The sequence below is a fragment of the Martes martes genome, assembly GCF_963455335.1.
Source record: "Martes martes genome assembly, chromosome: 18".
NCBI lineage: Eukaryota > Metazoa > Chordata > Mammalia > Carnivora > Mustelidae > Martes > Martes martes.
Genome location: NC_137906.1, coordinates 22,562,623 through 23,034,147, shown reverse-complemented (window position 1 = coordinate 23,034,147; position 471,525 = coordinate 22,562,623). Strand labels below are relative to the sequence as shown.

Below are 471,525 nucleotides of genomic sequence, written 5' to 3'. Positions count from 1 at the left end.
CGGTTTGCATTCCCACCAACATGGGACTGGAAGAAGGTTCCCCTTTCTCCTCATCCTTGCCCGCACTTGTTTCTTGTGGTGTTGATTTTAACCGTTCTCACGGTTGGAGGTGAGATCTCACGGTGGTTTGGATTTGCCTTTCCCCGATGAGGAGGGCCATTGAGCATCTCGCCACGTGTCTGCTGGCCATCTGGATGTCTTCTTTTGGGGAAATGACTGTTCGTGTCTTCTGCCCATTTTTTAGTTGGATTATTTGTTTTTGAGTGTTGAGTTGTGTCGGTTCCTTATATATTTTGGATACTAACCCTTTATCGGATACGTCATTTGCAAATATCTTCTCCCATTCCGTGGGTTGCATTTTAATATCTATTTTTAAACTCTCAGTGGTTGACATCTTGGCCACTGGATGTCATCACAGATCAAGCTTCCCCCCATCCCAGTGTGATTTTATGAAAACCTACAAACGTACGTATTTAGGTGTGCAACATGGTGTTTTGCCCTAATTGTTCTTTCTTACCCCACCACCTTCATCAGGCTAGGCTGGTAGAGGGGCCCCATGGCTGAAGACAACCGAGAGCCCCCAGCAGGAGCCGGCGCCCTCCGGGAAGCCCTCTGGGCGCTCCTACCCCCCACGAAAGAGGAGCTGGTGCCGGAGCTCGGGGAGAAGGTGGAGCTCGGTGTGGCACGGCTACTGCAGGAGGCCGCCGAGCTGTTCTGCGGGGGCCGCCGGAGCGAGTGTCTGCAGGCCAGCGAGGCCATCCTGGACTACTCCTGGGAGAAGCTCAACACGGGCCCGTGGCGGGACGTCCACAAAGACTGGCGCCGCGTCTACGCCTTCGGCTGCCTGCTGAAGACCGTGTGTCTGTGCGACGAGCCTGGGAACGCCCCCGCGGTGGCAGAGGCCCTCAAAGTCTGTGACATGGGCCTGCTGATGGGGGCGGCCATCCATGGGGACATCCTCATTAAAGTCGCTGCCGTCCTCCAGGCGCACCTCCCCTCAGGAAAGAGGCCCGGCCCAGGCCCAGCCCAGGAGCAGCCCAGCACGAAGGTATCTGGGTGGGGTTGTCGCCTGCCACACCTCACGCGCCCCCACAGCACTGTTTTTTCTAGAAGGGAGGAGTCAGCTGTCCCCAGGGCCGAGGCCTGGCAGCATGCCGACCTCTGGCGGGAAAGAGCATCTCTGTGGATTTAGAAACGGAACGGCTCGGTCTGCTTTTTCAGTTTTCTCCCCCCACGTTCGCAAAAGCAGCGCCCTTTCAGGAGAGACAGAGGGTGGAAGCTCTGTGGTCCCCGAGAGCAGCAGCTCGAAGGGCTCGTGTGGGCCAGCCTGCAGGCAGCTGTAGCCCACACCTTCCAGACTGTTCTTGGTCAGCTCGCTGAAGCATCACCCACTTTCCCGGTTGCCTCGCTCTCAGTGCTGCTGAGTCAGGGCGAGCTGCTGCCTCCAGCTGCCTCCAGGTCCCTTGGCTGGTTGGTCCCGCCCTTGAGGTCCTGGCGTGGGTGGTTCCTGGTATTTGGGGGCGCGAGGAACACGGCACAGAGCTGAGGGCGGTGGCAGACAGCATTCAGGCCCCGGCACTGGCGTGCATCCCTAACCTCTGGGCATGTGTGTTCGCCAGGAGGAAATAGGTCTGTGACACAGGCGTGTGGGAACGCAGTCCACCTCACCTGTGGTTAAAAAAAAAAAAGGCAAGAACAGGGAGACAGTCATTTTTGGCTATGAAATCCTCAGAGGAGGTTTTCTGTGGTACCTGGTGCTGCCAAGGACACCAGGGGGCCATGGGCATGGTGTGTCGGTTGACCTTTCTGGGGGCAGGGCAGACATGCCTGTGCCCTTGGACCTAGGGGCTGCCCTTCCCTTTCCCATGCCAAGTCTGTCCCAGGGGAACATGGAGGTGGACCCCGTATCCAAGGTGGTGCTCATGGTGTGGGCAGCGTTGGGCAGTGTGTGCAGCTGAGGGGGCCGGTACGCTCCAGAAGGCCCATTCTCCTGGGGCCCAGGTTCTAGGAGGCTGTAGACGAGCATCTTGTCTCACGCGGTGAGAAAGGTGGGCAGGCAGCGTCGCCCACTCTGACAAGGGCAGGTGTGACAACCAAAGCAGAGAGTGTACGGGCCAAGAACCAGGCCAGTGGGAGGCCTTGTGCCCAGCCTGCAGCAGCAGAAGGGATAATCCTGGGCACTCTACCTGGGAGGTCTCTTCTCTGAGTAACATGACAAATGGGGAAACTGAGGCTGGAGAGAGTGACTTGCTCAGGGCACCCGGCTCGCCGGTGGCTGAGGAAGTTCTTGTGCAGCTGCTCCCACTGCCTCACCGAGACCTGCTTTAGCTGGGCTGCTCGTCCCCACGTGTTCCTGTCGGGGCAGTGGAACCTGGGCCAGGAGCACGTGGTCACAGGAAAGAGTCCTTGGGCACCAAATGGCGTTTGGGATGGTGACTTGTCCTCTCTCGCGGAGTTTCGGCAAAAGCCGTGCGTTCCTTTTCTGATCGAATGGACGCTTGAGCTGGTAAAGAGAAAAGTCTGGGTGTTGCCAGAATGAGCAGGAGGAGGCACAGGGACAGCGCAGGCCCCTGATGCTGCTGTCATCAGTGACAGGGAAGCTATCCCGCTGGGGACGTGGATGTCCAGCGCCTGTAGCGTTAACTTCTCCACGCTTGTTTCCACTGTGTTTGGATTTTAAACAGAAAGCAAGGAACGACGGTGTTTCAGTTCCGGATGTGGCATCAGAGAGACCGGTCCCCCGACTTCGCTGTCCGTCCCTCCAGCATTTCAGGAAGCAGTTTCTGGCTCCTGGGAGGCCCGTGATCCTGGAAGGCGTGGTGGACCAGTGGCCGTGCATGACCAAGTGGAGGTGAGTGACTCTGCCCGTCGGCAGCCCCCACTGCACCCAGAAACTCCTGGGTGCCTCCCTGTGTCCCAAGGACATGAAGCCTCGCATGCATGTCCCGACCTACTGGGCAGTGGCCAGCGTGCCACAGCTCGGAAAGGAGCAGGGGTTTCTGAGAGTGGGGGATCGGGTCCGCTGTTTCCCGTGGGGCTTAGAGGGAGTAGTTCCCACCAAGGCTATGTGAAGAGTTGTGGCCGCAAATGTTCATGATGAGTTTTACCATCCAGCCACCCGATTGGCGCGTGCCGTGTTCTCTCTCTGTCCTCCCTGGTTCCCATCAAGTGGGACAGGTACGGTCATCACCCCGGCTTACAAGCGCGGTGAATAAATAACTTCCTGGAGGTCCCTGGCCGGTGATGGGCAGGCTGGGCCCCCTCCAGCTCAGACACCAGCGCCCCCTCCATGCTGTCTGCTGTTTGCTCAGAGGTCTCTCAGCTCAGAGACCAGGGAAGCAGAGAGAGAACTGGGAGGCTGTCAGCCAGCAATAGAACCGCCCAGCAAGAACCTTGGTGAACCAGCCTCCCCGGATCTCTCTGCAAAGCCACCTGGCGCTGGTGGGCACGTCACCCCACATGTTGGTGCCCGAGTGCCCCCCGCCTGTGAAGAGAGGGGGTCACAGCAGTCTCTCCCTGTAGGGTTGGGTGGAGACCAGAGGAGGCCAGCGTGGCCAAGTGCCCGGCAGGTCTTGGGCAAAGCGACAATGGTGACCACACATATCTGTCTCCTAGTCTGGAGTATATCCAGGAAATTGCCGGCTGCCGAACTGTCCCAGTGGAAGTCGGTTCCAGGTACACGGACGAAGAATGGTCGCAGACTCTCATGACGGTCAACGAGTTCATCAGCAAATACATCCGGGATGAGGTATGTCGTCGTGCCTCCTCGCCTCAGCGCTTCCCAGATGTCCCGGCGCTGCAGGACGAGGATCTGGAGGGGCTGGTGGGGGGCCAACGCTGACTCATTTCAGGTCCTTTTTTTTTTCCTCCCTGGTACAATTCAGTGGGTTTTTTTTTTTTTTTTTTTAACTGTCTTTGTAAGATTTTGCAACCATCGCCACTAATTCCAGAACATTCTCATCACTCCCCCAAGAAATGGTGTAGCCATGAGCATCACTTCCTCTTCTGCCCTCCCCCGATCCGCAGACAACCGCTGATCTGCTTTATGTTTCCGTGGATTTCCCAATTCTAGACTTGCCGTAGAAGCGGACTTGGACAGCACGTGGCCTTCTGTGTCTGGCCGCTGTCAGCACCGCACTCTTAGGGTTCCCTACTGTGGCTGTCCCAGGCTGTGGACACACCACACTTTATCGCCAGCTGATGGCCGTTCAGGTGGCCTACATTGGCTGATGTGAAAATCGCCACTGGGCACGTTCCCGTCCAGTTTCTGTGCGGACGTCTGTTTTCGTTCCTCTCGGGTGTATACCAGATGCGGAATTGCTGAGTCACACGGTGACTCTGTGGCCATTTTGAGGAACTGCCAGATGGTTTCCAAAAGCAGGTCTGTTGTGTTATCGTATCACATTGTTCCCAGTGAGGGCCGGGGGTGGCCTCCCCTTCCTGAGGCCCGGGCAGCTGGGAATGTAGCCCTTGTGCCCTGGAGCTCCCAAACATTCCTCTGGGCTTAGGGGGGAAGCCCACATTTGGTGTGCAGACCTGGGTGTCCACCCGTCCTCCACGGTTGCAGCCGCCCCTCCTGTCCTGGAGAGCAGAGTCCTTCCCGAGGTCGGGGAATTCTGAATCCACGGTCTGCGACTGTTTCCCGCACTTCCCGCAACCCACACCCGAGGCAGCCCCAGCCCCAGCCCCTGGAAAGTTCAGATTCAGTTTCATCATGGGTCCGCTGCAGTGCAAAGGGTCCCGGGGGGTAGCCACGTTGGCTGACAGTTTGAAACATGAAAGAGTAACATAGAAAGCTCTGAGCGCAGCGTGGTCGGCGCCCAGCTAACCTGACTTCGTGTCTTTGGGCCAGAATCTCCGTGAGAGCAGAGATCCCACAGATGGGCCCTGCCCACCACGGAGGCCTGGGTCTGGCTTTGTGGTGACTTTTGGAGTCGTCAGGAAGAGAAGGGAGTGAGGGAGAGGGCTGGAAGCACGGAGTCTCGAGGGATTCTAGAGAGGGGCCTCCGACTCCCTCGACAGGGTGTGAGCCTCTGAGCCCGTGAGACCCGGGCCGGCTGTGCTCTGGCTGTGGCTGGGGGGAGCGGGGCCAGCCTCCCACAGGCTCCAGCCTGCAGTGACCCTACCAGAGCCCGCATCACCTCCCGAGAGGGCTTGGAGCCTTGTGGAGCCTGGTTTGTAAGGCAGCGATCTTTCCATCCGTCTCATGGTGGAAATGTTCACAAAACGCTCGTCTCCCGGGAGTGCAGGCTGAGAGGTAGGAAATGTGTACTCAGTTGTGCTGGGAAGACAGTCCGTGGTTAATTTGGGGAAAATAAGTGGGCAGAAGCTATTAGAATTTAAAATACACACAGTCCTTGACTCAGTTGTTCTATTTTGGGGAGGACATATAAATATAAGGACCAGAATATTGGGCTGTTCGCGGAAACGCTGGCTAAGGAACCTGACTGCCCAGCAGCTGGGGTGGTTGAATTAATGAGGCGTCCTGCCCGCAAAGTGTTTGTCAAAAAAAGTACAGACTCACCTGAGCAGCTGTTCGTGGGGTCGTCATTAAGTGGAGCAAACATTTCAAAGTAATAATAGGATATGATTCCATTTTTATATATAAAAGAAATCCTCAGCAGGGAGAGGGGAACGGAGCCCGGGGCCAGTCCCTACAGAGGCGGCCCCAGATCCTGAGCCTCCCCAAGGCCCAGCCCTGCCCTCGAGGGGCACAGAGGGGACCAAGCGGGGACAGGACGCAGTGGAGGTCTGTTGCCAGCTGGAGGCCCGCGGCTGGGGTGTGTCCGGACCCGGGAGCTGGCGGGACAGCAGCCCCCCGAGGCTGCTCCTTATGACTCACCAGGCTTTTTCTGTGTCGCTTCCGGTTTCTCTTCTACGGATTAGTCGAGGGACGTCGGGTACCTCGCGCAGCACCAGCTCTTTGACCAGGTAAGGCTGAGATCACGCTCCGCCATCCTTGACCCTGACATCTTCTCCCACCTCCCTGCCTGGGCTTCAAGCCCAGAAGGCAGGAAAGGCTCTAGCAGCCTCGTGGACCACCTATGGGGGTGGCACCCACGTCCCCCTCACCAGCGGGCAGCAGGTGGTGAGCAGGAAACTGGCTGTGCTGAACCCAGGGCCCCAAGCCTGGGGGGCGGGGTAGGAGGAGGGGGAGGAGACCATGGCGTCGGAAGGAGGGGGCCCCAGCGGGTAGAGCCAGGAGTCAGAGCAGGTGTGGCCGGACCTGGAGGAAGGGTCCTGGGCAGCCAGGTGAGGGCAGCAGGCTCTAGAGCAGGTCGCTGCTGTCCTTGACTGTGGGTTTTCTCGGGGTTGGGGGGCGGGGAATCCTGGCACCATCCATTTACCCCATCTCCGTTGTCTGCTCACGAGGCCGTCTCCCCACAGCCGGGCCGGCACGTTCCTGGCAGGGGCCTGGTTCAGTTCCTCTGGGTCCCCAGCCCTGCTGGGCCAGACTGAAGACCCTCAGGACAGACTGGCCGGAGGGTGTAAGTGGAGGGGGTTTTGGGCTGGGGCTGGAGGAGGAATAGGGTGCACCCAGGCTGGAGGCTGGAGGACGTTGCAGGGAGAGGCCCCCTGTGCAGTGAGGCTCGGGGGCGCAGGCTGGAGCGGGCCCCACGTGCTGGGGGCGTCTGCCGGCCTGGGAGGTGCATTCAGAGGAGCAGAGCTTGTAGGCGAAGAGGGAGGCTGGGCCTCCACATGGGCGAGCCTTGAAGGCCAGACCAAGAGCTCGGATTTATCTGCAAGGCAGCGGGGAGCCCTGAGAGGTTTCGGAGCAGGAGGGTCCGAGGAAGAGGAGGTATTGTGGGGAGACCCATCAGGAGAGCCGGGTGGCTGTGAGGGAGGGAGCCCGGAGGCAGAAGTCCTGTGCCAGCTCCTCCCTCACGGTCAGCCCGAAGAAGGGAACATCCCACGGTGGCCCCACCAGTGTCCCTCAGCGCCCCGGGAGGGATGGAAATGGAGGCTTGGTCCCAGCCCCCACCCTGGCGCCCAGTGAGGAGGGGGACTCACGATGCGGTGGTGGGACCCCGGGGGCGGTCTGGCAGCGGGGAAGTGAGGGTGTGCTGTGGACAGAGGGAGCCCCACTCCGGTGGGGACAGGAAGAGAGGCCCCAGAAGGTGAACAGCACTTGGGGGTGGTCCCACGGCGTGTGGTTCTTTCCTTCTCTGCAGTTTGCAGTACACACACTCACCATTGCCAGAAAACATAGACTTTATTTTTAAACGTAGACGCAACAAAGTAAAGTAGAACCCGATTGCCTTCACGTGTTCAGAGCCGTCTGGTTAGGCTGAAATAATCTGGCGGCCTGGGGAGGCCATCGGACTGTTTCCTTCTGCCCACCCCCCTGCCCAGGCCCCCCAGTCGCTTCACTCTGTCCTGGGAGTGGGGGCCAGAAGCCTACCCCCTCTAGGCCGGGCTTCCTCGTGAGCCCCTCTGTGCCCTGCTCTGGGTCCGGCCCTGCGGGGGGGACGGGGTAACAGTCCCGTGTCCCAGTGGACCTGAAATCTAAGTACGGCAGCTGGTGACGAGCACCCCCAGGAGAACGGGGCCGCCTTGTGGAAGAGGCTGGGCGGGAAGGAGGGCTGTTGAGAGCTGACGGGTCTCCAGGAGGTGAGACTTCAGTGGTGACCTCGAAGACCAGCAGCCTCCAGCCACGGGGCAGACGTTTTGCCCATTTCTTATTGGGTTCTCTGCACACCTTCTGGGGATAAGCTGGTTGTCTACTGTAAGCGCTATCTTTTATGCTTGTCCTTAACTCTCTTCTTTTGTCTCGAGACGAGGGGGGCCTGCCAGCCAGGGAGGGGGAGCAACAGGGAACAGACTTGCCCCTACAGCGGGGCTGGAGCCGAGCGCCTGGCGGGAGGGAAGGAGCAGGTGGGCTGGAAGAGGAAGGACGGTCATCTTCACGCACGGGGAAGCCTGGGAGGGTTTCTCAGCTGGCCGAGGCCCCGGCCCGGAGGGGAGTGGAAGGTGGGCGGGTGGGGAAGCGGGGAGCCCCCCCGGAGGCTGCTGCCATAGTCCAGGGAGAGCTGATGCCTGGGGAGGCAGACAAGTCTAGATGGGTGCCGGCTGCTGGCCCTTAGACACAGGTGGCTGGGCGAGGCTGCGGGAGCAGGAGCGATCTAGGAGAACTCTAGATTTGAGACCCGAGTGTCCATTCAGCGGAGCCAAGGGTGATGTGTCAGTCAGGCCAGAGCCGCCGTGGTGGGGCCCAGCAGGAATGTCCAGGGGCAGCACTTGGCCTGGGTGAGGACAGGGTTATGCCCCGAAGGGGGAAGATCTGGGTCAGTCCGCCCGAACCACAGCCAAGGGGGAGCTGGTGCACAACTGTGCCGTGTCTGCCTCTTGACTGGGGCTGCTGTCCCTGCCTGTCCTGACGGGGAACCCACGTCCGGTTGGGGCCGTGCCAGCTTCCAGGAGCCTGCGCACCCGAAATTAAAGGGGCCGGAGCGGGTGGGGGCAGGGTGCGCTGAGCTCTTCCCCAGGCCTCCCGATTTAGGATCCTGCCTCCTGCCCTCTCTGAAGGAAAGGGCAGGCTGAGCCAGCAGGCCCTTACTGTGCCATCCCAAGTGACCAACCCGTCCCCTTAACCACAGTCACACTTCCCGGGGGCCCTGTGAAGCCCCAGGTAAACTCACCTCCCTTTTCCATTTGACTAGAACAAGGGGAAGCAGGTTTAGAAGCAGAAGGCAAAGTGCCCGAATGTTTTTAAGATGAACAAAGACCTTGAAGACATTTTGTCTTCTGGAGGACCTGGGTCTTTCTCTTGGGTTCCCAGAGGTGCGTTTTCCCTCTGCTGCCCAGAGTGCCGCTTGGCAGGTCCTGCACTGCTGTCTGGGGCCTTCTCTGCCTCCACGAAGCTCAGTGGCTCCCACCCAAAACCTCTTGCCCAAAAACCTCTTACTGACTCTTCTCCCAGGGACCTCATGTTGTGGAAGGTCGTGGTCATCACACTAGACCTTCCTTGAATTGTCGGCCACATCGTGGGAGCATTCCTTCTCTTGGGGGGAGTGTCTGAATCCGTGGCCAGTGGCTCTGATTACACCATTTGATCAACCAGTCACAGTCCAGAAATCCCGATGATGTCATCAGGGACCAGTCAGCTTCTGAGCATTCCACAGGGCCGGGGTCAGTGTCCTCCCAGCAGGAAGCAGCCATGTGTGACAGAGCCTGGTGGCGATGGAGAAGCAGGACGTTCCCAGAGGCCTTTGGGGTCTCCTGCCACCCCCGCCAACCCCTTCCAACAGGGGATGCCAGATTGGGAACTTGTACATTAGCCCAGAGCAGTGGACACAGACGCATTCCTCTCTTTCTGCCCGGGCTTTTTGAGACAGAGTAGCCTGAGGTCCCTGCAGGGAAAACATTCCAGCCATTCCTAAGGATCGATCACTGGCTTCTGGGCCAGCGCCCTGAACTTGGGGCAGCTATGACCGAAAGAATGGCAAAAGTCTGCCTGCAGCTGCCCCTTTAGGGAGACGCCCTCTCAAAATCCCTGAGGAAAGTAGCAGAGGGGTCCCTCCCCGCCCCCTTGCCACCCAATAGGGACCAGACTTCGGTTATGTGGGGTTTCCCCGAGCCTCCAAGCCACCCGCCCCTGCCGTAGGCAGTCTTCGAGGTTTGGAGAGAGAACCGGTGTTTGACGGTGAGGAGACCACTCCCAGGCCAGCCTTAAGAGGGCCCAGCCGGGGCTGCACCCAGCGGAGCCAGCCCACGGCCCCCTCGGGGTGTCTGGACCCCTCACCAGCCCGGAGCAGGGGTGCTGGGGTTCCTCTCTGCTGGGTGGGGAGGATGCAGGGCTAGAAGAAGGCTCCAGAAGGGATTCCACGCTGACTGAAAGCCCCTCTTGTCCGCGGGTCGGGGACGGCGGTCCGCCTTGTATCGAACAACTTCTGTGTAGTGTCTGGGTTTTGCCCTTTGATTATTTGTGTAGCTTCCATACTGGGATCCTTATTTTTCCTTGTCATCTGGTGCGAGCTCTGCACAGTAACCCTCGCGTACTGCGGTGCGGGAGTTTCTCCCTTTATTGGGCTCTGTATTCGTGAACATGTTCAAAATGCACACGGGGTGACCGCTTTCTCCTTAGTCCATTTTGGAAAAATCTCCCTTTCCAGAGATTTGATAAATACCCAACCCCACTTTCTTTCTGGTTTTTTCCTAATTTGATTTCTCAAAAACGTGGCACTTGGCAGAACGTTGCGAGCTGGTGTGTTTTTAGGTGCAGAGCAGTTTTATCAGGTTTTCAAAAAGGAAACGAAGGTAAAGTGCACATGACAGGGAAACAAATCTGGGAATAAAGTTATATACAAGTCTTTCCTAAGGATTATATATTTATTTTTTCTTTCTTTTAAAAAATAATTGTATTTATTTGAGAGAGAATGAGCTCGCTTAGAGGGAGGAGCGGAGGGAGAGGGACAGGCACGGAGCCCAGCCTGGGGCCCGATCTCATGGGATCACAGCCCGAGCCGAAATCAAGAGTCAGACGCTCAACCGACCGAGCCACACGGGTGCCCCCGTGTATTTTATTTTTTCAGTTGGTTTTTTAGTTTCTGCACAGTAACAGGCAGACGTGGTCGTGTTGTCACGTGAAAGGGCAGTGTGTGTCCTGCTGTCCCGTGAGATGGTCTGTTGACTTTGGGGCTGGTGCGTCCTTGCCCGGGGCTCGGCCCCCACGTGTGCTCTGACCCCCACAGATCCCGGAGCTGAAGCGGGACATCGGCATCCCCGACTACTGCTGCCTGGGCGATGGGGAGGAGGACGAGATCACCATTAATGCCTGGTTTGGTCCCCGGGGAACGGTGTCCCCCCTTCATCAGGACCCTCAGCAGAACTTCCTGGTCCAGGTGGGAGTCGCTCCAGAGCATCGGCCTTATGTCTCCCCCAGCCCAGCCCTGCGTGGCCTGGCCCCGTTATCCATGTTTAAACACCAGAGACAGGTGTAGACAAAAGTGAAAACAGAGAGATGGTACCAGGCTCCCTGTGGGGCCCTCCCTCCGGCGGGGCTGCTTCCAGGTGTGGTTCTGGGACCAACAGCCCCTGGGATCGGGCAGAGCAGGGCCGGGGAGCCCTATCCGGGCAGAACAAGTGCCCTCACGCTGCCTGTCCTCTGCCCTCCCCACCCCGCACCCCCGCCCCGCCTGCCGTCCGTCAGGACCAGGCTGGTTTCTCCTGCCAGCACCTCTCCTCAGATGAGCCGCTGGATGGTGTCCTGAGACCCAGACGGAGCGGGTGTGTTTACTGCAAGGGAAGGGGCACCTGTTGTAAAACCACCTTTTTTTGTAGGCGGAGAAGTTTAACAGATGAGAACATTTTTCTAGCCCAGAGGCACTAGAATGGCTGAGAGCTGGGGCCCCAGATCCACTGCTTGGCGTGAACGCCAGCCCTGTCACCTATCAGCTTGGTGACCTTGGGCTGCTCGGCTAGCCTCCCTGGTTATTGATCCGTAATATATTTGGAGGCTAAACCTATGCTTGGCCTGGAACAGGGGGCAGGGATGGGGCAGTCTGGGTGCAGGGAACAGCACATGGAAAGGCGCAGAGAGGGGTAGGAGGCTGGTGTGTTCAGGGACCTCCGGTCAGTGTGGGGGCAGCTGTGACACTCGGGGCAGCAGCAGAGTGACCAGTGACCTTCTCCCCAGGTGATCGGCAGGAAGTACATCCGGCTGTATTCCCCACAGGAGTCAGAGGCCTTATACCCGCACGAGACGCACCTTCTTCATAACACGAGCCAGGTGGGTGCTCGGAGACCCTGAGTGTGTTGCTGCAGGTCCTCCCCGCCCCCCACCGACCCCCTCCTCGGAGACCATGCAGGTGACCGGTCGGGTTTTCTTCAGGTTGACGTGGAGAATCCCGACCTGGAAAGGTTCCCCAGGTTTGCCGAGGCCCCGTTCCTGTCCTGCGTCCTGTCTCCCGGAGAGGTCTTGTTTATCCCGATTCAGTACTGGCATTACGTGCGGGCTCTGGACTTGAGCTTCTCGGTCAGCTTCTGGTGGTCGTAGCCAGGGTCGGAGGATCTGAGACACATTCCCCGCTCTACCCCTGGCCCGGCGCTGGCTCCCGGCATCTAGAGACGAGCCAGACCCGGCCTGTGCCAGAGCCTTCACTGGAGACCCCTCTGGGCACTGGGCAGACACAGGGTGACGGCGCGGCAAGGCGCACGCTCCAGGCCAGCGTGCAGCAGAGGCCGGTGGGCGAGACCCCAGAAGGACGTTCCAGGCCAACACTCCACCCGGAGACCCTGGGCATCATGCGACCTGAGGTGCTGGGGACACGGGCCGGCTGCGTGCACAGCTGTAGGGGGTGGACTCTGAGGGCAGCTGCCTGGACTGAGACCCAGCCCCCAGCTTCCCTGCTCTGGAGGAGTTGGGATACTTCACTGTGTGTGCGTCTCCCTGTGGAAAACAGCAGCTCGAGCACCTGCCACAGAAAGTTCGAGAGACGGTGCACGGACAGAGCCCGGGAGGGTCCGTGAGCATTAGCTGCTGTCTGAGCTTAATAATTACTGTGATTGCCACCGACTTGTTTGTCATGTTTGGCCTGACATGACAGGCCCAGCCCACAGACTCTGGAGGGGGCGCCGGGCACGGCAGAGGCTTAGCCCAGCCCTGTTGGCTGCACTGGGGAGTCTGGGGAGGTTTCTGTTGTCTCTGTGTGCGCAGGGCCTGACCCACGGCCATGGCCATCTCCTAGCCTGCATTTTCAACTGCACCCCCTCCCGGCAGCCAGTCCCCATGTCATGAAACCACCCTCCGTGGCCCCCACGAGCCCCCTTCCTGCGCCTCGGTCTCATTCATTCCCCCTCGCAGATAAAGCCTTTGCCCAGGGGAGCGGGTGCCCCTGCAGGTCAGCTCCACGTCCCCGCAGCGCCAGTGCCCACACTCTCCGCGGTCCCAGGGAAGAGTCTGGCAGGCTGGGAACCGGCGAGGTGCGATCGGGGCCTGGCTGGCACGTGCACCCCTGGGTAACCAAGAGCAGGGCAGGGAAACATCAGCGGGGCCCGCGTCCTCTGCAGGCAGGCCAGGGCCTTTGAACTTCGTCACACGGGGCTGGAGTCTCCACGGTTTGGAGCAGGGGGACCATCCGTGCATGCATGTAGTAGGCGGGCTGTTGGCAGATGGGGGGGGGGGCGCCCGAACACCCGCTGGGAGACCGTGGAGCGGATGCGGAGTGAGGTCAGGGCGCGGCGGGGGCACTGGGGACAGTGGCAAAGGCCAGCTCTTTGGGAAGTGAAACGGCGGGCTCTCTGCAGAGACTGCTTGTTCCCTTCTCAGGCATTATTAATAGTTCTTTGCCTAATTTTTCAGATGAAGAATTTATACCACATATTAACGCCCCTGAAGGTAGCAGGGCGTAAGATAGGAGCCACTGCGTCTGGCACACTGGCCATCGAGGGGGAATGGGGCATAACTCAGGGGCCTGCCTGCATCACTCACGGCATCCCCCGACCTAAGGGTGGCTGTGTGGCTCCAGCCTCCACGATCCATCTCTCCCGGCTGGTGGCCCCACTCATGCTCTGAGCCACCATTCTCATCCACTGGGGGACAAGAGGACACGGACATTAACACATGACATGGAGGCCTGGCTGCCTCTAGCAAATGTCCCTTGTAAGGTGGGAAGATGGCAGAAGCCGAGATCTTCATGTGCCCTCTGGGCCGGGCTACAAGGCCACCAGCAACCGGAGGGCTGGCTGCAGCTCAGAGGAGCGTGGACTTGAGTCCGCTTGGAAGACGAGTGATCTCCAGCCATTCGCCGAGCCAAGGAGGGGCGAGCACGGGGCCACCGTCCCCCACCAGCCCCAGCTGCAGAGGCCTGCCCGGGGCCCAGTCTGATGCAGGCACGCGTGGCCTCGACCCGGATGCGGCCCTGCCCCGGCGTCCGGAGAGGAGGGACATTGCAGTAAGGTACAGATCATGGCGAGGGCTGTGAAGGGACCAGAATTGGGGGGACCGGGGACAGGACTTAGCACAGACAACATCTGCCAGAGTAACCAGGAGGCCAGAACCAGCCATGAGGGTTGAGGTGGAGCAGCAGGTGCAGCAGCCCTGGGGCAGGAAGGCTCTGGCGCTGGGGGAGCCTAGGGAGCCGGGAGACCAGAGGGGGCTGGGACTGCGCCAGCAGTGGGAGGGACGAGGGCGTGGAGCCAGGGAGATGGGTCTGCGAGCTGCTGTGAGAAGGGACAGAAGGATGAGCCTGGGAAGCGGAACAGCTGTTGAGTGTCACTTGTCCCATCAGTTCCCGGAAGGACCAAGTCGAGAGTGTCAGCAGGGAGCAGAGCGGGGATGACAGCTAGGCAGGGAGGTGGGCAATGGCCCGATCCCAAAAGCCTCGAGCACCAGATACGGTCTTCAGAATTGCATGTGAGGTTCTGTCAGGTGCTGTCAAGGAGTCCTCGGGAAGTTCACGTTGTGATCAACACAGGGAGACTGAGACACCAGCGGGCCCGTGTCCCCAGGGGCCGGGTGCTAAGAGCTTCTGGAGTCACAGCTAGGACTCCCCTGGACCTGCATGGTATGACCCTGCCCCTCCTCGATGGCCAGACCTGGCTGGTCAGGCAGGAAGTGGGCTGTAGGAACCCTCGGGGCCCTCCCAAACCCCCAGCTCCAAGGTTCATCCTTTTTCCACAGACTTTCCTGCCTTCCTGTCACCTCTGCAGGGTTCCTCATACCCTTCTGAGAAAGCCCTTCTCTGGTTAAGCCAGTGGGGATGCTTTCCGTTGCTTGCCCGACACTATTGGCCTCCCCACGCAGTCGGGGGGCACCCGTGGGGCTCTCTGGGTGGGCTGCGCTGGGAGCTCCAGCTGGAAGCATCCTCACAGCCTGGGAGCCGCGCGATGAGACCCACCCGAGGCCGGGAGGGCCAGCCTCCCGCCAGCCGGCACCATTTCACGTTCTAGATGCTAGACACCCCCTGTGCCCTGGGCTTGTGGAACGGACCACGGGTGGAGGCCACCCGCCCATGTGGTGCACAGTCCATTCCCCATTTGCCTGATAAGAGCATCCGGTTCTCTTTAGGAGATAACTCTGTGGCCCTGAGGGAAGCCCCGATTTGCCAACGCCAGCTGGACTGTTGCATCCCCACCTCCGTAAGTAGCCGGAGGGCGCTGTTTGCTGGGGCAGGCGAGCCAGGTTAACGAGATGCACCCTCTTCCTCCCAACACTGGGCGTTGGTGTGTGAGGCCTGGAAGGATGGTCAGCGGGAAGAAAGTGGATCTCCCTGGAGACCGTGAGCACAAGGCCCGCTCCGTGAAAATATGGCAGAGGCAGCGGTGTGGAGGCCTCTTGACCTCACTGGACCCGCCGGCTCAAGCCTCTCCCGCAGGACCCCATCTGGCCAAGTCCTTCCTTGTTTTAGCCAGACTGGGTTGGGCTGACTGATCCGGGAGGAAGAGACAGGGAGAGGGGAGTCAGGAGTGTGGCGAAATGGAGACTGAGGGCTGGAAGCGGTGACAAGATCCAGAGAGCGGCCGGGGAGCAGGCCAATGGCTGGAAACCAGGGAAAGTGTGCGGGCTGAGGGCACAACATGTGCAAGGCCTCAGCGGCCAGCAACAGAGAGCGCTTTCAGAATGGCAGGAAACACCATGGGGGAAGAAACAGGCCGGGGGGTCGGTGAGATGGGCCTCAGCACTGGCCCCGGAGTCCTTGGTCTCAGGCAGGAGCACCACGCTGACGGGGTTAGGGGGCAGATCGCCGTGGTGGAAAAGCCCGGAGCCAGTGGGCCGGCTGCAGCCAGGAGCAGAGCTGGCGGAGGCGGAGGAGGCAGGGGGCTTGGACAGGGTTTGGTGGTTGGCTCGATGCAGGAGAGCCGGGGTGGAGGCATCTAGGCTGAAGGACGGCTGACGGTGGGGCTGCCCGTTGCCAGGCAGGGGTGGAGGAACCCAGTGAGGAGAGCAGCCCCCGGCCATCAGGCAAGCTGCATCTTGGACCAGGGGGTCCGGACTGTGGGGGCCTGGGGAAGGCCGGTGTTGATGGGACAGGTGACCCAAGCCGGGGACTGAGGCAGAGCCGCCGGGCCAGTGTCGTGCGGGAGGAGCTCTGCCAGCTTGCCCTGCTGGGACCCAAGCCAAGGGGTTGGAAGCCGGAAGCCCAGGAGAGGACTGGCCACCAGGGGAAGCCTCCTAGGGGGCGCATGACCACAGACGGAGGCTGCAGCGAGGACTCCTTAGTGACTTTTATTCCAAACCTGTTCACATGTGAACATAAAGCAGGTGGGTTCGACACTGACGCTTCTCTCCCAAATCAGGCTCATCTGCAGTCCCCCACAGCACACCAGCTAGTGCTGCCGGGACCGCAAGGACCTCTTGGTGGCCCTGGACGTACCAGCCTCCCGCTCCTTGTTGGGGTCGAAGACTTCTGGGCATAGAAAAGACCAGAAGGTACTGTGAGCAGCAGCGCCGGGCACACACAGGGCAGCATCTCGTGGCCGCAGCTACCTGTCGCCTGCCGAGGGCTCTGTCCTCACCCCTCCCTGCAGATTCCCACCCCCCGCCATGCTGCCACCAGGAAGGTGGGGGTCACCTCCCATCCAGGGATGGCTGCCAGGATGGGTCCCTTCTTTAGACTAGACACTCCCGTTCCTGGGAGCTGCCCAGGGTTCTAAGAGCCCTGGGAAGTGTGCGAGCGGGAAGGCCTCCGCATACTGCACGAGACCCTTCAGCTTGGGGGGTCGGGTCCTGCTCACACAGACCTGCATGTGCGGAGCCCTCGCCTGAGCGATCCCCATTCCCAGGTGTCCCCTCGGTCCTGCCACCAGCCCCTCCCAGAGGTCAGGACGCAGCCCCTCAGCACCACAGGGACACGAACCTGGTATCTCGTGGGGCCAGTAGTCATTACAGTGGGGGCAGCGCGGCTCGGAATTGGACTGGAAATACTTTGCCACGCAAGGTAAGTGCATTCTGATCCCACACGTCTCGCAGCTTTGACCCTGAAACCAGCAAGGGGATGGCCATGGAGCCTCGTGCACCCTTCCGAGCTCACAACCCTTCCACAGGGGCGAGGAGAAGGTCCAGCAGGCTCCACGGTTTTGTCCTCCAGGCCTGAGATGGGCAAGGAGAACCCCAACGCCCTCAGCACAGGGGCTTGTAGGAATTGTTATTAAAGGATTCTGAGAAACGAATATAGATGGAGGACGCTCCAAACTCTAACAGCTGGGCGCCTGGGTAGCTTGGTGGGTTAAGCGGCTGCCTGTGGCTCAGGTCATGAGGCATCCTGGGATCGAGCCCTGCATCAGACATTCTGCTCAGTGGGAAGCCTGGTTCTCCCTCTCCCTCTGCCCCTACCCGCTCCCAGCCACCACGCTCTTTCGCAAATAAAAATCTTAAACAAAACTCTAACGGGCAGAACTTGGTGAACGGCGGGCCAGGCCACTCCAGGAACTCGGGCTCCCAGTGCACATGGGCCCTCAGAGCGTGCAGAGCCGAGCACATGGCTTCAGCCTTCCAGAAGGCCATTTGGAAATGTGGAGCAAAGGCTTTAAGAAAACGTGTCCACTGTGCCAGAGACTGCACATCCGGGAAGCCAGCCCAAGGCATCAATTCCAGGATAGCTGTACAGAGAGGCTCGTCGGAGCGCAGCTGACAACGTAGGAGAGTTAAGAGTCGGGGAAGAACCCCAGGCGTCCGGCGCTGGCCCACCCCCAGGGAAGCCCCGGCAGGCAGGCCGCGCAGAGCAGAACAGCAGCGGTCCCCACGGCCAGACATTCCCACGCCGGCACCAGGATGACACGGGCTACACGCGGCCTCTGAGAGCCCTGGCCTAGAGCTGAGGGACCGGGGGGAGAGCAGGTAGGCACACACATGCTGGTCCCAGACGAAGCCGAGGGGAGGCCCTCTGGTCACCCCCCGCCCGCCCCCGCCAAGCCCGGCAGTACAGTACCTGGATGAGGAGCCTGTGGCAGATGTTGCAGATCTTCACGGCGTCAGGGTACGTCTCCCGGATGTACTGCTCCATCTCCAGGATGGCCCGGCTGTGCAGCGTGAACTCTCCTTCCTTCTGCAGGACAGAACGGGGCATGGCAACGGCTCAGCCCCCGGCTCGCCAGCCCCTTGCCCGCCCGGCAGGCGCACAGCCCAGGGAGCTGCTCAGGGCTGTGTGCCCCTCATGCGGCCCGTTTCCACCAGCCCCGGCCAACAGGTGTCCACGCCGGCCCTCGGCACAGCCGCAAGCCGGGAAAACCTAGGCCGAGACGGAAAGGGAAGCCGAGGTGAGTATCCCCGTGCCCCTACCTCGGCACCTCACTTGTGCCACAGAAGCGTGTACCGGGGGTGGGGGGAGATGCCAGCAGCCCCCTGAGCGAGGCTGGCCACAGCCCCCCTACAGGCCTCCCCCCAGGCACAGCCCCTACCCAAGCGCTCACCCCTTCCTCTCCTCCCCCAGGCAGCCCTCCTGCATCCCTGTACCGCCTTCAGCTCCACGGTCATTGTCTCAGCTGTCCTGTTTTTCCTCCACTCTGTAGCTGGACCTCAGCGAGCTGCCTGCCCAGTCTCTGGCTCCTCCCAGACCATGGGCCCCGGGCGGCAGCGCCAGGCCCGGTTCTGCTCATGTCCCCAGGCCTAACGTGGGGCTCCGCGCTCGGCAGCCTGGTGATGAACCTCCCAGGGAAGGTGAAGTCGACCCAGCGCTGAGACCACGGAATGCCCGAGGCCCCAGTGAACAAGCTCACATTCCCGTGCCACATTACTAAACGTGGACTGTGTGCCTGGCACTGTGCCTGGTCCCCATCGTTCATGACCCTGCTCGATCCTGTGGGGACCCTGTCACAGGGAGGGCAGGCGAGGTGCCCTAACCCCAAAGGAGACCCAACCTCCCAAGATCTCCCAGGCCCCGCGGTGCTGTGGTCCCTGAGGCCTGGAGGTGTGGCCGTCGGCAGAGGCCCACGCTCCAAGGCTCCATGCCCCTGGACGCCTCCCCAGACCCCACCACCGGGACACAATCCTGTCTGTGCCCAACAAGTCGCAGGGCCAAAGCAGGGTGCTCGGCTGCATGGAGTGCATGGCTCCAGGGTGGACCAGCAGGTGACTACAGTGTGTTTCCTCCTGAAAATCCAAGATTTTCTCACCTCCCCCTGAGGAGCAAGTACATCTTGACTGTTTGGGAGAAATTCTTAAGTAAGTCCCGTCCCCTTGGAACGTCCCCTCCGGGCCCAGCCCTGGTCCCAGCCACACGGCTGGAGCGTCCACAGGGCGGTAAGGCACGAGGAGTCGTAGCTCAATGGGTTAGCACCTGCACTGCCCAAGAACATTCCCTCCTGCCAGGCCTGCCCCACAGGGGAAGAGAGCCCAGGACACAGCAGGTGTTGGGAGTTGCTGTGACCCAAGCCCGGGCCTGGATGGGGCTCTGCCCCCGCCAGACAGGGGATGTCACCCACGCCATGCAGCTGCGGCGTGTCCAGCTCAGCACCAGAGCCAGGGGGCTCTCGGTCATCACAGGGCAGGGGGCAGACCTGAGGCTGCAGTGGGCCCCAAGCAAGGACTCACGCCACAGCTCTGGGGACCAGAGGCAGACTCTCCCTGGAAGGGATGTGGTGCAGCACTGCACCACGAGCAGCGGCCCCCAGCTGCGGCTCTGACCACGGCGTGAGGAAGTGGAGGGCTGCCCTGAGCATGCCGGGTGCAGACAAAGGCACTCTGGGCCACGGCTGAGGTCGGGTCAGCACGGGGCCAGCCGGCCTCGGGGTTCCTGGCAGCAGCTCTGCCTTCTGTGGGAAAAGCCCGGAAATATCTGCTCTGCTCCAGTCAGCAGCATCAGCCACAGGGTCTAGAAACGGGGACATCAGCACCATCTGGTCCCTTCCCGGCCATCCCCAGCTCCTCTCCAGCACCTGCCCCCATGTCCTCCTGGCTCCTTCCGGCCAGTGTCTAAGCGAGATGCCCTGAATCATGTAACACTGATGGTAAGAACCACGAGGACAGCGATTCCTCTGGGAGCCTGGCACCAGGCGCTGGACATCGGCCATCCCATTCCTGCCGGGCTGGGGACGGGACTCCTGCCCGCTCACAGAAGAGGGGCTCCCGCTGCCCTGGCCAGGAACCAGGCTCAGATCTGACGCCAGAGCCGTGCCCTCCACCCCACATCTGCAGCCCAGGGCCCCAAGCCTGGGTGCAGTCCCTGCTCTGCACTCCCGGCTGCAGCGCTGCAGGCCCCTCATGGGAGCGAGCAGGAGGCTCCGAGACCTTCCCATAGGGTCCTGGTGAGCATTAAAGCAGGTGAGGCACCTGACACAGCCCAGCTCAATGGACAACCACCAGATCCAGTGTGGTTTGGGAGGGAAATCTGTCATCTGAACAGTGAGCCGAGCTGGGGCACCAGTGGACACACTACCTCGATCAGCCATTTGTTCTGTACGAACTTCTGCAGCACCTGCTCCGCCTCCTTCTTCCTCATCTTCTTGCCTTTAAGTTGGTCAACCAGGTTCAAAATATTTGTGGAAGACGCAAAGCCCGTTTCTGAGTCAATAATCAGTTCCAGCTGGAAGAAAGCAGCAGGTACCACGTTTATCCATTCAAATCGGCAAAAGCAGTGTTTGAGCAAGAATCCCGATCCTGGCGGGGAGGGGGCAGCGAAACCGCTCCCGACCGCGGGCAAAACTGGGACCCCAGACGCTCTTTCAGGAAGCTGGTCGCATAGGGCATCAAGAGCCATAACCACAGTCAGTCCTTCTGACTCGGCGCTCAGCCTGCGACATCACACCAAATGAATGACCTTAATGCGCCAAATCAAGAATCCTCTCTTGCCTCCCACCTCTTTGAAGGGAGAGAAGCTGGGGAATGAATGAAGGCAGCACCACACATGTGGGCAAGGCATCGGGGGTGGGGGACCAGCTGGAGGCGGACAGGACAGGACAGCAAAGCCAGGGTGGGGCAGGAAGCAGGCACGCTCGGGAGTTGAAGGTCCCCAGAGGAGGCTCAGAAAGGAATGGTTCTAGGACTAGTCACCAGAGACCTGGATTGGCCAGATCTGGATGAAGCCAGAATGTCTCGACTGTCTTTATGTACTGGTCCTTAGAGGGTGCCCCCAGGGCTGAGAACCACTGTGGTGGCCAGTGCTCAGCCAGGCGAGTGACAGGAAGGCTGAGCCAACACACTGATGCGGGGGAGACAGCAGCGCCTCTCAAACGAGACTGGGGGAAAGGCCCGTCAGGCACCTTGTTAAAATGCAGACCCAGATTCAACAGTCTTGGGTGGGGGGACTGGGATTCAGCCTTTCTAGCAAGCTCACTGCTGCTGCTGCTGCTGCGGGCCTGGACCATGGTGCGAGCACCAGGCAATAACACCTGGTGGCCCGCATTGCACACCCGGAGGCCTGGTGCAAAGCCAATCTGGTTCAAACCTAGAGAGGCTCTTCCTTCCGTGGCGCCCTCCCATCATCACCAGGTGGCGGTGAGCTGCTCTGTGACCCCCCCTGTACATAGCCACCTGGGACAGCAGTGGTGACCCTCCAGGATCACGGTTTCCATTTCTGACGATGGAAGACAGCAAGTTCCCCAGAAGAAGCCCGGCCATTAAACAGGAGCTACTGTACTTACGGCCTTTCTGAACAGATCCAGCTCATTCTCTGCAAAATCTGAGGCCATTTTGGAAACAGAAGTTGTTGCCAGATTCACCTATAAAAGAGGTCAGCATGGTGGTCAGGCTGGGCCCCTCACTGGTACCTGAACACTGGTGTCCAGGGGCTGCCGGCACAGAGCTGGATCTGTGACCAGTCCCTATGTGATAGACCTCTATCTCTAGCTCAGTCAGCACGTCTGCTTCTCAGAGGTTCTTAGAACTCCGAAGGTTGTGTACTATCTTCCAAACCCAGATACATTTGGGGACCTTGTCTGCACACCGAACGGAGATTCACGTGCAAAAGGCACTGACAAGTCCAGCTGTGAACAGCTCTGATTTACCGATCTAATCCAGTGTATCCGTAGTTACTTGACACCACAGCCCTTCTGCCCTGGACGAGTGTGAGTGCCTGGCCGCGCCCCTCTCAGGTGGGCCTGGCTGGTGGGAGCCTGGTCTCCTTAGATGGGCCTATGGCAGTGCCCTGGCCCAGACTGGGGGCCTTGTCTGCTCCACCCGCCTGTTTCTCCCCTCGCTCCCCGGCCAGGAAGCCCAGATGGCTCTCAATCCCAGCGCCCCACACATTCTTTCTTCTCACAGCATCTACATTTTATTCCAAATGAAAAACCACTTTCCTCCCTTGATGCTAGCATTGCACACATTTGAGGGTACTTCTTGCATTTAGCTGTCAACAAACAAAACCTGTCTTGGGCAGGGGCTCCGTGTAGGGCAGTGAAGTGAGCACTGAGGTGCCAGCCCCTGGCCCTGATCATGGCACAGGACACTGACAGCAGCGCCGGTGACCCGGTGGGCAGGGCGGCCAGGCTAGGCCGAGAGTGTGTCTGTGTCTCCCACGGCAGGGCTGCTGGAACAGGGGCACTGCCACCTTCACCCACCGCAGTTCTGCACAGACGCCACAAGAGGGCGCGGGCGTGCACTCACCAGTGCGTAAACAGGTCTCCCGTCGTCTTCGGTGGCTCCCTTCTTGATTTCAATATACAGGGACTCCAAGACACTGTTAATGTTGTTGATAAAGTCCTCCAGCTCCTCCACGGCGGCAGTGCCTGGAGAGAAACGGGATGGGGCGGTGGGTATCCAGAAAGTGTGACTGTCGTCATCCCATCCACGTGAGCCCATAACAGGAAAGCCAGGAGCAGGTGAAGGCCCAGCCCCCTTGGGTCAGTCCCAATTATCTGGCTTCTTCCTTCCTCGAGTACTCAGACAGGGAGGGTGCTGTGAGCAGGAAGGCCCGCGAAATGGTGTCTGACCCTGCCCAGCTCTTCCTGTCCTTGCTGAAAGCCCCCACCTGCTGCCCCTGCCTGCCCCCTGCCACCCACTATGCCCCTCTCCGCACATTTCCCCACAAGGAGCATGGCCCTGTGTAGCCTCACCCGCGCTGGGTCTCTCTGCCTTCTTCCCTTTATCTGCCATCCAGACACGTACTGAACACTCCCATGCCAACCTGCGTGCTGGCTCCAGGTCAGGAGTGCGGTGGCAGCAGCGAAGACCAACGATGACCAGACCAGGGTGAGAGCACCAGCACACACGGGGCACACCCCTGGGAGAGGCCCTGCACCGGGCACTTTCCAGCCATTAGTCCGTCCTGCCAGCAGCCCTCTGAGGCAGGCACCAGTATCCTCCAGATTGGCAGCTAGGCCCAGGTGCACAGGGGGCTGGCGCACCCACACTGCTCCCCCGGGGCACAGTGAGCAGAGGAGAGCCCAATAGCATGGCTGGAGCCTGGACTCAGCTACGTATGCTGCCCTGCCTCCATGCTTCCCGGAGCTGCACAGGGAAGCCCCCTCCACTGTCCTGAGGCCGCCAGTCCATACACGGGGGGTACATACAGAACCCCAGCAGCGCTCACCATCCCTGGGCTGCAGGGGAGCTGGGGACAGGAGAGAGCCAGGGGCCCCACGTACAGGACCCCACAGCCCAGGGGAAGGTCGCATTGCGGAGCCTTGCAGAGTCGGAAGCAGAGAAAGGACACGGTCAGCTTTGTGTCTTGGAATTACCCTCTTGTGTACTGTGATAGTTTTTCAAATAAAAAATTTTTTTAAAGATTTTATTTATTTATTTGACAAACAGAGATCACAAGTAGATAGAGAAGAAGGCAGAGAAAGAGGAGGAAGCAGGCTCCCTGTTGAGCAGAGAACCCGATGCAGGGCTTGATCCCAGGACCCTGGGACCATGACCTGAGCCGAAGGCAGAGGCTTTAACCCTGAGCCACCCAGGCGCCCCAAATAAAAAGTATTTCTTAATAGTTTTAACTTAAGATAATTTCAACAGATTGATGAGAAGCAGCCAGCATACAGACAGACAGTATGATACCACTTATGTTAAAAACAACAAGAAAACTAATGAAGTACTGCAGGAAAGGCCTGGAAGAACAGCCACCAAGCTGATGGCTAAGGCCACTGCTAGGAGAGAGACGCAGATGAAGGTGTCAGCCTAGGACGCTTTATCTGTGTTTGACTCCGCACAGAGAAAGATACTTCCTTGTGTACCTAAGTCCTGTTGAAGTTAAAAAGAAAAGGACCAGTCACACTGGTGGCAGTGAAGGTCACAACCATGTGGACCATCCAAGGGAGAGTTGTGACACAGGCAGAGGGGACCCAGAAAATCTAATGACAAGACCAGGACAATCACACCAACATGCAAATCACAGCAGGGATCAAATCTTCCTTTTTAAGTAAACTTGTTTAAAGTTAAAAAAAAAAAAAAAAAAGCCCTTTCAATAAAAAGTCAGCAGTGATGAAGAGGTGGTACAGAGACGTGGGACAAACGGCGAGGACAGTATGACGCTGGAATGCGGCGGCCCCAGTGCCTAGGAGCAGAGGCGGGCCCAGGTGGTACTTCCTGCCTCCCCTCGAGCCCTTCCTTTCCGAAACGCCTTCCTCCTCCTCACCCGCATTCCTGCCCACTCGTTCCGGAGGACTCAAATCACACTTCTTTCCATGAAATGTTCTCTGCAGCCCCCAGTACACCGGGCCTTTGCCGTCCTTCCTCTTCCACACCAAGGGCCGTGCACAGCCAGGGGGCCTGGGCCGGTGCAGGATGGCCAGGAAGCTTCTCAGCAGGTGCAAAGCCCTCGCTGCCGCAGCGCCCCACCCGGGAAGCCGGCTGCACAGCTGTGGGACCTTTGGGAGCACAGCCTCTGGGGTGACAGGGCTCTTCATGGGCAGGAGCTGCTCCGTCCACCCAATATGACACAATGGCAAGTCCCACCTCCCTCTGAAAGTGATAATGCACATTTTCCACCGAAAAGGCCACTCTTGGGTATGGTTCAGAAAAAGGTACCCTGTGGGCAGATCACAAACCCTCCCATATGACAGACTTTCCAGCGACCTCGTCTGCATGGAGATGAGCTAACAGCCACTCCATGCCCTCCCCTCTCCCACCCCTCCAGCGTGCTGTCCACTCTCACTTTTCAGAAACATGCCTGTTTTCACTGAACAAAAATAACCTAAAAGACCAAAACCAAAAATACCCAAAAACAAAAAAACCCACTTCCTACTGCTGTCCTTGCAGGAGCCAGCCACCTGCCCAAGAACTCACGTTCTCTCCGACTACACAGCTTCCTATGTCAAGGGTATGTCCGCACCCCTGCCCTACTGCTGACCCTGTGCGTGCTTCTCATGCCCTCTGCCACACTATCTCCTCCTTAAGCGAGAGAATATACTTCTCTTGTGTTCAGGAACACCCTCTACCCAACTTGAGTTTTGAGGTCATCAGTGCAGTGCCGTGGTGCCATCCTAGTCCCACCCTACCTTTCTGGGGGACCCCAGGTGAGTCTCACCCTTTTCTCATCCCTGAAGGCCACCGACTGCCTCACTTCCAACTTCACGAGTCTAAAACACATCCCTCTGACGGTCTCTCTAGGGCGACCCTTCACTCCAACCCCCCAGTCTCCCATTTCCCCGGTGTCCTGGACACGCCCCCTCCCAGGCATGGACCAGACCAGCTGGGGGAGGTTCCCATGCCCTGGCCTCCTGCAGCTCCCAAGCAGTGCCTTCCTCGATCACTTGGCTGCTCCAGTCACCAAATCTGGCCGCCCCACTCATGGAGTCACCTGGTAACCTTTGCTGGTAGCCATTTCCATCTCTAACCAGATCTTAGCTTTTTTTTTTTTTTTTTTAAATTTTCTTTCTTCAAAAGTATGATTTGGGGAGAAAATAATTCCAGAGAACTGGAAGGCAGGGAGCCGAAGGCCCCAATCTGAGGTCAGGAGGAGTGGCCCCAGCCTATCGGATGGACACTCTCAATCTAGAAGGGGTAACAGGAGAGCTCAAGGTGGTTCCAGCTTGGCCACCAAGAGGTGGGAAGGTGGGAAGATGGCTTTGGCCAGAAGGTTGTCCTGCATCCTGGTGCCCTCTGTGTCCTGCGCGTTCCCCAGCCTGGCCCCTGGCTGTCAACCAGTCCTATGTGTCCCTGTCCCCAGTGCCCTTCCAACATGGTTCTTTAAAAGGCAGCCAGAACTGGGGTTGTTTGGTTGGTACCAAGCTTCCTGACAGGCCCATCAAGTGTCACAGGCACAGCGGATGGGGGCTTCCAGACCTCCAGTCTTCTGAGGAGCTGTGTGCACGGCCGTGCCCTCGCGCCCTGCCCTGCTCTTGAAGCCTCAGTGGAGAAGCTCTAGTCTGCAGACCTATATGAACGCCCTGGGCCGAAGGAGGATCAGGGGACCCCTCGGGCCCCAGTACCCTGTAAGGCTACAGTCATGATGAAGCACGTGAGATAAAAGGCTGAACCACATGCTTTGGAGGCAATTACTTCTAGTCTCAGTCCCACCATGTTTTGTTTTAAGATTTTATTTATTCATTTGACAGAGAGAGAGATCACAAGTAGGCAGAGAGGCAGGCAGAGAGAGAGGAGGAAGCAGGCTTCCCACTGAGCAGAGAGCCCGACGCGGGGCTCAATCCCAGGACTCTGGGATCATGACCTGAGCCGAAGGCAGAGGCTTTAACCCACTGAGCCACCCAGGCGCCCCGTCAGTCCCACCATGTTGATGACTTAAGAGAATTACTAACATCACTCCTCCCTTCAGCACCCCAAACCCACTGAGAAAAAAGACAGGCTTCAGCTAAGTATCAAAGTTGCCAGATTTTGTGCAGTTTGAGCTGGATCAGAGGCGAGGTACCTGCTTCTGATCAGACCTGCGGTCAGCACGACGGGAGGACCTGCTCCAAGAAGCTGTGACAAGCAAGGCCCTGGGCCCACCAGCACTGTCTCCTCTCCAGGAGCAGGAAACCCCCACCCCAGGGTGCGCAGCCCCGTGTCCAAGCCAAGCAGAGGTCTACAGCTCTTCAGAGCCCCCTGGATCCTCTCTTCTTGGGAGCAGGGTGGCCCTGGGCCTTCCTTGGGGGCTGGGGCAAAGTCGTTGCAGACGAGCTACAAACGGCGAGCCTGCAAGCCAGCGGCTGTGATTCACAGGAGTGTGTGCGGGGCACTGTTCACTTGCTCGCCTCACATCATCACTACCGGCGACCGCGAGTCACGAATATCACCTTGATACGTGAGAGGCTTGGGGAGAGTCCCCATCACTTAGCAAGGGCGCCCAGGCCTGCCCAACCCCACATCCCGAGCCTGGTGCAAGAAGTCACAGGGCCTCCCCAGAGCAGAGCAACCATTCCTGGGAACACATGCCCTCCCTGTGGGGGCCAAAAGGCCAAGGCCCAGGAGAGGACAGAACGGCTTTTTCTTTAGCAGGAAATGCCCTTCCAATGGGACAATTAAAGAAAGGGGACTCAGGGCAGTCCACGGGCTGGGGCAGCAGCCCACAAAAAGGGACACCGTTCCATAGACAAGCGGGCTGCTTCCTTCTGAGAGACTGCTTTATATGGCCACTGCTGAACATATTCTCTCCTTTTCGAGTAAAAGTCAATTTTGGCTCAACCAACAGCCCTCTTCTTGCTAATCAGGGTCCCTGCTTCCCAGCAGGCTACCAGAAACAGGGGCTCCCCACACACTGGGGTGGCGGGCGCTCAGGAAATTTGCTGCCCTAACTTCTGAGCAACAAATAGTTTTGTTCCAAACCAGGCAACTATAGATAGAAAATGCTATTTTTAGGCAGAGGAAATAAGAGCAAAAAATAAGACCCCAAGGGACCAAACCACTTGTGGGCCAACTCGCCCTCTGACAGGCCCCTCACCTGCTGGGGCCGGCATGGTGGCCCACCCGCACAGCACTGGGGAGGGAGCGGGCCAGGCCCTGGATCGGACCCGGGAGCTGGGGCACACCAGGCCGAGGGGTGGGGGGGCCTGGACTGGGAAAGACTGGCGGGCAGGGACACAGGGCTGGAGAGGCTGTATAAGTGGTCACATCTCAGCCTGTGACCTTCTGATCAACTGCCTGGGAAAAGGGCTCTCTAGACACTCAGCCACGTGGGAGACGGGAACGGACAGCAATGCCACTTCTGAAGTCTGGCCAGTGAACGGCCCCAGACAAGCAGGGAGGGAAGGAGCGACCTCTCATGTGGCAAATGCGTTCGATGGGCAGTCCTCTGTATCTGCGCATCAGTTCACCGTGTACCCCGCTGCCACCCCCTCGTGATCTCATCAGGGCCTCGTGAGCAGCGTGGAGGCGAGCCGGGACACAGCAGTGTCTGGATGCTTCCACAGAGGACACGGTGAGTCACGGAGCTGTGGGGCTGACCCAAGATGCCAGGGCCAGCGAGCGACGAAGTGCAGACTGGAACTGCGGTGTCTGGCCTTTAGCTTTTGGTGCGGTGACAAAGGACTTGAGCGTTCATGCAAAGAAAAAAGTTTTGCTTAGATACGCAACAGTGTCTTGAGAATTACTTCAAAATAATATGTGTTTAAGCAGGTAGGAGATGTGCAGATAACACAAGATTAGTCCTGAGTTGCCATTTTAGCTGGGCGATGGGCTTCACTGTATTATCCTACATTTCTGTTGGACTTTTCCCATTTAAGGGTGAAAAAAAAAAAAAAAAGATCTCAATCTTCATCAACAATGTGACCTGATGCCTTGACCCTCAAGTTTCTGACTCCAAGAAGAGAAAAATGGCAGTGCCCCGTGACAAGGTAGATGAGCTCAGACCGCTAACGGTATAGGGGGAGTTTGGGGGGAACGGGCTTTGAATAACAGACTCTTCCTAAATCTGTTGCTTAGAGAGCCATTTCCAAGTACACCGAGTTTTTGTTTGTTGTTTCTTTTCTTAATCTAACTTTAGTTAGAACGTCTGTCTTCGGGCCTTCCTTCAAATGGCAGTACACAGAACTTCCTTCACCCTGCACAGTACTGGCGTCCCGGCCACAGGCACCAAGGGTCCTAAGACCTACGACAACACTACCGGGCTGGTGACAGGTTGTGTGCCGACGGTCTCTGTGTGTGCAGTAAACCCACCACCCACCAGCCTGGCCCCTCGCCAGAGCTCTGTGGATCAGTGCTCCGGTCGGCAACGGAGCAGTGCACCCTCTGTCACAAAGGGGCCGGGGCAGGCGGCATCCCGAATTACAACGTGAGTCATCACAGAAAACTAAGCCTTTCAGCAGAACTTGACAGTTGATGCTATTAATGTGCATTTCACTTCATCTCAGCCTCTGAACACAGGTGGGCCATCTACCGTGGAGACGAGAGGCGGCCCCCACTCCCACACCCCCTACTTCCCCCCAAGGGACCCTCCGGGAGTAGATGAAGGGGGTCTGTGGGGGCTGACGGCCCATCTGCTAGACGCAAAGTGGCTCTGGTCTATCCCTGGAGGGTGAGCTTCCCTCTCCCCGGGCTGCAGCCGACCCAAGCTGGCCGGTCTGGACAGAATTGGAGGCCCACACAGGCCAGGCAGAAGCCCAGACGGGGACAAGAGCGGATGCAGTGGGTGACGTGGATGTCACGTGTCCCACCGAGAGCAGGAGGACCCCTCTGCTGCAGCCGCATGCCCAATCTTTGGATTTTTATGAGAAATCTCCCATTTGGTTTTTTAATGTGGTTGTTAATTTTTAAAACACCAGAGGGAAACAAACGGTGCCCATCAACTAGGTACCACTGACCATCCCGGTTTCCAAATTCTGATGTGGGCTGGGACCCTGCCATAAAGAGACACGATGACTGATGGGGCCACTGTGTTCCCTGACCCAGCAGGTAAGAGGCTGTGGGCTAAGCTGTAACTCAGAGGCTGGGACTGTGTCACACTCATTCTTCTGAGGGACTGAATGCGGCACAAGTCAGAGATGGCACGGGCTTTGTTCCAAACCACCCCCATCGAGCAGCATCATGGTAAAGCTGGCCAAGTGAACTTTTTGGCTTCCCTGTGCATATAAAGTTATGCTTACACTACTCTGCCTATGCAATATGCAACAGCACTTTGAAAAAACAATGTACCTACCTTCACTTAAAAATACATGATTGCTAAAATGTGCTAACCGTCATCCACTTTCAGTGAGTTATAATCACGGATCCCATATCACTGTAACAAGTATGATCCTGAGAACGCTGGACATATGGCCCAGAATGACCAGAAGGTAACAGAGACATGAAGTATGCTGCTGGGGAAAAAGGCACAAGGCACTGACAGACTTCCTTGGTGCAGGGGTGCCACAAACCTGTGATTTGTTTGGGGGGAAAAAAAAAACAAAAGGCAACATCTAGAAAGCGCAATGAAGCAAAGCGCAAGAAAAAGAGGTCTAGAGGCCAGACACAGATCACACGTAAGAACAGGACTCAGATCCACCATCTGCAAGCCGCCAGCCTGGAGAAGCAGCCCCTCATCTATAGTCAGCAGCCCCGGCAGCCAGCCCGCCGCCTGGAAGCCAGACTTCTAGAAAGTCAGACCACTACCACTAGCCACCAGTTCCGGAGGCCCGACAATAGCCCCTGTGGTAACTGGCGCAAGAGGCCAGCATGTGCTTTGTAACTGACGGCTTCCCTAATTTTGGGTTCCTGCTTCCAACTTAGCACCAGGCAGAGGAAGCCGAATGGGCTCCCCGAACCCACCACGGGGCGTCTTGCTTCTTGGTACACGGTGCCAGCTGTCCTCGCACCCTCCCCCACCTGCCACTGCGTCTCTGCCAATGCACAAGTGAGGGGCCCGCATCCCTCGCTACAGCAAGCTCTCAACCAGCAGCCCGCCTAGCCCTATCTGGGTGCTCTTTGCTTAGGTCCACATGCCAGACTCAGCACAGTGCCCTGTGTCCGGGAGGCACAGACAAGCCGGCAGAATGGTGTGCGCAGGTCTGCAGTGCCAAGAGGGGAGACTCTGGCACCTTCTCCAATTTGCCTCACCCCTGGAATGTGGGCCGGCTTCCCGTGGTCTCCTGGGAAGCCTGCCGTAGTGCTCTATCCCTGCCCTCTATACACAGCCAGAACAGGGCCAGGTCCTGGCACCCCATCTCCACACAGCTATGGGGGGCTCCGTCACCCTTGGCCACACTCCTTCATGATCCCACATGCACCCCCTCGCTCTACACTCCCATCACCTGGGCCTCCTGCCTGCACACAAGGCCCCTCCCCAGCTCAACATCCACACTTAGGACTCCCTTCCATTAGGCCGTAGGGACCACACTTCCTGGATTTGAGGAGAAAATGCCAGCACCAGAAATTCAGCCCCATGGTCTAGATTACACTACGTATCAGCACTATGAATCTTCTGATAGTCACTACCCCCACATCTCCTCCCCAGGATGTGGGGTCAGATGACACGGAAGGGTCACACAGGAAGGAAGGGGCAGCGAAGAGCACGTACTGAACACGCACCGGGAAGCACTCTGTACCAGGCATGTAACAGAAGCTTCCCTGTTTAACCCTCGTGGCTTTTCCATGAGTTAGGTAAGATTTCCTTTTGAAAACAGAAAGCTGGGACTCAGAAACCAAAAGAACTTCTCCAAGTCTCGGCCTGGAACCTCTGTCCTCCCCAGCCCTCCACTGGCCACACAAAACCTCCCTCGTGCTTGGGAGCCAGTGCAACATGCAATCCAAAACCGAAGATGTCCACGCCTAAAAGCGCAAGGGAAACAACAGTGGTCCTGGCTCCGGAAATCTGCACCGGCCACTGGCTCCAGCCCACACTGAGGGCTACGCCACACACAGTCGGAGCGGGCTGGGATTTGGACCAACTGAGTCCTGCAGGAGCCAGAGATATGAAAGTAGCATTTGCTCCCTCGTGGTTACTGAGCCCAGATAGACCTGTCGAAGCACAAAATAGCCGCCTGTTGTGGAGTTCTGTATGGTCAAACATTCACCCAGTTACACTGTAGAGGTGACTTTTCATGCGAATTTCCTGCCACTTTTCAGTTATAGGCCCATCCCTAATCCCCGCTGATTACGTGGGAAGGCAAGCAGGCTTGGACAGTGGCAAGCTTATTAACTGTACCTCCCAGTCAGAGGGGAAAGATGTGCAATGAAATCATTAAAAACAGGGGAAACTGTTTGGGACCGAGCTTCAAATGACCACAGAGTCCTCCCTGGAAAGAGAAGCGACTTACAAACATGACCACACATGGGATGGAACACTCACTACACCAAAGTGTCAACCACAGCACGGTGACTCACCGGTAACATGTGTCACCTAATGATATGCAGGGATCCTAACTGGGCCCCAGACGGTGGGGCAGATGGAGACCTGCACCCCGACAGGACAAACACAGCCACGGGAAGGCAGGTAGAAGGTCTGACAAACACGGAAAATACCCGTCAACCCCCAGTGTTCCTCTCCTACTGTGCTCACCAATCTATTTTTGGTATGTGCATTTCGGTTAACCGTGGTTTTTTTTCTTTTTTTTTTTTTTTGGTTGAACACTGTCTTATTTATTCTGCTCCCTGAAATCATGACCGATCTTCATTTTTTTAAAACTAAAATTTGAGCTATTTTACCCAGTTTGTCCTCGGGACCAAGACATCTGAAGAACCCGCTAAAAGGAACACGTAACAATAAGCACTGTGAATTACACAACATGAGTGCGGGGCGTCTGGAAGAGGAGCCCACGGCAAGCTGGCAGCCGTTACAAAATAAATGTCAGGGAGAAACCCCTCTGGATGCTAAGCCAGCAGGTAGGAGCGCGATACCGACTTTGTCTCGAAGAATCGCCCTGCCAAACACTTCTTAATCACACAGGAAGGAGTAACCTCTCAGCGCAGACAGCAGCTTCACCAACATCGTCAGACCCCAGCTAGGAGGCTGAGAGGACACCGCTTCTGTGTCACTGCTGCAAAAGTAAAAGGCACAACCACGACGGAATCGGGAGGAAGCAGCAGACCAGCCTGAACTGAGGGACAGCCTGCAGCTCTGCTGTCCCGAGAGCAGCACGCGCTGGGCCTGCGGCAGCTTGGCGTTCACAACATGCCACGTCCAAATTCGGATATGCCCCAAGTGCAAATCCAGCCTGGAGGTTGGAGACGAGATATTGGAAAATGGAAAAGATCTCACGAGTCCTATTTTATATTTGTTGTAGGTTGAAATGATATTATTTGGGATATTAATTAAACCTGTTTCCTTCTACCTCTTTTAACGTGCCCCCCCCCCCGAAAACTCTGATTACCTATGTGGCTCACATCAAATTTCTATCAGCTCTGTCCTACTCAGTAACTAACTTGTAATCTTCAAAAATGTCAAGGTCATACAAGTCAAGGAAAAGGCTGAAGCATGATTCCCAATGGAAGGCACCTAAAGAAACATACGTAACTAAATGTGCCGTCTGGCCCAGTAGCGGATCTTCGGCTATAAGAGGTAGTATTGGAACAACTGGAAAACTCCAGTGGGTTCTGTGGATGAGAGGGTAGGGATATGTCAGTGTTAATGTCCTGATATGAATGGTTATCCCATGACAGTTGATAGTTTAGGAGAATGCCTTTGCTAGAAGGACACATTCCCTAAAGAATTTAGTGGTGATGGAATTTCAAATTGGTAACTCTCAAGTGATCTCTATTCTTACAGCTTTTCTGTGAGTTTGGAATTATTTCAAAATAAAAAATAAGCTTAAAAAGCCCCCCGAGGAGCTTCAGGCAAGAAAAGCCCTCGGCGAACGTGCCGCTGATTCGGAAGGCACATTTGGCAGTGGTGGGGCTGGAGCCGATGTGAGAAGCAGCTGGAGTGCCGGGAGGCTGGACCTGGTAACTCCCTGAAAACCCAACCTGTTCAACCGAAAAACAAAGGACCAGACCCCAAAACATTTTAACAAAGCCAGGAACTCAGAATGCTGTCATGCAGCTAGTGGGCTGTGGCAATCTTGTGCTTCTGCTCAGTAGCACACACGAGAAATGAAAGAGAGGGGCCAACCGAGAGTCAGGTTCCCGTTTGGGGCACCCTCAAACCCCACACTGGGCAACACCATCGCATGGCAAAAGGACTTTGGGCCATTTGTGAAGGCTTCAGAATTCAGGCTTCCGTGTTCGTTCTGTTTTCCAGGAAACTGGACCAAAGAAACTTTCCATGGCTTGACTACCACAAAACTACTTCCCAGCTCTCTTGTGAGTCAGACTTCAAGGAAGATGCTCCCCCAGGCCAACTCTGGATCCAGGACAGAAAGGATGTATTTCCTGGATGCTACATCTATTTTCTCAGACGCCCACACAGATGACGCAGGGCCCCACCGGATCTAGAGAATGAGTTCTACTGTGTGAACCTGATTATTCCCTACATTTCACCATCCTGGGCACGTACAGCCTTTAAGCACATTCCACAAATTATGTTTGTAATCTTCACAAATGACCCCGGGTGCCAGGTATCTCCAGCCCTGCTTCGCAACTAGGAAAATGGAAGCTCTGAGTTTTAGTGACCTGACCAAGGTTCTACAGCTCCGAAGCAGCAAAGTGGCTTTAAATTCAATTTTCTAAAAAACAGCTTTGGTGAGCTATAACTGACATACAAGGAACTGTGCCCATTTAAACAGCACAAGTTAATCGGTTCTGACATATGTATACAACCCTGAAACCATCACCACAGTCAAGGCCACAAACATTATCCATCGCCCCCCGGAAGCTCCCTCACACCACTCTGTAATCTCTTGCTCACCCCCCACAACCCTGCCCTACCTGTCACTCCACCCAAGTATATGCTGTCTAGGAGTGTATGTTACCAGATTCCCCCAGCACGTAATCTCCTTTGCTGTGCTTCTTCCAATCAGCATATAATCACCCTGAGATTCACTCATACAGGAGCACGTAGCACTGGCTCATTCCTTTTCACTGCTGAGTAGTAGTCCATCAGCTGGATCGTTCTGCAGCCTCTTTATCAGTTCTCCTGCTGATGGGCAGCTAGGTGTTTCCCGTTAGCGGCCATTACAAGCAAAGCCACTCTAACATTTAGGTGTAAGCCTTTGTGCGGACACGTATCTTCATTTCTCCTGAGTCTAAAAACAACTACTTGAGGGGCACCTGGGTGGCTCAGTGGGTTAAAGCCTCTGCCTTCGGCTCAGGTCATGATCCCAGGGTCCTGGGATTGAGCCCTGCATCAGGCTCTCTGCTCAGCAGGGAGCCTGCTTCCCTTCCTCTCTCTCTGCCTGCCTCTCTGCCTACTTGTGATCTCTGTCAAATAAATAATAAAATAAAATCTTTAAAAAAAATTAAAAAAATAAAAATAAAAACAACTACTTGAAACAGAAATGGCCATGTCATGAACGTGCCCATGTTTTTCCAAAATGACTATACCATTTTAGATTCTGCCAGATGGAGTGCCAGTTCCTCCATTTTCTTGACACACAGAATGCAATCTTTTCAATTTTAGCCATGTAAAAATGGAGAATGTTCCATGTGCCCTAGAGAAGAAAATGTATTCTGTTGTTTTGGGATGGAATGTTCCATGTACCTGTACCTGTACCTGGAATGTCCCATGTACATGTTCCAATGTACCTCACTGCGGTTTTAGTTTGCATTTCCCTAATGAAGCCGAGCACTTTTCCTGTACTTATTGGCCATCTATGTATCTTCTTCGGTGAAGTGTCTGTTCAAGTCTTGTGCCCAATTTTTTCTGGCTGTATGTTTTCTAACTGTTGAATTGGGGAGTTCTCTACATATTTCAGATACAAGCACTTTATCAGATATACGATTTGCAATATTTTCTCCCACATCTTGTTTGTCTTTTTATCCCCATAAACAGTGTATTTTAAAGAGAAGTTTTTCAAATTTCGGGATACAATTTCTTTTGATAGATCAAAATATACCCTAAATCTAGCACATGGCTTTGGCCTAGTCTCCAGCTTGATTGCATTCGTTCCTCTTTTTTTTTTTTTTCCCCTTTTCTCAACCAACTAATCAATTCTTTTTTTAGAATCTTTTTAAATTTTCATCTTTACAGTCATATTCCATTCCTTCATTGTGTCTACCCTTATTTTTGTATAAATGTAAGTTTTTCTTTCTTTAAAATTTTGGGAGGTAGTTTATTCCAACAGACCAAAATACACCCAAAATCAAGTGTTTGACTCTGTTCTATTCACCAGTCTAATATATATATATATATATTTTCCTTTTCTTCCCCCAATTCTTCTCCCCCTGGATTCAGGTCTCTTCTGATTTGATTAGTGTATATTTTTCTGGGGCCGTTGCTACCCTTTTAGTGTTTTGTTCTCTCATTCATCTATTCTTATTTGGATAAAACGACAAGGCAGAAAAACTCACCGCCAAAAAAAAAAAAAGAACAAGAGGGAGAACTGATGGCTAGGGACCTAATCAATATAGATATTAGTAATATGTCAGAACTAGAGTTCAAAATGACAATTATCAAGGTGCTAGCTGGGCTCAAAAAAAAGCACAGAGGATATCAGAGAATCCCCTTCTGGAGAAACAAAATCCCTTTCTGGAAAAATAAAAGAACTAAAATCTAACCAAGCTGAAATAAAAAAAGCTATTAATGGGGTATAATAAAAAATGGAGGCTCTTACTGCTAGGATAAATGAGGCAGAAGAGAGAATTAGTGATATAGAAGACCAAATGATGGAGACTAAAGAAGCTGAGCCAAAGAGAGACAAACAACTACTGGACCAGAGGGGAGAATCTGAGAGATAAGTAATACCATCAGACAAAACAATATTGGGATAATTGGGATCCCAGAAGAAGAAGAAAGAGAGAGGCAGAAGGTATGTTGGAGTGAAATATAGCGGAGGATTTCCCTAATTTGGTGAAGAGAACAAGCATCAAAATCCAGCAGGCACAGAGAACCTCATCAAAATCAATAAAAATAGGTCCACACCCCATCATCTAATAGTTAAACTTACAAGCCTCAGTGACAAAGAGAAAATCCTGAAAGCAGCACAGGACAAGAGGTCTGTAACATACAATGGTAAAAATATTAGATTGGCAGCAGATCTATCCACAAAGACCTGGCAGGCCAGAAAGGACTGGCATGATATATTCAGAACACTAAATGAGAAAAATATGCAGCCAAGAATACTATATCCAGGTAGGCTGTCATTGAAAATAGAAGCAGAGATAAAACGTCTCCAGGACAAACAAAAATTAAAAGAATTTGCAAACACCAAACCAGCCCCACAGGGAATATTGAAAGGGATCCTCTAAGCAAAGAGAGAGCCTAAAAGTAACAGCCCAGAAAGGAACAGAGACAATATACAGTAACAGTCCCCTTACAGGCAATCCAGCGGCACTAAATTCATATTTTTCAATCGTTACCTTGAATGCAAATGGGCTAAATGCCTAATCAAAAGACACAGGGTATCAGAATGGATTAAAAAAAACAAGACCCATCAATATGCTATCTACAAGAAACTCATTTTAGACCCAAAGACACCTCCATATTTAAAGTGAGGGCATGGAAAACAATTTACCATGCTCATGGACATAAAAAGAAAGCTGAGGTGGCAATCCTTATATCAGATAAATTAGATTTTAAGCCAAAGACTATAACAAGAGATGAAGAAGGATACTTTATCGTAATTAAAGGGTCTGTCCAACAAGGAGATCTAACAATTTTAAGTATCTATGCCTCTAACATGGGAGCAGCCAACTATATAAACCAATGAGTAACAAAATCAAAGAAACATATCAACAATAATACAATAATAGTAGGGAACTTTAACACCCCCTTTACTAAAATGGACAGATCATCTAAGCAAAAGATCAACAAGGATATAAAGGCTTTAAATGACACACTGGACCAGATGGACATCACAGATATATTTAGAACATTCCATCCCAAAACAACAGAATACATTTTCTTCTCTAGTGCACATGGAACATTCTCCAGAATAGATCACACCATAGGTCACAAATCAGGTCTCAACCGGTACCAAAAGATTGGGATTATTCCCTGCATATTTTCAGACCACAATGCTCTGAAACTAGAACTCAATTACAAGAGGAAAACTGGAAAGAACCCAAATACACGGAGGCTAAAGAGCATCCTACTAAGGAATGAATGGGTCAACCAGGAAATTAAAGAAGAATTTTAAAAATTCATGGAAACAAATGAAAATGAAAACACAACTGTTCAAAATCTTTGGGACACAGCTAAGATGGTCCTGAGAGGAAAGTATATAGCCATACAAGCCTTTCTCAAGAAACAAGAAAGGTCTCAAGCACACAACCTAACCCCACATCTAAAGGAGCTAGAGAAAGAACAGCAAAGAAAGCCTAAACCCAGCAGGAGAAGAGAAATAATAAAGATCAGAGCAGAAATCAATGAAATAGAAACCAAAAAATCAGTAGAACAAATCAACAAAACTAGGACCTACTTCCTTGAAAGAATTAATGAGATTTATAAACCCCTGGCCAGACTTATCAAAAAGAAAAGAGAAAGGACCCAAATTAATAAAATCATGAATGAAAGAGGAGAGATCGCAGCCAACACCAAAGAAATACAAACAATTTTAAGAACATATTATGAGCAACTATACGCCAGCAAATTTGACAATCTGAAAAGAAATGGATGCATTCCTAGAGACATATAAACTATCAAAACTGAACCAGGAAGAAATAGAAACCCTGAACAGACCCTTAACCAGTAAGGAGATTGAAGCAGTCATCAAAAATCTCCCAACAAACAAGAGCCCATTGTCAGATGGCTTCCCAGGGGAATTCTACCAAACATTTAAAGAAGAATTAATACCTATTCTCTTAAAACTGTTCCAAAAAATAGAAATGGAAGGAAAACTTCCAAACTCATTTTATGAGGCTAGCATTAGCTTGATGCCCAAACCAAAGACCCCATCAAAAAGGAGAATTACAGACCAATATCCTTGATGAACACATATGCAAAAATTCTCACCTAAATACTAGCCAATAGGATCCAACAGTACATTAAAAGGATTATTCACCACGACCAAGCGGGATTTATTCCTGGGCTGCAAGTTTAGTTTGACATCCGCAAATCAATCAATGGGATACAATACATTAATAAAAGAAAGAACAAGAAACATGATACTCTCAATAGGTGCTGAAAAAGCATTTGACTAAGTACAGCATCCTTTCTTGATAAAAACTCTTGACAGTGTAGGGACAGAGGGTACATACCTCAATATCATCAAAGCCATCTATGCAAAACCCACAGAGGATATCATTCTCAATGGGAAAAAACTGAGGGCTTTTCCCCTAAAGTCAGGAATATGGCAGGGATGTCCACTATCACCACTGCTATTCAACATAGTACTAGAAGTCCTAGCCTCAGCAATCAGACAACAAAAAGAAATAAAAGGCATCTGAGTTGGCAAAGAAGTCAAACTCTCACTCTTTGCAGATGACATGATACTTTATGCAGAAAACCCAAAAGACTCCACTCCAGAACTGCTAGAACTCACACAGGAATTCAATAAAGTGTCAGGGTATAAAATCAATGCACAGAAATCAGTTGCATTTCTATACACCAACAGGAAGACAGAAGAAAGAGAAATTAAGGAGTCAATTCCATTTATAACTGCACCCAAAACCATAAGATACCAGAAATAAACCTAACCAAAGAGGCAAAGAATCTGTACTCCAAAAACTATAACGTATTCACGAAAGAAATTGAGGAAGACACAAAGAAATGGAAAAACGTTCTATGCCCATGGATTAGAAGAACAAATATTGTGAAAATGTCTACGCTACCTAGAGCAATCTACACATTTAATGCAATCCTTATCAAAATACCATCAATCTTTTTCAGAGAAATGGAAAAAATAATCCTAAAATTTATATGGAACCAGAAAAGACCTCGAATAGCCAGAGGAATGTTGAAAAAGAAAACCAAAGTTGGTGGCATCACAATCCCAGATGTCAAGCTCTATTACAAAGCTGTCATCATCAAGACAGTATGGTACCGGCAAAAAAACAGACACACAGATGAATGGAACAGATAGAGAGCCCAGGCAAGGGAGGCAAGTGCAAAAATGAACTTCTGGGACTTCATCAAGATCAAGAGCTTTTGCACAGCAAAGGAAACAGTCAACAAAACCAAAAGACAACTGACAGAATGGGAGAAGATATTCGCAAATGACATATCAGATAAAGGACTAGCATCCAAAACCTATAAAGAACTTATTAAACTGAACAGCCAAAGAACAAATAATCCAATCAAGAAATGGGCAGAAGACATGAACAGACATTTCTGGAAGAAGACATCTAGATGGCAAACAGACACATGAAAAAGTGCTCCATATCACTTGGCATTAGGGAAATACCAATCAAAATCACAGTGAGATACCACCTCATGCCAGTCAGAGTGGCTAAAATTAACAAGTCAGGAAATGACAGGTGTTGGCAAGTATGCAGAGAAAGGGGAACCCTCCTACACCATTGGTGGGAATGCAAGCTGGTGCAGCCACTCTGGAAAACAGTATGGAGGTTCCTCAAAAAGTTGAAAATAAAGCTACGCTATGACCCAGCAATCGCACTACTGGGTATTTACCCCAAAGATACAAATGTAGTGATCCTAAGCGGCACATGCACCTGAATGTTTATAGCAGCAATGTCCACAATAGCCAACCTACGGAAAGAACCTAGATGTCCATCAACAGATGAATGGATAAAGAAGATGTGGTCCATATATGCAACGGAATACTATGCAGCCATCAAAAATGAAATCTTGTGGATGGAACTAGAGGGCATTATGCTGAGCGAAATAAATCAATCAGAGAAAGACAATTACATATGATCTCTCTGATAGGAGGAATTTGAGAGGCAGGGCCGGGGGTCATGGGGGGTAGGGAGGGAAAAAAATGAAACAAGATGGGATCGGGAGGGAGACAAACCATAAGAGACTCTTAATCTCAGGATATAAACTGAGGGTTGACGGAGTGGGAGGATAGGGTGGTTGGGTTATGGACACTGGGGAGGGTATGTGCTATGGTGAATGCTGTGAATTGTGTAAGCCTGATAATTCACAGACCTGTTCCCCTGGGGCAAATAATACATTATATGTTAACACAATGGAAGACAAAAAAAGAAAAAGAAAAAGAGAAAGAGAAAAAGAAAGAAAAGAAAGAGGGGGAAGGAGGGAGCGGGGAGGAGGGAGGGAGTGAGGGAAGTTGTCAAGTTTATCAACTTTTACGGATCACATCTTTGTATCAAAGAAATCTCTGCCTAACCTAAAGTCACAAAGGTTTTCTCCTACATTTTCTTCTAGAAGTGTTATAGCTTTGGGTTTTACATTGAGGTCTATGATTCATTTCGAGTTAATTTTTGTATATGGTGCAAAGCATGGTTTGAGGTTCATTTTTTAAAATATGAGGTGTCCAGGGCACTTCTGGTTGGTAGAGCACACAACTCTTGATCTCAGGGTTGTGAGTTGAAGCCCCTTGTTGGGTATAGGGATTGCTTTAAAATAAAATCTTTTTTAAAAAGGCAGGGGGGGGATGCCTGGGTGGCTCAGTTGGTAAAGTGTCTGCCTTCAGGTCATGGCATAATCTCAGGGTCCCTAAAGAACTTCAGGATTTGGGGAGGGGATGGCTTCCAGAAAGACCAAGCCTTGACTAGAAGCTTGGAACTTTCAGCCCCATCCCCAACTCTGGGAAGGGCAGAGGGACTACATACAGAGTTGATCACCAATGGCCAATGATTTAGTCAATCATGCATGTGTAATGAAAGCCCCCCAAACCCCCAAATGATGGCATTCGGAGATCCACTGGGATGGTGAACACATCAAGGTACTGGGAGGATGCAGCACCCAGAAAGGTGCCCCTCCTGCCCCCCATCCCCTGCCCTATGCACCTCTCCCCTTGGGCTTTTCCTGAGCTGTATCCTTTATATAGGCCAGCAATGTGAGTCAAGGGTTTTCCTGAGTTCTGTGAGCCATTCTAGCAAATTACTGAACCTCAGGGGCGGGCCAGAAGACTTAATTTATAGCCAGTTGGGTCGGAAGTCCTGGAGGCCCGGACCTGAGACCGGCCTCCAAAGTGGGAGCAGCCTGGTGGGGCTGAACGCCTTTAACTGTGGGATCTGACGTCAACTCCAGGTAAACAGTCAGAACTGAGCTGAGTTACTGGTCATCCAGTGAGCGTCCAGAGACCCGGAGAGGAGGTACGGGAAAAGACAACACTCGGGGCAGGGGGCAGGGAAGCTTCACTGCCTGTCTCTCAAGGATTCACTGCCCTTCACTGACTCATGCCCACTGTGTCATCTATTTTTAGTTGTTTCAGACAGGAAGGCCAATTGGTCCCTGTTACTTGACCTTGGTCAAAAGTGGAAATCCTCAAATGCAAGTCTTCTTAACCAGCCCCCTTCGGCTTCCTGTACCTACTTCCATCAAGAGAGGCTTAGACGAGAATCACAGGATTCTGTGTCTGCAGGAATCATGGAACCCAAGGCAAAGCAAAAGCTTTGTCTCAGTGTCCCCAGGAGCCTGGCCCTCTTGAGGCCACAGCAAGATGAGCTGGAGGACCGCAGGCACGCTCACAGGCTCCGGCTCACAACCTCGGGTGCCCTCCGAGAGCACACCAGCCCTCAGTGCCACTCAGAGAGCCCAGGCCCAAGGCTTTACACCAGCATGTCACAACAAAACCTAAACTGTCACTAGCCCAGAGACCTGGGGAATTTGCTTCCAGCTTCATGACGGTAAGAGGAGCTGGAACCCAAGCCCAGAACAGAAAGCATGTTCGAGAAGCTGGACAAAAGGCCCTGGGAAACTGCAATCAGAATAACGACAGACTTAGTTACTCTGTTTCATAATTCTCTTAGAAGCTGAATACATTTCCAGTTGGTAAAAGGGGACTTTCCTGGGCATCTCTTCCAAAGACAGATTAATGATGTTAGGTCTTATAAGTATTTACTTAATTTGAGATCATTTCTTTCCATCACTTCTCATTTTAAAATATCTAAAATAAAAATAATGCTTGAGAAAAAGCTTTTTTTTTTTTTTAATGAAGGGTAGGGGAAAACAAACTCCAGCTCTATCCCGATTACCCCAGCCATAACCGTACCGTGATATCTTGATGCACACATATGGCACATAAACTGTGAAGAATAAATTAATTCCTAGATATATTCTACAGGACTTTCCTAAATTAGGTCATAATAACTTTAAAGGTCAAGCAAAGGCAAAAACACTTTCATTCTTAGTACTAAGGCACCATGTGGCTCCTTGCAGTGAGCTACGAAACTTCCCCATTAGCATGAAAGCCCACATTTAGGACTTACAAGAGAAACTGAAGGGGAGGAGGACTGAACGGCCATGTAGATCATAGACTAAGAAAAACATTCTGATGCCCTTCACTGGAGCATTCCGAGGGGGAGGCTGAAGGCGCTGCCGTGCTTTTCAAGGAGCAAGGGCAGCTAGCCTGGCAGGTGTAAGACTCCTTTCCCATAAAGGAGGCTCTTACCAAAGACCTCTATCCACGCCAGTGCACGCAAGCAGAGCAGATATGTTTTCACCAGAAGGACGGTTTCCCAGCACAGCACTAATTATGTCCCGTTCCTGTTTCAAGCCCTTCCAGACATCCGCGCTGTCCCCAGAATTAAGTACGAAAGAAACCCCATTACTCTGCTGCACATACTGTGGGCTCTTTCTGATCTGTAAACCCACACCTCTTTTGGTGCCATCTGTTCCCACACATCGCATGTTCCTGTCAGGGGTTTCCCGAAGTATGTCAGGGGTAGGTCCACAGAGTTTGGATACCGGGGATTAAACAAGGTTCAGCAGGTCTCCTTACTATAGGAAAGCGCCGGGCCGCCGACGGGGCTTCTCCCCACGTGGTCCCTCTTCTCAAGGGGCCTGGCGCCCCACACACGCCTCTCCTCACCCCTCCTGACTGGCTCACCTCTGTGTGCTTTCCCCTCTTGTTTTGAAAATTGAAAGCACAGAAAAACAAAAGCACAGCATATAAATGAACACCTGTATTCCCACTCACGGGCAGTGGCGATCATCAGACTAGACTACGCATGCCTCGTTTGCTTCAAGTCTTTTCTTGAATAAAACAACATACGGTAAAGATGACAGTGTGCTCTGATTCCTCCCCAAAGGCAAGCACTTCACAAGTGTGTTCCATATCCTTCTGGTCCACTCTTATGTTTTTTACATGCAGTTGTATGTATTCATATATACAATACATATACATACATACATACATACATACATACAATAAATATCATTAAAGCTGGGCCGCCTGGGTGGCTAAGTTAGTTAAGTATCTGCCTTCGGCTCAGGCCATGATCCCAGGGTCCTGGGATCGAGCTTCCTGCTCAGCAGGGAGCCTGCCTCTCCCTCTCCCTCTGTCCTCCTCTGGCCCATCCCATGCTCCCTCTCTTAAGTAACGTCTGTAAAAAAACATCGTGAAGTTTTACAAAAAGCTTAACACAGAGACATCATACAGTAAGTAGAATTTACCCACTTTGTCACTCAACAGGGATCTTCCCATACTGATACTCGACTAAGCCCAAGCTACCAATACTGATTTCCCTGACCTGCCAGCACTGATTCTGTTGTTTCTGCTGTGACCTGTTACTGACAACTCAGTCAGGCCCGGTCTCTTAATGCTTCCTGTGTCTTACCTTACCTCCTGCCTCAGCAGCCCACTGAGAAGATGCTCCAAATGCCCACAGCCGGCCAGGGCAGGGTGGCATGGTCTCCGGGTCTGGCTGAGTCCCAGGCTACGCTCTGACCCACTGTGCAAAGCCGCCCTCTTACCACCAACAGCCAAATGAGCAGCTTCTGCGGGCCCTGGCACTTTGTATGCATCTTGTCTCTTAATCTCCTGAACCCCCACTACGGTGTCAAGGACGATGAACTGTCCTCACTAGAGAGATGAAGACACTCAGGCTGGAGAAAATGCTGGCGCCTTGGCATGAGCGCCAACTATTTGGGTACAAAGTCCAAATTCCCATTCCCTGGGCTAACTGTCAGATTTACGTAAAAAAATAAAGGAAAGGGTTGAAGATGAGATGAGAAACACAACCCGGGCTGGCGTGAGACTGCGTAAGTGGGGCGTACCACTTGGCTGCCTCGTCCCCGAGCGCACGGCTCTGGGGCATCCCATGACCCGGGAGACGATACTCACGGTCATGGACCCGATAGCAGTGCTTCTGCAGCCGCCGAACGTCCCATTCCTCCAGCACGCCGTGAGTCATCAGCAACTGCAGGAATCGCCGGTGGACGTCGGTCATGACACCTGCCCTCCTAGGACCACCCTGTGTGTGTGAAGGAGCTAGGAAAAGAAGCAGATGAAACCCAGTCACCTCGGAGCACTCCGAAAGCCAAGTTCTGCGTTGTGTACTAACTGACATCCACGACTAAATACTTGTTGTAGTTCTTGAGCTCAAGTGCGTCCTGCCAAATGGCCCAAAAGGAAAGGGACACGGGTCAGGGGCAAGCTGACTAGTACCAGCAGGTGGGGAGAAGCGTGGCTTCTGGCGCCAGCCAGGACACCGGCACCCAGCCTGCGCTACCACGTGAAGTGGGTGAAACTGGGCAACCGGACCTCCGTGTGCTTTGGTCTCTGATCTATGAGACTAACGACAGCAACGGCCTCCACAGACGTACTCCACTGATTACACAGTAACAGCCGGGTAACACACTAAACACTACGTAAGCATTAGCTCTATTTACTTCTAGACCATTCTGGGTCTAAAACTCAGTCCAGCCACTTAGCAGATCGAAGGCCTTGGATAAAGTCCGCTGGGGCCCCATTTTCTCACGCTCAACTCAGAACAGCATTCATGGCCTAAAGAATTGCTAGTAAGTGCTGAACCAGTACCAGTTTCCTTCTCCTCTCCCAAACCACTAATGAAACAACTGTCACCGTGGGGTGCTTTTTCAATCTCTTGCTCTCTACTAACACGTTATCTTTCCACAAACCACAAAGATCAGGGCTGATAAAAAGCATTACACAAGTCCTGATCAAACAGCCTGCTCTCGCCCCAGAGAGGTGGCACTGTGCGGAGGCAAAGAGCGTGGGCTGAGCAAGTGGCAGGTGGTGTTGAGACACCTGTTTGCCAGACCTGCTCAATCTCGAGAATCAGAGAACCTGTGCATGAAAAATACAGATTCCCGGGGCCCTGTTTCTGGAAGTTCAGACTGCCAAGGGGCCTGGAATTCTGAGGGTTTGACATTCACTTCAGGCGACGCCGCCATCTGACAAGAAAATCGCTGTTCCCTTGGGCAGATACAGCACGAAAACACTTCTAGCTAACAAACTTCATGTCTCTCGGCCTCAGTCTTTTCAGCTACAAGATGGTGCTAACAAAAAACTGTTTTTAAGACAGAAGATGCCATTTAAATGAGATATGACGACTGGAGGTTGCCAAGGAGCTTGCACCTAGGACACACACAAAAAGGTTAGCTGCTGCTCACTGTCCTTTTTAAACAGCACATCAACTGGAACTCAGGGGTGGGAAGGCATTCGAGCTCAGGGCCAGCTTCTCTGACTGCCTGCTAGCTATCTTCGAGAACAGCTCTGCAGTGACTCAACCTCAACAGGTCCTAAGTTGGGCTCATCTTCTCCTTGCCCCATCCTCAATCCCTTTCTTTGCCTGAGTCCCTTTCACGAATCTTCTGTTTTGGGAGGAGGAGTCCACGCAGTCACACAAACACCACAGGCCCAAGCGTCCAACTCTCATCCTCTTCCCCCCAACCCCCACCCTCGGATCCAGCCAGTCACCACGTTCTGCCAAAGTTAATTTCTTATCACTAGGAGCAGGAACATTAAATCCAACAGCAAATTAAATCCAGAAAAAGTTAAAGAAAGTCAGTAAGAAAGAGCCAAAAACAATGAAATTAAGGTACATCTGAATTCAACAAAACCAAAATTTTTCTTTGGAAAAAAACATAATAAAAGCAACCAACCTCTGACAAGATTTTCCGAGAGAAGACTGAAAAATAAACACTATTTGGAATGAAAAGGGGGATCTAGTTGAAGGTACAAACATATTTTTTAAAAAGACTTAAACAACCTAACAATAATCTGAAGTTGTAAATATATGCAAAGTTATGGGAAATCCATTTAAAGTCAACTAAAGAATTATCTGAAAACTAACAAGTTTTATAACCACTGAAGACATTCTGTGGGAAGTCCATCTTCCCATGAAGAAAACTTCAGATCCAGATGGTTTTATCAAGAAGCGCCGCCAAACATGCTGGAAGCAAGTGATTTCAAATGTCACAAGACTATCCCAGGACCTGCAGAAAAGCAAGCCCTCCCCAAATCATCTGATAAGGCTGACGTCAGTTGGGCATTAAAACCTGGGGCGCCTCAACGGCTCAATGGGTTAAGCCTCTGCCTTCGGCTCAGGTCATGATCTCAGGGTCCTGGGATCGAGCCCCACATCGGGCTCTCTGCACAGCAGGGAGCCTGCTTCCCCCCTCTCTCTCTGCCTGCCTCTCTGCCTACTTGTGATCTCTCTCTCTCTGTTAAATAAGAAATAAAAAATCATTTTAAAAATTAAATTAAAAAAAAAAAAACCTGACCGAGGCTTCAAAAGAAAGGAAATACAAAAGAAAGGAAAATTAAAAGGCCAGTTATCTTTCAGAAACACAGCTCTAGCGGTCCAAAGCAAAATATTAATCGGATCTAACGACACAGAAAGACTACTTCATGGTGACCAGTTGGGGTTATCCCCTCAATGGCTTAGGATCTGAAAATCAACTGAATGTCATATGTCAATAATATCTCAATTAAGCTGGAAAAAATCAATCAGTGTGATCACCACATTAACAGAATACAGAATAAAAGCCTACAATCATCTTAACCGATTCAGAAACTATGATTAAATTTAACAGTTACTCATACTAAATACTTTGAATTGAAGGAAACTTCCTTTATTTACTAAATGCTATCTACAAAAACCTCTGGTAAACATAATACTTAAGGATGGCCTATTGAAAGTGATCACTTTCAAACCCAAATTGATCCAATGCAACTGAACCCACAAGATTCTGATCAAAATCCCCATAGGCTGGGTGTAATTTGACAAGATGATTCCAAAATTTACACGGACACATAAAGGCAAAATAGCAAAGTCATTTGGGGAGAAGATAAAGACAGGAGGACTTGTCCTACCAGGTAGTGACTTATTTTAAAGCTAGAGTAATGAATAACATATGATAATATTACAGACATGGACCGAGTAAGAGCAGGGGGACAGAACAGAGAGAACCCAGACACAGAAACACACACAGGTATGGATATTCAACATGTTGGAGAAATGGAACTCCAGCTCAAAGCAAGCTTTTCAATAAAGGATGCCAAACAACAGATCCCCCTTACGGGAAAAAAGAGAATTCAACCTTCACCACCTCACACTAGGCACATTCTTTATGAGCCAAAGGCAGGGAAGGATAGCTTTAAAAGATAGAATAATAATAATGATGATGCTACTACAAAAAGCACAAACCATAAAGGAATATACCGATACATGTGACTTTGTTAAAATTAAGAACCTCTGTTCACCCAAAATACTTCAGAGTGGGAGAGAGAGAAGACAAGCTACAAACTGGATAGCATCTGAAACTGGAGCCACGAAGAGTCATACTCAGAACAGTCATGAGCGCCTACAAATCAGTAAGGGGAAGACAAATGCCAAGAGAAAAATCAGCAACAGAAATTTTCAAAGAGGATGCACAAATGATTCCTAAATATATTAACACTGCTCTGTCTTGATGTCATCAGGCAAATGAAGATTCAAATCCCAGTGACCAATGTTTACTCATCCCCAGATAGGCAAAAAATTCTGAAGAACGGCCTGGGCTAAAACTCACCCAAAGCTGGTGGAGTGTGTGTAAACGTGTATGAACCACCCAGACCGTTCAATCTTACTGACAAATGTGGGTATCCCCAGAAATCCACTATTCTGTATACAATTTAGAGAAACTTTTCTACGTCTGCCCCAGGAAATAGGTTTATAAACACACCATGTGGTAGTAAAAATCTGGCAACAGTGTCCAGGACCATCAGCTGAGGAATGCCTACGGAAAGCGTTTATAATTAAGCCGTGGAATTCGAAATCGCAAGGAAGCAATGAGGGTGATGTAGAGCTACTCATATCATCTTGGATGCATGTCATATACATAATGTTACACAAAAACAAAGGCACGCAAATATATATATGACGAACCTATATAAAATTCACAACCTAGCAAAACCATATGTAGCAGTCATTACAGATACGTAGTAAAAACCACAAAGAAAAATAAGGGAATGAGTAACACAATATTCAAGGCACTGAGTCATCTTTGGTGAGGGGAAGAAAGGATTCACTGGGGGCTTTCAGGATATGATAATGTTCTATTTCTTAACTTGATGATGCATATATGGGTGTTCCTTTGATTTTTACCCTTCGAACTTAAATTGCAAACATTTTTATAGAAATGTTACCTGTCTTGATTAAAAAATGAAGAAATGGTGTAAATGTGTTATGTAACAGCCAAAATAAATGTCAGTAAGAAGGACCAACTATAGAACGTCATAGAAGGCTACAATTTAGGGGAAAGAAGAGGAAAATAGATACAGATAGGTGTGTTTTTACACAGAAGGCAGTTGTCTAAAGAGGGACTGGGCAGTAGAGATTAATCGTGGCTAACTGCCTACCCAAGTAATTAAAAAATGGAAATGTCTGTGCAATAAGCAGATCTCAATCGTCACCATCTGAGCCGCGAGCGAGGCATGGGGTGAGTGCTTCCCTGCGGTCTCGCTCCATCCTCGCTGGAACCTGAGGACGGAAGCATTACTGGCCCCATTTTACACATGAGGAAACAGAGAGGGACGGCACAACGGGATGCACAGAATTAGTGATGGAAGGGGGGGGGGCGAAAAACAAAAGCAAAGTTCAGGAACTGTAGCACCCCCAGCAAGGTAAGCGAGACACAGGAGGCAACACTTAAGTCATGATAGCTCAGCTGCAGGGATCCCTTACCTACAACTCTCAAATCTAAAAAAGGTCTTAAAACCCCATCTTTTAAGTGTGAAAATCTGACCTGAGCTGAGGTGAGGCTATTTCTGGCCGTTCTTTAGCTCCTTTGGTGTAAATCTGCACATATTTAGCTGTGAAAATAGTCATGAATTTGATTACAAGAAGCTGCCCCAGACCCCAAGGAAGGTATGACATACCATCGAATCTATGCATCATATTCCTCTCAAAAATCCCCAAAACTGGGGCATCTGAGCACGCCTCGCCTCGGGGCTTTAAAATACGAGGCTGTGGGCTTGAACAAAGTTAGGGTTTCTGGAACACGACTGACCGAGAGCACAAGCACAGAGGGCGGCGAGAAACCGAGAGGTGGTCCGCGAAGGCCGTATTTTCCCTATTCGGTTCAGGCAGAATTCTGTATTTTGCTTTTGTCACCTAATATCAGGATGACACCGATATTTGCACCTGATAGCACGATTTCACAACGTCTGTGCGTCGGGGGCACTAGGTTCCAGCCTACTGGCCTTCCTGCCCCTCTCTGGGCCTGTTTCCTGATCAGGAAATGAGGAGCCCCAAGCCCCCGGGCCCCCAGCGCCACACTCCGGCACAGGCACGGGCCGAACCCGGGGCCTGATGCCCACCTTCCGTCCTCCGTCTCCTCTCCGCACGGCCCTCTTCCATCCCCGACAGCCTCGCGGCCCCGCGGCCCGATTACCCACCGCGGTAGCCGGGTGCAGCCCCCAGTGCTGGCGGCCAAGGCAGAAAAAGCGGGCGCGGCTCCTCCTTCAGGGCGGAGCGAACGCGAGCTCAGCGCTCCCATTGGTGGATGTCGCCTATTTGTCCCTCCCACCGGGTGACGCACTTCCTGCCGACCTGTCCGCGCCGTTGCCACGGTGCCAAGGAGTCAGTGGGGTAGGTGGGGAATTAACGCACTTCTCCCGCCGGTTTCCACACCTTACCCAGCGGCGGGCTGCCGCCTGTGGCCCTCCACCTCCAGCCCCGCAGTGGCACCCCGCGACCTTATTGGAGGAAGGGCAGGCATGCAGCAGGACCCTCCCCCCAGGAGCCGCGGCTCCGCGGACACAACCCAGGGCCCTGTCCCGGGCCTCAGTTTCCCCATCTATACAACCGACCCTGTGGCCTCGGGGTCAGCAGTCAGGGCTCTTGCTGTCATATAGCTTGAGCTGGAATCCTGGCTCTGCCACTTACTAGTTGCCAGATCTTGGGCGAGTCACTGAGCTGCGCTGAGCCTCCGTTTCTTCTTCTGTTACGTGGGGAGGATCGCAGTCCCGAAGGGACAGCGTGTTCGTGAGGTTTAAGAGAATGCACACTGGAAGTGCTGGAAGTCAGCTACTGTGTTACTTAGGGATTGTTAGGAGAAGCGAATGAAGTTATTAATAGAAGGAATGGACTGTTGGAGGGCACCCATTTGACAGACACTTGCATCTCAGTGCCTGATCTGGGAGCTGGGGATGCAGTCTAGCAGGGAACAGGTAGCTAATTCTAATACAGCAGGAAGTGCAAATATCTATACCTCTGTGATGATGGCTTCAGATCCCTACTTGCCCGGTTACACTCCTGTGATCTTGGACACTTTCTTAACCTCTCTGGACCTCAGTTTCCCCATCTGCTGAGTGAAGAAAGCAAGAGCATGTGGTGGGTGAGGGCTTGAGCTTGGGAGTTGGACCATCTGGACCTGAATGCTGGTTCTTAAACTCGGTATGTCTGACACCCAGGACAAAATACTGAAGCTCTCCCCCTCAGTTTGCTCACCCATAAAGCAGGTATAATCATAACACATTGTTGACAGGATCGCCGTGAGATTAAATGAGTTAAGACGTGCAAAGCTCTTAGAGTATCTGGCATATAGTAAGGCCTCAGTAAGTGTGAGTTATCTTTACTAATAAAGTACTTTATAAAATGCCTTGGGGGCAGTCAAAGAGAAGAACAGCTCTAAGGAGACCACCATGTTTTGTTTGTCCTGCATACTTTTGCACAATTTTGCATTTATTATCAATATTTAAAGCTGGGCATTTCACATAAAACCCTTGGGTATCTGACAGCTCTTGAAAAATGGGGCAGTCTGGCCACAATAGGCCAGCATCCCCCTATGGCTGTCCTTGTTTAAAGCTTGGTAGAGACTATGTCCCTTTGTGATGACAAATGTGCTTTTGTGGGGTGTAGAGAAATAAAAACGGGGGCCCGTGAGTGGACGACACTGGGGACACTGACATTTCAGGATCAAAGGGCCAAGAAAAGAGGTAGAAAAAAAGGAATTCAAGACCAAATCGTATCAGAAGCGAACAGGCGGGAGAGACTATTGAGTTCCGGTGGGGTGTGGTCTGATTGTTAGTGCTCTGGAGAGGTCAAGGAGGACACACCCGACAGTGAGACCCAGAGAGACAGGAGGAAGCGAGATTGGCCTCCAAGAGAAGTGAGTGCATGGAAGCTGAGGGAGCGGAGAGGGTTGCTGACTGCTTCTAGGATGGGTGGTTTGGGAAGGGGAGACGTGAAGACAGGAGCAGAGGGAATAGCCAATAGAAGAAAAACAAGGGACAGAGGAGGGAATGGGGTCAAGGGCATATGGAGACAGGATTACTCTTACCCTAGAAAGGAAGAGAGACATCTCTGAAACAAGAGGAAAGGAGGGAACAATGGATGGATAAAGGTTCACCAAACCTTTAAAAAAAAAAACCAAAACCGAGGTGTTTTCTGTTTTCTCCATAAAGTAGCAAACTCTCATTCTGCTAAGCAAAGGAGCTGGGAGATGCTCAGGGATTTTAGGAGAATCAAGGGTTTGGAACAGATGCCAAAGGGAACGCAAAAGTGAGCTTCCAGCTAGGGTTGAAACCATAAATATGGAGAGAGGATAGTCCCTCCTGATCCCTGGGGAACCTCCCATCCCCATACCAGGGGCCCCAGAGCAGAAACTCTGTGTGGACTCATCTTGGGGTGGGTCTTGGCTTAGCAAACGCAACTGACTCTAGAAGCCAAAGCAACTGGAGGGTGTTGGTGGGAGGGTCTTTGAAGTCATCCACCACCCCATGGACAGGAAGGAAGGGAGTGTGCTGAGAAGTTAGCATGGAAGGGGACAGCAACCAGAGGTCCCAGTGAGGTGGCTTACCAGGTGACTGTCCTGTCTCAGCAAGTCTCCATCTTCAGAAGGCAGTCCACTCTCTAGCTGGCTCAGTGAGCATTAGGACCTTCAAGGACCTTCGATGTGCCAGACATGGGCTGTCTGCTTCAGGACAACTCTGCCAGTTCAAATATTCTTCTGGAAGTTGACCGTGAAAGGTACAGGAGCTCCGTGGACATAAATTCACTGTACATAAGGCAGGTGGCCGACACCCTGGCTGGAGAGGAAGCTTGGGGGTAAATCATAGGCTAAGGGGGTTGGTCTTTTTACTCTGAAGACCACAGAAGCTATCGGGGAGGAAGTGAAGAGATCAGGTTTGTAGTTTAGAAAAAGAACATCAGCACATCTGTTCTTTTCAAACATACTGGGAACATTTACAGAAATTGACTGTGTACTGGCCACAAAGGAAGTCTCAATAAATTCCAAAGAATCTATAGACCACATTCACGAACCACAATGAAGTAAAATGAAGAATCAACAAAAACACAACCAGAAGGAAACCCAAACCACTTGTAGTTCTTAAATTAGTAACTGAAAATGCTTCCGAGGAGAGGATCCTGAAGACAGGATAATCTATTTTTTTTTATCATGTACTACTAGTATTTATGAAAAAATAAAACTAAACATAAGCCGGGTGTTCGTTATATTACTTTTTATACCTGTGTGTATGTTGAAAGATTTTATAACATTTTCAAGTGAAAAAGAACATACATTTGGAAACTGAAAAATACATGTTAAAAAGAAAACCAATATGGAAATTACAAAATATTTAGAAATGAATGACCAAAAAAAACCCTAATATAATGAAACAGGTGGGATCCAACTAAAACAATAATTAGCGGGGGGATTTATAGCCTTAAGTGTACTTAATACAAAACAAGAAAAAAGTGTAAGTGTTCAATGTAAGAGGTAGATAAATAGCTAAATAACCCAGAGAAAACAGAAAGAAGGAAATAACAAAGCAAAAGGCAGATATGAGTAAAACAAAAAATTGAGTTGATTATGGAAACCAGAAACTGGTGTTCTATTGAAGACTAATACAACAGACAGACTTCTTGTAAGATTTATTGAAGCAAAATTATAAATGGCTAAAGAGAGTGTAAAAATTTGAGAAAGCATAAGAGTATACTATGAATAACTTGACACCAATACATTTGAAAATCTAGATTAAAGAGGCAATCCTTGACAAAATTACAAATTACAAAAGTTGGTCCTAGAAGAGAGATAGACCAAGAATCGTCAATGAAATTGAAAAGGCAGTGGGTCTGTTCCAACTCCTTAAATGCCCAGGCTGAGAGAGTTTTACTAGAGTGATACACAAATGCAAACAAAGAAACAAACAAACTATATTGTGCAAACTGCACCAGAATATGAACAAGACAGAGAAATCTATCCAAACATTCTATGAGGCTAATCTAATCTTGATACCAAAACAAGACAGCAGAATTAAAGAAAATGTCAGGTCCATGTATATCATAAGCATGGATGCAAAAAATTAAGTCTCTTAGTGTCTCAAAAGACATTCTCTTATGATGAGTGATGTTGAGCATCTTTTCATGCATCTATTGGCCATCTGCATGTCTCCTTTAGAAAAATGTCTATTCAGGTCCTCTGCCCATTTTTAATTGGATTTTGGATTATTTGTTTTGTTTGGTGTTGAGTTGTAGAAGTTCGTCATATATTTTGGATACTAACCCAGGAAATGCAAATCAAAACCACTAGATATCACCTTACACCCGCCAGAATGGCTAAAATAAAAAGGACAAGAGATAACAAGTGTTGGCGAAGATGTGGAGAAAAAGGAACCCTTGTGCACCGTTGGTGAGAATGTAAGCTGGTGCAGCCACTGTGGAAAAGTGTGGGGATTCCTCAAAAATTTAAAAATAGAAATAGCATGATCCAATCATTCCACTAGTGGGTATTAACCCAAAGAAAACAGAAGCACTAATTCAAAAAGATATATGCATCCCTATGTTTATTGCAACATTATTGGCAATAGCCAAGATATGGAAGCAATCTAAACATTCATTAATAGACAAATGGATAAAGAAGCCATGATGTGTATGTATATATGAATATGAATATTATGCAGTCACAAAAAAGAATGAAATCTTGCCATTTGCAACAACATGGATAGACCTAGAGGCTATTATGCTAAGTAAAATAAGTCTGCCTGAGAAAGACAGATACCATACGATCTCACTCATATGTGGAATCTAAAAAAACAAAATCAATGAATAAACGAACAAACAAAAAGCAGAATCAGACCTATAAATACAGAGAACAAACTGCTGGTTGCTGGAAGGAAGGGGGAGGGGCAAAATGCATGAAAGGAAGTGGAAGGCACAGGCTTCCAGTTATGGCATGAGGCACAGCATAGGGAAGAGAAGTAATGCAGCATAGTGACCAGTGGTAGCCACATTTGCGAGCACAACATAACATACAGAGATGTCAAATCACACCTGAAACTAATGCAACATTGTGTGTCGACGAGACTCCAATTAAAAAAAAAAAAGTTAATAGACAGTCTCTTCCAGAAGAGGAAATTCAAATGGCTAAAAGAAAGTGTGGAAAAGATGCCCAACCTTACTATTTTTTTTAAAGATTTTATTTATTTATTTATTTGGCAGACAGAGATCACAAGTAGGCAGAGAGGCAGGCAGAGAGGAAGGGAAGCAGGCTCCCTGCTGCGCAGAAATCCTGATGGGGGGCTCGATCCCAGGACCCTGGGATCATGACCTGAGCCGAAGGCAGAGGCTTTAACCCACTGAGCCACCCAGGCGCCCCCCAACCTTACTATTAGTCGGAAATACAAACAACCAAAAGATACCAATTGTCCCCCATAAAAAAAGCTACTGCATCCCCACACATATCCGATGAAGTTGTAAATATTACAGCTGCTCTGGAGAGCAATTTGGTGTCCTGGGAATGGAAAAAGCTAATCTCGCAACTCCACTTCTAGGGCTTTACCAGAGAACATCTCCCTTCGCTCTTGAGAGGTTTGCCAGTAGAAGAAACAATGTGAACATCCTAACTATCCGTTAACAAGGAAATGGAGGGGCACCTGTGTGGCTCAGTGGGTTAAAGCCTCTGCCTTTGGCTCGGATCATGATCCCGGGGTCCTGGAATCAAGCCCCGGGTCGGGCTCTCTGCTCAGCGGGGAGCCTGCTTCCCTTCCTCTCTCTCTGCCTGCCTCTCTGCCTACTTGTGATCTCTGTCTGCCAAACAAATAAATAAAATCTTTAAAAATAAAAAAACAAGGAAATGGAAAAGCAGAATGTTCATGTGGGATGGAAGATCATGTGGCTTTAAGAGGGATGAATTCACTCCCAAGTATCTATATAGATGAGTCTTAAAAGCATAGAGTGAAATGGGGGAAAAACAAGAGGCAACGATGATTCATCTTCCAGTTACTCTGTGTGTGAAACTGACCAAATGCAAAATGGCAATATTGAATATTTCCAGGAGCTGAATCTATGCATATAAAAATATCTACGTATTAAGGATTGGAAACACTGCCACAAAACTGACACCAGATGAGGATAAAGAAGTCTTGAGGCTTATCTGTAATATCTGAATTTTAAAATAAAATAACAAAATTATATATTCACATAGTGTTTGTCTAATTTTCCAGTATAGGCAAATATGCCTAAATGCCAACAGTGGTTAATGCTGGGTGCTGGGAACGTGGATGGCTGTCACTTTGTTCACTTTCACTGTTCTGTATTTAAAAACAATTTCTGATAGGAAGAGCAAACATGTGAAAATGAATGAAGAGTGTATTTTTGTTTTTTCTAGAAGAACCTGGCCATCAGTGGAAAGGGGGAGAGGCAAGATCAGGTTTCACCGGAGCCCAGGTCAGACCCTTTCCACTTTTTTCCAGATTCGTCCTCTTTCCCATCTATACACTCACATATTTTTTGGATTCATTACATTTTAGGTTGGATCCAGGGGAGGTAATGGGTATGAGCCAGAGAGACAGAAAGGGAAAGTGATTCCCCTCTATTCATCCTTCATCTTAGAGGGCTGGTGACAGACCCCAAAGGTCAATTTTAAAAACGATTCCTGTTTAAAGTCCAGGAAGACTAAGCCACGGGATTGAGAAATATGCCCAGACATGGTGTAGACTGTTCAATCTTTCTAAAGGGCAATTTGGCTGTGCTCATCCACAGTGTCTACATATCATGTTCCTTGACCTTGTAATTCCCCTTCTGGGAATCAATCTGGGAAAATAATCAGACACACACACAAAAGTTAATGGACAAAAAAAAAAAAAAAAATGCATCAGAGCCTTAATTTTATCAGGGAAGAAAGGCAACAACTTGAATGTCTCCAAAAAGCTCAAGAGAGGAATGTCCAGAATAAATAAAAAAGGCTTCAGATTATTATGTAGCCTAAAAATCACATTTTCAAAACACAGTTGAGGTCAGGGGGAAAAAAAAAGACATAATGCAGAATATTTTGAGAGAGAGAGAAAGCTAGAAGAATACATGTACCAAAATATTATCAGTGACTATCCCTGATTGGGGGAGCATATAGGTAAATTATTTTTTCTTGTCACTTTCTTATACTTTTCAACTTTTCACGAAAATTTCATGAAATTTTTAAATTTCATAATCCTAAGAAATACTATTTTTCAAAATAAATGGAGGGGTGCCTGGGTGGCTCAGTGGGTTAAGCCTCTGCCTTCAGCTCAGGTCATGATCTCGGGGTCCTGGAATCGAGCCCCGCATCGGGCTCTCTGCTCAGCGGGGGGGCCTGCTTCCCTTCCTCTCTCTCTGCCTGCCTCTCTGCCTAGTTGTGATCTCTGTCTGTCAAATAAATAAATAAAATCTTTAAAAAAAAATAAATGGAGTCTGTGATCATAAAGATTTTTGGTATAATAAAATGGATTCTATGTACACTTAGGAGATCATTAAAGCCATAGATATCCAGCATCTGAAAATTGTTTTACGTGAGTGACTGTTCCATATAACTAGATTATCCCTTCAACATGAGCATTTTAAAAACTTTCTAATTTCTGTACTTACCATTCTAACATACACACTTATCTGCCACCATGAGCAAACAGTGACTTTTTGTGATGAGTACAGGGACATCGTGGAAGACAATGACTATGTTTTATGTCTTTACACAAAGCACCCCAACTAATGTACGTTGTTAATTGTAAAAATGAAAATATTGTGCTTGGGCGCCTGGGTGGCTCAGTCGGTTAGGCATCTGTCTTTTGCTCAGGTCGTGATCTCAGGTTCCTGGGATCGAGTCCCACATTGGAGCCCTGCTCAGCAGGGAGTCTCCTTGTCCTTCTCCGTCTACTCCTCCCTCTGCTCTCACTCTCAACTAAATAAATGAAATTGTTATAAAAATAATAATAAGCTCGTGCTTTTCCACCTCCTTCCCTCTGTTAAGCCATCAGCAGCCGTACTTCTTATAATTGCCTTTATAATTGTCTGAGCAAACAAATGTCCAGTCTTATTAGAAAAGTGGGGGCACCTGGGTGGCTCAGTTGTTAAGCATCTGCCTTCAGCTTGGGTCATGATCCCAAGGTCCTGGGATCGAGCCCCACATTGGGCTCCCTGCTCAGCGGGAAGTCTGCTTCTCCCTCTCCCACTCCCCCTGCTTGTGTTCCCTCTCTTGCTATGTCTCTCTATGTCAAATAAACAAATAAAATCTTAAAAAAAAAAAGAAAAGAAAAGTGGCTTATTTTTTTAAATACAAGGTTTAAAAGAGGATGCAACCACCAAGCCAACACTACAAGAAATATTAAGGAAGGTTCTATAAAAGAAGGTACCCAAGAGTGATATAGAACAGAAATTTACAGAGACGATCTATAGAAACAGGAACTTCACAGGCAACATGATGTCAATAAAAACTTATCTTTCAATAATCATTCTCGATATGAAAGGCCTAAACGCTCCCTTAAAACGGCACAGGGTTGCAGACTGGATAAAACGTCAGAACCCATCGATATGCTGCCTACAAGAGACACATTTGGGACCTAAAGATACATCTAGACTGAAACTGAAGGGATGGAAAAGCATCGTTCATGCCAACGGGCCTCAAAAGAAAGCTGGGATAGCAGTTCTCATATCAGACAAATTCGATTTTAAGCTAAAGACTGTAGTCAGAGATACAAAAGGACACTACATCATTCTTAAAGGGTCTATCCACCATGAAGGTCTAATAATTGTATATATTTATGCCCCCAGCACGGGAGCAGGCAACTACCCAAGCCAACTGTTACACAAAGTAAAGAGTCATGTTGATATGAATACATTAATTGTAAGGGATGTTAACACACAACTCTCAGATCATCTAAGCAGAAAATCAACAAACAAGAGCTTTGAATGACACATTGGACCAGATGGACCTCGTAGATATATACAGAACATCCCACCCTAAAACAACAGAATACTCGTTCTTCTTGAGCGCACATGGAATGTTCTCCAGAACAGACCACATACTGGGTCACTAATCAGGGGTCAACCCATACCAGAAGACTGAGATTATTCCCTGCATATTCTCAGACCACAATGCTGTGAAACTGGAACCCAACCATAAGAAAAAGTTTGGAAGGAATTCGAGCACTTGGAAGCTAAAGACCATCCTGCTCAAGAATGTTTAGATCAACCAGGAAATCAAAGGAGAACTTAAACGATTCATGGAAACCAATGAGAATGAAGACACTTCGGTCCAAAACCTATGGGATACGGCAAAGACGGTCCTAAGGGGGACATACATAGCCACCCAAGCCTCACTCAAAAAAACTGAAAAATCCCGAAGACACCAGCTCTCTTTACACCTTAAAGAACTGGAAAATCAACAACAAATTAAGCCAACCCCATGCGCAAGAAGGGAAATAATCAAGATGAGAGCAGAGATCAATGAGATAGAAACTAGAGATACAGTTGAACGCATCAATGAAACTAGAAGCTGGTTCTTTAAAGAATCAATAAGATCGATAAACCACTGGCCAAACTAAGAGAGGAACCGAATTAATAAAATTATGAATGAAAGGAGAGAGATCATGACTAATACTATGGAAACAGAAATAATCATCAGAAATTATTATCAACAGTTTTATGCTGATAAGTCAAGCAACCTAGAAGAAATGGATGCATTCCTGGAAATCTATAAACTTCCAAGAATGAAACAGGAAGAAACGGAAAACCTGAATAGACCGATATCTAGTAATGGGATTGAAGCATTGATCAAAAACCTCCCCAAAAACCAGAGTCCAGGACCTGCCGGATTCCCTGGGGAATTCTACCAAACACTCAAAGAAGAAATAATACCTATTCTCCTGAAGCTGTTTCAAAAAATAGAAACAGAAGGAAAACTTTCAGACTCTTTCTATGAAGCCAGCATTACCTTGATCCCAAACCAGGCAAAGACCCCACCAAAAAGGAGAATTTCAGACCAATATCCCTGATGAATATGGACGCCAAGATTCTCAACAAGATCCTAGCTAATAGGATCCAACAGTACATTAAAAAGATCATCCATCATGACCAGGTGGGATTTATCCATGGGATGCAAAGGTGGTTCAACATCCGCAAATCAATCAATGTGATAGAACAAATCAATAAGAGAAGAGAGAAGAACCACATGGTCCTCTCAATTGATGCAGAAAAAGCATTTGACAAAATGCAGCATCCGTTCCTGATTAAAACGCTTCAGAGTGTAGGTACAGAGGGAACTTTCCTCAACTTCATAAAATCCAGCTATGAAAAACCTATGGCAAATATCATCCTAAATGGGGAAAAGCTGACAGCCCTCCCGCTAAGATCTGGAACACAACAAGGATGCCCACTCTCGGCACTATTGTTCAACATAGAATTAGAAGTCCTAGCAACAGCAATCACACAACAAAGAGAAATAAAAGTATTCAGATTGGCAAAGAAGAAGTCAAACTCTCTCTATTCACAGATGACATGATACCTTATATGGAAAACCCAAAGGACTCCACCCCCAAACTACTAGAACTCATACAGCAATTCAGTAATGTGGCAGGATACAAAGTCAATGTACAAAAATCAGTTGCTTTCTCATACACTAACAATGAAAATACAGAAGGGGAAATTAGAGAATCGTTCCATTTACAATAGCACCAAGAATCATAAGATACCTGGGAATAAACCAAACCAAGGAGGTAAGGGATCTGTACTCGAGGAACTACGGAACACTCATGAAAGAAATTGAAGAAGACACAAAAACATGGGAAAATATTCCATGCTCATGGATCAGAAGAATAAACATTGTTAAAATGTCTGTGCTGCCAAGAGCAATCTATACTTTCAATGCCATCCCAATCAAAATTCCACTGGCATTTTTCAAAGTGCTAGAACAAACAATCCTAAAATTTGTATGGAACCAGAAATGACCCTGAATTGCTAAGGAAATGATGAAAAAGAAAAACAAAGCTGGAGGCATCATGTTGCCTGACTTCAAGCTTTACTACAGAGCTGTGATCACCAAGACAGCATGGTACTGGCACAAAAACAGACACATAGACCAGTGGAACAAAGTAGAGAGCCCAGAGATGAACCCTCAACTCTATGGTCAAATTATCTTCAACAAAGCAGGAAAAAATATCCAGTGGAAAAAAGACAGTCTCTTCAATAAATGGTTCTGGGAAAATTGGACAGCTATGTGTAGAAGAACGAAACTCGACCATTCTCTTACACCATACACAAAGATAAACTCGAAATGGATAAAAGACCTCAACGTGAGGCAGGAATCTATCAAAGTCCTAGAGGAGAACATAGGCAGTAACCTCTTTGACATCAGCCACAGAAACTTCTTTCAAGATAGGTCTCCAAAGGCAAAGGAAACAAAAGAGAAAATGAACTTTTGGGACTTCATCAAGACAAAAAGCTTCTGCACAGCAAAGGAAACAGTCAACAAAACAAAGAGGCAACCCATAGAATGGGAGAAGATATTCCCAAATGACACTACAGACAAAGGGCTGATCTCCAAGATCTATAAAGAACTCCTGAAACTCAACACCCAGAACACAGATAATCACGTAAAAAAAAAACAGGCAGAAGACATGAACAGACACTTCTCCAAAGAAGACATACAAATGGCTAACAGACACATGAAAAAATGTTCATCATCATTAGCCATCAGGGAGATTCAAATCGAAACCACATTGAGATACCACCTTACACCAGTTAGAATGGCCAAAATTAACAAGACAGTAAACAACGTGTGTTGGAGAGGATGTGGAGAAAGGGGATCCCTCGTACACTGTTGGTGGGAATGCACGTTGGTACAGCAACACTGGAAAACAGTGTGGAGATTCCTTAAGAAACTAAAAATAGAGCTTCCCTATGACCCTGCGATTGCACTACTGGGTATTTATCCCAAAGATACAGAGGTAGTGAAAAGAAGGGCCATCTGTACCCCAATGTTCACAGCAGCAATGGCCACAGGCGCCAAACTGTGGAAAGAGCCAAGATGCCCTTCAACAGATGAATGGATAAAGAAGATGTGGTCCATATATACAACGGAGTATTATGCCTCCATCAGAAAGGATGAATGAATACCCAACTTTTGTATCAACATGGATGGGACTGGAGGAGATTATGCCGAGTGAAATAAGTCAAGCAGAGAAAGTCAATTATCATATGGCTCCACTTACTTGTGGAGCATAAGGAATAACAGGGAGGACATTGGGTGAAGAACAGGAGAACTGAGTTGGGGGAAATCGGAGGGGGAGACGAGCCATGAGAGACTGTGGACTCTAGAAACAATCAGGGTTTTGTGGAGGGGGATTGGGAAAGCCTGGTGGTGGGTATTAAGGAGGGCACGTATTGCATGGAGCACTGGGTGTGGTGCATAAACAATGAATCTTGGAACACTGAAAAAATAAAATTAAATTTTTAAAAAGTGGCCATAAATACATACATAAACGCATAAATAAATAAATAAATAAATAAATAAAGCTAAATATCAGTAAAGTGCGCACGTTTTAGTACGGAGAATTTGTTACACTTACTTTTCCTTCTCGGGACCCTGCTTTGTTCTCAACGATTTTCTAAAGCCATAGCAAAGCTGACAGGGGAGGTTTCCAGACAAGATGTAAGGTCATCGTGATCTCCTAGGGGACTGACAAAGAAAGGGAATCAAAGGTTGAATTCAAGGCAAGCTACTCAAAACCCCAAATCTGGTGGCCTTTTAAGAGTTCTAGAAACTTCAGTGACCCGTTCACATTACAATGGGGTATCCCTCGCTTGCTCTTCTGAGGGTGGTTGGTGAACTAGCAGCATCGCATCCCACCCAGGGGCTTGAGAGACCTCTGGGAAGATGAGGCTGAGGCGCCTCCCCACCCCGCATGCCCCCCCACCTCCCCCCACCTCCACCGACCTACTGGAGCAGAGTCTGCATTTCAACAAGCCCCACAGGTGAATGACAAGAAAGTTTAAGAAGCATTGATTTCGAACACACTTAAATTTATTCACCTCTCCCACCTGCTATCCTCCTTTTATTTTTTTTTAAGATTTTATTTATTTATTTGACAGAGAAAGATCACAAGTAGTCGGAGAGGCAGGCAGAGAGAGAGGGAGTAAGCAGGCTCCCCACTGAGCAGAGAGCCTGATGCGGGGCCCAGGACCCTGAGATCATGACCTGAGCCGAAGGCAGAGGCTTTAACCCACTGAGCCACCCAGGCACCGCCCAACTGCCATCCTCTTAAAGCTTACTCCAATGAAAACATTTCTCTCTCTCTCTCTCTTTCTCTTATTGAGAGCAGGTTGTAAATCGGTTTTTTTGCACATGCATTTCTTTTAAAATGGACAAAAGCAGAGAATTCCGTCTTCTCAGCAGTTCTCCACTGGCTCAGCAGCTTCCCGGAACAATTTTTATTTTTTAGTGGGCTCCCATGCCCAGCGTGGAGCTCGATGAAGGGCTTGCACCCACCACACTGAGATCAAGACCCGAGCTGAGATCATGAGTCTGATGCTTAACCCACTGAGCCACCCAAGTGCCCTACTTTTTTTTTTTTTCCAATTTGAAAATTATGAATCCCTTTAGGAACAACAAATACTTCCAGATTGCTGCTTCTTCCCTTGTCTACAATATGAGGTTAGACATCAGGATTGGAGGTCGGTGGGATAGGGATACAAAACCAACAACCCTACATCAGGAACAGGTCATGAATTAAGAGCTCAGTGATTATTGTTGTCGTTCTGATGTCTTTTTTTTTTTAAGATTTTATTTATTTATTTGACAGACAGAGATCACAAGTAGGTAGAGAGGCAGGCAGAGAGAGAGGGGGAAGCAGGCTCCCTGCTGAGCAAAGAGCCTGATGCGGGGCTCCATCCCAGGGCCCTGGGATCATGACCTGAGCCGAAGGCAGAGACTTTAACCCACTGAGCCACCCAGGTGCCCCTCGTTCTGATGTCTTAAAAGTATTTTTAGTCTTTGCCATTTAGTAAAGTTTTCTTGATGTTATGACAACCGGTGATAATATGAGAAATATATATGAACTCTGATATACAGACATATATAAAAATGATATATAGAGATTTATATGATTATAGGATATAATAGGTAGTATGATATATACAATATGTAGAGATACATGATATATATATATATAGCACTATTATCATAAAATAGAAGCGTCATCATACTTTCATATTTTCAAATCTCTTCATTAAAACTCACTTGTATCCCCACTAACTAAAAAGTATATAATCACTTACTCCTCACAATCCCAGTGCAGCTCTTTCTGCCCATGGGTCCTGTCTAAGTACTGTAATAAAAGCCCCTTTTTTGCTCGGGGGAAAAAAAAACCAACAGAAAACCTCACTTGTTTTGAAAATCAAGGTTAAAAAGAAAGCACCTACTTGACTCACCACATTTTTCATTTTCATTTAATTTTTTGCCTTCCTCCTAAGGAATGATCGAGAGCCCTAGAAGGCATAGCGCAGGGCGCTAGGATGTGAAGATGAGTCTTTGCCCCCATAGTCAGTTTGATTTAAAAAATAGCTGATAAAAAAAAAAAAGATAGGTACCCATTAGTTAAGTGTAGAAACTGCTAAGTCGTCTTAGAATTTACCAATTAAGCTAGTTTGGGGGTCAGAGACAGATTCTGGATAACTTAAGTAAAAAAAAAAGTTTATTGGAAGGATATTGGGCATATGTTTATTATTCAGGATAGTCAAGGTCAAGGTGCTGTAAGAAGCATCCCCCATGTGTTACTTGGAAGGCATGCCACACATCCCATGTGGGTCCACAGAGGCTCTGCTCTACACTTGCTCGGGGACTTAGACGAAGAGAGGCCCCCAACTTTGTAGTCACATCATCCAAACATGAAGCCTCAGGGACTGAGCAGGGGTGTCTAGAGCCTGGAGGCTGGCTCGGGGGCTTTTTACTGCCTCAGCCTGAAAGTGACATGTGTCATTTCTATCTATTGTCATCAGTCAGAATGAGTCACATGGCCTGCCTCACGGCAGGGAGCTGGGAAACTTATGGGGACAAATGGAATAACCAGTGAGCTCAGTGTCTGTGGTACAGGGAGGTGCCCACTCCAAGGAAAAGCTGAAGCTTCCCCTCTTGAGCTGAACAGGGATCTGAGCACCTGGGGAGGCCTGGCCAGAAGGAGATGTGGTCCGGCCAGCACGCCATTTGCAGATCTTTCTGTCTCCCATCTCAGGATCTGCCCTGGAAGGTGGGAGCTGCTCACTGGTTCCAGCTGGGTTTTATGTTCCACCCAGGACAGAGGGAAGGGGACAAGCTGATCATCGGTTCCACCAAAAAGGAGGGGTCACGCATGCCAACAAAATGGTGAGCTGTTACGGCAAAAGGGAGATGAATGAAGCCGGGTCAGCCTATCCAACTATGTGGGCTCGGTGTAATGGCGGTTTAACAGGAGAGGTGGCATTCAAGATGAGTCTTGGAGGAAGGGATGTGTTGGATGCAGAGGAAAGATAACCCAGGCCGAGGGCAATAGTAGGGGAGTGTGGACACAGGAGAGTGGCAGTCATCCGCAAGAAAGAGAAAATGAGTTGAGCATGATCTGGAAACGTGGTTGTCAGTTACATTTTCAGCACAATGGCCCTGGCTTGTCTTTGCTCCATTTGGACACAAGTGGGTGGGGACTGCTTGGAATGGTTCAACTTCCATCATGACTTTGAGGCCGTGGTCTACTGTGTTGGCTGCAATTCTCTGCTCTCCTCCGCATGACCTCCCCTGTGGTTAGCTGACACTGCCTCAAAACGTGATGGTCTCGGATAGGTGGGTTGCTTTTTAGGGAAACTGAAGGCACAAAGGTGGAACCTGCTGGGTCGTCTTGGTGTAGATTGGCAGAACACCAAATCGTCTTCTAGGATCTAGGAGTTAAGCTATTTCATGGGACCAGTGTAGATTCAGGGAAGGGGATGCACCAGATCATGACTGCTGGGAGACTGAGCGGCCTTGGGGCCATGTCTGGAGACCAGTTGCCAAGGAGGATGTCCCCGGGCTTGGGCGTCTCACCCGCAAGCTCCAGCATGAGGTATGCAGTGGGAAGTGGGTAGTGTTGGTGGGAAGAGAAGTTGGCGGCTGGGTCATAGAGTCTAAAGAGTTTATGCCAACCCAGAAAGCTTGAACTTCTAAAACATAAATGAAAATGATGACAGCTGGGGAGGGGCACGGAGGTCTTTCTCTTCATGCTGAGCCTCTTTCCAGATTTGCCCTTTTTGTCTTATTGGCCAGGATGGGATCACATGGCCACCCCTTGGTGCAAACAAGTCTGGGAAAGTGAGAATCTCTTCGGGGGGAAAGGGACTGCTCTTGATTTATTCTCCAGGTGTGGGCCATTGCAGGTTGAATGAAGTGGGAAGGAAGAAGAGGTACAGTGGTACTGGGGGGAGGAGGATATACAGAGGTAGCCACCAGCAATGGAAAGCAGGGAAGGGTGTCACTTTAGGTCATGCAAGAGGGAGTTAAGGCCGGGGTAGAGGCAACAGGAAGAGGAAAATAGGCAGGATGTGAACATGGATACACTGGTGGAGTGGACCAATGATGGCGGCTCGTGCTTAACTTTCATGAGAGAGAAGGGGAAGGAGAAAGAGAGACAGAGACAGAAAGAGGGAAGTCAAAGATGAGAACGTGGTTTCCATCTTGCTTAACTGAATGGTGAGGCCATTGACCCAGGTCAAGAACACAGAGAAGGAGCAAAGTTGGAGAAAGATGAATTTGGTCTTAAGCATTTGGAGTTTGAGGGATCTGAGAGTTAGCTCGAGGCAAATGCCCACAAGGCGTGGGCTATGAAGCACTAGGACATGGAAGGATGGTCAAGGTCAGATGGATAGATTGGGTATTATCAGCCTAAAGCTGGAGAGTGGTCACCCCTTATCTGTGGTTCTGGTTACTCTCAGTCAAACTCAGACCAGAAGCAGACAATCTTTCTGGTATCATCGGAAGGTCGACAGTCACCTTGTGCTGCGTCACCGTGCCTAGTCATTCCCCTCACTTTGTCTCATCATGTAGAGATGTTATCATCTCACATCCTCACAAGAAGGATAGGATAATAAGTATAGGATGAGATATTTTGAGAGAGAGAGAGACCACAATAACCTATCTTTTATTACAGTAAATCATTACAATTGTTCTATTTGATTAGCACTTATGCTATTAACCTTTTACTGTACCTAATTTATAAACTAAACTTTATCACAGGTATGTATGTGTTGGAAAAAACATGGTGTATGTGAGGTTTGATATTGGAGTTTCAGGCATCCAATGGGTATCTTAGGACACACCCTTCCTCCCTCAGATAAGGGGAGGACTACTGTAGTCAAAATGATGCTACAAAATTATGTCTCTGCTTCTGCAAGGTCCAGAAGAATGTACTTCCAAGTACTCATAGAGGCTCCTTCTGGGAAAAGGGATGGGCAGAAGAGAGGGTGTTTCCGGGGAAAATGTTCATTGACATTGTATACTTCCGCATTGCTGAAGCTTTGATACTGGGCACGCATCTGATGAGGGGAAAGTGCAGTTAGAAATGAGCTGAACAAGAAGGAGAACGGCACAGGAACAAGAGAGGTTGTGGCGAACGCTTCCATCTAGAGGAGGATGAGAAAGAAGACGGGGGAGGTGTTTAGAGAATTAGAGGATAGGGATTGAACGCTGGGAGAAGAATGAGTGGATGCAGAGGTGGAGGAAGATGGAAGGAGAGCCTGAGAAAGATGGGCTTTGTGTTTCGTGAAACCTCATTGCTGCTCCTAGACAGTACGGGTGGTGTACAGACGAGGTATGGTCATACACTTGTGATGGGATTTGGGGCAGGCTGCCCCAAAAGATGCCACTTTGGCCTATTATTTTGAATTCAAGTTATTTAAGAAACACCAGTGCCAGAAGGACACTCCCCTGTCCCCCTGACCTTCCCCTGTCCACCCACCTATGTGGAGAGCGCCCTCCCTGCACCTGGAAGGGAGAGGCCCCCTTATTGCCAGAGATGGGGAACTCGGGGCTGAGAAGGTTGTAGAAACAACTTCATTAATTTGCTTACCTCCGAACCCAAAGTGCTTTGTGTCCTCAATTCTTCACAAATGTATCGTGTCTTTGTCTAAAAAGTATAAAAAGCTGCCTGCTCTGGTCGCTTCTAGGAGTCTCGGATTTTTATGAGCCCCTATGCATATGAAGTTAAGGTTGTCTTTCTCCTGTTCATCTGTCTTATTTCAATTTAATTATTAGGCCTGGCTGAAGAACCTGGAGGCCAAGAAGGGAAAAGATTTTCCTCCCCTATGTAGAGAAATGTGAGCCCCTATGAGAACACCGGAGCTCGAGAAATCAGAGAAATGGTATTTCTCGGGTACCTATCCTTAAAAGACCGACCATGCCCTTCAAATGTCTTATCCACCACTCTCTCTTTTTAGCTTGTCTTTGACCCACCGTAGGACCACCCCACCTGAGACGTAAACATGGTGCATGCCAGTTATCCTTGCAACATCCTGCATGACCATGGGACCGGTAGTCGTTGTGGTAAAAATAGGTTGTGCATTCGTCTTTCCCACGAAATTTTGTCTAGCCACAGAATTAACCAGAAACAAGAGAAGCGTAACCCCTGCCCCTCCTCTTCTCAGCAACAGAGAGACAGAGACTTTGATACAACAGAATGAATAACATACCACAACTAAGTTAGAAAGACCACTGAGAAGGGTTAGCAGGGGAGTGCTGCTTTGCCAGCCCACAGCTTTCGGATGGACCCAATGTTCTAATTGACATTACGGGATGCCCCAGATTAAATGAACAAGACTATGTGATAAGACTGAGCAAACACAAAGCCAGAGGAATTTGGATTATTCACTTGCGAGTGATTCTACTCCCCCTCTCTTTGGTATTTTTATTTGCTGTGTATTTACTGGTTTTCCTATGAACACACTGCAGAACTACCCATGAGGCCAACACACACATGAGTGGGCCAAGAAGCACTGCCCATCTATGACCTCAGTTGGCAGCCAGCTCTCATGCTAATGTGAACCCGAGTGGGCGTGGGGGCTGGACAGTAGAAGGTGCTCATCAAAACCCCACTTACCCAAGCCTCCAGAAGTCCAGGATTTCCACCCTGGCATTGTTGCTTTCTTTCAATAGTCAAGCAGCATAAATTTCTGTAATAATATATGCAATGGAAGAGTTTAGGTGGCTCATACCAACAAAAAGTGGCTTTCATAATAAGGACATTTCCGATCGAATCTGACAGTGTTCTAAGGTAAGAGGTTCCACGGTTGGGGCAGCAACTCAACAATGTCATAAAGATCCCTGACTCTTCCATCTTTCCACTTTGATATCTTCCACATGCTGACTTTTCTAGTGAGCTCTGCCCTCGTGTCACAAAATGGCTGCCACAGCTCCATGCATCGCCTCTCTCCATGTCAATGGCCAACATCTCTTTCCATTTTCCTGTCTTTATCAGAGGGGGAGCTCTTTCCCAGAAGCCTCTGGCACACTCCCATTCTAGTTCTGTTGCCCAAGATTGGGTCACATACTCATGCCCAGCTGGTAAGCAAGGCTAGGGGATGAGTGCTTTACATTTTCGGCTTCTGTAGTGGGAGAAAAGAGCAGGGAATGACTGTTAGGTAGGCAACCAAACAACCACTGCAATTAACAATAATGAGAATAAAAAATATTATAGCAGTTAAAATCAATTGAGTCATTGATACATGTCAGGCACTGTTTTCAGGGATCAACATGCATTACTTGGGTTCATCCCAACCACACTACCATCAAATTGTGTTATTGCTGCCCCCATTTTATAGGCAGGAAAACTGAGGCTCAGAGAGGTTAGAAAACTTGCCATTGTCACAATCGGAAAGCCTACACTTGGCTGTAGAGAGCAAGGTCAATGAGATAGTACTTGATCTCCAAAGACTCACAGTTCAGCAGAAGGTCCAGGCGGGGAAATAAATCACTGTACTATAGTGAGGTAAGTGCTAATCCATGTGTAACAGGGTGTGAGTTAGCAAGAAACTGTCTGTCATCAGCATCCCTCCCCCCCTTCCCTAGACAAACCAGACCACACTTTGTTTCTAATGAAGTCTCCCAGAAAGGAAGGGAACAGAAGTGCTGGTGTGTGTGTATGGGGGCGGGGGTGGGGGAGAGGTGCAGTGTAGTTGGGCAGAAGCAGGGAGCCAAACCCCAGAGGAGGGGGCGGAGGCGTTTGGGGGTTGTGCGACAATGCGACAATGCCATTCTGCCTTGTGGTGGGAGGTGACAGGACTCCAGTGGGACTGCATGATTTGAGGAGGGGGTGCCCAAGCAGGGAAGGAGCAGTGAGGACACCCACCTTCCTTCTGGGGGCAGGCAGAATCAGACAATAGCCACTCAATGGTGCGTTTTGTTTTGTTTTAAACTTTTTTTTTTTAAAGATTTTATTTATTTATTTATCAGAGAGAGAGAGAGAGCATGTGCACAAGCAGGCAGAGGCAGAGAGAGAAGCAGGCTCCCCATCAAGCAAGGAGCCCGATGCGGGACTCCATCCCAGGACCTAGGATCATGACCTGAGCCGAAGGCAGCAGCTTAACCCACTGAGCCACTCAGGCATCCCTCAATGGTGCATTTTGCAGATCAGAATCCAGAGGACTTTATGTAAGCATTTGTCCTATGTATGATGCCTCCACCATTGTGTCACCCTGGAAGCAGGGAGAGACTCCAGCAACCACTGAAAATCATTTATTATACTCTTGAGTATGAGGGCTTGGCATCAGGCTTAGTTTTATTGGGAACAACAAATTCCTATGGTTTTGTACATCCAGAGAGGAAGCCAGCCTGATGTTACAGCTGCGTGCACAGATGGGTAGAAATGCAGAAAAAGGAATCACAGCCACTGTCATAAAGAGAAAGGATCCAGGTAAGTCTCCAGAGATGAAGGGCAGCTTAAGCAGGGTCTTGAAGGATGAATAGGAGTTCACCAAGGGAACGAGAGAGGGAAAGGGTCTATGCAAAGGCAAAGAAGTATGAAAGACTTGCTCCCCCTCAAAACTGTCAGAATTCTGGGCATTGGGTAAATGGCACAGAGGTCAGGAAAAGGGGTCAGTAAAGAAGACACAGGGGTATCATCTGAGCTTCAAGACCACGGGTAGGTGAAACTCTTAAAATGAGTCTGAGTGAGAGGTTTCCAAACTTGCATTTTCAAGAAGCAGACTGTTTTCTTATTCGTGAACCCCTTTACAGAAGTTGAAATTAAATGTAACTGCAATACATACATCAAATATAATAGGGATACATCTTTCCCTGACTGTGACTCTTAAATGCGGGAAGTATGGTTTTACTAATAAATTAAATTAAGCCTGACCCTGTGTGCCCAGTTACTCTCTGTCGTAACCTGAGAACCCTCCTCCATCCAGTCATGTGAAAATCCAAGGTCTGATACAGTCCAGATGGTTGAGAAAGGTTTTGATTTTCATCCATACAGGTGATGACTTTCAGAATGCCAACTGCCCTCTGCTGTCACCATGATGTTGGCCCCCTGATGCAGGACACAGGGTTCTTTCCCTGGTCCCACTTCCCTGGGGACACTCCCTCAGAGCCAGGCACGAACCACAGTGACTCCCCAGGACCTCTAACTACTCCTGGTCCTAGAGTGGGGAGTTGGCCCAGCTCAGTCCACATCTGGGGACCTCAATCTCCCCAAGGCTCTCTCAGTTTCAAGTTCAAGTGCCTTAACCTAAAGCAGTGTTCTCTGAACTAAAGGTCAGGGTCCATCAATGGTTTTTAAAATCAATGTGGTGGACCTGTAATGCTTTAAGTATTATATTTATTATTATTTAAAGCTTGAAGGGTGAGATGAGTCACTTTTTATAAAATTTAATCAATTGTTAGCTTGTTTTGGTCATGCCTATATTTATTTATTTTTATCAACCCCCTAACTTCTTCTTGATGTTTTTGCCAGGCATCTGGTTAGGAACATGTTCAAACACACCAAAGGGTTGTAAAAAATTGTATGAGTAGTACCCATATTCCCACATCCAGATTAATATATTATTATTTATTATTAATATATTAATTTTACTTAATACGTTAATCAATTAATAATAATTTAATTATTATAATTATATATACTATACAATAATTATTAGTTTAATATACTTAATATATGTTTTTAATTTTTTAGGATTAAGATGTAATTTCTATACAGTGAGAATCACCTATTTTAGAACACACTTCTATGAATTTGGACAAACACAGTCAAGTAGCCACCACCCCAGTCATGATACAAAATGGTGCCTTTAATCCAGAAAATTCTCTCCTGCCTGTTTCCAGTGACCCTTCTTCCCACCCCTGGCCCCGGAAACCACTGGTCTATTTTCTCTCCCTAGAGCTTGTCATAGAAAGAGAGTCATACAGCATGTAGTATCTTGAGTCTGACTTCTTTCAAAACACATAGCACATTGGAGATTTTTCCATAGTGGTGTGTGTATCTGAGGATCATTCCTTTTTACTGCCAAGCAACCACATGATGCACCAAGCTTTGTTTATCCATTCGCCACCAGCTCGGGTCCATTTGGGTTGTCTCTATTTTGGGGGCAATTACAAATAGAGTCACTGTGCAGCAACATTTGCAGACGGGTTTTCCTGGAAGTGTGCTTCATTTCTCTAGAGTAAATACCCAGGAGTAGGACAGCAGGTCATATGGCAAAATGTTTTACTTTGTAAGAAACTGTCAAGCTATTTTCCAAATGACCGTATCATTTTGCACTTCCACCAGCAACGCATGAGAGTTCCAGTTGTTTGGCCTCTCCCGATTGCTTGGTGTTATCATTGCACTGAAAAAATTTGAGCCATTCTAATGTGTGATGAGGTTTTAATTTGTAATTCCCAGATGACGAGTGATGGTGAACATTTTTCATGTGCTCACTTGCCACATGTCTATATTTATTGGGGAGATGCCTGTTCAAGACTTTTTCCCATTTAAAAAAGTTGAGTCATTTTCTTATTGAGTTTTGAGAGTTCTTTATATATTATGGATACACGTCCTTTATTAGATATATAATTTATAAATATTTTCTCACATTCTGTGGCTTATCTTTTTAAGTGTCTTGGTAGTGTCTTTTGAGGAGCAGAAGTGTTTAATTTGGGTGAAGTGCAATTTATCAAATTTTTCATTTATATCTACATAAACATTTTTAAATAGATTTATTGAGATGCAATCCATAAATCATACTGTGCTCAGGGGACCTGGGTGTCTCAGTCAGGTAAGTGTCCATTTCTCGGTTCTGTCTCTGGTCGTGATCTTGGGACTGTGAGACTGAGCCCCGCCCGCATGGGGCTCTGCACTCAGGGGAGAGTCTGCTTGAGATTCTCTCTCTTCCTCTCCCTCTGCCCCTCCCCCCATGCTCTCACACACACACACACTCTCTCATATAAACACATCAGTCTTTAAAAAACGAAAATAAATCACACAATGCACTCATTAAAAATGTACAATTGCTTTAGTGTACTCACAGATTGGTGCACCTTGTGCCACAATCAATTTTAGAGGCTTTCATCCTCCCAGAGAAAAACTGCACCCTTCAACCCTCAATGTCCTACCCTGCGCTTCCCACCTCCAGCCCTGGGCCACCCTAGTCTGCTTTCTGTCTCTACGGACTTGCCAACTGTGGACATTTTGTGTAAATAGAGCACGCAACTTGTGAGCCTCTGCAACTGGCTGCTTTCATTTAGCATCATGTTTTCCAGATTTATCCATGCTGTTGTGGAAGGTACCAACACACCATTCCTTTTTATTCCCAAATAATCCTCTCTTGTATGGATATGCCACATTTTACTTATCCAGTGACAGCTGATGAACATCTGGGTCATTTCCACCCTCTGGCTCTTATTACACATAAGGCTTCTGTGAACATTTGTTTACACATTTTTATATGGACACATTTTTTTAAAGATTTTTTTAAAAGATTTTATTTATTTATTTGTCAGAGAGCTAGAGGGAGTACAGGCAGGCAGAGTGGCAGGCAGAGGCAGAGGGAGAATCAGGCTCCCCACGGAGCAAGGAGCCCAATGTGGGACTCGATCCCAGGACACTGGGATCATGACCTGAGCCGAAGGCAGCCACTTAACTGACTGAGCCACCCCAGGCATCCCTGGACACGTTTTAATTTCTCTTGGGTTATATGCCCAGGAGTGTAATTGCTGAATTGCAAACTGCCAGCCTGTTTTCCAAAGCGGCTACACCACTGTCCATCCCCACCAGCTGCATACAATTTCTCTACATCATCACCAACACTTGCAATTGTCCATCTGTTTGATAATTGCTTTTGGGGTAGCAACAAAACATGGTGGTTTTGATTTGCATCTGCCTGATGATGTTGAGTGTTTTTTCATGTGCTTATTGGTCGCTTGTATATCTTTTTTGGAGAATGGTGTGTTCAGATCCTTTACCATTTTAAAATCGGGTCATCTGGACTGTTATTACTGAAGTGTAATTGTTGCTTACATAGCCTAGAGATAAGTCTCTCATCAGATGTATGATTGGCAAAAATGTTCTTTGATTCTGTGGATCATCTTTCTGCTTTCTTGATGGAATCCTCTAAACCACAAAAGCTTTTCAATTTGAGGATGTCAGCTTGCCTTATTTTTTTCTTTTGTTGACTGTAGTTTTTTTTGTGTGTGTGTCATTGCTAAGAAACCATTGCCTAGTCCAAGGTCAGGAAGATTGATATCTATGCCTTCTCCTAAGAATTGTATAGTTTAGCTCTTGTATTTAGGTCCCTGATCCATTTCTAATTCGTTTTTGTAGATGACGTGAGGTAGGGATCCAGCTTCATTCTTTTGTAGGTAGACACCCAGTTACTCCAGCATTGTGTATGAACAAGACTGGTCTTTCTTCATTGAGGTATCTTGACATGCCTTAGCACTCTTATTATATTTTCTTTATCACACGTCTGTCAAACTTTCCACTGCTCTAACCATGGCGAAGTGGTGAGTTGCAGACACCACAATACTTCCTCCTAACACTTCAGCCTGCATCTCACCAGCTACAGTTCAATTTTTGTTCACAATCTTTTTTCTTTCTGATGTAAAATTTACACGCAACAAAGAGCACAAATCATAAGGGTGCCATTTGATGAGTTTTGACAAATGCATTCACCTGTGCAATGCAAATCCTTTATCAAGATCTAGAACATCAACACCACCCGAGAAAGTTCCCTCACATACATTTATTTTTATGTATTTGTTTTTGACAAATGCATGTGCCCATGTAACCACCACCCCTATCAAGATATAGAAAATTTCCATCTTATGCGAAAGTTCTCTTTCACTTCGTTGCAATTTATCCTGCCCCACCCGGTCCGCACCCAGGCAGCCAGTGGTGTCATTTATACCACTCTGGCTTAGTTCTGCCTCTTATAGAATTTTTTAGGAATAAAATCATCTGATGGGAATTGTTTTGTGATCAGCTTATTTCACCCCGACCAACATTTTAAAATAAATATCAGAATGAAGGCCATGTTGCAGGGTGAAATACTATTTTGCTGACCTTTGCTTCACATGTGTGTGTCTGTATGTGTGCGTGTCTGATTGTGTGGGGCCAAAATGGGAAATGCATTTCTTACTGTGGCTTATAATCAAAAAAAAATTTTAAAGCTACTGTTCTCCTGGATCAGAACCTTGTTTCTCTTCTACTTGTCTTTGTTACTCTCCCTGCCCCCTCACCTTCCCTGATCTTTTGTTAAATACCCAGTGATTGGTCTCACCTTCATACCTTTGAAAATTTTGTTCCTTCCCTTGGGTCACTCTCCCCACTCTCCCCACCTCATCCCACTCACCCTCAAAGTGGAGAATTCCTATTCATCCACCAGATGCCCGCTTGGTTGGCCCTTCTCTAGAACATTTTCTCTGTTTTCATGCTTTCCTCTCAGAACTGGTATCACCTTGTACCCTAATTCCCTGGTGCCTCTGTCCATCAGCTGACCACAAACTCCCTGGGGTTCAGGGACCACGTCTTTGCGGTCCTTAGCTCCTAGGATGAGATGACACATAACAGGTATCCATAAATGTTCATTGAATGAATGAATGAACCCCAGGGTTAGGGGTGAAAGAGTTTTAAATAAACCAGCCTGATTCTTTCTCAAGCATCTTCCCATTCCTGCTTATTTTATTGTGCTGTCCATCTCTGATTCCTTAACCATCGTGTTTTTATAACCTCTTTCAACTGCTCTGAGACCTTAGCCTTTTGGTCTTCCTCTCTCTACACGCCCAAGGCTAATCCTTTCATCATTGTTACTTCCTTCCAGATGTACTGAAGCGACGAATGCCATTTCCAGGATGACGTCAAATCCTTATCTTTGTGGCCTCTGCCCCAACCCTCTCCTATCTTGCCCAATTTACATTAACTCTATGACTGGGGATGCACATGGAGGTGTGTATGGTGTGTGTGCCCATGCATATGGAGAAATGTTCACCAAAATGTCACCAGGGGCTACTGATGAGATTTCAGGTGATTTTCACTTAATTTTTTAAAGCTTTTCTGTCTGGCCCCGACTTTCTAATTGCATCTGTTACCTACTGCTGCAGCAAATCTCCCCAAAGCCCTCAGAGGCCTGCGACAGAAGCATTGATCGCTCGCGTTGGGATGGTGGGCCAGGTGGCTGTGCTGATCTCAGCCGGGCTCTTTCATATCTGGGCGTAGTGTGGATGCTCTAGACTGACCTTGGCTTCGCATTTGAGGCAACTCTGCTCCACATTATCTCTGACCCTGTGGGTGGTGTCCTCACGGCAATGGTGGAAATGCCAGTGAGTCCAATGATGGAAACCAATGTCCAGCTTCTGCCTCCCATCACATATCCCCGTCAATTCATGCGGGAGAACTCAGAATCCAAGTTAGAAGCACTGATAAGTTACAAGGCAAAGAGTGTGGATACAGGGAGGGTTAAAGAGAAGCCATCGTTGCAATTTCCTATGACACACATTCTGTCTTTCTATTCAGAGGTAGTAAAACTGCTTTCAGGCAAGATGGCTGCCAGAGCTCCAGCCCCCACATCTTCTGAGCAGTACAGGCGAGACACCTGTAGAAAGGACAGGTGGCTCTCTATTTCTGCAGCCCCGGAAGAATCTCAGCGTTTCACTGGCTCCAGTGAGTCCCATGCCCATCTCTGACCAAATCACTAAGGCTAAGGGAACACAGTGCTCTGACTGGCCACTTCTGAGTCACCGGCCCACTTCTGAGCCAGTTGGAGTCCATTCTACCTAACTGATACGGACTGGGATCCGGAGAGGGTGGCTGACTGGAGGAACATCAAAGATGCTACGAGAGGCAGCTGACTTGGGTTAGGCAGCCCCAGAAATCCCTCAGACAAGGACTGGAGCACAATTTACATGTGAAGGGATCCAGAAAGCACCAGGAGAGAGTGGGACAGTGAGGGCTGGGGGAAGGGACCAAGGGCAGGAGCGTTGATGAGGAGGTTAACGCTGGAGGACCAGAGCTCTATCTCTCTAGAGCCTCTGGGAGACCGCAGAGCATGCCTTTAAGTTGTCCCTGCCACGTGCCCTGAGAAGCGGGGAAACTGAGCAAGTTCCCAGCCAATTCCAATCACTGTTGGCTGAGACCCGCCCTGTGAGCGCTAATCCTCTGAGCCTTCTGCTCGCCCTCTGCACAGGCTAAGCTGTCTCCCGAGGCCAGAGCATGTCCTCGGGCAGTCGCTGGTGCTTGCAGCCAGAAGCTGGGCTGGTAAGTGCTAGAAGATACGGGTGGGGGATCAATACCATCTACTAGGGTGGGAAAAACAGGTTAGGGCGTTAGCTCATTTTGGTCTGCGTCCTGCCCTCGAGGCAAGGAAGCCGGTATGTGCAGCCTCTGGATAGAATCCCAGAGGGGAAATATGGCAGAGTGGTTAAAGGCACAGGCTGTGCAGTAGAGGAGACATAAGGTGTGGTCCGCTTTCCCCACTTGTGGGCTGTGTGACCTTAGGCAAGGTACTTAACCTCTCGGGGCCTCAATTTATTCATCTCTAAAATGGGAATATACAGGGTTGTTTAAAGACTGAGACAACTGATTACATGGCACGGGGCACATGGTAGAGTTCTAAGAAATGAGAGCTACAGGGCTGAGTCCAGTCTGGAGGAATGACATTTCCAGAAGTATCTCCAACTGTCCTGAGACAAGGAGAAGGTACAAGAACCAACTAGGGGTAAGTTGAGTTAAAGACATGGATGATGCTAAAGGACCAGCGGAGGATATCACCAAGGACAAGAAGCATTGATTGTACCAGAGTCTGTGAAAAGACCCAAGAAGAACATCTGGAACAAGGAGGCCACCCCTTTTAGGAAATGTCCTCTAGGAATGCGGTGCACACATTGGCTTGTCCCTTGTTTAAAGGATCTGGTGCTCTATTGCCTTTTTGCAAAACACCCAGAGCGCCAGAGCAGGGTGCCCCCCTGTTGACAGCTTTGCCGTGGTACATTCCTCCTTCCTTCCACTGGAGTACCAAGTACCTGCAGTGCTCCACTGCAGGCTGAGCACCCAGTGGAGCACTACAAGAGTTAAGATCAAAAATCCAACAGACTTCCTCGAGAAAATAACCGAAATGTAGGTGAGGTAAGATTTTGCTGGCTTCAGACATGGCTGGATCCAGGAGCTCAGACAGTGACATCGGGACCTAATTTCACTCTCTGTTTCTCCACCCCATGAGCACCTTCTGTGGGTTTTCATTTAGAGAAAGGACCTCTCCTGGTGTTTATAAGATGGAACCCAACAGCAATGAAGGTGCAATCCACACCATCCACACTCACAACCAGGGCAAAAGGGTTTCAGTGCTCTTGTCCCAGCAGCCCACCAAAACCTTGAAGTTCACCCTGATTGGACACTAGCTGAAGGCACTCAGGTCACATGATTGCCCCTGACCAAGCTTGGTGGTCTTGAGGGCAGTGGCACCAGGTACACTGAATGACGTCAGTCACGCTCCCATCCTAGGCCGGGCGTGGAGCCCTGTGCATGTACATGGATGGACACTTGAAGACAGGCAGATCCCCAGAGGCAAAACAGGCTGTCGCCTCAAAGAGGACAAGTGTGTGTGGGAGACAAGCTGTTCACATCTACTACAAATATATCCACAGTTTCTACGTCTTTGGCCAACTAGCTGAAGAAACAGAGCCATGCCTCCTGACAGGTCTGGGAAACACAGAAAACCCCACAGGAAAGCACCCAGCGTGTAACCCCATTGTGCCAAGCACCCGTTTCCACGTTCCTTCACTGTCTGGGGCTTCAGCCCTTCCCCATCTGCTTCCTGCCAGGCCATCATGGTTCACTCGCTGAGCCTCTCCAGGTCTTAGACCCCCTCAGCCAGCCCTTGGTTCATGCATCCATGCGTTCATTCCTCCCCGGGCCCTCCGCGGCTGCTTGGGGTATAAGACGGCTGTACACAGCTCTACCCCAGGACCGAGCACGGTGCCTGGCCCATAGTAGGTGCTCATCCAATATCGGTTCAAGGAATAAAGGGACAAGACAAAGTCATTTCCTGCACCTGCTCGCCGCCTCATAGAGAAAACAAACGAAATCATAACACGCCCTCCATCTGCGGCTCAAGAATTCTGCACCGAGGAGACACATCAGGCCTTTAAGGAAGAAGGTGCTTTCCCAGCCTGAGGAAACAAGGAAGGGCACGGCCAGCCCAGGAACTGTGGAGACAGTGGCTCGGAGCTGGTGGGGAAGAAAGTCATACAATGGATCGCTTATTAGGGGCTGGGCATTTTATATTTGCCTTTACACTCTTGGAAAGGGCTAGCGTTTATCCGCAATGTCCCCTCCGCTGGGCCCTAGGTCTCACTTGGATTATTGTGACAGTCATAGCTCCCTGAGGTTTGTCATCCACACAGCTGTCAAAGAGAGGTTATTCTAAAGACTTTGTGTTTTTGTGAGAGGGAGAGCGAGAGAGAGAGAGAGTGTGTGTGTGTGTAAGTACACGCAGGGGGGAGAAGCAGACTCCCCGCTCAGTGGGGAGCCCGATGCAGGACTCGATCCCAGGACTCTGGGATCATGACCTGAGCCAAAGGCACACACTGAACCCACTGAGCTACCTAGACACCCAACAGAGGTTATTCTAAAAGCCAAGGTTGGGCCTCTCATGCCCCAGCGTGGAATTCACTGATGCTCCATATCACCTGAGGCTGGTGTTCAAGACCTTTGATAACAGGGCCCAAGCTGCATTGCTTACCCCAGCCCGGCTCCCCAGGGTGTACCTTTAGGCCTCCAACCCTTGCTCACACTGCCCTTTGTGACTCAGAATCCCGTCTCCCCTTCCACCTCTGTCAGCATGCTCCTCTGTCTTCAACTGCAGCTCTCCCCTCTACAGAGACGCCCTCAGGACCTCTTTCAGAGACCCCCGCCCATTGGTACTTTCCATGCTTTTTGTTTGCCTGGTTTTCTTCCTGACCACAGTCTGGTTACGTCTGATTTGACCACTATTTCTTGAGTCATCATTGCTGTGAGCTACAGATCAACCTCGGGGGAAGAGAAATAGGCATAACGCAGGGACCCCACACTTTGGGGAGCCCACCATCTGGCAGTAAGGTTTTCTGAGACCTGCGGTCAAATCACTTTCTCTAGGTCAGAAGCCTGTTTCCTTTAACCTGATGGTCCTAAAGTGGGAGTCATTTTACTTTCCCTCCCCCAACATGGGGGCCATTGGCAGCGTTACGGGGATATTATGATTGGCACGACTGGGAGGATGTTTCTGGAATCCGGTGAGTAGAGGCCAAGGATGTTGCTAAACGTCCTAGAGGGCACGCAGCCTCCCATGGCAAGGGGTTATCCAGCTCAAAATGTCAGTAGTGCCAAGATTGAGAAATTCTGGTTTAACCCTTAAGCAATAAGGAGCTACAGAATGATTCTTAACCAAGAAAGAGAGAGAGATTCAACTTAGCGAACTCCAACAGCTGAGTCATTGGTGGTCTGGAGGAAGACAGCCTGAGATCAGGGTAATTCAGGACCTTTTCCCTTTCCCCTGGGACATCAGGGAGGTAAGTAAGCAGGAGTCTATCGTTCTTCAGCAAGAAACACTAACCCTCCTGTACACTCCTCCCAGATAGTAAATTGCACCCATTGCAAAGTGCGCATGTAATGTCTATCAGGCTCCTGGCAGAAGTTTCTCTTTCCTGAGAAAGTGCTTGCTGGCTCAGGACTCACCAGTTACGGGATCTGAGCAAGTTACTTACCCTCTCTGTACCAATTTTCAGATCTGTGAAAAGGACCTAATAACAGCACCTAACTCCTAGAATTTCTGTAATTAGCATATTAGCCCATAATGGGGTCTGGGACACTGTGCCACACTATTATACAGGTATTAGTTCTCAGCACTATCCTGTCATTAGCACCAGCACCATCATCCCCACCGTTATCATTGACATCATCACCTCCACCTCATTGTGATCAACATCCTCCCCGCACCCATCAGCATCACCATCACCACCATCATCTTCATTATCATCATCACCATCATCTTCATCATACCATCATCACCATCACCATCATCACCATCATCATCACCCATATCACCATCATCATCACTATCACCATCACCACCGTCATCATCACCATCATCATCATTCTTTCTCTAAACCGTCTCCTCTTTATGGAGACTGCCTTGCCTGGGGTATGATTGGATGTCATTCTGCCCCAAGGGTGGTAGCAGAAAGGATCAGCTCTCAGCCTCTTTGACACAGTCTCCTGACTTTGTTCACAGTGTTCGGCTCGGAGTTGTGGCCATCCCTCTGTCTTCACCTGCCAAAACCAAAGGAGCCACACCAGCTTGGAGGTCTCAGATGGCTCTAACTTTAAAAATAATCCCACTGGGTCTGTTCTGTTAAACTACAACAAAACAAAACCAACCCCCCCAATAAAACCAAGCAACAAAAACATAAACAGATGTTCGAATTTCTCCTATTACATGGAGTCTGGAGGCTGGCCATCGCTGGCATGATTCAGCTGCTCAAAGATGTCAGGGAAGTATTTCTCGCAGATGTCAGGGAAATATTTCTCGCCGTACAAGAATTCCAAATACTGGCTGCTGCTGGAGCCCTGTTCACAGATATCAGGACTCCCACAATGCAGTTGTCTTGGCCTTCTCTCATGGTTGCAAGATGTTCTGTGGTCACAGCAGGAAGACCACTGCTATCAGGAAAGCTAACATTTTCCGAGAGTTTCCCCCCTCTGCACAGAGTCGACCTAATTTCCCTTCCACTTCCATTTGTGTTTCATTGGCAGAACTGGGTCCCTCAGCCACCCCCAGGACAAAGGAGGCTGAGAAAGCTGGAGTAGGAGCACCATGACTGGCCAAAATGAATCATGATTCACTGCCTCAGGCCAGGTACCTCGCTGCCCCCCGATAAAGTCGGGGTTCTGTTGGCAAGGAAGAAGGTGGGAGGTGAGTATCATGGTTCTACAGCAATTCAAGGTACTATGGCCGTGTAACAAGCTGTCTCCAAACATAGTGGCATTTATCTTGTCCAAGAATCTGTAATCTGGCAGGGCTCAGTGGAGACAGCTTGTCTCTGCTCTACTTGGCGACGGGTTAAAACAACAGCAACATTTATTTTGTGCGTGATTTTGTAATTTTGTTGGAGTTCAGCGAGCTTAGCTCATCTCTGTTCCCCTTGGTGTCAGCTGGGATGACTCTGGAGCTGACCATCTAATGACTCACTCACTCATTCTGGCCCTGGGCTGGAAAGCTCCAAATAGCTGGGGCTCTTTGGGCTTCTCTTTCTCTCTCCATGTGGACTCTCTATATGCTCTCTCCAGCACAGCTGGACTTTCCCACATGTCAGCTCAGGGAACCCAAGGTGTGAGTTGAGAGAAAGCGGGGGGGGGGGGAGAAAAAGGGATGAGGGAGAGAAGAGGGGATGGGAGGGAAGGAGGAAAGGAGGAAAGGAGAGAGGGAGGGTGGGAGGAAAGGAGGGAGGGAGGGAGAATACCAACGGATGCTGTTTCTCTGTGTTAAACCTAACCTTAGAAGTCACTGCATCATTTCTACCAGATCTTATTCCTTAGAAGAGACCCACTGAGGGGCCAGGTCATAGTGTAGGAGAAGGGAATTAGACGTTTTCTTCTGGTGGGAGGATAAATAATTAGACATGTTTTAATGCCACATCTACCTACCAATGACAGAGACCTAAAAATAAAACAGACCATAAAGCATTGTGTTGGAGGGAGAATTATGAGGACAGCTGACAAAAAAATACTTTTTTCTCTAAAGATCCTAAAACTTATATCATGCTGCTTTTAGAGGAATCAGAGTGGGTTTTGCTCAGGAAGGGAAGCCATTCCTCAATTTAGAGGCAGAGCACCCCTGTTGTCGTAACTTCCTACCCCAGGTTCCCATCAGTTTTGCCATCTCCTGACTCCCAACCTTGAGCCCAAGCAGCTCTTTGCCTGAGGGCTTGTCTCCTGGTTGTTGAAGCCTGTTCTGCTCCCCTTCCTGGTCCCTATCCCACTTCCACCCCCAGCATCTGTGAGTCCATGGCTGAGAGGAGTATCAATACCCCAGCTCTCTCCCCCTTAGCGAGATGACTTTTCGGTACATGTCCTACACTGTCTCCCTGAGTTCTGCAGCAGACTTGAGCCTCAGCTGACCACAGAGACTGTCTTCTCGGTGATGGGAATCGGTGATTCCCATACCTCCCTTGGTTTTCCTGGGACCACTGACCAGGTAAGCTGCTTGCCTTAGAATCCTAATCTTACAGTCTGCTTCTGGAGAAAACAAATTAAGACAACTAGGTTTAAAACTTGAGAGACAGAACTTGGAGTTTCAGCTCTGATGTGGAAAGAACTTGGAAGGCATCACTGCCATCTGCACAAGAGAAAAGTTGAACAAAGTCAAGATTGAGGACTTCTCCCAGACCCTTCAGGGAATGGAGGTCACAGGGCATGGTGCCACACGGAAGTCTGGGGAGACAAGGTGAACACAGAATTACACAGCTAAGATCAGCTTCCTGGATGCAGAAACCACTACAGCTAATAACTGGTAGGAACACTTAGATGATACTTTTTATAAACTGCAGGAGGCTGAGTGTGAACTAGCTCAGGAGATGAAAACTGGGGGCCCAGGCTTAGGGGGATCCCATACTTTCATAGATTTTACCTCAAGGAGCCTACCACATTCTCCCAGTTAATATCAGAGGGGAAAAAAAAATCCCCTCATATTAGGGGGTAGGGAGCTGGAGGAACATAACCCTTCTGAAATGGGCAGAGAACATTCTCCATAACAAAGGCCTGCCCCCAGAGGGAGGCTACTTTATCTGAGTGAGGAGTAAAGGGAAATTAGGTCGACTCCAACTCCATCTAGCCTTCCTGTCTCTAGCAAGGCAAGAAAAAAAAAAAAAAAAAGACTAAGAAGTGCTTAGAAGCCTAAGAAGCTTCTGAAGATCACAGACCAGGAACTCAGACCCACTAGAAAAATGGGATTTAACTTATATTATTCTAGAAGGTTCTCCTCTCCAAACACCTCCTGTCACATCAACAGGGCTCCCTTCTAATAACAGTGGAGCAAAACTGGGAGAACTGAAGGACAAGAAGTATATACAATAAATAAAAGACAATAAATAAATAGAAGACATTTTACTGAAGAAGGAATTCTTAGGAAAACCCAAAGACCACAGAGGGTTTAAAAAAAAAAAAAAAAGGAAACTAGAGATAACCAGAGCCTCTGGCATCTATAGCTACTACAAATATCAAACACAGCCCAGCTCCTAGAGAGATTAACATAAAACCTCACACTGGCAGCCCAATTATCTCCGTTCCTATTATGCAACATATTGTGCCTGGCTTTCAACAAACATTTACAAGATATGCTAGAAGGCAAGAAAAAACATAGTCTGAAAAGATAAAGCAACCATAGGAATCGGATTCAGAAATGATGCAGATTTGAGACTTAATCAGACAGGAAAGGAATGAAAAGTAACTACAGATTAATATGTTAAAGGACCTAACGGAAAAAAGTGGATAACACACAAGAAGAGAAACTGACACTCTAAGAAAGAATCAGAAAGGAATGGTGGGAATAAAACACACTATAACAGATATACTAACACTCCTGGTGGCCCCATGATTTGACTGGGACAGAGCCGGTAAGCTTGAGGGTATGACAGTAGAAATGTCCAGAACTGATATGTAGAGAAAAAAAAGACTGAAGCCAAGCAAGGTAAATATCAAAGCATCTGTATCCAGGCGTATCGTATTCAAACTGCAGAAAACCAAAGGCAAAGAAAAAAAATCTTCCAAGGAGCAAGTAAGGGGGAAAAAATCCTTATCTATGAAGAAACAGGTCAAAACCAGGCAAGCAAGAAGAATTTAAGTATATTGAAGGAAAAAACCACCAACTGGAATTCAGCATCCAGTGAAATTACTCCTCAAAAGTGAAGGAGAAGTAAAGACTTTCTCAAACAAACAAAAATCAAGGAAATTTGTTGCCAATAGATGTGCCTTCCAAAAAATGTTCAAAGAAGTTCTTGGGAGGGAAAGAAAATATTGTCAGAACCTCAGATCTACATAAAGAAGAGTGTCAGAGAAGAAATAAACTAAGAAAAATTAAAAATTAAACTGTAAAAGAATCTTAATTGACCTAATAGATAACTATTCAGAGTAATAATAGTACTGGGTGATTATAACACATGGATAAGTGAAATGTATGGCAGCAATGTTATAGGGGATGGGAGGAAAGAGTTGAGAAAACTTTGTTATAAGTTACCTGCACTACTTGTAACACAATATAATATTGTTTGAAAGTGAATTTAGATTAAGTTGTAAATATTTACTGCAAATTTTATGACAACCATTAAACTTTTTAAAAAGGAAGATATAGGGACGCCTGGGTGGCTCAGTCAGTTAAGCCGCTGCCTTTGGCTCAGGTCATGATCCCACGGTCCTGGGATCAAGTCCCGCATCGGGCTCCTTGCTCAGCAGGGAGCCTTCTTCTCTCTCTGCCTCTGCCTGCCACTCTGCCTGCTTGTGTGCTCTCTCTCTGATAAATAAATACATAAATAAATAAATAAATAAAATCTTTTTAAAAAGCAGGATGTATGACATCCTTGTCTTAAAAGAAATTGTTTAAAAAAGGAAGATATAACTGATAGGGTAAGGCAGGAGAGAAAATCTAATCATATAAGATGTTCAGTGAAGACCAGAGAATGCAAAAAAGAGAATGTTTTTTAAGAAAAAAAAAATACGTGCAGTGACTATGAAACAGTTACTAATATGGTCACTAGCAGCCCAATTGACAATCCCTTCAAATGTGAATGGTCTGAATACATCAACTAAAATACAGAGACCATCAGAGTGAATTAAAAAACAAGACCCAACTGCATGCTGTCTACAAGAAACCCATTTCAAATGTATACATGCACTTAGATGGAAACCAATGGGATAAAGAAAGATATACCATGCTAACATTCATCAGAAGAAAGCTGTCGCCATATTAACCTCAGACAAAGCAGACTTGAGAACAAGAAATATCAGCAGGGATAAAAGAAGATATTATGAAAGAAAAAAAAAGATAAAAAGAGGATATTATGGGGCACCTGGGTGGCTCAGTGGGTTAAAGCCTCTGCCTTCAGCTCAGGTCATGATCCCGGAGTCCTGGGATCGAGCCCTGCATCAGGCTCTCTGCTCCGAGGGGAGGCTGCTTCCTCCTCTCTCTCTGCCTGCCTCTCTGCCTACTTGTGATATCTGTCTGTCAAATAAATAAGTAAAATCTTAAAAAAAAAAAGAGGATATTATGTAATGATAAAAGGGTCTGTTCTCCAAGACACAGAACAATCCTTAACGTTATGCATCTAACAACTGAGTGTCAAAATACATAAGGCAAAAACTGATAAATCTGCAAGGAGAAACAGACAAATTCACTATTGTCTGGGTAATAATAGATTGGGTAATACTAACAACATTGGATGTTGGAGACTTCAATACCTCCTCAGTAGCTGATGGGTCCAGGAAGCAAAAATCCACAAGCATATGGCTAAAACAAACAGCACTATCAATCAACAGGATCTAATTGACATTCACAGAATACTTCATGTGGAACATTCACCAAGACAGAGTACATTCTGGACCATAAAACACACTTCAACAAATTTTTAAAAATTAGAAATCATATAAAGTATACCCTTAGTCTACAATACAAATAAACTAGACATCAAAAATAGGAAGGGATCGGGGCACCTGGGTGGCTCAGTTGTTTAAGTGTCTGACTCTTAATTTGGGCTTAGGTCATGATCCCAAAGTTGTGAGATTGAGTACCTTGTCGGGCTCCATGATAGAGCCTGCTTAGGATTCTCTCTCTCTCTTTAACTCTCTCTCTCTCTTTCACTCTCTCTCCCTCTCTCACTCGCATGCGCGCATGCGCTCACGCGCTTGCCCTGCCCCTCCCCCTCTTAAGAAAATAGAGAGCTGGAAAATCCCAAAATATTTGGAGAATAAAAAGCACACTTCTAAATAGCACATAGACTAGAGAAGAAATCATAGGGGAAATTTAAAAAGTATTTTTAAATAAACAAAATAAGGGACGCCTGGGTGGCTCAGTTGGTTGAGCGGCTGCCTTCGGCTCTGGTCATGATCCTGGCGTCCTGGAATCGAGTCCCACATCGGGCTCCTTGCTCGGCAGGGAGCCTGCTTCTCCCTCTGCCTCTGCCTGCCACTCTGTCTGCCTGTGCTCGCTTGCTCTCTCTCTCTAACAAATAAATAAATTTAAAAAAAATTTTAAAACTAAATAAATAAATAAACAAAATAAAAACACAACTTACCAAAATTTGTGAGGTGTGGCAAAGGAAGTGCTCAGAGAAAAATCAATAGCATTGAATGCAGATATTAGAAATGAAGAAAACTCTAAAATCAGTAACCTAAGAGGGGCAAAGAAACCTATAAAAAGATGCTCGACATAGTATGTCCTTTAGGGAATTGCAAATTAAAATAACGATGGTATGTATCATCACACATCTACCAGGCAGCTAAAAAATACTGACAACACCAAGTGCTGGCAAGAACGCAAACGAGCAGAACTATCACTGGTTGCTGGTGCGCAAGGGTATAGACTTTGGAAGAGCTTTTGAAAGTTTCTTACAAAAGGAAGTGTTCTCTGACCATACGACCCAGCAACTGCATTCCTCAGTAGTTACTCAAAGGAGTTGGAAACATCCCCATGCAAAACTTGCACAAAAGTGCTCACAGCAGCTTTATACCTAATTGCCCCAGACTGAAAGCAATCGATGGGTCCTGTAACAGGTGAACACATAAACGGCAGTATAGTCAGATGACGGAATTCAGCACTAAAAAAAAAAAAAAAAAAAAAGAGCTCTCAACCACAAAAAGACACGGAGGAATCCTAATGTCACATTGCTAAGTGAAAGAAACCAGCCTTAAGAGACTATATGTGGGCTGAGTCCACCTGTATAACATTCTGAAAATGGGAAAACTGTAGGGACAGTAAAGAGATCTGTGGCTTCCAGGGTCCACATTGCTCTATTGGTGGATACAAGTCATTTTGCATTTTGTGTGCTCCCTTTCTCTCTCATTTATTTTGAGACAGAGAGAGTATGTGCAAGCGAGGAGGTGGGGGGAGAGGCAAGAGAGAGAGAGAGAATCTCTCTGCAGGGCTTGATCTCCCGTCCCTGAGATCATGACCTGAGCCAAAATCAAGAGCCAGACTCTTCATTGACTGAGCCACCGAGGCTCCTCTGGCTTACTTTATTTTAAAAATACAGTACATAGGGGAGCCTGGGTGGCTCAGTTGGTTAAGTGACTGCCTGTGGCTCAGGTCATGGTCCCAGGGTCCTGGGATCGAGTCCCACATCGGGCTCCTTGCTCAGTGGGGAGCCTGCTTCTCCCTTTCCCTCTGCTGCTCTGCCTGCTTGTGCTCTCTTGCTCTCTCTGTCAAATAAATAAAAATCTTAAAAAAAAAAAATCAGGGCACCTGTGTGGCTCAGTGGGTTAAGCCTCTGCCTTCAGGGTCATGATCCCAGGGTCCTGGGATACAGCCCTGCATCGGACTCTCTGCTCAGCAGGGAGCCTGCTTCCCCCTCTCTCTCTGCCTGCCTCTCTGCCTACCTGTGATCTCTGTCTGTCAAATAAATAAATAAAATCTTTAAAAAATAATAATAATAATTAAAAATATAGTATATAATATATATAATATGCAAAATATTTAATCAACTGTTTCTTTTGTCAGTAAAGCTTCCTGTCAACAGGAGGCTATTAGTTAGGTATTTGGGGAGTCAAAAGTTACATGTGGATTTTCCACTGCCCAGGGGTCGGCGCCTCTGACCCCCCCACCCATGGTGTTCAAGGGTCAGTTGTGTATGAATTTGAGTCCCTGCGTGTGGGTGTGAATGCGTGTGGTGGTGTGAGTGTGCCTCAGTGCGAACACGTGGAGAGTATGGATGAGTGTAAGTCAACATACGGGTGAATGAGTGTGCGTGGGTGAGTAAGCAGGGGTGTGTGTGTGTGTGTGTGTGTGTGTAGGTGTGAGTCTATGACTGTGAATGTGTTTGGGGAATGTGAGTGATTGGTTGTAAGGATGGGCGTGAAGGTGTGTGCAAGCTTTTCTAGGCAGAATCGAACCTGCGTCTGTGAAGGCGATGTCTACAGCTGCCCCGTTGCTCTTTGTGGAATCCATGTGAAATGCAGAATCCCCATCGGACCTGTTGGAATTCGCGGCTTGTCTGGCCAAGCTCCATGTCCTTGCTGAGGGCTCTCCGCTTGTCTGCCTGGACTGCCCCCCTCCAGGGTTCATTATACCCAACTGCTTGCGTTTCTCACTTGTCAGGGCCCTACCCAGACCCCCAGGGCTGGGAAAGCGGGAGGTGGGTCTGTATTTCTTACTCTCCCCAGCCGCCAGTTCAGGGGCTGGCTCATCAAGACATCAGTACGTAGATGCTGAATAATTGTAGTTTTTCTTGCCTCCAGGCTCACCCCATCCCCTCTGCCTGAATGAATGCCTTTCCCTTTTCTCCCTCTCTCTCCCACACTGATCTATGGAGGGACCATCAGAGGCCACCTCCTCCAGGGAGCCATCCTTGACTCCCGGAGACTGTTGACTGTCTATTGTCACATATTCGAGTTATGAGGTCTCAGAGAGCAAGGATCATGCTTATTTCCTATCTTCATATCTGTGTCTTCAGCACTTGTCACAGGGTTAGGCAGCAGGGCCGAGAAAGAATGAATGCATGAAGAATAATGAAAGAGAATGGAAGTACCGTGTCTCCGCCTCCAGCAAGCCAACCCTTACTCCCTGCTTCCCTGGCTCACTGCACCACCCCCCCAACCACAGCAACCCCACTGGGTTGTCCATGGCTCTGAGAAGTTTGTTTCTACTCTAAGACCAGGAGATCTTTGAGGCTGAGATGTGGTCAAATTATCCTCCGGGACCCCAGCAATACACAGCATGAGTCTGCACATCTCTTACCCCACCACTCCCACTCTCCCCTCCTCAAGGCTCTCCAGCCAAGCTAGCCTCCAGACAATTCCTCCAACATGCCATCCCAGGGCCTTTGCACATTCTGTTTTTGGTCCCTAGTTCCCCCCATATTCTCTTCAGGTTCAGTTCAAATATCTCATCAGGGACACCTCTCAAGCACCAGCTCCACTGGCCTTATACCTCCCTCTCCGTTTAACTTTTCTCTTGGGACCTCTTCTTACCTAAAATACTTTATTCCTCAGTGTTCTTTCCCACCGTCTGGTTCCCCATGGGCTCTTTTGGTGTCCAGTGGTTAGTGGTCTGTGGTGCCTAGGCTCAAATCCCACACCTGCTGAGTGATTCTCAGCAAGTTGCCCCTCTGTGCCTCAGTTTCCCCACCTGTAAAATGAGCAATAGTAATACAGCTCCTTCATAAGGCAGTCGTGAGGATAGAATGAGTTACCACGTGCAGAGCCTCGGAGCAGAGTTTACCAGATTGTACTAGCTACTGATAGAAGGCTTGCTTCGCTATCTAAATTCTTGTGGCGCCTGGCATATGGGAGGCGCTCAGTAAACACTGGAGGGAAAAACACCCACGGGCACTTCGCAGAAGCCAGAAGCCGGGCTGTCAGGAATGGGTAAAGGAAGAGAGCTGGCCAATCCCCACCCCAGCCCTGCCGGCTCCCAGCCCCAGAGGCACTCAGCCCTCCGCAAAGCGCGGCTGGGGGGCCGCCCGCAGGAGCTGGGACTTTGGTCCGCGAGTCAAGGGTAAGCACCGCGGAGTTCTCCGCGGGGGCGGCCGTGCGCCCAGGGGGGCCGGGCCCTGCTGCCGGGTCTGCCCGCTGCGAGGTCCGAGGCCGGCCGCAGAGGGCGCGGGGCGCGGGGCTGGGGGCGGGGGGCAGCAGGGCGCCGGGGCGGGCCACTGGGCGGCGCGGGGCGGGGCCTGCGGCGGGGCGGGGTGGTGAGGGGCGGGGTGGTGAGGGGCGGGGCGCAGGAAGGCGGGGCGCAGGAAACCGGGGCGGGCGGGCTGGCGTGCTCAGGAAAGCCCCGCGCGGCGTTGGGAGGACCGGCGCTCCGGGGGTCCCCCACTTCCCGCTCGGGCGCCGGCGCGGCGAATGGACCCGGGGCGCGCAGGTAGGACGCGGGCCATCGGCCCGGGGAGGGGCGCGACCGCCGGCGCGGCCCGGGGCGGCGGGGACCCCCGGGGCCGCCCCGACCGCATCGGGGGGCCTCCCGGAGCCCGCCCTCCCCGCGCCTCGAGCGGCGCCCGGATCGACCCGGGTCGCCCCCGGGCGGCGGGCGCGCGGAGCCGAGGACCCCCGGCGCGCCCCCTCAGATTCGTGCTGACCCGGAGACGCCAGCGGAGACGGCCCCTTCGGGGACTTGGGGACGTCGTGGGCGTGGGGTCAGGCGGGACTTGGGCCACGCAGCCCCCTGGTCGCGGAGATCACCCCCTAACCCCGAGCTCAGGAAGTGGGTGAGGATCGGGTGGGGGCGGGGGAGTTCCGAAAACTGAACTTGGTGACCAGGTCGAGGCGTCTGGGGAAATCGGGTCCTGTCGACCCTTTCTCTCCTTATTTGAATATTGGATGGACCCAGTTATAATAGAGATCAAATACTGGACTAATTTTGTACAGGTTCTGTCTGGATCTTTGGAAATATTATGAGTTAAATCGCAGAACAACCGTTTTGGTTGGTACAGTGTGTGAATCAGTCCGTTTTTCAGATGAGGACACTGAGGCCCCCGGGGAATTTTAAATCGTTTGCCCGATGTGACTCCTGACTGCAAAGTGTGCAGCAGGGCTCGGCCCCCGGCGGTCGGGTGCCAGAGCCTGCTGTCTTCCACCTGTCGGTGATACTTGTCAAACTATCCCATAAACGAATTATCCAGGGAATTTTATTAAAAGGCAGATTCCCAGGCTGCCTTCAGTGAGATTCAGATTCAGTAAACCTGGGAGTCTGGATTTTAAAACACACACACACGCACAATCTCGATTTCTTAGATCAGGCAAGACTGACGACCAGGCAAACTCCGCATCCCTGCTGCTTGGATTTGTCGATGGCTCTCCGGCCAGCACTGATCCTCCTGGAGGCCTAGCCTCTCCTCTGTTCTCCCCCAGCCCTCTGTGAGGTTCCTCCCTAAGAGTGGCCTCTTTTAGAAATGTGGGCATTTGCTGGGACATCAGTGCCTTTACTAAAATCCTAAAGTCCTATGGGGAGACTGAGGGTGTATACCTCTCTCCCCCACAGTCAGGGGACATTCAGGGTCCTGCAGAGTCCCCTTGAGTGCCGTTCATCTGCCCTGTGGCTGCAGGTGAGGATGCTGAGGTGTGTGGCATGGGAGGCAACCTGTCCTAGCCATCCGCTCATTTATTAGCACCTACTGGGCTCATGCTGGGCATGGCTCCAGTGGTGCTGGGGAGGGGGGAGAAGCCACACATGGGTGGGAAGGTGGGTCTGGCCACATCGTGGAAGGCCTTGAATGCCATGCTGAGAAGCATGGCCCGGTGCACTTCACCTTTGCCTGAGCCCCAGACAACCACAGTGCACATTTCCAGGCCCCACCCAGGACCTCCAGAGCCAAATCTGGAAGGGAGGCCATGGGAAAGGAGCAAGGAGGGAAGCCGGCTAGTGAGTCAGTCACCCTGGTTACCACGTACCCAGTTACCAGCAGGTCTGGGATGACCTGAGGATTTCCAGATTCTGGGCAGTGACTCACTTACTTGATGTGCCTTCTACAGCAGGATCCCCGGGGGTGCAGAAAGGTCAAGCTGGGGTAGGGAGGTAGTCCCCTGAGGCAGTCAGTTTCCTGCTGCTCTGATTTAGAAATGAAGCTGAAATGCACCATCAGAGGAGGAGAGGGCCTGTCCTGGACACCCCCCCTCCCTAAATCCCCACCCCTCTACCCCACAGGATGGAGGAGAGAGTTTGGGTTCAAGTGACCCACTGGCCTCAGCTGCCTTTGATGGTACCTGGGAGCGAGGCAGGGGCAAAACCCCCCACACTGGGTGCTTCTCATTTTTCAAGTTGGACTTTCGTGAAGGTTGAGGACATGTTTTTTAAGATACTTGACGTGATTTCCCTCACATAGTACATCACAACAAATGTTCATGACTCTTTTTGCCCATTAAGAAGCACAGTGTGGAGGTTAAGAGCCAGGGCTCTGGAGCCAGATTGCCCAGGTTCAGATGTTGGGTTTACAGTTGACTAATTTCTCAGGACCTCGGTCTTCCCATTTATGAAAGGATAGTGACGACTTTTTACTACTGTAGTGATGATTAAATGTAAGGATAACGGTCAAGTGTCCAGACAGTGCCTGGCACAGAATGAGCACGATGTGTTTGTTAAGTAAATAAATGAACGTCACTGGATGGGGTTTAATCTACCCATTTTGCCAGGGATGCGTGCAGTGGCCTTGGCCGAGGCTGTATATTTGGAAGTAACAGGGAGGGATTTGAATCTGCTTTTCTTCCCAGCCTGCGTTCCTTCCCACTGTGCCAGTTTGCTCACGTTAGCCCCGGGGACAGCTTTCTGAGCATTTCCCGTGGTCATTTCTGACCTGAATTCCCTTGGCGGCTTGCCTGCATGTCGTATGAACTTGCCCTTGCAGGAGTGTGGACCAGAAGCCCAGCGGAGACTGAAGGGTCTTGCGGTAGCCAGGGTGTCCTGCACCAAACAGGTTGTGTCCCTGATGTGTGACTTCCAGGAAGTCACTGCTTCTCAGAGCCCAAGGCAGAGAGGAGAGTACAGGCTTGCAGACCGGGCTGGGGCTGGGGGTGGGGGTGCTGGGTTCAAATTTAGACCTTGCTGTTTCCTATCTGTGGCATCTTGAGCAAGGTGCTGAACCTCTCTAAGCCTCAGTTTGCCTGTTACTAAAATGTGTATTGGACGGGTGTTCATGAGATCGTTTCCATAGACACCTTGCCCACGGCTCAGTGATTACTGTTTCTTTTCTTCTTAGGACAGTCACTTCATACCCAGCCCCTAGCTTGCTCATTTATTTCTTTGAATATTTATCAATATTTCCGGGAGCTCCCGATAGAGCAGTGGACAAAGTCTCTGCTGTCTTGGAATTTCAGTTCCAGTTAATAAGACAGGCAAAACACAAGCAAACTGATATAGACAGCTCTACCCACCCCGCCCCTTATTTCTAATGCTGAAGTCTGCAGGCTCTGGAAACTGAAAGTTTTTCCATGACCCCATGGGAAGCGAGACCTGAGGTGAACTAATCACGAGGCACTTCAGTGTGTTTGTTTATGCTTCCCTGATATGAATGCTTGTGTGTCTCACTGCAGAGGAATGAATGTGAGCGATCCGGGGAGTGCTGGACCCCTGGTGGGGAGGCAGGGTGGTTAGGTCAGGTGGGATTTTATACCAGGTGACCTTTCTGTAATCTGAGTTACCATGAATTCTGAGACATGCCTGGTCAGCCTGGACTTCACACAGGAGAACAGGGACTATCCCATCAGGACTGGGAGGAAAAGTAAAGCAGGGCGAGTGCGGACTCCAGGGCAGCCTCTGTGAGGAGCGACATTGAGGAAGTTGCGGGGGCAGAGGCCGGGGGCAGAACGGGCCAGGTGGAGGGAACCCCAGGAAAGGTCTTGTCCACCCCAGCAACCCCACTTCCCGGCTTGCTGCTTGTCCCTGGCTCTGGGTGCACAGATCTGTCTAAACATGCATGTCTTTGCCTTCCCAACACGTAACCAGGCCTCTGAGAATTCAGATTTGGCTCCGACTGACTCATTTTCACCCTAGGGGTCTCAAGTTTGCTTTAGAGATCCCCGGCTTTTGCTCAAACAAGCCTGGGCACCGACTCACTGGAGAGGATCACCAGCTGGGCTGGCATCTGAGTCCCCCCCCCACCCCCGCCCACCCTCCTCGCCGCCACAGGGAGAGAGGGAGGAAGTGGGTCCCTGTGAGGCGAAGAGAGCTTGGCCCCCTGGGTTTGGTGGAACATTTCCTAAAAGGGAAGGACTGTCCTTCTGAGCAGCGGGTTTATAAAGGGACAGAGCACACACCAAAAAGTAACGGGTACACACATGCCTTGAGTGTTAGCACCAGGCTTACACTCCCTCAGCAAACATGTTAGGGACAGGGGACACAACAGTGACACAGAAGCAAGAGTCCTCGTGGAGCTGACATTCTAGGGAGGGAGGTGACTTTTGAGCTAAGACCCGAGGTAAAACAAACAAACAAACAAACAAACAAACATGTGGACCTCCAGGGAAATAAGAGAGTGATTCCTACAGAGGGAACAGCAGGTGCAAAGGCCCCGAGGTGGGACCAAGCTTGGTATGTCTGACCCCCAAGAAAACTGCTGTGGTTGGAAGGAATTGAGCAAGACAGAGAGGGGAAGGAACACAGGTCGGGGAGGTAAAACAGAAACCAGACACCTGCAGGTACCTCATTCACCTCGTGAAAGGAGCTGGCAGAGTAGGAGCTGCTCTCATCCAGACTTTACAGATGAAGCAACGGGCACAGAGTCGTTGAGTGACTTGGCCAGGGCCACACAGGTGGCAGAGCACAGCTGTGAAGCCAGCAGCTCCAGTATCCTCAGTCTTCACCACGGTGTTTCAACACATCATGTGGTCGGATCCGGATCAGGATGGTGTTTCCAATGAACTAATCATTGTACTTATCATTTTACCAACGAGAGCCTTCCGGGCCCCAAACAGTGAGGACACACCAAAGCACGGGGTGGGGGGGGGGCGGTGTGTGGCAGAGGATGAGTAGAAGCCCCTCTCCACATCAGGCACTGACCTGGGTAAAGGTGGGTAGGCGAGCAGGTGCCTCCCCATTTCCCCGAGGAGGAAACTGAGGCTCAGGGTGGGGGCTGATCTGGGTGACACAACGCCAAAGGGACAGAGTCTGGGTTCAACCCTGAGGCTGCTGACCCAGGAGCCTGTGCATTTAACTGCTGTTCTGAGCCATCCAGCCCAAGGAGTAGCATCTAAAAGAAACTACCTTTCTTGGTCAGAAGTGAGGGAGCAGAGTCACCAGCAGCCATTTTGGAGAACTGGGATGGCCCCGAGGTTTTCCTATGCCAGGAGACTGTTCTGCCTTTTCAAAAGAGGAAACAGAGCTTCTGTGGAGAGGAGAGACACCAGATCTGTGGACAGGTAGCCCTCCAAGCCCGTGGAGCCGCAGCCTCTTAACAATCTTGCATCTGGAGATGGAGTGTAGGCCTTCCAGAAGCCACATTTTCACAGCTGGACAGCTCTAACTGGGAGAAAAATCTTTCCTGAGATTTAGCCAAATTAACTTTCCAGTAGTGTTCACGTTCTGGCTCTGGTTCTCCCCTTTGGAAGTAGTAACCAGCTCCCTCCAACCTGAGCCCAGTTTTTCTCTTACTCGAAATTCAGAGTATTGGTTCTTTCAGTCATTCTTCCTGACTCAGGGAATTATAAAGAATTCGGTCTGGCTTCAGACATGATCCAGTTGCTCAAAGTCAAACCCATTGCCTCCCACCAAAGCCTGCCCAGTCACAGGGGGAGGGAGACTATCACCTCCTTGGATTTGGAGCCCCTACCTCTGTTGATATAATCTGAAATCATACTTCTGAGTGGTTACATCCCCCTTGGAGTTCACATTGGACTTTCCAGCCAAAACCTCCTCTTCTACATTGCTGCCCATCAAAATTTCTTCCATTCTGAAACTCCTTATCTGAGGCTAACACTTGTTTTCAGGCTTTCTTGTTTTCTAGTAAATCTGCTTCAGGCTAAGTGGCTATGTTTTTTCCTCCGAGTACTCCTTTGGCTTCATTCCACAGGTCTTTCTTACACAATGTCGTTCATTGCTAAAATAATTTACAATTTCCCTTTTGATTGCAAACTTTTTTTTTTGAAGGCGCATGGCTTTTTTTAAAGTTATCTTTGTATTGTTGGAGTCTAAGTTTATTGCATAGTGGTCAGTATTTATGACTTGTGTGAGATCAGTGATGGAGAATTTGTTGAGGTCCTTGTAAGATTCCTCTGGTCAGTTTTTCTGTATGTTCTTCATGTATTTGAAAGGATGTATATTTTCTGGTGGGTGTAAAGTTTTAGGAATCTATGAGCTCAAGCTTGATCATTACATCATTCATATTTTCTGTTTTTGTGTCTGTTTTTGTTTTTTTCTTTATTTTCTAACCCATATTGTTTGGTGCATGGAAATAGAATATATGAGTAGAAGGAGGGTTCATGATTTTTATACTTTCTTGGTGAATTGTTGCTCTTATCATAAAACGCCCACCTTTCTCTCTTTTATACTTTGTTGCCTTGAATTCCACTTTATTCGGTATTAATATTCCTATACCTGTTCTCTTTATATGCATTTTTGTGACTTTTCTTTGACCTTAGTCTTGGAGCCACATAAATTAAAAACAAACAAAAAACAAAAAACAACGTACATCTCAGTCTCGGCTTGGCAACCCACTTGCTCTGTAATCTGCGGCAAGTCCTTTGGCCTGTTTGGGTCTTACTTTCCTCATCCATAAAATGGGGCTATGACTCACTCTGCCCCTCTCTCCAGTTCCTGTGAAAATAGCGACAGTCATGGATATGAAAAGTGCTGCCAACATCCCTGTGCGTGGGTTAGTCACTGGGTGTGAACTTGGGCTGACGTTCCAGGCAGTGAGGATGGAGGAGGACCTGGAGGGCAGGGACCACTCCCAGAGGGCGAAGATCAATTTCACGGCGGCTGCCCCTGGCTGGCTGCCTCCTCTGTTCCCACAGACGATGAGTAAGACACGGTCTCTGGCCTGGAGGAGCTTCCAGTCCGGAAAAGGAGAGGAAAGAAGGCACAGCTCAGTACTGCTGAGACTGGCAGGGATGCTGGGACAGAGGGACAGCCAGGGGAAGGGCTGAGGGAAGAGCAGGGTTTGAGCAGTCGGGTCCGTGGGGGTGGCACAGGAGGTGGGCATCGAGGGGGGAGTCTGTGGCACATTTGGGGACCGGTGGAGCCGGGCTGGGAGAGCGCAGCGTTGGCAGGCGGGCCTCCTCCCCTATGAAGGAGGAAGGCGTGGGGCTTGCAGAACTTTGACTCTCCTCCCTTGCCCCCGTGATGCTGCTCGGCCACAAAGAACAGGCGATTTGGGGAGAGTGTGGGGTTCTTCAGTCCGTTCTCATCACCCTGACAACCACATCCCGCAATGAACAAGAGCTAACAGGGACAGAGGGCAGGGGACCTTTGAAAAGGCAGCCCTTTGCCTTTGGGGGTGCCGGTGCCCAGGCAAGCTGTGGGGTCTTCCAACTGTGGCTGCTTGTGCGTCTTGGTGACGGCATCCTGGGACACCCTCGCCCCCGACCTTGGGGGACGTCAGCTGGTGGTTGGAAGCCAAAGGGACTACAGGTCTGTGGTGTGGGCTTTGAAACTGGAACTGCTTTCCAGATCTTAAAAAAATTAGGAAAAGGGGCACGGAAATCTGGATTTCAAGCTGCTTTTTGAAATGTCAAGAGACCTAGGCCCAGGCCTTCACGGAGGTGACAGAAAGCAGCTGAGTTGGAGTGACAGTTGCCCTTCAGGACTGGCCCTGGGCCCACCGCGCTGTCATGTGTCATGTCATATGGGCCTGTCCGTCATGTGTCGGACATGAGCTCCCTTAGATCCTTGGGTCGACTCTGGGTGGGGGGATGGCTGTGAGCCGCGAGAGCAGAGGCAGGTGAGTGGAGAGTCGGTGGCCCCAGGAAAGACCGAGGTGGGCTGGAAGTGCTGTCTGGAGAGGACTGCTGGGTCGGGGGGCGGTGGGGGGCTGGCCGCCCTGAGCCCAGAGGGCATGGCCTCTCTCCTTTTTCCCTTTTCCTCCCTCTGTGCAGACGGGTGCACAGCTTTGTGCCTTTTCCCTCGGTGTGCAAAAGTGTGCAGAACGCCGCCTAGAAACAGAGCTTGGCCAGCCCCCCAGAGGCTTCCCTCCTGCCCCCCCAAACCAGGGACAGTTCCTGACTTGTGACCCCAAGATCAGTTTGTCTCCTTTGGAACTTCTTGTCAATGGAGTCGATGTGCCCTTTGGCGCCCAGCTTCCTCTTCCATATGCCCCCGTGAGACCTGACGTGGCCACTGTCGGGGACTCAGGGTCTCAGAGCCTTTATGTGGTGCTTGGAGATGAGCTTTTGTTCCCTGCTCCACTGTCGCAGGGCCTCTTCCGCCCTGGTCTCCTCGTCTCCTTGCAGCACGGCGAGGCAAGTGGTTCTGCCCTCACTTCATAGATGAGGAGATAGAGGCCCTGAGAGGAACCCCAGCTTGCCTGTCAGACAGTCAGGGCAAGGCCTGGCCACTCAGGCCCAGAGTTAGGCTTCTGTGTCTCCAAGGCACTGGGGTCCCTGCCTGAGTGTCTCCACACGTCCATGTGTCCCTGACTATGCCAGGAATAATATAGGAAGAGCTCTGGGAGAGACTCCTTCCCCGCAGTGCCCTTCTGCAGACAGAAAGTGAACAGAGAGCTCTTCCCTGTGTGGACCTGATTGGCGCAGCTCTGGGTTGGCCCAGGGGACAAAGTCCTGGTCGTCGTTGAGACAAGTTCAGGGGTGAGGGCTGGGCAAACAGGGCCAGAAGCCACTTCTAGCCCAAATGTTTCCTGCGTCTGCGGTGGGGATAATACTGCACCTGCCATAGTCTTTGGGTTGATGTCAGGGTTAAGCCAGTCGGTGAAGTTCAAGTGCAGAGCAGAGTCTGGTGTGACCGAGACTAAGGCCGGGCATTCTGGGAGGTGGGGGTGGAAGTCACAGGCGGAAGGGCCCAGGGTATGGTCTCTAATGGGTGCAGAAACTGGGGACACGCAGGGGCGTTCATGGTGCCTTCAACAGACCTCAGGAGGCAGGCCCGCTGGGAGCCATGGCTGTCACTAAGACAGCCAAAATCTAATCAGTGTCCTGGGGCCGGGGCCATAATCATGGTAATGCCCCAATTACCAGCTCTCTGAGGTCAGTTTCCCCAGTGGCCAAGTTCACGGCCTGCATAAAGGAATCTAAGGAGATTCTGAGCCAGAATTGGTCAGTGTTTATATGGCTATGAGAGGTGGATAATGGATAATTCCAGCTTGGGGGTCTGTGTCCGCGTCTTCATCAGGGACGGCTGCATTCAGCAAACACCCTTGCCCCCCCACTCCCCGCCGCCAGGTGTGCTGAGCATGTCCTAGGTTCTAGGGCCCCAGCAACGAACAGGGTGGACACAGCCTCCGGCTTTGTGGGCACTGGCGTCCCGGGTGGGGGGGGCGCTTTGGACATGTACAGGACATGTACATGTGTATGTGGTATGTGGTATGTGTATGTGGTAGGCCACGAGGACTGAGTGCTGAGCAGAGAAATGGGCTTGCAAGTGATGAGGGGGCGGCCAGCTGCTACTCCAGACTGCGTGTCTGGATTCGAAGGTCCCTCGGGCTCTGCCTCCTCCTTGGGGCCTCTGGGGACGTTCTGAGGATGTGCATGGCTTCCAGGCTTCTCCGTGGGGCCTCCCCACCTCTGCAGGCTTCCCATTGGCAGCTTGGACTCAATGTAGCTATAGCCAACCTGAGTGTCCCCAAGACAGTGACCCCTCCAGCCATGTCCCATGGTCTCCAGCCCGCTCCTGGCCTTCTCAGACAAGGCTCTGTCTCTCTCTGCACAACCCCCTGGGCTTCAGATACAGCTGATGACTCTCAGGCCTATCTCCAGCCTGAGCCTTCCTTCTGAGCTGCAGGCCAGTAGAACATACTGCCTCCTGGATGCCCTCCAGGGGCCCTCCACCCGCTTGGACTTGCCACGTCCACAGTGTGGCTGGGCATGTGATCTTCCTGCCACCACCCATTGCCACCTACTGCCCAGCCTCAGGCCACTTCCGCCTCCCAGTCCCCTCCCCCCATCACCACCACCCATGAGCAAGTTAACCTCTACCTCCCACGCAGGGCTGAGTCTGCCCCTCTCCTCCAGCAGCCCCTGCCCCCCTAACCCAGCCACATGGGGCTTGAACCCCCAGCCCTTCTCCACACACAAGCTGGAGTGGACTTTGCGGCAGATGCACAGCTCCTCTCCTGCTTAACCGCCTTCAGTGGCTCCCCACTGCCCTGGGGATGGACGGAGTCTGAATCACATGCTATGCCTCCTTGACAGTATTGTCCGCTGGCCCTGTGACCTCTCCTTTCCCTTTGTCGCTGTAGTCAAGGGCCTGTCTTGTGGGGAGGGAGCTGAACTGTGCTCTCCCTCCTCCCTGGCTATGCCCTCATTCCTCATGCATCCCTTCCCCTGCTCTTTCCCTCTCCTAAGACTCATCAGGATCAAATATTGTAGTCCCCTCCTCACAGGAAGGACTTAAAGCATCTAGAACAGTGCCTGGCACTAAGAGGGCACTATGTAAGTGTAGAAATAAAAATAGAATAGAAGACCGCACGGTCGTTTATTGATGGGGGGTGGGGAGCTCTGGATGAGATGTTGCCTGTCCTCATGAGCCCACAGCGGGCTATTCTCTTCCCTCTCCAAGCACCCACCCTGCCCTCCCTGGGGGGTTCTCATTCATCCCTCTAGGGACACCTGACCCTCGAGGACCCGTGTGGATCTTCCCCCAACAGCCCTTACCTTTCCTGATGCTGCTTCCCACACCCCCCGCTCTGCTGCCCCCAAGCAGGCCTCTTTCTCACATGCCCCCCGCTCCACTCCACGGCACCCTGATCCAGGGCAGCCCCAGCCTTCTGGTGGCTCAGGAGCAAATGACGGTCATGCTCAACCCCGATCCATTCTCTTCCCAAAGTCCATTCTGTTGGCGAATCCTGTTGGCTCTGCCTTCAGCCGATCTAGAAGTCGGCCCGTTCCTGCTAATCCTTCCCGGCACCTGCTGCCTGGACCAGTGCAGTAGGCTCCTCACCAGTGCTTGCTTCTGCCCTTGACCCCATAGGCCTTTCAGACACACAACCAGAGGGATGGGTTGAAAAGTCTCATAGGGTCATATCTCTGCTCAGAAACCTCCAGTAACCTCTCTTTCCAAGTATTTGTCAAAGGGAAGAAGGAAGAAACGAATGGGTGAATGAGTGAATGAATGAATGGCTTTCCGCTTCGGTGGTTGCTGGCACATAGAAGGCACTCAGAAAATACAGCAGGAACACCCGTGGGTGTGGGCGAGTGGGTGAGGAGCTGTAGCGCACAGTAGGTCCACAGGGAGCCTGCTGGACCCTGTTGGGTTCTTGCCCGCAGTGGGAGTAGGACCGGCCTACCGCCACCTGTCCCGTCCACCCGCTGGGCTGCGAGCCCAGGAGGCAGAGGCCAGGCCATTTTGGGACCCTGGCCGGGCCTGCATCACCAGCTGGGTGGGGCCACTGACGCAGCTGCCGGTTCTGGGAACCCCAGCCGGGCAGCAGTTCTGGGAAGGCTGCTGCTCCGGGGAGGAGTGTGTCTCTGGCCCCCTGCCAGGGCAGCCCAGCTGTCCCAGAGGACGGAGGAAGCTCCTGGCCGACTACAGTCTGGAGCTCCAGGGGTCAGTGGCTCCCCAGCGAGGCCACCCGGAGCCCCCACTGTCACTGGCTTCCTCTTCATGTGCGCTTATCATGGGACTGGCTGCATCCTGTCTGCCCATCCAGCCCTCCTTCAAGCCAGTTTGCGGTCAAGAGAGGGAAGAGGAGTGGAGAGCAGGAGGCCCTGCACCCCATCGGGCTCAGGAAGAGCCACCGGGTCACTTCCCAACTGCTGCTGGCCTCTGACATTTCAAGACTTGACACTCACGTCCTCCCAAATAAAGAGTAAGTTAAGAGTACCTCACTGCCAGCAGGAAGGTTTTCCCACATGTTGCAGGCTCAGATTCGCACCAAGGGCTGCTTCCTCCCTCCCCAACCTTGGCTTTGTCACTTGCGGTCTCCGACCCTCAATTGCGGCCAACAGCACCACATCCCGGGGTGGCAGGGGCTGCATTTCGAAAGGCAGCAAAATCAGCAGTCAGGCACATGGGTACTGGAGTGAGGCTGCCTGGGTTCAGGCAGCTTGTAACTTCTCTGTGCCTCAGTCTCTTCATCTGTAAAAGAGGGGGGAGGTTTAACGGCCCCACCTCATAGAGCTGTGTGCATAGCCATTACCATAAGCAAAGCCTGGTACTTAGTGTTTAAAAATAGATTCTAGAATTTGTTACTCTTGACTTTCAAGCAATAACATTTAATAGATGTTTACTGAGCACAACACTACATATGTGTCAGGCACTATTCAGGTCCTGGGGATAAAACAACGGCCATAAAGCTCTGCCCTCTTGGGGCTTGGGGCTTGTGTTCTCATGGTGGGCAGACAAACAGTATGTATATAGAGAAATTTAAATGCTTACAGGTGATCTTTGACACTCCCAACGTCATGAGCTAATAAGCAGAATGAGAGGGTTTCCTATTTTGCTGAGATGAAATATATTTTGAGTGAATTGCTTAGGTCCTTTACCTCTTTTTCTATTTTCTTTTTCAAAATATTTTATTTATTTATTTGGCAGAGAGAGAGAGAGATCACAAGTAGGCAGAGAGGCAGGAAGAGAGAGAGGGGGAAGCAAGCTCCCCCCCTCCCCACCCCGAGCAGAGAACCTGATGTGGGGCTCCACATCATGAGATCATGACCTGGGCCGAAGACAGAGGCTTAACCCACTGAGACACCCAGGCGCCCCCTTTACCTCTTTTTCGTAAAGGGACCTTTGTGTTATTGATTTCTAAACTTCTTTATATATGAAGGCCCTTAACCTTCTGCAGTGTAGATTGCTATCTTTTCCTGGTCTTTGCTTGTTTTGTTTTGTTTTTTTTTTAATGGTGTATTTTGACCTGGGGAAGTTGAAAACATTTTTACAGTAGGATCTTTCAATCTTTGCCATCTACATCCTGAAATAAAACAAACATTCACACGTGTAACCTCCGCGATACGATTAGAGATGGTGATAAGTATATGACAGGAATAAACAGGGTGCTGTGATAAGAGGTAACGGGGGAACTCTCATTAGGTGGGGTTTCTGGGTGTAAAGGCTCGAAGCATGTCCAGGTGCTCAGAAGCCAGCGGGACGGAAGACTCGTGGGGGTCCGGGATGCGGTACAGGGGAAATGGTGGAACGTGTAGCAGGGGCCAGATGATCACGGGGCTCAAGGGTTTTTGGTGGTTTTGCTTGGTTTGGGTTTTGCATTTTCTTACACTTTTTAAGATATTTGTGACTCACCTGCAGTCGTAAGAAAGCAGAGTCAGGCTCCCCCGAGAGTACCGACTTAGGAAACGGTAGTACAGCACCACGACCAGGATATTGACATCCCCTGAGCTCACTCAGGAGGCACCTGTTTACTCGGACGCATCTGCGCATGTGCATGTTTGTGCGCATGTGCGTAGTTAGTTCCGGGCAGTTTTGTCACGTGCTGAGGTCTGTGTCTCCAGCCCAGCCGGAGCGATACCGGGATCCCTTGTGTTGCCTTTTATAGCCACACGGACCTTCCTTCCTACCCGCCAACCGTGAATCTGTTCTCCATTTCTATAATTTTGTTATTTCAAGAATGTTAACATAAATGGAATCACACAGGGTGCGCCCTTTGGATTGGCCGTTTGCGCTCTGGGGCTTGGGTTTTATTCCGAGTCGGAGATGCTCCTCTTGGCGGGGCCGTGAACTGTAGGCATCTCTCCGTGGGCCACTGGGTGAAGACACCCTTCAGGACCCAGAGGTCAGTGAAGGGCACGAGCAGGGAGTTCATGGCCTGATTTTATTTTATTTTATTTTTTTAAGATTTTATTTATTTATTTGACAGAGACCACAAGTAGGCAGAGAGAGAGGAGGAAGCAGGCTCCCCGCTAAGCGAGAGCCCGATGTGGGGCTCGATCCTAGGACCCTGGGATCATGACCCAAGCGGAGAGCAGAGGCCCCAACCCACTTAGCCACCTAGGCGCCCCTCATGGCCTGATTTTAAAATGACTCTGCGCCCCCCCTCCCAGGGGAAGAAAACGGAGTGAGTCACGTCTGCAGTAACTCCTAGCTTACCCCCCTGCCCCACCCAATCCTTCTCGCAGCCCCAGACTGGGTTTTTGGAAAATCTTGTCACTGTTCAAACCCTTAACTTCTCATTGCCTAGAAGAGGGGTCTTTGACCTGGAGTCCTTACTTCGGCTGTGGGGAGATCTATGAACTAAAATGAAATGCAAAATTTAATGGGTGAAACTTGGCATGCTGTAAATATCATGTTTGTTGAGGGAATGATGAGCACCTAGGATGTAGAGGGGCAGAGCCTTTAGGCTAAGCCTTTCTAGGCCCTCTGGGATTTTCCGGCCCTGTGTGTCAGTTACCATTCTCCAGCCAAGTTTCATTCAGGTCAGCAGTGTTTCTTCCAAAGGGATGCACAGGTGTGATTGGGCAGTCACCTCCCTTGTCCTGGTGCTCCTATCTCTGTTAATATGACTGCCACTAGCTTTGATGTCTGTTTGGTTTTTTTTAAGCTGCTTGCGGGGAGTTTGTAGATTTAAAAAGCCCTAGGTCTGTCCTGCTGTTCCTGGTCCTGTGCTGGGGCTGCTGATGTTTGAAACTGACAAGCGGGAGGGCCAGCTCTTCCTGGCTTGTTTCATTCATCTAGTTGGGTTCATTCCATAGTTCCAGAAGAAGGTGAAGACACTGATGTACTGGAATGCACTTTGGGCTCAGAAGCCAACAGACCTGGGTTCTGACACTAGCTCTCCCCTTTTGCCAGCTGTGGGCCCTGTTGGGCAAGTTACTTGACCTCTCTGGCCTCAGTTCTCCCAGATGGAAAGTGGGGTTAACAGGCCATCTTGCAGGGTTCTTGGGCAGATTCAATAAGGTAATGCTCCTAATGCACTTAGCTAAGTGCCAAGCACAATGTAAGTACTTGACAGGCAGGATTTTGTTTACATGAACCTTTGGCTGGACCTAAGGAAACGGTTTCCACTCATCAGTTCTGCTCAGCCGTGACCTGGAGATGAGCGTCTGTGGAGGAGAGGGAACTGCAGCCTGTCAGAGAGAGAATATGTGCAGGGCATCACTGTTTGGGTTGGCAGTGAAGCCTGGAGTTGCCTGCCAACTCCAGTGGGTCAGGAATCCCATGATTGAGAGTGTAAACTTGAAATTATTTTCTCCTGCCGTATGCTTGACCCACGCACTTGGTAATTACTCTTTTTACATCTCTTATTTATCACATCTCTGTCCTCCATCCCTGTGATATTCAGGGAGGCTCTTCTGTTACTGCTTGTCGCAGGCTGTGATTTCCCCTGAATGCAGCCCCTGCTTATCCGTGAAGCCAGCTGGCATGTGCATGTGTGTGTGCGCGCACGTGAGGATGTGCGCACGCACGCGGTTATGGGTATACACATGCCTGTATTTGGATGTGCCCTCTGAAACAGATCAAAGATAGCCACCCTGACTGCTACCGATGTCATGTTTTAGTCTCCCCTGCCAGGGTGGCTTGACTTTATCATAGTAGCTCTTTATCATAGTAGAGACTTTATCATAGTAGCTCTTCTGCTGTGTGACTTTGTCCATGTTTTCTTGCGCTCTCTGTTTCTCTTTATTCAAAATCAGAGCTCAAGTGACACCTTTGCCATTTCTGCCGAAGGATGCTGTGGGCATGTGTGAACTTGTCAGAGGAAGTTACCTGGACTTTGTATTTCGCCTTTTCTGCCACAGGATGCTGTGGGCATGTGTGAACCCGTCAGAGGAAAAGTTCCTGGAACCTTGTAGAGGACACCAGTGTCATGGGTCCACCGCCACATTCCCACCCCTCCTTCCTTGCTCTTCCCTGTGACTCTTCAAGGGAAGCGAGTCGGGGCTTTGAGCAGATTCCAGGTTCGCCCTGGGAAGAGTTTCCAGTCCCATGCTGAGCCCCTTAGAGACCCCACATCGCATCCAAGATGGCGTTATTCCACAAGCATTTAACTGAGCAAGTGCTATGCGCCAGACACTAGGAACCCAACGGCGAACCAGACAGAGTCTGGCTCTCGGGATGACAGACAGTTGAAAAGGAGCAGCCCTCCCACACTGTCCTCGCCTTTTGCCTCCACGCCCCCCGCCCAAGGCATGTTTCGAAGAGCATATGCCAGTTCTTTCTACACTCCGTTCTTTTCAGTTCTCGGTTAAGTTTGACGCTTCCTTGCAATTTGTGCACTTGGGGCAGGAACAGCCGAGAAGCAAGGCTGTGTTCTCGGGAGGGTTAGTTTCAGAAAGCTCCCGACCTTGATTTGTTCCCATTCCTGGCGATTGGTGAAGGTGGTGCCTGCCATCTAACCTAAAGTTAGATACAACTGTATCTCTATATGAAGTATTGTGTATAATATAGGGAACGTTGGAAAGTTAGTATTTTAACTCATTAATTAATAAGTCATACAGATTTTGTGGGGAGATACTTAAAGTTTGCCACAGAGACATAGATCTGCCCCCTTCCCCCCACATGTTGATCTAAAACAGAACAGACTCTTGTGCCCTGTTTGACTCCAAGAGTTAAAATCGATTACTATATGTTTATTGCAATGCTTCAGTTGTGCCTGTTTGAGCCCCGAATACTGTTAGCTGAGTCCTGTGTCTTTTTTGACGAATCCCCACCGTTCTTGGGGTGCGTCCTTACTTTATGAGGCAAGGATTCCAGGCTTATCGTGCACTTTCCCTGCTCCTGGGGTCAGCCGCTTCTTCAAGGAGCCCTTGCTCCATTCGGTGTAGAACGGTCCTCAAAGCCATGACCTGGGCGCTGGGATAGCGCGATGATCAGGTGTAACACACGATCATAGCCTGGGTCCTTGACTTACAAAGAGCATTACGGAGGCAATTAACAAGCTGGAAATAGGTAGGGTCTGGGATCCGATGGCAGTAATGCCTCAGTGTTAATTGCCTGGTTTTGATGGTTGCCTCGTGGCTATGTAGGAGAATGAACGTCCTTTCTTCTGAAAGATACACCGCAGTATTATGGGGTAATTTATCCGTTATGGACAAACGAATGAATAAAATGAATAAATGCCAGAGAGGTAGAGAGACCAAGAAGGACCGCAAGAGGAAAGGTCTGGAGGTGGGAACGGGTTCGGTGGGTTCCAAGGGCAGCTGGAAGTGAAGATGTGCGTGTGGCAGGAGCGCTGTGCAGAGGTGCTGGGCCAGGTAGGGAGGGAGCAGGGCTGGCCGGGGAGGTCCTGCAAGTGGAGAGCTTCCAACAGGGGCATGAAGGCCTTCCTGTGCTCCAGACACTGGGTGCAAACGGCTTGGGGTACACACCTCACTTCCTTTTCGCTACAACCTTGAGATTGAGCTTGGTATCATTTCCACATTGCAGATAAGGAAGCTGACGCTGTGAAAGATAGGGTAACTGCCTTAACAGCATGCAGCTACCGAGCAGCAGAAGGAACCTGGAAGCCACGATAGAGACCCACGCAGGGGTGGGGAAGGCACGTGCTCTCAGCATTGCTGGGAACATACCTCAGTACCTTGCTTTTTAGAGGGCCTTTGGCATTATGTGCTGGGAGCGTTGCAGGAAAAAGTACACACTCCCTGTCCCCCATGGGAGTTCACTTCTGAGCATTTTTCTTAACAAAAGTGACCAGTGACTACTGGGACCCTGACCGTGTCAGCTCATGTAGTTCTCACGAGACACCAGTCAGATCGGAGCTGTTATTAGCTCCTCTTTACAGGGTAGGAAACTGAGGCACAGGGCCGTTTGCTCAAGGCTTACAAGGAGTGACAGAGCAGGTGTTTAAACTTTAAACTTGACCCCTACACAGCCATTGCCAGGAGGGGTGTTGAGCAGTATTTCATGGCATAGAAATACACACGCTCTGAAACAGGAGATGTACCAGCCCATTCTGTTGAACTGGACATGCACAGAAAAGACGAGAAAGGTCGCCAGTGGTGTTTTCCCAGGTGATGGAATTACAGGCATTCTTTTTTTGCTTGTTTGCTCTGTCCCTCTTCTCTAAATGTTCCACAGCGGTCAAAAGTGGCTTTTGTAATATGAGAAAAGATCAACAACATACTTTAAGAAAAGAAAGAAAGAAAAAGATAAAGGGGCACCTGGGTAGCTCAGTTGGTTGAGTGTCCAACTCTTGATTTCCGCTCAGGTCACAAGCAGGTTGTGAGATCGAGCCTGGTGTGGGGCTCTCTGCTCAGTGGGGAGCCTGCCTCTCTCCCTCTGCCCCTCCCCCTGCTAAAATATATAAATAAATCTTTTTTTAAAAAAAGGAAAAAGATAAGCTTAAGGCAAGGATCAGAGGAATATGGGGTGATGGTTCTCCAAGGATGGGCAAAATTACCACACTGTGTATAACAACAAAGCAATAACAATAATAAACAAAGGCTAAAAATCCAATGGCAACCCATGGGGGATACTACGAATTTGACGCTTTGGATCTACAGTGGTATGGAATGATATTTAATAATATATTAAATACTAGGGGTGTCTGGGAGGCTCAGTGGGTTAAAGCCTCTGCCTTTGGCTCAGGTCATGATCCCAGGGTCCTGGGATCGAGCCCCACATTGGGCTCTCTGCTCAGCGGGGAGCCTGCTTCCTCCTCTCTCTGCCTGCCTTTCTGCCTACTTGTGATCTCTGTCTGTCAAATAAATAAATAAAAATATTTAAAAATATATATTAAATACTAAAATTGAAGTTTTAGTAGGCAGAGGATGCTATAAAGTAAAATTAATAAAGTTCGTATTTATCTCCCTGTTTGTATAGATACAAATCTGGAAGCATTGATATGAATGTGTGCAGGGGTTATTGCTAGGCCTTGTAATTTTGGGGGAATTTGCGTTGTGGGTTTTTTGGGGGGGGTGTCTGTCCTTTCTGATTCTTGTTCCCCAGTCATGTATTATGGGATGCCATTAACACAGTACGGGCAGTGGACGATTCCATTCATGTAAAACACAAACACAAAAGGAATCTACGGGGTTAGAAGTCAGAGTAGTGGGGTGATGACCCAAGGCAGAATGGCAAAACCCCAGGAGCATTTAACAAGAGATGCTTGTTTAGCTCAGATCCAGCGGGCTAACTTAGCTGGGCTTGGCTGAGCTTACGGGGCTCAGCTGTGCACCTGTGGCCAGCCTCAGGTTGGCTACATGGCTCTGGGGAGCTCACTCACATGACTGGGAATGGCTGCCTGTTGACTAATGCAGAATGGGACCGCCTGTGACATGGGATTGTCCCATGTCACCATCCTCCCACAGGCTAGCATGGCTGTGTTCTCAAGGCAGTGGTCGTGCAAAAGCATGCTTCTGCAATGCATCCCCTTGCTAATATTTGGCTGCCCAAAGCTAGTAACGTAATTGAGCCCATAATCCAAGGGCAGGGGTGAACACCCTGCCCAGAGGGGTGGTAGTGGTGGAGGCATAGAAAGGTTACGTGGATCCAGGAGGGGTGTGTGTGAAGAATTGGGGCCATTGACATAAGTCTAACACACTCCACACACTCAAGCATCATTTTTATTACGTGGCTATACCACCATTTATTTAACCAGCTCTATAAGGCTAAACAGGTGAACATTTCCAAAATGTATTTAAAGGAACTGTAAATCTTTTAGGGGTTTATTTGGGGTTTTAACACACACACATACACACACACACGAAGGTTGAGTAGGGAAATAAATTGCTAAGTATTGGGTTAGATGAAGAAAAATAAATTTCTTTGCTGCAGGACTTATCAGAGCCTTTACAAGCAAATGTGCATTATGAACTTTCTAAAGTCCCAGGGGTTGCTTAAATTTAGCAGGTCATGGGGTTTTTCTCAAGAAGTGTCTCTTGGGACAAGGCATTCTTCGGCTCTCATTTTGGGCTTTGTGCATCTGTATCGTGTTTCATGATTACAGAGAGAGAGCGTGCACATGCATGCCCTGGCGAACACAGAGGGCTCATTGTTGGCACTAACCTGGCTCACTTTCTCTCAGCAGGTATCTTAGGATCTCCCAATGGGGCGGCTTTGCTCTGGGCTCACATTCCCTGTGAGCTGCCTGATCCTGGTGTGGGTAGCAGGCTCTGGTAAGTCCCCAACTCCCATTCATTCCTTTACTGGGCCACTCATTCAGCAAATATTTACTGGCCCTTTAGATGCCAGGCTCCTAGGATAATCAGTGAACAAAACAAAGATTCTGGGCCTCGAGGAGCTCCCACTGTAGTGGGAGGGGACAGCTAGTGATGAATGGTCCTAATTATAAAACAGTTGTAAAGAGTGTTAGAAAGTGATAGAAAAAGACAGCACGGAACAGAGTAGGGAGCACACATTTGGCGGCGGGGGGTGTGCGGCGGAACCAGATGTGAGTTTTGGACACGAGGTAAGTTTGAGATACTTATTAGAAATCTAGACTAGAAATTTCTTAGATTAGAAATTTCCTTGATTTGGCCTCAAGGGGGCAAGTAGTGGAGTTTCCAGAAGGTAAAGGTAGACCCCGCCTCCTGGGATATTCTTTGGCTTCAGGAATCTTCCCCCATGCTGGCTGGGAAGCTCCAGAACCCTGCCCTGCCCCCAGCTCCCTGAAGACTGGCACACAGCTGGGACTGTGGTCTCCTTGTTTTGTGATGGACTCCTCGGTCCTGTCTAGGCTGGTTTCTGACTTGTCCTTTGGTGCATGTTCCCCTTGCTTGTGTGACTCTGGCCGCTCAGAGCATTCCTGTGTCCCCGCAGGGAGTGTTAAGGTCCTGCAGGAGCCCAGCTGCTTCTCTGACTATGTCAGCATCTCTGTCTGTCGGTGGGAGATGGACGGTCCCACCAACTGCAGTGCCGAGCTCCGCCTGTCCTACCAGCTGGACTTTATAGGGTCTGAGTAAGCCTGGGGTGGAGCTGGGATTTGGGGGAGGCTGGGCCCGGAGGGTTGGGGATAGAGCGTGAGTGTGAGTGGTAGAGTTCACTGTGTTGTGCGGTGGACCGTGGAACCCGGGGTACGATGCTGGAACCATCCACAGCACCTGGGGTGCTCTTCCAGGCAGGGCTCAGGACTTGATTGGGTGCCCAAGGCACGCAGTTACAAGGACATCCTGGCGTATGCTACACACCAGAATATAGGGTCCACCGACAGAGACATTCCAAGGTATACCAAGCTGGATGGGCTTTGCTTCAAAGTGTGGTACAATGGCCTAGACCAGGGATCTGTAGACTATGGTCTGAGGCCCACACCCGGCCCACCACCTGCCTTTGTAAATAAAGTTTTATTGGCACGCCGCCATGCCCATTCGTTTCTGCATTGTCTGTGGCTGCTTTTGCACTACAGCAGAGTTCAATAGTTGGGACACACACACTATGGCACTCAAAGTCCCAGATATTTGCTATCTGGCCCTTTGCCGAAGACGTTCACTGACCCCTAGCCTAGCCTGTGAGACGTGGGGCGCTGTCCGCTGGGATAAACCGTGCTACCCAGAGGTACACACACACATTGTTGCGAATTCCTTAGTGCCTTTGTTTCTTCCCTTTCACTGGCTTTCAAGGGCGTGCCAAGTTCCGGGACCATGGCCATGGCCAGAGCCATATGAGAGTCCGTGGTGGTGTGGCATGTGGCTGTGGCCAGCAAGGAGAGCAGCGCTTGTCTGTTGTCCTCACCACACCCCTGTCCCCAGATCTGGTCCTGGGGGCAGAGCAGTTGGGAAGCCGGTAGAGCATGTGTCCCATGAGGCATGTTCCAGGAATACCCTGACCACAGCGACCTAAGGCCACCCCTGTGTCTGCAGAAACCGCACGTGTGTCCCCGAGAACCAAGAAGGTGCAGTGTGTGTGTGCCGCATGCCCATAGATGACGTGGTCCAGGCCGACATCTATCAGCTGGACCTGTGGGCTGGGAAGCAGCAGCTGTGGGGCGGCTCCTTCCAGCCCAGCAGACATGGTGAGTGGGGCACCGTGGAGAGGGCCCAGGGTAGGGGGGGTTCCTGATCTCCAGCTGGGCTCTGGGGCAGGGGTGGCCAGGCTCCAGTTGGGGGAGTGAGGTGCAAGCAGTCTTCTGCGTATTCGCAGACACGATGAGATGTTTTTCCCCCCTTTCCAGGCCTCAGTCCTCCCATCTCTGAAATGGGACTGGGCTCCCTAGCACATCAGGTCCGCTTTAGCTTTTATATTTCAGCCCCCTGATTTTAAGTGCCCAGACTGGGGTCTTGAGATGAGGCTTCTGCTTAATGGAAGGCACACTGGCTGCCGAGCTGAGCTAGCCTTCCACCCTCTGTCGCCTGGTCCGCTGCTGCTGCTTCAGACGGTCCAGACCACTGAAGGCTGACGTTATCCCAGCAGCCTGAGTCCCCACAGCAATTCACCGTGATTCTGCTGTGGGGTAGTGATGGGAGTTTAAAACACCACTTATTGCTGTGTGACCCTGGGCAAGTCACATTACCTCTCTGAGCCTCATTTTCCAGAAGAGAGTTATCCCCATTTTACATCTGAATACAATACAGAGAAGGCAAGTGACCTGCCTAAGGTCACACAGCTACTAAGCCAAGAGGAGAATTTTCACCAGTATCCACAGAGCTCAGGGCTCTGCAGTTCCTGAAGGGCCCGTTTGTGCCACCCATGGTCAGTGGGTTGTTTAAAGAGACCAGTGGACAAACCCATGAATTAAAATCATTTCTGCACACGTGCATTGATTTTAATACATATTATATACCTAGGATCCTGGATAGGATTGCTGAAAAGGAGACTAAGTTTTAAAACACACGAATCCAAATAAAAGCAGTGAGTAAGAACATAGTACATAGATGGGGCCAAAAGTGTGAAGGACAAAGGTGAAAAAGGCCAATTTGGGGTCAGTTGGGCTCACACATTTTGCATTTCAGTGTAGAAAGCTAGTTAATAACCACGAGTGCCAAGTCGAGTTTTAGCCACATTATAGTTGGTATTACAGTTGTTCTCTGCTGAGACGTGATCCATGTGGGATTCCAGAAATGTGCTACAGAGGTGTGGTTGGCTAAAAATCTAAAGATTTATTTATTTATTTGGGAGAGAGAGGAAGAACAGAGGGAGAGGGAGAGAATCGCAAGCAGACTCCCTGCTGAGCAAGGACCCCCCCCCAACGTAGGGCTCGATCTCCCGACCCTGAGACCATGACCTGAGCCCCAATCAAGGGTCGGATGCATAACGGACTGTGCCCCCTGGGCGCCCCCACAGTTGACTAACAATCTCAGTGACCCATGTCCCGCGGGCCATCCCCCTCCCCACACCCGGACAAGCTCCTCACCAGGCATCTCTTCTCCACAGTGAAGCCCAGGGCCCCCGGGAACCTCACGGTTGACCCCAACGTCTCCCACATGTGGCTGCTGATGTGGACAAACCCATATCCTACCGACAATCACCTGTACTCCGAGCTCACCTACATGGTCCACATTTCCAATGAAAACGACCCCACGGACGTGAGTGTGTGCGCCGGGGAGCTTCTCCACAGCCCTCGGGACTTGGGCGAGTGGAGACTCAGGCCCTGGGGCCCGACTGCAAAATCGGGGACCCAGAGCTCGACTTCCACCCTGGTTCTGTGCTGGGTTCAGTCCTTTTGCACAGAGAGAGGAGGCCCCAGGCTCAGAGCCTCCCACCCCCACCGGACAAGTTCAGCCATCACTTCATGCTGTCCTTCGGTCCCCATTGCATTGACCTTATAGGATGCTAATGGCATCCGATGCAGGCTTTGCCATCACGCCAGTGATTGTGAGCTTGCTTCTTAAATGAATGTAGTGACAGGTTTTTAAAAAGGGAGAGCTGATGGACAGCAGACTATCCAGGAAATACCAGCAGGGGCTGTATGCAGCATTGGGGGGCTTGGCTCCCTTCTGTTTCAGTTTCCGGTGGGGACAGAGCTCATTTCCTGCCGGCCTCCTATTCCCCTCACACATTCCCAGGGGAGGGACAGCATCTGAACCCCTCAGAGCTGGGTTCGGATACCTGCTTCCGCTCACCAGCTGCGTGATCCCGGCCATGCCGTGTAACCTCCTTGTGCCTCAGTTGTCTCATCTGTAATATGGGTCTCACAAGAGTACCTACTCCCTGGGCTACTGAGAGTGCCGAGTGTGTGACACGGACGGGCTCCCCTGCCCGGCACCCACAGTGTGTCGTAAACATTGTTCTCCTTTTCTCCCAAGCGCCGCAGGCCTCGGAAAGCCCCATCTGCCTTGCCCTCCCACACCTCGGTCTAGAAGTCATGACGTCAGACTCTCGGAGGGCCCCCTCTGAGGCACGCCCCGTGTCCGGGGACCCAGGCTGGCTTGGCTTCTGCCAGGGAGCGGGCTCCTCATGTCTTCAACTCCCACATCAGCCTCTGTGGCTGCTTCCTGTCTTTCTGCCTCAGCCGGGGAGGGGGAGGGGGTGTTGATTCACATCTCCCGGGCTCTCAGGTGTGGTTTCTCCCCTGGCATGGGGCCCGGGTGTCGGGTGGGAGCGGTAACAGAGCAGCCGGGTGCTCACAGCAGAGGCCCAGAAAGCGTGGGACGAGGAGCAGGTTTCATTTTGGAGCTAAATCCCCTCCCCGTGTCCTGGGAAGTGCAAGGCTTATTAAGAAGGGAGAGAAGGGTGTGACCTATGGGGTCCAAAGACATGTTCCTTATTTGCTTATGGTGGCTGGCTCCTGGTTCTGGGAATCTGTCCCACCCTTGGCGCCCCACTCTTAGTCTGTACTGGCTTCATTTTTAGGCAGGCTCTTGCCTCCTGCAGTGGCCAGTACGTCCACCAAGAGCTCCATGCTCGCTACCTGCTAGAGCCACAACGGGAAAAGTTTCTGTTGCCCGAGAGTCCCAGTAGAAGTGCTGGGGCCCGGTCTTGGTTGCCTGGCTTGGCTCACATGCAAATCTCCGAACCCAGCCCAGGCTGTGGGCAGGAATGAGGGTGCGGGTGCTGTGCTCTGATTGGCCAGAGGTGAGCCACGTGCCCTCCCCTGGACCTGCAGGTGGGGTCAGCCCCACCTGAGCCAGATGGCTGGCGAATGAGGAAGGGGTGGCTCCCCAGAGGGAACTCCGGGAGGGAGAAACGGGGACAGGGGCGGCTGAGACACACTCAGGTTCAGGACCTGGCCCCGGACTCCGGCCAAGGTGGGAGAATTAACCAGCATACCCAGGCCATGGCTCCGTTGTCACAGACATGCTCCGGGCTGCCCAGGGCCTCAGAATTCTGGGTCCGGCTTCTCTCATTGTGGGGCAGAGGCCATTGGGACACGCCTCACCCATTCCTCCGTATCCCAGGGACAGACCCGACCGATAGAATTCCCCTCGCTGGTCATTTGCCAGCACTGGTCACATGCTCCTCACTAACCAATCACAGGCTAGGGAATGGGATGCCGCGATTGGTCTTGACCAATGAGGATTAGCACGGGAGCCGGACCCGGAAGCTTACCTGTCCGGACCCCATGGCGAAGACACGGGGTGCCTGTCCAGCCCTGCTTGCTACCGCATTGCAGGCACCAGCTGTGGCTGACTCGATGGGACCAATCCTTTTGTGTGTGTGTGTGTGTGTGTGTGTGTGTGTGTGGTATAATTGACATACAGTAATGTATGCGTTTCAGGGGTACACCAGAGTGATTTTGACATTTGTGCATATTGCAAAGTGATCCCCACCATGTGTCCAGTTACCACCTGTCCCCCTCTGAAGTGAATAGAATATTAGTAGCTGTGGTCCCCAAGCTGTACATTCCATGGATGGGATCAGTTGGAAGGAGATGTCTTAGAAGTTAGCTGTGGGATTTGAGGGATAAAGCTACTCAGGGTCCTGGATGATTTATGAACAAGGTTCTACAAAGGAAGTGGAGTTTTACTCTGGGTGTTGAAGGGTGTCTAAGAGCTTTCTAGATCGGGAAGGGAGGGAAAGGTAGGCTGCGTGGAGGGAACCCCACGAGCACAGGCGTGGAGGTACAAGGACGCAGTGACATCCTGCGAGGAGTATGGGGGTGGGACATGGGACATGGCTCATGGTCATAAAGGTTCCCATTTCCTGCATGCCTGAGATGTGCTAGGCTCGACCCAGATCTATGTCCACTGGAAAGCCTTGCAGGTGGGAGGCTACTGGTGACAAGGAAACCGAGGCATGGAGAGATGGACCGACTAGCCCAGTGTTGCTGGAAATGGCAAAGCTGGGGTCAGAACTCCAGAGCCTATGCTGTTTGTCCTGCCTTGGATCTTTCTCTCAGGAGTGGCCTCCCAAACACCCGGCCTCTTGGCCGAAACAAAAGCCACAAGGAGTTTCTTGCAAGCTCCGATTTCTCTTCCGTTTCTTAGTAAAATATTTCCCAATCTCCTTCTCCTCTCCAGAGTATATAATTCCTTTGGAGAACTAGGGCCAGCTGGGACTTCCTGCTTACTCATATTTAGAAAGAGAAGAAGGCTGTGAGTGTCCTCCTCTTCCTGCCCCCATTTCCTCCTTCAACCCCCTCCCCAACCTCAGCTCCACTGGGAAGCTCCGCGACCTTTTGGGGCTCTGTGCAATACCTCCCCTCAGCTCACTTTACACCAAACCATTTCTCCAAGCATGCTTCCAACCCGTGAGCAGAACCAGAGCTGCAAAGGGATGGACAGACCTGGCAGGGAGAGGAGCCCCCGGGCAGAGGATTTGGGCCACTCCCATGCCATCAGAATCAATACGGAACATCAGAAGTTTTTTTTTGTTTTTTGTTTTTTTTTTTAATAAAAGTAATAAATGCAGTAAAAAATTCAAATGGCAGGAAAGGACTTGGAACAGTCATATGTTTCTCTTGTGACCCCACTGCTCCTGTCTTCTGCCAGGAGGGAAGGAGGGCCAGGTTAGAGCCAGCAAGCGGCCTCAGAGGCATGCGTGCCCTTCCAGAGAGTGATGCATGGACAAGCAAACATGTGTGTTCATCACATGTTAGCTTTCTCTTGCTATATAATAATATCACCACAAACGTAGCTGTGTTAATCAGCACGTATTCTGTTGACGCACTCTAGAGGCCAGATGTTTGGGTGCGGCTGAGCTGGGACCTCTCGCAAGGGTGCGGTCAAGGCCACGGCTGTGGTCTCATCTGAGGCTCGACTGGGGAAAGATCTCTCCCAAGTGCCAACTGTGATGTTGGCGGCATTGTTCCTTCCAGGCTGCTGGACTGGGGGCTGCAGGTTCTCACTGGTCCTTGGTGGGAGGCTGCCCTCGGTTCTTTCCCTGTTGTCTCCTAGCCAGCCGGAATTCTAGCCTTACAGAATATAACCCCATGCATGTGGTCCCTACCTACCCATCATTTTTGCCTCACTCTGTTGAATAGGAGCGGGTCACAAGCCCCAGCCACACTGAAGAAGAGGGGAGTCCACACAGGGCTGTGATACAAAGTGGGAATCTGGGGGCCATCCTAGAGTCTGGGTTTTTTTTTTTTCTTTTTTAACTTAAAAGATGGCCAACAGCACATACTAATTTTCATTACCTTTTTTGTTGACTAACACGTCTTAGAAGTCCCTTCCCAGAGATTCTAGGCCAAAGTTTGGGCTTGAGTGTGAAGGCTCCAGAGAGCCCGCAGAGGAGAGAGAGGCTCAGACTTTTTCTGTGCTGTAGAAAGGTCTCTGTCGTGCTTCCTACATGCCAGGCACTGTCCTCTGTGTTTACCTGCATTAACCCTCACAACCACCCTGGGTGGGGTATGGACTTCTATTACCACTATTTTGCAGAAGGAAGATATCAAGGTCTAGAGAGATTATGTCACTTCCCTAGGGTTCCACAGCTAGAAGGTGGCAGTAGGGACTCTTACCCTCATTTTACAGATGAGAAAACCAAAACTCGGGTTGCCCTCATAATGTCGCATGGCTGATCGGGGAGCCTGGGCGGGGGGGGGGGGGTGTGGCGGGGTGAGGGCCATCCCTGACTCCTCCCATTGTAGAGATGGCAAAGAAAGGCCCGAATCAGAGGAATAACAAAATGCCTGGGCTGATGGCTCTTAACCACTGTGGACAGCTGGTACTTACCTTCTCCACCAAGCTGATGCACTAACGTGTCCCTTTCCTCTACCAGTTCAAAGTCTATAATGTGACCTACATGGAGCCCACCCTCCGTGTGGCAGCCAGCACCCTGAAGTCTGGCGCTTCCTACAGCGCGCGAGTGAGGGCCTGGGCCCAGAACTACAACAGCACGTGGAGCGAGTGGAGCCCCAGCACCACGTGGGTTAACCGTGAGTATCCACAGGGAGGCGTGGGCAGGTGAACCGTCTGCTCATCCCTTTCATGCTGTGGCTAGACATCTGCTCCGGCGGAGCATCTGTGTTTCCCTCGCGTCAGGTGCCTTGAACTGCGGGTAACGGGATGACTGGCAGACTGGTGTACTGGTCAGGGTGGGCACACTAGGCTGCGGTAACAAATGAACCCACGGCTCCATACAAACACAGTAGAAATGCATCTCTTGCTCACGTAACAGCCAGCATGAACCTAGCTGGTTTAGGGGGGGTTTCCTCCCTGTGGCTCCCTCACTCCCTGGGACAAAGATTCCTGACCTTTGCGTGTTGTGGACCCCTTTGGCAGTCTGGGGAAGCCTGCGGACCCCGTCTCAGAATACTGTTTTCAAGTGTGAGAAATATAATATGTGGGATCACAAGGGGAAACTAACTTTATTGAAATGAGATTATAAAAGTATTCTAAAATATATTTGTTGTCGACGAGTATACGCTGCTTTATTAGCACCATAAAAATCAGACCTAGTGGTACTTCTCGTACACGCTGTCATTTCAGAGTAGATGAGTGTAAGTGATATTTTTGTTGATTTCTATTTGTGCTGAGTGGCTGATGATGCCGTTACTACTGTGCTTTCTCTGTCCATCAAGGGCACAGAGGGATGGGAAGGGGCAGCAGGAGAGAGGGCATGAGGGAACTTTTTGGAGCAGGTGACCGTGAAGTGAGCGAGAAGTAGCCATCGGTGTGCGGACACCAGCAAAGGTCTCCAGACGGGCGTGCCGTGTTCTGAGTGCTCATGGATGACGTCCCCACGACAATCCTGTGACATAGCGGTCCGTTAACCCCAGTGTACAGATGAGGCATAGAGAAGCTGGGTCACCAGCAGGGATAGGACAGGGTCAGGCTTTGAACACTGGTAGTGGTCCAGAGTCACTGCTCTTGACCTCTGGGCTTCAGGAAAGAGAGAGCAGCAAGTTCAAGATCCTGGGGTGGCACTGGGCTTTGGAGGAGGAGGGGACAGTGAGGCGGCCATGTGACAAGGGCTCAGAAGAAAGGGATAAAGTGGGAGGGCTTGATGGCAGCCAGCTCACGCAGGGTCTCAGGAGACCCTTTCCTGAGGCTTCGGTCTCCTGGAGGCAGAGAGCAGGCGGTACCCCGCACAATGCGGGCTTACGGCTTCCCTCCCGTTCCAGACTATGAGCCCTGGGAGCAGCACCTGCCACTTGGCGTCAGCATCTCCTGCCTTGTCATCCTGGCCGTCTGTCTGTCCTGCTACATCAGCATCATCAAGTGAGTCCTGGGCTTCGGCATGGGATGCCACCAAGCTGGCCGCCCCAGGGTATGCCGTGTAGGTGGGAAGCCACCTCGGGACCTGTCTGCTTCCGGTCCCTTTATTCAGCTATAAGTATTTTTTTAGGCAGCTGCTATTCACAGGGCACCGAGGCAACAGCTAAGGGCAAGGCTGACGAGGACCCTGTGCTCCTTGTGGGGAGACAGAAGATGCCAAGTCAACCAGGAGCCATAGCTGGTTTCCAGAGCCATCTGTGTGCTGAAGGGAGTTTACCAGAGAAATGTTTGGGGTGCCGTGTTGGATGGGGAGGCCAGGCAGGCCTGACAGGGTAGAATGAGCTGGGGAAGGACCGTCCTCCGGAGCAGCAAGGTGGATCACCTTGGGTACCCAGGGTGAGGTCCACACACAAGGGGCACGTGGAAGTAGACAGAGGAATGCTGGACAGTTGCCGCAACGGAGTCTGCAGATCTGGGTTCGGATCCTGGCCTTGGAGTTCGGTAGCTTTGTGGCCAACGAGAGGCTGACCATCTTGGGTCCCTCCTTTGTAGGTTGAAGGAGCGTATTTCATGAGTCCTAAGAGTCCCGAGAGAGTGCTGGGTCGCAGTGGGCAGGGAGGGTAGAGGAGCCTTGTTTCCGGTGAGCCCCGACGCTTGGAATCCCAGTGTCTCACGGCCTCAGCCCTCCCATCTTGGAAATGGGTCTGGCGAGCCCTCACCCCACAAGGTTTAGCGATGGCTGGGGATTGACTGAGGGAGGGGGTCTCGCACTTTGGGTCCCACGGCAGGTGCACAGGGAATGCAGGATCCCCTCTTCTGGTCTTGTCACTGATGGCTCTGCGTGACCCCAGGCGGGTCTTCTCCCCTTCTCTGAGCCTCAGTTTCCCCTCACCTGCCCCTCCTCCCCCCGCCAGGAAGGCCCTTTCCCAGGCATCACTGTGGCTCCCACTGTACCCTCAGTCACCTTGCGGAAGTTACCTCCTCGGAGAGGCCTTCTTGGATCACACTCTCCATTCCCCTCTCTTCCCCATCGTCTTTATTTTTCATGACCCTTAAGTGGCTATGGCTGATGTCTGTCTGTTCTAGAAGGCCACTTCTGCAAGGGCAGGGATTTTCTCATCTTGTTCACTGCTGTGTTGTTGATACAGTGAGTGGCACGTAGTAGGTGCTCAGTAGATGTGGGCTGCTTGACCGAGTGGAGTGGGCGAGGGCCAGTCAGAGCCGATCTGAGAACCTCTCCTCCCAGTGCTGACACTCTGTGGCTCCAGCCAGACCCGGACAGAGAGAAGGAATCTGTTTCTCTCTGGATCTCCTCAGCTTCATCGCTGATGGGGGAACCCAGAACTCTGTCCTGATTCCCTGGGGCTCGTTCCTTCTGAAGACAGAGGTGGCCACGTCAGGAACTCCCTCCTCCCAGAGCACAAATCTGAGAGTCATGCCCACAGTCCAGGTGCCACTGCCTTTCTGGGATTCAGGTTTCTTCCTCTGTAGAGTGGGATTAGGGCAAGACATCCAGGAACCAGTCAGCGTGGTCTCTGAGCCCGTCATGGAAGGAGCATCAGCCTGGCCACGATGTCCAATACCTCTTCCTTTTCTTTTTCAGGATTAAGAAAGGATGGTGGGACCAGATTCCCAACCCAGCCCACAGCCCCCTAGTGGCCATAGTCATCCAGGACTCACAGGTAGGAATGTGGGCCGGGGACAATGCTTGGGACTGCCTTGGCAGGAGGATGTTAAGGATCCCAGGTGGCTTTTGGAACTGCCCACGGGAAGTCAGGAAGGTTCCAGGGTTTCAGCAGCTTCATGTGGTCGGTTACTAGGAGCCCAGAGGCCTTCACTCCCCGCCCCTTGGCTCCCATGGGTACTCTGTTCAATTGGAGTGGGCTCCTCTGGGTTGGTCACTTGGATTCTTACGTCCCTTGGGAGGAAGTGACCCGTGAGGTCACCTCCGTGTCATCTCCTGGAGAGGTACCTATACCAAGACAGGAAGCCACAAGGTGAGGGAGATGGGAACAGGCTTCCTGTGTCTTCCCCTTATGAGCAGAAAACTGCCCCCAGGACACTGGCAAATCTCTCCTCAATTCTCATTGGTCTAAATGGTGCCACACGCCTGTCCCTAGAGCATTCCTGGGTAGGGGAGTGGGAACACCTAGAGACCAGCCACGAGCTAGGGGTGGGTCAGCTTCTCCACCTAGACCACCATGTGGGCTTACCCTGGGCCATATCAGCATTCTCTAGGAGAGAGGGAAGGGGTGTGACACAGGCCACGTCTAGTACAGATGAGCCGAGTGTCCTCAGTTCTCCAGAGTCGCTCTGGAGTCCAGAGGGGCTGGCTTTGAACCCCAGTTCTGCCACTTACCTGCAGTGTGGACTTGGGGCAAGTTGCTTCACTTCTCTGAGCCTCAGTTTCCCTCTTGTGGGCTATCATTGTGCCCACCTAACTGATATTGGAATTCATGGAGACAATAGATACAAAATGTCTATCACAGGGTCCAGCACAGAGGAAGTGCTGTTCGTGTATCAGTTAGCTTTGCTGTGTAACCACAGTTTAGAGAGTCAGAAGGACAACCACTGACTTAGGCCTTGCTTGTGCAGGTAAGCGGTCTGGGCTCCATGTGGTAGTGCCGGTAGAAGGATCTGGGCTGGGCCCCTTCCCAGAGGCCTCCCTCAGAGATCCAGAAGTTGTCTGCCTCTCACCCGGAGCATGGGGGTGACTAAGCCGTGTTGGTCACCGCGCTGGCTGGCCTAGTGTCGCTTCTAAGGCATTCTCTTGGCCAAAGCAAGTCACCCGGCGAGGACAGATTCATGCGGTACGAGGAGCTTCAGAAGGCTGTGGACGTTTTTACCATCAGTGCTAGCAACTTAGTATCAGGCAGTCTCACTGATTCCCAGGATGCTGAAGCTCAGAGAGCTGCAGTGACCGGACTGGACCTCCGGCCGGTGTGATGGCAAGCCTTACCGCCCTTTTACAGCAAACGCTCACCGAGCTATGTGCCACGCTCAGCTGTAAGGCCTCTCCACCCCGTTTCACTGGCTGTCTCTCTATTTTAGGTGTCACTGTGGGGGAAGCGGTCCCGAGGCCAGGAACCAGCTAAGTGCCCGTATGTATACAAACTTGGGTCATAGCCTGTGTGGATTTGGAAGGGGTTGGAACTAGGCAGTGGGGTCACCCCCCGACCCAACCTCCATGTCTGCCTTTTCCTCCTCAGCCTTCAGCACTTGTCTTGTGATACTGGGCAGGAAGAGGGATGGTCAGGGGAGGTGGGCATGGTGGCTGAGCCCCCTGAGTTTCACCGGGGGGTCAGGCCCAGGCGAACCCCCTTGGAAATGCAGTCTGGCCTGAGCAAGGCTGATACAGGTTACGAGCCAGACAGTGGTTACAATGTTGGTGTAATTACATACTAGTTGGCAGAGAGCCACCATCTTCAATCCTTGAGTATCTGATCATCACCCTGGCCTCCCATTGTCTCTGTTGTCACCTCTAGCTCCTCCCCCAGGGCCTCCTGGACTATCGGACTATCACAGTCCATTCACTAAAGGGTTGAGTGCTGGCCCAGCAGGGGGCTCCAGACCATGGTCATTACTTATGCTTTGGTATTGACAGATATTTTAAATTGATAAGTATTTTAAATAACATCGTCCCTGTCAGAGACTTTTCCTTGTTTGGTTATGTGTGGCCTCCAGAAATCCCAAAATAAAACACGGGCCCTGCCTACAGGGAGCTCCCAGTGTAGTAGTGAAGAGAGACTGATAGATTACTGATTATGAAGCCAGGAGGCCTGTATGCAGTAGAGAGACATCAATCCGGAACAGTTTCAGAGCTGGGCTTTGACAGGTGAGTAGGAGTTTTTCCTGCAGAGGAATTGAATCCTGACCAAACATCTCTCTGCTTTCGCACGCAGACACTGGAAGTCCTGTCTTACCAAGCTCCTTCCCTGTTTGCTGGAGCACAGCATGGACAGGGATGAGGAGTGCTCCAAGACTGCCAGAAATGCACCTTTCCAGGCTCCTGGAAAATCAGCATGGTGCCCCGTGGAGGTCAGCAAGACGATCCTCTGGCCAGAGAGCATCAGCGTGGTGCAGTGTGTGGAGCTCTTTGAGGCCCCGGTGGAGAATGAGGACGACCAGGAGGTGGAGGAAGATAAAAGAAGCTTCTGCCCATCGCTCCAGGACAGCGGGGGCAGCTTCCAGGAGGGCAGGGAGGACATCGCGGCCCGGCTGACAGAAAGCCTCTTCCTGGACCTTCTTGGGGGGGAGACTGGGGGCTTTTGCCCGCAGGGTTTGGAGGAGTCCTGCCTTCCTCCTCCTTCAGGAACTGAGTGCGCTCAGAGGCCCTGGGCTGAGTTCCCGGGGACAGGGCCCCAGGAGGCATCACCCCGGGGCTGGGAGCAGCCTCTGCACCCCGAGTCCGCTCCTTGGGCCCCTCTGACCCAGAGGCCAGCCAGCCCGGCTTTCCCAGAGATGCCCCCCGTCGTCACAGACAACCCCGCGTACCGCAGCTTCGGCAGCCTCCTGAGCCAGTCCGCAGCTCCCGGGGAGGGGGACTCTGACCCAGAGCAGGCTGAATGCCCTGGGGAGGTGGACCCCGGCGTCCCCTCCACCCCCCAGCCCGAGCCAGAGAGCTGGGAGCAGATTCTGCGCCAGAGTGTCCTCCAGCACCGGGCAGCCCCGGCCCCCGGCCCCGGCAGTGGCTACCGGGACTTTGCATGCGCTGTGAGGCAGGCCGGTGTCCCCGATGCCGGCGGGGTGGAGGGCTTCGGCCCTTCTGGGGACGCGGGCTACAAGGCCTTCTCCAGCCTGCTCCCGGGGACATCTGGGGGCAAAGCCAGCCCTGGGGATGGAAGCTACAAACCCTTTCAGAGCCTCCCTCCGGGTGGCTCGGGGGCCCCCTTCCCCATCCCCCTGTTTACCTTTGGACTGGATGTGGAGCCACCACGCGGCCCTGGGGACCCGCCTCTCACAGACAGCTTCGCAGAGCATCCGGGTGCGGAGCCAGCAGGGAAGGCAGGGGACAGGTGCAAGACCCCGCTGGCCCCGGAGCCAGCCACAGACGCCCTCAGGGACGACCTGGCTGGCAGCATCGTCTACTCGGCCCTTACCTGCCACCTGTGTGGCCACCTGAAACAGTGGCATGGCCAGGAGGAGCGTGGCAAGGCCCACGTGGTGCCCAGCACCTGCTGTGGCTGCTGCTGTGGTGACAGGTCCTCGCCGCTGGGGAGCCCCCTGAGGGTCCCGGATGCCTTGCCAGCGGGAGCTTCCCCGGAGGCCGGCCTCTCCCCAGCCTCCCTGGCACCCCTGGGCGTCTCAGGGGGGGACAAGTCCTTCCCGTCCTTCCAGCTGGCCCCCGGCAAAGCGCAGAGCTCAGGACAGGCCCCCGGCAAGGTGACCGTGCTGTCCACAGAGCCCACGTGCACGAGCGCTTCTTAGAGGTGTCCTCTCATCACTGCCGTCTACAGGGGAGGACCGTGCCTGCAGCAGGCGGAAGCCAGCCCTCCAGGTGGCTGGGCTGGCGGATTGATGAGAGACTTGGAAGACTCCAGTATGAAGTGGTGAGGTGGTCCGACGCAGGGGTACAAAGACCAGACTGCGCCCCCCAAATCTCCCAGCCTTGGCCTGGGCTCAGCACATCCCATGGGAGTGGATGGCGTGCGGGGCGGGGGGGGGGGGCAGAGGCAGCTTCAGAGATCGGGAATTCCTTGGGAGCCCTGGCTTGTGCACCAGCCGTTGGCTTCTTCATGGGTCCCCAGCTTGTCCAGGATGCTGTCCCTGCCGTGCCCCCCGCCCACTGCGAGGCGTGCTTTGTGCATCTCCTCACCCTGGAACTCATGTCTTGTCCAGTTCTGGGATTAGCTTCTGCTGTCCCGTGCATTGGACGCCAAGCCCAGAAACTAATCAAGCCAGGGGTGGGGAAGGACTTGGAGGCCTTGGGAAATGGATGGGCATTGAAGTCCGGGAAGGGTCCTCATTTGCCCAGAGGTGCCCGTTCACCGAACAGACCTCCTTTGGGTTGACACTGGAGGCGGGATCTGGGCTGGGGGGATGGGGCCCTTCATTAGGGGTGGGCGACAGACACAGAAGGACACAAAAGGACACAGAAGATTGTGGTCGCCAAGCCACGGCAAGTTGCCATCAGGTTCCCACATGACTGTGAAGACCGCGGGGGTGGGGGTGCTCCGGTGAAGCATGGGATCCCCAGAATAAACACAGCCAGCCACTTTGGGGCCGCTCCGTGCCCGCAGCCACGGGAGGCCAGACGGAGGGAGTGGCCCCCATCCAGTGACCTAGCCATGCTGAGCGTTCCAGACGGTCCACACCAGGCACACTTAGCGGGCACACTGACCTGCCCCCTGGGTTGAGTAATGCTTGTTTGCATCTCAAAGATTATTTTATCACCTGGTGTGTCTCGGCGGGGGGGAGGGTGGAATAGGAGGACGTGGGGTTTTGTATAAATAAAGGCTCTTTATCTCCTTCCCTGCCCTCCTCCCCCATTTATTAAACAAACATACTGCTAGACCTGGTCGAGAGCACTTTATCTCTTTAATTTAACTCGGCTCTTCCCGTCCACAGGAGTCAAGGTCCAAGAGGTTAAGTAACTTTCTATCTCAACTGGGGTTCCTCTGAGACAAGGGTTCAAGTGCAGGTCATTGCTTGAGGAGGTAATTCTAGGATACTTTGCTGGGGGGGTGGAGAGGGGAGTCAGGGAAGGTCAGGAGGCAGGCGAGGGTGTGTTATCCAACAGAGCTAGCTAGCCTGGGCAGCTGCCCCTCACCCCTCCGGGAGCCCTGGTTGGCCATGCACGGTGCATGCCTAAGGGCATCCCTGCAAAGGTAGGGAAGCTGGGGTCCAGTCAAGGGCTGTTTCCAGAAACTCATTCTCCAGCACTCTGGCTGCTCCAGGAAACAAGTCCCCAGACAGAGTAAAGAATATTGGAGCAGCCTTTGGCACATCAAGGAGATGCAGACTGAGTATTGCCAGCAGCTGCTACACTTTGCCAAGGTCACACAACTAGTCAGTGGCAGGCCCATCCGTAGCTGAACCCAGGCAGTGTCTCCGTTAACCAGGCTGTCTGGAGGCGATCCGAGCCCGACAGCCAGGCAGATGGCATGAGGACGCAGACACAGGATTTAAGCTCTATGTCCGTGATCACTCTGGTCTCTGAGTAGCTACCCTGATGGCCACACTTGTAAAAGAGGGGGCTCGGTTGTTTGAGGTTCCTTTCTGTTCTGGCATTCTACACAATGCATTGTTCTCTGAATTAGGCAAGGAGCCCCAAGACATTTGGGGGATGAGTCCCCAGACCCCTTCTTTGCTACATGCCCTTTATCCTGCCCAGGCCTTGGCTTTCCCATTCGTAAAACAGGAAGGATAATAAAGCCTGCATCCTAGGGATATCCTGGAGATAGTCTCCCTCCTCCTCCTCACCTTCATCATCTCTCGGGCTTCCTCCAAACTTCCCTGGTGGGTCTCCGACGGCTCCCGGCTCCCGTCACCCTTGGTTAATCCTGATGTGGGAGCTCCACAGCCTTTGTCCACCCTCTGTCCCCAGGCTCTCCCGCTTAGGCCCCCTCCTTCACTGGTCAGGAGTCCACAGCCTGGAAATTCACTCCTTCACCCGAATGTGTATTAACTACTCCCAGAAGGTCAGTTAGTTGTCAAGGTAACACAAAAATTCAAAATTAGGAGCATGGATCAAAGTTTGAGTTTATATTTGCAGGAAGGGAATCAGAAGAAAGAGAAAAAGGAAATGTTGGCTCAAAGAACAGTTTTTGAAAGGGATTTTTGTAGCAAGACAAACGGGTGTCCAGCATAGTGCTGCCCAGCAAAAGTTTCTGCTGCAAGGAGAGGGTTTCATACTGTCCACTGAAGTCCACGTGTGGCTAGTAAGTACCTGAAATGTGGCCAGTGTGGCTGAGGAACTGCTTCTTACATTTTGTGGATTTAATTGACATTTAAATGTAAACAGCCACCTGTGACTGGTGATTATAGTATTGGACAGTACAGGGCTTCTAGATCATTTTCTTCCGACGTATCTTTGTCCATTGTCTCAGTGTGGATCCGGAAAGATGGAAGAAAGAATGAGAACTGGCTGCCCCAAACGTTTGCCCCAAGAGCGGCAGAGGAGGGGGGATCTGGCGGATCAGGCGGGTCCAGCCCAGGACTGCTTCCCCCTACCCAGAGCTGGAAGTAGGCTCTGGGTGTGGGCGGAGCAAGATGCCGGCGGTGGGAGTTTCCCAGCGCCCCGCCCCCACCCCCACCCCGCGGGGCTGGACCAGAGGTGCGAAGAGCGGGAGGGGACTAGGCCTCCCAGACCCCGGGCAGCCGGCAGCGTGAGATGCGAGATGCGTTGATTTCGGTGGATCTCCCCGGCCCCGGGCCCCGCACCTCTCCAGCCTTGATTTTACGAACGTTCCCCGCCCCCCTGGGGGAGGCGTGTTTCTGTTTTGTTTTATTTTATTTTATACTTTATTTTATCTTTTTTAATTTTTGTACACAAAATCCCTGCTTCCTGTTTGTTTGTGTTTGATTACTAAATTGGCACGTGCCAGTCTTCTCCAATTCAGAGAAAACATAAAGGTATAAAGAGGAAAGTGAAAACCACCGGAAATCCCATCCCCCGCCAGATCCTGGCACCCTGTGGGCGGTCACCGAATGAATGTTTGTTTTTTGAAGGTGTAGCTCCGTGAACATCCTGTTGAACAACCTTTCTGACATTATTTTCCCACGAAAGTTATTATTTAAAAAAAAAAAAAAAGAAAGAAAGAGAAAAAGAAAAGCCCAGCAAAAAGTTTTTGAGCCACTGCAAGGAGGCATGAGCTCATCGGACCCCCACATCAGGGCTATGACGTGGGCGGGACTTGCCCATGACCAGAGCCCTGATTCCTGAACCCTCTTGGCCACCATTTGCCCATATTTGCAGACCCCCTTTTGCAGGTCTCAGAACACTGAGACTCCGAGAAGCAAGGGCTCTGCCCTCATCTTGCCTCGTTTAAACCCGCCTTTGCCAATCCGGGCCTGTGTGACTGTGGGCAAAGTGTTTGACCCCTCTGGGCCTCAGTTTCCATCCCATCAAAGACGTTTAAGAGAGGTAGCATGCAGCCCGCAGGGGCGGGGTGGGGAGCAGATGTCGTGATGGGTGCCCAGCTGGTCTTGAGATGCCTGATACCTGGTGGTAGCTGGTCGATGTCAGTTCTTCCTCAAAATCCCACCCTTTCCACGTGTTTATTGACAAGCCAGAGGCACCTGTCGGGTGCCGGGGACTGGCTGCGTCAGAGCGGCTGCCGGCTGGCTTCTTAGTCCCTGCTGCCTCCTAGTGGCCGCTCTGGCCCTAGCGTCTGCCTCTGTCCCCAGCGTCTGCCTCTGTCCCCGTGGTTCCAAGTCTAGGGCATTGCCACGCCCAGAAAAGTGGGCCTGGGAGATCCTGGTGCCCCGTCCCCACCTCTCTTTCTTTGCCTTACTCTCTCAGCCCCATCAGCACCTCACAAAAGGGTCTGACATACATTAGGAATTCAGTGTGCTCCAAGGATCTGCTGTGTGGCTGGAGGCCAGTCCCATAGCCTCTCTGCGCTAAACCGGGAATGATACTAGTATCACGTTCAAGGACCAGTAGTTAAAATTAAATATGCTAGGTCATGTAAGCCTTAGAATGGTGCCTGCACATGGTTAGTGCTCTCCAAGCTCGCATTCTTCTTATTATACTGAATGGGTCTGTGGCTGTTGTGGGAATGAAGGCATAAGACATAATTAAAGAGAGGGCGCTTGGGTGGCTCAGTCAGTTAAGTGTCTGCCTTTGGCTAGGGTCATGGCCTCAGGATCTGCTTCTCCCTCTGCCCTTCCTCCCTCTGCTCATGCTCTCTCTCTCTCAGATAAATGAATAAAATCTTACAAAAAAACATAGTTAAAGGAGATAATGACATTCTAAATTTAATGCTACTTTATTGCAAAAAAGTTCAGACTGGCACAATAGAAATCTAAGACAGAAATGGTCCCAATGGCATCATCCCACCAATTCGTCCAACAACTTCTAGATGTTCAAATGCAGAGTCCGTGCTTGTGTATTTGCAGAGGTGTGGACCATGTGTGTCTCCCCATCCATACATACACATTATTTATATCTGTTGCAGGCTGGCCATTCCTTCTGCTCACATTCTTCCATACCTCCCCCATCTCCCAGGGTCTTGTCCAGACTCTGCTTCTCTCCTCCCCCCAGACCTGAGGCATCAAGCTTTCAACAGATCTTTCCAGAGAAAGAGAATGAGACAAGAGAGGCTGGGAACAGGCTGGAGTAGGAGGACGCTAAGCTCACCTCGTCCCATGGGTACAGCTAGACAACACTCACATCGGTGTAGATAATGCAGGGCAGGAGACAAGAGATACAGGGAGAAAGAGAGAGTAACACCGAACCAAACTTGGAATCCTAGCTCCAGTCTGAAATCTGACTCCAGTCACAGAATCACTTCTGACTCAAGCCATAAATGGATTAGTGACCCATGCTATGGACCTAGTCATGATCCTGGGGGCTGCACACTGACCCCAGCCACATGCTGACCCCTAGCCCTGGTCACAGACTAATCTTTTACACCAGCTGTAGACTGATCTGCGGTTCTGGCCATCTGGACCCCTCGCTCCTATACACTGACACCTCACCCCATCCAGGAACTGGCATTTCCTGATTTTCTGCTGGTAAATTCAGCTTGAGTTTGTCAACAAATCGGGTCCTTCCTCTTTGTCACAGACCAGCAGTGCAGACTGGCAGTTCTCTTTTCTAACCGAAGGGAGCAGCAGTAGGAGAGGGTCCCTCTGCCATCACCTGTGCTGCTTTGGATGTGATGTCTGGTGGTTTGGCAGCCGTCTTGTGATCATGAGGGGACAAGACTGGAGATGAAAGATAGTGTCTGAATATGGCAGAATGGGAGAAAAAAAGAGCGTGGGTCTTTGATTACATTATCAAGTGGTCAAATCAACCTCTGGATTCTTAAATAAACCATAAACCTGCTTTCATGTAAGCCACTACGGAGTTTCCTTTGCAACCATAAAATAGCCTTAAAGATTGTGGTACGTAGAATAATGAACCTCCAAAGATACTCACATCCTAATCCTGGGAAACTGCGAACATGTTATGTTACATTGCAAGGGAAAGTCAAGGTTGAAAGTGGAATCTAGACTGCCGATGGGGGGCAAAAAAGACTTCTGATGGATTGATTTTGCAATGGAAAGATTATCCTGGATTGTTCAGATGGGCCCGAGGCTCATCTAATCCCAAAGGCCCTTCTAAGTGAAAAGGGGATGTAGGAGAATTAGTGCCAGAGAGAAATTTGAAGATACTGCTGCTGGCTTTGTAGATGGAAGAAGGGGGCCATGAGCCACAAATGTAGGTGACCTCTAAAAGCTGGAAAAGTCAAGCAACATATTCTCCCCTAGAGTATCCAGAAAGAATGCAGTCCTGCGGAGACCTTTGATTTTTAGCTTGGTGACACCAGTTTCGGTCTTCTGACCTCCAGGACTATAAGATAATACATTTTAGGGGCATCTGGGTGGCTCAGTGTGTTAAGCCTCTGCCTTTGGCTCAGGTCATGGTCTCAGGGTCCTGGGATCGAGCCCCGCATCAGGCTCTCTGCTCAGCAGGGAGCCTGCTTCCCCCCCCCACCCCTCTGCCTACTTGTGATCTGTCAAATAAATAAATAAAATCTTTTTTTAAAAAGGTAATACATTTTATTTTCAAACCACTAGAGTTGTAGTGGCCTGTTATGGCAAGAACTAGGGAACTAGGACATGGATATTTCCACGTGTCTGATTTGGGGTTCTGGACACATCCCAGCCTTTTCTTCAAGCCCCAGGTGTATGTGCTGGGTGGTCAGAGGCCACAACTCAGCCAAGTCAGCAGGTCAAGCCTCTTGCCCACTCCCTATCTGAATACCAAGAGTCACCATTTTGAATTCTTTTTTTTTTTTTTTAAGATTTTATTTATTTATGTGACAGACAGAGATCACAAGTAGGCAGAGAGGCAGGTAGAGAGGGGGGGGTGGAGCTGGGTTCCCACTGAGCAGAGAGCCCGATGTGGGGCTCAATTCTAGGACCCTGGGATCATGACCTGAGCCAAAGGCAGAGACTTAACCCACTGAGCCACCCAGGCACCTCACCATTTTGAATTCTTAATACTTCTTCAACTAGAAGACCTGCACTTTCGTTTTGCTTTGAGCCCCTCAAATTATGTAGCCAATCCTGAAATAGGGTCATTCCTTGTCTCCAAGGCTGAGCCCACCACTCTCTCTGGATCCCAAAATGCCATCATCCCCCCGTGTTCTAAGCTTCTTCCCTCTGAGGGCTTCTTCCCATCAACGCATGTCTCTGTTCAAGTTCCCTACATCTGCAAGCAATCAGAGGTTCCCTCCACCCCTCCTACTTCTCCCTCCTTATCTCTCTTTCCTTCCCTCCCCAGCCACATTCTTGAAAGCGGTCTGCTCTCCGTCTCCACTTCCTCCCTGGCACGCCCACTCCTCAACCCTCTCCGTGCAGAAGCTGCCTCACTCCTGCCATGAATCTGCTTTCCCTGAGACCGGGCGCCATGTTCAGGTCTGTTTCAATCAATACCTTTCTGCCCCTCGTGGTTCTCCTGCTACTGGCTCCTTGTTCCTGTCCGGCTCCTTTCCTAGGGTCTTCTCCTCTGCCCTATCTTTTTTTTTTTTTTTTTTTTTTTTTAAGAGTGGGATGGGGAGGGGCACCTGGCTGGCTCAGTTGGTAGAGCACGAAACTCTTGATCTTGAGGTTATGAGTTTGAGCCCCACATCGGGCTCTCTGCTTGGCAGGGAGCCTGCTTCTTCCTCTCTCACTCTGCCTACTTGTGATCTCTCTCTCTGTGTCAAATAAATAAATAAATAAAATCTAAAAAAAAAAAAAAAAAAGAGTGGGATGGGGAGGGGCAGAGGGACCCCATGCCCAGCATGGAGCCTGACACAGAGCTTGATCTCACAACCCTGAGATATGACCTGAGCTGAAACCAAGAGTTGGATGCTTAACCCACTGAGCCACCCAGACGCCCCTCCTTTGCCCTGCCTTAAACATCTGGAGTCCTCAAGCCCTCCCCCCACACCCACACACACACGCTCCGACGGCAATCTCCTGTTTCCGTTGTTGGGGACGAAAACTTTTCTTATACTCTTCAAAGGTTCTTCTGGCTGGTCTAAGAATTAAATTGATATGAGAAAGATTAATGGGAGGGGGAAAACCCAAGTTTAATTAGGTACACGTGGAGATCCAATAATAAAATTCAGACCTGAGTAATGACCAAAACCATGCAATTTTTATATGTTTTAGACAAAGAAACATAAGTCTCTGAGGAATTGACAGGACCAAGAAAACGTGCTTGGGAGCTTCGACTAATGAAGAGTTCTAAACAAAATTTGGGTTGGGGCAATAAAGGGAGTAAAAGTGACAAGGTTTGTTTATGCCTCCTTCTCAGCCCTGAATTTCCCACCTCTGGTGTTAGCACAGGGAGGGAATCTTTCAGATGGAAGATTTAGTTCCAGCTTTCAGAGGGACAGAGCAAGGGTCCCAGTGCCTTTCTGGCATGGGCTGTCTTGAGTAACTTTAATTCAAAATAATCAATATGCCAAAGTGCCACATTTTGGATTGCTTCCCCTGAACCCCATCACCGTAGAGTTAACTACCACCTTTAGTAAATCTGGACTGGAGTTTCATAAGGCAGGGACTGTGTGGCCCAAGGTAATACAGTGGCTGGCTCATAGAATGTGCTCAATAACATTTGTTGAATGAATGAATGAATGAATGGTGTCTTCTAAATATATCTCCCCAGCCCCAGTCTCTTGCCCGAACTCCAGACCCATATATCCATCTCACTTCTCCAGACACTTCCCACATCCTACCTAGCACACATCACTATCTAATGTGACATTTTTAGGACATATTCAGCCTTCTGTTTCTTACCAGGTCTCCCGCATCCATCTCCCCCACTAGAAGGCAGACTCCATGCAGACAGATTTTTGTTTGGTTGGTTCACTGCGGTATCCCCAGGACCTTAGAGCCGTGTGTGGTACACAGTAGGTGCTCAGTAAGTACTTTCTGAACACATGAATGGGTCTACACACGCATGTCCCCACATCTTAGAATCCGTATATCCCAAACTGAGCTCTTCATCACTCCCCCCAAACCTCCTCCTTCTGGGTCTCAGTTGTTAAAGCTAGAGAGCAGACATCACCCCCCCCCACCCCCTGCCCCAGACTGCCCACTTCCTCCCTCCCTACTGAGATGCAGGCATGGGTGTCTCTTTCTTGCTCACAGTGCCTCCTAGCTCCCATTAGGCAAAAGTGTGGGTCACATAGGCTCAGGATAACCCAAGTATGGGACATTTACCCCAGGGCAACCCAGGTGGGGGACACCAACTCCCAGGTGGGGAGGGGGGCGGGTGGCACTAAGACGATTTTAGGTGTTACATGGGTGTGGCGTAAAAACCAAGAAGCAATTCCCTTTTCAATTCTCTTTCTCTTCTTCTGACTAGCCTTCCTCAGGCTACAGCATCTCGCTAAGATTGAATAACTCAGTTTTGGTTTCATTGTTTTTGTTTTTACAGTTTCCTTCTGTTGATGCTAAAGGATTCTGGTTATCCATTCGTGATGGTGATGATGCTTCCTTTTTTTTTTTTAATGCTTCTTTTTTTAAAAATAAAATGATTTAAATAAAATGAGTACATCAATACGAAAACAAGTTTAAGTACATAGTCGGGGAGGAAAAGAGGAAAGCATAGAAGGTCTAAATCTGTGGCAGTGTGGGTGAGGGACAGAAGTCTGGAAGATACCGGTCTACAGGCCAGAGTCCAAACCCCATAGCACCCTGGCTCCTGGCTCCTCTCTGTCTCTTCAGCCCATCCTATACCCTAGACACCATGACCTGTCACCCCTGGATACCATGATCTGTTGCCCCTGGACACTGTGACCTGTCACCCCTGGAGAACGGGACCTGGTCATTCCTAGACACCTTGACCTGGGGCCCTAGAATCTACGAGCTGATATGATGTTCTGATTAATGATAAGAAATATATCTTTGGCCTTTATTCTGGCACAGAGGTCCTAAAACCCTTGGAATTTCCTAAGTGATTAGAACAATGTGTGTCTTTTGTTACGTTAATGAGGTGACCTTTGGGAAGTCCCTAGGTCACCTAAGGATGGGGGCTGGTTGCCTGGGGAACCAACCTTATGATGGGTTGAAAGTGTCAGTCCTGCTTCCTTGACCTCTGGGGAAGGGAGAGGGGCTGGTGAGTTCAGTCACCAAAGGCCTGGCAGTTAATCAATCACAACTATTTAACAATGTCCCCATAAAAACCAAAAAGGACAAAGTTCAGGGGCTTCTGGGTTGGTGAACATGGAGGGGCTGCGAGGATGGCGAGCTCTGGGGAAGCCTGGAAGCTCTGAGCTCTTTCTCTATATCTTGTTCTAGAACCCCGTTCCTGGATTATATCCCTTTGGACGAAACCAGCGATCTAGGAAGTACCATGTTTCACTGAGTTCTGTGAGCTGCTCTAGCAAATTAATCAAACCCAAGGAGGGGATGTTGGGACCTCTAATCTATTGCTGTTCGACCAGAAACACACGCGAGCAACCCAGACGAGATTAGCATCTGAAGTGGGGTGGGGCAATCTGGTGGGACTGAGCCCTCAGCCCGTGGGATCTGATGTGTCTCCGGGGTGGGGAAGTGCTAGATTCGGGTTAACTGCTTGGTGGTGTGGAGATAAGCACACACATTGAAATTGGTGTCAGAATTGTAACTGGACCCCTCCCAGAAGACCTGGGACCACCAGCCAACATGACCTGCCCACCCCTAGATGCCGTGATCCAGCCACCCGCAGACACCATGACCTGGCCATTCTCTAATTACAATGACCTGCCTATCACCCCTTTAACCCCAAGTCCCCGCCGTTGTACTCAGACCACGATGCACATTTGCAGACCCCCAGACCTATACCCATGGCCTTCCCTCTACCAAGTGTGCTCCCCACTTCTCCGTTTTTATGCCAAGGGACTCTGATTCTGATAGGGGAAAACTGTACTCTAAGATGGCTGACCAAACCAGCAAGGGAATTCCAGTCCCTGTCTCAAAGCCCTTCCGGGTACTTCTTTCCCACCCCGTTTCCCACATGCGCCAAATGTACCAAGTATGCGGAAGTAGATGGGTATAAATCCCTCCTCCTGCTTGTGCTCGGGGCTCAGACCTTTGGAGAATAACCTCGTCTGAGCCCACCCGTGTTCAATAAACCTCCGATCTCCAAAGTCTCCGAGTGCCTCTTGGTTCTTCCACCAGGATCCAGTCCAGGTTCCGCAATGATTCTGCCTGCCCAGCATCTGCTCCTTCCTCCTCTGCGAATGTCACCTGGTCTTCCTTGGAAACCATCTCTCCCTACCCTTAGTTCATGTTGTTTCCATTGGAACTGATCTCGCTCCCAGCTTTCCAATCGGACACAAGACTCAGGCCCGGCCAACCAGAGCATTCCTTCCCCAATGTATATAGAGGGTTGGTTCAGGGACAGACAAGTGATTCAGTCTGACCAAGGCGGGCCTTTCTTGGCATGATCTTTGGACGATTTGAACAAAGATCTGTTCTTTCCTTAGAGCTTCCTAAGCTGGTAGGTGATGAGCCTGGATTTCCGAGAGATTTTCTTTTTCCCCCACCACTGAGTCTCACTGAGACCATCTGAGAAGGAAGCCAACCCAGGAGAAAACAGATCCCAGAGTTAGGCCTTCTAGTCTGAAGAAATCATTTGAGTGCCTTGATCGATCTGTGCCTGAAATCATATCCTTGAACTGAAAAAATATTTTTTATGAGCCAGTAAGCCCATTTAGAAAAGCAATTTCTGTTACTTACAACCACAAGCCTCGGTTGAAAAAGTTTATTTTTTTATTGAGATTGAATTCACATCACCTAAAATTCCCCATTTTAATCATTTAAAAATAAACAACTTAGTGGGTTTTAGTATATTCACAATGTTGTGCGCTCATCATCACTCTCTAATTCCATCACCATCCGCTAGCCCCGTCACACACACAAAAAAACCCTAACCCATCAGCAGACACTCACAATTTCCCCTCTCCCAGCCTCCCAGCAATTAATGAAATATCATCTTTTAACGCCCACTTTCAGTGGACATTTCCCTGTGAGCCTGTCCCTGAACACAAGGGCAGAATTGTTCTTTCTTTAGCACACATCCTTTTATCATCACCTGTCCTAATTGCCAATTTTATTTTTTGTGTTTGATAATGGACTATTGCAAGCATACAGGAAGTCACTATTGGTGTGTCTCTCCTACCAGACACAGAGGACAGGGACTAGAGTCTATTTCCTCTTGTGTCTCCCAGCCCCCCAGCCCAGGGCCTGGCCCCGACGAATGGTTCAGTGGAGACACAAAACACGACAGTGAACAAGGGCTCACTCTCAACTTCCCAGAGCCCCTCCAGGCCAAGACATCAGCATCGTGGGCTGACTGGCCATGGAAGTGACTTGTTTGCATATGACGGGGGGGGGGGGGTTGGTGGGGGGAGACTACGCTTTAGCTGAACAGATCACCTCCCACACACTGACATTTGGTTAACCCAAAACTAAACTTACAGATGGTTGCTGACTCTGGGTACCCCCCTAAAATTTCCCATTCTGCACCCACTTCGGATACATAGATTTGGTGAATGGGGAGGCAGAGTAAACCAGTGGCCGTCTGAATGTCTGTCGGCTTATCTTCTCTGGTTCTCTGTTGTCCTTATGCACGAGGAAGTTAAAAATAGCCCATACCGCCAAGGGTCACCTGAGGACTCAGGGAGGGAAGACCTGTGCGCACTTAGTGCTGGCTTGTTGAAGAAGTCTGTTAAACAGGATGCTTTTGCTGGGTTCACCAAGATGTGCGTGAGATCGCTAAAGCCACCACACATGCTGTTTCCTTTGCTTGGAAAGAGCTCCTTTCTACCCCTTAATTACTCCATTACATTTCAGCTTAAATGCCACCTCCTCCAGGAAGTCCGCCGGCTCCCCAGACCCTGGTAAGGTGCCCTCTCCTCTGGGCTCCTTGGCACCTGTCCTTCCCCATCAGCCCAGGAAGAGATGGCCTGACACACCCCGGAATGCCCAGGGCACAGGGCGGGTGCTGAGTTAATGAAAGGACAAAGCAGAACACCCATTGAAGAATGAGCAAGTGGTTTTGTTCTTGTCCTTGGCCCTTCTAACTGGGACTGCTGGCCTGCCCTGGGCGCCAGAGCTCTGGCTCTGTCCTCTATGTGTCTGTCTCTAGAGAGAGAAGGTTGTGGATCAGTGACGGGTGCTGAAGCTGTGGCTCACACCAGCTCCTGAGGGTAGACACCGCCCGAGAGAGCAGCAAATGCCACATACCAGGCTTTTAGTTTTGTTTCTGGATGGTTCGCTTAGTAGCCCACTGCCAGCGGGGATTTGGCAGGCCAAGATCGTGCTTGTTTTGATCTGTCCAGGACATGCTTCTCTTCCCTTCCCCCCCCCCTTCCCCCACCACCACCCAGTTTTGTGCATGGAGCTCCTCCTGCCTGGGCCAATCTTCTCCCCTTCCCCCATGGCAAAGTGCTGTTTCCGCAGGGCCCTTGACATTTCTGTAGGACAAGCCCTGTGGTTACTCCTCTCCCTCCTTCCCTGCCTCGCTGCACCCAGCCCAGGGTGCAAGCAGCAGCTGTCAGTAAGTGCTTGTTGATTGACTGATGGATGGTTTGGGGTAAACATTTTTGCGAGTTTGACCTTTCCTCTGTGTCAATGCGGGGAAACCACAGCAGCCTGAACTTTAAGTAAAGAGGAGCCTCTTTGAGGAAGGGAGTCTTTGCAGAAACTCACCACAGCTGCCTGGAAACCGAGTCATTGCTGCCCTTCCTCCTGGGTGTGCAGCCCTCTTGGAAGACCTAGGTGGCTCTGGGGCATGGCTCCCTCAGTGCTAAGATGGGGCAAGAGGAGGAGGTTCGGGACTTCGGGGCGGAGGCTCTTGATGGGGCAGGAGGCCCTGAGAGGGCTGAGGGATGGGGGGCTTGCACACATGTGTGCACACACACCAGCCTACGTGGGGGTGTGCACAGGTCTGCAAATGTACGTCGCATTTGTCACTTGGGTCACTGTCTGCTTTCAGATGGAGGCTCAGGGACCCTCAGAACACAGAGGGTGCTGAAAACTGTCCCCTGCCCTCCAGTCACCTCTTGCCAAGATCCAGGCTGTGCCCTGTGACCCCTGCTGGAAAGGACACATGTGCTCACATGTGTGCAAGCGCGCATCGCGGGCTCATCCTCACGCACCGGGCTCAGCTCTGCACCTGACCTCTAGTGAGCACCTACTGCCAGGACCTATAGGATGGGACCATTGTACGTGGATATCTATGCACGCATGTGCCCCCCACTAGAGTACACACACCGAGGGGACAGCAGCTGTTTTATTCCCGGCCACCTCCCCAGCACACAGTAGGTGCTCAATAAGCATTTGCTCAGATGCAAGTGTGCACGGTTACCCATACATACGCTTTTGCTTGCACGACAGTGTGCGTGCACTTAATACTCTTGTGAACTTAGACGAACGGCGGTGTTGCATACTCTCCGTGTGGGCGCGCAAACGGGGCCGTGCACCCTTGTGTGTGAACGTGTCTGAAGAGCATGCGCGAGCCGGCGGGGGAGGCCCTTGCTGGCCCACGTGAGCACACATGAAGAACCTCACGCTGGCGGGATCCCATGCTTCCGAGCATGCGTCGTGTGTGCGCGCCAGTGCGTGAGCCAGGGTATGATTTCGGCCGCGCATGCGCGGCAGCGGGATACGCTTGTTCGGAGTCCCGCGCCGACATTGGTAAGAAAGATCACCACGTGGTGGGTAACAGCTGGCTCTGGAGCCCAACTCTCCAGGTAGGAATTCCGGTTTCGTGTCCTCTTACCCGCACGACAGACACGTGAGTTTAAAGTCTTTGTGCCTCTGTTTCTTTATCTGTAGACGCGCCTGCCTCCTAGAGCTGATCTGGGGACTCAGTAAAGAACCAGCCCCCGGCACACAGCACTGCCCAATCATGCCACCTGTTGCCGTTTTTATCTGTGTGTTGCGCACACCTGTATGTGCACATCCATGTCCCCAACACGCCCCCCCACCCCGGCCCTAGAGGAATAAAGACCGTCTCTGCTGGGCGCCAAGATTCCCATGAGAGTTCCTGGGAAATAAGCAGACTCCCAGGCTAAGAGGACCAGAGGAGGGATGGGTGGGGCTTTGCAGCCCATTCCCCCCAGCCATCCATCCTGGCTACTCACCATGGAGGACCTGCGCTCTCTCCTTGGTCACCTGACTCTGGCCTCCCAGCCTGGCCAGGCCAGTCTTTGCCAGGGGTTTGGAGAGGCAGAAATGAGATGATGGGTGAAAAACTCCCTTCAAACAATAGGCAGTCCCGGGATGTGTCCACTGTCAGTCCATTTGGCGGTCAAATTCCCATAAATGCCTATAAAATGGAAAGAGCCTACTGCCTTTGAGCATCTGAAATGAGCTGTAATGTGCAGGAAGGAAATGTGCCTCCTAGGAAGGCGGGTGATTCAAGAAGATGGGACTCTGGGAGGGGCTGGAGGACAGGAAGGACCCCGAGGCTAATTCTCTCGCATCGAGTTTCTTGAGTGTCAGCACTGTTCGAGGCACTGGGGGATATGAGGCAGGTCCCTGCCCCTGTGGAGCGTGAGGTCAAGTATACAAACACTGATAACACATGATGAAGGAAGCAGGGGCACAGAGGAGAGACAAGTCACACAGATTGGGGGTATCACGGAAAGCCTCCTGTAGGAGGTAGCCATCTCCACGGACATCTGAAGGACCAGCACCAGTTTTCCAGGAAACAGCCCAGCCTGGCTGGAGCGGGTAACATGAGGTGGGTGAGGTGCGGGCAGAGCCTACAAACTGCCTACAAACATGGCAGTTGACATTGAAAGACTTGTCATTCAGAGGCCAGCCCGACTCTGCTTCCTGGGGTGAGTCCAAAGTGGAGGTGGAGTGGGACTGCCTATGAAGAAATAGTCGTTCAATCACTCAAATGATGTTTAAGTGAGCACCTACTGTGTGCCGGGCCCTGCTGTAGGGATTGATGGTTCTGCAGTGAACGGAACCGCCAAATCCCTGCTCTCGAGAAGCTGACGAGTGGGGGACAGAGAACCAAGAGGCGCAAGTGGTGTGACGTGGGGTAGCACTGAGTGGGGTGGGGAATGGAGGGGGAGGAGCTGTAGGGGGAGCTCGGGGAGGGCCTGGCCTAGGAGGGGACATTTTGAACACAGGCTTGAGTGAAGAAAGGGAAAGAGCCATGCAGGTACCTGGAGGGGTGAAGGGAAAGGGGAGTGTTCTAGGTGGAGGGAACCGGGAGACAGAGACAAGGTCAGTGAGCTGCAGGGGAGGGCACGAGCGTGAGTTCTGAGCGGCTGCAGGGCCGGGAGGGACTCGCTGGCCACAGTGAGGGGTCCAGGTTTATTCTAGAATGGCAGGGAGGTTTTGGAAGTTTCGTTTTAAGATGATCGCTGCCGCAAGGAGAACAGAATGCTTCCAGAGGCCCAGAGATGGAAGTGGGGAATTAGCAGCCCGCCGTGATCGCCCAGATGAGGGACGCTGGAGGCCACGTCACCATGGATTCTGAGCATGCCTTGGAGGTAGAATGGGCAGGCTTCCTGAAGGTGGCAAGGGGGAGCCAGCGCTGTGGCCATGCTGGGGACCCAACCTCTCTGGCCTGACCCCAAAGACAGGTGGAATGATAACCACCTCGCCCAGGGTCATGCGACTCTAAGTTTGGGGTCATATACCCCTCCAGCATGATACCAGACCAGGCGTCCCCTCCAGGGACCGTCGGCTGTCACAGCTGGGAAAAGGTGCCATTGGCATCTAATGGGTAGAGCCCCGGTTCTTATTCAGCATCCTCCCATGAACGCAAGACAGTCCCCGTGGCAAAGAATTGTCTAGTCCTGATGACGGCCAGTGCCGAGATGGGGAAGCCTGGCTCCCCTCGCCTCTCCAGGGCCTTCCAGAGACCACTTCCGCAGCTTGGCAGCCCCTCCATGAAAGTGAAGTGACCTGTTCCAAGGTGGCAGTGGGAGCAGGCAGCGGTGGTGACCATCTTCCCCATGACAGAGGCTGGTTCCTGGAAGACTTAACATGACATCCTTGAGGCTTTCCTTCTCCTTTTCAATCAGCCCAAGCATCTGAGCCAAGATACCTCCTCTGTAGAGGGTCTCCAAGGGCCAGACATGCCCCTAGCCCAGTAACTTGCCAAGAACCTTCTGCAGCTTCCACTGCCCATGGGGTGGGGTCCTAGTCCCACTCCTTGCAGGAGAGCTCCTTGAGCTCTGGACACCACTGGCCCCTCCAGGCTGTAGCCTTACCACTTCCCTCTTGCTGTGACCTCCTCTGCCCAGTCCACCCACACCATGGGGTCACTCTTTCCCCGAACAGGCTGTGTGATCACACCCCCAAGTCTCTGGCTCACCAGTAGTGGACTTGGGGCTTTGTTAGTTCTCTCCAGGCTATGCTTCCTTCCTCTTTTGGTCGGTTTTTATCACAATGATTTCCTTTCTTGTACTTTCTTCTATGTTTATCTTGCAGCTCTTTTTTCTACCTTCTTGAGAGGGGTGTTCAGAACATTCATTTTTTGTTTTTCTTCTTTCCTGATTTACAGATTCTAAGGGTACAAATTTTCCTCTAAGTATTATTTTGGCTGCACCCATAAGTTTTGATATACACTTTTTATGTCGTTCAGTTCAAAATTTTTTCTGACTTTTCCACTCTGGTTTCTCTCATTGTCCCTTAGGTTATTTGAAAGTGTATTTCTTGGTCTTTTAAGATTTTGTTTATTTATGTGAGAGAGAGAGAGAGGGAAAGCACAGAGGGAGGAGCAGACTCCTCGCTGAGGGGAGAGCCTGAAATGGGGCTTGATCCCAGGACCCTGGGATCATGAGCTGAGCTGAAGGAAGATGCTTAACCAACTGAGCCACCCAGGTGCCCCACTCCCAGTCTGTTTTTGAAAAATTCTGGAGTGGCCACTCCTGTCTTTCCAACATGAAGAAATGCTCTTCATCCTTCCAAGTCCAGTTTGAGTGATCCCTCCCCTGTGAAGCCTTCCCTGGACACTCCCTTCCCACCACTCCAGGCATATAATTAGCAGTTGCCTCCTGTCTGCTCCCATGGCCCTTTGTACCGACCATCGTTGTAACACCAATAGGCACACAGTGATGCATCTGTAAAGACCTTTTCAGTTTCAAGTGAAAAAACAAAACAAAACAAAACTAATCCAAACTGGCTGAAACCAAAAGGGAACTTATTGCCTGATTTTACTAAAAAGTCTGGCTTTCAGGCACAGCTGGATCAAGGAGTCCTAATAATTCAATTCATGTCACGAGTCACTTCCTGTAGGTTGATTCTATTCCATTCTGAGGCAAGTTCCTCCACTGTGACATGAGATATGTAAAGTAGCTTCGGATAGCACATTCTCTCTGCTGTGAGTCCAGTCTTTGCGCCAGTCATTCCATCAAAAGTTTCATGGGGTCTCATGGGTTCTGACCGAGTCATGCACTCTGACTAGATCAATTACTGTGGTCTGCAGAATATAGTGGAATGGCTTCGGGCAGGGTCATGTGCTTCCCTGGGGAAAGAAATTGAGCGTGGAGGAGGGGTGACACCCCCCACCCCCAAATCAGGGAACAATTACCAGGATACGATTCTAGCATTTCCGATGCTGGAAAGCCCCAAATGAGGCCATGCTCTCATTCCTAACAACAAAACCTAAAAGTCACTCTTACCTTGCCGTATGCTATTGTCCCAGTTGCTTTATTTTTAGTCCTGTGTGTCCCTTCCCCACCGGGCTTGAGACCTTCAACGGTAAATAGAATTTCTGTTCTATTTACTGAGAAAGATCGGAGGCCTCAGGGGACGGGGGAGGGGGCGGAGGGGGGGAGATAGGCAACTCCTCCTCCACCCTCATGAACCCACCCTCTGGACCTCGAAGGCTGGTACCCCAAGGCCGGGGTTTTGGCCCCAGGATCCCCCGGCGGTGGGGGGGTGCTCAGCAGAGGCCCCTGACGTGTGTGCAGAGCTGTAGTCACTCTCTGTCTTAGTCAGCTCGGGCTGCTGTAACAGAACACCGCAGACGGGGCGGCTTCCACAACAGACTTTTTCTCACAGTGCTGCAGGCAGGAAAGTCCAAGGCAAGGTGCTGGCTGATTCAGTTCCTGGTGCAAACCCGCTCCCTCACGTCTAGATGGTCACTCTCTTGCTGTGTCTTTACCCGGTTATTTCCTCCGTGCGTGTGGAGGGAGGGTACAAGCTCCCCAGCATCTCTTCTAATAAGGACTCGAATCCAATTCTTGATGACGTCCTTCATGGCCCCGTCTCCAAATACAGTTACGCCCAGGTGAGGGCTTCAACATAGAAATTTTCGGGGGACACAAACGTTCAGTCCATAGTGCTCGCCTTCCAGGGTAAACCCTCCCATATCTTTCCAGAAATCAGAGTCACACAGACACTCGGCATGAAAGGAGGCTTCATGGCCCTGTGGTCCAACCACACGCTCAATCAATCCAACCATACACCCACATCAACAGGTGGCCAAGCCTTGGTTTGCATATCACCAGAGACAGGAAGCTCACTATCCCTCAATGAGACAGCTCTGACTGCGCTGGTCTGAACCTAAAGGCCAGCTCTCATGTTTCCCATCCTGGATCTTCTCTTCTTCACGCTAAATACCTCGGCTCGCTCATGGTTTGCAAGCGCCCTCCATGCTCCCTCCCCCTGCCTTCTTGGTTCCCTCTTCTGAATATACCCCAGCTTGCCAATGTTCTTAAAATGAAGGCCCAGGGGCACCAGGGTGGCTCCATTGGTTAAGTGCCCAGCTCTTGGTTTTGGCTCAGGTCGTGATCTCAAGGTCATGGGATCGAGCCCCATGTTGGGCACCGCACTCATCAGGGAATCTTCTTGGGATTTTTTCCCTCTCTCTCTCCTTCTGCCACTCCTCCCACTTGAGTACGCTCTCTCTCTTCCTAAAATAAATAAAACAAATCTTTTTTTTTTTTTTTTTTTTTTTTTTAATGAAAGCCCAGAACCGGACATAGGCTGCTGGTGCGGCCACTGCAGTAAGGATAACCTCCTTTGTTCTGGGCATCACACCTCTAGAATGCATCCCTAGGGAGCTTCAAGGTGCTTTCGGCTGTGACACACTCTTGAGTCTGAGAAAAACCTCCAAGCACACGTTGCTTCAGTGATTCTAATCCTCGTATCTGTGAAATTGACCATTTGACTTAAAGTAAACCCATGACCCTCATCCTAGGTCAGTGTGTTTGGAAGGACCCCCTACTCACATCTCCATAATTCGTAACGCCTTCCCTCCTTGCTGTGCCCTTTTCCCCAGCACACAGGTGCACGGTGACCTTCCCTTTGTCCATTTCCCAAAATTGAATAGCTTTACTATTGTTCTCAGATTCTAGAAGCCATATATCACTTTTAAAAAATCAATACAAAAAAGTATAAAACAATTGCAAATAAAAACTCCCATGACCTAGAAGTAGCCCCATTAACACTTGGAGCCAGACCGTCCGCGTTCCAATCCCACCCCCGATTACTATGATCTACGCTCGTGGACAAGTTGCTTCATCTCTTCCACCTCCCATTTCCTCCGATCTAAAATGTGGATATTGAAACGTGGCCAAGATAGCTTTATACAGTGCCTGAGAGATGCTATGCACCTTAAAAATGTGAACAATTCTGTTATCTTTATTCTGAATAATTGCGTTCGCCAGGGCTCTGTTTCTCCGGAGGGTCCTGACTAATACAGATAAACCTGTCTTAGTCTGCTCAGGCTGCCACAACCAAATACCATAAAACAGGGCTTACAGGGTATAAATGTATGTCCTCGGAGTTCTGGAGGCTGGGAGTCTCAGATCACAGACTCCCACGGTCGCTCTCCGGTGAGGACCCTCTTCCTTTCTGGTGAGTCTGCACGTGGTGGAGAGAGCACACCCTGGTGTCTCTTCTGGTTCTTAGAAGACCGTGGTCTTGTACCTTGGATCGGGCCTCTACCTTGATGATCTGATTTAACTTGACCTCTAGAAGGCTCTGTCTCCAGATAGTATCACACTGGGACTTAGGGCTTCAACATACGAATTTTGGGGGGATGATGGTGGGGCGTGCAGTTCTGTCCATAGCGGTAATATTAGTATATGTGGTGGCTTCGCGTGGAATGACCCCGCACGGTACTGCCTTCTTTTTGTGACAGCCACCGAGATGAGTTGGCACTTACCCAATGGTTCCCTCCCTCTGGCCACAGGGACCGGTCCAGGGATTGCCAGGCTACTCATGCTGAGCCGCTGTTGACCCCAGACCCCTGTGCAGATGAGCTCGAGAGGCAATCCAAGGCAACCCAGTAATCCCCTGTGATTTTTTTGGCCCGAATCCGTGTGAACCACTGTTTTCCTCTCCCACTGCCGAGCCGGGGAGCTGGGAGTTCTGTTGAGCACCCCCCGCGGCATCCCGGAGCAGCTCGACCTTTTTCTCTGCAGTAAATTCCCTGCTTTTGCCAAGCTGGCTTGGTTTGGTTTTCTGAGACCGCAGTGAAATAATCGTGTTAGTCACGGGCGCTGAGTAATAAAATGTGTTTTGCTTCATTGTCTGGGATATGACAGCGATTTTGAGTTGACCGCCCAGGATCAGGTTTATCCTTCTTCCTTGGTAACAGACCCTGATGGCCATCTAGCCATCGGTCAAGACAGTATCTACATCGCCGACCCCATCTGTGTCTACACCCGCATGCATATCGGAGTCTGCATCCTCCCGTATGAGTTCAGATGTGGGTTCGGTGTCACGTACAGAGCCCCAAGTTGACAGGGACCTAAATAACAGTGGTTCCTCTCCCATGTCATGGTGCAGACGGAGGGGTCCAGTCCCCCTGGGGACCCACGCTCACTCGCTGCTCTGCCCTCCCCAGGAGTTGTCTCGGTCTGCCCTGCTGGGATGCCCACCACCAAGCCCGTGTTCCAGGCGGCAGCGAAATGGGCTTTACTTATTTGATTCATTTTATCTTTTTAGTTTATTGTATTATTATTTAGTGGCTTTAAACCACCGTTTTTCCACAGTCGTGGGTCAGGCATTTGGATGGGCCGCAGCAGGGATCGTGTGTCCCTTCTCTGTGATGTCTGTGACCTCAGCTGGGGAGATTTGAAGGCTGGGAGGGGGAGTTAACAGCTGGAGGCTGGAGTCACCTGATGGTTCATTCACCCGCTTATCGGACACTTGGGTGGGGGCGACTCCAAGACCAGGACAGCTGACCAGCGAGCCTGCCGTGACTTCTCGGAGATGCGGGGCTTCCTCACAGCATGGCTGCCCCAGGGCGTGGACGTCTTCCCTGGCGGCTGGGAACACCCAACAGGTGTTCCAGAGTCTTTATTTGTTTATTGTTTGTTGAGAGAGGGGGAGAGGGTCAGAGAGAGGAGAGAGAGAGAATCTTAAGCAGGTTTCACACCCAGCACGGGGCCAATGTGGGCCTCAATCTCCACCCTGAGATCATGACCTGAGCCAAAATCAGGAGTCAGATGTTTAACCTTCTGAGCCACCCAGGCACCCCTGTTTGTTTTAAAACTTAAAAATATTTTAAAGCAGGGGTGCCTGGGTGGCTCAGTGGGTTAAGCCTCTGCCTTTGGCTCAGGTCATGGTCTCAGGGTCCTGGGATCGAGCCCGGCATCGGGCTCTCTGCTCAGCAGGGAGCCTGCTTCCCCCTTACTCTCTCTCTCTCTGCCTGCCTCTCTGCCTACTTGGGATCTCTCTGTCAAATAAGTAAATAAAATCTTTAAAAATTTTTTAAATTTTTTTAAGATTTTATTTATTTGACAGAGATCCCAAGTAGGCAGAGAGGCAGACAGAGAGAAAGTAGGGGGGAAGCAGGCTCCCTGCTGAGGAGAGAGCCCGATGCGGGGCTCAATCCCAGGACCCTGGGATCATGACCTAAGCCGAAGGCAGAGGCTTTAACCCACTGAGCCACCCAGGCGCCCCTAAAAAAAAATTTTAAAGCATAAAGTGCCTTCCTATAAAGGTATGACTCTGAGAATGTACATGACACTTCTACTCACATGACCTGATGTTCTCAGTTAATGTATCATGCCTTTTGATTTCAAATAATATGTGTTATTTCTACTGTCACCAATGTTTATGGACAAATTATGCATTTTTAATATCTGCAGAGTATTCCATTTTATGGATTCTTTAGATATTGTTAATTCAGCCCTCTTCTCCTGGTTCGTTTTGACTTTTGTTGGTTTCTGGGGAACCCAACTAAGACACCCCTCATCCTCAAACGGCAATCAATGTAATCAATGGCTGGGAGGTTCTGATCAGCCCACCAGGGAGCTTAATTTGGGGCATAGATTTACAAAATCCTAAGACTTTCTTACCATCTTTTTGAATAACATAGCTACTGGTCCAGAGCCTGATACAAACCAGAGTCTTCCAAGTAGGATGATCATATCCCTTCTGTGTCATTCGTAACCGAGGGTACTATTTATTCATTTTTCCTTTATATCCATCCATTACTCTTGAAATGAACCCAATGTATCAAGATAACTGAGTGAAAAGAGGGTTCCCAGTCTCAGCCACATGTGTGTACAAGCCAGCCCTCCTGTCATGACCCTCTAGATGTTGCCTTCCTTTCTGGTGACTTCCTAGGGAACTGCTTCCTGCCCTGCTTTGGCTGTGACCCCTAACAGACCATCAGATCCATCTGAGGAGCCCCACAGTGTTGGACCTCAAAAGGGAACAGACGAGGAAGGAGGGGTCTGAAATAAATTTTTAAAAACCTAAATAAGTGGAGAGCAAGTCCATGTGCAATGAATCAGAAGACACAATATTTTTAAGATAAGAAATCTCTCCAAATTGTGCTGAATAGATTCAACACAATCCTTGCAAAATTCGTAGCAAGAATTTTCACAGGAATTAATAAGCTAATCCTAAATTTTTTATGGAAATGCAAAAGACCCAGAATAGCCAAAACAATTCTAGAAAAGCAGAACAAAGTTGGATGACTTTCATTTCCCAGTTTCAAAACTTACTTTGAGGCTACAATTAAGACATTGTGGCACTGGCATATGGATAGACATAAAGCAATGAAACAGAACAGAGAGTCCAGAAATAAACCTACACATTTAGAGTCAATTAATTTTCAAAGTAAGTGCCAAGATAATTTGGGGGGGTAATCTTTTCAACATATCAGGGACAATTAGATAGCCACAAACAAAAAGATAAATTTAGGTCATTATCTCACACTGTACACAAAAATTAGCTCAAAATAAATCATATTCTGAACAGAAGAACTAAAACAATAAAACTGATAGGAGAAAACATAAAAGCAAACGTTGATACCTTGAGCTAGGCATAGTGTTCTTAGATACGGCACCAGAAGTGCAATTCTCTCTCTCTCTCTCACACACACACACACACACACACTGGTAAATTGGACTTCACTAAAACTTAAAATGTAGGGAACTCCAACAATTAGTCTTTCCGTTGAAGCAACCATTAGGCTGGTAGAAATAACAGAATCAACTTTTTTGGCATTCTGGAATCTGATCAAAGCCATACGGCAGCTAGGGTAGTTTTTGAGGAAGAAAGAGATTGCTAAACTTCGGTTTAAAAAAAAGTGTTGTGGCATTTTTGTTCATCTTCCTACCATCGCTCATTCCCCAGATCAGTGGTGGCTGTGGGAACAGTAGCTACATTCTTGGTGCCCCTTGCTGGTATCGGAAAGGGCAAAGCTGACCTTGTTTTCAAAGAATTATAGTTGTACATTTTTGATCTGTCTGGTAGTTTCCCAAGGCATTTGTTCAGGCATTCCTTTTGTCCCCATTAAAATGCTTCCAGGACTGGAGCTGCTTCCTAGTATCTGTAGAAATAATTTAAAGACATATGCTATGCAACTGGGGCATGGGATGACGGGCAGAGCCAACAGCGGGTTGAGCAGAAAACGTGGAAAGGAGGAGACTGAGGAGGAAGACACAAAATCTTTGAAGGGCTTCCACCTCTACCAGAGAATCTGGAGTGCAATGCATATGCCCAGGGCTGAATTTGTGTACAGAAAAAAAAATCTAAGAGCGTCCTGGGTTTATACCCCTGACTGAGCTTTGAGCTCTTCACAAATAGGTGAAAAGCTAAGCACAAAGTTAAGACAGAGTTGTAGACAGCTTGGCTAATATTGAAGAAATGTCTCAGCTCAGAGCCAATCTATAAGATTGAGAAAATACATTTTTGTTTTGTTTTCATTTTGCCTCCAGTTGTCCATGACATCTCTATCAGATCACTAGCTGACTGCTGAGTAACGGAACAGAGACTTCAGTGAACATACATGACAAGGAATACAGTTTTGCAAAAATAGTTTGGAAAAGTCACTAAAGGAATGGGTGTCTGTGTCTCAGAGCAAACAACAAATCAACCCCTGTTGGGGCAGAATGGCAGGAGAGAATCTGATTTCCAGAGTTATCACATTATAATATTCAAAATATCCAGTTTTCAACAAAAACATATAAGGCATACAAAGAAACAGGAAAGAATAGTGTATTCACATGAAGAAGAAAAAAAAAAAAGGAAAGAAATTGACAGAACTGTCTGTAAGGAAGTCCAGACATTGGACTTACTAGACAAAGATTTTAAGCCAGGTGTCTTAAACATATTCAGAGAACTAAAGAAAACCATGGATGAAGAACTAAGGAGAACCAGAATGATGTATGATCAAAAAGAGAATATCAGTAAAGAGATAGAAATTATGTAAAGGAATCAAAGAGAAATTCTGCAGCTGAAAAGTAAATAATGAAATAAAAATTTTACCCTGGGAGTTCAACGTCAGATTTAATGCAGCAGATGAAAGACTCGATGACTGCAAGATGATAAACTGTTATTACCCAGTTGGAGTACATAAGGCAAAAAGAGTGGAGAAAAATTAACAGAACCTAAGAGACTTGTGGGATACATGAAAATCATGAAAGTCTCAGAAGCAAAGAAGGGGCCAGAAAAAAATATTTGAAGAAATAATGGCCAAAAATTTCCCAGATGTGAGGAAGAACACAAATCTACGCATCTACATAGCTATGCAAACACAAAAGAAAACAGTAATTGAAGCATTGAGAATTTAAAAAGGTATGCCTTATAAAACAGTAACAAAATGACAGTAAAGGGGGCTTCACTGCCTAAGTTCTACCCAACATTTAAAGAAGAATTAACTCCAATCCTTCTCAAACTCTTCCCCAAAATAGAAGAGGAGGGAACATTTCCTAAATTATTCTGTGATAAAGACACCAAAAGAAAAGAAAACTATGGATCATACCAAAAAATGAAACAAATAAAATTAATTTAGGGAAGAAAGAAAGAAGAGAAAAGAAAAGGTAAAGAAGGAAGGGAGGAAGGAAGGGAAAGAAGAGGGGCGCCTGGGTGGCTTAGTGGGTTAAGCCTCTGCCTTTGGCTCTGGTCATGATCCCAGGGTCCTGGGTCTCGAGCCCCACATCGGGCTCTCTGCTCAGCGGGGAGTCTACTTCCCCCACCCCCACCCCGCTTTCTCTGCCTGCCTCTCTGCCTGCTTGTGGTCTCAGCCTGTCAAATAAATAAGTAAAATCTTTTTAAAAAAGGAAGGAAGGACAGAAGGGAGAGAGAGAGGAAGGAAGGAGGGAAGGATGGAAGGGAGGGAGAGAGGGAGGGTGGGAGGGAGGAAGGAAGGAAGGAAGAAGGAAGGAAAAAAGGAAGGATGTACGGAGGAAAGAAGGAAGGGAGGGAGGGAGGGGGAAAGAACAAATATCATGGACAAATATCCTTTATGAACATAAATGCAAAATTCCCAACCAAATATTAGCAAACTGAATCCTATTACGTGATAAAAGGATTATATACCATGACCAAACAGGATTTATCCCAGGTAGGCAAGGGAAGTTCAACATAAGAAAGAGAATCAATGTAGCATACCACACTAAAAAAATTAAGGGGAAAAAACCACATGATCCTCTCAATTGATGCAGAAAAAGCACTTTTGTGAAAAACACCCTTTTGCGATGAAAACGCTCCACAGGGGTTCCTGGGTGGCTCAGTCAGTTAAGTGTCTGCCTTCAGCTCAGGTCATGATCCCAGGGTCCTGGGATCGAGCCCCGCATCGGGCTCCCTGCTTAGCAGGCAGCCTGCTTCTCCCTCTCCATTTGTGTGCTTCCTCTCTCTGGCTCTCTCTCAAATAATAAATCTTAAAAAAAAAAAACAAAAACGCTCCACAAACTAGGAATAGAAGAGACATCCCTCTACATGATTGTTGTTATACATGAAAAAACCACAGCTACCATCACACTCAATAGATGAAAGACTGGAGATTTCCCTCCTGAGATCAGGAGCAAGGATGCCCACTTGTACCACTGCTAGTCAACATTATACTGAAAGTTTTAGTCCGAGCAATTCAGCAAGAAGAAGAAATTGGCAAGGAGGAAGTAAAGCTATCTCTATTTATGGGTAACATAATACTACATCTAGAAAACACTTAAGGATCCACAAAGAAATTATTAGGGCTAGCAAACTCATTAAGCAAAAGGCCCGGGTGCCAGATCAACATACAAACATTAGCTGTGTTTCTCTACCCTAGAACAATATGAAAAGGAAATTAAGAAAACAATTCCAGGGGCGCCTGGGTGGCTCAGTCGATTAAAGCCTCTGCCTTCAGCTCAGGTCATGATCCTGGGGTCCTGGGATCGAGCCCCACATCGGGCTCTTTGTTCGGCGACGAGCCTGCTTCCCCCCTCTCACTCTCCCTGCCTCTCTGCTTACTTGTGATCTCTCTCTGTCAAATAAATAAATATTAAAAAAAAAAAAACAATTCCATATGCAATACCATTGAAAAGAATAAGATAGTTGGGAATAGATTTAACCAAGGAGGTGAAAGACGTACACACTGGAAACTAAGAAACATTGCTGAAAGAAATGTAGGATATAAATAAATGAAAGAACATCCCATGTTCATGGAAGAATTAACACTGTTAAGGTGGGAATATTCTCAAAGTGACTTATGAAGTGAATGACATCCCTATCAAAACTCCAAAAGGCTTTGGTTGGCTCAGAAATGGAAAAGTTGATCCTAAAATTCATATGGAATTATGAGGGACCCAGAACACCTGAAACAGTCTCTAAAAAGAATAACAAAGTTGGAGGACTCAAACTCCCAATTTCAAAACTTACTGCAAATCTACAGTAATCAAAACAGTATGGTACTGACATAGGGTAGAAACAGAGATTGGGGCACCTGGGTGGCTTAGTTGGTTAAGCAGCTGACACTTGATTTTGGCTCAGGTCATGATCTCTGGGTCCTGGGACGGAGCCTCATGTCAGGCTCTGCGCTCAGAGGGGAGTCGGCTTAAGGACTCTCTCTGTCTCTCTCTCTCTCTCTCCCTTTTCCTCTGCCCCTCTCCCCACTCATACACTTACACACTCTCTCTCTCCCAAACAAATAATCTTAAAAAAAAAAAGAAAAGAAAAGAAATAGATATCAATGGAATTGAATTGAGAGTCCGGAAATAAATCTGTGCATAGATGGCCAATGATTTTTGACGAAGATGCCGAAACAATTCAATGGGAAAAGTGTCTCTTCAGCAAGTGATACTGAGACAACAAGCTATCTACACATAGGAGAATTCTCCCTCTGTCCCTCCCAGCCCCACTAGTCTGTGCTTTCTCTCTCTCTCTCTAAAAAAAAAAAAATTATAATAAAAAAAATGGGCAAAGAACTTGAATAGACATTTCCCCAAAAGAATATACAAATAACTACCAAGTAGATGAACACATGTTCAGCATCATTAGCTATTAAGGAAATGCAAAGCAAAACCACAATGAGATACCACTTCATACCCACTAGGATGTCAATAGTTTAAAAAAAAAAAGAAAGAAAAGTAAGTGTTACCAAGGATGTAAAGAAATGGAAATTTTCATACACTGTTGGTGCAGTTGCTTTGGAAAACAGACCATCAGCTCTCAATGAATTACACATAGAATTATCAGAAGACCCAGCAATCCAATCCTGGGTATATATCCAAAAGATCTGAAAATGCGTGTCTGCACAAAGATTTGCCTGGAGACGTCTGATGCAGTATTATCTATGATAAAGACAAAGTGACCATAATCCAAATGTCCATCAACTGATGAACGGATAAACCAAACGTGGCATGTCGATTGGATACATCGTTGCAATATTCACAGTACTTTACATTATAATAATATTATTGCAGTAGAATGTTAATCGGCAACACATAGGAATGAAATGCATACTACAACACAAATGAACCTCAAACACATTATACTAAATAAAAGACACCAGACACGAAAGGCCACATGCAAAATTCAATTTATATGAAATACCCAGGAAAGGAAAAGGAAATCAGTATAGACAGAAAGAAGATTAGCTGGACCAGGAGGGGGAATGGGATTGATTACAAATGGACACAAGGGATCTTTCTGGAAATGTTCTAAAACTGGGTCAGGGATCTTTCTGGAAATGTTCTAAAACTGGGTTGTGGTGATGACGGAGTCCGAACTCACTAAAAATCATTGATTTGTGCACGTTCAATGGCTAGAGTTTATGCTATGTAAATTATGTCTTTAATAAGGCTGTTAAAATAAAAATAAAAAAGAGGAAACGAGCTGAAGGAGGGGTTCTCTCAATTATTTTTCCCCGGGTAGGTCTTTGGCTGAAATGCAAATTTAACCACTTCCTCCCCATTGACCAGCTCTGAATACTAGTGGGGGCTGGGACGGGTGTCCAGAGGTCTTATCACACCCTCCTTCCGGGACTTTGGGGGCCATGCTTTTGAGCTACACCCAGACCCAAAGAGCCCCCTCAAGGGACCCTTCCCTCAACACAGATCTAGATCTGAGGGGGGTCATGGTCAACCCCATGGACAAGGCAGCTTCAGCTTCCACCAGCAAAATCATCTACTTTTTAAACACAAGGAGTTAAGCGACTCCCGCTGCACCTGACCTACTCCCTAAGTCACCGCCCTGAGCACTTTCTTGAAAATGTACGTTGGATTAAGCCACCCCTCTGATGAAAACCTCAGATGACTTCCCATATCCCTGGGAACCAAATCTACCCTCCTTGCCGTCCTGCCAGGTCCCAGGCGGTGCACGTGCGCTGTGTGACTTCCGGCCAGCCTCCTGTATTCCTTAGCTTGGTGGCTCTGCTCCACCGCACTGCTCCCAAGGTCCTGGAGCCAGCCCCATTCCTTCCTGCCTCAGTGCCTTTGTACTTGCAGTGCCTTCTGCCTAAAATGTTTCCACGATGCCTGGGTCCTTTTTGTCCTTCAGCCTGCCCCTAAATGTTCCTGCCTTGACCTCGCGTTGGTTTTCTGTGACACTTAGTACACTTTGCATTTCGTCTGTCCGTTAGTTCTTTTTGTCTGTCTCTCTCCATTAGAATAGGCCGCACGAGGGCTGTCACTTGTGTATATTTCTGTGGGGTACCCCCAGTACATAGCCAAGGGCTGGCTCAGTATTGTTGGTCAGAAGGCAGGGAGGGGGAGAGGGGTTGGCCTGCTGGGCGAGTGGATAGAAGAGTGGATGTGTGGGTAGGTGGGTGAATGGGTGGGTGGAGAGAATGGTGGGGAGGCAGGAGGGATCGACTATCCTCGGATTAACGTACATCCAGAAGCAGTGTAGTGAGCCATCAAGAATATACGCTTGGGAGCCCGAAGTCTGAGTTCAAATCCCAACTCTGCCACTCACCAGCTGTGTGACCTTGGACAAGTCATTTGCCCTCTCTGAGCCTCAACTTCCTTCTCTGTAAAATAGGGACGAGGACGATGATGAGGTTTTTAAAAAGGACTTATTTATTTATTTAGCCAGGCAGAGGGAGAGGGAGAATCTCCAGCAGACTCTGTGATCAGCACCCAAGGTAGGACTTGATCCCATGACCCTGAGATCACCACCTGAGCCGAAACCAAAAGTCAGATGCTTAACTGAGTGCGTCACCCAGGCACCCCCAGTGATGAGTTTTGAGTGAGATGATGTATCTTTAAAGGCTTTAAAAATCCTGGCAGAGGGGTGCCCAGCTGGCTTAGTTGATGGAGCATGAGGCTCTTGATCTCAGGGTTGTGGGTTCGAGTCCCACGTTGGGGCTTTCATTTTATTAATAAAATAATAAAATTAAAAAGATTTTAAATTTTAAAAATGGGCTTTTATTTTTTAAGATTACTTAAAAATAAAATAAAACTCAGAAAAAGAAAACAACCCCGACACAGAGTAATCTCAGCAAATTTTAGCTCCATTGTACTTCTCCCTGATCGTTCAACCGCCCAGATTCCTCTGCAACAGTATCATAAAACTCACCCTGAAGATCAAGAGAAAGAAAAGAAAAACAAAAGCTGGCTTCCTCCCAGCACTGATTCTCTGGAGAACATGAGATATTTCAGCAGTGGGGGAGAGAATTTCTATAGGGCAAACATCCTTCAAATCAGCCGCAGGGGAATTTGTACCAAGTTCCTCAAAAACAGCTAGAAAAAGGAAAAAAAAAATAGAAGAAATAGTAGCAAGATGCTTTCTCTTTTCCTTTGGAGCACTCATGTGGGTTAGCTGTAAATTGTTTCCCCAAAATAAGTCAGCTGGGGAGAGATGGCTTGCACGTTTGAACCAACCTGTATCATCCCAATGGTGCAAAGGAGTCCCCATCCCCCCAGTAACATTTTGTCCTGGTTTGGCCCCATTTTCACAGCCTGGTGCAGGCTTAAGAATGAGATACCCCCAGGATCCAGTCCCCACATGGCTCTTCTTAGCTTGAAGTCACTTCTGAGCTAAGAAGCTTCTTAGCCTCTTAATGATGTTTCCTTTCTCTGAGCTTTGTTTTCTTCGTCTGTAAAATGGGAGAACAGTCTTGTTTGCCTCCCAGGGTTTGTGGGATAAAATGAGATCATGTAGGTGCCTTAAAAATGCAAGATCGTAACAGTAGTGATGGTAGTGAAGTTCTCTTGCTCTCCCTCTGAGGCTGCTGGGTATGAGTTTGCTGAATTTTCTCTCCTGATTTCTTAAACATCTGCCAGAGAGAGACATCTAACCCTTTCATGGGCCCCTCTGGCTTGTCAGCAAGATGGAAACTCTTTTGGGAATTTCTTTTATCATGTGCTCAAAAAGGTTGCCCTCTCCCCTGGGCTAGATGTCTGTGCCTGACATCTGGGAGAAAGGAGGCACTCAGAGAGGTGATGTGAGGTGCCCGAGGGACTGTCTTCTCAAGGGCATGGAGTCAGGGTCCTGCTCCCTGCAGCCCTGGAGCAGGAAGCTAGATTCAAAGGAAAGGGAGTCAGGGGAGTTTGGGAGGGAGTTCCAAGTTCAGACCCCTCCTGGGCCAGGCAGACCGTGTGCCCACGTGAAGCATAGGACCTCCGCGAGTCTCTGCCCTGGGCCCTCGGTCTTCTCTCTGAGCTGAGAGTTGGGCTCTGAGGACCACTGGGGCCCCCTGGGGCCCCTTACACCACCCCTGCACCCCTCTGAGCCTTGGCGTCCACATCTGTGGGAAGCGGTGGCTCCCAGGCCCTGCCTGCCTCTCTCATAGGTCACGACCGACCGTGAGGCATCGAGGCCGAGGCCTCGTGGTGGCCCCAAATGTCTTCCTAGCAGGTGACCTTTGGTAATCGTAGCGCTCTGCCTGGGGCGCGGCCCCCTCCCACGGCTTTCTCACTCCCCTGGGGCGGGGCCAGCGGCTCTGTGGGCGGGGCCTGCGGGGAGCGGCTCACCACATCCTCCTCTTCCTCCCCGCCCTGCACACGAGGCCGGGGAGGCAGCCACACTCTGACAAACCCACCCGGGCCTCTCTGCCGAGTGAACCACGGGCTCAGGGGTCTGACTGTTTGCTGGCTTCTCCCTGAGCGGGACTGACAGCCACAGGGCCGTCTGTCTGCCTGCCTGCCTGGCCACCTGCTGCTTTGCTTGACTTCCCCCAGCAGTCTCTCTGCCTGCCTGATCAGCCCTTGTCGCCGCCGTGTGTCCCCTCCCTGGTGCAGCCGATTGGTCTCTTACCTCAGCCTCTGCCTTCTGATCTCGCTGGGATGTGACCGGCCTGTGCCCCGTGCTGGCTCCCTCTGTGCGGCCCGCCTGCCTGGAGCCCGGCTGCCGTCCCTCCGGGTGATAGGTCCTATGCTTGTCCGGCTGGTGGCTCCGGGCCAGGCTGTGGGTCCCCACCCCCTAACCCTGCCTGTTCCTGCTAACTCTCATCCGCCACCCCCACGCCGAGCCCAGCTGCCACCCCCTGGGAGCCCACCGGATTGCCCTGAGCACACAGAATGGATTTCTGAGGGAGAAGCTGGAACAGCAGGTAACAGCTCCAACCCTTGTCTTCCGTGGGGACCTGGCATCTTCTCTGCCCCAGGTGGGAGGTCCTGGAGGGGTTTCACCCTCATCACAGCTGGGAGAGGAGACCAGCAGGGTTGGGGCTGGAGTCTTCTGTTGTGCCCCACACAGGATGACCACAGGGTCTTTCTGTGGGTCTGCAGGGGGCCTGGAGGCAGGGACATGACTGAGAGGACCCCCTGAGCTGTCTGTGGAAACCAGCCTCCAGAAGGCAGGGGCTGGGGAAGGGAAGCCGATCCCAGACATGGTTTTGGGCAGCTGAGGAGGGCAGAGTGGGTATGGGTGAAATGATGGCATGGCATGGCACCTCTAGGGGGCCCAGTTTGGGGGGGGGAGGGGTAGAGATTTTGGACCGGGTTCCACGTTTTAGTTATTTTATGTCATCGAACCCCTCAAAACGGGTTGGTGTACCCATTTCACAGAGAAAGAATGAGGTCTGGATCTGAGAGGCAGAGCGATTTTCCCAAGGTGACTCACCCATGCGTAGAGGGGTGGGCAGGCAACTCAGAGGCTGGCCTTGTCCTCCATACTGTCTCTTTCTCACGAAAGCCCAGGGAATGGACCCACGGAGGAGAGGGGAGCTGGGGGCGGGGGGGCGGTGGTGAGGCTGAGCCTGGAAGCATGGGTTGAATAGTGACCTGTGGAAAGGAGGGGAGGGAAGGAACAGACAGACACTTTCCGGGCAGAGCAGGGCAGAGCAGCTGGGGGAGTGAAGGCTTCTGGTTGGACCTGCGGAAGGAATGGCCAGTGCTGCTCAGTGGGAGCAGGGACCCAGGGCAGGGGGCATTAAAAAGCAGGGGCTGCTCCTGGGAAGACATCTGCGTTCCCCTGGGGGAAAAGAAGCATGGGGATTTTAGAAGCGCATGGTGGAGTGGGGGTGGGGAGGTGGAAACCTGGCGGGTTCAAAAGCCAGCCACGCGACTCCCTAGCTGGGTGAATGCAGGCAAGTCTCTGGGCTTCGTCCAGCTTTGTGGAGTCTCAGTTTTCTCATCTGTAAAATGGGGATGAAACATTTCCATCCTCGTGGGATTAGTTGTGAGGATTGGGGGCATAATAACATGAAAGATGGAGGTCTGCCCAGGAAGGCAGCTTGTAACCACAAGGAACCTGGAGCCCACGGCAGAGAAGGGCCAGTCTCCAAGAGCGGAAGAGGGTGCAGAGACACATTAAAGAACCTGCAGTCTTTCCTCCTGCAGCCTCTATGTTTCTGGTGTCTACCCCCACACCACCCCCCGCCCTAGGGCTCAGCACGCTGCTGACACCTGAGGATCTCCCACTATCCTTACATCAGCTGAGGCCAAGAGCCTCATTCTGCCCATTTCACAGATGAGAAGATTGAGGATCCCAGGTCACCTGTGGCCACGAGATGTGGAGTTACGTTTGGTCCCCCAATCTACTTGACGGCAGGGCCACACATTCCAGGCAGGGTCGAATAGAAGCAAGACTCTCAGCCTTGAGGGCCCTTCTGAGAGGGGGTTGGGCAGGCCTCAGCGGGACAGCCTGGATCACCTGCTGGGCTCAGCAGAGTCCTGCCCACTCCACACCTGGCACAGTGTCTGGAAACCTCACCATCCCACAGGGGAGGGAAAATCCAGGGCCAGGAGAGGTGGGGGGAACAAGACAAGGGCCAAGCCCTGGGCTCCCACCTGCCCAGTGAGGGGTGGGGGTGGGGGTTGGAGGCCATAATGGGCTTGCGGGGCAGTGGGTGGGGGCAGGGGGAGGAAGTGGAAGGAGGCAAAGGCACCAGAGGCTTTGGGAAGCACCACTTTTCTCCCTAGTGCCTGAAAAATGAATGAATGAAAGGAAGAAGGCATCCTTGAGTCAAGGGAGGAGAGCCAGTGCCTTTGGGATGTGTGCAGGCAGGAGTGATGGCTGGGAGGTCCCCCTGGTCGGGTCGGGTCGGGGGCCTGGGACCCGGGGTACCAGCCACACCGCTGGTGGCGATTTGGGCCTATGGAGTCAGCCAGGACGAGACAGAGACCCAGCTTCACCCCATGGTTCCTGTGTGACCTTGAGTGAGCCACACAACCCCTCTGAGCCTCCCTTTCCCCATCTGTAACATCCATTTCCGGTTTGTTGGGAGGTTTTATTCTACGTGTGTGGTTTTTTTTTTTAAGCATCTGCTTTTGTAGCAGGCACTGTCCCAGGTCCTGGGGAGTCAGTGGTGCAGACGCACAGGGCCAACGCCGTGAGGAGGGGAAGGGGGCTCAGCCCTGGCTCACAAGAAATAGTAGCAATTGTGTTTTACATGAAATGTTGCTGGTAATAGCTGTCTTGTTATTCGCCAGAACACGGGGCATGGTGTCTGGCTCACTCTAAGCCCTCGGGGAGCGAAAGTTCTTATGGTGATCCTACTCTCCCTTTCACAGCTGGGGAAACTGAGGCTCAGAGAGGAGTAGGGTTTTCAGGGTCACCCAGGGAGTCTTTCACAAGCAGAGGGAAGGGGGCTATGAAGACAGGAGGAACAAACCCTTCAAGGAGGAGGGTCGTCTGCCCCCACAGCCCCTTCCTCTCCCGCTTCTCCCATCTTTGCCAAAATGTGGGGGTGGGGTCCGGGGGGGCGCAGAGAGGGGCCCCACCCCCACCCCACCCCCGGCTCACAGGTGCCACCGCCCCCACTCCTTGCTCTGGCGCCTGGCCAAAGGGACTTTTTACAACAGCTCATATGCAAGATCTGAGTAAACTTGGAACTTCTGAAACATCCTGAGAATATTCCCCAGGGTGCAGGCAGGGGCCCCCCCTGAGGTCCCCCAGTGGCTGGGACACCTGCTGCAGGGGCCTAGCCTGCTGGTCCCCCCAGCCCCCAGGAAGGGTCCGGCCACCCGAATGATCCCCAGCCTGGCTCCCTGCACAGGCGCTGGTCCTTCCTCACTGTGTGACCATAGGCAAGGCGCTGGACTTCTCTGGGCTTCTCCTTTCCTCATCTGCCAAGAGGGCTTGAGGATGTAGATTGGGACCAGGAACTGCAGAGCTTCTCCAGTAGGAATCCGTAACACTCAGCCCACTTGGCCAGCGTGAGGTCAGGCTGGCGGGGTCCTGCTGGATGGGGGTGGGGGGAATAGAGGGCAGGCTGCCAGCCCTGTCCCAACCCCCCACCATGCGGCGCAAGCATCCCTTCTTCCTCTGCCTTCCAATTAGCCCGTCCTGGTCTGGGGGTCAGGGGGCTGGAGGGAGGGGTGTCTAGAGGAGCCGAGAGGGGCTACGCAGGCTGGGAGAAGTCCCCGTAGGAAAGGCTTGTTCAGGCTAGGGAGGGAGAGACAGACAGATGTCACAGGCTGAGGTTGGGATAGGACATTCCCCTCATGTTCAACCTCTACTGACTAAGCTCTGACCCCAGGGTCCTGGCTCACCGGGTTTCAGACACCCACAACCCACCTCTTGCCATTGGCAAGATTAAAAAAAACACTTGTAAGAAGCAAGTAACCTTCCCCACACACCTGCAGTGTGCCTGCCTCACACTCCCTCGGCCAGGCCAGGGCACTGCCCCATTCTATAGGCGAGGAAAACTGAGCCCCAAAGGGAGAGATACACCTAAGGGTCCACTGTGGGTTAGTGGGAGAGCCTCCTTTCTGATCGAGGGCTACCAGACTGATTCTTCCCCAGCCTGAGAGCTCTTGCTTGGCTAAGAAGTTTCTGTGCGACCCCAGGCAGCCCACCGTCCCTCACTGCAAGTTCCTGTTACTATTCTGATGACAGCAGTCATGATAGCTCAGATCCTCGGACCTGAGGGTGTTGCTTGGAGTGGAGGGAAGTCCCTGAGGACTGTGTGTGATGGAGCTGATGGGGAAACTGAGGTCTCTTGGTGGGAGTGGGGGCCTGCCTGTGGGCCTGCTCCTTGTATGACTGAACACAGCAATTTTTTTTTAAGATTTTATTTATTTTTTTGAGAGAGAGAGAGAACGAGCAGTGAAGAGAGGCAGAGGGGAAGAGAGAGAGAAAGAGAGAGAAAAACAGACTCTCTTCCGAGCAAGAAGCCTGATGCTGCGGGGCTCAATTCCGGGACCTGAGCCAAAGGCAAACACTTAACCAACTGAACCATCCAGGTGCCCCAGGACACAGCAGTTCTTAGCCTTGTCTGTTCATTCACCATTCCCCTAGCTCCTCGCTGAGCACCTGCTGCGCTCCAGGGCCCACTCCACACAATAGGGATACTTTCTCTTGTGAGTGAAACAGACAAATTTCCCTGCCTCTGGGAGCTCATGCTCCATGATGGAGACAGATCATAAACACACTTACTAAACTAATTCCAATGTCACAACTGCGAGGAAGGAAGCAAAGGGATGTGTGGCCCAGAGAATTGCAGAGGACACGTGGTGATTGCCTCTTTGAGAAGGTGACATAGAAGTCGAAACCAGAGGATGAGAAAGCAAAGAAGCACAAGGAAAAATGTTCTAGACAGAGGGAATGGCATGTGCAAAGGTCCTGTGGTAGAGCAGTGAAGATTTTATCCTTATCAAGTACGTCAAGATCTTCAGTGCGCCAAATTTAAGAAAGAGGAGTCAGGAAGAGTAACATCGGCTTTTGGAGTGTATAGTCTGCATGGGTTTTAACATTGAAAGTAGGCTTCAAAATCCATTATGATAGAAAGCGTCTGCTTTCATTTAGTCGGTCGTGTAACAGAAGCTTTGTGCATCTACTGGGTGTCAGGAGCTGGTTAACCACTGGCGATTCAGCAGTAACCAGGAGACACATGGTCCCCGCCGGGCTGTTGGTCAGAATGTTGCTGAAAACACCCCGAGCAGTGTGCTCCGGTGGAGGGATGGACCCCAGAGGAAAGAGTGACTCATACTCTTCGGAGATCTTGAAGACTGACAGAAGAGACGTCATTTGAACTTGATTTTGAAGACTGAGTGGGAGGCTGGCTGGCCACCACAGACAGTAGAGAGTTCTGGTGGCTGAAAGGGCACGTGCTAAGGTGTGGAAGCGGGGTGAATGGGGACGTTGGGGAAACTGTCGGGCATCTGGTGTACCTAGAGTCCAGGATGGGTCCTGGAGGTCAGAGGGAATGTTGGGGGCCAGATCGTGAAATGTCTTGAATGCTAGGCAAAGGGATTTGAGGTCTTCTCTGAAGGGCAGTGGGGAGGCACAGAATGACCCACCTGCGATGAGGACTGGGTTGGAGGTGCCCCAGCTGGACATCGGAGAGATCAGGGAGGAGACAAGCAAGAAGGCAGGTGGGCAGAAGTCCCTGAAGACCAGGGGTAAGCTGGGAGCCTTTTCTTCTGAGTTCCCTCTCGGGAAGTCCCTCAGTCTTGACACTTCCCCTTCTGGCGACCTATTGGCTCTTGTTTCTGGCATGGCTGGGGAGTCCCTCTTTGCCCACCTCATATCTTCTTGGTCCCTGTGGGAAACGGGCCATTTTGTTTTTACTGCACTCCTGCCTTACCTTTCACTTTCAAACCCCAATCCCCGCCCAAGTCCCACTGGAGATGATGATTGACCTGAGACACTCAACATTCCTGTTCCTGAATCATCCTTGAGGGAAAGAAGACACAGGGTCACCAAAGCTTGGGTTCTTTCCAGTTTGGGGTGGTTGTAAATAAGCCTGCTGTGAATGCCTCGGCGCGCGTCTGCTTGTGTACAGATGTACATGTTTCTCTTCGATGCGTGGCCTGGAAGTGGGATTCTGTTCAGCAGAAGTGTTCCAAACAGTTACACACGGAGAGTAAATTTGCATTTTCTTGATGAGTCATGTTTTTAAGCACCTTTTACTATGCTTATCGGCTATTTGGATGTCTTCTTTGGTGAAATGTCTCTTTAAGATTTTCATCCCTCTTTTCAAAATTGAGTTTTGTGTTGTTTATTGTTGTTTTGTAGGAGCTCTTTATATATGCTGGATACAGCTATAGATATAAATTTTATGTATATTACAGATATATATATAAAATATATGTATAACATATTTTATAATTTTATAGAATGTATATTATAAATAACTACATAAAATATAAGGATTGCATATAGTTATACAAAAGAAACATACAGACACGGATTTATAGAAACAGATATAATCTCTTCCCATTTCAGTTTCTTTTCTATCCTCTTAATGAAATCTTTTGGTGGACAAAAATCCTTAATTTTAATGAGGTTCAATCTATCAGACTTTTTCTTTACAGCTCAAGCTTTCTATGAGCTGTTTAAAAAGTGTTGTCTGCCCTAAGGTCATGAAAGTATTATCCTCTGTTTACTTCTAGGAGCTTTATTGTTTTACCTCTGGCATAAAGTCTACAAAATATCTGGTTGGTTTTTATGTGTGATGTGAAGTGGAGGGTCAAAATTTATTTTTTCCCATATGAATATCCCATTAATCTTACCATCTTTTTTTTTTTTTTTTAAATCATGCTTTCCCCCATGACTTCGCAGTAGTGCCTTTGTTGAAAATCAAGGGAGGATAAATGAGTCTATTTCCGACCTCAGTTCTTTTCCATTGCAACAATGTTTATTTTTCCTGGCAACCCGATGCCATATTATTTGTCTGAATTCATCTCAGTTCTTTGCATTTCAGTATACATTTTCACACTGGCTTGTCAGTTTCCACCAAAGGAAATTTTGCTGGGGATTTTCTTGAAACTTGAGATTTCTTTGAAACTTCAGTTCTATTTGGGGAGAACAGACATCTTTAAAATATGAAATTTTCTAATTCATGAACATGTATGTCCCTCTATTTACCTGTCTCTAAAAATCTATCTTACTCGCATCTTGTAGGTCTGTGCAGAGGTCCTGTGCATCTTTCACTAGAGCTCATTAGAGCATTTGATTTTTTTATGCTAATGCAAATTGTATTATTTTTAAGTTTTCATGTTTGTTCTTGGTATCTAGAAATACAATAGATTTTCTTCACACTTTATTAACTTTGTTAGCTCGCTCTTTCTTTCTTTCTTTCTTTCTTTCTTTTCTTTCTTTGACAGAGAGATCACAAGTAGGCAGAGAGGCTGGCAGAGAGAGAGGGGAAAGCAGGCTCCCTGCTGAGCAGAGAGCCTGATGCGGGGCTCGATCCCAGGACCCTGGGATCATGACCTGAGCCAAAGGCAGAGGCTTTAACCCACTGAGCCACCCAGGTGCCCCTAGCACATTTTTTCAAGTCGGAGTTCCAGATATAGGACGAAATAGCTGCCAAACCCAGTTCACTTCAACTGACCACCAGTGGGGAACTTCCTACCTTTGCTTTTACAATGTTTGTAGACCCCTTCATCTGCTAATCTCATGAGTGCAAGAGAGAGCTACCCAGCCAGGGACTTCATAAGCTAGTAAATATTTTTTTCTCCTCTTAACAAGTTTTGCAGGGACAATACAGAATCATGCAGTATTGCCAAGTGTATGCACCGTATTGTACAGCCGATCTCTGAAACTTCTTCACAACAGAAATTTCATACCCATTGAACAACTCCCCATTACCCCCTCCCTCCATCCTCTGAAAACCACCATTCTACTTTCTGTTTCTGTGAGTGTGATGACTTCAGATATGTCATGTAAGTAGAATCGTACAATATTTTCTTTTAGTGATTGGCTTATTTCACGTAGCAGAAAGCCCTCAAAGTTCATTCATGTTGTAGCGTTCTTTCTTTTTAAGGCTAAATGATCTTACACTGTATATATGTACGCATTTCCTTTATTCATTCGTCGGTCGGTGAATTTGGGTTGCTTACGCATCTCGACTGTTGCGACTGACGCTGCAATGAACATATCTTTGCCCATCAAAGATATGGGCAAATATCTTTGAGATCCTGTTTCCAGTTCTTTTGGATATCCACTCAGAAATGTTACCCAGCAATACGGTGTTTCCCTTTTAATTTTTTTTTTTTTAGATTTTATTTATTTATTTGACAGACAAAGATCACAAGTAGGCAGAGAAGCAGGCAGAGAGAGAGGAGGAAGCAGGCTTCCCACTGAGCAGAGAGCCCAACGCGGGGCTCAATCCCAGGACTCTGGGATCATGACCTGAGCCGAAGGCAGAGGCTTTAACCCACTGAGCCACCCAGCGCCCCTCCCTTTTAATTTTTTGAGGAACCTCCATACTGTCTCCCATCGTGTCTGCACCACTCAATAATTCCACAAACAATGCATAAGGGATCCAGGTTTTCCACACTCTCACCAATACAATATCCATCCTCATACGTGGGAAGTAACAACTCATTGTGGTTTTGATTTACATTTCCCTGATGATTAGTGATGTCGCGTATCTTCTCATACACCTGTTGGCCATCTTCTCGATCTTCTTTGGAGAACTATCTCTTCAAGATCTTTATCTATTTTTCTTTTTATTTATTTATTTTTTATGTAAATTTGAGCAGTTAATTAACCTGCCGTGTTTCGGGGGCAAAGTTTAGTGATTCATCAGCCGCGTATAACACCCACTGCTCATTCCATCAAGTGGCCTCCTAAAGCCCGTCGCCTAGTTACCCCATCTCCCCCCACCCACCTCCCCTCCAGTAACCTGCAGTTTGTTTCCTATAGTTAACAGCCTCTTGTGGTTTGTCTCCCTCTCTGACTTCATCTTATTTTGTTTTTTCCTCCCTTCTCCTACGTTCATCTGTTTTGTTTCTTAAATTCCACATATGAGTGAGATCATATGATGATTGTTTTTCTCTGATTGACTTATTTTGCTCAGCATAATACTCTCTAGTTCATCCACGTCTTTGCAAACGGTAAGATCTTCTTTCTGGGGGCGCCTGGGTGGCTCAGTGGGTTAAGCCTCTGCCTTCGGCTCAGGTCATGATCTCAGGGTCTTGGGATTGAGCCCCGCATGGGGCTCTCTGCTCGGCAGGGAGCCTGTTTCCCCCCTCTCTCTGCCTGCTTCTCTGCTTACTTGTGATCTCTGTCAAAAAAAAAAATTTTTTTTTTAAAAAGATCTCCTTCTTTCTGAAGGCTGAGTAGTAGTCCATTGTGTGTATATATATATACATATATATATACACACATACATATATATACCAGATTTTCTTTTTTTTTAAGATTTTATTTATTTATTTGACAGACAGAGATCACAAGTAGGCAGAGAGGCAGGCAGAGAGAGAGAGGAGGAAGCAGTCTCCCTGCTGAGCAGAGAGCCCGATGCGGGGCTCGATCCCAGGACCCTGGGATCATGACCTGAGCCGAAGGCAGAGGCTTTAACCCACGGAGCCACCCAGGCGCCCCTACCACATTTTCTTTATGCACTCATCTGTCGATGGACATCTGGGCTCTCCTTTACCCACGTGTCCATCAAGCTATTTGTTTTGTTTTGTTACTGGGTTGTAGGAGTTCTTCATATCGTCTGAATATATTCAATATTTGGTTTTCGAAGATTTTTGACCATCCTGTAGGTTGTCCTTTCACCCTATTGACTGCTTCCCGTGCTGCGAGGAGGGATTTAATGCAGCCCTGTGTGCCTGCGTTTGCTTTATGGTCTGTGCTTTCGGCGTCATATCCAAGAAAAAATTGCCAAGCCCGATGTTCTGAAGTGTTCCCTTATGTTTTCTTCTAGAAGTTTCATAGTTTCAAGTCTTACATTGAGATCTTTAATCCATTTTAAGCTAATTTGTGTGTGTGATGTTAGAGTCTGTGCTCATTCTTTTTCATGTGGATTTCCAGGTTTCCCCAACACCATCTTACCTTTGGGGTATCATGGTATTTTAATTTTGCATACAGTTTAAACTTCATAAGACATTGTCATTATTATTTTAAGCAATTACTATTCATTTATATTTTTAATATTCTCTACTGCTTTTATTCCTTCTCATAGTACCTTGCTTCCCAACTGGTGTTATTTTTCTTTCACCCCCAAAACTCACTTCAATGTATCTTTTGATGTAGTCTACTAGTGACAAATTCTCTGCTTTTTTTTTTTTTTGGTCTGGAACATATCTTTATTTTGCCTTTATTTTAAAAAGTATAATTAATTCACCTACCACGCAATCCACTTTTCGAAAGCATACCGTTACGTGGTTTTTGGCATATTCACAAAGTTGTGCGACCATCACCCTTGTTAACTACAGAACATTTTCATCACTCCAAAAGAAAAAAAAAGGCCCAACCCACCATTCCCCCTCCTTTCAAACTCCAGCTCCTGACAACCACCCATCTACTTTCTGTCTCTATGGATCCCCCTGTTCTAGAAGTTTCATATAAATGGAGTCATGCAATATGTAGATTTTGTGTCTAGCTTTTTTTTTTTTAAGATTTTATTTATTTATTTGACAGAGAGCGATCACAAGTAGGCAGAGAAGCAGACAGAGAGAGAGAGAGGAGGAAGCAGGCTCCCTGCTGAGGAAGGAGCCTGATGAGGGGCTTGACCCCAGGACCCTGGGATCAAAACCTGAGCCAAAGGGAGACGCTTAACAACTGAGCCACCCAAGCACCACGATTTGTTTTACTTTTTATTATTTTTATTTATTTTAAAGTTTTTTTTTTAAAGATTTTATTTATTTATTTGACAGAGATTACAAGTAGGCAGAGAGGCAGGCAGAGAGAGAGGAGGAAGCAGGCTCCCCGCCGAGCAGAGAGCCCAATGCGGGGCTCAATCCCAGGACTCTGGGATCATGACCCGAGCGGAAGGCAGAGGCTTTAACCCACTGAGCCACCCAGGCGCCCCTATTTTAAAGTTTTTTTAAAAATTATTTATTTATTTATTTGACAGAGATCACAAGTAGGCAGAGAAGCAGGCAGAGAGAGAGGGGGGGAAGCAGGCTCCCTGCTGAGCAGAGAGCCCGATGTGGGGCTCGATCCCAAGACCCTGGGATCATGACCTGGGCCAAAGGCAGAGGCTTAACCCACTGAGCCACCCAGGTGCCCCAGGTGTCTAGCTTCTTAACCTTAGCATAAATTTTCAAGATGCACCTGTGTTGAAGCATCGATCGGTATGATCCACTCATCCGTATGACTGGATAGTATTCTGTTCTATGGATATTCTATGTTTTGTCCATTCAATTGATGGACACTGGGACTGCTTCCAGTTTGGAGATAGTATGAATAATGTCACTATGAATATTCATGCACAGAGATTTCCTTTTTTTTAATGGACATGTATTTTCAGTTATTTTCACTATATACCTAGAAGTCAAATTGCTTGGTCCTGGACTAACACTATATTAACTTTGTGAGAAACTACAAAATTGTTTCCCATAGCAAATGTAACATTTTACATTCCCATCAGCAATGTATAAGGATTCCAGAACCCTACATCTTCACCCACTCTTTATTTTTCTATTTTTAAAATAGCCATCTAGTGGGTTGGAAGTGATCTTTATCTGCATTTCCCTAATCAGTAATGATCCTTAGCACCTTTCCGTGTGTTTATTGGTCATTGGTATATCTTTTTGAAGAAATTTCTATTCAAATATTTTGCACATTTAAAAATCAGCTCGTCTAGGGGTACCTGGGTGGCTCAGTGGGTTAAAGCCTCTGCCTTTGGCTCAGGTCATGATCCCTGGGTCCTGGGATCGAGCCCCGCATCGGGCTCTCTGCTCAGCGGGGAGTCTGCTTCTCCCTCTCTCTCTGCCTGCCTCTCTGCCTACTTGCGATCTGTGTCTATCAAATAAATAAATAAAATCTTTAAAAAAAATTTCTTCTCATTCTGTATATTGCCTTTTTCCTTTCTTGGTCATGTCTTTTGATGCACAAAAGTTTTAAATTTTGAAATAGTCCAATGTGTTTATTTTTTTCGTTTGCTTCTTGTGCTTTTGGTGTTATTTCTAAGAAACGACTGTGTGATACAAGGTCACAGAGAGTTAGAGCTGTATTTTATGCTTAAAGTTTAGTATTTCTACCTCTTACAGCTAGGTCTTTAATCCATTTTGTGTTAACTTTTGTATATGGTGCGAGATAGGAGTCCAACTCCATGCTATTGGATGCAGATATCCAATTGTCTCCAGACCATTCATTTTAAAGATTATTTCCCCTCCATCAAATTATCTTGGCACCCTTGTCAAATATCAGCTTAACATAAATGTGTGAATTTTGACTTTGAATTTGATTCCATCGATCTACATATAGGGTAGTATCACACTGTGTCGATTACTGTAGCTTTGTAGTAGACTTTGAAATGGAGAAGTCTGAGTCCTTCAATGTTGTTCTTCTTTTTCAAGATTATTTTGTCTATTTTGGACCTTTGCATTTCCATATGAGTTTTAGGATCAGCTTTTTAACTTCTGCAAAAGAGCCAGCTGGGCTTTTGATAGGGATCACTTTGAATCTGTAGATCATTGGGGAAGACATCTTAACAATACTGTATCTTCCAATCCATGAACATGGGATAGGCTTCCATTTATTTGGGCCCTCTGTCATTCTTTCAAAAATGCTTAGTAGTTTTAGGTATACACGTCTTACCCTTTGTTAGATTTCTATTTCATTCTTTTTGATATTATTGTAAATGAAATTCTTTTTTTTTTAAGCCTTTTTTTAAAAGATTTTATTAAGGAGGGCATGTATTGCATGGAGCACTGGGTGTGGTGTATAAACAATGAATCTTGGAACACTGAAAGATAAAATTAAATTTAAAAAAAGATTTAATTTATGTATTTGTCAGAGAGAGAGAGAACACAAGCAAGGGGAGTGGCAGGCAGAGGGAGAAGCAGGCTCCCCGCTGAGCAGGGAGCCCAATTTGGGACTCGATCCCAGGGCCCTGGGATCATGACCTGAGCTGAAGGCAGACACTTAAATGACTGAGCCACCCAGGTGTCCTGAAATTACTTTCTTAGGTTGTTCATTCCTGTTGTACAAAGGTACAGTTGACTTTGCATGTTGATCTCGTGTCCTGCAACCTTGCTAAACTTACTTATTAGGCCTAATAGTAGGCCTACTTTTTATTTGTTTTGTTTCATTTTGGCTTTTTGGTGTGGATTCTTTAGAATGTATATACAAGATCATATCATCTGCAAACAGAAGTGCTTTACTTCTTCCTTTCCAATCAGGAGGACTTTGATTTCTTTTTCTTGCTGAATTGTCTTGGCTAGCACCTCTAGTACCATGTTTACTAGAAATCACGAGTGTGGACATCCTTGTCTATGATCTTAGAGGAAAAGATTTCTGTTTTTCACCATTAAATATAATGTTAACTGTGGAAGTTTAGGAGATCTGTTTTTTATATCGAGCTTGCCTTATTTTTTTGAGGGATATTTTTTTCTGGATATAAAATTCTAAGTTGGCTTTTAAGTACATATTTTTCTTTAATTTTTAAAATAGTTCTTCTATGATGTGTGTAGGTGTGTCGTTGTTTGTTGTTGTTGCTTTTGCTGTAATTATCCTTCTCAAAGTTTGTAGGATCTCTTGAATCTGTAGATTAATGTCCTTTCCTAGTTTTTAAAAATTCTTTTTTTTTTTTTTATTTGACAGAGATCACAAGTAGGCAGAGAAGCAGGCAGAGAGAGAGGAGAAAGCAGGCCCCCCGCTGAGCAGAGAGCCCGATGTGGGGCTCGATCCCAGGACCCTGGGATCATGACCTGAGCTGAAGGCAGAGGCTTTAACCCACTGAGCCACCCAGGCGCCCCAGTTTTGAAAAATTCTTAACCAGTATTTCTATTCTCGCTTCTGAGTTGTTCTCTCTCCTCTTCCTATGCTCCAAATACATATATGTTGGACGTTTTCACAATATATATCTCTTTTGCTCTTTTCTGTATTTTTAAACACTTTTTCCTTTTCATGCTTCAAGCTGAGTACTTCCTATTCCAGCTCAACAATCCTCTCTTCTAATGTTACCAATCTGTTGCGAAATCCATTCATTTCTTATAAATTTCAATTATTGAATTTGTTAGCACTACAGTTTCTACTTTTAAATAAATTCCCTATTTCTGGTGGAATTCTTCACCACACTCATTTGAGTATTTTTAAATCGTGTTAGATACTACCGATTTCTGAATCACCTGTGTGTCTGTTTTCCTCTTGGTTTTTGGTCATCTGGTACTGTTTCCAGGTTTGGCTTGTCCACTTGATGGAATGTTGGACATTGTGCATGAAAAATATAGAGGCTTTGGGTGAAGCTGAGTTTTTCCAGATAGGTTCTGATTTTCTTCTAGCAGACATATAGCATGTAGACGGATCATCTTGTTATAGTTACAGCTAAACTGGTTCTGAGTTTTCCTTGTTCCGAAGGTATAACCTTTCCTGAATATGTGACTATTTACCAGGGCCCATCTGCCTTGCCAGGGCTTGAACTCGTGAAACTACAAAATCTCTTTCTTAATTTTTAAACTTGTTGCCAGATTTTTTTGGCTGGGTTTCTTGGGATGGGATGCCTTTGCAATGATTTGACACACGATTGGAGGGGAAATTGCATGCAGAATTTCACGGCACTTTTTTCTCTCCAGAACCCTGGCCTCCCAAGCACCATCTAACTTCGTTGCTCTCTTGTGTCCTCTAATTTTTTTTTCCTGCATTGTAGCTGTTCTCAGCTACTAGTTCAGTCTGAATCAGCTACTCCACCATATCCAGAAATGGAAGTCCCCCTTCAGTTTTAATTTTGGAAACATAAGATTAACTGACATTTAAAATTTTATGAAATGGTTTGGGCATACAAAAAGGTATATCGAATAATATAATCAACACCCAGGGTAACTTCAGTCAGTTTCACCCAAGTGTGGAGACCACTGACCCCTCCCCCAATCCCATTCCCCTCCTTTCCTACTCTATTCAAAATTTTGATTTTTTTTTCCTATCATCCCCTTCAATTTCTGTATACTTCCAGGACACACATATGTTCATCTAAACAATATAGAGAGCTGTTTCACCCAGGGTTCAGTGTGCCATAGATGGTATTACTATGCGTGTGTTCTTTTATTTTATTTTCGCTACGCATTTTGTCGCGAGAGTCATTTGCTTGGCTGTGTGAAACCATGATTCATTCTCACATTGAGTGATTACCCCCCTGTGGATCTTTCCATGCTCTTGTTGATGGATACTTAGGTTGTTTCCACTTTTCACTGTTAAGATCAACACTGCTACAAACATTTCTGCGTGTGCTTCTCGAACACACCTGCCAGGGTTTCATCAGTGGTTTACACGGGAGTGAAACGGCTGGGTCTTAAGGAAGGCTCCTGCTCACACTTATCACACCATGCCACACTATTTTCCAGCCCACTCATTTCCATTCCCACCAGCCGTGAACGAGAGCGCCCATTACACCATGTCCTCCGCAACACGCAATGTTGTCAGACATTTAGTTTTTGCCCATCGCGTAGAATTAAAATGGCAAGTCATTGTGGTTTTAATTTGCATTTCTTCATCGGCTGTGAATTAAGCACTTGGTGTTCTCCTCCAGCTCCTACTTCAATCTGACTTCCTACCCCCAAGCTCCTTCACTTCCCTCGAATCTCCTGAAATGCGGCTTTTCATCTGAACTATCACGACCTGTGAAATCGCTCCTTGACACTGGAGCCTGGCAGAGAAACGCCTCTCCCCCAGCTCCATTCCCGTGCACGACTGTGCCGGACTGCTTCGCAAGCAATGATGTATTTGGTGCTTCCAACAAATTCGCAGCAGAGTCATGAGCCCCATGGTATAGATGAGACCACAGAGAACCAGAGGGGTTAGGAACTTGCCCGAGGACACACAGCTGGGACCCGGCAGATTCTAAGCCGGGTGCTCTTAACTCCTCTGGAGGAGACCGCAGAGCTAGGGGCTGCCACAGAGGACCCCGTAGCAGGAAGGCCTTTAGGGTACCCTCTGCCCTTCCCGCAGATAGCATACCTGGTGGTTTGGTGTGCACCTGGGGAGAAAGGGCTGTTGCCTTCAGGAGTCAGCCTCCGTGTGAAGACCCACAAAGGGACAGATGCGGGGCTGCGAGAGCGATGGGATGGGATTTCCGGCTCGGCGACTTTACCATTCAAGGCTGCTCTTCCCAGAATCGAGCGGCTTATTTTAGACAGTGTTTACCCCGTAGTGAACACCCCGTAGTGAAAGAGTTAGACCCTTTTCAATCTTCTTCCAGTCCTCTGATGCCAGTGAGAATCTCGGTTTGGTGCTAGTTTGCCTTAAACAACCTGATGCCCTTTAATCCCCCTTTTAATTGAAGGCAAACTGGATTTCCCAACTTCTCGGTTTTAAGTGGGAGAGAGCGTTTCACTCAGGCTTGACTATTGCCTTTTTTTGCCTCCAGGTTTTACGGTTAATCAACGATTTTGTTTAAGAAACACAGTATCTACAATTACATTGGGCGTTGTTCCCAATGCTTTAAAAATACGGGCTAATTTACTTCTCCCAAGGACCCCCCCAGGTGGGCACTGTTACTAGGATGTCCATTTTACAGATGAGGACTCTGAGGCCCAGAAAGGTTAAGTAAACTTCGCTGACGTCACACAGCCTGTAAATGGCAGTGCTGGGATTTGAGCTGAAGCAGGCTGGCCTGGAGTCTGCCTTTTAACCACTGAATTACACACAATCTCTCCATTTCATACTAGTTCCCCATTGGTTGTAGGGATATATTTTCTTTTGAGACATGTTTATTGGAGTAAACAGGGGAGGCAAGGTAAAGATAACTAGCAAGTAGATGATAGCATCAGTGAAAACCTTGAAGACAGTAAGTGGCCAGAGTTCTGGAACATTCCAAAGTGGCTTCATGGTTGGAAGGATAGAGCAAAGGGGCCATGAAGACTGGGTTTAGAGGGATGGGGGGGGTAGGTATTCAAGGAGAAGACTCAGCGCAGGAATTTGCCTCATGCAAAGGCAGAGAGGCATGACAGGGCCTCAGGTGCTAGGGGGAGGCTGAGTAATTCAGAACAGCTGGCCAATAACAACAAGAACCCAGCATCCTTGTATAGCACTTTCTGGTTCACAGAGCACGGTCACATCTGTTTTCCACTGACCCTTCTTAACTGCCAGGTGCAGTGGGCGTGACTGTCCACGTTTTAGAGATGATAACCAAAGTCAGAGAGAAGAAATTCCAGAAAACAAATTTGCTATTTTTTGCTGCAAGCTACTCTGACTTCCAATTCTGGGCCTCTTGCTCTATTCCACTATATCAGGTATCTTTGGTGGCAAGCAACAGAAACACAATTCACATGGTTGACCAAAATAGGGTGGGTGGTGTTTTTTGGGGGGAATGGGAGGGCTTAGGTGAACAAAAAGTCCAAGTGTGGACATCAGGTATGGCTGGATCCAGGTCCTCAAATAATGCCATGGGGACTCTGGGTCTGTATTTCTCAGCTTTTGAGAAAATTTCAGGCAGGCTGTCCCTAAGAAGTGACAAAGATGGCCACCAGCTTCTAGCAGGCAGCCAAAAATTACCCCTTTACTGGAGTTCTAGGAAAATCCCCAGACTGCACTCATTCACCTTGCTTGGGTTGGTGTCCATCCCTGATCTGTTCAATGTGGCCAGGCAGGTGGGGAGCTGTCTTGGCCAGGTCTGGGTCAGGTGCTCACCTGAAAATCAGGGGTTCCAGTCCTCTCCATGCAGACCATACAGGGACAGTGCCAGTCGGAGAAGCTCTTCCCAAGAGAGGAAGAGATGTCAAGCAGACAGAAGCAACCTGAGCAATCCCTCTATCCCCAGGCACCTGTGTGTCATATGTGCTGAGCTGAGGAATTTGGATGGATGGAGAGCCCTGATTCTGGGCAAGGGAGTTGGTGCTTTATCTTATGGTCCAGATAGAGCCTCTGGGGAGTGACACAGACAGAGCTATGCCAGGCCTGGTGCGGGGGCGGGGATCAGAGTGTGGACCTGCCTATTGAGGGGCAGATATGAACCCCACCTCTCATGATAGGAGATGAATCCTCGAAGTGTGGTAACAGGACTCCTGCAGGGCTTGGCCGGAAGATCAGTGTTCCTAAAGCAGATTTAAAAAGCTGTTGCTCCAACATTATTTTATTTTAATGGCAATGTTCTTCATTCCAAGGTGTACTGGGGGAAAATATGCAACTATGAATATTATTGCTTAGGATGACGCTGGAGTTGGATTTTTTTAAATGAGCTCATTTATAGAAAATGTTAAATAAATGATTGCACACACACTCTATAAATATGGCCAAAGTTTTGAAAGTGAGAAATTTAGGGACCTCTCGGCTAGATCATTCTGGGGCCCCTCTACTTCTGATGCTTTAAATTGTCTATCAGTCACGGCCTTTTGTTGAGTGTTTATGTGTTAAGGGCCATGCCCAGGGTTTTCTGCAAAATGCTTCCTCGAATTCTCACAAGAATCTGGGAAGCCGCTTTACGGTCTCTGCAGGGCACAGAGAGGGGAAGTGACTGGCCCAGAGCAACACAGCTGGTGATCTGACCTCTCAGTGTGTTTTGCCACTGTTTGCTGCGTGACTTATTAGGGAGCTCAGAGGGAGGGCTCAGTGGGGCCAGAGTAGGTTCTGGGGAAACCTGGGGTGGGGGTCTTCCCCTTGTGGGCTCAGGGATGGTGTCTGGAAGAAGCCATGCCTGCAACTTGATTCCTGCATGGGGCGTCATGGGGATGCCCCACCCCCTGGCCTCTGGCTCATGCCTCCCCAAGCAGGCACAGAACTGTGGTGCAGTGGGTGTTGCCATCCTGGGGGGGGGGGTCACTCCTTTGCCCAAGACGCCAGCGTCTGCTCCTCCTGGGTAGACCCCTGACGTTCTCCAAAGAGGGCTCTCCTGCATCTCATCCAGATCAGGGAGTCACGCTCACCTCCACAGGGACCGGCCTGGGTTCCCTGGATGCTTTCCAGTGTGCTCGCTAACCTGGGCTCTGTGGAACGGGGCAAGGAGCCTGGATATTGGGCTAAGCTCATCTTGGGTATCCAGTAGGAGTCTTCTTTGTGGGCCAAACTTGGATCTGTTATTCGGTAAGCAGCGGGGCTAACGTCAACCCATGTGTTTTGTGGAAAGAAGGACTTAGGATCTCTGCTTGTCAAATACCACTTTCCAACCAACTTCCCCTCCCTGCCTCCCTGCCTCTCCTCTCTCTTTTTCAGATGGGTAAACGCCCTCGTTTAATCTCATGCATAGGGCTACATCCATAGGCTTCCCGGGGAAGAACAGAACAGCTAGCTCCTCCCTCTTGAAATTCACCTCTCATTTGGGACTGTGTTAGGAACAGGAAGAAGGTGGGAGAAATGGGGTTCCCAGGGGCGAGGCATCCACTTCTAAGGGGCAGGAATCTTTGGGAACATCCACGGGCTTCTCCAACTCTTGTTTTTCTGAGGCAAGACTTCCAAGGGAGGGAGAGGACCAGAGGGAGGCTGTTCAGGATCCCTTAGTCCCCAGGCCTGGGTCTGCCCGCTCACTGTCGGTCTCTTCCAGGATCCCGAGAGCCAGCATGCCTTGTGGCTCGGCAGCCGCTCTGCTCCTGCTCGTGCTCCAGGGTGGTGAGTAGCTGCCCCAGGGTGTGCGGGTGGGGATAGCCAGGCTGGCCTGTGTTGCCCCAGGACATGGCTAGAAGCTACAGGCCGGGGTATGTCGCCTCTGTCCACTTGGGGTGTACTAGCCAGCTCTCCATCAGTTAGAACCCGTCCCACCAGAGTGCCCCGTGGCTCATGTGACTCCCACGTGGACCAGGCCACCAGCTGTCTTCTTATCTCATTGCAGGCATGAGAAACTTGAGTCTCCATTTCCACAGCTCTCTGCCTTGGCTGGCCCTCCACCCTCAGAGGGAGGAAGTCCTGCCTTTGGTCTGACCTCAATTTCTCTTCCTGCAATGACTCTCCTAGGAGATGTTTATGGACAATCACAGAATCAGCAGGCCCTGGTGGTCCCCGGCAGGGGGAGGAGTGGGACGTGGAGACGGAAGTAGCCAAACCTTGGAAGGTGCCCCCAGGGGACCAGAAGGTGCTGGAGTCAGAGAGAGAGAAGTTAGAGACTGGAGCTGGGAAAGGCCAGGAGTTAGATTTGGGCTCAGAAACCTGGGAGGCCTTCCAAGAGGAGGCAGGGCGGAGCCCCTAGGCTCAAATGGGGGTTGGACTAGAGACAGGGGTCCCTCAGCCGCGGCTCTGCTGAATCTGCATTTCTCTCTGGTTTTTACCAAAAGACCCAGAGCCTCAAATAGCTTCTCCAGGAAACAGATGTCTGGCTCTTTTATTTTCCCCTTCTGAGTGACCAGCACTCTGTCCTGGGTCACCCGCCACGGTGCCACGCCTCGTGGGCACAAACTTCTGCTGCATCCTGGGTGCTGGGCTTCACCTCAGTCCGCTCCCCCAATGACCCTATGCAGTCTGTGCGGCAGTGGTGCCCGGGTCTCCCTTGAGAACACCAAGGCTCAGGGAGGTTAAGGGACAGGCCCATGGCCACACAGCTAGGCAGTGGCGGAACTGGAACCCCAAATTCACCTCCTTCCCGGGGGCCGGGCTGCCTTGCTCTGATGCTTTTACTGAGTGAGTGCCCGGTGCCAGCCACGTGGTCCACACCAGCGTGATGTCACTTACATATCCGCCATGCCCTCCAAGGAGCCAGTGTCTCCAGCTTTCAGGGGCTGCTACCCCCTCTCCAATGTTCCATTTCAAGATTGGGGCCAACCCTGTCAAGCCCTTGACCTAGGAACGGCAGCTCCTCCCCCAAGTTCTAGAACCCTGAGCTTGAACAACCAGGGTATAAACTGGGGGAATACATACCCACATATGGCCCTGCAGCCCCAGGTTTAGGCCCCACCAAAATCAGTCCTCTTTTCTCCACCAAGTGTCTGCACGGGCCTCCTGTGCCCACCGACAGGCCCTGTGCTCCCTCCTAGGGAAGGCTCCTCCCACCACAGGAGGAGCCACAACTCGGATCCCTTGGTGGTGGTTGCAGGGAGACCTGTGTTAAGGAGGATTCTGAGGGTCACCTGAGGGAGAGAGTGCCGTGATTGATTAGTGATGTCTGCTGTGCACACAAAGTGTAGCACAGATGAGATTTTTCTTTCCTGGATGAGAGTCTCAGCCGCCCAGACCCAGATGGACAGGAGGTGTGGTCCCATCTCAGAGCCTCTGGGTCCTTGTCTATAAAATGGCAGGGGCAGCCCGCTAAGGATGCTTCCAGCAATGGTCTTCTTGGCTCCGAATCCAGCTTCTGACCTAAAGTGAGGGCCAGGCAGGGAACATACCACCACCCCTCGGTTCTTCGTTAGTCAAGGAAAAATAGGACAAAGCCACTAAGAATGAATCCACTTAAAAAGGGGAACAAATTTCTGGTAAAGAGTTGGAGGGTGGGCGGGGGAGAGATCGCGTTGGTACTAGATCTTACAGAACAAAACCAAGTTCCAGTTTATTACATTTATTTTGTTGCAAATTTAGATTATGGTTGCATCTGTATTTTTAGAACAAAGGGGAGCAATTAACATTGAGGGTGGGAGGGCACAGTCTCCCAGTGAAACCGCCTGGGTGAGCAGTCCCTGTGTCACTTGGCTGGGACAGTGGTAGTTTGGGCGGTAGGCTAATAAGGACATTTTGGCAAAATGGGGTGGAGGGGAGGGAGAGTGGTGAGAGGTGGGGGCCGACTTGGTTCGCCACGTTTGACATTCAGAGCGATCTGTCTGCATAGCCAGCCTTGAAACTCGGGGGTCAGGTGGCAGGGACCCCCTTCCCCAAACCCACATCTTAGTGGCCCCGTGGGTTGCCATATTCATCCTGGCCCTGGGGACCCATGCATCCACTCAGCCTCCAGCCCTTGAGGAGGTGAAGGGGTGAGGCATCGTGCAAACTCCGGCCAGCCCCCCACCACCCCTGCTCCATCGCAGCCTCTCTCTCTCCCCTAATCTTCCAGCCTGGGGTTGTCTAGACCTCGTCTGCTACACGGATTACTTACAAACCGTCACCTGCACCCTGGAGACCAGGACCCTCCCCCCCGGTGTGCTCACCCTCACCTGGTAAGTGGTAGCCGCTGGAGGGCTGGGGTGAAGCAGGACTGCTGGGGACCACAGACCAAGGGGGACCTACTATGGGTCCCACGGATAGTTCAGCAATCGACATAATAGGTCCGCTTCCTGAGGGCTCTCTCAGCAAGTTCTCCAACAGCATTTGGTTTTGCCCCAGGAAAGATGGTTCGTTAGTGGGGAACTGCCCGGCCCCCCTTGCAGACGGCCGCGCCGGGCTCACAGCTCCCGTCCGGAGCTCCGTCTACCTCCAAAGGCCATCCTCTCTTGCCCACCCAGCCCTAAAAGTGGGCTTTTTTTTTTTTTTAAAGGATTTATTTATGCATTTTAGAGAGGAGGGGAGAGAGGGGCAGAGGTAGAGAACCCCAAGCCAACTCTGAGCTAAGCACGGAGCCCAACATGGGGCTCGATCCAACGACCCCAAGACCATGACCTGAGCCAAAACCGAGAGTCAGCCGCTCAGCCGACTGAGCCACCCAGGCACCCCCAGCCTAACAGGTTTTGAGACCTGAGGACCGACTAGACTCCCACAGGACTTTTATGAGCGCTTCGTACATCCCTGACGCCCTGCCGTGTGCTTCCTATGAACGATCACTTCCCATCCTCACAATTATTACTCCTGTTTTACAAATGAGGACACTGGGGTTCAAAGAGGTTATGCAACTCGACCCAGGTCACACAGCCAGTGAGTGATGGAGCTGGGATTCAGACAAGCCTGATTCCAAAGTCCACGGACCCCTGTTCGTCCACAATTGTTAAAGAACGTGAGGGGAATCTTGACTCAGGACCCTTGCCAGAGACGCAGGGACCCTGCTGGGACTTTGCAGTGCGGGGAGAGATCGGGGTCAACCCCAAATACAAGGAAAAGGGGGGATTTAGAGCCAAGGAGCAGGGTGGGGCCAGTGAATGGAAAATTACCAAGAGGACACGTCAAGGGGAAGGGGGAGTGTTTCCGGCTACATGACGTCACAGGGTTCTTGCTGATGGCAGCCCAGGCTGGTCAGACGTCACCTGGGGAAGGAGGTGGAGGACAAATCAGATGACACGGAAGCCCAAAGGTCGGGGCCTCATGGAGGAGAGCGCTCAGAGGAGCCCAAGCAGGGCTTGTTTAAGGAGAGAATCTTTGTTCCTAAGGTGCTGGGATTAAGAAAAGCTGGCTTTCATCCAGATCACATTTATGGACCTCCTGCTGACACTTGCAGGCACTGGGAGCTCAGCAGAGCCCAAGACCAAGGAGGTTCCAGAAGTTCTGCAGAGGGGAGTGCCTGGGGAGACAGACAATAAGACAGACACAAACAGCCATCAGGATGCTTTCTGATGACAATGAGTGCTACAAAGAACAGGGACCGGATCCAAGGGGTCCAGAGGGAGTGACATGGGGGCGGGTGCTCAGGAGAGACCTCTCTGGACGGGAAGGAGGCAGCCCGTGAGCTGGAGATGGAGCATTCCAGGCAGAGGGCATTGCCTGTGCAAAGGCCCTGAGGTGGAGAAGAGCTGGTGAGTTTGAGGAATAGTGAGGAAGTCTGTGGGGCCAGAGGGGACTGCATCGTTGTGAGGGAGAATAACAAGCTAAGAAGGTGAGAGGGAGGTCGAGGCCAGATTGCCCTGAATGGTGGTGAGAAGTCACGGAGGGTTTTAGGCATGGAAGTGATGGGGAGTTTTTAAAGCGCTCCCCCCAGCTTCCGTGCAAAATTGCACTGATTGAGCAGAAGCTTCTATTCTAACAGATATTTAGCAGAGAACAGAGTCTACACATCTGCATTGGCCTTGAAGGGTAGTCATGTTCACAACCTGAAGGTGTTTGTAGGGAAATAAATAGCTGCCGAACTCCTATACATACTTCAAAACCCATCACTTAATGCCTAGTGGGAGTAAAGAGGCCAGAGCAGTGCTCCCAACCCCATACCAACAGCCTCCCTTTTCAGCCAGAGCGAGGATGAGGTTCATTTGGCTCTTACCTTGGCCTTTCGCCCTGGTACTCCCTGGGTATTCCGTGGCTGCTGGACGGAAAGAGGGCAGGAAGGGGACCTGAGGTGCTTAGCATCCTTCCTAAAGGACTGGGATCCAGCTGATGGGATTGACAGGGACAGACTGAGGCTCAGTCTAGGCAAGAATGGGCTAGCTGAGAATTCCAAAGTTGAGAGTCGCTGCCCTATGTAAGGTGGTAAGTTCCCGGTTCCTTGGAGGCACACAAGCCAAACCCAGACACAGCCCATCAGGAATGCTTCAGGGGAGGGAACACCTTCCCTGGGAAATTGTTGGTGGACCGTAACCCCCCCCCCCCGCAGCCTCACCTCAAACCGCCGCCCCCCAGCCCCGAGCTTCTGGCTGTGTGCAGGGAGCCCCGCTGGCCTCCAGGCATGACTGGGTGCTCTCTCCTTGAAGGCAAGACCCATATGGAGACCTGGAGGATGAGGTCACCTCCTGCAGCCTCCTCCGGTCCGCCCACAACGCCACGCATGCCAAGTACACGTGCCATATGGATGTGTTTCACTTCATGGCCGACGACATTTTCAGTGTCAATGTCACAGACCAGTCCGGAAGTTACTCCCAGGAGTGCGGCAGCTTCCTCCTGGCTAAGAGCAGTGAGTATCCCCGGGACCTTGGAGCAGAGGGGAGCCCAGGCCGGTGCTGAGCCCCACGCCCCGTGGGCTGGCTCGCCCCCATGTCAAAACGGACCTGTCCTAGGTGCTCATTTCTCCTGAGAGTGTGTTCTGTAGAAGCACGACTGAGGTGTGATGGGTTCATACCTAAGTTTGGGCCTTTAACCAAGGAGAGGCAGCAGAGGCCGGCAACAGAGCTGGACCAGGGCCCAGGACTTGCCCATCTGTGACCCCGGACTGGCTCACTGTAGACTGATGGCCTTCTGCCCCCATTTTGAGGCAAAGCAGGGGAGGCCATGTCCCAGGAGAAGAACTTCCCTGAGATTTCTCCTGTTTATTTGCTCCACTGAGGCCCAGACTTTCCCTCCAGCCTGGAGGAAGGGAGGCGGCCTGGCTGGGTCCAGGACCAGGGCAGGGCAGGGAAGGGCCCAGGAGGCAGCTCCCAAAGCAGGGGGTGAGAGGCCCATGCCCAGAGGCATGCAAGCAGACCATGAAGAGAGGCCTGCCCTTGGGGAGGCTTAGCCTCTGTGGCCTGGGAGGTTGTCCCCAGATTCCCAGTGGTGGGGCAAGAAGATAAGAGGGCGTCTGCCATTCACACTCTGGGGGTCCAGGTTCATGCCCCTTTGCACACAAATGGGTGTGAGCAAAGCTTCACGCAGACCCAGACACACCCAGACTCATGCACGTGCACACACACACACTTGTAAATACCCCCTCAGAGGCACCAATGTCTTACCAGCAGCCTGGACAGCTTGGACAGAGGGCACTCACGCTCTGTGTCAGACAGGTGCCAATGTGGACGTGCGCATGCGCACACAAGCTCACTTGGCCACTGGACCCAGGCGTGGCAAGTCCATGGAGCAGGGCCACCCTCCTGCCCCGGGGGAGCTGGGCGGGTAGCGTCCCACCCCTTCCTCTTCAGAGCAGAGTGCAGGGCAGAGAATGAGCTGCTTTGTCTTGCAGGGGGCTCCAGGTCACGGTTCCCTACCCCCACCCCTTCTGCCCTCCCTGCCAGGGTCTGAGGCCTACCTGTGCCCAGATGTGATAGGAGGCGGCTTTTGGCTCCCCGACTCCAGCCCCTTCCTCCTCCTGGCAGTCGGCTCTGCAAACATCCCAGTCCCTCCCTGAGTCGGTCCACAGCCCCCAGCCCCGGCCACAGGGAAGCAGAGAGCTCCTCCCGGCCCGGAGAAGACAGAAGAGGGTTTAAGAACGAGTGCAGTCCGAACAGATTCGTGACTCAAAGAGAAAAGCCCTCGATGGGGTCCTGGGAATGGGCACTTTCTCCCAACTCAGGCAGAGAAGTAAGCGGCTTTAGGAATTCCTTTTTTGCAACCCCTGAAAGGTTCACTTGTTGGTTTAATACGCCTGCTCTGTCCAGGGAGCCGGGAGCCGTGGGCACAGCGTTGACTCGGGAGAACAAAACCTCAGCCCCAAGAAGCTCAGACCCCAGAAAAGGTGCCAGTGGCGAACAAGATCACACAGGGAAATGCAAAAAATGTTAGATGTTGGCCAAAAAAAGGTGGAAGAGGAAGAGAAGGCAGGAGCTGGGGGACAGGAGCCTGTGGCTTCTCCCTCCCTGAAGGGACCTCCCTCTGCTACTGAGTTTGGTCCCCGAGAACTGTGACCCCATGAATGGGGAGCTGGTACCCTTTTCTAAGAGAAGAAATGAAGGCATATAACATGCTGTACCCTGATCACGATCATGAAACAAATTTGGTGTGGAGAGGAACAGGAGGTCTGGCTTTGACCTTGGCCTGCGAGGCACCCGGGAGGGTGTGGTGGTGTGACTCAGGCCTCTGCGGGGCTCTCACTTTCCAGAAGCCTTGGAGCTCATGGCCACTGAGGAGGGTCAGACTGGTCTGCACACAGTCCTGCAGGAGCTCAGTAGAGCTTGCTTTTCGTTAGCATAAATGAATATTAATGAAGCTCATTAGCATGAATGCCCATCAGAGTCTGGCTTCTCTGAGAAGCTGCAGCAAGAAAATGACATCATCGTTTAGAACAGAAATGCAGAACCAGTGCCTCTGAACCACACGTGTTGCTTAGCAAGCTTTTGGATTAGGAGCTTTTTTTTTTTTAAGATTTTTTATTTATTTGAGAAAGAGCGTGTGCATGCACGAGAGTGATTGAGAGAGAGGGCACCAGTGGTGCAGGGGAAAGGGGTGGAGTGAAGGGCAGGAGAAGAGCAGACCCCCCCACTGAGCAGAGAGCTGGGCAGGGGGCTCGATCCCAGGACCCCAGGATCATGACCTGAACCAAAGGCAGACGCTTAATCAACTGAGCCACCCAAGCACCTGGACTAGTAGTGAACACTAATGTTGGAGAGAGCTTCACCCCAGCTGGGGTTCCAGGCTATTCTCTGGCCACCCTGGTCTTCAGTCCTGCCCAGCCTGAGTGGGGCATCTCCCTTCCATATCCTCAGACCCCAGACCAGCTTTGCCCACTTCTGTTACCCTCCTGCCCCCTGCAGCGGCAACTCCAGTATGGCCTGAACTTCTCATTTCTCAGACGCACAGACTGAGGTCCAGAGACAGGGACTGCCTCGCCCAGAGTCACAGGGTGGGGTACGGATCCCGCCGACCCCACCACCAACACGGGGTCAGGCAACGGGCAACTTCCTGCCACTACATCCTCTCAGCCATGGCCCGATCTCACCCCTTTCTTCTCTTTCTGGCTTTTCCCTCCAAGTCAAGCCATCCCCGCCTTTCAACGTGACCGTGACCTTCTCAGGACATTATAACATCTCCTGGAGCTCCAGCTACAATTCCTACGCGCTGAAGGGCAAGCTGCAGTATGAGCTGAGATACAGGAATCGGGGAGGACCCTGGGCCCCGGTGAGGCTCCCAGAGACCAGGGGCAGGGGGGGCACCACGTGGAGAACATGGCGGGGTGACACTGGGGGTAGGGAGGGGGATCCGAGAGACGGGTGAGCTGCTGACTCACAGCCAAGACTGGAAGCAACGCCCCCCCGAGGCTGGAAGGTCCCCCTTCCGCCCTCCCACCCCGTGCTGCCTCTCCTCATTTCTCCCTGGGGTGGGAGGCCACTCAAAATTCTGTCCTTCCTGCCCCTGGTTCCTGGGTCGGGTTTCCTCCTGGAGTCTAGGACATCACAGCAGAGGACGTTCCGGAGATGGGGCTTTCTGGAGCCCTCCCCCCTGGCTTAGGATGACCACATGTGGAGAGCTCCAGAAGCCTCAATCACCAAGGAAGTCCAGTGTTAGACCGTTGTTTCCAAGATGCAGGCTTCTAGAACTATCCTCGTTTAGAGCACTGGAGAGTTCCCAAAGGGCCCGCTATTCAGAACAGTCAAGGCTGAAGCCTTCTAGAATGATCCAGTCCTTCAGAGCAGACCCCGTTGGAGAATTTCGTACACGCGGTTGTTTGGAATGTCCCCCAGGGAAAGCTTCTAGAGGTTATCTGTTGCTGAGACGTCTGTGATGGAAAGCTTCCAGAAATGCCCGCTCGGGAGAAGGCCCACTGTGGAACAATTCCGAAAGGGACCACTGTCTGGAGATTCCCATCAAACAGGCCAATTCTACTCCTGAGCCCGTCCTGGTCCTTGCAGAGAGGGCCCCCTGCCGGGACCGTGAGGGGAGATCTGGGGTCAGAGAGAGACCAGGTCAAGGTCAAGCCGAGCCTGGTCTTGTGGCAGGAGTAGGGACTTTGCTGGAGACACTCAGCCCCTTTCGTGGCGGCGGGTAAAGGGGGCTGCCGCTGGAGGCCGGGGCTGGCCTGGGGGAGCCTGATCGGTGCCTCCGTTCCCTGTGCCAGCAGCGTCCAAGGATCAAGCTGATCTCGGTGGACTCGAGAAGCGTCTCTCTCCATCCCTCGGAGTTCCTGAGCGACTCGAGCTATGAGCTCCAGGTGCGCGCAGGGCCCCAGCCGGGGTCCTCCTTCCAGGGGACTTGGAGCGAGTGGAGTGACCCCGTCACCTTTCACACCCAGCCGGAAGGTAGGTGTGGCTCTCGCTGGGCATTCAGTGTTCCTAATACTGCCTGGAGTGGGGATTGTTATCTCCCTTCTGCAGATGGGAACGCCGAGGCCCAGAGAGATGAAGTCGCTGGCCTGGGGTTCGGGGGGGTGGGGAGTAGGATCCCAGACCACCTCACCTGCGGGCCCCCGCGGCCCTCCTGTGCCCTCCACACCAGCCCAGACCCGTTGCCCACCACACCCGCCCCACGGGGCCTCTGGGAGAGGTGGGTTCCCCCTTTACCCTGTGTCTTCTTCCTTCGCAGAGATCAAGGGAGGCTGGCACACTTCCTTGCTCTACCTCCTCCTGGTCGTCATACTCCCCATCCTCGTCTTCTTAGGCCTGAAGATCCACCTGCCTTGGAGGTGAGGCCAGGGATTCAGGGAGGCGGGGGGGGGGGGGACGGGGGAGTCCTGGGCCACAAGCTGTCATCGCGACCTTGGCAATGACAGGGATGGTGATAAGAACAAGCTCCTGTTTTCTGGGCACTGGGGAGCGCGCCCACCTCTCCACACCGCCTTGGGAGTGGGCCGTTGGGTGCTTACCTCTTCTGGACAAATGGGGCAAGCAAGGAGGCACAGAGCTGGCAATGAACTTGCCCAAAGCCGCCCTGCTCTGAAGTGGAGGAAGTGCCCTGTGCTCTGACAGTGACCCAGGCCATGACCTTGTCGGGTGGCATTTATGCTTTGAGTCCAGGGGAGAGCACGCTGGGCCGCCAGGTGGGGGTGAAGACTGGAGGTGATAATCCGCCCTCCTTCTGCTCCAACCAGAGCTTTTACTTTTACTTTTATCCGTTTATGTGTTGGGTTTGGTCTTCAGGAGAACTGCTGGCGGAGGCAGGGGCTGCGGTCAGGGTTTGCTGAACCCCGGGGGGGTGGGAATCTGCTCACCCAGCTTGATGTGTGCATCTGCACCCAGAGGCTTTGCTGGAGACAGAGGCAGCGAAGCTGGAGGGGAAGGGAGCACTGTCTGGGTGCTGGGTGCTGGGGTGCTGGGGTGCTGGGTCACTGTGTGGACACCGTCTGAGTGCTCCCCGCACCCCTGTGAACCGGCCCTTTGCTTATCCCTGGTGGTAGAGGAGGGGTGAGGGGCAGCATTTGCCCGGCTCAGAACAGGCTCGGAATAGGCAGCCGAACTCTTAAACTCCAGGCACCTTCGCCAGACTTGCTGCCCCCATTTTACGGATGTGGAAATTGAGGCCCGGGGGCAGAGGGGCTGAAGGGGGGTGCGTGGGTGTGCTTTGGGAGGGGCTCAGTCTCCTGCAGGACAAAGCCGGGGAGCCCCTGAGCGGGAGGCCGGGCTACCCTCTGGGGGATGGTGAGGGCTCACCTCGTCTCTGTCCTCCCAGGCTGTGGAAGAAGGTGTGGGGGCATGTGCCCAACCCACAGAAGTTCTTCCAGCCCCTGTATGTGGGCCACAGTGGAGACTTCAAGGTGAGTGCCTTCCAGCCTGTGACAACCCCCCCCACCAGCCTCTTCTCCTCTGGAAGCTCACCTCCGCCTGCGCCCCAGGAACCCCCCACCTGCCAACCAGGCTCCGGGCTCCGCAGTGGCAGAGTGCAGGAAATAATTCGGGTGGGGCAGAACTGGTACGAGAACAGACACAAAATCAGGCAGCCTGTCCCAACCCCTGGGCCAGGCTGGGGGGAGGGACGAGCCAGGTTCCTTGAGTCGCAAACTGGCCTCCTGCTCCTTTGTCAGAGGTCCTTGAGATGGAGAGCGGGTTCCAGGAAGGGCGTGGCCCCACCCACGGAACACACCAGCCCCCCAACCCCCCCACTCCCCCACCAGGCCCCAACCACCCGTCACCCGCCGGCGCCCACGGTTGTCTGTGCCCATTTACCGCTCAACACCCACCCCGAGGGGGAGGGCCGACCGCAGAGAGGATGTGGTGACTGGTGGGGGGAGTCCACCCCTTCCAGCGGAGCCTGGATGTCAGGAAACCTGGACCAGAGCATTGGCTGAGCTCCGGCTGTCTGCCTGGTGCTGCCCTGAGCTCCTTCCATCTTGATCGCGGCCCCTGGGGGCGTGGGGTGGGGGGGCCGCTCCATGGTCCATAAGCATCCCTGGGGAGACGGAGGCTCTGCGTGGGGAAGCGGCTTTCGGGAGGCAGGGGAGCAGCTCGAACGCCCAGCCCCACAGGGAAGAGACCTTCCTCCTTCCTCTGCACCTTCCCTGAAGCTCAGAGGCCACACCTGTTTGGTATTTACTCACCTGCGCTGCACCTGTGTGCCAGGCCCTAGGCTGGGAGCTCCAGAGATGTGGATGCATCCCCTCCCCGCACAGCTGTGTGTGTGGGGGGGGTGGCGGTTGGGGGACAGGGAGGGCGTTACTGGCAGATAGAGGGGCCTCACCCAGGTCCCAAGATGTCTTCTGAGGCAGCAGGCTCACAACTGGGAGAATCAGGTTCTCAGGGGTTTTCACCACCACTCGGGTGGGGACTCTGTGTCATGTGTGGGACCCCAAGCCAGCAAGGGTGGGGGCGGGGATTGTGCTCAAAGCTTTGGGGGGGCACTGCCTTGGTCCGTTGTCACCCCACAACCCTTACCCATGGAGCATACAGAGGCCTTTCCAAGTGGCTTGTCACTGATTCCCCCTGTGTGTTCATTTAGTTAATACACATTTATTTGGCACCGACTGTATGTGAGGCACTGTGTGAACCTCCGGGAATACAGCTGGGACCAGAAGAATCGAGGCTTCTGCCCTGGCCGAGTGTCCACTCCAGTGGGGACACCAACAGGAGAATGCTTGTTTTCTAGAAGCATCGGCTTCTGTCACTCCCGCCCCCATTGTCCATATAACTCAGCGGTCTTGGCGTCTGCTCCCCAGGCCCTATGCAGACCCCAGGCCGCTGAGCACTGGTTGTCTGGCAGGCTGCTGAGGGCAGTGGCTCCCTCCTGCAGGTGGGGAAACTGAGGCCCAGGAAGGAAGGGACGGCAGTGTGGCGCGTCCCTGGATAGGGGTACGCCGTGGCTCTGACCCCTGGTGCTCTGTTTATCCTGTCGTGTCTCTTTCTCTTGCTGTCTGTGTCTTGTCTCTATGTCTGTCTGTCCATACCCGCCTTGCCCCCATCCTGTCATGACTGTCTCCCTCTTCTCTCTCTTTGCAGAAATGGGTGGGCGCCCCCTTCACTGCCTCCAGCCTGGAGCTGGGACCCCGGAGCCCTGAGGTGCTTTCGTCCCTGGCGATGCACAACCATTGCCCGCCGCAGAGCAGCACCAAGGGGCCGCAGTCCACGCAACTGCCAGAGCCCCCCCACCTGGTAGAAGCTGACGGGGTGCCTGAGCCAGGCTCCTGGGGCCCAGCCCCCTCCCCTGCCGGCAGCGTGGGTGGCTTGGCTTACAGCCAGGAGAGGGACCGACCGTATGGCGTGCTGGTGTCCATTAACACCGTGACCGTAGCAAACATGGAGGGCCCGTGTGCCTGGTCCTGCACCTGTGGGGATGACGGATACCCGGCCCTGAACTTGGATGCCAGCCTGGAGCCCGGCTCAGGCACTGAGGACCCGCTCCTGGACCCCGGGACTACAGTCCTTTCCTGTGGCTGCGTCTCAGCAGGTGGCCTTGCCGGGCCAGGAGGGCCTATGGGCAGCCTCCTGGACAGGCTAAAGCTGCCCCTTGATGAGGAGGCAGGCTGGACCCCAGGGCCACTGTGGAGTGGCGGGCCCCCCAGAGAGGCATCTGACAGCGAAGCGGGCTCGCCTCCCGCCGGCCTGGACATGGACACTTTCGACAGTGGCTTCGCGGGCTCTGACTGTGGCAGCCCTGTGGAGTGTGACTTCACCAGCCCCAGGGACGAAGGGCCCCCCAGGAGCTACCTCCGCCAGTGGGTGGTCATGGCCCCTCCACCCGAGGGACCCGGGCCCCAGGCCAGCCAGTGAGGCTGACCCGCAGTCCAGAGCTGGCCGAGCCATTCGGCCTAGAGTCAGAGCTGTGCTCACCTGGGCCGTGAGGTGAAGGGGCCTGTGACCTTTGTGCCCCCAGATGGGGCCCCTGAGCCCAGTTGACACCTGGTGTGCCTGTGTGATCCCAGAGCACACGGTGTGTCTGTGTGCATGAGCCGCACACATGCCCATGGGCGCCAAGACGAGATGCATGTGTGTCTGGGACCGTGTGCACACCATGACAGCCATGGACTGTTCCCGATGTGGGGAGGCCCCCAGGTCGTGCACTGAGAGCCTGGTTCAGCGTCATCCATGGGGCCTGCTGGCATCAGTCCCCGCCCTGCAGGTCCTGCCTCCAGGAGCTGTGAGAAGTCCCCAGGGGTCTTTTTCACTTCTCAGGGGAAGGGGATGGAGTGAGCCTTAGGTGACCCTGGGTGTGTGAAAGTTTGTGGGGTCCTGTGGACCGAGGTCTGAATCCCAACTGTGATGCCTCTGGGCTGTACCACCTTGGGCAAGCCTCTTCCCCTCTCTGGGCTAGAGTTTCCTGTCTGGACAAGGCGGGGTGGGGGGGGGGCCCAGGGATCATGACCCACTTTGGGGAGAAATTGGTGAGGTCACCCACTGTATCAGCTGGGGCCAAGCAGAACGTCAATAAATTCAGCTTCCTTCCTTCTGGGGCCCAGACCAAGGCTCCTGCCGGTGGTGGGCAGGGGTGAGAAAGCAGCCACAGCTCTGGCACTTGGGGCGGGGGTGGGCGGGGGTGGGCGGGGGTGGGGGAGGTGTTCCAGGCTTCAAGTCAGCCTGTCCCTTAGAAACATCCCCCACCAGCTAAGATTTCCTTAGTTATTCCCGCTGTGCTCCCAAGAAATATTTATCGGGCGCAAGTACACGTGCTGGGTTCTGGGGTGCGCAGGGCAGGCGGGGTGGGGGGAGGCAGGGGAGGGGAGGGGAATGGGGAGGGGAGACCTCCTTTGGCACTCATGGTGGGGGAGGGGCAGGCAGGAATCTGCAGTAGGATCTTATCTGCTCACCCCTGGGAATCGGGGAAGTCAAGGTCTTGTTGATTTCTTAGACAGCCCCTTCAATTGTGAATTGAGAAACTCAGAAAATCCCGTCGTGTTTGAAGGCACCTTACCGATCATCAGTGCCACAGACTGCATGCAGCTCAGGTTTTAAAAAACCAAAACAAAGCCCAACACAGCAAACAAGACCACGGGTTGTTTTCCCAGTCGGGGTGATCACCTTTAGAGGCATCTTTTTTGAGGCCACCGAGCAGGGTTAGGGAGGCCGAGAGTCTGATTCAGCTGGGCCAGGCTCTCAGAGCCCCGGGGACACTCCCACCCCGGCCTGGAGCTGTCCGGCCCTGTCGGAGGCCCAGCTGAATGAGAAAGCTCTGGTTTGTCTCTCCTCTTGGCTGAGTCTGAGCTCCCAGCTGGTACAAGTCAGTCCTACACAAAGCTTCACTGTGACTCATCTGTAAAATGGCGTGGTTGCAGGAAGACCCCGAGGGAATCCTTGGTAAGGAAAGTTCTAGAATATGGATGGTTTCAACTGTGGCGCTGTTGACCTGGGATCGAAGTGAGGCTCAGTTGGGAGCTAGAGCTTGACACCAGAGCTCCTGCACAAGTGAGCAGCCCTCACCATCCCCCGCCGTCACCCCACCCCCCTGCCCGGGAGGCTTGGGCCAAGGTGTGCTGTGGTTTTCACATCCTCCTTGGGGCGGAGGGTTCCAGGGGCCACCTGAGCCACTGGCTCCCTCGGGGAGGCAGCTCAACTCTGCAGCACACGGAGCTCTGGGGCTGGGGGGAGGGGCGGGGTTGGCGGGGCAAGGGGCCAGGGCTGGGGCTTGGTCAAGGGCTCTGGCCTGGGCCAGACATGGCTCTTCACCACCTCTGTCTCTGGAGGGGACTCAGCCTGTAAGCAGGCTGCACAGCGGAGGAAGGAGCCAGCCCTCCTGGGAGGGTGGATTAGCAGGAGCCGGGTGGCTGGACGACAGAGGGACGGGTGGCTACATTGATGGGTGGACAGACGGACGGAGGAAGGGATGGTGAAAGGCTTCAAGGAAGAACGTTGCTGGACAGGTAGAAACACACGCTAGAGACCCAGCTCGTAAGTCGAATATAAGCTCCACGAGGGCAACAACTTCCTCTAGTTTGTTCCCAGCCACACCTCCAGCCAGGCACACAGGCACTCCAAAAAGCCCGATTTGCAGTGCATTGTGTGTGCTTTATTTCCACGGTGAAGACTCTTCCCCGTGGCCGATTTCAAGATACCAACCGGACAACCCAAAGTGGGATTGGGAAGAGAGGTGCGTCATCGAGACCCTCCTAGGTGGTCGGAGCCAGCCTCAGCACACCACTGATGGGAGCCCTGGGGCATCAGGAGGGGCTGGAGGGCCTCAGAGAGGAGGTGGTGTTTGTTGGACTTTGAAAAAATGAATAGGAGTTGTTAGATGTTTGTTTCTTCCAGCTAGAGCAAGGGCCTGGAGGGGTGACGGAGCCCTGAGTACCTGCAAATGGGGAAGGTGGCCCCTGGTCACCCAGAGTCCAGGCCACAATTGCTAACGACTCTCATAAGAGAGTCAGGAGGATTGATAGCAATACCCTGTGCACGGAAGCCACGTTCTCCTTCTGGGCCAGACTTTTTCCATTTGCGGGGTCGGAGAGGGCAGGGATGTCCATCTGACAAATGAAGTGAAGGTGTACAAGGGGCCAGGGGCTCGCTTGCCTGAGGTCACACACTGAATTAAAGGTCACAGTCAGAACTTGAACTCTAGTCTCCTGATCCCAAATGCAGCTCTTCCTCCCCTTGCTCTGCTGGGAGGGACTTAGGTCAAGAGGGAACAAACCCTTAGCAAGCACCTGTTGGTTTATCCTCGTGGGGCAGTTGACCCCAGCTCTGGGAGTGGCTGACAGAGCATTCCATGCCCCAACCCCGCCAAGCCACACTACTGGTTCTGGGACATATATGGGACCCAAACCAGTCCATGTGCTCTTTCTGCTGGGACTGTCGAGCAGTAGGGCTGGACTGAAGCCTGGGGCTGTGGGGTGAGGCCAGCACACAAGAAAGCAGAGCTGGGATTGGAGATAGATTCCTGGTAACATCTCCTGAGCTCCTGGATCCAGCCATGCCTGAAACCACATCCTCATGGACTTTGGAGGTACGTGAGTGTGGAAGTCATTATGTCCCCCTGGTATGAATCACACGACCAGGACTGGACAGGGAGTTACAACTCTGGTTACAAGCAGAAGTGTTAGTAAGTCTCGCTTCTGGACCACAGCATGTACATGACCATTGTGATGCCCTCCCGAGTGTTGATCCTTTCCGCCACTGTGAGCTGAGACAAATGAGCTAGTGGCTGCTCCATCAGACTGGGCCCCTGTGTGAGGAGATGCGGCGAGAAGAGCCTCCAATTTACCCGAGATGGACATGTGTCATGAGCAAGAAGTAGATCCCAGCTGTAACCCGTCGAGATCTGGGGGCTGTGTGTTAGCACCGCCTAACCCAGCCTGGCCCGACTGGGCTGAGGAGCTGGGAGCTTCCCCGTCTTCCTTAAGTGGGTCTGAGATGGGTTTGTGTTACTTGTGGTGCGAAGTGGCCTAGCATAACCAGGACCTCCTCCTGACCTGAGGAAGGACTAACTACACTCAAAGGGGCCAGAGGACTAGGCTCCATCCCTTCTCACCAAAGACTTGGGCAGCCGCCTGCTGTCTCTGAGCCTCAATTTCCTCTTCATAAAGCAGGGGCAGCCATCAGCCTCTCAGCTTGCTGGGACGACCTCCAGGTCTGGGAGGAACGGCTCCACTGGGATGAGACCCACACACTAGAAAGCAGAGCTGGGTGTCTTCCTTTAGGCTCCCTGTTGGAGGGGAATGCTCTTCCCCCTCCCCTACTTGGGATTTGGTCTGGGACGGGCCGTCGGCATCACGTGGGACACATCCCAACCGCAGTTGCCTGGACGCACCATCGGAGAGTCAGGGACAGGAAAGACAGAGTAGCGAGCACATACGTGCACTTGGCTCCCGGGAGCCCACCAGACCTAGAGAACTCGAGGGAGAAGTACACGTTCTCGACAGGGAGGAGATGGGAGAGAGGTTGCCCGCGGTCACGAAGCATCAAGCCACAAAAGGGAAACAAGAAGAGCCAGGTCTCTGCTCAGACGTCACCTTCTCAGCAGGACCTCCCCTGGGCACCCCCCTACTTAATAGTTTTTTCCCCCGTAACATTTATTAAGCTCTAACCAATGTCTTTTCCTGATTAGTCGTGCTTACTGTCGATTCCGCTAGCACAGGAGGTTTTGTCTGTTTTATCCACCACTGGGTCTCAGAGCCTAGAATCGTGCCTGGCCCGCGGCAGGTGCTCAGCGAATGCTGGACGGACGGGCGACTGTGTGGATCAATCTGGTAACGGCAGAGCAGCGGCTGGCAAGGCCGTGGGCAGAGAGGACTCAAGGGACTGAGCCCAGGAGGGAGCCACATGCCCTGGACCTGGAGATGCCACAGAACGGGACAGGGAGACGAGGACAGGGGCCTCTTGTGAAGTCTGTAAATGGGGCAAGAGACCCTCTCCTGTTGCTCACCCCAGGGGGCAGCGAGGGGTCTTTCCCCCATCCCTAGAGGCCACAGATCTGACAAACGGTTTTTCTTTTAACATTGGTGGCCCCAGAGGGAAAAAACCTCATTCTGCATTTTAGGGGGTCTCCTGGAATAAGGTCAGCTGCTCACCCCGAAGCAAACCCCGCCTCTGGCAAGCGGCATGGAAAGGGACGGCTTTGGGGCAGCACGGCCCAAGCTGGCCCGCCAGCAGATCTGCCCACTAGCTGCCAACCTGCAGAAGCTCTTTTCTCTCTCTGTGCCTCAGTTTCTTCGGACCCCAAATGGTGTAATGAGGGCCCGTACCTCTTTCTGAGGCTATGAGTTGATCTGTGTCGAGTGCCAAGGATGGTGTCCGGCAAGCGGCAAATGCTCAGGAAGTGTTGTTGTTTCATCATCATTTTTGTGGACAAGTCACCCTCCACCCCCCCGCACACCCCCTTCTCCATGCCCAACTACTCCAGCAACCTGGTTCAGAGCCGCAGACCCCTGGAGAGCAAGATGAACCAGCCGCGAACAGCGCCGTCGGGCTGCTGCTGCCACCTGCTGGTGACCACGGGAACCGGACTGACGTAGCCTCATTCCCGCCAGCGGCGCTGTGTGTCAGGTGGCTTACAGGGGGCAGCCCTCTGCCATGGTCACGGCAGCCCGCTGCCCTGGAGTACAGGGATGAGGACACAAGGTGAACTGACGGGCTTTTTAATCAACCAGGGTGGACTTCTGGTTGGGTGGGTGGATGTGCGCAGGGCACAAACGGTGGGGGTGGTGAGGCATCACCAAGCAGGGAGATCACACGTGTGCATGCACGCCCACATGGACACACACATACGTGCAGCACCTAGGCGCACAGACACGTCTATACACGGAACCACATCCACACACAACTGGAAAATCCCTGGTGGAAGTGGGTCAAGTGTCCGAGGGAAGGCTGGGTAGTCAGGGGAAGTCAGAGGGCGGAGATCACTCTCAGCCGAGGTCAGAAGGAGGCAGGAAGGGGAGAAGGGGGACTGGGGAGGGGGCCAGCAGCGGGCAGGACAGGGTCTGAGAGGGCTCTGGACAGGAGGTTGGCGGAGTCTGGGAAGGCGGAGGAGGCTCAGTGGGGGTAGACCAGGAAGAGTGGTGCTTACCTTTAGGGAAAGGGAATAAATTCAGGGACACGGCTGGTATCAGTGGGACATTTTATGTAAAAATGGCACCATAGGCCCGTGTTTTCTAGGAGTGCATGAAATGTATGTAAATGCAAAAAAAAAAAAAAAAAAAGTCTTATGAGGGAAAGGAGCCTAGAGGCTTGAGTTTTACTTGCAGTGTTTTAAAGAGAATGCATTCCCACGTTGCTGATGTAGGTTAAAACGAGTAAGAACCTTTAAAACAGTTGGGGGTGGGGTGGGGACATGAAGGACAGAGGCACAGACATCCAGGCCCTATAGGCCCGGCCTCCTTTGAGTGGCAGGCCAGGGTGAACGGGACCTGCACCCTCTGGGCTCAGTGTCCCTCCTCACCCTCCCTGCCTTTGGTTTGGGAGTCAGTCTAAATGTGAATTTTCACACCCATCACATGCACTTCAGTTTTCCACACTCTCTGCCACTCCTTAGTATTTATACTTAACACAAGGCTCCCCTTCTTCTCATTTATGTGACCTGCTTGACCCCTGAAGGCATCTGTGCTCAGGCCTTCTGGTCCGCGATGTGGTTCCTGGAGCCCTCTGTGCACAGGTTGGAAGGGCTGAACTACCCTGGATGGGTGGACCGGGGGATGGATGGATGCATGGATGGGTGGGGAGATGGACAGATGGACGGATGGATGGATGGATGCATGCATGGGTGGGTGGATGGGTGTGGATAGATGGATGCGGGGTTAAATGGACAGACATGGGCAGGTCACGGGTGGGCAGAGGGGGGAGAGGACAGGTCATCTTCGCCCAGAGTGGCTGGCTGTGGGATGTGGAGCCGTGGTCATAGAAGCGCATCTCTCCACGGGAGGGCTATACCCTCGTCTCTTTGTCCTATCTCGCAAACACTGGCCTGAATCATTCCTCAGGCACGGGGACAGAAAGGGAGATAAACGTTGCTGAACCCTACCACGTGCTTACACTTGGTGTCCTTGAGTACCTCTGGTCTGCCCATGAAGGAGGCAGTCCATCCCCATTTTTCAGATGAGAAAAGCAGGGCTCTGAGACGGGAGTGTCGGGACCAGGTGCCCGTAACCCTACCTTTCTTCCGTCGCATGATGCGTTCCCAAACAACTAGCATTTGTGAAGTACTTTCTGCTCATAAAGCAGATCACACCCTTATTCTACTTGATCTCAAAAAAAATCCCCCCAAACACTTGTTATTTTTACACTTGAGTAAAAACGAGAGGGGGAAAAAATGATGGTTAAGACTTGGCCGGGTCTTGGCTGTGCTGGGGGTTCCCCCACAGGCTCCCCACCCCGTGCTCTCTGTCCTGCCCTCATCACCCTGGAGTCTGGCCCCAGGACGGAAACACAGGGCCCTGAGCTGGGCCAGGCCAGGCGCTGCAGGTCGACCATGCCCCGCCGGGCTGCTTCTGTAAGGTGGAGAAGCTGGCGGGCGCGAGGCTGGACCTGGGGCAGCGCTGACTGGGGGGCCTGTCCCCACTGCCCTATGCGCTGTCGCTGGAGCTCTCCAGTTTTCAGCAAGATGGAAGTCTGCATTTTTTAAAAATGTGAAATGTCCATTTTTAAAAAAAAACAGTAGCTAACATACGTGTGTGAAAAAAAGAAAAAAAAGAAAAACATCCACCGCCCAAACCCAGGCCACAGGCCTGTGACCCCTGCGGTCTCCGGCCCGGTCCTGGGCCAGCGCTGCATGGCACACCTGCCGGACGGTCTCCGGGAGACCCAGGCCTGCACCAGCGGAGGGCAGTGGGCGGGGCCGCGGCGCCTCCTCTTCCCTTTGGTTTAACTGGAGCCTCTCTTCTCGGCTGCACCAGCCGAAAACAGGGAGGCCCCCAGGGGATCAGAGATTCTTTAGGAAACACACAAAACTACAAGCATTTTACTTCACTTTAATTACAAAATAAATAAATACATGCCAAGGGGTTTTTTTTAAAGAGAGAAGAAGTGAAAAGAACAAACTGACCCCCAGGCCCCCACGGCTCCTCAGCCCCAGCCCACGGGAAGGGCACCCCCACCCCCCACCCCCCAGAGGCTGCCGCGCGTCTAGCCAGGCCAACAAGGGAGCCCCAGGCTCCTCTCCGGGTCTGAGGTCCTGCCTGGAGAGCGGTCAGTCCCTGCCAGGGCCTTTGGTGGCAGGACCACAGCCCTGTCCTATGATGCGCACCCCCCCACCCCAGGTCCCGCCGCTTGGGGCACTGGGCCTTTCTGCCGCGGCGCCCAGAACCGGCAACGCAGTGCGAGCAGCGCCAGCTCCCGACCCCTCACGGCCACAGGACGACAACGCTGAGGTCCGCACGGAAGGCGGAAGGCGCTCTGCTCCCTGACGGTGGACGCCCTTGGAGGCCTCTCAAACTCACCGCAACCCCAGTTCCGCAGCGAAGGCAGGCAGCGACGGAGAGCTGGATCCGTGCCTGCGGCCACGGCTAAGATGCCCTGGGAACAAGAAAGGGAGAGCAGGGACCCAAGCCTTCCGGCAGCTGCTCCCTGACAACACCCGGTGGGACCCAGCAGGGCCCTCGGTCCGGCAACACCCCCAGAGCGGCTGGGCGGGAGGCCCTCCTCTGCGGTCCAGGCCAGAGGCTTGGCACAGACCTGTCCCTGCGCACCAAGTGGGGTGCAGCGCACGCGGGGGCCAGGTAGAGCCCCCCTGGGGGAGTCACACCCTCCTCAGGAGCCAGTGGCAGAGAAGGGGCTCACGGTGACCGCATGTGCCTCATAAGTGGACCCACTTGTTCCAGTTGACCTCGTGGGGGAACACGCGGCCCAGCTGCAGGGTGCAGTCCAGCGTGGGCTCGTAGAACACGGTGGCGCTCTCGCTCGGGCTGGAGGGCGCCTGCACCTCGGGGACCCGGGGCTTGGAGAAGAGAGAGACGGCCGCCGGCTTTCTCAGCAAGCACTTCTTAATGCAGCCCAGGGATTCCAGGCCCTAGAGACAGCGGGACACCCAGGGTGACGGGCGTCCTTGCAGACCAGGTCCTCTGTTCTGTCCTACCTCAGGGGCTGCAGGACCCCAGGGCAGGGGTGGGGGCTGCAGGGGCCCAGGGAAGACGGGCGGGGGGCTCAGCCGCCAGCCTGGCAGGCTCGGAGGGCAACAAGCACGCTGCTCAGGGTGGCGCTGCGCAGGGGGTGACAGTAGGAAGGGATCCATGGGAACAGCCTGGCTCTCAGGCCGGGCCTAGACCTCTCGGCCAGTCACACCCCCCTCCCCCCCGCCCTGGGAGGCTGCAGCAGGGGCCCAGGCGAGGACCAGGCCCGGTGGGAGCCGCACCTGCAGCAGCTCGAGCACGGCGATGGGCTGGAGCACGCCCCGGTAGTGGCGCAGCAGGCAACTCTCGGGGATGCCAGGCCGCGTCATGATGTGGTAGAGCACGGCCTCCATCATGCCCTTGCACACTGGCACGTTCAGGTGGCCGTCCACGATGCGCCACGGCCGGGCGACGAACGAGATGTTCTCACAGTCCCTGTGGGCGCGGCACGCGGGCATCAGGCTCCGTGGGCGAGGGGACACGGCTCCATGGACGAGACGCTGATGCTTGGGGCAGTCGGAGACTGGGCCACATCATGGGGCCGGGGGTCCTGCTCCTCCACTCCTCCCTTCCCAGCTGGAACGAGGAGTCCCAACCGCAGGGCCCGGGGCTGCCGGCTGAGGGGCCCCGCTCACACTCAGCCCTAACCACGGCTGTGGGGGAGGACCCGGCGCTGCCGTCTGGATTTACCAGCTTCGGCCCAGCCCCGGGGCCATGGCTGACTCCACATGAGGCCAAGCTCACAGAGATCCCCATGCAGACGCTCTACCTCTGTGTCTTAGACAGCAGTCCCCCCTCCCCCCCAGTGGCTGGTCTGCTACATAGGCTCCAGGCATGGAAGGGCCCAGGACCAGTGGGACACTTGGCTCTGACTACCACGACTGGGGCCTGGGAGGGCTGCCTATGAGCTAGGGCTCACGGCCCCAGGCAGCCAAGGGACATGGGCACGCGCGTGGGAGGCGCCCCAACACCAGGAAGGCTCCTGTGAAGCCCATGGTTCCAGACAGACCCACGCACTGCCGACGTCCACACCTCTGGCCCTCACCGCTCCTGCCTTGCTCCCCCCACAGGTGGGACAACCCAAGACCCACACGTTCCCAGGTCCCTGGGCTGAGAGCCACCGCGCCGGACTGTGGAAGACCTCCACGCGACAATCACTGCCAGGACCCTGGGGACAGACTCCCCACCCTCGCACCCACGCACCGCGCCAGGCTGCCTGGATCTGGGCACACACTCACTTTTCCCATGCTGCTTGGGAGAGGCCACAGACCACAGAGCTCTCGGCCGAACCTGACAGAAGAGGGAAAGGACACGAGACCTAAGAGGCGGGGGTCCATCCTTTCCCCTTTTGTTCACACGATGCGTCCTTCCGGGTTCTGGGGACAGAGCCACGAGCACAGGGACAGCAAGCCCATTCCTCACAGAGCCCTCCCTTTGGGGGGGCCAGAGCCAGCGCACCCACAACCAGATCAGGCTGGGCCACGGTGTGCAAGTGTGGGGGGCGTTCCCAGGCCCCGAGGCAGCCCCACGAGGAGAGGCAAGTGAGCGCTCCACCCTCCGCCCAGAAGCCCCGACCCCAGCACTGCGTGCATGAACCCCTAAGGCAGAAACAGCCCCAAGGAAATAAAGATGCCTTCAGAAAACCTGGGAAGAGGCCAGCACAGAACATGGGTGAGAGCGTCTACACCGCGGGAAAAGGACACGGCAGGTGTCAGTCCCTGCAAGTCTGCCAGTCCTGACAGGGTGCGACACCCCGTGTTCCTGCCACCTCGCCCTCATGCAGGACACAATAGCCAATAACGCCTTCCAGAACCACCCCTCCTGTCCTGCACTTGTCACTCACAGACCTACTCAGGAGACCCTGAAGCCCTCTAGTGGAAACAGTAAGTGGAAAGAGGCAAGCCCTCCCCCCGCCAGTGCTAAGGCTAGGAAAATCTGGGGTTCCCAGTCTCAGAGAATGCGTGGGGTGGGGGGGGACACTCAGGCCCCAGGACAGAATGGGCAGGAGGGGGAAGGTGGGGTGAGAGACAAGGTTCATTCGGTACCTCTGGGGTCTTCAGATCCTTCTGGAAGCTGGGCCTGACAGCTACGCTGCTCCCGGCCTAGAGGACTGGGAACCCCGCCATACTCTTGGTCCTCCAGCCCGGCCCCCAGTACTCCAGGGGGAGGCTCCTCCACACCCGAGTCCCCGGGAGCTGCTGGCAGAGCAGGCGCTGGGAGTTCTGGCTCCTCTTCTGCTCGGGCCCCAGGGCTGGGGGCCAGGCGCACATCCTGGAGCGTGGGCCTCTTGGCAGGGGGCTTATGGGTACTCTCGGGGTTGGCCTCCCCGCCCTGACCAGCCATGTCATGGCTCGTGCAGCTGGCACGCCTCTTGGTGCTCCGGGGGCCCTGGGAGGGCGGAGCCGGCCTCCCCGCGGGGCTGTCCTCGCAGGCAGGCCTGTGTGGGGGTCGGGCCTGGGGGTCTGTTGTGGGAGGGCACGCATCCTCCTCTCTGCCTTTCAGCCTCACCGAGTGCAGGAGCCAGGGCTGGGCAGAGGCCATGGCCACCAGGCGAATGGTGTTGCCACCGACTTCCAGGACCTGGTGGTGCTCCAGGAGGTCCTAGAAAAAGCAGGAGACACGCTGGGTCTGCGTGGGACCGTGGGGTCCCCACGCTTGCTTCCTTTGCCTGATGCATCTGAGCGTCCCAGGTAGATGGGAAGCCCAGCACCATCAGGACAGATGGCTCACGGACGAGGTCTGACTTCCAGCCTGGAGGGCACCTACTGGCCCTGTGGCCCTGGGGCAGCCCTGCCCCTTCTAGGCTTGGGGTGAACTTCTGAGAGCCGAAGCTGCGTGAATGAGTCCTCCCAGGGAACTCAACATCCCGAGTGCTCTCATGTCCTGCAAAAGCCACAACTGTCCCCACATGAATGACAGTAACTCCTCTCGTCCTCACACCAAGCCCTGCTTCCCACGTCCCTGTTCTGATCGAGGCACTGCACCGACACAATCACCTTTCTTTTCATTTCTATCTTAAAAACCCACCAGTCAGGATTCAAGAAATTTGCCCCAGTTCACATCCTGGAAGCAGGATTCATACTCTGGTCATGCAGGTCTGGGGAGGGCTCACTTAAGCGCTTGTCACCTGGGGCCCTGGGCCAGGCTGCAGGGAGCCTGGGGAGCTGCCTGCCCGTCTCGGCTCACCTCCTGGGGCTCCCGAGGCACCATGGGCACAGTCATCATGACCCTGCTCTCATATCCTGCACTCATGAACACTTGTCTGAAAACCCCAGTAGGTGATGCGCCCCCTGCTCCAACTACAGACCCTGCAGAGCTGGGCCGGCCGGCTCCCAAGGCACTCGCTTTAAAAGGTCTGTCTGTTACTATGTTCCTTGGGTTCAAGGGTCCCTAGTGAAAATGGACCCGGGCAGGTAAAGTGGGGAGTCCCGTGGAACCAGCAGATGCCCCTACTTGGCTCCGTCCCACTGTGCTAAAGAAGCGGGCCCAGGGTGCCAACCCTTCTAACGTCCCAGAGAAGCTGGGTTTTAGGCAGTCTCCCATTTTTAATCTTGGCAACTCATTTAACTTGGGAAGAAATCACACTACATGCCCCAAACTGAGCCCCTCTTCGGCAGCATGCATCTGGCCTGTGTGGGGTACCCTCCACGTACCCCAGAGTACTCCAGAGCACGGCTCACCTGCACGTAGTCTGTAAAGGTCCGGGTGCGCTCGGCATCGGTCCTCTCGAAGGCGGAGAACCACCGGCTCAGTTCCACTCTGTCTACTCCGAAGCAGCCAGCGGCCGCGATGACCCCATGCACTTCCAAGACAGCGCACACGTCCCCCGGCTCGTACCCGCACAGCTCCACCTGCTGGACAAACTCCTCCAGGCTGCAGGCGGTCCCCTGGCTGTGTATCAGCCTGGTGAAGGTGGCCGGGAGGCAGGATATACCCACGGGTAGCTCTTCCAGAGAAGGAACTGTGAAGACGAGGACCTGAATCAGCCCGGCCCAGGGCACAGGCAATACTGAGGAGGAACACGCTCCAACACCAACTCAGCGCTGCCCAAACAGGGAGGGGTCACCTTCTGGGTAGATGGGGCATGGGCCCCCAGCAGTGGGGATGCGCCCCTGGGCCGGGATAAAGGGCAGGAAGGTAGGGCTGGGGTCCGAGGACAGGAGCCCCGGAGCTCTGGAGGGGGGTCCTCAACTTGGGCTGTCCGGGCCCTGCCTTCCTGCTGCTCCTGTGTTCACTGCTCCTCAGACCCTGGGGGACCCCCGAGACCCCACCCTGAACTCCCACGTGAGCTTCCATGAGCTGGGGCTGCTGTGCATGGCTTGCTGGAAAAGCCGGCTCTGCTAAGACCACGGTCACAGGTCTGGCCCGAGCCAAACTCCAGACAGCATAGAACACCAACTGGGGCTTTGAACCTAAACTGAATACCATGCACCCCAACAGGTGACAGGAGGGCAGAGGCAGGAAAGGGGTGGGACAGGGGAGGAGATGCGCAGGGCTGGGAAGGGGCCCAAATATTCTCATTTCATGTAGAGGACGGAGACACCCTCAAATTCGGGGTATGGGAAAGCAAGGTTTAAGTAAGCTACTCTAGAGTTTCAGAGGTAACCCAGAGAAGGGCTAGAAAGAGTGTAAAAACCGGAGACAAGCGAGGGCCCCTCTTTCAAAGCAAGAGGGCAAAGCCATGCTAAGCAGTCTGGGGCAGCGTGTGCTCCCGAGCCCTGGAGGGGGGTCTGCGCCAGCCCTGGCCCGCAGGTGGCTCCCGGGTCGGTGGGCGGCACTCACCGGTGGGCCAGAGCCGTGTGGGCAGGGGGGTGCGGCGGAGCCGGAACGTCACCCGGCAGGAGTTCACCACGATGCTGTCGTTGGGGTTGAGGTTGCGGGTGCTGACGATGCCGGGCGCGCAGTAGCCCCGCATGAGCAGGTAGTTGGTGTGGGAGGCCTGGCGGGCTTTCACCTCGATGGCCCGGCGCTTGCTTCCTGAGCCTTCGTCCAAGTCTTCCTCCTCATCATCGTCCTCGTCCAAGCCCCCGTCCTTTCCCAGACTAGGAGAAGAACATGGACCTGGGTGACGGAGCACAGGCCGAGCGCCTCTGCTGGCTCAAGAGAGTGGTCACCATGGTCCAACCTGAGCAATGGCCTGTGGTCACTGCGGACCTCCTCCCCGACCCCCGGCGTCTGGCTAGGAAGGGCAGGGTGGACGGCCGCTCCACATTCAACTCCTCTGACCATCTCCCCACAGGCCATGCTCACCAGTGTCTTTGCAAGGGCTGTTCCTTCTGGCAGGAAACCCTTCCAGTTTCAGTCCCAAAACTGCCTGCTGTTCCACTAAATCCCAGCTTAGCTATTAGGCCCTCAAGGAACCTCTGCCAAAGCTACCTTCCCGCCTTACCCCTCCTCGCCACACTGTGCCAGGTCCCTCTCTTTGGCACAGCCAGGTCTCTCCCCAACTCTGCTGCTGGCTCCCCCGCACCTGGAGGCACCAGCACGAGGCACTGGACTGGTCCCTAGTCCCCAGATCTGAGGTCTCATCCCTGGGAGCTCCCTGGCACACGTTTGACATCTGCTGTCTCACATGCCAGCCGTGACAGACTCAGCATGTGTTTGTGGAGTGAAGAAAGACCAGGGGCAACTGGGGGCTCTGCCAGTTAAGCGTCTGCCTTTAGCTCAGGTCACGATCCCAGGATTCTGGGATCAAGCTCCGTGTCAGGCTCCCCGCTTAGTGGGAAGCCTGCTTCTCCCTCTCCCTCTGCCCCCTCCCTGCTTGTGTGTGTGTGCCCAAATAAATAACATCTTAAGAAATAAAAGACCAGATGATGGAGTGAATAAAAATGCAGACACCATAGGACATTGCGGTGCCCGAGGCCCCCAGCTGCACTCAGAGCATGTGTGAAGCCTCGTGACAGCCCCGTCCTTACCTCTTCATGACCTCGTTCTCTACCATGGAGCTGTCTACCACAACAATCTGCTCCGGGATCCGGACGTCCACAGAGATGAGGCCCAAAGAGAAAAGGGTTAGGGCGGCCACGCAGTGTCCTCCAGGGTTGTCCAGAGAAAACGCCACCAGATGACTTGCAGACTTGTTAGTATCCTGGTCTTGGAAGGAGAAATTATCAGGCTGGTCCAACTTGCCGGCGGCCAGGATTGTGCTGAGGAACTGAAACGACTCCGTGCACACGGTGCTTGGAAAGCGCCACGTAAAAATCCTGCGTGGACACAAAGGGGGTAAGGTCCAAACTGAGGATGGGACTTTGGAGACCTCCACGTGGATGGGTTACGGGCTTTGCTGAAGATCTGAAGGCCTGCCAAAGCCCTCTTTTCCACCTCAACATTCGCTATAGACGGGAGCCAGACTGGGGAAGACGAATGCACTTTCTGAGACGATCATCTTTCCCCCCAGGAAAGCCCCGAACCCGTGCAGAGGCGACAGGACGCGTATGTCCACGTCACTGTCTCCGCAAGGCGACAACAGAGTCAAGCCTGGCCTGTCCAGAAGCCTGATTTTCCACAAGCCTCTGACAGGGGCCTAGGTCTGGAAGTCTTCCGGATGTGAACGCCGCCTGCGGCTCACAGTCAAGAATGCTGAGGTGGAGAAATGGTCAAGAACGAGCTCAAGGTCCAATAGTCTTGCCAGACCTGGGCCCTCGTCTTCTGCTTCCCGGACCACAGCTCTTTTTAACTATAGCCAGCTGTGCACCAGGGAGGCAAGGAAACTGGCGGTGGGGAGAGTGTTTGAGAAAGGCACAAGTGTCTACACTCACAGGCAAAGGGATGCATGAAAAAGCAAAAGCCCCCCATTCTACTGTTCTGTTTTTGACCACAGCCTCAGTGTAATCAGAGGACTGACAAGAAGAACAGCCTAGAAAAGAGGAAGCCCTCCAAGGCCAAGGACTGCCAAGGCCAAACCCCTGGGACTATTTCACAGACTTCCCCTTTGTGTGGTCAAGGGGGTCGGTGGCACAACATGCCAAGCGGGTAACAGACTGGCCGCGCTGGCAGCTGGTGTGAGGCTCCCGTGACGAGAGGCTGCGGAGGGCAACTCTCGGCATCCCAGACCACCGCTCGGACCGCTGAGGGGCTGCAGACAGCGTCTGGAATCCAGCTACGGGACAGCTTCAAACCGAACACATGGCTCAGCGAGGCCCTAAGCCTTAAGAATGTCCAACGAGGCCCCACCAGGACGCTGTGCCTTTCGCTGGGCTCATGGGTACGTAACTCAATTCTCCCAGTTTGACAGGAGAAAGGGAAACATACCACCTGCAGAATGGTACATGTCTCCAAGCTACTGAGAGCACTGCCCTCGTCCCCTAGCAAGTGGCATAGGTGTGGATGGACACCCCATCCAGAGGCAGCTTGCCCTCCAACCCGGGGCCCCGCCCTGCCCCAGCCCTTCCAGGGGGCTCACCTGTAGTAGCTCTGGGACAGCTGGTAGGACATGGGCACGAAGGGCAGGGCCCGGTTCTTCTTTGGGCCCAGCATGTGGTTAACCCGGCGCCGGTTAACCAAGCTCCTTTTCTGGCACTCCATGAAGGCCTTCACGAGGATGTGGTCCTTATACTCGCGGTACAGGCGGAAAGTCTGCAACACAGTGACACCAAGGGTGAGTGAGGCTGTCTGGCAGCTGGGGGAGAAGGAGAAGAATATGGGGTGCACAGAAGCGGGACGTGATCATGTGTGCTGGAGGGACTGATATGGGGCCGAGGGGCTGGGAGGCTGGAGCAGACTCCTGGGGGTGCAGGGCAGGAGGGCCTGCCATCCGAGGTCAACTTTGATCCCTATCAGAGAGAAGGACAGGCAGCTGGAGACAAAGGATGGCTCCGTCTGGGGATACAAGGTCGTGGGAGTCAACACAGAACCACCCGATACCACTCACTTTCCTGAGCCCTCGCCCAGCCCACCAGGAGGTCCAGCTGGCTGTGTCCACATAAACCGTGCCCAAACACAGGTGCTTGATGCCGTCTACACCACCACTCCTTGAGGAGCCTCCACCCAACTGCTCTCCCGGCCCCTAGCCCCTGGCCACGCAGTCACTGGGAGCCCCATGCCTCCGTCAGACCACATGTGGCTTCCCTCTGCAGAGGGAGCACCCAGTGCCCACTCCGCCTGGCAAGGACTCCTGGGAGCACGGCCCTGCCCACCACTCCAGCCTCGCTGGCCTCCGGACTTTCCCCCAGAGAGCTTCCCCGCCATGGGGCCTGGCGTTTGCGGCTCCCATTTCTTAGACTGCACCTCCCCCTAATTTTCACAAGGCTGACTCCTCAACTCTCAGCTCCGCCATGTCCCCTGCGGTCAAGTGTACTGTGGGAACCACTTTATTCTCCGCAGCACCTCTCTCCACCTGAAATGACCTCATTCGCTTACTCATTTCTCACCCACCAGAAAGGAAGTCCCATAGGAGCACATGTTCAAGGTCTGCGGCTGCCACGGCAGGGCCCGGCACAGAGCAAAGGTGGATGGCAGTGCCTGGCCCACCGCAGACGCTCCTCCGGCCGGCCACGCCACCCCAACTCTGTGGCTCGGATTCGGACCCAGCCCAGAGGAAGAGCAGCTCCATGGCCTGCGGGGCCGGTAGGTCCCGACGACTCCCGTTTTTGGAAAGCACTGGCTCCATCGGCCAGCTGACCGAACAGCAGATGTCTAGCACACGCCAGACCACAAGAAAGTTCCCGCCAGACCTGTCTCCTCAAAAGCACTGGCCAGGAAAACGTGGTCATGGTCTGAGGACTTTAGGCTTGGGAGGTTCTCTGCCACGTTGGCCTGGGAACCACGGAACCACGAACAGCAGAAAGGACAGAGGCTCACGGACTTCAAGGGATCGTCCAAGGCCACACCGCTGGGCAGGCCTGGGACCAACAAGGCCTTGCCCTCAAGCCCAGTAACCTCACCACTGAGCCACTGCAGAGGGACACAGAGATCGGAAGCCAAAGCGGCAGTCAGTGGGGTGCTGGGGCAACACCAGGTGTTCTCCTGGAGCCAGAGGGGGTCTGCGCACACACTGTGCCTCGTCGGTCTGGGGCCCGCACACCACCCTCAACTTCTCTAGACAGTGCTTGCACGTCAGCTGTGGCATACAGGCCCGAGGCGGGGAGCACTGCACGGGGCAGAGGGCAAGAGGCTGGAGACCGGCCGTGACACCACCGCTCCTGCCCTGTGGGCAAGTGCAAGCTGGGATCCAGCTTCTCGTGGGAAGCCTGGTGTCTTCTGCTCTTCTCGTCCGTGTGAAGGCAATGGTAAGAGGGCATATTCCCCTGACAGCTGCTGGGGTGGCGCAGGAGCGCTCACACTACAGACAGGGAAGGAGGGGAGTGCGGTCCAGCCCGCCAGATGGCCACCCACTGCCCTGCACCGCACCTCTGGGAAAAGTGGAGCTGTAGGGAGCCCAGCCGGGATCCTACATACAGCCTCTGACCTTGTGAGGCCTTTGATTCCCCCACCAAAGCCCAGATACCACCTGGAAATGGATCTTGAAGAATGACAAGCAGCAGCAGGACACAGGGGACAGGCCCTGGCGGGGATGCAGGGACCTGGCTTTCACCATTAACTCTGGGGCTGGACTTTCTCGTGTGGTGGGCAGTTGGACTACCTCCCGAGGTCCTGTCCAGCTCGAATTCCTGCTAGGCAGCACAGCCAGAAGGGCCCTTCAGGGCCACAGGTAAAGTCAGAAATTGGGATTTTTATGGGCAATGGTGGCAGTAAGTTAAAAAAAAAAATTTTTTTTTTTTTTTAAACAAGCTCAGGTCCAACAAGACAGAGCCAGGGGCCAGACTGAGGACTGTGTCCGTGGGACTTCTGGCCCACCCCACCTACTCCAGTCTTATTCTCTGGCATGTTCAAGCTCACACAAGGCTCTGGGCATGGAGAAGGGGGCGAGGCCCCACGACCAGCCTCCCCCTAGGAAACACACACGCTTCATTTGAGTAAGTAGGGTTCAAGGACTCGGTGGCACCAAGGGTGGCAAGAAAAAGACAACTGCATGGCCCCCCCACTAGACTGTCCCAATTGTCACCATTGGACAAGCACTTGCACCTCACGGTGACGAATTCAAAGAAGAGACATGAACACTCAGTCTTGGGTCTGCGGGGGCCTGGCCATTGCTGTACAAGGACTGTAGTCACACCTGGCCACGGACTTTCCTGAAATCACTGCATTTCCCCCCGAGTCTTCCTCATCTCCCTTGTGGCCAAAGTAGTAAGCACCACCTGCACAATGTGGGCAGTGTCAAGGCTGGGTCTGCACCCCGCTGTCTCCCCCGGGGCGCTCTGCTGTCTACACCCCGAGTCTGGAGACCGGCAGCACACTTGTCAGGCTCCCACCCGCTCTGCGGCCTCGGGGTGGGCCCGGGCCCACGTGTTGACCAATGTGGTCGTTAAGGCCCCGGTGATGGGGGCAGTGCAGGCCCTCCTCAACACTTCTCCGCTGGGGCCCGGGAGCCACAGTCTCAGGTCTGACGGAGAGTGCTGTGAGGTCATGGGCCCTTGCTTCTTCATACCTCTGAAACACAAGTTTCTGTGCTCGTGAATGAATGCTAATACCAGCAGCTCCCCAGGCTCAGGACAGGCTCAGGAGAAGCACGTTCCTCCCTCCCACTGTCACTCAGCCAAAACAGAGCAGTTGTTACTCTCTAATATGTGCTCAGGAAAGAGATAAGCCCACGGCCCACAGAAAAGCCACTTTTCCACTCAGTGATCTTTAGCTATCAAAACAGCTCAACATCTCTACGTTCTGATAGGAGAAGGTAAGCGGCACAGGTCAGTCACTCCCTCAGCTCTCTGTTGTGGCTCACTTCCTCTATGGCCTCATTTTCTGCATTTACATTCGACTCAAAACCTCCGCCCGGGAGGGATTTTGGAAGTCACCGGATCCTGTCCCACACTTGGAAGATGGAGGAAGGGGGCACAGGAGTCTCTGGGGAAATCGGGCCACCCTCCCCCACCAAGAGTGCACAGCTGAGAAGACAGTGAGCGAGGGCCGCACTCGGCCCCCGCCCTTGACGGCCCAAGCCCCACAGCACTGCAGTGAGGCTGTCGCTGGGTCCCCGTCACCCACCTGAAATGACCGGCAGGACTCCATCTGGCTGTCCGAGAGGGCCAGCGTGCTTTGGACCAGGTTCTGGAGTACCAGGAAGTGGATGTCATCCACGCTGAGGGACAGTGGGGAAGGGGCAGAGCACATGAGGCTGGGGGTCACAGGCACCGCTCAGCCTGGGCAGACGCAGTCTTTATTTAGAAAAAGTGATCCCCCCCAAGGTGACCTGAATGCCAAAACTCTTCACAAATCAAAACAAAAGAAGTGGTGCTTTTTAAGCCTTATTAACAGGTCAATTTTTGCAGGGAGAAACGTTTCCGCTTAGCAAGTAACGGGTGCCGTACCCTGGACAAGGGTTTATGTGACAACTGACGAATGCAGTTAGTGTTGAGATTTTTTTCAACCTGTTTATGAGATCAAAAGTCACATGCCCTATATATCTATCAGATCAAGAGTTGTATCCTCTACCAACTGACCCAGCCATGTGCCCCACTTTCCTCTAATCTTAAATTTTTTTCCAAAGAAGCTTCTCACTAAAATCAAACTGAACACTGGTTTTCCAACATGGAAAAAAACGGCTGAGCTTTCTAACCAGAGCTATGCGCAGAAAGCTCACAGGCCTGGAATTCAAATCCTTTCCGCCTTAATTCAATTCAACCCGCCTTAAGGCTGGGCCACTGATTCACAAGGCCAGGGTCAGCAGCTTCTCCTGGAAGGGGCCGGATAAGGAAGACCTCGGGGGCTTCGAGGGCTGCATGGTCTGTCGTAGCCACTCAACCTGATGCTCTGGGACAGAAGCAGCATGGACAGCACATGGGCCAGGCATGGCTGTGCTCTAGTAGAACTTTATTTTCAAAGAGGGCAGGCGGGCTAGACCTGGCCCTGGGTGGCCCCTGGGCCGGGCCCCCGGCAGCCCGACCAACCAGCTGAGGGAAAGGCCCTTGGTCAGTCTGGTGCTTACCTGTTCAGTTCATCTTCCTGCCTGGTTGGATCCTTTTCGTCTCCAATGGCCAAAACTCGGTATCTGCGTAAGGATCGAGAGACGAGCATGTCAGCGGAACATGGCCGACTGTCACTAACTGGAGGTTTGCTCAGTGTGGCCCTTCACTGGCTGGAGTGTTGGAGGAAATGCAGAACTCATCAAAATGCAAACAGTGCATGTCAGTTACAATGAGAAAAGACCACGTTCTGCTCATTGAAGGAGCATGTTGTTAAAACGGTTGAGGAAATGAGGAATATTCATTTTACTGACGGTTATCCAACAACATGGTCAAGTGTTTACTGGCAGAGAGCCACCATTAATCATTAAGGGAAGGGGATCTAAAATCGTGGGCCCGTTATGATTAAAAACAAGCTTAAGGGGCACCTGGGTGGCTCAGTGGGTTAAAGCCTCTGCCTTCAGCTCAGGTCATGATCTCAGGGTCCTGGGATTGAGCCCCGCGTTGGGCTCACTGCTCGGCAGGGAGCCTGCTTCCCTTCCCCTCTCCCTGCCTACTTGTGATCTCTGTCAGTGAATAAATAAAGTATAAAAAAAATATTAAAAACAAGCTTAAGAAAGACGTCTGGAAGAAAATACCCAACCAAGAGAGTGGTTGTATTAGATAGCAGATTATCTCCCCATCTGTGTTTCTGAGCTTCAAGTAATGCTGCTTCCTTCTGTTCCCACCAAGTAAACAAACACAAGAGAAGTCCAATGCGCTAGCCATCACGCTACACAGCCAGGCAAGAAAATACAAGAAATTGCAAAACTCAATTTTAAAGAAACATGGCCGTTTGTTTGTAAGACATTTCTTTGGTTTCTATGATCCTAATATCAAAATTCATCCTGGCAACAGTAAATTCTTGAAATTTAATAATAGGGAAAAGCCCCTTTTCAGAAATGGAATGATTTTCAGTCAAAGTAGTCGGATCCACTTCCTTTTTTTGCCTGGCCTGCCAGGATGCTTAAGATCAAATTCAGTTTCAAAACTGCTACAGCCGGGGGGCACCTGGGTGGCTCAGTGGGTTAAGTCTCTGCCTTCAGCTCAGGTCATGGTCCCAGGGTCCTGGGATCGAGCCCCGCATCAGGCTCTCTGCTCAGCAGGGAGCCTGTTTCCCTCCCCCTCTGCCTGCCTCTCTGCCTACTCGTGAGGTCTCTCTCTGTTTCTCTCTCTCTGTCAAATATATTAAAAAACAAACAAACAAAAAAAAACTTTAAAAAACTGTTACAACCGGATGGGACATCTTTCTCCCAGATAGTTCATGAACTCTCCTTAAAAATAGTCTGTATTTTAACTGTATTTTTCTGTAACTAAAAGTTATCCCCATAAATTCACTAAAAATATGTGAGGTTATAAATTACAAACGGGTAAAGCGGGTCATTTGAAGCGCTTTTAAAATTGAATATAAACCATGCCATTTGGAGTTCTGGGGAACAGTTTGCTGCAAAAACAAAAACAAAACACAAAAAACAGTATCAGGTGTCAACTCCACAAAGGACTATAAACTGCTCCCTAGGCCGGGCACGTGCGGGCACGACAAGAATTATTTGTTGGTTGAATCAAAGAACAAGATCTCCAACTGAAATTCAGGGAGCTGACTGCAACCATATCATACGGTTCCCAAACAGGAACAGATCAGTGACCGTCACCTCTACGGGAAGAGATTCAGAAAAAATCCAGTGGCCAGAGGGACCGTCTCGATGAGGGTGGTAAGAAGGGATTCACATTTGGATTAAGCCGTGGAAATAGGCCTGGTTCACAAAACTCAAGATTTCCACATTTCTATGCTCAAAGCCAAGTATATTCTCTGCAGGTGCCCAGTGGCTGAGTTGGAAAGAGCTGGAACGCTGGAGTCAGACCCACCGTGGAAGTTCAGATCTTGGCCCTGTGGCTTATAAGCACCATGGCCTTGGGTGAGCTACTTCTAGCTTGGAGTTTCTTTGTATGTCAAAGGAGCAATCCCAGCAAAAGCACACCAATGGCTTGTGGAGGCCTGGGATTAGGTCTCCACGGGAGACAGGGCAAGGCAGCAAGGCCTCCACGGGAGAAGGGAGGGGGCGCCCGATGGCGTAAAATGGTCTGCCCATTTTCAAGTCGCCTATGAGAGGAGGTGAGGTGGTTTATAGTCAAGAACATGGCAGGGTTACCTGTAAGGCCATGGAACCGCTGACCAGGGGAGATGCCTAAGGCCGGTGACATTTCCGCCTGCTCCACAAGGATCACATAGAAACCTCGCGAAAGAACCTCACCTGGCAAACAGCTCCTGGAGTGTGTCTGGGATTTCAAGGTTAGGATTCTTGAGAGACGAACTGAACTTCTCTTTGAGCTTCTCCACAAATTCTTTAAACTCGCTGGCACAAACCTTTCAGTGTGAGAGAATGAGATGTCAAGCTCTCTCTCCCCGAAGGGAGGTTTCACTGGTACATCAGGAAAACCTTTTAACAAACTCCCACAGCAGCAAACCTCCCGGAAACATGGACTGAGGAGCGTGGTCTCCTCGGCCTCCCTGCCTCCCTGCCTCCCCAGCCAAGAGCGCCTACCTGGGAAGGTGACAGACACCCCTCTGCCCAGGGATTTGGGGCAAGGAGCACGCTGCTGGCCCTCACTCCTGCCCCACCAGCCGCCGCTCCTCCCTCCCAAGTCCCAGATGGGGAGAGCCCTGCGGGTCCCCCACTGTCCTTGCAGCCTCCCGCCCCTGCGCATGTCCACCCAGAGAACTCAGAAACACTCATGTCCTGTCCTATTTGCCAGCTTTCTGGGGCATCCAGCCGTTTGGAATTTCTGAAGAGCTGCCCTATTCTCTTAACGAAATAGGCCGAAAGCCCCACAGAATTGCAAAGCGGTGTGTCAAATTCTAATGGTTTCTAAGAACAGATGCTACAGCCCCATCAGATGAGGGCCAAAGCCCAAGAACTGAGCTGACTTCCCAGACATGCAGGGACGATGTCCGTATCTGCAAGGCCGGCAGCGGGGCTGTGGGACCCGGACGACCAGACAAGAACCTATAACCCCTCGCCTTCAGGGTGGGACGAGCCCAGTGACCACACACTGCCTACCTTTGGGTCTTCATAGTCACCTTTCCGGTTCATGAAATCTCCCACAAGTGCCTTATCCTGGTACACCTCAGCGAGGCAAACCCTGCAGGAAGAGAGGAGGAACGTGAGGTCTGGCGTTGTAATGAGAGTCTGTCTTCAGAACCACGGGGAAGACTCCTAGACTCTTGTTCTAACACATCCGGCTTCGGCTGACCACAAGGTATGATTTACTTATACACCTGCCGGCTGATCACAGCTCTTAACAAGGAAGGGTCTGGGGTCAGCCAACCCTGACTCAAGTCAGGCCCGCTGCTGCTCACGCTTCACACCTCTGCCTTCTCTGAGCTTCCATCTGCCACACGTAAACTGAGAACAGCAACGCCCGCCTGCCTGCCCTCACAGGCATCCAGCCAAGACCAAACGAGACGCCCTATGTGACAGTGTAACCGTGAGTTTTAACTACCATCCAGGTCCCGGTGTTCACTATTCGTCAAAGCCCTTGATGTTCACAGTCATGTTCATCTCTCTGTGACAAGAGAGCCTGACTCACCCAAAAGCAAATGCAGGGAAAGGCAACAGGTGTTCGCAGGGTTCCTAGGAACCGGAGACTGTCACATCAAAAAGAGCTTGCAAGGCAGAGCCCATCATTCCATTCTAGAGCTCGGGGAGGCATAGCATCCCCAAGGTCACACGTCCGCTGAGGGCTGGACCTACTGGGCCAGGGTGGCCATGACTGGTAGTATCAGCCTGCTCCCAGGTGAGGGAGTTGCCTCCAAGTGGACACACGCCCTGTGTGAGGCCACAGCCCCTCATGCTGCCATCCCCCGGCTGCTGCTGCAGGACACGAGGAAGAAGGCCAGGAAGCCCAAGTTCCAGAACTTACTGCACTGCCAAGGCCCTGTCACCCTGGCTAACCCGGATCCTCTCTGGGCCTGTTTCTGCTCTGAAAAGAAGAGGCATTTGGAGCAGGTGACCAGAGCCCTTTTACATAGAAGAGTCTAAGACTCTAGACACGGGGACTAGCAGCTCCCCACTGGAAGGCCCCTGCTGTCTGCAGACCCCTGGAGACACGTCTGGCTGCCACGGCTGGGCATCGGGAACTGGTAGCACGTAGCCGGCAGAGGCCAGAAAAGCCACTAAACAGCCTACAGTGCATAGGACAGCTCCGCTCTAAAGCTATCTGGCCCCAAAGGTCAACACTGTTGAGGCCGAGAAAGCCCGCCAGGGGAAGTTTTCTCTACAATCTGGGGCTGAGCTGTTTCTCTCTACTACTCAGCTGACTGCCCGTGGCCCGAGACTCGGAATCCAGACAGAGCCGAGCCCTCCCACCAATCCATGGCAGGAACAACCAGTTGGTAGAAGCAGGAACAACCAGCTGGTAGAAGCGGTCCTTCCCAACCCCACCCCGTGTCCCCTCCGCACGGATGGTCAGTCTCTGGCCTTCCACACTCAAGCCCGTGCCTGCGGAGGGGGCTGTCAGGAGTCTGACAGGGCAGGCAATGGCGCTGTGCCCTGGCCGGGTGAGAACGAGGTGGGCGCAGAGGCCTCTGCCCTCACTACCTGCTGCTGAGGGGACAGTCGGTAAGCCATCTAGCCGGGATGGCCCGTTTCTTCCCGGGTGGCAAAGGAGAACGGCACCTACTTCCCAAGGCTGGCCCCAAGTCCACATAACACCGGATATGTGGAAGGGCCTGGAAGCAGGCCCAGCCCTTGAAAAAATCACAGACCCGAACCCTGGCACATGCTACGGCTGAGCAAGCGGACAGGTCGCCACTCTCTCTGGATTTCAGAGTGGACTCCTAAGCAAAAGGGACGAAAGAAGACTAAAGAACCAGCAGCGCGGGAGGAAGCTTGGCCCCAAGTTCCGAAAGTCCGAACGAGGCTTACTTATAGTTCAGGTAGGCCTGTGGGTTCTTGACTATGTAGCGAGCTCTCCGTCCCACCGAGTGAGAGGTTTTATCCAGAGACTCTTCGAAGGTGGCGTGCAAGATGTCCCGCACAACCTGCCAGGGGACGAATGGGCCCTTCACCTGCAGCAAACACAAGCCGGGATGGAGAGTCAGACTCCTCAGTGCCCGCGGCCTGAACGGATCGGAGCGGGGAGGGTACGTTCTGTGGCGTCTCCTTCCAGACTATCGCATCTACAGACCACCGGCTCCATGCCCCGCACCAGTGAGCTGCTAGCGAAGAGTAAGCTAAACCCGCCACGCCCGGGGGAGAGAATGTCTTCTGGGAAGTAGCAGGTGCTCAGAAGGCGCTGGGTGCAGAGCCCGGACAGGGAAGGGGACTTGCTGAAGAAAGGAGGCGGCCCAAGAACCTGTTACAACGTAAGCAGGTGAGAGGAGGGTCTGCCGATCCTGAACCGTGCGGGCTCTGCTGGCCCCTCCAGCTGCACGGAGGGGAGCCCCTCCGACCCGTCAGTGCTGCGATGAAAAGCCATTTCAGAGGGAAGAACAGGTATTAGGGACAGCGACACATCTCTAGCTTGTTCCCGGGAGAAGGGATTGGGCTGGAATTTAGGAAGGAATGGGGGGGACAGCATCTGGGAAAAGTGGTCAAGGAAAGGGATCCAGTGAGCCTGCAGGCAGAGGGCACCCGGGGCTGCTCTTCTCGGCCGGCATGCTTGAGGACAGGGTGCACATACTGGGCTCGGAGGGAGCCACCCTACCCAGGCCACCTGGCGGCGTTACGACCTAGAAGGGGCCCTGTACTAGGCAGTGGCAGAACTTGGTGGCTTCGGCGAACCAGCGCGATCGGACATTTGCTATCTCAATGCTCCCTAGGGTTTGCTGCAAACTCAGAAGATCCCAATGACGCCAAGTGGCAGGAACAGACAGCCTAGGACGGTGAGGGCGCTCTGGGGAGCAAGGTGAGAATGTGATGCTGGCTTGGGCTACGGGTCTTCTTGGAGGCAGTGACATCGGAGGAGAGAGGGAACGTGCTAGCCGGGAAGCAAGGTTCTCCCCAGCTGTCGGGGCTCAGGGACAGGGGCCGGGAGGACCCATGTGTGTGGGGGACGGTGGCACGGAAGGTGTGGAGCCAGGCCAAGGCCACCATCACCATTCCACACTGATTCAGTACCTGGTGACTGAGCGGTCCCCATGCAGTTGGCAGCATGCAGGGGACCGCAGCCACGAAAACAAATGACAACCCTCCTGCCTTGTGAGAAGCAGCCGTGCCAATGGGCCAAGAAGGGCCAGAAGCAAAGGCAGCAGCCCGAAAAGTCCATGTCCGAGGGGCGAGGCGAGATGTGGTAATTACTTCCAACTGGCAGGACCACTGAAGCCTTTCCAGAGATGATAAGCAGATAGGAGAGACAAAGAGGGGAGTTTTCCAGGCAGATGAGAGTGGGAGAAGGGGAGCGGGAGGTGCCAGACTCCCGGTAAAGACAGAGAGACCAATTCTGGGCTGGGTTAGCCTGATCTGGGTGTGCTAGCCTGAGGCTGGAAAGAAATGTGCACAAATGGGAGTATTCGTTTGTAGGATTCTGGGCAATGTTCTTCCTGGTGGCCAGGCCTAACAGAAGAGAGGAGTGCCCTGCGGGCCACAGGGGGAAGGGGGCTCCCCATGGCGGGGAACGCCATGCAGCAGGTGCAGGCCAGGAAGGCGTGGGGCCCCGGGGGCTGAGTACCTTGGTGTTGAGGATGTTGCTGGCAATGCGGCAGAGAACGAGCAGCCCGTCTTCCTGCATGGACCAGGTGACCCGCAGCCGGGTCATCCTCTGCAATGCACTCTGGTCGGCCTCATCGTGGTAGCGCAGGCTGCGACTTTTCTCCTGGGGGGACTCTTCTGAGAATACCAGGGGGAGAAGAGAGAGAGCCTCTAACAACTGGTCTGGAGCTGCCCCCTGGAGCGGGGAAGGGCCCCTACTTGGCTGGGGAGATCTGACCAAGGGCGTCAGGAGCCAGATAAACTAACCGCATAAGGCTCGGGCCTGGAGATATAGATAGATACATACATACATACTTGCATTTTTATCTTTAAATTTTTTTTTTTTTTTTTTTTTTACCCCTTTGGTCAAGTTTCATGGGGACAGGCGGGAGGCCTGAATGCAGCCTGTCAATCTCCAACTCTTCCCACTGTGGGGCTAGGCGCTCTGAAGGCATCCGGTGCTCGATCTGGGCCCGCACCATTCTCTGATGTTGTTCCATGAACCCTGGGGCACCGTGGCAACAAGGCACAGCCCACAGGGTTGCCTTGAGGCCTGAACCAGACTGGGTATAAAACACCAGGGCGGTGCCAGGCGCCAACGTTTTGGAATATTTACTGTGTGCCAAGCACCGCTTTTAACTTTTTACATATGACAACTCATTATTAAAAATACTACTTTGCAGAGCGCCTGGGTGGTGCAGTCGGTTGAGTGTCTGACTCTTGTCTGGGCTCAAGTCAGGATCTCGGGGTTGTGGGATCAAGCCCTTCACCGGGCCCTGTGTTTAGTGCGGACTCTGCCTGGGTTTCTCTCCCTTTCCTCTCCTTCTGCTCCTCCCCCCAACTGCCCTCGAATGCACTCTCTCGCTCGCTTGCTCTCTAAAATGAGCAATAGAATCTTTAAAAAAATATACTACTTTGCACCAGCCCTAAGAGGAGGCAGGTGTCATCCCCATTTTGTAGCCGAGGAATCTAAAACACAGTGAGTTACAGTGATTTGCCCGAAGTCACATAGCCCAGTCAGTAGCAGACATGGGATCTGAACCATGAGCTCGTAGCCACTAGGTTTTTTGAACATCTCCTCCCCTGGGGGAGATACTCAAGGCAGTTTCACAAGGTAAACACCATATGCTACTGCCCATTCCAAGAGACTATTTGCTTGAGAAGTTTTTCCAAATTAAGGCAAAAGAAAAGTAGGGCGTGAACATTTGGGATTCCAAGGGACACCACCACCATATTTTGCCTTGTGATGAATTCAGGTCTCTGTGAGCCACACTGAACTCACGCGTATCTGGACAGGCTGCGCTGAGGGGGCCTTTCCAACGGACACAAGGCTACTTGGTACAAACACCAGCCAAAGAAACCACCAAAAACAGGTTCCCGTTTAAACATCCTGTTCTCGGGGCGCCTGAGTGGCTCAGTGGGTTAAGCCTCTGCCTTCGGCTCGGGTCATGATCTCAGGGTCCTGGGATCGAGCCCCACATCGGGCTCTCTGCTCCGCAGGGAGCCTGCTTCCTCCTCTCTCTCTGCCTGCCTCTCTGCCTACTTGTGATCTCTGTCAAATAAATAAATTAAAAAAAAACAAAAACATCCTGTTCTCGTCTGAAAGCGCTATAGCTATGAGATTGTTGGTACGACACACAGACCACTTAGAGGGTGGAAAGGTGGTCGAAGAAACACGCCGGTCTCCTGTCCTCCTGCCATCCTTTGCTACAAAGACTTGCCCAGGTGAAGATTCCAAAATGGCGGCGTCAGACACGCCTCAGGGCTTCCTGAGATTCGAAGAGATTCTGCAGGCCTGACCGACTCCAGCCTTTCCTCTAATTTGCAAACACCACATGACTTTGGCCTGAGTAACGTCAGGCAGACATTAAAAACCAAACCACAGGGAATGACAGGATTGGGGCCGTGATGAGGATTTCTGCCAGACTTTCCAGTTTCCTCAGGTGAGATGGAGTTAGAAAACTGACGTGAGAGGGGTTTCCAAGGGAGCAGACAGACAGAGAAAGCACATGAGGAGCTCGCCGATCTGTCTGCCAGCTCGACACGGGGGACAGATCGGCAACCACGCAGCATGAGCCCCCCAGATGGCGGGGAAAACAGAATCCCGAGTCTGAGGGCAGAGGTCACAATGGCCGCAGAGCCACGACTGCCTGTCTCCAGGCCGGGAGGTACAAAGACAAGGCCCAGCAGATGCAAACGAGTATCATGAAACCTTTTCTCTTTCTCTTGATCTTCTTTCCAGGGTCCCTCTTCAGCCGCTTGCGCTTCTGGCTCCGTCCGCCCCTCACTCTCCGGTTCCTGTCCAGCGTGGGCTCTCGGTCCATCTCGAACTGCTCTTCCCGGTCAGCGCAGAGCCCGGCTCCCACTCTGGCTTCCCCCCAGATGTTCAACCTGCCGGTGCCTAGAAACAAGCACGGGAGGTGGGCGTCTTAGGACGAGCCCCACAGGGGCCAGAGAACCAGCAGAGGCTGCTGTGGTCTGTAGTCACGTGGCCCGCGCTGGTCCCGCGTCTGTTTCTGTTTCTGGAGTGAAAGACCCGCACACGTACCTCCAGCACTGAGCGGCAACGGGCGCTTGGAAAGAAACGTCTGGAGCCTCACCATGAGCCCATTTTCAGAAGCAGTGTTCTCCTAAAATGCAAGTGCAGCTCTGGAACGAAGCAGGGGCTTCCCCGAATCCCCAGGGGTCCAGAGCATCAGATGCTCAGAGGTGTTCAGGTTTCTGCAAAGGCCGGGCTGGGGGTCGGGGGTGGGGGCAGGCTGCTCTAGGGGCTGGGCTGCTGCTGGGCCCTCCCTCATGTCTGACCTTTGTCTCACGTCACAGAATCGGTTAGAATGCACTGAAAAGACAGGCCGGGTCAGATCGATACACCTACCATACATGTGGAAATAAATATTTGGGCCTCTGGTCAACTGCTGCCCTACCAGGTCAGAAGCAGTGAGCCAAGTTGGGTGAGATGGAGAGGGATGGGTAGCTCTGGCAGCTCCCGGTGGGGGGATGGGGTGCCCGCCCCGCCCCCCGGGGCCCACCTTCCTGGCCTTGCTGATGATGTAGCTGGTCCAGATCCAGTTGCGCTTTAGGTGCCCATAGAAACTAGAATCAAGCCCGGCGGCTCCCAGCCCGTCCCCGGGGATCAAGCCTTCATCCACAACTTCTCGGCTTCCCCTGAGGGGCGGGAAAAGAAGCAGAAAGAGAGCCCCTCTTGGTAACTGAAAAGAGAACCCAAGATACGGGCGAGGGTATTTCTTCTAATTACTTTCCCAGTAATACCTAAGAGAAGCAAAGCACTTGTCAATCCGCCAGACAGGTCAAATTCCCAATTTTCATATTTTGGTAACTGATTTTTTGGAACAATACGGCCCACGGCCACCAATCTGCCCCGCAATCCCAGAGCCTGGGACAGTCCCAGGCTGCCATGTGGACCCAGACTCGGAGGGGCTGGAGCCCGTGGGGAACGAGACGCCGTGGCCCCGCACTTGGGGGTGGCACGCGGTGCACAGACGCACTTGGGGACAGTGTATGCGGGGCAGGGACGCACGTGGTGTACTCCATCATGGCGCATTTGCGCTCCAGGTTGTGCTTGTCAATGGCGCTCTCCTGCTCCTTCTGCAGACTGCCCTCCTCATCAAGGCCCTGGTCCTGCGCGCTGTTCTTCCTGACACGCGGGTAGCGCACCACACCTGGGAAACAAGACACAGGCATCCCTGACGCCGCCGTGCAGTGGCGGCTCTGCACAGCCATGGCACGCGGCTGCGGGTGAGAGAGAGACACTGCTCCCCGACCAGAGGACGGGCTCTGAAACTGGCAAACATCCTCTTCGTAGGAATGCGTTCTCGTTGATGTCAGAGGGTGACCCTGAGGGAAGGAGCTGTACTCTGGCTGACCTCCGCTAAGCAGGGAAGGTAAGCCAGCAACAGAAGAACCCAACAGGGGTGGGGAATCAGGAGCAGAGGAGCCCCGAGGCTTCCTTCCTCAGGGGAAGCCTGTGGAGCTCCTGGGCACCTGCACAGAGGGAGCGGGAAGGAACACTGATGCACGTGGCAGTGGCTGCGGGGTCAGGATCAGCAAGGAGCGGGACCAAGAACTCAGTGCGGGGGTCAGTTTCCCTGGGCCCAGTGGGGGACCGGGGCCAGCCAGATGTTTCCTGCACGCCCAAGACATGCATTAACATAGCTGAGAAATCACATGCTGTTAATCCACAATAAAGAACACTGCCTTTCTTGCAAGAATTTCTAAACCCACGCCAGTCTCTCCTGTCTCTCCCACAACACACTTGCTGTGCCCATGCCTGCGGGGCTCTTCCCCAGCTCTGGGCTCGGCTGGCTGGGGCGGGGACGGGTGAGATGGGGCAGGCCCAGGAGATGCCAGACACAAGGTGCTTGACAAATTCCTACTGAATGCACGAGTGAATAAGGACCAAGCAGAGTGGTCTGGGTGAAACGTGTGTGGGGGTCTGGGAGCCCCCCATTCAGAGCCCACTGCCCTCATTTCTAAGGCAGCCCCAAGGATACTCTAGGTGTCCGGGGAGTGGTATGAAAAGCAGTAGCTGCTTCTAGGGTCCTCTCACCAGGAACCCCGGCGATGACCCAGGAAGCAGGGGGAGCGGTGGGGTCCCACCCAGAGCCACAGTACCTAACGGGGTGTTGAGACAGACACACTGCAGATCGAACCAGTAGTTCTCCACGTCCTGCATGGAGTTCAGGACGTACAGACGCCTTTCGAAGGGCCGGCTGCTGTGGGCCAGGTTGTAATGCGGGTCACAGATGGTGGTGTCAACGATGACCGCGTTCTTCTTCAAGAAAATGAAGACCTAGAGACATGTGGACAGGGCAAAGAAAGAACCTCAGAACCGCCGCAGGTCAGCCGCCTGGAAACCTCTCAGCCATCAGGAACGTCGTTCACTCGGGCGTAAGAGACGTTACCTGGTCTTTATCCTGAAACTTTTCCGTGGGGCCAAACTGCAGCAGCCCCATGTGGCACAGCCTCTGAAGGTTCTCCACCACAGAAAAAATGTAACGTCTGGAAAATAGAGGGGAGGGGTGGGTTCCAATCGCCGCACACTCGGCGGTGGTCAGAGGGTCTGTGTCTCCGCTGAGGGATGCGACTCGCTCGTGGCCACCCCCTTCCAGCTTGTGGGCGCTGGAGGACTGGCCTCGGGCCAGCCCAGCGAGGAGAGCCAGATTCTGCCCGTTCCCAACACCCAGCCAGGGCAATGAGCATCGATTCTATATGGGAACTGATTCCCAAATGCAGGAGGCAAAAGGGAAACCCCTCCCCAATACTTGCGGTCTTTACCGGCAGACTTTAGGTTCTTTTAACCTTGAAATGCAGTTAATAAAATTCACCAGCCTGCACCTCATTTGCCCCTGTGCTTTATCCACAAGGCTCCTGAGAGCCTCATATCTTTACGACCTGGCAGGCAGAACTGTTCCCACTTCCTGGTGAATGATCACTCAGAGCCCCTGCTTGAGGCAGGCTGCCGGACCCTCGGCCAGTCCGCGTCTATCCCAGGAGTCTCACCTCTTGTACAGGAGTTGCTGCCGGACGGGCCTGGGCAGAAAGCGGATCAGCGTGTGCTTCTTCAGAGGGTCGTTCAGAAACTCCTCAAGGTCGTCTACCTAAGAGGTCATATTCAGGATCAGCTCACCCTCAAGGCCAGGGTCAATGACGAGAATCACGCAATATACGCACCACTTATTGGGCAGTGGTCTCTCTGAACCCATTTTCTCCTTTTGCTGTATTTACCAAATTTCTAAAACATACTTTATTATTACAACATAATTACTTGTCTGTCTTTCAATCTGTCTGACTGCACTGACTATAAGAACACATCTTTAAAGTATTTCCCTTACCTACCAGGCAAACCATACACCTATCCAATCATTTATCTATCTCTATCCATCCATCCCATCTGTCCTCCCTCCCCATCTATCCATCCATCTACCCATCTTTCCTTCTATCCACCCATCCACCCATCCAATCTGTCCATCTATCCATCCATTCTTTCCACCATCTCTCTCTCCATCACCTATCCTCCCTTTCTTCCATCCTTCCATGCACCCATCCATCCAACCACCCAACCATCTAATCTTATCTTTTCCTCCCACCCTCCATCCATGCATCCAGAGAATTGCAAGTCTCAAAGTATTTTCCCTTGACTGGGTGAACATAGGTTTTCTGGCCTACAGCTGAGGGACTAGCCGCCACAACAGCCCCAGGAGTCATCAGTACCTTGTAACTGACTTGCACAATCTGAACAAAGATGGAGAGGGGCAGGCAGAGAAGAATGTCACTGACGAGGGCCCAGCCGAAGCCAAAGTCCTTGTGGACTGGGATGGGAGGGACGTAGCGTTTCCACGAGGCTTCATCCACATATACTAGGAGAGAATCAGGGTCAGTGCCACAGGAAAGGTCCCAATCATGGCGGGGACATGACATCGTCCCAGCAGGTCCTGACTCCCTCTCATCACAAACTCGGGTAAAACCCTTGTCAGGCAGGAGGCCCCTGGGTTGAGGAAGTCTGGATTACGACTTTCTTTTGATCAGGACACCGTGGGGATTCAGCCGGTTCGGATGCTAAGGAGGAGGAAGCACTAGGACTCCTCCCACCGTGGGGATTCAGCCGGTTCGGATGCTAAGGAGGAGGAAGCACTAGGACTCCTCCCAGGACGCCGCTGGGCATGCCTGCCTCAGGAGCACCTCACCTTTCTCCGTGGGGAGCTCCACTTCCGTCTCCAGGAGGGTTCCATCTTGGCGGTCCTTGCGTGGGGCATCAGAGGAGGGCAGGACTCCCATCCTGCCTGGGTCCTGCCTTCTCCTCGTACTGCCGAGGCCCGGCTTGTCTCCCAGGCGGCTGGTGGGGTGCCCGTAGATTAGGTACCAGAGAAACACGTGTATTGCCCGCAGGCGAGGCATTTTGGGCAGAAATCCTAGAGAGCGGCCGAGTCCTGGAACTGGGGCGAGAGAGCGGGGAGGGCAATGCTGGAGAACTCCCACCGATTCGCTCCAAAACCACCAAGTGCCGCTATGTCCCAGGTGCCAGGGAGACAGCACACACCCTTACTCTCACTGAACTTACTTTCCAGGGCAAAGGGCACAAATAACAAGATACTTAGAATCATGTATCAGAAAACAAAGTGAGGAAGGGGGAGGAGGGCCGTAATTTCACCTAGAGGACAAGCGAGGTCCTCAAGCGGGGCAGGGCAAGGGCACGCAGGTACCTGGGGATGTGCCTCCCTCCCCGGGACAAGTGCGAGGTGCTGGAGACATGCATGTGCCCAGCACGTTCAATGGAGGGCCAGGAGGCCGCAGTGATGGATGCAGCAAGGGAGGAAGAAGGCACAGCAGGTAAGCTGGAGTGTGATGGAGAGGGACAGCCCTGGAGAGGGCCTGCCAAACCTCCACACGGGGCACCCCCCTGTCCCGGTTTGATGGGGCTGTGTAAAATACCCCCATATCTAGGTTCTTTGAAAGCATCCTATTTGTTGACACAAATGAAGTCTTGCCCGGCTTTTCCCAGGGAGAGAAGCCAGGTGAGGGAGTAGGGAGCCACAGGAGCAGGGAGAGAGGACAAGTGGCCAGGAGACCCTCCTCCACCACCATGCCTGCTGGAGGGACATGTGCACTGTCTTCTGTCTGCCCAAGTGTGGGCACTGCTCGGCCGCACCTGCTCCTGCCCGGGACAGCCTCTCAGGCCCTAAGCCCGGAAGACCAAAAGCAGGCTGCACTGCTGGGACAGGATGTGCAGAGAGGGAGGTCACATAGATGGCCTCTTTTGCCTCGGATCGCAGGTCTGCGGGACCATGCGCCCCCACCAGGACATGGTCTATGCCCTGTCGAGTCACCTCTGTCCTCCTCCACCAACGTGCATGTTTATGGCCAGGAGAGGTGTGAAACTGCAAAGCCCTCCGCCCACCCCCACCGGGCCTTCGGCACTTGTGTGTTCACGTTGGAGTGGCCTGGTGGGGGCTCAGGGAGAAGGCAGCCCCGTCAGAGAACAGATTCTGGGAAAATCATACGAACGTTCAAAGTCCTCAATGACCATAACTACCAGGAGGGGTATGAGGTCAGAAGAAACAGATTTTCTGTAGCTTAGAGAACATTCCAGCCCAAGCAACTGAGCAGAAGGAACTCACCTCTGTGACCAACTCCTCATGTTAGGTATGACCTAGCACAGTTTCACCCGAGCCTCTGAATACCTGTGAGGTATTCAGGGCAAGAAGCATGCCCACTGTGCAGATGGAGAAACTGAGGCCAGTGGCGGCCATGGTACCAGCACCCCCATGACCCAGCTAGCAATTGAAACCTGCTTCTTCCAACTACAGCCCCGTACCAGAATGTGGCATGGCAAGTGACTCAAACATCACCATGCAGACAACCCAGGGCGTGGCACCAGACGCCAATGGGGAGCCGCTTGTTTACCTATAACGGGGTTGTAATTTTTCAGCTGGGTGATGCCCATCTTCTCATCGGTTTTCTTCACCCGTCCGCTTTCTGCTTTAGAGGAAGCACTCGGCTGAGAGTCTCCTGATCCGCTTGGACCCTCTTTTCCTTGACTTTCTTCTTCAACTTCTTGAGGCGCTGGAGGCTGGGGCACCTTCACCCTGCAGTTCAAATACAAGATCGATAGCGTGCTGGGAGAACCAGGACTGGGAGGAAGGACACGGTCCGTCCTCGGGAATCAGACGCAGCCACTGGACCCTGGAGTTTCAACCTCCCCTGCCTGTCAGAGGCAAGCAGATGATGCGAATGAACAAAATGCGTCCGGTCACTGGACATTCGGGGGTGACAGGGGCTGTGGGGACCTGCCGAGGGCACCCCCACCTACTGGCCAACTGCTACCTTGTAAGAAAGGTAGCAAATGTGCTGGGTCCTCTGACACTTTCAGAAATGCCAGAGATCTGGGGCGCCTGGGTGTGGCTCCGTCCATGAAGCACCCCACTCATGACTTCGGCTCAGGTCATGACCAAAGGGTGGTGAGATCAAGCCCCGTGTCAGGCTCTGTGCAGCAGGCAGCCTGCTAGAGATTCTCCTTCTCCCTCTGCCCCCCACCCCTGCTCGCATGTTTTAAAAAAAAAAAAAAAAAAAGAAGTGCTGGAGATCAGGAATTGACGTGAAATCCATCAGCAACCCAGTTCCAAGTACATAAGCCAAGGTCTGCGATTCCCACGGAACCCTGGGCCTGCCCATCAGCCACGTCCAGTTTAACCTCAGCTAAGAATTTTCTTCCAGCCCTGAGTTTTCTCAGTCCGTGAGATAGTTTATGAACAAAATTAGAGAAGACCTCAGAAAGGCAAGTAGGCTCACTGTGAGCCATCAGGAGACCGAGCGAGCTTCCTACTTCACAGGGGCCGTGAGTTGGAGTGCTCTGTCAACACCATTAGGCAGAGTGGAATGAAGAACGTTAGGGCCACTTTTTTTTCCCCTTAAAAATCCAGAAATTGGGGGCACCTGGGTGGCTCAGTCAGTTAAGCGTCTGCCTTTGGCTCAGGTCACAATCCCGGAGTCTGGGGATTGAGCCTTGCTACAGGCTCCCTGCTCAGTGGGGAGTCTGCTTCTCCCTCTCCCTCCCTCCTCTGCTTATCAAGCTTGTGCTCTCTCTCTCTCGCAAATAAAATCTTAAAAAAAAAAAAAAAAAACGAAATCCAGAAATTGCTCCTAAACCCGTGAATACACTGGTCTTGCCTGAGTATAAAGGGCAAAAGTGCTATGGGCAGGGACACAAAGACCAGGCAGCTTGCCTGTGGATTCCTGTGGGGGGCCGCCACTTGCCTGTTTGCTGTGCTGGAATTGGAGATCCGGAAACGGACCTGCTCGATGGCACTTCTCACCAGCGGGTCATTCTGGTCCATGGACGGGTGCACGACCAGATCCACCTGCAGAGTGAGAGGTCAGAGTGTCCCAGAAGGGCAGGGGAAATGCTGAGGGAGCCCTAGCTCTGCACCTCGTTTCTCGGTGGGTGCCACCTGTTCTCATTAACATTTCCAAGAGATGTCTGGGACCAAAACGAAAGGCCATTACGATTTCTGGCATCAAAATTCCTCGAGCTCCGCCGTCAGAGACATGCTGCTCGGCTCAGGGGAGGAATGTCTGCCCTGAAAAGAGAGCAGCCCGCCTGGCAGTCCCCCGGCTGGGCTGTCCTGGCCCCCAGCCTCTGCCGCTACCTGGTGGCCCGCTCCTGCTACCCCAGTGCAGCTATCTGAGAATTTCCCATAGTCGCCCGCGAGTCCTGAGAGCTTCCATCTGGAAAAGGTAAGCAGCTTTCATTAATCTCCCCTCGCTGAGAGTGCCATCGTGGGACTCCTGCCAGGCCCGCGTCTAAACCAACTGGCAGAGGATTTAGAGCCTCTTTTGTTCTCTTCCCTCTCCCAGGGTACTGAAGCTGAACAGTTACGGTGGTGACCACTGCACGCGTGTTATCTGGGGTGACAAAGGGAAGAGCTTGGTGGAGATGAGGAGAGGGGTGCAAGGGTGGTGGCTGGGTGAGAGATGGCAGGCGTCACGGTCACAGCCCCCGGAGAGCCAGGCCTTTCTTCCATCTCTGCTGCCGGCAGGACAGTGCAAGGTCAGGTTTCCTAGATGGATGGCTCTGGCCAGCAGGCCTCACGTTGACAGTGGCCTAAGGGGAGAGGCGGCGGATGGCAGGGAATGGGCAGTGTACCACCAGGATGGGGACCCTTCGCCCACGCCCTGCCAACTTTGTGGGGATTCTGCGAGGCTCTGGTGGGATGCAGTTAGGCAACACCTCGGAAATGCTTACATGCACGGAGCAAATACAATGCATTCCCATTTCCCACGGGCAATGGCCCAGCGGCCAGCCCGCTCCCTGACAGCCCAGCGGGCAGGACGCAGGAGCGAAGGCCAACGGTGCCCTTGTGTCTAAGGTCTTGGGATCTGTGGTGCTTACGCCTGGTACTCTGTCCCCACCCTCTCCCTCCACACCACCTGCTGGACACTAGGGCAAACAGGAGCTGGACACACAGCGGATCCCCGGGCCACTCCTGGACTGGGGGAGACTCTCTTGCCCTCATCACCATCCTGGAAGGCTGCCCACCCCCTCCTAAGTAACTGCTCAGAAATCTGAGGGGCTGCGGCTGAGGGGTGGGGGCTTTGGCCCTTCAATGAGAGAGGTCAGCACAAGGACCCCCCCCCCGCCCCACGCCTGCTCCAGGGGAGGAGTGACAGGCTGCCAGGGGTGGGGGTGGGGGAAGGAGAAGGGCAAGGTCATGGGGACTGAAAGAGCAGATAGGAGAGTGATGAGAGCTGCCAACCCAGAAGGGCAGAAACAATGTAAGTCATTTCTTACGCGGCTCTGTTTCTCAAACTTCAAACCAAAAAATAAGATAAAGTAAAAAAGCAGAAATGACCTTGCCAGCTTATTAAGGAAACACCACATCAAAGCACAGCTTTCTTAAGGAAGAGATTTACAACGCAGCCACAAAAAAAGGGTCAGGCAATTACCAGTGCCTGTCCCTGCAGCACCTTCCCTCTGGTCTCTGGGCCCGGCGGGGCTTTCTCCAATTACTATGACCCTGAAAACTCTACGCCTTAGGACACATGCAGAGCTGTGAGCTCCAGTTGCTACGGGAATGGCCCCCAACCTTAAATTTCATAGAAACGGATAAACTCAAGACAGAAGATCTACGGGTGCTCCGGGCATCCTGAGTGACCACCGGTACTTCCTTGGGGATATTTCCTCGCATCTCCGTGGAAATCGTTCCTGGTGCCCTAGTCTACACCTTCCACCTGCTACCCGTAGCTGAGTCTCTGCCAGCAGGATCTGCCGGACTCTGATGTGTCACTCAGGGTGGGCCTGGGCGCCAGACACCTGCTCTCAGGCCCACACATGCTGCCCCAAGATCCAAGCACATTATCCTGCCTTTGCGTTTCCAGCCTCCCCAGGAAGCCGGCAAGGCCCCTGCTCCCCAGATGAGGAGGCACAATGGGCGACTGAGTTACTGGCAGCAATTGAACAAATGAAATCGGACGAGGACAAGAGGAGCCCGACGAGGAAGCCTCCGAGAACAGGAGGCCGGCGTGGGGGGCGCCGGGGGGAGCCTGCACCTTCTTCTTGATGCCGTCCTGGATGACCGTGGTACGGTACAGCCTCAGGAGGCCCTCCTCCGACAGGTTGCGCACCAGGCGGACGATGGACTTCTTACAGCACTTGGTGGACACGCCTTCTTGCTTCTCCTGATCCATGATCATTTTCTGGATCCTGGGGTGTCACACAAGAAGAGGTTAGTATTCCCAACAATCTCATCACGAGGCGGCTCAAGAGAAGCCGGCACTCACAGCAGCTTCCCGTGCTCAGCCTTTCTCTGGGGGAGCTAATGGGAGCTCGTGATTCCTGAGGACGACGCGAGGGGGCGGGAGGGACCCTGAATGCCGTGACGGAGATCTGTCTTCACCCTGTCTCCATGCTCATTTAACTCCCAGACAGGTGGACCAGGGTCCTGCAGTGGACACTCAGGTCCGCAGCTCTTTCTGACTCCTCTCCTTGTGCGGCCCCCCTTCTAGATCTTACCGAGGGACTGCAGGGACATTTCTGGATCACAGACTACTGAATGGCAGGGCCAGCAGGATGTGAGGAAGGCCCAGACAAACCTCTGATGGCACAGAGGTGGGGACGAGGGCAGCACTGTCTACACACAGTCTCCCCAGGCCTCAGAGAATTAGGATGAGGCCTACTGGCCAAGGGCAAGGCTCCTTCTAATTGAGCGGCTGTGATGCTGGTGCCTTAGAAGCCAGATGTGGCCGGGAAGCGGTGGTGATGGTGGGTTAGAAGGACCCCCACGGGGCACGGGGCCCTACATGCACAGAGCCAGCCCAGACACACATGCTCTACCTACATCTCTATTTCTGCTTTCATATCCGACGGTATTTGAGCCAAATGCTCCACGAAGAACTAAGAACAGTTAGTAAGCTGATGCTATTAGTTGCCCAAGTTTCTTCTCTAAGGAAAGAGAGGGGCCCTGCACCCCCTCCCACCTTCTGCTTCTCGCTCCCTCCATCTCCCCGTCTGGGGCCTCGACACTCCTCAGTGTCTACACTTTCCGAATCACCAGAACAAGTGCTAAGCCCTCCCTCCTACACGGGGCAGCTGGGGGAATCTTCTGACTCAGAAGCCGCTTGGTCATTTCCATGACTTGTGACAGCCAGCTGGCCTGAGATGCACCGTGAGCACAGACAGACGGATGGACGGCCCCTTACGTGAACAAGCTCTCGATTAAGCGCAGGTTGGTGACGGCTTCTATGATCAGGTTCCTGCGTTTGAGTAGCCGGTAAGTTTCGTGGGGTTTGTCTTGGCCTGGGCCATGCTTCCCTGTCTTCTGGGAACCGCTGCTCTCCTAGAACAGGGACCGAGAGAGTGAGAACACAACGGGCTCAGTGCGGTCGGGGGCCAGACGCCATCCCCGCGGGCGTGCTTTGCCTCTTTAGGCAGTTTCTATGCCCATGTTTCAGGAAGGAAAAGTCAAGAGGACCATGTGTCTCTGGGAATATCGGACAGAAAGAGGGGTGGGCTGGGTTCGTGCAGTGGCCCCTAGTACATTAGGATGTGTGCCAAAGGAAAGACAAGGGGAGAAGAAAAGAGCTGTGTGTGTTCTCTCCCCTTCCTGCCAAAATGCCCACGGTTCTCTTCATGGTTCCTGTCTTCTAAGAGTTTCCGTGAACTCGTTCCATGTGCCCTTGGAGCAGATTTGTTCAAGAACTCGTTCCATGTGCCCTTGGAGCAGATTTGTTCAAGCCCCTGCGTGTCCCAGGAAGGGAGGGGAAATCCTGACTCCAGCATATTTCCCGCACATCACCTGGCACAAATGAGCACCCCACAGCGGCCCAGGGCCCCCTGTGCCGGACGCCCTCCTCACTCAGGGCGGCGCTTTCCGAGAATGAGAACAGCCAGCCCCAGATCACTTCCCTGCCGAGGGCCGGGGCTTCAGGAGAGGCACGGTTCTTTCCTGAAGGGGGACCAGCTCAAAAGGGTTCAAGATTCAAAAAGAGGCTCGGGAGAGAGACCTCTGTGCTCTCTCGCATCGAAGCAAACATTCTGGAGGGGAGCTGCATGAGCCTCATGGCCACCTGCCAGGGTGGGGGATGGGCTGCTGGAGAGCAAGGTGAAGACACGCTTGGCCAACAGCCCTCCAGATACGGCCTTCGTGCCCTCTTCTCAGCACGTGGCAGGAAGGACAGCATTCTTCTGTTACTTGGGGAACAGATTTCTAAGAGGCAGAGAAAGAGCTGAGCCAGGTGGCAAGCAGAGGAATTCTAGGACCTAGAGGAAGCATGCGTGCACTGGAGACATGTGAGCCTGAGCAGAAGGTGCCAAGGGGGTGGGGAGCAAGGCAGACCCTCCGGAACCTGCTGGCATCCACCTGCTGGCAGGTTTTTTCAGTGCAACACAGTCCCAACCGGGACTTGAGAAGTTATGCCACCCAAAGACGATGAAAGGGCTACGAGTTTCTAGAAAAATCCACAGAAAACCTTTGCAACCCCACGCTCCATCGCCTCTGCCGTAAGGCTTGTACCGAAAGCACAGGCCTCCATGCCAGCAAGGGAGAAGCAAGGGGGGAGCTGCACCCATGTGGGTTCTGGTCCCCACTTTGCATCCATCAAGCAGGCAAGTCACTCACTCCCCAGGGGCCTCCTGGGTCTCGTCCTGGCCGAGACCCAACATCGACCTCATGGAGTGTCATGAGGCCTCCGCAAAAGAGCAGAACAGCCCTGAAAGCCACCCCGATCCCAGCCATGCCCAGTGCAGGCTGCCTCGTCCTGACGCTGTGCTGTTGAAGCCAGGAGGTGCCACTGGCAGGATCCGAGGCACATACAAGTGACAAAGGACGGACTAAGGTGAACTGAATCACGTCACGAGAGCACCGCTCTTGTGTCAATTGCCTTTTTAATCCTTCTAATTACACTGATGAAAAGCATTTGATTCTACTGCGTCCTTAAAGCTGCGATCCCCAACAGCATCTGGCCAGAACGTACTGAACAGTTTCGGTTTTCCTTTATCTATTTTATAATTACCTTCCTCTCACGGCCAGTGATACTGGCCTTCCAGCTAAGGCAGGGCTTCTCAGCGCCGGCACTGCTGACGTCTGGGGCTGGGTAAGTCTCTCCTGTGGGCTGTCCTCGCACATTCTAGGAGATTAAGCAGCAGCCCCTGGCCTCACCTACCAGATGCCGGGGGCCCCCGCTCCCCCAGCTGTGACCAGCAAAAATGCCTCGTCCAGACATGTCCGATGTCCCCTGGGACATCTTCCCGCCGAGAGTGGGAAGAACTGCTAATCTAAACAAATTTTCCTTCCAAAATAAATTTAAGTAAAAAGAGTAAGTTGTTGGAAACGAAAAGGCTGTGTAAACAACAGTGCTGGCTTTCTGGCCGGGCGGAGAGGTGGTGTACGGATGCGCACCAGGCAACTGCCTGACACGCAGTGCTCGGCGCGCAGCGCTCTTATCATTACTGATTCTGCTGCTGTTGCCGTGACTCTCAGGTGCAGAACTGGGAAGGCCAAGGTCCAGCTGCCCCCAGCGCTCCCCACCGTGAGCACTCACCTTTGGGTTTTCGTGCCTGACCTCTTCGATCACGGTTATGTCGCCGCTGCTGTTCTTCATGCTGCGGGAGCTGAAGGACACGCCGGGGTCTGAGGAGGAACTGGTGTCCTGAAGGCTGTCCCGGCTCGCAGAGCTCTGGCAGGGTTGCTCCTCAGCCGCTCCTAGGGAGGAAGGCAGCTGCTTCTTCGGGGGGTGGAGGTTTCCGACTTTCCAGCCGCCTGCAGTGAAGGGGCAGTGGGGAGCACGACTGAACTGCGGCCCCATCGAGGGACAGAGAGAAGGGCACTTCTGCTCGGCAGCCGGACCAGCCCCACGCAGGCCCAGGATTCCACGGGGTTGGCTGGAGGACTCGGGTACGTGCCTCCCCGCCGCCCCACTACCCTGCTCAGCTGGATGCCAGACTCCACCCTGCATGTGTTTCCAAAAGTTCTAACTGAACTAAAAACTTGAGGGTGCCTCAGATGGCTGGAGGAAGGGGACAGAGGAAGCTGAGTGGATCCCATCCCTTTACTAGTGAAAACACAACAGAGAAACTGAATATTGGCCAAGGAGAACTGACTTGCAAGCAGCCAGGAGACAGACTACGTGATCGTCTCCTCCAAACTTAGCGATTACGAGATCACGTGACACCAACAGGTTCCCCAGTTAGGACGGCACCAAGGAGATCCTCGGGTGTCTGCTAAACTGAACGGGCTATTTTCTGAAGATCGCCAGCAGCTCAGATGGAGGGCACACGTGCCCCCCAGCCTTGCCCGCCCTCCCCTCAACCCTGAGGGCATCCCCTTACCCTTCGCCGAGGCAGAGTGATGAGGGTGGGCCCCGAGACTGGCGTTCGAGCAGGACTTCCCGTCACTCTGGGAACCTCTGCCTTTCCTCTTGCTGCTGCCCTCCTCCTCACTATCGGACTCGGAGAGGAAGGTGTCCTCCCCTTCAGGCACGAGTGACTCCTCCTGCACCGAGGCCAGGCTCACGGTGGTTAGCAGCTGGCTCCGGGCTTTCTCCCTTTTGTACTGTCGGCTCAGATCGCTCTCTTCTGCAAACACGCAGGAGATGTACTTGGTGGTCCGCTGACGCCCTTCGTCTTCCATGAACCCCTGGAAGGGATGAGATGTGTTCGGTCACGTCTGGAGCGAGCGACAATACTCACGCACATGGGTGAGCTAGGGGCTGCAAGGGCTGCTTCCTGATCTTTCCTGCACCTGCTCTGTCACCACCCGGGCCCCGCATTGGCCCCACGGGTGTTCCCTCCCTGTCTTCCTGTCTGGGCATCTCTCAGCTGCTGCTTCCACAGGCCTGTCGGAGATGGTTTTCCCCACTGCCATCCTGGACGTGCGTCTGCTCTATGGGACCGTGAGCTTCCTGAGGGCAGGGTCCTAATTTGGCCCTCCCCACCTCCCCAGTGCCCGGCACAGGACTAGGCCCGCAGGAGATGGTTTGGGAGCAGTGAGTGTTAGCTATGTAGGGTTCAAGGGTTCAGAAATGTTGTCATGGACTGGAGGTCACCAGCTCCATGTGGTCTCTGCCTTGGGGATGGAGGATGAGGCCATCACCTACCCACACTCATTCTTATCTTCCAGAACAGGGGAAAAGGGGCTCCCCCGGGCCCTTAACGGTAGGAAGAGCAACATCATCTATATGCCAAGCTCATGCCGAGGCACACGTCACGCACTCTGCAATCACCAGCTCGACTGTAATCATGCCTTCCAGCAAACGGTCCAAATGTTGGCAAGAAGAGAGGGAATGATAAGGGCTGGAGTGCAGGCATGAATTCCTAAAGGGGACCAGCAGACGCATATAGTCGGCCAACCCACTGTCCCCAGGAGCCAGGCAGATGGCGAGAGAGAGGGTGGCCTGAGTGGGGGCCAGGGCTCCTGGATAGCATCTGCTTTGACTGAAGGGGCTGTTAAGAGGTTAGCCAGCCTCCTGGGAACCCCCACACGGCTATGCCCCCAACGCGGCCAGTCTCCTTCTGACTTTTCAGGGCTAAAGGCTCATTCTGTTTTTAAAATGGGAAACCAACACCAACCAGTGTCAGGGAGTGGCCTGCAGGCAGCCACCTGCGGCTGAGACGGGCTGAGACAGCCCTGGGCTAGCATACCTCCGCCTGCGACCAGACACAATGAAGCAGGCACGTGACTCGCCATGTTACCTTGACAACCTTGAACCTCTGAAGAAGACGACACAGCATTCTGGCTTCCAGCTTTCCCACGTTCATAGCCACTCGGATTTCAGCTTGGGAAATGCCTTTCGTGCCTCTGCGCTCAACTGTGGGAAATGAAAATGCGTGAGCCACAGCCTCTGCGAGGGCGCCCACCCACACAAGACCAAGTCCGCTCCTGCCACCTCGGGAATCACAGACTTGTCCAAGTGCTGAAGCAACATGCAGAATAAAGTCTATGTCCCCTCTCTCCCTCCCCTGCCAGGAGCCTCTGAGCCCTCCTTCCAAAATGCTTCAGTGCAGCCTCCTCCCCTTAGAGCCATAAATGCCAAGTGGCCAGCTATGGGTGCACTTGGCTCCGGGCGACCTCGCTTTTGCCCGGCAGCAGGGAGCTCACTCTTTCACGTGGACTTTTCCAGATCCGTGAAATGGATTCTTTTTTTTTTTTAATTGTTTTTAATTAAGAACTTTTTCCATTTCCCTGACCTTCTAGGCAGACTCAGATGCATTCCGAACACCACAGCCAGCAGTGTCCTGTAACGCCAGTGGGGGTGGAGGGGGGCAGGGTGCTGTGGGGCCCCGTGGTAAGCGAGCGGCCGCAACTGTGCTTTATCATCCGCTCCGTCTACTTTGTCAGCTCCTGCCCTGCTACATGCTATCACTGTCTGTGCCTCCGAGAAGCCCTCTGAAATCTACTCAGTGGCTCTGGGACTGGGAACTCCATGATGGAGCCTGGCAGGCGTGGGGGCAGGGGCGCCCCCCTCCCGCCCCCCAGGTAAAGTACATGAACCACAGGGCAGGCTTGCCAGCAAAGGTCTGTGTTCAGAAATAGTGGCCCCTTTATTTCCTCCTACGGCGGGCACCTGAGGCTGCCAAGTACGAGCCATCTGGACAATGGAGGGCGTGCAGCCTTGAACTTGCACAAAAATAAACATCAGGACGAAAGGGAGGGGCGCCTGGGTGGCTCAGTCAGTTGAGCATCGGACTCTTGATTTCGCTCTAGTCATGATCTCACGGTGGTGAGATCGAGCCCCATGTTGGGGCCCACGCCGGGCATGGAGCCTGCTTGAGATTCTCCCTCTCCCTCTGCCTCTTCTCCCCCCACCCAGCCAAGGGCATACTTACGCTTTCTTTCAAAAAAAGAATCAAAAGAGGGGACTAGGATGTGTCACCGTATCAAACTAGTAACCTGCTCAAAGTTGGCATAGGAAGGTTGAGGACAGCTTTTCCCAAAACGTGTTCTGAGGAACCCATTTGGAGGGATATTAAGAGTTGATTAAAAAAAAGTCTGTGCTGATTCCCCGGCATGGCTTTGTACTGGCTGCCGACTTGCATCCTGCAGCCACCGTGCCTCCTCCCCTGTCCTCCTCCTCACAGAGACCCGTGGCCACCCCGTCTACGGCTCTGGGTCACTGGTGTCTTACATGGATTCTAGGGAGTCCAGGGGAAGGGCGAGGCGTGGGGAGAGATGCTTTTCTCCCCACTCTTCACCAGCCTCCGAGCCTGCAATAAGTCTAGGTAGATCTCAGAAGACGCGCACTAGCTCTTGAATGTCTGCGTTGTAATATTAAGGGCTCAGCTTCTTCGTGCCTTCCACGGAGGGCCCTGCTGTGACGTCCTGCTCCTCACTCAGCCCCCCTCATGTGCTGGGTGCAGAGCATTCCCAGAGCACGGATGTGGGAATGGAGGCTCAGGACCTTGCTGCCGTCCTACAGAGCAACTACTCACACTCAGATCCGACCCAAAGCCTGACCCTTCCGGGGAACCACAGGGCTCCCTGCCGCTGCCCAGTCTCAACTGCACGCCCTCTCCTTCACCAGCCCTGGTCCGTGGTGCGCGGGACCCACACGCCAGCAGGCATGCGCTCAGGGAACCTACTGAGTTCGTAGGTCTGCGTGAGCATGTCCCGCTCATACACGATGTCCACTGGGGGCACTCCCTTGGAGATGACCTCCTCGTCCTCATCGTCGTCCTGGTCATGGTCGTCCTCGACCTTCCGTTTGAATTCCTTCAGCAGCCTGAGGCAGCGCACCATGACGTCCGTCCCTAGGAACGCAACACGGCATGGTTTCCAGCAAAGAGCAGAACACTGCTGGTGGCGGGGGGCAAGGGGGAGGGGGTAGGGGGCACAGCTGAGACAGAGACCCAGAGAAAGGACTGAGTTCAGAATATTGAAAATAGCACGTCCTGGGGCACGAGACCTGAACGTGTCCTCCATAGAACCGTTTTGTGTTCCCTGTAATTAGTAAACAAGGAAATGCAAATGAGAGGAATAATGAGGCGCTGTATCAGTCCTATTAAGCAAACAGCGGCCTTCTCCTTCTCGAGACAAGCTCTGTGACAAGGGGGAAGTGGGCCTGCCTGTCCACACCGGTTCCCCAGCACCGGCACCTGGCACACAAACAGCATTGCTAAAAGGGGAGACCCACTGCCGGTAAGTTGCAGCAGCACTGTGGATGCGTTCTAGAACTCTCTGAGGGCACTGCTGGAAGGCTTTCACCAATGATGCCAAGAGTGGGAATTTATTCCAAGAAAACTCCAGAAGGAGGCAAAAGCTGCCAGGCCGAAGAGGTCCACACAACACTGTGCGCTGGCTTTCTGGAACCACACAAACAATGAGGGACTGAGCAGTGGGGTGCGGGCCAGCGTGGCCCTTCAGACACGCACGGTGTGCCACACCCAAACCACACAAGCACCATGCGAGAAAAGTGGCCAGCTTGGGCCATGGCTATACTGAGAGACGCTGCAGGGAGAGCAAAAACATCTCAACACTTTACTGGTATGAACTCACTCGTGTGATCCTGACAATCTCAGAAGGCATTTTACAGACGGGGAAACTGAGGTACAGAGGATGACATGACTTGCCCACACTCTCTAGAGCTTGTAAGCAGTGGGGGCAAAGGTACTCGGGCAGGGTCACAGGTCTCCACCGTGGAAGAAATGATCCCACACCAGGAGGTCCTAGGACAGAGGAGTGCGGGGGCAGAAGAAGGGCCCCTCAAGGGTGGCCATGCCCTGCTACCTGGACCCTGTGAAACGTGACCCTGTATGGCAAGAGGGACTTGTGGGCGTGAGTAAGTTAAGGCTTTTCGCTGTGGGGGTGGTCTTAGTCCAGAGAATCCGGGTGGGCCAACGTCCTCAGAGAGGGAGGCAGGAGGATCAGAGCGAGAGTGGAGGATGCCAGGCCGCTGGCTTTGAAGATGGAGAGAGCAGGGGCCAAGGCAGGCAGGGGCCCTGTAGAGACCGGAAATGGCCAGGAAGCGGGTTCTCTCTGAGACCTGCTGAAGGAGCAAAGCCCTGCCGACATCATGGGTTTAGCCTGAGGACACCCATCTCAGACTTCCGGAACCATGAAACCATAAAGCAGGGCCATTTGCAGTCACTAAGTCTGCAGTAACTGTTACCAAGGGGATGCGGACAGTTTCTCCACCCAGATACTGAGGGGTGTAATCCAGGTACCAGTGCCAAGTGGGGGCACAATAAAGCTGGTCTCTGTTTCCCAGCCATCTTGTGCAGGAGCTGAGGCCACCGAGGGCCTTCCCGTGGGTGGGAAATGCTTACACCGAGCACTGCAGACTGACCTCTGAGCAAGGTCAGGTGCCAACACCCCAAGTGGGGAAGGGGAGTCTCAAGGGGGGCAGAGTATGCGGCTTGCAGGTGAAATTCACAAACAGCAAGGCATCTCAGGGCCCCAAACTCATCAAGGCCCATCCACCAGAACCCTCCCGGAAGGCAGGCCTAGGGCAAATGGTCACAGTAGTATGGGAAGCCTCAGGCACCAGTCTGGTGCTGATTTGCCTGCACTCCTCACGGGGATAGCAAATCCCCCCCACTCATGATTTTTCAAGAGAAGAAATATGACGTCACAGCACTGGCTTCCTCAAGCCTTCGCTCCCTCCACGCCTGCCAGGCCCTCTCAGGTTCTCCCACTTCCCAGGGCTCTGCCCTTTGCTTGGGGTTCCGGCCCTGCCCTCTCCCTCCATTTCTCCCTCTCCAGATGGAAGCCTAAAGGAATGGAGAGGGGAGGCATGGTGATGAGGGGGACTTGGGCCCGTCTGTATCGGTAAAAATTATTTCAAGGCTCAAGTGACCACAGAATTGGATGTTTCACTGGGATTTCCTCCTAGGAGTGAGCACACCCAGCACACAGGCAGAACACCAACCACCAAGTCATTCCCCACTCGGTCTTCCCCCGCTGTTCTCTACCCAAGGCCCTCCCAGGCCTCTCAGCCCCCAGGGGCCCCTCTTGCCCCTCAGACAGTGCTCCTAGAGGACCGCCCGCTCCCAATGTTAACACTATTCCCATCGCTTGAATGCACGCAGCGTGCCAGACACCGATTGAAGCTCTCTGTGTGTTTCATATAAGCTGGTCCTCCCTGCAGCCCGAGCAGGTGGCCACTACCATCCTGTTTCGCACTTGAGGACACCGGGAGCTGAGGCATTTGCCCAAACTCCCACTCCTTAGCAAGGGAGAAGCTGGGATTTACCAGGCTGTCTGTCTTCCGAGCCCAGGTCCCCAACCATGGACAACATACGGCCCCTAATGCACAGGCATCCGTGTGACTGAGCACAGCAGGTGACCTGGAGCCGGGGACGCTGGCTTCTGCGGGGGCGGTGGCCCAGGGCAGCACGTAGGGGACACAGACCGGCACATCTCACCAACAGTCAGGCGTTCTTTCTCCCACCCTGTTTTAGTGTCCTTATGAGCTGAACTGGCCAAGGAAAGATACACAGGGCAGCGCAGACATCAGCACAGGGGGTGGCGGTGAAGGGCCACGACACACTTGTGGGTCAGAAGGGCGAGGAAGGAAGCCCCTCTAGGCCTTCCCAACTTCTGCTCCTCATAGCAGCATCAGGTCGGCACCTGAGCTCTGCTCCGACAGCACGGGATGCCTGTCCCCAATCACAGCCTCAGCACAGCCTTGTCCCAACGGCCCTGACGCCGCCTCTGCTGCCTGCCAGGATGGCCAGATCTTCAGAGGAGCATTGGGAGGAAGCGGGGCTCCAGGGTCAGGCGGACAAGGGGCATCTCAGCTCTACAACCACCCATTTCAAAGACTATGGGGAAGTGACTGAGCAGAGCTCCTCGCATTCCACTTAACAAAATGAGAGGCCGGTGTTCTCCACCTCATGCCCAGAGAAGACGCCCATGCAGAGGTTGGCACACAGCAGTCAGCTGGCCCGAGCAGCGGGCACCTGCCGCATCACAGGCCTTATGTGAACTGACCCTTAGATCGCACAGTCCGAAGCTGGGGGCCCCCAGAAACCCCACTGCACAGGCGGGTCTCCAGCATACTTTCAGTGGAAGGTTCGGCTCAAGCCACTCAGACTGGGCTCAGCACGAGGCCACTGTGCTTCCAGAAGGCCAGGCAGGATGCATCCTGGCAGGATGGCTGCTGGGGGCGGTTAGGGGCCATGGGTCTGCAGCTTCATCCATCCCACACAGCATGGCTGATTTCCCTGCCATGAGTCCCAACAGCACTTTCTTCTAGAGCCTTCAGACAAGGAAACCCCGATCATTTAACCAAGCTAAGGACAATGTCTAGCCTCGTGGGGTTGTAGGGAGAATTGTTAAGACCTGAGGCCGGTGGAGGAGGCAACACCGGGTAGTCTGCGGCTCATGGCTCCAAGGAGCCACTGGGAATTAGTTTCGCCAGCCTTCCATACCTTTCCCATGGCTCTGGAGGTTTACCAGCCCCAGAATTCCAATTTTTATTCTTGGGATCCCTTCGGCTCATATTTGGCTATTTTTAAGGCAATTTAAAGGAGCCTGTTCCAGACTGCAAGTCAGCAAAAGCCGAAGCAGAAGGGGCCGGAGCGAGACCCCAGGCAGCACACACCCACAGGGCAAACAGAGCCCACTGGTCTGTCTGAACGCCCACCTTGGCAACCAGCCACACTTCCCGGAGGAGTCACAGGCCTGTTAATGGCACCCACGGATGCCTGGGCACAGGGCTTACTTCCCAGGAACAAAAGGCAAGACAGAACCAGCCAGATCACTGCACTCAAGCGTTTTAAAGGTAGAGTGTGCACTAATGTCCACGGTTCCACACAAATCAAGCACACGGTTCTGTTGTGCCGAAGATCCAGGATGGGCTCACCGTGGCACGAAGGGGTGAATCCTTCCTGAGAATCCAGGGTGTGGCAGGTGATTTCAGAAGCTATTTTAATCACTGTGCGGATTCTGCATATGACACCTGCCATCTTACGAGAAAGGAAAACAGGCTCAGAGGGTTCATGTGGCCTAATGGATGTCCTGGACCTAGAAAGTGGCCCTTCTCCCACACTGGGCAACCTGGCTGGGCTTGCAACTTCCAATTTCTATCGGAAAACACCATTCTCTGTAAAGGGAAATCCTGAGCAGAGGTAAAGTGGGACCAACAGCCTGTGTTTCTCACATTTCCAGCCAAGATCTCACCCGGCCACCTAGCAGACTGGTGCTCTCAACGTGATGAACCCAGAAGAAAACAAAAACAAGATGTAACAAATGAGCACCACGCCAGATTTGCTCTTGAAGTCACCCATGAAGGGACAGCCCTACTGGTGAGCTAGGGAGAGGTTATGTAAATTCAGTTTTACTCCCGTCCTGCTACCTACCCCACCCCCACACACACCCCTAGATGGACCTGGGGTTGTCAGTGCTAGGGTGTCATTCAGGTAGTCTGGAAACTGGAATGAGAAACCAGACCATGGGACAATCTAAGGAGGTAAGGGCTTTGGGTAACTGCTGGACACAGAATTCAGGGCTGCACTCCTAATGCTGCAGCCCAGACATCAGTGATAGAACTGATTAGAAATCTGGGCTCTGGGGATCCCTGGGTGGCACATGATCTCTGGGCTGAGATGGAGCCCCGAGTCGGGCTAAGCGTTTGGAGCCTCAGTCTCTTCCTCTGTAAAATGGACATAATCCTAACAGCATGGCTGAACTGAACTGTTGGGAAGGACCTGTGGATTGAATGCCGGTAAGGGGCTCAGCCTCACAAACGAAGCACACTACCGGCTCCGTGATTACAGGGAAAGGAGCCAGGAGTGCTGGGAAATGAGGCGGCAAGTGGAGCTAGGCAGGGGAAGGCGAGAGGGGAGATGCCAGAGGCGGATGCTAGAGGGCACCCAGAACTGTCTAGGCAGACTCGGGCAAAGGGTGGCAGAAGGGCAGGGATGAATGGGAAGGCTGACTGTGTGAGGTTTAGAGGCCAAGCAATGTCTCTCGTTATTTTTTATTTTGTAGCCCTGTTTGCCTTTATTTAGGCATGATTTGGTTATTTCTGTGGTGGATGTGGGAGATGGACTGGAGAGACCAGCAGGGGGAGCCCACATCTTCCGACTTTCCTGCCCTGGACGGGCTGTCCTAGGCTGGCCCTGTCTTCAGCCCCTGCCACTGCTCTGGCCCCAGGTGCTCACCCACCAGCCCCCATGGCCCATGAGTTCAGCCCCTGCCCTCTCTCAAGGAGGTAGCCAAGGGCCCTGGTTAGAGACTCACACATTCTGTGCTCAAACCTCCACACTGGCCCTTCCTTGTTCTACGACCCAAGGCAAAGGATCTGTGAGTTGGTTTTCTTATCAGTGGAGGGAAGGAAAAGAAAAGCACCCACATGATAGGGTGGCCAAAAAGGATCTGAATCGAGCACTAACACTTGGCACAGAGCCTGGCATAATCTATGGATGGCTTCTCCACCTTTCCCCGGGCTCCAAGACCGTCCACGAATGGGACAACAGAACGGAAGAATGTCCCCTGGTGCCTTCCTCTTTCTCACAGCCCAAGATAAGCCGATGGAGCCCAAGTTCCCTGTGCTAGCCGAGCAAGGTGACAAGAGGGCTCCAAGCTTTAGGACAATGCTCTTAGTCGGTGACGAGTTCCAGAGCCCTCACTGAACACCCAGGGCAAGAACCACCCCCCAAGCCCTTTGGGCTAAGTCAGGGATAGACCTGTTTAGGTCCCTGGAGGTTCTTAAGAGACCCATAGAAGGAAAGGGCTGGTGGAAACCATGCTGGGTTGGGCATGACCGCAGTGGACTTTTCTTGAGGGCTCTGAGCCAGGCACCAGTTAAGAATGGAGTGGCACCCGGCATGGATACATCTGTCACTTTACTGGCCTCCCAGCCAACCTGTGGCCAGCCAGTCCCCTCTGCGACCAGGCACATGCTCACATGTCCCTGCCCTCGCCTCTTCCGAGCCCTGAGAGCAACCTTGCCAGCCCCTTCCCACATCAGTCCTGTGTGTGGCACACTTATTGCCACATGCCCCCATCATACTCTGCAGACTAGTCCTCCAGCCCCTCACCACCTGCCTCCACCTCCCACAGCACAGCTGGGACGGGCGCACAGGAGCCGCAAGGGAAGGACTATTTCCCACCAAGGTCATAGTCCCCAGGTGCTTAGCCCCTTTGCGAGTGGGAGGGCTGCTCGGGGCTCAGCTTGACCTGACTCAAGGTCTGGAATGAACGCCACGGAGGATCTTACTCCTTATTCCACATTTTAGGCGCTTGCCACTAGTCGTTTTGGGGTTTTATTTTCATATTAAAATGTCTGTTTCTTTTATCTGCCTTAAATATTGAGAGTAATTACCCTTCATTTTAAAGCTGGCATCATTTAATCAACTTTGCCACTTTTAACTGAAACAAATCTTGCTATTTTAACTATTTTACTGGTTCCACCACCGTGCCCTTCCCCCCGCCCCATGCCACTAATTTTCTAAGCTTTAAACTCAGCTCCTGATGATCTTTTTCTATCCTTTTCATGTTTATGTTCACTCTTTATCCTTTTTGTGTTTCTGATCTTCATTCTTTTTAATTCCACTCTCCTGGTTTCAAAGCTCTTTTAAACCTTTATCTTTATTTTATTGTGTTTTAATCCTTCTCGATATGGCTTATTTCTCTTTTTCCTTAGCTTGTATACTTTAATCCCACTATAACTTTTCAAAAGTCGCTCTGTGCCATTTTAATGATCTTAATTGAGTTTGCTGTACCCGTTACAAGTGTTTCTTGCTGTTCATTCTTAACTGCTTTACTGAGTTACGATCCACATTCCGCACCATTCACCTCGCGCACTGGACACACCAGTGGTGATGTGGTGTATTCCCAGGGTAGGTGTATATGACCGCAATCTAATTTTGAACACTTCCCCACCTTAGACCTTGCAGCTGGCACCCTGGGTGCCCTGAAGCACTCACTGATCTACTTCTAGATTCCCCACTCTGGACTTTCCTTCAAATGGACAGCAATAGCCTTTTGTGACTGGCTTCTTCCTCTGTTGGATGGTCTTGGCACCCTTGCTGAAAATCAGCAGACCATGGCATGTGGGCATATGTCTGGACTCTCAATTCTACTCCTTGATCGGTCTGTCCTTGTGCCAGTACCATACTGGCTTGATTACTGTTGCTCTGCAGTAGTTTCAAAACTGAGAAGTGTAAGTCTTCCTACAATACTTGATTCTTCTTTCTCAAGATTAACTTTCTGGGCACCCTGCAATTCCGTATGAACTTCAGAATTAGCTTGCCGAAGTCTACACATCAGTTGGGATTTTCCCAGTTTGGGGAGTGCTGCCATCTTTACATTAAAACTCCAGATCCAGAGCGCCTGCATGGTTCCTCAGTCGGTTAAGGGTCTGCCTTCGGCTCAGGTCTCAGGATCCTGGGATTGAGCCCCACATTGGGACTCCCTGTTCAGTGGTGAGTCTGCTTCTCCCTCTGCTCCTCCCCTCGCTCGTGCGCTCTCTCTCCCCCAAATAAAATCTCAAAAAAAAAAAAAAAAAATCTCCAGATCCATAAACAAGGGATGTTCCCATCTGCTTAGATCTTAAATTTGTCCACACTGTTCTGTAGTTCTCAGACTGTCTTATACTTGTTGTGCTTGAATGCATTATTCCCAAGTGTGTTATTTTTTTGATGCTACAGAATTGCTTTCTTAATTTTGTTTTCACATTGTTAATACAACTGATTTTTGTATATTAACCTTGTGTCCTGTAATCTTGTTGAATTTGTTCTTTCTTTTTAAGGGTCATGAGTTAATAGCTATGGGAAGAGTCTATATCCTAAACAGGGAAAAACAGGGGAATATAGGTGCTCGGACCCCTTCTTCATCCTTTTCAGTGCTGGACAAGCTGCTGACTGAGCCCGTCCGTCATGGGCCCCAGGGCACACAACTTCTGTCACCTGCTTCCAGTTGGCCATCATTTTCAGAAGAATCACAAAGTTAACTTCTCTTTCTCTTCCCCTTTGTTCTCAGCCCAAATGAATAAACACAGTATGACTAGTAAACACTTGAAGAATATAATCCAAATTTTGCAAAACAGATCAGTTCAGGGTGACCGTTTTTATAACAGAGGCTTTTTTTTTCTTTTTGCAAAGCAGATCACTGCGGCTTCCTGTAATGTACTTGAAATATGCCCAAATCCAAACTCTTTATTTACAGCTCTTAGAAACAACTCGTATATATCCAGGCACACCTGTAAATTTACATGAAGTAATCCATCATCTTTATTTATTATTTAAGTCTTGTCTGTGCTATAATGCCTTAGAGGGAAGGTTTATGTTAATTCTGTAAATTGGGAAGACAAGGCACAAGACAAAAAAGACTAAAACTGTCTTCATCCCTTGTCTCCCACACAAGGAGAGGAACCAAGTGGTGCCTAATTAAATTAAATTTGCTAAACACTTGCTCAGCACCTACACTGTTCCGAGCAGACACTGCAGAGGCCTCAAGGATAAAAGTACGTGACAGGCGGGGCCACTACTCTCAAGGAGCTCCAGGCCTAGCTGGAAACGAGTCACATAGAGAAATACCTGAGTCACACCGGGAGTGAGGGGCACCTAGCCCATGAGCCCGAGCAGCAGGAGGTGGGGAACAAGACCAGCCTGGGATGAGATGAGCCTCCTAAACGGTCAGAATGGGCTCTACCATGCCGGTGTGTGACAATCTAAAATGTCTGACGGTCACTGTCCTAGGGGTCTGCCCACTTCCCCCATGTCAGGAGCTAAAGCCATCATGATCATCAGTAGCCAGTCTTGGGGGGTTTCTGGGCTTCTCTTGCCAACACCAGGCTTCAATAAAACGGGGACCACTCACCATGTGACGCAGACACACAAAGCAGGAGGCAGGGTGTCTTTGGGGGGTGGGGAACATGGGCCCTGTGGAAAGACAGCAGCATCTCTCTGCCTGGCTGATGGCTATTAAAGAAAGACAGTTTAATGTTGCCTAATTTCACTTTTTGCAGGGAAGTTGAAAGGCTGACTTTTTAGGGACAATTTCTGATTTTTAAATACCCAGCAATGAATTCAATGAAAACACACACTGTGAGCCAAGCAAAACACATTGCTACACGTGGCCATTCACTAGTCTGTGGCCCCTGCTGTGTACACGGTCTTCTATAAGCCCCATGACACTCTGAAAAGTTGCATTATTATCCCCAGATAATTCTGCTGAGGTGGGGAGAGGCCAAAACTTGCAGAAGGTCACCCCAACAGGAAGTGACAGAATGAGAATTCTGACCCAGGGCTGTCTGACAACAGAGTTTGCTGATTGGTGTCTTAGTTGCAAGGGGCAGGCTTACATTTCCAGGGACCCCAAGCCTGGGACAAGCTTTGCTCTGTGGCTGCCTGCCCAGCAAGAAAGTTTCTTTAAGGGTGTCTCCTTCTCAGTTTCTCTTTACTTTAAAAATATAATCATTCCGGGGTGTCTGGGTGGCTCAGTGGGGTTAGGCCTCTGCCTTCGGCTCAGGTTATGATCCCAGGGTCCTGGAATCGAGTCCCGCAGGGAGCCCGCTTCCCCCTCTCTCTCTGCCTGCCTCTCTGCCTACTTGTGATCTGTCAAATAAATAAATAAAATCTTAAAAAAAAAATCATTCCATCTGTTTATTTTTAATGTCTTCCTTCCAAAAAATCAGGAAATAAATTAACAGACCCACAGGTCATTACGGTATTAAGCACGCAGAGAAGTCCCCAGGAGACCTCTGGGACTTTCTTTCACCCCTGCCACAGGACCTGGCGGTACTTCCTGGTTTTCTTTCTACTGAAAAGGCTGACACCACCTTTCTGGAGGGATCTCAGGCATTCGACCAGTCCCAAGTGCCCTTGGCACTGAAGGGACTCAAAGGTGAGGTCCCTTCTAGGGGCTTTCCTGACCTCTGGGGAGACCTGCCTTGGTTTATTCACCTGTACAGTAATGTTTGTCTGTTACCAGCTCCTTCACAAACTTTGCTCCGACACAGGGAAGCCAGGCAGGATGGGCAGTGACTGATCAGTTCAGCAAGGTCAAGGAAGAAAGAGCCCCTCAGATCAGCAGTTCACGGTCCCTTGCCAAACATGACTGCCGACCTCCAGTACACACCAAGCAGCTCATTGGGTAGGCTGTGGTCTGTCCATCAGCACACTCTCTCCTGAGCTGCAGTAACGAAGCCAGCCTCTGTAGGTTACTTACTGTGCCCACAAAGTCAAGCATATAGGCCCTAACCTTTTTTTCTTATACACCTTCTGGTTTTCTTCGGTCTTAATAACTTCGTGCTTTCCCATTGCCTTGGTGTGTGTACCTGACACTAATTCCTATGCAGGCCCTCTGCCAACCCACAACCTTCTCTAAACAAACACTCACTGGGAAGCTGATGCTTTGCGTGGACTTCCTTCCCTCCAGAGCCCTTCAGCCCTGCTCCCGTATGGCCGGGTTGCCATGGCGCCCATCACGCTGATTTCCCTTCACCATCTCCCCATGTTTTTCCCGGTCTCCCCCATGACCTGGACCCCCCTTTTCCTGCCTCTTCTTTCAGTCTGCTGTTTGATGGTCTATATCCTCCTGCAGCTTCCTGAAAGGGAACATGGGAGATGCGAGATGAACTGTTTCAGATCTGAATGTGTGAAAACCTCCGTATTTTCACAGTGGATCAACGTGAAAGCAGACCAGAGAGCGCCAGATGGAAAATCCATTCCCTTTAGCATGAAAGTGCTGCTCCAAGGCCACCCAGCTTCATTTATTACTGGGAAGTCTGCCTTCTCCTCTCTGAAGTCTCCTTTGCTCCAGGTTTCCAAAGTCCCAGGGTGTTATGTTTTGTGGGGTTCTGTGTGTTCTTTGTGCTAGACACCTGATGGGTATTTTGCTCTCTAGAACTTATGTCCTGCAGATCTGGGAGACTCGCTCATGTCATTCCTCACTGTCTTCCCTCTTCCTCTGCACACATTGTGTCTCTCCCCGAGCCCTTTGTGCAGACGCTGGACCTTCTAGGCTTAAGCGTCTTATTTTCAACTTAGCTCTGTTTCTCACCTCTTTTGAGTTTTTCTGAGAGATTTTTCTCAACTTTATCTCACTACCTTCCCTTCTGCTCAATCTTTTATTGCAATAGTCACATTTCTTCTATTTGCAAGAGCTCTTTTTTATTTTCTGCATGTCCCTCCTTGAGCGCTTCTCGCTGTGTTTTCATGGATGCAATGTTTTCTCTCTGCCAATTCTTTTAGGTTTTCCTCTGCTCCTCACTTTGTTTCTATTTCCTACATTTGTTTGTTTCTGTTACATTCCTATTAGACTTCTCAAATGTTTGGTGAAGCATTAAATTGCTGCCCAAAGACTATGTTTTGGGTGTCGTGCGGGGTGGGGAAGGGGAAGGAGCGATTGAGTGGCCTTCTGTGTAGGGTGAGCAGGCAGGGGACAGCGGTTTTGTTGGGATCACTCTAATTTCAGTATCTAGACTTTTCTCTTGGATTGGTTGGTTTCTGCAGAAAAGTAGCCTCCAGCCACCAGCCTAGGGGACACTAAGTCTCGCTGCCAATGTTCCAGAGTCAAATTTGGAACCACAGTGAGAGGACCCTCCCCTTTTAGTGTCCTACTTTCAGCATGTCACCCTGTCCCCAGCTGGGTCTGTGAATCCAGAAACCTTCCAACGCATCTTATCTTGAGAAAAGTAGAAAAAGCCAAATCTTTGTGGGAAAGGGCCTCTTGACTGGCTATGCAAAGGAGGGGAGAGGACTGGGGAAGCAGCAGTTTCTCACACACAGAGCCAACCAACCCCCTGGTCTCCGACACCATCCGAACTTGTCTTCAAAGGTACCTGGAATCGCCACATTTTTCATTTATTTCAGGGTCTGAGGCATCAATTCTTGGCTACTGCCCTTCACTGGCATTGAGCCTCCCCAGGCTGTTCAGTCCGTTACTATCTGTCCTTCTGCATTGAGCTCCAGAACACTGTTGACGACTCTCTGCTGTCATTCCTGTCCTAGTCTCTTTGTACCTGCAGGCCGATTCCCTTTATATCCCTTGTCATCACTAGGGAAGAGCTTGGGAAGAGAGCAGATAAATGCATATGTCCCATCTATCATCTTCTACTGAAAGCTCTGACCCTCAGCTTCTTAAATGACTTCGGTTCGTCATGAACAGCATGACATAAAAAAATCAAGAACAGAGAAAAATAAAAGACTAAGGAAGGTTTTTTAAAGTTTTACAGTATACGGTTAGTTTAACTTTCCTGGAAGGTTCAAATCCCCCATCTGTCACTTACTGATGGCTCAACCTTATGTAAATGACTTTGCATCTCTTACCTTTAACTTTCTTCTATGTAAAAGGTGACACTGCCACCAACCTTGCAAGGGCTACAGAATACTGAGATCATGCAACACAGCTTTGGTACTTTCAAAACACTGGAAAGAAGAGTGGTTTAGCAAAGCAAGGAAAAGATGGGACTTGTTTCTGGACACCTCGAAGCTGAGATGTTGGAGGGACATCTCCCCAGAGACGCATGCTGGCACTTAGGATTACTTTCGCTCAGCAAACATTTCCTGAGCACTTTTGCTACAGGGGACCCTAAGCGAGGCGCTGAGGAATGAAGAGACAAACAAATGTGCAATCACCCCATGGCGAGGTTGAACGTGGGGAGAGAAAAAGGCTGAACTTGGAAGGGAGAAGTGAAAGCCGTCTGCACAGCCAAGGGGACAGAGGCTGTGACCGCCTTTACCTTTCTTTGTCTTACAAGGCCCACACTCAGGGTGGATCTCTTGCAAGGGGAGAGACACCACCTTCGCAAGGCCAGCGTTCAGCATGTACTGGTACAGCCGCTTAAATGTCCTCTCGCACAGCCCCTGCCAAAACACAACGTAAGAGCTGCCATCAGATGAGAGCGAGGCGTTTGCAACCGCTGCAGTCATGTCAGCAAACATGGGTTCAGGGTTAACCCGGGTTAACTGATTTCCTTGAACAAGGGAACACTGGGGGGGCTAAGGAGGAAAGACTTCAAGCTATGCTGTCAAGGAAACAGAAACAAGGTCCAGAGCACTAAATAAAGGATTCTATAAATGGTTTTGATGACAAAACGGGGAAAGAGGTTTATTTGCTCAAAGATCCTGAAAGGACACGTAGGGATGGGAGTGAGGCAGACAGCAGGGCAGAGCTACAAGGCGGTTTTTCATTGCATACTGTCAGTGTTTGGTTTTCTTACCATTCGAGTGTGCTATTAACACACACACACACACACACCTCCCCTGCGCAATGGAAAAAAAAATAGAAAAAAAAATGTAGTGCCAAAAAAATGTTCAGTTTATCAGCGAAGCTTCCACAAAATGAGGAGGGGTGTGTGCACCTTATCCCTCACAGAGCTGCGAGGCAATGTGACCAAAGTGATCCTATGTGCCCCTAACTGCAGGGGTCATCAACGAGCAGCTTCCGGCATAGGCCATGTTTTCCCATCTACACGTTTGTGAAAATAAGTGATTTACTTGCCAACATTTAAGTGAGACTTCATTTAAAAAAAAAAAAAAAAAAGGTTCTGGCTTCACTTGGAAGAACTCTGGCAACAAATCCTGGGATTACGGGTCCTCAGGGTGACCCCTGGGGGGAGCCAGGCCAGGCGTGCCCAGGCAAAGTGGCCCTGCCGGCCCCTCACATGTCAGAGCTGAAGGTCAGCTCCTGTTACCGGTAGGTGCCATCTTCTCTTAGGACAGCCAAGAGGAAAATTAAGTACTTCTTGAATTCGTACCGACTGCAAAACCATTTTTTTCCTATGTGGCCTGTTTCATTCTTTCATGTATCCATCCTGGCCGCTTACTTGCATTTGCCTTTGCAACCCCTGGAGTCGTGAGGCCAGTTCCGGCTGCTGTAAGCCGTGGACAGAACCAAGGGAGCCGTTCCTGGAGTCTCACGGCTTTCCTCTCCCTCTCTGGGAGACAGAGACGGAACAAATGTCTGCGGGCTGCCGCCACGTATGTGTGATCAACTCTCAAGGCCAGCCAGTCTCCCAGCCCTTGGGCAGGAGAACATATGGCTATCAAAAAAATACAGACGACTCACATATGGCTCATTCAAACACACCGGCTTGTAAATGGGCTCTATCGTTAATCTAGCTGTGCCCCCAGCATCACGGAAAGACCCTACGGAAGTTCATCCATCAAATCTCAGCCCCTAACATATGGTCCTAAGTCCTGGACCATCCGAAGCAAGGGAGGATGATGTAGTCCCAGCTTCTGGGGGGCTGCCATCAGGGACTCACACAATCTGCCCTGCAAAAAGGAAAAGGAGTAGCGTGAGCCTCCCCCACGCCCCAAAAAAGACAGCATCCATATTCATGGCATCAACCCCCTGTATCGGCTAATTATTCACTAAGTCCTGCTCAGCTCCCTCTGACCCTATTTCCAGCTGCCGACCAGACATTGCCAAGTAAAAAGTCTCAGAAGATCTTCAGACTCAATAAATCCTCAAGTCAGATTTGTCACGCGCCTCGTCCTCCCGCAAATGTGTTCATCTTTCTGTACTCTCTACTTGATTCATGCATTCATTCCACAAATATTTACTGAGCACCGATCATGGGCTTGGCTCTGGCCGTCCGCCCGCTGGGGCTTGAGCAGTAAACAAGCGGGCCTGCTCCCTGCTGTCCTGAGCCTGCCCTCCCGCCCTGTCCATTTCAGGGAGATGCAATCACTCCAGCCAGACAGCAAGATTCCTTCTCCTTCATGCCCCACCCCACTTCGTCCCCCCTCGCATCCTGGCCCCAGTCATCGAAACATCTCCAAGGATTCTAGCAGTCTGCCACTTGGGAAGCCGGCCCTAGCTGCCAACATCCGCCTCCCGCCCGCACCTCCAAGCTCTCTTCCTCCTCCTGGTTTGATCCTCAAGATGCAACTTCTCGGGGCGCCTGGATGGCTCCGTGGGTTAAAGCCTCTGCCTTCGGCTCAGGTCATGATCCCAGGGTCCTGGGATTGAGCCCTGCATTGGGCTCTCTGCTCAGCAGGGAGCTTGTTTCCCCTTCTCTCTCTGCCTGCCTCTCTGCCTACTTGTGATCTCTGTCTGTCAAATAAATAAATAAAATCTTTAAAAAAAAAAAAAAAAGATGCAACTTCTCCATCCACGAACTGCAGCCAGCAGTTTACGAGGCTGAAGGCCACAGCCCAGCTCCTCAGCCTGGCACTCTGGACCTCTCTTAGCCAGCCCCATCTTCCCTCCCCAGCCACATGTCTGTGACCCCTGCCAGAGCACTGCGGCTGGATTCCTGCACCTCGGACACGTCAGCCCGAACCGCTCTCCCGGGCCTGAAATGCCAGTTCTTGTCTACCTGGGAAACACATCACCTCCAAAGCCCCGCTTGGCCAGAAGCTGCTCCATAAAGCTTCTCCCAGCTCTGAAGAAAGTGCGTCCTTCAAGGAGCTCGGACGTCATCCTTTTAGATGGGCTTCGAGCCTAAGTGTGTGTTCACACGGCCGCCCTCCGGTGACACCGCTCCATGACAGTGTGAGACCCGTCATCCTAACTTCTGTCACCACGGTGCGGCAACCAGCTCTGACTCTGAGCAGACGCTTGCTGCAGTATTTGCTGGGTAAGTAATGGAACTGAGCGAGGCCATGGTGACCTGTGTCACCAGACTAGCCCGCTCTCCCCATGCCTCGGTGACCCGGTCGGGCAGAGGGCTTCAATCTGCAGTGTCTGCTGGACAAGAAATGTGAAGGACAGAGTGTGCAGAATTTGTTGCTTAAGCAAGGAGGAATTTTCTTAATTTCTACTAGGGTCCCTAAAGAAACTTTATCGGTCTGCCTTTCATTTTCCACTTCTGATGGAGACTCAAATACTGAAAAATATTTCTTACCACAAACAGCACTGCATGTATACTGACAAATGACACGGGCCTGCTGTCTGAGAGGTGACAGGAAGGAAGGGTCCTGGGGCGAGGCGGGGTAGGGGAGTGCACAGCTGGCCTGAGCTGACTGCTGTCGAGAGAGACTGCAGGCCAGGCCCAGGCTTGCCGGAGCCTCTGACATTTCAAAGGAAGCTGGAAACAGGTTTTTATGTGAACTCTCAATTTAAAAAAAAAAAAAAAAAAAAAAAAAGGCTAGGTCAAATGTACTTTTAACAACACACAGGCCAAATCTGACCTGTAAGCCTCATAAGCTGTGCTCTAAACAGACCTGGGATGGCGCGCCCTGGCGGCTCAGTCAGTTAAGCATCCAATTCTTGATTTCGGCTCAGGTCATGATCCCAGGGTCATGGTATGGAGCCCTGGGTTGGGATTTTCTCCCTTTGCTCCTCCCCCTCCTCACATGTACACGCTTTCTCTCTCACAATAAATACAATTTTTTAAAAAAGATTTTATTTATTCATCAGAAAGAGAGCGCGCGCCCACGAACAGGGGAAGCAGCAGGCAGAGGTAGAAGCAGGGTCCCTGTTGAGCAAGGAGCCCTACGTGGGACTCGATTCCAGGACTCTGGGATTGTGACTGAAGCCAAAGGTAGATGCCTAACCAACTGAGACACCCAGGGTTCCTAATAAATAAAATCTTTTACTTTTTATTATTACTTTTTAAAGATTTTATTTGTGAGAGAGAGCATAAGCAGGGAAGAGGGGCAGAGAGGGAGAAGCAGGCTCTGCACTGAGCAGGGAGCCCCATGTGGGGCTCGATCTCAGGATGCTGGGATCATGACCCGAGCCAAAGGGAGATGCTCAACAGACTGAGCCACCCAGGCACCCCAAATAAAATATTTTAAAGAGACTTGGGCATGTAGTAGATCTAGCATTAGAGAAGAGGCCCCTTCCCCTCTCCGATGGAACCAGAGACGGGCTTCACCCACAATGCAACAGCAGGAGGTGAGCAGCACAGATTATCCTGGGGCCGATAATCAAGACTCCACACCACGTCCCTTTGTGGACTAATCACGGTGACCCAAATTGCCTGACTTTTAACTTTAGGTTTTCAGTTCTGCCGTCTAAGCTACAGGACAATGTTTCTGTTCCCTTTGCCATGCCGGCTCTTCCCTAGCTTCTGGCAAAAGCTGTTCTCATCAGCCTGGAGGCAGCGAGGCCCCTCCATGTTGTCCTCCTCTCCCCGCTTCATTCCCGCCTCTCCTCCGGGGGCCCAGAGACCAAGCTGGGCAGTCTGTGCTTTTCTCCCAGCACCACCTCGCCAGCATCTCTGCGAAGTCACGATGCCCTTTCAGTATCAAGCCAGTGGAGACAGAATTAGAAGTGCGCTTACAGAAGCACCCCTAAATGTCCAGACTGGCCATTCCATATGAACTTGTACAGCATGTCCTAGAGCAAACTGTGAGTGTCGGTGGCGGGGGCGGGGGGGGGGGTGCGATGGGAGCCAGTTAAGAGCATGAAGGCCTCCAACAAAGGACTGAGCACTTTCTTATCCTGTGAAACAAAGGAAGAGCCCACTTGTTTCAAGATTAGGGACGGTCGAGTCCATTAACAGCTTCCATCTGCCAGTCATCTAATCCACACTTGACAAAGAGGTCCAGGCTGCGGCACAGATCATTCCAGCCCGGCACCCAGGCGGCCCTGGGCACTCACCAGTTCCTCCCTCAGCCTGCCCAGGGTCTCCATCTGGTTAGTCCGTGTGCTCAGCACACCCGAGAGCTTCTCCATGAGGATGTCGTATTTGCTCCTCCTGTGAGAAACACAGAACAGTTCATCTTTTCAAACCTATTGCTAAAGAGCGCCTGTTTTTTAAAGATGTCAAGACTTAAATGACAACATATCAGATCAGACCACCTGGGTCCTAGGTCTCAGCCATGGTCCAGGCCACACTCCACACCTGGCGGGGCAGACACCATGGCTTGGAGCGGTTCGGTCACATGGCAAAAGTAGCGACAGCGTACAGACCAGACTCTCTGGCTGCAGCTGTCTTGATTCTTGAAAACGCCTTACATTTTTATAAAACCATAAAGTTTAGGAAGCACCTTCTATTTTCTGCACGATTCACTTGGTAAAGGGATTATTTAATAAAGAAGTGAACAGGCTTTTCTGAAGGTCAGAGTCAAGAGGCGAACCTAGGTGAACCTAGGTCTTTGTCCGCACCCAGCGCTCTCTTCGCTGTCCTGATGTCTCTGATCCTGAAGTACGGCTTCTACTCTGACTTCCCTGGAACAGATGACCCCAACTTCCACCTCATTTTTATTGTGTCATGATGGCTTCCAAGCTAATGGCCGCCAAGGAAGCTATGAAAGAGAGCGGAAGGCTCCCGGACTGTGGGTGCCTGGGGAAGGTGACTTTGGCTCTAAGTACCCGCAGGCCTGGGGCAGGGAGGGTATGCGATTCAGAGTCAACGCCCAAGGCTTCACTTTGACTGCTTCTCGAGGCATAAAGAAAGGCAGGCACAAGTATTTCCTATACGTAGACCAGTACAGGCACTGGGTCGTGGCCATGCTCCAGAAGAGGAAACCACGCTTCAGAGAGCTCAAGTGACTTTGTCCAAGTCAAGTACAGATGACTTAGTCCACTGTTCTCCCTGCCACCCACGGCTGCTACCTATGCTCTCTGTAGACACAGGCTACACGCCAGTGAGGAGTCTGCTGATACGGGTATTTAACCAATGCATAGTAAGATAATAAAATGCAAATTCTCGAAGCACGATTCTCTCTAATGTAGGATTTCTAAAACATAGGTTTGAAGCTGAACTTGGAATTTTGACAGGAATACAGTGATATCATTACTCCTGGAAATCCTCAGTCAATAGTCTATCTAGACACGTGTATTGGGCACTTTCTCTGGGTCCAGGCCAGTGCTACGTAGCAGGCACTGGAAATCCTCAGTGTTCATCCACCTCTCTGCTGGAGTACGTGCCAGACCACTGGGTGAAGGGCAAGGCCTGGGTCATGTGGCCAGGGGGGACTCAGAGTCATTCCCCGTGGTCCAGGGAAGGGGGAACGCCTACTGCCCCTCAAGTCTCCCGTGCACCACTTGCCTCCACCACTGGGCACTGGTGGCCACGGACTCAGGGGCATCCAGCTTACTCGCCCAAGGGCTATGTTATTCTAGGTCCTTCACCAACTCTGCCTCCCCCACCCTGGTTGCTGCACCTCTCATCAAGGAGGGCAGGAGGTGCTGGAGCAGAGGCCTCTCTAAACGGTGGTGGACCTTTTCTATCCCCCATTCCCATGCCAGGCAGTTACCCCAACAGGAGCAAAGAGTCAGAGACTCACTCCCACTCTCTGATGCTCAGAAGGGAGTGGGCACCCTTCACACATCCTGCCCGGACGAGGACACAAAGCTGAACAGCAACATCTCGCACAGCACTCAGCGGAAACCTTCCCATCAAGCCCTCTAGAGCTGCTATTGGAAAAACACGCCAATTTTAAACTGGAAACAGTTCACTCTCAATTCTGGCACTGTAACGAATCTAATTCGATTTATCTGTTGTTCCTTTTACACTCTCCCCAAAATTTCACCAACATGTTAACAATTCCTATTGCCGGCCTGTGGGGTTATAGGATTTTTTTCTCCTTCTTTTCTGTATAACCTCCAAACTTTCTAAATCAGCATGACTTAAAACTTTCAGAATCAGAAATAGACCGTAAATATTTTTCTTAAAAAGCTGTAGTCATGGGGCACCTGGGTGGCTCAGTAGGTTAAGCCTCTGCCTTCGGCTCAGGTTATGATCTCAGGATCCTGGGATCGAGCCCTGCATCGGGCTCTCTGCTTAGCAGGGAGCCTGCGTCCCCGTCTCTCTGCCTGCCTCTCCGCCTACTTGTGATCTCTGTGTCAAATAAAATCTTAAAAAAAAAAAAAAAAAGCTGTAGTCATTATGTGATTCTGCCTCTATGATGTGTAGAGGTCTAATCCACATGGCTGAAATTTCACCAGAACAAAGTGTTTTGGTGTCTGCACGATGTACCTGTCCACGTGAAACCGGTTCAGAAGGAGGAGAATGGAGTGCTGCTGGGCTCCAGTGGGTAATCGGATCACATGGGACTGCATCGTAATGAGCCCGTTTTTGTTCAGAATTTTCCGGTGATAGTGGAGCTTCCCAGCATCAACCCTGGAGGAGAGGAAGAGTGTGGCTGTGTCATTTTGCTTTGCTGATGGCTTTTGCCCAACAGTAGAGGGCCTCTCACGTGAACATTAAGTGCTAAAGACATACTTCCTATCCAGCCACTCCAAGGGAACAGTCGCTGTGAGACAATGGCCTCAAAAGAAGAGGCATGCCTCAGCCTCAGCGCACCCCAGATCCCCAGCGGAGGTGGATGGGAGATGGGGGTAGAAGCCTAGGGAAAGGGAAAGGAATGGGACGTGTCTCCAGTCCTGCAGTAGCCAATGAGTAAAGTCACTCTACATTCTGGTTGGCCTGATGGACCCAATTTATGCCCACTGCTCTGGCCTCCCCCTGGAGCTCCACCTTCCACTCTCAAGATGCCTGGTTCGGACACTATACAGTCGCCCCAGGGTCTCTTCAAAAAACAAAGCGCTGACGCCCAATCGACACGGGCTGCAGACTGCCCCAGTGGCAGGTCAGAGAGGAATGGGGAAGGGAAGTCAACAGGCCTGCGCTGGGGGCAGGGCACAATCATCAGGGAGTCCTAGCATTTCAGGAGAGAAGCGAATCATGCCCTTACTTGAAAGCAGTGGTATGGAGGTCTCGCTGGAGCTCCCCTTGCCACCGGGACCGGCCTAATCGCTCCAAAATGCAGTAGGAGAAGTCGGGGAGTTTCAGGTCCGGGTCACCCTCCAAGCCTATCAAGGCCCTGTAACGCATGTCCTGGGAGGCAACGATGATCAGTCTCTTTCCCCACCTGCAAACGAGAACAACCACATGGAAGAAATAACTTGAAGTGACTTGAAGAGAATCAAAATGTGAAAAAACAGAACCTAGAGAATCACCATTTTGTCTTGCTTCTTAGAAGTTCACAATGCCCCAGGTGAGGTTTCCATCTCCAAATTGCATGGTGTTTGGGCTGAACAGAACCAACCCTGTCATCTTGCGTGGAGCCCTCCACTGTCTTGCTAAGACACTCAGACCGAACCCCCAGTTCCTCACCAGGGCCTGGAATGTCCTATGCACCCTCCACAGCTCTGCCTCTTACCCCCCTTGGCCCTGCTGGTCCCAAACAAGCTGTTTCCTCTGCCTGGCTGCTCCTCTCCCTCGGTCACAGACTTAGAATCTATGCTCTCTCATCTCAAACAGGCTTACAAAGTTAAACTGGCAGAGGTCACCCGGGAAAAGCAAGTTTGAGACCAGGGGAACAGGCCTGCTGCTTTTCAAATGCACTCAGGTTTACTGCACTGAACGTTAAAATCCCAACATTCCAGTTAGCTGACTCAGTGACTCCTGCAAGGCCGGAAGTGCTGAGTGTGGCCCTCAGACAGGATGTCAAGTACTGATTAAGCACAATGCAAAGCACCAGAGATACCAAGATAAATAAAAGCGGTATCTCCCGGCATCACAGTCCGCAGAAGGAGAAAGTCAGGAGAGTGAGCGATTATCCTAGGGCCCAAGGGCAGAGAGCAACTCTGATGGCCAAGCCTATGAAATGCCATTTCGCGAAGAGGCCCCAATCCAGCCTGCATGTGTGAACAGAATGCGTGCATGGTAACCAGGGGACGCTCTCATGGGAGGGGATCCTAGAATTCGCAGTCAGTGGGGTAGGTGAAGGACAAGAAAGCAGAACCTCCAAGTTTCCGGAGGCATGAAGGAACAGGCCTTCCTGGGAGGCAAGTGGTATGGCCTGGCTGGAAAGTGTGGGCTGGGCTCCCAAGCGAGAAAGCAGAAGGTGAGCTCAAGGGGTCAGTGGGAGTCCACATCCTGAAAGGTCCTGCAGTGCCATCACGGAGAGGTCAGATGTCATGACACAGGTCAGTGGCTGTAACCCCACACCCATCAGGATCACCCATCAGTCAACGGACATTTTTAGGAGCTGAGGTGGTGCCAGGCGTATTCTAGGTCCTAGAGATAGGGCCATAAACAAGACAGGGTTTCCACCCTCAAGAGTTTACGCTCCGGTGAGGAAGGGGTGGTGTGAATCAACACTTCAGACCACGTTTGGTACTGGGGGCGCCTGGGTGGCTCAAGTCAGTTAAGTGCCCGACTCTTGATTTTGGGTCAGGTCATGATCTCGGGGTCGTGAGACCGAGCTCTGCGCAGGGCACCACGCTGGGCAAGCACACCTGCTCAAGATTCCTTCCCTCTCCCTTTGCCCCTCCCTGCCTTCTGCTCGCACTCTCTTGCTCTCTGTCTCAAAAAAAAAAAATATATATATATATATATATATATATATTCAATAAGTAAGTAAATAAATAAATAAAAGATCATTTTTGGTACAACGAAGAGTAACATAACAGTGCCTGGGCAACAGGGATGCTTTCTGAGGAGCCGAGTTGAAGACTGACTGAAGAGGAGTGGGGAGAGATGGAAAGATCTGAGGCAGAACGTTCTAAGCAGAAGGAACAGCGGATGCGATAGCCCTGAGACAGAAATGAGCTGTACACATTTGGGCCACAGCACAAGGAAGACTCAGGTTGGCTGAAGGGCTACAGTGGGAGAGCTGGGGGGACAGAGCGTAGGTCCCACACAGGCCGATGGGCTAAGATCAGCAGGGAGGGAGCTGCAGAGTGTGGAGCACTAGGTGGGATACGGCTCATGGCTCTGGCCTGTATCACCAAGTGAAAATCAGTCCCAGGGCAGCTAGATCCTATGATTTTTTTTTTTTTTAAGAAAAGCTAGAAATCCAGATTTTAAATATCAGCAATGAAACAAAATTAAAAACAAAAAGAACACCGTGCTGGCTAAACAAAGCACGTATACAGGGCATATGTGCCCAGTCAGAAACACCTCCCAAGTGACCAAGGCACTATTCGTCACAATTCTTAGAGAAAAAAATGTGCCCTGTGGTGTGGAAAGTTCCAGAAAGGAGAGAAAGGGGTGTCTAGCTGAGTGTCTGACTCTTGATGCTGGCTCAGGCCATGATCTCAGGGTCATGGGATCCAGCCCCACATCTGGCCCTGGGCTTAGCAGGGAGGCTCCTTTATTTATTCTAAAATAAACAAACAAATCATTAAAAAAAAAGAGAGAGAGACAGAGAGAGGGGACAGCAAGAAAGGAGGCAGGAGACTCTTGCATTATCCTGAGGCCAAAGAGGGTCTGAGAAGGTCAAGTCCACAGGACTTGGTGGCCAGCTGAATGCAGAGTAAGTCTGGAGAGAAGGGGCTCCGGAGTCCCAGGTCTGCGGCTCGTACAGCAGGCACAAGGGAATTCCCTGGAGCAGAGGAAGTCACAAAAGAGGCAAAGAAGGGAAGAGGAGGCAGGTTTGGGGTGAAGGAGTTGTGATGCTCTAACTTCTGGGCACACTGAGGAAGGCGTTACTGAACTCCACATGTGGCACTTGGGAGACGTCTGGGGAAGAGAAAGAGCCCCCGGGAGCAGCTCCAACATTTAAGGGGTGGACGGAAGTCAGGGAGTCCAGGAGACAGCTGGTGAGGATGGGCCAGAACAGAAAAACAAAGCAGGAAGCACGCCACAAAAGCTTTAAAAACTCCCTGACCTGGGGTGGAAGGGTCAAGAAACTTAGGGCCAAACAGCGTCCCCAGACTGGTTAGTAGGAATCTTAGAGGGTAAGATTTCGGTGAAGAAATAAAGGCAGACATCAGTGGGCAGAGGAGTGTAGGAGAAAGAGCTATTTCTTCCAGGAAGCACAGCTGCGAGCAGCAGGAGTGCTCTACAGCCCCAGGAGATCTGAGGTCAAGAGAAGGTCCTATTGTGAGATGGGCAAGTCATTACAGCTGAGTTGAGAGCCCCAGCGGAGAAAGTGCAGGAACAGGGAGAGGAGAAAGAGATGTGGAAAAGTTGCAAGCAGAAGAAGTTGGAAGTCGGCAGAGTTCCCACTGGCAGCTTTTCCCTGCTCTGTGAAGTGGGAAGGGAGGTGGGAATGGGGACTAGCTCCAGAAGGTGACAATTTGCATTAGCCACTTGGGGAAACGGGACCCCTAGCCTGGACAGGAGAAGGCAAGGCGCTGATGCAAATGAAAGCCGGAGGCTCTGCCCCACTGTGCCAGGCCTGGGGACACAAGGGAAAGAGAAAGCAGGCCCCTGAGCCAAATTAGCACACCCAAGAGTGTGGTGCAGGACGGGGAGCTTGCTTGGTGCAGGGCTGACACACAGAACAGTCTCCGCGCTCTGACTGTCCCCGCTTGGCTTCAAGGCAGGAGGGGGTCCATGAGGCTCTGAAGCTGCAGACAGGTTACCTGCCAAACGCTTCCACCATCATACAACGGGGCTGTAAAGTCTTGGTCCTGATGTCACTGGTTATGTTCTTTCTCTCCTTGAAGTACCGGCAAGAGCCCTGGATGCCGTCCTTATTCTCCAAGATCATATGAATGGGGTAGACATCCTCCAGAGCGACTGGATCCCTCCGGGACTCCAAAATTCCGGTTTCCAAGTCAATCTCTTCATACCTAAAAAAGGGAAAGCACAAATACCAAAGGACAACTTAGCTTCGGAAAAATACATACTTCGCTCCTCGTTCTTCTCTTCTTTTTTTTCTTTCTTTCTTTCTTTCTCTCTTTCTTTTTAATTAAAGATTTTATTTATTTTTAGAAAGGGAGCACTCCAGGAGGGAGAGAAAGAAGTAAAGAATCCCAGGCAGACTTCACGCTGGGAGCCCAAAGCAGGGTTGGATCTCACGACCCTGAGATCATGACCTGAGCCGAAACCAGAAACCAAGAGCCGGATGCTTAACTGACTGGAGCCACCCAGGCGCCCCTGGCGCGTTCTTCTGACGACCTCCCGCAGAGATCAGAGAGCCATGAGCTCACTCAGTCCTCCAGCCTTGCAAATGCAGATTAGAGCAGCATTCCTGCCTTTCTATCCCAAAGAACACAGACCTTCCCAGGGTCTCCCAAATCCACCCCAGAAGCTGAATGCTAGAACCAGAACCATCTACTGGCCCAAGTCATGGCCTTTCCGTTTTCCTCCAAATCCAATGCCTGCATGTTAACAATTTTCACCTCTGAATCCTCAGTCCTGTCTTTTCCTCCAAACACTGATCCTGCGTCTCCAGTTGTCTACCAAACACCTTGAATGAATTCAAGGAGATCCAAATCAAAGTTATGACTGCCTCTCTCCGCCTCCAATGAAGTCCCTCCTTTCCACTTTCTCCCAAATATGTCGTATCAATGCCATGGGGACACATCTGACTTGCGTTTCTTCCCTTATGCAGTCAGCCAAGTTTGTTAAGCTTTCCTTACAAACCCTGCTCACAGCCTGAGCTAGTCTAGTTGAGGCTAAATCCCACTTACACGTACCAGCCCTTTCCTTCCTCGCCTTCTCTGTGATCTCTACCCGGCTTTATCCCCCCTTCCCAAATCACATCTTCCACCATCTGCCAAGAGGCAGCTGTGGACTGCTGTCCTCCACCTCTTCAGCCGCAACTTCCTAGGCTTCTTTGAGGGTTCCTAGTTCTCCATCCGGCCTTTCAATGTAGGTGCACCTGAGGACCATGTCTCAGGCCTCCCATCACACCATATTCTCTTCCAGGGATGATCCTGGCTCATGGCTTTAATAGCCAACCATACGGGATGACTGCCCATGTCCAGCTCTATCCCTCCCTCTGGCCTGCTTTCACCCAAGGAAGCAACATGTTTACTGAACAGGATCTCCACGGATCACCCAAAGGAATGTTGAATTCCATGTGACTCCAAGTACATTCAGCACCTAGCCCACCTTCCCTGAGACTCAACAACCTTGCTGCTCTTCTGTGTTCTCTACTAACAGGGATGGGCATCAATATTCACTCAGGAGCCTGAACATCAGGAATCAGAAGCCATCATCCCTGATTCCCCCCTCTCCTATACCCCACATCCAGTCACCAAATCCTCTTGATTCTTCTGCTTTGTATGTCTCGATGCCATCTGCTTCTCTTATGTATTCTCACCTGCCCCATAGTAAGCAAAAGTGATGGGGAGAACAAAGGCAAGAAGGAAAAGTAGATGAAATTAAATTTCCTTATCACCTGCTGCCCATTGTTACTTAAGGCAGGAAGCGTATAGTTCCTCCAGGAAGCTCCCAACTGTCTTAAAGTTGATGCTTTGCTAGAGGGAAAAACCAACCTTAGCTTGAAAACAGCCAGGCCTCCAGGGTCCTGTGAGTCTTCCTTAACATAGGAGAGTCCGTTTGGAAACCTCCCTTTGTCTTCACGTCCCCCAACTTGAAAGTATATAAATTGGTCCCCCCCCCCAATACAACCACTGTGCTGCTCTTTCTGCCCCACCGGTCCTGTTCCCATGCTTTAATTAAAGCCTCATAGCACCGAAGACTTCTGCAGGATTCTTTCTCAGCCTGTTGGCTCTGAACCCCAACCTACAAACCACATCAAACCATGATTGGTTTTGACTGGATTACTAAAATCTCTCAACTTCACACTCTGCCCTCAGTCTGACCCTTCTTTGGGGGGGGGGAGGCGGGGCTTCCAATGGTTCTTTTGATAAAGGATAAACTCTTTAAGTGGATTAAAGACCACTGATTACCTCTCCAGTGCTATCTCTAAGGGCAGAGAAGATTCTGTAGGCCAAACTTCATGGATTCAAATTCTGGTTTCTGCTCTTGCTAGCTGATACCTTGAACAAAGTTTCTTATCATCTCTGGGCCTGACTTTTCTCTCCGGGAAAATGGAAATGATTATACCCACCTCCTAAAGTTATTGTAAAAATTAACTTGCTAGAGGCGCCTGGGTGGCTCAGCGGGTTAAAGCCTCTGCCTTTGGCTCGGGTCGTTGTCTCGGGGTCCCGGGATTGAGCCCCGAGTCGGGCGCTCTGCTCGGCAGGGAGCCTGCTTCCTCCTCTCCTCTCTCTCTCTCTGCCTGCCTCTCTGCCTACTTGTGATCTCTGTCAAATAAATAAACAAAATCTTAAAAAAAAAGTTAACTTGTTATATGTCAGGATCTTAGCAAGTCCTAGCTCACAATATGCATACATGTAAGTGCCAACTACTATTATTCCCCATCTACAGTCCTGCACCTCAACCACACTTCTCCTCCTTTAGGCTTTCCACGTTTGCTGTTCTCTCTCCAGAATACTCTGCCAACTGGCCACCTAAATCCAATCTTGAAGTCTTGTTTTCAGTATTACTTCTGGGAACCTCTCCTCACAATTTGGCTTAACGGCACAGACTCTATAGAGACAGACTGTGTGGGTTTAAATCAACACTCTGGTCACTTATAACCTCAGGAACGTTGGATAGGTTCCTCAATCTATGACTCAGTTTCCTCTTCTGCAAAATGGGGACAATGACAGCACCTACTGCTGAGGATCAAGTGAGTTCCATCTCCTGAACCTCCCAAAACAGGATCTTACAGTATAATAACAGGCCAATAATAAGCACTCAATAAATGCTAGCTGCTGTTGTTGTTATTATATTATTATTATTATTGCTAACCTTGCTGTTATGCCGATCTCTAGTTGCCTTAGGTTCTCTAGTCCAGAACTGAGAATGCCCCAGAAAGGGTGGCTAACCTCAAAGTCTCCAGCCTTGATCTAAACTGACTTCCTTCCCACCACGAAAAAGGAGCACTCTTAGAAGCTTGAAGAATACCCCCCCCCGCCCCAGTCCTGCTCACCACCACCCAAACACCTACACGGACCGAATGGGACATCACTAAATGACCCCCAACTCCATCAGAGGCCCGGGCTCTGCCAGGCCCGAGGGACCCCCAGCCAACCTTACTGCCGCGCCCCCATCAGACTCGCGGTCCTCCCCCCGGCCCCTCGGCGCCACTCCTTTCTCCCGCCCGCTCCCGTCAGAACCTGGGCCCCTCCCAGCGCCCTCCGATGCCGGGCTCTGCGCCGCCCGCCCGCCCGCCCGCCCGCCTCAGGGCCAGGCCGCTGACCGGTCCTGGAGCTGGAGGTCGGGTCGCTCCCGAGGCTCTTCATAGAAGCTGATGCCCGGGTGGGTGGCAAGGGCCCGCCAGAGGAACTCCTGCGTGTAGGGCTCCAAAGGGAGCGGGAAGGGAGGCACTCGCGTCTCCAGACGGCTCCACAGCGCGGGCAGACACAGGCCATCAAGCCCCTCCAGGGCCACCTCGTCCAACAACGACTCCAGCGCGTCCATTGCTACTTCAGTTTGCAGCTCCCCGGGCGCCTGCGCACCAGGACTCTAAAGGCCCTCCAGCGCGCCTGCGCAGAACGATCGACAGCCCTGGGAGGCGAGTTGGACCTACGGATCGGAGGAGGAGTTCCAAGAGCGCCGACGTCACGTTGCGCCCTTTGGGGGCGGGCTCAGTCCTCGGGGCTCCACCGCCATTGGTCCGGAACCCCGCAGTAACCAGGGGAACTGCAAACAGTGTAGGGGCTGCTTCCGGTTCGAGCACCCGGAACCGCCGCCTCAAGGGATGGACGGTGAGTGTCCGTGGGCCCCTCCAGGTGGTCGGGCAGTTATTCTCCTATCTCTCCCTCGGCTCCCTAGAACAGAATCCTAGGCAAGAGAGCCCTGGGCCACCACTGCCTGACCTAGGGTGGTCTCTGATCAGAGGGAAAGGGAGCCCTAGTGGACAGGGATGGGAAGAAGAGGCTGGGGGGAGTGGTCAGTGGTTTGGCCACTGTGCAGAGTTGTGTTGTTGTAGAAACCCGGTACGGGTCGGGGGCTCAGAAGAGGTTTAGAGTGGAAAGCAGAGGCAGAAGTCTGAAGCGGGGTCTTGTGTGTCTTCCTCGGATGTGGAACTGTGAAATCTGGGAGTTGGTATGGGGATAAGCGTCATCTTGGGGAGTGCGGTCGTCAGGTAATGGGAAAACGGAGTTGGTAAGGTGGGTGGACGAAGTCAAGGGCATACTCTTTTTCTGAGCTTTGATGTTGATAATTAATACTGTTCAGTGCCAGGAACTCTGTAAGCGCTGTCGAGCAACACCTCGTTAAACTTCATTCCTGCCCTTTGAGGTCAGTGGTGTTATCCTGTTTTGCAAATGAAGAAACTGAGGCTCAAAGGAATTAAGTTAACTTGCCCCAAATCAAAGAGCCAGCAAGTGGCAGAGTGAGTAAGAAACCCAGACACTCTGTCTCTGGAGTTAAATTACAGAGCTTTGAGATTTGGAATGGATTTTGGAGGCCCTTCATTCCTGACATTGCAAATGGAGATATCTGCAGGGGCAAGTCTGGTGGGCTGGATTGGGCTGTGACTGAAAATCAATTCCCCTTTTGAAAGGAAAGCTTCTCACTCAGTTCCAACCAATTATTTTCCTAGGGCACTTCTCTAAATACCATGACAGCCTATCAGCCTGAAGGCCAGATGGCCAGTTGCCGCCTGTGGGCCACTTATTTAGAGTTCCTGATTAGAATCATGGAATTGACCACTGAAAACAATCTACAGATAGGCTGTTCTGATCTCATTTTGAAGATAGGAAGACTAATGTCTAGACACACTGTTAGGATCTGTGCTAGAATCCAGATCATTGTTCTCATTTCATCACTATCCCTTACTTTCAGGAATTTGTTCCTTGTATCCACTTAATGCAGTGTGGGGAAAAATTTATTTTAATTGAACAGTCTGATATATACTTAAAAGACATCTTTGCCCTTTGTACTTTAGAGGTACTATAAAACGTCATTTGCTGTTTGCCTGGTGGAAAGGTCAATGTAACATTGCTACAGAACAATAGTTCTCAAATATTTTTAACCTCAGGACACCTTTATGCTCTTAACCTCGAAAGAGCTTTATGTATTTTATATCTATGATATTTACCGTATCAGGAAGTAAAGCTGAGAACATCTTAGAACATTCATTTATCAACTACTTAAAAATAACAGTAAACTTGGGGCGCCTGGGTGGCTTAGTTGGTTAAACATCCAGATCTTGGTTTTGGCTCAGGTCATGATCTCATGGGTTGTGAAGTGGAGCCCCGAGATGGGCTCCACACTCAGCAGGGAATCTGCTTAAGATTCCTTCCCTCCGCGCCTCCCCACACGCAGTGTGCTTTCTCTCTCTCAGTAAAATAAATATTAAAAAATAACAGTAAAAAAAAATAACAGTAAGCCCATTACTTCTGAATATAAGTAATAATTTTAATGAAAGATAGCTATGCCCCCCCAAAAATATTAGTAGGAAGAGTAGCATTATCTTACATTGTCTCAAATCTCTTCAATGTCTGGCTTGACAGAAAATAGCTAGACTCTCATTTCTGTTTCAGCAACCAAACTGTTGTGTCTTTTGGCTAGTGTATATGAAGAAAGTCTGACCTCACACAGATTTTAATTGCCTTTTCAAATAACTGTAGACATTCTTTTTTGATGCTATACCAAAACTTAGCACACGGTAGTTTCTTGAAGGATATGTACAATGTGCTGTCTGAGACCATATTGGTGAACTTTTTGTTCTCTGTTACATTTAAAATCCATTGGTTTATTTTGCCCTTTGTTCAGATATTTTACCCACGTATGATTTTATTACATTAGGCATTGGTCATTTGGAAAATGTTGGTTTACTGAGTTCTGCAAATCTTCCAAATGTTGACATTTCAAATTCCATTATGTAATATCAAGTGGAATGTCATTATACAATATCAAGAAAATCATATTTGTTAATATCACCCCCTGGCTCATTTTTTAGCAAAAAGTTTAAGCTGCTAAACTCAAGGTAGTAGAAACAAGTTTCATTTGGGCAATAGACACTGTCAGTTATTTCCTTGAAGGGACTGACTCCCTTTCTTTCTTTCTTTTCTTTTCTTTTTTTTTTTTTTTTTTTCCTATTTGAGAAAGTGTCTGTGAGACACCCAGGTCTGAATAGTTATAGTTTGTTAGTTGTATTCAAGTAAAAATGGCATTCTATACATGTGTGGCTAGTTCAGCTGGTAACTCAAACAAGCACACATGAGTGTTTTCTGGGATCAACCATCGGATTTTAGCTTGTAGCAGAAGTGCTTGGTGTGTATTTGCCTTTGCGTCGCACAGAATATTGAAAAGCTGTGGACTCATGAGAAGAAATGGAGTAAAACTAACTTTTACAATTTCATAAGGATATTCTTAGGTGACAGTGGTTTTTTGGTTGTTGATTTATTGTGAGTACATGGCAGTAAAGAATACGACGACTGCTAGGACAGTTTGGTGCCGCTGCCCTGTAACAGTTTTACCTACTGCCGCTGTCCCATCATCAGTGCAGATAGCAACATGGTGAGGATGTCTTAGAATTGTGATGAAAATGGTTTTGTCCTTGTGAACCCCTCTTCCTCCCAGGGTCTGGGGAAAACAGTTTGAGAAACATCGCTATAGATCATTTTCAAGAAGTCCCGCCCAGTCGCTCTGTCATCATCTCTCTCACTCCTAAAGCGTTATCATGGCCCGATTGAGGAACCTGTTAATTTACAGATTGGTTACAAAAAGGAAAAACTATTTCTCTTTAAGAAAGCATTTGCCCCAAGATCAGATTTAGCATTCAAAGGATCCCTTTTCCATTACAATTTTTAAGACTTAGATTTACACAACTTTTTTTTTTTTTTAAGATTTTATTTATTTATTTGATAGAGAGAGACAAAGCGAGAGAGGGAGCACAAGCAGGGGGAGCGGGAGAGGGAGAAGCAGGCTTCCTGCATAGCAGGAAGCCCGATGCCGGTCTGGTTCCCTGGACCCTGAGATCATGACCTGAGCTGAAGGCAGACGCTTAACAACTGAGCCACCCAGATGCCCCTTACACGACAATTTTATAGGCACCTACCTGATGGGTAAAGTGAAGCATGCTGTGATGAACTGTGAGTCTAGCCAACTAGATGCGCCAAGCCTGGCATTATTGAAAAGATATTTACTTCCCAAACTTACAAAAGCTTAAGTATCTAGCAAGTGTCTCCAAACTGGGTTATAGTTTGGTTGATTCTACAGGTCCAAATCACCATGGTTTTTCACATTTTTCCTGGCCCATTGGTTTTGGCTTTGGGCAAGTTTTAACTGGCTCTGCAATGCAGCGTGACATAATGTTGATATATTTGGGGGGCTGTATACTGATGGATTCACATCTCCGCTGTGTACTCTGACCTCTCTGAGCCTCAGTTTTCCTGTCAATAAGATGGAGCTGATGATAAGGCTTACTTTGTTTGGTCTGGTAACCCACTGTTGAATTACACGAGACTAAGTGTGAACACACGTAACACCAAGTCTGCCTTACAAAAAGCACTCGGAAGTGGTAGCAAATCCTGTCATTGTCTGCAAATGGGCAGACTTCAGCTGGCAGAAGAGGGAGGGGGGATTCTGATGAAGCTCTCTAGCAAATAATAATCTTTGTAATTAGCCCTCTGTTTGTTTAAAGGAAAAGCCAACGTGTGGCATTTTTTTATTTACCTGAATGTAAACAAGCAACGTGTGAGTCTTTTGCTATGTAGTGTTCACCTTTATGTTAAAGTCATTTCTTCCAATGCTTTTAGAATATGAGATGGTTCAAGGAAAAAAAAATATTTCTGCTCAGTTTTCAAGGAACATAATAATTAGACAAAAGTTCAGCACATCAACATAATTAGAAAGGATTTTAAAGCTGTTCATTTGCTTTTGCTCTCCCCAGAGCAAATATTCAACATTTCCCCCGCTTACCCTGTTCATTTGCTTAGTACACTTTCTCAAAGAATTAATAATGCCAAGATGAAATTTAGCCTAGCTTGTCTAAATAATCCCAAACTGCAAAACGGGTGACGGTTGAATTAGTAAGATTTTGTTGAAAGTATGCTGTCAGCATGTCTGGTCTCTTCTGGTCTGGTACGGTATTCACCTGGGCTCCTGGTGATTTGTTGGTTTCTCTTACTATTTAAAATAAACCAAGCCAAAAATGATGTGAACTAGAACAAAGCAGGCATTCAGCAGGCAAAATAAATGCATTGCCCGTGGAGTCCCTATGTCTGTTCTGTCTTCCTTCCTTCTTTGCACCCACCCTTGAGTTGGATCCAGTTCAGTGATTTTTAGCTTAGAGGAAGTTGACGCTCTATGTTTTGCTTATTCTTCCTTAGGACATTCATTTAGTAAGTCCACATTTCAGTGCCTTCTGTGTGCTGGAATCCAGAGATATCAAGACGAGTTAGACTGGATCTAAGTGAAAAGTAGATGGGAGTTTATTGTAGTATTCTTTTTTTTTTCTTTTTAAATTAGGCTCCACACCCAGCACAGAGCCCAGTGTGGGGCCTGAACTCACAGCCCTGAGATCAAGACCTGAGCTTCGATGAAGAGTTGCATGCTTAACTGACTAAGCCACCCAGGTGCCCCTCCTTGTAGTACCTTAAAACTTTCTTTAAGTTGGGGCACCTGGGTGGCTCAGTAGGTTAAAGCCTCTGCCTTCGGCTCAGGTCATGATCCTAGGGTCCTGGGATTGAGCCCCACATCGGGCTCTCTGCTCGGCGGGGAGCCTGCTTCCCCCCCCCCTCCTTCTCTGCCTGCCTCTCTGCCTACTTGTGATCTCTGTCTGTCAAAATAAATAAATAAAATATTTTTTAAAAAACTTCCTTTAAGTTGATTTTTTGAACATAGAAGTTAAACATTTTTTTCACCTTAAAAAAAAAAAGGAGCAATGTAGCAGGTTGGAAAATGAATTCTTTAAACCAGAGGTTACAAATTAGGGGCCTCTAAATGAATCAGCCCACAGTTACATTTGCTTGGTCCATAATGTTTTATTTTTTTCAAATTTTGAACAAGTCATCAACATTGAAAAATGGAGGGATTTCTCATAAATACCTTATTGTGGTATTTTCTTAACAAAGATCAATAAAATCTATTAACACCAAATCACAGTTGTGTATGGCAACAGCTTTTTCATAGCTGGAGCCAAGTGGAGACCCTCCCCCCTGAACAGGGAGGCACACTTTCCACTTTGCCACAGCACCTCCCTGACTGCCCCTGCCTCGCGTTGTATGTGTTCCCTGCCTGGGCCCCAGAGGCATCTGAAGTTACAATCCTGTTCTTGCATTCACTTGGGCAATTTTGGAAATCCCTACGGATTACTATTGTGTGGCACAAATGTGCTGTATATACCTGTTCTCTTCATTTTAATCTGAAAGAAAAAACGGGGGATATATTCTCTGTCAAAGAACTTCATAATCTGATGAGAAAGCTAGTCATCAACAGCTAACTATAATCCCACATGGGATTCCCTAGAAAATAGCAACTGTAAAGGTCTTCCCCTTTCTCAGTGCAGTCTGGCTCCCTGCCTGCTTTTGTAAATAAAGATTTATTGGAACACAGCTATGCCCACTTGCATATAAATGCGTACAGTCTATGGATCTCTTCATGCCTCAGTGGCAAAGGTGATTAGTTGTGGCAGAGACCATATAGTCCATAAAGCCAAAACTCTTGACCATCTGGCCCTTTCCTGGAAAAGTTGGCCGGCCCCTGCCATGCAGGATCTGATTTGATTCTTGAGACAGCTCCGTAGGACACTCAGTGTCATTGGGCCCATTTATAGCCCGCAGCTAGCAGAGAGCAGAGCTGGGACTCAGCCAGTTAACATGTACGTTCAACAAAGCAGGCCTTCAGCAGGCAAAATAAATACGTGGCCCATAGAGTCTCTATGTCTAGAGTATGTCATCAAAGGCCTGTCTCAAACTTGTCCCCATCCATGTGTGGCCAGGTTGTTAGACTTGGGAAGTGAGTCTGTGGGCAAGGCCAATCCATTAGTCTGGTTGAAGAGCACAGTTCAAAAGGCACTGCCCTTGCCTACCTCCTTGGCTCCCTCAGGATCTGACCCTGTGGCTGCACCTCTGTTTCCAAGTAGGAGAGGGCTGCCAAGGAGCAATGTGGTTAGTTGGAAGGAGGAGCTTGGTGCCGTTCACAGCTCACTTTATGTAAGAGGAAGGAAGTGTCCGTTATCCTCAATGGCACCAGACTGACTGCTGATGAACAACTTGACCCTTGTAACTTTAATAATTGGTCACAATTGCCGTGGTCACAGCACCTTAAGTCTGAGAATTTCCCTGGGAAAGCCATGTGCCTCCCTTCCCCTATCCTACGTGGTTGGTCTGCCGGTCTTCAGTCTCACGTTTAGATACCCACCTACCCACCTACCTTCATGTTCAGAGAGGTATTATGGTGGCCTGAACTGGGTCCATTGATGAGCTTTGCCATATTTAAAAGTTGTGGTTTCTCATAAAAACCTGGATTTGTCAGTCTCTTGATGGAAGGTTGCTTTGGCCTATGGGCCTGCATTCCCACAAAGCCCCGTTCCTCCAGCCCTGAATGTTGGTCCCTCTTGACCTTGGACATGTGATGACAGTTTGATCTCTTCTGGCTGAGGACGTTGGTCAGCAAGTGCCTTTTTCTTGCGTTGAGAATATTAGCCTAAGCCTATAGACATCTGACATTTCAACCGCTGCCCAGGCCATTTCAGAAACGGGCCATTTCTCGTGCACACCATAATCTTTCCCACCTCCCTCCCTTCCCCTTGCTGTGTTCCCCGCCAGCTGTCTCCTTTCAGGTCACCTCCACACTGTGGATTGTGGTGACTGATACCACCTGCAAAATTAACTCCTCCCACATGGTGGGGTCCCTTGGCCCCCTCATGTATCCTGCTGTGTCACAGGTACTGGGCTCCATGCCTTTCCTCTTCCTTGGGGACAGAAACCCACTCTCGTTCCTTTGTCTACCCAGCCTTTGGCCCCAGGACTGGCACAGGGAGATGTACATGAGTGTTTGCTGGGCTAACATTTTAACTAGGAAAGAGATCAACTGGTTTGTCCCTTTGTGAATTGCTGGCTGGTCTCCATAAAGCAGGCAGAGGAAAAGCCCTTGCAGCCAAGCCTACAGATCTTCCAGAGATCTCACCTGGCTCCTCTTTCGCCAAGGAGAAAAGCATGGTCCCCCCCAGACATTGTCCTTTGGAGTATTTCAGACCAGTCCTAATAATATGCCTTCACTTAGCTACCCTCACTGTACCCCCAGCCCCTGTTGCAGTCCCTCTACTTTGCAGTTAGCGTTCCTGTCCTCCCATTTTCTCTCCCAGCGGGTTCACCATCACTCCCTCCTCCTGCCTCATTTTTGACTCTGATGCTACCTTGACCACCCTTAGCTGATGGATACTCTGGGGGCAGCCCCTGACTTAACATGTCATTGGGGGATAGGAGGGTTATTGGTCAGTGTAGCACCAGGCCAGAAGTTGGATCACCAAACCATTCAGGGACCACCACACTCTTATAGACTCTGAATGACTTTGCAATGCAATGTGTTTACATGCCTCTGTGTGTGTGTGTGTGTGTGTGTGTGTGTGTGTGTGTACGTGCATGTGCACGCATGATCTCTCTCAAGACTCCCAGACTGTTGAGGGGTGCTTAGGTGGCTCAGTTGGTTAGGTGTCCAACTTTTGGCTTGGGCTCACATCATGATCTTGGGGTCCTGAGATCAAGCCCTACTTTGGCTCGGCACTCAGCACAGAGTCTGCTTGTCCCTCTCCCTCCCCACTCTGCTCCTCCCCCAACTCGCTCAAACACTCTCTTTCTCTCAAACAAATAAATAGATAAAATCTTAAAAAGAATCTGAAACTATTTAGATACCTTTCTATGAACCTGCCTGAAATCAAAGATAGATAGTTCCAAAAGAGACTTATCAGATGTAGTCCAGGGAACTTGATAGATTTCAGAACTCTTTAAGGATCCTATGGAACAAAACAAGTTTAGAAGCCTGCAGGGGGCACCTGGGTGGCTCATTCTGTTGGGTGTCTGTCTTTGCTTGGGTCAGGATTGCTCCCGGCATTGGGCTCCACTGGGCTCCACTGTCGGGCTCCTTGCTCAGCAGGGAATCTGCTTCTCATTCTCCCTCTGCCTGTTGCTCCCCCTACTTGTGCACTCTCTCTCTGTCAAATAAATAGGTGAAATCTTTAATGAAAAAAAAAAAAAAAAGAAGAAGAAGCTTGCAGGGACCAGGCAGGTGATGTAAGTGACTACAGCGTCCAGGGTGTATTTCATTATGCTGCTCTATGTCCAATTCTTTCAACACCTGTATACACTTTGCATTCCTGGGAATATTTATCAATTTCATAAAGAACTCAGTTGCCTACTAATTCCTTGCAGTATGTGGCTTCCTCCATCTCTCTGTCATCTGTAGAATAGAGGTAAGAGTTGTCCCCACCCCCTGGGGTTATTGTGAAAATTAAAAGCGTTCATGGACACAAAGCCCTTAGATCAAGACCTGACACATGATAAGTCCGTATGTGTTCACTGCCATTAGGATGATGACGATAATGATTCTCTCTTTTGCTGGAGATGTGGCCACTTTCATCTTCACTGTAGGGAAAAACCTCTCAGACCTGCTGATGAATGGCACCTTGGACTTGACCTTAGTGGCAGGGAAGACAACCAGCCAGCAGGGGCTGGGAACCAGAGGATACCATGCCAGCTGCCAGGCCCCTGTCCTCATCCTCAGACCACAGTTGCCAGGCAGGAAGGCAAGTCCTGTGTTGCCAGATCGTTTAGGTTTGCAAAACCATCCAGAATTCAGGATTTTAAAATGTGTTATCTCCTAAGGTGTAAAAAAAAAAAAAAAAACAACTTTTTTTTTTTTTAAAACATTATGGAGACCAAACAAATATTTGTGGGTTGGGTTCAGCCAGTGAGTAACTTCCGATCTGGTCTGACCGCTGTCATTTATCAGATGTTGGGGCCGCGGCCTGGGGAGTCAACATGCCTGCAGAGGTGGGAGAACAGGTCCAGATCCATTTCTGTCCAGCACCCCACCGCCCGACCCTCCTAATGAGCCCTTGTGGTGGGAAGTCCTGCCTCTTGCATGATTTCAGATGGAGATTTTATTTTAAGCCTGCAAAAAGGCAACCCTGAAAAACCAGGACAGAGGATTAGATTTGCTTTCCGGCTCTCCCCATCTTCACGTTGGTCCCCACTAGGTGAGAGCTCGTGGAGACCTACTAAGGAGACTCCAGTTCTGAGGCCACATGACCTTGGGGGGATTAGTTTCTTTATCTCTCTGTGCCTGGACTCTGAATTTATAAAACAGAGATTAATAGTAGGACTTCCTCATAGGGCTGCTATGAGAATCAAATGAATCCATCTATCTAAAGGCCTTAAAAGGATCCCAGCCCTTAATAGGATCTCAGTAAAAATTAGCTGTCTGAGGAAGGAACGTATCTTTTTCTTTAGGATTCCAGGGCAGCTCATGCATCATTTCCTATGTTTTCCAGGACTACTTGGCAGCTCCTTGTGGGGGGAAGGGAGGAGTGGAATGCAGACACTCAGAAGACACTTTAATTTGGTTACGTACACGCAGGCTCACATAGATTCACAAACGCAATGTCCACACTTGTCAGTGGGGGGCTGGGTTGGCCTATGTAGTTGGAATGGGTTTGGGAACTTGTATGATGGATACAGAGGTCTACCAAAGTACATTTTAGCCTGGGAAGCATGCTGTCACATAAGCCACTGATTAGATTACAGAAGTGTGGCATTTTCTTATCTTTACTGTTTCAAATGAAAAAAAAATCAATATTTTCCAATTATCTCCAGTGGTGTATTAAACTCACTTTGTCATATTTCATTTCACCATCTGAGAAAGAGCAGGGGGATAGGGTCAGGAAAATACATTGTGAGAGAAGATGAAGCCTTCATAGCAGTTCATACTCATGCCTCCTGTCCTCCCGGCATTGTCCATTCAAAAATTCGGTCATTCATTCATTCACAGATTCCGGAAATGTCTACTGATATCCATTCCATTCCAGGCACTGTTCCAGGTGTGGGAAATTCAAGGATTAAAAAAAAGCCAAACAATGGCCATTTCTGGGGTGGGGGTACAGGGGGAGACAGGCCACAACTACATTAACAAGAAAAAGATCAGATAGGAGCTGTGCAGAAAGTAAAAAGTAGGGAGGATGGTGTGCTAGTTAGTCCTCTCTGAAGAAGGAGGTCCCTTCAGGCTGAGATCTGATTGATAAGAAGGAGCCAACAGGAGAGGACCATGAGAACAAAGGACCCGGTGCAGGAAGGAATTGTGAGTCCAAAGAGCAGAGGAAAGACTGGCAGGCTGCAGGTGTGTGTGGTGTGGATGTAAGCATGCACAAGCGGAAAGCAAACCATGCAGAGGGAAATGCACTGGAGGGTTGAGCAGGCAAGGGATACAATCTCATTTTTAGTTGGCTACCATGGGAAAAACACAGCAATAACGGAGACAGGACTCTTGCCAGGTGGCTCTTTGATGATCAAGGGCCTCGCAGAGGGGTGATGGGGAGGAAGGGAAAGGTTCAGGAAGTATTTGGGAGCCAGAGTCCAACAGAACCTGCTGAGATCCATGAACACACAGCCAGCCGTTTATGGGGGAGTGAACCACTTACTGCTAGGCACCTACTATGTGCAGGGTCCTGTTCTAAGCTTTTCACGTGTGCTATCTTAATGCCGACAATAGACTGAAATGGAATCGTGCTATCAGGGTTTCCAAACAGGTACTGAGAAGCTGAGCCAGACAGGCTGACCCACCGCCTACCCTCTCTGCTGCCGCACAGCATTGTCCCCAGGCTCTCATGTAATTATGAAGTCAGCCACAGAATGCATGGCTAAGCATTTTTAGAAATGCACAAGCAAATGCACGTAACAGTGTGCAGGTTATAAATAACCATTTCTAGCTGCCAGCTGCTGTTTGGGTTTGGAAAGGAAAAGGGGATCTTAGCATGACTTGTTTATCTCAGGTAATTTGGCAGTAAACTGGGCCCCGGGAATTTGAGTTACACAGAAAATGCAAAGGAAAAGTGACAGGGATATTGTTTCGGGCTTTCAGAAGACAGAATGTGACTTAAAGTCCCCAGAACCAGCCTGGAGGCGTGCATGGGGAATTGGAAGGAATCTGGAAGTGTGTCGCAGAGCTCATGTTTACCTGTCTTCCAAACAGTCACGCTTTTTGTCTAACAGATTTCTGTTACGATGATGAGATTTCCTTAAAGGGCTCTTCCTGCTCCCCTGCAAAAATGGTCCATGGCATCAAAGTAAATGATGGCTCCAGCCTTCTGCCTAGTTGCCTATTAGGTTAGAATCTAGAAGCCTGCTTTGTTGGATCTGTAGAGAGCTTTAAAAAACTTCTTTTTAGTTACTTGTCAATATTTAAAACTTAGAAACTTTCTCCTAATACTGGACTTCTCTAGAAAAATCCGATCCGATGAGACTGGGCCCATATTCCTGCATGGTAACTGGCAGCTGGAGCCAAATAGTGATTCCCCTGGGCCACCTGGGTGGCTCAGTCAGTTAAGCCTCATTCTTGGTTTTTGGCTGGGGTCGTGTTCAATAGCAACACCAAATAGTGATTCCCCTCAGGCTGGGCAGGAGCTCTCCAGGCTGCTCTGTCCCCGCCCTGCCACCTTACTGTGCCACAGGTGTCTTTGCAAAGGCTGCAGGTGGAAGTCCAGGAAGCTGGGCTGGAGCTAAAGACCTGTGGGGGTGGGGTAGTAATGACAGTGGGGCTGGGGTGCTCCCATTCCTGGACTTGACACGAGGGGACGCTGGTAGGGATCAGGGTATAGCGAACACTGGATTAGCAGCCAGACTGAGTGGTTGTTAATCCCATTCTTCCCCTTCCTTGCTCTGACCTTGGACAGGTTGCTTTCTCTGAGCCACAAGGCTTTGTTGTTGTGCCTAATAGGGAGTCCTGAGAGCTGTCACCTGGGGAAGAAGCTCCAGGGGTAGGTGCTCAGGAAGCACGAGGAAACCACGATTTCCAGACAGCCCGTCCGTACAGGTCACAGTTTCCCTTTCCTTGTTCTTCCTTCCTTTTCCCTTTTTCCTTTCTCGTCTTGTCTGGCCATCTCATACAAACTTTGCCCTTAAATAAAGGAGCAGGTTACCAATAGCGTATTGGCTTAGCCAAGAAACCGTTGTTCCAATTTCTAGAAACCATATTTTGTCATCATTTCATTCTTATCTTTCACTCATTATGGACCAATCTCTTGAAAGAAGACAGTTTGTCCTCCCAAGATACTGTGTTGTCTTTCCGGCAAGCTTTGGGATGCTGAGGTTCGCAGAGGCTACTCAATCTCCCTCTGGCAGACTCCCCCTTCTTGGGTTCCCTGATGGGAACAATCTACATTTTCCATTGTATTTTTTAAAAAAATTTTGCATCTGCCTTTGGACATTTAATATTTTAAGTTTCTTTTAATTTTTCCAAAAGGAAATAGGTCCACGTACATCATTCAAAAATAAAAATATATAAAAAGGAACGGTGATTTCTTATCTTTGTACACGTAGTTCTGGGTGGTTCTTCATACCAATAGGATGGGCGTGAGTATTTATTCTTATTTTCCTCTTAGAGAAAAAATCGCATAGTTCGTATACTTTCTGCCTATCAAGTTTTTCCTTATGTACAAGGAGCTTGTCCATTCTTTTTTCCAGCTTCCCAGTATTCTGTGCCATTGTGTGGATTCGCTGTATTTATTCATCTGGCCCCTACTGCTAGACTTATGGGTCATTTGCAACATTTGTTATTGCAGATTGTGATACAGTGAATACCTTTGTACGTCCGTTTCCTCTTTGTAGAGGTAATTCTTTGCAGCGGATTCCTGGAAGTGCTCTTGCTGGCCCAACAGGAAAATGCACCTGGACTTCTAAGGATATTGTCAAAATACCTTCCAAAGGTATTTTGTGTCCATCTACACACCCAAAGTGTCATTCGGCACTTCCCCTCTCCGCAGTGCTCCAAAGTGCCAGCTTCCTAGCTCTTGCAAACAGTATGTTGTCAAACCTCTGATTTTTGCCAGTCTGATTAGTGAGATTAAGTGGTATTTCAGTGGGATATTTGTCATTTAAATTAAATTCCATAGATATATAAAATGAGAGCAATATAAGCTCTCCCGTTTGGACAACAGAAGAAATAAACTCATTTTTGTGACCTCATGGCGCTACCATCCCCCCACCGGAGAGAAACAAGTTCTTTGTTCAAAGCTCCTTTGTGGCGGGGAGGTCCCAGCATGGGCCCTCTCTGCCGGCAGGATTTTCACTGGATTTATTCTCCAAAGCCCAACCCTTCCTGCCAAGGCTGAGCATTTCACCTGAGCAGACAGGAGTGAGTGTCTAATGCCAAGCCTGCCTTACCACTCTTGGCATTTTACGGCGTTTACCCGGCTGCTGGCAACACCGTCTTCTTTGATCATTGGGAAATCATTTTCATCCAACCCCTTTACTAATTGCTCTAGCAGTCCAAAGTACATTGAAAAGCTGCATCACAGAAAGAATTGCTTATATCAGACTCCCTCCCAGGTCTGTTCTCATGGGCTTGTACTTGTCTTTAATGCCCTCATTAAGGATCCGTGTCGCCTGGTGGTTAGGGCTGAAGGTTCTGGAGCCAGACTGCTCAGCTCCAGATCAGTCTCCTCTGCTAACTAGCTTGGGTGATTAGGGCAGGTTTTCTAGCCTCTTTGGGTCTCAGTGACTGCATCTGACAAGCGGGATAATAACAGTGCCTATTTCTTGGGTAGCTGAGAGGAGTACATGGGTTGATTTGTTGACCTAACCTGGAGCTCAGTGCCTGGCACAGAGTAAACCCGACTTAAGGTGAGCTCACATGGTAATCACAATGACTAATATGATTGTGATGGTAATGATGTTAGTGACGATAGCCATTAGGAGCACACTGAGCCCTGTCACTTACAAGCTACATTTCTGTGACCTCGAAAAAGCAGTTCAATCACCCCCTTAAAGTTTGCTTCTCATTTCTTCCTTGCTGGTACCAGCGGGATAGTACTGTCCATCTAGAGCAAGAGTCAGCAGACTACAGCCTGGGAGCGAAATCCAGCCTGCCGCCTGTGTTTGTGAATAAAGTTTTATTGGAACACAGCGGCCCCCATTTGTTTACATATAGTCTAGTGCTGCTCTTGCACCATGATGGCTGAGTCGAGTAGTTGCACCAGAGACTTTATGATTTTATGAACTTATGGCCTATAAGGTAAAAAATATTTATTCTCAGGGGCACCTGGGTGGCTCAGTCGGTTAGGCATCTGCTTTCGGCTCAGGTCATGATTTCAGAGTCCTGGGATCGAGCCTTGCATGGGGCTCTCTGCTCAGCAGTGAGTCTGCCCCTCCCTCTCCCTTTGTGATCTCTCTTGCTTTTGCTCTCTCTTCAATAAATAAATAAAATCTTAAGAAAAAATAAAAATAAAAATTATTTACTCTCTGGCCTTTTACAGGACAAGTTTATTGACCCCTGACCCAGAACAGTGGTTATAAGAATTCGGGAGGTAAAGCCCATGTATTGATCCAGGCACATAGTAGGTGTCCATTTCAGTGGAGCTGTGTCCCCCCAAGCAGAAACATTCATGAACTTGGTGCCCAGTTCTTGCCCTCCCCCCTGTCACTCTTCTTCTGCCCTACAGGAAAAACAGAGGGAGTAATCACCATGTGAATAATTTAATTAGAAATACTGCACAGTGATATTATGCATATGTATTTTTATCATCTACCATACATTTCCATGTGCACCAAATATTTCACATGTGGGGTAGACTATAGCAATGGTTAGAAAAGGCTGTGTCCAGGGCACCTGGGTGGCTCAGTCATCAAGCATCTGCCTTCAGCTCAGGTCATGATCCCACCGTCCTGGGATCGAGCCCCGCATCAGGCTCCCTGCTCAGCGGGAAACCTGCTTCTCCCTCTTCCACTCCCCCTGTTTGTGTTCCCTCCCTCACTGTGTCTCTGTCAAATAAATAAATAAAACTTAAAAAAAAAAAATAAAACCTTTGAAAAACAACAACAATAACAAAATAATAATAATTTTTTAAAAGGTCTGAAAAGGCTGTGTCCTGTGGACTGTACTTCTAGGAGGCTTAGGGCTCTGTTAAGAGTAATTCTGATGCTGATTTCCCCCTGCCTGATGGTTTCAGATGCAGAGGAAGACTCCCCGCCCCTCTGCAGGGTAGCACTGAGTGTTACGGTCTGCATCTAGAGCGAAGTAAAACCAGTCAGAATGTTCGAACCACTGAAAATAAGTCCAAAATGCGGATAAAATCTCTGAAGTCCTACATGGGAGAATATTATATGCCTTCATGTCTTTTTCATTTTTGGGGTGTTTTTTCCCCTGTTCCCAGGCACATGTCTGTTTTATAATGTGAGGTCCACATGTATCACTTACATTTGGCCTTATTTATCGTCTCATGGCTAAAAATGACAGGTCACCTTGCAAAATGCAGGGGAACACCTCAATTTTGCAAGCAACATCTTTTGATATTAATGTCACCTTCTTCCACCTCCCTCCCTGAGCGTCGTGAGAATACGATGAGATCTAAGTAGGACGATATTTCGAGACGCTGAGTGCAGTAGACAGGTCCGGTGTAATCACGTTCTTTCTGTCCTTGGCAGGAAGGAGCAGCCTCCACGTGGAGCTACCGAGAGGAGAGAGGGGCTCAGTGGTGTGAGGACTGGGCGTTAGATTACAAGTGTGCGTAATTAGCGTGGGTTATCGTCATTGGAAAATAAGCCAGTTATTTTCCAATTTAATGAATAAGCAGCTTCTAATGAACTCCGGTAGAGAGATTTGCTTTCCAATTTCAGTAGTTAAGTTCTGTGTTCTTTGTATTAATGGGTTGTTTTTATGGCCCACCTTAATGTTTTTCTTACTGTTCTCTATTGGTGTAACAGAATTTTAGGGATGAAAAGCAACTCCCGAGGTGATTCACCCTCTCTTTTAAAATAAAAATAAACATTTAAAAAAATGGGAAGAAAATATGGCCCAGAAGGAGGGGGATCCTGTGACTTATCCAAGATCTCATAACTGGTCCGCTGTCCACTGGACCATGTCCCTAAGTGTGTGTCTAACCAGCACCAGAAGGGCTGCAGCCAGACTCTGGGAACTGCCTTGTTTGCCCCTGGACTAGCTCTGCTTTCCTTCTGCTCCCTGGTTTTGTTCTGGGGGCCCTCTCCCTGCTGGCAACTTACTTACTTAAGCACTGCCTCTGCTGGTAGAACACTCTGGTCTGGCCCCTGGTCTCCAAGCCTCCCTGTCCCCTTCCAGCTCTAGGCCAATCTCCTGGCTCCTGGCCCTGCCTTGCGTGGCCTACGACCCGGCATGCCATCCTCTCTGGTCGGCCTTACGGCCTACAGTGAGTCCCTGTACTGACAGCTTAGACCAAGGGCAGTCAAGGGTTTCTGGGAGTGGCCACCCTGGTTCCTCCCTCCAGAGCATCGGAGGTCAGGAGGTGGGATAAAATGGGTCCAACAACCCAGATCCCCTGATCCTTAATTTTGGGCCTTCTTCTTAATTTTTTAAATTAATAAACCTTATTTTTTAGAGCAATTTTAGGTCCATGGCAAAGTTGGGTAGAAAGTATAGCGTGGGGACACCTGGGTGGCTCAGTTGGTTGAGCAGCTGCCTTCGGCTCAGGTCATGATCCCAGCGTCCTGGGATCGAGTCCCGCATCGGGCTCCTTGCCCCGCAGGGAGCCTGCTTCTCCCTCTGCCACTCTGTCTGCCTATTCTCGCTCGTGCGCGCTCTCTCTCTCTCTCTCTGACAAATAAATAAATAAAATCTTTAAAAAAAAAAAAAAAAAAAAAAAAAAAAAAAAAAGAAAGTATAGCGTGTTTTCGTAGACCCTCCCTGTGTGCACATAGTACAGCCTTTCCCCACTGCTGGCATCCAGCATCTCAGTAGTACGTTAAGTGGGTATCTATGGAATGCGATGGCAGACATGTAGTCAATTTTAGGTCACTTTGCTCTGCCTGGGCATTCTCTGGTAGTCTGTCCCCCAACGAATTTCAAATTCTGTCTTTCCAAATGAATTTCAGATTCCAATTGACTGCAGTTGGGTTACTGAGGTTGGGGTCCTATACAGCCTTGGAGCTCCCCTCCGAGGACAGGGAGGAAAGGGAAAGAGGAGGCGGCAGCTTGGGGTGTCCTTACGAGCTGAGCAGATAACCCAAAGGACATCTACCCTACCATGATATTTTATAATCCAAGGTCTCCTATAAGTTCTCTGGCTGCCTCTTTTCCAAATCCTTTATTAATATCGGCCCCAAATTCTGGCAATTGCCAGAGGTTCATCTTCGGACCTTCACTCTTTCCCTTATTCTCACTTTCTTGGAAAGAGTGTCCTCCTTTAACTGCTGCTTCATCATCGGCTATGAGGACCCCCACCCTCTGCCCCCCACACCCATGTAGACTTACTGGAAGTTGCTACATCCAGAGACAAATAAATATCTTTCCTCTGAGACTCAGTCCCCGCATCTTGCCTCTTGATAAGTCATTGCTAAGTCTTTCTGCTCCTGCTTTGGAACACTCTTGGGTAATGGGACATGTGGTACTGATTTTCTCACAAATAGCCACCTGCGAGGAAAGCTGGATAATTTGAAAGACACATGGGCAAGGCGCAGAGGTTCCCATGTTACCTTTTAAAACCAAGGCAATCCATTAATTTTCCATCAAGGAATCCTTTTATAATGGACACTTGCATAAAAGTTGTGAAAACTGCATTTGGAACAGCATATTTAAACCGTATGATGTTGAGCTGTTGAATTTATGCATACTTTCAAATGTTAGTCTTCCAGTTTTCTAAGAAAAGCAACATTCTCTCTGAAATTGCCCGTTATATAGGAAATGTGGGTGATTACTGCTAATTCACATCTGTACCATCACCTAGAGAGCGAGTTTGGGGGTTTGGTGAAGCCCACTGGTGTGCGCTGATCAAAGGTTATGTGTATGCGCACTGTGGAAGGCATTTTTGTGGAAGGCATTTTATATAATTCCAAACAATTTAATAAAAATGTAATTCGACTGGGAAATCTTCCGTCGGCCCTGGCAGAGTGCAGATAATGTTCCAGATTAAAGAGCTGAGGCTTTGTTCATTACAGTCAAACGACGCGAGTGTGTGAATTACCATTTCCTTGCCGTTGGTCTATTTCAAGAGTATGCCATTTTCCCACTATAATAATAGGCTACATTTTCTTAAAATCATTTGATTATGATTGGTCCCGTCTATTCAGTTTGCAAATAAAAAGCTTTTGTGGTGATAAACTAGCTGTTTTAAAATAGCCTTCATCTCTGGTTCTGCTTTTGAACTGCTACAGGTCAGACTCTGCGAAAGGCTGACAGAAGCCGGTCGTGCTCGCGGGAGAAAAAGGAGGTAAATGTGTCACTGGCGAGGGTGGGTGGGAGGCAGCTTTGTTTGAAGGGAGCCTTCCAGTGAATAAGAATGCCTGGATCTCCTGCTTGTCTCTCTCCGAGTCTGCAGCTTGAATCCTGGTCCAGAAGATATCTGGCGCCTTGAGGTCTCAACCAGAGTGTCACTGGTAGTAACAGTCTCTTAGGAAGTGTATCAGTTAGCTTTGTCTGTGTAACAAATTAAACCCACGTTTTAGGGATGTCAGCAACAGTGCTTTTAGGTCATGATTTTGTGGGCCGGCAACGTGGGCTCAGCAGTTCTGATTTCAGCTGGGCTCACTGTGCCTTTGCGGTGAGGATTATGTCACCTTGGGGATGGGAATACCATGGCTTCAACTCTCTTTTAGTGCTTTCTCATTCACCAGCAAGCCAGCCAGCTTTGTTCTTCCGGGGGTTCAGGGCGTCAAGAGCATGAAGAGCGGAAGTTGCAACCCCTCTTGAGCCCTGGGCTTGGAACCAGCATGGTGTCCCTTCTGCCAACTTGGTTTTCTTTAAAGCAAGTCACACGGTCAGGCCAGGTTGGAGGGGTGGGGAAGTAGGCCTCACCTCTGCATGGGAAATCTACAAATACCACGGCCATTCTTGAAACCTGCCCCACTGAGCCCACCTGCCCTGTGCCCGGCAGAAGGGATGAGAGGGACACAGCCCCGATCTCATGGTGGGCGCCGTATAGATGGAAGGGATGTGCAGTGGGGTCATCATAACGCCGTGTGAGAAGGACAAAGAGAGTGGAATTTCAGTACAGAAAAGGGCTCACCTGACTCTGCCAGTGATCTCCAGAAAGGCAGGCGGAAAAGCCGATATGCAGGCTGCCTCTTTAGAATGAGCAGCAGTTTTTCGGGCCAAGTAGAGAGCATGGTCAAAGTCAAAGTCAGGCACGGATAAGGAAGATTGCAAGATTTCTGAGCCGATGGGGCGCCTGGGTGGCTCAGTGGGTTAAAGCCTGTGCCTTCGGCTCGGGTCATGATCCCAGGGTACTGGGATCAAGCCCCACATCGGGGTCTCTGCTCAGCAGAGAACCTGCTTCCTCATCTCTCTCTGCCTGCCTCTCTGCCCACTTGTGATCTCTGTCTGTCAAATAAATAAATAAAATCTTTAAAAAAAAAAAAAAAGATTACTGAGCCAGAGGGTACAAAGTAGAAGCAAGGACCCAGTGGGTACCTCAGGGCCCTCGGATCCAGTCTCAAGCTCACCGGAGTTTGAATTTGAGTCTTATGTAGCCACAGATGGGTGTAGGGGAACAGGGCGTGAAGGCACGAGGCTCATCTTAAGTATTGACCAAATCTTGAAATTCGTCCTGCGTCCTCTGAGTTGGCCTCACCCTCAGCCAAGTGAAGCAGGTTGGGGTTGGACCGCAAAGGGCCGTGGGTGCTTTGTAGTGGCTGTCATCCTGTCCCCTCTTGTCTCCTTTCTCAGCTATAGCCAGAACAGCCGGCGTGGGTTTCCTTTTTATTTAAGCCACCCGCCTGGGACGAGGGCTAGGACCTTGGTGCTGCTGAAAACATCTTAAATGTCAGCCCTGGTGGCCAATCTAGAAACTGAACCAGGGTGGATTCTGTCATTCCTTCCTGGTAGGAACATTTTTCTGGAAGCAGGAGCTGGTGTGCGTATCTCCCACAAAGTCCTTCCAGGGACTTGGAGGGTAGAAGAGCTGGAACAGGAGTGAGCACAGGCCCCAGCAGCTCCCAGCCCTCCTTGGTCAAGGGACTTAGCGTGGGCTTCCCCAAAGCCAGGGACGAAGTATTTCAACCTAACCGAGGCTTTCGGTCGCAGAGTAATGTCATGACATTGATCCACCTGAAGACTTTGGCTGGAAATAGACAAAGCAGGGCAGCAGGAAAGGAGATACTCACGTCCCCCTCTGTCTTTCTCCTTGGCAACAAGGACTCCCTGATTGCTGCTTTCCTGGCTCCTCCCATCGTGCCAGTTGCCCGAGAGCACTTCACCTCCCTCCTCTTCTGCAAAGTGCATGCAACGAGAGAAAGAGAGTGGAGATGTTTATCACAATTTCTAAGTTTCACCCCGAAAGAGATTTAAAATGGTTTCAGGCCTTTCTGGAAAAGAGGGTGCTGACTCTCTCAACAGGGCTCTTGTTTGGTTAGAGAATCAAGAGAAAGAGATAGCAAGCTGCCAGGATGCTCATCTTGATCTATGAGAACATGCTTTTCCTGCCCACTTCCTTTCTGTAACCTGCACCCCCATCACCTGTGAAATCTGTATTTCCTGAGACTCGTGCCTAACGCAGGATGCTAGGTAGAGATCAGACTCTGTCACCATGAAAGGCAAGGGGAAGACGAGCTGGTTGGAACAGACAGACAGGTGCATCATGCTGCTTCGGTGGTGAGGTGACACGGGCCTGGTCGCACCAGGGCAGGTGAACATGCTATTTCCTTCCTGGGTCGGGACTGGGTAGTTCTCCGTGTGGTCATGGGCCAACCTGGCAAGGGGAGGAGGGGAGGCTGTTCACAGTGAGCTCGGCAGGCCAAATTCAGCCCCAAGATGTGTTTTATTTGGCCCAGACCCTATTCCATTTAAAAAAAAATTAGCTGTCCACATTTACAATTTTCGCATAAAAATGTGCACTTCTGGCTTCTTTGATAAAATGGAGAATGACAGCAGAGGCCTTATTCCTGTGAAGCAACGCTGGGCCATGGCTGGTGTGTGGGGGCCCTCCATTCTGCCATCCCTGCCCTACACACACACACACACACACACACACACACACCCTGCTGAGCAGCAGACAGGTGTCAGCAACCGCACTGTGCACTGTGACCAGCCCCATGCCAAGGGCTTTGTTTCAGTGGTCGCAAACATTGCTGCCGGTTAGAGTCACCCTGGAGCTTTTTAAATACCCTGATGTTTAGGCCTTTTTCCAGACCAGTTAAATCAGCATCTTTGGGGGTGGGACACCCCCCACCCCGCACCCTAAGCCACAGTTGAGAATCAGTGCTTAGTCTGTATTAACTAACCCCTGGCTCTCAGCTCAGGTCCTGCCTTGAGCAGTGCATCCCTGCATGGCCCCGGGACACCCCAATTCTCAAGCCCTCCCACAGATACAGATAAACCCCCATCAGGTGCTGGAGGAGGGAGAGCGGGCTTCCTGGAAGAGACCACATAAACCGAGGCTTTGGAAGAGCTCCAGTCCTTTCAGAAACATGCGTCTGATGTTTAACTTGAAGCCAGTAGATACTTTCCATTTAGCTGGGAAAAATATTCTTGGCCTTGTCTCTAACAAGTATTCATGGTTTCTGCCTGTGGAGATTATATAGTGTTTATGGCCCTTGGTCTTGAATTATTCATGATTTTGAAATTGTGGTCATTGTAGTTTACTCAAAAATCATTAGGAAGTAAATTTATCACACAGTGTTTAAAAACGTGGAAAAGAAAACCACAAAGGAGGAAAAAGATCTGTGTTCATCAGCCCCCCAGCATCCATCCTATTGCCCGTGGCACTGTGGGGCTCACGGCCGTGGCGCTGGGGATAGCACGGAGCTACTCGGGCCCCACGAGATGGAGTTAGTACCCACGGTGTACTCCTCCTGCCTCAGATCCCGGTCATATGACCTTGGCTGATTCTCTTGACCCCTCTCACCGCCTTTTGAGATTTCTGTTTACTAGGCAGTAATGCGTTAAAGTACCCTGCACAGTACCAGACCCGTAGTAAGCATTCCATAAATGTTAGTTGTTACATTATTTTAATCATTTCTTAGCATGTCTAATATTTAACAGAGGGGTATTCGTGTCCTTGGACAGAGAAGGCGCCCGACTGTACTTCCTGCTGAAGGGATGTCCCTTGCTCCAGCTGGACTAGAAGCTGATTCCATCCTTCCAGTCTTCTGGCTGTGTGCCCCTAGGCAGGCTAGATCCAGCGCCCCTACTCTGAACCAGTCTGAGAGTCTCCAGTGATAATGGACTGCCTTCTTTTGCAGCTGATTGGAGATTCTGAAAAATGCTCTTAACAGCACACTGATCTGCTGAGCTCACTTTGTAAAGGACTGCAAAAGTCGTTTAACTCAACCACCGAGAAAATGTTAAGCTTTCCCTTTGCATGCGCGTACAAGCACACACACTTGTACACATGCACGCTGGCACACACACACACACACACACACACACACGTACTTCCTGCTGTTAAGCAAAGTCTTTCATTGCAAGGACTAGAGACTCCTTCCATCTTTGCCATGCAAAAGAAGAACTGGATTTCAGGAAAACACAGTGAAGGAGGGAGTCCAGGATTCCGGCTGCCTCCAGGGATGGGGAATGCCCGATGCCCCTCTCTGTACCATCATGAACATGCCGCCGCTCCTCTCTGGCCTATGTCCCTCATCACTGTCTTGCTCTTCCCTCTCCTTCCTTCTCTTTCCCTCCCTCCCTTCTCCCAGTTCAGACACAGAAAGAGAGTCTGATTGACCTGGTAGTCAATACCAAAGGGTATTTGGGGGACACAGTGCTCCTGCTATCAGCGCCCCAGGTGCCCTCCCAAGAAGCAAACACAGTAAGCAACGGCTTGTGTGTCCTTCCAGAAATCTTGGCATAGACATGCAGCTATGCAGAGCTGATCTGTCCCTCTTTGTCCCCGTGATAGCACAACACGTGATACCTTTTCCTTGGATTTTTTTTTTTTTTTCTCACTTAATACCATGTCTTGGAGAGCATTCCATAATGGGACATGTGCTCGGACCTCATCCATTCCTCTCTGTGGCTGCGTAGTGCTCCACTGTGAATTCACGGAAGCACAGTCCTTTCTCTGAAACCCTTGGGGCCAAATGTGTTTCACTGTTTTAGAATTTAGAAAGTAACACCATCCCAGTGTGGCCTGGGACAACACCCTATGATCAAACACATTAAACACATCTGCAGGGAAACATGATTATTCATACTAAGTAGGATAAACAAAGGTTGTAAATTTCGTGTCAGTTCTGATCTGATCTGGTCTGGTTCTGATACCAAATAAATGCATGTAAGGGAGTGTGGACCTGTCCGTAGACAATGTTACCGTTCCTGGTTGACAGCTCTCTCAGCTGTTAAGAGAATTTGCTAGCAGAAGTGCACTTTAAAGAATACCCTCGAGCAGACATCTTTGTGCGCATGTCCAAAGCTGAAATTCTTAAACGTGGAATGACTGACTCAAAGAGTATGTTCTTTTTAAAAACGGACATTGCCACTTGGTCTCCCAACAGCCTGAGAGAGGCAAAGCTTTTGTTCCAGGCCACCCTATAGCATGCTAGCCACAGTGAAGTGTGGCTGTCCACACCAGGACCATTCAGTGGCCACTCCCATATGCTCTCCAGTCCACTTTTCTCAGGAGAGAGTAGGAGGAGAGCAGCTGTCCGGAGAAGGACTGGGAGGCATGTCCAGCACCTCGATTTCTAAAAGCCATTTTTCCTGGGCCCTTGGCTCTGAGCACCTTGCTTGACTGGTTGCCAGAGCACCAGTGGGACTAGTGACTTATAAGTTTCAGACTCCCCTGGCGTGCAGTGAAGAGACCCTTCCCCTTCCTCATTTCCAATCCCAGGCTTCTTGCCACTTCAGCCTTCTGGGGAATAGAGCATTGGCCCTTCCATATTTACAGATCTCAACCCCTTTGTTTAAAAATTTAAAAAAAAATTTTAAAAAGTAAAAAAAAAAAAAAATTTAAAAAATAACCAAAAAAGAAGAAGAAGAAGAAGAAGAGTGGGGGAGGGAAAAAAAAACAATGCAGGCTGATAGCCCTGTATTACTAGAGCCTGTCCAATGTGACAGCTGACATTCCAAATCCATACTTTTCCCGGAATGAAAGCTTTGAGCTCACATTTCTGGGCAGAGAAGGACTAAATCCATTTTTCATCCAGTTGCCAACCACATTCCCCGTTGCGAAGTTACAACTGTCAGTCTTTTGGCCCCTTGAGGTCTTGGTCTCTGCAGCTCTGAGGACTTGGAGGTGGGGGAGCCCTCATGACACTGACAGCTTCTGATCACTCCAGGGCAAACAAGTCACGTGGTGGGGTTTGAAGCCACTTAGCAAAGTAGGGGATCCTGGGAACGCTGGAACCAAACAGCCTGGATTCTTAGCCTACCCACCCCATCACTCAGGCCAGTTGCCTATCCTGCCTGTGACTTGACTTTCTCTTCTAAGGAGTAGGGATCATAGAGAGCCTGCATCAGAGGGTCCTGGGACGAATTCAGTGATTTAATATGTGTAAAGTTCTGGCAAGAGTGCTTGGCACCTCCTGGGAGCTCAGTAAATGTTGTGGGATGTAATTTAGGACTGGCAAGGGCAAAGTCACCTGTTTATTTAGAAAGCTCATCCCTTCAGAGTCAGAGGTGGTTGAGAGGTCTTACCACGGAAAAACCGGCCACAGGTGGGCCGGTGTTCCTCACCCCTTTGCGGGTGATGGAAACTCATTGCACCAAATGGCCAGCCTACTCTGAGACCCCCACAGTCAGGCCAGAAGCCCAGGAGACATGTCCACAGATACAGTGCCCGTAACCCACGTTTGACAGCAGGGCTAAGACACGAGCCTCGGAAAGCAAAGAGAATCAATTTCTGATAAAATGCCAGGAAGGAGATTGACGCTTTGGAAACCTTTCTGGTATCAGCTTAGCTTCCAGCACAAGATTAAACTCTAGGAAAAACCCATCAGAGAGCCGCAATTTGTGACCAGAAGGAGATAATGTTGACAGCTTCCCCTTCCCGGGTCTGTTTTGGGTAAACAATGTGCCCTTCAAAAGAGCTTCATCAAAGTTTTCTCTATTTCCAGATCGGAGGCATGAAATTGCCTTGAAAATGTCTCCCTCTACCTCCACACCCCCAAATTCACTTTGTAGAATACAGAATGTGGTTAGAAATGAGAATGATGCTAAGAGAAGGAGCTCCCTGTGAATGCCTCTTGAAAGGCATGTCTGCTGGGGGAAAAGGGCCTGTGGAGGTATCCCTTCAGTCTGTGGACACTTCTGGAAGTGCCAGGCCACGTGGGCTCCAGCCACCACTTCTGGCTGTGGGTACACTTACTGTCACCTCGCTGGGCCTCCATTTCCTCTGTGTCCCCCCAGTCTGACAAGAGCTGTTGGTTCTGTGACCCCCACTTTCTTAGGGTTCACAGGCTGTCTCTCAGACTGTTCAGGCGAGGGGAGCCTTCCTCAAACTAGGTTCAGCCAGAAAGGGACTTCAGGTGCCTCACCTAGCTGAAAGTTCAGGGGTGGACCACACCAGACGTGGCTGGAGACAGGTTCTCATTCGGTCCCTCCAGATTCATCCATGCCCGCCCTCCCCGCCTCCCCCAGCAGGCTGTTCCATCTCAGAGCAAGCTGAGGTTCACTGCATAGAAGCAGGAAGACACGTTGGGGGGAAAGGTACAGGGGTTGGAGCCAGAAGGCCTGGGGTTGAATCCCAGCTCCTCACTTACTGTGTATCCACCTGCGGGCCTCAGTTTCTTCATATGTAGAATGGGGATACTAGCGGCACCCTCCTCATCGTGTCTTCAGGGGTGCTCTAAGCAGTGCCTGGCATGTCGTAAGCCCCGAGAAAGTGACAGGTACTTCTTCCTCTCCTTGCCTCCCTGTCTTTACTATAATTCTCTCAACAGTGGCAGCCAGAGAGAGCAGTTTGAGACCCACGGCCAGCCCAGGGTTTATGGCACCCCGGTGACGTGGCTGGGGTGGGGGTTGACCTCATGTGAAGCACTTGCTGGGGAACGGGTGTTTGCCCAAAGGAGAATCAGGATCCAGTTCCCAGAAGGCAGGGAAAGGTAGACAGTGAGTGGGCAGAAGGTCACAGCTGTCCAGCACACGGCCACCTTGCGGTGGGGACACTAAGGCCGACAACAGTGCCGTTGTCAGGTCCTCATGAGACCCCGTGAAGTGAGCAACCTTGTCCTCATGTTGCAAGTGAGGGCCCCTGGCTCACAGCAAGGAGGCAAGCTACCCAGTTCCCACTGCGAGTACGGGGCTGCACTGGTACTGCACATTGTGTACACTGTGGAAAGTGGCAAGTGCCTGCGTCTCCTCCAGGGGACCTCACGTGAGTTCTGTGGCCATCCCAAGCCTCATTTTCCTTTCTTTTTTTTTTTTTTTCCAGCATGACTTCCACTTTCCTTTTTTTCTAGAGGATGGTTTTTCTTTGGTCCTCAAGGACCTCGCTCCTCAGCTGGGCTTGGGTGCAGGCTGTGGGGCAGCTCCCATGGGTCGCAGTTGGGGGAGAGGGTGTTCGGTCCTCCAGGGGGCTGCTCGAGTATAATTCCTGCCTGCCTTGCTGCCAGGGGCCCAAGTCACACAGTCATGGGGCTTCCCCTGCAGCTTGGGAAGCACCTAGGCACACGGAATGCTCACTTTGGAAATGTCCCTGATGGCTGTGGCCTCTGCTGTGTTGCAAATGACGGATTTCCTAATGTCCTCGCATAGGGACACACACAGGATAACGCTGGCGTGGCAGATAGGCTGCACGTGGCTGCAGCCTTTTTTGGGCCATCTTGAAAGTGAGGCCCCAAGGACAAGGATCAGTTTCTTGATCTGTAAAATGGGCGTCTTTGCTCCTTTCTCCCCAGTCTGAGGACTCAAGGGAGGTTAAGAGAGATGAACACATGAAGCCCAGCCCCACTTAGGTCACCGACTGGCTCTCCCACAGGCCACTTTCCCTCTTCTCCCCGTAGACCCTATTGGCAGTTCAGAGTTACCCTGGAGGACTGCATCCGTCCTCCTGGGACCAAAAGACTGGGCATGTTGAGTAGGGAGGCAGGGGCAATGACAGACAGATCACTCCAAGCCAAGCTGGTCTGATACTTACTCCCTGCGTCTCCAAGTGCAGTTAATGACCGCTGGATTCCAATCTGAGGCCAATGAAGAGAGTACGTGCCCCACCCCCACCCCCACTATATGATTCAGCCCAAAACTGTGAAGCAAATACAAGCAAATTCATTGAAGTGCTCCACTTCTTTTCTGTTCCTTTTTTTGATCTAGAAACCTAAACTCTTCCAAAAAAATATTCTTTGGGAAGTTCATACTTTGTTGATGCCCTGGAAGATGGTTGGCACAGGAGAGATGGAATGGCAGGAGGGGTCAAGGACAGGGCAGGGGTCTAGCCCAGACTGTCGGCACTCACATCCTGGCTCTAGCTGTGGGGGCTTTGGCAAGTTATTTGCTTCCATTATGTAGGTCTGTGCCTCAGTTTCCCCATCTGAAGAGTGGAACTGAAACGGAGTACTTGTACATGTATGTACATGTATGGTCCTACCTTCTCCCCCAGGGGCGTCCTGTCCAGCTGTGCTGCCAGCAGGGGGAGCACTGGAGGCGGGGCTGGTCCATCCACACCCACCTGGCTGGGGCCCACATTAGACATTTTTCCTCTCTTTCTGATTCCAGAGCTAATGGAAGCTGACTGTTGAGAAATTAGAAAATATGGAAAAGGTACACCAATCCATCATTATTCTACCACCTAGATCATGCCACTCACTTGCTTTCATGTTTCCTTCTGGCTTTTTTGTGCACACGTACCTATATGTCAGGATTAGGATCATGCTATGGGACAATTAGAAATGCCTGCCTTCCAGGGTGCATGGGTGGCTCCATCAGCTAAGCGACTGATTCTTGATTGTGGCTCAGGTCATGACCTCAGGTTCGTGAAATCGAGTCCTACATCAGTCTCCACACTGAGTGTGGACCCTGCTTGGGATTCTCTCTCTGTTCTGTCCCTCTGCCCTCCCCTTGCTCTCTCTCTTAAAAAAAAAAAAGGAAAAGAAAAAAAGAAATGCCTACCTTCCATTCTTATTTTCAGCTTTTTATTTATTGAGCTATAACTTACATACAATAAAGTGGATGATCTTAAGTACATAGTTTTATGGAAATAGCCAGTTCTCAGTGGACTCTTCATCTTTTAGACTTCATTCTATTTGTACAGTTCTATTCATCGTTTCCATGGGGAGGTATTTGGCTGCACATAACAGAAAACCCAACTAATAATGGCCTAAATCGGGGGTCATTAAGTTTTTTTTTGTAAAAGGTCAGATAATACATGTTTTAGGCTTCATAGGCCGCACTGTCTCTATCACAGCTCCTCAGCTCTGTCATTATCCCAGGAAGGCAGCCATATTCAATATGTAGGTGAATGAGTGTGGCTGTGTTCCAATAAAACTTTATTTACAAAGATAGGTGGCAGGCCAGATTTGGCCTATAGGCTGTAATTGGCTCGCCCTGGGCTTGACAGCAAGGATTCGTGTGGCTCCAGTGGCAAGAAATCTGGAAATACCCTCATAAGAAAAACCTAATTTACATTCCTCCCAAAAATATTTGAGAATGCCAGCAATCTTGCCAATAGTGAGTATTAACAGCCTTTTATGTTTTTGCCAATATTCTTTGTCCTCATTCCTGTGTTTTGGGTAAATGCTGCTCCCTCATCTTCCAGCTCAGTGATTTTCTCTCTGTCTGTATCTAGGCTGCTCTTCACTGTCTTTTGATCTTTTTATTTTGATGATTAAATCTTTCATTCATGATTTCTAATTACTTCTTCTCCATACTAGGTTATTCTTGTTTGCTGGAGACAGTGTCCCCCGTTATCCCTCCAAAAGTATTAAATATACTTAAATATACTTAAAATATCTCTGTTTGCATCACATCCTGATGTCTTTGGTTGTTGTCCTTCTGTTAATTGAGTTGGCCCCTCTCTTTGATGGTGTGAGTTTTCCTGGAATGTTCGGTGACTCATGAGTATGTGCTTCTTCTGTGTTCTGTGAGCTCCTGTTTTCATCTCTGTGGATGTATTTCTTTTTTTCTTTCTTTCTTTTCTTTTTTTTTTTTTTTTTTTTTTTTGCAAGAGAGGGCAAGTGGGGGAGGGACAGGGAGGAAGAAAATCTTGGGCAGGCTCCACACCCAGCCTGGAGTCCAATGTAGGGCTTGATCTCATGACCCTGAGATCATGACCTGAGCCGAAATCAAGACTCAGACACTCAACCGACTGAGCCACCCAGGTGCCCCTGAACGCATTTCTTTTTAGCTGCCAGTGATCGAGTCAGAGGTAGGGAACTTGCTACAAGAAATGTGGTGCTAATAGTTTGTCTTCTGAGCACAGGATCTTCCTTTTCCTTCTGGATATGTCCTGCTTTTCTGTCCCAGAGACCCATAGTCACAGATCGACAAGCTAGGTGGACCAAAGAGCTACCTGTTAGTGCCCTCACAGGAGTTTGCAATCCGTGTCTTTGAGCTCTGACTTCATCTCCTCTCCTCAGAGAATGTGCCTCCTCCTGGTTTGGAGCAGCCCACGACTCCCTTCCCCTTTTGCAGCAAGCCTTCCCAGCTTCTGATTTGGCCCGTGTTTCTTTTCATTAGCCCAGTTCTCTCTGCCATCCCTTTCTCAGGGATATCTCGGCATTCTGACTCTACTAGGAGCACCCCTCTTTATTTTCCCATGCTCTCATGGACTTTAAATGGGGACATTTCTGTGGGCTTGGGCAGGAGAGGTTGATGTATGTACTTGCCCTCAGTCTTTCCAACTGAATTCAGTCTCAAAGTGACTTCTTGTTAACAGTTTTTGCCTTCCTGGTCACATTCATCTGAACAAGTTCATCTTTCTCTAAAAATACACTATGTTGGAACCAGACTGAACATTCCAACTATGAACCGATCCACGTAGACTATAGAGATGGTGTGCACTTCTTAATAAGAACTGGATTCAGATACTAACTCTGCTCTCTACTCCATTGGCCAAGTCCATTGGCTTCTCTAAGCCCCTCCCTCCCCACCTGTCAAATGGGAGGAATGATCATAGCACCCACCTCCAGGTTCATGAGACTATCAACTGAAACAGTACATCAAGAGTTTAATGTGAGGCCCAACACACAGTAGGTGCCAAAACACGTTGCTTCCTGTCCTCTTATTTTAAGGAATTTCCAACACACTGTGTGTGCTGTGGCGGCGATAGCTTTTGGCAGCCACACCATGCTGTTAGCTCATACTAACCACGTTAGCAAAAGGCCCTGTCTTTGTCTCATGAACTTGCCTCCAGCCAGACTTCTCTCCCAGTGCCTCTCCTTGTAGAGGACCTTTACCTTGGCCGTGCTGCACTCTCTCAAGCTGTTCTCGATCCATCTCTAGCCTGTAGAAATTGATCTGAGCACAGATTTCGTCATCCAGCTTACTCCGTGTGCCTCCCATCTGAATGTCATCTGCAGACTTCATAAGCAGCCTTCCACAGCCAGATCTAGCCATTGATAAAATGATGGCTTGGGATAGGATCAAGGACAAAACCCCGTGGCATGCCACCCTTCAGGGGAAGAGTAATTTAGATGACTGCACAAAGTTGATTAATTTGTCCAGTTCCTGTAATCGTCTGTCCTTGTGGCTTGATTATAATAATAGTAACATTAGCAACCATGTATCCATTCTTGTTTGCCACAGGCCAGGCACTGAGGTAAGTGCTTTTCGTATATTACTTTTATCATAACAATTCTGCAAGGGAAGTATTTGTATTACTTAGGACTCTGTTTAAAACAAAACAAAACAAAACAAAACAAAAACCTTTAGCTTTGGGAGAAGGACTGTATTACTTTGTTACAAGACTCTGCAGTGTAGGGGTGCCTGGGTGGCTCAGTCAGTTGGGTGGCCGACTCTTGATTTCGGCCCATGTCATGCTCTTGGGGTTCTGGGATCGAGCCCTGCATCCGACTCTGTACTCATTTACAGAAAATCTTCTACTTGAGGAGTCTTTCTCTTCCCCTCCCCCTGCTCACTCGCGCATGCCCTCTCTCTCTCTCTCTCTAAGGTGAATAAATAAGTCATAAAAAAAGAAAAAGACTCTGCAGTGTGGCCACCTCCCAGAAGACAAGGGTAGGGACGCACCTGGGTGTCAAGAATAGTGAACCAGAGCCTACGACCTTCTAGGGTCCCAGAAAATCCTTCTCGGTGGCTCTTATCTTTAGGTCTGTCGGCATCTGTCATTCTTCGCACTTGGTACAAACCAGCTTTCTCTCCTTCTCATTTTGCCTGGCAGAAAGTCATCCCATGAGCAACACCTGAGCTCACGTTGCTCATTTCAAGAGATTCAAGAGCTTCCAGATCCTCCCTGAGCCTGTCAGTCCCAGTTCTGCAGGATTAGTGGCCTTGCCTGGGTCAGGGGCCTGCTCCCAGTCCAGGCACATGCGGTGAGAGGCAATGTCATCCTGTCTGGACATGGCCTGTGGGAGTCTCAGTGCTGTAACCTATGGCCATGGAACAGGTCAATGTCCAGAGGCCCCCTGTACATTTTACAAATGAAAGAGAGACCCAAAGTCACACAGCCAGTAAGTAGAGAGACCAGGACTTGACCGTGGTTTTGTCTGGTGCATACAGCATGTGTCCCATACCCTGGGCCACATTGTCGCAGAATGACCTCTGTGTTGAGGTCGGTCAGGGCTGGCCAGTGTCTCAGGCCAGAGAGCTCAGGACCACCACGGTCCAGCCCCAGCCCAGGGCCCTGAGATCCTTGGCTCCCTGGTTCACCTGTTTCTTTAGTGACTCAGCAGATGCCATTACAGAACTCAGAGTTTTGTGGAATGACCTAACACTTAAGAGTATAACCACAGATTTTGGAGTCCAGTAAAGCAAGATTCAGATTCCAGGTGTTTCACTTTTTAACTGGTGACTCTCTGTGCCTCAGTTTCCATAACTGTAAAGTGGAGATTATACAGATACCTACTTTATTGGTTGTTATGATGATTCAGTGAGATAATAACATGTAAACCCCATGTGGCCAGCGTAGAGAAATCAATTCTATAAGTGGTAGCAGTTTATCAACTCCGGAACAAGGAGAAAGTACAGGATTCCAGAGGAGGAAGCCTGTAAATAAGCCAACAGGATAGTGAGGGGGACGTGTGTTGGCCAGGGCTTCAAGGAGGAAATGACGCTGAAGCTGGAACAATGAATGGGTAGGAGGATTGGGGTATTGGGGTAGCAGACAAAAAAGAACAGGTGCAGCATACACGTGAGCATACACAGAAGTTCGGGGGGCCAGCAAGTAGTTTGTTGGGATAGAAGCTAAGAATACTTACAGGAGCAAAGGGGGTGACTGGGGCCTGGTAGAGAAAACTTTGTTTGCTCATTCCTACCTGGACTTTGCCAGTATTTGTCAATTACCTGCTGTGTCCCCGGCACTGTCCATGGTCCTGTCGGTTCTGCAGTAAAGAAACACACAAATCCACACCTCGCAGAGCTCGTGTCCTGATGGTTAGAGGCAGACCCTGGGCAAATGAATAAGTGAAATATGAAGGGTGTCAGAGAAAAAAAAATAGAGCAGGGAAGGGGATGGGGAGTGCTGGGCAAGGGTCCTCAGGAAGACCTCCCTGAGAAGGGAGCAGAGACTAAAGGAAGTAAGGGGGAGAGAGCTGGGACAGAAGTCCCAAGGATGGAGGCTGTGTGGCTCAGTTAGCGGGGGGATAAGGGGCAAGGAGGGGGGAGGCAAGGACACAGGGGGAAAGGCCGGGTCGTATAGGGCCTTCTGGCCATTTAGAAGGACTTGGGCTTTTGTCTGAGTGAGGAGCATTTTGAGCAGGAGGGGGCCAGAACCAAACATTTTAGCAGCATGTGCTCTCCGACTGTGTGTGTGAATAGACTCTGGGGCAAGGGCAGAAGCAGGAGATCACTGGGGTCCCCTTGCAGAATGCCCATGGAGGTGATGGTGGCTGGGATTGGAGGCGGCAATGGTGGTGCAGAGAAGGGGCTGGATCCCAAGCACGGTGAAGGGAGAGCCACGTGGATTTGTTGTTGGGTTGGCTATATGTGGGAGAGAAAGAGGGGAATCAAGAAGGGCTTTTAAGGTCCTGACTGAGCAACCAGAAAACAAAGATTGGTTAATACCTGAAATGGGAAGGAGTGGGAGCAGCTTTTAGGGGCAAGGAATTCAGCTCAAAACCTCTCAAGACCTTGAGCAGGCAACTGGATATGAAAATCTGGAATTCAGAGGGAAAACCATGTCAAGCTTCATTTATCTGGAATGTGAAACCATTGACTTTTCTTTTTTTTTTCAGGGAGAGAGTGAGCACAGGGTGGCAGGAGCAGGGTCGTGGGGGAGATGTAGAGGGAGAGAAAGAATCTTAAGCAGGCTCCACACTCAGCATGGAGCCGACTAGCAGGGCTAGATCTCCTGACCCTGAGATCATGACCTGTGCCGAAATCCAGGGTCAGAGGCCTTAACTGAGCCACCTAGGCGCCCCGCCTCTTTTTTCCTTTTTTGAGAAGGGAGGTAGGATGGGTAGAGGTCATTAGTAATACATGAAAATAACTTCCTTAAGAAAATTATTTTTAAGCTTCTGGATAGGGCTAAAATCCCTTTGTCAATTCCCGCCCCTCCCTAATCCCAGCCTCCCCCTCTGTTGTAACTGTTGTCAGGAGCTTGCCATGCATGCATCCTTCCAGACCTTTTGGTGTGCCTCCATATACCCAAATGTATCTGTAAAATACATGTATTTGGGGAGTGCATGTATTCTAACAAAATGGTATCATAATGAATGTGCTGTTGGGCGACGTGCTTTTATAACTTGTAACTAGCCTTCTTGAACTACATGTTGGAGATCCATCCTTGGTGTTATAAATGAACCTAGGTCTTTTTTTTTTTTTTTTTTCAACTTGTTACAGTCTGGTTCAGTCAGACCATGGGTTATTTAGCCATTTCCCAGTGGGAGGGCATTAGCATTTTGTACCTTTCTCCTCCAGCACCTGTATCTTTCCAGAGGCTTCTGAGGAGTGAAATGACTGGGTCTGAGTAAATCGAAGCTATGCAGCGTTCTGTTTGGTCTTGTTTGGGTGGGTACTGCCACGCGGCCCCCCCAAGGTGCCTCTGCCTCCTGACCCACCAGACTTGGCAGGTTTGTGACGAGGGGAGCCACAGAGATCTGTGTTTCACAGCAAAGCTCAGTGGCGCGCTGTGTGTTATAAGGAGCGAGGAGGAAGCCAAAGAGAGCGTGGAAGCTTGGACTGTTGTCCCACTGTTAGAACCTGCTCTGGGACAGGACACAGGCTCCTCCAGGGGCTGGAAGAGACCCTCCCTGCCCCTTCCTTTCCTTCTATACAAACGAAATGCCTTCTCTCCTGCAGCCGGCAAGCCTGGCTTCTCTGCCAGCCAGTTTCTATTCCTAGACCTCCTCGCCAGCTTGAAGTCATCCCCTTTTGACAAACACACCAGTCAAGACATTATAAAAACGCTATTTTTATTAGAGCAGACCAGCTCCTCTATCCTCGGGCCTCTTATTCTGCTACCAGCCTGCCGGTGTTCTTTGCAGGCACCAGTCCCCCACCATGCACACCCCAAGTCCCCGCCGCTGCGACGCCATGTCCAAGGGTTGGCGCATGACCAGGGTTGTGATTGTCACCAGCACAGCGCCTGTTCTGAGGGTGTGATTGCAGCCCCTCTCTGGAGGCAGACCAAATCCTACACCCAGCTGCTCTCCCCAGAAACAGTTTAGCTCAGCCACATCCCACACGGGCAAAGGAGAGTGGCATCCTTAAAAAAGGTTACGTCATCTTCGTGTGAATTTCAGGTGGGTGTTGGCTGAGGTGGAATCTGCCTTCGGGGGTAGCTCGGGGAGCTGGGTCCAGGGTCCACCTGGCGTTTAGAGCATGTGCCGTTGGAGAAACTCCTCAATATTTCTAATTGCATCGTCCGTCTTCATTGCTAACACATAACGAGTATCTGTTCTATGCCAGGCGGTGTTCTGAACGGTTTATGTTTATAAGGGAGATGCTTTTCATTATCCCTATTTCTTTTGTTGTTGTTGTTGTTTTTTATGGAGAGCTAATTTCCATAGCACAAAATTTTACCATGTTAAAGTGTACAATTCAGTGGTATTTAGCATATTCATAGCGCTCTGCAATCATCACCACTACCTAATCCCTAAAACATGTACATTACCCTGGATAGAAACCTGTACCCATTAGCGGTTACTCCCCATTCCTCTTTCCCCGGGGCTCAGGCGCCCATTGCTCTGCTTTTTCTCTGTGCCAATTTGCCTGTCCTGGACATTTCATGTAAATGTCCGGCTTCTCTCACTCAGCATCATGTTTTCAGGGTCCATCCATGCTGTAGCGTATGTCAGTATGTCATTCCTTTCTACGGCCTGATGACATTCTATCACATGGAGATAGCACACCCTGTTTATTCATTCATCCACTGAAGGACAAGCTGGGTTGCTTCTGCTTTTTGGCTGTTAGGCACTATGCTGCCAGAACGTCATCCCAGTTTGATAGCCAGGGAAACTGAGGCACAAGTACCATTTGCCACTCACCCAAGCAGGATGAGAATCCTACCCAGGCGTCTGGCTGCACAGCCGAGTCCCAACCACTCCTCCCAGCTGCTCAGCAGTCAGATGAAGTCCCCAGGAATTAAGGGCCTGTGCCATACACCTCCATGGCAGCCATATTTCAGAATTAAAAATTGGATCCTGTGGGGGTGTCTGGGTGAATCAGTCGGTTGGGCGACTCACTGGCTCTTGATTTCGGCTCAGGTCATGATCTCAGGGTCCTGGGATCGAGCCCTGCATTGGGGGGGGGTCTGTGCTCAGTGGGGAGTCTGCTTGAGGATTCTTGCTCTCCCTCTCCTTCTGCCCCTCCCCCTGCTCATGCTCTCCCTCTCCCTCAAATAAATAAGTAAATCATAAATATATATATATATATATACACACACACATATATATGTGTGTATATACACACACACACACACATATATATGTACACACATATATATATAGGGTCCTGTGGTACAAGGAATTCATCACACGTTTGGGACTTGGGTCTGTCTTGTTTGCATTCAGGACCATGTAGGACGTTCTGGCTGAGTCATGATTGTTCATGCTGTCCAAAATGCATTTATCCACGTCCTTTGATGTAACAGGACTCAGCCCTGCCCTGAAAGCTCATGGTCAAGAAGGAGAGATGTGCTATCTTGGTCCCCCAGGAAGCAGACTCTGGGAGGGAGTTAGGGGTGGGAGGGGGGCTCTCTGGAATGACACCTCTGAGTGGGGAGGGAAGTGGGACTGGGCAGAGGGAGGAGTTGAATGGTGTTGCAGCTTTGGTCATCCCAAAGGGATGTCTGGAGATGGGTGGCACTTCAGAGATGTTCTCAGTTCAGGCAAGGTGCCTGGGTCTTTGTACCCTTGACATCAAGCTGTGTCTGAGAGCCAGCATCACCTGACTTCTTCCTGGGAAAGGACCAGCCATCACTGGTCCTGGTACTGGGGTGACAATGATTCATCCGGGCTGCATCCACAGTGGCTTGGCTAAGTGCTCCCCAACAGAGAGTGGTCCACAAGAAGGTGTCAGGAACACCGCTGAGGGAGGGCGTAACCCCACCTGGGATGGGGATAAGCAGGTAGGAAGGGGCATTGTCACTGCGCCGTGAAGCGTTGAACCCCAAACCTGGACACCCCACTGCCAGCCCCTGAACTGCCCCCCTTGGGGGCCTCAGCGTCTCCATATAGCTGCCCCAAACCAAAGTCAGCCCTGCTCCCTGCCAGCTGTCACTTCTCCGAGAACGGCTGCGCCATCCCTCCCATGACACGGCCCAGACACCGCAGAGCCTTCAGTTCCTCCCCTCCCCCATGCCACCAAGCCCTGCACCTGCGCCTTGAAAATCTCTTCTTCCTGCCTCCTCCATGTTGCTGACACCTCTTGTCGGAACACCCACAACAGCCTTCTACCTGCTTCCAGCACCCGCTCTTGGCCACCTCCAACCTCTGCCCCAGTACCCCGATGTGGGTCCCCAGTGGTCTGGGGTTGAGGGCAGAACTCCTTGCTGTGGGCATGTGGGCAGTTGGTGGTTGGTGGTCTGGACACTCAGCCCCACACTGTCCTCCGCTCCCTTTCCGAAGGCTGGCTCCAGACCTGCAGAAACGTTCTCACTCCTCCCCTCCTTTGTGCCTTCTTGCCACATGGCCTTCACGTGGGCATCTGCTTTGCTTGAGGGGGTGCTCCCCTCGCTGCCCCAAATCACCTTGTTTGCCCTTCACCTTTTGGTTCCACGTTGCCCGTCCATGAAGCCTCAGCTGACCCCCCTGCTGTCCTTGTGTGTCCGCAGCAAAGGTGTCCCACATCCACCTCCGGAGTGCTGGGAATGGTAGATGACATAATACTGGGTGGTGGGCTCTTTTGTTTAAAATCGGACCCCTTCCCTAGATTGTCAGCTCCAGAAGGTGAGGGACCTGGTCCTGGCATGGGCTGGGAGGTGCCCAGTGAGCCTGAAAGTGGCAAACCTGAGGAAGGGAAGGAGGGGGGATGCGGGGAGAAAGAGAGGGAAGGAAGGGATCATGGTCTTACAAGGTCGGGGAGGACATGGGCATGGGGAGATGACATGGCCTGCTTCCCATATATTCTTAGGTCTCCATGAGCTCACATGGCAGAACTTTTGACTTTAGTGAGTGAGGGAACGTGGAATTTGGGCCCCTGAGTGCACTGCATGCCCCAAACTTGAACATGAGTTCCCCTCCCTTCCTCAGGTTCCTCCCCCCATGCCTGCACCCCAGCACCTGTCACGGGCACAGTGGGCTTCGCCCTTCACCAGCCTAAAGCAGACCTGAAATGTCAGAAGCCAGGTGCCTCTCACTGTCTCCTGAGATAAAACCAATGTGCTCTGAGCATTCTCTGTCCCACCCCCCAGACATGCTCCTGGTGCTCCTCACCCTGTGCTTTTGCACACCCTGCTTCCTGCCTGGATGCCCTCCCCACCCCCCTCCTCTCCGCCATCTACCTAGTGAGCTCCCCTACAGGTCAGCGCCTATATCCTCTCCATAGAGCCCGCCCAGCCCTGAATGGTGCCAGGCATCTGCCGCCACCCCTCCCCACCCCCCCCCACCGCTGGCCCCAGGAGCTTGTGCCTCCTCTTGGTCACAATGATCCCACCAAGCATTTGTCTTTCAGGGGCTGACCCTGCTAAATTCTTTGAGGACAGTGATCCTGCATTCCTGCCTTCCCTTCTTTCCTTTTTTGCTCCTTCCTTTCAACAATACCTTACAAGCTCCTCCTGTGTGCCAGGCACTGGTTGGGGGCTGAGAGGTCCACCGGGGAGCGTTGGCATGGCCCTGTTCTCCTGGCTCTGCTGTCCCAGCAGGGGAACCACAAACTTCACCATGGGCAGACTTTCAGAGAGGAGAGGTCTGGGGAGTTGGGAGAGGCCCCAGGTAGGGCCACCTATGCCCACAAGCAAGGAGGAAACCTTCGAGCAGGGGCTCAGCTTCTCTGAGAAACAGCTAGAAGGACTGTGAAGCTGGGGTCGGGGGTAGGAGAGGTGGGAGTGAGGTTGGGGAGGGTGGGGAAGCCAGACTCCATTCATCTCTGCCTGTCTCCAGTGCAATGTTTGTCCCACAGGAGAAGCACAGGGAATACTGTTGAATAAATAGCAAGGGCCTCTGAGTGCCCCCCGCTTCAGGGCACTGGGGGAGGCCCCTGTCTGAGCAGTGAGCATCCTTTCTGGCAACCAGGGGAAGGAAGAGCTCTCTGGAGGTTCATTCCCTTAAAAGGAAAAGGTCTTTTTTTTTTTTTTTTTTTTTTTTTTAAGATTTTGCTTATTTATCTGACAGAGAGAGACAGCGAGAGAGGGAACAAACACAGGCAGAGGAAGTGGGAGAGGGAGAAGCAGGCTTTCCACTGAGCAGGGAGCCCGACACGGGGCTTGATCCCAGGACCTTGAGATCATGACCTGAGCCAAAGGCAGACACTTTAGCGGCTGAGCCACCCAGGCACCCCTAGAAGGAAAAGTTCTTGATGCAAATCGAATGGTGGTGGCAGAGAAGGGAGAAGAGAAAATTCCATCTAGGCCAGCCTTCTCCTCCCGTCAGGCCAAGTGGCCAGTTCCACGGGATGGGAAGGGTCTGACCGGTAGAACAGCCACCTGAATGAGTTTAGCACAAGCCGTGGGAGAGCAAAAGCGGGCAGGCCTCTTTTCCTCCGTTGATGCTGCAGACCCTGCTTTCAGGGGCCCTGCCAGCCTAAGCCCCCTCCAGATCTCTCCTCAGGAAGGAGGGCGGGAACAGCCTCAGCCCATCACAACTCACTTAAAACCTAAGTACCAAGGTATCAGCTCTGCTCAAAACACTCCGAGAGCTTCCTGGTGCCTCAGGGTAACACCAGAATCCTCACCACGGCCTCCACCCTGTCCCACCACAGTCCTTCCACTCCCCCACCTCTCTCACTCTGTTTGTCAAGGACACCATCATGCTCCCACCTCCGGGCCTTTGCACTTACTCCTGCCCCCCAGAAAACCCCTCAGTCCAGGTTCCTGCACCTTCTCCTTCACTTCCTTCGCCTCCTCTTTTTTTTTTTTTTTTAATTTTAATAAACATATAATGTATTTTTATCCCCAGGGGTACAGGTCTGTGAATCGCCAGGTTTACACATTTCACAGCACTCATCATAGCACATACCCTCCCCAATGTCCATTTCCCCACCACCCTCTCCCGTCCCCCCTCCCCCCTGCAACCCTCAGTCTGTTTTTTGAGATTGAATCTTTTATGGTTTGTCTCCCTCCCAATCCCATGTTTTCATTTTTTCTTTTCCTACCTCCCCCCAAACCCCTGCATTGCATCTCCACTTCCTCATATCAAAGAGATCATATGATAGTTGTCTTTCTCCGATTGACTTATTTCGCTAAGCATGATACCCTCTAGTTCCATCCACGTCGTCGCAAATGCCAAGATTTCATGTCTTTTGATGGCTGCATAGTATTCCATTGTGTATATATACCACATCTTCTTTATCCATTCATCTGTTGATGGACATCTAGGCTCTTTCCACAGTTTGGCTATTGTGGACATTGCTGCTATAAACATTCGGGTGCCATGTGCCCCTTCGGAGCACCACGTTTGTATCTTTAGGATATATACCCAGTAGTGCAATTGCTGGGTCATAGGGTAGCTCTATTTTCAGTTTTTTGAGGAACCTCCACACTGTTTTCCAGAGTGGTTGCACCAGCTTGCATTCCCACCAGCAGTGTAGGAGGGTTCCCCTCTCTCCGCATCCTCGCCAGCATCTGTCATTTCTTGACTTGTTAATTTTAGCCATTCTGACTGGTGTGAGGTGGTATCTCATTGTGGTTTTGATTTGTATTTCCCTGATGCCGAGTGATGTGGAGCATTTTTTCATGTGTCTGTTGGCCATCTGGATGTCTTCTTTGCAGAAATGTCTGTTCATGTCCTCTGCCCATTTCTTGACTGGATTATTTGTTCTTTGGGTATTGAGTTTGATAAGCTCTTTATAGATTTTGGATACTAGCCCTTTATCTGATATGTCATTTGCAAATATCTTCTCCCATTCTGTCAGTTGTCTTTTGGTTTTATTAACTGTTTCCTTTGCTGTGCAAAAGCTTTTGATCTTGATGAAATCCCAATAGTTCATTTTTGCCCTTGCTTCTGTTGCCTTTGGCGATGTTCCTAGGAAGAAGTTGCTGCGGTTGAGGTCAAAGAGGTTGCTGCCTGCATTCTCCTCAAGGATTTTGACAGATTCCTTTCTCACATTGAGGTCCTTCATCCATTTTGAGTCTATTTTCATGTGTGGTGTAAGGAAATAGTCCAATTTCATTTTTCTGCATGTGGCTGTCCAATTTTCCCAGCACCATTTGTTGAAGAGGCTGTCTTTTTTCCATTGGACATTCTTTCCTGCTTTGTCGAAGATTAGTTGACCATAGAGTTGAGGGTCTATTTCTGGGCTCTCTATTCTGTTCCATTGGTCTATATGTCTGTTTTTGTGCCCCTTTGCCTCCTCTTGAATGTCACCTTACCAGCGGCCTTCTCTGACCCCCTGGCAAAAACAGCACCTCCGGCCCCACCCCTCTGCCCTTCCCCTGCGCCCCCACCCCCTGCCTTTCTCTGCCTTCCATTCTCCACAGCACTTAGCACCATCTGATATACTATTTACTTATTTTTTTTTATTGCTTGTCTCTTCTCATTAGAATGTAATAGCAGAGACTTTGATGTGCTTGCTGTGTGTCTCCAGAATAGGCATTCGATAAATATTGAGCGAACAGATGAATTTGTAAAATGAGGTCGGTGCTCTCCACCTCGCAGGGTGGTGTGGTTTCCCGGCGCGTGGTTTGCGTACTTCCACGGCTCAGTAGGTGGCTCGTAAAGTGTGTGCTATTTCAGTAGGTCCGTATTTATGTCTGCCTTCTATTTATGGCAGGGGATAATGATTTTCCATTTACGGCATTAATATAAAGTTTCCTTTTTTAAAGTAAACTCATTCAAGATTAAAAAGAGAAAATCTATATTTGCCAGCCTGAAAGATAGTTTATAACACACACTGCAGTTGTCCAAGGAAACTTTTCTGAGAGTTAAAAAGAAGTGTTCATTATTTTCTAGCAGATAGGTATTGCAGATGATTTTTTCAGGAGGCGTGGAACAAAAACATTTTCACGGAAATAGGGTTTACTGTGTCCTGAAGTCCCGGAGGAAATCCTAGATTCTAGATCTACATTGATGTTCTGCAAATCCTGGCACTAAGTTCGAAATCTCCAGGTGTGCGTTGGTAGCAATACATAACGATACGTAGCAGGGCAGTGATGTAATTAATGTAAGTTTCAGGCATCTGAGAAATAACCCAGATTCTTCCTTTGATTCTCCACCTGGTGTGCACAAAGCATGCCATTTTGCTAACCCAGTCCACCCAGGGCGTGCAAAACTCAGATCTTTGCTGCTGTGCCTTGCCTTCTTTCGCTCGAACCTCTAGGGGGTAGTATCAGCTGATGCTTTAGTTTCCTTTTCGATATAGCATCCTGAATGCAGAGCATTTTTTGTTCCTCTTTTGAGGCTGGGAGGACACCGGATAACGTTAGCAGGGACCGTAGAGAAGGAAGCTCTCAACTATCCTTTTTCATTCAACTAATATGCATTAAAGACTTACTCTGCAGCCTGGAGACCTAAAGGCGGCCTGGGGACCTAAAGAACAGGATCTCCCGGTGAGGAGAGCAGAGCAGGAGGTGGTTGGGAGTGGGTTTTGAAGGAAGAATAGGAGTTTTGTATTCGAGATGCATTTGGATCATCTCTTAGTGTGGGTTTAGAGCCATCACTGAGAACATTCCTTAAGGAATGTCATTTCAGTCCTTTACTTACTACTCTGAGCCCTAGGTCACAGGACAGACTGGATTCAGACACTTCTGAGTATTGGCTTTACTGCTGTGCCAGCCAGAGTTCACTCGGGTGTTGTTAATCTCCCTCCCTCTCTCATTTTCTCTCTCTCTCTCTCTCTCCCCCACCCCCACCCACCGCGCGCGCGCACACGCGCTTGCACACACACACACACACACACACACACACACACACACAATTCAAACCGGCTCAAGTCAAGAAAGGAATGTGACTAACAAGTCTGATACAGTGCTGACTTCAGGCACGGCTGGATACGGAGTCTCAAACGTGATCAAGACGATCTGGTTTCCATACGGTCTGTCTCTTTGTCCTCAGTTCAGTTGCCTCTGTGTCGGTGTGACTCTCGGACAGATCTCTCCCGGGAACATACAAGGATGTTCATAACAGTGAACTTCAGCAGTTGAATAAAAATGACTTCTCCCTTCGTGCTGGCCCTCATGGCTCTCTGCTCCTATTAGCTAATAATTCCAGGAAAAGAGGGCCTGGGGTGGGGGGTACTTTTCCCGCAGATCCCTTAGCTGAGTCTGTCCGCCTAGCCCTGAGCCAATCACACTGCCAGGGAGAGGAGTGCCCTGGTTGGCCAGGGTACCACGTGGCCTGAGAGTGGCAGAGAAGTGGTTTCTCAAGGGAAACTTGAAGTGATGTAACCAGAAGGAAACGAATAGACACAGAGCCCACACAAACAACAAATGTGCTTGAGCTTGCTTGGTTGCTCTGTGGCCCTGAGGCCATTTGCCTCAGCTTTCAGAGCCCGTAAAATGGGCATACAGATCCCAGAACACAGCACAACTGCACACGCCTGCAGTAAGCACCCCCCAGAGCATAACAGCCTGCAATGCTGGGCCCTGGTGACCCGGAGCATTTGCTCATCTCCTTAATTGTTCCTCAAGTAGGACATGAGCCTGGGGGGGGAGGTGGGGTGGAGAGGGGTTGCCCTATGAACTCCGCAGGGCCCCAAGACAGCGGTGTTTGCCCAGCCTCATTATTAAACCATCCAAAGTTATTGTTCTGCCCTGCTGGGACCTGACCCCAGCAAGGCTAGGGCCCCCGCGTTCACAAGCCCTGGAAACCCACACCGCAGCTCTGAGCTGCTTGGGAACACAGCTCACGCGCAGGCACTCGCTAGATCAGCCCTGTTTAGGAGAATTCCAATATTTTGGCCTCAGAGGAGTATGTGATCCCTGAAATATAGACTCTGTCGAGCACCTTTAAGCATAACTGATTCTTGGCATTTCTTTCCAATTCCATTTTTCGCCTAAAGAGAATGAAGAGTCTGGTCATTGATAAGGTTCTGCGCTGTCTCTGGGGCCAGTGTCTGGGATAAAGATGATGACAGTGACAGTGGTGGCGGTGACACTTTGCGTTCGTGTCGCATCCAAACTCCTTAGACCCTTCACCGTCACTAACTTGTGCAGCCCCTGCCCCATCCCTCTGGTCAAACCAAACTTCTGGCCAATCTGGGAACATTTCAGGCTTTGGCAAGCCCCTGCCCCACCCCAAACCTTTGCCCAATGCCTTTGCCTTTTTATGCGGCCCAGAAAATGTTTCAGGCTTTAAAATCCCAGCTCAAGTGGGTCCTAATGCATTCATTCCCTCAACCAGTATTTAGAGAGGATGCACCATGTGCCAGACACCGTCCTAGAGGCTTGGAATACACAAGCAATCAAAACAGACCCAGTCCCTGCCTCGGTGGAATCAATACATAAAAGGCGGAGTAAATGAGATAAAGGAGGTAGGGTGTTAGCGGAGAGTGGGAGTGGGGCTGTGACGCACAGCGGTGGCGGGGAGGTGGGGAGAAGTGGTCAGGTTTGGGGTATCCAGTGGTTTCCCTTGGCAATTGGGGCCTGGCCGTGCCCTGGGGACCTGTCCCAGGCCCCTCATTCAAATCCTTGGCATCCCATTTTTATACATTTCATTATGGTCATTTGTCTCATTTTGGGGGGTCTTGGATGCCTTTGGTAATCTGTTGAAAATGACAGATGTTCTTCCCAGAGTGCCCGCATGCGTGCAATCAAATGGGTGTTCCTAGCGCCCCCCTGCAGGCCATCCCCTGAAGTTAGGGAACCCCAGGTCCGCGTGTTTGCTTGACTGCATATGAAGCATTCGTCCCCAGCCCAGCAGGACCATGGGGAGCAGGCCCCTGACAAGTGGTTGAGCACAGCCGGTAGGTGCTCACCATGTACACACGCTGGGTCTGAGACTAAGCACGGGTGCGTGTTTGCTGCAAGACCATAAGGATACAGTTGGCCCTTCACAAGCTTCTCACACCTTTGCGGGGTGCTTTCATTGTAAATGCCTCCATCTTCTAGCCGGACACTTAAAGCCTCCCCAGAGGGGCGCCTGGGTGGCTCAGTGGGTTAAGCCTCTGCCTTCGGCTCTGGTCATGATCCCAGGGCCCTGGGATCGAGCCTCACATCAGGGTCTCTGCTCTGAGGGGAGCCTGCTTCCTCCTCTCTCTCTGCCTGCTTCTCTGCCTACTTGTGAGCTCTGTCAAATAAATAAATAAAATCTTTAAAAAAATAAAATAAAATAAAGCCTCCCCAAAGTGAAGCGGGCAATGCTGGGTAGAGTCAGTGTCTGGCGTCCGACCAGGGCTGGAGTAGGGGGACCCGAGCTGGTGCTTAGCCAGCCCTAGCACTTACCACCCGACAGCTGGATGGTGGTGAGGCTGAGGCTCTTCCCCCTGCCTCCCCATAGTTGTGCCCTCCTGGAATTTATAATCCGCTCCAGAGAGTTGGGAAGAGGAAAGAAAAGGATCCTGAGTCACTTTTGCTTTTCTCTGAGTTGAGCCTTCGAGCTGCCCTGTGAGGTACACCTTATTCTTAGCACCCCCCCCCTTTTACAGACGAGAGCAGCAGAGGCTCAGCAAAGGTAAGTGGAGTTCAGGGTTCACCCCCAAGTCTCCAGATCCCCAGATAATTAGTGAGCAACGTATACAGTTAAATGCTAACAACTCAGCCTTTAATTATGCGCGGTTGTGCCTCGTATTGTATATAATTTAATGCTAATTGCAGGGTTTGGGACTGAGCTGAAGGGAGTGGGGCGAGAATGGAAAGGGAAGGCTTCATGGAGACTTTGGAAACTCAGCTGGGCCCTGGAGAGGATTTGGATGGAGGCTGGAGGGAAGGAAGTGGATTTCTGGAAAAGAGAGTAGAATAATTAAGGTGGGTGGGGTAGAATGCGCAAAGGTAGGGAGGAGCCAAGACAGCACTCTTCTAATAGTGGAACTCAGGGGTCTGGGTGGCTCAGTGGTTGAGCATCTGCCTTTGGCTCAGGTCATGATCCCAGCGTCCTGGGATCAAGCCCCATGTAAGGCTCTCAATGGGGAGCCCGCTCCTCCCTCTCCCTCTGCCTCTCCCCCAAATTGTGTTCCCTCTCTCACCATCTCTCTCTGTCAAATAAGTAAATAAAATCTTAAAATAAATAAAGAAATAAATAATGGAACTCTATAGATGTAAAACGTACCTAATAGTCTGAGAACCTTCTAAGTGCCGGGTACTGTGCGAAGTCCTTTCCGCCGTTATTGCTTCCAATCCACGTTTAACCCTACGCAGGAAAGAAAAATCCAACCAGACAGGTACTGTTATCACCTCCATTTTAACAGAGGAGTAAACTAAGGGCAGTGTTGCTACTCAGAGCCAGGCCTGGTCTCAAAGCTCATGTTCTCCCCAGCTCAGTTCCAGAGACTGTCTGATGAGAGGCAGGCTAGTCTCAGGACTTGCTGCTCCAAGTGTGGCCCATGGGCATTGCCTGGGAGCTTGTCAGAAATGCAGACGTGGCGGGGGGGGGGGGGGGGGGGGGGGGTCCTGCTCAGTGGGGAGCCTGCTTCTCCTTGTTCTGCTCCTCCCCCCTGCTCCTGCGTGCATGCTAGCTCTCTCAAATAAATAAATACCCTTAAAAAAATAAAGAAATGCAGATGTGGGCCCCTCCCTCTCTAGTCCTACTGAGTCAGAACTGCACGTTAACACAGTCCCAGGTGATCTGATCTGTGCTCGTGTTGGTTAGCATATGAGAAGCAGGGAAAAAGCATGGGGCGGGGCGTGTGCCGGAGCTGCTCTAGCCTTTGTGATGACATCTCCCTCCTGGCAGAGGCAAATAAATGCATTCTGGGAGGGTTTGAGGTGCAAGCCCAGGGCCCAGACCTCACGAGTTGAGGTCTCCCTGCGGCCTCGTATTTCATCTACAAATGTCACTGAATGTCCATTCCACACTATAATGTATCAGTGGTCATTCTGATATTTCAAAATGGTTATGTAAATGGCCGTGGAGTAGGATGCCTATTCCCGGAAGATACATGAGATGGGTTTCTTTGTATCTTAAATGGGGTAATAATAACCACTCTAAGAGCTCTTGGGAAGATCAAAGGAGAATCACGGATATGGAAATGCGCCACATCAGACCCATGTTATGCTAGATGGGACTGAGAGTCCTCCCCAGACTCAGGGTCCTGCAAGCAGCTCTCAGAAGACTGAGGTTGTACGTGCTTTTCTCCCATTCAGGGCGAGGCAGGGCTCAGTCCCAGAGAGGAAGAAGTCACCTCTCTGGGCATCGCAGGAAGCCAGCGGAGTAAGAGATTAGGGTCAGCTATTGCTGAATTGTTTGCTTACATTCCGTAGGAGTCCCCACTTCCTGATTGTTGGGCCGGTTGAGCCGGCAGGAAAACCCCAGTAAAACTCAGACGTGTCTGGGACATCAGGACGGGGGAGAAGATGGTAGTACTCCATCCTGTCCCCGAGTGGGCCCAAAGAGAGGGGGATGTCAGGGGACGGGGTGGCATTATGGGAAGCAGGGTGATGAGTAAGAGGTAAGCAGTAGCAACAGCAAGAGTCCTATAGGAAAGAGGACAGGAAGGGGGATTGGGTTGTCAGCACTGGACCAGGAGTGACTTTGGGTTTCCATCCAGAGGACCCATTTCCTTGTAACTGGAAAGAGAAGATGGGGATAGAGACCTAGAGGAGTGAAATGGACAGATAGTGACCATCCCCAACTGAGGCCAAGGAAGAAGGGAAGCCAGACAAGGCACAGGAGGGAAGAGAGGCTCTTTAACAGCTGGAGAAGCTGAAGGAAGAGAATTTGGGGATGGACGGGGGGTCAGCAGTCCCCTGTGGCCCAGAGCCTTGGAAAAGGATGAACACGGGAAGAACTGTTGTATTTGATTAAGGAGGTTATGGGTCACACGTGGCTGGGGTTATGGTAAAATAATGGTGTTAAAGCCAGATTTTAAGAAGAAGAGAATGCTGGGGCTTTTCTCTTCTCCCCATGGTAGCAGTTAGGATTTTCATACAAATTGCACTTCTATTGCAAATGTCTTACTTGCCATTTAAAACTTAATCCATGTAACTTGTGACCAGAACCAAGCCTATATTGTCTCTCTAATCCATCCCTTGGCAAAAAAAAAAAAAAAAAAAAAAGTTATTTAAGAAAAAGAAAATTGTGGGGAGTAGGGAGAGGGTGATTGGGTTATGGACATTGGGGAGGGTGTGTGCTGTGGTGAGTGCTGTGAAATGTGTAAGCCTGATGATTCACAGACCTGTACCCCTGGGGCAAATAATACATTATATGTTAAAAAAAAAAAAAAAGAAACAGACAATTGCAAAGCGTTGTTTATAGTATGATCCTGTTTTTATTTAAAAGAATGTCTGTGGGGGCTCCTGGGTGGCTCGTCGGTTAAGCGTCCAACTCTTGATTTCGGTTCAGGTCATGATCTCAGGGTCGTGAGATCGAGCTCCCTGCCAGGCTTCAGGCTGGGGGTGGAGCCCGCTTAAGATTCTCTCTTCTTCTCCTTCTTTCCCTCCCCGCTCAAAAAAAAAAAAAAAAAAAAAAAAAAGGAATGTCTGTGTTTGTGTGTGTATTTATAAATATGTATGTACATGATAAAGAAATATAAATATGTATGTACATGATAAAGATATATTTCAAGTTATGATGGGGGTTTCACTGGTATATACTATGTCACTTTAAATATGTGTAGTTTAGTCTACATTAATTATCCCTCTATAAAGCTATAGAAAAAATTGTAATAGGGGTTATCTTTAATGGTCAGATTATGGTATATATGACATAATTCTTTTGGCTGCAAATGACAGAGACTCAGCAGAAATTTCTAAAGCAAGATCTGAATTGTCCCGACATTTCTTTAGACATGAGTGGGTCCAGGGTGTCAAATCATGACATTAAGGATCTCTCTCCATCTCTCGATGCACCTGCTGTCTCAGTTATGGGCCTCATTCTCAGTTCTGGCCTGCGTCTCATCAGCCTAGCCCCCTAATAGAAAGAGAGCAGCTCTTCCCCCAAGAGGATCAGCACAATCCCAGGGCTGACTTCGAGGGCCTGGCTTGGGCCACAGCTCATCCACAGACCAGTGAATCACTGTGGCTACGGGGTTGGGGGGAGGGGGGTACTGTGTTGAGAGGCTAAGGCCAAGGTCATGTGACCCAAGAGGCCAACAAAGGAACTTTCAAGGGCCTCTTAGGAAGACAGTGAACTGAAAAAATGGAGGGGGGGGGGGGTTGCTGAATGATTCTCTAAAGGAAATCTAGAATTCTGTTGCCTGAAGAGGAGGTCTGCACCCACCAGTGTCTGCTCTTAAAGGAACCCCATCTGGGTCGTAGAGTTTTGTGATAACTGTGTGTGTGTTTTTTTTTTTAAAGATTTTATTTATTTATTTGACAGATAGAGATCACAAGTAGGCAGAGAAGCAGGCAGAGAGAGGAGGAAACAGGCTCCCCGCTGAGCAGAGAGCCCGATGTGGGACTCGATCCCAGGACCCTGGGATCATGACCTGAGCTGAAGGCAGAGGCTTTAACCCACTGAGCCACCCAGGCGCCCCATAACTGTGTTTTAATAAGCATGCATGAGAGGAAAATGAGACCTCTCCTTAAACAACTGATGTGGGTTACATCTGGTTATGATCATTCAGGTAACTAAATAATGTGTGTGGAGAAAACATCAAAGCTCAGATCTTGGCCAGAGCCCCTGATCTTACAGGGCATGGACAGAACGAACACTGTTGAGACCAGGAAACCAGCCTTGTCCTTTCTGTAGATGTTGACTGTGTATGTCTAAGACCCATGGGGCCATCAGACCATCTCTGGGGCTCTGGGTCGCCTGAGCGATGCATCCAGGGAGATGGGCCTTCGTCAAGCTCAGCCTCCTGCCTCCGTAAATAATTCCCCCGCATTCCGACATCATCCTGGTCTGTTTCTTCGTTTCAGGGTTACGCTAAGGACATGGTGCCTGACTTCGATGAGAAACATGATGAGTATTTAATATTGCTTCAGCAGAGGAACCGGTAAGATGAGCTGCTCAATGGCAGCCCTTCCTATTAGCCCAATAAAAGCCCTATTTCGATTTATTAAACAGCATGCAGGCTCTGCTTCACCTAGGAACGGGCTGCAGGCAGCCTCCACTCAGAGGCTCGGGATATTATCTGCAATCCTGGCTCCCGTTTCCCTACTTGCTGATTTAATTGCATCCTTGATTGAGCTGTAGCAAACGGTTCTACATGTAAGTACCACCTCTAGCCTCCCTGCCGCCGCTCTGGGAGAAGGTGGCTTTGTCATGGCCAAATCTTGAACTTAGCAGGGCCTGTGCATTAGTCACCTGAATAGCCCAGTCTGTGATCATCCAGGCTCTGACGGGCCTGTGGAATCTGAGCCTGTAATCATGCCTCATTAGATCAAGGTGGAATCGTTTCATGTCTATGTTTAAAGTTGGTCAATATGTCATTTAACGTGAAGTCGGTACTCATTTTGAGTCTGGTGTGCTAGCTCTGGAAGAATCCCATGGTAGATGCAATGTTTGGTGACCGAGGGCAAAGCGGTGTGATCTGGCTGGAAAGAGGCATCCCCTCTTCACTGCCTGCCCCAGGCCCGTGGAAGTTCATGGTCTGTTCACTGTGGTTGGTCCTCAGGCCTCGGGCTGCGCGTTAAGCTGGGTTTGCAAACTCAGATGCCAGGAGGGGCCAGGCAGTGAATGAAGCCAGCTTGGTGGAGACAATGGGCACCTGGGAGGCTCACTTCCCAACTGCCCAGCTCAGGCCAGTTGTTGTTTGTGGGAACCTGGGCCCAGGGGTCCCTCTCCTCCAGGGTTGCTGGAGCAGCTGCAAACCTGGATTTGGGTCGAAATCTCCTGAGTTTTAAAATGTTGGTAAGGCACTCAGATTAAAACACAAAACAATAGGAAGAAGGCTGCAGGCCCCTAAAACAGAGCTGCAGGAGTGGGGTGAATGGGGTCCTAATCTGGGCCTTGGTGTTACTGGGAATGAGTCTGGGGTCTTGCAGGCAAGAGAGCCCTGGGGCGAGGGGTGGGGAGGGTGGTGGTTGTCATCCTGTATATTCACCCCTCATCTGACTGGCTGGACTCCTGCTGACATGTTGCATGGACAGGTTCAGTCCTTGGTGTTACAGGAGTTGAGCATTCCCGCCCACGGACCCCTTTACTCTTATCCACCGAGATGCCCAGGATCTCTACCAACACCCGCCCCTGTTGCCAGATGCCCCCATTTGAGGCAGCGCGACCCCTAGTGGCGAACTCTCAAACAGGTAAACTGTAGGAGCAGCTAGAAGCGCTGCCAGGCAGTGTCCTCTGTGCCGGTTGCCCTGTGCTGGCTCATCTCCCCCACCTGGGGGCGGCTCCGGCTACCGTAGCAGGAGGCTTGTGCTAATTAGCCCAACATAGGTTTTTATCATCATTAATGCCATGGAGCAGGGTGTTTTTATCCCATTCCTGGCAGGCTGGATGGTGCCACCGAACACCTGAGTGATCGTTTAATCATATCCGTGTGACTTGTCTGGGAGGACATTGTCATAGTTCCTTAGGAGCAAATTGCTTCTCATTAATCAGCAGATCAATAAGTGCACAATCAAAGGGGTCCCAGCCGATAGCATAGAGGAGAATATCCAGAGACAAGGTTGTAGCATAAAGGCAATGAAAAAATATGTCCAAGCCAAGTTGCCATAAAATTTGGGGGCTGTGTTGTCACCAAGAGGGGGCTGGCGTGACTCCCACTGGAGACATGAAAAGTGGGTGGCCCCCCGAGCTATCGCCGGGTGTTGCTTTAGAGACACCTTTTCTGGGGTATGTTCCGCATGCCAGGCACCTCACCCCATCATTTCATTGTGTCCTCCCACTACGCAGTAAGGTGTAGCTACACTCCTTGCACCCATTTTCCAGACAAAGGAGACCCAGAGTGATAAGCCGTGTGTCCAAGGTCATCGAGGCAGGAAGTGGTAGAGCTGGGCTATACTTTCTGATTGATGTTTGGTTTGACATTGTCATAAATTATCACGAGGGGAGAAACCCACCAGAGTTGCCACTTTCACGATGAGGGGTTTTGTGGAAATAAACCGCAGCTTATTGGAAATCTAGTTATATGACCTGGTAGAAAATCAGCATCTCAGCTGTGTAGTGTGCACAGACAAAAATGAAAACCTAGCCTTCTTATCCAGGTTGCCCTGTGACCTGGGAAATGGAGGGGGGGGTGTGATCATTGGAGCCAGTTTCCAGGAGTGACCTTGCCCAGAACATAGCCGCCACAGAGGCTGGTGATGTTATTCTTTTCCTCATTCAGTAGGATTTCACTGCGTGCCTTCTAGGTGCTTAGCATTGCCACTGGCGTGAAGGAGAGCATTGTGATGAGGAAGGTACAAACTTTATTAATTAGTGCTCCTGGGGTCGAATGGAGAGAAACCCAGGGTAAATAGACCTTAAACAATAAGGAAAATGTATTGGCTCATAAAAGCAAGAAACCAGCTTCAGGTATAGTTGTATCCAGGTGCTCAGTTCTAACTCCATGTTAGAGTCCCTCAGACCGGTACTTCCTTCATGGAGGCCAAGGTAGCCCACACTTACATCCTGCCTCAAGGAGAAGAGAGCACTTCCTTCCTGATAGTTCCAGCGAAAGTCTTAAGGAGGGCCCCGGCCCCAGCCCCGAGTCAGTCACGTCCTGTGCCCGGTGAGGTGGCATGGTCTGACGGGCCACTCCTTGGCTATCTCCTTAAGCTGGGTGGTGGAGCAAGTGTATAATAGTAGGAGTAAGAGTAGGAATGGAGTGGTTCTGAAAGGGGATCTGAGAGGCTTGGTTTGGAAGATGGGGGAGAGTTGCCGGCGAGGCAGAATGAACAGGTGTCTGCCCATAGCGCTTGCCCTTGAGGAACTCCCCGGGTGCGGCAGGTAAGCACAAGGTCATCTGTTTATAACTATGCCCAAAGAAGCAGAACATGATGTTGTGCTGCAGGAGAGGACCAGAGGAGGTGGAAGAGGGTGTGATAGCCCTGGGTCACCCCTGTACAAACATCCCAAAGGATCCTTAGTGATTCTGGTCACTCACCTTCATGAAAGATATAATCACACCCGACAGATTCGCTCAACAACACATCAACCAGACAGGGCCAAGTGCTGGAGGGTGGACGGCCGAGACGGGCTGTAATATATCCCTCTAAATGCTGAAGGCTGGACCAGATCCAGGAGCCCAGCAATGGTATTATATCCTCCTGTGGGGGATGCTGACATCCAAAAGGGCGAATCCCAGAGCCCGTGGGCACCAACATTCTTGGAGAAATAGCAGGCTCTCTGAACCACTGCCTTCCCCCTCTCTATCCTTTAGGCCTGCTCTCAAATGCCACCACCTCCAGGAAGACCCCAGCTGGGAGCCACTGCTCCTTGTCCGGACTCTCCTCCCTCAGGCGCCCTGTGGCATGTTAAGGGAGGAGACTAGACACAGCAGAATGATGTGGGTGGGAGATGGGCTCTGGAGCCTTGTGGACCAGGTTTTAAATCCTGGCTGCATCCTGGGCTCTGTGACCTTGGGCAAGTTCATCTATAAAACAGGCCAATGGAAGGACCAGTGAGGGAGTGAGAGGGACAACACGCAGGTGCCGTCACCATCATCACCATCACCATCACCATCATTGCCGTCTTAATGTTAAACACACCTTCTCCCTGAGCTGACATCCAGGTATTGCTAGAATGTTTGACCCTGGAGAAGCCCTCAGGTCCCCAGGGGTAACTGAGGTTGGAGGGGCCTCGTGGCTAGCCTGGTCACACAGCAGCCACAGCACTCTCAGGCCAAGGGGTTCAGGCATGGCCACGCCCAGGAGCAACACACCACCCCACCCTGGCTTGGCCATGCCCTCTCACCCGCTGGGCCCCTGTTTGTGCCCCTCCCACCCAGTGGTATCCCCCTGTCTTTCTCCTACTTCCTCTCTGTCCAAAGAGCTCTGTACAAGCAGCCCCACAGGCTGCTACAGGCTAAGACAGAAAGGCTCCAGTGATGAGCACGGGGACCATGGGAGCTGGGAGGATATGAATCTGTGTCTTCTCTCCCCTGCTAGACCTGGAGGGTCTTAGAGCCAGTTTTTCGAGAAACAGGTATCGAGAGCATTCCTTATGCTCAGCATGGTCCCCATATCCAGGGGTCAGGCTCCACAGTAGGAGGGGAGAATAGACAGACACACAGAGAGTATCCGATGGTGTGAGGCAATGAGCCCCCTCCCTGCAGCCAGCAAAACCCGGAACCCAGAGTGTGATGGGGGACCAGGTGGGCAGGGGCTCCATCTTCCACAGGGGAGGGACCTTGTCTGAGTTTTCTGAATCCCCTACACCGAGGGCCCGCTTTTTATGCAAAGCAGGCTATCAATTAAACAAAAAAAAACAAAAAAAGACACCACTTTTCTTCGATGCCGCGTGCATAGTGCGTATCACTGTCAGCTCAGCTGCAGCCGGGGAATTCCTTCAGCGATCCCTTTCACAGTCTGGATAATTATCTCCTCATTTATCAGTTTCATAAATCCATGTTTTCATCAATCATTCTGCTTAAAGAGAAGCACACACGGAGTACCAGCTCTGGATCCCGCACAGCAAGTGGGATGTCACAGTCGCCACCTGCCCAGCGTCAGGAGACCCCCGGAGGGAGGTGGAGGCAGGCACCCTGTGCCTGGGTGGTCAGACTTTCCACTCTCTGGGCCCCTCCTAGGGCTCAGGCTCCCTGCACACTTTCCCCAGGGCCTCCTGCAGCCTTCAGTGTTTTGCTCCAGAGAGAGCAACGATGGCTCTGTTTGCAAAGCGTCTCTTAGTGACTTATGTTTTCCTTCCTTCTGTTTCATGCTGTTGCCCGCCCAACAATCAACTCCCAGGCTTCTAAGGCCGGCAGGAGATAAGAAGTCTGTAATAAATGTTCCTGCCACTATTGTTGAAAAAGATGGATGTATCAACAGCTAAAGAAACATTTAAAAAACAAACAAAGAGATCACCCGTAATGCCACCACCCTCCCTCAACAACTGATAGGATTTTCACACGTATCACCTTCCACTCCGGGTCCACAAACCCACCTTTTTCCAACTTTGCACTGAACCACACATTACCGTTTTTATTCTGCCTTTGCTCCCCCTCCTTTTCCTCCCAATTGCAAGCAGTTCCTCACATCTGGACAGACTCTTAGTAATGATATCAGCTGCGTGGGATCCCAGGTTCCATTCCCTGCTGTTGGACATTTGGATTGCTTTCAGGGGTTTGTTATGACCGAACACTGACTGTTGTTCCTGGTCAGGACCGATTTGCTGCAATGGGCTCCCTGGGGGAACACCAAGCATATGGCATTTTCTCTATTTTCATACTATGTCTGAATTAGCAGCAGTGTCTAAGTTTGCCAGGTTCAGTGTCCTCTTGCTTAGCTTTAGAGGTTGTCTTTGCTGTGGTGAAGACCCAAGCCAGATTGCTTAAGTTTGCAGTCTAGCCCTCCCACCGTACCTGCTGTGTGACCTTGGTCCAGTTACTTAACCTCTCTGTGTCTCACGCCCCTTGTCTATTAAATGGGGATAATAAAAGTAATTACCCCATAGGGTTGTTGGAGAAGATTAAGGTCTTAATATAGTCAATCCTTGTTATTCGTGGTTCCCTAAATATGAATTCATCTACTGACGAAAATTTATTTGTAAATTTTAAATATTTGCAGAGCTTTTGTGGTCATTCAAAGACAAGTGCAGAGTGGCAAAAAATTTTAGCTGCCCAACACACACACGTTCCCAGCTGCAGTAGAACAAGGGAATACTTCACCTTCTTATTTTAGCTTTTACCCCATAAAAAAGTGGCCTTTTCACAGTATACTGAGTGCCATGTCTTACACATTGTTATGTTTTTCCTTGGTGATTTTGCTGTTTAAACTGTACCCTAAGAATGGTCCTAAAGTGCTGTCTGATGTTCCTAAATGCAAGAAGGCTATGATGTCTCTTAAAGGAGAAAAAACATGTTAGATGAGCTTCCCTCAGGCCTGAGGTACAGACCTGCTGGCTGGTGAGTTTCATGTCAGTATCTCAACCACGTCTCAAATAAGGTGCCTTTAAACAGAAACACATATGCAGCAGGGTTCTATAGTGATCATTTAATGAAACTTTTGCGACAGAGGCTCACAGGAACCAAATCGTATATTTTCCCCTAGGAACAAGATTTCAGTATTCACTCAGTATTTGTGGGGACTTCATAAAACAAAACTACTGCGAATAACAAGAACCAACTACTGTATCCGTACCACAGGTAGAACTGAATTTGGCACCTTGTACACACCCTTTATGTGGTTACTATTTCTATTATTTTTTTAAATTTGCATTTTGCTGGTTTGATAGGAACTTACTTAATCACAAAGGGAATGCACGCTGGTTGCCAGGCAGCTTGGTTGTCTGTATCTTCTTGTGCGGAAATAAATCCAGTTCATACGGGGTGTATGAAGGTGTTTATAGAAACACAAGGGTTTGGTGTCCAATGGGTATGGTTCCGGAGGGGCTGTTGAGGATGCTCACTGCTTATGGCACTGACAATCTCAGGAGTTGGGAAAGGATTGAGCCTGAGGTGTGAGGTTGGGTTCTCAAGAAAACTTGAACTAGAGGTCCAGGCTTGTACATGCCAAGACCCTTTTAGCCAAAAGGTGATGAGCTAAAGCCTACTTTGATATATACTTTCACTGCATCAGAATATAAAATGATGACATTTGAGATATCGGGGCAAGCTTTTGAGAACACATTTATTTACTGAAGCAAAAAGTCAGTCTACCTGGTCTGACGAAGGATGTTTTCTGATTTGTAGATGTTCTCTGAAATTCCTTGCAAAGGCTTAGGACCTAAGAGTCTTAGACCCATGTTTTGTTAAACCCTGGAGAAGGTGCCACTGTCCACACAAGATGGAGATGCATGAAATTGGGCAGCGTTCGCACCTGCTTGCTTTCCATCCTGGCCCCCGCAGGGCGAGGAATGACGCGTGCCTGCGTTGTTGCTAACGTGCACTTGAGCCTCAGAACGAAAGCAGAAACACCCCTGCAGGGCCCGAAACAGTCTCCCCCTTGCTGCTTCTCCGTGTGTGTAATGGGCCTCTTACAGGCTGTTTGTTGATGAACAGCTGGGCACCCGCCACCCGGCCTCCGATTAGAGACGCTTTGCCCGTCAGAGGCGCAGTTCTCTCCCCACGTGGGGGTGGGCAGCGGCCCAGGCTCACATAACAAGGAGGAAGTGATTGTTTCTCTTCCAGGATATTAAAGCATCTGAAAACCAAGGACCCCATGCAGCTGAGACTGGAGCACTTGGAGCAGGGTTTCTCTGTCTACGTCAATGGGGCCAATTCGGAGCTGAAGTCGTCCCCCCGGAAAGCTGTCCACTCCGACTTCACGAGGAGTGCCTCACACACGGAGGGGACACACGGTGAGCACGGGTCACTGGGCCCAGTGGAGCCACATCCTGTGCCCCTAAACTTACCTGCAAATAACTAGTTAACCTGTTCAAGTTAACTCTACTCACTTTGCCAACAAGAGAGCAGGGGGCACCTGGGTTACGCAGTGGGTTAAGCAGCCAACTGGGGATTTCAGCATGGGTCATGGTCTCAGGTTCGTGAGATCGAGCTCCGTGTCAGGCTCTGTACCAGATGAGGAGTCTGCTTGAGATTCTGTCTTGCCCTCTGCCCTGCCCCACTGCTTGTCTGTGCATGTACTTCCTTTCTCTCTCTAAAAAAAAAAAAAAAAAAAGAGAGAGAGAGAGAGAGAGCAGGAGTGTGAGAAAGAACAAAATCCCTTTTTATTCCTTTTAAAACTTAGCCTTGGCCTCCATTACCCCCAGGGCAAAGGTGGCGAAAGCAGTAAATTCCTGGCTTTTCCATTTTGCAGTGCCAGTAACAGTGCCAGTAATTGAAAGAAGTGTCTAGAATAATTTAAATTATACCCTATTTTCAGTGGCTCTGTCTTCACTTCAGTACCCAACCCTGCGTGATATTTGACTCCACGGTTTGTGCTGAGTGTAGTTAATCCAGACTGCACAAACTTGAAATCAATCCCGTGTGTCCTGTATTAAAATCTCAGGAGTTTGTGAAGTTGGTATAGGAGCACGCCACCCAGCGGCCGGCCCAGGACAGGCACCAAAAACAACCTGGCGGGAAAGTAAAGGAAATGTCAGGGCACACGGTGGGTGGCGAGTGTCTCAATTTGGCCAGGTTACTTTGTCTCTCTCCCGGGCCTTTGTTTCCTCATCTGTCAAATGGGACTGAGGGGGGCACCCATCCCTTGGGCACCAGGGTGCCCTTGAAGGCAGGCTGCTTTGTCTGAGGACCTGGCCTGCTACTGCATTACAGGAAGAACATTTGAAATGAGACAGAGCTGGGTTTCTGCCACTGTCTAGCTTTGAGACCTCTGGCAATAGGATCCTCACTGACCCTCAGTTTCCTCTTCTATGAAATGGGAGTACTTAAGCCCACCTTGCCGGCTTACCAGGAAGATTAAATGACATAAGAAATGTAAAATGCCCTTCGCACAATAATCTTGATTCATGTTGTTCTGAGTCACTGCCTTACAGGTATGGGAAATGTCCCAAGCCATAACAGATAGGACAAGTCAAAACAACGAGATAAAAGGAGAGAGTGATATCCCCAAACCTTCTCCTAGGAGAAGAGCCACTGCAGTCCAGCTTCAAGTTTAGCATGAGCTTCCTAGCTCCCAGGGCAATGAGGGAAATGGGATGATTCTCCTAGCTCTTGGGGAGGAGGAGTCGGGCCAACCTGCCACTGGTTGGGAGAATCAGGCCTTTCCTGGTCCAGGTTTCAAGGAGGTGCGGTTAGCAGGAGTCTCTTCTATACTTGGGCCACCAGCAGTACCTTCACTCCCCCAACAAATATCTCTCCCTTCTCTCCTCTTTTACACAAACACTGGCCTGTAGCGCACATGGTGTGTATCCTGCTTCCGAATCTCGGAGACTGCTCCTTTTCTATACAGACCTGCCCATTTCAGCTATGACTTACTCCCCATTCCCTTTCTCCCGAGCATTTGGCCTGTTTTCTAATGGCCTGCTGCTACAAACAAGACTCGCTTTGCCTACAAAACTTTGGGCACAGGGGAGTGCATTTTAGCTGGAAATCACTCATCTTCCTTGGGTGTGAACTTACCACCAGCGCCTCACTGAGTCTCTTTCCCTCATCCCTGGTGCAGATCATGGACGGAGAACCCTATTGCGAGAAGCGGAGGAAGCTTTAAGACGCAATTCACGGACAGCTCCCAGCAAAGTCCAGCGCCGTGGATGGCACCAGGTCTGGGAGCCCTGGGCAGTGTCGAGACGCATGGCCCCTGCTCATGCTTTAGAATAAGGAGCAGGGTTCTTGTGGGAACAGAAACGTAATCCCGGCATTGGGAATCCCTGTGGGCATTGGTGGGTCTGGCAGGGCACCACACGGGTGTCCTCTCTGTGTGTGGTATTGGCCCCTAGAAGGTAGAGGGGTCTAGGGGTCCTCTAGTCCCCTCTCTGTGGCATGATCCTCCCCTCCAGATGGGGGATGGGGCACCCCAGCACAGACTCACAGCCCCGTGGTGATGACTTGTTTACACAGCTGTCTTTTTTTTTTTTTAAAGATTTTATTTATTTGACAGAGATCACAAGTAGGCAGAGAGAGAGAGGAGGAAGCAGGCTCCCTGCTGAGCAGAGAGCCTGATGCGGGGCTGGATCCCAGGACGGTGGGATCATGACCTGAGCTGAAGGCGGAGGCTTTAACCCACTGAGCCACCCAGGTGCCCCTACACAGCTATCTTTTACTGCACACCTACTACATGCCTTTGTCCTCACGGCAGACCTATAGGGCAAGTTCCAAATTTCTTCCTGTTTTAAGGAAGCCAAGGAAATGAGTGCTCGGTAAAGCTAAGTGAGCTTTCCAAGGCCAACCACTAAGAAGTGACAGCAGCAAGAGCCTAGATCTGTGCCCTATGTGCCGTATTCCTGCCCATGTAGTACTTACCTCGCGGTTGCTCACACCTGGCCTAGGATCAATGGGTCTCAACCTCCACAGTGCATTCACGTCACCTGGGAGCCCCACCCCCCAGAGATTCTGACTCACTTGGTCTGAGATGATCCTGTGGTCACCCACGTTGGGCCTGATCTTTTACACTGTGCCATATGGGTGGGTCTGTAGGAAATTTTTCTGTAAGTTTTATTGGCCCGTCTTTGCAATCACCTTGTAGGTCTGTAACTGTTGTCATTGTGCCCTTGATGAAACTGAGGGCTGGAAAGATAAGGTGACTTGCTCAGAGCCACATAGCCACTAGGAAGGTTTGAACCCCAGACCTGTGACCCCCAAGCCCATTGGTCTTCCCTTGCCTTTGTGGGTCTATAATGAAGTACTGAAGGGTTTTTCTGGCCCACTGAAACCCACAGCCTTATCTCAGTGCAGAAGAGCAAGGCCTAGGGGGCCCACAGCCCCGAGGCCTCCTTTTGTCCCCAGCAATGAATGTTAATTTCTCATTAAGGAAGCCTTTCTTCACTTCCCACTTCAGACCCTCCTAGTTGTTTCGAGTGCCTCCTATTATCAGGAGCCATATTTGCATCTTAGACTGTGACTTCACGGCTGGCCCCAGAGCCTGTGCAATTTAAAAAGACTTGGCCAAAGATTAATTAGCATCCCACCCCCCACCCCACGCCTCTCCCTGTGGTCCCACACTTCACGGGGCCTAATCATGGCTAATTTCCTGGCTTCCTAATGCCATGAAGGCTGTAATTGTCCTTCTGCACCGTATCAGTCAGGGGTCAGTCAGTGCCTAACCATAGAGACCACTCAGGCTGTTGTAATCAGAGATGAAGGGAATGGAGGGAAGCAGGTTCTTATAAGATCTCCGGGTGGTAAGAGGAGGGATCCCGAGTGGGAGGCTGGGGGGCCTCCTGGGATGGCACCCAGCCTTCCAGCACAGCCTGCCAGGAAAGCCACTACCTAGGACACGGCAGGGTGGGTGGAGGATCAGTATCAGGGATGTGTCACCTTAGCTGGCTTCCAGAAAGCAGGTAGCCACCACCACCACTGTTGGCCTCTGTTGATGCCATGCCTGCTAGATCAGCCCTGCCCATAGCCGGTCCCACCGGGCTGGGGCACTTGAAAACTTGTCTCCTCGGCCACTGTGCTCAGCCCAGAATCAGCCACTGTGTGTCCCCTTCTTTCCACCTCACTTTTGCTCTCCCTGCTTGCAGGAGACCAGCTGATGGGCTGTACCTAGCTCGCTTCCAGAACGTCCACAGAAAGGGCATCTGGGAAACACAGACTGACTTTCTGGCCTCTACTGAACACACAGGCATCCTAGGCGGAAAGCGGAAGGGGTCCTGGGAGTTCAGCCCACCCCCCTACTACTCTGCTTCCCCCACGTGCGGTGTTTTGGGGGCCATTCCCCCTTGATATGGATAAACCGGGGAGCATTCAGTGGTGGTGAGAAGACTAGAAGTCAGGTCCCAAAAGACATCATCCTTTAATTTTAAATTAACATTTATTACCCTGACCCAGGCACTGTGTGAGGCTCTGGAGTTAGAAACAATCACATAAGGCTGGGTTCTTGCCCTGGGAGTCCCGGCTATGAGGACGGTGGGGGGACTGCCCTGCCTGCAAGGAAGATGTGACAGCCGGTCCAAGTGTACGGAGGACTGGCCTGCTGGACTTCCAAGTGAGCAGCTTGAGGCCTGTGGGCTGAACTTGTCCGCCGGAGAATGTTTTTTGGACTCAAAACGGTTTAAAAGAATCTTAGTCACTCACTAACATTTAAATTCAAAAGTTTTTCTGTATTTTTTTTTTTTTTTAAAGCTCCATTCCAGCTTCCCTGGAAAAATGGAAAGAGCTGGCTGTCATGCTCGGTTTCCCCTTCCCTTGAGGCTGCCGTCAGCAGAGTGTGGTAACAGTCGCCTGATGAGGCCGGGTACATGCAGACCTGTTGCCCACAGTCCCCACCACTCCCTTTAGCGCCCCAAGCTGAGGCCAAGTGGTGGCTACGGTTGGTTGCTGTGCTCTGGCTGCTGTTTCCCTCCGACCGGGTGGCTTCCCACCTTTCCATTTCCCTCCTGGCCCACTGGGGCCTTTGAACCCGTGGCCCGTGGAGGACAATTGTAGGTGCTGGAGTCAGTGCCGTGAGTGAGGCAGGCTGGGCCCTGCTGGCCTGGAGCTCATGCTTCCCCCATGAGGGTGGGGGTAATAGGGAGGCTCTGGGGGGCAGCCGCTCTAGAGAAGGGGGCAGCAGAGTCTTCCCCGGGGGCCACCCCTGACCTGATCGCTGAGGAGGAGCAGAGCCAGCCCCGTGAAGGTCTGGCAGGAGTCTCCCAGCAGAGGGCGAGGCGCGGGCGGCAGGAAGGTGGGTCAGGCTGAAAGGTCCCTGGGGTAGCCAGTGTGCAGGGATGGAGAGGCTGAGTGTGGGGGTCAGGGGTCACAGGTCACAGTGGGCAAACGATACAGTGGCCAGAAGGAGCCCAGGAGGAAGTTTGGATTTCATTTTAAATGTAAAGAATCTTCTGGAGGGTTTTCAGTAGGAGAGTTATGTGTTCAGGCTCATGTTTTAAGAAGATCCCCGGCGGCTGTATTCCGAAGGATGCCCATAGGGCCAAGTGGCTGTAGGAGGACCAGGCAGGAGACTTGGAAGCAGGGCTCCCCCGTCCCCTGCCATGAGCCTAATGCAGCCTGTGTCTCTTTGCCCCCCAGCCTCTACCTCACAGGTCTTTCCCTGGCCCCCAGAGTCCCCTGATCATCTCAGCTTCCTCGACCCATCCCAGGGTGTCATCACCCGGGTCTTCCAGTGTTGGTTTGCGGAAATTGTGCAGGAAAGAGACCATCTGAATCTCTCAGTCGGTCAGCCTGGGCCAGATGCCCGCTTCCGCCCTGCTAGGCTGTGACCAGAAGCGAAAAGCCTGCTTGGGGCCCCCAGCTTCTCGTCCAGGACAGTAGGTAGACCCGGTGGACCGACCGAACTGTTGCCAGGAGAAAGAGGGACCGATTGGGTTTCCTTTGGCCCCAAGGAGTGGAGCTAAGTGGAAAGGTTCTCCCTGGTAGAAAGTACATGGGGACAGGTTTTGGGGTGCATAGGATGGAGAAGAAAGCAGTCTCGACCTCACACCTTTTGGGTGGGCTCCACTGTCCTTGGAGGCAGCCAGAGGTTGGCAGTGGTGAAGGCAGCAGAAACCCCAGTGGCCAGGGGTGGCCAGTTCTCAAAAGCCACCCCATCAGGAGAGGTCCCACCGCCCGCTCCCAGTCCTGGGGTTGCTCCTGTATGGCTGTGCCCAGCAGGGGGCCACATAGGCACTCGGTGTTTTGGCACTAACCACGGCCTGGTCAGCAGGGGACACGGAGGCGCAGAGCTCAGGGAGCCCCGAAGTCTCAGCGCACCCCCGGCCAGCACTGCTCCCCGCCATGGCCTCCCTGCCCTCTTCATCTGGCTAGCTTGCCAGTTTTTCTGACTGTTGCCCTAAACTCCCTGGGGTCACATGTCCCCTTCCCAGTGACCAGGACCAACACCTTCACCTCTTCCAGTAGAATAAGCTCCCTTCTTTTTTTTTTTTTTTATTATAATATTTCTATAATTTTTTGTTCGTGCTGGACCTAATAAGCTCCCTTCTTAGGGTCTTGTCCACCAACTAGGAAGCACTTTTCGGGTAGAGATGCCCCTGATGGAAGGGGCTGTTGGGATCCTTGCTCCAAAAGGATCATCATCTGGACACTGGCTAAGAGCTGACCTGGAAAACCCTTCCTGGGGACCCTCCAACTGTGGGAGAGCCAAGGAGGGGACTGGCGGCGCAGTGTCGGCCTCTGAGCTGCCGCTGTGGCAACCATGGGCTGGGCCGGAAGTGATAAATGGGCTCTTGTTGGGACTGTCCTTTCTCCCCCACCCTTCTCAGCCTCAGATCTTTCTCCTGCTATCACTGGATTAAGATTTATGGCTTCCTCAGCCTTGTAATACTTGGGTGGACAACGGCCTAATCAGCAGAGCCGTCGTTTACCAAAATGCTGTCAGATTTGATGAACGTCACCAGCTCTTAGCATTAAATTGGTAGTGAAGGGATTGGCCTTTCAGCAATTTACTGTGGGGTGGGCTTTCCTTAAAGGCCCGGAAAGCAAGTTCATTGCAATGGAAAGCAGAGGCTTTGCTCTCACTCTGCTGCTGTATCCGGTTTCCTATGGCGGGCCAGGCAGCTAAAGCACCCCCAGGAAAGCTCACAAGTACAAACGTGAAGCCCTTTCCTTTGTTTTCCTATTTCTGAGTTTTGAAAACCCCTGCCGTGAGGACAATAAATGAAACAACCCATAAAGCATCAGCTTTGACAGCGACCTTGTATGACGCAGACTGTCAAGAGTGTCGAGCGCTATTATTTGTAAGAGATCAGACAAATCCGGGAAGAACCTAGCAAACGAGGTAGATTTACTCCCCACCCCAAACCTGCCTGGCAGGATCTTCAGAGCTCTCCCGCCTCTAGGGGGAGCCACTCACATACTGCACAACCTGAACAACCATACAGGGCAACCCCTAGTCTTCATCTTTCTCATCTGCAGGAGCTTGAATGCACACCTGTTAGAACGCTTTGCTAAGGGGGTAGCAGATACACACAGATCACTCTGGGCATGGCCTTGGGCTGGCAAACTGGAACAGGGGTGTCTGGATTTTAAATCCTGTCCTGGCATGTGGGTGATGCTGCAGGGGTCTACCCAGCTCTGGGCACCACAGGTAGGCAGGAGAGAGCAACCACTTAAAAGCACCCACTCTGGGTAAAGCAGCATGCCAGGCGGGGAGCCAACCAGGAGCTCGGGCATCATCCTTGTGAGCATGTGAAGGTGGGAGGCAGGGAGCGGGCGCCTCCTGGGGGCTGGGTTGGAACCTGCCAGCCTCGTGCTCCTTTTGGGAGGTGGGCGTCGTCATGTGGGGGAGACGGCTCCCCATCTTCTCCAGTGGCAGCAGAGCCACCTCCCTGGGGCTGGGGTGGGAGAGCAGGCCAGATGGAAGACTATTTCTTCCCCTCTCCAGCACCCACTCAGCATTGAAAACTCTTTCTGGACCACGTTAATTTTGTCAGATGTTGCTTCCGAAACGTGTTCTTCCATTGTGTGTGCTGTGTGAACTCCCTAAGGCCAGGCCATTGGTGGTTACATTTTTTTTTTTTTTTTTTTTTTTTTTTTTTGCTATCTTGACATGCTTCCAGAACCTTGTATGCAGTCAGGATTCAGTAAGAATTTCCCAATTAAGTGCCCTCATGCCTACTGCAAAACCGTCCCCTGACCTTTTGGCAAGGCGAGCAATTGTGTCAAGCTCCGAGGAAGGGAGAAGGATGCTTCTAGGAAAACGGAGGATGGGAAAGTGGCAGTGGAGAGAGAGATACCTGCACTCTCCTCCTTGAACCCTGGAGGTCGTTCTCATATTTATCATTCAGATCAGACCAGCAGAGCTGCATTAATGCCACAGCTCTTTCACTCGCCAGTGGGAAAGCCCAGTTCAGGCATGGCTGGATACAGGTGCTCAGACAGTGTAGCAGGGCTCATTCTCCACCTCTCAACTCTGTTTCTCTCCATGCTGCTCTGTGTGATGCCAAGGGGGCCACCACCAGCTCCCACCTTACATTCTGTCACCCTGCTTATTGGCATTTCTTGGCTCCCCTGAACCGATCACCTAGTCGCTCTGGGCCAGCAGGATCTAGTGCTCAGTTCTGCTGGGCCTGTCATACACTCCAACCACCCATGGACTCCGTTCCACATGAACACTTGGATTGGGGGTGAGGAGGGAGAGGATTTCCCAAAAGAAAATAAGGGTGCTTTTGCCCGAAGACAGGAGTGAATGGAGGAGATAGGTGGAAACAGCAGCACTCCCCGCCCCCCACCAACAAAACTTCGGTTCAACGACTGAAGCTTCAGTGTGCATGTAAGTCACCTGGGGTCTTGTGGAAATGCAGATTCTGATGCCTAGCTCTAAGACGGGTTTGAAATTCAGCATTTCTCACAAATTCCCCAGGAGAAGCCAAGGCTACTGGTGCACGCACCAGTGGAGTATATGGAGTAGTGAGGTCCTAGTCCAAGCCTTCCCTTTCTAGATAAAGGAACAGAGAGCTATGGAGGGGCCAGGCTGTGCCCCATGCCCAGTGCCCCTCCCTCTGTGCCCTTCCCCCTCCATGCTGCCTCCCCCATCCAGCTTTCCTGCCCTCCCTCCTTCTGTCTGTCTCTTTCTCTCTCTGTCTCTGTGTCTCTCTCATTGAAGCATTTGGACGCTGTTGAGTGATTCCTGAGGAGGAGGGGGGAGCCTGCCCTCCCCAGAGTTATGGTTGAAAATCTATCTTGGAGATGAACTTCAAAGCCCTTATAGCTTCATCCTGGCCTGAGGCAAGGAAGCTCTCGGGAGTCTCCCGGCCGGGAAGCCCCAGGTTTTAGGTATTCTTTATACTGCTTCCCCTCCGTACAGACTGTGGCCACCATGGGAAATGCTCTGAGAGCAAGCTGACACAGCCTGGGAGGCCAGGAGGCCACACTTGGAACATGGGGGTGGGGGCATCGCCAAGTGACTGATGGCCCGGGCAAAGGGAAAGTGTCCTAGAGCACCTTCCTTCTGTCCCTCTGCCTCTCCCTGTTCTCGGACAGGGGACTCCCCACCTGCATTTTCCAGCCTCTCTTTTTCTTTACTCTTTCTTGCCGAGATCTTTTTCTCGAATGATCTATAGCCATGCCCCTGCCTACTTTTTTGAGTGTTCGATAGTCTCAGGAAATTTCTTAATTTCTCTCTCTTCTCCCCAAAGGCCACTGTAGCCGAAGCTGGGCACATTTCTTTTTCACGTGCCACTGGGGACAGTCCAGCAGGCCAGTTTAGTACTGGGGCCGGTGGCCAAACTCCAGCTCTTGAGCCGAATCTGGCCACAGCCTGTTCTTACAAATCAAGTGTTTTAGGGACCTAGCCATGCGCATTTACTTAGGCAATATCTATGGCTGCTTTCAAACGACAGTGGGACAGTTAAATACTGTGATGGAGACCGTGGGGCAGGCAAAACCTAAAATACGTCCTCTTTACAGGAAGCGTTTGACCCACCTCTGGTTTAGAGCAAGGCCTCTGGAGCCGTCCTGCTGGGGTTCAAATCAAGGCTCTGCGGCTTCCTAAGCTATGTGACCTTGGGTGAGAGGCATTCGGCCTGGTGCCTCAGTTTCCCCCCGGGGTTGCTATAGGACTAAGTGAGCTTCTAACGCACTAGGAGTGCCACTAGTGTGAAAGCGCTAATGGTGGGGGGGGTGGGGAATGACGTGACTATGGCTGAGGAAGGTGTTCAGTCCTACCAGGGAGAGGCCCGCCGGGCACTAAGGCCCTGCATTGTGTCCTTCACCGAGATAACAGCTCAGTTCACCAAGCCTGCAGGGCCCCGGAGTTTTACGGGGTGGAGGGTTCGAACCCAGGACACGAGGGGAAAGGCAGGGTCTAAATTCTTGTCCCTCAGAGGGGTGCTACACATGGCTTGGCCAACCTCTTCTCTCAGAAGCTGGGCCTCCCTAGAGGAAGGCCCAGAGCAGAAAGTTTAAGGAGGCCCTCGTTCTTGGATCTGTACCCCCTCTTAAATGTCGTGTCTCGCTTATGCCCCCCACCCAGGCCCTGGCCCTGAGAAGTCCTGAGGGGGGAAAAAAACCCAGGGTCTCCTAAACCCATTGGATCACAAGGCCAATTTGGGGAAGTTTATCATGCACTAACATTTTCCTGATAAGGTATTTCAAACCGAAAAGTTGCTTTAAAAAAATCCTACTGAGCATGCTTTTTGTGGTAGCAACCAGTAAAGACTCCTGAGCAGAGGGGGCAGGACTCACCAGGCTGGCCCTTGCGAGCCAGTGCCGGGCCACCGTGCCTCACAGCATGGCTGATGGGGGACAGGGACCTGCCACCTCACGATCTGCCCCCTAAGGTGCTCACCCCTTAGAGGAATCGAGGCATTTGTTCCATTGCTTCTGAAACCATCTTCTTCTGTCTAGAAATCGGTGCAGATCAGAACAGAAGCTGGCCCACGGCTCCACATTGAGCCTCCTCTGGGCTCTTCTGAAGATTTTGAGGCATGCGGAGATGAGACCGCCAAGGCCCAGGGTGCTGCTGGGGACCGTCCGCAGGTAGGACTGACTGGCCTCGGTTTGTGTCACAGCGGCTCTCAGGGCACATGGCGACTTTCCTTCCATATGCCCCTGAGTTCTTTCACTGCGACATTCATCTCCTACACTGGAGCAAGCACCCAGACCACAGGCTAGATGCTCCACTAGGCCCCCGGAGTCCAGGTGTCAGTAAGGCTGGTGTCTGACCCCAGAGTAGCAACAGCATACAATCCCTCTACCACGGGAGGGAGTTGAGGGGTGGGGCAAGGCGTGGTGGGCTCAGGAGAGCTTCTAGGGTATCCAGGAGGGCTTCCTAGAGGAAGTGATATTTGTCAGAGTCCTAAAAGCTGGATGAGAGGGGAGAGGAGGGCGGACAGAACCTGATGGAAAAGGACTGCAGGCAGAGGGAACAGCACACACAGATGCCATGAGGTTGGACTTGTTGAAGGAGCACAGTGCAGGCCCAGTGTGAGTCGGGGAGTGTGGGATGAAGTAAGGTTGGAGGGGCCGGGAGCAGACCAGGAGGTGTGCACAATGGGCCTGGTGAGGGGCACCCGTGGGTGGTTGGTTGCATTTTATTCCAAGGGCATAGCTTTTATACATAGAATGAGTGTATGGATCATCTCCATGGTTATGTAGAAGCAAAATTATTAGCAGGCAGCTGGATAAAGTCAGGCCCCTAAACCAAACCCTGCCCCATTCACTGGGCCTATGTTCTGCTGTGGGTCCAGGCTGCAGATGTGACAGCCTCCCTCAAAGAACAAAAATCTTGCCTCCGTACCTTTAAGAAATACATGTGACTCATAAAAGCCATGGGAATAGCATCCAGGACACATTCCTCTGTGGAGGAATGTGCCAGGTGTTGCCTGTTTGTGTCTCCTTCTTGGCACACAAAGGAAGGACAGGTAAGGAGCAAAGGGTCACTTTGTTTCCCATCCTGGCCACAAAAGTCTGCAAATAAATTGGAAATTCTGTCTTCCTGGGGGGGAAAAAAAAACAAAAACATCCTTTTTTTTTTTAATAGAATAACCCAATGAATGACCTTGTTTCCTACCCAGTCCCTAGAAATGGGATTTTACAGTAGCCAAAACTGTGGTGTAGACTTTACTGCCTCTAACACCCACCTCCCACACAACACACACACGCGCGCACACATGCTTCTAAATCAACAGAAGGTCCCTGCTCAGGGTCTGAGCACATGTCTGTGCAAACAGCCGTCAGTCTCCCTTCACTTGGGAGGCTGGTCCATCCCCAAGTTCAGTCTGTTGCAGTCTCAGCCATGCCCCCTGTCGGGGAACGTGTGCACGCCCTTCACGCAGGAAGAGGGGTAGTTCTCTCTCTTCTCCTTTGGCCATTTGGTCCCCCCTGGCCCCCCACCCCCCTGGTAAATGAACATATAGTTCTTCCTTTGCAAGCTCCCAGGCTCCCCGCAGCCCCAGACAGCCTGCCCCTCACAAGCTATTAAAGCTTCCATTAGCATTCCTGTGTGCGCGCGCGTGCTCAGAATCAGCACTCTGCCAACACTTCATTTTCTCCACCCTGAGTGCTTGATTCTATTTCTTTCTTTCCCTTTCCTCCCCATCTTGAGGGGGCACTCCGTAAGGCTTCACAGTCAATTTCCCCTTGGAGTTATTTTCCTGCTAAGTGAAAGAGTAAAATGGTGACGCCAGTGTTCGGCCAAGGCAGAAGCCGTAGAGATGCAATCTGAACGAGAGAGAGAGAGAGAATGAGAGAGAGAAAGGCGTGTGGCTAAATATACTCAGCCACCTCACACTGTTTGCGAGTGCAGCTCTGAAATGGAGCAAAAGGAGAAGCGTGCGTGCGTGTGTACTTTTCATCTGACCTTCACTGTTGAAACACACCAGCCTGTCCGCCTTCCATCATACTCTTAGCGATCTTCAATTTCTTGGCGGCTCTGAGTTCACAGACCGGCGTGCCACAGACATGCTCGGTTGGCCTCCAGCCCATTGACGTGCACGGGGCTTTTGAAAGAATTACTAGCTGACATTTAAGAATCAGGAGATTCCATGTCAGAATGTGAATTGGGGGCTTGCCTTGAAACACGCAAACATTTGGGAGCCCCGTCCTTACATGGCAGCGGCGGCTGGGGCTGAGAAGAGGCCGCCCCCGGGGACAGGTGTGCACTGCACGGGCCACGGTCCCTGCTCCAGATTGTAGGCACTGTTCTAGACACTGAAGATAAAACAGACAATAAACAACATGTCCTATGCCAGTAGGCGATAGGGCTGATCAGAGCAACAGCAAAGGGCTGGAAAAAGACGGGCAGGGGCTTCTCATTGATGACATGCCCTGGGAGTGGTTCTGGAGAAAGACTGGGAGCGAGCCCTGCAGGGAAGAGCTTGCCAGGCGCAGGAACGGCAGGCACGAAGGCCCTGAGATGGGGGTGCAGGGGAACATCAGTGTGTCTGGGAGCTGGGTGAGCAAGAGGCAAGGAAACGAGGTGAGGCCAAGGCTCAGATGGCCCAGGGCTTTGAGCCTGTCATAAAGATGAGGGATTCTACTTTGAGTTAGAGGGGAAGCCACCGTAGGGTCCTGGGTAGCTTAGGAACCCCAGTGAAAAGAGGATGCCTCTTTCCAGAGGGTTCTGCCAAAGTGCCAGGTCTCAGTCATGTTGGGCTTTGTGTTGCAAGGGATAATAGGGCTCCATTTGTGTATCAGGAACGAAACAAAGTGCACACTCTTCTCTATTAGTAAGATGTCTTTTTTCCCCTGGTAGTGTGCAGTCTATATAAAAAAATTCAATGATAACAAAGAAAATAAAAGTCTTTTCATAATTCCACTGCCCCAGAGATCATAGATGGGTATATCCATCCAGAATAAAGATTTCTTATATTCATTATACGTATGCATTCATTTTATCCAAGAGGAGGTGGTAGATCTGGAATGTTCCAGTCACAGCCCATTCCTGGTGAGTGCTAGCTAGTCCCTGAGTTCTGTTACCGGCTGTGAGTTTTCCCTCCATTGTGTGCACCTTGAAGTGGGGTGAAGTGGTTATTTGCCCACCAACAGAGTTCAGTGATCTCAAGTCATTGTTACGGGCTGACACACAGAAACAACTAAGGGGTGCCTGGGTGGCTCAGTGGGTTGGGCCTCTGCCTTTGGCTCGGGTCATGATCTCAGGGTCCTGGGATCGAGCCCCGCATTGGGCTCTCTGCTCAGCAGGGAGCCTGCTTCCCCACCTCTCTCTGCCTGCCTTTCTGCCTACTTGTGATCTCTCTCTCTCTGTCAAATAAATTAAAAATCTTAAAAAAAAAAAAAAGAAAGAAACAACTAAACACATGTCACAAGCTGTGTGTCCCCAGCAGCTCTGCCCCCTGTGGCCTCTGCTGAGGTCCATGACAGCTCAGCCCCTGTGGGTGCGGTGGAGATTCTCTTCTGCCATCGCTGGCCAGGCCTCCTCCAGGGGCTCAGCCCGCCCCACTGGTCCCCAGCAGGGCCCTGCAGCAAATCCCTTCAGTCCGCCTTCAGTAATTTCAATGGTGAGGCTTAAAACCTGTCCCATTGCGTGGGTACTTCTGTTTTAGATGACCATATAAATAACTTCCGGTGAGGACTGTTTTTGCCTCGTTTTGGTTTTGTTTTTTGTTTTTAAGATTTTCATTATTTATTTGGGAGGAAAGGGGCAGAGGCAACAGGAGAGAGAGAACATCAAGCAGGCCCAGCACTGAGCCTGGAGTCCAAGAAGGGGCTTGATCCCAAGACGCTTAGATTGTGACCTGAGCCGAAAGCAAGGGTCAGATGCTTAACTGGGTGGAGCCACCCAGGCCCCCCCACCTTTATTTTTTACTGTTATTTTCCCATAGATGGGATTATATACCATCTCCCCTCTCTGATAAGCCTGCCTTTTTTATTCAACCAGATGTGGTGGCCGCATCTCCACGCCGGCCCTCACTCGGTCCTCACTGAGCCAGTGTTTAGGTGTTGGGCAGCCCAAGTCTGAATCCCAGTCTACTTACTTTCCATGTGCCTGCCGTGGTGTGGGTGAGGCAGGGATGGATTTGACCCAATCAGCTTTGGGAGCAGGCGCAGAGAAGGAGGAGGAGGTGAGGAGGGAACCGGGAGGCATGGAGACCAACGGAGAGGACAAGGGACCCAGCACGTCTGTAGGGACGTGAGTCGCTTTTCCCACACCCGTTCTCTCTGCTTGTCCCTAGGGCACCAAGTCTTCCACTGACACCACGCCCTGTGATTTTCATCTCTCCCTTCTGGACACCCACGGATGCCCTGACCCTGCGAGCAGTACCGACAAAGAAAGGATCCTCTTAACTATCCAGGATGTGATGGTAAGATGCATTTCAGCCTCATGTCCCCACGAAGGGCCGGGGTCTCTCCCAGAGCCAAGCCGCTGGGCTGGAGGTCGGGCCCCACGAGAGCATCTTCGCCTACACCTGGAAAGATGATGCAGGTCACAGCCAGATGCGGCTTTCACAAAAACCTCGGGCCCCCCACTAGATTTAAAACAATACATGTGAAATTTGACTTGATGCTTTTTTTTTTTAAAGATAGTGGAAGCTTGCATTAAGTGAACCCTTACTAAGTTCTGTGCACTGTGTTGAGTATGTTACCTCCATTCCTGCATTAACCCTGTGAGTTAAATACTAGGTATTTTTTTCTTTATTTTCTTTCTTTCTTAAGATTTTATTTATTTATTTGAGAGAAAGAGAGAGAGTGTGTGAGAGAGCACAAGCAGGGATAAGGGGTAGAGGGAAAAGCAGACTCCCTGCTGTGCAGGGAGCCCAATGTGGGACTTGATCCCAGGACCCTGGGATCATGACCTGAGCCAAAGGCACATGAGTGGGCCACCCAGGCACTCAAGTGCTAGGTAGGAGAGAAAGGAGGCCAGGACTCAGAGGAACCCAGACTGGAAACCCAGACCCCATGACTCCTTACTCCTTGCAATTAACGATCGTAGGCTGGGAATTACACCGAGCTACTTTTGCTCCCCAGAGTGCCCAGTTCTCTGTAGGGGCAGCAGTCTGATTTGAATATGATTGGTGTGCTGCCTGGAAGCGAGGGGCTGAGAGGTGGTCATCTATCAGCTGAGCTTAGGATCCAGAAGACTTCTCCTTAGCAAACCCAGAGCTGGGAACAATGATGAAAAAATGTTTTTCAAAAATGAAATCCAATGAGGAAACCACCCGCCAAAGCCAAATCGAGGGACTGTCTGAAACAGCTGGGCTGGGGTCTTCAGAACTATCGGTGGCACGAGAAAGCCTATTCCAGGTAAAAGAGGCGAACCAGATACCACAGTTAGGCCGCATGTGATCCTTGCCGAGGGGACGGGGCGGGGGTGGGGGGGTGTCAGGGTGGTAACTGCTCTAAGTGTTGGGATGGTTTGGGAAATTAACAAATTTGAAAATTCACTGTATTATATTAGATAACAATATTGTATCGATGTGAAATTTCCTGAATTTGAGGATTATATTGTGTTTATGGAAGAGAAGGTCCTTGTTCTCAGGTCTTCTGAGAATTGATGAAGGTGTAGGTGAAGGGCTTTTGGGTACTCATTATACCCTTCCATTATACAATTCTGGTATGTTTTCTGTGGGTTTAGCTTTTTTTTTTTTTTTTAAATAAAGCTATTTATTTTATTTATTTTTTTTTTTTGAAGCTAGCACATTAAGGAGAAGATACTCTGCTTCAACAGAGCTAAGCATCAGCAGAGAAAGAAAGAGAAAGGTTTAAAAGGAGACCTAGTTGAGAGGCACCTGGGTGGCTCAGTCGGTGAAGCGTCTGTCTTTGGCTCAGGTCATGATCCCAGGGTCCTGGGATCGAGCCCCCACCTCAGGCTCCCTGCTCTGCGGGAAGCCTGTTTCTTCCTTTCCCACTCCCCCAGGTTGTGTTCCCTCTCTCGCTGTCTGTCAAATAAATAAATAAAGTCTTAAAAGAAAAAAAAAGGAGACCTAGTTGAAAAGGCTTAGTAGGATTGTATTGATGTTAATTTCCCAATTGTGCTGTTGTGCTTTATAATTATGCAAGGTGTTACCATGGGGGGAATTGGATGAAGGGTACATGGGATCTGTCTCTGTTGTTTCCTACGAACTGCATACGAAATCTACAATAAACATGACATAAAAAGTAAAAGCTAGGGCGCCTGGGTGGCTCAGTTGGTTGAGCGATTGCCTTCGGCTCAGGTCATGATCCCGGACTTCCAGGATCGAGTCCCGCATTGGGCTCCCAGCTCTTTGGGGAGTCTGCTTCTCCCTCTGATCTTCTCCTCTCTCATGCTCTCTCTGACTCATTCTCTCTCAAATAAATAAATAAAACTAAAAAAAAAAAAAAAGTAAAAGCTAACTAAATAAACACAAATGCACATGTCCTACTTCCAGAGGCTCAGATTCTGATCCTGGGTTTGGGCTCACGCATTTTTTTGTTTCGTTTTGTTTTGCTTTTTGTTTTTGTTTTTTAAAGCACCAACATACATGAGTGTATTTTGCAGCAATGTTTGAGACCCACAGCTTTAAGAAAAGACAGAGCTGCGGATCTCAAAATTTGATATGCACAAGAATCACTTAGGATATTTGTTTGAAATACATATTTTAGATTTCATTTTTAAGCTAATGGAATTTGTATAGGAGACCTGCTTGCTCGCTCTCTTTCAATTAAATAAATAAATCTTTTTAAAAAGATTGTGTTTTTAATAGAAGAACTCCCAGTGATTCTGAATCAGAAGACCTAAAGATTTCAGTTTACCTCAGATGGAAGGAAAGTTTTGGAGATAATTTGGACTTTGTGGGTTAGATCTGGGGACCATAAAAGAAAGGAATTTTAAAATTCAAAGTTCGAATCTTTCTTCATCATGTAAAAGTGAGATAACTGTGAAGTAAAAAACAAAATAAAACAAGAACAAAAATCCCAGAGATTCATAAAAGCCAGAAAAGGATGGGAGGGAGCTCCGCCCTTGTCTTCAAAACCATAATTTGTACTTCCAGAAACTCGGTGACAGAGGATATTGCTTAAAATAATAAATGAAAGACACAAAAACATAATAGCTCCTGATGGCATCTCCTCTATTACAGATCAATTTCTATCCAGAACATTGACCATTAGTATCAAGGAAAGACAAAATTATGTTTTAAGGCGGCGAGAAAGTCCTAATGTATTTTAGAAATATTTTCCTTCTTTCTTTCTCTTTTTAAAGATTTCATTTATTTATTTGACAGAGAGAAAGAATATGTACACTTGAGAGAAAGAGATAGAGCATGCCCAAGTAGGGTGGGGTGGGGCAGAGAAAGAGGAAGAAGCAGGCTCCCCACTGAGCAGGGAGCCCAATGTGGAACTCAATCCCAGACCCCTGGGATCCTGACCTGAACGGAAGCCAGACGCTTAACTGGCTGAGCCACCCAGGTGGCCCTAGAAATATTTTCATAGAAAATTATTTTATTTAGGTTTTGACTGTTTAAAGAGGTGAAGTTTAGGTAAACAGAAGAGCAATTTTGTGTTATTAAAGCATCATTAAGAAAATGAATATGAATCCTTCATATCTGGCTTTTCTCACATAAGTCACATTCAAAGTATGTTTCAAACTGGAAAAAAAAAACAATTCAGAGAAAATAGGGGCCTGTAGGAGAGGATTTATTAGTTATGAGTTGAAAAAATTAAGCTGGATGTTAAGGTGAAAGTAGAAATATGGTGATGAATAGAAGTGGGTGTGGCCAAAAGGGCTGCAGGGTCTGCTTCAGCTCACAGATGTGTCTCCTTGGCTGGCCTCGTGCTGTGTTGGGGTCATTACTGTCACTGCTGTATTTTAATTCCAGTGTAGCTAAATGCAGTGTTATATTAGCTTCAGGTGTACAATCGGTGATTCAATAATTCTGTACATGACTCAGCGCTCAGCATGATAAATGTACTCTTAATCCCTATCACTTAATCTCCACCCCCCCACCCGCCAGCCGCCATGACCAGCTGTTTTTCTCTATAGCTAAGAGTCAGCTTCTTGGTTTGTCTCTTTCTTTTTTTTTTTTTCTTTGTTTTGTTTTTTAAATTCCACATATGGTGAAATCACATGGTATTTGTCTTCCATGGACTTATTTCACTTAGCATAATACTCTCTAGCTCCATCTGCGTTGTTGCAAATGGCAAGATTTCATTCTTCTTGATGGCTGAGTAATATTCCATCAGATATCTGTGTCACAACATTTTTAGCCATCCATCATTGGACACTGGGGTTGCCTCTGTAATTTGGCTATTATAAATAATGCTGTAATAAACATGGGGGTACGTGTATCTTTTTGAATGTGTGTTTTCCTGTTCTTTAGGTAAATACCCAATAGTGGGGTTATGGGATCATATACTAATTCTTTAGTTTTTTTGAGGAGCCTCCATCCTGGTTGTACCAGTTTCAGTTCCCTAGTGCACGAGGGTTCCTTTTTCTCCATATCTTCGCCAACACCTATCGTTTCTTGTGTTTTTTTTATTAGACATTGGGACAGGTGTGAGGTGGGATCTCATTGTGGTTTTGATTTACATTGAAGTGATGTTGAGCATCTTTTCCTGTGCCTGTTGGCCCTCTGGAAGTCTTCTATGGAGAAATGTCTGCCCATGTCTTCTGCTCATTTTTTAATTAGATCATTTGGTTTTTTGGTGTTGTGTAAGTTCTTGACATTTTGGATACTAACCCTTGCAGATATCTTCTCCCATTCAGTACATTGTCTTTTCATTTTGTTGATTGTTTCCTTTGCTGTGCAGAAGCTTTTTGTTATTTAAAAAAAGAGTTATTTATTTAATTGAAAGAGAGAGAGCGAGCGAGCAGGGGGAAGGGCAGAGGGAGAGGGAGACCAGCAGATTCCCCGCTTGATGGGGAGCCGGATGCAGGACTTGATCCCAGGACCCTGAGACCATGACCTGAGCCAAAATCAAAAGTCAGATGCTTAACCAACTGAGCCACCAGGCGCCCCAGAAGCTTTTCATTTTCATGTGGTCCCAGCAGATTATTTTCACTTTTGTTTCCCTTGCCTCAAGAGACAGATCTAGGAAAATATTGCTATGGCTGATGTCAGAGGCATTACTGTCTGTGCTTTTAGGATTTTTATGATTTCGGGTCTCACATTTAGGTCCTTTATCTGTTTTGAGTTTATTTTTGTGTGTGGTATAAGAAAGTGACACAGTTTCATTCTTTCTGCATGTTGCTGTCCAGTTTTCCCAACACCATTCATCTAAGAGACTGTCTTTTTCCCATTGCATATTCTTAACCCCCTTTGTTAAAAATTAATTGACCATATAAGCGTGGGTTTAATACTGGGCCTTCTATTCTGTTTCATTGATCTGTGTGTCTGTTTTTTTTTTTTTGTGCCAGTACCATACTGTTTTGAGTACTACAGTACTACATATCTGGAAATCTGGGAATGTGATACCTTCAGTGTTTTTCTTCTTTTTCAAGATTGCTTTGGCTATTTGGGATCTTTTGTGGTTCCTCACAAATTTTACGATTATTTGTTCTATCTATTTGAAAAATGTTGGTGGCGTTTTAATAGGGATTGCATTAAATCTGTAGATTGCTTTTGGGGTAGTATGGATATTTTAACAATGTTTGTTCTCCCAGTCCATGAGAATGGAATATCTTTTCATTTGTTTGGGTCATCTTCAATTTCTTTCATTAATGTTGCATAGTTTTCTGAGTATAGATCTTTCACCTCCTAGGTTAGGTTTATTCCTAGGTATTTTATTCTTTTTGGTGCAGTTGTAAGTGGGATTGTTAATTTTCTTTTCTGCTACCTCATCATTAGTGTATAGAAATGCAGCAGATTTCTGTACATTGATTTTGGATCCTGTGACTTTACTGGATTAATTTATCAGTTCTTGTTGTTGTTTAGTGCAGTCTTTAGAGATTTCTATATATAGTATCATGTTGTCTGCAATTAGTGACTTCTTGCTTGCCAAGTTAGATGCATTTTATTTCTTTTTCTTGCCTGATTGCTATGGCTAGGACTTCCAGTCCCATGTTGAATAAAAGTGGTGAGAGCAGGGGTGCCTGGGTAGCTCAGTGGGTTAAAGCCTCTGCCTTCACTCGGGTTATGATCCCAGGGTCCTGGGATCGAGCCCTGCATCGGGCTCTCTGCTCAGCAGGGAGCCTGCTTCCCTTCCTCTCTCTCTGCCTGCCTCTCTGCCTACTTGTGATCTCTGTCAAATAAATAAAATCTTAAAAAAAAAAAAAAGTGGTGCAAGTGGAAATCCTTTCTCTAGTTTCCTTGTCCTGATCCTGACCTTATGGGAAAGCTCGGAGTTTTTCATCTCAGTATGATATTAGTCCTGGGTTTTTCATACATGGCCTTTATCATGTTGAGCTATGTTCCCTGTAAACCTACTTTGTTGGTGGTTTTTACCACGAATGGATATTGTTTTTGTCAGATGGTTTTTATGCATCAATTAAAATGACCGTATGGTTTTTATCATCTCTCTTGTTGATTTGGTGTATCACATTGATTGTTTTGCAAATATTGAACCATCCTTGCAGCCCAGTAATAAATCCCATTTGATCATGGTGAATGATTTCTTTAAGATATTGTTGGATTTGGTTTGCTGATATTTTGTTGAGGATTTTTGCATCTGTGTTCATCAGTGATATTGGCCTGTAATTCTTTCTTTCTTTTTTTTTTTTTTGTAATGTCTTTATCTGGTTTTGGTGTCAGGATAATACTAGCCTCATGGAATGAATTTGAAAGTTTTCATCCTCTTCTACTTTTTGGAATAATTTGAGAAGAATGGATATTAACTCTTCTTTAAATGTGTGCTGGAATTCACCTGTGAAGCCATCTGATCTGGGCTTTTGTCTGTTGAGAGTTTTTTGATTACTGATTCAATTTCACTGTTCAAATTTTCTATTTTTTCCTGGTAATCAGCCTGTTCAAATTTTCTGGTTTTTTCCTGGTTCAGTTTTGGGGCGTTATATGTTTCTAGGAATTTATCCATTTCTTCTAGTTTGTCCAATGTGTGGACATATAATTTTGCATAATATTCTCTTATAATCCTTTGTGTTTTGGTGGTATCTGTTTTTGTGGCTCCTCTTTCATTTCTGATTTTGTCTCTCTCCGTCTCTCTCAATGAGTCTGGCTAGGTTTATCAGTTTTGTTGATCTTTTCAAAGAACCAACTCCTCCTGGTTTCATTGATCTGTTCTATTATTCTTTTAGTTTCTATTGCATTTATTTCTATTCTTTTCTTTTAAAAAGATTATTTATTTATTTATTTATTTATTTATTTATTTGACAGAGAGAGAGATCACAAGTAGGCAGAAAGGTGGGAGGGGCGGGGAAGCAGGCTCCTCGCCAAGCAGAGAGCCCGATGTGGGGCTCGATCCCAGGACCCTGAGATCATGACCTGAGCCGAAGGCAGAGGCTTAACCCACTGAGCCACCCAGGCACCCCTCATTTATTTCTGTTCTAATCTTTATTATTTTCTTCCTTCTACTGGTTTTGGGTTTTGTTTGTTCTTTTTCTAGTTCCTTTAGGTATAAGGTTAGGTTGCTTCCTTGAGCTTTTCTTATTTCTGGAGGTAGGCCTGTATTGCTATAAACTTACCTCTTAGAACAGCTTTTGATGTGTCCCAAAGGTTTTGGACCACCGTGTTTTCATTTGTCTCCATGTATTTTTTTAATTTCCTCTTTGATTTCTTGGTTGACCCATTTCTTGTTCAGTAGTGTGTTATTTAACCTCCATGTATTTGTGTTCTTTTCAGGTTTTTTTTCTTGTGGTTGATTTCTAGTTTCATAGCGTTATGGTCAGAAAAAATGCATGGTATGACTTTAGTCTTTTTGAATTGAGACTTGTTTTGTGACCTAATATATGATCTATTCTGGAGAATGTTCCATGTGCATTTGAAACGAGCATGTATTCTGCTGTTTTAGGATAGAATGTTCTGAATATATCTGTTAGACCCATTTGGTCCAATATGTCATTCAAAGCCACTGTTTCCTTGTTGATTTTCTGCTTGGAAGATATGTCCATTGACATAAGTGTGATGTTAAAGTCCGCTGCTATTACTGTATTACTATTGATTACTTTCCTTATGTTTATTATTTCCTGCTTTATGTATTTAGGTGCCCCTATATTGCTTATGTAAGTATTTCCAATTGTTATTACTCTTGGTGGATTATTCCCTTTATGATTACATAGTGTCCTTCTTTGTCTCTTGTAACAGTCTTTGTTTTAAAGTCTATTTTGTCTGAATAAGTATTGCTATCCAAGCTTTCTTTTCACTTCTATTTGCATGATAAATGCTTTTCCATCCCTTTGCTTTCAATTTGCTTGTGTCTTTATGTCTGAAATGAGTCTCTCGTAGGCAGCATATGGATGGGTATTGTTTTTTTATCCATTCTGATACCCTGTGTCTTTTGATAAGAGCATTTTTTCCAAAGTAATTATTGAAAGGTATGTACTTATTACCATTTTTTTACTTGTTTTATGACTGTTTTTTTTTTTTTAGATTTATTTATTTATTTTAGAGAGAGAATGAGAGCAAGTAGGGGAGAGGGAGAGGGAGGGAGAGAATCCTTAACCATACTCCTTGCTGAGCATGGAGCCCAATGTGGGACTTGATCCCAGAACCCTGAGATCATGACTTGAGCTGAAATCAAGAGTCATCGGCTTAACCAACTTAGCCTCCATGTGCCCCATTTTCATTTTTTATTACTACTTTTTCTCTCACCTGTTTAGCTTGCTTTCCATTACTCTGACCTCCAGGTCACTAATCTGTTCTCCTTCCTCTAGCCTACTATTCATTCCTTCTAGTGCATTCTTCATTTAAGTTATCACGTTCTTCTTTGATTAGTTCATTTTTATGTTTTCCATCTCTTTCTTGTCTCACTGAAGTCTTCTACTGTTGAGTCCAGTGAGTATCTTTAGGACCATTACTTTAAATTCTCTATCAAGTATATTACTTGTCTTTGTTCTATTTAGGTCTCTTGCTGTGATTTTGTCCCATTCTTTCATTTGGGACATTTTCTTCTGTCGCCTCATTTTGTCTAACTCTCTGTGCCTCTTTCTATGTGTTACGAAAGTCAGCTACATCTCCTGGTCTTGAAGGTAGTGGCCTTACAAAGAAGAGGTCCTGTGGTGGCCTGCAGTGCAGTGTCCCCTGTTTTCAGAACCTCAGGGATGTCTCCTATGTGTGTTGCATGTGCCTGCCTGTTGTAGCTGAGCGGGTGCTCCTGTCAGTCCAGTCATCTGCAGTGGCTCTCTTTGCCTGGTGAGGGCAGTGTTTGGTCCCTGTGTTGTTAGCAGGCCAATCTTGTTCCGCCTTGGGCTTAAGTTGAGTCATACCCAGCATTTGCCAGAAATGCGGTAGCACCAAACTATAGGAAGCTTTCCCTGTGTTGTCCCAGAGAAGCTTTTGTTGGTGGGCGGAGCTTGCACAGACCAGATGTCTGCCCCCAGCCCACTGCTGGAGACACACTTGGACTGGTATATGTAATTATCTTCTGTCCCCGGGGCAAGAGTCACTTTTAGTGGTACTGGCCCCTACCAAGTGGGGCTGCTTGCACACTCCTAGGCTTGTGACACCACTTTGGATGGGCTCCAGCCAAGGACATATTGGAGGGGGTGTGTCCACAGGAGAACTTAGGGGCAGGCACACTGTAAGCAAGCTAGAAGGGGTTGGTGCTGTGCTGGTCCCCACAGGTGTCTGTGTGTCTAGACTGGGGGACAGGTAAGGGAAATGGCACTCATTGGCTCCTTTGTTCCTGGAGAAGTCTACTAAAGATCCCTGTCCCTCCAGCACACACTGTGAGACTAGCAAACAAATGTCACTCCCGTTTACCCTGCACATTTTTTGAATTGCTGCTTCTAGGCTGTATCTTCTGGGCTGTCGCCCTAAGGACAAGGACTCAGTTTCCTCTCACCCTCTTGTATCTCCCAGAGCCAAGCCACTGCTTTTTAAAGCTCCATGTGTCAAGCTTCACTGACTATAAGTGAGATCCAGGCCCTCTGGTTTTCAAAGCCATATGTTATGGGAATTTGTCTTCCTCACACAGGTTCCCTATGCTGGGGTGCCCATGGGAGGGTCCGTTTCTCTCCCCTCTCCACACCTGCGATGTCCCTCCCTCTGTCCCCCCTACGGACAGTCCCACAGGTCTGTTTAGCTCCTGACTACATCTGTGCTCAACCTGCCTTCTTCAGTGTGGCCTCTTCTCTGTGTTTAGCTGTGGAGAGTCTGTTCTGCGTCTTTGGGTCACTTTCTGGGTTATTTACACTGGTGTGGGTGTTATCTAGTTGTATCCATGGGACAAGGTGGGCTTAAAATCCTCCTATTTCACCACCTTCCCCGGGAGTCCTGTTCTATTATGAATTATTTGAATATTTTAAGTGACATAGTGAGACAAGCGGGTAATATCCCTTGGCCTGGGTATCAGGGCATGGCAGGGAGCTGTTGTGGGGGAGGGAACAGTGTTGTCAACACAGCTTGGCTGTCATTGTGTGGAAACAGGGGCCCAGTGTTAACAGGCTTTCTAACTTTAAGAGAAGCCGGGTATCTGGGTTTCTTTGTGCTTGATTTCTCCAAAAAAATTTTTTTGAAGATTGTTATTTATTTATTTGACAGGCAGAGATCACAAGTAGGCAGAAAGAGAGGAAGGGAAGCAGGCTCCCCGCTGAGCAGAGAGCCCGATGCGGGGCTCGATCCCAGGACCCTGGGATCATGACCTGAGCTGAAGGCAGAGGCTTTAACCCACTGAGCCACCCAGGTGCCCCACAAATTTTTTTTAAAGATTTTATTTATTTATCAGATAGAGATCACAAGTAGGCAGAGAGGCAGGCAGAGAGAGGTAGGGGGAAGCAGGCTCCCTGCTGAGCAGAGAGCCCGATGCAGGGCTCGATCCCAGGACGCTGGACCATGACCTGAGGTGAAGGCAGAGGCTTTAAGCCACTGAGCCACCCAGGCGCCCCCCCCCCAAAATTTTTTTTAATGTTGATTACTAACTCACTATTTTCTATAGATCAAACAAAATATATGGCTAGCCAGATTTGACCTGAGACCACTGGTTTGCAACCCCTGGTTTAGAAAGCTTTGTCTCTTCCTGACAAGAGGAGAAGAGGTCTTTCTCCTTTCCAGGGACACTGGAGTTAGCACCTCTGGTACCCAGAGCCACTGGGGGGCAAGGTGCCCTGAATGTACCCAGAGATGCCCAGCTAGACAGCTCAGACCAAAGGACAGCCTGACTGATGGCATTAGTCCGGACCCTGGGCAGGAGGGTCAGATAGCACAAGGCCAGCTGTACAGGAATTCTTCAGTAATGAACATGAATGATTCATGGGGAATAATGCTGAGCAAGCACTCATTGCCCATGAAATGCTGGTCCAGAAGTGAGAGATAGAGTGATTCTTTCACCCAATAGAGCGTTTCTATACATCAAGGCACTGGATGGTATCTGAGTTACTAACGCTTCCTTTGCAGTCTTAATGAAAGTAAAAAATAACTAACCTCTGGGTCACTACTGAAATAAATAATGCCATTTATTTCTTGTAGTTATAGTCTACGCAGGATTTCTTAGGTATTGGTACATTATTTTGTATCGTTTAATATGACATCTAACATATGAGTGCTTTCTCATTAGAAAAGAGTGAAATAATTCAGAATTGAGTAAAATATGAAAAGCTCTCTCCACCTACCTAGCCAAACCATACCCAGCTTTTAGTTTTATTGAGCACGTATCCTTTAGTTCATCATTTACTTATTTTTCACTCATTCATTTATTGGCTTCTGTTTTGGTTCATTTTTTTTAAGACTTTATTAAATTTATTTGACACAGAGAGAAATCACAAGTAGGCAAAGCAGCAGGCAGAGAGAGAGAGAGATAAGCAGGCTCCCTGCTGAGCAGAGAGCCTGATGTGGGGCTCAGTCCCAGGACCCTGAGATCATGACCTGAGCCAAAGGCAGAGACTTAACCCACTGAGCCACCCAGGCACCCCAGTTTTGGTTCATTTTTACTTTTATCTTGATTCTTTCCCTAAACTTGGTGGTTTAATTTATTGCTTTGGTTCTCTCCCCACCCCATGTTACAGCCTGCTATGTTAAGCACTTAATTCATCTATTTTCAGTCTTGTTTTCTAATATAACAGTTTTTAAGGCTATAAGTTTTCCTCCAAATACTGCTTTGTCCTTATCCTACAAATGTTATTATGTGTGTAGTGTTTTCATGATCATTTAACTAACTGGTTTGTGATTCGGGAGGGGAGGGAGTTCCCTCTTTATATAGGAGAGTTTTTATAAATGTTCTAAGTAAATAGCTTTTTTGTTTGTCTTTTTTTTCCTGTCCTTTTGTGGTAATTTCTAATTATAGTACCTTATGATCAGAGGATGGCTTGTTTGGTTTCTGGTTTTTGGAAGCTTTTGAAATTTTGTTTCTGGTCTACCAGATCATTTTTATGACTGCTCCATGTTATTCAGAAGAATAATATTCTTCTTTTGGTACAAAGTTCTCAATGTATCTATTAAGTCAAGCCATTTATTGAGTATTTAACCTGGTGAGTCTTAAAGTATAGCTCAGACCACCCACATCAGAATCACCTGGGCTGCTTATTAAAAATGTGAAATTTCCCACTCAAAGATACAGAATTAGATGGGGGAGTGGGTAGTAGGGTTGTAATGGAGTGTTTGGAATCTGCATTTTTAATAAGGCAGGAAATTTTTATGCTCATTAGCAAACCACTGTAATAGATCCTACTTAATTTTTGTTTACTTGATCTAGTTGATTTCTCTGAACTTGCCAATTTTCCCTTATATTTCTATGTTGTTGCTTTATATATTTCAAATCGCTATTACTGTGTGCATACAGAGTCAAGATGTTTTCTGATAGGTTGGATATTTAATCCATTCGAATAGGTCAGTATTAACATCTGTCCCATTTAAAGCAGTAGGTATCCCTTTTCAATTTGAAGGTTTGTGTTCTTCTTTAGCCCTGGAAAATCTTCTGTCATCGTCATCATCATCATCATCATCATCATCATCATCATTATTCTCTTTCATTGTGTCTGTTCTATTCTCTGGAGTTTCTGTTGCACAAATATTGGCCCACATCTATCCTTTCAAGTCTCTTAATTTTTCTTTCACGCTTTATTTTTATCTTTTTTGTACTGTGTTCTTATAAAATTGTTTGGTTTGATTTTCTAGCACATCTTTTATCTGTTTCTACTATTTAGTTTATCTTTTTAAAATGTCAATAAAATTAAAACTTTTGGGATATCTAGTTGTTTCTTTTTCGTGGACGAAATGTCCTCTTTAATGTTTCTAGGGATGTTAATTTTCTGTATTCTAAAGTCTTTTTCTATTCATTGTATTAACTCTCTTTTATTGGGTATTAGTTCTTTTGTTAATTAAATTTGGTGCCTGTTTTTCAGGGTGTTGATTTTCCCCAGATGTTTTCCCATTCTTGGTTGTGTGCTCATCTTTGTATTTGAGAATCCCACACCCTCTGCCCATCCTGTTTGGTGTAACATGACCCCGGTGATCATGTGGTTGGGGTACGACATGCTGTGTACAAGCTGTGCACCTTAGGTATGGGAGCTACCTTGAGGACAGTGGCTTCCTGGGGCATTGCCCACCCTCTGGGCTTCAGCCAATGGGTGAGCACTTCAACACTTAATACACTGGAGTCATAAAAGCATCTTCCCAAAGAATGCCCCAGGACTTCCTCTCTCTCCATCTTGACTCCGGACTCAACTACGTACAACTTCTTCTGTGGAAAATGTTAATGCCCATGTTTGGATCTGAAGTTCCCTTTGCTTTTGGTTATTCATAGATGGGCTCTCTGCTCTCTGTCCTGTAGAGAGCGTTTGAGGCATTCCTCAAAATTTCTAGTTGGCTGGCGGCATTGTTTGTTACTTTTTCTCTATCCCCTCACCCCTGTCCAATTTCCCACAGCCAGCCCCTGCTCTGGGCAGGCTCAGGTGAGGCCCCAAAGGCACGCTGATGCCGAGACACTCGCCAAGGGCCTCACAGCCATGGAAGCAGGCAGGCAGCCTCCAGGACCTTCTGCCCCCACCCCTGACGTCACTCCACTCCGTAAGACAAGGGTAGATTTTTTGTTTTCTTCATAGTGGTGGACCTTTGAGACTGAACTCTAATGTACTTCAAAAATAAGTTTAGCTTTGAATGAAAATTAGTGCAAGAAAATGCAAGGGCGAGTAGGGCAATAAGAAAGTGTCAAAAACTAACAACATCCCACAGGTATTTGAAGCACATAACATATGTCTCAGATTTGCCTAGCAACAGCTCCATCAGAATGGGTGGAAGGGAATGCAACTTGAAAAATATACAACATGGACCCTAAAGTTAGGGCCCAAGTTGCTTTATTCCAGGAAGTTTTTGATCCAGGCACCACCAGGACTGAAGCTTGGCCTGGCATGCCCTAGGTTTAGCTTCTTGAAGCCTGTTGCACTTGTTATTTCTTCTAGAATGGCCATCTTTTTTTTTTTTTTAAGATTTTATTTATTTATTTGATAGAGAGAGATCACAAGTAGGCAGAGAGGCAGACAGAGGGTTGGGGGGGAGGGAGCAGGCTCCCTGCAGAGCAGAGAGCCTGATGTGGGACTCGATCCCAGGACCCTGAGATCATGACCTGAGCCGAAGGCAGAGGCTTAACCTGCTGAGCCACCCAGGCGCCCCTAGAATGGCCATCTTTATTGCCGGACTAGAAATTCCATGAGAACAGACACTCTGTCGGCCTGGTTCATTCCTCTGTCCCTAATAGTTAGCAGGTCATACCTACTTCTCGGGACAAACATACTCAACAACAAATATTGGTTGATTAAATGAATGAATGAAAGAAAAAAAATTAGCCAATTAACCCTTTAATGTTGGGTAAAAATCCTTGCTGGACCAGGCAGATGAATACACATGTGCAAAGCGGCTCATGGAGTGTAATAGGAGTGAGTGGGAAATACCGCGACCAACAATGCATGCCAGACCCCAATTTTATTAAGACTGCCAACCAAATGAGACCTCACTGGGGATCTTACTGGGGAGCTGGGGGGCTGGCTGTGGGTCAGGGACCTCCACCCCAGAGATCGCTGCTCCCTCTTGAAGACTGTCAGTCTCCATCGTGGCTTCATGGTCAAAACATCTGATCTTCTCTTAGGCAGAATCAGTATGTCATGTGACATAAAGAACATGCTGTCATCTAAATTTGAAATGTTCTGTGAAAGCAGTCAGGGAACACTGATTCATAACTCTCACCTCCGTGCAGCCCTTCAGCAACCTTGTCAGGTCTCCAGAGCCCATTTTCCCACATTGGAGGGGGTCTGGAGGTGGGGGGTCTTGGGCCCAGAGACTCGCTCGAGGACCCAGAGCGGCTGGAGTCAGGCTTAGAACTCAGTGCAGAACTGAGACCCGGCTCTTCCCCTTCCTGAGTGTAGTCAGAGGTCTCCTGCTTGCGTCACTAGCACTTAGCACACATATGAGCACGTTTTCTGGCCTCAAGGCTGCTTTGTGTCAAAAGCTCTTACAGGCGCCTTTCATCGGTCCCACAGTCACTGAGCCCCTGACTTCCATCCCACTCTAGAGACCCCTGGCTTCCACCGCATTGGCATTGGGCAGGGAATAAAATAAACACGGGCACCGTGGTAAGGAGCCCGGACTTTGGAGTCAGACAGTCATTCATCCAAGTTGACTCTGCTGTTGCTAGCGGCGCGACCTTGCGTGGGTCCTTGGATGCCCTGAGCCTCAAAGACAAGGACCCCCACTGGGACGGTGGGAGGCTGCAATGAGATGAGGTTGGCTTGGCGCCCCGTATGTAGCAAAAGCTTGGTAATTGGTAGCTGGTGCTGCTTGGAATGTTAGATTTCACTGTTATTGCCAACGTTTCCTCTGTCGTGGCACCCAGTTCCCTCCCTCCCTAGCCCCGCAGAAGGAGGCAGATCAGGCCTGTAAGACACTAATCCACTGACCTGTCAAACCCCTGCTGCGTTTTAGCAGGTGGTCTGGGCATCTGTTCCTCCCTCTGCCTCTTCCCTGGCTCCCCGTTCCCGGAGAGGGGACCTGATTTGTTCTCCACCTGCCGTGTTTACTGCCTAGTATCTGAGCAGAGGGCTTTCTGTTGCAAGGGCGTGAGCCTAACATTTTGAACACTGAACACTGAAATCACATATGACAAGGTTGTAAAGCAAAACTCTAAAGTTAGTTTTCAGAGAGAAATTTCTAGATAACAGCTTCAAAAGCAACCAGTATATCCCCCTGCACAGTATCCCTTTGAAGCATGGGCAGGTTGGCTTCCAAAGCGACCAATCCAAGGTCCTCATCCTTCCAGATGGAAAGGGTTTGAACCGCTTCCTGGAGGGAGTGTGGCTCCTCCCTCCATCTCCCCTTTGCCCCAGGAACAGATGGTTTTAGATCACATCGGCATCATAAGAGCATAGGTTCTTAAAGTTTGCTCATCCAGTGTGAGCAAATGTATTATTTTCTTTTTAAAGAAAATACCAGCCACGCAGAATCTGGGCTGCTTTTTCATGTGTGTTTTGTCAATGCAATTATGGCATTGAAATTTGCATTAACTTAACAGAAGCGAAAGCAAATGGAAACAGGAAGAATTATTGAAATTCAGATTCTTCTTACTGCAAGAGGAGTTTTTAAAAATATTGTATCAGTTTAGTTTATTGTGAAAACAATATTACGAGGAGGTCGGAGTTGCTATGTTTCAACTGTGTTTGCCATGTTCAAACTGTGTGTTTCCACCGAAGATGGATTTGAATGGAAGTTGAAAATGAGGCCAGGGGTGGACCCACACTGCCTGCCCTCTTCTGGCTTTTGTTAGCCTAGCTAAGGGCTTCGGCGGAGAACATTGCATTCCGGCCCATAACCCAAGTGTGCACAATTGTCCTGTATTTATTCAGTCTCTAAGTGGCTTCTGCATTTACTGTTAGACCTTTTACCACAGCTTCTCCAAGTCTATGCTCTTTATTCTGACTTTACCCTTCATTGTTTGGATTTTGTTCTGGGAGCTCTTTTCCGGAGAAGGGCTCAGGGTTGCTGGGTTCCCTGAGTTTCTTCCCGTTAGAATCGGTACCCTGTTATTTGTAAGTCTGGGCTACTTGACTGGATACACGAAGTCGGACAGACCCAGTGTCGGGGGTGGCTGAGTCATTCTTCTGGGGGGACAAGATGAGTCCGGGGGATGGAGATCAGTTACTTTTCAGACATCTGGCTGCCCAGGGCCCTGCACCCCACTGTCCCTCCCATTCCTGCGGGGAATTTATTTTTTGCAGGAGTCAGGGAAGGGATTTAAACATAAATGTAAATGTATCATTTGTTCCTAATTATTACACTGGAAACGTGCTTATGAAAAAAAAAGAAGTAAAACAACAGAGAAAAGAAAGTTCTCACCATGCAACCCCCAGAGGGAACACTGTTAATAGGTTGGTGACTATTTTTCCAAACTTTTCGTGTGGGTATCTGCACAGAAACTCTTTTTTTTTAAATCGGATTTATTGTACGTGTACATTCTTTGACAGGCTCATTTTGGCTTAAATGTGTATCCCGCTACTTTTCTAAGTAAGTGCACAAGATCTACCTGGTTTTCCGTGAGGGCCTCTTGAGGCTCCGTCGAGGTCTGCTCAGCGAGCATTTAACCCACTCTTCTTGTTGCACATTTGGAACATTCTCGATTATCAGTGACCCCTAATCTGTGTATATTGACCGAAGGATAACTTCTCAGATGGACTTGGTCAAAGAGCGTATATACCGTTCATTTCTAGTCAGTCATTTGTCATCACTGCCTCCCAGATGCATCTCCAGAGGCATCCCCTGTCTCCCCCTCTTTGCTGCCCCCTCCACATTGTCCCTCCGCAAAGCCCTGCTTTGACCCCTCCCTGCTTCCTGCCCTCCCTCCTCTGGTGCACATGTCCAGCCATGGCTGCCTCCTGGCCTTTGCCTCTGCTGTTTCCCCTTCCCGACTTGCCGGGGTCCCAGACACTCACTGCATGGTGGTTCATCAGCCAGCCTTCTCTGACCAGCTTTCAGCAGGGGCTTCTCAGCCCGCTCACCCTCTGTGCCATTATCCAGGCTGGCTCTTTCCCTCACCATCCTGGCCACAGCAGAAACGCCCCTATTCCTTTTTTTAATACCCCAATTGTTCTGAGGCTTTGACATCTTACTGCCCACCGTTACCCCAGCCCTTAGCGTGCCTGCGTGCCTGAATAAGTTAGTGGTGGCGGCCGTCACCTCCTCCCTCCTGCCCCCATGGTTGGACCATGACAGACTGCAAAGGAAAAGGGAGTCCCCAAACCCAAGCAGTTTTGAAATCCCAACTGGGCAAACTCCATTGGGTTTCAAGGCCTCAGAATAATTTTCTGTGGCTCAGGGCTCCACGCTCTGGTGGGGTGGGAGGGCCTCTGGGCCCAAGGTGCCACCACCGCCCCCCCCCCCGCCCCCGGAGCCATCCTTCTCTCTCGTGGAGGGTGGCACGTGTTCGCAGCCAAGTAGCGCCCTGCTTCCTGAGTGTAGAATTTGGGGAGGATGACAGCCTTCTTTTATTTTGTCCTTCCTGTCTCTCTTCCTGTACCAGTGGGCAGTGTTTCCGTGGGTATGACATGCTCAAACACCATACGGTCTCCTATGTACACTTCATCGATTGCCTCCATTCGACAAGAGGATCCTTCACAGATCCTTGCTGGATAATCTTCTCTCTGTGCCTGGCATCTGCTGGGATGTCGAAGATGATCCATGAGTCCCAGATCTAGTGTCTTCAGAGAACCCTCCATGTGATTGACTTTGGATCCTTCTTAAGTACTAGCAAAAGGTTGTCCAGCCATGCCTTGGGGTTCCTTCTAGAGCACGCTCTTCTGAGCACGCATCTTAGCATCTTTTGCCACTGGGACAGGTTCAGAGTCTCCCACATCATCAAATCTCCGTTCCAAGTTCCACTTATCACAGAACCGTAGGCACAGCCCAGCTGGTAAGCTCCCGCCACTACATCACAGTACCCCCCTCTAGTTTCCATAACATGTCCCTTGTTTCCTAAGCCCCCACAAGCCAACACCTTTGGTATCATATTTCTACCATCAGGTCTTTTTAGGATGATTTATCTAGAATAATCAAAGTATTTTAGTGCCTCTCCCCTCTTTGTGAGCTGTCACTGGTTCACAGGGTCCAGGGGTTAGAACTTGGACAGCATGGCAACTGTGAAGGTTACTGGTCAACCACCAATACCAAGCAAGCAATATTGATTCCTTCTCGTTTTCTCAGAGCTGTGTTAGGCAGCACAAGCTATGGGGGAAGTATAGCCAGGTGGACCAAACACACTGGTTTGCCCAGATGGTCCAGTTGGCATTTTCTTGTCCCAGGGTAAACGGACTAGTGCCCTTTTCCCTTTCAAAAGTGTCCTGGCTTCGGTGATCAATTTTCTGGCCACCCTACGTGTAGATCTTAATGCTTGTCCTTCAGATTGTAAATCTGCTATTTCATGGGGATGAAACACAGATCGACAAAAAATTATCAAGCAGCGATGATTAAGTGCTAAATCTTATGACATCTTAGGTGCTTCTAAACATCCTTTGAGACATGGGACAGAACCGCCCCCCCCACCTGCAACTATCTGCCAGACATTGTACCATCTAGAATTTCAGGGGCATTTGAAGGTCTTTGGGATTTCATATTCGGAGTATGGTCCCCGGACCAGCAACATTACCATCATCTTGTTAGAAGTGCACGTTGTCAGGCCTCATCCAGGACACCCTGAATCAGAAACTCTGGGCAGTGTGGGACCCCACAGTCTGTTTAAACGAGTCCCCAAACGAAAACATCTGTAATGCACAGACACAGACACACACACACACACACACAGACGCACACTTAGTGACATCCCAGGCGTGTGGCCACAATTCATACCCTAAAGACCGCTCTGCTAGAGAGTTGTTCCTTTGTTCCTGTCTTTGTCTTCTCGTGTTCAAAGCGATGACAACCCCATGTGTCGAGAGTCGAGCTGATCTTGGTAAATGTTCGTTTGCTGGGAATCGTTCCTGGGTTCTAATGATCTATTTTCAGAGGAGTTTTTCTTAAAGTAACATATTTCATTTTTTTGCCTCTCTCCCTGACTTTTGGCAGGAGCTGAGAAAAAGCCTGGAACTTAGTGTAAATCTGCAGAGGAAACAAAGGGATGGTTCTAGCGACGAGTATGACTCTATCGAAGAAGAGGTGCTCTCTGAGCCTGAGCCCGAGGAGCCAGTGCTGCTGGGCTACCACAGAGAGGACCCCCCTCTTTCCAGCGGGAACTCCATGCAGAAGGCTGTGCCCGAGGACCAGGGGCCAGAAGGATGCCCTTCCCAGGGCCCAGACCCCCTCGTGGTGCTGGAATTCAACCCAGCTTCCAAGAGTGAGTTCTATCTTACGTGAGCACATCTTTGCCTTTGGTGTGTTTGGATCTGATAGTAGGACTTGAATTTCCAGCCATGTTTGGGGTTCAGCTTTGGGGAGACAGTCCCATAGGCCAGTCAGGACTCTGCTGATTGCGAGAAGCCAAGGCTTCCAAAGGCCTCCAGATGACCCTGAGATTCCAGATGGCAGATGTCTGGCAGATGGTTTTGGGGGGCTGTCCTGTGTCTCATGGGACGTGTAGTAGGATCTGCCTGCCAGCCGGTTAATATATTCTGTCTGAAACCAAAGGGACCATATTGGCTTGGCTAACTGAGGAGTCCAGAGCCGTCAAGGACTCTCCTCTCCCCCTCTTTCCCCTTCCTTACTCCTTCCCTTCTTCTGCCTCATCTCTGCCTTCCTTTGTCTTGGTACCATTCACAGCTGGGCTCTCCACATACAGACACAGAATTGAGACACTGGCTTTATGCCTCCATCAGAAAGTGGCTTTGTCTTCCTCAAAGCTCCAGGCTGCGTGCTCCTCTGTGCCCCTGGTACTGGAAACTTCTACCATCCCAGCCCCCGCCCTTATCCCTTCCACCATCTTTTCCTCGGCTAGGCTGTGAGCATCTCGGGGACAGCAAATGCATTTTACCCTGCTCTTTCCACCCTGAGATGTCCTTGGTGGCACCATTATTTTCTGTATCACGCTGCCAATTAAATCGACCTCGACGATTGCCAGACTTGTCCCTACTCGGAAATGTTAACATCCAAAAACCTGTATCATAGACTGTTTTCATTCGTTTGCCCAAATGTGCTGCATTAGTCACATCTCTGATCCCAAATTAGCACAGTACCTGGCACAAGCAGGGGTTCAACCAATATTTGTTAAATGAATACATGAACGAACCAGCAGATGCCTGAGCGGCGTACCCCAACTTTGCTGGCATTCTGTGTCTGACATCTAAACCCTTGTTTCTCTACAGGTAATAAAAAGGAAAGGAATTTGTCGGCTAAGCGGAAGGACAATGCTGAGGTTTTCATTCCCAGCAGACCCGAACTGAACTTGAACCCTCAGCCCTCTGCTGTGTTCCCAGACCAGGAGAAGGCATGCTCAAGTAAGAGTTCTGGCAGCCCCAGAGCAGGGCTGGGGCTGGGGCTGGGTCCCCCTCAGTGCGATGCCTGCTGGGAGAGTCCTTACTATGTGAAGCTCTTCATCAAGGCATGAGCTCACCTTTCACAGATGTATTGTTAGTCAAGGTCTCCAGAGAAACAGAACCAAAAGAGTGTGTGTGTGCACATGCGCGCACACGCACACGCGCGCGTGTGTGTTTAATTCCAATCTGCGGGTTGGATCAGCCAGTTGGAGACCCAGAAAGAGCCAGTGTTCCAGTACAAAGCCCATATGCACTAGCAGGGCCAATGTTGCAGAGGAAGTCCAGAGGTAGTCTTCTGGAGAATTCTCTTATTTGAGAGCAGGTCAGTCTTTTTGTTCTGTCCTAGCCTTCAACTGATTAGATGAGACCCACCCACATTATGGAGGGTAATCTGCTTTATTCTCCAATGCAAATGTTAACCTCATCCGAAAACACCTTTTGGAAACACCCTGAATCGTGTTTGACCAAGCATCTGGGCTCCCTGTGGTCCATCAAAGGGACACATGACATCACCCATCACAGCACCTTTCTCGTTCTGCGACCAAGAGGTGGTTTTAATTGAAAACTTATTTTACTTTTGGTTTTACTTTCTCATTTTGTTTTTACTCTTAATCTGTTTATATGGATAATGATGCGTGCAAATGGTACTGAATTCTAAAAGTACAAGAGTTGACGGTGCAGTCGGTCCGCCACTCTTCTGATGAAACAAGAGGTTACATTGATCGAGTACTTGGTGCGAGCCAGCCCTTGCTGTCAGCTTTTAGTCCTGTCACTTGTAAGTAAATGATCATCCTTACACATAGCCTTTGAGGTAGGTCCAGGGATTGTCCCCATTTCACAGATGAGGAGCTGAGGCCCAGAGCAGGGGATTTACATGCTGAAAAGTGGCTGACCTAGGCCCCAAACCCTGGTGGAGAGACTCCATGCTGTGTCCCAATCAGCACCGGAAGCCCCCAGTGAATCGTTGCAGCCCGAGGCCCTGGGTCCCATCCAGGGGCAGAGTGCACCCAGGGAAGCCGCTTGCTTCTGGGTTTTGCCACCCGAAACAAAGCACCTCACAGAGTTCAAGGCATCCTGGTATTCCAAGCATTTGGAAGCCCGGGGTGTCTTGGGCAGAAATCCAGCCCCAGCCAGCCTGCCTTTGTTAGACAGGCAGTCTGGCTGAGCCAGGGGCCCTGACCTCTGTGGCTGGCATTCCACCCACGTCTCCTGGGAGCTGGAGGGACTGAGGCCTGGGCTTGGGGCAGGTGGAAAGAGAAGGAGGAGTAGCAGAACAGCCAGCACTTAACCGAGCATCAGCTCTAGCTCCGTAAACGTTGTCTCTGTTTGGACTCCCCCAGCCGCCAGCCCTGAGGTAAGGATTTGAGAACAGGTCCTTTATTTGGGAGATGGTCCCTGGGGGGCAGCAAAGGGAAGGAGCCCAAACTGGCTTTATCACCAAGCAAGTTCACTGGGCAAGTGGAGTACCCTCCTGGCTGGGGAGTTCGGGGGGCAGAGCTGAACATAATTTCCCATGTGGGACCCCTGCTCCCCACCCTAGGCCAAGGGATCTAGGCTCTTCCACAGCCCTCCCAGGGCCAGCGGAGCCCAGAGCCAGAGCTGCAGGCTGAGGTCTGGCTGACAGACTGTGGGCAGGACACCACCCCAGCATTATCTGATCAATTCTCATCACAACCCAAACTCCAACTGAAGGAAAAGACACATGAATATGAGACAAGGCATTTTGGGTAGCAAGTCATTTTATTTTCCTTAGGGGTGATGGGAGGGCCCTCCGTGGCCCTGGGCTTGCAGCCCAGCAGCCCAGCAGCCCTGGCAGAAAGCAAGCCTGCGCACCTGCTTTAAGTCTTGCCTGTGCACCTAGTAGCTCTGTGACCTCAGGCAGTTTGGTTAACCTCTCTGGGCCTCCATCATCCATCTGCCCAGCAGGGATAAGAATAATACCCTCATCTGGGAGTTGCTATAAGGCTGAAAGGGCTGGAGAGAGGATCACCTGGCTCAGAGCAGCTGCTTGGTGGAGTCAGCTGGCACCGTTCACACAAATGCCAGCCAAGCCTCAAAGCTGCTGTCATGCCCAGCTTAAGTCACGGGCATTTCTGGGAGGGAGATACGGGTGCTGTCACCAGAGGCAGACGGAGTGCGTGCCAGGCAACAAACTCCGGGAGATCCCTGTGGATGCTGCTGCCCCCTTCTCCCATTTCACAGATGAGGAAACTGAGGTTGGAGATGTGGAAGTGACTTGCCGAGAGTAATAGGCAGGATGGGAAATTGGGGGAGCCATTGGGGCCGGCCGTGAGCATCCTGGGGATATGTCCTGGCCCACAGGCAAGGCCAGCCAGGGAAGCTGGCGCTGGGGACTAGGCCTGGGGCTGCTGTCATGGCATCCTCCCGTCTAGCCCAGTCGAGTCCTGGATGTGTTTCCAGGCAAGGCAGCAGGTCGTTTGCTGTCTTCTTTGACCTCACCAGCAACCTGTGTATGGAGCATCTACCCTGTGCCAGCCCTGGTCCAGGCCCTGGTGATCCAGGGAGCAACACACTGTTCCTGCTGTCTTGGTGTTTATATTTCAGTGGGCAGGGATAGACAACAAACACAAAGATGGGGTGGTGACAGCCGCCACCAAGACAGCAACTGGGTGATGGCTGGGCAGTGTGCTTAGAAGAGGTCTCTCTGAGGAGGGGAGACGTGAGCTGAGACATGGTGAGGTCAAGGACTAGCCTTTTGCAGAGGGGAAAGCCTGTGCAAAGGCCCTGGGGTAGGAAAGAGTTGCTCAGTTAGCTCAAGAATCAAAGAAGGTTGGAGGCCAGAGCATAGCCGCTGAGGGGAGGGCAGCTGAGATGGAGTCACAGGTGAGCAGAGGCTGCCATGAACTGCTTTACATTTGAACAAGGTCCCTCTGGCTGCACATGGAGTGTGGCCTGTTGGGAGTTGTGGTGGCTGTGGGATGACCAGGGAAGAGCCCATTGCGGGATGCAAAAGGTGGTGACTTAGTCTCTGAGTCTTACCAGTGGTTGGATTCCTGATAGCAGTTGAGCTTGGTGATGAGACTAGTTGTGGTTTACCCTGAACAGCCAGGTTAAGAAGCTGGGCAGTGGGGAACCCGCCATGATAGGGCGGGGAGAGCTGAGACTCAGCAGTGACAGGGGATCCCTGACTTGTCGCTTGTCTTGTGTAGGTTCTGGGTCTGTGCCACTAGCAAAGGAGACTCAAGCAAGCCAGGTGCCTGGAGCTGGGTTCTGTGTCTGGACAGGTCATGTTCGGTGCTAAGCCCGCTGTAGGAAGAGTGGGGTCTGATCTCTGTCCTGCCTCAGCCGGGAGTGACCTGGACATGCAGCCAGACCGAACCTGCGGGTGGTGGAGTTGTCTGCATCCCACCAACACGAAAAGCCAAAATCCAGTAGTAGAGCTAGGACCAAACTTGTTCCTGGGACTTGTTGGCAAGAGCCAGAGCCTGGAAAGTCACCAGCACGGAGCCTGAGGAAGGTAGACGTAGGAAGGGAATTGCTGTGGAAGTATATGTTGACAAGAGCATGTCAAGGTCAAAGCAGCTGACGGGGTTCCAGATGTCCTGTGTGCAATTAGATAATCTGAGATATCGTCTATACGGGTGAAGAGTAAGATACATGGTGTCAGAAAAACCTGGTGAATTTTGGATCTATTTGCTTTGGTCGGAAGAAGCCAGAAGGAGAGAGAGAGAGAAGGGACAAGGGGACAAGGTGAAGGCCGGGTCAGCTCTCAGAGCCCCAACAGCAAGTGGACAGTGTGGGTAGCAATCCCAGGTGGTGGTGGTTCTTTGACATCCAAACTAGCTCCACTGACCACTGCTTCAGTGACCAAGACTCCAGTCTATACTGCTGGTGTCAACTCTTCGTGAAAAAATTAGAAAGCATTTCCAGAATGTTCCTCCAGAATGAATTGCTGAAAGAAATGAAACCCAGAGTCGTGTGCCACCGTGCAGGAAGCCTTCCTGAGCCCCTGGTAGAGTGGGAGCAGGACCCTGCTGATCAAGCAACCTTCCCAGCCATCCTACTGGGATCACCAGACTTCCCTCCTTAATGTGCGTGCCACAGTCACGAGAGTTTCCATGACTGGGTAATAAAATGAAGAGCCAGCACTTATAAAGCACTGACGCAAAAAAGCTATGTTTTATACCACAGACGTAATCTTGCATTTAACCGTCTAAACTGCTCCGTAAACTAGCAACAACTGTTATACAGAGGAAACCAAGGCACAGAGAGGTTGAGGAATTTGCCCTAAGTCACATAGCCAGTGAGTGATGAAATCAGTGTTTGAAAACCTGACTGCAGGGGTGCCTGGGTGGCTCAGTTGATTAAGCATCTGCCTTTGGCTCAGGTAATGATCCTGGGGTCCTGGGATCAAACCCTGCGTCAGGCTCCCTGCTCAGCAGGGAGCCTGCTTCTACCTCTCCCTCTACCTGCCGCTCTGCCTGCTTGTGCTCTCTCTCTTCCTCTAATTAATTAATTAATTAAAAAGAAAGAGAGAAAACTTGACCATAGAGTCTGTTTTCTTAACTACTCCACTGTGTGAGTGGTCCCTCCTGTGCCAACTAAAATGCTGTTTGCTTACTACATATCTGCATCAGCCCGGTCCTAACTGAAAACATGCCTAAAAGTCAGAGTTGAGTCACTTGTGATATTTTTTCTAATGTTCTTTGATGTAAATATATAACTGTTAGTATTTTTTTTTAAAGATTTTATTTAAATCTTTATTAAAGAGAGAGCGAGCAAGCACAAAGGCATACACAGGCAGGGGGAGAGGCAGGTGGATGGAGAAGCAGGCTCCCCACTGAGCAAGGAAGCCCGATGCAGGACTCAATCCTGCATGCAGGACCCTGGGGTCACAACCTGAGCTAAAGGCAGCCACTTAACCGACAGAGCCACCCAGGCGTCCCAACTGTTAATATTTTAAAAACCATGTAGCAACTAAAATAGTTTTGAGGGATGCCTGGGTGGCTCTGTCTGTTAAGGGCCTGCTTTAGGTTATGCCCACCCTAATGACATCATCTTAACCCCAGCATCTGCAAATACTAAATAAGCTCACACTGATAGGGCCTGGGAGGTTAGGGCTTCAGCATCTTTTATGGGGACACAATTCAACCCATAACCCATACCTTCATAGACAACATTTTGCAAAGTAGAGCTTCGTTAATTTATAATTGGCCATTCTCCAGAAAGTTCTGGAATGTTCTAACAAATTACATGCGGTGTGTGGTGCAAGACTGACAAATACATGAGGAAATGAGAGTGAAGAGAAGACGAGGAGAGAAAAAATAGGAAGCCAGGGGGTGAACAAACAGGCATGTGAGGGAGTTCAGGAATGACTCTGAGCTTCCTGGGCACCGTGGCAAAGGAGCCTATGTGTTCATGTAAACATATAAACATATGTCACTGGGTCCCTCTGATGAAAACCAGATGACCAGCTGTCCCTGGTACTGGGTTCTTAGAGCCATTTGTCCCATCGTCTCCCTGCAAAAGGACACTGTCTGAGGTCGTGGAATCTTCATTTTGAACAGATTTAGAGCTCAGCCTCTCAAATATCCTTGGCCCCTACATAAGCTAAATTTGAAGAAAGTCAAAAAGCACAGCATGGTCACCACCCTCGCACTATAGTGGAGCCACTCTTCACACAGGGATTTGGCTCTAAAGGTCAGAAAAAGTGCAGGCGGTGGCCCAAGAAACTCTTGGAAATCCCTCAAACTGATGATGAGGGGTAGCTTCCGTGAGTGTATATGGCTCTGTACAGACCAATACCTATCGTCTCCAGTAAGCCCCAGAGCATCGTCTCTCCTCCAGGGCGGGTCCAATCCCAGCTTCTTGGCTGAGTCTCAGATGAAGCAGGTGGCTTCATTTAGGGTCTGGGCTACAGTGAAAATGTGTGTTTTTAGACATTGGCATTATGCTAAGGGTACTGGATGTTCACGCCCCCAGAGGCACAAGCAACCTGAGACTTCCCGAGAAGACAGTGGAATCAAATCAGCTCACCCTTTCTAGGCAAAATTTGGACTGCTCACATGCTTTATATTTGTGGGGGGCTGTCTTCTGAGGGACATGCACAAATGAGCCTCTTTATGTCTTCCTGGTGAATGGAACCTTTTATCACCATGTTGTCTCCTGTTCAATCTAGTGATGCTCATTGCCCTAAAGTCCACCAGCTTTCTTCTGTGGTCAGTGTTTCCATGGTGTGTCTTCTTTTTGTCCTTTTGCTTTCAAACTTTCTCTTTCCTTATGTTGAGGTTTGTCTCTTGTAAGCAGCATGTAATTGGGTTTTATTTTTATCCTCTAAACAATCTACGTGTTTTAATGGGCACATTTAGTCCATTTACATTTAATGTAATTGCTGATATACTTGAGTTTAAATCTACTATCGTATTGTCTGCTTTTTATTGGTTCTGCCTGTTTTATGGTCCTCTTTCTTTCCTTTCTTTCCCTCTTTTGAACTGATTACTTTCTGTTGTTCTCTTTTTCCTCTCTATTAGCTTGTTAGCTCTACATCCTTTTATTATTCTTTCAGTCATTACCCGAGATTGCAACACGCATTCTTGACTTATTTGAGTCTACTTTAGATTAGCAAGTTTACCGCTTCCCATTCAGTGGAAGGACCTTACAACTCCGTAACTCCCATTTACTCCCCTCCTGACTTAAATGCTATTAGTGTCATGCTTTTTAATTCTTTCTAGGTCTTAAACCTCACTAGATGATGGTATCATCATTATTATGATTGCTATTATTTTTAATTTTACATAGTAGTAATTCAGATCACCCATCTTGTTAACCTTTCTGAGCTTTTGACTCCTGGCTCTTTGCAAGTCACACTGACTCTCCGGCTGTGGCCCCAAGTCTGTCACCAGCTCTGCCCAGCCTCCCAGCTTTGCAGCAGCTCAGATCAGGGTGAACAGCTCCTTGAGGGAAAACACTTCCCAGGGGCTGGGTTTACCTCTCTGGGTTTCCTTTTCCTGCCTGCTTTTGACCCTGTAATCCTTCACAGCCCTGTTCATGCTCCACATCTTCAAACACATGTCTTTGTTTCAAACAGATTTGTAAAATAGTTGGTCCAGGTTTTCTAGCTGTACTCCAAGGAAGAGTTGGTCTGCATTAACGTTACCAGAAGTACAATCTACCGCCTGCACTCTTAAAAGAGTTATTTCTCCCCTTGCCCCTTTGCCTTTGGCCAAGGTCATAAACTTGAATTCGTGTCAATTAAATGTACATAGGCTGTGTGAGAATGTAATTCCTCTCTGTCATTGTGACTGTTGTGGTTCTAATGAACCAGTTCTTATGTCCTGTGTCACTCTAGTCTCTACCCATGACTTTTCCGCAAGACTTCCAGAGACCTGTTGTCTTCTTGAGGGTGAAAGAACATCAGTCTTTAATGTAGAAAGTTTACTGTCCAAGTTGTCAGAGTCCTCTCGGGAAGTGATGTATCTGAACCACTTTTCTCAGACAAGCTGCCAACCATAGAAATAAAGTAACACCCCTCAGCGTGATTGAATTAGAGGACCCTGACAGCCCGCACTTAGCATTTCTATCGGGTACCAGTGGCAGAAAGACCATTCTGCCGAAGCCCAGATTCTTATAACATAGTCAGTCAGTGTTCGTTATTAATCACAAGTGAAAGAAACCCAAACTGGCTGAAGCAGCGAAGGAAAATGTATTGCTCCCAGACCTGGGAAGTCCAGGACTATAGATTTAGCCTCAGGCATGGAGGGATCCAGGTGCCCAGATGATACCACTGGGAAGCTGTTCCGTCATCACTTAGCTCTAGTCTTCTCTAGTCCAGCAGGTCTCAAACTTGGAACATGCATCAGAATTATTTGCAGAGCAAATGAAAACACAGACTTTTGGGCCCCAGCCCCAGTTTCTAATTCAGTGCATCTAGAATGGAGCCTAAGTCTTTTAATCACCTGACAAGTTCCGATGGTGCCGATATTGCCAGTCCAGAGATCACACTTTGAGAACCATATCTCTGGTCTCAGGCACAGCCCACAGATGGCCTCCAGGGGCTTTAGGCTCTCTCTTACTGGCTCAGCAACCCTAGGGAAAGGGACTGCTCCTTTCCTAATAATTCCAGCAGAGCCCAAGAACCAGCTGTCCCCTGAATGGGTCTCCAGTCTCCATGGTCTGGGAGAGGCAGTTCTCTCCTTGCCCCAGGCTGGGCCAGGAATGTGGTCAGATCTGTCCAAACTCTGTAGCCTGAGAAGAGTAGGGAAGGGCCGGTTCCCCGAAGGAATACCTCGGTGCTATGCAGGTGGGTGCTTCAGTTACCTAAGCAACTGTTATCCGTTTCATAAGTTAAGCACACAGATGTTTGCTACACATTCTCCAGGGGTAGGATATGGACCAAAGGACCATTCTATCCAAGAGAGAAGAGGGGAGCCATTCAGTGAGGGCAGCATGGGGAGCCCTGATTGCCTTCCTTGAAAATCATATACATACAAAGAAGAGCTAGTGGCAAAAGGATGAGTATTAGAGTTACAGGTAGACATCTGTGTGCATATGGACAGACAACTATAGAGTCATAGACATCTGCCCATGGAGAGGCCCAGAGAAGCTCTAGAGATGAGAGAACACAGGCCCTGACGAGCCGTGTGTATCAGCTGTTTACAGCCGCCTAATGAGCTGTCCCAAAATCAGTGGCTTGAAACAGCAATCCTTTGACTTCCGCTGAGGACGCTGCAGGTGGGCTGGACGGTGTCAGACGGCCGGTCACTCACATGATGTCAGGCCACTTGGCCTGTGGGCCTCAGTTGGGATGACCGTCTCTGTTCCACGTGGTCTCTTTAGCCAGCATGTGGTGGTCTCAGAGAGGGCACACCCCAAAGCATAAGTGCTTTTTTAAGACTCTGCTTGGTCATGTTCGTCCAATGACCTGTTAACCAAGGAAAGCCACCAGGCCAAGCCCAGCTGACGAAACAGACTCTATCCCTTGCACCACCCGCCTCGTGCAGGGAAGAGGAGGAATGAGTGGACACTGGTCACAGTCTCTTACACCACGGGAAGTGTGTGGCCTGATAAGGCCACGCTGCGGTGAAATGCATGGTGGTCTGGAGTACTCAGGCATGGACCATTGTCCCGGGCACAGCCAGCCCACTGTCCCCCTGCCAGTTGGATTTTAGAGGCGAGTATGGGCATCTCGGGACAAAACAGGGCTAAGTCAGCTGTTTCCCTGGACCTTTCACCACACAAATCAGTGCCTGGTTTCTAGGCCAGTGGGCACCCGACCACGGCCAGTGGGGGTGCACCGTGGAACCCAGAGGGCTTATGGCCTGTCTAATGGGGTCACCACTACCCAGCTCCAGCCCTGTGATCGCCACATGGTAATGCTAGTCAGAGGTTACCAGCTCGTATGATTTTTTCAGGAGACACCAGGAATTCCAATTTTCAGGTGGATTTCCTCTTTAAAAAAAAAAAAAGCTTGGCATCTATTTCCAATTTGAAAAAAAAAAGTGAAAGTCACACGATACACATCTGCAGCTGGATTTGGCCTTCGGGCTGCTGGCTTACGATCTTCTCCGTGAACCTTGTTCTCAGATGTAATATCCGCCCTTTCAGTGGATTCCCAGGTGACCTCCGAGGCCTCGCACATGTGGTGAGGGGTAATTTTGCTGAGACCCTGAATGTGAGCTTTTTCGAGTCCCGGCTGGCAGGTGGGAACAAGTCACCCAGCCGGTGAGCCACCCGGCAGCCCCGCATCCCCCTCTCCTCTCTTCTCCCGTGACATGTGTTATATTCACGGCAAATCTCCCGCGTTTGATAGGCTCTTTGTTTCCTGGGGAGAGCGAGAGAGAGAGAGACAAGGCAAGTTTTGGCGAGGCAAAGAGTAAGTGGAGTTAACGGGAGAGGGATGCTTTTCGACCAGAAAAGAGCAGTGTGGGATAAATTAAAATGTGCAATTTGGTTCTTGCTGGTGGCACAAATTTATTGTGTGAATAAATCTGCCATTCTCTAGGTGTATGACGAAAATAAATCCGCCCTCATGTGGTGTTCAGGCTGGTGCAAAACGGGCTCGGCCAAGTGAGCGATGAGAGCGTCGACACGAGTTAAAAGGTGGTTGCCTCATGTGTCGTGAGGAAATGCTCAGTGAACGCGAACTGATCAGCAGAGATGAGGTTCAGGAGGACGCAAGCGCCCTGTGCCAACGTTTTTGGAAGCCATGGGTGGGGAAGGCTCTGGTAGGGGAGCTGCAGGGTTGACCTTCACTCAGAGAAAGGGTGACTTAATTTCTAAAAGCATCATCTTAGCATAGTATGACTCAAAGGGCACAGGCAGCTTGCGGTGATCAAGCTGTCGGGGGAGGGAGGGGAGCGTTCCCACCCAAGGGAAAGATGCTTGGGGCAGAAGTGTTTCTGCAGCCAGAACTGGACCCCACTGGAAGAAAAAGCCTTTCTTGGTATCCTTTTCGAAGAAGAGGTGAGTCTAGGGTTGCAGCCACCAAGGACAGATGGTTTGCCTCTGGCGCCATCTTCCACCCCGGCCCCGGGCCACTGAGGCAACAGAGGGCGGGCCACTTGCCCACGGAAAGATGGTAAAAAGACAGGGGTCGCCACCTAGCTCCCTTTAGAACGACTTTATATGTGCTCCATGTGGGCAATGGAGGAGGAGCTCATGAATTGCAGGTTCTGCTGGTCCTGGCACTGCCTAAGACTTCCGTCGACACAGGGGTTTGCCCTCCCCTATGTCATAGCGTGAGCACATGTGTTTAGCTTTACACACGTCCTCAGTCCCTTATTTATGGAATCACCTATAGGATCAGAAGGAGCCTTGAATTCTTCAGCTCTGCTTTCCTGCAGATGATGGAGGAAACAGTATGCGGTAGTGATATTCACAAAAACCGAGACTGACAAGATTTGGGGTCAAAATCATTTTCTGTACATCCCTTTGACAAAAATCATCATGCCAGGTGCCAGGGTCGTAGCATGAGGCCTGTTGGGCTGACATGGCCTCGGGCCCACATGAGAACCAAGGCTGAGACCTCTTCACCCTCCTGCCCACTCCAGGCTGCCCTGCTGTTCCTCATCACGCAAGCCCCGCCCACCTCAGGGCCTTGGCACCTGCTGTTCCCTTGGCCTGGAATGGCCTCCCCGTGTGGGCATTCGCGGGCCCACTGCCTTTAGGTCTCCGCTCAGATGTCACCTACCCTAACCAAGTGGCTCAAATAGTGTCTCTTTCCCTGCGTCACTTCTGGCCTTTGCCCCACTTTGTTCCTTGCAGCACTTGTCTCCACCTGCCAGTAGATCCAGTGTGCACCTGCCTGATCCATGTCTGTCTCTGCCCCCTGACTGAGGTCTGTGAGGCGGGGGGGCATGTCATTCCACAGCTTAGGGTAGGTCGAGAGCCTGTGTCATTGATAACCTTTGCCTTGCCAGGAACCCATTTCCACCTCAGCTACCCTGGGGGCGAGGGTGTGAATTTTTCTGTTCCAGCTTCAGTGTAGCTCAAGACCAGGTCCCTCAGCTTCCTTTGACTCCTCCTCCCTGTCCCTGTCCCCCTAGCTATTCCCAGGACCTGAGCCCAGTGTGGCCGTCTGCATCCCTTTTACCCACCCGCATTTCCACACCAGTAAGGACTCCCCCCGCCTCTTCGGTCAGCTTGATATGCTGAGCTGCTGCCAGTCCTCCTTTCTGCTCTGTTTGGGTATTTGTTTTACCGTCTCATTCCCTTGCCCCTCCCCTTGGCCCCGTTGCAGAGCAGACCAAGTCCCTCATAAGAAGGGCCAACAAGGAAGGCTGTAAAGTGGCCTTGACCGGGATGAGCAGAATCCCGGGTCACTTTCTCAGCAGCTCCTTAACATTTCTGTCCCTGGGAGCAGCATTGGGGCAACAATGAGAGACAGTACATCAAAACATCAAAGTCAGAAAATGACCCACTCACTGTTTATTGCCCAGGCCGGCCATCTGCAGGCATTTGAGGTTCCTTCGGGCACCCCTGACCCTCCTGGAAGAGTGGCTTGGACTTGTTGTGACCTTGGGGTAGACTGGCCCTTTGGGCTCTATTGGCCTTCATAAGGTTTCTTAAAAACCAGAGTATGTCTGTAAACACATAAAATTCAGGGGATTTCACAAAGATTTCAGATTCTAGCTTTTCTCGGGGGGAAAAAAAAAAGACAATATTGAGAGTATAGCTCAAATGGCAGCTGTTGGCTGGAGCTGGGCTGCAGCCCCTGGCCCGGGGCATTCAAATTCACAGCCACTCCCTGGGCCCCCGTTAGAAACTGATATGCCCTCATTTTAGTTGAGCTTTCCCATAAAAACCCATGGTCTCCCATCAGCCCAGTGCCCAGCCGTACTGGAAGCCAGCCTGGTGGAACTGCCGTGCTTCCACTCCTCTCCTCCCAAGGCCATTCCGGATGTTGCTGCTAGAACATTCCTTCAGATGCAGCATTCTAACACGATGTAGTAGACAGGTCAAGTGCTGCATGGAATGCTCAGTACTCAGCGTGGATGGATGGGCTCAAGGACTCAGTATTCAAAGGATGTTGTTTCATAAGAGGTCACCCTTGAATTCCCAGTGTGTTAGAGGGCGGCGCCAGTGTCGATCTTTGACATTACTGCTAGGTGATACAATCCAGTCGCTTCTGCCGAATTCACATCTCTGGCACAGACCTGCTCCCAGACTCAGACTCGAGTGTGTACGTACAACTTGATGGCTCCACTTGGATGCCCGAATCATACATCTTGGGCCCAATCTGTCCGAACCTGAGCCCCTGCTCTCCGCTCCCAAACCTGCTCCACCCAGAGCCCTTGCAGCTCAGCCCTTCCTCTCCCAGCCACACCCACGTTGTCAGGCTACCCCATGGGCCCTGCCTTCACTACATTTGCAGGATCTGCCGCAGTCTATGACCCTTCCCTGCCGCTGCCATGCCTCCCGCTGGCTGCAGCTAGAAACTTCTAGAAACCTAGTCCCTTCTGTCCCCAGCTCAGCACCTAAGTCAGGTCAAGTCCTCCCCTCCTCTAGGGCCTACCATGGCTCCCCCTTTCACTTGGACTAGCAACCTTGTGACCTCCACGGCTTTGAGTAATCCCCCACTTGGGCCTCCTGAACCTATCTCCCTGTCTCAACCTGTCAGCCCACACATGGCACCTGGCTGCTCCGTGAGCACACCGCCCACGGGTGTGTCCACACCGGTGCCTGGACCACAGCAGCCTTACCCACCCTGCAGCCCCACTCTGTTCTCTTCTTGCCTGTTCTTCCGTAACATTTTCTGACATCTAACACTCTCTTTTGTTGATCATTTCCCCCGGCTACTTGTCCTACTTTACAAAGCCGGGGTTCTTGATCCGTCTCATCACTGCTGGGTCCCCAGTGCCGAGGACAGAGCCAGGCACAGTGGCCCTCAAGAAATATTTGCCGAGGGGATGAAAGTCAACTGGGAAAAGCCTCTTTAAGCATTCCAATAGAAACATTTCAGGCAGTTCTATTTTTAAACGGAGTTTTTTTTTTTTTTCCTAATATGGAAAGATTCCACACATAAGTAATTGAGAGGGTGTTACAGTGACCTCCGTGTGTCCATTACCTGGCCTTGGCAGTCGTGAATTGATGGCCAATGTCTCTTCATCTACATCCCCACCCACTGCCCAGATGATTAGGAAGGAAATTCGAGTCATCATTTAATTTTATCTGCAGATAGTTTAGTCTGCTTTCCTTTGCTGCATAGCCCTCTGTTGGGTGGGCGTACCGTTATTTATTTCATTCAGCCAGTCTTACTGGGCTCTGTCTGCATGTCACTTTATAAAACCAATTGTCCTCTCCTTAGAACTTCTGGAATCGCCCACAGCATTGCAATGCTTTTTTTCTTAAATTGGGATGTAAAGTCTTTGCAATTCTTGTTGCCCATGGAAAAGCAAAACAGGATAAAGTAAAGTATTCCCAGATACCCATCTGTCTCCACGAGAGCATATATTATTCCCCATAAGTACTTCGTTAGAGCTTACAACTTTTTATTTAGATGGGATTTCAAACTTAAAGTTGCAAGGATAGCACATTTGACCCTCCATAGACCCTCTAGCCGCACTCACCAGCTGGTAACATTTTGTCCCAGTTGATGGATTGAGTGATTGATCGGTTTTCTTTACATAAGCTCCAGGCCCAACATGGGGCTTGAACTCATGACCCCAAGATCAAGAGTGGCACGCTCAACTGACTGAGCCAGCCAGGCACCCCTTGTTCCCACTGATTTCTGTTTGTGCTCTGTGTGTGGATGGGTGTGTGTGTGTGTGTGTATTTGAGATTCAGTTGCAGACATCATTCTCCTTTACCTCTGAACACTGCAGTGTGTGTCTCCTAAGACTGGGGCATTCATTTCCCATGAGCATAGCACACTTAGGAAATTCAGGAGAGTAAGCATCACTACAATACTATTATCTACGCCACACACTGTATTGGGGTTCCTGTACTTGCTGTAGTAACGTCCTTTCTGCCAGTGTTTTCCCACCCAGGATCCAGTGCCAGGTTTGAAACCACATCCTGCTGCCATGTCGGCCCAGTCTCCTTTAATTTGGAATCGCTCTCTGGGCCTTTTTTTTTTCCTTGTCTTGTGTGACCTTGACATTTTTTGGAGAGTACAAGCCAGTTGTTTTATAGAATGTTCCTCAATTCGGGTCTAACGGATTTTGAGCTGCACTCTGTGAATGCGGTCTAAAGGCGCACCCCATTTCCCACCCGCAGGACCCGGAAGCCGCCGCGAGAGACCCCTCTCGGCCACCCGAAAACCTGTGCACGAGGCTGAGGACCGAGAGGAAGACGCCTCAGCGGTGCTCAGGGCCATCCAGGTGGAGAACGAAGCCTTGCAGAGGGCCCTCCTCAGCAGAAAGACTGAGCCCCCCACCAGCCCACTGCAGGTGCGTTCAGGGGCAGAGGGGAGGGACCATAGGAGGCTCCCCGGGGACCCGGTGGTGTCTGAGCAGCACTTGCAAAAGGAGATGTTGCATAGGCATCCTGAACTCATATCTGCCCTGTTTTCCTGCCCCTGACCCACTGCTCCTGTTCCAGAAACTTCCCTGGCCTGGCAGGTGTTTGTGTTTGTGTCCGCCACCTTCAGCTTTGCACAAGAGGCAGGAGGATGGAGGCTTTGGACACGCCTCGGTGTACACACACCACACTTCCAGCTGCTCCCCGGGCTCTAGCACTGGCTGCCCTTTGGGGCGTTCATCAAGCAATACCTATAGTCTGTCTTCTTGGAGCTCAGTCCTTTGCCCCTGCCGTTTGTGTCTATGAAATCTCAGGACAGTCCTTGCACCTCTGTGCCCTCATCTGTCCATGCAGAGTATACAGTGGATGGCTTTCTTCTGACCTCAGATCATGTGATTACATCATTTTAGGACATGGAGGGACCAGCAGCAAAACCGTGGACCAGTCTGCTGAAGGGGAAGGAAGAGAGCCCTGAGGTCGGTGAGGACTTGAGCAGGACAACAAAACCCTGTGCCCACTGTCCCCAGCAGTACCCAGGAACCTCTAGACGGCTTCCCTCTGTGGCCCCTGCAGGCCCTCCCTGTGCTCCCTGAGTGCCGTGTCATTCTGCCCATTTCACGGATGGGGAAACCTGGGCTGGAGTAGCTTGCCCGAGGTTCCGAGTGGGGGGTCAGAACTCACTCAGGCCCGGGGACTCCAGTTCCTTGTTAACGTTTCTGCTTCCTGACAAGATGGCACAAAAACAGATCTTAGGACCCTGAATAAATAAATTGTATCTGTACCTACCTAGGTCAGTTAGGCCGATCTCAGCAAAGAGGGCCGCAGCAAGTTCAGGCGCGAACGAACACAACACCCAGAAATGTGTTTGTTAGATTGTGCACAGGTCTAGGCCATGTGCTCGGAATACAGAGGTGGCTAAGTCAGATCAGATTAGCCCCTGGCCTCAGGGAGCTTGCGAACAAGCAAACAAAGCCATAAATACACCAGGTGACTTCAGAGAGACACAAGAGGGGAAGATTATAGATGGTGGCTACCCTCTGGAAGGGTGGTCCGAGTAAGCCCCTTGGAGGGTCCCATTTGAGCTGAGCCCTGTGTCTTAGGGAACCAGCCAGTGACACGGAACAGCAGGTAGAAGGGACAGGGGAGTGCTTTGAAGTGGGAAGAACCTGACTAGTGGTGGGGATGGGGGGCAGCAGAGGGTAGGGGGCGGACAGGGCAGGGAAGGGAGACGAGGCGGGGAGGGGAGGAGAGAGCTCCCCAGGGCACCATCGTGGTTTCCTTTATATGTCCCTCCTATTTATTCTGTTCTTTCCTAGCCGTTCTTTCCCATCGTCCGCTGACATTTCTGACTGGTCTGCGGACTGCCCACCCTGCAGGCATGATTTCTGGATAACCTGACCCCGGACCCGCAGAGCTTCCAATAACTAAAATCATTTGCAGATAGAGAACAGAGCACGTTTCTAGTTTAGATGATAAATGTCAAAGGAGGATTAACAATGAAAGGGCCGTAAGGATGTCACTGGAATCCTTCCATGGAGTCCGGTTACTCTGTAGCAAACAGAGCAGGGGTGTGACCAGAGGGGGAGATGAGATTTTGATGAGAGAAATTTTTCAACAGCTGATTGAGGAGATCGTTTGCTGAGACCCCCCCGGATCATGAGAAACGGAGATCTCTTGTCTTTTTGCAGAGGTCGTGGTGGGGGATCCTGGATCTCACCAGCACATGTAGACTCGGTCCCTCTCAGTCCTTTCCCCTCTTCCTGCTTCCTGAGCGTTGCCTTCCCCCGCCCCCGCAGCTTCCTACTGCCGCGGCCACCAGCATGACCAGCCTGGCCAGCCCGCAGGAGCCGTCCAGGGCAGCAGGGGGAGCCAGAGCCGTCAGCGAAGCCATTGACAGAATCGGCCTTTTGGGGAGCAGGTACTTACCAAGGTGGCTTCAACACAAAACCAGAACCCCATAGCAATGCAGCTATGAGAATCTCGTTATCTGCGCTTTCTCTTTGCTTCTCCTGTGTTATCCCAGGCCCACGTAAAGCTGCTCCCTTATACCGGACCCTCCCTCCCCCTCTGGCCCTAAAGCACGGAACAGAGTTTATGTTTTTCCCACCGGAGTGTCTTTGCTGGTCCGGTTCCATCCATCCCGTGTAAGACCTTATCCAACCCCCCCCCCCAGAGTACCCCGTGCAGCGGACAGTGGTGAACTCGCTGTCAGTGGGCTGGGGGTGGTGGGAGGGGCCCCCCCGGGCATCCCTCTAAGAGTCTGCAGTCCTCAGACTGGAAACCAGGGCTGTGTCCCCTGGCGGCCATGAGTACAAACCCACGGGTTCCACGTGAGAGAGGGCTAGTCTCTGCGGGTACTTCCATCTGATACAGCTCCATTTGTGGGTGGCACACATGTCCCCCAATGCTGCTTTCTTCGTCCTCAAGATCCTTGGTGCTCTGGGGTCTTGAGGGTCCCCCACCTTAAATAGCACATGTGGGGTGCATTTGCAAACCCCACTCTGAGTTGGGAATGCCTGCAAAAGCACCTCCAGAAACAGGAGGTGCAAAGTAGGTGTGTGGGCCAGGAGTAGTGGGGGTTTTTAGTAAAGGTCCAGAAAGCGAATTCTTCAGGCCTTTCACTTGGTTGGTTGGTTGGTTGGTTGGTTGGTTGGTTGGTTTTAACAGCCCTTCAAAAGGTAAAAGCCATTCTCAGCTCACAGGCTCTACAGACTGTGATCTGCCACCCCCTTGCTCTAGACCCTTCCGAGTTACCAGTCAGCTTGCCATCTTAGCCATCTTTCCGGTGTGATGCCATCTTACCCCAGACAACTTCCTTTACTTGGCTCTTCTTTCATGACTAGTTGTCCAGTTATTATAAAGGGGGGGGAATGGCCCGTGTGCACCTTTGAGCTATACGCAGGGCAGGGACTCTCTTCTCAAACCGCAGCTTCTTCTGAGCTAGAAAAGTTGGTGCTGTTAGGTCTGTTCTCTGGTGTGAACCATCTGTCACTGCCAGTTTGCTAAACCAAAATCCCCTTTCAGGCAGCAGCAAAGGCTTCTGAAAGTGCTCCAGGCCATCGAAAGTGACTCTGCCCGGCTCAGCACGGTTGCTTCAGCAACGGAGGAGTGTGTGCCAGACCCAGAGGTGAGAACGTTGACTTACAGGGATTTCTAGATGCATTCGGCATCTCGCCCGAAAGCCAAGGGCGGAAGGGTCCCTCGGTGCCATCATCTCCATGCGGTGGGGATGGTGACACCGGTAAACTTAACGTCCCTCTGCCCGAGTCTCCATCCCCCTCCCGCCCAGCACCCAGGCAGGCATGGGATGGAACCAGGGGTCACAGCAAAGAGAAGCCTGTTCACACAAGAGGCAGTATAAATAGCATGTAAGCCCAGAGGAAAACGTCCAACATCGCTGGCCATCAGGAAATGCAGGTTAGAACAACCTTCATGTCCCACTTGATATCTGAGCTCCAGGATTTTTTTTTTAAGATTTTATTTATTTATTTGCCAGAGAGAAAAGCAGAAGCAGAGGGAGAGGCAGAGGGAGAGGGAGAAGCAGGCCCCCTGCTGAGCAGGGCTTGATCCCAGGAACCTGGAATCATGACCTGAGCCGAAGGCAGACGCTTCACTGACTGAACCACCCAGGTGTCCCTCCCAGATTTTTTTTGATGATAACCTCTAGGACTGGCAAGGTCAAAGCAGGCTCTCCCAGCCAGCAGCAATGTAAATGGGTGGAACTCTCTGGAAAAGCAGAAAGGCCGGGCACAGGAACAGCCTTAGAGATACGTCTGTCCTCCCAGCCCAGCGATCCCGCTTCCTCACCCTAAGGAAATCACTGAACACAAAGCAAAAGCTACAGGCATAAAGATGTCTATTGCAGAAATGATTGGAAGTAGGGAAGAATGAGGAAGGAAAAAAACCAGAAATAACATAAATGTCTCATGATAACAGAGCTAACCGGGAAGGCATGATACATGAGCACAATGCAATGGTATAAAAGGAGGGGAATTATCATTATGGCGATTATGCAGGATGAGAATGGCGAGGAGATAGAGTTAACTGCAAAGGTGATGTTAATCTCCATTGGGTCTGTTGTGACAGTGGGACCGTGCAAAGACACGGCCATGTGTCATGTTAATGCCCGTGAACCCAAAGGCCAAGGCAGCACCCGGGGGGAAGGGTAATGGGGGTTCATGTTTCTTTTGTGTTAGAAGGTATGTGTCCCCCGCATATCCTTCTCAGCCCTTCCTTTGCCCAAGGCACTCACCACTCCCACGAATGGCCATGTAAGCCCTCCCAGAGCCACGCAGAGAACTCCCATGACAGCAGAAAGAACCCCACACCAGCTTGGACCCGAGCTCTGGCTCCAGGTCTGGTGCCATTGTTTAGAGGGTGTGTAACCTTAGGCAGACCTCTTAGGCTCTCTGATCCTGGGAGCATGCGGCTGTCACATTGGGTAAATAATCCATGACCACGGGCTGCCATGAGGCTAGAACAGAAGAGTCTTGTGAGGACGAGCACCTCCATGGCCTGGCACATGGCAAGGAGGAGCCAGCAGATTATCAGTTGGAAGTTTGACATCTAGAGACATCAAGAAAATTCAAGGCTTTACTCCACCCCTCCACACCTCCTCATGGACCAGTTTGTTGCTTTCTCAGCCATGAAGATCCTAAGTGTAATGAAACCTGAGGCACTTTAAAAAGAGCCTGGATTGATCAAGTCTCCTTACGGTGAACAGAAAACCCGGGGCACATGGAATTATCCAACAAAGGGAAGGAAATGATAGACTCTTACAGTAAATGCCACAGTGGGGACCAGGTGGGGCTTGATCCAGCAGCTCACGCTATGTCTCCACCATGTCAGCTGCATTCTTGAGCTCTGTCCGCACCTCAGCACCCAGGCCCAGCTCTGCTGTCTCCCTGGGACCCTTCAGTAGCTGGACTGGTTTCTACCTCTTGCTCGCATCTCCTCAGGCCCTATGGTCAGGAGAGAAGAGCATGTCCACCACCCACAGGACTGAGAGTGGGTCATGGGCCCATCACGGAGCCCTCCTCTCCTGGTGACTCAGGGGACCAGCCACACTGCTTCATTGGATCAGTCAGGCTCCTCCTCCCTGGGGTGGGAAGGGGCCCATCCCCCTCTAGGATCACCCTTGTGGCCGAGAAAAGAGAAGGGGTGACTTCCCGACCGGAAAATCAGAGGTTCTTGGTGAGAGCAGGGGAGGGGGCAGTGAATGCCAGAGCCCAGGAGCTGCCCAACCAGCGCTTGCCTTCAACCCCCACGAGGGATTATAACTAAAGCAAGCAATTCAGAAGCAGGTGAAAGCCATCGAATCCCAACCCTGGCAAGTTGTGACACTTCCTTAGTTAATAGACCCTTCAGCTTCTTCATTTCCAAGCCCCGCTGCAGGACTTCACACATTTCAGATTGCACGGGTTGTGCGGTCCAGCAGCCCCTCTGTGAGGCAGCCTGCCCGCCGCCCATCTGGGCCTCCTCCTCCGAGCTGCCAACAGCCAAGGTGAACCGTGCCGCCTCTACGGGCCTCCCGCCCGGCTCACCTTGGCAGTACAGCGCCCCTGCCCAGCACAAGTTCATCCACCTCCCAATCCCAGGGGTTGAGGGTCCTCACTGTCCTGCGCGCCTGGGACTCATGCCCGGTCAGGGCCCCTCACAGCCCCCTGCGGCAGAGGAAGACGATGCTGCGGGCTCTGCTAATAAAAGCCAGCCCCGTGTTCCTTCTTGGAGCTGGGAGCTGACCTCCCTCCCTCCCTCCCTCCCTCCCTGTCCCCATCCCCATCGCGTGGCAATCAAGGCGCATCCAAACACACGCTGCGAGCGATAGCACGTCTCGCTGGCTATTAATTAAAAAAATAAGTAGGGAACAGTTGCTGTTCATTTGCTCAACTCCCTGCTCACAGAACCATTGCAGATTACCAGTGCTAATTAACAGAGGGCATGTGCACGCGGGGAATGCACCATTTTATGAGCGACTGATCCGTGGCGACCAGCACTGCAGTCAGGCCCCGAAGGGGCCTCGGGAAGCCATTCTGCAGCGTGACTGTTTACTGATGGCATTCACGCAGCCCCGGACCAGACAGCCGACCCACGAAGGAAGCAGCACTTGAATCAGCTGGGGGAGAAATGGCTAGAACCTGGGGGCCGGGATGCGTGACAGAGCCTTCCCCGGTGTCCATATCTCCCTTGGTCTCCACGACGGGATGTCAGAGAGATGGTGTCATCATCTTCTGTTTCCCAGCCAGGCCGAGGGACATCAAGTGACTTGGCCAGGGTCCTGCGTTAGCGACCCAGTTCATCTGCGAGGGCGGCTGTAACCGCGTACCGCAGACGGGGTGACCTAAGCAACAGAGATGCATTTTCTCACCGATCTGCCAGCTGAAGTCCAAGAGCAAGGTGTCGGCAGGTGTGGTTTCTGCCGAGGCCTCTCCTCCTGCTTTTCAGAGAGCCATCCTCTGGCTGTGTCCTCACGCGGTCTTTCTCGAGCGTGAGCGCCCCTGGTGTGTCTCATGAGCTGCTCTCCCCTTTTTGTAAGGACATGGGTCAGACTGGATTTGGGCCCACCTTCATGGCCTCCTTTTACCTTAGTGACCTCTTTTAAAGGCCTTGTCTTCAAATACAGCCACATTCTGGGGTACTGGGGTTAGGGTTTAGCATCTGAATTTTGGGGGGACATAATTTAGCCCATAATACCTTCCCCAATTCAGCCAGTGGGCCACAAACACTCAGTGATGGGGGAGCGAAGAGCATGTTCAGGCAGAATCTGATGCTTTTTAGACATTTTTTGTTATTTGCAAACTCTTACAGAAAATACTGCTGGGGTTCCACGGTAACTATGTGTTTTTCTAAAGATTGTATTTATTTATTTGAGAGAGAGAGAGCAAAAATAGATTGGGGGTAGGGGCAGAGGGAGAGGGAGAAGCAGGCTCTGCTGAACAAGGAACCCAACATGGGGCTTGATCCCAGGACCCTGGGATCGTGACCTGAGCCGAAGGCAGACGCTTCACTGACTGAGCCGCCCAGGCGCCCCCAGTAATTATATTTTAAGTGCCTGACAAATAGGAGCTCTTTTAATCTTGGTAATTAACTGTGTAAGGGTGCATTCTTACCCTCCTTATATGGATGGGGAAACCGAGGCCCTGAGTGGCTAAATTAACTTGTTGCTTAGTGGTAAGCTGAATCCAGCCTGTCCCATTTTGATCCTTTGGCATTCTTTCCTCTTCATTAAGGATAAATTGAGAATAAAAGGCGGAGACATCGGAGATGCCATCTATGTGACCTTGGAAATCCTGTCCAACTGGGGCCATGCGTCCTGGGTGGGTCTCACGGAAGTGGAGTTCTTTGACCTGCACAACACCAAGCTTTATGTGTCGCCCCATGACGTGGATGTCCGGACCACGGACACGCCTGGGGAGCCAGGCCACCTGGTCAACAGAAGCTTAGCTGTAAGTGGTGGCAGTACTGGAGTGCGGCTTGGCCTCATATTTTGATGCATTTTCTCTGCCCACAATAGGGCTGTGATGCAGGTGCAGGTGATACAGGTGTGGCGAGGGGAAGAAGAATAGAATCTTCCACTGTCGTTCATTTGGGCAAAGTAGGAGGAGCCTGAGGGAAAGGTCCCAGTGAGGGCCTCCCCGGCCACCCCCCCAACTCATTCCCGGATCCCTGCTCTGTGGGTTTTTCTTGGGAGAGGGAGCAAAGTGGAGCTAGGCCGCCCCCTTTCCTCCACCCTGCAGTTTACCCCAGGCACCACCAAATGTGGGACCCCTGGGGGTCATTGAGGTCATTGCCTTCGTTTTATAGACAAAGACACTGAGGCCTGGGGAAGAATATGAATTAGTCAAGGTCACACTCCTAGAAGGTAGTGGGACCACGTTCATAGCCTGGGTGGTAACCCAGGCCCCAGGCCCACACCCGCTCAGGGTCCTGCTTCCCAACAAACATCTGAACGTTCCTGTCCTTTAAATATCTAAGGGTCAAAAAGAAAGAAAGAGAGCACGGGTATTTGCTTCTGTCTGCACTTGCATGTTGGACACAGAGGCTGGGAGCTAAGCTGAGGCAGGCCGTCCCGCCCAGTCCTCTTTCCTCTTCTGTGCTTCAGCGTCCCTATTAGTTCCCTCCAGGAGGGGCCCGAGAAACTGGGGACAGCTTTTGCCTCTGTAGACAGGTGGGCAAGGCACAGAGGTGACTTGTGGACAACTTCCCTTGGGCGCTCTTTGGCACCTTTTTAAATTTCCTCCCCTGTAGCGGTATTCTCAATTCCAAAGAACAAGTGATTAATTTTTCTGAAAAAGTATTAAAGATGAAAACATTCACCATACTTTCGGCTCCGGCCTCCTGCCAGGCACAGGGCATCCTATGTATAATTTTATTTATACCTAGTGGGACACAGGCTTGAGAAGCAGAAAGGCCTGTGTTTGAAGCTTCCGTTTACAGCCTCGTGAGCGTGGGCGACTCACCTGACCTCTCCTTTAGTTTCTCATCTGTCACATGGCACAATAATAGCCCTTCTCTTGCAACAATGTCACGAGGATCCAACGTAGCACCACGCCTGGCTCTTCCAGAGGGCCCCAAAACATCAGTTCTTATTGTGCTTGTTATTGTTATTAGTCGTAGTATTGATACCATTAAGAAGTAGATATTCCCATTTAAAGATGAGGAAACGAGAAAGGCGAGCTCTCAGAACCTCAGTCCTAGAGACCCACATTCTGGCCTTGACTCGGTAGCCTTTGGCAACTTGCCTGTCTTCTCTGAAAACCAGTTTCTCTGCCTCCTGAAAAATAGAACTGGAGGGTGGATAATCCGTAGGACTGGTTTGTCGGCAAAAGAAATGGGAGTCTGGCTCACCTTGGCAAATTTCTAACGAAGAACTTTGTTGCAAGTCTTTGGGTAGCCGACGATCCCCCCAGGCCAGAAGGGGCAGCCCCAACGGTCATGTTGGGGGTTTAGGTGGCATCCAGGATGCATGAACACCTAGGGTGTGGTCTTTTGGGGGGAGCAGGGGACAGTGTTGGTTTGTTGGTTGGCCTTCCTGTCACTCTGCTGGAGACACACCATCCCAGGAGAGGAAGGCTGCTGGCCAGCCTGGCTAGGGAGGTGGGCACCCAAATGCCGTTTACACTGAGATGCCACAGCAGGGCAGGAGGCAGTTCTCCCTGGAGAAGTTCAGCGTTGTTACTGAAAGGAAGGCAGGGGAGGTGCTAGGTAGCTGAGAAACACCACCGTCCACAGGTTTAGACTGGGTGGTGACAGCCCGCTAAGACCAGCAGCTCTGTGACCTTGAAAGAAACAGGTCCCATAGGTCATGGCCCCTGGGAGGCTCTGGCCTTGCATTTCCTGCTCTGCTTCCTGCTTTGAGTCTGTAGGCGCCCATGTGTGCTGCAAGGGCTTAGAGTGCCCCTCCCCGCCCCCTCTCCTTGCACAGAGCAGTGGCATTCTGGAAGCCTTCTGTATACAGAACAGAGCCTACCGGGGTGATAAAAAGCGTCATTGGGTTTGATTGGGACCAGTTCTCAGGATGACTTTTCCTTTTCCTCTGTTCAGCAGAGGCTGGGTGAGCTTTGCTACACAACAACAGGCCGGAGGTTCTGGTGGGATCGGGGTTTTAAATTTTGGGCCCCAAGGTTGGGACAGGAGGCCGCTGTCTCCTGCAGGCTGCCAGATCTGTGGGCCCAGCCATGTGTGTGCGGGATTACCCCTGACGCCCTGGCACGGGGTCTCCCCGATGGTCATCCTATTTACTGGGCCCGGGACCTCCAGCTCATAACTGCCTCTCAGGACCACACAGTTTCACTGGGGTTGATTAAAGATCCATAGCACACGGTCCAGGACCGCAGACATCCCTCGGGCCATCCTCACAGGAGCCTTGAGTTCCTCTCCGCATCTGCTGAATGAGAAACCACGGCTCAAGGAGGACAGGCAACTTGCCCCAGCCACATCGCCGTGGAGTTGGGGAGCTCGGCTACGGTCTCACTAGGAGGAACTGCAAGCGGAGTCTGGGCTCGAAAGAGGAGTCACTTCAGTGGAAGAGAGCAGGGGCTGCTTGTGCTCGGTGCAAACCCTTTTCCACTCTGTGCCTACGCCATCTCTTACTGGCCTCGCCCAGGCCCATGGCTTCAAGACGATTCCAAATGGATACACCAAGGCTCACCTGCTTCTCTGAGTTCCTGACTTGAATTCCCACTGATTCTTCCTCCAAAATGGAGCCCAAGTCTGGCCCCTTCTCTCCATTTCCCTCGTGGCCCCTAGGTCTGATCAGTGCGCCGTCCCCTCTTGCCGGCACTATGAAGTGGCCTCCTGGCTCATTGTCTTGTCTTCCACTCCCTTCCGCTCCATTTTCTACTCTGCGTCCAAAGTGATGTTTTACAAATGTCAGCCGGCAACCTTCCCCTACTTAAAACCCTGGCCATGACTTTCCAGTCCACTTAGAAATAAAATCACGTGCCTCCCATGGCCTGGGAAGCTGTCTGTAAACAGGCCTCCAGCTCTGCCTGCCTCTCACACCCGCTCCCCCCCGCACCAGGCTCCAGCAGTCACAGGGGCTTTCTTCTGTTCCTCTGATGCTCCCAGCTCATCTCCTCTCTGAACTCTTCCAGAGTTCTGCCTTCTCCCCATTTGGATTTCGGCCCAGATACCACAAGCCCTTCCCTGACTACAGTAGGGAGGAGTCCTGTTACACACCGTCCCAGAAAATGTCATTTTCTTCAGGGCACTTCTCACATTAAGAAATGATCTTGTTGCTTGATCATTCTCTGTCTCCTCTCCATTAAGCTACACATCCTTGTCTGCCCTAGCCATACTATATCCCCAGCATGTAAATGTACACCGTACATTTTTTTATACTTTTTATACTTTTTTTTATACTTTTTATAATTCCACAGCTTGGAAGTCATCATACAATCACGGGAGATTATTTTTAAAAAATTGCGCAGAGAAGAGAAAAATAATAGAGGGAAATCAATGAAGCCAAAAGTTGGTTTTTTGAAAGGATTAACAAAGTTAACAAACCTTTAGCTAGGTTTGACAAGGTAAAAGGAGAAAGGATTCAAGTTACTGAAATCAGGAATGAAAAGGGGGACATTACTCCCAACCTGGCAGGGGGAGAAAAGATGATAAGGGAATATTCTGAATAATTTTATGCCAACAAATGATGATAGCCTGGACAACATCCTAGAAAGACACACATCACCGAAACTGACCCGACAAGAAATAAAACACGTGGCTAGACCTACAGCAAGTAAAGAGATTGGATTAATAATAAAAAAAACTTCCCACAAAGAAAAGCCGAGAACCAGATGGCTTCATGGGTGAATCATACCAAATATTTAAAGAATTAACACCAATCCTTCACAAACTCTTCTAAAATATAGAAGGGGAGGGAACACTTCCAGACTCATTCTATGAGGCTGGTATTACCCTGACAACAAAAACCAGACAAAGACATCCCAAGAACAGGAAACTATAGACCAACAATCCCTTATGAATAAGATATAAAAACCCTTGACAAAACATCAGCAAACCAAATCTACCGGTTCATAGAAAGATTTATACACTGAAACCTAGTGGAGTTGACCCCAGGAATGTGTGGTTTATTGCTCAATATATGAGAATCCATCAATGTAATACAACATGTTAATAGAATAGGGGGAAAAATAACCACGTGACTCAATGAATACAGAAAAGGCGTTCGACAAAATTCAGTACCCTTCTGTGATGAAAACCATAGATGAACCAAGAATAGAAGGAAACATTCTCAACCAGATAAAGGGCATCCGTGAAAACCCACAGCTAGCATCATGCTGGTGAAAGAATGCAAACTTTCACCCTAAGACCAGGAATAGGACAAGAATAACTGCTTTCTCCCTTTCTGTCCAAGCTTGTACTGGAGATTCGTCCCAGGGCAGTTAGGCAACAAAATGAAATAAGAGGTTAGAAAGGAAGAAGTAAAACTAACTATATTTGTGGGTGATATGATCTTATATACAGAAAACTCTAGAGAATCTACAAAAATTACTGATAAAGTGTAATCAAGTTCAGCAAGTTTACAGGATAAAAGACCAATATACAAAAAAATCAGTTGTATTTCTATACCCTAGCAATGAACAATCTGAAAAGAAAATTAAGGGGTAAAAAATCTGTTTAAAATAGCAGCAAAAAGTGTAAGATACTTAAGGTAGCTCTATTTTTAACTTCTTGAGGAACTTCCATATGTTTTCCACAGTGGCTGTACCAATTTAAATTAAAAAAGAATAAGATACTTAAGAATAAATTTCACCAAATAAGTGAAAGACTTATACATTGAAAAATACAAAATATTGTTGGTGGGGATTGAGGAAGACCAAATAAATGAAAAGACATTCCATGTTCATGGATTGGAAGAATTAATACTATTGATATGGCCATGCTCCCCAAATTATCTACAGATTTAATGCACTCTTATGAAGATTCCAGCTGCCTATTTTGTGGAAATTGTTAAGCTGATCTTAAAATATATATGGAAGTTTAAGGGACCCAGAAAAGCTAAAACAATGTCAGAAAGAACAAAATTGGAAGACTCACACTTCCAATTTCACAACTTACTACTAACCTTCGGTAATCAAGATTGTATGGTACTGGCATAGGGATAGACAGATCAGTGGAATAGAATTGATAGAGAAATAGACCCTTACATCTACAGTCAATTGATTTTCTTTTTTTTTTTTTAAAGATTTTATTTAACTTGACAGACAAAGATCACAGGTAGGCAGAGAGGCAGGCAGAGAGAGGAGGAAGCAGGCTCCCTGCTGAGCAGAGAGCCCGATGCGGGACTCGATCCCAGGACCCTGGGATCGTGACCTGAGCTGCAGGCAGAGGCTTTAACCCACTGAGCCACCCAGGCGCCCCAGTCAATTGATTTTCAACAAGGACGCCAATACTGTGGTTGGAGAAAAAAGTCATTTTTTTTAGCAGATGGTATTGGGACAACAGGATTTTTGCACATAAAAGAATGAAGTTGGATTCATACCCTAACATCATCTACCAAAACTAGCTCAATGGATCGAAGGCTGTAAAACTCTTAAAAGAGGCATAGATATAAATCTTTGTAGCCTTGAGCTTTTCAATGAGGTCTTAAATATGACATCTAAAGCACAAGCAACACAAGAAGAAATAGATAAATCAGACTTCATCAAAATTTAAAACGTTTTTGCATCAAAGGACGTTCATCAAGATAGTGAAAAGCTTATAAAATGGGAGAAAATATTTGCAAATCATATATCTGATAAGGGTCTATCATCCAGAATACGTGAAGAAAAGAACTCTTATACTCGACAACAAAATGACCCAACACCAGCTTACGAAATGGGAGAAAATATTTGCAAATCATATATCTGATAAGGGTCTATCATCCAGAATACGTGAAGAAAAGAACTCTCTAACTCAACAACAAAATGACCCAACACCAGCTTACAAAATGGGAGAAAATATTTGCAAATCATGTATCCGATAAGGGTCTATCATCCAGAATATGTGAAGAAAATAACTCTTAAACTCAACAGCAAAATGACCCAACACCCTAATGAAAATATGGCCAAGGTACTCTGCATAGACTTTCCTCCAAAGAAGACATACATGGCCAAGAAACAGATGGAAAGGTGTTCAACATCATTCATCATCAGGGGAATGCAAATCAAAACCACAGAGAGAGATCACTTGACACCCACTAAGGTGTTACCATTTTTTAAAAGAAAAGAGAAAATAACAGTATTGACAATCGTGGGAAAAGCCTACCTTCCCAGTGGGAACAGAAAAGTAAAATGGTGCGGCCATCGTGGACCGTAGTTTGGCTGTTTCTCCAGAAGTTAAATGTAGAGTTAGCACATGACCCAGCAATTCTACTCCTGGGTACAGACCCAGGGGAACTGAAAATGTGTTCCCACAAAAGCACATACATGGATGTCCATCATGGTATCATTCATAATTGCCACTAGGTGGCAATGACCTGAATATCTATGGACTCATGGGCCAATAAAGAAAACGTGCTGTAGCCATGCACTGAAATAGTACTCAGCTCTGAAGAGGAACAGAGCGCCAACATCTGCTACATCATAGATAAATCTTGAAAACAGGGCACTGCGTGAAAGAAACAAGACACAGAAGACCATTTTAGTACAATTCCATTCATAGGCAGTGTCCAGAACAGGCACTTCATAGAACCAGAAAATAGATCCGTGGTTGCCAGAGGCTGGGGAAGGCAGGAGCGGGGAATGACTGCTAAAAGGTATGGGGTTCCTTTTTAGGGTGGTAAAAAAAAAAAATATGCCAAAAAAAGATAGCGGTGATGATTGCACAGCCTTGGAACATACTAAAAAACACTGAGTTGCACGCTTGAAAGTGGTCATTTGATATATGTGAATGATATCTCAATTAACAAAAAAGAGTATAGAGAGGTCCCACATGTCCTTGCCCAGCTTCCCCCATCGCTGACATCCTATGTAACCATAGTACGTTATCAAAACCAGAAAATTGATGTATCATGTGCAGACCTTCATACATGCATTTGTGTGTGTGTGTGTGTGTGTGTGTGTGTGTGTGTGTGAGTTCTAGGCAATTTTATCATACGTAGATTTATGTAGCCACGACCACATCAAGATATACAGCGACAGTTCCGTCACCACAAAGGGAGTCCCTCACGCACCCCTTTATAGCCACACCTCCCCACACCCATCCCTGACATTGGCAACCACTGATCTGTTCTCTGTGCTTTTTGTCACTTCAGGAATGCTATATAAATGGAATCATACTGCCTGTAACCTTTCTGAGACCGGCTCTTTCCGCTCGGTATAATGCCCTTGACATCCATCCAAACTGGTGTGTGTATCAGTAGCTTGTTGCTTTTTGATTACGGTAATTTATTAAATTGGGGCTACTTCTGTGGGCAATCCAGCATCTGCCCGAGGGCGTGGATCTGCGTCATTGGGTTAATTCTGCAAGAGGAAAGCACCTTTGTTAGGAATTAGGAACCTCCAGCAAGAGGCCTACCCTGACCATCTGTTCTAAAAAATACCCCATTGGCCATGAATAATTCTCTCTTATTTTCTTTGTCCAGTGTATCCCTGACTGATTTTTTTTTTCTTGGCAATTTTACTTGTTTGTTTCCCCAGCTGGTGCAGAGCTGGGACCTGGTGGGCGGGGCTTCGCCGCCTCCCCTTGCATGTGGCTCCCGCACGAGGGGGTTTATATTGGGCAAGTGGGTAACAGATGTTGTCGATGCCTCCCCAGCCCCTGGTCCTTCCTCCGTCTGTGTGTGCCTGCCTCAATATTTCTCTGACAGAGGATTGTCTTTCTGCCCCCGGGGGCCCATTTTCCCTCCCATGAAGCAGGCCCAGACTGGTGGGGAATTGAGCACCCAGGAGCCGCCCTCCACCTACACTGGTGGGAATTGGGGTATGACTACCCCAATTCCCTTGTCCCGAGGGTGGCCTTGCTCTGAGGCGTGTTCTGCTCTGGCTCCTACATTCCCTGGTGGCACTGAGCTCCAGATGCCACAGGAGGGGCTAGCTTGGTAACACACTCTTTATGGAATGCCTGTTCTCCCCTCGCCTCCCCACCCTCCCAACTGGTGTTTCCTTTGGTGTCCACATAATCTCCTTGCCTCAAGGTCTGCTTGGGGGGCAGGGGGTGAATCCACACTAAGACAGAATGAATTAGTGAATGAAAATGGGTGTGAATCCTGACTCCACAGCTTTGGCCAGCCACACCCCTTGCTGCATGGCAGAGCTCTGGTCTTCCTTCCGGGACACGGGTTGCAGCGCTGGTCCTTCCCAGGGCTTTGAGAAAACCCAGGGCAGTCACGGCGGCAGCAGATTCTCATTCTGCCCTCTCTGCGATGAGCAGGCGCAGCGGATGCTCGGCCCGCTGGCTTGGCCCCTGCCGTTTGCGCAGCGCGCCTTGGTCAGCCCTCAGCGGCTTCCCATCAGCCTTTTTCTTAGAGACTCCGTGTGCTAATGAGGCCCTGAGTTACCCACAGGTTAATGTTCTTTGACTTTGAACACCATGATTCCCACTTAGTCCTCCTGTTATCCCTCCTGCTGACAGAGATGTGATGGGAAATCAATTACGGTCCCCTCGCCCGCGTCCAAGGCTCAGCCTTCAGACTCTTCCTTTGTCAGGCAGCCACAGTGACCCAATTTAGGCCCTGACTTGGAGAAGGCATGAGGGGCACCCAGTGGATTTTGAGCTGTGCTGTCTTGACCCCTTGCAGCTGCCCAGAGCACTCAAAGTTCCTGCAGAGCTTGAGAAACTTGGCCAGAAGAAGTCAGAACCCCTTGAACTCCTCTCTCTCCCTTAACAAAAGTAGGCGCCTCCCTCCTGAAAGGCACCATTGTCGCTGGAACAAGCCCCCTTTGTTCTCTCCCGCAGCTGGTGCCTGGGCCTCCATCTCCTGGGGCCCGGCAGAACCCGCCCCCCCCCCAAGCCAGCCAATCTCCTCCTTTCCTGGCTCTGTCAAGTAGCTGGCCTTCCAGTTGAGACCTTCTCAAATACACAGCCATGCTGCCTTTAGGTGAAAGGGACAACTCCAGCCCATGTCAGAGATGCTATGGTTCCCTCACTGCTGCTTTCAGCCTCTAAAAGCAGGGACCCAAGCCTCAGACACCTGCAGGGGCCAGACAGAGACATATCCTGGGAAGACAATGGGGTGTAGAACAGTAGGGAATGGTGGGGACTGAGGCACCAGAGACCGTCCCTACCACCCCACTGGCTCCAGCCAGCAGCCACCAGGGGCCCATTGGGGCCGTGTTCTCCATGTCTACACCAAGCAAAACCCTAATTCTGGGAGGGGAGGGGAAATTTCCCCATCATTAAATGTGGCCAACAATGTGTTTTTAATATGTCACGAGCCAAACAAAATCGGCCTGCAGGCCAGATCAGTTTGTAGCCTCTTCTCTAAACTTCCCACAAAGGGACGGCCATTAGGAGGTAAATAGCAATCAGTCACTCATTCCATCATTTATTCATTCAACAAAGATTCTGTGGCTTCTATCATGTGCCAAGGAACTGTGCTGAATGCGCAGGGTTCTGGAATGAGTTAGACATAGCCAATTCCCTTCCGGACCGCAAAGCCAAGCGTGTTGGAGGGGTGACCTGGACTGGAAAACAGGTAGTTGTGGGACACTGAGGAAATGCTAGGCTCAGGCAGTGCAAGGAATTGTGGGCACCTGGAGGACAGAGCAATGGTATCAGGGAAGGGGTGACAGTGGGGGCGACAGCATATTTGTGCTGAATTTCCCCAGTGGGAGAGGCTGGGAGCATATTGCAAGGAGAGGCCCAGCCTGCACAAAGGCCCTGAGGCCAAGCCTGGTGGGAGATGTTCAGCAGCAGCTGTGAGTTTTCTCTGGACAGGAAGTTGCTGGAGCTGAGTAAAATCTCTGGATCTGGCTTTTCCCACCTCTACCTAAAGCACCCACAACGTGGAATCTTGTCGGCACAAGCAGTTGCAACAGTGGAGTTTCCCTGCTCCTCTGCCCCTCTGGCCTTGAGAGTGGCCTGGCCAGTGGACGGGAATCACACTCAGGGGTCCTGAGTCTTTGAAACCCTGCCAGGGAGGAGAGCAGTTCCTGGGGCTCGGTGCCACAACCCTGTCCCAAGGCCTGCGCCAGTTTCTTTCTTTTCTTTTTTTTCTTCTTTAATTTTTTTTTATTTTTACAGTTTTAAAATTCCACAGGGTTTTGTAAAAGAAAACCAGACTGCTTGCCGGGTTAATGAAATAACCCAAGTGACTGACTGCTCCTTGCCCATCCTCTTCTTTCATCTTTCCCCACCCCCAGTGCTCTCCCCAAAGCTGATTAAATTGATTAAAATAAAAGCCCGCTGCATTTTAAATTCAGTCTGAATGGCAGAGCAGAGAGGCCCACGGGGCAGCTTTGTGCCACAAAGTGCAGTCAGGGCAGGCGAGGTCTAAGAGTCCACCCTAGATTATGTAGAGAAGGGAGGCCTGGCCTCCTGGCCCATTTACTTTGGGGAGAGAAAGAAAATTGACTAACTGCACCCCTCTCTTCCTGGTGTTTCAGAGCATGAAAGACCCTTCCTTGTGGATGTGCCCCTTCCACCCACCGCTCCAGCTCTTTTTTGTTATCCGCAACACCAGACAGCTGCAGGACTTTGGTCTAGCCAAGATCAAGGTCTGGAATTACTGGACGGCTGATGGGGTAAGTAAGGGCCCTGACTCCCCACTGGGTGTGTGACTGATGGAAGCACCTAGGCGCTGTCCAATCATCTGAGTGCTGAAGTTGCAAGATGCATTCGCAGAAGCCCCGCTGCCCTTCCTGCTGGGTGTAGCCAGTGCCTGGCGGGGCATTTCATGCTGCGTGGGCAGAGCCACGGGGAGCGGAGCCGCAACTTGAAGGTTTGGGAAGTGAAATCAGGCCACCCTTGGGGGAAACTGGACAGATAGGAACCAGGGCTCAGTTTTGATAGATAAGGAAACAAAGATTTCTTAGGTAACCACAGAAAGGTTATGTAACATGCCCAGAGTCACACAGCCAATAAGCGTCACTGTGAGAATGAACCCACACAATCAGACTCGGCACATTCACTTAGCCAGTGCGTCTCAAAATTTAATCTGTGACAGCTTATCAGGGATCTTGCTAAAACGCAGGTTCTAATTCAGCGGGTGGAGGGCAGGGCGCGAGATTCTGCACCCACGGGTGCTGGTGTTCCTGTTGTGGGGACCCCGTTCTGAACAGCCAGGCTCTTAACCTCTGTGCTCTTCTGTCCCCCCAGTTTCAGAATCCCTGCCCTCCTTCCTACCCCCCACAACACCCCCTACACTGGAGCGCTTGACCTCTCTTCCTTCTCTGGACTTTTCTTCATGTTCTCATTTATACTTATTCCTTCATTCAACATGTACTGTTGCGCACATGTGCCGTCGGGCTTCCTGATTAATTTGGAGGACACTGATATGAAAGACACAGTCCCCGCCCTGGAGGTACGCCTTGTCTAAAAGCCGGCCGACAAGTAAATGTAAAAATAAGATGCAGTGTGCTGAAGGCCTCCGTGGAGGTGACTTTGAGTTTCAAATGGGAACTCCTGGAACTCAGCAGGGAACTCAGTGGGTGAGGAAGGACAGGAACCCCCCTCACCCTCTCTTGTTTCCCCTCTTTTGATAGATGTGGGGACAATTGTTCTGTTTCTTTTCTAATTTGTTCTCGGGGATGTGGTAATACAAGGGAGATGAGCAAGGGGAACTGGTCCTCAGCTTCAATATTGTCAAGAGAGATAGTAGGGCATGGTGGGGAGTGTGGCAAACAGGTAAGCACATGCTTCAGGTAAAGGGAAGGCCACTTGTCAGCTTCAGCTAATGGTTGCTACATACATATGCCAAACAGTACCGCTAGATGAACATTCCCGGGGAGCTGGGAATCTGGAATTTGTTAGGAGCCTCTCTGGTTTGTAAATGTCAACAGCTAATTTAAATTCTTTTGAAACCACCATACAGTCCAAAGCAAACTCATCTTTGGGCTGGAGTTGGCCTGTCTGGACTGCAGCCCCTGCAGTAGGGAGGGAACCTGCGTCAGACTGGGTGAGCTCAGTGAAGGTGCTAGAAGTACACACCTGAGCCATAGTGGGAAGAGACAGTGGCACAGAGCTGATGCAGAAAAGGAGAAAGTGTGTTCCAGGAGGAGGGCCCAGCCCCTCCAGTTCATCTCCCGTAGCCACTGGGAGGTCAGATCATGATTCTCTGGAGCTTCAAACCCTCCCAGGCTTTCCTTGACCTGGAGGATCCAGGTCAAACCCTCGAGCATGACATCAGGGCCCCGTAATCCCAGGCACCAGGCCCCATGTCTCCCTACCATCAGCCCCCACCCCCTGCTGTGGCCACACACACCCCCAAAGTGTTAGCTGCTGTGCCTCTCCACCACTCTGCCTGGGAGTTAACGTATGGGCCCTGGCCTCTCCCATCTGGCTCAGCTCCAGGTGCCTGCCTCTGCTGCAAATTCCCAGAAAACCAAACATTACTTTCTCTAGGAAGCCTGCCCTGACCCCTGACTCTAATGCCACTTCTGGACCTCATGAATATGTTCCATCACCCCTGTACCAGGATGGACATCTGCCTACCCCATACCACCATGGACTCCTGGGAACAGGGCCTGCATTGTCTCTGCCTCTGCTCATAAAAAGTGGTTATCAAATGAAGGAATGAGTTCATTGCCTGAGAACCCACAAGCAATTTATCTTATGCCTTTTGATAGCCAGATGAGACACAGAGAATTGGCATTTGCTGCATTTGCGCAGGCTTCTACCCAAGGTCAAGGCAGAGCTGGGGATCAGGTTCAGGGGAGTCCGGTCCTTCTCCCTCCTTCCCATCCCCCTGCATCCCATACTTCTTCCTGCAGATACTCCCCCTCCCAGCCACCCTCCCCACTCTCCAGGAGTCCAGCTGTATTCTTAGGGGCTGTCCTTCAGGCCCTGGCAGGACCCCACCCCTGTGTAGCCACAAGCACTCTCTGCAGGTAGGGCCCTGCTCACTCATTCCCGAGTTGGCTGGACACTTCCTGGCAGGTGGTCGGCGGCATCTTCTGGAAGGAGCAATGGAACAGTGCTCGCTGCCCAAGCCCGTGCCCTGTAGCTCTTAGCCCTGTCATTGAATATATATGTCTCTGGCCAAGAAAAGCGGATTTTATGTGCTGGATTACAAAGCAGATAAGCTTCATCCCTTATGGCCAGGCCCGCCTTTCTTCCTGAACCTGCGCTCAGCCTTCCCTGTGCGCTAAGAATAAAAAAGAGGAGTAGGACATCAGGGGGTCGTTGGGGGTGCTTCGGGGAGCCTCAGCGGCCGGGCTCCAAGTCCTGAGGTATTTCTACACACGGAGCAGAGTGCGGAGGACTGCAGTCCCTGCCCAGGGCTGCCGCTTACGTAACGCACACCCATCTGTTGCCAGAATTTACCGGGGGCAGAAAGCGCAAACAAATGCAGCAGCAGGTTGGTTTGATTTAATATTCTCTGGAGAATGCTATTACTGTGTGTTTTAGAGGAGATAAAATGAGAGTTTATAGGAAATATAGCTCGGCCTGGTAGACACGGCTGGTTAATACAGTGTTTTGTGTATGGGACTCCAAGGGAGAAAAGTTAAACGGGGGGTGGGGAGCAATTCCGACCAAGGCTTATTTAGAACATAAGAAAAGAAGGTGCTAGAAAAAGGGAAGGCTCTTTTATCGGAAAATACAATGTTGCCCGTCGAAGTCCTCAGACTAACTTCCCTGGGTTCCCTTCTCCCCACCCCCGCCAACCCCCCATTAGGCGATGTGGTGAGTGTGGGTGGGCCCAGGGGGAGGGACTTCAGGGAAGTGAGGACGAGGACTAGAATCCAGCCACCCAGACAAACAGAAGGCAGCGCGCAGACGTCTGTCCTCGTCACAGCTGCCGTTTACCTGAGGCTGTGTCCACCAGGTGGCCGTGAGGCACCCAGTTAGGCACTCGGTCAACATTTGATGCGTGAACAAATAAGTCAACAAACGAATCATCTCAGTTAACCCCCAGGAATCCTGCAAGGTGGCATCACTCCCCACCTTGTCGGGGAAGAAGCTGGAGCTTAGAATAGTGAGCTCCTTGGGGGCAGAGAGACTGCGTCTTTTTTGTCAGCCCTGCTTGGAAGTGGCTGCTTGGAGTGCCGTCTTGAGAAGGATCTGGAACCTTCCTTCTGGTTCATAAAGAGAAGGGTGTTGTGGTGGATAAGTGATGTCTACCTCGGGCTAAGGAGGAGGCTGTGATCATACGTCTGTCACATTTTTTTGGTACTCCTTGGATGGCGTGACTTGCCCGGCGAGTGACTTGCGAGGGACACAGCTGGGAGGAGAACGTGAGGGATGTCAGTTTTTCTCAGCACCACATCTTCTGCCGAGCTACATCTGTTGGGAGGAAGGAGCCAATAGTCTCCCTACTAGAGTGTGTGGTAACCTATCCAAGAAGTGGGCTTTCAGCAGATCCCCATGGTCTATGTTTTCCTTCAGAACAAGTCTATCTTTGGTAAAAACAGGCAGGTTATCACCATCTTCACCCATAACATAACCACGCAGATGCCACCTCTGGCCTGGTCACAACAGTGGGGGAGGCAGACAGGCGCCCAGGGGTATCGTCCATATACAGAAATGCTGCTCATTAAATAGTTTATGAATGAATGAATGCATGGATGGATGGACGGATGTTAGATTTCTGCAGTGTGTATCTCTGTGATACTCCATGATGGTCTAAGCCAGCACTCTCCCATAGAACTTTCTGTGATGACGCTACTGTATGATGTCGGCCCCATCCAGTTCAGTAGCCATGAGCCACAGGTGCTGTTGAGAACTTGCAGTGTGGCTGGTGCAATGGAGAAACTGCATTTTATTTTACTGATTTTTTTTTCATTGAGTTGTAATTGACATGTAAGATTGTATTCTTAGACATTTTTGGTGCATGACCTAATGATTTGGCATATGTCTGTATGGCAGAATCATCACCATAATACGTTTCGTTAACCTCTGTCAGCGCACATAGTTGCAGAACATTTTTTTCCTTATGATGAGAACTTTTAAGATCGCCTTTCTCAGGAACTTTCAAATATACAACACGATATTGTTGACTGCAGTTACAGTGCTATACGGGCCATCCCCAGGACTTACTTCTCCCATAACCGGAAGTTGGCGCCTTTCGAACACCTCCCCCCATCGCACCCACCTCCCACTTCCCACCTCTGGCAAGCCCCAATCTGTTCTCTGGATCCATGAGTTCAGGGTTTTTCAAGTTGCACATGTAAGTGGGATCAAACAATATTTGTCTTTCCCTGTCTGACTTATTTCACTTAGCATAAGGCACTCAAGGTCCAGCCATGTCTTTGCAGATGGCGAGATCTTCTTTTCGATGGCTGAGTAATAGTCTACTGTGTGTATATACCACATCTTTTTAATCCGTTGGTCTGCCGGTGGCCACTTGGGTTGTCTCCGTGTTTTGGCTGTTGTAAATACAATGCTGCAGCAAACACGGGCATGCAGATACCTTTTGGAGAGAGTGATTTCGTTTTGTAAGGACCAATTCCCAGATGCAGAATCTCTAGATCGCACAATAGTTCTCTCTTTCCTTTTCTGCAGAACCTCCATCCTGTTTTCTAGAGTGGCTGCTCCGCTTTATAGATGGCCCCGCCAATAGCGCCCACGGTCCCCTTTTGTCTACATTCTTGCCAACACTCCTGATGAGAAACTGCATCTCAACACGTCATTTAATGTTAACTTCAGCAACCACGTGGGGCTGGTGACTGTGTATTAGACACACGGCTCTTGGTGCTCTATTGGGCCACGGTGGCCTAATAGAGGAGGCCCTGTCCACAGGGGAAGGGAAGTAAACAAGGGCATCAATGAATAATGTTAATTTCAGGTAGTGCTAAGTGTTCTGAAGGTGAGACAGTAAGGCAATGGGAATGAGGCCTGGGGGGAAGGAGGTAGGGCTGCTTTGAGTGGTGGGAGGCCTCCCATCAGGGGGCCAGAGCCAGAGCAAAGGCCCTGAGGCAGGAACTTGCTTAGCAGTTGGTGAACAAAGGAGTGTGTGAAGGGAGGTCCCAAAGATAGGGGGGAACCAGGGGCCCTCCCTGGTTCAGATCTTGTTCCTGGAGAGGCAGAATAGATGAATGGTCAGAGCAAAGACATCAGAGCCAGACCCCCTGGGGCAGATCCTGGCTCCTCCTCTTCTTAGCTGTGTGATGTTGGGTATGTTACTGCACATCTCTGTGCCTTGGTTTCTTCATCCATAAAACAGGGGTAATTATTGTTCAGCTAAGTACACGGAAAGTGCTCAGAATGATTCCTGGCCTTTGTGAGCTCTATACACGTGTCTGCTGTTAGGGTCATTATTGGAGGGTTTTGAGCAGGGGTAATATAGTCTGACTGAGAAATTGAAAAGATCACTCTGGCTGCCATTTGGAGAATGGATTAGAGGGAACGGGGCGGGGGGTGGGGGGCGCTGCCCAAAGGAGGCTTCTAGCATAGCCTAGCTATGGGTCATGGTGGCTTGGATGAGGGTCCTGATGCTTAGGGGGTGCATCACGGGGAGACTCACTTCATCCCAGGACAATATCTGCATTTCAACAAGTCCTCAGTTTGGGAGAGGAGGGAGAATTTTCAAAGAAATGCCAAAAGAAAGAGATAAGTTCAGTAACCGCGCAGGTACCCTTCACCGGCTCCGCAGTCATGGACATCCTGCCATTCCGGTTTCATCTACCCCCCACCACATGTGATTGTAGCTCTCCTACCACTTCACTCATAGATTCTTTAGTGTGCCTCTCTAACAGATAAGGAGTTTGCTTTTATATAAGCCCAATGTCATGACCCTACCAGACGGTAATGACTAATTATGCACTAATAATCATCAAATATCCAGTCCGTGTTCAGATATCCCTAATGGTCTCAAATTTGTTTCTTTATGGTTGGTTTGTTTGGATCGAGATATAAACCAAGCCCAAACATGGCAATGGCTTCAAAGTCAAAGGGGCTTCAGTGGGCTGAGTCGGTGTGGCCTGGCGGCTGTGCCCCGTGGCAGAGTCTGGGCAGCCTCAGGCCTGGGGAACACGGTGGCATCTTAGCAGGGTGGCTGGTGGAAAGGGGACCAACCCAGGTGCATGAGAGTCTTTCTGAGGGGTTGACCCCAGGCCTAGTCTTGGCCCCTGACAATCACCAGATGGTGCTGACCTCTGACCAGAGTCCACACTCAGGAGGTTAGGGGCATGGTAACCTTGAGAGCCCCAGGAGTCCCGGGTTTGAAGCAGGTCCCCAGCCAGCAGGGGAAGGAGATGCTAGCAGAGAATTCAGCCTTTGGAGAGGGGACCCAACAAGGTGTTCAGGATCCAAGGGGTAGTTTGGGATTCAGGACCAGACCGCTCCCAGCAGGAATGAGAGCACAAATGCAGAACGAGGATGGAAGTGAAGGCCTGTGTGCTGTGTCGTGTGAACTATAGCGGGACGAGCAGTAGCAGGGCTGGGCAAGATGTCTGAGTAAGGGAGGGCTGCTCACCTACTATGCAGATGCCAGTCTAGATAAATTCCAGACCCCCCCAGGGGTGAGGCACCCCATCTCCTGCCTCCTGCCCACCTCGGCCAACAGTGATTCAGTAACTGAACCTATTGATTTGAGTAGCAAAAGACAGAAAACCTAATTAAAACTGATTTAAGCACAAAAGGGAGTTTCTCAGCTCATCTTAACAGGGGAGTATGGGGTGGCTGGCTTCAGGCATGGCAGGATCCAGAAGTTCATGTGATGTCATCCAGAATCATGTGTCTCTGCTTTCCTCTGTTGGCTTCATACTCAGGTTCCAGGGAGGGGGCGGCGGGGGGGCGGGTACCTAATGACATCAGACTCCTGATTTCAGCAGCCCTTACAGAAAGAGATTGTTTTCACAAAAGTCCCAGGTCTAGGACCCAGCAGCCAGGCAACCTGGAGTGGGGCTCATGTTATCCCTCTGAAGGGAGGTTGAGGGAAGGGTGGATGCCCTGTGGAAAACTGAGGTGCTGTCTCCATGAGAAGGGAACATAGGAGAAATGATATCTAAACTAGGTATTTTTTTCTTTTTCTCGAAGAACACAAAAGTCACATGCTGTTGAATTAATTCATCAGCTCCCAGATCTAAACCTTCCCCCAAGCTTAACTTCTGAACCAATCTTCCACCCTGGCCCCCAGACACTTGTCTTTGGCATTTCCGCCCAGCAAGGCACTGACCCTCCAACCTCACCCACCCAAGCCCAGGCAGGTCTGCCCCAGCCTGCAGCACGCATCTGGCTCCCACCTCTGCATCCTCCTCTCTTCCCTCTGCCCCTTGCTGCCAGTCATCCCTAAGTCCTGCTATTTCCATTGCCAAAACCTGTCTCCTTCCAGACCAGCCATTCCTTCCCCCTGCCTCCTGCCCACTGCCCACCCCCCCCAACCCTGAGCAGAACGCATCCCATCTGCCTGCTTCCCTCCCTCATCTGCTCGGCCCCCTGTCTCATCAGCAGAGACTTATCGATCCCCCCACACTCAGCTGTTGTGCTGGGGCCGAGAATCAGACACGCTGTCTGCCCTTGCCAGTTCTCACCCAGTCAGAGGAGGTCCAGGGAGATCAAAAGCAAACCACAGTTCACTGGGGCCAGTGCAGTGATGGGGGATGAGCTGGGGACAAGCTAGGGGGCCTCAGAGCCACAGAGGGCCTCCGGGGAGGGACACAGTCCTGGTAGCTCGTCCTGGTGCATCCTGGCAAGAAGGCTGTGACAGAGGCTATGCCCCCGCCAACCAGAGGCAGCTCGCAGACACATTTCGGCCGGCTCGTGTGGCATTTGCAAAATTCTTTGAATTGCCAGCTTTTAAACATGGGGACATTTTGCGTTAAAATATGGATTTTTAACTTTACTGAGAGATGGAGATCTGGCGACACCAGGCCACGTCCAGAGCCAGGAGCTCTGGGGGAGCCAAGTCACCGCACCGCAGTCCCCACTGCCCCCACTGGTCTCCCTGACACAGTGACACATTGTTACGCCGCATCACCTCTCCAGTATATGTGCATGCATGTGGGTGGGGGGACCACTCCCGAGCCCCCAGACTGGCCCCCTGGCTTTTCCATCCCTGTGCAACTTTTATCTCCCTCTGCTCCCCATAAAACTGTTCTCTTCGCTATGCCTTTGCTCCTGCTGTTTCCAGAACCTGGAATGCCTAGCCTGGCTTAGTATAGACCCTGCCTTTGGGGACATCGAGGTCCTTTTCTCTCCACACCCAAGACTCCTGCACACCCCTAGCCTGCCCCGTGCCCTTCGGGTGGCCTCCAGCCACGCCCTTCCGGCACCAAGTCCCACGCTTCCTTAGGTATTCCTCAGCTTCCTGAGCCTCCGATGCTCCAAACTGGTGCCCCCTGGCCAAAGCCATCCTGCGGGTGTGCCCCACTCAGCCTTTACAGTGCTGTCCAGCTTGGGGATCACTTGACAACATTTGAAACTTGACTTTTGATGAACTGGCAACAGTCTCAGTGTGGCGTCCACCAGCTGGTGCTGAGTGGCCCCGGGGAACCTTCTGGACTGGGGGGCATGTGTTCTCCCGCTCAGCACAGGCCCTGCACCCCCACCCCAGCACCACCACTGGTACTACAAGTGTCTGAGTTTGTGACCCGTTAATATACAGACTGTCATGAACTCCTTAAGATGAACCTTGCTTTCTTCTTTTGCATCCCACGCAGGCCAAGGAACTCAAAAGCCCCCACCCACCGTGTGTTATGTATTCGATTGAATTGCAAGAATGGCTTTTTGGGGCCTCAGCCCAGATCTAGGGGAGTCCTGGCCTAGGGGCAGCGAGAGTGATTCTAGGACCCACCCTATGGGGCTTGGGATTCCTCCTCTGCCCGCTGCCAGCCTCTGCCCGGAACGGGGATTGCTGCAGCCTTAGTGGAGCGGGGAGTCTCCAGCCTACACTAGTCCTGAGCACCCAGGCTTAGCCGGGACATATTGTCCAGACAGTGGACTGGGCACAAGACAGTGACGGTAGCTTACATTTCTAGAGCACTAGTCAAAGAGCTACGCATGTATCTGCTCATTTATTCCATCCAGCAGTCCTCTGAGATGGGTATGGCATAATCAGCTCCATTCTACAGAGGGAGAAACTGAGGCACGGGACAGCAGAGCAGCTGACCAGTGGTCACATGACTACCAGGCCATCTGGGGCCCATCAGGCACTCCTGCCTTTCAGTAGAGACTGTGGTCACCGGAGAGCCGTGCCCTATCGAGGCAGCGGTCACTGCGCCTCTGCCCTGGCCCGGTGGTGCCAGATGGCCTGAATGTTCCAGAGAGGCCAGAAAGCTCTCAATGTTTAGAAATTGTCAACTGGTTTTGGAAACATGAATTGCTCCGGGAGCTAGCCCAGCCCAGATGTAGCTGTAGGGCTGCTAGTTAGTGACCCAATCTGTCACGTTCCATCCCCGTCTATGGTCCTGCGTCTGTGATGTCGGGGGGATGGGGCCCAGAGTACTTGGCCAAGAGCCCAGCCGGTAGTAGGTGCTTGTCAAATGTCACAGCATCTCACCATCTTCTTCCGACTTTCTACATCACAAAAATGATTTTCATTGCCTTCTTCCCCCAGGGATGTGTAAAAGGCCGTTAAGGTCTCCTCCCCATAAAACATTCAAGTTCAGGTGCTCCAGGAAAGGAGCACATTCAGTTCCCAGAGCCAGGCCTCAAAACAGATAAGAATTAGGACAGGACTGTTCCCTGTCCTTGAAGATCTTCCGTCCAGGCAGGGACAGGCTCCAGCTGGTAAGCCCAGCTCTGAGAGCCCAGAGGAGGACCCTCGAGTCCACCAGAGGAGGGGAGGAGGGGGACACGGGGAGGGCCAGGAGATTCCTGGAGAGGTCGGCCCCTGAGCCAGTTCCTGAAGCCTGCACGGTGGGTCCTAGGCAGCAGCAGCTCAATCCCCAAAGCCCCCTACCCCCAATAAACCTACCATCTGGGGGAACCCCCTCCCAGTCAGCCCAAAGCCCCTGGGTCAAGACAGAATCTGTAGAGTGTGGGATGCCTTTAGTAGGGCCTCCCCGGGTGCTGCACGTGCTCAAGGGAAGAGAGCTAGGTCATTCGGCACCCAGGCCAAGGAAGAAAGCAGCCTTGCAAAGTCTATTAAAGTACGTAGATTGGAATAATATTAATATTGTCGTATTACAAACGCATGACAGTCTCAACATAGTGAGTCCGTCAACTGTAAAGAAGGACAGTGAAGTTGGGGTGTGAACAAGGAAGGACGCTCCCATTCACCGCAAGAGGAGGAAAGGGTGCACCCTCCCCACCCAGGGCCCAGAGCCACCGCCTCTGCCTCCGGGGCTGAGGAGGGAGCCAGGATGGGTATAGGAGAGAGTGGGTCCACAGGGACTTAGTGAAAGCTAGAAGTGGGGCTGGAGGTCCGCCTAGGGCAGGTGATCCTGCCCATGGCCAGGCCTTCCCAGGGTCTAGCTTGCCCCAAAGGGAGATGCCCGTCAGAGTGGCTTCCCACGCACCAGCTGCGTGGCCCCCAGGAAGGCTCAGCTTCAATGTCTTCACTGCAAGACGGGCCCTCCCACCCACCTTGCGGAGTTGCTCCAAGGCTGGGTGACATGATGCGGCCTTTTACTTTTTTTTTTTTTTTAATACTTGGAATCCCCGATAATTTAAGCACCATCAGGCAGGGCCCAAGCCTCCCGGATCCCCACGCCCCTCATCACGCCCTGAGGTTCCACCTGCCAGGCCCCATGCCTCAGCCTGCGTCCCTCCTTCTGTCCCCTCTCTGCCAGACTTCTTGGAGGGAGCTGGGTGGCAGACGGCTAGAGGTCAGGCAGTGCCCCAGGCTGTCCGTGGAATGTAGACAAACACACTTCGGGAGCCAGACATCCCATTAGGAGAGCCGGGATGCCCACCTCCTGACGGCGCCGGACCGGAAGTCCTCCCCACCACCCCCATCACCTCTTGAAATGAGAGTGTTTCTGTCCTCGCCAGATGTTTCCGTGATGGAAATCGTGCAGAACGAGTCATTGACGCTGCCCGCGCTGTCCTGCTCGAATAGCTGTTTCCTGATTAATTCACAGCACGCACCCGCTCTGCGCCTCCGCTAAACAGAGAACACATCCGTATAAACATGTAAAAGCGAGCTTTGAGAATCGACTTTTCTGACAGTCGGCAAATAGTAGCCTGCCATCCCGCAATTGGATGATTGAAGCCAAGTTCCTGTGGTGTAGCACGGGCGTGATGCTTCTCGTTGGAAACTGCGACAGAAACCTCAGTGGCCATAACTCGGTGAATTAGAAATTCAGTTAGAGCTTCCTCGCCCGGCGGCAGGAAGGCTAAGGATGGGGAATACGGAGAGGTGGACACCCCTGGGGTCTCAGAGCCCATATCTCAAATGCAGGTTGGCAGCCAAAGCGTTCATGCTCTTGTAGTTCCAAAGTAAGGGTTGAGGGCCGTTCATGTGCCGGGCACCTGCTGGGCCCTTGGACGAGACTGGTAGGGCCTCCACTGTCTGGAGGCTGACATTTGAGTGGGGGAGACAGGATCTAAGCTAAAAGCTCATCAGCAAGATCATTCCAGAGACGGGAGGGAAATCAAACGAGGCAATGGGAGAGAGAGGGGACCGGATGGGTTGGGGGCTCCAGAGAGGGTCAGGAAGATCTCTCAGAAGACAAGAAGGAGCCAACCTTGCAGGTGTCTGGGGCAGAACTCCCCAGCCCCGGGTACAGGTCCCAGGGTGGCCAAGAGCTTTGCAGGATCATGGAGCAGTGACCAGACCGGTGTATGGGGAGTGGGGGCAGGAGGGGGGATGTGACAGGAGCCCAGGTCAGAGAGGTCAGCAGGGGCCCAATCGTATGGGCCTCACTGGCCGCTGAAGGGAGCTGGAATTTATTCTCAGTGTCGTGGGAGATTGCTGGGCAGTTTTAAGCCAGGGGCTGCCATGAGCTGATATGTTAAAAAAAAAAAAAAAAGACTAGCTGCTGTGTAGACAATAAAGTGTGTTTGTGTGGGGCAGGAGCGCAGTGACAGTGCAGAGAGGAAGCAGGAGGCCAGTTAGGAGGCTCTGGTCATTGTCTCCGGGAAAGATGGGCACCCCCCACCCCCACCCCCAGGGGCTGACAGGCAGCAGCACATTCAGGGACAAGGGGTCAAAGATTCGGGAGGGGTTTTGGAAGTAGCCCCTGGGGCCTTCTGTCAGATGGGATTTGTAAGTGAGAGAACAGGAGAAATCAAGGAGGACTCCAAGGTTGGGGCATCCAGTTTCAGGGTGGGACCATTTTTAATATGGGCAAAGACCAGGTTTGAGAAAAGCGGATCAAGAATTCTTTTGGGAATGGGGTGCCTGGGTGGCGCAGTTGGCTAAGTGTCCCACCCTTGATTTCGACTCAGGTCATGATCTCAGGGTCCTGGGATCAAGGCCCGCATCTGGCTCCAAGCTCTGCCAGAGACTCTCTCTCTCCTGCTCCCTCTGCCCCCACCCTGCTCAAATGTTCTCTCTCTGTCTCTCTCTAAAATAAATAAGTCATTTTTTAAAAGATTTTATTTTATTTATTTGAGAGTGAGAGAGCACAAGCAAGGGGGAGGGCAGAGAGAGAGAAGCAGACTCCTGCTGAGCAGGGAGCCCAACATGGGGCTCGATCCCAGGACCCCAAGATTGTGACCTGAGCCAAAGGCAGACGCTTAACCAACTGAGCCACCCAGACATCCCTAAATAAATAAATCTTAAAAGAAAAAAAAAAATCTTGTTTGGGGCACATTAATGTTTAGACAGCTGTTGGATATCGCAGAAGACAGATCTCACCGTCAAGGCTTGGTGGAGAGTTCGGTTGGAGATAAAAATAACCAAGAGTCATCAACAGGAAGATGGTATTTAGGGCCTTGGACCTGGATGAGAACCTCCCCCTCCCCCAGTGAAGGGTGCGGGGAGATCTGGAGGCCTGGGGTTGAGCCCTGGGGCAGCCTGAAGCAGCGGAACAGGAAGGCCCCTGGCATTGCAGCCGTGAGAGCCGGAGGCAGGAGGGAAACCAGGCGAGCACAGGGCCCAGAAGCCTGGAAGGAAATCTGTAGAAGGCGGGTAACCCGCTGCACAGACACTACTGAGCCCCAGCTGAGGACTTGCGCGTCTCCCAGCAGATCTCCAAACCAGGACACTCTAGGGGGTGGAAAGTGGGCTTTATGAGTGATTACAGCAGGACTACAGGAGTAAACCCAAACTGTCCCGGACTGACAAGGAAGCTTCTCCACGCCGGCAATTGGTGCCCTTGCCAAGGAGGGATCCACATAGAAGTGGGGGCAAAAGCCTCACAGGGACGAGGCCAAGAGACAAGGGCGGAGGAGCAGCCGTGACAGTGACTTTCAGAGTTGAACAGACAAATCTGGGGGCCCCCCCACAACAGGCCCCTCCTCAGCAATGAGAAGGAATAAAACTCTTAATCACACAGCACGGCGAACCTCACTTCTGCCAAGTGAAAGAATTCAGGCCAAGAAGCGTACGCAGTGCAGGATTCCTTTTATATAAAAATTCTAGAAAATACAGAGTAATCTGTAGTGACAGAAAGTGGACGCGCCCGGGAGCAGCAGAAGCAGGGAGGGTGGGATTCCCAAGGGGTGCCAGGAACCTCTGGGGGCGACGGATGTGCTCATTAGCTTGATTGTGGAGATGATACACCATAGTGTATATGCACGTGTTAAAACTTACCACGCCGTGCACTTGAAACACGCACGGTTTACTGTATGCAGTACGGACTCTATTTCTCCATCAAGCTGTTTTCAAAGAAAGAGTTTTGCTCTAAAGGGGAATGGACAAACAGGTTAGTGGCGGGAGGAGGCTTGATGATATTTTAAGCATGAACAAGGAAACATTCAATGCCTGGGCCCAAGGGATGTGGGGAGGAGGGGATGGGAAGCCTAAACCAGGGATCCTATCGTGAAGGTTACGGTAAGTATGTCATGGCGGACACATGGGAGTGCATCCCATCGGCCTGAGGTTCTCCGCCTTCCATGTGCCAAAGAACCATCCGGAGACCCTGTTACAAGTACAGGGCCACACCACGTCCCCTCGGCCCCGCTCCCACCGCAGCTGAGGCGGGACAGTCCCTGGGTGTGCTCACAGGGCACACCTCCAGGGCTTCCAGGTCTCTGCCCTTCGAAAGCCAGTAGCGCCCTCAGCTTGTGGGGTAGGGAGTCCATGCGTCCGGGGCAACCTTCAACAGTGCGGAAGGGGCCCGTGGATAAACACCCCAGCCTCCTGCTTTGGGAGGGACACTTCTGAGGTGCGTTCTGTGGGTCCCTGCAAGCACCCCAGAGGGATGGAGCCCCATTTGTGTACCGCAGGGACCAGCTCAAAAACTGCTGGGGGGTTTTCTCCTGCCCTATCTTACTCTCCCTACTCCCTCTTGAGAACAGCTTCCAAATAAGCAACCTATACTCAACCCTTGCCTGAGGCTCTGCTTTCAGGGCACCCAAAATAGGACACCCACGGAATCAGGGGCACTGCATTTCACGTGCACATCAGGCTCTCCCAACGGCAGAGGTCCCAGGAACCATGTATTAAAGAACAGGCAGTGAAGAACAAGAAGCCTTTCGCAAAGGGGAGGGGCCGGGCCAGCTCTGTTCTTGCAGAGAGTGAACTCTGGCAATGTGAAGTTGAGGTTGAAGGCAGCAAGAGACAGGAAGCAGGCAGACCAATTAGCAGGCTGTTACCAGTGTCCCAGCAGGGAGTAACAGTGCGAAGGCAGCAATCAGGCCGTGTGTGAGCATCCTTTGATTTATAGAGCACAGAAGGGTTCACACAGAAATGATACTAGCTTTATTTAACGTCCTGGGCGCTACAGTTGTTTTGTTGTTTTTTTTTTTAAAGCTCGCGTTTCTAGCATCCCACATGTTTCTTTTTGATCCCCTTCTTCCAGACGTTGATACGTCAGCCCGATGCCATGCCGCTTCATTTTGTTCAATCTTGTGTTTTCAGGATCTTGACATTGGTGCCAAGAATGTGAAGCTTTACGTCAATAAAAATCTCATCTTTGATGGCACGTTAGACAAAGGAGGTGGAGAGGCCCCGGCTGACCAGAGCTTCCCAGTTGGTGTGAAACAAGAGCAGGACGAGAGCAGGGAAAGGGCCCTGGGTGCCCCCTTGGGAGAAAGCGGAGAGGCCCGCAAGATGGCTGGCACAGATGGGGAGCTCTCGCCTCCAGCTGGAGCAGTAGCCGATGTGAAGCTTCCTTCCCAGGGAACATTACTTGGTGGAAAAATGAATCCTCCCGACCGCGTGAAGGACAGCTTATCCAAGTTAGACGAAGGCGTGAGCTGCTCGGTAGCCCCAGCTTCCATAAGTGGTGCGCTGGGGGCTCCCCCACTCTGCCTGCCTGTGGAGTGCCCTCCCCTTGACCCAGAGCTCTCTCTTGCCCAACAGCTGGAAAACCTCATGGGCAGAAAAGTCTCCGAGCCGCCAGCGAAAACCCCATCGTGGTTGCAACCTTCTGCCACAGGGAAGAGCAGGAAGCAGGGAGGCAGGAAGTCAAAACCACTGTGGCTGAGTCCTGAGAAGCCGCTGGACTGGGAAGGCAGACTTGGATCAGACACCACCACCAACCCTGTGGGGGAGGCTCCCAGAGAGGCCAAGGTCGGGGAGAAAGGCCCCAGGCGTGAGCCAGGGCGGCCAAACAGCTGGAATGTCCTCACTGGGGAGAGAGCCCAGAAGGTGACCCCCAAAGCCTGTGATGACTTTGACATCTTTAACCAGCCCGCCAGCAGGGAGCACCCTGCTAGTGGGAGGCGGGGCCCGAGGAAGGACACCCTCATCAGCAGTCACAGTGATGGCCCGCCGACCGGTAGAGGTAAGTTCGAGAAGCCTTCAGACCCGGGTGCCATCGTCCCTGAGTGCGGGCCACTGATTGGCACGATACCATTTGGCTCCACAAACCTTTGTTTCGTCTATGAAGCTAGGGGGTTCTTCTCAACCAGTGGTCACAAATTCATGGTCTCAGGGGCCATGGAGGTGGCAGCGATGAGCAGAATAGACAAGACATTCTGCATCTTAAATTTCTTGATTTGTCATTGTCACCAAGTTATTTCCCTTTTGCCCATTTTTGTCACCACGTGGCTTTTCCACTCTAGGCTTTGTTATTCCACCTCTGATAGAGCCATCGGTCTCTGGTGACCTCACTGTATTCTTCACTGTACCGTCAGAATGTAACACGAGTGTGACCATAAACAGCCCTTGGCACTTGCCTGGGTATGGTAGGTACTATAGGGAGTGGTGAGGACTGCAGCGCTGGGGAGGGCCAGCCCATCTAAAGCGGGCAGCTGCTACTCCACTCAAAATGCCTTCTGGCATTCAGCAATGCCAGGCCGATGTGCCAGGTCTCCCTTCTCCTTTTGTAAAGAGAAATCGGAAGTGTGCAATATTATTCTTCAGTGTTGGCAACGGATGGTGATTATTTTTAAACCACTATGTAGGTCAAAAAAAAAAAAATCTGCTGGGAGGACTCACCTGGTGTGTGAACTTTGTGGTAGATTCTATCTGAGGAATCGGAGAGGCTGGGTTTCTAAATATTTGCACTTGGATTTGGCTCCCGGGGAGTGTCAGACCGTTTGAATCCAGCTTCTGCTACTTCTAGGCTGGGACTTGCAGAGCTGGGCACATCCACTTTCTGAGTCTCGGTGCACTCATCGGTAAAATGGGAATGAACCGCCTCCCCGCCCCTCAGTGTTGCGAGGAATGAATGAGGGGATGGCGTCACATAGCAACTGGAGGCTGGCGTGTGGGAAGTGCCCCGCGAGCCCCAGATCCCAGGTCCTCTGAATGGAGCTCCGCCCCACCCCGCACCGCGCAAGCGCAAACCACCTAGGCCTGTGTCCTGGTTCCCCATCACCCACCCACAAAACGGCGAATTCTGAAATCCCTCCGAGGCTCAGTTCCCTGATCTATGACATGGTGCCAACCACACCCATCTCCTGGGAGGGCAGAATGAGAGTCTACATGGGCAGCGTTTGGCACAGTGCCAGCCGCAGGTGTTAACTGCCCTTGATCGTTGTCCCTCCCCTCACTCTCTGATTCTGCCTCCTGGTGTATCTGTGAAGCCATTGTATCTGTTTCCTAGTGAATCCGGTCAGCATCTAGTCTGTTACCATCCAGAAGACAGACCTCTAAGGTATGCACTCAGCCAGAGTCTACGCTTAGACATGCAGAGACCCCCAAAGTCCCGTAGGGCACGTCCCTCAGACTCAGGGCACCTTTCCACGTAAACAATGGGCTCCTTTCCAGGCAGAGCTTTATGCGCACACACACACACACACCCACCCGCCCCTCCACCTCCAGGCTCCCCGGTCTTACACATTTCTGCTGCCCACCCCCACTCACAGTGAGACCGGTGTCAGAGAAGAGAGCAGAGCAGAAGAACTGAGAAGCCCTTTGAGGGCAGAGACTGTGTCTCATCTGTTTCGGGGTCCCCCGGACCCAGGTACCCGGCAGGTGGTGGGTCCTCTGCAGCGTGGGAGGGGTGGTGTAAAGAAGAACTTTGGTGGCTGGATGCGTGGCATGTTTGCGTTAAGCTAGGCTCTCACCCAGGCACGTTACTAAAATGATTTCATCCTCACGCCAGCCCCATTTGGCGATAAAGAAAATGTGAGGCTTAAGTAACTTTCCTCACGTCCCATAGCCAGAAAGGGTTAGAGCAGGATCTGAACCCAGGCCATCCTGCCCTAGCATCCACGCCTTGAACCCAGTGACACCCCATTTCCGCAGCCACCCCACCAGGGAGAGCCAGGCAAGCCGGAGCCTTCCTGGTAAACAGACCCACAGAACCTCTGGGACCTTCGAGGTGATGGGTGTTATTCTAACTTGTCCACATTCAGAAGATTTGGTCTCATTTTAATTTCTTTCCAGGCATTTCGCTGCTTGGCTTAATGACACATTGAGAACCGAGCCCTGGAGATTTAATGCTTGTTAAGCCAGTCATGCTAAAAAGGAAAGTTGCTTAGAAATTTTAAATTACCCATTGCATAGAGCCAAATCCCACAGCCGTGCCCTTCAGGAAAGGCGCCGGCCGAGCCCTCCAACGATGCTTGTAGAATGAGTGACTGCCTGAGTTCTTCCCTGGGGCCAGAGTCCTGTTGTCACCAAAGGATAGAGCCCAGAAATCCTTTTGTCCAACAAAGCATCTCATTGTAATGTCATCTGCATTTTGGAAGTGTCTGCATCAGGGGTCCATTGGCTAGAGGTGAATAAAATTGCACCTGCCCCATTTGAGCGTAGGACCTCCAGAGACCGGAGGTGTGGCTGCCCATCGCCCAAAATTGGAAGGGAGAAGCAGAAAGCCAGTGGGCTCCCAGGAGACTTCTCCCAGCCCACTCCCCAGGGCCACTGGGCTCTGCCTCTGCCACCTTCCCACACTCTTCTTCATGAGATCAGCTTTCTTTGCTCTGTGCACAGGGCAGGAGTTGCCCCATAGCCCAAGAGTGACCTTCCCCACCATGGCTCTCGCTCCCAAAGTCTCAGGGAAAACACTGATTGGCCAAGGTGGTTTAGGTGTCTGCCCCCTGTCCAATTGGCCGCCACCGGAGGCCTGTTCACGTTGAACACGCATAGCTCTGTTATGTCTCCATACCTCCATTCTCGTTTCCTGTTTCAGGAGCGATTAGCATATACCTCTCAGTGGTGCCGTTGATTTTTACAAGTTCAAGTTTTGAACTTTGTAGTTCCTGTTTACCTCCACCAAGGGGTAGTTTTAAGGCTTCAATCCTGTCATCTTATACTGGTGACTCCTCTCCCCCAGACTGTGTTGACTGCAGATTAAAGGAGTGGCTTTCTGATGTCCATTCCAAGTGGGCAGGAATGTTGACACAGACAAGACAAAGCTTGGATTGCTGCAGCCCCCCGACTCCTGGGGACCGGCGAGTGGTGTGTTCTGCTGCAGACAGAGGGAAACATGGACCCATAGCCTGCTCTCACATCCAAGAGGTCCAAGAGAAAGCCTGCACCTCTCTGCTTTCAAAACCCCACATATACATCTCAGGGAGAATAAATCAGAAAGCAGGCACAGAATGAGAACAGAGTCCCGCCTCTCTCGCCCACCCAGACCGAGACACACAGGCTGAGTCCCTGACAGACGACGTCTGTTCACTCTCCTCGGCTCACTTACAGACCAACCCAGGCTGTTCATTTCAGTCAATGTGAATCAGATACCAATAAACTGATGTCATGACGATCCATATGGAAGTTCCTTCTGCCAGATGTTAAGCCTCACACCTGGAGGAAAGGAAGGAACTCCTGGGGTCTTTTTTAATGGCAGATGAGAAGGAGGGGAGGTGGGGGGAGAAGACAGGTGCACCAGAGCTGACAGGTGGAGAGGGGGAGTCCTTCGGCTCCCGGGCCTCAGCCCAGGCGCTGCGTAATGGTGATGCCAGCCGCCCATCACTGGGCTGGCAAACTTGGACTAAGCACGTCTGTGCCACAGGTTCTATGCCAGGCGCTGGGACACAGCAGGGAATGGCACAAAGAAGTCCTCCCCGAGGAGGGTGGGGCCAAGAAGGGCCAGCACTCAGAGATCCAGAAGAGCATAACTGGCAGAGGGCACAGCAAGGCTAGACAGGAAGAGACTCGTGTCCATGGAACAGGCCCACACGGTGGAGCTGATCATTAGGGAGAAGGTGTGAGGGGAGGTTAGAGAAGCCAGAAGGACCACACTGAGGGCCAGCTCGGGGGAGGTCGTGGTGAGGAACTAGATGTTCTGTATTCCCAGCTAATGGAGACAGTAAGCCAGTTGGAGGAGCTGGTGACCAATTCCCTTTCAGGCACACAGTGGATATGTCTGCACCTTCGGAGGGTCTTTGGAACTGGAAGGTGGTGGCTAGGAGAGAGAAGCCAGAACTTGACCTAGAAATTGGGGCAGTGCCTGCCTGGCAACCAGGAGCTGGCAGGGTGAGGTTGAAGAGGGAGGGTAGTACTGAGAGAGGACCAGACGGAGTCGGGCAGAAGCTCAGGATAGGGCTCCGGCATGGGGAGGCAGACAGCAGCAGCCATGGAGAGAGCCCAGAAGTGCAGACACTCCTGAGCCGGCAGACAAGAGACTGTCTAGTGGAAGAGCTTTGCCTGAGATGTCAAGCATGAGGACTGAGAGAAGCTTGAGTACTCAGAGTCATCGTGTACTTGCAGAAAGTCAGCTCAGTAAAGGGCTGTGGGAATTACAGGACTCTTAGGAAGGCAAGGGATGGAAAGCCGCCAGGGATTTGACTTCAGGCATGGCTGCAACCAGGGGCTCAAATGACATCATCAGGACTCTCTCTCCATCTCTTGGCCCACATTCCCTGTGTTGGCTTCATTGTCAGGCAGGCTCCCCCAAAAGTGTAGCAAATTGACCACTTGCACTGCACATCCACGTCCAATGTCCTGCTACCTGGAGGCGGCAATCTAAACAGAGCCCCTCCCTCTGTAATTCCTTTCCCAGCCTGGAAGGATGCTGTCAGCACTTGCTTAATCTGGATGGGGGTGGGGGGTGATCCCCAAAAGAAGATCAGGAGAAGGGCAGGTGGGGCTTGGGTTATCCAAACCAGTGACTCCACAACAGGGTCCCAGGTTGCAGGTGTTGAGGGAGGGTGGAAGCGAGGAGGGCACAGGGGCTGCAGCCAAGGGAGGGAGGAAATCGGGTGCAGTTAGAGGAAGCCACGAGATCAGGCCCGGCTTCCTTTTTTCTTTCCGGTAGGAGAGATTTATGCGTGTCTGTAGGTGGAGAGAGGGCAAGGTGCCAGTGGGGAAGGGGTGATGGAGGGTTCTGGAGAGAGAGGGTAATTGATGGAGCCAGGTCCCCCAGGAGACAGGCGGAAAATGGAGTGTGGGGCACAGTCCAATATGAAAGGAGGAAAAACAGCACGTCAGTGTCATCCGCTGCTGTTTTTCCAGAATGACACCCTCACGTGGCAGTTAGCCATGGCATGGGTATGAGGACAGGCCACTGTGGGGGCGCCCGCTGGGGCTTTACTCTTGTACAAGGAGGAGACTGTGGCCTTTAGAGCCACCCTCTGAGGGCCAGGCCTGCACTCTCCACGTGCTAGGGACGCAGGCTTCTGTTCTCGAAGCCAGCCTAGCCACACGTAGGGGTACACTCTTACCTGTGTTGTCAGTGTCCCTTATAGCACTTTCGCCTGATTATAAAATAATACATCTGGAGAGCTTAGAAGATCAGGGGACCAAGAGGAAGCTAGAAGTCTTTTCTCTCCACTACCCAGAGAGGAGCGTATTAACATGTTGGCGCACACAGCCCAGGCCAGGGTCTGCCACAGCCCAGAGAGCACGTAGCGGGCTTTTTTCCCATCCAACGTTTTCACGAGCATTCCACCTGCCGTTAGACAGCCTTTGAAAACCCTGTCCGAGTCACATGATGCGACAGCCTCCAAGCCGCTGGTTGCTGACTCAGGCATCGCCCCCTCCACCCCTCCTCCACCCCACCCGTCCTGTGAGTCTCTGACATGCAGAATGGCTTCCTGCAAAGGTCCTCACACAACAAAAAGATCTGCCCTTGGCTTGCATGGGGGTGGGGGGTCTCCCTCTCAGAAAATCCAAGGTATATTGAAAACTGCTTTGCTTTTGGCAAAACAACCAGATTCTAGACTTGGGTAGCCGTAATCAATTTTTTTTTACCAACCTGAATGTTGGCGTGTGACAGGTGGCCCCAATGGTCCCCAGGCAGGGCAGACGATTAACATCCTGGTCCCACCTGTCCAAGGCCCATGGGATCTCCGGGCATTGTGAGAGAGCCAAGAGCAACCACCTTGATTTCTGGAATGTCCCGCTTAGGGCGACCCTCACCTAGCCGAGAACCCCCCCCAGTTGGGACCATCCAGAAAGGTTCCCTGCTTGCACACAGGCCACTAATGGGGCTTCACCTGTCCTGTGTTCTTCCAGAAGATATCCGGTCCACCAAGACGCTGCCGCGGTCCCAGTGGTGCAGTGAGCAGGAGCATTTGCTGCATGAGTCTGAGCAGGAGCATTTGCTGCATGAGTCCTGGGACTCCCTCAGTGCCTTTGACCGCTCCCACCGCGGACGCATCTCCAACATGGAACTGCAGGGGGACATCCTGGACGAGTTTCTGCGGCAGCAGAAGGACAGCCGCCACGGTGACCAGCTGCCCCCCGGGAAGGAGGAGAAGCTGGAGCCAAGGAGAGGGCCAGACGACAGCTCCGCAGAGGCGGACGATGGCAGCGACTTCGAAATCCCCGTCTTGCCTTACGGGCGGCGCCTGGTCATTGAAATCAAGTCGACGTGGGGGGACAGGCATTATGTCGGCCTTAACGGAATAGAAATATTCAGTTCCGAGGGGGAGCCAGTGCAGATCGCAAACATTCGTGCGGACCCCCCCGACATCAATGTTTTACCAGCCTACGGGAAAGACCCCCGCGTGGTCACCAACCTCATCGACGGGGTGAACAGGACCCAGGATGACATGCACGTCTGGCTGGCCCCTTTCACCCTGGGCAAGCCCCACTCCATCTCCATAGACTTCATGCATCCTTGCCAAGTCGCCCTGATCCGGATTTGGAACTACAATAAATCTCGGATACATTCCTTCCGTGGCGTGAAGGACATCACCATGCTGTTAGACGCACAGTGCATCTTTAAAGGAGAAATCGCCAAGGCCTCGGGGACCCTGACGGGAGGTAGAGTATGTCCATAAGAATGTTCTGGAAGCCCCTACCTGCTACCCACTGAGGCTCTGAGGAAAAACTAGCCAGTGACAGATGGGTCTCTCCTCTTCCTGGGCCTGGCTCACTCCTCGCTTTTTGCAGCATGGGGGGTGCACGAGCTGACCTCATTTACACCCCTCCCCTGGGCACCAGCCTTACTCAGCTTCCCTAGCGCCTGAGTCGGAGAAGGGGGAATTCTTCTGCAGCGAGTTCTTGAGGGGGTGCTCCCAGGAGAGCCTGTGGTGCAAGGAGGGAGACGGGATAGAAACCGGGAGACGCCAGGCAAGGATAGTGGTTGGGGGAGGCTGAGTCTCACCCTGATCCCAAAGGGAGCTCTGGAGCATAAGTTGCAGGATCTGTCCTGCCTTAAGGCAGAGCAGCCGGGCTCCCTGGGTTGGGGGTGTAACTCCCACGCCCTTCCAGGCAAGCCTCCAGCCCCCAAAAAGGGATCAGCAGGCACCTGGGTGGGGCCCCAACAGCATCTGCTCAGTCGCCTCCCCCACACCTAAGAAGCATCTCTCATTTCCCAATGGATCACAATGACGCTCGTTACGTTAGATCCGTTCATCAGGTCTAAGTGGTTCCTCGGGCATGTGAATTTCACTTGCAAGTGCGTGAATAATAACAAGGAAGGCTTCCTAACACAAATCAGGAGCTGTCCGGTGGGTGGGGATTTACAGCACAGAGACTGTTGGGTCTGGGTTCCCGCTCTCCAGACCACTGGGATTTGGGGCCGGGTGACTCTTCTTGTCTCCGTGGTATCCCATCCAGCCCCAGAGCACTTTGGAGACACCATCTTATTCACAACCGATGAGGACATTCTGGAGGCCATATTCTGCTCAGATGAGACATTTGACGTGGACCCGGAGAGCCCCTACAGCCTGCAGAGCGAGGAGACGCCCAGGAGACCGAGCACTGCCGGCAGCGAGGGAGAAGACAGGCCCTACACCCAGGCCGGCCCGTGGGCTGAGGACCGGGTAGGACTGGTGGGGAGGGGAGCCCCCCCGGAGAGATTTCTCCTCCTGACTCCGCGTGCAGCAGGAGGAATGAAGATGGATAGCCTTTAAGCTGTTGGTGCTACTGTTTTGACATTTCCCATTTTTCTACTTCATTTTTTGGTCCTCTATGTCATATTTCATTCTCTAATTATGTTTTATTTTTTTATTTTTTTTTAAAGCAAAGTGAAGAAAGTATTCAAATTTTAATCAAAGCTAGGAGAAATCAGTTCTGCGTCGTCTCTGTAATTTAGAGGTTGGTAGTCTCTGGGGAATTTTTGCTTTGGGTTGTGTTTTGATCACTCACTGTTGTTTTTGATGGAGAGGACTAGAAACGCTTTGAATAGGCAGGCTTAGAATTAAAATAATGATCATCTCAGCCCTGGTTTTCTGTACACATGTGGTGATCCAGGGGTGGAGCTCCATGTTGTCTCGTGTGAACTACCCTTGCAGGTAGAGACCATCAATATCCCCATTTAGGAAACCAAGGCTCAGACAGGTTAAGTGACTTGCCCAAGGACACACAGTGGGAGAGTAACCAGGCTAGAACTTGCATGCATGACTCCAAAGTGTGTGTTTTTAACTTGATAAAGCATTTTTTAAAAAAATATTTATTTATTTGGGAGAGAGAGTGAGAGAGAACATGAGGTGGGAGAAGGTCAGAGGGAGAAGCAGACTCCCCGGAGCTGGGAGCCTGATGCGGGACCCTGGGATCATGACCTGAACTGAAAGCAGTTGCTTAACCAGCTGAGCCACCCAGGCGCCCAATAAAGCAATTTTTAAGAAATAAAAGATGACCCTCAGGGAAAGGACCCGTCCAAGTGAAGGATCAGGAATCTGGAGACCCAGGGCCCCCACGGATGGCCTCGAGGCCCTAAGGAGAAAGAGGAGATGGTTACAGAGGGTGGGGGAGGGGAGTGGGGACAGCTGGAAACCGAAGGACGGAAGGCAGGGCCTGGCAAGGTCATGAGGCTGTTGGGGTGCAGGTCCCCCGGTGTTCACTGGGGGGGTGAGAGCCCACAGGGGCCAGGCAGGGTATTGTGCAAGACTGAGGGGTTACTGAGCTCCCTGCTTCTCAGGACAGGAGTTGCTAGTTCATGTTGATAGTTGTCCTGGTTTTTCTCGAGAGAAGCCAGAAATCTGGGTTTTTGTGGGAAATGTCCTAATTAAAAACTGTTGGCAACTAAGCGGGAAAGCTCTCAAACCTTCTGTGAGCCCCAGCACGTCTGTGGTCTGGATTGGATCCATGGGTGTCCAGTTGGGAGCTGACCTTGAAGCCTTTCATGTGCCCAGCCCTTTCCAAATGCTTCTGATGGTCTCCGATCGCGTCCAGCCTGTGAGGGACGGGGAGGAATCCTTCATTCTGTCTCTGAGACAGAGAGCCCAAGTTCTCTGGGAGGCCAGTGGCTCACCCCTAGAAAGTGACAGGGCTGGACCTGCATCCTACCTGTCTGGGTATGCAGCTCAGCGCACCCACCAGGGAGTGATCCCGAAGGCTCTGGGAAGGCGGGGAGGCAGGGAAGGCAAGAGAAGGCACGGGGGTGCCAGGCAGTGGCCTCTCCCTGGTGACCCGAGGTTGCTCGGCATCGTGGATCCTCCTGGAAGGCCACCTTCCTCACTCTTCTCCCCACAGCCAGGCAAGGAAGGGCCTCAGGGGCCGGGCCAAGGGCACTGTTGTTCCTGGGACCGAAACACCATCCCCACCAAAACTCTTATATCCGGGCAACCGGCTTCCCTTTGTTTCGCTTCTTAGCTTCCTCATCTGCGATGTAGTAAAGGCCCTTTTGTCCCAGCTTACAGTGTAGAGGTCTAATGAGCCAAATGTATACAGTGCAGTGTGGCTGCCCACGCTGCCTGCCTCTGGATCGGGGCTGCGTCATCCTGGCTTCCCACACCAGTTGGGTTGAGAGCCACTCTCTGCAGTTGAATTTTTCCCCTTTGCTTCCTTCCCTCCATCCCTCCCTCCTGACCCTTCTCCCTCCCTCCTTCCTCCAGCTCCCTAGGTACGCATCTTTTGGGTCCTTCCCTGTTCCAGAAAATCTGATCACCTTAGCTGGTGGTGTCAGACTCCTCCCCTAACCGTAAGAGCGGCTGGTGGGGACTCAGACGAGAAAGGGGGGTTTCTGGGTCTGCCCATGTTACCCATCCTGGAGTTTCCACAGTGGCAGACAATGCAAGAAAAGACACAAGAGGTTACCTGGGGCTCAGGGTGCATAACAGCATTGGGGAGAATGGCCAACCAGCTATTCAGATATCACTAAAATCACCTCCTTTCCCTCTGCTCCTCCCCCAACCCGCACACAGGTCCTGGAGCTCGAGCTGCCATCCCTTCCGCCTGCCCCTGAAGTAACCACGCCAGAGCCAGGCATCTACCATGGGATCTGTGAGTATCCTCTCTGGGGACAGCGTCCAGGGGCAGGAGGACCATCAGGGGCCAGGGGGAGTCATGGCCCACTTGGGGCAGGGATTCCCTTGGACAGTTGGGCAGGTTGTACATTGTACAGAGATGCCAAGCCGCGGGAGGAGTGGGGGCTGACACAGCCCTGACTGGGTTCACTGGCCCTGCCAGGTCCGTATCGCTTCGGAGGAGGGCTGCCTCTCTGCAGTAGGCCTTTCCAGAAGGGCACTCAAACTCAGGCACGTGCGCAAGGAAAACAGGCCTCTTCCCTGTTCCAGGTGGGGCGGGGGTGGCGGGAAGCCTCGCCCAGGGTGCTGGGTCTTCTGAGAAGACAGAAATCTGGATATTTATGTGAAACCTCCAAATTTTTAAGTGTTGGTGACTAATTTTGTAATATTTTAAAACACCCTATGAGCCAAACAAAACACGTATGTTCAGCCAGCCCGCTGCCAGTTTGTGGCCTCTGAGCAGATCCCATCTGGGCTTCACTGATTCCATTCCCTCTTCTTTTCCCTGCTGACCTTTCCAGCCAGGTCCTCCCTCCCTCCCTGCGCCGGCCCACCAGCACCTGCACTGTGTCCTGGGGCATCTTCGGGCCCGAGGTCCTGGCTCACTGATCTCCTTCCCCTTCCTTGTTAAGGAGACTCTGTCAGCCCTCTGTTTGCAGTCACGCCAGCTGGAGTCCCCTGGGGCGTGCTCTTGAGGGAGGGTGGCAGGTGGGCTGGGCAGAGGGAGGGATTGGGCCTCGTGCAGTCCCCTCAAGGCCTCTGCCAGCTCTGGAGCTGCAAAGACCCCTTGGAGAGGTCTTGAGTGAGGGGCCCAGGCCTTTCTACACCTGTATCTACATGTCTCCAGATGTGGGCTGTGCCTAGGAGGGGCTAGGCCAAGCGCAGTGCACCCTGTGAGCCCTCAGCCCTCAGCACTCTGCTCCACTGGAGGAATGAGCCCTTCGGTCCCAGGGGTGGGCATGGGACCTGGGCAGCGCCCACAGCATCCTTCACACCCCATCTGGAGGCCTCGCTGTCACTCACCTCCTCCTCAGGAAGCCCACCCATGTAGGAAGGACCTCTCTCCCTCTAGCAAGGACCATCTCTCCCTCCCTCACTGCACGAAGACAGTTTCCCTCTTAGAAGAAGGAAGATGCCTTACTTTGAAGCCTCCCAGCTACTTACATTCCAGAACACTCACATTTTCTCAATGACTCCGAGACTGTCGCAGAATTGCTAGAACTAGCCTCGAGCAGGCAAGAGTCTGGCTTGGGGCTTGGTTTCATCTCCCGCGCATGCACTGTACTGAGGTTTCCCCTGCCTTATCTCCCCGACCACTCAGTTCTTATTCCGTCCCGTCCAGTGGTGCGAATGACGTCATCAGGCCTTGGTGTCTCCCTCCCGCCCTCTGCCCTGTCTCACTCTCTCTCTCACCTTTTCTTCCATTGGGACCCCATCCGCGCAAGAACTTCTGTTCCCGCTGAGGCCAACGGTGGGCCGGGAATCAGGTCTCCCAGGCCTGGCTTGGATCACGTGCCCATCCATAAACCAATCACCGTGGCTCCCCACGGCACGGGGGCAGAGGTGAGCTGCTGAACACGGATTGGCCAGGCCTGGGTCAGAGACCATCCCCAGAGCCCCAGGCGAGGGGTCAGCGCACCCCCTACCCCCGTCATGCTCTTGCTGGGGGTGTGAGTGCCACAGCCAGGGAGGAAAGGGAGGAAGGAAGGTTGGCCCCGAAGCAGCCACTGTCCCCTTCATCTGATGATTTCCCCAAAGATGCTGTCTATAAATGTCCTTCCTGCTGAACTGGCTTCTGACCTTTCTCAGCAATGTATTCCAATCCCTTCGGGAGTGATGGCCAGGAGCAGAGCTTATAGCCCTTTTGGCTGTAAGGAACCCGCGGTGTCTCTGCTTCTCTACCCACTATTAAGAAGAACCTCCTGACCGAGCATCTCTCCACTTTTGGAGGCGTGTGATTTCCGAATCGCTCTTCTCTGAACCTTTTTGTTCCCCCGCCGCCCCCCCCCCCACTGTCTCTAAATTCCTAAACCCACTTCACCAGCCTGTGCAAATGGAGAGCACTTTGATAACGTGACCCGGGGGGAATGCACCGGGGTTGGTAAATATGGCCAATCCTATTAATGTTTTGAAAGGGGATATATGACTTGCTAATTTGCAGATGACACTAATTTTGGGCGTTTTGCAAATATCAGCAGTGATGAATAGGAAAGTAGCTGAGAGAGTTGAAACGTGGGAGAGAAATAACAAAATTAATTTCCATTTATATAAATACTAATTGATACACCAGAGGAAAATGAATATGGAACGTGAATATTAGCTCAAACAGGAGAGCGGGTGCTTTTGGAGCAACCCCAAATTAGATGTCCTTGCAGCTCGGTGTGCCAGGCCGGCAAAGGGGCGGCTGGGGAGAGGCTGGCGGTGGAGGGGGGGTGCTCCTGTTTTCCCCCCGGAGGAGGTGACATTTCTCCCTCCCAGCGATCCCCTCATCCAAATCCACTCCCTCCTCCACCTCCGTGCACTCTGCCTCTTGGGATCGGTACCCACAGCCACTCTGTCGCCTGGGTCAAAGACGTCGTCTCTTTCTCTCACTTCTGTACAAGCCACTGAGCATCCTGGCGGTACCGTCTTCAAAACAGGTCCTGTATCTGGCCACTTCCCTCTGTTTTCAGGTATCTTGTCCAGCGTACCTTGTATCACAACAGCCTCCTCCCTGGTCTTCCTGGAGAGCCCAACCCCCAATCCAAGTGAGGGGATTGAGTCAGCCCTCTCCTTCAAAGTCTAACCCTCCAGAGGCTCCCCACCGTGGAGAGAAGAAAATCCAGACTTCATGGCATGATCTAGGCTGTACCCAGCCCTTCTGACCTCATTTTCCTCCTCTGCCATCCCTTGGTCACTCAGTTATTTGTTCCCATTCCAGAGTCTGTGCCCTTGTTGTCCTCACAGCCTGGAATGTTCTTCCAGGAATACTGAGGAATGGCAGCCTCCTACTCATCACCCGGGTCTCAGCTCCCATGCCACCACCTCAGAGAGGCCCTCCCTGACCACCCCCTGCTACTCCCCTCCCTACCCTACCCTACCCTACACTCCCTACCCATGCCTTCTTGTCTTCATGGCATTCGTTACTCTCTGGAACTATCCTTTGTCTATTATGGGCTGATTGTCTTCTCAGTGGTATCTCCCAGAGATATTCTGCTCTGTGTTGACCCCGGGATCTCCAGGTCCAAGGACAGGGCTTTGTACATAATAGGTGATCAATAAATATTTCCTTACCATTAACTATGAATTTGGTGAAACTCCATGATCTTACTTTGATTCATTTACCCGTGCTCATCTACTGAATACCTACTGTTTGATCCATCATTGATTTAAAAAGAAAAAAAAAAACTTTTATTGACCATCTATTTTCCCGATACTGTTCTCGGCTCTGAGGGCTACAGCAGTGCACAGAGGCAACAGAGCTCCTTCCCTCAGGGAGCTTCCATCTTAGTGGAAAAGACAAGAAAACACGGAGGCAAAGGAATGGAGAATGCATTGTGGGGTAGTGACAAGTGTGGTGATGAAAAATAAAGCAGGGGGGATGCCATTTGAGCGGAGCAGTCAGGGAAGGCCTCTCTGAGGAGGTGACATTTGAACGCAGGCTCAGGATGGAAAGGAATGTATCGATTAGCTTCTGCCGCAGACCAAACGAACCCAAACCTGAGCAGCTTCCGCACACCGCTATTTAATCCACGATGGGCTCATAATTCACTGGCTTGACATGGCCTCTCCTGGGCCTGCGCACGGGTCTGGTCTGCTGGCAGATGGGCTGGTGACCGAATGACCTCAGGTGTCTTCTCTCCCACGCCCAGTGGTCGGGAGGCTGTCGGCCGGGGTGGTGGGGAGACGAGGCGTGCCTGGCTCCTTCATGCGGTGGGACCCCCATGTGTGGTGAGGTGCACGCGCGTGCTTTCCATCCTCTGCCCTCGCCACCTCTGATGCTCTCCCATTGGCCAAAGCATGTCACGTGGTCCAGACTGAGGGCGTCTTCTCAGTGGCCTCAGTGAGGGCGTGGACATATGGACTCCGCTTCTGGATGGGAGAAGTGACAGAGTCACGTTGCAAAGAATTTGTGGTCGTTTTGCATGCCATTGTTGTGGTGAGAAGCTAGGATGTGGCCCAGTACCGTGCTGGTCCCACGTCTTTTCCACCTGCCCCCAGGATGCGCTCCATGCCGCCTCAGCACCATGGAGAGCAGAAGGATCAGAGGCTGAGTTACAAAACGTATGTTGGAAATGACAGGCATATAGCAGAGGAAGCCGAGCTCCAGGAAGACTGGGTGGCTTGGCCTCCCTGGGCTTTTGCCTCCGCTCCTGAGCTCAAGGAGGTGGGGCCACGTGACTTCCAGGTGGCCTTCTGTGAAAGTTGCCAAGGATGTGAATCTTCTGAACACAACCCCCCAGGAGGGTGCTGAAAGAGGCTCCAGATTCTCCCAGGGTGGAGAGTTCAGTGGGCTTGGTCCTGCTCTGATGGGACACCAGTAAGGAAAGGCAAGTTCTAGCCAAGTATTGGACAGGCCCTGACCAAGGGCTTCACTTGGTTTGAGCTCTCTGGGCAAATGGATGACTCGCCTGGACCGTATTGCCTCAGGACCACAGAGGGTCACTTCTAGATGGACTCGGATGGAACAGGGGTGAGACAAGGGCAAAAAGATGGGGTTATCATCGTAAAACACTTCCTTACTCTGAATCCCGGGAAGTCTCGCAGTAGTGCCCAGTGTATAAAATGTCCATTTCTGACGTCCTGTATCGACGTAGCTGCCTGCGTGCAGTTACTTATTTAAACATTCCGTCTGGACTGAGCTCCTGCTGTGCATCAGGCACTGTGCCAGGCTTTGGGGACACAAAGGTCTAGCAGATCAGATGGAGTTTCTGCCCTCAGGGAGTTCACCTCTGGCGGGGCAAACGGATATTTACCAAATGGTCACAAGATCACGCTGGTGACCAGGGCATGGAAGTTGATGGCAGGCTGTGGACGGAGGTTTGCTGTGGTCAGAGAAGTCAGAAGGGCTTCCCTAAGGAAGTGAGTTGGGATCTGAAGGGTGAGCATAATGAGGCCATGTGAGTTCCGGAGGGAATACATGGGCAAAGGCCCTGTGACAGGAGAGAGGGATGGAAATAGGAATGACTGAAAGACTGTCTGGGTGGAGCCGTGCCCCCTGGTGTAAGAGGAGGTTAGACAAGTAGGTAGAAGCCGGATGGACAAAGCCTGCTGGCCAAGCAGCACGGGGAGCCACGCTAGGGTGTTAAGCAGCGGCTTGGGGCAATGTGATAGATGCGGGAGAAAGGATCCAGTGCCATGTGCAGGTTTTTAAAGGTTTTATTTATCTGAGATAAACAGAGGGAAAAAGAATGAGCAGGGAGAGGAACAGAGGGAGAGGGAGAAGCTGACTCCCCGCTGAGCAGGGAGCCCAATGCAGGGCTTGATCCCAGGACCCTGAGATCATGACCTGAGATGAAAACCAGCGCTTCACGGACTAAGACACCCAGGCAACCCCCCCCCCACCCATGTGCAAGTTTAAAGAACACTGGCCCATTCGCCCTGCAGACATTTCCAGAACATCAGCAGTGTCCAGAGCCCAGGGGTCACTAAGAGAAAAGGTAGAGAGCCCGCCCCAAAGGCACTTTGATCTGAGTCAGGGTTTTCAAGTTGGTAGAACGCAGAGGCCGAAGGTAACTCCTTTCCCGTCTCCACAATCTCTGGTGTTCAGGGGCCACTCTTCTTCCTGTTACAGGCCTCCAGCTGAATTTCACTGCCTCCTGGGGAGACCCGCACTACCTGGGGCTCACGGGCCTGGAAGTGGTGGGCAAGGATGGTCAGGCACTGCCCATCAGCCTGCACCAGATCTCTGCCTCTCCCAGAGACCTAAATGACCTCCCTGAGTACACCGATGACTCCCGGACCCTGGACAAGTAAGTGTCTGTAAGAAGCCACCTGCAGAGACCCTCAGAGCCATCACCTCCCAGCGTGAGCAGCAGGACGCTTCAGCCTCTGAAACGCGGGATCGCTCAGGCTCTGTGACTCCAGATTCAAACCTCAAATAGTGATCCCCATTCCACCCTCCCCAGCCACCCCGTGAGGTCTGTGGTCTTCCCATTTTATTCACCTATATGTTTTCAAGTAGGCTCCACCCACAGCGTGAAGCCCAACTCGGGGCTTGAACTCACAACCCTGAGACCAACCCCTGAGCTGAGCTCAAGAGTCAGACACTTTAGTGACTATGCCCCCTGAGGTGTCCCCTGTGGCTTTTCATTTTAGAGTCAAGGGAAACCAAGGCTTGGGAAAGGGAGGTGACCCCCCACCCCCAAGGGCCCCATGGCCAGAGGTGGGCAGCGTTCTCCTGCTCCCAGACACAGCCGTGCTTTGTGTGTTCTCCACCATGCTCAGTGTAGGGGGCCTGGAACGCCAGCTCTGCACCGGAACATGAGCAGTCCCGCTCTCAGGGTCTGAAAGCGTGCCATTGCTCAAGGTCGGAGGGGATGGCTCTGGAAGTGTCCGTGGGTGCTGCGGGTGCTTTCCTCCGCTTCTGTCTGATTGCATCAGCCCAGACTGGGGCCAGTCAATAAGAAGACAAACCTGGGACAGGCACCGGCCCCCTGCTCAGGACAGCTGCCGGGCCTGCGCTCTGCCTGGAGTTGTAAACAGGAGGAGCCTGGAGGGGTCAGAAGGATGAGAGTTCCAATCCTGGCTCTGCCCCTTCCCAGCTAGTAAGTTTCTTAACCTCTCCAGTTACGACAGTAATGATAATAAAATTATAGCGGCTATTCCTGGAGCCCCGAATAAATGCCAGACACTGGGGCTACACTAAGCAGGTTACAGATCCTCATCCGTTTATGCCTTAAACAGCCCTAAGAGGCCACCCCCTTTACAATTGAAACTGAGCTACAGAAAGATTAACAACTGGCCAGAAGTCACCCAGACTAGTTTTGAGGGTCAGAGTCATCTGAATGGATGTCTGTGGGAGACCTGTGCACGTAACCACTGACTTCCACTGTCCTGCCCTGCCTCACTTGCCTTATCAGTAGGAGGGGACAGTAAGTCCCCTGGCGGGAGGGCAGGGAGGGAATCGCCACACCACAGCTGCACCCCCAGCCTGGCCCAGAGCGCCTGCCATCAATGGTAGACTCCTTCCTGCTTTCCCATCATGGGCCCCTTCACCGTGGCCCTCACGCCTGCTGTCCATGTCTGCTCATGAACCATTCGACACCCCAAAAGCGGATCACCCATATACTTAGGCATGGAGCCCGCTGGGTCAGCTCCCACTACAAAAGTGATCAGCACACAGCCGTCCCAACTTGTTCAACCACACCCACCCACTTCCCAAACCCCTCCACCCAGATGATGTGAGCACAGCAACTCCCAAGCCTGATAGTCCTTCACCTCTACACAGTTCAGTGTGTAGCTCTAAACAATAAGGACTTTAAAGAGAACATGTCAGTACTGTTGTTACACTCAAAAAAATTAATGGTGATTCCCTAAATTAGTAGACACCCAGCATGTTCCTATTTCCCTGAAAGCCGCCTTCTCATCTTCCTTTTTCAAGTTTGTTTCTTATATTGAGATCCAGAAAAGGCCATATGTTGTGATTGGTTGGCTTGAGGTCCAGAAAATGTCCATATGATGTGATTGGTTAGTTTGAGGTCCAGAAAAGGTACAGACATTGTGATTGGTTGGCTTGAGGTCCAGATAAGGTCCAAACGTTGTGATTGGTTGGTTTGAGGTCTAGATAAGGTCCATACGTTGTGACTGGTTGGCTTGAGATCTAGATAAGGTCCATATGCCATGATTCTTTGATAGATCTCTTAAGCTTTTTATAATCTCCAGGTTCCCTTCCATCTTTTTTCATTTTTTTCTTACGAATTATCTCTTAAAGAAATATTTGTTTGCCCTATAGAGTCTGGATTTTCCTGGTTGCATCTCCATGGTATTATTTAACCTGTTCCTCAGGCCCCTGTATGTCTTGTAAATTGTTCATTAGATCTAGGCATCTGATCAGATTGAGGTTTGACTATTGGGGCAAGACATGACATGGTGTGGGTGTCACTGCAACTTCCCTTCAGAACATATAGAGTGTCTGGTGGTGAAGTTTTTGTGACATTGGTGGTCAGTGCTCAGTGGCTAGATCCACTTGGTTGCAAGATGGTGGGGCACTGAGCCTGTCATTCTTTTTTTCACCAATAAAGAGAAATTTATCTTCAATTATTTGGTTACTCTGCAGTACAATGCAAATAGGAAAGGCAGTCTACATGCTTGGTTCTTTCCCTTTATTTTTCAGTTTGCAAAAATCAAAAAATTGCTTCCCTAGCATACTTTAAAACGTTTATGTTTGGTTACCATAAATCATGGATTTAAACAGACTGTGAAGGGTCTCAATTTATTGCAATTTTTATTTTATAGTTGCTTTTAGATACCAAGAGCGCTCGGATCCTTTTTTAAAACAGTAGTCTGGGACAGCTCTCCTGCTTTCTGATGTCACAAGACATTCCAGGCTCCCTTTGTATATTTCTTGTCCCAGATGTGGAATCAGCCATTTTCCCCAAGAAGCCTTGGTTCCTTCTAGTGTGAAATGGTATTTAGAAACCATAATCTAGCCCCTAGAGATGCTCATTGTTACTGGGTTGGTCACAGTTTCTAGGCTTTTCTGTGGACAGACCTGGGAAGTATCATGTAGCTATTCTTAGTGGTGTCTGTAGGCACTTCCCTTCACTATCGACTATAAACGCTTCGACAACTCTCTCTACTTTCAGAATTGGGTAGCATTTTTGGTATGGAGACAGCCCCATGTCTAGGACACAGGGGTAATTGCTTTTAGAAGGAAATGGAAGGTTCTCCAGTGGACCTAATTCCACAAACACCTCCGTTTTAAATTGCTGAATTTCCTCGTTTTAAGATGCCAGCAATTGTAAGACACACCATCCATCAATTTAATAACGGCCTTTTAGAGAAAAAAAAGAAACATTACCTCCATGGATGAACACTTAGATTGTAAGATTTATTCCAAATCCTGAACTTTAAGATGTAAAAGGAAAAAATAAAGTTTATTTTTAAATCTAGGAATTCCTCCTGGCACGGCAGCCTCAAAGTCACCAGGAAATTAGGAGGGAGTTGGGGGAAGGGTTACCCAAGAGGCTGAGACCTGGGCCCCTCTCTTCCTGGGGTCTGGGCTGTGATGTGCTGAGCAGTTCAGGGCAGTCCGTGGCGGGACAGTCTTTGGGACAGACACAGGCCAAGTTGAGAAGGATGAGGCAGGTTGTTCAGAACAGGAGAAGCAGAAACTGGCCAGGATAGGAGTGCAATGCGGGCGAGGTGATGAGTTCATTCAGAACAGTGGCTAAGAACACAAGGGTGCTAGGGGCTCCCTCCTAAGGATGGGGAGGGTGCTTCCCTGGGCTGTCAAGGCTGCATGATTACGGCCAGACCAGCTGCCCACAGACACACCTCCCCCTTCTCGTGCTTTTCCCACACCAAGAGCTGCCAAATTCATTCTAGTGCCTTAGCATCTCTCTCACAGGGCACCAGAAGGAAGGAATCGAATTCTTCCAAAATGTACCATAGAGCCAATAGAACATTTTACAGAAAGTTTGGAAAGTAGAGAAAAGCATCCACCTCCCATCCCCTCTGACACAAATGTGTTGTTCACTTCTTCATCGTCTCTCCTGGCCCCCGTCCTCATCTTCCAGCAGTAAAATCGTTTTCCACTTCACTGCATCGTCCTTACGGTTGTCATATTAACAACTGTGCAGATTTACTTAACCCTTTGTTTTACTTAACCGCTTGGGGTTTTTTTTGGTTGTTGAGGTTTTTTTTTTTTCCCTTTTATTCTAATATAAATAAACAACACTTAATGAATATTTTTGTGCAGAGAGCCTTTCCCACAGGTTGAACAAATATTCCTTAAAGGAAAACAATTCCAGAAATGAGATCGCCAGGTTAGAAGGTCCTGAAAGATGATACAGGTCCCCCCTTTATTTTAAACCTGATGATCGCTTTGCTGCACTTTTAACAGCACCAACTGTTAAAAGACTTTATTTTGTCTGATTTTACAGATGTGACATGTCCCCTCAGGGTGACTGTAATGAGTCCCACCTCTGCTTAACAAGCCCAATGTGTCCAGGCTCGTGCCAGGCAGGGTGCAGGGGGCTGTAAGCGGGTGTAGACCCCTCGCTCTGGCTTCTCCCACAGGTCGTGGCTGAGCCCCACCTCACCGCTCCCTCCCCGCTATTTGCAGGTTAATCGACGGAGCCAACATCACCATGGAGGATGAGCATATGTGGCTGATCCCTTTCTCGCCTGGCCTGGACCACGTGGTCACGATCCGCTTCGACAGAGCCGAAAGCATCGCTGGCCTGCGCTTCTGGAACTACAATAAATCTCCCGAGGACACCTATCGCGGGGTAAGCCGGGGAATAGCAGCCGCGCTCAGTCCACTGTCAGGGAAACGGCGCCGTGATGAATGGCTGGCGTGGCTGCCGGAGAGGCGCATAAATCTTCCAGAACTTTCCAAATGGAGCTGGGGGGTTACAGCCAGGGAGAGAGCGCCTTGCTCTTTGCTCCTACTGCAAACAGCAAATGTGGGCTCAAGAGCCCGGGGCAGACTTGGGACGTGGAAGCACTTTGTCTCTTCTGGGGGTTGGGGGGTCCTCAGCAGGCCCAGCCCCCGAACTGTAGTGGTGGGTTGGGGCCCTGTTGTTCACTGAGCGCTTTGGGGGCCAGGCCCTGAGCTGCGGGCTCTGCACCCATTCATTTCAGGGGACCCTCACCCCAGCTTCCGGGAAGCAGATGTATACTCTCTTTCAGAGGATTAAAAACTGGGGTTCAGAACAGTACGTTCACCCATCCCAAGGTCACACAGCAAGAGCCCCAGTGCACATCTGCTGGGCTGGGAGCCCAGACTCCAGTTCCATACCATGTTCTCCCACTCCGGGGTGTATCAAAGCAGGGGTCTTGCCACACTGTGGAAAGAGAACACCAGAAGTGCCCTTTGCACGGGACCTTCTGTCCTTGTGTGACTATGGACTATGATATGTTCGTCCCCTCCCCACTACAACCCAGAAGTGATGGTGACAATGTCTGCTAAGATAGAGCCATGACGTTGGGCCCTAAAGTAATAAGGCCCTGGTCTGAATCCCCGCTCTCACCCCAGCCAGGCATGTGATCTTTGGCGAGTGGCCTGCTTTCCCTGCATCTCCGTTTCCCCATCTGTAAAGTGAGGAGGAAGAGGATGATAACCTGCCTTGGGAAGGTGGTCGTCATCCTCTGCCACACGGACGTTAACAGAGCCAGGCCTCCATCCTGGGAGCCCCGGTGCGGCTCCCCACCATGCCTATGCCACGACATTTCTCCCATGGGCCCCGTAGAACCATGGGGGTTTGCCAGCGTGGAGTCGGTGGCCCCAGGCATTCACCTTCTGGGGCGACAGCCCCTCCAACAGTACAGATCCTCCTGGGCCGCACTGGCATCTCCCGGAGTGTGCTGTCAGATCAGCACGTTTAGAAAGGCAGACAGATTGACATCAAGAAAACATTCTCCGGGCTCAGCTCGTGCCTCTGGGCCCATATCTTCCCTTGAGCAAATCGGTCCTTCCAGATAAGGCTCCGTGACCTGGATTTGCTGCCTGGCAATCTTGGGCCCAAAGCCCTGCTTCCAAGGTGTGGCTGCCATCCATGTGGGCGAGCAGGTGACACGGGGCCACAGTGGGAAGAAGGAGGCAGGGAGATGGGCAGAGTCTGGCGGGGAGTGGGGAGGATCCCAGAGTACAGGGGATGGAAACTCTGCGTCTCCCCAGCAAAATGCCTCGGGCACCTGTGTCCCCCAAGGCCCTGTGGGTGCCCTGGGGACGGGTCCCTGGCGTGTGGTTAGAGCCAGGCCCTGCACGTTGGAGATGGGCTTCAGATCCCCGCAGCAGGTCCTTGGGCAAATTGCTTAGCGTCTTTGGACTCCTGGTTTCCATGGCTGCAAGATGGAGGCGGTAGTAGAAACTCTGTCCAAGGGAATAAACAGGCGTGGGGAAGTCGGGCCCTTCCTAGAGGTGGGGGTCGTCCTGGAGGGGGCCCTTCCCGGGCCTCCGCCGTGATGCCCAGCTTCCGGCTAGCTCCACACCCAGCTGCAGAAGGACCTCCTCTTTGGAGGCGAGCCCACGAAACGCAGGAGTCACGCTCATTGGTCTGGTCCGGTTCCATGTTCCTGGTCCAATCATATGACCAGCGGGTGGCAGTTCTGTTTGCCCGGGTCCAGCCCTCGGGCCGGGGTCTGAACCCACCTGAGCAAAGCCTAGTGGAGAGATGTAGGAAGAGCCTTTCGGTCCCCATATCCAGCCCTGCCCGAAGCCGCTTACCCTACACTTTTCAGGCTTACGTGCCCTGTGACCAGCTGCCATGAGGGGGGTCCCTGAAATGCTGAAGGAATGAAGTGGGACCCAGGGCGGGGCTCTTCTCTACACAGAGGAGCCCTTCTGTGTCTCCCAAAGGTGAAAATCGACCAGTTTGGTCAGCACGTTGCTCGACCACGTTGCTCACCGTAAAGATGTGGGGAGTCCTGATTCCAAAATGCGTTGTCAGAGGGAGAGTGCTGGCCTCCTGCCCCCTCTGCTCACCCACCACCACCACCACCACCCCCGCCTCAGGGAAGCCACTCCAGACCCTGCCATTCAAGCTTTGAGATTTACTGGTAGATCCTGGCCTCTGGTTGGTGATATCCGTCCCAGGCCAGTGGAAAACCTTGGCCCAGATCGAACCCATTCGGCAGGCTCTTGGTAAGTGCCTGTCACTCACCAGGCCCTGAGGCAGATCTAGATGGCCCGGCCAGGGTCTCTGCAGAGGGAGGTCCAAAACGTTGTACCACCTCAGGCTGCTGAGCCGGGCCACGATGGCAGGGGCCACACCTGCCTGTCCCCCTGCTATCCCTCCAGCACACAGCTCAGTGCATGGCACAGAGCGTGGCCGGCACCAGAAAGGGGCCAGCCAGGTGGTCCTGGTCTGAGAGGAAGGCCAGACCAAGGGATGTCCCAGGCCTGGGGGCTCTGTGAGGGCTCCCCATCACATTCAGACATCCGCGACAGCCCCGTCGGCCCACGCCACTGGCCCGCATGCTGGCTGGCTGCCTTTCTTCAAGCGTGTTTCTCCTTTTGTTTGCCAGGCCAAAATCGTCCACATCTCCCTGGATGGCCTGTGTGTCTCCCCTCCAGAGGGCTTCCTCATCCGGAAGGGGCCGGGCAACTGCCACTTTGATTTCGCTCAAGAAATTCTCTTTGTGGACTACCTGCATGTTCGCCAGCTGCCCCCGCCGGCCCGGAGGTGAGGGCTAGCAGCATCAGGAATGTCCCCTCCCCGTCCTCCGGCTCCTGGCTTCACACGTAGCTCTGAAGTCGCTACCTAAAGGTTTTGAAATGATGATCAAACGGGTCGCTTTTCAACCTGGCGGTTTTCTAATGCTCTGCCAGGCGTCCGCGGAAGCCCGTGGGATGAGCCCACCTTGTCTGGGGATGTTTGGGTTCCCCACGGTCTGGAGGGCTTCAGCTCTTTTAATGCTTTGTTGCACCTCCTGCTGGGAAAAGAGGCTCCAGCCTGCGTCCTGTTCCAGAAATGCCCACTGGCCAATTTGGGGAAGGGCCTTCTCTCTTGTTCCCGAGTTCCTGGTTTAGAAAGATTCAAAGAGGAAATGAGAGCCTAACATTTCGTGGGTGTGCTGATATTTCTTGGCCCCGTCTCAGCTGCATTAAGGTTATAACGATTTGTAAATGCCACGTTCAGTTTACTCATTTAAACCCCTCCCCCGCCCCCCATGTCCAAACGCCAGAGGCCAAGCTCACAAAACAAAATGAGTTTCCCTCCACCATGGCTGGGATCGCTTCTTGGACTGGTCACTGGGAACAGCCACTTAATTATAACAGCGCCCTTGAAATTGAAGAAAAACCAGCAAGGCCTGGAAGGTACTGGCCCACGGACCAGGGAGAGAGGTGCCAAGGGAGGAGTGTGCAGAGGTTGAGAACTCTTCCTCGCAAGTGCTAGATCCGTTCAGATGCTTTGCATTCATACTTCAGGGAATCCTTCCTGAAGGGGTTATTATGCCCATTTTACAGATGTGGGCATTGAGGTCCCCGCTACTGAAGGCCCTTGCTCAGGCTCCCAAAGTAAAGACTGCAGGGTACGCCCCACCTTCCTGCCTCCTCTTCCTGCCAGCCTCCCATCCTGCCCCACGATCCAGCCCCTCTGGTGCTTTCCTACCACAGGGCCTTTGCTCTGGCTGCTCCTCTGCTTGGAAGGTTCAGCTCTGATGCTTTGTGTGGCTGCCTCCTTCTTAGCTCAGGTGCTGGCTCCCTGACCACCCCCTGGGGTAGTCTGCCCCAGCCCCGCACTCCCTCCCATCCGTCACCCCTGCACGGGTCTCGCTCAGCCATGGGCACAGCGTGCACTTGCCCTGTTCATGAAAGGGCCAGAGGGCTGGGTGGTAAAGAGCAGACTCCAGAACAGACAAGGTCAGTCCCCGGTGCTAGGGAACCTCCCCACCCGCCGTGTCCTCATATAGTGTGCGGCCGGGAGAATGACTGACCAGCCATCAAGGTCATTGAGATCTTCTGCTTCCTGGTGATGTTTTGTGTCTTTTTAGGCTTGACTCGCAAAGCTTGGAGCGGGCGACCATGGACTACGAGGCGCCCCTGATGCCCTGCGGCTGTATCCTCCTCCCACCTATCTGTGCATCCTGGGTCCTCGGGGTCTGCGCCCGGAACCCCAGGAGAGGGCTCAGCCCTTGTGGTGGTGTTGGGGTTCCGGGCAGGCCATGGCCGAGGCACTGGGGCGCTGCACCAGGAAAGCCAGGGGAGAATGGGAGGCTCCCCGGGGCCTCGGGCTCACTGAGTACTGCTGGGGCGGGGGGCCGTGACATGGTTCCAGACCCCGCCCCCTGGTCAGCCAGCTGGCTGAGGTTTGGACTGAGGTTTCCAGAGGCAGCACCTAGGACTCCAGCTGGGAGAGGCCAGAGAAGCTGGAGCTCTCCCCAGGGACTGAACTGGGGGCTGTCCTTGGAAGCAGGCCAGGGAGGAGATGAACACAGAAGTAAGGATAGCCCCAGTTTGCTGGATCCTTTCCTGGGCCTGGCACTGTCACAGTGCATTTGTAACTCAGCCCTCCCCCCAGCCCAGTGCGGTGGTGCTGTGAGCATCCCCATTTCACAGCTGAGAACACAGAGGCCCAGAGAGGTTAAGGAACTTGTCTAAGGCTACAGAGCCGGGAAGGGGCCAGGCAGGGGCCAGGCAGGGGCCAGGCAGGTGAGTGAACACGAGCATCCTGATTCTCCTAGCAGCCTGTTCTCCTGGACAGAGTGCCCATGGCTGTGATAGGGCCTAGAAGCCACCTTTCCTACCCTGTCCGCCCCTGGAATGCTGGGAGCTGGCGGGGGGACAGGGCTGAGGACTGTGGGAAGCAGTCAGCCATGGTGGCTCATGCAGCCACGGCCCATCCCTCCTGGTGCTCCAGAGCTCCTGTATTTCCCCCCTTCGCCCCCCCACCCCAACCCTGCACACTTGAAATGGACGGAGAAGGCAATGGGCGCTCTGTTCTTGTCATTTTACAACCAGGAAAACTGAGGCAGGAGACAATTTTGAGTCCTGGTCACTTTGTTCAGTGCCACCACACAACGAGTTTGTGACACAAATGGTTCACTTCCTGCCAGCTCCCTGGAGAGCATCACCCTCCCCCCCGCCCTCCTGTCTCCCGGCTTGGAGGACAGCTTTTAATTCTTAAAACACGCACATACATAGTTTAAATTCAAGACAGTTTGATGCCATGTGTATCCTGTTGGGCTTCAGTCTCCATGAGAGTAAAAAAAAAAGATGTTTTCCTTTTATTCATCTGTAGAAGCCCCCGAAAGTACAGCCCTATATTATCTTTGTCGCTGTTTTGCTTTGTTCTTGGAAAATTAAGCCTGTTTTTCCTTAATAACGTCCCTTAGTCATTTTCCAGTTGCAACTCCTGACCAGCTGGGGTGATCCCTATTATATTGGTCTCACGGGCCTGGAGCTGTATGATGAGCGGGGGGAAAAGATCCCTCTGTCGGAAAATAGTATCCTTTTGAGGCAAAGGGGACTCTATCCCAACAGGAGGGTGCATGGGAGGGTGCAGAGAAGGACAGGAAATGTCCCTGTAGGAGCCAGACCCCGGGATAAAAACACCAGTGGGCTCTGCTACAGGTCAGATGCTGACCCCTGGGAGGGTGGTTAGAGCCATGGGCAGCTCCCAGCCCCTGCCGAGGTGTCCGTGGCAGGAGTCCCATGTGACAGAGAGTCCTGCGGCCCAGGGATTTGGGAGAGGATAACCAGATGCACCCCGTCCCGGAGAACTACAAGTACTTTGGAGTTCTAAAGGCTCTGGCAAGGCCTGCAGGGAGCCTCCTGTGGCACTGTATTCAACCCAGAGTGTCCTGAATTTCTTGACTATGGACCCATTTGTTCATGGAACACCCCCACCAGATTTTGCAAACTGCTAGCTCACTGAATTTCTCAATATTTTAGCTTAGTTGCTAATATTTTTTTAAAAATCAGGGAGTTTCACGGGAAAACCTTCAGTCTTCGGCTACTCTTGAGAAATTAGCGATAGCCATATACAGTGATCACAGCTAGACCTGAGTATCCACCGCCCTTCTGCCCCAACATGTCCTTACTGTCTTCTACCAGGCCCCCAAAACAAATTGCTAATATTTACTGAGGGCTCACTCTGTGAGGGCTTGTCCCATGGTGCCTCATTTGCTTGTGAAGGTGAGTGCTGTTATCCCCATTTTACATGTGAGGAACTAAGACAGAGATGTTAAGTAACCTGCCCAAGGTCACACAGCATGTGAGCATAGAGCTGGGATTTTAGCTCTACAGACCATTGTCTGACCACTGAACTGCCAGTCTTCTTCTTTTGATGTCACCTGCCTGAGCCCTCTGGGCCCTTGCCCTGTGATCCCTAACCCACCACAGGGGCCCACCAGAGCAGGTCTAACCCCAAAGCCTGTCTTGTACCTATCTGGGGTCCCTGGGTTCCTTCTGGATCCTTTTCTGCCTTCCCCTGGTGACACCACCCTCCTGGCCTGGGATAAATGATTCCTGGTGGTTTTGATGGTTATTAATGACTCCTCAGAGGTATAAGACTTGTTCAATTTCACCGAGCCTGCTCACATCCATTCTGGGACATGGAGGTTTTTATACCCATTTTACAGATGAGGAAGCAGGCCCTGAGTTGTTCTGTGACTTGCCCCAGACCTCACAGGTCGGAAGGCAGAGCCAGAGCTGGAACTGGTGGGTCCAGATCCGCGATGATGTCCAGCCCTCGAGTAGCCATCACTGGGGTCAGGCTCCCCCAGTGGGGTCTGGCTCCCCCAGTGTGTTCAGTCGCCATCTGGTCCCCGCATGCCAAGGCCGTATCCAGCCATCCCTCAGCCCCTTCGCCAAAGAAAAAAACCTTTGAAGTTTGCCCTCCACTCCCCAGAGTGCCAGCCACAAATTTGTTCCTGCCTCGAGACTGCTCTCTTTCCAGCCGACTGTCTGCCTGGCCGCCCCCCAACCCCTCCCTGACGTTGGCCACCCGCCCCCCCACCAGCCTCGGTGCTCATTTTCCCCAGAATGGCTCATGTGGCTGTCACTCTTCCGGCGGCCCCGAGCAGCAGACGGCCATTCTGCCCACCAGCCCCCGAGTCCTTTGAGCCACGCCATCAGCGTGAGGAGGCTGGTGGCCAGGAGTGTGACATGCGGCGCCCAACACACTGCTTTGGGTTATGACAGCTTAGAGGCTCCCCAGATATTGCCGCCTTCCCCGACAGCGTGAACTCCCTGGAGGGCGTGTGCGGGGACGTCCGGACCCCCGACAAGCTCATCGACCAAGTGAATGACACCAGCGATGGCAGGCACATGTGGCTGGCCCCCATCCTGCCCGGCCTGGTGAGTTCATGGGGGGCCTTTGTGTCCTTGGTCTCGGGGACATGTCTGTCTTCCAGGGCAGGTTAATCTCCAACGAATCAGAATGCCTGCGGGCTATCAGGAAGACGCAGGTCTTCGCTGACACGTCTGACGGGCACGCTCTGGGCCCCAGAGAGAGAAGGGCCTGCATGGGACCCCGGAGACCCCGAGCGGCAGGCGTCCGTCGGTCATCACGGGCAGCCCCGTCCCCTGGCCGCATCCCATGTCCCTGCCCCTCCTTGAGGTCACCAGGCACTGGACCCCGTCCTGGCCCTGTCTCTGGCCTGTCAGCTCTTCAGGTGACTCAGTTTCCCAGATCTCAGACCCTCCAGCTGCTCCTTGTCACTTGGGGGCCTGCGGGGCGCTTCGTCCCCCCGGGCCTGGCGATGTTGGTCAAGAGAGAGGAGACAGGCCGGGTGGAGACGGGGTTCTAGCCCCGCGCCAGCCAGATGCTGGGTAGAGGAGTGCAGCAGGCCCTAGGGCATGTGTGTGACCAGCAGAGTGTCCCCTTTCCCTCCGTGCGACTGCACAGGAGGACAGGGAGGATATTTTCCTCTCAAAACATGGAAAGGAGCAGCGTTAGCAGCTCTGTGTGGGAGGTTTTCCAGTGTCTCCGTCCCCAAGCCCCAAGTGTCCAACAGCTTTCCTGAGACCGGGGCCCCGCCTGTCTATGGCCATCTTGAGCTCGGCCGGCAGGTGGTTACCGGCATCTGTCACGTGACTCAGTGAGAGGCAGTTTCTGCAGCTGTCACTCTCCCAGCTGGACTCAAACATTTGTACCTGCTTGAGCCCCGTGGGCAGCTGTTCTCGAGGGCCTTTACTATTTCCACGGTACAGCCGGAAGCCTGACCCCAACTGCAGCACCCCACCCCTGCGATCCCCGACATCCTCCGGGGCCTGGGGCAGAACTGAGCCCACAGCCTGTGGCCGACACTGAAAGCTCATTGCTTTCCTCCGTCTTGCCAGGAGTCCCCTAATATAGGGGAGTCTGTTGGGGCGGCAGGGGGGCGGGGTGGGGGGACGGAGAAGCCGCCAGTCTCACCTTACCAGCTGATTCTGCCACTGATCTGGACAAGCCCCTCCCCGCTCCCCCTGCAGAGGTTCAAAGACACAGGCTGGAAATTACCCAGCAGCGCCTTCGGGGCCTATCTGCTGTGCTTCTCATTTACAACCCAAGAAAGGACAGATCGGGGTCAAGGCGGTGCTGACCGCCAGGGGACAGCGCTCCTTGACTCTGCAGGGGCGGGCCTGCCCCCTCGGCCCAGGGAAGCCCCATGCTGGGTGTCTGGCTGGACCCCGGGGAGAGGGAGGGGGGCACCAATGCTCTGTGGGGATTTAAATCAGGGCCACGCCAGGCCCAAGGAAACAGGCCTCCCAGAGCCAGTCGGCGGCTTGTTGCGAATGCAGCCACACGTGACCAGACTCAAGATGGGCTTCCAGGAGAGGGAAGGCAGCGGGAACCCCACGCGCTGTGGACCCCCCCGCCGCCCAGGTGCCGCCTCCAGCGCCCACCGAGCTCACCCCTGCCTGCACCCCGCACCCCTCTCCTGGCGCCTCTGTTTCCAAACATGCCTGTTCTCATGAGTTCTCGTCTCCGACAGGTGAACCGGGTTTATGTGATTTTCGATCTGCCCACCACCGTGTCAATGATCAAACTGTGGAATTATGCGAAAACGCCCCATCGAGGGGTGAAAGAGTTTGGCGTGAGTACTTATCAGCTGGGTTTTTCGAGATAATTGTGCTCGTTGGTAATTAGGCTGCTGGCAATTATCATTTGTCGCAGTTGGATTTGCTTCTCTCTGTTGCCACCTTAGACACACATGCCTGGTGCCCCGAGGCAGGGAAATTCGCCACCCCACCGTGAATCCCAAACCTGCCCCCAGTGATTTGAATCATCCCCCTGAAAACCAGAAAGTGGCCTTTCTTTCATCTTTTCTTTTCCAAGCATCTTGGTCTAGGGCGGTCCTTCCCTCGGGGAGGCGACTTTAGGGCGGGGTGTACGAGGCACCCGGGGGCCAATCTCAGGCTCCGAGGGCCTGAGATCCCCGCACACGCCAGGCTAGCTGGTGAGGCTCCCAGTGGTAACTCGCTTTGCCCGAGGCCGCAGGAGGGAAGGAGGGGGAAACTCTTGGCCCCACGGCACAGCCCCTACTCTGTGTCCACCAGCTCCTGGTGGATGACTTGCTTGTGTACAACGGGATCCTGGCCATGGTGGGCCATTTGGTGGGGGGCATCCTGCCCACGTGTGAGCCCACGGTGCCCTACCACACCATCCTCTTCACCGAGGACACGGACATCTGCCGCCAGGAGCGACACACCGCCATCAGGTAAGCCGGGCCCCTGGCCTTGCCTCACTGTCCCTAATGAGGACGGACAGCAAGGGTCGAGCCCTCCGCCTTCTCCCTCCCCACAGCAATCAGGTGGAGGATCAGGACGTCCAGATGATGAATGAAAACCAGATCATCACCAACTCGAAAAGGAAGCAGAGCCTGGTTGACCCAGGTCAGTTTCGCTGCCCCGCCCAGGGTGTCTCCTGCAGGACTCCAGGCTGTGTAGACAAGGAGCTGGCAGCGTCCCACACCCAGCCCTGCCTGCCCCTTGGACCCCTCTTCTCTCCCCGGGGGGCTGCGGGGGCAGAACAGGTGCCCTTCCTGAAGGCACCTGGAGCTCGGTGTGGCTTCTTGGGAGCCAGGCTTCGGAGTGCGGACGGAAAAGGCCGCTAAGGGCAGACGTGCCATATGGAAGGGGTTGTCCTGTGCCGTGGGGAAGCAGTGGAGGATGCCCGGGGTGAGGGCTTCCCAGAGGAGGTGCTGTTCGAGCTGCACCCTAAGACGTACGGGGACTTGGCCGGGCAGAGGGAACAGCGTGGCAGAGCCTGCTCCGGGGGTGCAGGGTGGGGGGACGGCGGCGACGGGTCAGCATGCCCGGGTGCCACGCTCGGGGGCGGTGGCCTGGGCCGGCGATTCAGGCAGTTTGGACATCCCCGCCCCCCCGAAGCCCAGGTGTGGGGCTGCCCTCGGGGACTGAGGCTGGGTAATGGCCTCCTCTCTGTCCCCTCTCTTGACAGCCTTACGCCCCAAAACGTGCATAAGTGAGAAGGAGATAGCACGACGGTGGCGGTGCTGACCAGCGGAGGAGGGAGCGCTGGTCCTCCCAGCCAGCAGCGGCCTCTGTCACCCGCCCCGACCCAGCACCTGTGTCTTCTGCCCCTGTCCACAGCCTTGGCAGCCTGGACTCCAGGGGCTGGGAGAGGGGAGTGAGAGGGGACTCGTGTGACACGGCCTCCCTCTGTCCCTCGGCTCCGGGGTGCGCTCCCAGGAGTCCCAGCTTGGTGCCTCCTGCAGGCTCCAGCAGAGCAGGGCCCCAGGCACCAGCGCCTGCGCCCACAACCCCACTGGGCCACCTCAGGCTGGGACGGTGAGGTGGCCTGGGGGGGCCTCCCCTCCCTGCAGAGTGTGGCCACCCAGGGCCGAGCGGGACGGTGGGGAGGGGGCCTCAGCCACCAACCCCAACATGGTGGGGGGCACCAGGGAAGGCCCCGAGTGCAGGTGCAAACAGCTCCCCTCCCCGCCACATCCCTGCCTCATCTGGGGGCTGGTGGAGCCAGCTTAGAGGGTGGGGTTCCCTGGTACCCCGAAAGTCTATCCAGGACTACTCAGCCCCTTCCCTCATCCCAGGCGAGAAGGACGGACCCCCCCCGGGATGTGTGTGTCGCGGAGGGAAGGAAGGGAGCCATGTGCACCTGCCGTGCTGCCAGGCCCATATAGGACGGGCAGTGGGCAGCTTCACACCCCAGATGGCCAGCAGGGTCGCAGGCCGAGGGCCAGGCCCCCAACCTCCCCCTTGAGCTCCAGGGTCCACCTCCCCTTCCATTGGAACTTTGTCTGGAGGCAGGCGGCCCCTCCCTCTGGTCTGAGCTCAGGCTCCTCAGGTTCCTCGTTCCTCAGTCGGAGCAGGTGCCCCTGCAGTCACGCTGAGAGGTGCCTGTTGCCCAGGGCCCCTCCCCCCGCAACAGCTTCCCCTCGAGTTGGAAATGTGCCCCGCACCCCCAGCCGAGTGAAGCTCAGAATGTATCTATTTCCATCGATGTAACAAGCTCGGATCAGGGATCTAATTGGTTTCCCAGTGGTGGGTAATTTCTCGTTGCAAATATTAATCCGCTGTCTTCCTGGCGCCCGCCCGGCCCCACCGCAGCGCTGTACTCCAAGTAGGTTCCTATGCAACCGAGAGCCCGGCAAATACTTTTATGAGCTTTGCAGCTTCGGCGGAGCAGCTATGCAAATGCGCTTTTCATTTGGAGCGTGGGGCCGATGGGAAGATAAGGAACTGTTTCTCCCGCAGAAGATCCATCATCTCTGTAGCTTCCAGGGCCCCCAGCTTCCGTGCTCACCTCCCAGACCTCTGGGCTCCCAGAAGAGCTGAGGCCCGGGGGAACAGGGGGCTGATCAAGCTCTCTGAGACCGAAGCCGGTGCCGCGGCTTAAAGGCAGCCCGGCTGTCTGTCCCCACACGAGGCTGGGGCACAGGTCAGACCCCCACTCGCTCCCAGAACCCCCACTGCTCTCGATAATGACTGTGGCGCCATGCAATTGAGGAGGGGAAGGAAGCTGTACAGGCATTAACTGTTAAATAAATTCTATTTTTTTTCTCCTGCAAAATCAATAAAAGATGTTATTAAGACTGGGCCGATGTGCTGGATTTGGGGTCAGGCAGAGGGGGCCCGTGCTGCCTCCCAGAATGGAAGCAGAGATCACTGGAGGCTGGTGGGAGGACACGGGGCCGAGTCCCCTCTCGGAGCTTCCTTTTCCCCACCTGCAGAGGGGGTTATGATCGGGGGCGATGCAGTAGTTAGTTTGTGTCTGGCACCATCTCACTGAACCCATGTCACAACCCTTCTAGGCACTATTATGATCCTCCCTTCACAGATGAGAGAATTGAGGCCCAGAGAGGTTGAGTAACTTGCCCAAGTCACACAGTTTTGGAAGCCATTAGTGCACAAATCCCGGGGTGACCCCAGGAGAGCTGAGACAAGGTGAAATCCCTAGGTCTTTGGCCCTGGGGTTTCCCTTAGGCTTACATGGATCCTAGCAGCCAAGCCCCCAGATGCCCAATTCCTGGGCCACTCCCCAGCTTCCTTCAGAGGTGAGCACGGGCGTCTGGGTGCATCAGCCCCGGGGAGGGAAGAAGGTTCCCTTGGCAGGGGTGGGGGCGCCAGTTCTGGGGTACAGCTCACTGGGGTGAGCAAGCGGGCCCCTCAGAAACCCCATCTCTCTCCTCTGTCCCAGGCAAAGGGGAGAGTCTCTCTGGCCCCCTGGTGTTGGCGAACCTCCCCAACTTCCCTCCGTGGTGGCATCTCTGAGCCGGCCCCGGAGATGCTGGAGGGCAGGCAAGGCCATTCAGTATTCCTTGCGTGGGGTGGGAGGCCCGGCGGGGCAGCCCAGCTTCGGGGCCGTGATCCGCCTCCCAGCCCCCAGCCAGAGCCCTGGTCCGCAGTCCAGGAGCAAAGCCGGCCCAGGAGGACCTGGTCAGCAGCACAGAGCATGTCCCTTCTGGGGGACAGCTGGAATTCAGCGACAATGTCCCAGGGTTACCAGACCTTCAAGGATTTTAAGAAAAGCCCGAAATCCAGGTGTTTTATCTATGTTTAATGTGAAATCTCACTTGGAAATGTTGGCTCAACTAGACCAAGCAAACACCAAGTGAGCCAAACCAGTTACCAATCCCGCATAACCCCAGCATCCCCTCCCTTCCTGGTCCCCCCCACCAGCCTGTGGCTCCCCGAACTCCCCAGACCTGGTTCCTCCCTGGGAAGTCAGAGGAGGGAGGGGATCATTCCTGGGCCCTCGGACCCCCTAGGGCACAAAGGCAGGGCTCGGTGCGGTGACCTTGGCATGCTCAGCCACCGTGGGAGAACAGAGGCCTTGCCCTGGGCGTCATGCTTCCCACCCCACGCGTTGGCACTGGGCAGGAACTATCCGAAGCTGTAACTGTCCTGTCCTGCTGGTGGGATGGGGTGGGTGGGGACAGGCTGGCACCCGGCTTGGGGTTCTGCTCCAGGCCACAGCTGACGAGGGGGCTAGGGAAGAGCGGCCTCTGGCCTCTGTCCCTGGGGAGACCCGCTTCCTCTGTCCAGCAGTGGCAAGGACCTGCTTTGTGTGTGTGTGTCCGTTGGTCTCCAGACAGTTCTGCACGGGCGCCACGACCGCAGAAGGCCCCCGATGGTCCCCCCGGAGGCTGCCGAGGCTGTCTCTGCACTCTGACAGGTGGCGGCTGCCCCAGCCCTCTGCCTGTTTGCCGCCACATCCTCAGCTCCCAACCCGCCTAAAACCCCCTTCAAAGGAGTGTCTGGTGACTCAGCCCACTTAGATCTGGCTGGCTGTATGGGTCTGGACAACCCCCCGTTTCTCTCCAAGAACGGGCAGCTTCCGTCCCGGTCACTCATGGCTCCTGTCTCGGGCCCTGCCTGTATCTCTCACCCATGTCACCTGCACAGCCCAGGCGGTCTTGGAGTGTGCCCAGGTGTGTGCGTCTGGCAGGGGTGGGGCTGTGCTCCTGGCCATAGGGCCCCAGCTGTGCACACTGAGGCTTTCATAACAAAACAGTGTCGTTGGGGCTGAGCTGGGGCTCCCAGCTCCGTACCCGGGCTCCCCGCCAGAGAAACCCGCCCCACCTTCTACTGGCCCCTCCTGACCTTCAGGGCGACCTCCCAGCCTCCGCTGGCTCCTTGGGCCACAAGGGGCACTGGCCTTAGGAGCACAAGTGGAGGTCTCAGCCTCTGCTCTTTCATTCTCCCCACCGCTCGCCTCTCTCCCCAGCCCACCCTGCACCCCCAGGCCCCCCACACTCACTCTGGCCATTTCCAGGGTTGGGGGGGATCAGGAGGGCACGAGGATGGGTGGGGGGAGGCGGGCTTGGTGCAGGGACTTGCGAGCTCAGCCTCATGTGGTGGAACTTCTCCCACACAGAAGCCCCTTCCCCCTCCCCCTGGCATCCCAGGGCACCCCCAGCCCCCCTCGGTCCAGCCCCCTCCTGGCAGAGGCCCACTCCCCTGCCAGGGCTTCCCCGTAGGTGGAGGCATCGCTGATGTCAGCCCAGGATGAAATGTGGCCCCAGAAGCTATTACCGGGGTGTCGCGGGCTGGGCAGTGCCGGGGACAGGGCAGAGGTCCCGCGCCGGGATTTCCTGTCTGTTCAGGCAGTAAATCCCCACATGGTTTTTCCTCATGACTGATGGTCCCTGGCTGGGCTGAGTTTGTCCTCAGTTCTGCAGCGGGGCCGTCCACCCGTGTGCTGGTGCGATCTGTTCACTGGCCACAGCCCCAGAGTGAGGGGTGAGTGGTGCTAAACTCCACCCCCCCTCCCCCCCGCACGCCATGTGCCCCGGGGCCGCAGTGCCTGTGGTTGGAGGTCAGGCGCTTTTCTAACTCATCCGCTCAGATGACATTTCCCCCGATTCCTGCCATGGCCCCAAGTGGCCCTCCTTGTCCCCGTCTGTGCAGCATCAAAGCCCAGACAGGAGCCTCAGAGAACAGCCAGCCGAGCCCTGGTGTGCCTCGTGCCTTCACCCATCCCCAGGCTGCGTGGGGGTGGGTTAGCTCATCCCTGGTACCCCCCGCAGCCTGAGCCCCCCACCGTCTCCCACCAGGACCTGCCGCAGCCCCCTCTCTGTTCACTCTGCCTCTGCCTTGAACCCCATCTCCCAGGCCTTGGCCCCACACAGCCAGGAGGAACTTGCCATGTCCTCCTCTGAAAATCCTCCTGCCCGTGGTTCCCTGTGGCCTTCCAGGTGAAGGCCACACTCCTGGCCATCACCCCCAGACCCCACGGGCTCCAACCCCTGAAGACCAATGGCTCAGCAGCAGACGTCACGCCCTCGCCTCGAGCTCCAAGTGCTGTGTCCTGTCACAGCCCACACCCAACAGTCCTCTCACCCTCAGGGCCTTTGAACATGCTGTGGCTTCTACCCATACTCCCTTGCTGCTTCCTTCGGTCCCTGCTGGCCCTTCCTGAGAGCCCCACCCTCTCCATTCCAGCATGAATCAGGCCTTCTCTGGGTTGGCTTACATAGCACTCGTCCTGCTTGGAAGTGATAGTTTTGTTGTTGGAGTGATTTGAGTCGTCTCTGTCTCCTCGCTGGAATACAAACTCCGTGAGGGTGAGGACTGTGTCCATGGCACAGCCATGGCGGTGCCCCTGCACTGTCCTGCCTGGCCCTCGGGAGCCCTCCCCTCCGTGAGCGGTTCATGGACGAACGGGACCCACGGCAGGTCTGTGGCAGTCTCGGGATTTGAACTAACTCCACGGCCTCTGACACTTTCCTTGGTCCTCACCTCCTCCCGGGGGACAAGCCTCCCCAGTGCGACAAGTTAGGCCTGGCTGCACGAAGGGAGCCCGTGAATCAAGCTGATGCTTCCGTTACCTGTGGAGACAAGCGTGTGGCCAGGAGAGGCTGGCTTTGGTGAGGGTGTCGGGGACGACATCACAGCCACCAGCCCAAGAGGCAGGTCAGCTCTACGACTTCCTGAGGCCTGGGACTGCCCATTAGCCCTGGGCTGGGGCCCCCACGGCTCCCCTGGGAAGAGGGGGTGATGTGAGCCAACGAGAAGGCAGAGCCCCACGGCGGGCCCCCAAGCATGCGCAGGCCCGTTCATGTCCCGGACCAGCTGGGAGCACGTGCTCGGGGCCAATGGGCGTGCACATAGCACCAAGCGCCAACTCAGGCTTGTCGGGGTTGACGTGGACACAGGAGCCCCGGGAGCGTGGATGCAGGGACGCTGGATGTTGGCACCCAGATACCTCCTGCCTTCAGCCCGTGTGGTCTCCCCTCCTCCCCGCGTGAAGACCACCCTCCCAGGAATGCTCAGCAGAAGCCACTGGGACAGGCCTCCAGCCGGCCAGACAAAGCTTCCTTTCCCATTGCCAGCAGCATTCTTGCTGCCGGCTCTGTGGGACGGGAAGACAGCTGGGGCTCACCCTCTCTGCCCGACAGGTGCCCAGAGGGACGGGAGGACGGATGGTTGGACTGATCAGGGGGTTAGAAAGGCCTTCACTGGGCCGTCCGCATACCGTAATCACATACCACTTGCACGATTATTTATTGAATATTTTTCTTCAAACCAGTTCTTTGTCTTTTTACTTAAATGCCTATTTTGGTTTCATCCTAAGCAACAGCGTCTGTGAAATCATGACACTAAGGTGCCCGTTATACAATTTTTCCTAATACACATTGACATAAACACAACTATTAAAATAGATTAAATGTTTGCCCATATGTCAATTAAAATCATCTCCTGGACTTTGGTGGTCCAGCCGCCAACTACAGAAGGACCCCGGCTGAGGATAGAGCCTTAGGATGCCTGGTGACCTGGGAGCCCAGCCCCAGGGGCCAAAGCCCAAACTCCTTGTTCTGATGTTCGAGATCTTTGTCAGTGGGCCCTGCTCCTCCTCCCAGACCCGTCTCCTGCCCCACACAGTAGGTGCACAATATTTACTGAGTGAATGGAAAATGGATTAATGAATCACTTGATCAGTCAATGCATGCGTGAGTGAATGAGCACACGTCTCTATGTGGGTGTCCCCTGGACCCTGAGACCCAAGCTATCCGGACCCGCCCCTGACCTAAGCCCGGAATCGGAGAGTCTTTGCCAACTTTCTCTACACGTCAGTCTGTTGACTTTCCCTTTGGATTAGCTGAATCTGCCCTCGTTGTCCCATTCCTGGGGCACTGTGTGCGCCAGACCACCCTCTCCTCTCCCTCTGAGCCCGAGAGGGATGAGGCGGCAGAAATCCTCTAGAATGCACAGTGGGGTGCACCCCAGGATAAAGTCCCAGCTTCCTAGGGAAGCTCCGTGTCCCTCTGGCCCAGCTCCCCTGACCTCCTCTGCAGCCGGATTTCTCACCCCCTGTGGCCCTCCCTTCTCTCCATACCTACAGTCTAGGCTGCTGGAAGGTTCCTGTAATGTTCTGACAGTCTCCCTCTTGCCTGACAGCTAGACAACATTCATGTCTTGGCTTAAACATCTTTTTCCCAAAAGAGTCCTCCTGACCACTGCCGCCTCCTCCCTCCCCCAGAAGGTGTTGCCTTTAAGACCCCATAGCCCCTAACTTTCCCCCACCAAGATGAGAGCAAACACCAACAAAGCACTATGTGCCAGGCTCTGTTTAAATGCCTCACGTACATTAGCTCAGTTAGCCCTCAGGACAGCTGTACGAGGTAGGTATAATGATTATCCCCATGTGCCCATGGAGATGAGGCACAGAGAGGTTAGGTCACTTGCCTAAGGTCTCAAGTGGGGGGGCTGGAATCTAATTCCTGGCTGCCTGGCCCCAGAGCTGGGCGCCAAGCATGCCACACACCGTGCAACTGCCATCTGTCTAGTTCTCTGTCACGCCCTTCTGTGAGGACAGACACCCATCTGGTTGGCTCGATATCTTATCTCAAGTGCTCACGGCAGTGCTTGGCACATAGTAGGGGCACAATGAACCGTATCATCGGATAGATGGATACATGGAGTTACATGATGAGGATGGTCATACATGGAAGGAAGATGGATGGACATCTGATGTAAGGAAGGATGATACCTGGTAAGTGGAGGATGGATGGATGATAGATGATGGACGGATGGAGGATGGATGGATGGAGGATGGATGGATGGAGGATGGATGGATGGATGGAGGGAGGGTTGGATGGACGGATGGATGGAGGATGGATGGATAGATGGATTGGCAGATGATGGATGAAGGATGAATGATGGAGGATGGAGGATGGATAATGGGTTGGTGATGGATGGACGTATGGAAGTCTGCAGAACATTCTCTACTTGGGGGAAAGCTCTAGAAATCCATCTGGAAAGGGATGAGGCTTCTTAAAGTCCTGGTTCTGACCCCATCTCTGCATTCACTAGCTCTGTTATCTTAGGCAGGTTACTTCATCTCTGTGACCCTAAGTTCCCTCATCTTTATAATAGGGATGTTTCTCTAGGCACCTAAGCCCCAGGACTCCACATAAAGGTACCTCTAGACATGGGGTCAAGGATCCCCATGGGGTCAGGGCAGCTTAGGGCCTGGGCTTGAGGCCCTGTCTCCCAAGTTTCCCACCTGCCTGTCCCATCCCTACCTTGCACACCTTCTGGAATCCAAGGCAGCATGCCAGCCTGGCTCCGCCCTGACCCCAACCCCCCAGACCCAGCTTCTACTCCGGGCACCTCAGTGTCTGGCCCTGACCCCAGCACACTCAGGCTGTCTCACCTTCAGGGTCCTTGAGGACCTGATAGGGTGGGGCCGTGGGGGGCAGCCACAGCCCAGAGAGCAACTGGCCTCCACACATAGCAAGAAAACAGGTTCAACAAGCATTTATTTGCCCCTGCTGTGTGCCTGCTCTGTGTCCCCACTGTGGTGCCAGCGCCAGGAAGCCCCACCCACTCCCTGCCTCGGGCAGGGCTGTGCGCCGCCCGGCACCCCCTGAACTTCCCGGCCTGCTTTCCGTGGCCAACGACTGTGTCTTCCGTGGCATCCTGGCTGCACTGGACAGGGCGCCGTGTGTGACGGTGGCAAAAGTCAGGAGTCGCTGTCCCAAAGTCGCCATGTGCAGCCCCGTGCATGCCTCAGGCCACCCTGTTTCCGTGTCCAGGGCCCTGAGCCCCAGGCGGTGGTGGGAAGGGCAGGCCTGTGTCTCCTACACAGGCTGGCTGAGTTCACAGCACACAGGCCAACTCTCCAGGGGCACCAGACCAGTGGTCTTGTGGCGGGGGGGGCCGCTTCCGATGACAGCCTGAAGTCTGGGGGCCACGCTGGGTCTTGGTCACACCCAGTGCCCCAGGACCCAGCACTGGCGGTTCAGCTCGGGGACCTCCTGTGTGGAGCTCCGGGGCCAGGAATCTCCCATGTGTGGATGGTGTCCTGTCAAGAGACGAGTTGGTCAGTACTCACAGCTGCCTTCCTCCCTCCACGCATCCACTGCCCACCCATTTGTCAACCCACAGCCAGCTACCTACCGCTCACGTCCCAGCTCAGCATCCCAGCCGAATTACCCACCCACCCCGACATCCATCCGCCAACACCCACTGCCATCCACTTCCCACCCACCCATGTGCCCACGACCCCACTCTGACACGCTTCCCGCCCATAGTCCCAAACCCACTCATGCACTGTCAACACACCTTTCACCCTCCTCCCACCCCGTTCACACCCCCAGCGGCCCGACTTCCCGTAGCCACATCTGCCTGCCTCCGGAAACATCCGCCTAGCCTCCCACTCGCACACCCTCCACCTCACCCACCCACTCGCCCACTGCCTGGCCTGCTGCCACCCCCACGGACTCACCCAACCCTCCAGCCTCCTGTCCCTCTCCCTCCCCTGCCCACCCATCCACCCAGCCAGCCCATCACCGCCTCTCCACTTACCCACCCACCAGGCTTCCCTGAACTACAGTGTCTCCACGTGCTCAAGGAGCTGGGGGAGAGTTAGAAGGAGAACAGGCGTACACAGGCACTGAGAGTGAGTGCGTGGCTGTGCCCAAAGGGAGTCCGGGCAGCGCCCTGGCCCAGGGCAAAGGGGAGAGACTCCACCACTGCCTGCTGCTGCCCGCTGCTCTCGGGGGCCGGGGCAAGCAGAAGGGCTGGGAGCTGGTCCTCGTCCAACATGCTCACTCCTGTCTCCCTGGGTTCTCGGAAGCCTGCTCCCTGCCTTCACTCAAATGCCTCCTTAACATCTCCGACACACAGGAGCGGTGTCCACCCCCATGCCGCGACCTGCTAACATGTCCTTGTACCTGCTGTAAATCAAACCCTCAGGACCTGGCTCCCATCTCCCCTCCTACAGAAAGCACCCCACATCTCTTTGAGGCCCTTAGCAGTTTCCCTCATCTTGGAGCACCTGCCCCAGTGGGACTCTCCAGCTTGGCCATCAGACCACAAGCCAAGATGAAGGATGGCTTGACCCAAGACAGAAGTTCGACGACAGATCAGGGGAGGTGGAAGCAGAAAGAGAAACAGAGGCAAGAGAGATGGGCGCGGTGGGTGGGCTGGGGGGCCAGAGAGAAAACCAACAGCCACCGAGCATTCAAGGTCTCTACCCTACTTGATTCTAGCCTCACAAGCCTGTGAAGGAGCTAGCACCCATTTTACAGATGAGGGAATGGACGCTCAGCAAGGATAAGCAGCTGATTGACTCTTCCTGATTCCACACTTCCTCATTAAAGACATGTGTTCCATGTTGGTTTTTCTACTCTGAGCTCTAATGGAGGCTCAGACATTCTTGTCGTCCTTTGGGGTCAGACAGGTTCTTCGCAGCCAGCCCCACTGAGGTGGGAGTTCCTGGTGAAGCCAAGCCCTTGCTTGCATACCTCTAAAGACAGATGGCTCATTACCCTTCCTCCACCCCCAAAGCAGCTCTTCCTCATGGCAAAGCCTGGAAAGCCACGGGCAGAGGGGAGGATGGCTGTGCTGATTTGGAGGGTGGTCGTGGGGTTTTGTGCTTTGATGTTTTTTCTGCCTTGGATATTCTTTCATGTTAGTGCTTTACTAATTTTAGTGTATTTTTTAAAGGGTGGGAAATAATTGGCAAACATTCTGGAACCATTTGGCCTCGGGAAAAATGTTTGTTTTGGCCCCAGCCACTGAAACAGTTGCATTCTTTGGAAGTGAATGCTGCCAAGATCTAGGTGTTTGGATTTTTTTTTTTTTAATCTAGAAGCAAATATTTGATTGCAGAAAGGTTTCATTGTTTTTCTAAATGAATATTTAAAAGTGATCGTAGCTGCTCCCACCATTGCCAACAGGGCCAACCCCGGAGAGTCTGCTGGAACAGAGAGAAAGTGATCATGCATTTTGATGGAAGAGGAAAGGCCATGATCCCTATCCTTCCTTGATTCAAGATCAGGCTGCTTGTCGCTTGGATCCAAAGGTGGGTTTGTCACCAAGGACTGGAAGCCTCCTTTCTTCTTCGGCCTCCCAGGAGGGGCTTGGGGCCCAGAGCCATTTACAGTGGAGAGTAGGGAGCTCGGTCCCCCTGCCTGAGGAGCGCCCCCCAGGCCACCACCACCCGGCGCACTTTCCATCTTCCAGTATCTTTACTTTGGGGCTAGTCACTAGCTGGCAGGGGGCGGGGGGGGAGAGGGAGGGGGAAGCTCCTGATGCCATAGATTGGAGAATACCACCTCAGAAGGTCTACGGGGCCCAATCAAATGACATAAATGGGCGAAGCAGCCAGAAACAACCATTCTTCAGCTCTGGCCAATTGTTGCCATGGAGAATGTGGGCTCAGATCTTCCAGAAAGTTCAGGGAAACTGAAAATCAGAATTTCAAAATAAAATCTCCTAGGCTTTCAATACTGACATTTACATTTTAACACGTTTACAGCCGTCTGTGGGCTAAGCAGCACCTCTCAGGCTAGCCAGTTCTGACCTCTCCTTCCCAGCCTGCATCCTTGTTCCATGACTGTGCTGTGGCTTCACACATTCTGGTCCCTCGGCCTGATGCCCTTCCCTGTTTCCTGGTAACTGAGTCTCCCACTTGTCTTTCAAATGCACCCCCTCTGGGAAGCATCCCACGACCTCACAGGCACAGGCCTTGCTCCCCCCATGACCCCACGACAGGCTGCGGATCTCTCTCTCCCCCCCTGGGCTTGTCACTTTGTGTTGTGAGGGTCTCCCCAGCTAACCTCGGGACCCAGTGCAGGTGGGGACTGAGTCTACTTTCATCCCAGAGCCTTGGCCCCCAGCACCTGGCCAGGCACACAGCAAGTCCTAAGCTGACTCTTCCTAACAAGTGAAGAAACCAGGCGGGAGGAGGATGGAGTAATTCCTAAGCTTGGAGAGTGAGCTCTGCCTGCCCCTCCTGGTCTGAGATTCTGTACATTATGCGAGGCTCCTCAGTCAGTCTCTCCTGTGGATACAGGCTTAGGGGGGAGAACTCTAATTGCAGTCTTGCGGTCAAAGGTTCCAATCCAGGCTCCACTGATTACAAGCTGTGTCTGTCAGTCTTCTTTTCTCTCTTTTTTTTTTTTTTTTAAGCTGTGTGACTGTTGACAAATACCTTCTCCCCTCTGAACCTGCAATGAATGTGAGTTACAAAGGTTCAGCAGGCCCAGCAGGCCCCCAGCTAGAAGTCCTTCCTATCTGATCTCAGACTGACACAGTAATAACAAAATGCCTATACGGAGGGGGTAGGAGTCACCCACCTCTCTTCACAGATGGGGAGCCACAGCCCAAGGGTGGGAAGAGATCTGTCCAAGGTGCCACTAGGAAGGTGTGTTTTAAATTCCCTTGGAAGCAACCAGGCTTAGCAGAGTACTCGGCCCAAATGAACATGAACACATTTAATGTCCTGTCTCTTCCGTCCTCATTTCTCCATCGTTCCGTGGGAAATTGCTGTCATGAACTCCCCCAGGGCACCAAGATCCCAGGAGATCAGCTTTCAGCTCTGCTGAATGGCGTGCAGTCACATCCTCTGTTCCGGAATGGATTCACTGAGTTGGAAGGGCCCTTCAAAGCCAAGTCTGCCGGTGCTACCGCAAATGTGTCGAAGGGGGAACGGGGGCACTTACAGGGGGTGGAACTTGTCCAAGGTGCTCTGAAGCTGGTAAAGGAACTGATGACGGTGGGCAAGTGGCTGGTGCTGGTGTTTCTGACCCCACAGCAGCCCAGCCCGACCTGGCACAGGAGAGACAGGTGACGGCCAACCCCCCTGCCCTGCCCCACATGCGCTATCCAAGGTGCTGACGCCCTCTCTTGAGGACTCGCGGGTCCAACCAGACCCTACTGTCTCGCCGCCCCAATTCTTTCCTCTAGAAAGAGAGGGGGTGAGGGGAGTGAGGGAGAAATGAATGAAGGTTGGTCCTGAGGTGTCTGGCTTTGGAGACCCTTCAGCTAGTGACACCACTGTCCCTTTTCAACTCCTAAAATGTCACCACCTTGGCAAGGGCCCTAGGGCTGCTTCTCCAAGTCAGCCCCACTCTGCAGATCTGTATCCTGAGGGCACTTCAGAGACTCTGGCATATTTGGGAATAGCCATTTACTCGATTCCTCCCGGTTCCCTACGAGGCTGTACGTAACGTGGGACACAGATTAGCTGAGCTGCTCCTCGTTGCTGTGTCCCTAGAGCCTCACTTAATTCCACACACACTGATCATCTGTTAAATGAATGAACAAGAAAGGATTTGGGAAGAGGAGCAGGTGTGTGTGAGAGCTGTGTGGAAGGGAGGTTGGGTTTTGTGGTCTGCCTTGGGGACTGTTTGTCTTAGGAGATCAAACGGGGGCCGCCCCAGCCTTGTCCTGGCTGGAGTCCATCTTCTGGAAACCCCACGGCCTGCTCATCTGTTTTCCACGCTCAGAATCAGGCTGAGTCCACTTAACCTGCCACCTGTCCCAGGACCACGGACTCCTTCACTCTCTTATGAAACGCTTTTTGAGTACCTACTGTGTGCCCGCCTCCACTGTGGGTGCTGGGTCTGCAGACAGGAGTGAGACACCTGCCAGTGCCTGTGAGCAGGACAGACGTATAAGGCGGAAATGATGAGAGCACACAACCCTTACAGTGTGCCAGGAGCCGTTCACCATGCCTCATGGGCACTGGCTGATTTAATCCTCAGAAATCTGAGTGAGGTGCCATTACTATGCCCATTTGGTAGATGAGGAAAGCAAGGCCCAGACAGGTTAAGTCATTTGTCCACAGTCTCACTGCCGGATTTGAACCCAGGCAGCCTCCAAAGGCCCAGGCTTGTAACCACCATAAAATCTCACCTTGTAGACAATGCAGAGATGAACATGACCAGCATGGCAGAGGGGGAAGGCGGGGCTGGCTGCCATCCCCTGGACGTTTGAACTAGACTTAGAAAGCACTGTGAAGCTCACAATTCCACAAGTAGGGTTCGTTTCTTGCCCAGTGGAGGAAGGGGACAGGTCTTTTCAGGCAGAAGGAACAGAGTGTGAAATAGGTTCTTGGCAGGTAAATGAGGTTTTCAGGAGGTGTGAAAAACCTAGCACTGTTGGTGGCCAGGGGAGGCGAGAAGGTCTGTGCGGCTGGAAAGCAGGGCACACGCGGCGGGCGGAGCGAGGGTTGGGGGACTACGGGTGCCTGCGGGGAAAAGGCCCAGCAGCCCCCTCCAGGTGACGGGGTCCATCCCGCACCTGGGATTTGCACCTGAGCATCAGACTTACCCGATGCGGATTCCTCTGCCCTGCCCCAAACCAAGGAGTTGGAATTTCCAGGGAAATCTGTATTTTAACAACTGCCCGCCAAGTGTTTCTGGGCAAAAGAAACGGTCACAGAGAAGAACAAAAGCACAGTAAGTTGTCCGGATTTGTGACCCAGGACAAATGACCTGGTTTCTCCTACCCTAAGTATCTTTTCCCGTAAAACGGAAATAGTCGTCAGAGTAACTACCGTGAGGGGATGGAGTAAGCTAAGTCATTCACTGGACACATGCTGATGACCCACTGTGGGCCAGGCCCTGGGGTGGCCACACAGCTGAGGTGACAAGGCCCCTGTCCCCACATTTCCAATCTAGTAGGGGGACAGTTAGCAGAGAAGGGTCCCGAGAGGTGTGGGTGGCTGGGAAATGAAGCGGGGACGGAAGGGGGTGGCGTGAGGGCCTCTGTGGGCATGTGTGGGAGGGGTCAGCACAGAGCCTGGCACCCGCCAGGGGGGCCACCACAGGCGCTTGCGGACCTAGGAGGAGGGGATGGGGGAGATGGCACCAAAACCATCTTAGGAGAATGGGTTGAAGAGGAGTTGGCCCTAGAAGCACCCGTTTCCACCCAGAAGGCACCAAAGGGCCCAAGCACGGGACAAAATGCAGAGCCGCTCCTGGCCGCAGCTTCGGAGGGGCGGGTCCTGGCTCAGGGCCGGGGGCTGCTCGGAAGCTGGTCTGCAGAGATGCAGCAGCAGCGTCCCTCGGGCCCCGTTAGGAATGCAGATGCCCAGGCCCTGCCCCAGCCCTCTTGAGCCAGGAACTCAGAGACGGGGCCCGGCAATCCGTGTTTTAGGGAGCCCCCCAGGTGATTCTGATGTGAACACTGGCCTGGCTCTCTCAGCCCCCCGGGCCCCAGGTCTCAGAGGCCTCCAAGCCGCAGACCCGTCTGGGTGCCCAGCAAGTAGGCATCGACATTTATTTCAGAAACATTGTCTGCTTCCATTTTAATAAAGGAAGCGGACTCGGGCAGTACTCTACTGGATGTGATTTTGATCTAATAAAAATGCCAAGCTGCTCTGGACCCAGGAAAGTCTTTCTTGAAATTCCCTCTGCTATTTTGAGGGCAGCGGCGGTGGAAACCCATCTAGACGGAGCTCCCAGAAGCCACCTCTCTACCCGGCAAGTGACAGCCCTCTTGCCAAGGCCCCGCCCGGCCTTACAGACACACCTGGCAGAATCAAAAGCTTGTCTCAGGCATTGAACTTGACAGCTGCAATCAGCTGCAAGCCCCAGTTACCCCCAGAAGGAAGATGCAGACACCTGGACCAGATGGCAGCATCGCCTCCATCAAATGTCACATCTGATGTGACACTCCCCAGCTAGCTGGTGGCATTGCAGAGCCCCCGAGGCAAGTTTGAAAAGCACACTCTTTCCTCGGGAAAAAGAAATTGTGGCAGAGTCCGTATCAGAGGAGCCCAAGGAAAAATAGCAACTTGTACCCAAAACCCGTGTACCGGTGGACGGAGAAGTGGCTGCTCTGGTGGGAAATAGCGGGAGACACCTAAGAGCAACTGAGCACAAGCCACAGGCAACACACCGTTCCAGGTTCTCGGAACACAGACTCCAGTGAAACAAGACAGGGGGACTGTTCTCCCGGAACCTAATTGGGAGCGGCCACCAAACAAAACCCAAGTACATAAATACAAAAAATAATTTCAGGAGGGACAGGTGCCACGAAGGAAAGAAAACAAGGTCATAATGAGGACAGCGGGGGAAGAAAGTTGCAGTCAGGGGGAAGCTTCTCCAAGGAAGCAGCCTTCTGGCTGAGACTTCAAGGCGAGACAACGCCAGCCATGCAAGGGTTTAGAGGGAGAGCATTCTGGGCAGAGAGAATGGCAAGTACAAAGGTCCTGTGAGGGGATGTTCTGCATTTTCTTACAAAGGCAAGGGGGCTGGGGCAGGATGAGGGAAGGGAGAGGGAGAGGAGCTGAGGGCGGGGTTTGGGGGGCCAGAACAGAAATGGCCTTGGACTCAAAGGAAGGAGAAAAATGGACAACTGAGCAGGGCTATAACCCTCAGGGTACCAGAGATCCCAGCAAGTCAGGCTGCCTTTCAGCTCCTTATTCCTTCCATCCCCACAGCAGAGTCATCCTCCCTCCTTCCCAGGGCTGGGAACGGCTGAGCAGAGACCTGCACACAGTAAGCCTTTAATAACGTGGGCTCGCTGACATTCCTCCTCCCCCGTCCCTCCTGCCCGCAAGTCAGCCCACCACAAAATCCGAGCAGCTGTTCGGTGCAGAAATATTGCAAAACTCGACCAGGCATTTCCAAAATATTTTCTTGGCCAAAACCTCACTAGCGGCTAAGAGGCTGCATTCTGGGGACGGTGCCGTTTCCCTAGATGGCCTCATCAGGCTGTTTTTCTAGCCCACGAGGTCTGCGAGGACCAAGTCCCCATGGGGCTGGTCCCTGAGTCCCTGGGCCCCGCCCAGGGTCTGGTAGACGGCTGCACCCAGCATGGGGGACCCCCACAGGCACGCGGCAGCTCACCCTCGGGGCCCAGGGTTCAGGCTCTGGGGCCAGACCGGCTGGGTCCAAATACCAGCCCTGCCATGTGTTGGGCCTCACTCTCCCCACCTGTAAAATGGGCCGTGTTTAGGATTAAATAAGCAGCTAAATGTAAAGTCCTCAGAACGCACACAGAAGGAGGTAGGACCAGCAGACCTGGTGGGACTGCGCTCTCGTTCGCTAGTTTTGTCATCTAGTCCAGGAACCATAATCGCTGTAGGATTCTACCAAGTGGGGTCACCCCTGGCCAAGTATCCCTCCCTCTCCAGCCCCTCGCCCTCACCGCCAGCCAGAGCAGGTGCCCAGCCTCTGCCGTCACAGCACTTGTATGGACCCCACTCTAGCTCTGGCTGCACAGGACAGCCATGGTTGGGAGGCCCCTGGTCCAGGAACACACCCTGCGCACCCCTGTGATCCAGAACCCAGCCCGGGCCCGGTCCAGAGGAGCAGCTTTTGTAAAGATGTGTTGCGTCAATGGCTTTCTCTGAAGCCACAGGAGTAGCCACGTCAGGGGTAACTCGAGGGACTGAGGCCAGCTCCTCTGGCTGCGGACGGGGAGCTTTCCTTTCCTGGTAAGAACCGAGCCCCCAACGCCTCCACGGGCCCCGGGGGAAAGCCAGCATCCCGGCAGCTCAGCTACCGGATGAAAGGAACACCTGGCAGAGGCGCTGTGGGATCGGAGGCTCCTTTCTTCCTGGGAAGCGGGGATCTGGCAAACCTCTGGGGGCCCCCCCGCCGGCCCTCGGCAGCCCCTTCCTTGCAGCCTTCGGTGGCTTCTCTGTGAGCCCCCCCAGGCACAGCGTTAGGATCCAGCATCTTTGCCGGCTCTCCCCACCCCAAGCACGCTCCCTGGAGGTCCTAGCTGCAGCTGTCTCCCTTTCCAGCTCTGCAGGACCGTCCAACTGCACCCAGACAAACAGCACGGGCGCACCAACCTCTGTCCTCTTTGGACACCCGGATGCCCCGGAGGACCCCCCTCTGGCGAGGTGAGTGGCTGACCTCCACCCACCCCAGGGGAATGCAGACCCTGGGCCCTGGCCCAGCACCCCCAGGGCCCGAGCAGAGTGGCCATTGTGTCTGGAGGGGTAACTCAGATACACACGCTCTGCACCAGTGGCCCCAGTCCCCCAGCGGGGTTCAGGGCGGTTACCTCCATACTGTGTCCTTTACAGACCCTGCCTCTCCCTACTTGGGCTGCCTCCCCTGCTCCTACTGTGTCTTCTGGGATCACCCAAATGGGTGCTGTCTGCTGCCAAGTCCTTATCTCTGGGTCTGCCTCTGGGAGAACCCGAACGAAGACATCCTGACAATTCTTCCAGCAAGGAGTTCCTGAACCCACCCAGTTTCATCGTCATTGCCGAAGGTCAGGCCACGGTCACCTCTCCTGGGAATGACTACAACAGCATCTAAGCTGCCCGCCGGGTCTCCGCTCTTGCTCCCCTTCAACCCTTTCCCCCACAGTGCGGATGGATGCATGCAGGGATGGCTACAGCTGGATGGAAGGATATGGAATGGAGACAGACAGACAGAGAGATGATCTAGCTCTAAGCACAGATTAAAGGTATAGACAGATGCAGAAACAGATGAAGGATCTGGATAAGTCTCCTTCCCGCTCAAAACGCCCTGGGCTCCCCACTGCATGGCCAGCTCCTTCCCGCGCCCCTGCCCCCATGCCCCTCTAGCCCCATCACCAGCCTCCCCATTGCGGTCCCTGCTCCAGCCACGCTGGCCTCCGGTCCTGCTACCCCTGCTTCGGGGACTTAGCACTTGCAAGCCTCTGCCTGGAAGGGCGCGTCCGGGGCTGGCTCTTTCTCATCCTCCAGGCTCCGGTCACGGAGGCGCCCGACAGCCGCCTGCCTGGCCTTCACCCGCGCCCTCTGAGCACCTGCCTCTAGCCGAGGTGGCCTGGTTCATGTCTGAGTTGCTTCTTACTTTCTCCCGTGCCACCCTGCAGAGGGGGGTGAGCCCCACAAGGCAGACGACTGTGTGTGCTCTCGCTCCCTCACAGCTGGGCCTTGGAGGGAACGAAAGATGCATTTCCTACAGGCTGTTGACCTGTGCACGAGGGCACTGATGCTCCTTCCGGGAGGGAAAGCTGCCTGGCAGATGAAGTGGGTTAGGGCAGGGGTGAGGGCCATGGTGGGCGGGCTGGGCGTGGAGGGCTCCTGCAGGTGCCCCAACCCTGGGTGTCCTCATTAATTCCGGTGCTTGCTCTTAGAGCCTGACGGGGTCCCTTCACCTCTTTCTTCATCCTTGGGCTTCGGGGGTTGGGCTTCCCTGCCCCCAAGACCAGCCCCCGGGCCTCCTTCCACCCAGGGTTGCCTGCCCATTCTGCAGGAAGCTCGGGGACGCTCGGGCCCAAGCAGGAGCCTGCAACACTGGACCGGTGTTCTCAGCCTTCATTCCTCTTACGGGCTTCCGGAGCCCCTCAGAGGGATTTCTGCTCCCTGGCCCCCTCTGCTTCTGGGAGTGCAGGTGGGAGAAGCCCCCAGGCACGAAGATGCAGATACTGGCTGCTGGAAGGCACTGGAGGGTCCTGAAAGGTCTGGGAGACACAGGCAGGGCATGGACGGCATCTGCTGGAACTGCTCTACTGTGAGCCTCCGTGCTGTGTGACCTTGGGCAAGCTACTCCACCTCTCTGAGTCTGAATTTCCTCATCTGCACAACGTGGCTTGTAATCCCAGCTGTCGGGGCTGGGGGCCAGCGAGCCCAGGAGGTCAGGCACGAAAAGCCCTTGGAAGGGGGTATGGTGAGCAGGGAGCTCATGGCAGGCCTTCCACAGGCTGAGCTGAGCTGAGCTGAGCTGAATTTCTACCATTTTAACGTTAATCTCACGTCGCCTCTTCTTTTACCAGCCAGAGCAAGGCCCTTTCTCTCCTTTCACCAACCTTTGCTTTCTGGTTCAGGCATTTGTTTTCCTAATGGGTGCCCTAGATTCTGTCTGTGGTGGCCCCCACAGTGAGGCTACGAAGCCAATGCATTCTGAGCTGCCAGGAGCCTCTGCAGCCCACACGAAACCCAACCACTGTCCCCTCCCTGCCTTGGCTAGTCAGACCCTGGGGCCCTTCTCCCTTCTGGCCAACAGCCCACCCAGCCTGGACCTGAGCTGGGGCTCGCCAGCCTGCCCCGAAGCACCCAACATCCTCCCTCGATTTCTTAGCATCCCATCTCCCTCGTGAGAGGGCCACAGTCGCTGGGTGCGGGGGACCGGCTATGCCAAGACGCCAGCCTCAGTTTCCCCACCTGCAGTGTGTGTCTGCGGGAGCAAGCAGGGCTGCAGGGAGAGGTCGGCCTGGCTCATCCCCAGGGTCCCCTCCCCTCGGATGGCGCTGGCGGGGTGCTGTAGACGAGGCCACTTACGGGCAGTGTATCTCTCGTGACGACAGTCTAAGCGTAGGTCCTCCTCCTCGTGCCCATCCCCCTTCTCGATCCTGGAAAGAAAAGGACCCAAAAGCCTGTGTCAGAAAGAGCAAGCTGAGCTGGCAGAGGCCCAGGACCTGAAAAGTACAGTCTCTTCCCTCTGGGAACCCTGCGCAAAGCAACCTGGGACACAGCCGCTGCCAAGACCCTTACCACGGCCCTGTTAGATGGGCGCCGTGATCTCCGTTTTGTCAATGGAGAAACTGAGGCACTGAAAGCTAATGTGACCAGTCCAATTCCAGACGGGGCTGGAACTGGTGGGGTGGGGGATGCTGAGCCAGCAAGGGTCTGAGTGCAGGCAGCTGCAGACCTAAGCCCTCACCCTCATCCCGCCGCTGACAGGGCACGGGGAAGGGGTGGGGCCGTGTTCCCCCACTGGGTTCGCCCCCGAGTAACCCGAATTCATCACGGAGCCCCACGTGGTCCAGTCCAGTGCGTCCCCATAAGAGCAACACACTCTGGTCCCCCGAAGTGGAGACGCTGCCAATCACTTTCGTATCTGCTGAAGAACCCCGGAAGTGTTCCCAATTCCATATCTGCGGCCACGCTCGTTCTTAGATCTTTCCTCAACTCCTCTTGGCCTTTTACTTGCTTTGCGTTCCTCCTCCCGCCTCTTCTTTGCACGGATATCCTCTGTTCTCTCCTGCAAGGAAGTCTCAGTCCCCACCCAAGCAAATGCCCCAACCCCGTTTTCTGGTTCTTGCCATCACGTCTTATTTCGAATTGCCCAGCTGTGTCCAGAGCGTGGGGCTAGAGAAGGAGGCATGGGGACGGTGACAGATGACAAGCAGGCCATGGCAGATGCCTGGTAGAAGGGACAAAAATACTCCTGCACTGATCCTTCTGGTCCCCTCAGACCACTGGTTCACTCATTCACCAGGAATGTCCAGAGGCCCTGCTCTGGGCCGTTTACTCCAGACGCCGTGTGCCCCGCCGAAATGTATACCGCACGGTCTGCCCCCAGAGCCTCCGGTCCAGTAGAAGACAGCGTGCACACGAGGCAGACTGTGATAAGCGTTGTATAACGCTGCCCGAGACTCCCCGTGCCATCTGGACCCAGGAACTAGGCCTGTGCTCCCCAGGGAGCAAACTCTAACACAAGTGGGTCTTTGACAAGTATTTTCTATGGCCCGGCTGGTTCCTGATGGCAGCACAAAGCCCTAAGGGCGGAAGCTATAGGAAGGCATGTATACACTGTAGACAGTTGAGGCTGTGGGAAGGTTCCATACAAGGAAAGATGTCCTTTTCTTCTTCTTTCTTTTTCCTTTTTTTTTTTTTTTTTTTTTTTTTGCATCTTTTAGTAGAAACATCTTTGTTATTTTCCAGAGAGCACTGGTTTATTTAAAAAAAAAAAAAAGAAAGAAAGAAAAAAGAAGAAAAAAAAACAACCTCCCACTCATAGAGCAGAAGTCCCCCCTTATAATGACACCTCCCTGTGGTGGCTTCACCACCACTAGGAGCTTTGTGTTTATCATTTCAGAATTAAAACTTTTTTTTAAAACATATACGGCCTCAAATTAAACATGCTTTCATAACCTGGGTTTTTTTTTTTTAATTTCTTTTCAGCGTAACATAACCTGGTTTTATCCTTACCCACAAATTTCCAGCATCGTTCCATGTCAGTACACATAAATCTCACTTACCTTTTCCCTCATATTGTATGGGGGAGAATAGTTAATATTCAACCCCCTACTAACAGACACACTTAGGGTTTTCTTTTTTTTTAAGAGTTTGACATTCTTTAAAGTAGTCCTGCATGTGTATCTGGAAAGATGCTGAGCTCCCCATTCCCAGAGGTAATCAAGACAAGAATACCACCAATCGTGACACTGTAAACACTGCATGGAGGCTGGAGAGGTAACTGAGCCCATCCCTATCCCAGAGTGCCATCTGCCTGGCCATGTCCAGTGCCTCTGGGTCAACAGATGTCTGCCCTGCCACATACATGCCTCACACATCCTCCTGCGTCTCTCAGCCTTAATCTTGAACCATTACTCCACCGACCCCAGGTTCCCAGTTCTCAGGGTTTCTTATCTTCTGAAATCATGCTGTCCAAGCCTCATGCTGGGCACCTCCCTTGGGCTCTGCAGGGAGCCTCGGCCCCAGGGACAGGGGCCAGTGAGCACAGGAGATGGGATTTTAAGAGAGAGGCAGCCCCACCTGGTCTGGTCCCTCCCACTCCCTGGGCTCCCAGACCTGGCACCAGGAAGCCCAAAATTCAATAGTTAACAGATCAAAGAACACCTGCCAATTAGCCGGCAAATACTGGAGGCCTCGTGCTGGGTTTGAGTACCAGAGTCATCAATGGAAGTAATCTGCAGGCGCTTGGGAGCCCTCTGGTGAGGGGTAAGGCATGTCAGCGGTTATGACAAGAGCTGAGGACCTTCCCATAGCCCCCCAGCACTCCCCGGCAAGAAACACATCAGGACACAGGGATCTTCTGGTCACGACTGAGCCCGTGGGCCCTGTAGGGAGGAGGGATCATGGCCAACGGCAGCTCTGCTATTCCCAAGCAGCATGGCCTTGTGCAGCTCACCTGACTGCTCTGAACCTATGGTCTAGAAGGTTCTACATGGCAATGGGCACACGGTGCTAAGCATGACAATAAGGACAAACACCAGCACCCCGCTGGTGGTTGTGCACCCCGGAGCCCGGTACCTGGCACAGAGCCAGGGCTCCAAACAGTTTAACCACCACGATTTCTAAACCCACTTAATCGGCGGGCTTCCCTGGTACATTTTAAAGTCCAAGAGAAGGGGATGGAGTTTATCTCGTTCTCCACTTGGAGGCCCCAGGGTCTAGCGTGGTGCTTGGCACCAGGCATCCCCAGGAGTGTTCGCAGGCAAGGAAGAGAGAGGGAAGAGCAGAGGCAGCCCGAGGCTAAGAGCAGCCCCCGTGGGGAACATCTGGGGTGCTGAGTTCTGTGTAGAAAGAGAAGATCAATGGCAAATGGCACTGGGTGACAATTAGATTTGATTTTGAACTGTGATTTCCTGCAGGAAATATTACGAGCTTTCTGAAGACAATTTTTTTTTTAATGGTGGTGCAAGAAATTAACTACAAGTGCCTTGAAGGGCAAATGGAGGTGGGGGGTACAGTGCTGGGATTGAAGCCTTGCTCAGGAGGGGCACCCAGTCTGCAGCGAACATGGCTGTCCTCCGTGAACCTGCTGTGTGCTTCCCTCCGCGGGTGTCGGGCATCACCTCTGTGAAAGCCACTTGAGTCTGGACATGTCCTGACCACCCGCCCGTGTGGCTTCCTCCTCTGATCAGTGGGCATCAGCCTCTCAAGGTGGCTAGAGGAGTAAACAAATGAGTCCGTGGGAAGCCAAGTGCATCTGGAGTGCTCATCACATCCTTATCACTATGGTCGTCATCAACCTCATCTCCGGGGACCTTTATGGTCTGTCCATCTGTGACTCCTCATGGTTCGGGTATTTTAACATGTTCACCAATCCCCACCCCGGAGCCCCCCCACCAAAGCCACGCCCCCTCTCCTTCCACTCCATGAGTTAGACCTGAGCCATGCGCCGCCTCTGGAAAGGGGTGTTTCAGAAGCAGCAGACTGAGGGCAGAGAGTGCCCACAGGGAGTCATATGCAGCTTTCCGTCTCAGAAGAGACAGAGTCTTCACAAACTGGGGACAAGGAGAGTCAGGGCAGAAGCTAGGCTGGTGCCCAGCGAGGGGGCGGAGCCCCGGGTGAAGGCGATAGGAACCGCAGTACCTGCCCAGCCTTTCAAGTAAGAACAAAATACACTCGTAAACTGTCTAAATCTTCATTATTTGGGGTCTGTTTGCACCCACTCAGATCTATGTCCGAGCCAAAGTCACCACCGCCACCACCATTAACCATCATCCCCATTTTACAGTAGGAGAACCGAGACTGATGTGACCCTGGGACTTGTCCACATTCAGTGGGGGGCTGGTAAAAGTTAACGGCCAGCTCTCGGACAGGAGGCAAGAGCCCGGCTTTGCGGTGTCCGTGCACACTCCCAGCGTGGCGGACGGAAAGGCAGCAGCGTGACGTCACTGTGGGGCCACGGGGCAGATAAGCACATGCGGTGTGCGGCTGAATTCCGGCTTATCAGTGCCCACATCTCCAGGGTGTCCCCACTGTGCTGCGCAGACCCCGGGGTAGCCAGGGACTCTCAGTCCCACCCACCCTGGGGCCCCTCAACCTGTGTTGTGAGGTCCCCGAGGGAAGCGGGGACTATCCAACTCCAGCTCTGAGAACTGCAGGCAGATGTGCCAACAGCTGTGCAGGGGGTGACTGCACGGTCACGCAGCCACCGCCCCAGGGACCCACGGCTTCCAGAATCAGGCTGCGGCTGGGTACTGGCTCTCTTCTGAGAGAAGAGATGGATGCCGGGGAGTGACAGAGGCGGAGAGGCTCCGATGGTTTGCGGGGGGAACAGAGCCACCGCCCCGTCTTCTCAGGAGGACCCCCAGTACCTGCCTGCCTAATTCCTGGGCCAAACGTGGCCACAGCAGGTCAGGTCACCACACACAGGGGTTCCGCCGGGTCTTCTCTCTGCTTAGACAGCATCCCCAGTGCCTCGCCAGCACAACCCTTCCAGAATGTTCTCTGTCCCCTGCGGTCTTGTCAGTACCATTCTCAAAGCCAGCCCCTCTCTCGCTGTCCCTGGGCTGACTTGTTTCCCAAGCCTCCAGCCACTTCCAGGTAGGAACTGGCAGTCCACAGCCTGTGCATGCGTCTCCATCTGTCTGACAAAGGACTAGGTGTCTCCCCCCTCCCCCCCCCCCGCCCTTAATTTCCAATCTACCTCGGACCATTTTTTTTTTTAATAAAATACAATAAAGATGAGTAACTAGAAAACGAAATGGGGGGAAAAACCACATATGACGGCAAGCTTGGGTGTCCCAGCCATCTCAGCTTTCTGAGAAATCTTTCAAACTCCTACCAACTCCTGTCCTCACGTCGCTATGGATGTGTGCAGATGGGCTCTGGTTGGTGCTGGCTGGGAGGTGGGGGCCCTTCCTTCAGCCGCTGGCCACGCCCACCTTCTGGGCACTTGCTCCGCCCTCCAGCCTGATGTTTCCTGAGCCTGACCTTGCTCGCCAGTCATGACGGGCTAGTCTGGTTCAGCAGGTCTGGGGTGGGGCCTGAGACTCTGCGTTCTCACAGGTTCCCAGGTAAGGCCCACCCCGTTGGCCCCGGATCACAGAAGAGCCAGGCACTGGACCCTCGGCTTTAGGCGCACGTGGGGCTCTGCTAAGCTTTGGCCCAGTCGCCCTCGGTGTCCTAGGCTATGACCCAGTGGATCCAGGCCTCCAGTGGCCTCCCCAGGGTCCCAGCTACACAGGGGCAACACCTAAGGGCTGGCCACAATGACAGTGGGGCTGGAGGGTGCCCAGAGGTCCCCTCGCCAACTCCCTCCTGCTTCCCCGTCCCCTCCAGCTGGGAGTTCAGAAGTGGCCATTCCTTCCAGATGTTCTCCCGCTTCCTTCTGACCGATTTCCACTCAAGGGCCCATCTGTGTTTCCCGCTCTTCCTTCATGCTGTGTCGGCCGGCCAAGGGTCCCGCAGTCTTCACGGGGCCACCTCTCATATCCGGGTGCTGCCACAGTCCTCTCCAGAGTACATGGCGATTTCAAAGGACCCCCACGAAGGGCGAGGAAGGGCACAGCATCGCTGAGAAGTAATATTCAGGCCGTGAAAGCGAAAACAGGCAGGCGAGAGGGTGCTGTGACCGAACACGTCTCAGAGGCTAACTATCTAGGGGACAGTCACAGAGGACAAAGGACAAAGGGCACGTTTTGTCCTTTGATTTTGAAAGGACAAAATTCCACTTGCCGTGGAATTCAGGCTGGAATTAAGAGAAATGCTGGCAAATCAATGACTGTAAGTAGGAAATTAAGATTCCATAACATCATATCAAATGTGTCATTCCAAGATAGGGGGAGATAAATGGATTTTTTGAAAATATTTTTTTTTTTTGCTCTTCCCATCTTCTGAGTAATAACATCATGATACGAAACATGTGGGGAAAATAACAGAGAAGATAAACATCCACGCTGTCAATGCCCTCGCTGACTGTTCCGAGCACTTGACTTTTCTCTCCCGTCTCTCCAGGACTGGGTTTTTAACCGAGATCTCCAGATACGAGCACCTCGAGATTATTTTCAGAACTGCACGGGTGAGAAATTGTGATTTAGAAAAACAAATAATCATTAACACATGTGGGACCCACCTCCCCACCTTTCATGGCCTCTATGGGGCTCCTACGATGCGTGAAAACCTTAAGACTTGGTTTATCTACAAAGCTCCTTCCTTGGCCTGCGAGGAGGTGGGCACACCTGAGGCGTGGTGCTGTTGACCTTGGCTTGGGGAACTGGTCACACAAGCAAGACCATGGACAGCTCCCAGGCAGCAAAAGTCTCTTGGCCTATCTGACTGGCCAGAGACCTGCCCAAGAGGCTTTTTCCGCTCCACTCTTCATCACTGTCTCCATCCATCCCCCCTGGTGGAGAAGGAAATAGGGCGACAGACATGGGTCCCTGTCCCGTGGGACCTTGCCGAGGAACTACAAGGTTAGAGCTGAGCGAGGTGGGGGACGGTTCATGGGTCCGTCTCGCTCAGGGTCGAAGCTGGAGGCACACCTGAAGGATGAACGTCGGCAAGGCAGAGTTGGGGGCTCTCCTGGCAGAGAGGACAGTGGTCCAGTGGCTACCCGCAGGCAGAACCACCTGCTAGGGAACTGTGAGGGCCCAGGGGGTGCTGCACGCAGGAAAGGGGACCAGGGTCTCGGTGAGGCTAGGAGGTGGCAGTGAGCAGAAATCGCTGCAGTGTTTTAGGCAGAAAACTGGGGACAGAGGTGTCCTGAGCTTAGTAGCACAGTGAAGGGGCATCCCGCTGGGGAGGGGACATGGGTGGGAGGGGTAAGGCCAGATGCAGGAAAACCATGTAGGGCTCACAGGGGTGTGGCTCGCATGCGCAGGACCATAGGGGGCGGAGAGTCATGGCAATAGGCCTGGGTTTGGAGGAGACCATCGTGAGTCGGTCCCGGCCATGCCAGGATTTGGTGCTTTTGAGAATCCAGAGTAGAAGCAACAAAGAGACAGATGTCTACGGAGTCAGGCGGTCTGGGGTGGACTAAGAATGCGGGAATCCTGGCACACATGTGGCCACTGAGGCTTGTGTCAAATGAGGACAGAGGAAGGCCCAGAAAGAGCCCTGGGAGCATCGCCATTTAACAGAAGAAGGGGAGGGGAGGAGCGGCCAGCGGGGCTGAGGGAGGGGTGTGTGTGCAGAGGGTCAGGGCCCCTGGGAACTGTTTGGGGCAGCGGGTTGTGCTATGAGAGAGAGGGGACAGAGTGAAGACAGGCCCTTTCAAGAGTGTCCCTACAATGGACAGAAGAGCAGACAGCAGAGAGCCCCCCCACCATACCAGGCAGGGAGATGGGCAAAGGGGGGTGTCAGGCCCTCAGTGGGGTAGGAATCATTCAAGTCTGTGCCTATCTCCCCCCTCTTGAGGTCTGGCTCCTCCATGCCTGCCTCGAGGCCCAGTGAGGGCTGCGTGCGACCCAGGAAGGAGGCCTGGGGAGGGTTGCTACTCCATGGGTCTCAAGCTGGTAATTTTTAAATTCTCTGGGGCTGCCAGCCCCCACCCCAGTGCTGTGGGAGGATGAGAGAGATCAGAGACTCAGGTCCAACTCCCACTCATAAATCAAACCAAACTGCTCAGAGTTTCCTAAATCCACTTGTGTGCTCCCCCTCTGGGCCTTTGCCCGTGCTGCTGCTTGTGCCTAAGAACGCCTTCTCTCACCCGCTGCCCATCTGGCTGGCGAACGCTGCACGTGCCTCTGAAAACTTGGCTCAAGGGTCTCATCTCTGAAAGCTCTTTTATCCTCCAGCTGCCCTGGGCTGGGCCTGGGCCCTCGGCCTGCCGTCACCTCCAGGAGACCCTGCAATGGTACCTTGCTGTGCTCCATAGACCCCAGGGCCCACGGCAGGGCAGGTGATGGGCGAGCCTGGGGGCCTCCCAGGGAGGATGCTGCCGCTCGCTCCAGCCCACCGACACCATGTGAGAGCGGGAGCCCAGTGCAGCCAGACCCTCCGCTTTCTCATGCAAAGCAAAAACCTTGGCGTTTTAATGCAATTCTGGTTCTTAAAACTCAGCCAAAATTTAAACATTTTTAAACCACCATAGGGACCAAGCAAAGCACATCTTCCGGCAGGATTCTCCAAGGGCCGCCAGTTTACGGTGTGTGCTGGGCTCCTTTCTCAGGTAGGGAGTGTCTTCCTTGTGCCATTCAGAGGGAGGTTTCTGGCAGGGGTGTGGGCAGGGAAAGGGGGAGCCCTGGTTTTAAAAAGTGAAACTTCACCGCATCATCTCATGTAATCCTCAAAAGAAAACTGTGAGGAAGGGTGCCAGCCCATTTTCCAGCCAGGAAAATAGAGGCTGCAGGAGGGGAAGTGACCCATAGTTAGTAAATTACGGAGTTAATTTCAACCTGGTCGATTTCTTACGGAGGGCATCCAAGGTTAAATGAGTGCACCGGCAGCCAGGCCCAGGAACAGCCATAGGAAGCCCAGCCCCGCTCTGCATCATGGGTAACGATGTAATTACTATGAAGAGTTAGTAACACAACTTATGGAGCCTCTGAGCTCCTAGGTGCCTGCCTGATCCAGCGGAAACGAGAAAGACTGTTGTTCACTTTCTCTGGCGGTGTGCACACGGGAAGGAGGCAGCGACAAACGAGGCGGTAAATAAATGAACAAGTAAGTTCAGAGAGTGGGACGTTGCAGAGCAAGGTGAAGGCCGGTGATCTGATTCCGCAGGGAGGAGGCCACCCAAGCCGCTATCCCCCCTGGAAGCTCCCAGACTTTCGCCCTCCCACCTCGGCGGCTGTTCCCTGTGGCTGTGAATTCCTGCCGGGGTCCAATCCAACAGGTCTGGCTCTCCTCCACAAGTTGTTAAAGCAGATCCGAACATTAAGCATTCAGGAAAGCCGGGTCTGCAAATATTTATCTTTCATTCATTCGGCAGCTTCCGACCCTCCCCTCCGAGGGCCCATTAAGACATCCTCCTTGGGGATGGCAGGCAGGGGACCTGGGGAGCGCTTAATTCCAGACATTTCTCTAAGCAGCCGCTCAGAGTCGGGGTAGGCTTCCCAGCCCCAGGTCCACATGCATGCACACTGGCCTCCCCGTGCACACACTAATGCATGCGTGCACACACACAGCTGCATTTCAAAACCCCTGAAAACTGTTCAGAATCTGCCCAGTTAGTCCCGAGACCTGCATAGGCTCCCCCAGAGAAAACTCGAAGAGAAGGGGGTGGCTTGCAGCAGCAGACCAGGCCCTCCCTGCCCCATCAGCCCCCACAGGGTGGCATCTTGTCCTCAGTCAGGAGCACAGAGGGAGAGGCCTGGTGAAGTGGGATCCACAAATCCGTGGACAGGAACAGTGGGCACAGCTAGGAGACCCTGCACCCTCTCCCCGGGCACCACACCTACCCTCACACTGTGACCCTCTGCAGACTCCCCTCATTCACCCCTGCAAGCCCAGCTCCCTCCTCAGTGCCGGGCAGAGCCTGCTGACCAGTTCCGAGAAGCCACACGTCACAAGACTGATTGTGGCCTGCTTCAAATCCTAACTCTGGCACTTACCAGCTGTGTGACCTTAGACAAGTCACTTTTCCTCTCTGTGCCTTGATTTCACATCTATAAAATGGGGACACAATAGTACCTACGACCTCCCAGAGGCATGGTAGAATTCACTGAGTCATACCTGGAGTAGAGAGAAGAGTGCTGGGCAAGGGGAGGCACCCTATGTCTGCTGTGGTTATTAATATGGTTATTAGATTCCTAATGCCTAAAATGCCGTCTCCTAAGCCAATCGTCCTAATCATTACTAAGCTTTCTATGTCACATCAGTGGCAGAAGAAACAGACTCACAGATACAAAATGCAGTACTATGCCCAGCACATTTCCTGCATTATCAAAGTGTGACTTCCCAGGACGCTGACGGCTCTGGGCTCTCCTGCTGGCGGTCAGAGGACACTGGCCCAGACAGGCTTATTGCCTTGCCCCAAGTCACACAGAAGTGAAGCCACAGGTCTGGAACACCACACACTCAGACTGAGGCTTTCCCGACATTCCTGCTCCTTCCACCACCCTCCTACCCCCCAAGGAGGGGAAAACCTAGGCAGGTGGGCCCCTCAGATCTCTCCCCTGGTGTCTGTGGCTACAGT

At 51.4% G+C, this 471,525-nt stretch overlaps 7 protein-coding genes across 19 annotated transcripts in view; 4 read left to right on the top strand and 3 right to left on the bottom strand.

The window, feature by feature from the left end:
* KDM8 (lysine demethylase 8) overlaps positions 1 to 13,000 on the top strand; it is a 26,011-nt gene extending 13,011 nt beyond the window's left edge. For 3 of the 4 annotated variants that reach the window (XM_080830235.1, XM_080830236.1, XM_080830237.1), the window contains exons 2-8: positions 535 to 1,048; positions 2,685 to 2,851; positions 3,616 to 3,748; positions 5,887 to 5,931; positions 10,692 to 10,841; positions 11,636 to 11,728; positions 11,831 to 13,000. In XM_080830235.1, coding sequence (XP_080686361.1) covers positions 557 to 1,048; positions 2,685 to 2,851; positions 3,616 to 3,748; positions 5,887 to 5,931; positions 10,692 to 10,841; positions 11,636 to 11,728; positions 11,831 to 11,995 — 1,245 coding nt within the window. In that variant the 5' untranslated portion in view covers positions 535 to 556 and the 3' untranslated portion in view covers positions 11,996 to 13,000. The remainder of the gene's footprint in view (positions 1 to 534; positions 1,049 to 2,684; positions 2,852 to 3,615; positions 3,749 to 5,886; positions 5,932 to 10,691; positions 10,842 to 11,635; positions 11,729 to 11,830) is intronic. The other variant, XM_080830238.1, reaches the window with a different exon arrangement.
* Positions 13,001 to 16,149: 3,149 nt separating this feature from the next.
* Positions 16,150 to 50,538, bottom strand: NSMCE1 (NSE1 homolog, SMC5-SMC6 complex component). The gene is made up of 8 exons (XM_080830234.1): positions 50,386 to 50,538; positions 44,902 to 45,048; positions 22,478 to 22,599; positions 21,517 to 21,594; positions 20,313 to 20,459; positions 17,868 to 17,984; positions 16,797 to 16,917; positions 16,150 to 16,346 (listed from the first exon to the last, which is right to left on the bottom strand). Exons 1-8 carry the CDS (start codon positions 50,423 to 50,425, stop codon positions 16,267 to 16,269), a joined length of 852 nt encoding a protein of 283 aa, XP_080686360.1. The 5' UTR covers positions 50,426 to 50,538; the 3' UTR covers positions 16,150 to 16,266.
* Positions 50,539 to 91,406: 40,868 nt separating this feature from the next.
* IL4R (interleukin 4 receptor) lies at positions 91,407 to 127,488 on the top strand. 4 transcript variants are annotated; one of them, XM_080830517.1, is made up of 10 exons: positions 91,407 to 91,513; positions 111,534 to 111,621; positions 112,265 to 112,403; positions 113,302 to 113,453; positions 114,812 to 114,963; positions 119,537 to 119,693; positions 120,882 to 120,978; positions 122,579 to 122,657; positions 124,027 to 124,076; positions 124,878 to 127,488. In XM_080830517.1, exons 2-10 carry the CDS (start codon positions 111,552 to 111,554, stop codon positions 126,400 to 126,402), a joined length of 2,421 nt encoding a protein of 806 aa, XP_080686643.1. In that variant the 5' UTR covers positions 91,407 to 91,513; positions 111,534 to 111,551; the 3' UTR covers positions 126,403 to 127,488. The 4 variants fall into 4 exon arrangements, with proteins under 4 accessions (XP_080686643.1, XP_080686644.1, XP_080686641.1 ...); XM_080830518.1 differs by lacking the exon at positions 91,407 to 91,513 and adding an exon at positions 91,765 to 91,879 and having other exon boundaries at positions 112,265 to 112,397; XM_080830515.1 differs by lacking the exon at positions 91,407 to 91,513 and adding an exon at positions 91,765 to 91,879.
* Positions 127,489 to 178,516: 51,028 nt separating this feature from the next.
* Positions 178,517 to 192,182, top strand: IL21R (interleukin 21 receptor). The gene is given in 9 exon segments (XM_080830686.1): positions 178,517 to 178,578; positions 180,944 to 181,046; positions 183,411 to 183,432; positions 183,436 to 183,637; positions 186,344 to 186,489; positions 187,430 to 187,607; positions 187,891 to 187,990; positions 188,974 to 189,058; positions 190,734 to 192,182. Coding segments are annotated over 9 exon segments (1,656 nt in total). The 5' UTR covers positions 178,517 to 178,529; the 3' UTR covers positions 191,505 to 192,182.
* Positions 192,183 to 199,102: 6,920 nt separating this feature from the next.
* On the bottom strand, positions 199,103 to 266,965 carry GTF3C1 (general transcription factor IIIC subunit 1). 2 transcript variants are annotated; one of them, XM_080831135.1, is made up of 38 exons: positions 266,704 to 266,965; positions 263,066 to 263,275; positions 259,444 to 259,620; positions 258,726 to 258,869; positions 256,403 to 256,499; positions 251,586 to 251,709; positions 238,537 to 238,704; positions 236,650 to 236,765; positions 235,288 to 235,594; positions 234,501 to 234,718; positions 232,161 to 232,297; positions 231,012 to 231,165; positions 228,720 to 228,823; positions 227,370 to 227,551; positions 225,653 to 225,901; positions 225,180 to 225,325; positions 224,469 to 224,566; positions 223,871 to 223,967; positions 223,581 to 223,758; positions 222,487 to 222,628; positions 221,978 to 222,113; positions 221,497 to 221,578; positions 221,161 to 221,349; positions 218,929 to 219,086; positions 217,185 to 217,327; positions 215,319 to 215,400; positions 214,512 to 214,624; positions 212,244 to 212,306; positions 211,304 to 211,397; positions 207,663 to 207,835; positions 206,176 to 206,463; positions 205,043 to 205,302; positions 203,941 to 204,221; positions 202,306 to 202,861; positions 201,499 to 201,550; positions 200,503 to 200,695; positions 199,964 to 200,160; positions 199,103 to 199,667 (listed from the first exon to the last, which is right to left on the bottom strand). In XM_080831135.1, exons 1-38 carry the CDS (start codon positions 266,922 to 266,924, stop codon positions 199,658 to 199,660), a joined length of 6,339 nt encoding a protein of 2,112 aa, XP_080687261.1. In that variant the 5' UTR covers positions 266,925 to 266,965; the 3' UTR covers positions 199,103 to 199,657. The 2 variants fall into 2 exon arrangements, with proteins under 2 accessions (XP_080687261.1, XP_080687260.1); XM_080831134.1 differs by lacking the exon at positions 199,103 to 199,667 and having other exon boundaries at positions 199,820 to 200,160.
* Positions 266,966 to 267,154: 189 nt separating this feature from the next.
* On the top strand, positions 267,155 to 442,867 carry KATNIP (katanin interacting protein). Of its 2 annotated transcripts, XM_080830821.1 has the most exons (29): positions 267,155 to 267,211; positions 285,791 to 285,846; positions 317,164 to 317,240; positions 324,465 to 324,634; positions 326,404 to 326,501; positions 335,181 to 335,312; positions 339,467 to 339,595; positions 359,336 to 359,603; positions 360,568 to 360,699; positions 375,415 to 375,587; positions 376,068 to 376,133; positions 377,454 to 377,575; positions 378,682 to 378,784; positions 382,887 to 383,102; positions 393,705 to 393,842; positions 409,109 to 409,976; positions 416,042 to 416,794; positions 417,593 to 417,798; positions 420,121 to 420,199; positions 425,996 to 426,173; positions 430,490 to 430,655; positions 433,396 to 433,553; positions 434,866 to 434,930; positions 436,207 to 436,317; positions 438,033 to 438,172; positions 439,792 to 439,893; positions 440,357 to 440,517; positions 440,604 to 440,692; positions 441,258 to 442,867. In XM_080830821.1, the coding sequence occupies exons 1-29, from the start codon at positions 267,205 to 267,207 to the stop codon at positions 441,314 to 441,316; spliced, it is 5,022 nt and encodes a 1,673-aa protein (XP_080686947.1). In that variant the 5' UTR covers positions 267,155 to 267,204; the 3' UTR covers positions 441,317 to 442,867. The 2 variants fall into 2 exon arrangements, with proteins under 2 accessions (XP_080686947.1, XP_080686948.1); XM_080830822.1 differs by lacking the exons at positions 434,866 to 434,930; positions 436,207 to 436,317; positions 438,033 to 438,172; ... (2 more) ...; positions 440,604 to 440,692; positions 441,258 to 442,867 and adding an exon at positions 434,056 to 434,179.
* Positions 442,868 to 449,523: 6,656 nt separating this feature from the next.
* The window catches only part of GSG1L (GSG1 like), a gene marked incomplete at both ends in the record, with an annotated part of 199,312 nt that continues 177,310 nt past the window's right edge, over positions 449,524 to 471,525 (bottom strand). For 2 of the 5 annotated variants that reach the window (XM_080830384.1, XM_080830385.1), the window contains 2 exons: positions 449,524 to 450,086; positions 461,250 to 461,320. In XM_080830384.1, coding sequence (XP_080686510.1) covers positions 449,989 to 450,086; positions 461,250 to 461,320 — 169 coding nt within the window. Of the gene's footprint in view, positions 450,087 to 461,249; positions 461,321 to 470,941; positions 470,996 to 471,525 lie in introns of all 5 variants that reach the window. The other 3 variants (XM_080830387.1, XM_080830386.1, XM_080830383.1) reach the window with 2 other exon arrangements.

What these genes read in the sequence shown, in the direction of transcription:
- GTF3C1 (XM_080831134.1), bottom strand. Translation starts at nt 266,924, where the DNA reads ATGGACGCGCTGGAGTCGTTGTTGGACGAGGTGGCCCTGGAGGGGCTT. An exon ending in AGAGGTTCAAGGTTGTCAAG is followed by an intron (nt 235,595 to 236,649) that starts GTAACATGGCGA and finishes CATCCCTTCCAG; the next exon opens with GGGTTCATGGAAGACGAAGG. An exon ending in GTTGCCGCTCAGTGCTGGAG is followed by an intron (nt 221,350 to 221,496) that starts GTACGTGTGCGG and finishes GCTTGTTTCTAG; the next exon opens with GCACCGGCAGGTTGAACATC.
- IL4R (XM_080830517.1), top strand. Translation starts at nt 111,552, where the DNA reads ATGGGGCGGCTTTGCTCTGGGCTCACATTCCCTGTGAGCTGCCTGATC. An exon ending in CTGGACTTTATAGGGTCTGA is followed by an intron (nt 112,404 to 113,301) that starts GTAAGCCTGGGG and finishes CTGTGTCTGCAG; the next exon opens with AAACCGCACGTGTGTCCCCG. An exon ending in TGCTACATCAGCATCATCAA is followed by an intron (nt 120,979 to 122,578) that starts GTGAGTCCTGGG and finishes TTTCTTTTTCAG; the next exon opens with GATTAAGAAAGGATGGTGGG.
- NSMCE1 (XM_080830234.1), bottom strand. Translation starts at nt 50,425, where the DNA reads ATGGAAGAGGGCCGTGCGGAGAGGAGACGGAGGACGGAAG. An exon ending in AGAACAAATGGCTGATCGAG is followed by an intron (nt 17,985 to 20,312) that starts GTAGTGTGTCCA and finishes TCTGTCCTGCAG; the next exon opens with AAGGAAGGAGAGTTCACGCT. An exon ending in GCCACAGGCTCCTCATCCAG is followed by an intron (nt 16,918 to 17,867) that starts GTACTGTACTGC and finishes TGCTGGTTTCAG; the next exon opens with GGTCAAAGCTGCGAGACGTG.
- KATNIP (XM_080830821.1), top strand. An exon ending in ATCGGCCTTTTGGGGAGCAG is followed by an intron (nt 377,576 to 378,681) that starts GTACTTACCAAG and finishes ATCCCCTTTCAG; the next exon opens with GCAGCAGCAAAGGCTTCTGA. An exon ending in CTCGGGGACCCTGACGGGAG is followed by an intron (nt 416,795 to 417,592) that starts GTAGAGTATGTC and finishes TATCCCATCCAG; the next exon opens with CCCCAGAGCACTTTGGAGAC.